This window comes from Scyliorhinus torazame, chromosome 6 (genome assembly GCF_047496885.1).
Source record: "Scyliorhinus torazame isolate Kashiwa2021f chromosome 6, sScyTor2.1, whole genome shotgun sequence".
Classification (NCBI taxonomy): Eukaryota; Metazoa; Chordata; class Chondrichthyes; order Carcharhiniformes; family Scyliorhinidae; genus Scyliorhinus; species Scyliorhinus torazame.
Window position 1 is genome coordinate 290678367 of NC_092712.1, and position 498746 is coordinate 291177112.

At 47.8% G+C, this 498746-nt stretch overlaps 3 protein-coding genes across 4 annotated transcripts; 1 reads left to right on the forward strand and 2 right to left on the reverse strand.

Moving 5' to 3' along the window:
* Positions 1-76630: 76630 nt before the first annotated feature.
* LOC140425495 (E3 ubiquitin-protein ligase znrf2-like) lies at positions 76631-345047 on the forward strand. The gene is made up of 5 exons (XM_072509822.1): positions 76631-77771; positions 226629-226724; positions 313500-313605; positions 319862-319956; positions 343523-345047. The coding sequence occupies exons 1-4, from the start codon at positions 77339-77341 to the stop codon at positions 319917-319919; spliced, it is 693 nt and encodes a 230-aa protein (XP_072365923.1). The 5' UTR covers positions 76631-77338; the 3' UTR covers positions 319920-319956; positions 343523-345047.
* Positions 345048-350658: 5611 nt separating this feature from the next.
* On the reverse strand, positions 350659-393865 carry LOC140425496 (nucleotide-binding oligomerization domain-containing protein 1-like). Of its 2 annotated transcripts, XM_072509823.1 has the most exons (12): positions 393576-393865; positions 389328-389552; positions 384085-384259; positions 374641-376450; positions 371910-371993; positions 370005-370088; positions 369822-369905; positions 365927-366010; positions 364449-364532; positions 363806-363889; positions 357197-357280; positions 350659-352807 (listed from the first exon to the last, which is right to left on the reverse strand). In XM_072509823.1, the coding sequence occupies exons 2-12, from the start codon at positions 389511-389513 to the stop codon at positions 352738-352740; spliced, it is 2829 nt and encodes a 942-aa protein (XP_072365924.1). In that variant the 5' UTR covers positions 389514-389552; positions 393576-393865; the 3' UTR covers positions 350659-352737. The 2 variants fall into 2 exon arrangements, with proteins under 2 accessions (XP_072365924.1, XP_072365925.1); XM_072509824.1 differs by lacking the exons at positions 384085-384259; positions 393576-393865 and having other exon boundaries at positions 389328-389475.
* A 30293-nt stretch (positions 393866-424158) lies between these two features.
* Positions 424159-471240, reverse strand: LOC140425497 (nucleotide-binding oligomerization domain-containing protein 1-like). The gene is made up of 10 exons (XM_072509825.1): positions 471117-471240; positions 468577-470356; positions 463062-463145; positions 457629-457712; positions 455641-455724; positions 436723-436806; positions 435235-435318; positions 433819-433902; positions 432119-432202; positions 424159-425025 (listed from the first exon to the last, which is right to left on the reverse strand). The coding sequence occupies exons 1-10, from the start codon at positions 471223-471225 to the stop codon at positions 424956-424958; spliced, it is 2547 nt and encodes an 848-aa protein (XP_072365926.1). The 5' UTR covers positions 471226-471240; the 3' UTR covers positions 424159-424955.
* Between the last annotated feature and the right edge of the window lie 27506 nt (positions 471241-498746).

The following is a 498746-nucleotide window of genomic DNA, read 5'->3' on the forward strand; positions in this document are numbered from 1 at the left end:
CCAACACAATTGCCCGACAAAAAACCCCCAGCTAAACAAGAAAAGATCAAGCAACAGATCCAACATCTAACAAACACACCTCCATCCCCCAACAGTGCAAATGTAAGCTTTAACTCACTCAGCTCTGCAACTGGCCCCCAAATCAATACAGAAGGCATTACAAATAACGTCCACAGAACAAAAAACGAGAAACTTTTTAAAACATGACATTGCAACAAAGTTCAAAGTCTCAGTCCGCCACCAGCCCTTTCTTTTTCGCGAAGTCCAACGCTTCCTCAGGCGACTTGAAATAGAATGTTGCTCCTCGTACATGACCCAGAGATGGGCCGGATGCAGCAGTCCGAACTTCACCTTTTTCTTAAAAGGGTCGACCTTATATCTGGTAGAACCCCACTCTTCACCTGGCCACCTCCGCACTCAGATCCGCAGGATACTGTTCTCCCATTTACAGCTCCGTGTCTGCTTGGCCCACTGTAAATACGCTCCTTGTCCAAATACCTGTGAATCTCACCACCTGGGGTCTCCCATTGCGGCTTCCTCGCGAGCGCTCTGTGAGCCCTGTCCACCTCCAAGGGTCGGGAGAATGTCCCCTCCCCAGCAGCTTCTCAAACATACCCGCTATGTATGCCCCAGCATCCGCTTCTTTGGACCCCTCCGGGAGCCCAACAATTCTCAAGTTCTGCCAGCGGGACATATTCTCTACATCCTCCACCTTCTTCAGGAGCCTTGTCTGCTGGTCTCTCAGTAGTCCCACTTCCATCTCCACCGCAGTTTCATGTTCCTCCTGGTCAGCCAGCGCCTTCTCTACTTTCCTGGGTTGCCCGATCTTGGGCATCCAATTTAAGCTCCAGCCGCGCAATTGACTCTTTAATCAGGTCCAAGCAGTCCTGCTTCTGTTTGGCGAAGCTCTCCTGGATAGCTTGCATCAGCTGCTCCGTTGACCGCTGGGTCGACAAGCCAGAGCTCCGGTCATCCGCCATGCTGTCTCCCGCTGCAGCTTCAGCCCAAGCCTTCTCCTGTCTGTCTGTTTCTGCCTTTGCGAGCACTTCTAGTCCGTCTCTCCATGCACCGATGTGGGATTCAGTACACAATTGCTTCTATCATCAATTTCCCAAATCAAGTCCGGTAAAAAATCGGGGGGAAAAGGTCCAAAAGTCCGACCCGGGAGCCACCAAATGTATGACTTATTCTTCATAGACACCACCGGAAGTCAACTTTTGAAAACATATTTGGCAAATTCTTCTTCTAGTTGAGCTTTGCCAATTTGATTTGTCCTTTCCAATGAAGATTGTAGCCCCATAATTATTACATCGTCTTTGTTACATACTCCAATTATTTCTTTTATTTATAAATTTAGAGTACCCAATTCATTTTTTCCAATTAAGGGGCAATTTTAGCGTGGCCAATCCACTTACCCTGCACATTTTTAGGTCTACTCCTCCTTTTCCCTTCTGTGTGTACCTCAGAACTTTTATTTCCCAAGCCTGGTCACCTTGTAATTCTGTAATATTTCTGTATTGGCGTTTAGATCCAAATAATTTATCTCGATTTGCGGCACTTGTTCATCTACTTGTTGCTGTTGCTTTGCCATTTAGGTGAAGAGTCTCTAATTTTTTTAAAATCACTATTCTTTGGATTCACTTTACTCACAGATGTGCTAATACTGTTAAACTCTCTGACCCTTTTTGTTCTGCTTCTCATCCCTCACTACATTGCTCTGTTGCCTTGACTTCTTTCATTAGATTTCTAAATTTCCCTTCACCTGACTACCCCACACCTCTTTTAGTTTAAAATCATATCCACAGTCCTAGTTATATTATAAGAGTGAAGATAGACTTCCGGTTGCGGCTATGCCTAGGTAGGTCGCACGTTCGTCAGCTCCCTTCGGGAACGGACCTTTGGGCTCTTCAGAGGGGCCCCAACGGCAATTGTTCGACGGCTTCTCGTGTGGGAAGGTGACAGCAAGGTCCCCCCCGACATTATATCGATTGGACCAGGGGTGGAGCGGCTAAAAAAGTGATCCTGGTGCAGCAAAAAATGCGAGGGAGGAAAAGCAAGATGGCGGCGGGTGGAGACCAAGCAGCGTGGGCGCAGTGGTCGCAGGAGCAGCAGGAGTTTCTTAAACGCTGCTTTGAGGAGCTGAAGACAGAAATGCTGGCGCCAATGAAGGCGGCGATTGAGAAGCTTGTGGAGACCCAGAAGGCCCAAGGGGCGGCGATCCGGGAGGTGCAGCAAAAAGCTTTGGAGAACGAGGACGAGATCTTGGGCCTGGCGGTGAAGGTGGAGGCGCACGAGGCGCTGCACAAGAGGTGGGCGGAAAAATTCGAGAACCTGGAGAATAGGTCGCGGAGGAAGAATCTTCGGATTCTGGGTCTCCCTGAAGGAGTGGAGGGGCCCGATGACGGGGCACATATGAGCATGATGCTCAATTCGCTGATGGGCGCGGGAGCTATCCCGAGGCCCCTGGAGCTGGATGGGACTCATCGGGTCCTGGCAAGGAGACCCAAAGCCAACGAGCCGCCAAGAGCTGTAGTGGTGAGGTTCCACCGCTTTATGGATAAAGAGTGTGTCCTGAGATGGGCCAAAAAAGAGTGGAGCAGCAGGTGGGAGAACACAGAGATCTGAATTTATCAGGACTGTAGTGCAGAGGTGGCTAAGAAGAGGGCTAGTTTTAACCGGGCTAAGGCGGTGCTCCATCGGAAGGGGGTGACAGCGCAATTGTGGGTCATGTTCCAAAATCGGCACCACTATTTTGAAACGCCTGATGAGGCATGGAACTTTATATAGACTGAAAAGTGGGACTCAAATTGAGGGTTTGTCGTGGGGGGATGTTTACTGTGTTTACCGCGTTTGGGGAATGCTCTTTTTGTTTGAGTGCTGGGTGGGGATGGGTGAATGGATTTGATGTGGGGGCTGTGGGAGAGTGTGGGCATCAGTGGTGGAGGGGCAGGGTCCCACGGAGGAAGAGGGGGGTGGAGGCCCGGGGATGGGGAGTTGGGGTAAGGCCGCAAAAAGGAGCTGCGCCAAAGGGGGCGGGGCCGGCCCAGGAAAGCGTGGTCTTTTTCCCGCGTTAGGCAAGGATGGGGGTGGGGCCGGGGGGGGGGGGGGCTGCTGGAGAGGAGTGCACACTGACTGCCAAGGGGTGGGGGGATTCTCACACTTTGGGGTTGATGGAATGGCGGGAGAGGCCGGGGTCAGCTGGAGTCAGCTGACTTACGGGAGTGTCATGGGGGGAGCAAAATGGCTAGATGAGGATCTAGCGGTGGGTGGGGGGGGGGATGACTGGGTTGCTGCTGCATTGGCCAAAAGGGAGCTGGAAGTAGGAGAGGTAGCCGGGGCGGGGGTCCGCCGTTTGGGGGACTGGAGGGTGCGGGAGGCGGGGGTACGTGGCTGGCCTAGAATAGGAGATGGCTAGTCGGCAGTGGGGGCTGGCGGGGTGGGGGGGGGGGGGGGGGGGGGGGGGGGGGGGAGGGTGGAGGGTGAGCAGCCCCCCGATCCGGCTGATAACTTGGAATGTGAGGGGCCTGAATGGGCCAGTCAAGAGGGCCCGGGTGTTCGCGGACTTAAAGGGTCTGAAGGCAGACGTGATTATGCTCCAGGAGACACATCTGAAGGTGGCAGATCAGGTTAGGCTGAGAAAGGGATGGGTAGGGCAGGTCTTTCATTCAGGGCTGGATGTGAAGAACAGAGGGGTTGCAATACTGGTGGGGAAGTGGGTGTCGTTCGAGGCACTGAATATTGTAGTGGATAATGGAGGTCGATATGTGATGGTGAGTGGTAGGTTGCAGGGGGTGCGGATGGTACTGGTGAACATATACGCCCCAAATTGGGATGTTGCCAGATTTATGAAGCGCATGCTGGGTCGGATTCCGGATCTGGAGGTAGGAAGCTTGATAATGGGGGGGGGGGGGGACTTCAACACGGTGCTGGACCCAGCACTGGACCGTTCTAGGTCCAGGACGGGTAAGCGGCCGGCTGCTGCCAAGGCGCTCAGGGGGTTTATGGACCAGATGGGGGGAGTGGATCCATGGAGGTTTGCCAGGCCGCTGGCCAGAGAATTTGCCTTCTTTTCCCACGTCCATAGAGCCTACTCCCAGATAGATTTTTTCATTTTGAGTAGGGCGCTAATCCCGAAAGTGGAGGGAACGGAGTATTCGGCCATAGCCATCTCGGACCACGCCCCGCATTGGGTGGAGCTGGAGTTGGGGGAGGAGAGGGACCAGCGCCCGCTGTGGCGCCTCAATGTGGGACTGTTGGCGGATGAGGGGGTGTGCGGGCAGGCGTGGGGGTGTATTGAAAGATATTTGGAGGCCAACGACAACGGGGAGGTGCAGGTGGGGGTAGTCTGGGAGGCGTTGAAGGCGGTGGTCAGGGGAGAGCTAATCTCTATTAGGGCCCACAGGGAGAAGAGAGAGGGGAGGGAGAGGGAGAGGTTGGTGGGGGAGATTCTAAGGGTAGACAGGAGGTATGCAGAGGCCCCCGAGGAGGAGCTACTTAGGGAGCGACGGAACCTCCAGATGGAATTCGACCTATTGACCACGGGGAAAGCAGAGGCACAGTGGAGGAAAGCGCAGGGGGCGACGTACGAGTATGGGGAGAAGGCGAGTCGGATGTTGGCACATCAGCTTCGTAAGAGGGAGGCAGCCAGGGAGATCGGTGGAGTTGAGGATAGAGGGGGGAATATGGTGAGGAGTGCGGTGAGAATAAATGAGGTATTTAGGGAATTCTATGAGGATCTGTACAGATCTGAGCCCCCAGTGGGGAAGGAGGGGATGCGACGATTCCTAGATCAGCTGAGGTTCCCGAGGGTGGAGGAGGAGGAGGTGGCTGGTTTGGGGGCGCCGATTGGGCTGGAGGAGCTGGTTAAAGGATTGGGGAGCATGCAGGCGGGGAAGGCCCCGGGGCCGGATGGGTTCCCGGTTGAATTCTACAGGTAATATGTGGACCTGCTGGGCCCGTTGCTAGTGAGGACTTTTAATAAGGCGAGGGAGGGGGGACCTTGCCCCCGACAATGTCCAGGGCGCTGATTTCCTTGATGTTGAAGCGGGACAAGGATCCATTGCAATGTGGGTCGTATAGACCGATCTCGCTCCTCAATGTTGACGCTTAGTTGCTGGCGAAGGTGCTGGCTACGAGAATTGAGGACTGTGTCCCGGGGGTGATTCATGAGGACCAGACGGGATTTGTGAAGGGTAGGCAGCTAAACACAAATGTGCGGAGGCTCCTCAATGTGATTATGATGCCCTGGGTGGAGGGGGAAGCGGAGGTAGTGGCAGCTATGGACGCGGAGAAGGCCTTTGATCGGGTGAAGTGGGAGTATCTTTGGGAAGTGTTGCGGGGGTTTGGGTTCGGGGAGGGGTTCATCAGTTGGGTCAGGCTGCTATATAGAGCCCCAGTGGCGAGTGTGGCTATGAACCGGCGGAGGTCGGAGTACTTTCGGCTGTACCGGGGGACGAGGCAGGCGTGCCCTTTATCCCCTTGTTGTTTGCACTGGCAATTGAGCCGTTGGCCATGGCACTGAGAGAGTCCAGGAAATGGAGGAGACTGGTCCGGACGGGGAGAAGAACACCGGGTGTTGTTGCATGCTGACGACCTGTTGTTATATGTGGCGGATCCAGTGCAGGGGATGGCAGAGGTCATGCGGATCCTTAGGGAGTTTGGGGACTTTTTGGGGTATAAACTCAACGTAGGGAAGAGTGAACTCTTTGTGGTGCATTCAGGGGACCAGGGATGGGGGATAGACGAGCTACCGCTGAAGAGGGCTGAAAGGAGCTTTCGGTATCTGGGGATCCAAGTAGCTAGGAGTTGGGGGGCCCTGCACAAGCTCAATTTGACGCAGTTGGTGGAGCAGATGGAGGAGGATTTTAAAAGATGGGATATGCTGCCACTTTCGCTAGCGGGCAGGGTGCAGTCGGTTAAAATGACGGTCCTCCCGAGGTTTCTCTTTGTGTTCCAGTGCCTTCCCATTATGATCCCCAAGGCCTTTTTCAAATGGGTAAGTAGGAGCATCATGGGATTTGTGTGGGCGAATAAGATCCCGAGGGTGAAGAGAGTGTTTCTGGAGCATAGCAGGGACAGCAGGGGGGCTGGCGCTGCCGAATTTGTGTGGCTACTATTGGGAAGCCAATGTGGCAATGATCCGTAAGTGGGTGATGGAGGGAGAGGGGGCGGCATGGAAGAGGCTAGAGGTGGCGTCCTGTGTGAGCACGAGCCTGAGGGCGCTGGTGACGGCACCGCTGCCGCTCTTGCCGACAAGGTACACCACGAGTCCGGTGGTGGCGGCGACGCTGAAGATCTGGGGGCAGTGGAGGCGACACAGGGGCGAGGTGGGGGCCTCGGTTTGGTTCCCGATTCGGGAGAATCATCGGTTCGTCCCGGGAAGGATGGATGGGATGTTTCGGAGCTGGCATCGGGCAGGGATTTGAAGAATGGGGGACCTGTTCAGCGATGGGACGTTTGCGAGCCTAGGGATGCTGGAGGAGAAGTTTAGGCTACCCCCGGGAAACGCTTTCAGGTACATGCAAGTGAGGGCGTTTGTGAGGCGGCAGGTGAGGGAATTCCCGCTGCTTACGGCACGTGGGATTCAGGACAGGGTGATTTTGGGTGTATTGGTCGGAGAAGGCAAGGTTTCGGTGATTTACCAGGAGTTGAAGGAAGAGGAGGAGGCCTCGGTGGAGGAGTTAAAGGGCAAGTGGGAGGAGGAGCTTGGGGAGGAGATAGATGAGGGTCTGTGGGCTGATGCCCTGAGTAAGGGTTAATTCTTCCTCCTCTTGCGCCAGGCTCAGCCTAATACAGTTCAAAGTTACTCACAGAGCGCACATGACAGGGGCGAGGTTGAGTAGGTTCTTTGGGGTGGAGGACAGATGTGGGAGGTGCTTGGGGAGCCCGGCAAATCCCGTCCATATGTTCTGGTTGTACCCGGCGCTTGATGGGTTTTGCAGGGGTTTTGCGAGGACTATGTCCAAGGTGGTGAACACCCGGGTCAAGCCAAGCTGGGGATTGGCATTATTTTGGGTATCGGACGAGCCGGGAGTGCAGGAGGCAGAAGAGGCCGGTATTCGGGCCTTTGCGTCCCTGGTAGCCCAGTGGAGGATTTTGCTACTATGGAAGGATGCAAAGCCCCCTGGTGTGGAAGCTTGGATCAATGACATGGCAGGGTTCATTAAGCTGGAGAGGATAAAGTTTGCCTTGCGAGGGTCTGTGCAAGGGTTCCTCAGGCAGTGGCAACCGCTCCTAGACTATCTCACGGAGCGTTAGGAGGAGGTCAGCAGCAACAGCCCAAGGGTGATGGGGGGGGTGAGGGAGGGAGGGGGGGGAGGGGGAGGGGGGGTTCTCTTGGGGTGGCGTCTGGGTGAAGGTGGGGGAGGGGTTCCCTATTTGTGTTTTTAAATGTTATATGGGGGGTTATTCTAAATGGGGGAAATCCAATGTATAATTTCTGATTGTTGTGTTCTTGTTTCTTTCTTTTTGTTGGGGGGGGGGTTTGTTGAAAACTTGTTGAAAAATTTGAATAAATATATTTTTTTAAAAATAAGAGTGAAGATATGTTACTATAATTGTATTGGGCTTTGGCGAGACCACACCTGAAGTATTGTGTACAGTTTTGGATATTTATGTTGTGGAGGGCATGCATCAAAGGTTGACTGGCCTGATACCTTGGATGCGGGGATTGTTCCAGCAAGAAAGAAATTTAGAAATCTAATGAAAGATTGAGTCCATTGTGGTGCTAATTTCTGGAATTCAGAAGAGGGAGAGGTGATCTGATTGAAACATAAAATTCCTATAAAACCCTGATAAGTGAAGTGCTAGAGGGATGTTTCCCCTGGTGGCACAGTGGTCAGCACTGCTGCCTCACAGCTCCAGAGACCGGGGTTCAATCCTGGCCTCAGGTGACTGTCTGTGTAGAGTTTGCGCTTTCTCCCCGTGTTGGCGTTGGTTTCCTCCGGGTGCTCCGGTTTCCTCCCACAGTCCAAAGATGTGCAAGTTAGGTGGATTGGTCATGCTAAATTGCCCATAGTGTCCAAAAGGTTAGGTGGCGTTAGTGGGTTACGGGGATAGGATAGAGGCGTAGGCTTAAGTAGGGTCCTCTTTCCAGGGACCGCTGCAGACCCGATGGGCCGAATGGCCTCCTTCTGCACTGTAAATTCTATGATTCTCAGTCTATGATTCTGATTGGGTTGTGGAGAACTAGCCTTTACCATCTCAGAATAAGGGGTCAGCCATTTGGGACTGAAGTGAGGAGAAATGCCTGCACTCAGTAAATTCTGGATCTTTGGAATGCTCTACCCCAGATAGCTGCAGATAATCAGTTGCTGAACACATTCAAGAAAGAGGTAGATTTTCCAGATACCAAAGGAATTGAGGGAAGGAGAAATTTAAGTAGAAGATCAAAATGAATGGCAGAGCCGAGTTGAACGGCCAAATGGCCCTGCTCCAATTTCTTATGTTCTTATGTTAAAGGTGCAGCTTAGATACATTGGATTGGATTGGATTTGTTTATTGTCACGTGTACCGAGGTACAGTGAAAAGTATGGTTCTGCGAGCAGCTCAGACAGATCATTCTGTACATGAAAATAAAATGCATAATAGGGCAAACATAAAATACACAATGTAAATACATAGACACAGGCATCGGGTGAAGCATACAGGAGTGTCGTACTACTCGGTAAAGAAGATGTGTGAAGAGATCAGATCAGTCCATAAGAGGGTCGTTTAGGAGTCTGGTAACAGCGGGGAAGGAGCTGTTTTTGAATCTGTTTGTGCATGTTCTCAGACTTTTGTATCTCCTGCCCGATGGAAGAAGTTGGTAGGGTGAGTTCGCCGGGTGGGAGGGGTCTTTGATTATGCTGCCCGCTTTCCCAAGGCAGCGGGAGTTGAAGATAGAGTCAATGGATGGGAGGGAGGCTCATGTGATGGACTGGGCGGTGTTCACGACTCTCTGAAGTTTCTTGCGGTCTTGGGCCGAGCAGTTGCCATACCAGGCTGTGATGCAGCCAGATAAGATGCTTTCTATGGTCCACCTGTAAAAGTTGGTCAGAGTCAATGTGGACATGCCGAATTGCCTTAGTTTCCTGAGGAAGTATAGGCGCTGTTGCGCTTTCTTGATTGTGGTGTCAACGTGGGTGGACCAGGGCAGATTTTTGGTGATGTGCGCCCCTAGGAATTTGAAGCTGTCAACCATCTCCACCTCGACCCTGTTGATGCTGACAGTGGTGTGTACAGTACTTTGCTTCCTGAAGTCAATGACCAGCTCTTTAGTTTTGCTGACATTGAGGGAGAGATTGGTGTCGTTACACCACTCCACTAGGTTCTCTATCTCCCTCCTGTATTCTGATTCATTGTTGTTCGAATTTGATTGAGTTTTTTGAAGGGGTAATCAAAAATATAGATGAGGGCAGTGTGGTCGACGTTGTCTACATGGACTTAAGCAAGACCTTTGACAAGGTACCGCATGGTAGGTTGTTGCAAAAGGTTAAATCTCACAGAATCCAGGGCGAGGTAGCCAATTGGATACAAAATTGGCTTGGTGACCGAAGTCAAAGGGTGGTTGTGGAGGGTTGTTTTTAAACTGGGTCCTGTGACCAGCGGTGTGCCTCAGGAATCGGAGCTGGGTCCACTGTTATTTGTGATATATATATATACATAAATGATTTGGATGAGAATGCAGGAGGCATGGTTGGTAAGTTTGCAGATGACACCAAGATTGGTGGCATAGTGGATAGTGAAGAAGATTTTATAAGATTGCAACAGGATCTTGACCAATTGGGCCAGTGGGCCGATGAATGGCAGATGGAGTTTAATTTGGATAAATATGAGTTGATGCATTTCGGTAGATCAAATCAGGGCAGGACCTATTCAGTTATTGGTAGGGAGTTGGGGAGGGTTACAGAACAAAGAGATCTAGGAATACAGGTTCATATCTCCTTGAAGGTGGAGTCGCAGGTGGTCAGGGTGGTGAAGAAGGCATTCAGCATGTTAGGTTTTATTGGTCAGAATATTGAATACAGAAGTTGGGAAGTCTTTTTGAAGTTGTACAAGACATTGGTAAGACCACACATGGAATACTGTGTTCAGTTCTGGTCACCCTATTATAGGAAGGATATTGTTAAACTAGAAAGAATGCAGAAGAGATTTAAGAGGATACTACCAGTACTTGATGGTCTGAGTTATAAGGAGAGGCTGGATAGGCTGGGCTATTTTCCCTGGAGCGTAGGAGGCTTAGAGGTGATCTTAAAGAGGTCTATAAAATAGAGGCGCATCGATAAAGTAAATAGTCGATATCTTTTTCCAAAGGTAGTTGAGTCTAGAACTAGAGGGCATAGGTTTAAGGTGAGAGGAGAGAGATACAAAAGAGACCAGGGGGGAAATTTCTTCACACACAGGGCGGTGATCATCTGGAACGGGCTGCCAGATGCAGTGGTAGAGGCGGGTACAATTTTGTCTTTTAAAAAGCAGTTAGACAGTTACATGGGTGGGGTGGGTATAGAGGGATATGGGCCAAATGCGGGCAAGTGGGACTATCTTAGTGATAGAAACTGGGCGGCATGGACCAGCTGGGCCGATGGGCCTGTTTCCATGCTGTAAACATCTATGTCTCTAAGAGATCCGACCCACTACGGTCGTGTTGTCAGCAAACTTGTAAATGGAGTTGGAGCCAAATTTTGCCATGCAGTAGTGTGTGTATAGGGAGTATAGTAGGGGGCTAAGTACGCAGCCTTGCGGGGCCCCGGTATTGAGGACGAGGAGGTGTTGTTGTTTATCGTTACATGTTACTGTTGATGGTATTGCAGCAGCTGATCTTTGAAGATAGGTTGCACCATTTATCTGCACATTGACATTTCCAAATGAGAATCAGCCGCTGCTTTGAGGGGCTTCTATTCCACTGCTGTTATTATTTTACTTTATCACAGTGGACTGTGGGCAGCATGATAGCACAGTGGTTAGCACTGTGGCTTCACAGCGGCAGGTCCCAGGTTCGATTCCCCGCTGGGTCACTGTCTGTGCGGAATCTGCATGTTCTCCCCGTGTCTGCGTGGGTTTCCTCCGGGTGCTCCGGTTTCCTCCCACAGTCCAAAAACGTGCAGGTTAGGTGGATTGGCCAATGATAAATTGCCCTTAGTGTCCAAAAAGGTTAGGAGGGGTTATTGGGTTACGGGGATAGGGTGGAAGTGAGCGCTTAATGTGGGTCGGTGCAGACTCGATGGACCGAATGGCCGCCTTCTGCACTGTATGTTCTATGTTCACAGCGAAAGGCTTCACCTTCACCACCAATTCCACATTCCTCCACTGGAGGGCTCCATGGGGGTCTTTTTGAATATATCGAGAGGTATTTTGATTAAAGGGTTCAAACAGACACTAATAGGTGTTGTGCCGTTTCAAATGCCTGTCTGTCTGTATTTATAACACAACTTTGGTTTAACTGCTGATAATCATTCAAAGATGCCTGAAGGTACTAAACAAGACACATACAAGCACTCCCTGCTGATTTGACACCGTTTTTGTGGAGCAGTGTCTAAGGAGCTGTGCATATGAAGATAAAGGGCAGGAATGGAGATGCATTTCAAAAAATGCAAAACGTTTAGACATGAAAACAAAGCGGAGAATTCTGGAATGTTACATCTACACCAGTTTTGAAGTGCGGAAGTGAATGTTGGACGATGAATGAAGCAATGCAGGGAGGATTTGAGGTTGCAGATTTGTGGTTTCCGAGGCAAATAATGAAGATATCTTAGTCAAATCACACTAGTAATGAAGAGACACTCGTGAAATCTGAGACCAAAAGAGCTCTGGTGAACAAGATCAAGAAGAGGTATTTGGAATTGGCTTGGCCAGGTAATAGAAATTCATGGCCGGAATTCCTCGGCTGTTGGAATTCTCTTTTCCCGCTGGCAGCACGACCCCACCCACGGGTTTCCTGCTGGAGTCGGGTGGCTTCAATGGGAAATCCCATTGGCAGAGAATCCTGCCGCCAGTGAACGGCGTGCCGCTGAGAAACATGTGGCTGGAGGACCGGACAATCCAGCCCCACGACATAGAATGTCTGATCCTGATGGAAAAGATCGACAATAAGAGAGATCATGGTAGACAAAGAGTAACCATTTTAAAGAGCCTCGTAAACGGGTCAGTGTACCACCAAGGAAGATGATGGAGGAGATCTGGAGGAACAGGAATAACCTCGACCCACAGTGGACTGGGAGGTCACCATGCACTCCTGCCCGTTTGTCCTGCAGCAACCGGTTCTGCTTGGCCTTGTCCCATTCTCATGATTGCGTTGAGTCTAGTCCCTTTTAAAAAGAGATTTGAAGTCCCAGTGACCGACTTAAAGGAATTGCAAGACATCATTTCAAATTCGAAGAGTTTTACAATAGCAAAGAAGATAATTGACTAAACATTACTAAGTAAGTATTTCTCTAAATCACATAACAGGTATTTCGTACTCGTTTTTCAACATGACCAATAGCCTCAATTCAGGTTTATACAGCATTGCGCACTTTCAGCAGAACTGTAGTCTTGTTTTTCGAGACCCAAATCCCTCCTGGCATTTCAAGAAGTTCTCTTCTCTCTGTTGCACCGACCAGGGCAAGTCTTCCAGAATCTTTTAAGTCTTTCGCTCAATCCTCCTGAGCATACCCAAATGGTCTCCAGAAGCAAGGAACTGTTTGGCAATTTCTCAGCCTTCAAAATCTCTACAAGGTACATTTCTTCCAACAGGGGATCTATTCACACCAGCATTCTGCTCTCACAGCAATAGCACCTGTCTGCTTCACCCAGCAGAATCTCTCGCTCTACCCCCAGGGTCTCTGAGTCTGAATGATAGGGAATCTGTACACCTACACAAAACCAGGACAACTGCTTCTCACTTTGTGTTCAGGTATTAAATTTGGCACTAGGGTTTCAATATAATTTCCCCTGGATCCTGCGGTCCCCATGACAACCAGGTCACATTGACTTATCACCAGGTTCCATTTGAATTTAAAGAGACAGTTTAAAACATAACCATCTGAGAAAACTTGCACCCGTTATACCATCCTCGCCAAGATCAAGGGATCAAGGAACCCCTAGCAAGATTTCCTTGACCGGCTATTCCCTTTCTCAAGGTGACTTCTATAAGGCATTTACAAGATGGAGTAGCACAAGATGGAAGCATCCACAAGATGGAGTAGCACAGTGCTTAACCCTTTGAGGAGACACCCTCAGAGAATTTGTGGAATAGAATTTGTGGTGAGAGTGTTGGTGAATTCTTGACAAAACGTACCAGAAAGTCTTCTGATGTGCTTCAGAGATCCTGCAAATCTACAGCAGCAAATGAACATGAAAATGTGAGGATCGTTTTAAATAGCATTTAAAATCCCCAGCAATGATCTGTTCGCTGGTAGAAGAGGGCATAAGGACAAGCACTAATCGCCAAAATACTTTGCAACCTTTTTAATTAGAACTAACAAGCATTTTAATTGGCAACCATTTCTATCCAGCCATCCATTCATCATGCACACTTCAACTTCTTTACCAAGATGGCATTTTGTGTTAAATATGGGCGAAGCCATGTCTGAGTTCCCATCCTCCTCACCTCAGAGGCTCTACAGTACCTTGATATGGTGCTGAAAATTGCCCACAAAGCAAACCTTTTGCTATTTTATAGCAAGCTGAAGAGGGGAATGACATTTTCAGTACAACAGCATTTGTGCTACTCTATATTCAAATATTGTGTTTCACCAGGCTTCATGATTGCCCTGGAATCTCCCAGAATTAAAGATTAATTTCTGGGACACTTTCTGTGAGCCTGCTGGGAGAAATATCATGAAGCCATTAAATAAACTAAATAATCTTTTCCCATCAAAATCCTGGAACTCCCTCCCTAACAGCACAATTACATAGATTACATAGAACATACAGTGCAGAAGGAGGCCATTCGGCCCATCGAGTCTGCACCGACCCACATTAAGCCCTCACTTCCACCCTATCCCCGTAACCCAATAACCCCTCCTAACCTTTTTGGACACTACGGGCAATTTAGCATGGCCAATCCACCTAACCTGCACGTCTTTGGACTGTAGGAGGAAACCGGAGCACCCGGAGGAAACACATGCAGACACTGGGAGATCGTGCAAACTCCGCACAGACAGTGACCCAGCGGGGAATCGAACCTGGGACCCTGGTGCTGTGAAGCCACAGTGCTAGCCACTTGTGCTACCGTGCTGTCCAATGGGTACAATGGGTGTACCTACACCTCAGGGACTGCAGTGGTTCAAGAAGGCAACTCACCACCATCTTCTGTCGGGCAACTAGGGATGGGTAATAAATGCTGGCCTAACCAGCGACAACCACATCCCATAAATGAATTTTTTAAAAACACCCACTCCCCCCCCCCAACCAACCTCCCAGTCTTTTCCTGATTCCTGTGTCCATCCTTGGCGCAGTGCTTGCTTAACAGCACTTGAGTGAAGTTATCCAAAATCCCCAAGAAGGAGAAAGTAACACCAATGGACGTCAAAGATGTGGGAGAGGTGAAGTTCGCCAGCTGCATAAGACCATAAGACATAGAAGCAGAATTAGTCCATTCGGCCCATCGAGTCTGCTCCACGATTCAATCATGGCTGATATGTTTCTCAACTCCATTCTCCTGCCTTCTCCCCATAACCAGTGATCCCCTTATGCATGGCGCTTACATACGGTCGTAAAATTGAATGTTGCAAATTGTCACCGACGGGAAGCTTAATGAGCATGTATGAGATGCTGGAGCGTGCAAATGCGGTGCCTCACATTGTTCTTCAAGATAATCGGCTTGCCTTTAACCCATCGTCAAGAAGCTGAATTTTTTTACCTCCCACCAACTTTTAGTCCCCGCCGCCATGATTCCTGCCACTGGAAGGAACTGGAAAATTCCTTCCATGGTCTCTTGCTTCCTTCACATTTCCTTAAGCATAACATCTCTAATAAACACAATTACAGCATTGATGCAACTCATCAGAACACCAATCAAATTATGGCACATGAAAACCACAAGCAATGAATGCTGTTTACTCAATTAATAAGCCAGAGACCGTGGATGGCAATCTACTCCCATTAAAAAATGTCACAAACACTAATTAAAAGCTTTTTGTTTAGGAGTTTGAAAAATTACAATAATGAAGAGCATGAAATGGCAGCTGGGAGTCCTCCTCTGCAGGATGTCAATACTCTTCAGTGCAGCTGTCTTCACAGGCTGCGGCTGACAGGAAAGAGCTTTCTTTGACTGGAAAACGATAGGGAAAAATCACTGCTATCCTTCTCATGTCAATGTCCTGCTGCTCCTGCCAGTCACCTTGGTCTCCATTATTTATCTTTTGCAGGTTTAACGGTTGATCTTCCACAGGGCTGGCTGCACAAAGGGAGTCAAGGTATGAGTGCAGTCTTCAACTGAAGCATTGGATAATTGGTACACTGATGTAATTCAATCCTTATTTTAAAGTCATGCATTTTGTCCTTATTTTGTTTCTTTTCCAGTAAATTCCTATGGCAACATTTATAACAGCAACTGTCTGTCACATTGCAATCACACCCTCCTACCAGTGGTGGTGCTGATATCATAGCTATCATAGAATTTACAGTGCAGAATTCTCAGTGGTGAAGCTCCAGAGCCTCCACTGACCGTTGTGTGTAATTACAGCCATGTATAGTCTTGCATTTCCTTTTTAATTGGGGAAAACGAACTTACAATGGAAAAATGTCCACAGACGTATGATTTTGAACCTATTGGCCTAGGTCTTCTCGGAGACCACGTATGATGCAAGATGTGAGATGGGACACACTGACTTCCATGGGACTGGCCCGGAAGTGTCAACTTCTGACAGGCAATTTCCTGCTCCATGGGAACCTCCATAAAAGTCTCTAGCTTAGTTAGAATCAGAGACTTAGGACAGCTCCGATGTTCTCACCTGCGTAGTTACCAAGGACACTTTAGACAGAAAATGCTAGTCTAATTCATGGGTAACTACGGAACTGAATCTCCCAATCACTCACACTGACAATCTCCAACTCCCAACTACCCTCATGATCTTATCCAACTACCCCAGGTCCACCTACCCACTCGCCCTCCTATACACTCACCTTCCTCCCCACTCACCCTCCTACCCACTCACCTTCCTACCCACTCACCCTCCTATCCACTCACCTTCCTACCCACTCACCTTCCTACCCACTCACCCTCCTATCCACTCACCCTCCTACCCACTCACCTTCCTACCCACTCACCCTCCTATCCACTCACCTTCCTACCCACTCACCTTCCTACCCACTCACCCTCCTATCCACTCACCCTCCTATACACTCACCTTCCTCCCCACTCACCCTCCTATCCACTCACCTTCCTACCCACTCACCCTCCTATCCACTCACCTTCCTACCCACTCACCTTCCTACCCACTCACCCTCCTATCCACTCACCCTCCTACCCACTCACCTTCCTACCCACTCACCCTCCTACCCACTCACCCTCCTACCCACTCACCTTCCTACCCACTCACCCTCCTACCCACTCACCTTCCTACCCACTCACCTTCCTACCCATTCACCGTCCTACCCACTCACCTTCCTACCCACTCACCTTCCTACCCACTCACCCTCCTACCCACTCACCCTCCTACCCACTCACCTTCCTACCCATTCACCCTCCTACCCACTCACCCTCCTACCCACTCACCTTCCTACCCACTCACCCTCCTACCCACTCACCCTCCTACCCACTCACCTTCCTACCCACTCACCTTCCTACCCACTCACCCTCCTATCCTCTCATCTTCCTACCCACTCACCTTCCTACCCATTCACCTTCCTACCCATTCACCGTCCTACCCACTCACCTTCCTACCCATTCACCCTCCTATTAACTCACCTTCCTACCCACTCACCCTCCTACCCACTCACCCTCCTACCCACTCACCTCCTACCCACTCACCTTCCTATCCACTCACCCTCCTACCCACTCACCTTCCTACCCACTCACCTCCTACCCACTCACCTTCCTATCCACTCACCCTCCTACCCATTCACCTTCCTACCCACTCACCTCCTACCCACTCACCTTCCTACCCACTCACCTCCTACCCACTCACCTCCTACCCACTCACCTTCCTATCCACTCACCCTCCTATCCACTCACCTTCCTACCCATTCACCCTCCTACCCACTCACCCTCCTACCCACTCACCTTCCTACCCACTCACCTTCCTACCCACTCACCCTCCTATCCACTCACCTTCCTGCCCATTCACCCTCCTACCCACTCACCTTTCTACCCACTCACCCTCCTACCCACTCACCTTTCTACCCACTCACCCTCCTACCCACTCACCTTCCTACCCACTCACCTTTCTACCCACTCACCCTCCTACCCACTCACCTTCCTACCCACTCACCCTCCTACCCACTCACCTTCCTACCCATTCACCCTCCTACCCACTCACCTTTCTACCCACTCACCTTCCTACCCACTCACCTTCCTACCCACTCACCTTCCTACCCACTCACCCTCCTATCCACTCACCTTCCTACCCACTCACCTTCCTACCCACTCACCTTCCTACCCACTCACCCTCCTATCCACTCACCCTCCTATCCACTCACATTCCTACCCACTCACCCTCCTATCCACTCACCTTCCTACCCACTCACCCACCTATCCACCTCACCCACTTGCCCCCTGCCCAACTGTCACCTGCCAACCTACCACCTGCCACCCTATCCACCCACCAACCTACCCACCTGTCACCCTATCCACCTTCCAACCTTCCCACCTATCACCCTATCCACCTGCCAGCCTGCCCACCTGTCACCCTATCCATCTACCAGCCTGCCCACCTATCACCCTATCCACCTGCCAACCTGCCCACCTGTCGCTCGATCCACCTGCCAGCCTGCCTACCTGTCACTCGATCCACCTGCCAGCCTGCCCACCTGTCACTCGATCCACCTGCCAGCCGGCCCACCTATCACCCTATCCACCTGTCAGCCTGCCCACCTGTCACCTGATCCACCTGTCAGCCTGCCCACCTATCACCCTATCCATCTGCCAACCTACCCACCTATCACCCTACCACCTGCGAGCCTGCCCACCTGTCACCCTATCCACCGCCACTCTACCCACCTGCCACTCTACCCAACTACCACATCAGTCAACTACCACCTCACCCTACCCACTTATCTTACCCTCTATACATGCTGCCACCCTACCCATTCAATCACTCATTCACACATTCACTAACATTCACACTGGACGTTGTAACTTACCTAACAGTAGCCAGTGCCACATAAAGAGGATGTGTCCAGTCTACCCACTGACTCTCCAGGGCTGCGATGGAATTCTTCGGGGGAATGTATACTCCACATTTCTGGAGAAGCCAGGCTTGGATGAACTGGCCAAAAATGCGGAACAGCGTCAGGCCGCTAAAAGATTTGAGCCGAGAGAAAATCTGACAATGATTGCCGCTTCAAGGAAGATTCCGGCAATATTAATTTTAATCCATCCGATTTCATGCTTATAGTTGTTTGCACAATCACAGCTTTTGAACTTGAATTTTGTTAATTAAAAATGAAGCAGCTCACGCCCAAATGCAGCAAGACTAGAACAATATCCAGGCTTGGGCTGACAACTGGCAAGTGACATTTGTGCCAAACAAGTGCCAAGCAATGAAAATCTCCAACAAAAGATAATCTAACCATCACCCCTTGACATTCAAATACATTATCACCACTGAATCCCCCATTATCAAATTCCTGAGGGTTACCATTGCCCAGAAATTTAACTGGGCTAGCCATATAAATACTGTGGCTACTAGAGCAAGTCAGAGACTAGGAACCTTATGGTGACTATCTCACCTTCTAACTCCCCAAAACCTGTCCACCATTTAAAAGGCACAAGTCAGGAGTGTGATGGAAACTCTCCCCTTGCCTGGATGAGTGCAGCTCCAACAACACTGAAGAAGCTCGACACCATCCAGGACCAATCAGCCCACTTGATCGGTACTCCTTCCACAAATTAAATCCCTCCACAGCCAAGAAGAATGGCAACAGTGTGTACCATCTACAAGATACACTGCAGAAGCTCACCACTGCTCCATTGGCTTCACCTATCAAACCATGACAACTACCAGCTAGAAGGCCATGGGCAGCAGATACATGAGAACACCACCACCTGCAGATTCCCCTTCAAGGGGCGGCACAGTAGCACAATGGGTAGCACTTTTGCTTCACAGCTCCAGGGTCACAGGTTCGATTCCCGGAATGGGTCACTGTCTGTGCGGAGTCTGCATGTTCTCCCCGTGTCTGCGTGGGTTTCCTCCGGGTGCTCCGGTTTTCTCCCACAAATCCCAAAAGACGTGCTCGTTAGGTGAATTGGATATTCTGAATTCTCCCTCTGCGTACTCGAACAGGAGCCGGAATGTGGCGACTATGGGCTTTTCACAGTAACTTCATTGCAGTGTTAATGTAAGCCTACTTGTGACAATAAGGATTATTATTATTAATCACTATCCTGACTTGGGAATGTATCGCCGTTCCTTCACTGTTGCTGGGTCAAAATCCTGGTACTCCCTCTCTACACCACATGGACTGCAGCGGTTCAAGAAGTCAGCTCACCACCACCTTCTCAAGGGCAACTAGGGATGGGCAATAAATGCTGGTCTAGCCAGCGACGCCCACATCCCGCAAAATTAATGTTTAAAAAGGTGTAACAAAGGCATGGATGCAGGTTTGAGCAGCCCATGAGCTGAGGCAGGGACAGAGTTGGGAAATGTTATGGCTGCAAGAGCAGGTCAGAAAATAGGAATCCTGTGGTGAATATCCCACCATAAGTCCCCAAAGCCTGTCCATCATCTAAAACATGAACAATCGGGCAGACAATCGGGCGCTCGGCCAAAATCAAGGTCCCTGCCGGGCGCTGATTCGCGTGTCATGCTCTGGATCGCCCTGGCAACGATAACAATGTTTGTGCCCCACGCTGGCGGGAGAATGCAAAACCGACATTTGCATGTATTTAAATCTATTTTAAAAATAAATTTACAGTACCCAATTATTTTTTTTCTAATGAAGGGGTAGTTTAGTGTGGCCAATACATCTAACCTAAACATCTTGGGGTTGTGGGGGTGAGACCCACGCAGACACGGGGAGAATGTGCAAACTCCACACGGACAGTGACCCGCATTTAAATCTGATTAGCGGGTAGGACAGATTATGCTCCGCCCTTCCATGATGCTCCACTCCTTGCAGGCAGAAGTGTTGTAGGTGTGAATTACTACAAGTATTTACAAATGTGAACTGGGTGACATGGCTGCAGAGGGAGAGCAGGAGGCTAAAGAAACACTGAAAATCCATTGAAAACTGTCGGGCTTGCTGGTGGGCTGGATACCTGGACCGGGGGTAGTAGCGAGCAGTGACTTGGTGCCCAGTCCGTGGTCTGGGGGTGTCCCCCTCGGGATCGGGGAGGCCTGGCTCAGACCGTCATTGCTGCCATCTCTCTTTTAAACACATCCCTTTGGTGCTACTTACAGGCTCCTGGCTGCTCACACTGCTGAGTGCAGCCTGAGTCCATTAAATGCTCAAAAGGCCTCTGGTCATCTGGGAACCCACCCAGGCTGCCCTCATACCCCAGTTGTGTCATCAAGGGCCAAGCTCTATCAGGAGCCCACCACTCTTCAGAAGCGCTGCCCCATTGCAGAGGAAGCAAGGTGTCAGCAGAGCTCATGCAAACCAGAGTTCACCTGCACCGCGGCCTTTGGAACCCTCCCAGGTTCTCTGCCCGTCTTAGGGCAGAGGCCTCACCAGTGACCTCCATCCTTCTGGACCACCAACTGTCCTCTCCTGGTGAGGCTCGCAGTGCTGACTGCCTGTACCACCACCTCCAAGGCAGTGTTCAGGAGGGCAGGCATGAGTCTGCGGCCCTCGCTGGGGAAGAGGGTGTCCGCTCCTCACTGACACAGAGCTGTGGGTCCATCTCGGAACCCCGACCTCGGGGGTCAGGTCTTCTCTGAGCCAATTTGGTAGTTGCAGTGTGTGTGATAAGTAGAGCGCTGAAAAACAGCTCCAGCTGCAAGGTTCTTTGGTACTAACTCCAGCCCCTGGTAGGCCGGGAATTGCTTAGAATTTGCACCGGCAGAGTGCTGGCTCATTTGCATGTCCTGACTTGCACACCGAATTCGCCCCCAATGAGAAAGCGAATCGCACACAATTCAGTCCCGGTGGCAACACTTTAGGCTGGATTCTTCCGCCCCGCCTGTCGCAAGAACGCCACGGGCGGTACGTGGACAATGGAGAAGTCCATTGACTTGGGGCAGGCCGGAGAATCCTGCCCTTTGTCTCCCAACCGGAGAATTTCGCCCAGTGGCTTCAGTCATTTGGATTTGTATTTCTCATCAACAGCAGAATTCAATTTAATCTCATGACACAGCATATCCCTCACTCTGCCATCACCATAAAGCCAAGCAACCAATTGTGGTGCAATGAGCAGTATGAAAAAGCAGACCTGGAGCAGAACCTGGCATGCCTCAACCTGGTGAAGTAGCAAAAGCATCACAGGATTGCATGTATGCTGAACAGCAGAGACAGAATGCAAAGGATAGAGCCAAGTGATCGTGTATCCAACAGATATGATTAAAGCTCTGCCACATACAGTCATGAATGGTGGCGGACAATTAAACAACTAACAGAGGAGGAGGCTCCATGAACATCCCCATACTTAACAATGACAGAAGCCACTGGGTTTTTGTGAATGCAAAAGACATTTCCACCATCACAGGTGCCCATTTTCAGCCAATTCTATTCACTCAATGTGATATCAAGAAATAGCTGGAGACATTGGATGTAACAAATGGTCACAACATCCTGGCTGTCATGATGAATGTTTATGCTCTTGAACTATCTGTGTCTCTAGCCGAACTCTTTCAGTACATCTACAACACTGACATCCACCTGACAAAATGAAAATAGACCGGGTATGTCCTGCCAACAAAAAAGAAGGAAAAGTCCATTCCGACCAATTATTGCCCCATCACTCTTCTCAATCATCGGCAAAGTGATGGAAGGTGTCATTATCAGTGCTATCAGACAGAATTTACTCATCAATATCTGCTCATTGATACTCAGTTTGGTTCCAAGCAGCTCCAGACCTCATTACAGCCTTGGTCCAAACATGGACAAAAGAGCTGAATTCCAGACAGGAATTGAAAGTGACTGTCCTTGATATCAAGGCAGCCTTTGATCCGAGTGTGACATCAAGAAACCCCAATACAATTGAAGTCAGTGGGAATCAAGACAGAAACTCTCTACTGGCTGGAGTCAGGAAGATGGTTGTGGTTGTTGGAGGCCAATCATCTCAGTCCGAGGACATTGCACCAGGAGCTCCTCATAACCATTCCTGATTTTCCCGCTGTCATGAGTGGAGACGTTTGCGGGTGATTGCACAGTGTTCAATTCCATCTGCAACTCCTTAGATATTGCACTGTAGGATTTCACCAAGACATCTTTGACAACACCTCTCAAACTTGTGAGCTCCATCCCTGGATTAATAACAAGGCAAGAGACACGTGGAAACTCACACACCTTCTTGTCTTGTAAATGTTTCACTATTCTTTCATTGCCCTGGAAATACTCCGAATAACCACCTACCAGCACTGTGGCATTACCCTCAATAACCACTCTGCTATGCTTCCCAGATTTCATGAATGGATAAAATATCATCCATTGTATCCTGCCATAATATTTTCTATATATCATGGCTTCATCTTCGGACATGGTCTCCAATTATTCAAATTGATTGCCAAGTTGTTAAATGGTTTAAAAATGGGAACTGAATTAGATTAGGTCGCTTGACTCCCAACATACTAGCTGAAATTCAGCCCAGGCTCATGGGATGTGAATCTCCAGTTGTCTCTAGGGATTGCACATGAAAAGAATTCAGACTGTTCCACCCAACTTTCCAATGGGAATGGATTTACAGCACTTGGAGCCAATTGGTAATGTAATTTAGGATGGTTGGTGTGGGGAATGGGAAGAGGCTGTCTCCTGAGGTTTGGACCAGGCCACATTGTTGAAGCACCGTATGCTTCATGTAGCCTTGCTGTGCTATATCTGACATGGATTTGCTGTGCGCCGAGTCTGTGATAACTGAGCTGGATGATGTTCCATTCCTCAGCACTGGTATCCTTTTACCAAGCTTACTAAGTACAAAAAGTGGCATGCATTTATTTAAAATGGCATCAATGATGTGCAAGAATTGTTTTGCTCCTTTCTGACTGATGCACGATCAATTACACAAAGACGAGAGTAGGATGTAATCGAGGCTTTATTACACTGAGATGTTTGGCCTCCTACAGCAGCTGACGAAATGGCTGCTGTACTGGGAGCACACATATTTATACTCCACCTACTGGGTGGAACCAGCAGGCAGGGATCTACCCCCATACCTGTAGTACAGGGGCCTTACCGTAAAGCACCTATATCAACATCCTATATATACAATATATACATCAGTGGTGACTACCACACTGACACAATTCACTTAAGTTGTGTCAGAATGGGTGAGCAAAGCCAGCATTAAATACAAAATCATTAGTTAAATTAGCAGGAGGGTGGAAAGTACTGAGCATCACCAATGTGAAAAAGGTATTTTGTGGTGTTTATATAATTGGTTCAATTGGCACTTAGGGACTGGAATAAAGGACAAAACTTGGCAAGTATCTCACTAATCGCTATAATGTCACAAATAGTAAATGTGAGCTCAAAAGGACCATTCTTATATCTGTGGAAATGACCCAATCACTTCAAGGCTGTGTAATGTAGCACACAGCATTCATAATCGACCTCATGTTATTCATTGATTGCTAATGTGGTGTGGACGGATGAGTTTGATACTCTCTGACAAATCAATTCAGGAACAAAATGAGGGGACTCTTCCCCTTCCCCTTTTGTGAGTAAGAGAGTAATTGGTGTTTCGTTAGACGAGAAGATGCCTGCGCTGTCAAGCAATCTTTACATAGGGTTCAAAAAGCAATTTAGCAAATTCAGATTGTCGTCCCTCTACAGGCTTTGTCAAGGACATCAAGCTGCGAAGGCTGCAAAGGTGTCCAGGTCAGACTCCTGCAAATAATAAGGCTGTAAAAAAAGAATCATGAATTCTGCACTGCAGAGCTGCCAGCTGATTAAATCTCTGCAGTAAGTTAGCCAACCTGCTGTTTACATAGTTGGTATGCTAAAAAATCATATGACTTGTTTCAGAGATTGCAGCACCACTGTTTATTGAACTTTAAAATGCCCTCTACCTTCCCATGGAACCAATCAGGTGATCGGATGAAGTAATGAAGTGTCACAGAACGAGGAGACAAAAATTACTGCTACTCTGGGTCAGACCCGAGGTTTCACTCCTCTACCGTTCTAGTAAATGTCCTCGGCTATTTGAAAATTGTTTTCCCTGTAGGCGAAACCAAAAGCAATTTGTTTTGCTTCTCTCAGTAATCGGGAGAACACATCGCTATCACTGCGTTGAAATATCTTTGATCTCTGTCTGTTATTGTTGATTCCAGAGATAATAATAATCTTTATTTGAGGGTTTTGTCGTATGAAGATCGGAAAGTTTGGGCCTATTCTCTCCAGAGATTAAAAGGATGAGCAGAGATCAAATTGAGGTATACAAGATGATAGAAAGTATGGATAAAATAGATGTGGAGCAGACACTTCCTCTTCTCGAACGAGAGGTCATAACCTCAGGATAAGAGGTAGCAAATTTAAAACAGAGTTGAGGAGAAACTACTTCTCCCGAAGGGTTGTGAATCTGTGGAGAGTGCGGTGGATGCTGGGACAGTGAGTAAATTTAAGGACGAGTTTGACAGATTTTTAATGGGTTGAAGGATCATGGAGAACGGGCAGGACAGTTGAGGCCAGGATGAGATCAGCCAAGATCTCATGGGCCAAATGGCCTAATTCTGCTCCTATATCTTATGAACTTATGTGAGGAGCCAGGTAAATACAGAAGAAGGCAATAGTTTTTTTGAGGTGAATAACACGTTGAAACACCCGACATCAAAAGCCAGGCTCGGGAAAAAGCAGGAGGCTGCAGCAGATGAGGTTCTGTCCATCGCTGAGGCCAGAATGCAGAGGAGTCTTTCTGTTTAAAATAAGATGATCCACTGAAGTTGGGTAGTGTAATGACTTCATTACCTTACATCAATGGTGGGCAACCTCTGGCCCGGGGGCCTCATGCAGCCCATCTGGGCTCTGAGTGCGGCCCGCGAGACATTTTGACCTTTGACCATGCTCAAGATTGTCACAATCCGCTGATTTCTGTCCATGTAGTTTTTCTCCTACCGGTATGGCTGACGTGATGTGCACATAAACAAGGGCAAGTGAAGTGAGTTGCATGTTGATTGCTCACCACATTGACTGAGAGAACCGTGCACTCCCTCTGTGTCCAAAGTGTAAATATTTCCTTTGCTTTTACCATTTGAAGTTTAAGACAAAGATAGATAGGTTCTTGATTAATAAGGAGATCGGGGTTATGGGGAGAAGGCAGGAGAATGGGGATGTGAAACATATCAGCCATGATTAAATGGCGGAGTAGACTCGATGGGCCGAATGGCCTAATTCTGCTCATATGTCTATGATCTTATGATGACGGTTCTATTAATATATGATGATCAAGCATGTTCTATAAGTTGTTATGAAATATTCAGTATGTATCAAATGTATTCAATCCTATTCCAGGGTCATGGTTAGTCAACAAGCTCAATTTCAATCTTACGACCCACTGAGATGAATGAGGGTATTACAATCCCAGACCAGACCCTAACAGTGGCTAGGATACTGGATAGAAACCTCAATATTTTAGTTTATTTGAATGACCACAATATTAAACTTTGTTCATCCGAAAAGAACAGCTTACAATTTACACCACTACTCAATTTCCCACTAAACAACAAGAGATAAAACCTACAGCTCTCAATCTTTCTTACTGTGGAACAATTGTTGACTCAGTGTCAGGCAGATCAGAATTCAACCTCCTCTCTCCAAAGCTTCCTCCAAAAACTGCCTCCCTCAACAGCTTTCTCCAAAAACCACTTCTCCAAAGCCTTTCAAAATGTCTCGCTGCATTCCCAGGCTCCACCCAGCAATGGCCTCATCTCCCCAAGCTGAAAAACAAATGATCTCTACAAGCTGCAAAGCACATTAACTCTCCAGGGACTTCCGCAGTCAAACCACTGACCATTAGTCTTGACTGAAAAATACATTCCTTTGTTAATTTCACTTTCTGGGTGCTGATAACATCCACGCCCTGCACAACAGAATTATTTTTTAAAAATGACCATTGCAGTCAAATACTGCCCAATACTTAGAACCCCACTTCTGAATGTGGACGCAAAGGTATTGGCGAAGGTACTGGCGGGTAGGCTGGAGGAGTGCCTCCCGAAGGTGATAGGGGAGGATCAGACGGGGCTCGTGAAAGGGAGGCAGCTCTTTTCAAACATTAGGAGGGTATTGAACATCGTTATGGCACCGGCGGAGGGGAAGGAAACAGAGGTGGTTGTGGCATTGGACGCTGAGAAGGCGTTTGACCGGGTAGAATGGGGGTACTTGATAGCAGTTCTGGAGCGGTTTGGGATTGGACCAAGATTTGTGAACTGGGTAAAGCTATTATATAAGGAGCTGAGGGCGAGTGTCCGTACAAACAACATCAGCTCGAGATACTTTTCTCTCCACCGTGGGACTAGGCAGGGATGTCCTATGTCCCCCCTGCTGTTTGCACTCGCGATTGAGCCGTTGGCCATCGCCTTAAGAAGTTCGGGGGTATGGAAAGGAATAGTGCGGGAAGGGGCGTAGAGCATAGGGTGTCCTTATATGCCGATGACGTGCTGTTATACGTGTCGGAACCGAGTGTGTCGATAGGGGGAGTATTGGAGCTGCTTCGAGTGTTTGGGTCTTTCTCGGGGTACAAACTAAATCTAGACAAGAGTGAGTATTTTGTGGTGTCTCGGCCGGGGGTGGGGGCAGGGGCCATTCCATAGGGCAGGGATTCACTTTAGGTACCTGGGGGTGCAGGTTGCCCGGGAGTGGGGGGGGGGGGCTCCGCAGGTACTACATTTCTAGTTTGGTGGGGAGAGTGAAAGCTGATCTGGCAAGGTGGGATAGCCTTCCTCTGTCACTGGCGGGTCGGGTACAGGTGGTTAAAATGAACGTGTTGCCGCGATTTCTGTTTATTTTTCAATGAACAAAGAACAAAGAACAAAGAAAGAACAAAGAAAAGTACAGCACAGGAACAGGCCCTTCGGCCCTCCAAGCCCGTGCCGACCATGCTGCCCGACTAAACTACAATCTTCAATCTTCAATGCCTGTCGATTTTCCTGCCAAAGGCTGTTTTCAGAGAGATTGAGGGAAGAATTACTTTGTTCATATGGGGAGGGATGGTGGCCAGGGTTAGAAAGGTGCTGCTACAGAGGGGAAGGCAGGCAGGGGGTTTGGGTCTTCCAAACCTGATGTATTACTACTGGGCGGCGAATGTGGAGAAGGTGCGGAGCTGGGTCAGAGGGGTTGATTTCCAGTGGGTCAGAATGGAGGAGAGTAGGGCAGCACGGTGGCGCAGTGGTTAGCATTGTTGCCTACGGTGCTGAGGACTCGGGTTCGAATCCCGGCCCTGGGTCACTGTCCGTGTGGAGTTTGCACATTCTCCCCGTGTTTGCGTGGGTTTTGCCCCCACAACCCAAAGATGTGCAGGCTAGGTGGACTGGCCACACTAAATTGTCCCTTAATTGGAAAAAATAATTGGGTACTCTAAATTTATAAAAAGAAGAAAAAAAGAATGGAGGAGAGGTTGTGCAGGGGGTCGGGATTGAAAGCACTAGCAACAGCGCCGCTCCCGATGGCCCCAGGGAAATACTCAGGGAGTCTGGTAATAATAGCTTCATTGAGAATTTGGAGGCAGTTTCACCAACACTTCGGATTGGGGGCAGGGTCAAGGGAAATGCCGATTCGGGGGAACCACAGATTTGAGCGAGGGAAGTGGGATGGAAATTTTCGGAAATGGGAGGAGAAGTGGATTAAGACACTAAAAGATTTGTTTCTTACAGGTCGGTTTGCAGGATTGAAGGAGCTGGAAGCGAAGTATGGGCTGGAGCAGGGGGAAATGTTTAGATACATGCAGGTTTGAGATTTTGCCAGAAAGGAGATACAGAGCTTCCCGGTGGAGCCGGCCTCCACATTGCTGGAGTAGGTGCTGACGACAGGGGGGCTAGAGAAGAGGGTAGTGTCAGCGGTTTACGGAGTTATTTTGGTAGAAGAGAAGGCACCACTGGAAGGGATCAAAGCAAAGTGGGAGTAAGAGTTGGGAGAGGATATGGAGGAGGGGTTCTGGCATGAGGTGCTCCGGAGAGTGAATGCCTCCACCTTGTGCGCGAGGTTGGGGCAGAAGGTGGTGTACAGAGCACAGCTCACGAGGGCGAGAATGAGCTGATTCTTTGAAGGAGTAGAAGATGTGTGTGAACGTTGCGGGGGGGAAGAGGGGGGGGGGGGGCGCTAATCATGGTTCATATGTTTTGGTCCTGTCCAAAGCTAGAGGATTACTGGAAGGAGGTTTTTAGGGTAATTTCTAAAGTGGTGCACGTGAAACTGGACCCGGGCCCCCGGGAGGTATATTCGGGGTGTCGGACCAGCCAGGGTTGGAAACAGGTGCGGAGGCAGATGTTGTAGCCTTTGCCTCGTTGATCGCCCAAAGGCAGATCCTGTTGGGATGGAGAGCAACCTCTCCACCCTGTGCCCGGGCGTGGCGGGCGGACCTGTTGGAAGTCTTGACTCTTGAGAAGGTTAAGTTTGAACTGAGGGGAAGGATGGAGGGGTTCTACAATTCATGGGCATTATTCATTATGCACTTTCAAGAACTAGATAACATCGAACATTAGTTGGGGGGGTTGGGTGGGAGGGTTGGGGGAGGGGGACGGTGTGTGTTAATGGTGACTATGGGTGATTCCTGATTCCTTTTTGTCATTTGTTTATGTAAACATGCGGGCTAATGTTTGGGGTTTGCTGGGAGGATGGGACCATTGTTATTGATATGGGGATTGACGTATTTGTTACTGCTTAATGTTTGTTGTTGTTGGGTGTAGATTTGGGAGAAAATGTGAAAAAGGAGAATAAAAAATATTTAAAAAAAAAAAATACTTAGAACCCAATAGTCTTAAAGTCTTCCTGTCATCACAAGGGTAACTCGTGCAGCCCAATCACCAGCCCAGGTTGTTTATTGCTGCTTTATATCATTCCACCTTCAGGGAACTGGAACCATCAGCATTCAGGCAATAATCCCCGTTAATCGAATATGTCTTCTTCTTGTTTAAAGAGATTTCTAAGGGAAATTGTAGGCCTTTGAGAATGTATCAAATGTACAATTTTCATTAATTTGATCAATTCAGTGCTGGCAACTAAAATTTTGGTGTGTTCATTCCATGGCCTTGTGTTATAAACTGAGCAACCCTGGCCACGTGGTTTGAAGCAGAATGAACCTCACACTACTTTGAGCTGTTTGGTAGTCCTGAAAAGTGCCAGTTGAATGCAAGTCTTTTTTTCTTGATTTCTTTCTCCGTACTATCCCAACAATGCACAATCATCAACGCCTTAAAGGGTCGCTGTCTGCTTGAGCACAAGTATCTATACTGAAACTAGAGTTTGTCACAAGATGTTGTGTGCTGTTCGGTAGATCTCATGAAGATTTTCTGAGTCTTGTATAGTTTAACAGTAGGTGTTTATTAGTGGCTTGCCTCTACACACACCCCTGTCGCCCAGTATAAGACTGCCCTCTAGACTTGCATCATGTGTTCCTTTAGATCACAGTGTGGATGGTACTGTGCTCAGTCCCACATTTACCTTTTCTGTGTCAGAATCTTATACTAGATAGAAACATAGAAAATAGGACTAGGAGTAGGCCATTTGGCCCATTGAGTTCTGCTATTTAATGTGATCATGGCTGATCCTCTATCTCAACACCATATTCCCACACTCTTCCTGTACCTCTTGATACCTTTAGTGTCTAGAACTCTATATATTTCTTCCTTAAGTACATCCAATGACTTGGCCTCCACAGCCTTCTGTGGTAGAGAATTCCATAGGTTCACCACCTTCTGAGTGAAGAAATTTCTCCTGATCTCAGTTCTAAATGGCCTATCCCATAACCAGAAAACATGAAACCTTATTTTAAACCCCCAAACAGGTGAAACATCATCTCTGTCCAGCCCTGTCAGAATTTTAATATGTTTCAGTGAGCTAAAATTCTCCCAAGTCCTTATCCAATGTATTTACAATGCCTTCCTGTTTACCCAACATATTTATAGTACTTCTAATACCCCTTCTACCTTTCCAATTCTCTGTGTTTACAGGTTTAGGCAGTCTGAAGATTTTAGAATTCTTCCCAGTCTTTTCTTTCTAACAGTTGGAGGAGTGGTAGGGGCCTATTGTACTAAGTGAACCTGGATGATTAGGAGGTTGTTTTGAATGTGGCCATTCTCGTGTTCGGTTAATTGATCTTGTAGCGCACAAAGACTCCATGAGACGAATATAGTGAAGTCGATGAGGCTTTATTAAGCGTGTCTGTTCCCCAGCAGCTCGATAGTAAACTGGCCTGCGGGGGAAGACACCGGCTTCTTATACTCCGCCTTCAGGGCGGAGCCTGAGGTCAACGGACAACCAGGACCCGGGATCTGTCAGCCAATGACATTAGGGCTTCCAGTCCCACATGACCCCCAATACATACTACCACAGATCTTAATTCTCTTTTTTTGTTCTTTGAAGGTAAACCTCTGCTTCTCAGCTCCCCACCTGGTCTTATTGATGGACATTGGCCTATCCAGCACCTTATGGGAAGAATTAATTTGAGCTGATGTGTTGTGTTCGTTCTGTTTTTCTTCACCCTTGTAGTTTGCTGTGATGCGTTTGGGAGTTTACGTTTCATGGATGAAACGTTAATTTCACAACATTCACCAAGAATTTTGATTGCTCTTATTTTCCAATTGTTTTTTGTCTCATGGATCTTTGCATTCAGCTCAGCAACTACTCTGGTAAGGGGAAAAGCTATGAAGGGGGTTATCGTAGAGGGAAGGGACAAAGCAGGGATAGGAGCATAGTTAGGTTGGGGATAAAATTGGGAGAGACGGGGCGAAATTGGGAGGGGGGAAAAGCTGGAGAATGGGGCAAAGATGGAGCGGGGGGCAACGCTGGAGGGGGCAAAGCTGGAGGGGGGCAGAACTTCAGAACTGGAAGGCATGTTTTCACAAGTTAAAAAGCATTAAAGCGGTTATCAATTTGTGTATTCTTGTGGATTGCACCTTTCTGTTCTGTGGGACGAAGGTGGGCGGAGTCAGGAGGGGCATGATGTCATGGGGGTAGAGGTGTGGCCCACAGAAATGAAGGTGAGCGCGGGGTGTTACTAAGTGTAAGTCAGCCATTGCTGCCAGTTGCTGTTGCAGTTTGGGTACTATTTTGGTATTTTGAAACAGATTTATTTTTACGATATCCGGAATGTTTCAAGGGCTGGTTTAGCACACTGGGCTAAATTGCTGGCTTTTAAAGCAGACCAAGGCAGGCCAGCAGCACGGTTCAATTCCCGTACCAGCCTCCCCGAACAGCCGCCGGAATGTGGCGACTAGGGGCTTTTCACAGTAACTTCATTGAAGCCAACTCGTGACAATAAGCGATTTTCATTTCATTTCATGTTCTTTATCTCTCTGGCATCATTGTGTGGTTTGCTTGTGAATTGACTTTTTCTCTTTTAATGCTTTACTGGAAGTTTTCTGTCCCTCCTTTTAAACGTGGTATGCATCTTAAGTTACACAGAATGACTTATCTGCGTTCTGCCCTCAGCAGTGGACAGAATCAGATCTGCTGCAGTCTCCTGCTTTTTCCTGAGGCTGTCTTTTGTTGTCAGATTTTTCGATGTGCTATTCACCTCCAAAAGCACTATCGCCCTCTCCTGCATTTACCTCGCTCCTCACAGACAGAGATCCCAATATATTTCAATGCAATGGTAGTGATGTGTTTTTCTGATTACTGAGAGAAGCAAATCAAATTGCCTTTTGGGGAAAACAGTTTTCAAATAGACGGGGACATTTATTAGAATGGTGCCAGGTGGGCAGGTGTTCTTAGGGTTCTCCTCAGGGTAAAGAACGCTAAGGGGAGATTCAATTGAGTTCATCAAAATTAGGAGGGTTTTGATAGACCACATAAGATGAAATTTGCCAAGTGCCAGAGGTGAGATGAGGAGAAATGTTCTTTAAACAGGGAGTTGTTATGATCAGGAGTGCCCTATCGGGAAGGGTGGTGGAAGCAGATTCAATAATACCATTCACAAGGGAAATGGATAACTACTTTAAGGAGTGTGGTGAAAGTGCAGATGAGTGGGAACAATTTGATAGCTCATTCAATGAGACTGTGCAGGTATTATGGGCTGGATGGCTTCCTTCTGCATTGTGCCATGCCATGATTCCGTGATTCGTATCAACATTTGACTCTCAGCTCCATCCTTCGAAGAAAATTAATAGGGATTAAGTTTTGATTTATATTGTCAATGCAATTCATATTTTCAAATCCTTTCTGCGTAGGATTTCCCAGGGAATCCTAAAATGTGATTGCCCCTTTAAGGAGCAATTGTTCAAGGGCCACTTGACAGATCCAGAGCCTATGGGGATAGAACACATGAATATTAGCCTATCAGGTGTTTGGGGGCGGACCGGGCTGTTGGTGTTTTGGAAAGTTTAGCTTGGGGGTCGAGGGAACAAGATCTGTTTAGTAGTAGTAATGTGTTGTATATAAAGTTCTTCTTAGTTTAATAAATCATCACTGTGATTTAACACCACCTTGTCACTTGCCTCACAATACAACATTGGCGCTGAGAATTTAATCAATCCACTCAGAGGAAATTGGAAGAGGGAGAGTGGCCTCTCAGAGTACTGAAAATGTAAAAGATCATCAGCAGTCGATTAGCTGGGCCACTATTCGGGGAAATTGATCTGTTTGATGTGGAGGTTTAAAGGATATGTTGAAAGGATTTGATACTTTTTCACTGCCAATGAAATGGCAGAAGACAAACAGAAAGTAATATAATTTACAGTTTGTGGCCCACAAACATATAACCTCATGCAAAACTTAACATTTCCAGAGGCTCCGGACTCTAAGTCCTTTGATTAATTAGTGAGGGACCATGACAATCCCCGACCTTCCTTTAATATACTGCATTCTAAATGTCATACAGCCATTAGAGGTCCTGGAGAAATGGTATACACTGTTGTACATTGTGAATTTGGCACTTCTCTCAGTGACATGCTGCGTGACTGGTTAGTCTGTGAGATCAACAACTTAACTATTCAGAAGAAGTTTCTGGAAGAAACCAAGATATCCTTGGATAAAGTGGTTGAGTTGGCTCAAGTGACTGAAAGTGCTGAGCAAAGCGCTTTTGAATGACAAAATGTGCAAAGCAAGGCGAACCAGTTATGGCGGGAAGCGGCAGCTGCTAGAGGTTCCAGAAGCGAGGGGGCAACAGAGCCAGAGAAGAAGAAAAGTGACTGGTATTCACAAGGAATTCATCTGTTTCAAATGTAATATGAGTGGACATGTACAAGCCAGAGTCAGACAGTCTGCTCCAAGTCCCCCCCCCCCCCACCCCAAAAGAAATCCAGTGAACAAGCTTGAGGAAGACCCTGAAGAAAAATCCCAAGTATGTAAGCTGAACATGGTGAGATTCAGTAAAAGACTCCCAATTGAGATTGTCCATGTTGTCACTAGCCGCCCGCTTAAAATGGAGGTTGTTGTGTTCTTTGTTTTTGTTCTCTCACAATGGTGGAGGTTGTAGTGTTAACAAAGAACAGCAAGCAGTCTTTAACAAACAAAGCTAATTTATTACACTACACTGAATTAGATTTGAACATATTACTAAGGAATTAGTTAAATAAAGATTACACTACACATCTACAATATTAAACTATGCTATTAGTTAAACTATCTCACACCTACTCTGTCTCTACTTCTCTTATTCTCTCCTGCTCTCTCCCAGAAGTCAAAGAGGCATGTGACATTTATATGGTTGCTCTATAGCACCATCTAGTGACTAGAGTAGTAACATTACATTAACCCTACTCGACAATATCCACATATTGTGACAGAGGTCAATACAGGGGCAGCTGCCAGAGTAGTGGGTGAGCAAAGCTTAGGTCCTTGTAGGGAGAGCTGCAGTATCTGAATCTCAGCAATACATTGACCTCCTTAGCCAAGTGTGCTGGGGAGGCACTGAAAATATTAGGGGCTGCATCCATACCAGTATTGTTCTAACATCTGTCAGCCCAGCTGCCTTTAATTGTAGTGCAGAGGCAAAGGCCAAGCTTCAAGGGGCAGGATTGGTTGAAGAAAATCAAAGTGAATTGGTTAGAAATATTCAGCATCATCGATGGGCTTTTCCAGGAACTTCTTTGGAAATACCACAAGGTCTTCAGAGAGAGTTAGGATGCATCAAAGGGGTTAAAGCAAAGATCTATGTAGAGCCAGAAGCAACCAAATTATTTTCATGCCAGACCAGTGCCTGCTGCTCGACACCATGAAGTGGAGGTGGAGTTGAAGTGTTTGGAGGATATGGGGGCAATTACTCCCGTATTCCAGTGTGGGCAAGGGCACGGTGGAACAATGGTTAGCACTGTTGCCTCACAGCACCAGTGACCCTGGTTCAATTCCGGCCTCAGGTGACTGTCTGTGTGGAGTTTACGCATTCTCCCTGTGTCTGCGTGGGTTTCCTCCAGGTGTTCTGGTTTCCTCCCACAGTCCAAAGACAAGCCGGTTATGTGGATTGGCCATTCAAAATTGCCCCTTAGTGCCCAAACGTTTAGGTGGGGTTACTGGGTTATAGGGATAGGGTGGGACGTGGGTCTAGATAGAGTGCTCTTTCAGAGGGTCGGTATGGACCCGATAGGCCAAATGGCCTCCTTCTGCACTGTAGGGATTCTATGATTCTACAGTTTTCAGAATGAGCCGCACCAATCGTCCCACTGTTGAAGACGGACCACACAGTTTGAATCTGAAGATAATGGTGAACAGGGCTGCTAAAGTAGATTTAAGCCATTCGTACTAGCAGCTTGAACTTGAAGATGAGTCAAGAAAGCTTGTTGCTTTAAATACCCACTGTCATGATATACATCAGCATATCATGGTGCAATCACACACACTGACACACTGATGGACATACAGTAGGACCAACCAGCATACACAACATCGCAGCCAATCACCAGTGAGAGCACATGCACTATAAAGACAGGGGACACCAGAGTTCCCGCTCATTCTAGCAGCAGCCAGCTCAGAGCACAGAGCTCACAGCCTGCCTCTCCTACATTCACCATGTGCTGAGTGCCTCACCTAGATAGTGATAGGACAGGGTCCACAGATAAGCTGGTAATGCACGTACCCAAGCTTACAGTATGTTATTACAGTTGAGTTGTTAATCAAATAGAGTTACACCATCTCCAGCCGTGTTGACCTGTTTGTAGACCAGAACACCCAACACGACATGGTTCCAGGAGTGGACGCATACTAGCCCCTGTGAGACCTACCTGCAACTTATCAGCAATCCGCCATCCTGCAGCATGGAGAACATCAACCCGTCGCCACCGCTACGCATCGCTGGCAATCTCGGGGTGAATTGGAAGCTTTTTAAACAGCGCTTCCAGCTCTTCCTAGAGGCCACAGACAGGGAGAATGCATCGGACACCAGGAAGATTGCCCTTCTTCTCTCCATGGCAGGGCAACATGCCATCCACATCTTTAACACCCTTACATTCGCGGACGGCGAGGACAGAACCAAATACAAGACGGTGCTACTAAAATTTGATGAACACTTCAGCGTCGAAGTTAACGAAAGCTTTGAAAGGTACCTGTTCCAGCAGCGCCTGCAGGGTAAGGACGAGCCTTTCCAGTCTTATTTAACGCACTTCCGCATCCTCGCGCAGTCCTGCGGCTATGGGCCCACCTCTGACTCCATGATACGCGACCAGATAGTTTTCGGGGTCATGTCGGATACCCTGCGCCAGCAGCTCCTTAAAATCAAGCCACACACCCTAGCGACGGCCATCGAGACCTGCGTCCTGCATGAGAACGCCACCAGCCAGTACTCACACATCCAGGCGGCTGAAACGACACGGCAGGGGACCCACGAGGCGGAGCAGGTCCAGACGATCGAGTACCTCTCGGCCAGCGGCCCGGAGAAGGGCAGCCGTTTTGCGCGCTTTCCGATGCCTCTCGCACTTGTACGCGCCAGAAGAGGGGACGTTGACGCGGTGGAACGCGATGCGCAGGCGCGCACTATGCAAGACCGCACCGCACATGCACGGTGGCGCAACGAACGCACTGACATCATGACGTGCAGCAACTGTGGCTTCCTCCGCCCATTTAAAGCGGCAATGTCCAGCCACAGTGCGACAATGCCTACGCTGTGGCAGGCTTGGCCACTATGCTGCCTGCTGTCGAGCACCTCAGCCTGCCAACTCGCAACAGTTTAACCAGCCTCGCAGAAATGTTCGGCCAATTCTACCCATGTTCACCGAGTCCGATCCTGACGTCATACAGACCAGTGACACTGAGGACAGGGAGCCTTTCCGCATTGCTGTCATCAACAAGAACAAGCTGTCCCCGAGTCGAACGCACCAGCCGCTGTCGGTGCACAGCATTGATCCGGACGACGAGTGGTGTGCCACCCTGACGGTCAACCGATCCCAGATCACATTCCGCCTGGACACGGGTGCTTCCGCAAATCTCCTCGCATGGTCAGCACTTCAAACCCTGAGGGTCAAGCCAGCAATTCTTCCATCCATCTGTCAACTGGTCGACTATAATGGCAACGTCAACCCCGCCACGGGGTCGTGCCAACTCGAAGTGATGCACAACTCGCGTAAAGCCATCCTACCCTTCGAGATCATGGGCTCTTCAAAGGACTCTCTGCTAGGCGCACAGGTGTGCAAACTCCTCCACCTCGTTCAGCGAGTACACTCTCTCTCTCCAGAAGGCACGTCTGACTTCCAAGATGCGGAATTCAGGGCGCAACTAAACTCAATCCTCTCTCACAACCAGGATGCTTTCGAGGGCATGGGTACACTGCCCTACACATACAAAATCCTGCTCAAATAGGATGCCACCCCGGTAGTTCATGCACCTCGCAGAGTCCCAGAACACCTCAAGGACCGCCTCCAGCTTCAGGACCTTCAGGACCAAGGAGTGCTTTCCCGGGTGACGGAGCCAACTGCATGGGTCAGCTCCATGGTGTGCGTCAAGAAGCCTTCCGGCGAGCTTCGGATCTGTATTGACCCGAAAGACTTAAATCGCAATATAATGAGGGAACATTACCCTATACCCAAACGTGAGGAGATCACGTGCGAGGTGGCTCGGGCAAAAATATTCACCAAGCTTGATGCCTCAAAGGGCTTCTGGCAGATTCAATTGGATCAGTCCAGCAGGAAGCTGTGAACCTTCAACACTCCATTTGGCAGATACTGCTACAATAGGATGCCATTTGGAATCATATCGGCCCCTGAAGTTTTCTATCGCATCATGGAACAGATGATGGAGGGCATCAAAGGCGTGCGCGTCTATGTGGACGATATCATTATTTGGTCTACCACACCGCAGGAGCATATCAGTCGCCTCCAACGCGACTTTCAACGGATACGGGACCAGGGCCTGCGCCTTAACAGAGCCAAATGTTCTTTTGGCCAAACCGAGCTCAAGTTCTTGGGGGACCACATCTCCCGGTTGGGTGTGCGGCCGGATGCCGACAAGGTGGCAGCCATCACTGCTATGCAAAAGCCGACAGACAAGAAGGCGGTGCTACGCTTCCTAGGAATGGTCAACTTCCTGGGAAAATTCATCCCTAACCTTGCTTCATACACCACAGCTCTCCGGCACCTTGTCAGGAAGACAACTGAATTCCAGTGGCTTCCCACCCACCAGCGTGAATGGGAGGAGCTCAAGGTCAAGTTTACCACCACCCCGGTACTGGCATTCTTCGATCCTGCAAGGGAGACGAAGATCTCGACTGACGCCAGCCAGTCCGGCATTGGGGCGGTCCTCCTGCAACAAGATGACACCTCATCATGGGCCCCTGTCGCCTATGCGTCACGTGCCATGACCCCCACAGAGCAGCGCTGTGCGCAAATTGAGAAGGAGTGCTAGGTAGGCCTGTTGACTGGCGTTGACAAGTTCTACGACTATGTGTATGGCCTTCCCCAGTTCACTGTGGAGACCGACCATCGCCCGCTGGTTGGCATCATCCAAAAGGACCTTGATGACATGACCCCTTGCCTCCAGCGCATTCTGCTCAAACTCCGGAGGTACGACTTCCAACTTGCATACACCCTGCGTAAGGACCTGATCATAGCAGACGCTCTGTCCAGGGCAGTCGACACTCCGTCCGACCCAGAGAGGTTCGTTGGCCAAGTCGACGCACATGTAGCCTTCTCCTCTGCCAATCTGCCGGCCACTGACGAACGCCTTGCCCACATTCGCCGTGAGACTGCGGCTGACCGCCTTCTGCAATGTGTAATGCGCCACATGACGGATGGGTGGCTCAAGGGAAAATGCCCACAGTTTTACAACATTTGGGACAACTTGGCAGTCGTGGATGGTGTCCTCCTGAAGCTGGACCGCATTGTGATCCCACACAGCATGCACCGGCTTGTCTTAGAACAGCTGCACGAAGGCCATCTCGGCGTTGAGAAGTGCCGACAGAGGGCCCGAGAGGCTGTATACTGGCCGGGAATAAATGAGGACATTGCCAACACTGTGCTCAATTGCCCCACCTGTCAGTGGTTCCAGCCGGCACAACCACGTGAGACCCTTCAGCCCCATGAGTTGGTCACGTCCCCCTGGTCGAAAGTGGGCGTGGACCTGTTCCATGCGCTCGGCAGGGACTACATCATCATCATCGACTACTTTTCCAGCAATCCTGAGGTCATGCGCCTGCACAACACCACGTCATCGGCTGTTTTCCGGGCCTGTAAGGAGACCTTTGCTCGCCACGGCATTCCGCTCACCGTGATGTCAGACAATGGCCCTGCTTCGCGAGTCGGGAATGGTCTTCATTCGCTAGTGCATACAACTTTGCACACGTGACGTCCAGACCCCTGCACCCTCAGTCAAATGGCAAAGCAGAGAAAGGCGTCCACATTGTAAAAAGGCTCCTCTGCAAGGCTGCTGATGCAGGATCTGACTTCTGCCTGTGCGGAATCTGCACGTTCTCCCCGTGTGTGCGTGGGTTCTTCTTAGTTAAATAAAGTTCTTTGTTAAATAAATCACTGTTGCGATTTAACACCGCCTCGTCGCTTGCCTCACAATACGACAGTGAGTCAATACCAGATCATGCGGCACGTGTGAATCTGTTGTCTCAAAGGGGTAAATTCTGACTTAAGAAAAGCAAGCAAGTTACATGGGTAGGGTTGGAGCTAGCACTGAACCCTGTGGGAATCCGTTAATCTGCCTTTCCCATGTATTTCTCCCTTGCTCAAGATGGACTCTAAATCATCTAATGGGAAGGAATGTTTCAACAGCAGTTCCGACCCAGGTTGAAATCGTTCTGGATAGTATTATGAGCAGTCCAGTGTGCCACGTGTAAAGTATACAGATGTGAGGTTCAGTCTTCAGCTATTTTTGAAAGCCATTTTTGCTGCAGGTGATGAATGCCAGAAATTGACCACATGTGCTGCCCGTCTTACAGAAATCAACTTGCTCAACATTGAGGGTAATCTCCACTTTGGGAAAAATGTGTTGCAGGGTACGATTCTCCAATATCATAAAGCACACAAAATGTGGTGAAATCGGTCAAAATCTGGACACCAATGTGAGCAAGTTTCCAGGTTTTGGGATGGGATGTCAATTACCACAACTTTGCGAGTGAGTTTGAGCTGATGATTGTTGTGTAGGACCGAATCAGTCATGCATGTGCAACGTGGTGGGCCAAGTTGCAATGTTGTCATATCCTGCTGTTTTGCTACATTTCAGGCCACTTAAATGCCTTGTTCAGTTCTGTGATCTGGAACGGATCAGGATTGCCATGTTCTGCATGTTGCTGGCATTGTTTATTGAGAGGTGATGTGTTTTATGGTGCACTCGCTACATGGAGCAGATGGCTGGTGTTATAACCTGCCTACTTACCATTGGCTGGGGACTAATGACTATCCCACAATCCTGTGGGAGTATGAGCTTCCCCAATGAGGGGGGGGGGGGGGGGCGGAGAAACCACTAGTAAACCCCTAGTATAAATAAAGCTGGCCAGTTCAGGAACCAGCAGGAAGGAGTATGTAGCAAGGGAAGTTACTGCTACTGTTATGTATATATGTTATAGTAAATAAATGTTATTACTTGTATCCTTAAAACTCGTGCTGGATTCTTCGTGGCCCTTACAAAACTGGCGACGAAGGTTAAAGTGAATAGCCGTCTACACTGCTGAAGCCACCTCCCTGGATTTTTGTTGGATACAGGTTGGAAGTTGTTTTCTATTATACCATGCCTCTGTACGGACGTTTGGATGTTTATGATGCTGCGCTGGAAAGCTGGAACCAGTACACACAACGGATGCGTTACTATTTCCGGGCAAACAATATCACCGAAAACGAGCGGCAGGTGGTCATATTGCTCACCGTCTGCGGCCCGCATACGTTTGGGGTGATTAGGAGCCTTACGTACCCAGCTGCGCCGGACACCAAAACGTTTGATGAACTTGTGAATATAGTGGGGCAAAATTTTAACCCAACCCCGTCCACGATAGTCCAGCGTTACCGGTTTAATACCGCTGAGAGGACCCCTGGAGAATCCCTTGCCGATTTTCTATCCAGGCTACGCAGAATTGCGGAGTACTGTGACTATGGTGAGACCTTGTCAGAAATGTTACGCGACCATTTGGTTTGCGGTATTAACAATGCGGCCACCCAGAGAAAGTTGTTAGCGGAGCCAACATTGACTTTTCAACAGGCCATTCAAATAGTACTGTCCCGAGAGAGCGCAGAGCGAGGAGTACAGGAGCTACAGGGAATGGAAGTGCATGCCTTGGGGCGCAACCCCTTCCGTCCGAAAATGTCCCCCTGCACTCCTGCGGTACCTTGGGCGAGGCAACGTCCGGACCGACGCCAGTGGCCGTCGGACATTCCTCCCCGAAGGGAGCCTTCTCCAGAGCCAATGGATGAGGAGCCATGTCCGTGTCAGACTTGTAGGCACCGACCCCGTCGCGGACGGCGGTCCTGGGGGCGCCAGAGGCGCCGTCGTTCCGACCGAAACTGGGACCAGCCCAGGGGCCGTAACTGGGACCAGCCCAGAGGCCGTACCTTCCATGTGGATGAACCTGCGGCGACTACTCCTGAGGACGTGGAAACGGAGGACGACTGCCTGCAGCTGCATTGTGTGGCAGCTCCCCGTGTGGCCCCCATTAAGGTGACAGTACGGGTCAATGGCCACCCGCTTGAGATGGAGTTGGATACTGGCGCAGCGGTCTCCGTGATCGCCCAGAGGACATTCGACCGCATCAAGCAGGGTATACAGACCCTTACATTAACCGACTCACAGGCCAGGTTGGCCACCTACACGGGGGAACCACTGGACATTGCAGGAACTACAATGACCCCTGTTGTCTATGGACGCCAGGAGGGGCGTTTCCCACTTATCGTGGTGCGTGGCCATGGGCCCAGCCTGTTGGGTCGGGACTGGTTGCGCCATTTGCGGTTGCAATGGCAGCACATCCTCCAAACAGTTTCTGAAGGGTTGACTGAGGTGCTAGGGCGATACCCAGATGTATTCCAGCCTGGTTTGGGGAAAATAAAAGGGGCCGTAGCCCGTATCCAAGTTGAACCAGAAGGCACGCCGCGCTATTTCCGGGCGCGCCCAGTGCCTTACGCCTTGCTCGAGAAGGTAGAAGAGGAGCTCACTCGTTTGGAGAGTTTGGGTATTATCAGGCCCGTCCGTTTTGCTGACTGGGCATCACCAATTGTACCTGTAATGAAGCCAGATGCCACAGTTCGCTAGTGTGGCGACTATAAACTTACAGTGAATACGGTTTCCCGACTCGACCGATATCCAATGCCTCGCATAGAGGATCTCTACCCGAAACTTGCAGGTGGACTCTCGTTCACAAAATTAGATATGAGTCACGCCTACCTGCAGTTGGAGCTGGACCCTGCCTCCCGACCATATGTAACGATTAATACACACCGGGGCCTGTATGAATATACACGGTTGCCCTTTGGAGTATCCTCTGCCTGCGCAATTTTTCAACGTGTTATGGAGGGTATTTTGAGAGGTTTACTACGTGTGGCTATCTACCTGGATGACGTTTTGATTACAGGGACGTCGGAGCAGGAACATTTGGAAAATCTGGAGGCTGTCCTTAGACGCCTTTCGGAGGCTGGAGTCCGTTTACGTCGCACAAAGTGCGTATTTCAGGCAAAGGACGTAGTCTACCTAGGTTATCTAGTGGACCGCGAAGGTCTGCACCCCGTCGCAGAGAATGTGCGTGCAATTCAACATGCCCCCGCCCTGACTGACACTTCACATCTTCGTTCTTTTTTCGGTCTCGTAAACTATTACGGGAAGTTCCTCCCCAATCTGGCAACTACGCTGGCCCCTTTGCACCTTCTGCTAAAGAAAAATCACACCTGGGTTTGGGGTCAGCCGCAAGAAACCGCTTTCCAGCGGGTAAAGCAACAATTGTCGTCGTCTGGGTTACTAACCCACTATGATCCTGGAAAGCCTTTGCTCATCACATGTGATGCATCCCTGTATGGTATTGGGGCCATCCTGTCCCACAAGATGGAGAACGGGGCCGAGAGACTGATAGATTTCGCCGCCCGCACATTGACTGCAGCGGAGAAAAAGTACGTGCAGATCGAGAAGGAGGGCCTGGCAGTGGTGTTTGCGGTGAAACGCTTCCACCAGTACGTGTACGGCCGCCATTTCACTATCGTGACTGTTCATAAGCCTCTGCTGGGACTTTTCAGAGAGGATAAGCCAATACCGCCCATTGCTTCTGCACGGATCCAGCGCTGGGCTTTGTTGCTTGCTGCATACGAGTATTCTCTGGAGCACAAACCAGGTACGCAGATAGCAAATGCCGAAGCACTGAGCCGATTGCCTTTATCGACCGGCCCCATGTCGACCCCCACGACCGGTGAGGTGGTTGCAACCCTAAATTTTATGGACACCTTGCCTGTCACGGCATCACAGATCCGTGAGTGGACCCAGACGGAGCCAGTCCTGTCAAAGGTTCGGCACATAGTCCTGTATGGTGGGCAGAATAGACAGCTCCCAGGCGAGTTGCGGGCATTTTCCTCCAAGCTGTCAGAATTCAGTGTAGAAGACGGCATCCTCTTGTGGGGGACGCGTGTGATTGTCCCGGAAAAAAGGCCAGGAGCTGATACTATCAGACTTGCACAATGGGCATCCAGGCGTGACCAAAATGAAAATGGTGGCCCGGAGTTATGTCTGGTGGCCAGGCCTCGACACCGACATTGAGAAGGTGGCCCAAAACTGCTCCATTTGCCAGGAGCATCAGAAGCTTCTGCCGGCCGCGCCCCTACATCACTGGGAATGGCCAGGGCCTTTTCAAGGATCCATGTTCCTTCTACTAATTGACGCCCAGTCCAAATGGCTAGAGGTGCATAAGATGCAGGGGACAACGTCCTGCGCAACAATTGAAAAGATGCGTTTATCGTTTAGTACGCATGGCCTCCCCGAGGTGCTGGTCACGGATAACGGCACTCCATTCACGAGTGAGGAGTTTGCGAGGTTCACGAAGATGAATGGCATCCGCCATATCCGCAATGCCCCTTACCACCCGGCTTCAAATGGGTTGGCAGAGCGCGCAGTGCAGACATTCAAAAGAGGCCTAAAGAAGCAGTCTTCCGGATCAATGGACACGAGACTGGCTCGCTTTTTGTTTACGTACAGGACCACCCCCCATGCAGTGACTGGGGTAGCTCCCGCAGAACTCCTAATGGGCCGGAGACTTCGCACCCGCCTTAGTATGGTTTTCCCGGACATTGGCGCAAAAGTATGCCACACACAAGAACGGCAGGGACAGGGATTTTCTCGGCATCGGCCGATTCGGCAGTTTGCGCCCGGTGATCCAGTGTTCGTTCGGAATTTTGCTGGTGGTACCCAATGGGTTCCTGGTGTAATCTTTCGCCAAACAGGCCCTATATCTTACCAAGTGCAAGCCCAGGGTCGTCTCCAGCGAAAACATGTAGACCACGTTCGGTCCAGAAGACCATCCCCTCAAAAGATTCCCCGCCCCCGGAGCTCATTTCAACAGCTGCAGAGACCAGAGACAAGGGAAGGTAGTCCTCACAATCTTCCACTGGTGCCTCACTCGAAGCCTGCGCAGGTCGTTACGGGACCGAATGGAGATAGAGATGCTGACATGATGGAGGCAGCAGACTCTGACTCCTCCGAGATGGAGACACAGGATGCATCAGAGGGGGAATCCTCGGGTCCACGGACCGTGGATGTACAACCGCGCTGTTCATCACGGAAGCGCCGGTCTCCGTTTCGTTACACGCCGCCTGATCCAGCGCCGCGTGCAAATGGTGTCCGGCCTGCGGCTAAACGAGTCCGACGCCCTCCTTCGCCAGGGTCTTCGGTGGATTCCTTGGACTTTGGGGGGGAGGGATGTTATAACCTGCCTACTTACCATTGGCTGGGGACTAATGACTATCCCACAATCCTGTGGGAGTATGAGCTTCCCCAATGAGGGGGGCGGTGAAACCACTAGTAAACTCCTAGTATAAATAAAGCTGGCCAGTTCAGGAACCAGCAGGAAGGAGTATGTAGCAAGGGATGTTACTGCTATGTATATATGTTATAGTAAATAAATGTTATTACTTTGTATCCTTAAAACTCGTGCTGGATTCTTCGTGGCCCTTACAAAAGCTGGCAACAAATATTAAAGCCAGAAACAATTGACTAACCAAGCTTCTACAAGAGGTATAGCTGCCACAGTACTCCAGACCTCAGCACTTACCCTTTAACATTCAGCAGCAGAGTACTGTACACCTGTCTGGCTAAGATCATCTCGCACACACATATCTTATTGACACTCAATTCAATGCAGCGATGCGTGTCATACCTGGAATTCTCCACTCAATGCCCCTCCCCAGGCTTCCTGTTGTTGCAAACATGGCTCCCCGACACATCCAGCAGCTGATTAAAACCTACAAGTTGGTTGAAACCATCTGTGCTGCATCTCACTTGCCCATTCCATGATGACCTGTCCAACCCCCTACTGCCCACCTTCTGTCATGATATCCATATTAACATATCATGGTGCAATCACACACACACACTGATGGACAGGTAGATGGACCAACCAACACACACACAACATCACAGCCAATCACCAGTGAGAGCACACGCACTATAAAACAGGGAACACCACAGTTCCTGCTCATTCTATCAGGGGATAGCTCAGAGCACAGAGCTCACAGCGTGCCACGCAGACATACACCATGTGCTGAGTGCCTCACCAAGATAGTGAAAGGGCTGGGTCCACAGGTTAGCTGGTGAAGTACGAACCACAGCCAGAAGTTAATAGTTATTATTGTACAGAAGGACTTCTGGGTGCGGCGATGACCAGCTGAGTCGCACGTTTCGGCAACTCCTGGTGAAACGGACTTTTGGGCTCTTGATAGGAGCCCCAACGGCAATTTTGACGGCTAAAAACACTGTGCGGTAAACCAGAAGGGAATCCCCCCCTGGATACGGATGAAAAAAGGAGGAGAAAGTGGCCAGATTGCAGTGGATCCTTTAGAACAGCGGCAAGGAAGGCAAGCAAAAACCAAGATGGCGTCGGAAGGTGGCAGTTTAACATGGGGCCCAACAACAAGAGTTCTTGAAATGCTGTGTGGAAGAGCTCAAAAAGGAAATGAAGAAAGAGCTGTTGGTCCCGATACTACAGGCGATCGAAGGGCTAAAGGAGGAACAAAAGACCCAGGAGCGGGAGCTTCGGGTCGTGAAGGCAAAGGCAGCCGAGAATGAGGACGACATACAGGGCCTGGTGGTGAAGACGGAGACGCATGAGGCACATCAGAAACGATGTGTGGAAAGGTTGGAGGCACTGGAGAACAACGCAAGGAGGAACAACCTGAGGATTCTTGGTCTTCCTGAAGGTGCGGAGGGAGCGGACGTCGGGGCATATGTGAGCACGATGCTGCACTCGTTAATGGGAGCGGAGGCCCCGGCGGGTCCGTTGGAGGTGGAGGGAGCATACCGAGTGATGGCGCGAGGACCGAGAGCAGGAGAAATTCCCAGAGCCAAAGTGGTGAGATTCCTCCGTTTTAAGGATAGAGAAATGGTCCTTAGATGGGCAAAGAAAACTCGGAGCAGTAAATGGGAGAACGCGGTGATCCGCGTTTATCAAGACTGGAGAGCGGAGGTGGCGAGAAGGAGGGCGAGCTTTAATCGGGCCAAGGCGGTGCTTCATAAAAAGAAGATAAAATTTGGAATGCTGCAACCGGCAAGACTGTGGGTCACATATCGAGGGAGGCACCACTACTTTGAGACGGCGGATGAAGCGTGGACTTTTATTGTGGAAGAAAAACTGGAATGAGCGGGTTATTAAAAAGAACGTTTGAACAAAGTGGTGGGGCGAATGTGGGGGGCGAAGAAGGGGGTTAAAAAAGGGGGAAAGAGGAGTTTTATGTACTAATCCTGCGATGTGGTAACTTTTCTCTCTTCCACAGGTCGTGATGGGGGGAGGAGGGGAGGTGGAGGAGATGGGGCGTTGGCCATTGGGGGCAGGGCCAAGGGAGAAGCGCGGGCTTGGTTCCCGCGCTATGATAATCATGGCGGGAATAGAGAAGCAGGAAGAAGGGGGCGTCGCACGGTGCGAGCCGAGGTCACGGGGGGAAGCCGAGGTCGGCCAGAGTTTGCTGACTTCTGGGAGCAACATGGGGGGAGTAATTACGCTAGCGGGGGATCTAGCGGGGGGGGGTGGGAGGGGGGAATTACTGGGTTGCTGCTGCTGGGGAGAGGGGGGAGCTGGTATGGGAGGGGATGGGCGGGGGGGCACCGCCTGGGGGAGATACAGCTGCGTGGGAACCGGGTGAGGAGCTGGAAAAAGGGGATGGCTAATCGACAAGGGGGGGGGTTAGGAAGCCCCCCAACCCGGCTGATCACGTGGAACGTGAGAGGGCTGAACGGGCCGATAAAGAGGGCACGGGTACTCGCACACCTTAAGAAACTTAAGGCAGATGTGGTTATGTTACAGGAAACGCACCTGAAACTGATAGACCAGGTTAGGCTACGCAAAGGATGGGTGGGGCAGGTGTTCCATTCGGGGCTAGATGCGAAAAACAGGGGGGTGGCTATATTAGTGGGGAAGCGGGTAATGTTCGAGGCAAAGACTATAGTGGCGGATAACGGGGGCAGATACGTGATGGTGAGTGGCAAACTACAGGGGGAGACGGTGGTTTTGGTAAACGTAGTGGGCAGCACGGTAGCACAAGTGATTAGCACTGTGGCTTCACAGCGCCAGGGTCCCAGGTTCGATTCCCCGCTGGGTCACTGTCTGTGCGGAGTTTGCACGTTCTCCCCGTGTCCGCGTGGGTTTCCTCCGGGTGCTCCGGTTTCCTCCCACAGTCCAAAGACGTGCAGGTTAGGTGGATTGGCCATGCTAAATTACCCGTAGTGTCCATAAGGGTTGGGAGGGGTTATTGGGTGGAAGTGAGGGATTAATGTGGGTCGGTGCAGACTCGATGGGCCGAATGGCCTCCTTCTGCACTGTATGTTCTATGTAATCTATGTAATCTATGTATATGCCCCGAACTGGGATGATGCCAATTTTATGAGGCGGATGCTAGGACGCATTCCGGACCTAGAGATGGGAAAGCTGATAATGGGGGGAGATTTTAATACGGTGTTGGAACCAGGGCTGGATAGGTCGAAGTCCAGGACTGGAAGGAGGCTGGCAGCAGCCAACGTACTTAAAGATTTTATGGAGCAGATGGGAGGTGTAGACCCATGGAGATTTAGCAGACCTAGGAGTAAGGAGTTCTCGTTTTTCTCCTATGTCCATAAAGTCTACTCGCAAATAGACTTTTTTGTGCTGGGAAGGGCGTTGATCCCGAAGGTGAGGGGAACGGAGTATACGGCTATAGCCATTTCGGATCACGCTCCACACTGGGTAGACTTGGAGATAGGGGAGGAAACAGGAGGGCGCCCACCCTGGAGAATGGACATGGGACTAATGGCAGATGAGGGGTGTGTCTAAGGGTGAGGGGGTGCATTGAAAAGTACTTGGAACTCAATGATAATGGGGAGGTCCAGGTGGGAGTGGTCTGGGAGGCGTTGAAGGCGGTGGTTAGAGGGGAGCTGATATCAATAAGGGCACATAAAGGGAAGCAGGAGAGTAAGGAACGGGAGCGGTTGCTGCAAGAACTTTTGAGGGTGGACAGACAATATGCGGAAGCACCGGAGGAGGGACTGTACAGGGAAAGGCAAAGGCTACATGTAGAATTTGACTTGCTGACTACGGGCACTGCAGAGGCACAATGGAGGAAGGCACAGGGTGTACAGTACGAATATGGGGAGAAGGCGAGCAGGTTGCTGGCACACCAATTGAGGAAAAGGGGAGCAGCGAGGGAAATAGGGGGAGTGAGGGATGAGGAAGGAGAGATGGAGCGGGGAGCGGAGAGAGTGAATGGAGTGTTCAAGACATTTTATAAAAAATTATATGAAGCTCAACCCCCGGATGGGAGGGAGAGAATGATGGGCTTCTTGGATCGGCTGGAATTTCCCAAGGTGGAAGAGCAGGAAAGGGTGGGACTGGGAGCACAGATCGAGGTAGAAGAAGTGGTGAAAGGAATTAGGAGCATGCAGGCGGGAAAGGCCCCGGGACCGGATGGATTCCCAGTCGAATTCTATAGAAAATATGTGGACTTGCTCGCCCCGGTATTGACGAGGACCTTTAATGAGGCAAAGGAAAGGGGACAACTGCCCCCGACTATGTCTGAAGCAACGATATCGCTTCTCTTAAAGAAGGAAAAGGACCCGCTACAATGCGGGTCCTATAGACCTATTTCCCTCCTAAATGTAGATGCCAAGATCCTGGCCAAGGTAATGGCAATGAGAATAGAGGAATGTGTCCCGGGGGTGGTCCACGAGGACCAAACTGGGGTTGTGAAGGGGAGACAGCTGAACACGAATATACGGAGGCTGTTAGGGGTAATGATGATGGCCCCACCAGAGGGGGAAACGGAGATAGTAGTGGCGATGGATGCCGAGAAAGCATTTGATAGAGTGGAGTGGGATTATTTGTGGGAGGTGTTGAGGAGATTCGGTTTTGGAGAGGGGTATGTTAGATGGGTGCAGCTGTTGTATAGGGCCCCGATGGCGAGCGTGGTCACGAATGGACGGGGATCTGCATATTTTCGGCTCCATAGAGGGACAAGGCAGGGATGCCCTCTGTCCCCATTATTGTTTGCACTGGCGATTGAGCCCCTGGCGATAGCGTTGAGGGGTTCCAAGAAGTGGAGGGGAGTACTTAGAGGAGGAGAAGAACACCGGGTATCTTTGTATGCGGACGATTTGCTACTATACGTGGCAGACCCGGCGGAGGGGATGCCAGAAATAATGCGGATACTTGGGGAGTTTGGGGATTTTTCAGGGTATAAATTGAACATGGGGAAAAGTGAGTTGTTTGTGGCGCATCCAGGGGAGCAGAGTAGAGAAATAGAGGACCTACCGTTGAGGAAGGTAACAAGGGACTTTCGTTACCTGGGGATCCAGATAGCCAAGAATTGGGGCACATTGCATAGGTTAAATTTAACGCGGTTGGTGGAACAAATGGAGGAGGATTTCAAGAGATGGGATATGGTATCCCTGTCACTGGCAGGGAGGGTGCGGGCGGTTAAGATGGTGGTCCTCCCGAGATTCCTCTTTGTGTTTCAGTGCCTCCCGGTGGTGATCACGAAGGCTTTTTTAAAAAGGATTGAAAAGAGCATCATGGGTTTTGTGTGGGCCGGGAAGACCCCGAGAGTGAGGAAGGGATTCTTACAGCGTAGCAGGGATAGGGGGGGGGGGCTGGCACTACCGAGCCTAAGTGAGTATTATTGGGCCGCTAATATTTCAATGGTGAGTAAGTGGATGGGAGAGGAGGAGGGAGCGGCGTGGAAGAGATTAGAGAGGGCGTCCTGTAGGGGGACTAGCCTACAGGCTATGGTGACAGCCCCATTGCCGTTCTCACCGAGGAACTACACCACAAGCCCGGTGGTGGTGGCTACACTGAAGATTTGGGGACAGTGGAGACGGCATAGGGGAAAGACTGGAGCCTTGGGGGGGTCCCCGATAAGAAACAACCATAGGTTTGCCCCGGGGGGAATGGATGGGGGATATGGAATGTGGCAAAGAGCAGGAATAACGCAACTGAAAGATCTGTTTGTGGATGGGAAGTTCGTGAGTCTGGGAGCGCTGACCGAGAAATATGGGTTGCCCCAAGGGAATGCATTCAGGTATATGCAACTGAGGGCTTTTGCGAGGCAACAGGTGAGGGAATTCCCGCAGCTCCCGACACAAGAGGTGCAGGACAGAGTGATCTCAAAGACATGGGTGGGGGATGGTAAGGTGTCAGATATATATAGGGAAATGAGGGACGAAGGGGAGACTATGGTAGATGAACTAAAATGGAAATGGGAAGAAGAGCTGGGGGAGGAGATTGAGGAGGGGCTGTGGGCAGATGCCCTAAGCAGGGTAAACTCGTCGTCCTCGTGTGCCAGGCTAAGCCTGATTCAGTTTAAGGTATTACACAGGGTGCATATGACTGGAGCACGGCTCAGTAAATTTTTTGGGGTGGAGGATAGGTGTGCGAGGTGCTCGAGAAGCCCAGCGAATCATACCCATATGCTTTGGTCATGCCCGGCACTACAGGGGTTTTGGATGGGGGTGACAAAGGTGCTTTCAAAAGTAGTGCGGGTCCGGGTCGAACCAAGCTGGGGGTTGGCTATATTAGGGGTTGCACAAGAGCCGGGAGTGCAGGAGGCGAGAGAGGCTGATGTTTTGGCCTTTGCGTCCCTAGTAGCCCGGCGCAGGATATTGTTAATGTGGAAAGAAGCCAAGCCCCCGGGGATGGAGACCTGGATAAATGACATGGCAGGGTTTATAAAGCTAGAGCGGATTAAGTTCGTTCTAAGGGGGTCGGCTCAAGGGTTCACCAGGCGGTGGCAACCGTTCGTCGAATACCTCGCAGAAAGATAGACGGAATGGAAAAAAGAAGGCAGCAGCAGCAGCCCAGGATCGGGGGGTGGGGGGGGGGTGGGGGGGGGGGGAGTGGGGGGGGGGGGGGGGAGGAGGAACCAGAAGGACTCTCAGGGTTGTTAATATATACTGTATAATATGTATAGGTCGTTGCGACAGATAATTATATATTGGACTGTTAAATTATATTTTTGGAGAGTGTTACTTGTGATAAGGCAGTTGCCAATTAGGGTTAGTTTTCATTTTTGTTATTTATTATTTATTCATTTTTGGTTTATAAAATAGGTCATTGTTATTTGTGTTGTTATAATATTGTGTAAAGGATGCACAATGTACTGTGTTGGTTGACCAAAAATTTTCAATAAAATATTTATTAAAAAAAAAATTATTGTACAGAATAATAAAACAGAGTTGTACCATCCACAACCGTGTTGGTTCGTTTGTGTATCGGAACACCCAACACGACACCTTCTAGCAGACATCTGGAACAAGGAATGGGAAACTCGGTAATTCGCTAACCCCATTTGTGACTAACCGCCATCTGTTGAATGGCAGGCTTTGAACTAGCCCTTGCTAAACAGATTCAGGACAGGCCAGGGTCCCCGTATAGACAATCTCCACCATTGGGACTTCAGTACAAAGAGTTGAGGCACTTGTGGGATGAAGCAAACAATGCTGCACATTACCTAGGTCTGTCCCCTCTCCAGACTATGTAGTAATCACCTTAAACTCAGCAAATGAGGAGGCTATCACTTCCCTCGGAATTTGCATTGCTAAAAAAATTGGGAGAAAAGAGGGGTTAGAGGAGAAGACTGAAGCCATTTTAATAATGGTTGCTAACCACCAACCATGATGTGTGTCTCACAGAGCTGGTGATCACGCAATGAGGTAAACCTGCCAGATTTCCAAGATCAATAGCTAGATGATTTGTTTTTTTTTGTAAAGCCCTTCTGCTCCAAAAATGCACCAGTAAATGCATTGATCTGGCAGCGAATAGGGTTTTTGAACCTATGTCATGCCTTTTGCTGACCAACTTATTGCGGGCGATGTGGATGTTTGGGATAATGTGCTTACATGGTAAGGAGGAGTGATCTTTCACTTTGCAAGAGGAATTGAGGGAGAATTGAGTGGTTAGTTTGCTCTCCCAATGCCCAAGTTATGATATCAACTCTGGTTGAGCCAAAAAACTACATCCAAAGATGTGCAGATTAGGTGGAATTACAGGAGTTCGGGGATAGGGCAGGGGGCCAGGGTAGGGTGCTCTTTCAGAGGGCTGGTGCAGACCGATGGGCCGAATGACCTCCTTCTGCACTGTAGGGATTCTTTGATTCTTTTCTATTAAATGCAGTTACCTTCCGAATGAAAAAAAAACTTTGTTGATGCCGAATCTGACATAAGAACAGAAAATGTTGGAAATACTCAACATGGCATAATCTGTGGAAAGAAACAGAGCTAACGTTTCACAACCTGAAACTTTGGGCGGAATCTCACTATACTTTTTCAAAACGTCAGTTCCGATGAGAAAACTGGTGCGAATCGCGCCCACACCGTAGGCGGGAAATCTTACAGAATATTGATCCTCTTAACAAATTTTTTTACCCACATGACTCGCTGCGCTAGTGGCAGCCTTCCGATGATTCACTCACCCAGGACAGCTTAATTGTAATGACTTAGGCCAGGCCTTTGAGATTGGCCAATTAGAATATGAGTTCCCTGTTTAGTGGCCCAATCAGGGAACCCCTTTCTCTGTATATAACAGGGAGTGTCAGATCCTCTGCACTCCCACTGTAGACAGCAAGCCGAATGCACCTGATTGTTCGACTGTTGGTTTTGTAAATCAAAGTAATTCTGGTGAAGGGACTTCTGCCTCCGTGAACTTATTACAGTGGCGACGAGGAAAATGGAACGACCCGAAGGAATCTACTCATTAGCAGCCGCCGTATATTGAGCGTAAGCCACTAACAGGTAAAATGCCTTTATTCGGGAAGTTGGACTCTTTTGACCTTGCAGTGGAAGACTGGGCCCAATATGTCGAGCGGATGAAGTACTTTTTTAGGTCAAATGATATAATTCCGGATGACAAGCAACAGGTCATTCTGCTGACCGCGGGTGGGCCAGCAGCTTTTGCCATTATGCGCAGTCTCACTTTTCCGGAGGCACCGGACACAAAAACTTTCCAGGAATTGACGGACTTAGTAAAAGAGTACTATGACCCTAAGCCACCTCTGATCCTGCGAAGGTACCGGTTTTACTCAGCATTCTGAGTCACTGGGGAGTCAGTTACAAACTTTTTAACAAGATTAAGGTGATTAGCAGAGGCTTGCGAATTTGGCCTGACGCTAAATGAGATGCTCCAAGACCGGTTGGTGTCCGGAATAAACAATTTAGCAATATAGAAACGTCTGTTAGCAGAGGCCAAGCTGGATTGCAAACAAGCATTGCAGCTGGGTTTGTCCTTAGAAAAAGCGACAAGCAGAGCGCATGAGTTACAGGGTACTCCGATGGAGTTAGACGCCCACACCAATGAAACTGAGTTAAGGGACTACTGCTGGGGGATAGACAACTGCAAAGCACCCTCAGGAACGACTCGGATACGAAGTTACCCATGCCCACTCACAGAACCGTTCCCAAGCAAGGGAAAATTAGGTCCAGACAGACCGCAGCCCCTGCAGCTTTTCTCCCAGCAAAATATTGTAGTTGTTGCCAGAGATCGGAGCCAGAAAGGAGAAATAAAAGCCCAAAACCAACATCTTGGAGAAGGACACCTAGGCCGAGGTACAGGAGAATGCACACCCTAGAACCCCACCTACCTCCGACGAGGAACAACTAAATTGTGTAACGATGGTGTAATCAAAACCCATTAAATTATCCATAAGGTTGAAAGGACGTCCCACAGTGATGGAAGTCGACACTGGAGCAGCCGTACCAGTGATGGGGGAAACAGTATTCCATAAAATTCGCACTGGACTCCAACCATTATTCCTAACCAGGGCCCCGGTAAGACTGAGGACATACACAGGGGAACCACTGAGAGTGTTGGGCATAACACATGTACCTGTGGCTGATGGAGAGCAACTGGTTAGGCTGCCTTTAATGGTAGTGAAAGGTGTGGGGCCAAGCTTATTGGGACAAAACTGGCTAAAAGAGATCCAACTGGGTTGGCTAAACATTTTCCAGCTGGAAAATGGTCGCCTGAGCGAACACCTGTGCAATTACCCAGAGGTTTTACGAGAAAATCTCGGAACAATAAAGGGAGCAAAGGCAACATTACATGTAGATCCAGAGGCAGTCCCAAAATTCTACAAGGCCCGACAAGTACCCTTCTGTGGTAAGGCAGAAAGTCCATATGTAAATAAAATGATTGAAGCGTGAGGGAATAATAAAACCGGTCCAGTTTTGAAAGTGGGCGGCACCCATGGTGCCTATCCTTAAGCCGGACGGCTCGGTCCGCCTTTGTGGTGATTTCAAACAAACAATTAATCGCTACTCACAACTGGACAAATACCCAATTCCCCGGATTGAGGATTTGTATGCAAAGCTGGCTGGAGGACTCCTATTCTCAAAGCTGGATATGAGCCACGCATATCTACAGCTGAAGCTGGATGAAGGGTCGCAAAGATTCTCAACGATAAACACCCTGAAGGGCCTGTTTCAGTATATAAGATTACCCTCAGCTTGTGCGATATTCCAGAGGACAATGGAGAATATATTACAAGGGTTACCATAGGTTGCTATTTAACTGGATGACGTCCTCATTACGGGAAAAACAAAGACAGAACACCTGCAAAACCTGGAGGAAGTCCTTAGGAGATTTTCAGAAGCAGGCGTGCGCCTAAAGAGGGAGAAATGTGCCATTTCGGTAGCAGCTGCAGGAGGCAACACATTTCTGCTTAATAAAGCCTTGATTACTCTCTACTCTCGTCTCATTGTAATTGATAGTGCATCAAGGCCCGCACCTGGTCGAGGTGTTTGTTTATTACATGTTTTCCCACACGTATCTCATACGACACAGCCGGGTATGGCAACTGCTCGGTCCAAAATCGCAAGAAATTGCAATGTGGTGAACTCAGCCCAACACATCACACAAGCGTGCCACCCCCACATTGATTCTGTATACATCTCTCGTTGCCTCAGGAAGGCAGACAGCATTATCAGAGATCCCTCCCACCCAGGCATTGCCTTCTTCCAGACCCTTCCATCATGCAGAAGGTACAGAAGTCTGAAGACCCGCACATCCAGACATAGGAACAGCTTCTTCCCCACAGCTGCAAGACTCCTCAACGACTCCCCCTCGGACTGATCTGTTCCCTGTAAGAACACTATTCACGCCGCCCTATGCTGCTCTTGCTTATGTGTTTGCTTTGTTTGGTCCCTTGTTCCGCACTGTAACCAATGAAAGTTTGTCGATGTACCTTTTGTTACTATTCTCTGTTGTTGAATATTCTTTTTGTCTACTCTGTACACAGTGTTTGTTCCCTCGAATGCAAAAAAATACTTTTCACTGTACTTCGGTACAGGTGACAATAAATCAAATCAATCAATCAATCAATCAGTCAATCACTCTCATTGTTACTGTGTGACCACTGAGTATTGTTCCATGGCTTTCTTTTTTATTGTTACTGTGTGACCTCTGTGCATTGTACGTCACTTTCATTGTTACTGTCTGATCTCTGTGTATTGTTCCATGTCTCTATCATTATTATTCTGTGATCTCTGTGTATTGTTCCATGTCTCTCTCATTGTTCTGTGTGATCTCTGTGTATTGTTCCATCTCTCTCCTTCTCATTGTTACGGTGTGATCTCTGTGTATTGTTCCATCTCTCTCTTTCTCGTTGTTACTGTGTGATCTCCGTGTATTGTTCCACATCTCTCTCTCTCTCATTGTTACTGTGTGATCTCTGTGTATTGCTCCATGTCTGCTCTCTCTCTCTCTCCTATTGTTACACTGTGATCTCTGTGTATTTTTTCCATGTCTCACTCTCTCGTTGTTACTCTGCGATCTCTGAATATTGTTCCATCTCTCTCTTTCTCATTGTTACTGAGAGATCCCTGTGTTTTGTTCCATGTCTCTCCCTCGCTCCCATTGTTACACTGTGATCTCTGTGTATTTTTCCATGTCGCACTTTCTCATTGTTACTCTGTGATCTCGGAGTATTGTTCCATCTCTCTCTTTCTCATTGTTACTGAGCGATCTCTGTGTTTTGTTCCATCTCTCTCTCTCTCATTGTTACTCTGTGATCTCTGTGCATTGTTCCAACTCTCTCTTTCTCATTGTTACTCTGCGGTCTCTGTGTATTGTTCCATCTCTCTCTTTCTCATTGTTACTGAGTGATCTCTGTGTTTTGTTCCTTCTCTCTCTCTCATTGTTACTCTGTGATCTCTGTGTATTGTTCCAACAGTCTCTTTCTCATTGTTACTCTGTGATCTCTTTGGATTGTTCCATCTCTCTCTTTCTCATTGTTACTCTGTGATCTCTTTGGATTGTTCCATCTCTCTCTTTCTCATTGTTACTCTGCGATCTTTGTGTATTGTTCCAACTCTCTCTTTCTCATTGTTACTCTGTGATCTCTTTGGATTGTTCCATCTCTCTCGTTCTCATTGTTACTCTGCGATCTCTGTGTATTGTTCCATCTCTCTCTTTCTCGTTGTTACTGTGTGATCTCTGTGTATTGTCCCATCTCTCTCTTTCTCGTTGTTACTCTGCGATCTCTGTGTATTGTTCCATCTCTCTCTCTTTCTCATTGTTACTCTGTGATCTCTTTGGATTGTTCCATCTCTCTCTTTCTCATTGTTACTCTGCGATCTCTGTGTATTGTTCCATCTCTCTCTTTCTCATTGTTACTCTGTGATCTCTATGGATTGTTCCATCTCACTCTTTCTCATTGTTACTCTGCGATCTCTGTGTATTGTTCCATCTCTCTCTTTCTCATTGTTAGGGTGTGATCTCTGTGTATTGTTCCATCTCTCTCTTTCTCGTTGTTACTGTGTGATCTCTGTGCATTATTCCATCTCCCGCTTTCTCATTGTTACTGTCTGATCTCTGTGCTTTGTTCCATGTCTCTCTCATTGCTACTGAGTGATCTCTGTGTACTGTTCCATGTCTCTCTCTCTCTCTCTCTCTCCCATTGTTACTGTGTGATCTCTGTGTATTGTTCCATGTCTCTCTCTCTCTCTCATTGTTATTCTGTGATCTCTGTGTATTGTTCCATCTCTCTCTTTCTCATTGTTACTGTGTCACCTCTGTGCATTGTTCCATCTCTATCATTCTCATTGTTACTGTGTGATCTCTGTGTATTGTTCCATGTCTCTCTATCTCTCATTGTTACTGTGTGATCTCTGTGTATTGTTCCTTGTGTGTCTCTCTCTCTCCCATTGTTACTGTGTGATCTCTGCGTATTGTTCCATGTCTCTCTCTCTCATTGTTATTCTGTGATCTCTGTGTATTGTTCCAACTCTATCTTTCTCATTGTTACTGTGTCACCTCTGTGCATTGTTCCATCTCTATCATTCTCATTGTTACTGTGTGATCTCTAGGTATTGTTCCATGTCTCTTTCTCATTGTTACTCTGTGATTTCTGTGTATTGTTCCATCTCTCTCTTTCTCATAGTTACTCTGCGATCTCTGTGTATTGTTCCATCTCTATCTTTCTCATTGTTACTGTGTGATCTCTGTGTATTGTTCCATCTCTATCTTTCTCATTGTTACTGTGTGATATCTGTGCATTGTTCCATCTCTATCTTTCCCATTGTTACTGTGTGATCCCTCTGCATTGTTCCCTGTCTCTCTCATTGTTACGGTGTGATCTCTGTGTATTGTCCGATCTCTCTCTTTCTCGTTGTTACTGTGTGATCTCTGTGCATTATTCCATCTCCCGCTTTCTCATTGTTACTGTCTGATCTCTGTGTTTTGTTCCATGTCTCTCTCATTGCTACTGAGTGATCTCTGTGTACTGTTCCATGTCTCTCTCTCTCTCTCTCTCTCCCATTGTTACTGTGTGATCTCTGTGTATTGTTCCATGTCTCTCTATCTCTCATTGTTACTGTGTGATCTCTGTGTATTGTTCCTTGTGTGTCTCTCTCTCTCCCATTGTTACTGTGTGATCTCTGCGTATTGTTCCATGTCTCTCTCTCTCTCTCATTGTTATTCTGTGATCTCTGTGTATTGTTCCAACTCTATCTTTCTCATTGTTACTGTGTCACCTCTGTGCATTGTTCCATTTCTATCATTCTCATTGTTACTGTGTGATCTCTAGGTATTGTTCCATGTCTCTCTCTCATTGTTACTCTGTGATTTCTGTGTATTGTTCCATCTCTCTCTTTCTCATAGTTACTCTGCGATCTCTGTGTATTGTTCCATCTCTATCTTTCTCATTGTACCTGTGTGATCTCTGTATATTGTTCCATCTCTCTCTTTCTCGTTGTTACAGTGTGATCTCTGTGTATTGTTCCATCTCTCTCTTTCTCGTTGTTACTGTGTGATCTCTGTGCATTGTTCCATGTCTCTCTCATTGACACTGTGTGATCTCTGTGTACTGTTCCATGTCTCTCTATCTCTCATTGTTACTGTGTGATCTCTGTGTATTGTTTCATGTCTCTCTCTCTCTCTCTCTCCCATTGTTACTGTGTGATCTCTGTGTATTGTTCCATGTCTCTCTCTCTCTCTCTCATTGTTATTCTGTGATCTCTGTTTATTGTTCCATCTCTCTCTTTCTCATTGTTATTGTGTGATCTCTGTGTATTGTTCCATGTCTCTCTCATTGACACTGTGTGATCTCTGTGCACTGTTCCATGTCTCTCTATCTCTCATTGATACTGTGTGATCTCTGTGTATTGTTTCATGTCTCTCTCTCTCTCTCTCTCCCATGGTTACTGTGTGATCTCTGTGTATTGTTCCATCTCTATTTTTCTCATTGTTACTGTGTGATATCTGTGCATTGTTCCATCTGTATCTTTCTCATTGTTACTGTGTGATCCCTCTGCATTGTTCCCTGTCTCTCTCATTGTTACAGTGTGATCTCTGTGTATTGTTCCATCTCTCTCTTTCTCATTGTCACTCTGCGATCCTGGGTATTGTTCCATCTCTCTCTTTCTCAGTGTTACTGCCTGTTCTCTGTGCATTACTCCATCTCTCTCTTGCTCATTGACACTGTGTGATCTCTGTGTATTGTTCCGTGTCTCTCTATCTCTCATTGTTACTGTGTGATCTCTGTGTATTGTTCCATGTGTGTCTCTCTCTCTCCCATTGTTAGTGTGACCTCTGTGTATTGTTCCACGTCTCTCTCTCTCTCTCTCATTGTTATTCTGTGATCTCCGTGTATTGTTCCATCTCTCTCTTTCTCATTGTTACTGAGCGATCACTGTGTTTTGTTCCATCTCTCTCTCTTTCATTGTTACTCTGTGATCTATGTGTATTGTTCCAACTCTCTCTTTCTCATTGTTACTCTGTGATCTCTTTGTATTGTTCCGTCTCTCTCTTTCTCATTGTTACTCTGCGATCTTTGTGTATTGTTCCATCTCTCTCTTTCTCATTGTTACTGTGTGATCTCTGTGCATTATTCCACCGCTGTCCCTCTCGCATTGTTACTGTGTGATCTCTGTGTACTGTTCCATCTCTCTCTTTCACATTGTAACGTGTGATCTCTGTGTATTGTTCCATCTCTCTGTTTCTCATTGTTACTGTGTGATCTCTGTGTATTGTTCGAACTCTCTCTTTCTCATTGTATCTGTGTGATCTCTGTGTATTGTTCCATCTCTCTCTTTCTCGTTGTTACGGTGTGATCTCTGTGTATTGTTCCATGTCTCTCTCATTGACACTGTGTGATCTCTGTGTACTGTTCCATGTCTCTCTGTCTCTCATTGTTACTGTGTGATCTCTGTATATTGTTTCATGTCTCTCTCTCCAATGGTTACTGTGTGATCTCTGTGTATTGTTCCATGTCTCTCTCTCTCTCTCTCATTGTTATTCTGTGATCTCTGTGTATTGTTCCATCTCTCTCTTTCTCATTGTTACTGTGTGACCTCTGCGCATTGTTCCATCTCTATCTTTCTCATTGTTACTGTGTGATCTCTAGGTATTGTTCCATGTCTCTCTCTCTCTCATTCTTACTCTGTGATCTCTGTGTATTGTTCCATCTCTCTCTTTCTCATAGTTACACTGCGATCTCTGTGTATTGTTCCATCTCTATCTTTCCCATTGTTACTGTGTGATCTCTGTGTATTGTTCCATCTCCCTCTTTCTCATTGTTCCTCTGTGATCTCTTTGTATTGTTCCATCTCTCTCTTTCTCATTGTTACTCTGCGATCTCTGTGTATTGTTCCATCTCTCTCTTTCTCATTGTTACTCTGTGATCTCTTTGTATTGTTCCATCTCTCTCTTTCTGATTGTTACTCTGCGATCTCTGTGTATTGTTCCATCTCTCTCTTTCTCATTGTTACTGTGTGATCTCTGTGCATTATTCCATCTCTCTCCCTCTTGCATTGTTACTGTGTGATCTCTGTGTACTGTTCCATCTCTCTCTTTCGCATTGTAACCGTGTGATCTCTGTGTATTGTTCCATCTTTCTCTTTCTCATTGTTACTGTGTGATCTCTGTGTACTGCTCCATGTCTCTCTATCTCTCATTGTTATTCTGTGATCTCCGTGTATTGTTCCATCTCTCTCTTTCTCATTGTTACTGAGCGATCACTGTGTTTTGTTCCATCTGTCTCTCTTTCATTGTTACTCTGTGATCTATGTGTATTGTTCCAACTCTCTCTTTCTCATTGTTACTCTGTGATCTCTTTGTATTGTTCCGTCTCTCTCTTTCTCATTGTTGCTCTGCGATCTTTGTGTATTGTTCCATCTCTCTCTTTCTCATTGTTACTGTGTGATCTCTGTACATTATTCCACCGCTCTCCCTCACGCATTGTTACTGTGTGATCTCTGTGTACTGTTCCATCTCTCTCTTTCACATTGTAACGTGTGATCTCTGTGTATTGTTCCATCTCTCTGTTTCTCATTGTTACTGTGTGATCTCTGTGTATTGTTCGAACTCTCTCTTTCTCATTGTATCTGTGTGATCTCTGTGTATTGTTCCATCTCTCTCTTTCTCGTTGTTACGGTGTGATCTCTGTGTATTGTTCCATGTCTCTCTCATTGACACTGTGTGATCTCTGTGTACTGTTCCATGTCTCTCTATCTCTCATTGTTACTGTGTGATCTCTGTGTATTGTTCCATGTCTCTCTCTCTCTCTCTCATTGTTATTCTGTGATCTCTGTGTATTGTTCCATCTCTCTCTTTCTCATTGTTACTGTGTGATCTCTGTGTATTGTTCCATGTCTCTCTCTTTCTCATTGTTACTGTGTGACCTCTGCGCATTGTTCCATCTCTATCTTTCTCATTGTTACTGTGTGATCTCTAGGTATTGTTCCATGTCTCTCTCTCTCTCATTCTTACTCTGTGATGTCTGGGTATTGTTCCATCTCTCTCTTTCTCATAGTTACACTGCGATCTCTGTGTATTGTTCCATCTCTATCTTTCCCATTGTTACTGTGTGATCTCTGTGTATTGTTCCATCTCCATCTTTCTCATTGTTCCTCTGTGATCTCTTTGTATTGTTCCATCTCTCTCTTTCTCATTGTTACTCTGCGATCTCTGTGTATTGTTCCATCTCTCTCTTTCTCAGTGTTACTGCGTGTTCTCTGTGCATTAGTCCATCTCTCTCTTGCTCATTGTCACTGTGTGATCTCTGTGTATTGTTCCGTGTCTCTCTACCTCTCATTGTTACTCTGTGATCTCTGTGTATTGTTGCATGTGTGTCTCTCTCTCTCCCATTGTTACTGTGTGATCTCTGTGTATTGTCCCATGTCTCTTTCTCCCTCTCTCATTGTTATTCTGTGATCTCTGTGTATTGTTCCAACTCTCTCTTTCTCATTGTTACTCTGTGATCTCTTTGTATTGTTCCATCTCTCTCTATCTCATTGTTACTCTGCGATCTCTGTGTATTGTTCCATCTCTATCTTTCTCCTTGTTACTGTGTGATATCTGTGTATTGTTCCATCTCTCTCTTTCTCATTGTTACTGTGTGATATCTGTGCATTGTTCCATCTCTATCTTTCTCATTGTTACTGTGTGATATCTGTGCATTCTTCCATCTCTATCTTTCTCATTTTTACTGTGTGATCTCTGTGTATTGTTCCATCTCTATCTTTCTCGTTGTTACTGTGCGATCCCTCTGCATTGTTCCCTGTCTCTCTCATTGTTACAGTGTGATCTCTGTGTATTGTTCGATCTCTCACTTTCTCATTGTTACTGTGTGATCTCTGTGTATTGTTCCATCTGTCTCTTTCTCATTGTTACTCTGCGATCTCTGTGTACTGTTCCCTCTCTATCTTTCTCATTGTTACTGTGTGATATCTGTGTATTGTTCCATCTCTCTCTTTCTCATTGTTACTGTGTGATCTCTGTGTATTGTTCCATCTCTATCTTTCTCATTGTTACTGTGTGATCTCTGTGTACTGTTCCCTCTCTATCTTTTTCATTGTTACTGTGTGATCTCTGTGTATTGTTCCATCTGTCTCTTTCTCATTGTTACTCTGCGATCTCTGTGTACTGTTCCCTCTCTATCTTTCTCATTGTTACTGTGTGATATCTGTGTATTGTTCCATCTCTCTCTTTCTCATTGTTACTGTGTGATCTCTGTGTATTGTTCCATCTCTATCTTTCTCATTGTTACTGTGTGATCTCTGTGTACTGTTCCCTCTCTATCTTTCTCATTGTTACTGTGTGATCTCTGTGTATTGTTCCATCTCTATATTTCTCATTGTTACTGTGTGATCCCTCTTTATTGTTCCCTGTCTCTCTCATTGTTACAGTGTGATCTCTGTGTATTGTTCGATCTCTCACTTTCTCATTGTTACTGTGTGATCTCTGTGTATTGTTCCATCTCTCTCATTCTCATTGTTACTCTCCGATCCTGGGTATTGTTCCATCTCTCTCTTTCTCAGTGTTACTGCGTGTTCTCTGTGCATTAGTCCATCTCTCTCTTGCTCATTGTCACTGTGTGATCTCTGTGTATTGTTCCGTGTCTCTCTACCTCTCATTGTTACTCTGTGATCTCTGTGTATTGTTGCATGTGTGTCTCTCTCTCTCCCATTGTTACTGTGTGATCTCTTTGTATTGTCCCATGTTTCTTTCTCTCTCTCTCATTGTTATTCTGTGATCTCTGTGTATTGTTCCAACTCTCTCTTTCTCATTGTTACTCTGTGATCTCTTTGTATTGTTCCATCTCTCTCTATCTCACTGTTACTCTGCGATCTCTGTGTATTGTTCCATCTCTCACTTTCTCATTGTTACTGTGTGATCTCTGTGTATTGTTCCATCTCTCTCTTTCTCATTGTTACTCTGCGATCCTGGGTATTGTTCCATCTCTCTCTTTCTCAGTGTTACTGCGTGTTCTCTGTGCATTAGTCCATCTCTCACTTGCTCATTGTCACTGTGTGATCTCTGTGTATTGTTCCATGTCTCTCTACCTCTCATTGTTACTCTGTGATCTCTGTGTATTGTTGCATGTGTGTCTCTCTCTCTCCCATTGTTACTGTGTGATCTCTGTGTATTGTCCCATGTCTCTTTCTCTCTCTCTCATTGTTATTCTGTGATCTCTGTGTATTGTTACATCTCTCTCTTTCTCATTGTTAGTGAGCGATCTCTGTGTTTTGTTCCCTCTCTCTCTCTTTCATTGTTACTCTGTGATCTCTGTGTATTGTTCCAACTCTCTCTTTCTCATTGTTACTCTGTGATCTCTTTGTATTGTTCCATCTCTCTCTATCTCATTGTTACTGTGTGATCTCTGTGTATTGTTCCATCTCTCTCTTTCTCATTGTTACTGTGTGATCTCTGTGCATTATTCCATCTCTCTCCCTTTCGCATTGTTACTGTGTAATCTCTGTGTATTGTTCCATCTCGCTCTTTCGCATTGTAACCGTGTGATCTCTGTGTATTGTTCCATCTATCTCTTTCTCATTGTTACTGTGTGATCTCTGTGTATTATTCCAACTCTCTCTTTCTCATTGTATCTGTGTGATCTCTGTGTATTGTTCCATCTCTCTCTTTCTCATTGTTACGGTGTGATCTCTGTGTATTGTTCCATCTCTCTCTCTCTCATTGTTACTCTGCGATCTCTGTGTATTGTTCCATCTCTCTCTTTCTTGTTGTTACTGTGTGATCTTTGTGTATTGTTCCATCTCTCTCTTTCTCATTGTTACTGTGTGATCTCTGTGCATTATTCCACCTCTCTCCCTCTCGCATTGTTACCGTGTGATCTCTGTGTACTGTTACATCTCTCTCTTTCGCATTGTAACGTGTGATCTCTGTGTATTGTTCCATCTCTCTGTTTCTCATTGTTACTGTGTGATCTCTGTGTATTGTTCGAACTCTCTCTTTCTCACTGTATCTGTGTGATCTCTGTGTATTGTTCCATCTCTCTCTTTCTCGTTGTTACGGTGTGATCTCTGTGTATTGTTTCATCTCTCTGTTTCTCATTGTTACTGTGTGATCTCTGTGTATTGTTCGACCTCTCTCTTTCTCGTTGTATCTGTGTGATCTCTGTGTATTGATCCATCTCTCTCTTTCTCATTGTTACTGTGTGATCTCTGTGCAATATTCCATCTCCCGCTTTCTCATTATCACTGTCTGATCTCTGTGTTTTGTTCCATGTCTCTCTCATTGACACTCTGTGATCTCTGTGTACTGTTCCATGTCTCTCTATCTCTCATTGTTACTGTGTGATCTCTGTGTATTGTTTCATGTCTCTCTCTCTCTCTCTCCCATTGCTACTGAGTGATCTCTGTGTACTGTTCCATGTCTCTCTATCTCAAATTGTTACTGTGTGATCACTATGTATTGTTCCTTGTGTGTCTCTCTCTCTCCCATTGTTACTGTGTGATCTCTGCGCATTGTTCCATGTCTCGCTCTCTCTCTCATTGTTATTCTGTGATCTCTGTGTATTGTTCCATCTCTATCTTTCTCATTGTTACTGTGTGACCTCTGTGCATTGTTCCATCTCTATCATTCTCATTGTTACTGTGTGATCTCTAGGCATTGTTCCATGTCTCTCTCTCATTGTTACTCTGTGATCTCCGTGTATTGTTCCATCTCTCTCTTTCTGATAGTTACTCTGCGATCTCTGTGTATTGTTCCATCTCTATCTTTCTCATTGTTACTGTGTGATCTCTGTGTATTGTTCCATCTCTCTCTTTCTCATTGTTACTGTGTGATCACTATGTATTGTTCCTTGTGTATCTCTCTCTCTCCCATTGTTACTCTGTGATCTCTGTGTATTGTTCCATCTCTATCTTTCTCATTGTTACTCTGTGATCTCTGTGTATTGTTCCATCTCTATCTTTCTCATTGTTACTGTGTGACCTCTGTGCAATGTTCCCTCTCTATCATTCTCATTGTTACTGTGTGATCTCTAGGTATTGTTCCATGTCTCTCTCTCATTGTTACTCTGTGATCTCTGTGTATTGTTCCATCTCTCTCTTTCTCATAGTTACTCTGCGATCTCTGTGTATTGTTCCATCTCTATCTTTCTCATTGTTACTGTGTGATCTCTGTGTATTGTTCCATCTCTCTCTTTCTCATTGTTACTGTGTGATCTCTTTGTATTGTTCCATCTCTATCTGTCTCATTGTTACTGTGTGATATCTGTGCATTGTTCCATCTCTATCTTTCCCATTGTTACTGTGTGATCCCTCTGCATTGTTCCCTGTCTCTCTCATTGTTACAGTGTGATCTCCGTGTATTGTTCCATCTCTCTCTCTTTCATTGTTTCTCTGTGATCTATGTGTATTGTTCCATCTCTCTCTTTCTCATTGTTACTCTGCGATCTTTGTGTATTGTTCCATCTCTCTCTTTCTCATTGTTACTGTGTGATCTCTGTGCATTATTCCACCTCTCTCCCTCTCGCATTGTTACCGTGTGATCTCTGTGTACTGTTACATCTCTCTCTTTCGCATTGTAACGTGTGATCTCTGTGTATTGTTCCATCTCTCTGTTTCTCATTGTTACTGTGTGATCTCTGTGTATTGTTCGAACTCTCTCTTTCTCACTGTATCTGTGTGATCTCTGTGTATTGTTCCATCTCTCTCTTTCTCGTTGTTACGGTGTGATCTCTGTGTATTGTTTCATCTCTCTGTTTCTCATTGTTACTGTGTGATCTCTGTGTATTGTTCGACCTCTCTCTTTCTCGTTGTATCTGTGTGATCTCTGTGTATTGATCCATCTCTCTCTTTCTCATTGTTACTGTGTGATCTCTGTGCAATATTCCATCTCCCGCTTTCTCATTATCACTGTCTGATCTCTGTGTTTTGTTCCATGTCTCTCTCATTGACACTCTGTGATCTCTGTGTACTGTTCCATGTCTCTCTATCTCTCATTGTTACTGTGTGATCTCTGTGTATTGTTTCATGTCTCTCTCTCTCTCTCTCCCATTGCTACTGAGTGATCTCTGTGTACTGTTCCATGTCTCTCTATCTCAAATTGTTACTGTGTGATCACTATGTATTGTTCCTTGTGTGTCTCTCTCTCTCCCATTGTTACTGTGTGATCTCTGCGCATTGTTCCATGTCTCGCTCTCTCTCTCATTGTTATTCTGTGATCTCTGTGTATTGTTCCATCTCTATCTTTCTCATTGTTACTGTGTGACCTCTGTGCATTGTTCCATCTCTATCATTCTCATTGTTACTGTGTGATCTCTAGGCATTGTTCCATGTCTCTCTCTCATTGTTACTCTGTGATCTCCGTGTATTGTTCCATCTCTCTCTTTCTCATAGTTACTCTGCGATCTCTGTGTATTGTTCCATCTCTATCTTTCTCATTGTTACTGTGTGATCTCTGTGTATTGTTCCATCTCTCTCTTTCTCATTGTTACTGTGTGTTCTCTTTGTATTGTTCCATCTCTATCTTTCTCATTGTTACTGTGTGATATCTGTGCATTGTTCCATCTCTATCTTTCCCATTGTTACTGTGTGATCCCTCTGCATTGTTCCCTGTCTCTCTCATTGTTACAGTGTGATCTCTGTGTATTGTTCCATCTCTCTCTTTCTCATTGTTACTGTGTGATCTCTGTGTATTGTTCCATCTGTCTCTTTCTGATTGTTACTCTGCGATCCTGGGTATTGTTCCATCTCTCTATTTCTCAGTGTTACTGCCTGTTCTGTGTGCATTACTCCATCTCTCTCTTGCTCATTGACACTGTGTGATCTCTGTGTATTTTTCCGTGTCTCATTATCTCTCATTGTTACTGTGTGATCTCTGTGTATTGTTCCATGTGTGTCTCTCTCTCTCCCATTGTTACTGTGTGATCTCTGTGTATTGTTCCATGTCTCTCTCTCTCTCTCTCATTGTTATTCTGTGATCTCCGTGTATTGTTCCATCTCTCTCTCTTTCATTGTTACTCTGTGATCTATGTGTATTGTTCCATCACTCTCTTTCTCATTGTTACTCTGCGATCTTTGTGTATTGTTCCATTTCTCTCTTTCTCATTGTTACTGTGTGATGTCTGTGAATTATTCCACCTCTCTCCCTCTCGCATTGTTACTGTGTGACCTCTGTGTACTGTTCCATCTCACTCTTTCGCATTGTAACATGTGATCTCTGTGTATTGTTCCATCTCTCTGTTTCTCATTGTTACTGTGTGATCTCTGTGTATTGTTTGAACTCTCTCTTTCTCATTGTATCTGTGTGATCTCTGTGTATTGTTCCATCTCTCTCTTTCTCATTGTTACTGTGTGATCTCTGTGCATTATTCCATCTCCCGCTTTCTCATTATCACTGTCTGATCTCTGTGTTTTGTTCCATGTCTCTCTCATTGACACTCTGTGATCTCTGTGTACTGTTCCATGTCTCTCTATCTCTCATTGTTACTGTGTGATCTCTGTGTATTGTTTCATGTCTCTCTCTCTCTCTCTCTCTCCCATTGTTACTGTGTGATCTCTGTGTATTGTTCCATGTCTCTCTCTCTCTCTCTCATTGTTATTCTGTAATCTTTGTGTATTGTTCCATCTCTCTCTTTCTCATTGTTACTGTGTGATGTCTGTGTATTGACCATCTCTATCTTTCTCATTGTTACTGTGTGATCTCTGTGTATTGTTCCATGTCTCTCTCTTTCTCATTGTTACTGTGTGACCTCTGCGCATTGTTCCATCTCTATCTTTCTCATTGTTACTGTGTGATCTCTGTGCAATATTCCATCTCCCGCTTTCTCATTATCACTGTCTGATCTCTGTGTTTTGTTCCATGTCTCTCTCATTGACACTCTGTGATCTCTGTGTACTGTTCCATGTCTCTCTATCTCTCATTGTTACTGTGTGATCTCTGTGTATTGTTTCATGTCTCTCTCTCTCTCTCTCCCATTGCTACTGAGTGATCTCTGTGTACTGTTCCATGTCTCTCTATCTCAAATTGTTACTGTGTGATCACTATGTATTGTTCCTTGTGTGTCTCTCTCTCTCCCATTGTTACTGTGTGATCTCTGCGCATTGTTCCATGTCTCGCTCTCTCTCTCATTGTTATTCTGTGATCTCTGTGTATTGTTCCATCTCTATCTTTCTCATTGTTACTGTGTGACCTCTGTGCATTGTTCCATCTCTATCATTCTCATTGTTACTGTGTGATCTCTAGGCATTGTTCCATGTCTCTCTCTCATTGTTACTCTGTGATCTCCGTGTATTGTTCCATCTCTCTCTTTCTCATAGTTACTCTGCGATCTCTGTGTATTGTTCCATCTCTATCTTTCTCATTGTTACTGTGTGATCTCTGTGTATTGTTCCATCTCTCTCTTTCTCATTGTTACTGTGTGTTCTCTTTGTATTGTTCCATCTCTATCTTTCTCATTGTTACTGTGTGATATCTGTGCATTGTTCCATCTCTATCTTTCCCATTGTTACTGTGTGATCCCTCTGCATTGTTCCCTGTCTCTCTCATTGTTACAGTGTGATCTCTGTGTATTGTTCCATCTCTCTCTTTCTCATTGTTACTGTGTGATCTCTGTGTATTGTTCCATCTGTCTCTTTCTGATTGTTACTCTGCGATCCTGGGTATTGTTCCATCTCTCTATTTCTCAGTGTTACTGCCTGTTCTGTGTGCATTACTCCATCTCTCTCTTGCTCATTGACACTGTGTGATCTCTGTGTATTTTTCCGTGTCTCATTATCTCTCATTGTTACTGTGTGATCTCTGTGTATTGTTCCATGTGTGTCTCTCTCTCTCCCATTGTTACTGTGTGATCTCTGTGTATTGTTCCATGTCTCTCTCTCTCTCTCTCATTGTTATTCTGTGATCTCCGTGTATTGTTCCATCTCTCTCTCTTTCATTGTTACTCTGTGATCTATGTGTATTGTTCCATCACTCTCTTTCTCATTGTTACTCTGCGATCTTTGTGTATTGTTCCATTTCTCTCTTTCTCATTGTTACTGTGTGATGTCTGTGAATTATTCCACCTCTCTCCCTCTCGCATTGTTACTGTGTGACCTCTGTGTACTGTTCCATCTCACTCTTTCGCATTGTAACATGTGATCTCTGTGTATTGTTCCATCTCTCTGTTTCTCATTGTTACTGTGTGATCTCTGTGTATTGTTTGAACTCTCTCTTTCTCATTGTATCTGTGTGATCTCTGTGTATTGTTCCATCTCTCTCTTTCTCATTGTTACTGTGTGATCTCTGTGCATTATTCCATCTCCCGCTTTCTCATTATCACTGTCTGATCTCTGTGTTTTGTTCCATGTCTCTCTCATTGACACTCTGTGATCTCTGTGTACTGTTCCATGTCTCTCTATCTCTCATTGTTACTGTGTGATCTCTGTGTATTGTTTCATGTCTCTCTCTCTCTCTCTCTCTCCCATTGTTACTGTGTGATCTCTGTGTATTGTTCCATGTCTCTCTCTCTCTCTCTCATTGTTATTCTGTAATCTTTGTGTATTGTTCCATCTCTCTCTTTCTCATTGTTACTGTGTGATGTCTGTGTATTGACCATCTCTATCTTTCTCATTGTTACTGTGTGATCTCTGTGTATTGTTCCATGTCTCTCTCTTTCTCATTGTTACTGTGTGACCTCTGCGCATTGTTCCATCTCTATCTTTCTCATTGTTACTGTGTGATCTCTAGGTATTGTTCCATGTCTCTCTCTCTCTCATTCTTACTGTGTGATCTCTGTGTATTGTTCCATCTCTCTCTTTCTCATAGTTACACTGCGATCTCTGTGTATTGTTCCATTTCTATCTTTCCCATTGTTACTGTGTGATCTCTGTGTATTGTTCCATCTCTCTGTTTCTCATTGTTACTGTGTGATCTCTGTGTATTGTTCGACCTCTCTCTTTCTCATTGTATCTGTGTGATCTCTGTGTATTGTTCCATCTCTATCTTTCTCATTGTTACTGTGTGATCTCTGTGTACTGTTCCCTCTCTATCTTTCTCATTGTTACTGTGTGATATCTGTTTATTGTTCCATCTCTCTCTTTCTCACAGTTACCGTGTGATCTCTTTGTATTGTTCCATCTCTCTCGTTCTCACTGTTACTGTGTGATATCTGTGCATTGTTCCATCTCTATCTTTCTCATTGTTACTGTGTGATCTCTGTGTATTGTTCCATCTCTCGCTTTCTCATTGTTACTGTGTGATCTCTGTGTATTGTTCCATCTCTATCTTTCTCATTGTTACTGTGTGATCTCTGTGTACTGTTCCCTCTCTATCTTTCTCCTTGTTACTGTGTGATATCTGTGTATTGTTCCATCTCTCTCTTTCTCATTGTTACTGTGTGATATCTGTGCATTGTTCCATCTCTATCTTTCTCATTGTTACTGTGTGATCTCTTTGTATTGTTCCATCTCTCTCTTTCTCATTGTTACTGTGTGATATCTGTGCATTCTTCCATCTCTATCTTTCTCATTTTTACTGTGTGATCTCTTTGTATTGTTCCATCTCTCTCTTTCTCATTGTTACTGTGTGATATCTGTGCATTCTTCCATCTCTATCTTTCTCATTTTTACTGTGTGATCTCTGTGTATTGTTCCATCTCTCTCTTTCTCATTGTTACTGTGTGATCTCTGTGTATTGTTCCATCTCTATCTTTCTCATTGTTACTGTGTGATCTCTGTGTACTGTTCCCTCTCTATCTTTCTCATTGTTACTGTGTGATCTCTGTGTATTGTTCCATCTCTATATTTCTCATTGTTACTCTGCGATCTCTGTGTACTGTTCCCTCTCTATCTTTCTCATTGTTACTGTGTGATATCTGTGTATTGTTCCATCTCTCTCTTTCTCATTGTTACTGTGTGATCTCTGTGTATTGTTCCATCTCTATCTTTCTCATTGTTACTGTGTGATCTCTGTGTACTGTTCCCTCTCTATCTTTCTCATTGTTACTGTGTGATCTCTGTGTATTGTTCCATCTCTATATTTCTCATTGTTACTGTGTGATCCCTCTTTATTGTTCCCTGTCTCTCTCATTGTTACAGTGTGATCTCTGTGTATTGTTCGATCTCTCACTTTCTCATTGTTACTGTGTGATCTCTGTGTATTGTTCCATCTCTCTCATTCTCATTGTTACTCTGCGATCCTGGGTATTGTTCCATCTCTCTCTTTCTCAGTGTTACTGCGTGTTCTCTGTGCATTAGTCCATCTCTCTCTTGCTCATTGTCACTGTGTGATCTCTGTGTATTGTTCCGTGTCTCTCTACCTCTCATTGTTACTCTGTGATCTCTGTGTATTGTTGCATGTGTGTCTCTCTCTCTCCCATTGTTACTGTGTGATCTCTGTGTATTGTCCCATGTCTCTTTCTCTCTCTCTCATTGTTATTCTGTGATCTCTGTGTATTGTTCCAACTCTCTCTTTCTCATTGTTACTCTGTGATCTCTTTGTATTGTTCCATCTCTCTCTATCTCATTGTTACTCTGCGATCTCTGTGTATTGTTCCATCTCTATCTTTCTCCTTGTTACTGTGTGATATCTGTGTATTGTTCCATCTCTCTCTTTCTCATTGTTACTGTGTGATATCTGTGCATTGTTCCATCTCTATCTTTCTCATTGTTACTGTGTGATCTCTGTGTATTGTTCCATCTCTCGCTTTCTCATTGTTACTGTGTGATCTCTGTGTATTGTTCCATCTCTATCTTTCTCATTGTTACTGTGTGATCTCTGTGTACTGTTCCCTCTCTATCTTTCTCCTTGTTACTGTGTGATATCTGTGTATTGTTCCATCTCTCTCTTTCTCATTGTTACTGTGTGATCTCATTGTATTGTTCCATCTCTCTCTTTCTCATTGTTACTGTGTGATATCTGTGCATTCTTCCATCTCTATCTTTCTCATTTTTACTGTGTGATCTCTGTGTATTGTTCCATCTCTATCTTTCTCGTTGTTACTGTGCGATCCCTCTGCATTGTTCCCTGTCTCTCTCATTGTTACAGTGTGATCTCTGTGTATTGTTCGATCTCTCACTTTCTCATTGTTACTGTGTGATCTCTGTGTATTGTTCCATCTGTCTCTTTCTCATTGTTACTCTGCGATCTCTGTGTACTGTTCCCTCTCTATCTTTCTCATTGTTACTGTGTGATATCTGTGTATTGTTCCATCTCTCTCTTTCTCATTGTTACTGTGTGATCTCTGTGTATTGTTCCATCTCTATCTTTCTCATTGTTACTGTGTGATCTCTGTGTACTGTTCCCTCTCTATCTTTCTCATTGTTACTGTGTGATCTCTGTGTATTGTTCCATCTCTATATTTCTCATTGTTACTGTGTGATCCCTCTTTATTGTTCCCTGTCTCTCTCATTGTTACAGTGTGATCTCTGTGTATTGTTCGATCTCTCACTTTCTCATTGTTACTGTGTGATCTCTGTGTATTGTTCCATCTCTCTCATTCTCATTGTTACTCTGCGATCCTGGGTATTGTTCCATCTCTCTCTTTCTCAGTGTTACTGCGTGTTCTCTGTGCATTAGTCCATCTCTCTCTTGCTCATTGTCACTGTGTGATCTCTGTGTATTGTTCCGTGTCTCTCTACCTCTCATTGTTACTCTGTGATCTCTGTGTATTGTTGCATGTGTGTCTCTCTCTCTCCCATTGTTACTGTGTGATCTCTGTGTATTGTCCCATGTCTCTTTCTCTCTCTCTCATTGTTATTCTGTGATCTCTGTGTATTGTTCCAACTCTCTCTTTCTCATTGTTACTCTGTGATCTCTTTGTATTGTTCCATCTCTCTCTATCTCATTGTTACTCTGCGATCTCTGTGTATTGTTCCATCTCTCACTTTCTCATTGTTACTGTGTGATCTCTGTGTATTGTTCCATCTCTCTCTTTCTCATTGTTACTCTGCGATCCTGGGTATTGTTCCATCTCTCTCTTTCTCAGTGTTACTGCGTGTTCTCTGTGCATTAGTCCATCTCTCACTTGCTCATTGTCACTGTGTGATCTCTGTGTATTGTTCCATGTCTCTCTACCTCTCATTGTTACTCTGTGATCTCTGTGTATTGTTGCATGTGTGTCTCTCTCTCTCCCATTGTTACTGTGTGATCTCTGTGTATTGTCCCATGTCTCTTTCTCTCTCTCTCATTGTTATTCTGTGATCTCTGTGTATTGTTACATCTCTCTCTTTCTCATTGTTAGTGAGCGATCTCTGTGTTTTGTTCCCTCTCTCTCTCTTTCATTGTTACTCTGTGATCTCTGTGTATTGTTCCAACTCTCTCTTTCTCATTGTTACTCTGTGATCTCTTTGTATTGTTCCATCTCTCTCTATCTCATTGTTACTGTGTGATCTCTGTGTATTGTTCCATCTCTCTCTTTCTCATTGTTACTGTGTGATCTCTGTGCATTATTCCATCTCTCTCCCTTTCGCATTGTTACTGTGTAATCTCTGTGTATTGTTCCATCTCTCTCTTTCGCATTGTAACCGTGTGATCTCTGTGTATTGTTCCATCTCTCTCTTTCTCATTGTTACTGTGTGATCTCTGTGTATTATTCCAACTCTCTCTTTCTCATTGTATCTGTGTGATCTCTGTGTATTGTTCCATCTCTCTCTTTCTCATTGTTACGGTGTGATCTCTGTGTATTATTCCAACTCTCTCTTTCTCATTGTATCTGTGTGATCTCTGTGTATTGTTCCATCTCTCTCTTTCTCATTGTTACTGTGTGATCTCTGTGTATTATTCCAACTCTCTCTTTCTCATTGTATCTGTGTGATCTCTGTGTATTGTTCCATCTCTCTCTTTCTCATTGTTACTGTGTGATCTCTGTGTATTATTCCAACTCTCTCTTTCTCATTGTATCTGTGTGATCTCTGTGTATTGTTCCATCTCTCTCTCTCTCATTGTTACTCTGCGATCTCTGTGTATTGTTCCATCTCTCTCTTTCTTGTTGTTACTGTGTGATCTCTGTGTATTGTTCCATCTCTCTCTTTCTCGTTGTTACTGTGTGATCTCTGTGCATTATTCCATCTCCCGCTTTCTCATTGTTACTGTCTGATCTCTCTGTTTTGTTCCATGTCTCTCTCATTGCTACTGAGTGATCTCTGTGTACTGTTCCACGTCTCTCTATCTTTCATTGTTACTGTGTGATCTTTGTGTATTGTTTCATGTCTCTCTCTCTCTCTCTCTCCCATTGTTACTGTGTGATCTCTGTGTATTGTTCCATGTCTCTCTCTCTCTCTCATTGTTATTCTGTGATCTCTGTGTATTGTTCCATCTCTCTCTTTCTCATTGTTACTGTGTGATCTCTGTGTATTGTTCCATTTCTCTCTCTTTCTCATTGTTACTGTGTGACCTCTGTGTATTGTTCCATCTCTATCTTTCTCATTGTTACTGTGTGATCTCTAGGTATTGTTCCATGTCTCTCTCTCTCATTGTTACTCTGTGATCTCTGTGTATTGTTCCATCTCTCTCTTTCTCATTGTTACTGTGTGATCTCGGTGCATTGTTCCCTGTCTCTCTCATTGTTACTGTGTGATCTCTGTGTATTGTTCCATCTCTATCTTTCTCATAGTTACTCTGCGATCTCTGTGTATTGTTCTATCTCTATCTTTCTCATTGTTACTGTGTGATCTCTGTGTATTGTTCCATCTCTATCTTTCTCATTGTTACTGTGTGATCTCTGTGCATTGTTCCCTGTCTCTCTCATTGTTACTGTGTGATCTCTGTGTATTGTTCCATCTGTATCGTTCTCATAGTTACTCTGCGATCTATGTGTATTGTTCCATCTCTATCTTTCTCATCGTTACTGTGTGATCTCTGTGCATTGTTCCCTGTCTCTCTCATTGTTACTGTGTGATCTCTGTGCATTGTTCCGTCTCTTTTATTGTTACTCTGCGATCTCTGTTTGTTGTTCCATCTCTCTCTTTCTCATTGTTACAGTGTGATCTCTGTGTATTGTTCCATCTCTATCTTTCTCATTGTTACTGTGTGATCTCTGTGTATTGTTACATCTCTATCTTTCTCATTGTTCCTCTCCGATCTCTGTGCATTGTTCCCTGTCTCTTTTATTGTTACTCTGCGATCTCTGTTTGTTGTTCCATCTCTATCTTTCTCATTGTTACTGTATGATCTCTGTGCATTGTTCCCTGTCTCTCTCTTTCTCATTGTTACTGTGTGACCTCTGTGTATTGTTCCATCTCTATCTTTCTCATTGTTACTGTGTGATCTCCAGGTATTGTTCCATGTCTCACTCTCTCTCATTGTTACTCTGTGATCTCTGTGTATTGTTCCATCTCTCTCTTTCTCATTGTTACTGTGTGATCTCTGTGCATTGTTCCCTATCTCTCTCATTGTTACTGTGTGGTCTCTGTGCATTGTTCCCTGTCTCTTTTATTGTTACTCTGCGATCTCTGTTTGTTGTTCCATCTCTCTCTTTCTCATTGTTACTGTGTGATCTCTGTGTATTGTCCCATCTCTATCTTTCTCATTGTTACTGTGTGATCTCTGTGTATTGTTCCATCTCTATCTTTCTCATTGTTACTGTGTGATCTCTGTGCATTGTTCCCTGTCTCTCTCATTGTTACTGTGTGATCTCTGTGTATTGTTCCATCTCTATCTTTCTCATAGTTACTCTGCGATCTCTGTGTATTGTTCTATCTCTATCTTTCTCATTGTTACTGTGTGATCTCTGTGCATTGTTCCCTGTCTCTCTCATTGTTACTGTGTGATCTCTGTGCATTGTTCCCTGTCTCTTTTATTGTTACTCTGCGATCTCTGTTTGTTGTTCCATCTCTCTTTCTCATTGTTACTCTGCGATTTCTGTGTATTGTTCCATCTCTCTCGCTCTCTCTCTCATTGTTACTCTGCGATCTCTGTGTATTGTTCTATGTCTTTCTTTCTCATTGTTACTGTGTGATCTCTTCCTGTTGTTTGTGACGTGTCCTGACGCTAGGAAGGGGGGCAAGTCAGCCACTCATTCAGTCAGCCTGGCCGTGTGTTTGTTGTCAGTGTGTCTGCCTCCCTCTTCATGTGGCCGTGCTCTTGACTTTCGGGATGTGTGCGTGTGAGCGGCGGCGTGCGCCCCCGTCGCGGAGGCACCGGGGGGCTTCCCGCGCCTGAGGAAGGGTGGAGGGCAGCGCGAACGCCGAGGGAGAGCAACAGCTGACTTTTTGTCCTGGCTGTCATGTTGCCGCTGGTCTAGCTGGCGATGGCGGAGCAAGCTGGGCGGCAGCAGCAGCAGCCCACAGGAACGGCGGCTGGAGGTGAATCAGGAGCCGGGCCAGCAGGACACTTCCCCTGGCGACAGGACTGCCGTGCCCGGGGCACTTTTTGAAGCTTCTCCCAGGACAGGGCTGGGCAAACTGCGGCTGGACCTGGTCTTCTGGTTATTGGGATCTTTCTACTCTTTACCTCACATCTGATGCGTTCTGTGCCCCCTTTTTTTATTAACATCTCCCAGTCATGGGCAGCTCTTGAGACCTCGCCTGCTTACTGACACGGTGGATTTTTGAAGAGAAAGTAGGAATATTTTTTCCCCTGAGAGAATAAGGAGGCGGAAAGTGGATCAGAAGTTTGCTGGAGAACCGGGACCGACTGCCAAGGGCCACCCGTGCCCCTGCCCTGACCTGCCTGTGCCCCTCACCCCTCACGCTCCCCATGGGGGCGAAGCAGAGCAGCCCGGCTCCGAACGGGCGGACCCGCGCTTACTCGGGCTCGGATTTACCCTCGGCCACGGCCAGCAGCAGCAGCAACGGGAGCAGCCGCTCGGTGGCCGCCTCCAGCAGCTCGGCTGCGGGCTCGGGGGCCGGGCTGGGGAGCGGCCGCCTGTACCTGGCCCCCCCGCCCGTTCCTGGCCCCCGCCCGGCGGCCGGCGGCAGCAGCAGCGGCGGCGGAGCGGGAGGAGGAGGAGGAGGTGGCCGCAACCCGTCCCTCAACATCCCCAACAGCGCGGGCACGTACGGCAGCTCGCTGGACGAGTCGGAAGACAGCACCCCGGAGGAGAGCACGGCAGAGCGACCAGGGGGCCAGGCAGCCCCCCGCTTACTCATCGGATCCCTCCCCGCTCACCTGTCCCCTCACTTATTCGGAGGTAAGAGCTTTACACTCTCCCTTGTGGGCTTTTGTGAAGGGGCTGACTTACTTCTAAGATACAACATGGAGCAAATGTGCTTTTCCCTGGGACAGGGAGGGAGGGGGGGGGGGGGGGGTCAAGAACTGGAAACTACAAATCTTTGACTAGCTGGAGTTCCCATTGATAAAAGAAAGGGAAACAGATTCTGCCCAGTCTCACTCTGAACGCCCATCTCCACAACCCAACCGTACATCAACATCTCTCATTTTTGTTGTTGTTGCTGAAATGTAGGCCCCCAGGTGAGAGGGAAGTTCTACCCCCAACCCATCCTTCATCAATATGTGTGTGTGTGTCCCATTCCCTGTTACTGGGGGTAGCAGAGTGCGGTCTTGACACTGGGATGTGTATATTGTGTTCAGTGTGTTTACCCCATTCCCTGTTACTGGGGGCAGCAGAGTGGGGTCTTGACACTGGGATGTGTATATTGTGTTCAGTGTGTGTATCCCATTCCCTGTTACTGGGGGTAGCAGAGTGGGGTCTTGACACTGGGATGTGTATATTGTGTTCAGTGTGTGTGTGTGTGTGTGTATCCCATTCCCTGTTAGTGGGGGCAGCAGAGTGGGGTCTTGACACTGGGATGTGTATATTGTGTTCAGTGTGTGTGTGTGTGTGTATCCCATTCCCTGTTACTGGGGGCAGCAGAGTGGGGTCTTGACACTGGGATGTGTATATTGTGTTCAGTGTGTGTGTGTGTGTGTATCCCATTCCCTGTTACTGGGGGCAGCAGAGTGGGGTCTTGACACTGGGATGTGTATATTGTGTTCAGTGTGTGTGTTTACCCCATTCCCTGTTACTGGGGGCAGCAGAGTGGGGTCTTGACACTGGGATGTGTATATTGTGTTCAGTGTGTGTGTGTATCCCATTCCCTGTTACTGGGGGCAGCAGAGTGGGGTCTTGACACTGGGTTGTGTATGTTGTGTTCAGTGTGTGTGTCCCATTCCCAGTTACTGGGGGCAGCAGAGTGGGGTCTTGACACTGGGATGTGTATATTGTGTTCAGTGTGTGTGTGTGTGTGTATCCCATTCCCTGTTACTGTGGGCAACAGAGTGGGGTCTTGACACTGGGATGTGTATATTGTGTTCAGTGTGTGTGTGTGTCCCATTCTCTGTTACTGGGGGTAGCAGAGTGGGGTCTTGACACTGGGATGTGTATATTGTGTTCAGTGTGTGTGTGTGTGTGTATCCCATTCCCTGTTACTGGGGGTAGCAGAGTGGGGTCTTGACACTGGGATGTGTATATTGTGTTCAGTGTGTGTGTGTGTGTCCCATTCCCTGTTACTGGGGGTAGCAGAGTGGGGTCTTGAAACTGGGATGTGTATATTGTGTTCAGGGTCTGTGTGTGCGTGGGAGGGGGGGGGGGCTCCTTGCTCCAGAAGGTCATCATTCTTTGAGAATTACCCAGTCGCCAGGTATTGTGTTCCGCTGGCACTCGGCATCGGTTTCACAGTCAGAAGTCTCACCCAGCAGAGCCCACTCACATGTGTGTGTTGTTTTTTGTTGTTCTGTTTATTTACACCCATGTTTTCAAAACATATCCCTGTCTCGCTATGTTAACAGGTTATAGTGGGGGGGAACTCAGACTCTTGTGTGTCCAGGAACAGAAATAACAGTTGGAGACTTGCATTGCTCCCACCTCCACTCATTGTTTATGGCTGGATAATGTGTTTGCTCAGGCTTTGGGGCCTGATTAGATTATAAAACAACTTGCACCGGCCGAACCTACTTCAGCGAGCCCGCAATATAAAGGCAGTGGCGATGTGATGGTTGGGTTTGACACCACAGAGTAAGTAGTTCAGAGAGACAAACCCTCTCTTGCGATTTGTTCAGGGCGCTGACTCTAATCCACCGATCACAGTTGACCAATCTTCCACCGTGCTGACTTGCCTCCATTTCCTCCTGTTGCTCCTGTGTTGTGTATATTCAGTGACTCTTGGTGTTTTTAATCGATCCCTTGTGTGGGTGGGGTGGGACAAAACGAGAAATATAATCCGGCCTTTTGGGTTTTGCCTGGTTTGAGTTGACTTGTTTTTTTTATCACGGATAAGAGTTCATTTGAATGAAGCCACGTGGTTGGCCCGCAGCCTTTGACTGACCTATTCCGCGGTTTGTAGTTATCCCTCGCTCGGAGGAAGGTTCTCGAAGTATGTAACATTCCTCCCGTCATGGCTGTGTGAAGTTGAGAAGCTGGCTCCTGGGAGATGCGATTCTCCATCTATTGTTGGGATGCTTTCTGTGGGGAGTTGCACGACCTCCGACCAACATCTCCTCACAGTGGTTTATCCAAGATCAATTAAATACCAGTTTGGACTATTTCCAGTGATCGTTCTTGAATGTAGTAAGAAGTCTTACAACACCAGGTTAAAGTCCAACAAGTGATTTGAAACAAACTTGTTGGACTTTAACCTGGTGCTGTGAGACTTCTTACTCTGCTCACCCCAGTCCAACGCCGGCATCTCCACATTATGGTTCTTGAATGTGTTCTGCTCATTACATTGCATCCGCTCTCTGGTGTTTAAAGCGTTTTTGTAGTTTTGTCTCCCCATGTAATATAGCCAGTGATTAGGATGAGTTCAGTGTTTACACACTGACATAATTTATAATTGGGTAAGGAGAGAAAATGAGAAATAAGACTTTTAAAGAGTTGATGCTACTGAAAAGAAATATCAATTCTTGTGATTTTTCACAAAATATTGTATATTTGTTTCCCTCTGAATTCCCTATCCCTCCCACCCAATATTCTCTCTCATGTTGAATTACACACACACACACAGTAACCAGGAAAGCTGATGGGCAATGTGTGGCCAGGCTAGCATCACATCCTCTGAGGTTAGAAGGGATGCTGGGCTGGACTCTCTCCTGCCCGCCTCCCTCCCTCTCTGCAGGAAGGCATCTGCTCTAAGCCCCTTCCTATGGTGGGTGGTTATGTTGTGAACTTCCAGCATTGAGAAGATTTTGAAAGTGTACTTTGTTACTCTGTGCCACCAAACTTTGATGCCCTAACACACATGCCACCGTGGACCAAACATTCAGTTTTTGTCACACCTTGAGTTTTGTGACTAATTTTTCCATTTAAATTGGAAGTAAATGAAATAATTTAAAAATGGAATCCTTTAAGTACAGTAGTGTAGTGGATATGTTGGTCTAGTATGCAGCCTGGACCCAGAGCATATGAGCCAAGTACCATCATGGCAGCCTGAATATTTGACTTCAGTGCCAAAATAATTGTGGAAGTAAAAAACTAGAATTAGCGAAAGCGACCATTACATTCCTTATCCTTCCTACTTCGAGTCAAGTCTCTGTTCTTGCTTAAATGTTGGAAAAATCCAACTGATTCACTGATACGCTTCAGGAAAGAGAACTTGTCAACCTTCCTTCTCTCTGGTCCAGCTGTGATTGACTCCAGTGCCACACCAAAATGGATGACTCGTAACTGCCCTCTGAAATGGCCTAACACGCCACTTATTCTGGGAAACGAGGGATGTAATTAAATGTCAACTTTGCCCGTGACAGCTGCTGAGGATAAATTTGAAGAAAAATCTGTTTTTTTTGGTTTTATCTCATGGTTAAACAAAGGTGCAAGGAAACCAAGTTGGCTACTATCTTGCAAGTTCCATGTATTTGCTTGGATTGTAATATACATGTGATGCAACTGGTTCCTCATTTTTCTAACTGCTCATAATTTATTTGCAACAGTACGTTTTACTTATTTTGAACTCTTGGTTTTCCTAATGTAAAAGAGTTGCCTGCTCAGAAGGTAAGTATGACTCTATTCAGCAGTCCAACATGTCCAGCAGTCCCCTTCTGGGAGAGCCTATCAGAATGATCCAATGTTCAGCTTCGACCTGCAGAGGTCAGCGAGGAGTGATGACCACATTAGTATCTTCCTTGGACTGACTTTTGAGAATCAAACTCTATTTTAGGAACTGGTCTGATGGCAGGGGAATTCCACTGCTCTGCCATAAACTGAAGGGGACTGTTTGATGAGGAAATTAGAGCTCTATTGATAAGTGAACCTAGTAAAAAAAAAAGCTGTGCCTAAAAGGGACAAAGCCTTTAAAAAGAAAGACTTATGTGAATGCCTTCCACTTGGAAAAATTATACGGTTGTTTTCATCATCTCACTTTTAAGTATTCAAGTGATGTGCTTTTATTTGCTTTGTTTTCATTGCATCACAGACTCTTAAACTCACAAAAACCAACTCTGTCAAGCACTTTTTAAATTAAGGTGACCTTTAATTAAGTTCCAAATGAGTTACTGTAATAAATGGAAATCTGACCTGAAGTTGTGTTGGTAAAGCACAGTGCAATGTATTGTCTTCAGTTTTTAACCCTCACTGTCCAAAACCAGAATTCTTCATGGCTATCAGAATAGTATATTTCTAGGACAATATGTTGACGATACATAAGCTACTGCTTGTTTTTTTTAAAGTGCTAATGACTTCAATATAATTGTCATAACAATTAAGAGGATTTTGATTTGAGTTGGTTGACTGCTATATTCAAACTCTCAATACAAGGATCTATTGTGGTTCAGAGAATATTTTCAAATAGTTGTTTGACAGCTGTTGAAAGTGATAAGCAACCCCTTGTGTGCTAACACAGGCCCCATGGCAATGGAATATGTGGTCAGTCACGAGTTGTTGCCAGCGTTCAGCTGGCCTGTCTGCTGGTAAACATTGAATGGAGGCTGGGCATTTCTAAAGGGAAGTGCTTTAAGTTTCTGCCATACTTCTGCGTTTCCAGGCAGCTTGCTGTTTTTTTTTACAGTACTCATTGTTGGGTTGTGAGCAAGGTTGGCACTTGTTGCCCTTTCCAGTTGCCTTTGGGAAGAGGTTGGAGATCTATAAGCATTATTAGTCTCATGGGTTATCGAGTAATGAATGGTGCAAGGGAACTGAATCGTATTGGGGTTGTGATTATAATGGCAATAAAAGACAGCTGGCTCAAAGAAGGAACAATAGGGAAATTAATTGCCCAGATTTTCCTGTCAGCAGCAAAGCTGTGGCTCACACTCACTCCTGACTGCATTTGAAATTGCATTCTTGCCTTTGTTAATGGCCAGAGGGGGAACTTCCTTTCCAGCCTGCAGCATGGGTCAAATGTCGAGGAGAAAAAACTAGCCTAGTGCAGACGCATAGTCCAAGCAAACCGCTTTGTCAATCTGAGTTGAACTGAGTTGAAAGCACGTCCCTTAGGGCCTGCCTTCAGTTTAGTGATTCCAGGTGTTTTAAACCTAATTTTTAATCAGATTTTCATACTAGCTCTCCCATCTGCATCCAAATGTGCTGGGCATAGAGCTAAATACATCTGGGTGGGGGAACAATGTCTAGGTATAAGACCATAAGACATGGGAGCAGAATTAGGCCACTCGGCCCATCAAGTCTGCTCTGCCATTCAATCATGGCTGATATTTTTCTCATCCCCATTCTCCTGCCTTCTCCCCATAACCCCTGATTCCCATATTAATCAAGAACCTATCTATCTCAGTCTTAAAGACACTCAATGATATGGCCTCAACAGGCAAAGAGTTCCACAGATTCACCACCTTCTGGCTGAAGAAACTCCTCCTCATCTCTGTTTTAAAGGATCGTCCCTTTGATCTCAGATTGTGTCCTCTGCTTCTAGTTTTTCCTACAAGTGGAAACATCCTCTCCATGTCCACTCTATCCAAGCCTCGCAGTATCCTGAAAGTTTCAATAACATCGCCCCTCATCCTTCTAAACTCCAAACAGTACAGACCCAGATTACTCAAACGTTCCTCATACGACAAGCTCTTCATTCCAGCAATCATTCTTGTGAACCTCCTCTGGACCCTTTCCAAGGCCAGCACATCCTTCCTTAGATACGGGGCCCAAAATTGCTCACAACACTCCAAATGGGGTCTGGCCAGAGCCTTATACAGCCTCGGAGGTACATCCCTGGTCTGGTACTCTAGCCCTCCCGACATGAATGCTAACATTGCATTTGCCTTCCTAACAGCTGACTGAACCTGCACATTAACCTTAAGAGGATTGTGAACAATGAGTCCCAAGTCCCTTTGTGCTTCTGATTTCCTAAGCATTTCTCCATTCAGAAAATAGTCTATGCCTCATTTCTCCTTTCAAAGTGCATAACCTCACACTTTTCCACATTGTATTTCATTTGCCACTTCATTGCCCACTCTCCTAGCCTGTCCAAATCCTTCTGCAGCCCCCTTGCTTCCTCAATACTACCTGTCCCTTTGTATCTTTGTATCATCTGCAAACTTAGCAACAGTGCCTTCAGTTCCTTCTTCCAGATCATTAATGTATAATTATGTCCCAGGCAAACAGACATAGTTTAAACGTTAACTGATACTGCTGGGACCATCAGTGGGGATTCCTACTAAGCCATTTCTGGCAAACAGTTCCAGCATAAATTGACTCCCCAGAATCTCCGATTTGACTGCAACCCTCAATAGCAGTGAATGTCTCAGCATTTGCTGTTGTTGGGACTGGAAGATCTGCATCATTATTCGGTTTCAAAGTATCCAGAAACGATAGCAAAGGGAAAAGAAGGAGGGGAGGGGTGACAGTATTAAATGAATAAACCTTTATAGCACTGGAGAAGAATGATATATTTGAGGAGCCATAAATAGTATCTATTTGGTGAGTATTCAGGAATACAAGAGGAGCCATTGTGTCACTGGATGTGTACGATTGCCATTTCATTTTCATTGGCCACCAAATCATGGGAAGTTGCAAGCAAATTACAGAAAGGTGCAATAACAGCAGGGTAGCAATAATGGGGAATTTCAATAAAATGAACTTGGAAACGAGCTGCCCATTGGCAGTACAGTTCCCTTGAGTCGGAAGATCGTGAGTCCAAATCCCACTCTAGAACTTGAGCACAAAAATGAAGACTGGCACTCCAGAGCTGTATTGAGGGTGTGCTGTACTGTCTGAGGTGGCATCTTTTGGATCAGATGTTAAACTGAGGCCCCGTTTGTGCTCTCAAGTGGACATAAAAGAAGCCACGGACATATTTTGAAGAAGAGCAAGGGGGGGTGGGGTTCCTCATTGTCCTGGCTTTGGGACACCATGAAAGGCACTATGAAAATGCAAGTCTTATTTCATTTTGGCTAGGATAATGGTGTGTAAAGGGCAAAGAGCGTGTGGAATTCCTAAAACGTGTACAAGTTAACCTTCTGTGTTTACAGTTCAATGAGGAAGGAAACCATGCGGGATCTTGTTCTGCCCTTGAAATGAGGCAAATGGAGCATGCTTCATTCGGAGAACATTCGGGGAACAGGGATCATGGTATCATCAGGTTTCGAACAGTTAAGGAAAAGCACAGTGTAATCCAGCTTAAAAGCACTGAACTGGAATAAGGGCTGTTTTCAGCGAGTGGAAAAGTGATTTGAATCAATATTTGGTAGGCAAAACAATAATTGACAAAGGGAAGTCTTCAAAGAGGAAATGGTTCAGGTACAGAGTAGGCACATTTTTATGATGGGAACAGGAAGAGCATTCAAGACCAGGACATTGCGGATGATTAAAAATATGAAAGCAAAAATGGCTAAAGAATTGTAAGGCTCACAATACAGTATAGAACCTAGCTGAATTTGGGAAGTACAGGAATGATCTAAAAAAGAATGCGGGGAAAAGAAAGAGTATGAAAATAGATCCAAATTTAACATAAAAGGGAACCCAAAAGTTCCTTCTAAAGTAAAGCTGGCATGCATAGTAAAACGCAGTCAAAGGGAAGGGTGGGTCTGATTTATAGCAAATAAGATTGTCTCGTGGAGGCAGGTGGCATGGTGGAAGTACTAAATTAATACTTTTGAGAAAGGGATTCTGCTAAAGAAGTAATAAAGGAGGAGGCAATAGCGATTTTGGATCGGATAACAATAAAAAGAAGTACTTAAAAGGTTAGCACTCCTCAAGGTAGAAAGGTCACCTGACCTAGCTGATCAGCATCTCGGGTTAGAGGGATGTAAGGGTGGGAATTGTGGAAAGTCTGGGCACAATCTTCCAATCCTTCTTGGATCTGGAAATCGTGTCCGAGTACTGCAAATTTTACACCCGTATAACAAAAAACAGGGAGAAGGATAAACTCAACAACTACGGAACAGTCTGTCTACTTTGGTGATGGGGAAACCTTTTCAATAATTTGGGACAAATTAATAGACATATGGAAACATTTGGGCAAATACATTAAAGTCAGGATACTTTTGTTAAAGAAAAATTGTATTTGACTCACTTGAGTTCTTTGATGATGTAATGGAGAGGTTAATTAGGGTAGTGAGGTCAATGAGATTTATATATTTTCAAAAGGTATTTGGCACAGTAGTCCAGGATAGACTTGATAGCAAAGTTAAAACCTATGGGATAAAAGGGACACTGCAAGCATGGATACACAATTGGTTAATGGTGTCAGCAGAGTGGTTGTTTTTCAGATTGAAATGAAGTGGTGATTCCCGAAGGTCAGTAATGGAACCAATGCTGTATTTGGTCCTCCTCCTTCAGGTACAATGCCCCAAGAGTGCATTGGTGACCATGGATTTCCTATGGATTGCTGCATGATTATACTTGGTGAAGTACCGCAGTGGTTTGCCATTACGTTCTGCAGAAATGGCTGACCAGGAAACTCTCCCATTCTTACTGGTTTATTGGAAGCATTTACAGACTCGTCAACAACCTGTTTGGGGCCAGGTATTGAATGCACCTTCCATGGCAATCAAGTCCTGAAGTGGAACTTGAACCTAGAGCTTCTAGTCCAGGGATAGGGATGCTACCACTGTGCCACAAGGCCTACTTTGTTTGATATATGTAGCAAAGACCTATATTTGAATGTACAGTGCATAATTTCAAAGTGTAGTAGCAAATGTAACCAGATATGTAGTAAACAATGAGGAACATGGCAAAAACATGATAATATAGACTAGTGAAATGAGCAGGTGACATTTAATGCAGATAAGTGTTAAGTGATGCATTTTGATTGGATGAATAAAGTGAATTAATATGAGCTAAATGGTACAATCTTAAAAGGTACACAAAAACACAGATCTGGGATATATGTGCAAATGTTTTTGAAGGTGGTAGGACAAGTTGCATGGGCAGCACGGTAGCATAGTGGTTACCACTATGGCTTCACAGCACCAGGGTCCCAGGTTCGATTTGAGGCTTGGGTCACTGTCTGGGTGGAGTTTGCACGTTCTCCCTGTGTCTGTGTGGGTTTCCTCCGGGTGCTCCAGTTTCCTCCCACAAGTCCCGAAAGATGTGCTGTTAGGTCATTTGGACGTTCTGAATTCTCCCTCTGCGTACCTGAACAGGTGGCGGAATGTGGCTACTAGGGGCTTTTCACAGTAACTTCATTGCACTGTTAATGTAAGCCTACTTGTGACAATAAAGATTATTATAAATTGAGACATTAAAGGCACGTGGGATTCCTGGTTTTATTAAGAGGAATAGAGTACAGACGATAGTTGTTCGCTCTTGGCTAGATGGAATATTGTATTTGTTTCTGGGTACCACACTTAAGGAAGGATGTCAAGGCTTTGACAAGAGAGTAGGTGAGATTTACTAGAATGGTACAGCTGATTAGATGTACTATGGCTGGAGTAGCTGGGAGTTGTCCATTTGCAGCAGGGGAGGTTCCAAGTAGAGTTGCTAAAGGTGTTCAAAATAATGAATGGCTTTGATAGTAAATATGGAGAAACTTTTTCTAATGGCAAAAAGGGTTGCTAACCAGAGACAGATTTAAAGTGATTGGCAAAAGAACCAGTGGGAACATGAGAAAACATTTGCACGGTGAGCTGTTATCAAAAATGCATTGTCTGAAAAACCAGTGAAAGCAGACCAAAATATCATTAAATACAAACTTGATGGGGAAACCATTTATGGGGCTATGGGGAGAGACCAAGGGAGTGAGTTAATTGAGTAGCTTTGACAAAGAGCTGGCATAGGCAAGATGGTGCAGCGTCATCCTCCTGTGCTGTAGGATTCTCTGATTCTCTGATTCCATGATTGGTTTGAAAAATGCCAGGAAGTTGACATTGATGAAGTGAGCACGCCTTGCTTGGGCTAAGAGATCCAAAATCATTTTCATGATCTAAATAATTAGAATGATCAGGATCAATTCTGTAGTACCGTTCAACATTTTAGTTATGATTAATTTTCTTTTGCCCATTCATATAAGTGGATGTGAAAACAGAGGCATTCCTGTTGCACTCACTTCTGTTCTCTTCTGTCCAAATATATTCATAGAATCCTTACAGTGCAGAAGGAAGCCATTCAGCCCACCGAGTCTCACTGGCCCTCTAAAGGAGCACCCTGCCCAGGCCCATGCCTCGCCCTATCCCCATAACACCACCTTAGGGACACTTTAGTATGGACAATCCACCTAACCTGCACATCTTTGTACTGTGGGAGGAAACGGGAGCACCCGGAGAAACCCACGCAGACACGGGGATAATGTGTAAACTCCACACAGTCACAAGGCCAGAATTGGACCCGGGTCCCTGGCACCGTGAGGCAACAGTGATTGGGGGCCTAATTAATTCGCCCCCCCCGAATTGACTCTCTTTATCCTTCCTCAAACATATTAACTGGCGAAACACCTATTGCTGCCCCACCCAAGATCAGCCGACTCCCCTTTTGGCTCATTGGAGAACAAGAGCAGTCCATTCATCCCCTCAAATTTCTGCCATTCACCTGAGGAAGGAGCAGTGCTCCGAAAGCCAGTGGTTTGAAACAAACCTGTTGGACTTTAACCTGGTGTTGTAAGACTTCTTACTGTGCTCACCCCAGTCCAACACCGGCATCTCCACATCATGGCCATTGAATTAGATCATGACAAATTAGTATCTTAACTCCATTCGCCCATCGTGGTCACACATCCCTCAATGTCTTTGCCTAACAAAACTCCATCAATCTCAGTTTTGACATTTTCAATTGAGCCAGCATGAACATCGTTTTGAGGGAGGATTTTCCAGATTTACACTACTACCCTTTGTGTGTGGAGAATCCTTTCCTGGCTAAACCCCTGAAAAATTAGAACCTTAGTTAGGCCACACTTGGAGTATAGTGCTCAATTCTGGTCGCCACACTACCAGAAGGATGTGAAGGCTTTAGAGAGGGTGAAGAAACGATTTGCCAGAATGTTGCCTGGTATGGAGGGCATTAGCTATGAGGAGCGGTTGAATAAACTCGGTTTGTACTCACTGGAACGACGGAGGTTGAGGGGCGACCTGATAGAGGTCTACAAAATTATGAGGGGCATAGACAGAGTGGATAGTCAGAGGCTTTTCCCCAGGGTAGAGGGGTCAATTACTAGGGGGCATAGGTTTAAGGTGCGAGGGGCAAGGTTTAGAGTAGATGTACGAGGCAAGTTTTTTACACAGAGGGTAGTGGGTGCCTGGAACTCGCAACCGGAGGAGGTGGTGGAAGCAGGGACGATAGTGACATTTAAGGGGCATCTTGACAAATACATGAATAGGATGGGAATAGAGGGATACGGACCCCGGAAGTGTAGAAGATTGTAGTTTAGTCGGGCAGCATGGTCGGCACGGGCTTGGAGGGCCGAAGGGCCTGTTCCTGTGCTGTACTTTTCTTTGTTCTTTGTTTGTTCTTTGTTCCTCCCCCACCCTCCTTTAATCATCTTAAAGACTTCAATCTGGATCACCCCTTTATCTTTATATTTAAGGGAAAACGCGAGGTCAGCCCATACAAATGTTCCTCAGGATGTACCATGCTGATGAATCTGCATTTCACCCCACTGCAAGTACAATCTATCCTTCCTGGACTGTGACTGCATCCCTCCACATGGTGTCTGACCGTGAGCTTTTTTTTAAAAAAGCGAAGATTTTAAATACGTAAACTTAAATGGCAAAACTTTTCTCAGGCTTGATTGAGCCGTCCGGAAAGTAAATTTTTGGAGGCACTTTATATTTGTACTGTGCGGCTGGGCAGACAGCCCAGCCATGGGAAAGAAACTGCTGAGAGTATCCTCTTCCAGCTCTTGTGAATAATATGGAAGTGTTGTGCTACGCTCGTGTGTAGTCGGATTTCTTAGAAGCCGATTGCGTTGTTGAGAGTGACTTGCTTGCCCAGCGACATTGGAGTGACTCGGTTGGCTGCAGAGAGAGAGAGGCTGATTCCAGAGCAGACAGGAAACAAAGCGCCTTGTCTCCCTTGTAGCAGTGGAACACGCTCAGGAGATATAAGCTCGTAAATGTTTTCTGTCGTGACTTGTCTGGATTTTTTTTGTGTGTGCCTGGGTCGTTTATTTTCTGCGCATGCCTGATTCAGTTGTTTCAGCTTGCAGGTGTTTTCTTTGCATGTTCGTGTGTTTGGATGTACTCCCCTCCTTTGTTCTCTGGTCATGTACCACAAAGCATGTTCAACAGCCCGGCTGCCTTGTGCAGCGGCGTGCTCTGCGTGTTTAGTATATTCAATGCTGCCCCCGACACTGAATTAATCTGTGGTCTGGTTCAATATATAACCAATGTCTCCATAAACGTGCATTAAAACCATTCCGTCCTTCAGTGTCTTGGCATATGAAACTCAGAATGCTGTTCGAAATTTGCTTCAACATCTGTATTTTTAAGAAAGATATTTTTATCTTGTCATGGTTGGTAACGATAAATGACAAATGACGGGTGTAAAGCAGTGGACTGGGCAATACAGCATATGCAGTCAACTATTGAGTTGGAAGTGTTATATTTTTTTCCAAGGTCTCTTTAACCTTGTTCAAGTCTGGAATAAGGCCAGAGAGAAACTGTGAACTTCACAAACTGTAGCTCGAGAGGTACAATTGATTTGTAAAGAGCAGACTAGGTCCTCACATGTGTTTTTTTCTAAATTGAAATTTAAGTCCCTCCAATTTTCTAATCCCCCCCCCCCCCCCCCTCAAAACCATTGATTTAAGATTCAGGCACACACCGTTAACACATTTGCGGTCTTCATTAGGTATTCTCAACAATGAACATCATTGATATTTTTCTTTTTAAGTGAATGAGGTTTCCCCTCAGAGGCCAATACACTAATATGACTGAGGGAGGGGAGCAATTCAACCCCTTGTGCATACTTGTAATCCTGCATGCACCTTCCTTAACCTTGCAGAATACAGAATGATACACACATCAGATGAGATCAATCAAGCTGGCTTATTTTACATGTAATATGTGAAAAATTCAATTTGGTATCTATTGCCCTTATAAGACAACAAATTGCACAAACCTGGGGTTCTGAACTGACGTGAGCAAACTAGGGAAGGGAGATCGCTTTCTTTTGTGAGGTACTTGTAGCAAAGAGCAGAACAGGTCCTCAAATGTTTGCCTCACAGCTCCAGAGTCCCGGGTTCAATTCCGGCCTCGGGCGACTGTCTGTGTGGAGTTTGCACTTTCTCCCCGTGTGTGCGTGGGCTTCCTCCGGGTGCTCCGGTTTCCTCCCACAGTCCAAAGATGTGCAGGCTAGGTGGATTGGCCATCCTAAATTGCCCCTTAGTGTCCAAAAGGTTAGGTTGGGTTACTGGGTTACAGGGATAGGGTGGAGGTGTGTGCTTAAGTAGGGTGGGCTTTCCAATGGAGGGCAAATTGCCTCCTTCTACACTGTAAATTCTATGATTCTATGATTTACTTTTCATTCCCATGGTATTATTCTGAGTAGACGAGAAGAGTTCACCCGATGTCCTGCCAAATATTTATCTGTCTTGCCAAATATTTATCTCAACCAGCAATAGATCATTTATCTCACTGTGGTGTATGAGACTTCACTGTGGATGAACTGGCTGTCATATTTCCTACAACAATGACTGTACATGAGAAAGATACTTAATTGCTTATAAAACATTTTTGAATGTCCAAAGGTATGATATAAATTCAAGCGTTTTTTCTTTCGATTCAACTATGTCCTCTCAAATTTGTAAATAGTGCACGCTTTATGGAGACTTATGGATAGCATTCATAATACCACAAAAAGGCTTATCTGAAAATATAGTAGAACAAACACATTAGGTTATGGTCATTGCTTTGATTAACATATACATCCCACGGGTCTTAATAATGTGCTCTGTTTACATGATGCATCTAATAATTTGATAATTAATAAGGATGCAGTGGTTGTATTTTTGTGAAGCACCAAAGATTGGCTTTCATGGTGCAACCATGTATTCCTCTCATTATTCTTGGTACACAACTAGAGACCCTGCTTTTGAGGTTATCTTTGGGGATTCAGAATGTTTATACACCTTTGACATTCTGTCACGTCATTCATTGAGTAATGTCAGTTTAGAATGTTTGCGCTTTGAGTGTTCCTTTTTTAAAATAAGTTCCAATTAAGGGGCAATTTAGCATGGCCAATCCACCTACCCTGCACATCTTTGGGTTGTGTTTGCGCTTTGAGTGTTCTTTTTTTAAAAGAAATTCCAATTAAGGGGCAATTTAGCATGGTCAATCCACCTACCCTGCACATCTTTGGGTTGTGAAGGTGAGACCCAAGCAGACATGGGGAGAATGTGCAAACTCCACACGGACAGTGACCCGGGGATGGGATCGAACCCGGGTCCTTGGCGCCATCAGGCACAGCTAACCATTGTGCCGTCTGCTTTGAATGTTCTTAATGTAGCATGTGTTTGGCATGATTGAACTCTGAATGTTCTTTGCGTTTGTTGCTACGCCTATCTCCTCGATCTTGTTGGCAGAATCCTCTGCTGCCGTTGGTGTAAGGGATCTGGAATCAGGAGCGTGAGCGCTTGCAGCTGGCCCAGGAGCACTCTCCCTGAGAATTCAAACTAACTAACAGTGCACATAGTTCCTCAGTCTGCGGTTAATGCTGTTATGTAATGCGGTTTGGAACTTTTTTCACTCAAAATGTAATCTCTGTGATGAATTGATGTGTCTCCTGTGAACTATGAAACTGTAATTGAAATGATACCAGGTCGAAAACAATATGAATCTGGGTGTGCCGAACATAAAAATATCAGTTGATACACGGTGTATATATCAATTTTAACATGTACAGACCAATTTGTACCTCATCTGCTTGTCCATGTCTGCCCTCCAGCCCTTGATGCACACATATCTAACAAATGTCTATCAATTTCCGGCATGATATTTTCAACTGTCTCAGCATTCACAGCCTTTGAGAGAAAGAGAGAGAGCGAGGCGAATTTCAGCTTTCCACTGCACTTTGTAAAAGAAAGTGCTTCCTGATTACACTCCAGAATAGCTTGGTTTCAATTTTATGATTCTGCCCTTCAGTTCTTGATTTTCCAGCTCGTGGAAACAAAATTCTTCGTATCTATCCTTTTTTTTTTTGAATCCATGAATCATTTAAAAATTCTCGATTCTATCACCCCTCAACCATTTAAACTCAAGAATTCATGCAATACTAATGTAATATATTTCCATAATGTTTAGCCTGGTATTTGTCTGGTCAGTCTGTGCAGTATTCTCCAGGTTGACATATATTTCCTGAGGTTTAATGCCCTGAACTGTATGGAGTACTCCAGGTGGGGTCCAACCGAAGACTTTAAGTAATTGAAGCAGCACTTCTCCTGTTTTGTATTCAAACTCCTTTTCTGAAGGCAACGTCCAACATTTCATTCGCCTTATTGGCTTCCTTTCGTACCTGTGAGCTAGCTTTTAGTAATGTGTGTACATGGACACCCAAATTTCATTTATCTTCCACATTAAGAAAATACAGGTAGCACAGTGGCTAGCACTGTTGCTTCACAGTGGCAGGGTCCCAGATTTGATTCCCGCTTGGGTCACTGTCTGTGCGGAGTCTGCATGTTCTCCCCGTGTCTGCGTGGGTTTCCTCCGGGTGCTCCGGTTTCCTCCCACAAGTCCCGAAAGACGTGCTGTTAGGTAATTTGGACATTCTGAATTCTCCCTCCGTGTACCCGAACAGGTGCTGGAATGTGGCGACGAGGGGATTTTCACAGTAACTTCATTGCAGTGTTAATGTAGATTATTGTTATTCATTTGTCTGTACATGACCTAAATTGGATGTTTTCCCACATTGGACTTCACCTGTCACAGGATTTCCCACCCAATTAGTTTACTCATGTCCGTTTCCAACCTCCCATCAACATAACCTGGTGTGCCTCCTGAGTGTGATCTGCAAACTTTGATTTACAACTCTTTATACCTTCATCCAAGACAATACATCTGGCACAGATTCTTGGGAACACCCCATGTCACATAGCTCCAATCAGAGCACGTTCTATTTATCCTTCCTCTCTGCCCATTACTTCCCATCCCATTATCAGGTTAAACGATCACCTTGAATTTGGTGTACTTTTTTGTCTGGGACTTAAATCTTGGTGATTTATCAAATGTCTTCATTCTACAGCAAATCCATGGCAACATGGAGCAAGGAACTACACAGGCGACGCAGCAAAGTGTCCAAATGCAGTTGTCACAGGGGATTTCATAGTTAAAGGGACAGACAACCATTTCTGCATTGAGTGGGCAAAGGGAGCAGTCAGAATGTGTCAAAGAACAAAGAAAAGTACAGCACAGAAATAGGCCCTTCGGCCCTCCAAACCAGTGCCAAGCATGCTGCCCATCTAACCTAGAACCTTCTATACCCATCCTGTTCATATATTTGTCAAGATGCCCCTTAAAGGTCACTATCGTGCCTGCTTCCACCACCTCCTCCGGCAGCAAGTACCAGGCACCCACTTACCCTCTGTGTAAAAAACTTCCCTCGCACATCTCCTCATCATAATCTTGTAGACGTTTTAATCAGTTCGTCCCTCACCCTCCATTGTTCCAGTGAGAACAAACCGAGTTTATCCAACCTATCCTCATAGCTAATGCCCTCCATGTCAGGCAACATCCTTGTAAACCTCGTCTGTACCCTCTCCAAAGCCTCCATATAATACTATACTTACTTTATTCTGTAAGCCATAATTGGACTGCTTTTCTTGCGTTTTGGTATTATAGTCATGCATACATTCTTTCCTTAAATATTAGCCACTGTCTATTCACCATCATGTCTATTAGTAACGTTCTGTAATCTATTTTACCCAACTCACGCCACATACCTCTTAGTTTCCTGTGTTTAGATTTACGATCCTAGATTTGGATCGAACCTCTTAACTTTCCATCCTAATGAAGAATTCTGTTGTTCATCTTGGAAACAATGATATAAGAAAGAATATGGTTGAGGTAGTCAAAGTTTGAGGGAGGAAGTTTGATAATGGGACATAGAAAGTGCTTGTGTCTAGATTACCTCCAGTCCAGTGCCAAGCAACAGCAAGATAAATTGGGTTAATGCCTGGCTGAAGAAATAGGGCAGAGGGGAGGATTTCCGATTCCTGGGAAAGCAGGGGCTGGTAAAAGATAGATGGTTGCACCTCAACAGTGCTGGAAATGATCTCCTGTTGGAGAGCTTAACGAATGACATGGGGAGATTTTAGACTAATTAACAAGAAAGAGTACCAGAATGAAGCAGTAGCAAGAAGTTACAAGGTGCACCGAGAATTGGGAGATATAAAGGTTCATTCAGAAATAGGAGGAATAAGGCAGGGGACAAAAGACAGACTAAATGGAGTGTGTGTGTGTGCAACTGTTACTGACTATTGTGTTTCCTTCATTAAAATAGTGACTACATTCTAAAAGTACTTCATTTGTTGTAAAGTGCTTTGCGATGTCATGAAAGATGCTATTTTGTTCTCTTTTTACATCTGCACTTTAACACCAGGATCTGCTTCCCCTGAATTGTAATCAGCAAATGATACAGCCAAATTCCTTTACGATCTCCATACATTGACTGCATCATATAATATTTACTGATTGTTTGATCATTTCAAGTTAACTTTGAACTTGCTGTCTCAAAGACTCTGACTTCGAGGATGGTCAAGGTTTCATCAACAACTTGACGGAAATTTTGCAAGCAAAACAAAACCTTTAGGGCAGAATTTAACGGAATAATTTCTAAGTTCAATTGTGGCGGGTTTTTCAGGAAATTTCCTGCCTGCTCTGCCGGCGAGTTCAAACAACACAGTCACTCTTTTGGGCCATGGGGAGTTTCTCACCGGTTTAGCCCACACTTGGAATTTTTTTCAGCACTGGGGAACTGAACTCCGAGATCTGGCCACCATTTTGAAAGGGTCTCCCGATCTCTAAGTGAGCCTATGTGTGCCGCACATCCCCAACCCATGGCAATGTCAACCCCCACACACATGGATAATACCAAACACTCCCCCTAAGTGAGGGCACCCCTCTATGGGGTCCCTGGCAGTCCACCCTCTTCAGGCTCCCATGCCCCTCCCCCCCTTCTAGGACCCTCACTGTCACCCCCAACTTGCCAGAGGCCCCTACTTACCTGCCATGCACCCCTCCCCCCCATGCTCTTTTTGTGAGCATGGCCCCCCTCGGCCCCTGACCCTTGGCAGTGCTACCCTGGTACGTGGGCAGTGCTCCTGCCAGCTTGGCAGTGCTACTGGGAACCGTTTCCCAGGGAGGCAGCCTGACTGTCCGGGAGTCTCCGATGGCCGGGGAGACCCCCGGGTAGCGTTCTGCCTGGTTCACGTTTATGTGGACCAGTATTGAAAGGTGCCCGGCTGCAGCCTCACTGGGAGCCGGTAGTTCCTGGGATGGTAGGTTTTGAGTAAGTTCACCTAAGTAGGTTTAAATCTTATTTAGGCACGCCCCTTTGATGAAATTGAGTTCTTTCTGCCCAGTCTGGTCTCAATCAAAAGGCTGAGTTCGGATTTGTAGATATTGTTTTAGTTTATTTCAAATAGCTTGCAAGCCAGACTCACTCTGATAACAGCAGGACCAACACTGTTCCTGAGATCCCCAGAGCAAGTGAACAAAGGGAGCACGGAATCTGCTTTCACACATATGTATTCAGCCTCAAGTTTTACATACCCACGATCAAATAAGGTATCGGTGACAAATACATGATTTTTATAGGTCCTACTCCAACATTCCTTGACCTGGCCATGTAACCTGACCTCCACAACCACTGATCCTGATAGGCCCATTACACATTCCTTCCCTTGGGCCTCTTTCTCCCAGCATCCTTTGCAGTATCCTTTGTGCAAATAACCGGTCCTAATAGCTACCCATCCCCCTCTCGCCTTGCTTTACCCAATCTCCCTGTTCACTCCCTGCAACCCGAATTAATGTCTATAATGCACTATTCTAACTGGTCATCCCAGTTTAATGCTCTTTTCTTTAGTTCAATTCTCACCTTTTGGGCATGCTTCAGATTCCAATGCCTCATGTGACTTGGGTAGATCCAGCGAGGCATGAAACCCATGAGAGGCCCCTCCCGGGATCTACCGGGGTCTACCGGCCATGTTGTGTTCTCACTTGGGCACAACTCATCCACAAAATCCATGTTTCTACTATCACCAGGCTCCATTATTCCATTGCTCTCCTGGTCAGCTTCAGTTGATCAAAAAATCTGATTGTCCGTACCCTAGCTTGCAACAGATCTTGTGGAAGTTATTCCATGATGACACATGGTTGCAGAATGTGCACACCTGTCCTGCAAACAAGGCATCAGCAGAGATCATCCTGCACCACCAGGCAAGGGCCAACTTTGCGTGTGTGACACTTGACATACTTTGCCTTTCCAGAATTGGCTTGTGCAGTCTTCAAAAGGAGTGATCTCATCTGACCTGTCCAAAGTTCTCCGACTGCATTCCCATCATCTCTTACAGATGGAAAGATGCCAGCCAACCAAACCAAGTTGCATTCGATCATTGCTGGCCTGCATTCAATCTCCGTCTGGCAATATCTTGAGTTTAAAATTCACATTCTTGTGTTTAAATTGTTTCATGGCCTCACCCATCCCTATCTCTCTAAACCCCTCCTCCAGCCCTTCTTCCTCCTGAGGATTCTATGTTCTTCCAATTCTGATCTCTTGTGCAACTTTTACTTCCTCAGCCCTACCATTAACAGATGTGGCTTCTGTTGTTTAGGGCCTAATCTCTGAAATTCTCTCTCTCTAAATCTCCGCAACTTTCTAATTTTCTATCCTCTAGTTTGCTTGAAACTACATCATTGACCAAACTTTTGGTGCACCCATCCTAATATCGTTTCCCTTGGCACTATGCTATTTTTTGTTTGGTTACACTCCAATTAAGTGCCTTGCAAGTTTTTAGTATGGTGTTTTAAAAAATTTAGAGTACCCAATTATTTTTTTCCAATTAAGGGGCAATTTAGCGTGGCCAATCCAACCTAACCTGCACATATTTGGGTTGTGGGGGTGAAACCCACACAGACACTGGGAGAATGTGCAAACTCCACACAGACAGTGACCCGGGGCAGGGATGGTACCCGGGTTCTCAATGCCATAGGCAGCAGTGCTAACCACTGCTCCATCGTGCTACCCAAGGTTTTACGATGTTAAGGGTGTCTTATAAATGCATGCTGTTAATTATAACACCTTTTTCAATGACAATGATCTGTCCAGTTTCTAGTGAACACAAACACAAGAGCATCATCTGCACACAAACTGGTATGAGTGATATGACCAAACATGATCTGGTCTTTGCTTCCGTTTGTATTTCCGATCAAACTCCTGACCATACTGTTGTCACATAATCTTGATAAAGTTAATGTATAAATATTAAGCTAATTCTCCATGAAAATCACGGAACTTGTGAAAGACTGAGCAGTTTTATTGACTGCCCTCTTACTTCAAGTTTCAGCCATTACTCCATGCAGTTGTTTTCGACAATAAAGCTTGTTATTCTGTCTTAACGAGTGTGTTGAATTTTTCTACCACAGAAGCGAAAATATTGACTTTGACAGATTGGCAGAAGGCAGAGAGGGTGGATAAAGGGACTTTTTCTGGATGGCAGTTGGTGACCAGTGGTGTTCCGTAGGGATCAGTGTTGGGACTATAACTATTCACAATATACATGAACAATCTGGAAGAAGGAAATGAGGGCATTATTACTAAGTTTGCAGATGATACAAAGATGTGTAGAGGGACAGGTAGTGTTGAGGAAGCGGGGAGGCTGCAGAAGGACTTGGACAGGCTAGAAGAGTGGGTAAAGAAGTGGCAGATGAAAGACAATCTGGATAAGTGTGAGGTTATGCACTTTGGTGGGAAGAATAGAGGCATAGACTATTTTCTAAATGCAAAAGACTGCGGGAATCTGAAGCACAAAGGGACTTGGGAGTCCTAGTTCAGGATTCTCGTAAGATTAATATGCAGGTTCAGTTAGCAGTTAGGAAGGCAAATGCACTGTTAGCATTCATGTCGAGAGGGCTAGAATACAAAAGCAGGGATGTACTGCTGAGGCTGTATAAGCCTCTATTTGGACCCTATTTGGAATATTGCATGCAATTTTGGACCCCATTTCTAAGGAAAGATGTGCTGGCCTTGGGAAGGTGTTATAACTTGCCTGCTTACCTTTGGCTGGGGACTAACAACAATCCCACAATCCTGTGGGAGTATGAGCTTCCCCAATGAGGGGGGCGGAAAAATCATTTGCAGACTCCCTGTATAAATAAAGCTGGCCAGTTTGGAACCAGCAGGAAGGAGTGAGCAGCAAGCGAAGTTGCTGCTGCTGTTGTATATATATATATGTTATTGCAAATAAATGTCATTTCTTTGTATCCTTAAAACTCATGCTGAATTCTTCATGGCCCACACAAAGCTGGCGACGAGGGTTAAAATGAATAGCTGTCTACACTGCTGAAGCCACCTCACTGGATTTTTGTCTCCAGCGCGAACATGTAGACCACGTTCGGTCCAGAAGACTATCCCTTCCAACGATTCCCCGCCCCGGAGCTAATTTCTACAGCCACAGAGACCAGAGACAATGGAAAGTAGTCCACACAATCTTCCTCTGGTGCCTCACTCAAAGCCTGCGCAGGTCGTTAGAGAACCGCGTGGAGACAGAGACGCCGAGATGACAGAGGCAGCAGACTCTGACTTCGAGATGGAGACACAGGACGCATCAAATGGGGAATCCTCGGGCCCACGGGCCGTGGATGTACAACCGTTACGCCGTTCATCACGGAAGCGCTGGTCTCCGTCTCGTTACACGCCACCCGATCCAGCATCTCGTGCAAATGGTGTCCGGCCTGCGGCAAATCGAGTCCGACACCCTCCTTCGCCAGGGTCTTCGGTGGATTCCTTGGTCTTTGGGGGGGGAGGGATCTTATAACCTGCCTGCTTACCATTGGCTGGGGACTAATGACAATCCCACAATCCTGTGGGAGTATGAGCTTCCCCAGTGAGGGGGGCGGATAAATCATTAGCAGACTCCCTGTATAAATAAAGCTGGCCAGTTTGGAACCAGCAGGAAGGAGTGAGCAGCAAGCGAAGTTGCTGCTGCTGTTGTATATATATATATATATATATATGTTATTGTAAAATATATCCTTAAAACTCGTGCTGGATTCTTCGTGGCCCACACAAAACTGGCGACGAAGGTTAAAATGAATAACTGTCTACACTGCTGAAGCCACCTCCCTGGAGTTTTGTTGGATACAGGTTGGAAGTTGTTTTCTATTACACCATGCCTCTGTACGGACGTTTGGGTGTTTTTGATGCTGCGCTGGAAAGCTGGAAACAGTACGCCCAACGGATGCATTACTATTTCCGGGCAAACAATATCACTGAAAACGAGCGCCAGGTGGTCATATTGCTCACCGCCTGCGGCCCGCATACGTTTGGGGTGATGAGGAGCCTTACGTACCCAGCTGCGCCGGACACCAACACGTTTGATGAACTTGTGAATTTAGGGGGGCAACATTTTAACACAACGCCGTCCACGATAGTCCAACGTTACCGGTTTAATACCGCTGAGAGGACCCCCGGAGAATCTCTTGACGACTTTCTATCCAGGCTACGCAGGATTGCGGAGTACTGTGGCTGTGGTGAGACCTTGTCAGAAATGTTACGCGACCGTTTGGTTTGCGGTATTAACAATGCGGCCACCCAGAGAAAGTTGTTAGCTGAGCCAACATTTGACTTTTCAACAGGCCATTCAAATAGTATTGTCCCGAGAGAGCGCAGAACGAGGAGTGCAGGAGCTACAGGGAATAGAGGTGCATGCCTTGGGGCGCAACCCCTTCCGTCCGAAAACGTCCCCCCGCACTCCTGCGAAACCTTGGGTGAGGCGACGTCCGGATCGATGCCAGTGGCCGTCGGACATTCCTCCCCGAAGGGAGCCTTCTCCAGAACCAATGAATGAGGAGCCATGTCCGTGTCAGACTTGTAGGCGCCGACCCCGTCGTGGACGCCGGTCCTGGGGGCATCGTTCCGACCGAAACTTGGACCAGCCTAGGGGCCGTACCTTCCATGTGGATGAACCTGCGGCGACTACTCCTGAGGACGTGGAGATGGAGGATGACTGCCTGCAGCTGCATTGTGTAGCAGATCCCCGTGTTGCCCCCATTAAGGTGACAGTACGGGTCAATGGTCACCCGCTTGAGATGGAGTTGGACACTGGCTCAGCGGTCTCCATGATCGCCCAGAGGACATTCGACCGCATCAAGCAGGGTATACAGACCCTTACATTAACCGACACACAGGCCAGGTTGGCCATCTACATGGGGGAACCATTGGACATTGCAGGAACTACGATGACCCCGGTTGTTTATGGAACATTTGGAAAATCTGGAGGCTGTCCTTAGACGCTTTTCGGAGGCTGGAGTCCATTTACGTCGCACAAAGTATGTCTTTCAGGCGAAGAAAGTAGTCCACCTGTGTTATCGGGTTGACCACGAAGGTTTGCACCCCGCGCGATTCAACAGGCTCCCGCTCCGACTGACACTTCGCATCTTTGTTCTTTTCTCGGCCTCGTAAACTATTACGGGAAGTTCCTCCCCAATCTGGCAACTACGCTGGCCCAGTTGCACCTTCTGCTAAAGAAAAATCGCACCTGGGTTTGGGGTCAGCCGCAAGAAACCGCTTTCTGGCGGGTAAAACAACAATTGTCGTTATCTGGGTTACTAACCCACTATGATCCTGGAAAGCCTTTGCTCGTCACATGTGATGCATCCCCGTATGGTATTGGGGCCATCCTGTCCCACAAGATGGAGAATGGGGCCGGGCGGCCGATAGCTTTCGCCTCCCGCACATTGACTGCAGCGGAAAAATTTATGTGCAGATCAAGAAGGAGGGCCTGGCAGTGGTCTTTGCGGTGAAACATTTCCACCAGTACGTGTATGTCCGCCACTTCACTATCGTGACTGATCATAAGCCTCTGCTGGGACTTTTCAGAGAGGATAAGCCAATACCGCCCATTGCTTCCGCATGGATCCAACGCTGGGCTTTGTTGCTTGCTGCATACGAGTATTCTCTGGAGCACAAACCAGGAACGCAGATAGCGAATGCCGACGCACTGAGCCGATTCCCTTTATCGACCGGCCCCATGTCGAATCCCACGACCGGTGAGGTGGTTGCAACCCTAAATTTTATGGACACCTTGCCTGTCACAGCATCACAGATCCGTGAGTGGACCCAGATGGAGCCAGTCCTGCCAAAAGTTTGGCACATAGTCCTGTATCGTGGGCAGCATAGACAGCTCCTAAACGAGTTGCGGGCATTTTCCTCCAAGCTGTCAGAATTCAGCGTGGTAGATGGCATCTTCTTGTGGGGGACGCATGTGATTGTCCCGGAAAAAGGACAGGAGCTGATATTATCAGACTTGCACAATGGGCATCCAGGTGTGACCAAAATGAAAATGTTGGCTCGGAGCTATGTCTGGTGGCCAGGCCTCGACACCGACATTGAGAAGGTGGCTCAAAACTGCTCCATTTGCCAGGAGCATCAGAAGCTTCCGCCGGCTGCGCCCCTACATCACTGGGAATGGCCAGGGCGGCCTTGGGCGCGCTTGCATGCAGATTTCGCCGGTCCTTTTCAAGGATCCATGTTCCTTCTATTAATCGACGCCCAGTCTAAATGGCTAGAGGTGCATAAGATGCTAGGCACAACGTCCTGCGCAACAATTGAGAAGATTAGTTTGTCTTTTAGGATGCATGGCCTCCCCGAGGTGCTGGTCACGGGTAACGGCACTCCATTCACAAATGAGGAGTTTGCGAGGTTCATGAAGATGAACGGCATACGCCATATCCGCACTGCTCCTTACCACCCGGCTTCAAATGGGTTGGCGGAGCGCGCAGTGCAGACATTCAAACGAGGCCTAAAGAAGCAGTCTTCTGGGTCAATGGACATGAGACTGGCTCGTTTTTTATTTTCGTATAGGATCACCCCCCATGCGGTGACTGGGGTAGCTCCCACAGAACTCCTAATGGGCCGGAGACTTCGCACCCGCCTTAGCATGGTTTTCCCGGACATTGGCGCAAAAGTACGCCGCACACAAGAACGGGAGGGACATGGTTTTTCTCGGCATCGGCCGATTCGGCAGTTTGCGCCCGGTGACCCAGTGTTCGTTCGGAATTTTGCTGGTGGTGCCCAGTGGGTCCCTGGCATAATCTTTCTCCAAACGGGTCCTATATCTTACCAGGTGCAAGCCCAGGGCCGTCTCCAGCGCAATCATGTAGACCACGTTCGGTCCAGAAGACTATCCCTTCCAAAGATTCCCCGCCCCCGGAGCTCATTTCTACAGCCACAGAGACCAGAGACAATGGAAAGTAGTCCTCACAATCTTCCTCTGGTGCCTCACTCAAAGCCTGCACAGGTCTTTACTGAACCGCTTGGGGACAGAGACGCCGAGGTGACAGAGGCAGCAGACTCTGACTCCAAGATGGAGACACAGGACGCATCAGAGGTGGAATCCTCGGGCCCACGGGCCGTGGATGTACAACCGTTACGCCGTTCATCACGGAAGCACCGGTCTCCGTCTTGTTACACGCTGCCCGATCCGGCATCTCGTGCAAATGGTGTCCGGCCTGCGGCAAAACGAGTCCGACGCCCTCCTTCGCCAGGGTCTTCGGTGGATTCCTTGGACTTTTGGGGGGAGGGATGTTATAACCTGCCTGCTTACCATTGGCTGGGGACTAATGACAATCCACAGTCCTGTGGGAGTAAGAGCTTCCCCAATGAGTGGGGCAGAGAAATCATTAGCAGTCTCCCTGTATAAATAAAGCTGGCCAGTTTGGAACCAGCAGGAAGGAGTGAGCAGCCAGCGAAGTTGCTGCTGCTGTTGTATATATGTTATTGTAAATAAATGTTATTTCTTTGTATCCTTAAAACTCTTCTTCGTGGCCCTCACAAAGGAGGGGGTCCAGAGGAGGTTCACAAGTATGATCCTGAGAATGAGGGACTTGTCATGTGAGGAACGGTTGAGGACTCTAGGTCTGTACTCAATGGAGAAGGAAGAGGAGGGATCACATTGAAACTTACAGAATACTGAGAGATCTTGATAGAGTGGACGTGGGGTTGATATTTCCACTAGTAGGAAAAACTAGAACCCAAGGGCACAGCCCCAGACTGAAGGGGTGATCCTTTAATACTGAAATGAGGAGGAATCTGTGAAACTCATTGCTGCAAAAGGCTTTGGAGGCCAAGTCACTGAGTGCCGTTAAGACAGATAAGTTCTTGATTAATAAGGGGATCAGGGTTGTGGGGAGAAACATATCAGCCATGATCGAATGGTGGAGCAGACTCAATGAGCCGAGTGGCCTAATTCTACTCCTATGTCTTATGGTCTTATGTTGGAAGCATCAGCGCAGAACCCATAGTGGAAGCAAATCACCCCTCGATCATGAGGACCTGCCTGAGAAGAAGAGATATCTCGCAAATGGCCTTTCTTCATATACCAACAGTGAGTGATTGTTAGTAGACCATTTTGTCCATGTTGGAAATTACAGGCATGCCTGAATCTGTAGTTTCCAACAGATAGCTTGCTGGATAGTAATTGAAAGCAGTAATCCCATCAAATCTATTCCTACCCTGCGTTCCACAGCCCTACCCTTTGCCTTTTCTTATCTCTTCCCTCTCCTCTCTTCTACCCATTTTTTCCTTCCTTTTCATTCCTTCCCTAACAATAGTCAATTCAACAGAAACGGGTATGCATTTGAAAACACTGGTGTGTACGCAACACTGCTTTGTATTGTGTTACCATGTGGGGCCCTTCTGGGGAAACCTTTTACCTTTAGAGTGGACCGAGGGAATGGGACTTCTTCAAAGAAATCTGCATTCCTGTAGAATTTGATTCCACACCCCTCCACCCAGTCAACCCCAGTTTGTGTTGATTAGTAAATGTTGTATTCTAGCCCAAACAATGGTGACTCCTGTCATTTGGCTGGTTTACACTCTCTTCATTAAATTATTGAAACATTGATGACATTATTGATGCCAAGAGTTGTTGTAGATAAGATGTATATCAGCGATTTATTGGTTGACAATGATTACGGTCTACAGAAGCTCACGTATGTCTATGCACACACTTGTAAGGCATGTTGTAATAGCCCGCTGGGCTGGGGACGATTATCTTCCCTGTGGTCTTTGCGGAGAACAAGCTCTCCCGCTAGGGGCGGGGGCATCTCGATTAATCTCTGTATAAAAGGTCGACCAACATGGCACCGACCAGAACAGGAACCCGGTAAGGACCTACCGGGCAGTGTAAATACGTTTCTTTATTTTTACTCCGTGTGGACTCTGCATGTGCTTATTAAACATGTTATTGTACCTTTAATAATCTCCGATATGAGCAGGAATTCTTGAGCTGCGCTCTTTTTTGCCGTGTGTGTATGTACGGATAAAAGGGAGAACTGAATGCGGTGTGTAAAAACAACTGCCTTGGTGAATGTGATTTGTTGGTTTGAGGCTTTCTTAAACGTGCTGAACTCCGAACAGGTGAGGACATTTTCAGAAATCTGTGGGTGTAATTTGCTTCTTGCCATCATTGGAACTGTTTCACCTGCAGATCATTGGCACTTTAGATTTACTGGGCTGGAATTTTAATGGAACAAAGTATTGAAAGCCATGTTACAATTTAACAAGAACTTGCTTTTCATAACCAATGTTTGAATTTATTAACCCCTTTTTTGCCGACTGCAGGACTTCATTTGAGAGAAGAAATTTATAGAATGAATTTTCTTGAATTCTTGATGATGTGTTTTCCACAGAGAGTTCAGAAAAGTAATACGTTTTTCTTTCTGCGTTTCTATTTCTCCAGCTGCCCTTTTTTTGGTTGCTTGGCTCAATGGTACTGTATGGAAAAACACCACCTGTCCCCAGGGTCCACACAGCAGGAGCAGCCGTTGGTTCAAAGGTAGCATTCCTTCAAATGAGTCAGGAGTGCAAGATGCGATCCCTGCTCCCAGACAATCCCAACCTCTGTGGATACAGGGGTTCTGACTCCATTCTTAGTTGACATCCAGTTGGATATGCCCATCCAGTGGGTGCGTGAACACACCCTCCCCATATTATGTTCTTGCTTGCCGTAAATGTACCAATCAAACGGAAGGATTGATGAAACAGCGATCTTTATTTGAAGATAAGACTGCCGTAACTTCTGAGCTCCCGAGCGTCGGATTGTGGGGGTACCCCAAAGATGCGCTGGGGAATCCCTCTCAGAACTTTTACATGATGTGGAGATGCCGGCGTTGGACTGGGGTGAGCACAGTACGAAGTCTTACAACACCAGGTTAAAGTCCAACAGGTTTGTTTCGATGTCACTAGCTTTCGGAGCGCTGCTCCTTCCTCAGGTGAATTCCGTCCTCCCCAGCATGGGACTATTTAATAGTCATATGACAAAACGCCACCAGGTTAAAACCATCAGAACCAAGTGCTCAAAATGCAGCAAAACAGGCGAATACCACGCGATCGCCTGCCACTTTGCTAAGTGCAAAGGGACAAGGCAAACGGCACCGGCCGGGGCCTTCGGATGCAGCATTTGCGAGAAACGGTTCTCGACCAAAATTGGACTCTGGCAGCATGAACGGCACGAGCACCCGGCTCTGCGGAACGAGAAAAGGCTCGAGTCCACCAAAGTCATAACCAAGCCGGGGAGGCGAGGCCAAATATGGTCCACAGAGGAGGTTGCCCTCTTGAGACAACTTGAGGTTCGGTTCGAGAAAGAGCGGTGTATCAATAAAATGATTGCCACTATTTTGACAACCAAGTCTGCGAAACAAATCTCAGACAAACGCAGATTCCTGCCGAGAATGCATAAGGTGGCCCCAGAAGCTGAGGACCATCTTGCGGAAGATGTCCCAGCACCTGAGCCTGAAGGGGAGACGAGCAGCCCCGAAACGTCAAACCCACGCCCACCGAGAGTATTAAGACCTCCGAATGCCACCCCTAGACATAGGGAAGTGGATGAACAGCTAACGAAAGCTGAACAGTTACTGGGCGTGAGGAACAACCCCATCAGCCGGCCCGAGGGCATTGGGATGGTGGAGAGTATAACGGATTTACTGTTAACAAGGGGAAAGAAACCCCAGAAAGCTCAAGGGCCTCCAAGAGGTCAGAATGGAAGGAAACGGAAAGAGAAGTGCAACGTTAATAGCAGCGCACGAAAAAGATTGGCCACCCGGAAAACAGTCTTTAGAGCGACACAGCTGCTCTACAAGAACAATAGGCGCCAACTGGCCCATCAAATCATGGGCGCCCCATCCACACACACATGTCCTCTATCCATAGAGGAGCTCGAAAAGTGCTTTCGAGAAAAACTGTCAAAACCCAATAATAAGGCGAACGTGAGCAAGTTCGCCAAATACAAAGGCAATATTGATAGGGGGAAGCTGATGAGACCAATTGAGGAAAAGGAGGTAACGAAAGCGATCAAGGGCGTGAACGACAAAAGCGCGCCCGGCCCGGATGGCATGACACTGTTAGACATCCAGGAAATACATGACGAGGATGATACACGGATTCCTTGGCTCTTCTCCCTTTGGTTAAAATCTGCGACGATCCCCGAATCACTCAAAAAGAGTCGAACGGTCTTGATTCCTAAGTGCGAGGATCAAGAACGCCTGAAAGACATTGACAACTGGCGTCCGATCACCATCGGTCCTATGCTGCTGCGCCTGTTCACGAAGATCATGGCGAAACGTCTCAGCGAGACAGTGTGGATCAACCCGCGTCAGAAGGGTTTCCTAGCAGCTACTCCCGGGTGCAATGAGAACATTGCAATCCTCGATAACATCAACAAGGGAGCGAAAAAGAACAGGAAGGGCCTCGCAGTTGTCTTTGTCGATCTGGCCAAGGCGTTCGACTCGGTTGGGCACAAACTCATTGTCAAAGCACTACAAAGAGTGCAGCTACCAACAGATTTCATAACAATGGTCGCAGACCTATATACCGGCAATACTACCAGGGTCGAAGGTAACCAAACCTAGACCAATGAAATAAATATAGAGAGGGGTGTCAAGCAAGGAGACCCACTCTCGCCAATCCTATTCAACATTGCTCTGGATCCATTGATATGCTCCCTGGAGGAGGCCAACTCAGGGGTAGCCATGCCCCTGGGAGAGGGCCGAGTCAACTGCTCGGCGTTGGCCTTCGCGGATGACATAGCCCTTCTGAGTGACTCTCACGCAGGGATGGACAAGAACCTGAAGCTCCTCCGGTCCTTTTGCACAAATACGGGCTTAGCGATTAATAGCAATAAGACCAAAGGTTATCACTTTACCCACAAAGCGAGAACCTTCAGGTACAATCATTGCGAAAACTGGAAGCTCGGGAACGAGGTCATCGCGTACATCCCCCCAGGTGAAACAGAGAAATACCTGGGAGCCAGAATAGACCCATGGGCTGGCGTGATCGGGAGTGGTCGGGAAAGCTCAAAGCCTGGACTAGTGCTTTACAGGCGGCGGCTCTCCGGCCGGCACAAAAAATCGAGGTCCTAAAGACCCATGTCATCCCCAGGTTGTATTTTCATTTGATCCTGTCTGAGGTATCGCAGAATACGCTCCGTAAACTGGATCAGATCATCCGGAATGCCACGAAAGAACTCCTACACCTTCCTCCGCACGTGACCGACGGAATCCTGTACTCGAGAAACGGGAGTGGTGGTCTGGGAATGCCCAAACTCGAAGTGCAGATACCATCCGCGATCGTTCGCAAACGAGAAGCACTCGAGAAGTCCACAGACAGGATCATAAGGGCGTCCTTCCAGTACCGGGAAGAATGCAATACTGACACCATCGGGGGACTGCGCATGCTCAAGGTCCTAAAGGAAGTCGAGGACTTCCTTGCCAGCAAGTCAGATTGCAACCCGGACGAAGAGGACCCCGGAAATCCTGTTGAGGCAGCATTGCCCATGGTGGAAGACCAAGACCGGCCCCAAGACAAGCCGGAGAACCGGTACGCTGCGTGGAGAGAGTGGGAGTTCGAAAAGTGGAAAAACCTGATCAGCCAGGGCGCTGGCATCGCATACTATCAAAATGATAACATCTCCAGTACGTGGATCAGATCCTTCCACCAAATGAAGTCGTACTGACTTTTATCAATAACCTGTTGCTCCGCACCAACCTATACCCTACACGGACCACCCTACCAAGGGGACGTCCAAACTCTGTTAAAGCGTGCAGAAGGTGCGAGGCACCACAAGAGACGCTATCACACATCTCGGGTGGCTGCCCGTTTGTGAAGACGGCTAGGATCAAGCGTCACAACAAGATCCTAGACCGGCTGCGCATGTATGTATCCAAGTACGGCTGGACAACCTACATAGAACCAAGGCTAGTGGCTAAAGACGGAACCCTCTGGAAACCTGACTTAATATTCAGGAAGGACCAGAAAATAGCATTGGTGGATGTCACAGTTCGCTACGAGGACAACAACATGTCGCTCGAGAAGGCATGGAATGAGAAAAGGTTGAAATATAACCATCTGGGACCAGAGATCATGGAACTAACAGGAGGCTCCCAGCTTGAACACTTTGGCTTTGTACTGGGCGCAAGAGGCAAATGTTTGGACCTCAATAACACCCTGTTTACGTTCCTCGGCATCAAAAGATATAAGTCTTTTGCCCAGCAAGTATCCCGGCTTACAATCTCCCTGACGCTGGAGTTACTGCAAATATTCAGCGACAGGTAAAGGATACTTGAATAAGCTCCCAGAACACTAGCTGGGAAGACGTGCCAACCCCGAGGGGTCGGGTAAAGGCAGACGGAGGGCCTTCTCCCAGGATGCGCGAGCTGGCCTGTCACCCCCCAAGGTAATTGGGAGCCTACGGTTATTGTCACAATGCTGTTCGCTGCCAATTAACTTTGTAATCAAATGATGAACGTCAATCTATACCTACGGGTAAGATGACATACAGGGTACAGTCTCTGGACACACCATTAACAACTAACCTGTTCCCAGCCCACATGGGTGTGACACCAAGCTTGTGATCCCGCGGAATGAAAGGTCGGTCGTACTGAGCAAAGATCCCCCCGGTCCACCACACAGTCCACTGGGGCTGTGGTAAGACGCTATGGTGGTAGGACAAACACGTCGACGAGCGACATAAGGACTCGGAAAAGGCGCTCTCCGGAGTGTAATTAATAGCCAAATGCCTCGTCATCTAATTAGTGACGCGCATGAATAGAAACCTGAGGAAGGAGCAGCGCTCCGAAAGCTAGTGACATCGAAACAAACCTGTAGAACTTTTACAGGTATGGGGCTGGATTCACCGTTTCAGGTACTATGTCCCCACGCCATCATAAAAACTGTGGTCTTTTACGCCAGAAAAACTGGCGTCAAAGGCCACAGATTCACAGCCTTGCAGGGGGCTAGCAGGCAGCTGTCATGGAGCTCGCAGCTCCAGCTACCGATATGGCCCCCACCCGCACTTCTGGGTCAGAGGCCGCTATGCGCAAGGCGGCGTCCTCCAGCGGCCGTGTTGTGCTCCATGGCGGACTCAGACCACGGACCTGGACTGTGCAAATAGTGCCCCCGATTGGCCGCTCGCCCGACCCAGTCCCGAATGAGGCCCCCCGCCTTCCGATCGGCCCTCCCCCGGAGTGAGTCTGCAGCTGCCACACAGCTATCACGGATGGTGGGACCATGAGTGGTCCACGCCGTCGGGGATTCGGCCGTTCGGGGGTGGAGCATAGTGCGGCGGGCCTGGGGCAATGGCCTCAGGTGGTGTATAATCGGCGCGGCGTACTCCGCGAGTACGCTGCTTTTCGGGGGCAGAGAATCGCTGAACCGGCGCTGGTCCCGATTTCATTCGCGAAACTGGATTCTCTGCCCCATCGCCAAACTCAATTTCGGCGTCAGGGTGTGGAGAATCCAGCCCATGGTTTTTCACAGAAATTGCCCAGAAGTGCAAACTTCCTCTGGGCAATTACCTTGCGCTGGGAACCATCCGAAGATGTGATGTGAACCACAAACTCCAGAAGGTGCTGTCAGGGTTACACCCATAGATCCTCAGAAGTTAGAAAAATTAAAACCTCTTCTAACTTCTGGTTAATGATTTGGAACTCTGCTGACCTTGCCTGGTCTGGCCTACTGTGACTCCAGACCCACCACTATGTGGTTGACTCCTAATTGCCTCACAAGCCATTCAGTTCAAAGGCACTTCCAGATGGGCAACAAATGCTGGCCTTTGCCAGCAAAGTCTACATCCCATGAAGGAATTTTTAAAAATCACAACACCCACGAACTCCCACTTTATGGGCTCCCAGAACCCAGACAAACCCTCTTGTCATATAGAACTAATCACCTTTATCATCGTTGAAAAAAAAAAACAGTTACAGCTATGAAAGGAGCATTTACATTGCAAGGTGTCAGACATGTTAGCTACCCTGCGAATCTTTCCATTACTTTACACTATTCCGAGGAAAGAGCGTGAAGATGTGAATACGTCAATAATGCCACCCTATCAGACAGTTAATCAGTCAATGCTTCACATTAATCTTTTATAGATAGAAAAGCAGCATCTGACTAAGGGAAGGTTATGACCCCAGTTTGTTCTCTGTTCCTCTCTGGAAAACCCTTCAAACATTGCTGCTACTCTCTATTCATACTGCTTAGCCTGTGAACTCCCACGCACTTGCCCCATGTATCTTTATTGCCTGCCTTCCGAGTGTACAGCAAATTATTTATATTACTCTTCTTAAGATCTTTTTAAAACACAATACTTTATTTCCTGTGAGTACTCTATATTATCCCCAAACGAATTTAAATTCCTGTGCAATCTGTTTCGAGATTTAACTTGATGCGTGGCGAGTAGACAGCACAGCGTCAAACCTGGCTTCCAGCTTTGCGGACAAATGGGACTTCCTGGGGGCTCCCATGCGCTCTGACCACCAGCTGAGCTGAGAATTTGGAAATCTGCTACCCTTGCTTGGCCTGGCCCCTGTCATAATATCCACTCATGTATATGATGAGATGCAGACAGGCAGTGATTGACACACATAGAACATTACAGCGCAGTACAGGCCCTTCGGCCCTCGACGTTGCGCCAACCTGTGAAACCACTCTAAAGCCCATCTACACTATTCCCTTATCGTCCCTATGTCTATCCAATGACCATTTGAATGCCCTTGGTGTTGGCGAGTCCACTACTGTTGCAGGCAGGGCATTCCACGCCCTTACTTCTCTCTGAGTAAAGAACCTACCTCTGACATCTGTCTTATATCTATCTCCCCTCAATTTAAAGCTATGTCCCCTCGTGCTAGACATCACCATCCGGGGAAAAAGGCTCTCACTGTCCACCCTATCTAATCCTCTGATCATCTTGTATGCCTCAATTAAGTCACCTCTTAACCTTCTCTCTAACGAAAACAGCCTAAAGTCCCTCAGCCTTCTCTCATAAGATCTTCCCTCCATACTAGGCAACATTCTGGTAAATCTCCTCTGCACCCTTTCCAATGCTCCCACATCCTTCCTATAATGCGGCGACCAGAATTGCACGCAATACTCCAAATGCGGCCCCACCAGAGTTTTGTACAGCTGCAACATGACCTCATGGCTCCGAAACTCAATCCGTCTACCAATAAAAGCTAACACACCGTACGCCTTCTTAACAACCCTCTCAACCTGGGTGGCAACTTTCAGGGATCTATGTACATGGACACCGAGATCTCTCTGCTCATCCACACTGCCAAGAATCTTACCATTAGCCTAGTACTCTGTCTTCCTGTTATTCCTTCCAAAATGAATCACCTCACACTTTTCTGCATTAAACTCCATTTGCCACCTTTCAGCCCAGCGCTGCAGCTTATCTATGTCCCTCTGTAACTTGTAACATCCTTCCGCACTGTCCACAAATCCACTGACGTTAGTGTCATCTGCAATTTACTCACCCATCCTTCTCCACCCTCCTCCAGGTTATTTATAAAAATGACAAACAGCAGTGGCCCCAAAACAGATCCTTGTGGTACACCACTAGTAACTGGACTCCAGTCTGAACATTTCCCATCAACCACCACCCTTTGTCTTCTTCCAGCTAGCCAATTTCTGATCCAAACTGCTAAATCACCCTGAATCCCATGCCTCCGTATTTCCAGCAGTAGCCTACCGTGGGGAACCTTATCAAACGCTTTACTGAAATCCATATACACCACATCAACTGCTTTACCCTCATCCACCTGTTTGGTCACCTTCTCAAAGAACTCAATAAGGTTTGTGAGGCACGACCTACCCTTCACAAAACCGTGTTGACTATCTCTAATCAAATTATTCCTTTCCAGATGATTATACATCCTATCTCTTATAAACCTTTCCAAGATTTTGCCCCCAACAGAAGTAAGGCTCACTGGTCTATAGTTACCGGGGTTGTCTCTACTCCCCTTCTTGAACAAGGGGACAACATTTGCTATCCTCCAGTCTTCTGGCACTATTCCTGTAGACAAAGATGACTTAAAGATCAAAGCCAAAGGCTCACCAATCTCCTCCCTAACTTCCCAGAGAATCCTAGGATAAATCCCATCTGGCCCAGGGGACTTATCCATTTTCACACTTTCCAGAATTGCTAACACGTCCTCCTTATGAACCTCAAGCCCTTCTAGTCTAGTAGCCTGAATCTCAGTATTCTCCTCGGCAACATTGTCTTTTTCCTGTGTGAATACTGAAGAAAAATATTCATTTAGCACCACTCCTATCTCCTCGGACTCCACGCACAACTTCCCACTCCTGTCCTTGACTGGCCCTACTCTTGCCCTAGTCATTCTTTTATTCTTGACCTATCTATAGAAAGCTTTAGGGTTACCCTTGATCCTCCCTGCCAAAGACTTCTCATGACCCCTCCTGGCTCTTCTTAGCTCTCTCTTTAGCTAACTTGTAACTCTCGAGCGCCCTAACTGAACCTTCATGTTCAGACCTTTACATAAGCCTCCTTCTTCCTCTTGACAGGTGTTTTGACTGCTTTAGTAAACCACGGTTCCCTTGCTCGACCACTTCCTCCCTGCCTGACAGATACATACTTATCAAGGACACACAGTAGCTGTCCCTTGAACAAGCTCCACATTTCCATTGTGCCCATTCCCTGCAGTTTTCCTCTCCATCCGATGCATCCTAAGTCTTGCCTCAGCGCATCATAATTGCCTTTCCCCCAGATATAACTCTTGCCCTGCGGTATATATCTATCCCTTTCCATCCCTAAAGTAAACTTAATTGAATTGTGGTCACTATCACCAAAGTGCTCACCTACCTCCAAATCTAACACCCGTCCTGGTTCCGTACCCAGTACCAAATCCAATATGGCCTTGCCTCTCATTGGCCTAGCTACATACTGTGTCAGGAAACTCTCCTGCACACATTGGACAAAAACGGACCCATCTAACGTACTCGAACAGGATAACCAATGAACTCACACAACACATAACAACCAATCACCAGACACAGGACACCACCACTATAAAGCACACAGGGCATTAAGACTATCCCTCTCTCTACAGGACACAGCTACTGAGATAGTAAGAGTGCACAAGCCAGTGAGCACCATCACCATGAGGTAGAGAGTTAGTCTGGTTAAGCCAGTAGGAGGTTATCAGTTAGATTGATAGAGTGTCAACTCACAGCAGACTATGTACAGCAATCAGGAAGTTCGATAAAACAGTGTTGGACCATCTCCTGTGTCAGAAGCCTGTTTCTAGTTTCACTGCATCCAGTTGCAGTCAACGTTGAACCAACTTACTTAACTCATCAGCCCCCATTTGACTCCAGACCCACAACACTGTGGTTCACTCTTAACTGCCCTCTGCAATGGCCTAGCAAGTCACTCGGTTCAAGGGCAATTTGGGATGCTTGCCGGCGATTGCTGGTCTGAGTGACTTGAGTTCCAATCTGTCCCCTTTCTAGTGCTGATGAGGCAGGCTGGACAGCATGAGCCGCTCTGTGAACCGGCCCAAGGAATTTGATTCCTGTCAATCATGCTTGGAAAACAAGCTGAGGGTTTCTTCTCACCAGATGATGCAAGCAGAAGAAGCCAAGACTTTTTTTTCATTCATCTTCTGCTCAATACTAGCAGTGCTGGCTATAGATTGGCTTCTCCTCCCCCGTCGCTCCCTCACTTCCTCTCTGCCCAAATGCCGGCTCCAAGATACTTTTTACGAATGAAAGTTTCAGCTGAAAGATTCATTGTTTTAAACAGTTATTTCCAAGCCAGGTTCAGTTGCTAATCCTCTACTCTCCCTTTCGGGTCATTGGGGTCGACAACTGACTGTCTATCCTGTGTCGCTTTTAGAATGGTCGCATTGATCACGGTTTATAAACAAATGCAGTTTGCAGTGGTCTACTTTGTACCTGTCTCTTTGGTTCTAACGCTGTCAGATGGTATACGAAAAAAGTAATTAAAACTAGTTTTGTTTCCTCTTTGTGCAGCAGCCTTTTAATTACAGTCTGGGTGTTATTATTAGCCAAATAACTAGAATTACAGTTGTAAATCTGATAAAAGTTGTCATGCTTTAGTTGATTTACACTCTGGCCAGTGGTGAATGAATTGAAGAACCGGATGATTTACTTATTGTGAAGACTGATTTCCAACAGAAAACAGAAAATGCTGGAAATATTCAGATGTGCGGCAACATCTCGGGCTCACAGAATTGTTACGGGGCAGAAGGAGGTTGTTTGGCCCATCGTGTCTGCACCGGCTGCCCAAACGAGCATCGTGACTTAGTGCCATTCTTCAAATTACAGTGGTTAGCACTGTTGCTTTACAGCGTCAGGGTCCCAGGTTCGATTCCAGGCTAGGGTCACTTTCTGTGGGGAGTCTGCACGTTCCCGGTTTCCTCCCACAAGTCCTGAAAGACGTGCTGTTAGGTGAATTGGACATTCTGAATTCTCCCTCAGTGTACCCGAACAGTCGGAGTGTAGCGACTAGGGGATTTTCACAATAACTTCATTGCAGTGTTAATGTAAGCCTACTTCTGACAATAAAGATTATTATATTATAAAAATATCCTGCATATTGTTTCTATTCAAGTACTCATCTAAATGCCCTCTTGAATGCCTCAAATGAACCTGCCTTCACCACACTTCCAGGCAGCGCATTTCAGACCCCCAACCACTCTTTGTGTGGAAAACGTCTTTTTTTCTCGCAACACATTTGAACAAAAGGGAAGATCTGTGATCGGGTGGGAGGTCAACAGAGATTAAATGACAATAGGGTGCAAGGTGAAAGGGAATGGGAAGGAAAGAAACAGAAAATGTCTAGAGGATGCATGAATGGAAACGGGAATAATTGCCATCCAAAAGCAAAATATAAGGAAAAAGGAGGTAAGAGAGTCTAAAACAAAACCTGCAAAAGAAAAGGGAATAAAATTGGGGCAGAGGTTACAAATAAAAATTGCTAAACTCAGTGAGTCCAGAAGGCTGTAAAGTGCCCAGTCGAAAGATGAGGCGCTGTTCCTTGAGCTTGTGTTGAGTTTCATTGGATCACTGGAGCAGGCCGAGGACAGGAAGGTCAGAGTAGGAGCAAGATGAAGAATTAAAATGACATTCAACTGGAAGGCTGGGGTCAGGCTTGAAGAATGAACAGAGGTGTTCTACTAAGAAATTTCAGTCTGGAATTGATCGCCCCATGTAGTGAAGACCAAATCATGTGTAGTGAATATAGTATATCGAATTGAAGGACGTACAAATAAATCACTATTTTGCCTGGAACGAATGGTTGGGACTTTGGACGGAGATGGGATGAGATAAAAGAAAATATATTGCATCTCCTGTGCTTGCCTGGAAAGGTGCTGAGGGAAGGGGAGGGGGTTTTGAGGAAGAATGAGGAGTGAACCAGCTTATTGTGGAGGCTGGAAGGCCAACTCTCTGACAATTCCTCCTACCTATCCCTGGACTACGACCCCACCACTAAAGAGCAAGCCACTGATTCCTGGATTGTTGCTGGCCTAATATCCTCTAATCATGAACAGTCTGCCTCTATCTCCATTCCAAGATCCACAAACAGGACTGCCCTGATGGACACATTTTTTTCATCCTGGTCTTGAACCACTGAACTGATTTCTTCCTACCAGTCTCTTCCCACTTACATCTGCAACCTCTTCCAAAGGTGCTCTAGTCACTTTCAACAGTTTCCACGTTTATGGTCCGAACCAATCCCTCGCCACCTCCATCTCCCACTAGGAAGATTGGAGAACTCTCCATTCTTCCATGAACGGAGGCCTAACCAGACCCCATCCATCATCACCCTTCATCCAGCTGGGCATTCTCACATTGTATAATTTCTCCAACTCCACTCACCTCCTGTAGATAAAGGTGTTGCAATGGGTATCCTCATGGGCCTGCCTGCTTTTTTGTGGGATATGTGGAACATTCTTTGTTCCAATCCTAATTGGACCCCATGTGTTGCCTCTTTTTTCACTGATAACAGTAATGATGCCATTTCTTGATCTACCCCTGAGCTGGAAAATTAAATTGACTTGCAATTTTCATCTCTTTGCTTTCTTTCAAATGATCTGTCTTTGACTCTTCCATCCCGAACTAGACTTCTCAGTCCTGGAAGCTGAGACAATCGATCAATATTCACCATAAGCCCACCTACTCCCACAGTTACCTCAGCTACACCTCCTCACACCCACTTCCTCTTTTCCATTCACCCAATTTCCCTGTCTCTATTGCATTTTTTCGGACGATGCAATCTTCCATACTAATGCTTGGATTATTCCTCCTTTTTTCGCAACCGAGGATTCCCCCTCAATGAGATTGACACGTTCCCCCTCCACTGTGTCCATTCCACTTTATGCACACCTTCTCTCATACCTCCCACTCTGTCCCAGAACCAAGAAAGAGTCCTATCTTTCCACTCCACCTAGCTCCATAATCAAGATATCACACTCCACCATTCTTTCACCTCCAGCATGATGCCACCACCAAACAAGTCTATCCCCCTTTTCAGTAGCCTGAAGGGACCAATTGCTCTGCGATACTCTAATCCACTCCTCGGTCATCCTCCACACCCCTCACCTTTCCGTGCAAGTACAGGCGATGCAACACCTATCATTTTACTTCCACCTAACTCACCATCCAAGGCCCCTGATTCTGCTTCCAGATGAAAGAGTGATTTACTTGCAAATGACTAAATTGAGTCGCTGCTCACAATGCAGTCTCCTCTGTGTTGGGAGATCTAACGCAGACTGGGTGACCACTTTGCAGATTATCTCTGTTCAGTCGGTTCGTGTGACCCCATTGTTATCACCTTCCGGACTCAACATTGAGTTCAACAATTTTGAATGTAGCCTTGTGCCCCGTTTTGTTCCACTTTCTCTTTGCCCATTTTAGTCACTTCTGTTTTTTGCTTTCAGTCAGCAGTTATTCATCTTTCCACTCACAAATCTTTTCTTTCTTGTTCCACTACCAACTCCCATCAGACCTTGCAGCATGCAGCATTTTTGTTATTTAGTGCTGTCCACCCGAAGACAGATCTTCCCTTTTTTTTTTGTTGGTTTTCTTCCCCCCGATTTCCCCCCCCCCCTTCCGCTTTCACTTGCTCAAAACCTATTCCATTTCGGATTTTTCCGAGTTCTGATGGAAAGTCACAGAACCCCAACATTCTGTCTCCTCTCTCTCCACAGATGCTGCCTCATCAAGCAATTCTAACAGTTTCTGCCTATATTCCAAATTTCCAGCATCTGCAGCATTTTGCATTTGTGCCAGCACTTGGCCTCCCGGGATTTAATTTGTTGCCTTTTAAGTAAACAAATCTCTTTTTCTTTCAAAGTTTAATTTATGTGATTTAGGTAGAGTCCACATCATGCATAACCACATTAAAAAATCAAGATGGCTAATGTAAATTGCTTTGTAAATATAAGGTTGTTGCTTATAAATCCACTATTTAAGTCAGGAGCAACTGCTTTGTCTAGAGTGGTTTAACGTGCAGAACTCCATACCGAATGGGATGGCTGAGGTGACTAGCACAGAGCTGCCTTCCCCTTAAATAGATCAAAGTGCATGTGGCAGAAAGGCATTGAAGGATATTTTGATACTGTGCGAAGGAAAGGTATTGAAGGATATTTTGACAGTGTGTGATGAAAAAGGTATTGAAGGATATTTTGATAGTGTGCGATGAAGTATAGTGGCAGGAGGCTTGTGGGCAACAGATGCACATGCACAGACCTGTTGCTGAGCTGTAAGTTTAATTAAATTTTTGAAAAATGGCTAACACCAGTGTGAGCTGACTGCTTGAAAAAGCACTCAATGCAGGGAGTCTCAGGGAAGAGCTTGGCAAGCCATCATCCAATAATGCAGTGCATTCATGGAATAGTGAGCTGCATCGCAGTTGGAACACTTCTGCTCAAGCACCCTCCTTCCTGTCTCCGTATCTCACTCCCTTAAATAATGAAGACTTGCATTCTTCTGTTGCCTCGTTGTGTCAAGATGTCTCAAAGTCCTGCGCACAATTAATCAGTCTATGAAATGCAGCAGACTATGGCTGAGGTAAACTTTCTCCCTCTTGCCAAGATGTCTTCTTATGCCCCTTGTTATTTTTTGTTGACGCTAAGCCACTGTCACAACATATGGTAATGACGGTAGAACAATTCCTTCTGCTAGAGCTCGGTTTAATTAGTCACTGCAACTGAATATTGTACATAATAATCAGATGAGTAAAGTGAATAAGTGGCTATTTGACATTTTGTAAAATTGGGACTGCTAATAGAAAGGAAATATGATGTCCCAGATATAATTTTCTGGAAAATTTTCTTCCAACTGCTAATGCATAATGCATGTCCAACTTGCATAGAATATATAGGACAGAAACAGACCATTCAGCCCAACCAATCCATGAAGCGTTTGTGCTGTACACAAGCCTCCTCGCATCTGTTCTCAGATAATTCAATCAGCATAACCCTCTAATCCTTCTCTCATGTATGCTAATCTTGCTTCCCTTTAAATGCACCTGTACTGTTCACATTGACTGCCCTCTGTAATGGTGAGTTACGCATTTTCAATGCTCTTGTGTTAAATTTTTCTTTTAAATCCCCAGTTTGATTCCTTGGTGACTATTTTGTGTTGATGGTCTCTAGTTTTGCCTCGCCCACAACTAGAAACACTCCCTCTATGTCTATTCTTTAAAAAAAAAAAATTTCCAGTTAAGGGGCAATTTAGCACGGCCAATCCATCTACTTTGCACATCTTTGGGTGGTGGTGATGAGACCCATGAGGCACCGAAATGCAGCAATGCTAACCACTGCACCACCATGCCTCTATGTTGACTCTTAAGCATTCTCCATTCACAAGAGAAGAGATCCAGCCTGTTCATCAATTCCTGATAGATCTAACCTCCCCTAAAAGAGTGCGAGGGCAGTATCCAGAACAAGGAAACATCAATGGATTTATATACAGCACCAGAGAAAAATGTGCCAAGCACAGCACAGCATCATAAGCAAAAACAGAACCAAGGAGAGGATTAGCAGGGGTGACTAAAAGCTTGATCAAGGACATAAACTTCAGAAATTATCTGAAAGAGCCAGGTGAAGAAATCCCAGAGTCTAAGGCCTAGTTGGCTGAAAGTACACCATTTAATGGGAGGGAGAAGATGGCAGAATCAGAGGAATAAAGAGTTTGGGGCACGGGGAGGAGAGTTTGTCGGCTGGGCGAGGCTGTGGGGATAGGAAGGGGTTGAGAGACCACTGAGGGATTTAAAGATGAAGATGCCCATTTTCAATTTGAGTTACCACGGCCAGAGAGGTGGATAAGCAAGACTTGGTGGATGTTAGCCGTTTTAGTTGCTGTGATATGAAGAGTCTAAAGTTCTTGTTCCTTTTCACCAAACACCATTTATTTCCCTTCCACAGCCTCTGCACAAAACTCTTAACAACACACCACCCTGCCAGTGGCCACCTGAAGCCCCTTTACATATCAGTGTCAATTAATGGATACTTAACATAAATGAGACAACTAATTGCAATGTCTCTCAACCAATTACTTAACAGTCTCCCCTTCCTTGGAGAAAAAAAATAATTAGGTGAAAACAAAATTTCAAGAAACTCAAAAACACACACATGATACCCCCCCCCCCCGCTTTTTTTTTGTTTGGACGAGAAAGAAAAAAAACACAGTCACAGAAACAAGCGCCCTTCATTAACAATATCCAAAAGTTTCTGTGAACTCGCCCCTCTTTTCGTAAAACAGTCTGACAGTTGATAGCTCCTGTTGACCCATTTAATTTTTGTTATTTCCCCTCTGTCCAACATCTGCTTCAAACTTGCGATGTCTATCCGTAACATCTTTTCATTGACACTTTTTGTAGAGTGCACATTTTCCCACAGGGATTTATTGGCAATGTGACAGTCAATAGGTATATTACCCAAATCCCCTAATCCCAAAATTTCTGTCAATATCATACTTATATAAAAAGCCATATCCACCGCCTCTACAAGGCTTAACGTCTCAGCAGCCAAAAGTGCTTTTTACCACTCTCCTTATTTTCCTTGTTTCCCACACAAGCGGGCAACATTTACCATTGTTCCCCAAAAGGAAAATTATAAAACCTCCTGCACTTGAAACCCCATCACATAAATTTGTGTAGGGCGCATCACTATAAACTATGAGTTTCAAGTGCCGAAGGTCACCTAAAACCGGGAACTTCAAAACACACTCCTGCATTTTTAGTTTGGCCAACGCTTTATTTGCTCTTATTATGTCTTCCACTTTGGGATCATTCATTTTTGTACTCTACTCTAAGATATCAAAACTCATGTCTAGTCTGTCTACCTAACCAGTTTAGTTGCCCAATTAAACTTCGTAGTTGCTCTTTTTCTATCTTTGAAACCATTGCGTCTTTTTGTGAAACTTGGCCACGACTAATTGCTATTGCGGTGATGCTTTCCAAATAGGATTGCTGGCGTAAAGTTGCCCCTAACTTACTCTGTCCAATTTCCAGTCCAATATATTTAAATGCACCGGAAGCCTGACTTCCAACCCTGAATTCTTTCCTCAAACCGGAGATTACAATAGCTTCAAAATCACTAGTCCCACCCCACAAAAATCATCGACATGCATCATAAAAATGGCAGAAAGATTTCCTTTTACAGTGCCAGTAAAACATTGCAGGATCTGCTTTCAACTGGCAACAGCCTAACTTTAACAAAATGACCTTACCGAAATATACCAGACTCTAGGTGCATCATTTAATCCATATACACATTTGTTCAACTTCCAGAGTACCCCTTCTGTGTTAGCTGCTTCTTTAGGAGGACGGAGAAAAATGTCTCTCTGGAGCTGATGCCCCTGCAAAAAGGCAGCATTTATATCTATAGATTTGCATTCCCATGCCTTTGTGGCTAATAGAGCCAAGAAGATCTTTAAAATAACCTTGCCTGCTGTAGGTGAATCTACCCTTAAATCCTGATCTTCTAAGTTTTCTTCAAATCCCCTTGCCACAAGCCTGGCCTTTGCCTTATAAGTTCCATCTGGAAGAACCTTTTCCGTGCAAATCCATCTGTGGGATAGAGCTCTTTTTGTCCCCTATCCGGTACTTCCGTGTACACCCCAAATTCACTCCAACTATGCAATTCTTGCTGTTTAGCTTCTCTAATAACCTTTTCATCTAATTTATTTGAAGCCACCAAAATCTCACGTGCATGTGGCCTTCTACTCCTATTAGTATTCGTAGTCTTACTCATGTTCCGAGATCTTGACAAACTACGTCCCCTCTCCCGCCTGGTATCTCGTTCTGTACTGCTACTGCTAGATCTTTCCCTTCTGCTGTGGGATGTCCTTTCAATAGTTCTTGACCTTTCCCGCGGACCTGTTCACTATCCGATATACTATCTGAACTGGCACTGCGTTTCTGTGCCCTCTATTTTTTAACTTTGTTTTCCCAATCCATTGTCTTGACTCCTTCCCCTGAATGCTGTACATTCAACCAATGTTTATACTTTCCAGTGGCCTTGCCTGCTCTACTAATAACAGTTGCATCCTTCCATTGACTAGACACTTCAGGCAAGTATGTCACTTTTGTACCAACTTTTGGCAGTTGCCCCTTCGGAAAAATGGCCTGTTCTAATTCACCAGAAGTGTTGTGTTCCTCCACAGAAACCCTGTCTATATCAGTTAATTGATCCTCATAGTTCTGTAACACATGCGTACCAGATGACTCTGGTTCCTCGTCATGTCTGTCTGCTCTGTCTAAATTTGAAAATTTGTAATCTGTACCCATTATCCTTGATGAATATACCCTAACAGTTTGATTACCATGTTGCAAAATAATTGTTTTGCCATCTATGCCTATGATCTTCCCTGGGCCTTTCCATTCATTAGAATTGTCTCTCTTATAGTATACCATGCCTCCTTGCTGAAAAACGGCATCTGATGGCCGTACGTTATGTCTTAAAGCTCTGTGAATTCTTTCAGAGACTTCTGCTTCCAAAAAAGTTTTTCTACTGCTATGTAATGGATTTAAATGTTCAGCAAAACCAGAGCTAATTGTAGTCCCCTCCCAAGCTGGAGGCTGGTCATCCAAAATGGAGGGAATTTTAGGATTTCTGCCAAACACTAATTGATAAGGGCTATAGCCCCCAACCATCTGCAATGAATTCTTTGCATGTACTGCCCATGCTAAAGCTGAATTTAGCCTGCAATTTGGTTGATCTGCCAAAATTTTCCGAAGCATGTCATCGATGACAGCATGATTTATTTCACAGACCCCATTACTAAATGGGCTTTCTGCAGCCGTATTCATAACTCTGATATTCATGTTTTCACACATATCCCTAAACTCATCATTAGCAAATTCTCCCCCATTGTCCGTAAGGAATTTTGCCGGTGGACCCATTCCTGTCCCTATCCATTTTTCCACGATTTGATCCAGAATTACTCTTTTTTTTCTTTACTTCGTACAATCGTTGATTGACTAAATCTGGTTGCTAAATCTACAAAATGCTAAATAAATATATTATTTGCTTTATCCCAGATCTTAAGGTCCATGGCCACAATGTTGTTAAAATCCCTGGCCAAAGGTAGGGTTACTATCGGTCGTGCTGGTGTCCTTCCTACAAACTTCACAGCGGTCACTAACCTGTTCTATCAGTTTATTATAGTCGTCATCCCTTACCCCTGCATCCTTTAATAAATCTTTCAGTCTCCGAGGAGACGGATGTGCAAATCGCCTGTGCAGTTTTAATACCACAAGCTTTTTATCAGCTAAAGTCCCATTTTCAACTGCCATTAACGCATCCTTAACCACGCTACTTGAAAAATTATTTGTCAGTAATGGAATACAATAGTGTCCCGACTGTATAAATTGTAAGTCCACCGTCTTTCCAAAAACTGTTGCCTTATCCTGTTCCATATGTGCTTTCTTCATCGACGGTCTGCTCAGAAGCAAAGGTATCTCACTTGATACAACATCCGTGCTAATGAAATGATTCACTCCGGCAATATTGCAAGGGATCACCACGCTTTTCAGAGTATTATGATCCCCAAACCTGAAACTTGTGGAACTTTCAAATTCCTTAACCTTGTTACAATTTTCAGCATTCAAAGAGTCCAGGTAACAGTTTAACCAGTCAATTCCACACACAGTAGATGTGCAGCCACTGTCCAATACAGCACAGTTGAAGGATTCTGCAACCAACACCCTCATTACCGGCGTAAAACTGCTTGTCAATAGGACAATGCCTTCTTTCTGGTCACTATCTTTTTCCTCTTCTGACTCTTCCGTGTCATATGTCGCTTCAAACACTCTATCATAACGCTTTGGACAGTTGAAAGCATAATGGTATTGAGAGTCACATCGAAAACATCGATTTATCATGCCCCGTGCATTTCTGGGGTTCATCTTCCTATTGTGCGTTCTAACTGGGTTTCTGTCTTCATAATTTCCTTTTCTCAGTCTCCGTCTATAATCTTGAGCCCTGTTCGTAGCCATACGATTTTGCCATCCTGTTACTAGTGTATCTTCCATATTCTGCCTTATTGCAGGCTGACCTATTTGGGTCATCAGAGCCATCGGAATCGAATGTTTCCCCAGAAACTTTTGTAAAGCTTTTGTCATCTGTTCGAATAAGGTATCCTTATCAGTAAACTGAACTCCTGTCAAAACCAGGAGTCTATCCATGTTGCTCACTCTAGCACAGTCAAGTAATTTAAAGGCCAACACAGACTGTGGAAATTCCAGATTGTGTTTCTGCAGCCTTTTATATAGTCTGCCAAATTCCATTATATAGTCTTCCATGGAGATATCCTCCATTTTCCGGAACTTATCAAAATCCGTGCTTCATACGCACTTAACAAGTCATCTTTCTTATAAGTCTTATCCATAAAATGTAATAAAGTCTCCAGACCTTCTTCTGAGTCCAACTCTTCCAATTCTAGCTCAGAAAGCACTTTGTTTCGGATTTTACTGCCATATGGTAGAGAAAGAGCCAATGCCATACCTTTTTTTCTCTTTCCCAAAGCAGTTACCTTAGTCCACATAACTATTGCACTTCTCCATTGGTCGTACGATTCCCTTTCAGAAAATAAGGGAGGATAGTCATATCCAGCCATCTTTATCCACGGTTCAGCCATATATCCCTTTTTTTTTTTTTCTCACTCACTCCTTGGTTTGATCTGGAAAAGTTGTATCTTTCAATCCTTCACATTTACACAGCAACCATCCTCTGCTGCCAATTGTTAGCCGTTTTAGTTGCTGTGATAAGAAGAGTCTAAAGTTCTTGTTCCTTTTCACCAAACACCATTTATTTCCCTTCCACAGCCTCTGCACAAAACTCTTAACAACACACCACCCTGCCAGAGGCCACCTGAAGCCCCTTTACATATCAGTGTCAATTAATGGATACGAAACATAAATGAGACAACTAATTGCAATGTCTCTCAACCAATTACTTAACAGTGGACATGATCCTACCAGCAGATATTTGAATGAGGTGAAGTCTGCAGGGGGTTGAGTCCAGAATTACAGGTCACAAGGCAGAGAATCCTTAATCTTGGACCCAGCTCTTTTAGCTTTTGTACAGTACTGCATGGAGGATTTATTTTTTGGAATCACCTTCTCCCTAAGAATGGGATGTGATATAGAAGACTCCTCAGCCACTTCAACTTTTGTATGGTAAAGAGATCGGGACTGATTCACGGCAGGTTGTGCAGGTTGGCAGCCATGTTTCCCTCTCCAGCCTCTCCCCCAGCTTCTTTGGTCTGTCTCTCCTGGAGGCAGTGACTCATGCTGGGGGGGACGTAAGCGAAAGGATGTCACAGACGTTCTGATCCTGCCCTGTCCGGGCTCTGCAAATGTGAGTCACTGGATGGAACGCAGTCAGCAACACAAAAACTGTCCAGTTTTTAATCTCCTTTCCACCATGGGGATACTGAATCAGAAGGTCACGGTTTCAAGTTTCACTCCAGAGATGTAAGCACATAATCCAAGCTGACAATTCAGCACAATGCTCTGCTGATTGCGCTGACGGAGGTGTTGTCTTTCAGTTGAGGCGTTGAACTGTGGTCCCACCTCCCTCAGGCGGACGTAAAATATCGCTGGTACAACTGGAAGAGAAGGGGAGTGTTCCTCCCCGCCCCCCCAAAAAAAAACAACCCCGCTCCCTGAATTAAATTTATCTGTCAATTACTGTCACTAAACATGAGACAAAAACAGAAAATGCTGGACAATCTCGGCAGGTCTGACCGCATCTGTGGAGAGAGAAGGGAGCTAACACTTTGAGTCTGGATGACTCATTGCGATTGGGACAATTGAGATTGTCCAAACCAGCTATGACAAAGAGACAGGGGGCAGTGCTGGCGGGAAAAGTGAATCTTTACTGTACATTCTTTCTTATGCCAATTACAGACTGGTTTAACACAGATCGGTGATCACAGTATATTATGTGCGCCCCCCCCCCCCCCCCCCCCCCCCCCCACCACCTTGCTTTATAACCCTCTGAGACCTCTGCACCCATCCATTCCTGGACCACCTGGTTTTCTTTGCCCCATCAGCCGTCCCTTCCGCTGCCTACATCCTGGGCTTTAAAATTCCCATCAATTCTCTTTCCTCCTTTTTAAGATTAACATTAAAGCCTAGCTCCGTGACCCAACTTTCAAGCCCATGTCCTAATACCTCTTCATGTGGCTCAGTGTTGAATTTTGTTTCATAATTGCTCCTGTAAATTACCTTGGGAAGTTGTATCTTGCCAGAGGAGCCATAGAAGCCAAGTGATGTTGTTCTGGTCTGTAAATCTCAATGTCACCGTGTATGCTTTTCCACATGACTATTGGGGTGAAAAGTAAATATTTTAAAGAATTAGATTAATGAAGCTCTCAGGTCAAGAATATTCATATTAATATTAGCTCTTGGAGTCCTGTTTGGGTTGGGTCGAATGGCTGGAGAATGAGACTGAAGCTTTCTTTAATCCATCAGTCAATCCATCCAACCAGCCTTACCATTGAAGCTCCTCTTCACTCTCTCAGACATCCTATCATGTCAGAATGGATTGGTCAATGTGCATAATTCTCTTTGACCCTGCATTTCTAGTTAATTAGTTAATCTAGCTGAGCACTGGTCTTGGGGATTTTGCCATGTCGTCCCACCAACCAAGGGTTATGAGTCTTGCTTTCCTGAATGCAAAGAATATTCAACAAACGAATGAAGAGTACGAGTAGGAAATAGCTGCCCTCCATGCACCATGAGCCAGCCAGAAGAGGGTTTGTTGTATGACTGCCCTTTGACGTGCAGGGTAGAGAATGGCATGGGCTGAGATAACAACCATTCAGAACATTACGGATACCAAGTCCTCAGGACTGACAGAAAGGAAGAAAAACTTGCTTTATATCACACCTTTCATTACTTCAGGAGTCCCAATGAACTACTTTAGTGTAGTCACTGTTGCAGCGTAGGAAACAGGGCAGTGGGGGCAGCACGGTGGTGTAGTGGGTTAGCACTGCGGCCTCACGGTGCTGAGGTCCCAGGTTCGATCCCGGCTCTGGGTCACTGTCTGTGTGGAGTTTGCACATTCTCCCCGTGTTTGCGTGGGTTTCGCCCCCACAACCCAAAAATGTGCAAGCTAGGTGGATTGGCCACGCTAAATTGCCCCTTAATTGGAAAAAACGAATTGGGTACACTAAATTTATCTTTTTAAAAAGGAAACAGGGCAGCTAATTTGTGCACTCAAGGTCCCACAAAAGCAATGTGATAATGATCAGCTAATCCTCAGTGCAGAAGGACGTTTGGCCCATCAAGTCTGCACCGACCCTCTGAAAGAGCACCCTACTTAGCCCCACTCAAATGCTGTAATCTCATGTAATTTGCACATCTTTGGTCTGTGGGAGGAAACCGGAGCACCCGGAGGAAACACATGCGGAGACGGGGAGAACGTACAAATTCCACAGTCAGTCACCCAAGGCCGCAATTGAACCGAGTCCCTGGCACTGTGAGGCAGCAGTGCAAACCACTGTGCCAGCATGTGCCAACACTGTTGTGTTGATGGTGATTAAGTGAGAGGTATTAGCCAGGACATTGGGGCCCGCTCTCCTGCTCCTCAATAATGCCACAGAATATTTTCCATCCATTTGAGAAGAGTGACTGGACCTCAGTTTAAAACCTCATCTGAAAGACTGAACGTCTGATTGTGTAGCACTCCCCCAGCGCGACACTTGTGTGGGGCCCGTAACCACGACTGTCTGACATTCTAGTTTACAAAGCTGAAAAGTTTATTTCGTCAATGCTGTAGAACCTGAGCCATTCTGCATTCTTTAACTACTCACCAAGTGTTGTGTTTTGTTTTACCAATGTGCTGAGGGGGGTAAGTTCCACTTGTGGTGCCACTTTCGATAGCACTTGATTCCATGAGCAATATGTTGAGCTTAGCTGTTATGTGCGCAGGGACCGTATTGCTTTGCCCCCACCAGTGCCCTCACACTATGCCCTTTAATATCCATTGACTCCCATAATGGCGCAGCAGGGATTGAGAGCTTCCAGCTTTCTGGGGATTTATGGACTTCCTGCTGTAGAGCTGAGAGTTTAATTCTGTTCCCTCCCAAGTAGCTGCTCTCGTTCCACTGCAATATTGGCACGCAGCTTGTGCCCATAGCAGTGTAAATGTAGCGTGAAAATTGCAGTATAGAGCTGCTAACGCAGTCAGTTCTGGCTGTGCAGCTTCTACTCCGGTTGGTGTTGGCGAGCTACTGGCTCTAGTGAATGGCTGGACTGCCCCAGAATCCATTGTATGTCATGATGTTTGTTAGAGGTTACATTAAACTACCTATTGGTGCCAAATATTTAGGAATGGGAGTGGCTCCTACTTGCATAGGAATATATTTATAGAAAGATTTTGTCTACTTTTTTGGCAAACATGAGTCAAACTTTCACCCATGGCGTTCCTACCTCTTGACTCAGCTATTACAATGCTCCTCTCCCATCATCCTCCACTCCCCACCAATGTCAGCCCGTCCAGAACACTCCTGCCAGTTTACCAACTCACCCCCATCACTCTTTTTACTTGTCGGCCAACAGTGGCTCCCAGTCCTTCAATGTCTCCAGTTGAAAAGTCTCCATCTTGCATTCAAATCCTTTCATGAACTCATCCCTCCCTATCTCTGAAACCTCCTCCAGCTTTGCAAGCATCCCCCAGATTCTTTGTTCCTCCAACTCCAGCCTCTTTGTACATCCCCCTCTCCCTTCCTCACCCCCTCAAAGGTGGGTGTGCCCCCAATTGCTGATGTCCCACATTGTATAATCAATTTCCTAAAACCCCTTTCTACCGTTTCTCTTTTAATTTCCCCCTCCCATTGCCGCCGCCTGCCTTTGGCTTGTCATTAATCTTTTTGGTAACGCATCCATGAAACACTGACATTATTGAGGGTGCTAAATAACAGCATCTTATTGGTTATGCTTATTTTCATTTACGACATTGATTAAAATTTATAATTCCACTTAGGCTTGGGTGTGAAGCAGTATTGTTCCAGTCTAAATGATAGTCACAACAGCACCCATGAGATTTGTATTCCTGCATCCCTGTCTATAATTGTAGTCCCGTAACTTTGAATGTTACCTGGCAAGATTGGCAAGGAAGACAACCTATTGAAACATGTTGTTTTGTGAATTCTGCCCATGATTTTCTTTTTCTCTTTGGTTTGGCATGGGGCTCTCTTTGTTCAGGCGTGCAGTTTGCAATGATAAATACTGTTGACAATCTGCATAATAGTTGTTTGGGTTACTTATGGGACATTTTCACAGCTGGAGAACTTCTGACTGTGGTATTGATGCATTGTGGGGAGTAAATGATGAAGGAAGTGACATTGTGATAGAAGCATCCATAGGCCATTCAGACGCAGAAACCTACTCCACTATGCAGTCTGTGTTACCAATTTACTTTACCCATATGTGCTCCTTGATATGCCTTGATACCTTGCCTGATAAAAAATTATCAATGTCTGAATTGAAAATTTATGTTGGCCCAGTATCCACAGTCATTCAGAAGAGAAAGTTCCAGGTACCTGCTGTCCTTTGCATGGGGGGAAGTCACTCTGTGAGATCTCCTCTGTTATAACCAATTGCATCTAAAATAGCTGCCTTCATGTCCTGGAGGCTTCCTCCTCCTACATTCTGTGGATCGGGTAATGCTGAGCTAACGGATGGGTCAAGGCTCATTACTATAAGCTTCATTTCCTCCGGCTCGTCCAGACCGTACATAACTGTCGTCTTACTCGCTCAAAGAAATGATGCGGGTCTGCTGTGGGTTGGAATGGTTCAATTTTGGCGCAAGCATCTCTCAATTGTGTGATGGTTAGTGGGGTGGTGTACACGAAATCGGGTTGTTTTTCTATCGGTGATTTGCGCTGCGTGGTGACTGGATTCGTGGGGTTATGTGCAGTCGGTGGTGCCAATTCCATCCTTTTCGGGGCCTGGGGGGCTCTATTCTGATTCTCAGTGTTTTCTACATATCTATGGGCAGTTTCATTGAGTTCCTGCCAATCGGGGCTGAGTTTGCCTGAATCTTGTATTGGCCATATTTCCCTTGAGTCTTTGCAAGTGTCCATGTTTCCTTTGTAAGTGGCCATCCCAGATGGCTACACTCCCCGTGTCCGGTTTCCTCCCACAGGCCAAAGATGTGCAGGTTAGGTGGATTGGCCATGCTAAATTGCTCCTTAGTGTCCAAAAAGGTTAGGTGGAATTACCAGGATAGGGTGGGAACTTGGAATTACGTAGGGTACTCTTTCATTGGGTTGGTGCACACTGTGGGCCAACTGGCCTCCTTCTGCACCGTAAGGATTCTATGATATGGTGCTGCTAGGCAAGGCCAGTATTTGTTGCCCATCCTTAATTACTGAGAGGCTTGCTTGGCCATTTCAGGGGACAGTTTAAAGGCATGATTCTTAGCCCCCCCTCCACCCACCATGTAGGGGCTTCCTCCCGCCAGAGAGTTTCTGGGTCATTCCCCCTACCCCAAATAGGGGCTTTCCCCCCCACCCCCCATCAGGAAATTGCAGTACCATATCTAGCTTTGATTGACAGCTCATGACCACATCAAAAAAAGTTAAATGCTTTTTGATGAGAAAAAGAGGAAGTGAAAGCACTGAACTCCTCATGTTTCTAACCATTGGAGTTAGTTTCACAGCAGGCTACTTGATATCCATTCAAGCCTGATGGGAAATTAAAATAATCCAGACATCTGACTGTCTGGAAGCTGTCAATTGCAGCCTCCTATTTCTCTTTTTGTTTATTTTTAAATTTAGAGTACCAATTCATTTTTTCCCATTAAGGGGCAATTTAGCTTGGCCAATCCACCTACTTGCACATCTTTGGTTTCTGGGGGTGAAACCCACACAAACACGGGGAGAATGTGCAAACTCCACACGGACATTGACCCAGAGCTGGGATCGAACCTGGGACTCGGCACCGTGAGGCAGCAATACCAGCCACTGTGCTGCCCCTCCTACCTCTCATTTAAGTGAATAGAAGCCTTGCAGCTCAAAGGATCAGAGGGGGTTTAAAGCCTTGCGATGTGGTTTTCGCTTTCTATGAGGTTACAGCTGCTGCTTTCTAGGCATTTACCTGAGGCAGCAGATGTAAGGGACTGGTGGGTGAAAAAACAGTGATATTTTTTCACTGTTTCTGCCTGGACTGCTTTTTAGCTTCCAGGAGGGGTACAGCTTTGGTCTCCTTACTTAAGGAAGAATATCCTAGCCAGTTGGAAGGGCTGGAAAATCCCACCCACAGGGGAAGTGCAACAAAGGTTCACCAGGCTAATCCCTGGGCTGGCAGGATTGTCCTATAAGGAGAGATTGAGGAAAATGGGTCTGTATTCTCTGGAGTTTTAAAGAACGAGAATTGATCTAATTGAAATTTACAAAATTCATACAAGGCGTGACGGGGCAGATGTAGATAGAATGTTTCCCCTGGCTGGTAGGACTAGAACCAAAGGGCACAGTCTCAGAATAAGGGGCAGGCAAGTTAGGATAGAGATGAGGGTGACCGGTTGCCACAGCCAGCGTGCCTGGCTGCCAGGGGGGAGCAGCAAGGTACTAAGGTACTGCATCTTCAGTACTGCATTCAGATCTGCGCATTGCACTTCAGGAAAGATTTAGTGGTCATGGAAGGTCATGTGCAGAATCATACCCGGCTCCATGCCGGGCGCAACGCGGGGCTGAATCATGCCCGTAGGCTTAAATCCCACCACAACAGCTGGACAATTTAAACTCAATGAAATGTGGAATTAAATGCTAGTACCAGTAGTACCTGATTGTAAAAGCCCATTTGGTTCACTAAAGTCTTTCAGGGAAGGAAATCTGTCATCATTCAATCTGGCCGATTTATAAGACCCTGGCCCAAAGCAATGCAGCTGACTCTCTACATCCACCTGAAATGGCCTGACTGATCACTCAGTTGTATCAAATCACTGTGAAAATATTGAAAAAAGAATAACAGTTGATGGACCTCCTGGCCATGACACTAGCTATGAAGAAAGGTTGAGTAGATTAGGATTGTTTTCGTTGGAAAGACGGAGGTTGAGGGGCGATCTGATTGAGGTCTACAAAATAATGAGAGGTATGGACAGGGTGGATAGCAACAAGCTTTTTCCAAGAGTGGGGGTGTCAATTACAAGGGGTCACGATTTCAAGGTGAGAGGGGGAAAGTTTAAGGGAGATGTGCGTGGAAAGTTTTTTACGCAGAGGGTGGTGGGTGCCTGGAACGTTTTGCCAGCGGAGGTGGTAGAGGCGGGCACAATAGCATCATTTAAGATGCATCTAGACAGATATATGAACGGGTGGGAAACAGAGGGAAGTAGATCCTTGGAAGGTAGGTGACCGGTTTAGATAAAGGATCTGGATCGGCGCTGGCTGGGAGAGCCGAAGGGCCTGTTCCTGTGCTGTAATTTTCTTTGTTCTTTGTAAGCACAGTTGGCTCAGTCAACCCAACAGAGTTTTCCTCAATAACATCTTGGGCCTTCTGCCAAAGTTAGGAGAGCAACAACCTGACAATCACACACACTGAATCCTGCCTTTCAGCTCAATGCCCCAGACTCCTCCCTCTCCATCTCTGCATATGTCGTGACTCAGTGTAAGGGGAAAAAATTACTAGAGTTGGTGGCACGGTGTGTAGTCAGGAGGGAGTGGTCCTGGGAGTGCTCCAGGTTGACTCCAGGTCCCATTTTGTCTTGTGGCATCAATTATTTTTTATTTTTTTAAATTCTCCTCATTTTCCACATTTTCATCAAGTACACAACAAAAGATGACTAAGAATAACAAATACAGTATCAATTCCCCAACCAGCATCCTCTTCAACATACAAACCCGAACATCACCCATACATTCCAAAAACAACAGAACAAAAAGACCAAACTGAATCAATGGTCATATCATAAACAATGTGCTCAACTCTTCCACCCCCACCGCCCCCTAATGTTCGATGGCATCCAATTCTTGAAAGTGCAGGATAAACCATGCCCATGAATTGTAGAACCCTTCCATCCTCCCCCTCAGCTCAAACTTCACCTTCTTGAGCGTCAAAATTCCAGAAGGTCCTCCCGCCAAGCCGAGGGCACAGGGCGGAGAAGCTGACCTCTACCCCAGCAGGACCCCCCTCATGGCAATCAGCGAGGCGAAGGCTAAAACATTTGCCCCCATACCCGCCTGCAGCCCGGGCTGGTAGAATGTCTTCTAGGGGCCCTGGCTCCAAACTTACATGTACCACCCTCGAGATGACTTTAAACACCTCCCTCCAATTCACCTCCAGCTTCAGGCAGGACCAAAACATGTGAACATGGTTTGCGTGGCTCCTCCCACAGCGCTCACACACTCCACTACCTCAAAGGGTCGGCTCATCCTCGCCCTCGTGAGGTGCGCCCTATACAGGACCTTCAGCTGTATCAGCTCCAACCTCACGCATGAGGTTGAGGTGTTTATTGCATCATCAATCATATATAGACAATTGAGGTGCACTGAAAAAATGTTTGAAAACCCATCTGAAATGTGTTGGATCATCCAGTAATTTTCTTTTAAAAGGGCATTTATCGTGATTCGTTACTGACAAATCAGAAAATGAACCAGTTCAGCAGCAACCTTAATTAGCTATCCCATTGTGTTGAATGTCTACTTACCTCTATTTCCTTAATAGTTTTACTTCATTCTGTTACTTTTTAGTCTTTTTCCTGTTGACTCATATCTGTATTTTAATTCTGCAATCTCTCTCTCACACACTCCGTCTCTCCCTTCTTTATCACTTGCCCCCCTTTCGTCCTTTGATCTCCCTCTCATCGTCCCCTTTTTCACTTATCTCCTTGCGCAATTCTTTCTTTCCCTAGTTTCACCTGTTGCTGGTTGCATTGATGTGATTAGCTGCGGTTGCTTTGCACCTCTCACTTGCTTCAACACCAGAAACTCAATTATTGCCTTCATAAAACAAGTACTCTGCACCCCCTACCCTGCCAAACAATACGTTGAAAGGAACTTGGGGATTTCAGTGCTTTCACTTCATCCCTGAAATTATTTGGCACAACTAGATGACATAGCTTAAGTTTATTTAAACTCATTCATGGGATAAGAACGTCGATGAAAAGCCAGCATTTATTGTCCGTCCCTAATTGGTCTTTTTAAAAAATAAATGTCTAATTATGAACTATCAGGTAAGGATTATAATGTTGCCTCTTGCTTTGAGGATGGATTTTGCTTTCCCCACCTTTATCTTTGCCTATTCAAGTAATTAGCAAACTAAATCAACAACAGCGATTTTCATTTGTATAGCACCGCACAGGAGCATTATTGAACAAGATTTGACCCACCAGGCTTGCAAGATATGAGGACAAGTGAGCAAAGCAAAAGAGAGGTTTTATGGAGCAGCTTACTGCCTGAGAATGCATAATTGTCAATGGTGGGATGAGGAGCATTGGGGATACACCAGAGGATGCAATTGAAGGAACGGAGATATCTCAAAGGGTTTAAGGATTGGAGAAGGCTCCAGAGATGACGAGGGGTGAGCCAAGGCGGTCGCAGGGGGATTTTAAAATGGGGATGGGAATTTTTAAATTGAATGCAGTTGTGACAATATTATGAAGTTCATCTACATAATTTCTATATGACATAACTTAAGTTTATTTAAACTCATTCATGGGATGTGAACGTCGATGAAAAGCCAGCATTTATTGTCCATCCCTAATTTTAAAAAAATAAATTCGTACCCAATTCTATTTTTTTCCAATTACGGGGCAATTTAGTGTGGCCAGTCCAGCTACCTTGCACATCTTTTTGGGTTGTGGGGTGAGACCCACCAGACAGGGGAGAATGTGCAAACTCCACACAGACAGTGACCTGGGGCTGGGATCGAACTTGGGTCTTCGGCGGCGTGAGGCAGCAGTGCTAGCCACTGTGCCATCATAATGCCGTACATCCCTAATTGGTCTTGTAAAGGCATTGCTGAATGGACTCCTTGAACAGCTGCTGTCTGCTTGATGTAGGTGCACCCACTCTACAGTTAGGGGGGAAATTCCAGGATTTTTGTAAAGCAGAAGTGAAGGAACAACCAAATATTCCAAGTCAGGGTGGTTTGTCATTTGAAGAGGAAATTGCAAGTGGTGGTATTCTCATTTGCCTGCTACCATTGGTCTTCTAGATGATAGATGGTGTGGGTTTGGAAGCTGCTGTCAAAGGGAGCCTTGGTGAGTTGCTGCGGTGCACAGATGGTACACACTGCTGTCACTGTGCGTTCGTGGTGGAGGGAGTGAATGTTTAAAGTGGTGACTGTTAATTATTGAGAAAACAAATGCATTCATAATTTTTAAAATATGCCGTGAAAATAAATCCAATGGGAGATTTAATTTGCTGATAGTTTAGAAACTGTCATTAGAAACTCATGTATATAATGAGATGCAGACAGGCAGTGATTGACGCATAGGATGACCAGTAAGCATACAACACAGCACAGCCAATCACCAGACAGGACACTACTACTATAAAGCCAGAGGGCACTAGGTTTCCCGTTCTCTCGGGACCCAGCTACTGAGACAGTCAGAGTCCACGAGCTAGCAACCACCAACACCATGCGGTAGCTAGTAAGTCTGGTCAGGCTACTACAAGGTCACTAGTCAGACCAGTATAGTGTTGACCCACAGCTGAATATGTACAGCAGTTCATCTAGTTGAATAAAACTGTGTTGGATCTTATCGTGTGTTAGACGTATGTTTCTAACTTCCCTGCATCGAGTGCAGTCCACATCGAACCAACCTGCCTAACACATCAGAAACTATTTGAAACTATCAACTATTGTGTCCTTGTGTACTTGCCTGCATGAGGGAACATGTAAAGTGCTTCATATAGTGACAGCAACAGAGACCAAAGAACAATCTCCTTGGATTTTTTTTCCTCATGACTGTAATGAGCTGACTATTTGCATCAGTATCGAGATCTGTTGCATCTGGTTTGCTTCACGAACAGAGACAGAATGCGAATGGGAAAATGGTGTCAGTAAATGAGACTAGAAAGCTTGTTGTAAAAACCCAACCGGTTCACTAATGTCCTTTTAAGGAAAAGAAACCTCTAGTCTGGGCTTTGAGTGATTCCAGTTCCGCAACAAAGTGCTTGGCGCCTAACCGCCCCCTGCAGTGGGCCTAGCAAAATCTCTCAGTTAAATTAAACCACTACACATAATATAACCACATGGACTGCAGCAGTCCAGGCACAGGCAAAAGGTCCACTCATAACATCAGCTTCTCGAGGGCAACTGGGAATGGGCAATAAATGTTGGCCTTGTCACTCATTCCACAATATAAGTGAATAAATAAACAAACGCCAAACATTCAAATGCTCACAACTTGGACAGTATAAACTAATGGGTTTAATTTTGATATAACACCAGTTGTAAGGGCAGAGTTAGTCTATGCGAAAATTGGGCTGGCTTTCTGTATGAAGCAGGTGGTGAACACGCAAGCCTCTCTCAATCTTAAAAATGCTCTCGGGCTGTCGATGGTTACCAAAGGAAGCTTGAAAATGGCCATGGGCTGGGTTATTTTCAAAAGCTAATCGATCGGGCAAGGTGAAAGAGTCAAAGATTGTGGAGTTGATCCTCTTCTAGCCAGCGTTTGGGGAAAAAACAGACAAACTGTTAAATAACAGCTAATGTTGCTGAAACAGGTGCAATTGATGTCCAATTAATGAAATCCTTTTCAAGTCAGGAAGTAACTAGCTGACCCCCAAATCTTTAAACCGTTGCCTCAATAACTCAAAGTACCACAAATATACTCAACAATAAGCCCAACATTGGAATGAAATGAGTATCAAAATGACCCTTTTAGATCATATTCCCCACTGTCTCTCTCAATTTCTGGTCCAATTCATGTTTCGTGATGATTCAATTTTAAGTTTGACGTAACAGGTTTGGCAGGCTGGTTAGTTAGCACGGTTCAATTGAACTTCAGGAGCCTTTATCATATTTGTAAATCCTGTGAGCAAGTGGATGAACTGCGAAACGTTATTTTTTGATCTACTGGTTTCACCCCTATATCCTCCGCCCAAAATTTTAAAGTAATACGTCTCACAATACCAGGCCCTTTTGTAAAGTTGGACACCGTGGTGTGGTTTGAAGTTTGAAGAAAATGGATTGCTATTTTGTAACTGGAAAAATGTCTTTGGACGTTATCTGGATCTATAAGATGCCCATCGCCTTTGGACGATCGCATTGCTATCCTTCCCTCTTTTCCCACAAGCTGCAGCAGATATTTTTTTTATAAACCTTTACAATTGGGGTTTGTTGTATTTGAGGAAATGACTGTGGGGGTGGATGGGAGGTTGTGCACTTTGTATGGGATCTGTAATAATAATACAAATTAGTGGCTTTGTTAAAGCCCTGGGTGGGATTCTCCACTCCCGCGCCGACGTGGCCGCGCCGTCGTGAACGCCGTTGAGGTTCATGACGGCGCGAAACGGCCCCGATCCCGACCGATTCAGGCCCTGACAATGGGCTAGGATCGGGGCCGCGTCATCTACACACGGCAGGCCTTGTCGCCCGCGTAAAGGTGGCGCCGCATAGATGACGCAGCCGGCGCCGCATAACTGGCGTCATCCACGCATGCACGGGATGGCTTGAGCCATCCCGCGCATGCGTGGTTGCCGTCTTCTCTAAGTCCGCCCCGCAAGAAGATGGCGGACGGGTCTTGCCGGGCCGCGGAAGGAAGGAGGTCCTCCTTCAGAGAGGACAGCCCGACAATCGGTGGGCACCGATCGCGGACCACCCCACATTTGAGGTACCCCCCGGTGCAGGATCCCCCCTCGTCCCCCCCGCAGGCCGCCCCCCCAGCGTTCGCGCGCTGTTCCCGACGGCAGCGACCAGGTGTGGACGGCGCCAGGGGGGGAACCCGCCGTTTTGGCCTGGCCGCTCGGCCCATCCGGGCCTGAGAATAGCGGGGGTGCCGGAGAATCGCCATTTTGCCTGTCTCTGGCGATTCTCCGGCCTGAGGCCCGCAGAACTCGACCGGGCCGTTCCCGCCGCTTGGGAGAATCGCGGGAGGGCGTCGGACCGACGTCCCGGGAAATGTTGGCGTCCCAGGCGATTCTCCCAACCGGCGCGGGAGTGGAGAATCTCGCCCCCTATTCGGGAAGGAAACATTTCACAAAATTGAACATTCCCCCCCCCCCCCCCCCCTATCTTGGAGGTGAACTGAGAGCTTAAAAGGGTTGAGAGCAAAATAATTAGGGACTGATTATTGCAGCTAACAAGGTGCACAATTACAGTTGATGCATTTCACCTAAAAAAACATTGTGACGGTAACTTGACAACAAATGTCTAATTTGTCACCTCCAAACCCGACTATTCCTATGCACCCCTGGCCAACCTCGCATATTCCAGCCCTCTCCTCACTTCAACTTCAGCTCTTCCAAAACTCTGCTCTTGAACCTTCAATTGAATTAAAAGCCCCAATTAATCAACCTTCCTGTGCTTGCTGCACAACAGTTTGGACTCGGATTTGGTTTATTGTAACCTGTACCGAGGTACAGTGAAATGTATTGTTCTGCATAACCTCCAGACAGATCATTCCATACATGAAAAATCATAGGACATGCATAAATACATAATGTAAATACATAGGCACAGGCATCGGGTCAGCATACGGAGTGTGGTACTACTCAGTAGAGAAGATGTAATAAGAGATCAGTTCAGTCCATAAGAGGGTCATTCAGCAGTCTGGTAACAACGGGGAAGAAGATGTTTTTGAATCTATTAGTGCGTGTTCTCAGACTTTTGTATCTACTGCCCAATGGAAGAAGTTGGAAGAGGGAATAACCCGGGTGGGAGGGGTCTTTGATGATGCTACCCGCTTTCCCAAGGCAGGGTGAGGTAAAGACAGAGTTAATGGATGGGAGGCAGGCTTGCATGATAGACTGAGCTGTGTTCACTGCTCCCTGTAGTTTCTTACAGTCTTGGGCCAGGTTGTGATGCAGCCAGATAGGATGCGTTCTATGGTACACCTGTAAAAATTGGTAAGAGTCAATGTGGACATGCCGAATTTCCTGTTTCCTGAGGAAGTCTCGGTGCTGTTGTGCTTTCTTGGTCATAGCATTGACGTGGGTGGCTGCTTGTTTTGTGTTTTCTTTGGGTGTAAAAGGTTTTGTATTTGGTTTTGTTTATAATGTGTCGAACCTGTTCAGGATTAAACTGTGTCCCTCATGGGAGGGGTGGAATGGTTTTCTCGTTCTCCTCTGCAATGCTTGGATCGGCCTTTTTTGGTGGGTTGGGCTAGTGAGTCTTCCTGCTGATGGGGTGGGGGGGGGGGGGGGGGGGGGGGGAGGAAGAGGGGGTGGGTAAGTGTGTTTTGGGTTCCAAGTTATTGGTGTCTTCTTTGTTTTGTCTTTTGTATTTTGATACTGTCAGTAAATATAAAATATTTGTAGGTTGTGTTTGCTGCTGCTCCTGCTGATGCCTGGAGGCTACTGTTGCTGTTTCCCTCCTTTTCTGTAGCCGGAAAGAAGGACAATATTTTCTAAGATACCTGTGTCCTAGAACACTGGGCTCAGGGGGACGTCTGAGTCCAGAAGGCAATCCGGTTTGAAGGGACCTGATGCACGACACTGTTCCAAATGGGTCACCTCCTAATGCCATTGAAGAAATGTTTTTGCAGATTGCTGATGCTTTTGTTGCTGGTGTGGTGAGTGCTGCATGTAACTGGCACGTCACCGTAGGTACACGCTGGAAGTCAAAATGTTCAACTGCACCTTTAGTGCCAGTGGAATATGTGGATGCCAGGATTTGGTTCCACTGAGATTGGGCAGTCTGGGACGGCCTGCACAGCTACTTCTCCTGGGCGGAGAATGGCACTGATACATGGAACAAGTCACACATTGATGGACAGATCATTTCTACAACAAAGGTCTGGACATGATAACACATTCTCAGGCTTATCCACCTTCTCTGTTAAGGAACCTGCAAGGGTTGATACCGTGACTTTGTTTTTTTTGTGTGAAAATTAGCTGATATAGCTTTGTATTGATACCAATATGGAACGGTGATGTTTCCTTGTTGTTTAATGGTTAGTGTGATATGTGGAATGTTACGTAGTTGACTTTCAAATCTTTATTGCTGTTGACCGTTTAATAAACAAAATATCTCAAGTGGCTTCTTATGGGTTCATGTGCCATGTCCCAGAGGATGATTATTACATCGCATTTCAATCAAACTGAGCATTTGGCCTGAACTTTAAAAGCGTCAGCGCCATAGAGGCAGCAGCCAACAATCAGACACTCAAGTGCTGAGCTTCAGCACTGGAGATATTCTTGCGACCATAGGGTAAGTGTGTGGATTAGGGTAGGGCACCTGAGCACGGTCTCCCTAATGTTCCTGGCAAGATCTGCGATCCCGGGTCTAAGTGCTCCTGCTGTGGCCGGGGGTGAGTGTGCAGAGCGAGATTCTCCAGCACATCTGGCTCTCTGGACATGAGAAGGCGGCCAGCGGGTCGGAGAATGACGCCCATGATGTCGAGGCTCTCCGCTGTTGTTGTCACAGACATGGCCATGGCTTGGACACCAGCACCCAAGACGCTGACCTCGTGTTGCAGGCTTTCCACTGCAGTTGCCACCCTAGCAATGTTGGCTTCGGTGCCACGCTTTGTCGCCATCATCTCCTGAGCCCGTATCCTTTAGGATTCATCCAATCCGCTATGCACTCGCTGGAATGTTACTGACTTCCCCCATCTGAATCTCAAAGCCGTGTTCTAGCATCTGCATCAGCTCTGGGATACCCTTGTCCAGAGGCTTGACATCTGACTGGGACTCAGCTGAGTCCTGGGATCCAGCAGACCTCCGACTGCTGTCTACCTTGGATATTCCTGCCTCCAACTGATGTGCATCAGCAACTGTGTGACGCTCACCAGATTGTGCCCCAGAAGCCTGTCCACTAATGGCGCCCATCGAGAGGCGTGTCTCTGCGATGGTGAAGGGTGGGGGTGATAGCTGTGATGCCTCACCGGTGGTCTAGGAGCTCTCCTCTGAAGTGGTGTCTTGGGTGGTGGGGGAGGGCCGACTCCGGATGGTCCGGCCCCATCAGATGGAGATCCTGTGAGACAATGGACATTGGTCAATGAGAAGGAAGGGTCATTTTGGCTGACACGAACAACTCACTTGAGATCGGTCAGCTGGGTGAAGGGGCAGTGGATCCTCACCTCTGCGGTGCAGGCCAACCTCACTGTTGGTGACTGCTCTCTCCTAGGTCAGCCCCACAATCTCCAGGGCCCGTTCCTCATGGGTGGTGAGGACCTAGATCTCTGCCCCCTCCACCGTCTTGGCCTTTTCCCACTTATTATAGGCTATCTCCTCCTGCGGGGAGAAAGCGAGGGTTTTGTGAGTTGTGTGCTTGATGGATCAGGGAGGTCTGTAGCAGATGGCATGTGTGGGCACCTCAACTGGATATGAAGGGGTTGTGCTGGTGGGTGTCAGTGGGTTCAGAGGGACAAGCACGAAGATCGGATGTGGGGAAGTTGCGAGGTGTCAAGCAGTGATTTAAGGGAGGCTGTGGTTGTTGGGAATTTGAGGGGTGGCAGGTGGAACTGATACCAGGAGAGAGGTGTTAACTTACTCTTGCAGCTCGGTGGAGGTCCTTGATCATCTTCCGACTTTGGATGCTGGTCCTCCTGGTCATACTGCCCGCACTGATATCTGCTGCCATTGTCTCCCAGGCGGTATTGGTGACCCTGTTGCTCTCCCCTCCCCTCTCGGGGGAACAGGATGTCCCATCTCGCATCCACAGTGTCGAGAAGCCGGGCCAGCTCGGCATCTCCAATGGGGAGCAGGCCTGCCCGCTGCCATGTGTGTTGACTGGGAGCAGTGAAGGTGCGTTTAAAAGCAGCTTCCTCTTGTTAGTGGCGAGACACTGAGGCACGTGCCTGCCGAATGAGACGGTGAGACAGCCAGTAATGGTGAGAAGCTAATTTCCGGCACTGAGTGCCGTTGAATCTGGGCTGCGATCTCGCCAATGCGGCTGTCGAGAAACACCCCACCAGTCGCACCCAAAATGACACCTTCGAATTGTTCCTTTAAATCGCGTCCCAAGTGTTTGGTCAGCTGTTGAAACGTCTCCTTTGGCTCCCTATCCAATTTTGTCTGATTCCATTCCTGGGAGTGCCAGGCAGTGTCTTATTTAGTTAAGCGCACAATAGGGCAGCATGGTGGCGCAGTGGTTAGCACTGTAGCCTATGCCGCTGAGGACTCTGGTTCGATCCCGGCCCCGACTCACAGTCCGTGTGGATTTTGCACATTCTCCCCGTGTCTGCGTGGGTTTCACCCTCAATCCAAAGATGTGCCGGGTAAGTGTATTGGCCATGCTAAATTGTCCCTTAATTGGAAAAAAATAATTGGTTACTCTAAATTTATGAAACAAAATGTTAAGCGCACAATATCGGTGTAAATTGTTGTTAATGACCACAACTTTCTCACAAAAGGCAACACAAATTCCACTTTTCTCTTATCTCTTCTACGTTCCGCGAATGAGTGCTGATTTTCCTTTCTGGAGCAGGGGATTACTGAACTCAATTATTTAAGGAAGAGTCAGAATTCCAGATTAAGGTGTACGTTATGACAACACCGCAGCTTAGCTTTCACTGTTAGACGATCTGTCAGTGTGCTCTGATTATCGGTGAAGCAATGGGTCCTCTGCTCTGGTATTATTTCCAACAGCTGTTCATGTTACCTTTCTATAGTGCTGTAGTTTGGAAGGTGCAGCTGCCATTTTATATCATTCCCAAGTTCTCTTTAATCATTGTATCTGTGCAGTGAATATTATGTTATTTGACCACAGAGACCGTTATTGTTATGATCATCCAGGTCTCCACATACTCATCTAGCAGGGATCATTGGTTAGTGATATCGGATGGAATACCTTGCTATTTCTTTCTTCTCTCCATCTTCGTCTCTTCCTACCTCTTTCCTTCTGCCCCCTCTCTATCCTTCCACCCCCTCTCTCTCCTTTCTTTCACACCCTCTCCTTCCTCCTGCCCTCTCGCTCTCTCCTTCCTTCCACCCTCTCTCTCTCCTTCCTTTCACCTGTCCCCTCTGCTTGCTTCCACCTGCCCCCTGTATCTCTTTCTCCTTCCAGTCTGCCTTATCTCCTTCTTTCCAACTGCCCCCTCTCTCTCTCTCTCCTTCCTTCCGCCTGCTCCCCCTCTCTCTCTCTTCCCTTCCACTTGCCCTCTCTCTCCTTCCTTCCCATTTTTCCCATCTTTTCACCTAACAGAAGTCCCTAAACCCTGGTATGAGTTTGTCATGATTCAACTTTGCCCAAGAGCAAATGTGCTAACAAATTAACCCCTGGGTTCATCTATTTGCACAAATCCCAGCATTACTTGAGTCTCCTTCCTGTCCTCAGAAATCCACTGAAACCTATTGTGGTCCAGTCAGTGCCATGTTTCTAAGAAACTAAAGTAGCTTTAACACTGGGTCAGAGCAATAAGGCTTTCATGGTGTATTTTTTTCAAGGTTGGTTACATTCCAAAACTGGAGGCTTGACATAAAGTGTTGTCGTTCATGTTTTTACCATTAGCCCCTGGAGTGCTTGATACCTTTGGATTGTGGGAAGTACCAGTTGTAATGCTCGACTTCAATGCTCGACTACACCCTCCTCCTCTCAGATCAATGTCCCGTCAACATTTTAAATTTTTGATGGGGGAGTAAACACCACAGTCAAACTTCAAGCTGTGCTCTATTTGTGAATATTCTGAAAAGAGAGAACCCATAATTTACTAAACATTACAAACTTACAGGTAGATTATTCATTGCTCTGTCTTAAAAGCAAACCTTATACTGATTGTAATTTTCAAGTCCAAACTCCGTGTGTGTGTTTTATGGCATGTCTCAAAATACCTCTATTGAAAAGTGCCCTGCACACACGTGCAAGAGATATATTTTCTTCTAAAGCATTGTCATTGTGCAAGCAAGCAAATTGACTTCAAACAGAGAAACTTGACATTTACAGGGTGATAAAACATTGGTGTTGCAAACAGTGAACGACTGATTATTTCATCTCATTTTTCACTTAAATGAAAGGTTCATGAACTAGATCTGGCTGACAGCTAATTATTGCTCCTTTATTTTGCTTTCTGTCTTTTCTAAGTTATAAAATATAACAAACTTGCCAAGTGTATACGTTCTTCTGTTTCTATCTCCGTCTGTACATGTGGACTTTTTTTTAACTCGTTCGTGGAATGTGGTTGTCAGCATTTATTGCCCGTTCTACATTACCCTTGAGAAGATTCTGATGAGCTGGCTTCTTCAACTGCCGCATCCGTTTAATGTAGGCAAACCCCCAAGCTGCTGTTAGGGAGGGAATTCCAGTGACAGTAAAGGTGATGTGGTTTAAGTCCGGATGCTGTATGACTTGACAGGGTGGGGGAGGTACTTGCAGGTGGCGGTGTTACCATGTATCTACTGCCCTTGTTCAGGTCGTGGTTTTGGAAGGTGCTGTCATAGGAAGCTTGGCAAGATGCTGCAATGCACCTTGTTGATGGTACATGCTGCTACCACTGTACACTCTAATATAATAGCGGGGAAAGTGAATGTTTAAGGTGCTGGGTAGGATGTTGATCAAGTGGGTTGCATTGTCCTGCATGGTGTTGAACTACAAACATTCTTGGCGCTGCGATCATCTAGGCGAGTGTTTCTTGGCCGCATGGAGTTTGGTGGTGGCCGGATTCTACCTTCCTGCCACTTGTCAATTGGATTTCCCATTGTAACCACCCAACGCCGGCAAAAAACGCGCAGGCAGGGATGTACTGCCGGCGGGAAAAGTGAATCGCAGTGGCCGGAGAATTTCGGCCAGTATTCTATCACACTGCTTACATGTGCCTTGTAGAATAGGACAGGCTTTGAGGAGTCAGGAGATGAGTTTGAATTTTCCAGCCTCTGTCTGATCTTTCCTTGATTTGCAGTATTTATATAGCGGGTCCAGTTAAATTCCCGGTCGATGGTAACCACTGCGATGTTGATTGGTATTCAGTATTGTTAATGCCTTTGAATGTCACGAGGAAATGGTTAGATTCTCTCCTGTCGGATATGGTCATGGCCTGGCACTTGTATGGTGTGAATATCACTTGCGACTTGTCGGCCCAGGTTTTGCTGTATGTTGGCAACAGACTGCTTTAGTATCTGAGGAGTTGTGAGTGGTACTGAACACTTGTGTACAATTATGAGTTAACCCCTACTTCTGACATTGAGCAAAATTGATTGAAGCAACTGAAGATGGTTGGGCCGAGGACTATTATGCTGAGGAACTTGTGCAGCACTGAATGCGGTCTTGGGACTTGTGTCATACATGCACGCAATCTCACATACCCACTCACAACTACGCACACATATAAACATGGGCACAAAAAAGACCTCATTGGGTCCTCAGCCTCACGGATGCCAGTCTTCAAGCCAACGTCACATACTCGTGATCCCATATGCATAGGAACTGAGTGTTTGTGAAACCCTCAGACCCTAACTCACAGTCCACCCCCATTGATCCCACTGGAAAACTATCCTGCTGGGTCCCTAAACCCCACACCGCAGTGCTGCCAAATCTGGGCCTCATTCCCCGTGTACTTGGGCAGCACGGTAGCACAAGTGGATAGCACTGTGGCTTCACAGTGCCAGGGTCCCAGGTTCGATTCCCCGTTGGGTCACTGTCTGTGCGGAGTCTGCACGTTCTCCCCGTGTCTGCGTGGGTTTCCTCCGGGTGCTCCGGTTTCCTCCCACAGTCCAAAGACGTGCGGGTTAGGTGGATTGGCCATGATAAATTGCCCTTAGTGACCAAAAAGTTAGGAGGGGATATTGGGTTATGGGGATAGCACTGGAAGTGAGGGCTTAAGTGGGTCGGTGCAGACTCGATGGGCCGAATGGCCTCCTTCTGCAGTGTATGTTCTATGTACTTAAATCTGAGTTCCTCATGCAGTAAGTCTCACAGCTAATACTATAGGTCAAAGCACCCCTAATAACTCAAATCTGCAACTCATTGCGAGCTATGCTGTGGAAGATTTGTAAATTTATATTGATTCAGCTATGATATTGATTTATCTTGAGGGAATCAGCATGGACTTTCTAGGAACCATTCACACAACCCCCCCCCCCCCCCCCCCCCCCGCCACACACACACACACACAAACAATCCAGGAATGTACTAATCCATTAAGATGTATGTTCTCCTGCTACCAGTGTTGCTGAAACCCCTTAATCCTCTGCTTGTTACGCGCAAGACGCCAATCTCCAACCTGTATATCTTGCTATGCATACTGGACATTGAACTGTTAGATTTTGTTTTAAATCGCTTTTCGTCCTTTTGGCTAAGATGAATGTGAAGTCAGGTGTAATGCCTGGATCTGGTATGTTTCTCTTGCGGGGACCATGAATTGGATTCAATTTGAATTGGTTTTTGGAGCAGGCAAGGAGCTGGATTAGGGGTTTGCCCCTGTCCACACTCTTGAGTTCTGGCTTTGTAACTCTGACAAAGTAATTTAAAAAAAAACATTTAAAAAAAAAAAAAGATTTTGTTTTAAAATGCATCGATAATAGCCACAGCATTATGGTTTTATCGAGCAATAGACAGAGCCACAGAACCTAATCCCCAAAACACCAGTAAAAATCTCAGCAAAGCCACATCATAAAACTTGAATTTGACTCCTTCGGTTACTGACAGAAAGCGACCTGAATAATGATTATTATTGGGCATTACATGACAAAAAATCCAATGTTGTAATGCAGAATAGCGTGGCAGCCAATTTACTTGCAACAAATTCCCACAAACATCAATGAGGAGGTCCCTGCCGGTGCCGATGTTAGGACAACTGCTCTTTTTGCTCCCAGGTTATTGACCTGGAGCTGGGTATCCAGGCATAATTCCCAACCTTTTAAATGGCACCCCCCAAACTTTGAAATGCAGTAATCAATGACAGGAAGGGTCACAGATTTCAGGAGAACATGGGCTAGTGAAATGGGCAGGCACAAACAAATTAAATTTAACACGAGGAATGTGAACTGATACGTTTTGGTCAGTAGACTGTGAGGCATTAATAATAATAACAATAATAATCGTTATTCGTGTCACAAGTAGGCTTACATCAATGCTACAATGAAGTTACTGTGAAAATCCTCTTGTCGGCACACTCCGGCGCCTGTTCGGGTACACTGAGCGAGAATTCAGAATGTCAAATTCACCTGACAGCACATATTTTGGGACTTGTGAGAGGAGACCGGAGCACCCGGAGGAAACCTATGCAGACATGGGGAGAACGTGCAGACTCTGCACAGACAGTGACATAAGCCAGGAATTGAACCTGGGACCCTGACGCTGTGAAGCAACAGTGCTAACCACTGTGCTATTGTGTTGCCCTATGAACTGAAGGGAAGAATGTGAATGGAAATCAGGAACAAAGAGATCTCGGGGCGTGCCTACATAAATCTTTAAAGGTGGTAAGACGGTTAAGAAGTCTGTTTTCAAAATACGGATAGAAGATCCTTCATCTTCTTAATAGAGTATGAAAACAAGGAAGCTATCCAAAACCTAAATTAAGAAAATAAGGTTTGGGCCTCAGTTGGACTATTTTATTCAGATCTGGGCAGAAGGGCCTCAAATCCATAGACAGGTTGCAGAAGAACTTTGCTCACAATGTAATCTATTGTACATTGGAGAACCCAAGCCCACAGGTTGGATAATTGCTTTGTTCAGTCCGCAAGCATGAGCCCGTGCTTCCGGTCACCTGCCATTTTTAATTCTCCATCTTTCCCGCAAACTCAGACCCCGGCCTCCTGTGGTGTTCCCGCGAAGCTCGAGAAACAGCATCTCACCTTTGCAGCCTTCCAAACTCAGTGTCTGAGTTCAACAATTTCAGACCCTAATCCCTGCAGCCATCTCACTCGACCCCCATTTTGTCCCATTTTTCTTTTGCAGGTTTTCATTTTGTTCTCCGTTTTCATTTTGCTTTCGTAGAATCATAGAATTTACAATGCAGAAGGAGGACATTCGGCCCATCGAGTCTGCACCTGCCATTGGAAAGAGCACCTCACACAAGCCCACACCTCCAACCTATCCCCGTTACCTAGTAATCCCACCGAACCTTTTTTGGACACTTAAGGGCAATTTAGCGTAGCCAATCCACCTAACCTGCACATCTTTCAACTGTGGGAGGAAACCGGAGCACCCGCAGGAAACCTACGCAGACGCGGGAAGAACGTGCAGACTCCGCACAGACTGTGACCCAAGCCAGAAATCGAACCAGGGACCCTGGAGCTGTGAAGCAACTGTGCTAACCACTGTGCTGCCATGCTGCTCATTGCAGCTATTCATAATTCTTCCATTCACACCTCCTCTAGCCACATCTATTGTTTCTTTATCCCATTACCTCTCCCTTTGACCCTGCACCTCTAACTCTTTTGTCATTTAATCTCTTCCACCCTCTCTCATACCTTGTTTTGTTCTTTTACTACCTTCCACCTTGCACTTGCGTAAAATCATCTTACAATTCTAACATCTCCCATCTCTGGTGAAAGGTCATTGACCCGCTTCTCCCTGCACAGATACTGCCTGACCTGCTGAATATTTGCAGCATTTTCTGTTGTTATTTAGTCCTCTGCTGTTATCGACTTCAGTTATATGGAGAGACTGGAGAAGCTGAGATTGGGCAGAGAAGATGTAAATGTGTTTCGATAGAGCTGCTCAGAGTCACGAATAGGATTTGGCAGAGTAAATGAGGAGAGTCTGATTTCAGTGACGGAAGGGTTGGTAACCTAAGGAACAGATTTAACGGGCAGGATTCTCTGGGCTCCCAGCTGCGTGGTTCTTGGCGCAGGAGGCACGCCATTCGCTGGCAGCGGGATTCTCTGCTCCTGTCGCTGTCGATGTGCACCAAACCTCTGAAAGAGCACCCCTCCCAGGCCCACTTCCCCAAACCCCACCTAACCTGGGGGAGAAAGAGCAAACTCCACACAGGAGTCAACCAAGGCTGGAATTGAACCTGGGTCACTGGTGCTGTGAGGCAGCAGTGCTAACCACTGTGCCACATCCGTGCTGTAGCCATCCTAATTCTCTTCTATTCTAACGGGAGTGTGGGGTTAATTGGATGGCTCTATAGTAAATCACAACAGGCCCAAAAGGCTTCGTGCTGTGCTGCATCATTCGATTGTGGAATGGAGCCAGGTTCTCTGAAGTCCTCCATACAACAATGGCAGTCTTTCCATCACCTCACCTCTCACACCAATGAGTGACCTATAATTACAGCTGCTGGCAGTGTTCATACAAGGCGCCTGGAATATTATCATCGTGAGCTGACCTGGGGACCACGTGGGTTGCTGGAGGTGTACACGGGCGTGAAACTGAGAGCGAAGATAGGAGGATGTGACAAGAGTTTTTTTTTAAAGTGTGCAGAAAATAAAGGAATAAAATAATGATGTGGTAAAATTGAAGCAGATATAGTAACACATTTTTTATTAAATTCTGTTCCAAGTGATCTGGACAGGATTACGGGCACTTTGGAAAAAACATGCTGTGTAAAATGCAGCTCATGTGCATTATTGCTCCCAGCTAGAAGAATTTTACCATATGGTATTTTAAAAATGTAGTTAATCAGGTTGCTCAATAACGCAAACATTTGCCAATGAACTGTAATAAGTCATCCAAGAATGGATATTATGTTCCAAAAAGCTGTCTCTCTGTTTCTGCCATAGGCTCGAAAGCAGAAAACAGTATATTTACAATCTCTACAACTGGTGCAAAAAGAAAGACGTAACTTGCATTTATAAAGTGCCTTTCATGGCCTTAGGATCTCCCAAAGCACTTCATAGCCAGTTAAATACTTTTTGTAATGTAGTCACATATTGTATTGTGGGCAAGGTGCAGCTAAATTGTGCACAGAAATCTCTCATAAACAGCAATGTGATATTGACCAGAATATCAGCTTTAGTGATGTTGTTTGAGGGATAGACAATGACAGGATACCGGGAGAATTCCCCTGTGATACTTTGAATAGTACCGTGTAACACTACCAGAGGAGGTAGTGGCGTTGTGGCATTATCTTTTTTAAAAATGTTTCCAATTAAGGGGCAATTTAGCATGGCCAATCCATCTACCCTGCATATCTTTGGGTTGTGAGGGTGAGACCATATGCAGACATGGGGAGAATGTGCAAATTCCACACGGACAGTGACCCTGGTTCGGGATCGAACCCAGGTCGTAGGCCCCGTGAGGCAGCAGTGCTAACCATTGCGCCACTATGCTGACCTGTTGTGGCATTATCACTGGACCCAGAAACCCACCGTAATGCTCTGGAGACCTGGGTTCAAGGTAGCACAGTGGTTAGCACTGTTGCTTCTCAGCGCCAGGGTCCCAGGTTCGATTCCTGGTTGGGTCACTGTCTGCACGTTCTCTCTGTGTCTGCGTGGGTTTCCTCCAGGTGCTCCGGTTTCCTCCCAGAAGTCCCGAAATGCGTGCTTGTTAGGTGAATTGGACATTCTGAATTCTCCCTCTGTGTACCCGAACAGGTGCCGGAGTGTGGTGACTAGGGGCTTTTCACAGTAACTTCATTGCAGTGTTAATGTAAGCCTACTTGTGACAATAAAGATTATTATTATCTGGAAATAAAAGTCTAGTGATGACCGTGAAACCATTGTTGATTGTCGTCAAAACCTGTCTGGTTCACTAATGTCCTTTGAGGGAAGGAAATCTGCCGTCCTTATCTGGTCTGACCTTGGTGTGACTTCAGACCCACAGCAATGTGGTTGACTCTTAAGTGACCTAGTAAGCCACTCAGTTCAAGGACAATTAGGGATGGGCAATGAATGCTGACCTAGTTAGCGCCTGAATTAAAAAATATATTTTACACCCTGAGAGAGGAGATGGGGTCTCGGTTTAATGTCTCATCTGAGAGATAGCACTGCCTCAGTACTGCTGTCAGCTTAGATTGCGCCCCTGGAGTTGGACGTGAGGGTGACAATATATTTTTAAAACTTAAATTTAGAATACCTAATTCATTTTTTCCAATTAAGGGGCAATTTAGCGTGGCCAATCCACCTAGCCTGCACATCTTTGGGTTGTGGGGGCGAAACCCACGCAAACACGGGGAGAATATGCAAACTCCACACGGACAGTGACCCAGAGCCGGGATCGAACCTGAGACCTCGGTGCCGTGAGGCAGCAATGCTAACCACTGTGCCACCGTGCTGCCCCGAGGGTGACAATATTGAGCCATGATTGACACCTTAATTGCGAGTACAGTATAGCAGAAACACACCTTCTCCACATTCTCCTTCTGTGGCACCATCTTTAGCCAGAATCAGAGACAGATGCCCAAGCCATTTATCAGTTCTTATCTCTAATTAGCAGCTTGGTGATAGCGCAACAATAGAATGTGCTGCCCTCTGATTTCAGTGGGGAACATACATTTATTTGCTCTCCCTAAATGTACTGGATTCTAATCACCTGGAATGGAATTCCGCATTAATTAGTTTAAACAAGACTGATTCAGCATCTGTATTAAGAATCAGATGGGGCTTGGAGGCAAGGGGAGCAACAATGGAAGTGACGCCAAATGAGTGTAATTGGGTGGGATGGGTAGTGGGCGGGAGAATGTTGGCTCTGGTACCAAATGTACATTTGATTTAGAGCAATTTAATTTAATCTGGGTTGATTGCATACATAGTTAAAGTAGTAGCAGCTGTTGCTGGTGCCAATTACAGATCCACAGGCACACCTCTCACTTCAAGCAGACAGATGGTTTGACTTAGCACAGACTTCAGTTTTTCAAATGACTTTTCTTCCAGTTTGATCCCCCCCTCCAGCCCCACCATTAAAGCATGAGGGGCGGGATTCTCTGATCCTGAGGCTAAGTGTTGACGCCGTCGTAAACGCCGTTGCGTTTCCCGACGGCGTCAACGTGGCCTCAGGATCAGCAATTCTGGCCCCTACAGGAGCACTGGAGTGACCCTCGCCGCTCCAGCTGCCGATCCCGGGACCGGCGCGATTTCCGCGCATGCGCGGTGTCTCCCTTCTCCGCGCCTGCCCCGACGCAACATGGTGTAGGGGCGGCGTGGCGCGATTTGCGCCGGTCGCGGTGATTCTCCAGCCCGGCCCCGGGCTGAGAGAATCCTGCCCAAGGTGTCCCAGCAGTTATTTTAAATCCAGCCATAAAAAGGGAATCCGCAACAGCAGAATTTATATAGCATCCTTAACACAGTGAAATGCTCCTCGGCCTGGTACAGGAATATTAACAAATATAATTGCGTAAGGAGATATTGTGGCAAAGGCTGTGTTAAAGAGTTGGCTTTGAAGGCGCATCTTAAAGGAGCAAAGCTAGGTCGAGATGTGGAGGGGTTTCGGGAGGCAATGCCAGAGTTTGCAGTTTACGAATCTGTCCTTCATTTCGGATGGTTCTTGTTAAGCAAGTAACTTCTGGAGTCAAGTTGACTCCAAGATGAGATCCAAGTGATGGGAGATTGGAAAGCATTGTGCCATCTGTAGTCGAGCTGAGAATCCTGCCATCAATGGTTGATAGGTCTGGTATTTATGATTGATTATTCAGTTTATCTTACTGGTCGCATGTGTCAAGATAAACCTGTAAACGGGGGTTGGCAGTGGTGAGGACAGAGGACAGGCAACTCCCCAGTCAGCTCTAGGTCACCCTGCAAAGCAGTGTCACTGCCTAATTGGGTCACCTTTCTTCCTCAAGCAACAGGAAGCTTATCAGTGCTGTGCTATGCAACAGTATGTTTTTTAGAAGGAAAATTTTAACTCCTGAAGATCATCTACACATAATTGGCCACCAGGGGTTTGGGTGATCCCAAAGCTTGGCTTTCCTAATCTATACTTGAGCTTACTATGCTTTGCACTGGCGTGTCCTCCACATCATACAGAAGGAATTCTGCATCTGGGTGCTTCTTAGTAGTTTGGTTCGGAGACTATTAGAGACGCTGATGGGTGTCCACACATGTTAGACGTACAGATCACCAAAAAGGCAGAGGGCTGAGATAATACACTGTCATTAGAATGGGCCCTGAATCGTTATACTTCAGTTATGGACAGGAATATCAAGCCTAAATGTATAGACCACAGATTTCCATGTAGAAGTGGAAGAAATTGGCGTGTCTGACATCTGTAACGTCATCCATCTCTGTCGCTTCCTCAGCTCATTGCTGTTGACAATCTTGTCAATACCTTTATCATTTCCAGACTCAACTAGACAAATCCTCTCCAGATTCACTCTCCGCTTATCCAAGATGATGTTGAAAGGATGCTATAAAATGTAAGTTATTGTTGTAAATTGTGTGGCTGTATGCTTTTGAGCATTTTTAAAGATTAAAATAACCTTCCTCCCTGTTGCACTGTGAGGCAAGTGATGAGGCGGAGTTAAATCACAACAGTGATTTATTTAACTAAGAAACACTTTATATACAGAACACAGGGATCCCCTCAACTCCCAAGCTTACCTTGACCAAACCCCAAAAGCCAGATCCGCGCCTAAACAACACCTGCTAAGCTAACGTTCCATCCCCATAGGCTCCGGGCCGGTCATGTGGTTCGCGAAGGATTGTCACTTAAAGGGGCCACACTACCACACTCTCTGCCTTCTCTCTGTCCCTTCCATAAACTGGGAAGTCACCGGATCGGAAGGGGTGACCAGAGGTCACTGCATCTCTTTTATTTATTGATCTGAGACGAGTTGACTAGTCATGAAGAGAAAAAGAAAGATTTGCATTTATATAGCGCTTCTCACACCTCCGGATATTCCGAAGTGTTTTACAGCCAATGGAAAGCTTCTGAAATGCCGTCTCTGTTGTAAAGGAAAACACGGTAGCCAAGCTGTACACAGCAAAATCCCATTAAGAGTGGGAACGGTATAATCTGTTTTAATGATGTTGATTGAGGGATTCAAAAGATTATGGCTGTGATTTACCCAAGAATTTTATTTTTTTTTATTCAAAAAAATATACTTTGTTCATAAAATTTATCATAAGCATTACAGAACATTTCGAATTGTCTTGACTGTACATTTCCATCAGAGTTACACATTGCCTTGACTTTCTTCCATTCAATTTTGATAATATTATACACATATCACTCTTTACATTACAATTCCTTCTTAAATATTTACATTGTCATGTTTGTTTTATACATTGGCGTGTTGGTGGCCCAGACAGAGGGGGGTTTACACTGTTACCCGCCCCTCGGTGTACATTTGCTGGAAAGACCTTACACAGTGGTCTTTCCCCATTGCGCCTTGGCGGCAGCTGCCCCAAGCTTGAGTGCGTCCCTCAGCACGTAGTCCTGGACCTTGGAATGTGCCAGTCTGCAACGCTCGGTCGAGGACAATTCTTTGCACTGGAAGATCAGCAAGTTTCGGGCAGACCAAAGAGCGTCTTTCACCGAGTTGATGACCTTCCAGCAGCAGTTGATATTTGTCTCGGTGTGTGTCCCTGGAAACAGTCCGTAGAGCACAGTGTCACAGATCTGTTCGGGATAAACCTTGACAAATACCACTGCATCTCTCTCCAGACCTTCTTTGCAAAGGCACATTCCACAAGGAGGTGTGTGACCGTCTCATTTACCCAAGAAATGACTAAGTTTCATTTTCGGTGAGTTTGCTCGGGCTTTTTCCCACTGGCTTTTCGGGTGAGATCCAGACTGGTATTCACTCACATTTAGGGCATGATCTATCGGCCTCGTCGTGCTCATCTTGGGATGCAGAGAGGCCGGTAAATCTCGCGTGAGGCCTTTCGTGAGATTTACCGGCCGCGCCATGATCTGGATCCCACCAATTGAGGAAGGGATCCAGATTTGCATATTCAAATGAGTACTTAGTCCCACTTGAATATGTCTACGTTGGATCTACCCAGCCCCGGAATCAAACAGCCTTGCCTCAGAGACCCCAAGTGGGTGCCTTTTGGCACTGGTTTCCACAAACGTGCACCAGGCAATTCGGGCCCCTGGGTGGTCAGGCTCTGGGCACGGTGGTATGCTGGCACCAGGGTACCATAGCAATTCTAGCCTGGCACCCTGACAGCGCCACCCTGGAAATGCCAGCGTGTCTAGGTGGCACTTCCAGGCTGGCAACTGGCAGTGTCAAGATGCCCAGGTGACATCTTACCCATGCCGGGATCCGGGCCTGGGGTGCCCTGCCCTTATGAGGTGGGGTGTGGGTGGTTTGATGATCCCGTAATTGGTGAGTTGGAGTTGGGGCTTTAGTGGGACCGGAGACCGCGATGGGGGGGTCTAGACATGGGGTGCCATTTAAAAATGGCTCACCGATCTCTTGCTTCACTGGCGCATTGCCCCACATCCCTCAAGCCTGTCAATACATTCCTGAAATAAATACTGGCAAGGACACCTGGGAGAACTCCCTACACAGACAGTGACCCAAGCTGGGAATCGAACCTGTGTCCCTGGTGCTGTGAAGCCACAGTGCTATCCACTTGTGCTACCGTGCTGCCCGTTATTATCTGTGTCCTTCACAATGATGTACACCTCAATCACGTCTCCCCTCAGCCTTCTCTGCTCTAGCCTATCCAACCTCTCTTCATAGCGGCAATGCTCCACCCCAGGCAGCATCGTGGCGAATCACCTCTGCACCTTGTCTAGTGCAATCAAATTCTTCCAATAGTATGGTGACCAGAACTGCACACACTACTCTAGCTCTGGCCAAATTGCTGTTTTATACAGCTCCATCGTAACCTCCCTGCCCTTGTATTCTATGCCTCGACTCAAAAAGGCAAGTATCCCATGTACCTTTTTAACCACCTTATCTACTTGTCCAGATGCCATCAGGGACATGTGGACATGCACTCCAATGTACGTCTGCTCCCCTCCTTCGAAATCCTGCCAGAGGATATTTTATATCCACTGGAGAGGACAGATGGGGCCTCAGTTCAATGTCTTATCTGAAATACAGCCCTTCCCACACTGGCCATAATCTCAGTGTTGTGTTTGGGATCTTGCTGTGTACATAGAACATAGTGCAGAAGGAGGCCATTCGGCACATCGAGTCTGCACCGACCCATCCAAGCCCCCACTTCCACCCTATCCCCGTAACCCAATAACCCCTCCTAACCTTTTTGGTCACTAAGGGCAATTTATCATGGCCAATCCACCTAACCTGCACGTCTTTGGACTGTGGGAGGAAACCACAGCACCCGGAGGAAACCCACGGAAATATGGGGAGAACGTGCAAACTCCCCACAGACAGCGACCCAACGGGGAATTGAACCTGGGACCCTGGTGCTGTGAAGCCACACTGCTATCCACTTGTGCTACCGTGCTGCCCCGTACAAATTGGTTGCTGCGTTTCCCGACATTTCAACTGTGACGCTTCAAAAGTACTTTGCCAGGAACATTAGAATGTCCTGACGTTGTGAAGATAAATGCAAGTTTTTTTTTTTTAAATTTCAATGAATGTTGGCCTTGCCAGTGACTTCTCCCCCCATCCCAAGAACGAAAAACAAACTGATCTTCTAACTGACTTTGATCTGTTATTTTGTGCTTTGGAGTTAACTGTCTTGTCGCTGTGAATGTGGGCCTGCCTGTGTCTGCAAACCTACATACGCCTCACGAAGGTGGCACATCGGTCATTCAATAGTAACTGTGCTTGCGAGTAGCGGCACCAAGTTAAAGGCATGGGTATCCCGATGACCTTTTGTGAACTGTGTTTTTATGGATTCGGCAATGACATGGGTTTGTGAGGTTGAGTGGCTGACTAGGGCTGCAAGAAGCCACCTCAAACCTGCTGGCCTCTCGTTTCCTTTTCTGTTTGAGCTATAGTGCATGTCTCTTTTTTTTAAAAAGTGAAATGTGTCAACCACAACAGTATTGTACTCAACATCCCCTCAACGGCTTTGTTGTGTGTACAATGCAGCAAAACCTGGGCTTGACTGCAAATGGTTTGCAATCCTTATCATCTCCTTCTCTTTCTGTCTTCCTTGCGGTTAATGAGCATCAGAGAGGCAAGTTGTTTAAATGTGCAGGATGTAAGGAACAATTAAAGTCAGACAATAGCTACGCCCACTCTTCATATCTGCTTCTTTTGGTTTTCAACTGTTGTTTTGGGGGCTTATAAGTGATCGGCTGGTGGTAATCGCCCTTAAAATGTTTTTGTAATGCTGAAGATGATATATAAATGGCAGATGATGTTGTAGAGTGAGTTTTATTTGGTTGATTAAGTTGGTTGACCATATTGCAGATAAAGATTAATACGATATTTGACCCACAGATAGAGCTCTGCTCCTGTAATGTTGCCAAAGTCCCAGGTGACCATTGCAGGGGGGGGGGGGGGGGGGGGGTGGTGGGAAGCTGACTGGTGGTGATTTAACTTGAGGATCACCACACGGTAATGTTCAAGGTTGCAAAGGCGGGGCCTTCATGAATAACCTCAGCCAGTATGGGAATTGAACCTGCGCTACTGGCTTTGCTCTGCATCACAAACCAGCTGTCCAGCCAACTGAGCTAAACTGGCCCCCTAATCTCATACCTGCGCCTGTGCACTTCAATACTCTTGGCATTATAAATTCCTACAGTTCCTCCTATAATGGAAATTGCCTATGCAAATGTGTCAGGCTGTAAACACATAGTCAACCCCATTGTTTAGATCAGCTATTTCCATTATAAATCTGGATGTAAATATTCATCATGGAAATTTAAATGGATTGATTTAAAATGAGGACTGGATTCGATCATTGCTCCCCAGTCCAGTTAACTATTAAAGAATTCACTTTTTCTTTTGATTTCCCCCTGGCACTTTTCCTTTAGATGCAGGTTGCTCCAACTTTACCTCCCCACATTGAAAATCCTTTTCAATTCACTGTAAAAACCTTTGTTGGTCTGGCGTTCGTTTTGCTTCTTTATATAAATTTAGGGTACAATCCTCCCAAAAGAGGACAAAGTTCCCGAGCAAGTGCGTTTAACCGTGTGTTTCCCGGCACTCACAGTACCGAGAAACACATGGCTATTCAATGTGACTCGCTTTGAATTAGGGGCCTAAATGGGTAGCCCCGTTTTTTACAGTGGGTCCTCTGCTCGCCGGAACTCCCCATTGTAGAAGAGATCAGACACCATTTTTAAATGGCATCTCAATCTCCCAAGACCTACAGAAAAATCCCCAACCCAATCTCTTTTCCCCCCCCCAAAAAAAGCCCAAGTGCAACATGGGAGGGTCCCCTGGCCTAATTGTGCAAGCACAGAAAATGCCAGCTTGGCACCTTGGCAGTGCCATCCTGACTGACACCCATGCAGTGCCACCTGGGCACTGCCATGCTAGCACTGCCAATGTGTCCAGGTGGCACCAGCAGTGCCAGGGCACCACCAGGGCATCATCCTGCCCAAAGGGGGGCCTCCAATCCCCTTGGAGACCTCGATAACTGCTGTTCCGTCCGGTCCCTGTTTGTGGGGATCAGTACCAGACGGTGTTTGCCCGAGGTCCCCAAAGCAAAAGGATTGAATCCCAAAGCCTCAGGTACCTTGGGAATCTGCACATCAGAGTAAGGCTTACTGCCTCTAATATGCAGATTTGGCAAAAGGTGATCCCGTCCATTGTGGGCGGGATTCTCCTTGCAATGTCTCGCATGATTGCATTGAATCTCGCGAGGCATTGCAAGCCAGGTAGATCCCGGGAGTTGGGTCTCCCGGCTTTCACCGACCATGTTGTACCATGGCGAGCTGCTTTTCTGGCGCAGTTTGGCCCCTTAGGGTACCTAATTCTTTTTTTCCCAATTAGAGGCAATTTAGCATGACCAATCTACCTACCCTGCACATCTTTGGGTTTGTGGGGGTGAGACCCATGCAGACGTGGGGAGAATGCGCAAACTCAGACAGTGACCCAGGGACAGGATTGAACTTGGGTCCTTGGTACCATGAACCAGCAATGCTAACCACTGCGCCACTATACCGCCCTCATTTTACTTGTCTTCCAGGGACAGCACAGTGGTAAGCACTGCTGCCTCACAGCACCAGGGACCTGGGTTTGATACTGACCTTGGGTGATTGTGTGGAGTTTGCACAATCTTCCTTGTTGCCGTGGGTTTCCTCCGGGTGCTCCAGTTTCCTCCCACAGTCCAAAGATGTGCAGGTTATGTGATTGTCCTTGCTAAATGGTCGCTTAGTCTCCAAATGTTAGGTGGGGTTATGGGGATTGAGCCTAGGTAGGGTACCTTTTTGGAGGGTTGGTGCAGACTCGATGGGCAGAATGGCCTCCTTCTGCACTGTAGGGATTCTATGAATCTGTTGAAGGAACATGAGTAAATTACTCTAGTAACATATTTAAAAATGATGGCAAACGTAAGATTTTCAGCAACTTTTTCCATTGTGAATTGTTACATTCCCACCAATAGTGGGAAATATCTGCGTAAACTTGTCACACTGCAAAAACTGTAAAATCGTGTCCCTGCCCCCTTTACTGGATGCACATCAGCACCGCCGCTGGCATCACATTGTAATTACAGTGTCCTTGAGGTTTACATAGGCAATTTCTATTACAAATGCGGGCATCAGTTTTTGTCTGATGCAAATATAAAATTAAAAATAGAAAGACCTTAAATTGGGAACTAAACTATATTTATACATACTGTGCCCCTGGTTTTGAACCCCATTTCACTCAAAAATCATACCTGGGTTTTACTTTCCATATGCAACATCATGACCAACCACCTTGTAATCTAAATTTCCTTTGACTATAAAATACGGACATGTAGGTGTTTTTATTTCAGGTTAATTATTTTAATTGCTCCTGAAATAAACAAGAAGTATGCTTTCCCTTCAACTCTTAATTACTTTCTCTGAAGGTTCTGATCAAACACTGGCTTCATAGTTTCATCTGATATTCGCACAAATCTACCTCATGAAGGGGCGGGTGCCTCGGGGTCAGAAAGCTGATCCACATTTCTTCTGTCCAGGGAAATTGCTGACCCCTTGCATGTGGTAGACAGTTTCAAAACTCTTGTAGGATTTGCTTTCTAAGAATTAACATCGCAAAGCAAGACGGCCATTTAGCCCACTTGAAGCAACTATATTCTGGCAACCTGCAGCAGGCCAACCTGGGCACCTAGGGAGTTGACCAATTTCATATTTTGCAGTGTGCCCATCGCAGCTGCAGCCCCAAATAAAGGTCCACACCTGAAACGTGAGGCCTGTCCCGTTCAGTATTTGAAAGAATGAGTCAAAATTGCTGTGCACTCTGGGCCACAACCAAGCTAGAATTGAAATGACTAACCCTCGCTAAGGAATGTATTCAGCAATTGTGTAGTTACGCCCAAACAGATTTTGCATGCACTAAGCAACCTGGAATGCAACCTGCAATTCTGAGACATACAATGAGCGGTGAAATGCAAACCTTGTGAACTTTGAAAAGGAGGCCTTACAATCTATTCTCACATTTGTTTTTGGAAATTAATAGACCTGTAAAATTGTCGAGGATCATTATTTAGGACTTCTAAATCCCGTGTTGTAGAGTTGAGGTATGAATCTATCCATGCCGATGGTGGTCTCCCTGGCTAATGACAGGGTTGAAGAGAAGAAAACTGAGCATATTATCCCTAAGGGAGGCCTTAGTATCTGCTTGTGGTCCAGGAACATTCAATTGTGGATCATCCAGAATTCCTCATCTTTTCTCATCTTGTAGAAACATATAAAATTATGAAGGGAATAGATAGGATAGATGCGGGGAGATTGTTTCTACTGGTGGGTAAAAGCAGAACTAGGGGGCATAACCTCAAAATAAGGAGAAGTAGATTTAGGGCTGAACTTAGGAGGAACTTCTTCACCCAAAGGGTTGTAAATCCATGGAATTCCCTGCCCAGTGAAGCAGATGCGACTCCTTCATTAAATGTTTTCAAGATAAAGATAGATAGTTTTTTTTGAAGAATAAAGGAATAAGGGTTATGGTGTTCGAGCGGGAAAGTGGAGCTGAGTTCACAAAAGATCAGCCATAATCTCATTGAATGGCGGAGCAGGCTCGAAAGGCCAGATGACCTACTCCTGCTCCTAGTTCTTATGTTCTACCACTCAACTAAATTATGGCTGATCTGTGACTTAACTCCATTTAACTGCCTTTACTCCATGTCCTTTGGTGCCTTACCAATAAAGATAAATTGATCTTGGCCGTGGAAATATCAATTGAACCACCATCCTCAACCTTTTGGAGGACTGTGCTCAAATTTCTACTAGCCTTTGTGTGAAGAAATGTTTTCACCTCTTCAGTGGCCAAGTTCTAAGTTTAAGATTGTTCTTGAAACCCCCATTAGAAGAAATAGATTCCTAATATTTGTCCTGCCAAATTCCTTTACCATTTTAAACTACACCATTAGATTATCCTTCAATCTTGTGTAGTCCAGGTAATACATGCCAGATTTTGGCAACTTGTCTTCACAGTTTAGCCCTTTAGGGTGCAATTTAATGGGAAAAACAGAGTCCCATTTTGGGTGCATTTACATACATACAATTTACAGCACAGGAGGAGGACACCCGACCCATCGAATCTGCACCGGCCCCTGGAAAGAGCAGCTATTTAAAGCCCACACCTCCAACCTATCCCCGTAACCCAACCCAATCTTTTTGGACACTAACAGCAATTTTAGCATGTCCAATTCACCTAACCTGCACTTCTTTGGACTGTGGGAGGAAACCGGAGCACTCGGAGGAAACCCACGCAGACACGGGGAGGACGTGCAGACTCCGCACAGACAGTGACCCAAGCTGGGAATCGAACCTGGGACCCTGAGCTGTGAAGCAACTGTGCTAACCACTGTGCTACCATGCTGCGCGGGGTGTTTCTCAGCGGTGCAGCATGAGGAAAGCTATCAAACGGGACTCTGTTTTTCTTCTGACCTCGGCAAGGAATGCCTCACCGAGGCCGCACTTAACTTTATTTTCTGCAATGACAAACTCAGCTCATCAGTACAGGAAGAGATTGGGGAGCCATTTGTAAATGCTGGCCCTATCTCTGGATTCCTCACTGTGACAGCCCGATCGCTCCAACGCTCCAACTTACTTGTTAGGCGGTCCTCGAACCCTCCTTACTCCAGCTTATAAGAGCAATTCCCGGCACGGGCAGCCTGGCACCTTGACATGCCAAACTGGCAGTGCCACCCAGGCACTACCAAGGTGCCCACATGGCAGCAGGAGTGCCAGAGTACCACCCTGCCCAGAACCTGATCACCCAGGGGCCTCTGATGGTTTGGGAGACCCCTCCAGGTGCCATTGCGCAGAGGCCTTTTTTTTTTTTGTACTAAATGGTGCCAGGGCAAGGTCTCCCAGACACAGGCATTTGATACCGGGCCTTGGCAGACTCTGGAGCAAACACATTTAAGTGAGGCTAACTGCTCACTCAAATATGCAAATCTGGATCTGGCTCAGTGATGCCCTTTACCTCTGGTATAATTCTGATGAAACTATGCTGCACCTCTTCCAAGGTCAACTGGGCATGTGTTCGAAAGGTTGGGGGTTGGGGGGGGGGGAGAGTCTGATCTGACAGAATATAATGTAGTTAATATGAATCGAAGACACAGGCTGATGGAGTAGGCGGATAAAATAGGAAGGATTTTGTTTCTCTGGGAGGGGTAGAAAATTTCTGACGGGTGCAGAAAAAGATGCGCTGGAGGAAACCAGCACAACAGTGGAACCACCAGCTTGTTTTTCAATTGACCTTTCCCATCTCCAAGCTTGCTGGCTCCCGACATTACATTGGAGTCTGGATTTCCCGGTGACAAGTCCTCCTGCTGTTGTTTCAGTTGGAGGCCTAATCCAGCCAGTTTAAACTTGCTCTGAGGTTGGCCCTGAGGGTGTTGTTGCTTTTCCTTTTGGCAAGCTGCCAGTCACACCTTGAATTACTATAAGTACGTTTCAGAAATTTGAATACAGTTCTAGCCCAATCACCCTCAGCTTAAAAGTACACAGGAATTTGAAATATTTTCTGCCTTCCCTCTTGTGGTGGCTCTTGGAAGAATGCAGCCACAGAGCTGGATTTTACTTTGGCGCGGGGGGCTGCGGGTTCACGTTCGAGCTGGGTAGGGGAATTAGCCAGGAATCCCACTCTTGATTGCTATTCAATGAGTTTCAATGGGAAATGCATCAGTGAGATGATCAGTAGCAATGAGGATTTTGTCAGGAACCATACACAGCAAAGGAAAAGAGCAAGGCCCATTTGTACTCTTTCCATTTTGGACTGTCTTGGCTATGAACCATCCCCTCCCCCATGACTCAATAGCTCACTGGATGTCAAGAACAGGTAGTAGGGACGAGGTGGTGACAGGGAAGCCTGAAATATACCCTGCCACTTCATGTATCATTTGAAAAACAATCTGGACCAATGGAAACTTCAGCTAACCATGAATAGATTGCTGGATTGGTTGGATCTACACCGATTCAGTAGGCCAAAGAGTTCCACGTGATCAGGCGAAAGGAAAGCTGCCGTTAATCCTCCGACAGATAACAGGTGTAAATATAAACTATGTACGCCATGCAATGGTTATATAAATACCAAATTTTAGTTTTCAATAAATTTGAGATATTTCATGGATTTTAGCCCCAATGCTGCAGTGTGCTTTAAATTTGGTGCTTCTGCAAGCTTCCAGTCAGCATAATTGTCAGTCGTGACTCTGTGAGGGCCATCCCTGCCTCTGAGTCAAAAGGTCAAGTTAATAGAAATATAGGAACAGCAGCCATTGGCATCCTCAAACCTGCTCTGCCTTTTAATAAGATTATGGTTGATCTGTGAACGATCTCCAAATATCCCTCTTTACCCCCATATCCCTTGCCTTCATTTACCATCGACTTAGTAACACTTAATATTTGCAGAAGAGAGTTCCAAAATTCTTTCATTCTTTGGATGTTGAAGTTTATCCTTGCTTTACTCCTGAAAGACATGGCTCTGAGATTTTACGCTCTATCCTCAAATCCCAGTTTCAGAGACTTGAGCACCCTCTCAGTCACTGAAGAAGTACTGTACTGTTGGAGCTGCTGTACTTCAGATAAGTTAAATCAAGGCCCCATATGTCCTTTTAGATGGACAGGAAAGATCCCATGGTAATATTCAAAGGAGAGTTGTGTTCGCCATGGTGTCCAGGCCAGTATTTATCCTTCAATTGACATTTTCAATATAGATTATTGTTATGGCATGTCTGATGGTAAATGTCGAACTGCCTAAATCCCAAAGGGAAACTTGAAACGGCTGCCAAAACCGTTTTGTGCAATTTGTGTAGTGCGAGGAGAGGTTCTGAACTCAGGAAATAACATCCCAGACTACATGTGATGATTTTATCTTAATGAAAACGTTTATTAAGAAATAAAGAAAAAATAGAATAGAACCAAACTTAAGCACAAAAATGGCCTCACACAGTAAACGGTACTTTAAACAGTTCCAAAAGATCTTGACTACTGGCAGAGCTAACCTTCCTCATTTCTATTCAGCAACCATCCTTATAGATTTTAGCATCTATAGAATTCCAGTAACTGTTACCACAGTGCCGCTCTTTTTCTCTTGGGTTGTCCTCTGAGGCAAACAACAGCTGATCCTTCAGGTCTGGTTTTGCTTCCATTGTTTTCTGGGCGTTCTTACCAGCTATCCTGGGCGGCATGGACAAGCTGGGCCGAAAGGCCTGTTTCCATGCTGTAAACATCTCGGACTCTATCCTGCTGTTTTCTGGGGCAGCTAAGCAACTACCCCCGCACTTAGTCTTCAGTACATTCTTAAATGTGTTACCACGTGGCGAGAAGAGACCTGGGGACTCAAAACAATAATGGTCTTCAGTATGTTGTTAATAGTGACATCCACAGAGAAACTAGTTTGGTTGCCTGGATGATATACATGCGTTGTTTTTGGCCTTGCTGCTTGTTTCTGGCCATAACATGTAACTGGCGGCGACTGGTGGCGAGAGGCAGTGTGGGAATCTGCCCCTGGGCTGTTTATTTGGTTGATGGTGAATGCACCCTGGTGTAGGGTCTCACACTAAACCCAGCTCCAAAATGGGTTAGCCTTTGCTTTCTTTGTCTTTCAAGTGATTATCCCACAATTATGTGATTTTGGGACAAATAGGGAAAGATGATTAGTGAGGCAGCTCGCTGCTAACACCACTGCATCTAATGATTTAAAACTGAATTCCAACTGTCAAGTGCTCCTAATATAAGTCAAGGTGATGAGCTCTGAATTTTTAAAAATAAAAAAAATAAAATTATTTTTTCAAAAATCAAACTTCAAAACCTCTCCTCCCGGGACCGGACTTCAAACATCCCAAACATTCATTTTCAGCGGGGGGCCACCCGGTGTGCGCTGCTCCCCTCTACATCTGTGCTGGATTCAGGCCTCGTCTCAGGCCATGCTCCCCCCCCCCGCCACTTACTTCAGGCTCGATGCCCCTTCTCCTCCGGTCACGGGGGTCCCCACCGGCCCGACCCGGCACCCGTCTCTCAGGCCCCAACGGGCGAAGAAATTCTGACTGGCAAAACCACGGGGAAACCCCCGGAAAATTGGAAGGGGGGGAGAGGAGGAGATTGGGGGGGGGGGGGGGGGTGGCAGAAGGGTGTACAAATCCGTAAAGATTTTCACTGCCAGTCATTATCCTGCTACCAAAATGCATTTGAACAGATGTTGAGGGGGAACCTGGCTTTCTTGTGAAGCCACATGTGGTCAAGTGGCCTCTTGATGCTAAAGAGTGTCCAATTTGGGCTGCTGGTAGCCAGGATGCACAATGCAATATGCTTCAATGAGAGAAGACAGGACAGGTTGGTGAAGGGAAAATATCTTAGCATAAACTCTGAGTGCCTAAAAACTTGCATCGACAATCAAGACCAGACAGAATCCATCAGGGTACTTAAGGGAATGAGGGAAACTGTGCTGAGACTTTATGCAACTGATTGGTCCTCTAGAAGTAGAAACACTCAGAGAAGATGTGGGGAGCTATGGACCAATTAACCTGAATTTCTTATCGATTCAAGAGCTTCCAAGAAAGTAAATCAAATAATTCCAGTTGCGTCATATCTATGTCTTTGCATTATTTAGGGTATTTGCAGTGTAATGGATGCTAATTTTCTATATGTTTTGAAGGCATTTTGTTGAAATTCCATTTCCTGCTGATGAGAGAGGAAGTTGTACACAACATTTAAAAAAAAAAATATATATATATATAATGGAGCAGGGCTGGGGTCAATGTGGGTAGTTACATTGGAGAGCCGTGAATAGTGGGGCATAGGCAGATTGTCTAGCACCTATGGTGTTCGCAGTATAACTATACAATGTTTCAGCACAAGATAGGCCATTTGGCCTGTTCAGTTTGTGTCAGTGTCTTTTCCTCTACTCCTGCTTCCTCTCTGGACCCTGCAACATGTTGTTTTTCAAGCAACAAATTCCCCTTTAAAAGAATCCGCAGATTGTGGGGGAGGAATTCCAATCTGTGTAAAGAAAACTGTTTCGAATCTCCTCAAACCGTAAGTGATTGGTTAATAAACGAGGACCACCACATAAGGTACATGTCTGTTTAAAAGAAGTGCCTTTGAGTAGTTGGGAATATTGGGAATGCCCAAGCACTGATCTTCCTGCTGTTGTTTGGAAGAGTGCAGTTAACGGAAGCAACGTTGCAGTAAATATCATTTGTGTTTTCCATTTTTCTAACTGGAAACTGATACGAACATTGAAAATGTTATTTTCTTTTTCTTTCACAGCTGGTATATCGAAGTCAACTCATCCACCCTCTCATCACCCTTCCAGTCTTATAAATACTTGCATTTCTATAGATCTGGTCACATTAAATAGTCCAAAAGTATTCCCCTGTGGTGAATTACTCTTCAGTTGTAGTGACTGTTATGTCGACAAATCACAAAATCTATTCTGGGCTATTATTATTCATCCTCCGGATGTGGGTGTTCCTGACATGGCTATATGTATTACCCCATCCCTGATTGCCCTGAGTAGGCGGAGTGGGCCGCCTTCTTCAACCACCCAGTGGAGGCGAGTCTCCAGTCGCGTTGTGCCCAGCGCAAGTTACGCTCTGTTGGGAGAATTGCAGGCAACCCCGAAATTGGAGTTGGGCCGGGCGCAAACCAGTTTCCAATTCCCTCCGGCCTGCTCCAGCTGGCGTGATCAGGATCCCTCTGGTCACAGCAAATTTGTATTTGTTTTAATCTCATTAGTGAGATTAAAATTGAAAGCAGTGGCCTCCCGGTATTCTGTCTCTGCCCCCCCTAACAGGAAGTCACCCGAGCGCAAATCACTACTGGTCCTTAAAAGCGGGGTCTAGGCACCATGGACTCCAAGGGGGAGAAAGGAGTTACCTTCAGAGAGCACAAGGGCACAGCAGCTGCTGGCCAGATGGGTCCTTTAAGGAAGCTAGGGGTTGGGGGGCTCGGGCTGGGCTGGACAGGGCTGGAGGGGGCCAGGTCAGGGGTCTCCCCCAGGATGGGGTCGCTTTGGGTCTGTGAAGCCTGGAAACCTGTTCTCTATCATGTTTGACACAGGGCAAAGCACAGCTGCAGTCCACCTATCCGAAAATCCTCTCTCAGGGCAGGGCCATTCTGCAGTTCATTTCTTGGAGCAGCACTTCATTGCCTTGAAGTTTCAATAGGCTCTGTGGTTTCAATGCTGCAGAACTCCTGCTTTTCTTCCCTTTGTACTTGGCACTGCCAAGGGATGGGGCCTGAAAACTTGCGGGGGACATGTGGGGGGGGGGGGATGAAGGAAAGAAGAAAGGGGGGGGGGCATGAAATGCGGGGGGCATGAAGGAGGGGGACACGAAGGGGGCCCATGAAGGAGGCAGGGGCCATAAAGAATGGGGGAGGCATAAAGGAGGGGGCCATGAAGGAAGGTGGAGGCGTGAAGAAGGGGGGGGTGCATGAAAGAGGGAGCATTTTACATCCCGCTGGCGAGGTGTCGCTCTCCTTGTCGGGTGGGGGGGGGGGGGGGGATTCTTTGCTGGCAAAAGTGATGGGGGGTCGGTGGGGGGGGGGGGGGGGGGGGGGGGGGGGGAGGAGGGCTGTAGAGTGAGTATTCTGAGATCAGGGCGTCCATAAAATTCTGTGTCCCGATCTCTGAGGCGCGAATCACCTGCGCTCTGAAAAAATGACGGTGGCGGAGGATCGCAATGGGAATCATGTCGGAACAGCCGGCGAGATTTGCGCTGCTTGCCCATCTGAAAGGACACACCGGGGGCGATTCTCCAAAAGGGAGATGAATTGTTTGCACCGACGTGAACGCACACTCCTGACATTGTCCTTTGGGCAGCACGGTAGCATGGTGGTTAGCACAATTGCTTCACAGCTCCAGGGTCCCAGGTTCGATTCCGGCTTGGGTCATTGTCTGTGCGGAGTCTGCACATCCTCCCTGTGTGTGCGTGGGTTTCCTCCGGGTGCTCTGGTTTCCTCCCACAGTCCAAAGATGTGCAGGTTAGGAGGCTTGGCCATGATAAATTGCCCTAAGTGTCCCAAAATTGCCCTTAGTGTTGGGTGGGGTTGCTGGGTTGTGGGGATAGGGTGGAGGTGTTGACCTTGTGTATTTCCAAGAGCCGGTGCAGACTCAATGGGCCAAATGGCCTCCTTCTGCAACTGTAAATTCTGTGAAACGGGCATGGGGACGACCGACAGGGGACCAAGAACGGCGCTGCGAGCGGTTCATGGCGCTCCAGCCTCCCTTCCCAGCGCCAAATGGGCGCTGCTCCAACCCCGCACATGCGCAGTTGGGCCGCGCCAACCTGCGCAATGCACGGGGGACCTCTTCAGCGCGCCGGGCCCCGACTCAACATGGCGTCGGTGTTCAGGGGGCCGGCCGCGCAAACAAAGTAGGCCCCCGGGGAGAGGCCGGCCCTCCAATCGGTGGGCCCCGATCGTGGGCCAGACCCCATCAGAGGCGCCCCCCCCCCCCCGGAATGGAGACCCCCCGACCCTTCGCGCAGAGTTCCCGCCGGCAGCGACCAGGGGTGAACGGCGCTGGCGGGTCTCTGTCGTATCAGCGCGGCCACTCAGCCCATCCGAGCCGGAGAATCAGCGGCCCCATCGATTCCAGCGGCCCGTGCCGCGTCAAACACGCCGGCGTAAATGGCGCCGATTCTCCGCACTTCAGAGAATTGCGCGCCAGCGTCGGGAAGTCGTGGCGCGGTTGCGCCGAATCGGAGAATCGCCCCCTTAGTAATTTCTTTGGAAGAATTCCGCCCAGTGGCTTGCCAGAGGGCAGTCTCCTGGACAGGCACAGGCATCAGCTGAGCTTGAAGGAAGCTGAATGTGTTTAAAGTTTACACATTTATTTCCGTTGTTACTGGAGTCACATATTGGAGTCACCTATTAACCGAAAGGATAGCTGGTTTCCTCCCCTGAAAACCGTTACAGCATCCCTGAACAGTGAGCTGAACTTGAGTCAGTTTCCTTTGGTATTTGACATGTTGACCAGAACACCAGTAATTCTTTAAGAGTGTTGGGATCTTTTATATCCTCTTGCACCATCGGAGTAGGCAAACCCTGGGCTGAAGGGCAATTCTTTGCTGTCTGCTGTGATTGTACTATTCCAAAAAGGAACCTCCATTCCTGTACACTTTCTGTGGTAGTTTAGTCTGCTGATTCATTGAAATTTCTGACACACAAACTCCTGGAATGGTCTTGATTGCTTCGGGTGGGGGAAGAGATGTGTGTTGGGGGTGGGGGTTTGGTTGGGTGGGGTGCATGGTGAATTGGTGGGGTATGTGGGTAGCTAATGTCTGGTCGTGATGCTGCTGCCATCATGGAGCTGGAGTGGCTTGATGGGCCATCTGGACATTCATCTAGCAGGAATTCGATGGGAGAAATTGTGTGGGAAATATTGTACAAACCTACAGTGAACCTTCAGTTCCCCTTCTTGTCTTGCTTCATAATTACTGTTCTAGTACAGGATTAGCTTTCACACAACATGCGCGCCTGTAAAAACAAGTGATACGGTTGCGTAATTTATTGAATCTAGAGTATAGCTGTGATACGTGCTCAGCGATCTGTTGGATTAGGATGAAATCTATATGCAGAGAGCTCAGGAGTGTTCTTATTTTGATCAAATCAGCGGTGATCGATGTTGTTGCACTCCAGTTTTACACATTTGAGCACCAGATGGTCCCTCATCCGTGTTTTTTAATATAAATTTAGATTACCCAATTATTTTTTCCAATTAAGGAGCAATTTAGTGTGGCCAATCCACCTACTCTGCACATTTTTGGGTTGTGGGGGCGAAACCCACGCAGACACGGGAGAATGTGCAAACTCCACACGGACAGTGACCCAGAGCCAGGATCGAACCTGGGACCTCAGCGCGTGAGGCAGCTATGCTAACCACTAAGCCACCATGCTGACCCCCTCATCCGTGTTAATGCCCCTTCTCCTGTGTCCAGCTGTTTTCATGCATAACACATGACTCCATTTAATGGGTCAACTAAGAATGGCATTGGGCCTCCCTGAGCTCTGAGGCATGGCATTCCATTCTCTTTGCTCCCAAAAGGTAGTGTGACCATTACTCCAGGAATTAATGGCTAATTCCCGGTGCACTGTTGAAAGTTACTCAGGATAACAATCATAGGGCATTAAAAAAAATGTGGGGGGGGGGGAAAGAACATCAAAAATCGTATTGGGTAATGAAGAACCTTTTTGGTTTCTGACTGGTGTGAGAAGGCAGTTGGTCATGAGGTCAGCTATATTGGGCAGCTACATAGGGGCCTCGGGGGCAGGTCGGTGGGGAGCAGGCACATTTAGGAATATATACACCCAGAGTTAACAATCTTATGTGAGAACCTATGCTCATACAGTACTTGATTGTGACTTACTGTAAAGGTCCCCCCCTGGTGTAAGACACTGAGTATGTGTTCATTATTGCATGAGTTACTTATTATGCCACCACTGAAATAGCTATAAACTGCCCTTAATGATCTGCATGCATAGAAACAGAAGACACTGCCTTTCCCTTGCCAGACAGTAAAACTGAACATTTGTTTAGTACTGCGTGAACTTTAGCATGGATGACAAGTGCCAATAGAATAAGTAAGCTATTTAACATTAAACAAACACACAAATGAAAGACTGGCTGCTTTCTCCAATGGCAGGGCCCAAGTTCATGTTGATGCCACCCTGTGTAGGTGTAAACTGGACTTGGTGGGTAGTACTTTCACCTCCGAGCGAGAAGGTTGAGGGTTCAAGTCCTACTCCAGAGAATTGAGCACATAGTCTAGGCTGACACTCCTAGTGCATCACTGAGGAAATGGCACAATGTCGGAAGTGACATCTTTCAAATAAACTAAGGCCACATTGGCCGGTTGGGTCGGTGATTCCAGAGTGCACTCTGAAGAAGAGTAGGACTTCTTGGCACCTCCAAGAGCACCTTGTCTGGTGGCATGGTCAATACTTATTCTTCAATCAACTAAGTTAAAAAGAAAATGTGCTGCACGTGTGATCTTGCGTGAAAATTGGTGCCATATTTCCTACTTTACAACAGTGACTACACTTCAAAAGTTCTGAGCTCACTGTAAAATGCTTTGCAAAGTGACAAAATGTTTCCTATAAATGCAAGCTGAGACACTTTAAGCATTTGGGCCATGCAATAGTTTAATTCAATCTATTCCTGCACTAGAGTAAATGCACTCTTCACTTGCAGCACCAAAGTCTTTTGGAATGAAGTCTGGTTGCAGAGCCTTGACTTGTATTCCCTTGAGTGTAGAGAGTTAAGTCATAATTAAAGGTGGAGATGGGGCAGATGCAGAGAAACTAATTCCTCTGGTGACGAAATCCAGAAGGGGGCATAATCTTCAAATTGGAGCTCAGTCATTTAAAAAAAAAAAAAAAAAATTTTATTAAAGGTTTTCATAAAATATCAATAACAAAATGAGAAAGAAAAAAGAACCCGACAGGGTTAAGTACAAAACACAATCTAAAAAAGCAACCCCCCCAAACCCCTCACCCCTGTACATAAATAATAAATTAACATTAACACCCCGACTTAACACAACAGGTGTACACACCCCCTCAGACCCTCCAGTGTAAATAACATAAACAAAAATAAAGTAACCCCCCCTCCTCCCCTCGAGCTGCTGCTGCCATTGACCAATGTCTATCGTTCCCAGAAAGTCTAAGAACGGTTGCCACCGCCTAAAGAACCCTTGTACCGACCCTCTCAAGGCGAATTTCACCCTCTCCAATTTAATGAACCCTGCCATATCGCTGATCCAGGATTCCACGCTTGGGGGCCTCGCATCTTTCTGTCATGATATTCAGGTAAACATCATAGCACATACATACATACATACTGATGGACAGATCAACGGACCAATCAACACACACAACACGACAGCCAATCACAGGCAAGAGCATACACAGTACAAAACAGGGAACACGACACTTCCTGGGCACTCGAACAGGAGACGGCCCAGGGCACAGAGCTCATTACAAGCCACTCAGACATCCACCATGTGCTGAGTGCCACTACAAGATAGAATAAGGAATAGGTCCACAGAATCAAGGGTCATGATCGAACCTCAGTAAACAGTTTACCAGTGTAAATAGATGTTTGAAATAAAACTGCGTTGTACCATTCGCAACCGTGTTGGTTCGTCTGTATAGAGGAGTACCCAACACTTCACTTTCCACTGAAGGAGAATCCTTCGCCGGGCTACCAGGGACGCAAAAGCCAGAATTCCGGCCTCTTTTGCCTCCTGCACTCCCGGCTCCTCTGCCACCCCAAATATTGCGAGCCCCTAGCCAGGTCTCACCCTGGATCCTACCACCCTCGACACCGCCCTCGCTACGCCCTTCCAAAATTCCTCCAGCACTGGGCATGCCCAGAACATATGGGTGTGATTTGCTGGGCTCCCTGAGCACCTAACACACCTGTCCTCACCCCCAAAGAACCGGCTCATCCTTGTCCCGGTCATGTGTGCCCTGTGCAGCACCTTCAACTGTATGAGGCTGAGCCTCGCGCACGAAGAGGAAGAATTCACCCTCCCTAGGGCAGCTGCCCACGTCTCCTCTTCAATCTCCTCTCCCAACTCCCCCTCCCACTTACCTTTCAACTCCACCACCGAGGCCTCCTCCTCCTCCTGCATCACCTGGTAAGTTTCCGAGATCTTCCCCTCTTCCCCACTCTCTCCCCCCCCCCCCCCCCCCCCCCCCTGCCGAGAGCACCCTGTCCTGTACTGTGTGTGGCAGTAGCCGCGGGAATTCCACCACCTGCCGTCTGGAAAATGCCCTTACGTGTAAGTACCTGAATGTGTTCCCCGGGGGGAGCCCGTACTTCACCTCCAGCTCACCCAAGCTCGCGAACTTCCCGTCCACAAACAGGTCCCCCAACTTTTGTATCCTTGCCCTGTGCCACCCCGAAAACCCTCCACCTGTTCTTCCTGGGGCGAACCGGTGGTTCCCCCATAATGGGGTCCACGCCGAGGCCCCAACTTCCCCCCCTATGCCGCCTCCACTGCCCCCATATTTTGAGGGCCGCCACCACCACCGGGCTCGTGGTATACCTCCTTGGAGGGAGCGGCAGCGGCGCCGTTGCCAGCGCCCCCAGACTCGTACCCACACAGGACGCCGTCTTCAGCCTCTTCCATGCAGCCCCCTCCCCCTCCATCACCCACTTGTGCACCATCGTCGCATTGGCGGCCCAGTAGTACCCACAGAGGTTGGGCAGTGCCAGCCTCCCCCTATCTCTACTCCGCTCCACCCTCGGAGTCCCTCGCGCCCACACAAACCCCATTATACTCCTGTTAACCCGCCTGAAAAAAGCCTTCGGGATAAACCCAGGGAGGCACTGGAACAGGAACAAAAACCTTGGGAGCGCCGTCATTTTGATTGACTGCACCCTACCCGCCAAGGACAGCGGCAACGCGTCCCACCTCTTGAACTCCTCCTCCATTTGCTCCACCAGCCTTGTAAAGTTAAGCCTATGTAGGGTCCCCAAGCTCCTGGCCACCTGGACCCCCAAATATCTGAAGCTCCTCTCCGCCCTTTTTAGTGGGAGCTCGCCAATCCCCCTCTCCTGGTCCCCTAGCAGAACGACGAATAGCTCGTTCTTCCCCATATTGAGCTTGTACCCCGAAAAGTCTCCGAATTCCCTAAGGATCCTCTTACCTCTGGCATTCCTCCCACCGGGTCCGCCACATACAGCAGCAGGTCGTCCGCATAAAGCGACACCCTATGCTCCTCCCCACCCCGCACCAACCCCCTCCAGTTCCTCGACTCTCTCAGTGCCATAGCCAGGGGTTCAATCGCCTGTGCGGAGAGCAGGGGGGACAGGGGACACCCCTGTCTCGTCCCTCGGTGCAATCAAAAGTACTCGGACCTCCTCCTATTTGTGGCCACACTCGCCATCGGGACCTCATACAACAGCCTAACCCACCTGGCAAACCCCTCCCAAACCCAAACCTCTTCAGCACCTCCCACAGGTACCCCCACTCTACCATATCGAAGGCTTTCTCAGCGTCCATCGCCACCACTATCTCCGCCTCCCCCTCCCTCGCCGGCATCATGATAACGTTCAAAAGCCTCCGCACATTCGCGTTCAACTGTCTCCCCTTCACAAACCCCGTCTGGTCTTCATGGATGATTTGCGGCACACAATCCTCAATCCTCGTGGCTAAGACCTTCGCCAGCACCTTGGCATCTACATTTAGCAAGGAAATCGGTCTGTAAGACCCACATTGCAGGGGATCTTTGTCCCGCTTCAGGATCAAGGAGATCAGTGCCCGGGACATCGTTGGGGGTAAAGCCCCCCCCTCCCTTGCTTCATTAAAGGTCCTAACTAACAGCGGGCCCAACAGGTCCATATATTTTTAATAGAACTCGACCGGGAAACCGTCCGGCCCCGGTGCCTTCCCCGCCTGCATGCTTCCTATCCCTTTGATCAGCTCCTCCAGCCCAATCGGGGCCCCCAGTCCCACCACCAGTCCCTCTTCCACCTTTGGAAACCTCAATTGGTCCAGGAAACGGCCCATCCCTCCCTCCTCCCGTGGGGGGAGCTCAGTCATATAGGAGCGCAATCAGAAAGTAATTATTCCCCAAAGGGGTGGACATCTGGAACATTCTGCCTGAACAGGCAAAGATGCTGGGATAGTTGAAATTTTCCATTCTGAGATCAGTGGGCTTTTGTTGGGGAAAGGCATTAATGAGATAGAGCAAAATGGGTAAATGGAGTTAAGGTATACTTCAGCTCTATGTAACTAGCATAGCAGACTTTTAAAAAAAAAAAAATGTTTTTATTCAAAATGTTTCAATAATTTTTACAAACCACTACAAAAGAAAATATAATGCAAAGAGAACAAAACAATATGCCAACAAAAACAACTTAACCCTCTAGCAAATTAACAATTTAACAAACAAATCAAGGTGGGGCATTTGCCCCTTACAAATAAAATAAAATCCACCCCCCCCCCCCTATGGATTGCTGCTCCTGACCTCCATCTAACGATCCGCGGGAAACTCAAGGAACGGTTTCCACCACCTGGAGAACCCCTGCAAGGACCCTCGCAAGGCAAACTTCACCTTCTCCAACCTGAGAAACACCGTTTCAGCAGAAGCGGCAACGGTGCCGTCACCAGTGCCCCCAGGCTAGTATCTGTACAGGATGCCGCTTCCAACCGTTTCCACGCCGCCCCCTCTCCCTCCATTACAAACCCCCCCCCCCCGCCCCCCGCCCGACTGCGCTCCAAAAGCAGTCTCTTAACCCTCGGGGTCTTATTTGCCCACACAAATCCCTTAATACTATTTACCCGCTTGAAAAAGGACTTGGGGATGAGAATGGGCATGCACTGGAAGACGAACAAGAACCTAGGGAGGACTGTCATCTTTACGGACTGCACCCTGTCCGCCAGGGAGAGTGGTAGTATGTCCCATCTCCAAAAGTCCTCCTCCATCTGATCCACCAGCTGCGCTAAATTGAGCTTGTGCAAGACCCCCCAGCTCTTGGCCACCTGGATGCCCAAGTACCGAAAGCTCCTCTCCACCATCTTGAGCGGTAGCTCTCCCAACCTCTTTTTCTGGCCTCTCGCATGCACCACAAAAAGCTAGCTTTTTGCCACATTTAGCTTGTATCCCGGGAAGTCTCCAAAATCCCTAAGCATCCGCATGACCTTTCCATCCCCTCCACTGGATCCGCAATGTACAGAAGCAGGTTATCCGCATACAGTGAAACGCGGTGCTCCCCCCCCCCCCCCCCTCCCCCGAACCAACCCCTTCCAGTTTCTGGACTCCCTCAACACCATGGCCAGTGGCTCAATCACCAGGGCAAACAGCAGGGGGGACAAGGGGCACCGGTTCGTCGAAACACTCGCTACCGGGGCCTGATACAACAATTTGACCCACCCTATGAATTCCTCCCCAAACCCAAATCTGCCTAACACCTCCCACAGGTACTCCCACTCCACCCGGTCAAAGGCTTTCTCCGCGTCCATTGCCGCTACCCCACCCTCCGAGGGCATCATGATCACATTCAGAAGCCTCCGCACATTCGTATTCAGCTGCTGTCCTTCATAAACCCGGTCTGATCCTTATGAATCACTCCCGGGACACAGTCCTCAATCCTAGTGGCCAAGATCTTGGCCAACAGCTTGGCATCCACATTAAGGAGCGAAATCAGCCTATAGGGGCCGCATTGCAGCAGGTCCTTATCACGCTTGAGGATAAGCGAGATCAGAGCCTGAAACATCGCCGGGGGAAGGATTCCCTTTTCCTTAGCCTCGCTAAAAGTTCTCAACAGCAACGGGCCCAACAGCTCCGAGAATTTCCTATAGAACTCTACGGGAAACCCACCCGGCCCCGGGGCCTTGCCCGCCTGCATACTCCCCAACCCCTTAATTAGTTCCTCCATCTTAATTGGGGCCCCCAATCCCTCTACCCGCACTTCCTCCACCTTCGGAAACCTTAGTTGGTCCAGGAACTGCCTCATCCCCTCCCCTCCCTCCGGGGGTTCTGATTCGTATAATTTACCATAAAACTCCTTAACGACCTCATTTATCTTAGCTGAGCTCAGCACCATGTTCCCTCCCCCATCTCTAATTCCCCCAATCTCCCTAGCCGCCTCCCTCTTCCGCAGCTGATGCGCCAGCATTTGACTTGCCTTCTCCCCATACTCATACACTGTTCCCTGTACCTTCCTCAACTGGGCCTCAGCATTCCCCGTGGTTAGCAAATCAAACTCCGTTTGAAGGCTCCGGCGTTCCTTCAACAACCCCTCCTCGGGGGATTCCGCATACCTCCTATCCACCCTCAGTATCTCCCCCACCAACCTCTCCCTCTCCATCCTCTCCCTCTTCTCCTTGTGGGCCCTGATTGAGATTAGCTCCCCCCTGACCACTGTCTTCAGTCCCTCCCAGTCCACACTCACCGAAACCTCCCCATTATCATTGGCCTCCACATATCTTTGGATGCGCCTCCGGACCCGCCCACAGACCTCCTCGTCCCCAGTAGTCCCACGTCTATTGCCACAGCGGGCATTGGCCTCTCTCCTCCCCCATCCAAAGCTCTACCCAGTGCGGGGCATGGTCCGAGATCGCAATGGCTCCGCACCCTCCACTCTCGGAATTAGCGCCCCGCTTACCACGAGAAAATCTATCCACAAGTAAGCCTTGTGTACATGGGAGAAGAAGGAAAACTCCTTCGCCCATGGCCTGGCAAATCTCCACAGATCCACTCCCCCCATCTGGTCCATGAACCCCCTCAGGACCTTGGCCGCTGCCGGCCTCTTACCCGACCTCGACCTAACTGATCCAATATTGGGTCCAGGACCGTATTAAAGTCCCCCCCCCCATTACCAAACTACAAGACTCCAGATCCGGAATCCGGCTCAGCATCCGCTTCATGAACCCTGCATTATCCCAGTTCGGAGCATACACATTCACTAGCACCACTCACCATAACATAACGACCCCCCTTATCTGCCACAATACCCACCGCTTACTCACCAAGATTGCGACCCCCCTGTTCTTCGCATCTAGCCCTGAGTGGAAAAACCTGCCCCACCCATCCCTTCCTCAGCCTGGTTTGATCCGCAATATTCAGGTGTGTTTCCTGTAGCATGGCTATGTCTGCCTTTAGCCCCTTTAAGTGCGAAAACACCCGGGCCCTCTTGACCGGCCCATTCAGGTCTCTCACGTTCCACACGATCAACCGGATCGGGAGGCTACACCCCCCCCCCCCTGCCAACGAGCCATCTCCTTTTTTATGCCAGCCATGTGCCCGCGCCTTCCGCACCTTCCAACCCCCCAGGCGGAGGCTCTCCGCCCCGACTCTCCCTCTTACCATCAATTCCCCCTCAGTCAGCACAGCAGCACCCCAGTCCCCCCCAAACCCCATCTCCCCCGGCTAAGCAACTGCTTAACCCCCCTGCCCCCGCCCCCCATTGCACTCCCGTAAGTCAGCTGACTCATGCTGACCCCGGCCGCTCCCGCCTCCTCTACCTCCAATCCCCCTGTGGATTCCCCATCCAAATCTCCAGCCACCCCCCCCAAGTGGGGTAGAGAAAGTCCCCCCCCCTACACCCTGTATGAACCAATGTGGACATCGAACACAGTACCGTCTCCCGCTTCAGGTACCGCCCCCCACCATTTCGCGGGAAAAACCGTGCTCCCTGCCTGGGCTGACCCCACCCCCTATGACACAGCTCCTCTCAACTGCGACCTCACCCAAATCCCCGAGGGCCACGGGGCCACAAAGACACAAGAAAACGCGGGGAAAACCCCACCCAAACACCGCCCCACCCCTCTCACCAACAACCCCCATAACAAACTGCAGTCCATTAACTCGAGTCCAACTTCTCATTCTTGATGAAAGTCCACGCCTCATCCGGGTTATCAAAATAATGGTGTCGGTCCTGGTTGGTGACCCACAGCCTCGCAGGCTGTAGCAGCCCGAACTTCACCCCCTTCCCGTGGAGGACCGCCTTGGCCCGATTAAATCCTGCACGCTTCTGGGCCAGCTCTGCACTCCAGTCCTGATAAATCCGGATCTCAGTGTTCTCCCACCTGCTGCTCCGCTCCTTCTGTGCCCATTGCAGGACACACTCCCTGTCGGTGAAGCGATGGAACCTTACCACCATAGCCCTCGGCGTCATGTTCGCCCTCTGCCTCCTTGCCAGGGCTCTGTGCGCCCCATCCAGCTCCAAGGGCCTCGGGAAGGCCCCCGCGCCCATCAGCGTACTCAGCATCGTGGTCACATACGCCCCAGCATCTGACCCCTCCACGCCTTCAGGGAGACCCAGAATCCGCAGGTTCTGCCTCCTCGACGTATTCTCCAGGTCCTCCAGCTTCTCCTGCCATTTTTTGTGCAGCGCCTCCTGCGCTTCCACTCTGACTGCCAGGCCCAGAATCTCGTCCTCATTATCAGAGGCCTTCTGCTGCACCTCCTTGATCGCCGTCCCCTGCATCTTCTGGGTCTCCACCAGCCTTTCAATCAACGCCTTCATAGGGGCCAACATCTCCACCTTCAAGTCAGTAAAGCAGCTTCTTAAAAACTCCTGCTGCTCCCGGGACCACTGGGCCCACGCTGCCTGATCCCCGCCCGCTGCCATCTTGTTTTTGCGCACCCGTTCTCTCTTCTCTAAAGCCACGTTTTTGACCGCTCCACTCCTGGTCCACTCTATACAGTGCTGGGGGACCCTCATTGTTTCCTCCCCACACTGGGAATCGTCGTCCAAATGCCACTGGAGCTCTTTAAAAGGACCCAAAGTCCGTTAGCGGCGGGCGCTGCCGACCGTGCGATCTACCTAGGCATAGCCGCAACCAGAAGTCTTCTAGCATAGCAGACTTGAGGGGCTGAATGATGTGTACTCCTGTTCTCATGTTCATATGCTCAGCTTATCATAACCTGAATTGCTTCAATTTCTGCTTAAGCTCAACACCAGCCACCTTTCTGATCTGTGTCGAGTCCATTCTCCAGACCAATCGTCAGTTGTTACAAAGAACTTGCATTTAACACGTGAAATATCTTGAGGAGCTTGATAGGAGTGTTAGCGAATGAAATTTCACACCGATCCACACATTAGGAGAGTTGAGCAAATGCTTGGTCAAAGAGGTAGGTTTTGAAGAGCGTCTAAAAGGGGAGAGAAGTAGGCAGGTTTGGGGAGGAAATCCTAAACCTTTGGGCTTAGCAACTGATGCTAGCGGTGGAACGATGTAAATTGGAGTTCAGAGGCCAGAATTGGAAGAACATTGACATCTTGGAGGATTGTAGGGCTGAGGGAGCTAGAGAGGGCTGAAGGCATAAAGGGATTTGAACATGAGAATGTTATAATTGAGGTGTGCAGGTTGGGCAATGCTGTGGCTATATATTACAAAATTGCACATTTCAAGTTGCTCCAGGCTAATTCATTCCTTTAATTAAAAAATAATTGACTTTGTGGGATTTGTGAGGAGAGTTTTATTGTGGTCCATTTTGGTTGGCTTTGCTGACTAATGTTCTGATGGACTCCAGTGGGGGTCATCGGTACATAATTCTCGTACCCGAGGATTAATTAATGTAATGTGATCACTGGCGCTTTGAATCAGTCTTTTTGCAAACCTGGATAGATAGGAATTACAATGCAGTGACCAGAATTAGTGTACAGAGGCTACATAATAGAGCCAAATTCATTCTTCGAATCGAATTGGTTTTGTTGGGGAATGTGCATGTGATGGACAAAAGATTGCGATGCAGCACAGCCAATGGTTTCTTGGTCAGCTGCCACTTCTCCACAACACTAACTACAAAACGCGATCAGGGTTTTTCTCTGCTCTCCCATGAGAGAATTGAAGATGACGAACAAACACATCTACAGCACATTGTTTTATCGACTTTCTGCAAAATTGAACCCAGACTTTTATGTTTTGTACTCCTGATATCACCGTTTCGCTCTCGGCGAAATAAATATTTGAACAGAGTTTAACATCGGAAACCTGTTACTTCTATCAATTTAATTGCATGCTGTTTTGAAGAGAGGCAGGGTATTTGTTTGTGATCTGAAATCAGTGGCTCCTATTAGGTAACCGTATTTGAGGGAAGTGAAGTGAAAGTGGGGGAATGAAGGTGAGATGCTTAGCAACCATGATCAAATTGAAGGGCAGATAAAGGCTCGAGGAGCTGAATGGCTTGCTCCTGTTCTTAGGTTTCTAATTTTATTGACTGAGTAATGTGCAGTCTAATGTCTACACATCGGTCCCAAAAAACTATTCTTTGTGACTTCAGCCCTGGACTAGGGTTCATTCTTTCCACTCACTTTTTAAAAATCTTTTCTTTTGGTCCCGGTATCAATATGTGCAGGAAAGCTGAAAAATTATCACTTCCATTCTATGAAATGCGATACCCCATAGATACAAAGGCGTTGTCAGTTGATATCGACCTATACTGGAGTCAATCAATGCATTATGTATCTATCTTAAAACAACCTGATGATTGGCTAATAGTTATCACATGACTGGTGTTCTTTCGGTCATTTCATTAGCCAATAGTTATTGTGTGATCATCAAGTGAGTGTTTCAGTCGAGGAATCTGATTATTAGTGCAGCTCAAGGTCCACATAGCACCTACTAAAGCTAAACTTTATTTTGAGTGCAGTGACCTTTATCTGATTATGTAGTAATCGCATGACCACTCGACAAAGGTCTAGTTTAATGACGGGAAAAGTAGGATAGGATGGTTGTGGGGACTGCTTATTTAATAATTCGAAAGCTGCTGCCTGTTGCAAGTGAAAGTTCATAATGCAGTAAGGGGAAAGAGTGGGGAATGGGACTCATTGGGCAACTGTAAAGAGCTGGCACAAACATTCTGCGCAGAATGGGATCTTCATGGGTGGCAACGCTGCCACACGGCGCTGAGGACCCGGGTTCGATCCCGGCCCTGGGTCACTGTCCGTGTGGAGTTTGCACATTCTCTCCATTTCTGCGTGGGCCTCATCCCCACAACCCAAAGATGTGCAGGGTAGTTGGATTGGCCACTCTATATTGCCCCTCAATAAAAATAAAGAAATGAAAATTTTAAAAATGGGATTTTCTGCTCTCAGACTTTGATAATAAACATCAGTGTTTGATGTTTCGTGTTTTCCCCTTTGCTTGTAGTGTGGTGTCTGAATATGCTCTGCAGAGTGGAGCAAGTCAGGCGAAGGCTAATTGGCGGCAGGAGTGGCAAAGAATGTTGAGAGGCCCCTTAAAATTAAAACGGCCTATTTAAACCTGTGAAGCTATAATTACACCTCCCACCAGTCCACATAGTGGAAAATGTGTCAAATAAAGCATCAACACATCTCCCATAAAAAGATTCCATGCATGGTGTACATTGTACTGCTACAATTGTTTACTACACCACCAGGTCATCTGCAACTCCAGGCAGACAAAGCCCAGATGGAGCAAGTTATCTTTAGTCCTGAGCTTTGGGCTGTTGCTGAAGCTGGAAGACTGACACTGATAGCAGATGCTAGGACTGTGATTCCCTTAACGCAAGTGAGTAACCATTGACGTAGTGTTTGGCCCTGGTTGTATGTAGAACTGCATACACTGGCAGTTAATACTGTAAAGTGGGAGATAATTGAGAGCAGTCACTGGCTGTGTTTGTGATGGAGGGGCCGATACTAACTTGAACTGTCTGGCACTTCTGATGGTTGTATCAGCTGCGCAAGTTGTGTTTTCCCGTCATACGGATGTAGGTCTCCTGGAATTCACTTCCCACTTGATTATATTTAAAAGCTGTGCGGCAAGGGGAGCTGTTTCGTGGTGAAAGTCTTTCTCACAACCTCGCACTTTCTTTGTTGTGGAAAGCCTTCCTTAAGCTATTCACATCCTTGTCTTTTAAATTCTAATCCTGACCCCGGCTGTTTGCCAGTTGGCTCTGTCACATTCATATTAATATCACACACATCCAGCTTGTTTTTCATCCAGTGACGGTCGTTGCTTTTTGTACCTCAATAAAAGCTGCGTCACTGTGGGCTGATGTTGTGGTGCAGACGGTCTGCCAGATCACAAAGGTCTTTAAGGATCGTTGTTCACTTAATCACTTTTGCCAAACCACCGCGAGCATTAGCTGCCGGAGAATGTTTGTCATGACAGCTGCTTCATTGCAAACACATCCAAAAGGCTTCTCCGAAATTATTTCCCCCGCTATTTGCTTTCATTATGCATCCCGATCTCTGTAGGTGTGGATATCCATCTCTGATACTGACCTCGTTATTCCTCTGCCTGCCTTCTCTGAAGGATCGAGCTAGGCCATGTGCACAAGATCTAGAGAGGGGTTGGAATTGACCACCTATTAACTGCAAGATAAAAGTGCTACCAACTGATACTTAAAAGGTCATGTTCAATTCAGTCCTCAAAAGATTGAAGCAGTACAAGGCTGCCTTTAACTGAGTGTTAATTAGTATTAAACGGTGAGCGACCATAAAGAGCTGTTCTAAAACTAGAGCAGAGCGAGACCCATTGTGGGGTAGTGCGGGCGGAGCTTCACTCTGTATCTAAACTATGTCATGAGGTGCTGCCTGCAATGGCAAAGTATGCTGTTCTTCAGTAAACATAAAATTGACCTTAGACATTTGAGAAGAGCTGGTAGGAGGTACACTTTGTAGGCAACTCCGTGACACTGATGCTCTCCTTTGTTTACCAAATTAGAAATTTGACTTGCAAAGCAATTCAGTGGAGGCCAGGTGGCGTCTTTGTGCTCCTGGTGCTGTCCAGTACAGATACATCAATTCACGTCTAGCCGATCCTCATGGCTGCCACCACGACCAGCTATGGCCCAGAACGTGGACAACGTGACTTCATGTTTTGCCTCACTGAAGCTTGTTGCTAAGAGATGCACCGATGTGGATCCAATTCTACTTGCTGGCTCATATTCGGTACCATCCTTATGGCGGGATGCAGTAGGAAGACCATGTGGCTCACGTGGAGTTGCCAGCTCTGATTGGTCTATTCCTGGAGGTTTCGTCACTTGACCCGTATCTCCACCCTATTCTCCCACTCCCGTTATTTAGGACCTGACCCATCTCACCTCATAGTGTCTCACCTTCGGATTTTTGCTTTACAAACGTGTTGCTTAGAGGTAAAGCAATCTTTATTTTAATTCCCCAGTGATTTTTCTCATGGCTTATTTGCAAGTCGCAGCCCCTCCCCCAACTCCACTCATTCACTAACCTACCCCTTAGTGCAAGCAAGGCAGGATGTCCCCCACTCTCCCATCCCACCCCAAATCCAAACACAAAAAAACAACATCCCACCCTACGTGCTCCCTTATCCAAATCCCAACATTCTTACCATGCTTTTCCTTCCCTCCAATTACCATACCAATCCACCCATTCTACCATCCCTCATACCACTGGCCTCGTAAACAAAAAACAAACCCCCACCCCCCACCAACCTCCAGAAAAGAGAAGGACAAAGACATAACATAATATATTGCAACATTTACAGCCAACCTGACCCAACTTTCACAAACACAATTCCACCGACCCTCCTCAATCCAGTCCCCTATCCCTTGATGAAGGCCTACGCCTGTTCCGACGTGTCAAAGTAACAATCCTTCAAATCTAATTAACACTCAGTCTCGCTGGATGCACCACCCAGAATCGCACGCCCTTATTGTAGAGCACCGCCTTCGCCTTATTAAAGGCCACTCGTTGCTTCGCCAGCTTGGTGCCAATGTCCTGAGATGCGCATCATGCGCCCGTCCCGGTCAATGTGCCGATTGTTCTTGGCCCACTCCAGGATCGCTCCTTCTGAAAACTGTGAAAGCGGATGATCACCGCTGTGATCAATGGCTGATATTTTTCTCATCCCCATTCTTCTGCCTTCTCCCCATAACCCCGATCTCCTAATTGATCAAGAACCTATCTATCTCTGTCTTAAAGACACTCAGTGATTTGGCCCGCACAGTCTTCTGCGGCAAAATGTCCCACAGATTCACCACCCCCTGGCTGAAAGAATCCCTCCTCATCTCTGTTTTAAAGGATCGTCCGTTTAGTCTGAGATGGTGTCCTCTGGTTCTAGTTTTTCCTACAAGTGGAAACAACCTCTCCACGTCCACTCTATCCAGACCTCGCAGTATCCTGTAAATTTCAATAAGATCCCTCTTCATCCTTCAAAACACCAACAAGTACAGACCCAGAGTCCTCAACTGTTCCTCATACGAAAAGCTGTTCATTCCAGGAATCATTTTTGTGAACCTCCCCTGGACACTTTCCACACCCAGTTCAAACCATCGCGAGGTAAAATGTGACCCTCTTGAGGTGAGACAGGCGAGACCTGTCAGGGTGCATGCCTGTGTGTCTGTGCACAAAGCTTCTAAAGGGGCAACTTACATCTCTCTCTCAAACTAGTAATATCCATGAATGGTAAAGCATGACTTTAGGATGCATTTCAGTGCCCTTTATAACACAGGCAAGAGCAGCTGTTTGCAAATTAAAAATGCCAGTCTTGGTAGAAATATGAACTCACTACATTAATTCAGTACATTGTCACACATGCACTTATCCATCATAGGAGACTGCACATTACCCGTAGGAAGTAGTGTTATTTGTTCTGTGTCGATCCAAGGTCTCTCCCAAAATTCAAGTTATTTGATAAGAAAAGCAATTAAATTGAAGCAGCACGGGGCAATAATTCAGGAATGATTCTACATCTTCAAATAATGATGCTAATACAACGTAAAGGAATCAATTCAAATGCTGGAAGTTTGAAAAGAATGCCAGAATATCACCATAGCTTACCACTAGGGAGTATGCCAGTATTTACAGGAGGCCCCAGAGAGCGTGTCAGTATTTACAGGAAATTTCAGAGAGTGTCAGTATTTACAGGAAGCCCCTGGGAATGTGTCAGTATTTACACAAGGTCCCTGGAGGTGTGTCAGTATTTACAGGAGGTCCCTAGGAGTGTGTCAGTATTTACAGAAGGTCCCTGGGAGTGTGCCAGTATTCACAGAAGGTCCCTGGGAGTGTGTCAATATTTACAGGAGGTCCCTGGGAGTGTGTCAGTATTTACAGGAGGTCCCTGGGAGTGTGTCAGTATTTACAGGAGGTCCCTGGGAGTGTGTCAGTATTTACAGGAGGTCCAAGGGAGTGTGCCAGTGTTTACAGGTGATCCCTGGGAGTGTGTCCGTATTTACAGAAGGTCCCTGGGAGTGTGTCAGTATTTACAGAAGGTCCCTGGGAATGTGTCAGTATGTACAGGAGGTCCAAGGGAATGTGTCAGTGTTTACAGGTGATCCCTGGGAGTGTGTCAGTATTTACAGAAGGTCCCTGGGAGTGTGTCAGTATTTACAGAAGGTCCCTGGGAGTGTGTCAGTATTTACAGGAGGTCCAAGGGAGTGTGTCAGTGTTTACAGGTGATCCCTGGGAGTGTGTCAGTATTTACAGAAGGTCCCTGGGAGTGTGTCAGTATTTACAGGAGGTCCCTGCGAGTGTGCCAGTGTTTACAGGAGGTCCCTGGGAGTGTGTCAGTATTTACAGGAGGTCTCTGGGAGTGTGTCAGTATTTACAGGAGGTCCCTGGGAGTGTCAATATTTACAGGAGGTCCCTGGGAGTGTTTCTGTATTTACAGAAGGTCCATGGGAGTGCGTCAGTATTTACAGGAGGTCCCTGGGAGTGTGTCAATATTTGCAGGTGGTCCCTGGAAGTGTCGGTATTTACAAGAGTTCCCTGGGCTTGTGTCTGTCTTTACAGGAGGTCCCTGGGAGTGTGTCTGTATTTACAGGAGGTTCCTGGGAGTGTGTCAGTATTTACAGGTGGTCCCTGGGAGTGTCGGTATTTACAAGAGGTCCCTGGGCTTGTGTCAGTATTTACAGGAGGTCCCTGGGTATGTTGGTATTTACAGGAGGTTCCTGGACTTGTGTCAGTATTTACAGGAGGTCCCTGGGAGCGTGTCTGTATTTATAGGAGGTCCCTGGGAGCGTGTCTGTATTTACAGGAGGTTCCTGGGAGTGTCGGTATTTACAAGAGGTCCCTGGGCTTGTGTCAGTATTTACAGGAGGTCCCTGGGTATGTTGGTATTTACAGGAGGTTCCTGGGAGTGTGTCAGTATTTACAGGTGGTCCCTGGGAGTGTCGGTATTTACAAGAGGTCCCTGGGCTTGTGTCAGTATTTACAGGAGGTCCCTGGGTATGTCAGTATTTACAGGAGGTCCTCGGGTGTAATGCTGCATTTGCAAAATTTCTCTCAATAGTCTCAGATTTTATCTGGAGCCCCCAGTGTTTATATGGTAACCAGCTCGCGTACTCCATATTCATGACCAGAAGTACTTAAACCTGGCTGTAATATGGTTGTGAGTAATGAGTTTTTATCTTATGTTGATAGTCATTTTCAAATGATTCTAGAATTCTTTCACCAGCCTTAAAATGGAACCAATTGAGCGATTAAATATGGGAGGCATGGTGGCACAGTGGTTAGCATTGTTGCCTCATGGTGCTGGGCAACTGGGTTCTGTCAGTAATAGTAATCTTTATTTGTAATCTTTATTAGTAATCTTTATTAGTGTCACAAGTAGGCTTACATTAATGCTGCAATAAAGTTACTGTGAAAATCCCCTAGTCGCCACACTCCAACACCTGTTCGGGTGCACTGAGGGAGAATTCAGAATGTCCAATTCACCTAACAGCACGTCTTTCGGGACTTATTGGAGGAAACCGGAGCACCCGGAGGAAACCCACGCAGACAGGGGGAGAACGTGCAAACTCCGCACTGACAGTGACCCAAGTGAGAAGCAAACCGGGTCCCTGGAGCTGTGAAGCAACAGTGCTAACCACTGTGCTACTGTGCCGCCCATACTGGCAGAGGCCGTGCTAGGGTGTCAGGGTAGCACTGCCAGGGTGCCTGGTTGGTACTTCCAAGGGGCAGGGCCATGCCCATGAAAGGGGAGATGAGGGGGGTATGAAGGGTGAGTTGGTGAAGGGTGGCGGTTCTGAAAAGGAGGGGGTGCCACATAAAGGTTAGGGGGGGGGGTGAAGGGTCGATGTCTTGAAATGGGGTGGGGTCCAAAAGGGGGGGTGGAGAAGCCTGAAAAGGGTGTGCCCTCAGCCACCCCATAGCGGGTGTCCTCATTTGGGGGGAGTTGCGGGGTAATGCCCATGTGTGTGGGGGGTGACAATGCCCATTGGTGGTTGTGTGGAGGACCCTCATGTTCACTTAGAGATCAGGGCACCCTTTCAAAATGCATGGCAATCCAATCTCTGAGGAGCCGGTCTTCCCAGAGAGTTCAGCTCCCCATTGCTGCAAAAGGTTTCTAACTGTGGGCTAGACCATGGAGAAACTCCCCACGAAAGTGCAGGATTCTCCATTTCCCCAGCCGTGCGTTTCTCGGTGGCGCTCCGATCGCTGGCGGTGGGATTCCATTTACCCGCCACTTGTCAATGGGGTTTCCCATTGAAACCACCCCACGCTACCGGGATACCTGTATGCTGGGGTGCGCTGCTGGCGGGAGAAGTAAACTCCAGCCTTAGTGTGGGTGAATACCGGTGTGTGGATCTCATTCAAAAAGTCGGCAGGAAACACACCGCCAAACGGGTCCAAAATGACACTGGGGGGGCCCGATTCTCCGGCCTCATTACGTTTTCGTTCGAGCGAAACGAGGCCGGTGAAAAGCAGGAGAGGCAGAAAACGTGAACTGGGCCAGGTGCCAAAAAGTTTGAGGTGCAACCAGCCCGCTCCCCTAGGCGAAATCGGAATCTCGCCGCGGCGTGGCGAGAAACCAATTATCACCACTTAAATCCTATTTCCTTACAATTAATGGGAGCCATCCATCCAATGCCCGCCCATGATTCATCGGCCTCCCCAACAAGTGGTCACGCTGGCGCTGCCAGGTACTCCTTTTAAAAACGTGAACCTGGTGGAAGGGCTTCTGTGGGGACCTGAGGAGGAGTGGCCATCTTTGTTCACCGGCAAAGAGCCCAGGGTACTGGGCTTGTCGCACCAGTGGTCGGCGGTGGGTGGGGGACCCTAGGCAGGGAGGAGACAACCCCAGCTGGGGTGGGCTGCCATGTGTGTGTGGGGGGGGGGGGGGGGGGGGGAAGAGGCGCTGGGCAAGCAACCGGGGGCAACTGCTTGCAGCACCATCTTGCCAATCCCTGGATCATGTTTACCTGTTCCGGGGGCAACCTTTGTCCCTGCCCAAATACCACACCGACCACCCACCGACTGATGGGTGGGTGGTCATCACCCACTGCCAAGGCCTGTGGCCACGCGGCTGAAGGCTATTGCTAATAGGGGTTTGACAATCATGGTTAAGTGAGCACGTCACGCAACCCAAGTGGATTCCCATGGATCGGCGGCCAAATAGCACATGGGATTCATTGCCTATCATCTCCATCAGACCGTGATGCCTGGATACTGTGCTTGAACACTGCGGGAGGCAACACCTCACACACAGTAGCCAACATCCGAACACCCAGGGGATGGGACACATCTCCAGGGACATGTCTACGGCCGGAGGGTGGGTGAGTGCCATGGGGTGGGGACTAGCGTCTGGTCCAGGTGATGTTCAGAGCGGATGTCCGGGGTGCAGGGTCTGGGGTCCCGCGAGGGGAGCCCGCCGCGGCCGGGTGTCCGTGGGCAGGGCATTCTGGGTAGGGGGAGGGGGGAATCAATGGGGAATGGAAGGTCCTGGTGTGGGAGCCACCGCTGTTTGTCAGTCTAACACCCTCTCCCTGTTACGGATATTGGATGCTATGGCAGTGATTTTGGACATAGAACATGCCGCAGAGATGCTGTTGTTAGGCCGGCCAGTGGCAGCAGCAGGGCCTGCAGAAACCAGAGGCGGCGGCCTATGTGCCGGACCCAACCGCCCATCAGGCCAGGGAGGGACCCAGGGTGTACAGGCATCGCTGTATGCGGATGATGAGGTGGCGCCGGACCAGCAGGGGCTGGAGGATGAGGCCGGGGAGGAACCTGAGGCCCAGCCGGAGGCTGCAGGACAGGTGGCAGTGGCGAGGGTCCGTCAAGCCTCCCGGAGGGCCATGGAGGACCTCCTACTCACCCGCTTCACATAGGATGCGCCTGGTCTGTCTCTCCCCCCCCCCCCCCATTTCACACCCTCGCAGGTATGTGTCATATCATAGAATTTTAGAATCGAATCATAGAATTTACAGTGCAGAAGGAGGCCATTCGGCCCATCGAGTCTGCACCGGCCCTTAGAGCACCCTACTCAAGCCCACCTCTCTACCCTATCCCTGTAACCCAGTAACCCCCATTTAACCTTTTTGGACACTAAGGGCAATTTAGCATGGACAATCCACCTAACCTGCACATCTTTGGACTGTGGGAGGAAATCGGAGCACCCGAAGGAAACCCACGCAGGCACGGGGAGAGCGTGCAGACTCCGCACAGACAGTGACCCAAGCCGGGAATCGAACCTGGGACCCTGGAGCTGTGAAGCAACTGTGCTAACTGCTAAGCTACCATGCTGCCCAGGGTGTTGGGACTGTTTCGGCACCATCAGTGGTTACTGTCGAGGGCAAGGGGGTGATGTAACAATAGAGAGCTGAGTGCCAGTGCTCCTCAATCTATGCCATATCATCACCTGCGCGTGGTGTGCCCGGGGAGGGGGGAATGTCTGGAGTGATGGGCCAAGCGTTCGGAGGTCAGCCCGCATTATGGAAGAAAGTGACAGAGGCGTCATAATGGTTGTGCACAAGGGTGTTGATTGTGTTTTACAATTCCCCATTCTCCTGAAGGTGCTGCAGCGCCTCGGCCATTCCCATCTGAGAGCGGGACATGTCGCACAGAGCCTGGTACAGGGTGGTATCCCCTAGTGAGGTGGGCATTCTGTTGAGACCCTCAGCCATGGTTGTCACTGAATGCGTGACACCTTGGGCACCTTCACTAATGGTGCCGATGTCATGCCCCAGGCTCTAACGCCGTCGTTACAGCAGCAGTGTTGGCCTAGGTACCTCGCATTGCTGGCGACAGCTCTTGCAACGTAGCCTCTGGGACTCCTCCAAGCAGCTATGGATCTACTGGAGTGACACTGACATATCCCTCTTAATGTCCTGGCCGTACCCTAACGTCTGCAACAGCTCCGGGATTACCTCTCCCACAGGCTCAACTGGCTGGAATCCAGCAGACTGCTGTCTCGCCTGGGGGTTCCTGCCTCCACCTGATGTGCATCATCAGCTGTTTGATGCTCATCAGATTGTGCCCCAGAAGCCTATCCACTTCTTTCACCCACTGAGGTGTGTGTCTCTGCACTGGTGGAGGGTGTGATGGCAGCTGTGACGCGACTATTATGGCGGCATCCTTGGAGCTCCCCTCCGATGTGTTCGTCTGGGACGCTGGAGAGGGTGACACCCGGGATGTGCTGGCTAGTCGGCTGGAAGACCTCTGGGAGAAGGGACATTTGGTCATTGGGAGAGATGGGTCAGTCAGTAACAACTCACGTTTGCAGGGCCTCAGGGTGGGGCCCGATGGTTCTTCATCTCTACGGCGTCCGCCAACCTCCGCGTTGGTGATCGCCCTGTCCTCGGCCACACCGGTCACCTCCAGGGCGTGCTCCGAGAAAGAGGTGAGGATTCTTATGTCCAGCACCCCACCACCAGTCTGGGTCCTCTCCTTGCGATTGTGGGAGAACTTTTCCCGAGGAGACACAAAGAAGAGAGCATTGTTAGCCACACAAGGTTCTCAATGGTGTGAGGGGGGCGGAGGTGATGGAAGGATTTGGATGGGGTGTTGGGGGCAGAGGTGGGGGTCGCATGGAGAGTTGGAGGTTGGATGCTCTCGTGAGGGCGGAAAGGTCTCAGGTGTCGTGTGTGTGTGTGTGGGGGAGGGGGATGGGCGTTGGTATCTACACACTTGTGCTGCCCAGTGTACGTCATTAACCTTTTTCCTGCACTGAAGGCCCGTCCTCCTGGTCATGCCCCCAGCACTCACAGCTGCAGCCACCTCATCCCAGGCTGCACTGGCTGCTCTTTGGCTAACCCTTCAGGACCCTTGGGGGAACAGGACATCCCTCCTGGCCTCCACTCCGTCTCGCAGCCTCCCCAGTTCTTGGGGCCAGTTTCTTGGGTGCCATTGTTGTGAGCTAACTGGGTTTGGCTGAGCAAGTGCTGCTCAAGTGCTGTTCGACCTTGTTAGTGGGGTGGCTGATGAGCGCGGTGTCGACGAATCGGCTGATGAGCCTTCATTTCTGGTGAGAAATCCATGGGGCCTCGTTAAGTGGACCAGTTAATGTTGAATAGCAGTTGCGCTCGCTACCACATTTGGAAAATTTTCCCAGAGAATCGTGCCCAGAAAGTTTTTGGTTGAATTCCGCCCTTGATTTCTGCACGTGCATGCTCTCTCTTGTGCTCTCTCTTTCTTGCATTCATGTACATGCACGCCCTAATCAGAAATCAGATTAAGAGCCAAGTAATCCAAATCTCAATATTTTGTTAATTGAATACCATGGTGCAAATATTGGATATAGCAAGCAATCTGTGGTATAAATAGAATTTCCCTCAGATCCATTGAAAACAACAACTCATCCCTCCTGGGTGTTATGTCAGGTTACAGGTTATTTTTCATCCTCACTCTGTCCTTTGGGAAGTGCTTTATAGTTCCCTGGTCTCTGTTGTGGTCCTTATTGTTTTCCAGCTCGCTTGTTTGATTAGTTGTGTTTATGGGTGTTTACCTTTTTAAAAACGATCTCTGCTCCTTACTGATTTCTGTAATTTTTTGAGATGGAACCAAGATCTTTGGCATCCTGTGGGAAGTCTTTCAGAATCTGATCATGCGACAGAGGATGATCACACATCTCGATCATTGCAGTTCATTTTTACAAACACATTTTTAGGTTCAGTGGATGCATGTTGCTGGACAGGATCAGACGGCAGCTAGCCAGTAGTTTGTTTAACATTTATGGTAGTGAATGTTCTGGAAACTATGAACTGATGGTGATAGGAGTAAATGTCAAGATGAAGGGAAAATAATTAAAAGCACCCAGGAGGAATTCAGAAAGGAAGATCGTACTTGACAAAACCTGGTTGAGTTCTTTGAGAAGTGGATGGGTATGGTAAATAGGGGAAATGCAGTGGATGTGGTGTATTTGGGCATTCAGAGAGTGTTTGACAAGATACCACAAAGGAGACCAATGGCGAACTTCAGTGACTCCACTTCAAAAGTACTTTATTGCTAATGGCCGGAATTCTGGCGGTGGGATCCTCTGTTCCTGCTGGCAGCGCACCCCCATCCGTAGGGTAGCATCAATGGGAATTCCCATTGACAGCGGCAGAAGCACGGAATCCCGCTGCCAGCGAACGGCACACCGCCTCCCACCGCCTCGGAACTCACAGCTGGGAGGCCGGAGAATTCCGCCCAATGATACACCTTGGGGCATCCTGAGGTTATGAAAAACCCTTGCTCTTGAGTGCAAGTTCCTTGTTTATGCTAAAATGGCTCAGGTGTCAGCCCACAAGATATCTGCTTCATCTTGTTGGTAATTGGGTAATTACACATTGGAAAAAAAAGCAAACCAATTATCCAAGGTTACGCTAATTAAGAACCAGGATCCAAAATAGTTATTTGACAGGGAAGATTACAGGCTGTTGCCTGAGCTGCTTTTATTTGACTGGTTATCACAGTTCTCAGCAACAACAAAAAATGGAGCAAGTGGTGACTACTCATGCCGCAAACAATACCAAGCAAGGGCACTTTGCAGGACAGGATCTTCAGCGGGCAATGTCGACAGTCATCAGCAGCCCCTGTAGGTTCAATTCCACTGACAGCCAAGTTGGCATTTGTTTCCTTCAATGCATTCTTGGGATTCGGGTGTGACTGGCTTTATTGCCCTGAGATGGTGGGTGGAATTTTGAGCCCATGTCAGCCATCATTGAGACCAGCGACGCAGGCGGAAAATCCTGCAAGGGTGGGGAAACACCATCTTTGCCAGTGAGATTGTGTTTCCTGATTTTCCATGCCCCTTGCCGGTAACGTAAGGGGTTCCTGCCAAGGAAGATGGGGAACTGTATTTAAACACATCAACATATAATTAGTGAGCCACCCTGCCGCCCCCCCACCCCCCTTACTGAATATTCATTGCATGCCAGTGTGATGTCACGTTAGCACGATTTACAACAGTTGTATAAAAGCAAGAACCTGGTCACCTGCCTTTGAAGGGGATATTGGAGGTGAGCACTCGGGTCACCATTACTATCCAAGCTGTCATTTATAGAGGGGCAACGGCAGGGATGTAGGGACCCAGATAAGTGCAACTTGGGGGTGGGGAGGGGGGGTTAGGTCTTGGTATAGCTAGGGGAGAGGTGGCCGGTTCACTCGCAGGCCTTAGTTGCCCTTCATTGCTGTGGGCCTCTTGGTCTCGGGGGATCTGGCAGCTGAAGTGCAGGTTTTGGGACTGCCTTGCTGGGCTCCTGGCGCCATATCCACTGACGGATTGCCCTTTTGGAATGGCAGCTGGAAGTAGGTGGGAGTGGATGAAATCACAGGACCAGCACTGTGAGGCCTCTGGGTGGGGTCCCGTGAAATACCAGGCTGCATGGGCAGAGTGGAGAACTTTGACAAGTGGCAATGACTATCTACATGAGGGAGGAGACCGTCACACAAGGCGGAGGACAGATACAGTCAGAATTAAGCCCCGCCCTCAGGCTGTATAGTGCAGTCTGAGGACATGAGTTGCCTGGACGTGCAAAGCCTCAGGTTATGGACGCCAATCTATCTGATGAAATAATGGGTTGCTGGCTGTTCAGGTTGGGAGGGTCATTTAATCCGCAGCCCATGAGAGTTGGGGGAATGAGGGTGCAATCTAAGGATGAGGCTGACTGCAAATTGCAGTCTTTTAAAAAAAATATTTTTATTTTCTTTTTTCACATTTTCTCCCAAATTTACACCCAACAATAAACAATAATCAGTAACAAATGTAATGTCAATCCCCATATCAATATCAACAATCCCATCCTCCCACCAAACCCCAAACATTAGCCTGCATGTTAACATAAAGAAATGACAGAAAGGAATCAGGAATCACCCATATTCACCAATAACACATACAGTCCCTCTTCGCCCCCCCCCCCCCCCCCCCCCTCCAATATTCGATGAAATCCAATTCTCGAAAGTGCATAATGAATAACGCCCAGAACCCTTCCATCCTTCCCCTCAGTTCAAATTTGACCTTTCCAAGCATCAAGAATTCCAGCAGGTCCCCCCGCCACGCCTGTTGCTCTCCATCCCAACAGGATCTGCCTTTGTGCGATCAATGAAGCAAAGGCTACAGCATCTTCCTCCGCGCCCGTTTCCAACCCCGGCCGGTCCGACACCCCGAATATGGCCTCCTGAGGGCCCGGGTCCAGTTTCACACGCACCACTTTAGAGATTACCCTAAAAATCTCCTTCCAGTAATCCTCCAGCTTTGGACAGGACCAAAACATATGAATGTGGTCTGCGCCCCCCCCCCCCCCAAACGTTCACACACATCTTCTACCCCCTCAAAGAGCCGGCTCAATCTTGCCCTTGTGAGGTGTGCTCTATATACCACCTTCAGTTGCATCAGCCCCAACCTCGTGCACGAGGTGGAGGCGTTCACTCTCCGGAGCACCTCACACCAGAGGGTATGCACCTCCATACCCTCTCCCAACTCTTCCTCTCACTTTGCTTTGATCCCTTCCAGTGGTGCCTTTAACTCTTCCAAAATAGCCCCATAAACCACCGACACTACCCCCTTCTCCAGTCCCCCTGTCGTCAGCACCTCCTCCAGCAATGTGGAGGCAGGCTCCACTGGGAAGCTCTGGATCTCCTTCCTGGCAAAATCTCGAACCTGCATGAATCTAAACATTTTCCCCCTGCTCCAGCCCATACTTCACTCCCAGCTCCTTCAATCCTGCAAACCGATCCCCAAGAAACAAATCTTTTAGTGTCTTAATCCCCTTCTCCTCCCATTTCCATCCCACGTCCCTGGCTCAAATCTGTGGTTGCCCCCGAATTGGCATTTCCCTTGACCCTGCCCCCAACCCGAAGTTTTGCCGAAACTGTCTCCAAATTCTCAACGAAGCTATTATTACCGGACTCCTTGAGTATTTCGCCGGGGCCATCGGAAGCAGCGCTGTTGCTAGCGCCTTCAATCCCGACCCCTACACAAACTGTCCAACATTCTGACCCATTGGGAGAACAAATGCATAGTAAATGTAGTTTTTTTTTAATAAAGGACTATCTTGGTGATGTTGAGGCCTGAGGCAGTTATATCAGCCTGATTCATTCATCTAGAAATCCCATTGAGTTATTATGTACTCTTTAACAGTGCCATTGCCAAGCATCAACTTGCTAGAAGGTCCCCATGGGGAAAATAAAAAAATAATTCAGCATTTTGTTAACTTGCATATTTTTTAACAAATGATTACACATTTGCCCTGAATTTCCTCACACCCTGAATATGGTGAACATGGTCCTGAGGCTGTGGGAATACCCATTGTTGGCCATTGTGTTCCAGGACAAGGAGTATCATCAGACTTACTCTGTCCTTGTCACATCTGGCTGGGAATGGGAAATGTGACTTGATGTTATTTTAACCCTTCCTGGGATGCTGAGACAAGTTGTCATAGTTTCCATTGCATTGCTGGCTAAAGACAGCCACGACCAGTATGTGTAGGCAAGCAAAGGGACTATTTCCGTTTCCACATCGTTCATCACCTCGGGATATCCTGAGCATTTTACAGCCAATGAAACTCTTTTTCAAGTGTAGCCACTATTATAATGTGGAAAATCAATTTGCCCACAGCAAGGTGCCACAAACTGTAATATGATACTGACCAGATTATCTGTTTCATTAATGTTGGATAAAGGACAAATATTGCCCAGGAGACTGGAGAGAACTTCCTCCTTCTTCAGATAGGGGGCGTCATTCTCCGACCCCCCGCCGGGTCGGAGAATGGCTGTTGGCCGCCGTGAATCCCGCCCCCGCCCCCGCCGAAGTCTCCGCTCCCGGAGATTGGGCGGGGGCGGGAATCGGGCCGCGCCGGTTGGCGGGACCCCCCGCTGGATTCTCCGGCCCGGATGGGCCGAAGTCCCGCCCAGGAATTGCCTGTCCCGCCGACGTAAATCAAACCTGGTATTTACCGGCGGGACCAGGCGGCGTGGGCGGGCTCCGGGGTCCTGGGGGGGGGCGCTGGGCGATCTGACCCCGGGGGGTGCCCCCACGGTGGCCTGGCCCGCGATCGGGGCCCACCGATCCGCGGGCGGGCCTGTGCCGTGGGGGCACTCTTTCCCTTCCGCCTCCGCTACGGCCTCCACCATGGCGGAGGCGGAAGAGACTCTCCCCACTGCGCATGCGCGGGAAACTGTCAGCGGCCGCTGATGCTCCCGCGCATGCGCTGGGAAACTGACAGCGGCCGCTGACGCTCTCGCGCATGCGCCGCAGTTCCGCGCCAGCTGGCGGGGAAACAAACGCCATTTCCGCCAGCTGGCGGGGCGGAAATCCCTCCGGCGTCGGCCTAGCCCCTCAATGTTGGGGCTAGGCCGCCAAAGATGCGGAGCTTTCCGCACCTTTGGGCCGGCGTGATGCCCGTCTGATTGGCGCCGGCTTTGGCGCTAGTCGGCGGACATCCCGCCGTTGGGGGAGAATTTCGCCCAGGGTCTTTTGCATCCAATTTAGAGGGAGCTTCAGTTTAACGTCATGTGGCACTCCTTCCACACTGTACTGGGAATGTCAGCCTGGATTATGGGCTCACGTCTCTGAAGTGGGACTTGAACCCACGACTTTCTGACTCAGAGGCAAGTTACCAAGTGTGCCATGGCTGACACCTACATAGATGTTCATGCTGTTTATCGCTCAGTTCCTTATCAAGATGTGCATTCACCTACTGAGTCAGAAGGAAAACATGTCTGACCTGTTCAATATTTGTTATCTCCATGTTTGAAAAGATGGAATACCAGAATAAGAATCTGGGGCGAGATTCTCCGACCCCCGCCGGGTCGGAGAATCGCCGGGGGCTGGCGTGAATCCCGCCCCCGCCGGTTGCCGAATTCTCCACCCCCGGAGATTTGGCTGGGGCGGGAATCGTGCCGCGCCGGTTGGCGGGGGGCCCCCCCCCCCCCCCCGCGATTCTCCGGCCTGGATGGGCCGAAGTCCCGCCGCTAAAATGCCTGTCCCGACGGCGTGAATAAAACCACCTCTCTTACCGGCGGGACAAGGCGGCGCGGGCGGGCTCCGGGGTCCTGGGGGGGGCGCGGGGTGATCTGGCCCTGGGGGTGCCCCCACGGTGGCCTGGCCCGCGATCGGGGCCCACCGATCCGCGGACGGGCCTGTGCCGTGGGGGCACTCTTTGCCTTCTGCCTTCCCCACGGTCTCCACCATGGCGGAGGCGGAAGAGACTCCCTCCACTGCGCATGCGCGGGAATGCCGTCAGCGGCCGCTGATGCTCCCGCGCATGCGCCGCCTGGAGATATCATTTCCGCGCCAGCTGGCGGGGCACCAAAGGCCTTTTCCGCCAGCTGGCGGGGCGGAAATTCGTCCGGCGTGGGCCTAGCCACTTAAGGTTGGGGCTCGGCCTCCCAAGATGCGGAGCATTCCGCACCTTTGGGGCGGCGCGATGCCCGACTGATTTGCGCTGTTTTGGGCGCCAGTCGGCGGACATCGCGCCGTTTCCGGAGAATTTCACCCAAGGTATTGGGGGTGTCCAATATAGTTCCTTGCTGGCTATTCACTGATAGCAGAAAGTGTAATAGTTAGCATTTCGACTTGACTCCCTCCACCGTCCTTCCCTGACAATCTTACCTATAGAGAGGATCTCTTAATTACAATTGATGACTTCTCATTGGTTGGGGGTGGGATGGGGGGGGGGGGGGCGGTGTTGTAAGTGTTTGAAGGAGGTCTAGTAATCTAAAAGCAACAAATCATGTTGCAGCTGTATAGAACCTTAGTTAGGCCATACTTGGAGAATAGTGTTCAATTCTGGTCGCCACGCTACCAGAAAGCTCTGGAGGCTTCAGAGAGGGTGCAGAAGAGATTTACCAGAATGTTGCCTGGTATGAAGGGCATTAGATATGAGGAGAGGTTGAATAAACTTGGTTTGTTCTCACTGGAACGATGGAGGTTGAGGGGAGACCTGATAGAGGTATACAAAATTATGAGGGGCATAGACAGAGTGGATAGTCAGAGGCTTTTCCCCAGGGTAGAGGGGTCAATTACTAGGGGGCACAGGTTTAAGGTGAGAGGGGCAAGGTTTAGAGTAGATGTATGTGGCAAGCCTTTTTACACAGAGTGTAGCGGGTGCCTGGAACTCGCTGCCGGAGGAGGTGGTGGAAGCAGGGAATATAGTGACGTTTAAGGGGAATCTTGACAAATACATGAAAAGGATGGGAACAGAGGGAAATGGACCCCGGGGGCGAAATTCTCCCCCAACGGCGCGATGTCCGCCGACTGGCGCCAAAAACGGCGCCAATCAGACGGGCATTGCGCCGGCCCAAAGGTGCGGAATGCTCCTCATCTTTGGGGGCCGAGCCCCAACATTGAGGGGCTAGGCCGGCGCCGGAGGGATTTCCGCCCCGCCAGCTGGCGGAAATGGCGTTTGGTGCCCCGCCAGCTGGCGCGGAAATGCGGCGCATGCGCGGGAGCGTCAGCGGCCGCCGACAGTTTCCCGCGCATGCGCAGTGGGGAGAGTCTCTTCCACCTCCGCCATGGTGGAGGCAGAAGGGAAAGAGTGCCCCCACGGCACAGGCACGCCCGCGGATCGGTGGGCCCCGATCGCGGGCCAGGCCACCGTGGGGGCACCCCCCGGGGTCAGGTCGCCACACGCCCCCCCCAGGACCCCGGAGCCCGCCCACGCCGCCTGGTCCCGCCGGTAAATACCAGGTTTGATTTACGCCGGCGGGACAGGCAATTTCTGGGCGGGACTTCGGCCCATCCGGGCCGGAGAATTGAGTGGGGGGTCCCGCCAACCTGCGCGGCCCGATTCCCGCCCCCGCCCAATCTCCGGTACCGGAGACTTCGGCGGGGGAGGGATTCACGGCGGCCAACGGCCATTCTCCGACCCGGCGGGGGGTCGGAGAATGACGCCCCGGAAGTGCAGAAGATTTTAGTTTAGGCGGGCAGCATGGTCGGCACAGGCTTGGAGGGCTGAAGGGCCTGTTCCTGTGCTGTACTTTTCTTTGTTCTTTGCTTGTTGTGCATGGGGAGTCTGTTTTTTTTTCAGCGGCTTTTAGTGTCGGAGGACAATTGTTGAGTTCTCCAATGCCAGACGTGCCAGCATTAAGTTAAGCAGTGGAATGAAAGGCGATTGAGACTGAATTGCTAAATAATGCATGAATAGGAAATGTAATATTTCATGTAGTTAGACAGTTACACAAGAGAAACCTTAAGTAAGGAGCAGCGACTGAGGAGTGAAGTAACAATACCAAGTACCTTGGGCAGGTTATAGCTTCAGCCAACTCTACTTAGAAGAAAGGTGTGTGAGACAATCAGGTGTTCGATTAAACCCCATTAAAGTTCATGTCAACCAGGGAGGATTCGGAAGATAAACACAAGGTTGGACATAGAAACCAGTGAATAATGTGTGTTCTGTAACTGTAGTGTTCAGAATATGGTAGCCAGCAGTTGTGGTGCCGGACTAGCAGCCAAGTTTGAGCTCAAACCCAGCCGTGCAAGTCGTGAAATTAATTTCTGTAAATCTTTGGGCTGGGACTGCATAAAATGACCAGGAAACCTCCTCGATTGTTGTCAAAAATAGGGCAACTGCTTCAAAAATGTCCTTCAGGGAAATGATGCTGTCATTGTTAGTTGTACTGTGCCTCCATGTGGCTCCAGCTCCTCACTTTGTGGTTGACCCCAAATACACTCAGGGCAAGTTGAATTGGCCTTAAATGTGACCTTGTGAGAATGTATATAAAAGCAATCAAAGGTTTGAACCATAGAACCCCTACAGTGCAGCAGGTGGCCATTCGGCCCATCGCGTCTGCACCGACCCTCTGAAAGAGCACTCCACCCAAGCCCATTCCCTCGCCCGATCCCTGTAACCACGTAACCCCTACCTAACCTACATATCATTGGACAAAAGAAGACAATTTAGCATAACCAATAGGAGAATGGGTTCAAGAAATTCTATATCGTAGATTTCTCACTTTTGTAAAGTCCATCTCTTTCTTCCTTTATGTTGAATTAAGGTTTATTTTATTCTGACAGTGTCAAAAACTAGGATTTAGCTGGCGACCTTTCTTTTATTCATTCATGAACAGGATGTGGGTGTTGCTTGTAAGGCCAGCCTCTATCACTCATTCCTATGTGACTTGAGGGGTTTGTTGAGCTATTTCAATGGGAGGTCAACAATTAGACACAGGTAGCTCATTGATCTGAATCTAGATTTTGATTCCAGATTGAATTAATAAACTGTGTGGATCTGGAGTCTAATATAGGCCAGCCTGTGTCAAGACAGTAGATTGCCTTCCCTCAAGGGCAGTATTGAACCAGTTGGGTTTTCACAGCAAGTAAGCACAGGCAGCTTCATGGTCATCATTATTAATCTAGCCTTTCATTCCAGATTGTTTTATTAAGCTGCTTTTAAATCACCCTAAGCTGCTTAATCACCCTACGCTGTGGGTGGATTTGAGTTTGTGCCTCTGGATCATGAATCTAGGCCTCTGGATTACTACTCCAGCAACATAACCACTATGCTACAATGAAGACCAATCTACAGTGTCATACTGTGCTTGCATCACATTTGAAAAGTGTTTTGGGATTTCTTGTTGATCATTAGGAGGATGCCCAGACAGTGTGTGCTGGTATGATCGTCTCCCATTGACCATATATCCCACTCCAAGATGGCAGCCCAAACAATTTTGAGTTTGTTTTGATTTTTCTATGTGTAAGACCTGTTTTCCAGAGCACCTTGATCCTGTCAGATATTTTGTTCTTGGTCCAAACCCAGAGCAACAGAATGCATTACGGTGCATTCAGGGAGGAGGTGAATGGACCAGCCTGTGGGTTTTTCCCTGAGGATCTCCAAAGTACAGAAGGTTATTGAAATTGTCTATCGTCAAGTTATAGATGTTCTCAAAATTATAATTCAATGCAAGAAGCTGCCAGCTTTGTGACCATTCCAATATATTGTGTACCGCAGGGTTACAATAAATTATAGCGGAGTGTGGTATGTGTTGTGCGTGGCCTTTAGCTGACACTTGTGTTACTGGTGGGCAGTTTTGTATCAGTCATTGGTAAACCCAGCCGCCCAGACATCTTTCCCTGGCTGGCCAGTGCTCACCAAGCAAAGCAAACTGGTGAAGAATAATGAGATTAGCTGGTCTTGGAAGTGAGAAATGTAGCTGTGGTGCCTTGGAGTGGCACCAGTCTGAGCTTGGAATGAGACCCCCCTGAGAAAACCAGTCATGTCACAGTAATGCAGCAGTAGATCATTTGCACATATCAAATGTTGTTAGCGCACCATTAAACCTCCAGGATTGTCCTTGTGGTGCTGTATGCTGAGCAATTGTCGTCCCTTATCCTTTCTGAATATCTTCTTGTCTTTTCTCCTTTAAGATGCTGCTTAAAATTATCTTCTGGTCTAGCTTTTAGTCATCAGCCCGAATATCTCCTTATATGGCTTGAACTCAAATTTTAATGTTCCATAAAGTAGCTTAGGTCATTTTACTTGGTTACAGACGCTGTATAAATACACTGGACCATGACTTTGTCAGAGTGGCAATCAGTGTCGGATTGCCACTCCGTGTCCAGTTACTCACTCTGATGAATGTAGGAATTTCTATTGTATTGTATTATAGATATTTGCTGCAGTAAGGGTCAGAAGCCTGGGGTAGTGCGTGTGTGACTGCTGCAATCATGTTTTAAAAGAAATCCTAGTTTAAAGGGCAAGTGTATTTTGAGAGCTAGGGGTGCAATTAAACCATTGTAAAAGACTTGGGCTAATGCAATTTTGTTTGGATTAGGGGATTTCCTGTGGAGTTAATTAGATTTCAACTTGGTAAGATGATTCCATTACTGGGTGGAGCTCAGGCATCAGGCATTTTGCAGGAAAAGCAAGTCAGTGGAGTTTGAGCTGAAGCTGTGACCACAAAACAAGCAGTTTGCTCTCTGCAGTTCATTTTAAAAGATATGTCTGCAGACAGAAGAGCAATGTGGTTGGAAAAGTGAACTAACCAGTTGGAACAGCTTCTGAAGACATACAGCCAGAGTTTCTGCATGGATCTGACAGGAGTCAGATCTTTTCTTTAAAGCGGTGTCAAGTGATCTCTCTTTTTCAAAGAAAATCTCTGTAAAGCATGTATGCCTGAGTGCCAGTCATGTTTAATAGTGGATTGAGAGCTGAGATTTTTATTTTGTTGTTAAAGCTGGAATAAAGATAGATGCTAAGGATATTGTATTCACTGTTGTGTAGCATTGTTTAAGGGGTAATTGCATTTTATTTTCTGGTGCGATGTTAAAGATATTTTAATACTATGTGAGTAATAATGTTTGTTTTAATATATCTTATCACTACTTCTTCATGTAATCACTCAAAGAGGGAGGTATCCTTGCCGCACAATCTTACAAAATTGAAATAAAATATTTTGGTTTCTGGGGAATGGTCTGGGGTCGTAATACTTATGTACAGTTTGTTTGATGCTGTCTCGCCCAATCTTCTGACTTAGGTGGGGTTGGGGATCAGGCCTTGGAGTGGGAAGGCTTGGACCTCTTGGGGGGGCTGGGCCTCAATGTGGGCTAGGGTTTCGGGTCGGGCAATGGGGGTAGGGGGAAGACTCGGATCCGGTCAGGCCTGGGGGAGTCCCATGCGGGTATGGGGAGTGTCCTCTGGGTGATTGTGTGGGTGAAGGGAGAATCCTGTGGGGGTTCAGTCTGGGTCTATACAGTGGTGACCCAGGAGTTAGAGGACGTTTTAATCCTTCTAACGTTTTCTGAGTAACTATTGGTGTAACCAAGTCGGAACCATTGCATCTTCCGATGGTTCCCATTGCAGGGCAATTGGCCAGAGGAAATTTGCACTTTTGTGGTACCCTCCCCAATCAACCTGGGGAGCTTAGAAGTTACGATGCACGTTAATGCATCGCTGAAATCATGGCAAGTGGCACTTTTGCAAGGCTGTGTTTATGCTTTAGTTCTGTTTTTCTGGTTGAGGAACTGAGTTGAACTTTGCTTTGAGTACACACATGGGATGGGTATTGTACAATCCTGGTGATGTGTGTGTAATGCAGTCCTTTGTGGCAGAATGAATAGACATATCACTGACTGTCACTCAGACGTTGTTACCATGTATGTGAGATGCTCTGAATGATTGGAAGATTAATTGCCACCATGCATCTCCAGCCTTGCTTGCTATCCTGGGGGCAATGTAATTAATTGCAATTGGAGTTCTCTGCCTGTTCACATGATGCCAGTGATGTGAGCGAATTTCCACTGGATCTTGTGTAGATTTAAATAATGAATCCTTGTTTGATATAATTCTTGACCCAATCATTCCTTTGCACCACTGGCAGTAAGCTATTTTATTGCCAGGTTTTAATTGAGTCTCATTCTATAAACATGTTTTTGTAAGTGGCATGCAGCTTTGTAAGACACCAAAATGGCAGGCAGGAAGCACAAGCTCACTTCTGACCTAAAGCTGCTAGCCTCTGAATTGGGACAGGACCAAGAAGAGGAATTAGGGCATTAGCATACATGGGACTGAATGCTTGCCTCAGGTCCCTGTATCCCCATGACTCTGGGCATCACTAGGTAAAAGATGAGAGCAGTGATGCCCAGTCCTTGGCCTTGACTTCTGATCACCTTCTTTCACCCCACAAAAGTACACCTCAGACCCACACATCTCTCCCTCTGTCCCATGCACAATTTCTGACCCATGATCTAATCCGACAGTGCAGTGGGGTGTTACCCTGTGCAGCCTACTACTCCAGCTTATTGTTTATTGATGAGGGCCAAGGCTTAATATCTATGGTTCCTCAGGTCTCAGCTTTGAGTGTGGAGAAATAGCACGGTGAAGCGGGGGGGATAATAAGGTCAATTCTAATCCGCTTTCATTATTGCATTCATATTTGAAGTTGATTCACAATGTACGAATTCTAACCGCTGGAGTTTATTATCATTGCACTTCATTAGAATGTTTTTCCCCCCCTCTTTTGCATTTAGTAGTTTGGAGTCTTTTTTTATTCTTACATTTAACAGCTGAGCTGTGTGTGCAAAGGAGGATTTTCCAATTACTGACTTCCTCTTGTCTCCACAGCAAGGTTTAATCTCTGTAAATATTCAGAGGAAGGAGTATTTGCAGTCCTGTCTTAAAGTTTGTAGGGGCACCAAAATAATGAGAGTGATTAATGTGGTGGAGGAGAGGTTCTTGACTGTTTGAAGAGATGGGCAAATGATTGGCTGCTGCAGTTTAGTATGGATAAGTGTATAGTAATGGGTTTGAAGAAGTAGAGGGGCTATAGGATTAATGAGCAAATATTAACAAATAAAGAAGGGATCTCAAATGCAAAAGATAAGGAGTCCCTCAAGACAATATTTGTTTGGGTGGGTGGGGGGAGAGAGGCGCTTTTCGGTCCCACCTGCAGCCGACATTTTCTGGTGCTGCCGAAAGCCAATGGCCAAATATTCCGTTCCCGCCCGTGACTGGTAAAATCCCGGCCAATGTGTCTGCATAATGTTAAGAAAGTAAATAGGAGCAGAGAAATAGAGGACTTTCCGCTGAGGAAGGTAACAAGGGACTTTTGTTGCTTGGGGATCCAGATAGCCAAGAATTGGGGTACATTGCATAGGTTAAATTTAACGCGATTGGTGGAACAAATGGAGGAGGACTTCAAGAGATGGGACGTGGTATCCCTGTCACTGGCAGGGAGGGTGCAGGCGGTTAAGATGGTGGTCCTCCCGAGATTCCTCTTTGTATTTCAGTGCCTCCCGGTGGTGATCACGAAGGCTTTTTTCAAAAGGATCGAATAGAGTATCATGAGTTTTGTGTGGGCCGGGAAGACCCCGAGAGTGAGGAAGGGATTCTTTCAGCGTAGTAGGGATAGGGGGGGGGGGGGGGGGGGGCTGGCACTACCGAGCCTAAGTGAGTACTACTGGGCCGCCAATATCTCAATGGTGAGTAAGTGGATGGGAGAAGAGGAGGGAGCGGCGTGGAAGAGATTGGAGAGGGCGTCCTGTAGGGGGACTAGCCTACAAGCTATGGTGACGGCCCCATTGCCGTTCTCACCGAAGAAATACACCACAAGCCCGGTTGTGGTGGCGACTTTGAAAATTTGGGGACAGTGGAGACGGCATAGGGGAAAGACGGGAGCCTTGGTGGGGTCCCCGATAAGAAATAACCATAGGTTTGCCCCGGGGAGAATGGATGGGGGATTTGGAATATGGCAAAGAGCAGGAGTAACGCAACTGAAAGATCTGTTTGTGGATGGGAAATTCGCAAGTCTGGGAGCGCTGACCGAGAAATATGGGTTGCCCCAAGGGAATGCATTCCGGTATATGCAACTGAGGGCTTTTGCAAGGCAACAGGTGAGGGAATTCCCGCAGCTCCCAACGAATGAGGTGCAGGACAGAGTGATCTCAAAGACATGGGTGGGGGACGGTAAGGTGTCAGATATATATATATATAGGGAAATGAGGGACGAGGGGGAGATTATGGTAGATGAGCTGAAGGGGAAATGGGAAGAAGAGCTGGGGGAGGAGATTGAGGAGGGGCTGTGGGCGGATGCCCTAAGTAGGGTAAACTCATCGTCCTCGTGTGCCAGGCTAAGCCTGATTCAATTTAAGGTGTTACACAGGGCGCATATGACTGGAGCACGGCTCAGTAAATTTTTTGGGGTAGAGGATAGGTGTGCGAGATGCTCGAGAAGCCCAGCGAATCACACCCACATGTTCTGGTCATGTCCGGCACTACAGGGGTTCTGGGTGGGGGTGACAAAGGTGCTTTTGAAAGTAGTGGGGGTCCAGGTCGAACCAAGCTGGGGGTTGGCTATATTTGGGGTTGCACAAGAGGCGGGAGTACAGGAGGCGAGAGAGGCCGATGTTTTGGCCTTTGCGTCCCTAGTAGCCCGGCGCAGGATACTGTTGATGTGGAAGGAAGCCAAGCCCCCGGGTGTGGAGACCTGGATAAATGACATGGCAGGGTTTATAAAGCTGGAACGGATTAAGTTCGTCCTAAGGGGATCGGCTCAAGGGTTCACCAGGCAGTGGCAACCGTTCGTCGAATACCTCACAGAAAGATAGAGGGAATGGAAAAGAAGAAGGTAGCAGCAGCAGCCGGGGGGGGGGGGGGGGGGGGGGGGAGGAGGAACCAGAAGGACTCTCAGGGTTGTTAATATGTATGTATAATATGTATAGGTCGTTGCTATAAATAATTGTATATTGGACTGTTAAATCATATTTTTGGAGAGTGTTTATCTGAGACAAGGCAGTTGCCATTTAGTTTTAGTTTTCGTTTTTGTTATATATTATTTATTCTTTGTTTATAAAACAGGTAATTGTTATTTATACTGTTATATTATTGTGTAAAGGATACACAATGTACTGTGATGGTTGACCAAAAATTTTCAATAAAATATTTTTTTAAAAAAAGAAAGAAAGTAAATAGGATTCTAGGTGATATAAAAAGATGTGTAGGGCTTAAATTGTGAAGGATGCTTCTATGCCTGTTATTTAGAGCACTTAAGTATTTCTGTACCCCTCTACAAGGAAGAATGTAGCTGAGTTGAAGAAAGGAGAGATACTGGAATATTTAAAGGACCAGAGAGTACACCAAATGAGGAAATTCCCCCTTTGGAGAGGGCAGTTGACATTTAAAACAAATAAAGTTTGGGCATGGTAGAGGATCAGTTGAGAGATGGGGGGGGGATATTTGATTTGATGCAGAACATGAGTATACACTGAAGAGTAGAAAAGCATCACTTCACCGAAAAGCCAGGTTCTTAGAGCACCTTACCAAGCAATATTGTAGAGGCGTCTAGTGCAGAACATGAAGGGCTCTACTTTGTCACATCCCTGCTGAGTTGGGCAAACATGCTGGAGAAACGCATCATGAGTTATAGCTGTGAAGAAGGCAGGCTACATGGACAGTTGCCTCTTTTAATCTTCAGGACCCAGAATGTTCACAAGCTCCCTCACTGCTGCCTCAGTAATTTGCTTTTTTGCTAGCCTGAGGAAAGCACCTCGATTGTAATGAGCGAGGCTGTGAATGAAATCAGTTATAACTCCTTTGGACGAATGATGTCAGTGGGATAACATTTCAAGCTCTTGTAACGCAAGCCCTTGGGGGTTACTTTATCAGGAGACTGGAAAAAGATCATATGATTTATTTTTTGAACAACTGAAGTGTGTTTAACTTAATTGATACTTGTTTTATTTTCTCCTTCCCCATCTTTTCTTGATATTTTTGCTGTAACTAAAATAAAACTGATGTCAAGCAAATTAAGTCCTTTACCCGGCGCCCCAGCAAATGTACTCAATGAGGATCTAGGTCAACCAGATCAGCAACATCCCTTATTCAATCAATTGGCATTTACGCAGCACGTTTAACAATTGTGAGATTGTTATGGGCGAGGCATTTTCAGAACCCCGAAATGTATCATGGAGTTCAACCACCCTTTAATGGTTTGTTGCTTTTTGAAGCACACGGCTTGTTCCCCAGGTGCAATATTACAATTATGGACACGTGGTTTTTAACACAAAACAATGTTTATTCCATGAACTCAAATTAACCTTTTAAATAAACATTGGATCTCTTAACACCCCTTACTTCAAAGATAACCCTGAAAATAATACAACACTACCCAATCCTGCACACTGTTCCTATACACATCCAAACGACTTCACCTTCACAAAAACAGTAACCCCAGGTTTCAGTTAATATATACTTTCTGTTGGGTGGGGAAAATATATCAGCCTGCAGTCCCAGCACGTTTTCATGCAGCACACAGCCAACACAGGCACTTCTCAAAATGCTTTCTCAGGACTGGCTTTCTCCTTCCAAGCAGCTCTCAGCAAAACAGCCAGGCACTTTTCAGCTGCTCTCAGCAAACCAGCCAGGCACTTTTCAGCTGCTCTCTCCCAAAAACTGAAACTTCAAAATGGCCGATCTAACGCCCAGCTCCACCCACAATCTGGCATCACTGCATTTCTTAAAGGTACATTGCTTAAACATCCATTTCTTAAAGGCACTCTCACATGACAAGATATACCAAGATGCTTTGCAGGAGTGTTGTCAAACAAAATTTGACAACAAGCCACATAGGAGACATTAAGGCAGGTGACAAAAAGCTTGGTCAAAGAGATAGTTCTTAAGAAATGTCTTAAAGAAGGCAGAGAGGTTTAGGGAGGGGATTTGAGAGTTCAGGACCTGGGCAGCCAAAGGCATGGCCATCAGTGGTGGATTGATGAAAACCCGGGATGCACAAGAGCCAGAATCGAAGGACTGCAGATATCTCAAAGGGTTGCAAGACTGGACGAGGCCAAGAGATGAGGAGTATCATAGAGGGATTTGAAAACGAGGACAAATTATTTCAAATTGAGGTGTTGCTGGACAGGGTGGGGTCGGGGTGGGGGTCAATGAAGAGGACTTGTTGGAAGTTTGGATCCCCAGTTTGTGTTCAGATCATTGGACCTGACCAGGAAATGAATCATGGTGGGATTGTACCCCAGCTAGGTTAATATCTGACTGCTGTGAGAATGCAGTAAAATGCTTGAAAAGGAGGTGAACAAGATGCACTCTGGATTGCAACATCCAGCTGTCCTTTGACAAGACGGCACAGTGAGGCATGATGGGTGGAAACATCCAGTAAATATAAAACTATCCTGTGGAAACACCAGACCAGTGGAGTTTCTATGGGGAGCAGAACAAAAATATAAATAATTTGTCATAAATATGGCTGGAAAAAATTGGTTTGGAGAGAGAAATGGACAACCTCTCATCCTTCTCATTGTCTAAAACTGCTCACCTCCATTGCGTTTTCCAACTCTGCTTCAGCCCCTCTCCCAACCTGTGCCCAAGCACCTGTCAATCGTTGTTCTTCATCTTGCAATCTGCATAAACTCCAACTAGTTTGAAATACAGTTGCCTGGATCCTCTCCTGTGCCAATTCCCACCCATATCTTTCCCCCTTCCTCCACCCACTGGTCGACATTGGGCCTGCTCCCACCACAATGTAAAATGCTTATTTTACCTTCCAGCCCCTCCATAGCCTGGCCCCTCCCAGCATTGTAACTTTCTCCGGCCTTGTATTCATTCCCACAACCTTCCAGCTTCTAGCTCTGTCCTTTTGTGCCTCCTTCCTCACTTTGCCCCATTGTTGATGGACCCTGGGCCATACTCTTTCTTACAAACCTCTTCCTCTCTGCCTTTCACCAATTTTGGGGGGAGAAAAATAAATCGTGCTTCTACTAAGCTGATGGTCATCCATCCCAATTTTCCGCCTGATGTCCGTTCCTTTATTTATTCCTTTTCATGGATTTTCTTCGTACCTGTACATGCTGTTGCATCTTGAGAGGAAATTTCTATATAAATACAAGCTGGTTTTGGTGTTATTGTCGATTGGGAATCTTGATCGGGCAGAGAATCCTGTGTCGGCCCAAAAACAGGGTCGGCGTCAGAAGGCAGACCCATCTCCGGGCCCGTCCCACTTCCCATAGTGGGCTTCCCACCCTCCGCTGGCGGGAACATGCAAAATGCTGATATGCACTCATTTGAATTCAATTAACAGACTGGAAGCTGGAACCTCCATTCCCCCATTATGCTCCGACATCTCCCAGTGGGATCTCCACCAGGCGAGCTTTGGTGCAAGTATTGACAGTCGCACTCCTGGTGTGCTGCACCATGAGGGAGGGTTAAAGATGGGCCAAATCTTGGAGAGCTATCACTCAGACCAGTCAAGCATCAGCCTGACATAGTCATACTGAACAGAGGCAGCGGTGTATACCACCTGTATGATGCACTGCAGGAACTCACCAATGCTCCTTAGACAGCACCTTCCAAACCCACAACTGCTACCATCTAAAAGGACAAGGGCAGCAGACACATGGGAACAGCATCACCTGGAAATTCCCCTCCAAGGCAATCACCGTCCTGTCTTGGAAATATCTCCCTACTCCTTCACTGTCGCTGGGTTAAAATCCTATAATTTCCTCCCTCTCAGCTCTGTGGGTGAACCTACACCACGTGGAATGGAACGGTTCAAGGAGGCGGTTCACCGAGGGCAACTAGGGATAAGCAATAAATGCTGGCCCAGTTGTAAATGAATTGAATAAAACACACACAAACTATCTGGGAATGTATATTTAGCCCAGCCAGGATGGGTTGACATGCCTTGCAGAATTGTATTTTTCTTTTTCCATATTAGTTTGAGTTTTTTTAAAACCACACTCCAGAGAGGAAATGGAACGTAATGTAAGAATGGCTCCTCTCCACTGAGCTTAGTGTAGGCCATATGGATGCCATGGTAGAGGGGGTCTTTGGATCCATGTTAGTAGCAACTTTAATTGACAATTCAACTACGGAACACAGAGAGCTGGGTCAGAGGTCGAGAATGTTACTTCCTGTCTGGCTGGAGAAGAAGCAACTTGGCAGAAGTTGGAAGAGGAAAGCAATTCTAACCATTATAATTGAAGGATAGTTTCAGGAATTACAACTCTTTAAAGTGAGATTAGGTCATTGGCAGGAGTAGAGTGTTGTACTTTCTTCATTTCTATGTTACACTGAGTAATGTGAAATAGATTAAAATTGACTGAAAACGATTCAGCTATCCGCTATCTACTGCACGTAAAATGTTTGGGTTGCAATTTCTCTTGTCTTGCTGGAATGCATATCGGTCTACCCTTCAGAAGAAAGGAGAGTAACACTTTAGGGGGCATATGTGAAATTAAAGTATGTTGTTCACATGAGTGTACACTGTTATGGCCCTGAGTCACGCAATCAATCATATTAATCATTGCACAGAGAGGGTACACTCCCGAACATAGGGTTAGGGGTCCTCTTATAGGATTGTCTGTAGTTGATAAACCCAAAAGGATGAATAATGCAGACCTGAAATTTGTGACATTCCACCCCTCCCCTTGTTAACCCTGAACCCATTTCTCTATAGTTTTTACCTATTATCCTCCCTGTCCTTTGCAAAAATTTAGGGCATGATTCAGTGGACACGAAACAAAGTCCGCTTTCGGGCACATTTGGCGAGGTATTTCTCGACAGCTGCAGCACCGAGTTCACCCCGCTATTCACTGTCACTTTGCCGATTTTTGAGCCTTGGGGAGTTTCTCCGTGCCAAAGTCACACTTTAATGGAGCAGGACCAGCTCCTCGCAGATCGGGGTGTCAATTTGACTGGCTACCCCGAACTCTACCCACTCTCCACCTTTCAGGCCCTCCCCCACATTCTATACTCCCTTTACCCTCCCTCAATCTTCTCATGGCCCCTGGAAGCACCCTCATCCACTCGCCAATGAGTAAGTTCCCCCTGGGTCTGACCCTTGGTAGTGCCAACCTGGCACCTAGGTACCTTGCCACTGCCAGCCTGGCAGTGCCTCTGGAACCAAGGTACTTCCAGGGTGGCACTTCCGGGGTGCCTGGGTGACACTTCTAGGGTGCCAGGTGAGTAGTGCCTAGGTGCCAGAGGAGTGCCGGGCTACTACCCTGCCCTGTCCCTGACCACCCGGGGTCTCTTATGGTCTGCGAGGTTCCATCATGTCTGGTCCACGTTTGTAGAAACCTGTGCTAAATGGCGCTCAGTCATGGTCTTGCAGGCGCGGCCGTTGACTCTTGGGCGCCAGGTGAAAGCGCTGTCCGGATATTTAAATTAGTCCAATGGTCAATTAAAAATACTGATCTGGATCATGCCCCCGCTGGGCGGACTGAGTCAGGTGATTTGCGATCGGCCTGGTGCAGAGCCCAATTTGGGGCTCTCATGGGATTCCCCATTGCGCCCATCTCCACGCTGGGCACAACGTGATGGGTGAATTGAACCCTCACTTGCTTCCCCACTCCCCATTGTCTTCATTTATTGTTGGCTCACAGAACAAGTCCATTGTCCTGTTTCAATTGGATGTCTACAGTGCCCCCTCTACAAACGTAAGTGGCAGAATAATCACTGTAATCTCAGGAAATGAGCAGGCTAATACTTGGGGATTTGCATTCGCTAAATAAATAAAAGGTTGGACTTCTGTCCTTCTCATCGTATTGAAACATTCTCCTTGACCTCCCTACTGCCTTGGACACAGTCGGTCACGCAGTGCTCATCCAACTATTTTGATCAACATAAATAACCAAGTAAACGGAATCCAGTAAACTGAGGGACAAATTAAAGGGACATTCCCTTAAAGTGAAATTGCCTTAAAAAAAATGTGAATCACAAATGAGATTTAAAACATTGAACCAAAATGTGATCAAACAGGTCAATAAGGCACCCCAACCCCTGCGGTGCCCAACGGGCATGAAAAGTCTCAAGGATGCCAGTGGATACCACGTACTCCCCTCTAGGGACACCTGGCTGCGAATGTAACCATGGTAGCGGGACAGATAACACATGCTAATAGGGAAAGAGCAGGGGACTGTGTCTAAGTGAATAACTTTCAAAGACCTGTCGCAGTTGTAATAAGATAAATCTCTCTCCCCGCTGTTTGATTCTATTGACACCGCTTATACATTGTCTCACCTGTAGGACTATTCTCACATGGTTCCACGCTTCTGAAACCTATCATAATCGGAGTATCTCTACCAATATCTCCTTCTTCCAACTTCACACCTTCACTTCCAGAAAGCCCCAAAGATTCAGTGAATGTGTAACTGTGAAACTAACTGCAGTGTTTATAAACATCTAGCAATGATTGTCAGCTCTTGAACCACATCTGATAAAGCAGTTGAATGTTTTCTGGAGTGTAAAAGAGGAAGTGAGAGCACTTAACCACCTTTGATGTGGTCCAAGAGCTGTCAATCACAGCTAGATGTTTATAAACATTGTGCTTAGTTTCACTTGAGATCAATTCAAGCATGAAGGGAACTTAAATTAAACAATTCAGACAGTTGGCTGTGTGCAAGCTGCCAATCAGAGCCTAGTGAAAAAACAATTCCCATTGATGTGAATGAAAGCCTTGCAGATCATAGATCCAAGGGGGGTTAAATCCAGCTGATGCGGTTTATGCTCTTTAGGAATTTACAGGTTTTGCGTCCTCTGCCTGAGCCAGCAGGTATATTGCACAGGTGATTGTTAAAGCAGTGACTTTTTTCACTGTTTATGTCTGAGGTTCACTCTAGCTTCCAGGCAGGGATCTCTGTAATAAGGGTCAATCGGTTGGGGTCTCTGTAATGGGGAGTCTCTGGTGGGGTTCTCCGTAAAGGGAGGGTTTCTGATGGGGGTTTCTCTTATGGGGGGTCTCTGGTGGAAGTCTCTGTAATGAGGGTCTCTGGTAGGGGTCTCTGTAATGGGGGGTCTCTGGTGGGGGGCTCTTTTGTGAGGGGGTCTCTGGTGTGGGGCTCAGTTATGGGGTCTCTGGTAGGACGTTGCTGTGGGGTTTACGCCATCCTCGAAATGTGGGGGTTTGGTAGGGGGCAGAGTTGTGTTGTGGGCAGCCCGCTCAAAATGGTGGCCTAATAGTGGGATTCACAAAGGAATCTCTCGCAATCCCTGAGATGCATCATCCCTGAGATGCATCATTTTTTCACGGCAAGGGATAGTGAATTGTCTCTGGATTCTCACTCCCAATGCAAGAGCAAGTCAGAGGCAATTCACCTCTGTCAGGAGAACATAGTCTGCCAAACAGAGAATTCAGCCCACCATCTTTTGGAGAAGATGTTAAACTGAGGCCTGTCCTCCCCCTTCAGGTATATGTAGAAGATCCCATGGCAGGGATTCTGCCTAGTTCCCTGGACAATATTTATTCCTCAATCAAGACCTAAAATCAGGTTATGCGGTCATTGTCACATTGCTGCTTGTGGGGCCTTACTGTGCCCAAATTGGTTCTGCGCTTCCTGTAGGGCAGCACGGTAGCACAAGTGGATAGCACTGTGGCTTCACAGCGCCAGGGTCCCAGGTTCGATTCCCCGCTGGGTCACTGTCTGTGTGAAGTCTGCACATTCTCCCCGTGTCTGCGTGGGTTTCCACCGGGGGCTCCGGTTTCCTCTCACAGTCCAAAGACGTGCAGGTTAGGTGGATTGGCCATAATAAATTGCCCTTAGTGACCAAAAAAGGTTAGGAGGGTTATTGGGTTACGGGGATAGGGTGGAAGTGAGGGCTTAAGTGGGTCGGTGCAGGCTTGATGGGCCAAATGGCCTCCTTCTGCGCTGTATGTTCTATGTATTGGACAGTTACTCTCTTAAATGGCTATAAAACACTTTGGGATATTCAGTGGTTATGAGAGGCATTATGTAGGCAAGTCCTTTTGTTTTCCTCTTCAACCTCTTTTGCTCCTTCCACATATATGCTGATCGCACTCAATTCTATTTCTTTCACATCCTTTTTGACCCCGAATAATTCCATATCCCTCCCCAATACAAAACCAGCTGCTTCCACTTTCATAACATCTGCTTCATTTACCTATATATCAGCCCATCCCTTCCTGAACCCTTCACATATGTCATTCTTACCTCCAGACTCAATTAGTCCAACTGATTAGCCTCCAGTTTTACATTCTGTACGGACCAACTCATCCGACACTGTTGCGCTTACCTGCTCCTGCACTAGGTTCTGTTTGCCTATCATCCTTGTCCTCAATGGATTATTAATAATAATAATAATCATCATTTATTGTCACAAGTAGGCTTCAATGAGGTTTCTGTGAAAAGCCCCTAGTCGCCACAATCTGGCGCCTGTTCGGGGAGGCAGGTACGGGAATTGAACCCGCGCTGTTGGCCTTGTTCTGCATTACAAGCCAGCTGTTTAGCCCACTGTGCTAAACCAGCCCCTAAATTGGATGTGGGCCACCCAATGACTTTTGCTTTCTATTTTTCCCGATGTTTCTGTGAAATGACTTGGTCATTGCAAACAAATTGACCCTGGTTAATTCCTTTACAACCTGCAAGTCAAGATGTAATACAAAAAGCTCACTCTTCCCTACATTGAGCTTATAGCCCAAGAACTCCCCAAACTCCCTCAAAGTCTGCATGACCTCCACCATCCCCTCCATTGGGTCCGCCACGTACAGCAACAGGTCATCCGCGTATAGCGATACCCGATGCTCTTCTCCCCCTCAGACCACCCCCCCCTTAATTTATTGGACTCCCTCAGTGATATGGCCAAGGGTTCGATCGCCAGTGCAAACAACAGGGGGGACAGGGGGCACCCCTGCCTCGTTCCTCGGTACAGCCGAAAGTACTCCGACCTCCGCCGGTTCGTCACTACACTTGCCACCGGGGCTCTGTAAAGGAGCTTAACCCAGCTGATAAACCCTCCCCCGAACCCAAACCTACGCAACACCTCCCAGAGGTACTCCCACTCTACTCGGTCAAAGGCCTTTTCCGTGTCCATAGCTGGCACTATCTCCGCCTCTCCCTCCTCCGATGGCATCATTATCACGTTTAAGAGCCGCCGCACATTAGTGTTTAATTGCCTGCCCTTTACGAATCCCGTCTGCTTCTCATGAATCACCCCCGGGATTCAATGAGATCATGATTGATCCCATGTGATAAACACTCACCTCCACTTTCCCTCCTTATCCCCATAACCCTCGATTCCCTTTCTGACTAAAAACCTGTCAATATCAGCCTTGAACATGGTTAACAATTCAAACTCTACAGCCCTCTGCGGTAAAGAATTAACTGATGGATTTATCATTCACAGTCCAGAGGAGAGGGGATAATCTGTGTGAAACTCAGCACATTGGTTTGCTCGAGATGATATTGTTCTTATCGGTGTCAATTCCTGGAAGGAGTACGGGATAATGAATAGTTAAAGTGGTGAACTTTTGCCTGCAGTCAACAGCTGCTGTTAGCTGTCCATGAGAAGCACTGGAGCAATTACTAAAAGACTATCGGAGCCACTGAATGTCTTAGTTCTGTTTTAGATAATGTACTATCTGCTAGGCAAGTGGGGGAACTGGGGGTGGGCTGTAAAATAAAGATGTTATTTTAATTATGGGAATTCAGCCAGGTTTATGAATATCATCATAAATTATAAACATTTACTGTGCAGCTTGCTTCTGTGAAAACTGAATTCCATATATGCAAAGACACTCCGAAGGAGACTGAAAAGTGGGCTAGAATTGTTTCAGGAAAAATTATACATTTGTGCTTGATTTTTAATTTTCACCTCACTCAACCTTATCCTGCCAAACCTTGAGTGGGGAGTGTTATTGCTCATGTTTGGTTTAAGTGCTGACTTCCCACCTCAGGCTCTTAAGTACATTTGTTAGATATTCGGTGTCCTTTGCCAAGACCAGAGTAGCAGAGAAACAGCCAAACAGCCCAGGTTTGTTTTGAAAGCGGGCATGCTTGAAGCAGTCACTCCACTGTTTTGCCTTCAGCCCGGGAGTGTGGTAGTTGTAGGACTAGAGGGTTTAGAATAGGCAGCAAGAGGTCAGGTCACCAGTGGTTTTGAACACACTGGTGAGAAAACAAAATTGATTTGTTGCCAGGCCCAGAGTCAATTTAGGTGAACAAGCACAGGGTGATAGGTGAACTGGACTTGTGTGATGTAGGATATAAACAGCAGACTTTTGGAAGACCTAATCAACAAAGGCATTCATGGACTGAACTTGGCTAATGATGAGCCTCCAGATGTTTTAGCAAGTGCCAGGTGATGGGACATCCACTTAGACATTGGTTGGCATTAGCCCCACTCTATAGTTGTCTTCAATATAACCCAAAACAAAAGCCTTGGCACAATCAGGCATCGGGAATACACAAGTTTTTAATAAAAATATATATCATATTTACCAGAGCTGTGCCCACTGCCCTGCTCTAATTGGCCTCCTGTGTACTCCTGATTTCCGTTGCCCATCATTGGCAGACATGCCTTCAGCTGTCTCGGAAACGTCTCCATAAATTTCCCCCTCTGTCTATTTCTCTCTCCTTAAATCGATCCTCAAATCCTACCTCTTTGAACAAACTTTTGGGGCTACCTGTTCTAATTTATCTTTGCGTCTGGTAATGCTGCCGTGAAGCATCTCTGGATATTTGGCTATGTTGAAAGTGCAATATGGTTATAAGTTGATTTTAATTGTACTATGTCAAAGGCTTGTCTGGTTGTCATGAGAAGATTGCAAGCACATCTGTCCCATTTGTGTGAGTCACATATTTGACATTGCAGTGTCATTGGTGAATTATAAAGAAAGCATAAACTTGTGTTTATGCAGCGCCTTTCACCGTCAGGATGTTGCAAAAGTGATTTATTGGGTAAAATTTAACGGCCTCATCGCACCTGACTCTATGACACGACGAGGCCATTAAATCTCGCGAGAGATCTCTCGTGAGATTTGCGATGCTTGGAACGTCTTGACCGATCTAACAAGATCTCGCGAGATGTCGCAATATGGATCTTGCCCTCGCTGGGCGAGATCCAGATATACATTGGCTCATTTAAATATGTCTACGCTGGATTCTCCCGAGGCCCGTGAATAAACAGCCTCTCCTGGGAGACCTCGCCATGGTGCCGTTTAGCACTGGTCCACACAAACGTGGACAAGACGTGTTGCTAACCTTCTGGTGTCTCTGAATTTGGCTCTGTTTAATTACGTTTGCTCAAGTGTCGCCAGGTATCTTTCGATACCGCCATAAGTTTCAAAACAGAATACTGATCAAAGACTCAATACACCAGTTAGTAAGTTCAAAAGCGATGCTCATTAATTTACACACCGTCAAATCTACTCATGCATAAAACTCTACAACCTAAACTATCACTATTACTAAAGCCTACACTTAGCTTCGGGTGCCCACTCAGTCAGAGGAACAATGGCTGTTCCTCGGTTCTGAGGCAGCTGGGTTGAGCTGTTTACAGGGTAGCAACTAGGAGCGTCTATCTCGTAGCGTGCATTGACTTGGAACTTACTTGGTCTGGTGTAGCTGCTAGGCAGGTCTCTCCTCGCTGAGCTCCAGCATCAGCACCGTTAGATAGTGAGGCCATTAGCGCCGGGAAACACCCTACTATACGTGCCCAAAACAGGACTCTGTTTTTTGCACATTAAATTCATCAGCTATAACTGATGAAGTACTTTTTGAAGTGTAGTCACTGTTTTTATGTAGGGAATTTCACAGCCAATTTGGGAATTAGCAGCAATAAGTTAAAAGAGCAGCATGGTGTGTTTTGTGGTATTGGTCGAGAGGATAAATATTGGTCAGGACACCAGAGAGAATTCCCCTGGGCCCCTGCAAAAGATACAATGGGATCTCTTACATTCGCCAGAGATGGCAGAAGTGACATTTGTTTTGTGACTCTCCCAAATGTCAAACCCCCGAGAGTGCAGTATTCCCTCAGTACTTCACTGTGGTGTAAGCCTAGGTTATATACTCAGGATCTGTCAAGTAGAATTGAACCTACAATCTTCTGGCTCAAAGGCGGAGTGCTACCACTGAGCCAAGAACCAGCTTGTCCCGCTGGGTTGTAATTGGAAATGCAAAGCTTGGCTGATTTCCTCCTTTTCTTGTCACTATAAGTGTGAGTGGTGGAGATGAGTTAAATCTGCCTTCCCAACTCCAAAGACAATTTTGGTTAGTACTATGTGTGAAATATATTAGAGGAGTGGAAAACCTGTTGTTATTCAAATACATGTGTTGCTGAATACAGTAAAAAACATCACCACTGTAAAGGCAAAGTAGGTGCTTCTCTTAAACATTTTGCTGTTCTTTAAACATACCCATTGCTTAGTACTTTGATTTACAAGAATGCTCAGTTTATCATTAACTGAGCTGTGCTTTCATCGTACTTTTAAAAATGTGCTCTTTGTTATATGAATACATTTGTTCTGCTCTGCTGTTTCTCTTCTGTCGTGGCCTTGGCAAAACATACTTGTATGGAAAAATGCATAATATAAATCACAACTCATTAGTTGATGTCTATTGGCATCACACACACAGAATTAAGACCATTGTAGTGGTGGAGTTAAAGGGCAGCGAGAAATCATTTTATTAAGATTTAAAAATATAATTCAACCATCATTTGATGTCTTGGGTTCCCCTTTATTTCAATTCTAAATTCCTGTGCCCGCATTTATAATGCCAATTGTCTATGTAAACCTGGTACCCTCCCTCTAGTGGGAGGCATTGCATTCTCTGTATTCAGCATTACAAGTTTACGTAGGCAGTTTCCATTATAAACATCATCATAGGTATTTATAATGGGCAAGGCTGGAAGATTTTTAATTTATTCCATTAACGTCAAAAATACTGGATTCGTTGAAGTAAAATTGGAATTTTGAAGTCTTTCAATTTTAAGAATTGATTCTCGTCTTTTGTATGGGCACTTAGTGTAGCCAAATCACATCACATTTCCACCTCTCTTTTAGCTTTGAAGAAGAGTTATCCGGACACAAAACATTAATTCTCTCACCACAGGGGCGGCGCGGTGGCGCAGTGGTTAGCGCTGCTGCCTCATGGCACCGAGGACCTGGGTTCAATCCCGGTCCCGCGTCACTGTCTGTGTGGAGTTTAAACATTCTCCCCATGTCTGCTTGGGTCTCACCCCACAACGCAAAGATGTGCAGGTTAGGTGGATTGGCCACGCCGAGTTACCCCCTAATTGGAAAAAAAAGAATTGGGCACTTTAAAAATACAAAAGAAAAAATCTCTCACCACTAATGCTGCAGACCTGCCGAGTTTTTGCAGCAATTTTTGTTTTTGTTTCAGATTCCAGCATGAACAGTATTTTGTATTTTAGAGTAGCTTAGTGTTAAACTGGTTTGGATTATAAACAGATAGATCAGGAGACATGGAAATTTCCTTCAGTTAGCCATTACAAAATTGGTTGAAAATAAGGAAAGTCCAAGGAGCATTGCCTTTTGGAAAGTTTTGATTAGGTAAGTTTTGTTTGCTGAGGGAATAATCTTCAAAGACATTGCCATTTGCGTCATGTTTCCCTGTACTCGTGACTCATTGGCCATTCACAAGGATGGGGGGCGGGATTGTCTCAGCCCGGGGCCGGGCCGGAGAATCGGCGCGACCGGCGCTAATCCCGCCACGTCGCCCCGATGCCGGGACGCGATTCTCCGCAGAGCGGAGAATCAGCACCATTGGCGCTGGCCGGGGCCGCTTTACGGCCCCCCCCGGCGATTCTCCGATGGGCCGAGCGGCCGTCACAGAAAACCCGAGTCCCGCTGGCGCTGTTCTCACCTGCTCTTTGCCGGCGGGACCTCGGCGTGGAACCACCCGGGGGCGGCCTGTGGGGGGGGGGGGGGGGGGAGGTTCGACCCTGGGGCGGGGCCTCCATTGTGGCCTGCCCGTGATCGGGGCCCATGATCGGCGGACCGGCCTCTCGGGCTGGGGGCCTCCTTTCTTCCGCGTCGGCCCCTTTAGCACTACGCAGTTGCGTCGGGGCCGGAGCGGAGAAGGGAGCCACTACGCATGTGCGTGTTGCCGCCGGTCCCACTGCGCATGCGCGCGATGGCGCCGGTGGCACTGCGCATGCGCGGACCCCGCGGCGCCCAGTTGATGCTGGGATCAGCAGCTGGAGCGGCGTGAACCGCTCCAGTGCCATGCTGGCCCCCTGTAAGGGCCAGAATTGCTGATCCTGAGGCCATGTTGACGGCGTCGAGAAACGTGACGGCGTTTACGACGTTGTCAACTCTTAGCCTCAGGATTAGAGAATCCCGCCCGGGATGTTCCAGTCCTGCCGATGGTGTACCTCAGACGTGGGTTTCACAGTGGGCAGCTGGTGTATTCAACAGGTTGACAACAGCGGACCAGATGATCTGGCCGCCACCAATAGCGGGCTGTCTCTGCCGGCATGAAACACATGGAAGGAGGTGCGGAAAATCCCAACTGTTTCAGTGCAGTTTATTGATAAATGAGGGCTGCTTTGCCAAATGGAGTTGTCATGAAGGCAGCGAGCACGGTGGCACAGTGGTTAGCATTACTGCCTCACGGCGCCGAGGTCCCAGTTTCCCAAAGATGTGCAGGGTAGGTGGATTGACCACGCTAAATTGCCCCTTAATTGGAAAAAACAAATTGGTACTCTGAATAACAAATTTTTTTTTAAATGAAGGCAGCGAGCAATCTATTTTACCCACCTACCAAATTGTGGGATAGCTATTGGTAGAAGTGTCCGAGATGTTTCACTTCATAGCTTCATGGTTTCATGGCCTCTTACGCATCTCTGACTTTCTTCACCCCCAACACCAACGCCCCCCCCTCCCTCCTGTCGAAGCACTGGAATTCCCCCCCCCCCCTCCCCTCTCCCGTCGAAGCACTGGAATTACCTCCCACACCCCTTTGCCTCTCTGCCTCTCTCTCCTTGACCTCTACTGAATTGACCAAGTATTTGGGGAGATGGTGGTGCGGCAGTAATGTCACTGGGCTAGTAATCTGGAGCCCCAGGAAACTGCTTTGGGGAGACGGGCTCAACTCCCACCATGGTAGCTGGTGGAAATTCAATTCAATTAAATCTGGAATGGAAAGCTAGCCTCATAGAGAACTCATGGAGACTGATATCTTTTAGGGAAGGAAATTTGCCATCCATATCTGGTCTGGCCTACATGTGACTCTAGACGCAGCGCAACATGGTTGACATTGTGGCCTAGCAGCCATTCAGTTCAAGGGCAATTAGGGATGGGCATCCAATACTGGCCTTGCCAGTGACACTCGCTTCCTATGAAAGAATAAAGGGGGAAAAAATTGGTTACCTGTCCTAATTCTTCCATTATTGGCTCAATACATATTATGATGTCTGATTACATTCCTGTAGAGCACTTTGGAAGGTTTTACTACATTAAACATGCTGTATAAACACACGTTTTGTAACTTATTGCAGTAAACTATTCAACTGAATGTGAATTTCTTTCTGAATCTTGGAAAAGTGTTTACTGATGAGGGTAGGACCTCTGGCCCACATTTCGCTGAATAAATCTGGGGCGCAATCTACCGGCCCCATCCACACGAACGGCTGGTAGATGCCGGGAAAAGCTTGCTGCCGGGATTTACCCGGCTCATCACGCCTCATGAGATGTAACAGGATTTCAGCAGAGGCTGCGGTCCCCAATAATGGACGGGATCAATATTTGGCAAATCTGCATATTAGAATGAGTAGCTAGTCCCACTGTAATCTGCAGCTAACCTGATCAATCCGAGGCATTGGGATCTATCCCTTTTCCGTTGATACCTTAGACGAGCGCCATTCAGTACTGGTTCCCACAAACTGGGACCAGGCGGAACGGCACTTGGAGGCCTTCCCAGAGGATCGGATGCCCCTGGGTGATTGGCTCCAGGCAGGGTGGCACGCTGCAACTGCTGCCAGTCTGGCACTGCAAAAGTGCCCAGGTGATACTGCCAAGCTGATTGGGGCACTGCCAGGCTGGCAGTGCCAAGGGGTCAGACTGTGCCAAGGATTGGACCAGGGTGTGGTCTGCCCATGTGCGGTGGGATACATGGGGGCTGAGGACCTTGTTATGGGTGAGTTGGGGGTCAGGGGTTGTGTCGGAGGAGTCGAGAGATTGGGACGTCATTTAAAAATGGTGTTCTGATCTCCTCCTGCATTGCGGGGTTCTGGCTAGCAGAGCTCCTCAGTGCAGGAAATGGGACAAAGTACAGCCTCGGGAGGGGTGGGGGGTTCCCCCGCTGAGCGCCAGATTGCAACAGAGACCTGTTCGAGAGCGATGGGAAACACCCGGCTAAACTCTGTTGCATATTTGGTGAGTTGCGTCCATAATATTTCAATTAATGACTGTTAATCAACCTCTCATGCCCACAAAGTGAACAATTAGAACTATGGGGCAGAATTCTCCCAGAGTGTCCACGGCATCGTAAACGGGCCGCTGCCAGGAGTAATTCTGGCCCCTACAAGGGGCCAGCACCGCACTGGAGCGATTGACGCCGCTCCAGCTGGTGATCCCGGCGTGAACTGGGTGCCGCAGGATCCGCGCCAGCGCAGTGGCGTCGGCGCCAACACGCGCATGCGCAGTGGCCTCCTTCAATGCGCCGGCCCTGTCATAATATACACACAAGTATATGATGGTGCACAGACAGACAGTGAGTGACACAAAGGATGACCAATGAACATACAGAACACAGCAGCCAATCATCAGACAGGTCACGGCCACTATATAACCAGGGGGCACTAGTTTTCCCGTTCTCTTGGGATGCAGCCTCTGAGACAGTCAGAGCCTGTGAGCAACAACTAGAACATCCACCATGTGGTAGTCAGATAGTCTGGTCAGGTTAGCCTCAGGTCTCCAGTCAACTCAGCATCGTGTCAACCCACAGTTCAAGCATGTTTAATAGTTAAGAGTTTAATAAAATAGAGTTGCATTTCTTCAAGTGTTGGAAGCCTGTCTCTCTCTCTGTTACAGTAAACGCAGTCCTCGCAGACCCAGCTTACCCAACCCATCAGGGCCCAACGTAACATGGCGCAGGGCTACAGGGGCCGGCATGGAAGAAAAGAGGCCGGGGGACAGAGCGGCTGGCCCGCCGATCGGTGGGCCCCGATCGCGGGCCAGGCCGCATCGGAGACCCCACCAGAGTCGGAACCCCCCCCCCACAGGCCGCCACATTTCCACGCAGGGTTCCCACTGGCTGAGAGCAGGTGTGGACGGCGCAGGCGGGACTCAGCATTTTCAGTATGGGCCGAGAATCAGCGAACCGGCTGCGTAGAGCGGCCCTCGACCGGCGCCACGCCAACCACGGGTCGCCAATGGCGCCGATTCTCCGCTCTGCGGAGAATCGCGTGCCGGCGTCGGTGGGGCGTGGAGCCCTTCGCGGGGATTCTCCAGCCTGGCCCCGGGAGCTGAGGGGATCCCGCCCATGAACTCTCATTCCTTTAGGTTGCGAAATGTGAAAAATGTTTTTTAAAATTTGAAGTCAAATCTCTTTACATGATTTTCTTACATTACCTTTCCATGCCTCTTTTCCCTCCCACTTAATCCAATCACTCCCTTCCTTTCACTGTTTCCCTTTTTGTACCTGATTTTACGTTGAATTCCTTTTTCTGTTTACTTCTCAATTCTTCTCACAGGTTAAGGCAATACATTGTTTGTTGCCTTTGCTATGATGTTATCATTGCACACTTCCGGAAGATTTGTGGGTAAATAGTTAAAGGTGCAAGATTAAGTCTAATTAACTCCACCACATTCTGGGCCTCTGTTTTGAGAAGAGTTCGATTGCCCAGGTTATTTGCTCAGTGATTTGATGAACGTGCCTGTCCAGATTGTAACAGCAAAGCTCTACGTTCCTGTCGGCACATTACTGACAGCCTCTGAACAGGGTGGGGACGAGACAATGCACCATTCCAATGACCTTTGTGTCCCACTCACAGGCATTAATGCCAGAAGAGGTGCATTTTTCAATGAGGCCTTCAGGAAAGGCAGTTAGCGAAACTTTGTGGTGTCACTCCATCACCATGATGATGTTCTCAGTGTTTGTTTCAAATTCTCCGACTGTGATTAGAAAATAAAATTGGCAAGCAGTCTCATTGCTAATTTCTAAATGTTAACTGCTCTATTAGTGCAGCGGTGGATTATTGCCTCTGTGCCACAGAACTATTAATCTCTGTTCTCTGAAACTGTTAAAGTTGATTTTTTTTTAAATGGAGCAATTATTTGCTCTGCCTTGAGCAAAGGGTTAGTTAGCTTCAGTTGGACAAATGCCTGTCGTGCAGTTGTCCCTCAGGTTTGCCTATACTTCGGTGCGTCACAATCGCCTGTTGATCAATATGAAGTGTTTGTGCATCAAATTAAAGCTTTCCCTGTTGATCGAAATTTGTATAAAGTTTAATTTTGTCCCGCTCTTTCTCTCAACCAGGTTTCAAGTGTCCTGTGTGCTCAAAATTTGTTTCTACGGATGAAATGGATTTACACCTTGTGATGTGTCTGACTAAACCAAGAGTGACCTATAATGGTAAGAAGCCTCTTTTTACTGAATATGCTGAACCTCAATTTGTAAAGGCCATTGTACTCTTAAATGGGTCACCAAAGTACCACATTTTGCGATCACCATCACCTGTGCGTGCTATAGTGAATAGCTCATTTTGACACTGGTGCAGTTTAATCTTTACACTGTGTATGGCTTTGTCAGCAGCAGACTTCTCGGGCACAATTCAACCCAAAAAAAACCTATGTCCGGTTTTGGGCGCGTTTAGCGGGGTGTTTCTTGGTGCCTGCAGTGCCAAGAAAAATCCCGCTATTAAATGGCACTTAGCTGTTTTTTGACTTCCCGCCGTGGCTGCACTTTAAGGGAGACTACTCGCGGATCGGGGCGCCATTTTTAAAGGCAGCCTCGATCTTTCGACAGCCCCCAGCAACCCCACCGTGGACTCCCGTCACGCCCCACTTCCGCCAACATAGCTCTTCTGGTGTCCTCGAGACCCCCCCCCCCCCACCCCGCCTCACCCCACCTCCTCTGGCAAGACACCCCCGGGCCTGACCTCTGGCATGGAAAACCTGGCAGCTGGGCAGCTTGGTATTGCCAGTCTGGCACACTGACAGTACCCCTGCCAGCCTGGCAGGGCCATCTGGACACCTTGACAGTGCCAAGCTGGCATTGCCAATGTGCCTGGGTGCCAGTGGGAGGGCCAGGGTGCCTCCTGGCCCAATGCCCGACCACCTGGGTATCTCCAATGGCTCTCCAAAGGCGTGGGAGGACCCCCCCCCCCCCCCCCCCGTGGGAGGACCTCCCCGCACAGGTGCTATTATGACTGGTCCACATTTTTGTGGACTAGTACCAAACGGTGCCGTGGCACGGTCCCAGACAGAGATGATGAATCCCGGGCACCGGGAGAATCCGACGGGCACATATTTAAATAAGCCTAATAGCGCATTTAACTAAGCATATCTGGATCTCCTCCAGCGAGAGCAAGATTTAGATCATCACGAGAGGTCTCTCGTAAGAATCGACAGCCTCGTCCTGACACTAAGCCGGGCGTCACGAGGCTGTTGAAGTGCGCCTATTGTTGATTTTCTCCCCTAAACCGGATATTTTCTGGACGGATGTACAGTTTATTGAAACTTGCTCTTATTTTGACACACTTAGTCCGGATGTACATCAAGGCTAAGCAAGGGCAACAATCTTAAAAGAGTGTTCAGATAACACCATATACTGTGTGAAAGATCCAGTAAGGCAATCAGGATGAAATTACAACTTTGCCGGTTCTGAACTAATTATTCAGAAAATGCTTCGTATCAATGAGATTGAGGTGATGATTCAGCTAGTAGTGATTTATGTATTTTGGGCTCCCTGAAATAATAAGATGGTATGGACAGAGAACGACTATCATTTTATTTTAATTTTAATTTCCATGTGCATGCATGCCATCTGTCAGCCAGCTGTAGGTCAGAAGATAATAGAGAGCAGTTCAAACCGCTGAAATATAGGGCAATGCCATTGCAGAGTATATTTCATTCAAATCTAAATATAGGTTTGCACTGATGAAAGAATTAATCCTACCCAGAGAGAAGCTGCAATTTATTTAAGCCGTTCGGTTGCTGTTACCATAATTATCAAAGCGTTTCTCCCTTGTCGAATTCCCATTAACTGACTTGCTACATTATCAGTCCTAATTTTGTTAATTAATAAAGGACTGTCAGGCGGGGGAGGTTTTTCATTCTGCTTTCTTTCGAGACGTTTCTTCCCTCAGCATTTAGCCATTGTCTCGGATGTTGACCTCTGCTCAGGGAGGCGCAGCGCACTAACATCTTCCCGGGTGCTGTCAAAACAGGTGTTTGCCCGGGCTAGTACAGATATGCCCGAGTTGTACAACAAGTTAAGATGGTTCCTCCTCTTACAGGATGAAATTGGGTGGTGAGATCCCAGCATATGGCTCCATTGAGTGACTAACAGTTGGGAAGCCATTCCTCTAGTGCAGGAACGACTGCGATCCTGGCATGGCACTTTTCCAAGGGAATTATAGGCACTTGGGACCTGGAAGAAAGTTAACAGCCATGATAATCAAATAAAGCATTGCATTATGGTTCCATTCAATTAGGTTTGGCTGCATTCACTTCATGGAAAAAATATATCAGGGTACGCTTAACATTATGAATGGTTCAGAAGGGTCGTAATGTGTTAGTCGCTTAAAATGTTGGTGTTTTACTTTGGCAAATGCCTCCTCTTCTGGTGCCTTCTATGCCTATTTTTGATGCTTCTTTAAAAGTGCATGTAACGGTGCCAGTATGGTTTCCAGATTTGGAATGAACTTTCCATAATAATTAATGAGCCCTAGGAATGACCTTAGCTCCATTGTATTCTCTGGCATTGGTGCCCGCTTAATAGCTCAAACCTTCTCTTCCACCGAGCGTAAACCATCCTTGTCAACCCAGTACGCCAGATATATGACCTCTCTTGCCTGGAAGACACACTTTCCCCTTTTCGGGCAGATATCTACATTTGAGAAATGACAGAGGACTTCCTCTCAGTTATCTAGGTATTCCTTCTCGGTGGCTCCTGTAATCAATGTGCCGTCCAGGTAGACCGCCACACTTGGGACCCCTTGGAGGATGCTCTCCTCAACCCGCTGGAAGATTGCACAGGCGGATGATACTCCAAATGGGAACCTGGTGTATTCATACCATCCCCTGTGGGTATTAATAGTCACATATTTCCTGGACGCTGCATCTAACTCCAACTGGAGGTATGCGTGTATCGTGTCCAACTTGAAGAAAGGATGGCGCCCAAACAACTTTGCATAGAGATCCTCCTCACACTAGAGAAGACCCAGTAGGGAACTACTGTTGTTATACACAATAGTTAACGGAATAATAATAATTGCTTATTGTCACAAGTAGGCTTCAATGAAGTTACTGTGAAAAGTCCCTAGTCGCCACATTCCGTCGCCTGTTTGGGGAGGCTGGTACAGGAATTGAACCCGCGCTGCTGGCCTTGTTCTGCATTACAAGCCAGCTGTTTAGCCCACTGTGCTAAACCCGCCCATAATAATAATCGCTTATTGTCACACGTAGACTTCAATGACGTTACTGTGGAAAGCCCCTAGTTGTCATGTTCCAGCACCTGTTCGGGGAGGCCGGTACGGAAATTGAACCCGCGCTGCTAGCCTTGTTCTGCATTACAAACCAGCTTTTTAGCCCACTGTGCTAAACCAGCCCCTATGTGTTAAATAAAGTAAGTTTTGTTTTCCTCTACAACTCGGTGTGGACTCCTTTTGTTGCCCCTTACGAAAGTGTCACTCCCAGTGAATCAACCTCTCAATCACCCTCGCAACCCACTGCCCAGCACCTAGGAGTTAAAATGTAGCCTGTTTTTCTTACTGAGGAGACATTTACGAAAATCTTCTTTCGTAAGACTGGTGACATTAATCCTAACATAAGTTAATGCCTTTGACCAATCAGCACCCCCGTAATGCCAAGGGTGATCATTATTATTTAAATATGCATTCGAACAGGAACTTTATTTGTTGTCTATTGAAAAAGGCTTTGAAAAAAGCTTCTCCCCCCCCCCCCATTTGTTGATTCCATTTAAATGATATCAACAAAGAAAGCAGTTGTTAGATTCAGAAAGCAGTTGGTGCAACATCAGCTGCTTTCCAATCTAATTATATTTCTAAAAGACGCTAGTGCTTGTTTAGCCCTTCATGAATTCTCTTATTGGAGTGCAGTGTTTCAGTACAAGCAGTGTTCTCCAGAGATTTGTATCTAGTAGTGAATGTGTTTGTAGTATCTATTATCAATAAGGCCTTTAAGTATCCTAGCGCCTAGGTGCTGTAAAAACAAGCTTACTTTAAGCAATGTGCCAATTTGCTTCTGGTGTGCTACTTTTGGTGCTCAACTTCACATTGCTCTCACCAGGGATGGACAAGTTAGCGGTCTGTTACTCTCCCTGTGTTGTCCAGTTCAAATTGCTCTCTCCAGACCAGATGGATTCATCTAGGGGGACCAGTGCGGAACGGAGCTCAGCCGAGGTCTCTGAGGCAAAGGGGATGTATCCCAAAGCCTCGGGTACCTCGGGAATGTGCACATTAGAGTGAGGCTAGTCATCTTGCTCTAATATACAGATTTGCCAAAAAGTGATCCCGCTCACAATGGGCGGGATTTACATTCCAACATCCCACGAGGCGTTGTGAGTCAGGTAGATCTCTGGAGCGGGGTCTCCAGGCTTTTATTGGCCAGTCTGTGCTCGAGCGAGCTGCAATTCAGGTGCAGCGTGGCCATTGGATCATGCTCAATGTTTCAGGTCTGTGATCTATCATTTGTTTTACAGATAATGGGCGTGATCCCCCGCGTGACTTAGTGTTTGCGCTAGTGCTAGGAGTGACCCAAATGCATCACTCTATGGCCCTTGGAAATTGTTTTTGCAGAATTGCTTTTCCCATGCCGTTCCATGGCATACCCCATGGGGTCCGTGCTGCAACTGAATGGGGCGTGACCTCATCTCTCTGACAGGTCCCACACCTCTGCAGTCAAAGCTGCTGCAGCACCCCCCTCCCATGGATCACTTGCAGGGCACACACACACACACCCTAAGTCTGCCTTTCAAGAGCTTCCTAGAAAGTGCAGGGGCAGCCCCCACAGCTGCAATTTCTAGGAAGCACTTGAGAACAAAGAGGCAGACTCGTTAAAAAGAACTGTGCTCAGGAAAACACCTGCTTCCCTGAGTTAATGGATCAATGCAAAGCTATAAAAATAAACAATCTGGGGTGGGATTCTCCACCCCCACGCCGAAGTGGCCGCGCCGTCGTGAACGCCGTCGAGGTTCACGACGGCGCGGAACGGCCCCGGTCCCGACCGATTCAGGCCCTGACAATGGGCCAGTATCGGGACCGCGTCATCTACCGCGCCAGGCCTTGTCGCCCGCGTAAAAGCGGCACCGAATAGATGACGCAGCCGGCGCCGCATAATGGACGTCATCCGCGCATGCGCGGGTTGTCCGGCGCCAACCAGCGCATGCGTGGTTGCCGTCCTGTCCAAATCCGCCCCGCAAGAAGATGGGGGACGGATCTTGCGGGGCCGCGGAAGGAAGGAGGTCCTCCTTCAGAGAGGACGGCCCGACGATCGGTGGGCACCGATCGCGGGCCACCCCACATTCAAGGTGAAGCCCGGTGCAGGATCCCCCCTCGCCCCCTCACAGGCCGCCCCCCTCCAGCGTTCACGCACCTCCCACGACTGCAGCGACCAGGTGTGGACGGCGCTGGGGGGAACTCGCCGTTTTGGCCTGGCCGCTCGGCCCATCCGGGCCCCAGAATCGCGGGGGTGCCGGAGAATTGCCATTTTGGGTATCTCCGGCGATTCTCCGGCCTGCGGCCCGCGAAACTCGACCGGCCCGTTCCCGCCGCTTGGGAGAATCGCGGGACGGCGTCGGACTGGCGTCCCCGGAACTTTTGGCGGCCCAGGCGATTCTCCCAACCGGCGTGGGAGTGGAGAATCATGCCCAGCTATTTCTCCCCTTTGAAACTGCCTCAATCTGTCAGTTGAGAAACTATCAGCAGGCAATGGAGTGTGAAATTGTATGTAAAGCTTTCAGTCTCCTAGCCACAGACACAGCCTTCTATACTTTAAAGGGCAATGTAATTGAATGTGTTAAAACTATTTCAAAGGCTCCAACAATTTAAACAGATAACCTAGATCTTTAAACTTGGCATACTGACAGACGTTTTAAAGTGTTTAGGGGTACAAGTGTGACATCTTCACTTTATTCCGAGAAAACTTTAATTTTTACAGACTGACTGACTGATTTTTTTGCAAAATCTTTTATTGGCTTTTCTCATATTTATAAACAGTTGTTACTCATATACATTACATTTTTCTTGCCCACGCTAATTTGCTTTATTTTACAGCGAGGTTTGTTTTGTCCTTCATTTGACTAACTCTACGTACATTTTGCTGCCCTGTGGATCGGTCTATGATATCCCCGACGAACTGCCCCCCAGTATCCAGGAAGCCTTCTTCCGACCCTCGAAAGGCGTACTCAATCTTTTCCAGATGGAGAAATTCCGAGAGGTCAGCGAGCCAGCCTGCGGCTTTGGGTGGTGCTGCCGATCGCCAGCCGAGCAGGATTCTCCGGCGTGCGATTAGGGAAGCGAAAGCAAGGGCGTTGGCCCCTTTCCCCATGTGTAGCTCTGGCTGCTCCGATACCCAGAAGATTGCCACTATTGGGCATGGCTTCACCCTCACCCCCACAACCTTGGACATTGCCTCGGAGAAGGCTGTCCAGAACCCAGCAAGCTTGGAGCAAGCCCAATCCATGTGGGTTTGGTTGGCCGGGCCCCTCTGGCACCGCTCACATTTGTCCTCCACCTCCGGGAAGAGCCTGCTCATTCGGGTTCTGGTCAGGTGCACTTTGAGCACTAGGCTTAGCCTTGCGCAGGAGGAGGTGGAGCTCACCCTGCTCAGTGCTTCACTCCAGAGTCCCCATCCTACCTCTGTCCCCAGTTCGTCCTCCCATTTTTGTCTGGTCCCGTCCAGTGGTGTCTGGGCTCTGCCCAGTAGCTGTCCGTATATTTCCCCACACAGCCTCCTCTTCTAGCTGCTTGTGCCTATCAGGTCCTCTAGTAGTGTGCTTTCTGGGGCCCCGGGGTACCCTACTGTCTCTTTGCGGAGGAAGTGCTTTATTTGGAGGTGTCTCAATTCCTGTCCTCTTGCTAGTTTCCACTTCCTCGTCAGTTTGTCCAGTGTCGCCAGTCTGCGCCCTACGTAGAAGTCCCCGACCGTCAGTGTGCCCCCGTCCCGCCTCGATCTTTTGAAGATGGTATCTAGCATAGCTGGGGGGAATCTGTGATTCCTGCAGATGGGGGCCATAAGGGACATTTTGGTTATCCCGAAGTGCTGTCTCAACTGGGTCCACGTTCTCAGCGTGGCCGCTACCACTGGGCTTGTTGTGTATCTTGTTGAGGTGGATGGGAGTGCTGCTGTGGCCAGGTCCCGGAGGGTTGTTCCTTTACAGGATGCCTCCTCCATTTGTACCCAATCAGTGTCGGGTTCTTGTACCCATCCCCTCACTTTTTCTGCCAGTGTTGCCTTTGGTCGTATTGTAGGTTCGGTAGAGCCAGGCCCCCTCTGACTTTCTCTCTTTGCACTGTCGGCTTGGGAATTCTCAGGTTCTTGCCCCCCCCCCCCCCCCCCCCCCCCACACACACACACATACACACACACAAATGCCATGATTAGCCTGTCTATGTTTTGGAAAAAGGCCTTGGGGATGAAGACCGGGATGGATCTAAACAGGAAGAGGATCCTTGGCAGTACGTTCATCTTGATCGTCTGCACTCTTCCCGCCAGGGAGAGTGGGAGTGACTGACTGACTTTTAATGGATTTAAAGATGGGGAAGCAGTCAAACCATCTCCATTTCAGGGAAGACCTCAAATCTGAGCCCCACCAACTCAGTGCAAGCCTCCTAAACCCCACCTCCCATGAAGGATTCCCCTCGGCACCCTTGCGAAATTGTTGCGAGGGTACTTACCACCTTGTCACCCCTTGGACCGCCACGTCTACATTCCTCAATACTTGCACCAAATCGGTGGTGGGGGTTGTGCTGGAGCACCCCAGCTGGCTAGTAAATGGTGCACCCTGCCCGACTTGCAAACTAGCTCTAATGAGTTGGGGCGGGAAGCCAAGCTGGAATATCGGAAAACCCACGATGGACGGCAGACTGGGCATGGAGACCTTCGCCAGGTCTGCTGCCAGGCGTGATTCCCGATTTCGGCCCGACGCGGGATTCTGTGAGCCACCTGTGGACCCGGAGGGTCCCGGCCAGTGTCTCACCTGGGAATACAATGTGCTTTACTCCTCATCCTGATCCACGGTTTGTTTGTGTGTTTGTGTGTGCATGTTTGTGCACGAGTGTGTCATGTGTGCATGTGTGTGCATTTGTGCGTGTGTGTGCGTGCATGCCCCGCAAGCTTTTTAAAATAACTTTCATAATATACCGGTGGCAATTTGTTTCCAACTGTATGTTCATGTCAATACCTGCGGATCCTGAGCTTCACTGTTCTATTCCGTATAGGCTGAATGGTACATGGATCCCGTTTCTCTGATTTTCCACCATTTTCTTAGATTTCCTTTTAGGTAAGGGGAATCAATCTCAGTCTTGAACATCACAATGGGGTCCACCCTGTTTGTGGGAAAGAGTTCCCGATTTTGAATACTCTTTGTCTGAAGCAATAGTTTCCTTATTTCAGTTCTAATTATGACATATTGTCCTGGATTCTCCACCAGAGAAAATTGTTTCCCTGAATCAAACCTATGGAACCGCTTTAATATTTTAAGCACTGGACCTTCTAAAGCTAAAGGAATGCAATAGAGCTTTATGCAACCTGCCGTCGTCAGTTAACCCTTGAAGCCCTGAATTGCCCTAAAAGGTGCCGTACTTTTTCTTTGATGGGTGAGATAGGGTAAGGCCCGGGAGAGAAATCATGGCCCCTGGTGCTTCTCCTGTTTCCGGGGCCCCTTACTCCCCACTCCTCCCCACTTTAATCCTCCTCCTTAATGCATGTTATTTTCCCCCTTCCAGAATTCACCAATCAATTCTCTTTAATGTAAGCTCATCATGCTCAACCATAGCCCCCATATATTTCAAACGTTGGCAATTTTCATTCATCCATTACCATCGTCATGCTGACGTGGTTCAGCTTTTATGACAAGAAGTGAATGTGCTATAAGTGTCTTTTTTTTAAAAAGTGTATCCAATAAACTGATTGGACTGAAACTTCACAGAACAGAAAGAGACTAATCGAAAGTGGAAAAGTTTTGTTTTGAACACAGTTTCGATTTTAGGCGTCAGATCAATGTTATTGATTGACGCTATGATCTGCTTACTCTGCATATTTTGTGGAAACATTAGTATTTGTGTCATTAGCCCCTTTATCAATCTGGTATCTGACACACTTTGCATCAGAAAACTGTGCATGTTCTGTGAACTACACTTTGGAGCTTTAAGGGGCCTCGTAACATCCAAAAAACAAATTTCACCCCCAGCACATGGTCCTGTCTGTTTGTGAATCTTATGAAGTGCAACAAATTGGATCTCAGAATTCCCGACATAACAGCATCGGTTACAAAAGTACCTCAGTTACTCAAAAGCACTTTTACGAAATTGTGAAAGGCACAATATAAATGTTTCTATTTCAAACTATTACACAATACGCTTGGACACAAGTGTAAGATCAGGGACAAGTGGGTGTACAAATGCAGCATCAACTCCAAATCCAGTCGCATCAACAAGCAACTCAACTGAACAACTTCATTACTTCTGGAAAAAATAACCTGAAAACTTGGGGCATGGTTTACAAAATAATTCCTCTGTATCTCTTAATTTGTACTCAAATTATTTGGATTACCTACAACATTTCCTTACAATTAGAATTGATTTTTATCTCTCTCTCTCATGAATGGTCACGCCTGTTACGTTTTGTTGCATTCCTCCAATGTTGGGTTCTGTCGAGCGCCTTTGCGATGCACTTTGGGTTCTGTAGTCCTTTGGTGGGCAAGTTTGCTGATGACACAAAAATGGGCAGAATTGTGAGATGTGAGGCGGGTGCATCGAGGCTACAAGCTGATTTAGAACAAGGTGAGTGATGGGCAAACACATGGCAGATGCAGTACAATATGGCTTAATGTGAATTAGACACTTTGGTGTGAAAAACAGAAAGGAGGAGTTTTATTTATATGGTGATATATTGGGAAGTGTAGATATACAAAGGGTGTTCTTGCACACCAGTCAATGAAAATGGAGAGGCAGGCGCAGCAGACAGTTAAGAAGGCAAATGGTATGTTGGCCTTCATTGAAAGAGGATTTGAGCTCAGAAGTAGAGATGTGTTACTGCAGTTTTACACGGCCATGGTGAGTCCACACCTGGAATATTGTGTGCAATTTTGGTCTTCCTACCTTGCCCGTAGAAGGGTGCAGCAGGGGTTCATTAGGCTGATGCCGGGGTTGGCGGGACTATCCTATGAGACGAGATTGGTTCGACTGGGCCTATATTCACTAGAGTTTAGAAGGATGAGAGGAGATCTGATTGAAACATATAAAATTCTAACAGGGCTGGACACGGGGAGGATGTTTTCGTTAGTTGTGGAATCTAGAACCAGGGGACACAGACTCAGGATACGGGGTAGATCATTTAGGACTGAGATAAGGAAAGATTTCTTCACTCGTAGTGTAGTGAACCTGTGGAGTCTCTACCACAGAAGGCTGTGGAGGCCAAGTCACTGAATGTATTCAAGAAAGAGATGGATAGTTTTTTAGATTCTAATGGCATCAAGGGGAATGGGGAGATTGAGGGAATATGGCTTTGAGATTGAGGATCAGCCATGATCATATTGAATGGCCTCCTCCTCCTAGATTCTATGTTTCTCACTTGCTCTGTCCTGCAACATTTGCTCCCATTCAAGTATTTGTCCAATTTCCCCTTCTTTGAAAGTAACCTGTTTTCAAAGGATGCCTTACCTTTGACTGCCTGGGATATTCCTTGCCAATGGTGCTGGCCAGTGGGATCTGAATGGTGGACAAGCAGTACCCTGGGTATTTGGGGGAAGACCAGGAGGGTGCTGACCTCTGTTCCTTCACTGTGTGGCGGCAGTCTCTCTCTAGGAAGGGCTGTGGGCCTTGACAGGAGAAAGGCAGATGGCTCTGCCTCCATACCCATGACCAACTCGACAGACTGTTTGTGAGGCAGCAGGTCCGCCGCCCTGGCATTCAGCTTTAACACGGCACCGAGCAGTATATCCGATGAGTTAGGCTCAGAGATGGAAGATCTGTCAAGGCTGAGGCTGGCTCCAAGAGATGGGCACAAGGTTCACCAGCAGGGCACAGAGCGGGTGTGAGAAACCCTGTGGGAGAAGGAAACTACTCTGCACTACTCTCATTACCCCACAACAACCTTATTGCGAGTAGGAGGGGAATCAATAACAAAAACAAAAAGCAGAGGAATGAAATGAAAAACCTCAGCCCAACAAAATAAAATGGGAAAAGGCTGCAAATGCAAAAGGCTGCTTTTAGGCTGTAACAAGAAAGTGCGAAAGAGAAGAACTGCTTTGTGGTGGTTGTTTGCACGAGAGACAGCGGGAGGAAAAATGTGTAATGTAACGTAAAGTCGTCATAGTCCCAGATGACCATAGGCTGCTTTCCCCTTTGAGAGGGAGAGCTGACTGATGGTGATCTAACCTGAGGATCACCACACCTCAGTCAAGGCGCAAGAGTGAGAAGGCGAGGCCTTCATGTATAACCTGAGCTGGTACAATGATTGAACCCACACTGTTGGCCTTGCTCTGCATTCAGAACCCAGCTGTTCAGCCAACTGAGCTAATGTGCAGGGGCAGCCCCCACAGCTGCACTTTCCAGGAAGCACTCGAGAACAAAGAGGCAGATTCATTTAAAAAAAACTGCAGTTAGGAAAACGCCTCCTACTCTGAGTTACTGGAAGCCTGCAGAGCTTAAAAAATAAACAAACTGAATCTCCCTTTGAAACTGCCTTGACCTGTCAAACGAAAGCTTTTAACAAGCAATGGGGCATGAAATTGAATGTAAACAAAGCAGATTAAAGCTTTCAGCCTTCTGGGAAAACACACAGACTTCTATATTTTAAAGGGCAATGAAACTGAATGTGCCAGAACCACTTCAAAGGTTTCCACACTTTCAAGGGACTACTTTCACCTTCATCTCACAGACCTTTAAACTTGGCATACCGACAGACTTTTTAAAGAGTTTAGGGGTACAGATGAAAACACTTTCACTTTATTATGAGAAGACTTATTTTTTACATACTGGCTGACTGTTTAAAAGGTTTAAAAGCTGCAGATGAGAAGAGTAGTCAAATGATCCCCATCCCAGGAAGGACCCCTGAGTGAGCCCCTCCAGCCCAAGTGCAACCCTGACCCCCACCTCCCAATGATGTATCTCACACCCCGCACACTGCCGCCAATTGTTGGGCGTGTACTTACCACCTTGTCACTCCTCGGATTGCAAGGTGCGAGGTTGGCACTGCCAAGGGGTGGGATCTAAGGGGGGACTGGGAAGGGAGGATGGAGGGGGCTTACTGAGGGGGGAACTGAAGGAAGCATTACTGAGGGGTGGGGGATGAAGGGGAGAACTGAGGGATGTACAGCGGGGCTTAAGGGAGGTGGTACTGAGTGGAGTGGCTGAAGGGGGGTTCTGAGTCGCAGACTTAGTCGCGGTCCTGCAGAATTGCGCCCGTTGAATGTTAAGTCTCACTCCTAATGCTTTCTCATCTCTGAACTTGGTTAATTCAACATCATTACAAAACACATGTGTAAATGGCAATCATCTCGAAGTTATAGCCCAGTTTAAACCGCTAACTAGCTCAGCAGAGTGGCATAAGACCCCTGTCCTTGGAAAACATTGTGTCCTCAAACTCCTGATGGTGTTGTTCTTTCTATTTCCCAATGCAGGAAATCACACTAAGCAGGTTTGTCGTCCAGCTGATACAGCTTCCTTTCTGGCAAGAATACCTGTGGTATTTTTGGGAACACCTTTTTATGGCTCTTCGGTGTGTGCGTCTGTTTTTAAGACGAGCTCTGCGCTCTTGTAACCTGGTTACCAGTTGTGTGCCGTTGCTGCCGTTGCCAATCAGATGCTGTTATTGTTCAGGTTACCATCAATAAGGGATGGCACCAGAGAACTAGTTCATCCCTTTGAACTGCGAAGGTCTTTGCAGGAAGGGATTGGTCAGTCTAGCAACTGAAGACCAATGCTTTTGTTTGTGAATAATGAGGTATAAGAGGAAAGACTATTGTATGACCATTTGTAATGAAATGTAAGCTCTTTTCTTTCTTTAGAATGTGAACATAATTTCTGATTCTCTCCAATATTATAATCCTTTAGAATAGCATTGAATGCAAGAAATTGCATTTATATAGTGCCTTTCACATCCCAATGAGATACTTTGTGAAGTATAGTCACTGTAGTTACTTAGGAAATGTGGAAGCTAGTTTGGGCAGAGCAAGATCTCTCAACCAATTATGTATGTTGGAATCCCTACAGTGCTCCCGAGATTCCAGTTTGTTTTTCAGTGCCTCCCCATCTTTATCCCAAAGGCCTCTTTCAAGCAGGTAAATAAGGTGATCTCCGGTTTAGTTTGGACGGGTAAAACCCCGCGAGTGAAGAAGGTGATGCTGTAGCCTGGCCGGGGGTAAGGACACAAATTTAGGGGCATTGATCACGGCACATCTGCCGTTCTTGCCAGCCCGGTACTCCACAAGCCAGGTGGTAGTGGCGGCCCTGAGAGTCTGGAGGCAGTGGAGGAAACATGTGAGAGCTGAGGCAACATCGGTTTGGGCTCCAATCTGTAGCAACCATTGGTTTGCCCCGGGGAGACTGAGGGTTTCGGGGATGGCAGAGAGTAGGGATCGGGAGGATGGGAGATTTGTTTATAGATGGGAGCTTCCCTGGTTTGAGGGAGTTAGAGGAGAAATTTGAGTTGACAGGAGGGAATGGGTTTAGGTATCTGCAGATTCAGGACTTCTTGCAAAGGCAGGTTCCAACCTTCCCACTCCTACCGCCATGGGGGATACAAGATAAGATGATTTTTAGAGTATGGGTGGGAGAGGGGAAGGTCTCAGATATCTATAAAGAACTCATGGAGTCAGAGGAAAAGCAGACAGAGGAGCTAAAGCACAAATGGGAGGATGAGTTAGGGGGAGAGATGGAGGATGGTCTCTGGGCGGATGCGTTAAGCAGGGTCAACATGTCCACATCATGCGCCAGGCTCAGCCTGATACAATTTAAGGTCGTTCACTAGGCACACATGACGGTGGCCCGGATGAGCAAGTTTTTTGGGTTAGAAGACAGGTGTGCAAGGTGCGCGGGAGGGCCAGCGAACCATGTCCACGTGTTTTGGGCCTGTTCGAAGGTTAGGGGATTCTGGCAGAGGTTTGCAGATGTCAGGTCCACAGTGTTAAAAACAATGGTGGCACCGAGTCCAGAGGTGGCGATTTTCGGAGTGTCGGAGGACCTGGGCGTCCAGGGGGCGAGAGAGGCCGACGTCTTGACCTTTGCCTCCCCGGTAGCCCAGAGACGGATACTGTTAGCATGGAGGAACTCGAAGCCCCCAAAATCAGAGACCTGGGTCAATGACATGGCTGGCTTTCTCAGTTTTGAGAAAATCAAGTTCGCCCTGAGAGGGTCAATGCTGGGGTTCGTCCGGAGGTGGCAGCCGTTTGTCGACTTCTTTAGAGAAAATTAACTGTCAGCAGAGGGGGGTGTTTGTCTAGATTACTGTTCTAGGAAGGTGGGACATGTTTATAGTTGTTTGTATATGGTTTACTGTGTTGCTCTTTTTAACCTTAGTCTATTTGCTCTGTTTAGGTCACCTTTGCTCACGAGTCGCCAGGTATCTTTATGATACCGCCACGTGGTTCAAGTTCAGGTTATGATTAATAACACAGCACACCGCTTAGTAAGGATTAAAACAACGGTCATTTATTATATACAGCAAGCAATATTAATACCCTAATACTACTTTCTATATAATAAACCTATCACTACTGGCCAATACTTAACTTAGGAAGAGCCCACCAGGTCAGGGAAACGAATGGCTTGTCCAATCAAATCTGGCCCGCGGGATTCAAAAGGCTGCTACAGGTCGGTGGCTAGGTGTCTCTACCGGATAGCGATCGTTGGATTCAAACTTACTGCTGCCGGTGGCTGGTCTTGCGAAGGTCTCGAGCAGGCGAAGATGAGAGAGAGAGAGAGATTTGAACTTGGACCTTTACTTTTATAGGGCCCAGGGGCTTCCCACCTCCCGGGGCAGCCCTTGACCCTGAGTCCCAAGTGATTGGATTCTGTCCCCAGTCTCTGGGGTCGATGTGTCCAATGGTGAGGCGATTCCTCGATCGGGGGGTGGTCGCTCACCTGTCTTTGTTTCGGCCACTGCAGGCGCCGACAGGTCTGGCCCGGTATTCAATTGCTAATATGTTGCAATTGTTCCCGGGGATAGCCGATTTAACTGTGGATGTCTGAGTAGATTAGGTGTAAACAGTCCTGAATGCAACTGCGGATACCTGGGTTGATGGGCTGTTGATAGCCCTGAGTATCAATCTGGGCTACGTTCCCAGAGCTGAATATGCAAACCTGCCTGCAGCTGCCTGCTTGTGTCTTCTTGGCTGCTTTTCCTAGCAGTCTTGCGGGTTAGCCATTTTAAACTGGGTTTTGGCCTGTTTAATCGGAACGCAGCCATTTTACATGGCTACAACTGTTACTGTTATAAAATCACAAATGCCTTAGTAAAATATTTTACGAAAAAAAAAAATCCCTACAGTGCAGGAGACCATTCGGCCCATCAAGTCTGCACCAAACCTCCAAATGAACACCCCACCTCGACCCAATCCCCCACCCCATCCCCGCAATGCCACCTAACCTTTGGTAACTAAGGGGAAATTTAGAATGACCAATCCACCTAACCTGCACATTTTTGGACTCTGGGAGGGAACCGGAGCACCCAGAGGAAATCCATGCAGACATGGGGAGAATGTGCAGACTCCACACAGTCATCCGAGGTTGGAATCGAATCCGAGTCCCTGCGCTGTAAGGTTAACCACTGTGCCACCGTGTCACCTGAGGATTGTCCAGAAGAATGATTGGGGGTGAATCTCATAGAAACCTGTAAGATTCTGACAGGACTAGACAGGAAGGATGTTCCCAATGGTGGGATTGTCCACAACCAGGGGTCGTAGTCTGAGGATATTCTTCATCCAGAGAGTGGTTGACCTGTGGAATGTGCTACCACAGAAGGCAGTTGAGGCCAAGGCATTGTATGCTTTCAAGAATGAGTTAGATATAGCACTTGGAGAGAAGGGAATCAAAGGGGAAGACCGGTCAGCTATTGAGTTGGGTGATCAGCCATGATAATAATGAATGGTGGAGCAGGCTCGACAGGCCGAATGGCCTCCTTCTTCTCCTTTTTCTATGTTTCTATGCCACTAGTCCCAAAAATAGGTAATAGGGTCAAGTGACCAAGGCTTGGTATAAAAAGATAGATTTTAAGAAGTGTTTTGAAGGAGGAAAACAGCACAGAGAGGCAGAGACATGTAGGGAGAGATTTACAGAGCTCGGAGCCTAGATAATTGAAGGCATGGCTACCAACAGTGGAGCGATTAAATCAGGGTGCCCTAGGGATCAGAATTAGATGTGCACAGATATCCTAGAGAATTGTGGGGTTGGAGGAAATTACAGAGGTCAGGAGGGAAGAGGCCATGAAGTGATTTGAAACAAAGATGAGAATTTTGAATGGGGGCCAGTGTAAATCAGTGAGCACAGGAGTGATAGGGGAACAGGACTTGGTGCACGTTGCGACAGGTTCAGCAGAGTTTTGGATGACGTTTACAGAGGGTAGAATGTGGGAGACCAGCCACGAGTGTGTTGGAATAGTCGAAGTCTAGATGTAATAAGTGAAGTCGTATGGGGTTCAGGGTGTACTAGCTAGATGGATAAAGAACTGGCTGGGCAACAGGAGACAGAGAGTAGTGGTGGAAGGGAGTGTCTCAAAATGGAGAAAGGTGACTAGTGGTGTTCCACAGGGATCCGTGCTCGGACCACTGTTGTTTGTGATATACATAAATGATCTGGACGAAGGTATAGGTGGGCTGATTAGCAAGTTTGCAGATGATACTAAGATTGGTGGAGTTGCAGATAGCGAGGAGGACTGTCAGAGAATACAGCAAAATATAGATAGATTGAAGAGTTGGGCAGAGAAATTGCAGATGGAGTTCAATCCAGGCAAATGCGAGGTGATGCATTTTGGAAGATCTAATTCAAGAGCGGACTATACGGTCAATGGAAGAGTCCTGGGGAAAATTGATGTACAGAGAGATCTGGGAGTTCAGGTCCATTGTACCCTGAAGGTGGCAACGCAGGTCGATAGAGTGGTCAAGAAGGCATACAGCATGCTTGCCTTCATCGGACGCGGTATTGAGTACAAGAGTCGGCAGGTCATGTTACAGTTGTATAGGACTTTGGTTTGGCCACATTTGGAATGCTGCGTGCAGTTCTGGTCGCCACATTACCAGAAGGATGTGGATGCTTTGGAGAGGAGGTTCACCAGGATGTTGCCTGGTATGGAGGGTGCTAGCTATGAAGAAAGGTTGAGTAGATTAGGATTGTTTTCGTTGGAAAGACGGAGGTTGAGGGGGGACCTGATTGAGGTCTACAAAATTATGAGAGGTATGGACAGGGTGGATAGCAACAAACTTTTTCCAAGAGTGGGGGTGTCAATTACAAGGGGTCACGATTTCAAGGTGAGAGGGAAAAGTTTAAGGGAGATATGCGTGGAAAGTTTTTTACGCAGAGGGTGGTGGGTGCCTGGAACGCTTTGCCAACGGAGATGGTAGAGGCTGGCACGATAGCATCATTTAAGATGCATTTAGACAGATATATGAACGGACGGGGAACAGAGGAAAGTAGATCCTTGGAATATAGAAGACAGGTTTAGATAAAGGATCTGGATCGGCGCAGGCTGGGAGGGCCGAAGGGCCTGTTCCTGTGCTGTAATTTTATTTGTTCTTTGTAACGAGAGCATAGATGAGAGTTTCAGCAGCACATGAGCAGAGACAGCGGTTAAATCGAGCTATGTTATGGAGGTAGGAAAAATGTGGTCTCAGGTGGCATGAATATGAGGGTAGAAGCTCATCTCAGGAGCGAATATGACACCAAGGTTGTGAACAAACTGGTCTAACCTCAGACTGTTGCCACGGGGAGGGATGGAGTTGGTAGTTGAGGGACAGATTTTGGAACAAGGTGTGAAAGTACTGGCTTCAGTCTTACCAATATTTAATTGGAGGAAATTCCGCTGACCCAGTACTCCATGTTGGATGAGCAATCTTGTCCTGAAGACCGCCCTCTCAATTTCACTAATGCTTCTTTGATAGTTCATGGGATGGTCCAGTCACTCCACTTGTTGGATACTTTAGTGCCAGGAGCATGGTAAGTCAGAGTACGCACACTACTCACATTGGGCATGATTGAGGGTGGAGCAGGTTTCTAATCCAAATCGTTTGTAGTTCCCCCAAGAAATGATGACTATATCCAAGTCCAATTTTAGTATTAAACTGATTGCTGCTCAAAAGAAGTTTGAGACGGCCATGAGATACAGCAGATGACCCAGTGATTAATTTATCACTTCAGCCTGGAAGAGCCAATTAATTGCTTGTTTGTTGTACAGCATGCTTCATTTTCATCTACTGGGCAGGCAGTTCAGTCATCCAGATTGCTACTCAGACAAAAATATAAATTAGCCCATTCATTTTCATCATTGTGTAGGGATGCTGTACTTGTGTGTATTTACAATTATTCTTTACTCTCACACTCTTAGAAATGTCCCTTCCCTTACACACAGAGCAACAATCTATTCCCCTTTCTGTTCTCCTTTGGAATAGAGAATACCAGCTACAACTGCCAATCTGCCAAATGTAAGATTAAACCCTCACTCCCCCCTCCTCCTCCCACTGTTGCCCCTGATTCCTTGCCCTTCAATTTTGGGATTAAATCACCCAGGAACTCCCCAGTTCCCTCCATCAAGCTGGTGAACATTCGGTAACCCTTAATTGCCCAATTGCATGTTACATTGGTCTGGATTTTGCGGTAACAATGGTGAAGAAGCTTCCAGGATTTGTCATCATTTATCCCTGAAACGGATGACTGCTGGAGTCTGCACATGCACAGAATAATGTGGAAATCTAGAAGGTGCTATCAGTAATTGTGTTCTTCTCCAGAGGGTGCGCTTTTCAAGTCCCACCAGATTGCAATCAATAGGAAATCTTTAAACTGATGAGAGCACCCACTTTCTCACTGGTAGTAGGACAGTAAAAACCCTTCAACAAATTACACATTGTTGAATGAGGTGTAACAGGGTTTTTAATGGTGTGTTAAGTTTGCAATTGCTGTTGGATATCGTCACTGACGCTGAAAAGCCAATATTGATATTTATGGAATTTAAGATTTCTCCAACATGGATGAAAAAATGTCTTTATGATTTGGTGGTTAGGTGGGCTTCTGGGGTTATGGGGATAGGGTGGGAAGTGGACCTAGGTAGGATCGCTGCAGATTCGATGGGCCAAATGGTCTCCTTCTGCACTGTAAGTATTCTGTGGTTCTTTTATTTTAGTTTTGATCTTAATCCAGTCATAATCGCTTATTTTCTCTCTGAAATATTAAATTAAAAGTAAAGGGATTCATTGCTTTTAACTTACTGTTTTGTTATCCACGAGAATACTTCAGTGCTTCTCCTGTTGGTTGACATCACCGTGACAACATGCCTGGAAATCTGACACCTGATATAAACTGTGGTTCAGAAAGGGGGAACTCCGCATTTCTCTGCAGTGAAAGTTTAAGTGGGATCTGTGTAATCTCTAGAAACCATGGGAGGGATTCTCTGAGCCTCCGCGCCGAAATCACAATCACCGCCTGGGGGTGGGGGGGGGGGGGGGGGAGAGAGAGAGAGAATGGGTGTTGAGGCAGTCTAGTCGGCGAGGGTAGGGGACCATTGACAGAGGCCCCTGCGGTGATTCCCCGACATAAACTGGCCGAGTTCCTGACGGCGTGGGTCTAACCACTTTTTGCTTGTCGGGAGTGGCCAGTGGCGGCTGCGCAGTCAGTCTGCGGCCGCCCTGGTAGGGGTAGGGGGATCCTTCACTACGGGGGGGCCTCATAGACGGCCAGGCTAGCGATCGGGGGCCATCGATCCGCGGGCACGCGCAATCTCGGGGATAGGGGGGCCTATATTCTGCGGGCTGGTCCACGGTGTGAGTCCGTCATCGTGCACGGCACGGCCGGCACAGGTCACCGCCGTGCACATGCGCGGACTCCCGACCGGAAGTGTAGGGCCCTGTATCAGCAGTTGGAGCTGCGAGGGGTACTCCGGGGCCCTGCTAGCCCCCTTCAGGTGGGAGAATCACTCTGGACTTTCTTCAGGAACGGCCCACGTTTTGACGCTGGAGTGGGGACATAGCCCCATTATTGGAGAATCCCGCCTCTTAACTCTCAACTTTCTGACACAGAAGTGAAAGCGCGACAACTGACCCAAGGCTTTCTTGTGGATATTGATGTAGGAATAGATTGCAAAGAGTGGTAAGTGTATGACCTTGATGTCCCATATGATAACTATCTAATACATAAAAATGTGATGGCGAATGAAGAATAGCAATGTTTTTGCATGGTCCTTAATAGCATCTGTGTAATGGCAGGTGTTCCCAGTCTAACTGATGACTCCTAGTTAATGACATTTCTGTTATGTAAAGCAGATTCCTATCAGGCGAATGATGAAATTCAGACACCTGTTGTTTTATTGTGAAGAACAGGAAGTTTAATAGGCATTACTTATTATGCCGTACAGAGCTTTCGTCCCGAGTGTTTTTTTTAAGTACAGAGGGATGTTTGTTTTGGTTCTGTGATTAACAATATAATGTAGGCTTCCTACTTGAGTGGTATATTTACAGACAATAGCAGACTCATCCCCATTACTAATTCAATCATCTGGTAACTAAGCTTCAAAGAGCCGTGGCTTCACAAAGGCATAATAGCTCCAAGTGATCTCAGAAAACATTGAAGCATTTTTGACAGGAACAATTGAAAGATTTGAATCAAAATTCAGTGGTTACGACAATTCTGTCTCAATATCAAGGAGGCGCATCTACACTTATGCTTAGGCCACTCTCATGGTTAATACAAAGCATATTCATAATCGTTATCAATTACCACAGGACTGAATCCTTCATGATCCTATTAGCTCATCAAGTGTCCTAGCCAATATTTATCCCTTAACCACCATCACTGAAACAGATAATCTTATCACTTATCTCATTGATGTCGAGGAATCTTGCCATGAACAAATTTGTTGTTGTATTAACAGTAGTGACTTCACTTCAAACATAATTAGTGAGGATGGGTTTTAAAACTAGTTTTGGGAAATAATATCGTTATTCTGTAAAGAAGGTTGTCTGTTTGTATGCGTGCATGTTTAAAAGCTTTAATTAATCTGGAGAAAGGTTAATAAAGACAACTTGTCTGGGAGAGTTGAGTGATGAGAAAGAGAAAAGGTGATAAACGCGTATAGTTGTAATACAACATCATGGTGAAGTGGATTTATAAATAAATAGGCTAGGTTTAAAAAATAATTTGTATTAGAAGATGGATGTGGACTTACTTGGCTTTTCAACTGGTAAACTTCAATGGAGAGTAAGGAACTTTTACAACTTACAAAGATTTTATAAGTAAACAAGGAAAAGTTATTCAAATTTATTTGACCTGAAAGTAGATGCAGTAAGAAAACATGGAAGATTTTATATTTTGAAAAAGTTGTGTTCAAAGCGGTGCCGCGGACAATTGAATCGAAATTGGAATGGAAAAAGAATATTTAAGGAGAGATGTTGAGTTTTTGTTCGCTGTGTGGGGAAAGCATCCTGGGAAAAGCTCTGTGCTGGGAGAAGATGCAAAACCTGAAGCCGCCATCAGAAACCAGAAATGTCTTTATTTCAGAAAACAATCTTGTTTATGAAGTTCTTGGATTTCTCCAACGAGTGAAAGAGAGTTAAAAGTTGTGCAATATACCTTTACTACAGTTTGCCTTGGGTAATATTACTGGATTTCTCTAGTTAAACATCTATAAGGGAGTGTTGCCAAGAAGATGTGTTCTGACCAAGTGGGTTTTTGGGGGGATGATTTGTAAGACTGTTTTAACTGTGTAACTGTATTCTTGTGTGCTTAAGTTTTCTTTTCTTATTGTTAGTAAATCTTTCAATTTTCTAAATCCCAGGAGTGTTACTGGAATTTGGTGCTCCTGGGATCAGGAGTGTTTCCCCCCTCGTTTTCAGGATACAAAGAAATGTTCATGATCGGTAAGACAAGTTTCCCTCTGGGATTGGCTTTCTCAGCAAATAACATCGCTGTGGTCCTAACAATTAGCTGCAGTGCTTTGGGGGTGACCTGAGGTTATTAAAGGAGCATTGTAAATGTATGTTTTCTTTGTGAAAGCTGAAAATTCCAGATCGCCCTCTGCTAACATCACAGAAACACTTGTGCTGTTGTTACCTGTTAACCGTTACTGTGAAGATCAAAGCCGATTATATAAGAGATTAAACTAGGGTTGCCCCATGGGCGGGCTGGTGTCAATCTGTAGGCCAATTTTATTTCTGTTTGTTGTTACACCTTACAATGGTATGAAATTAGGATTTTCACCTGTAACAAGATGCATCTCAGAGCTCCAGCCATGATTCCCACCCTTATCTGCCTCAGATTCAGGGAAAGGTAATTCCCTCAGCCTTGAATTGATTAGATTGATTTGATTCAATCCTCCATTTCAATTCATTCTCTTAAATGTGACATTATTGACCATGAAGAGCAGATGCAATAAAGTGCCTTTTCATATTGGCACTGGCTTCTAATAAAATGAAGGCAGGGCATTATTGAAATGAATACTGGGAGTCAATCAGTTGTCACTTAGGTGTTCCTGTCCTCACTACTGAGTTGCGCAGAATACTGACTGAATGATCTTCATTGTGATGCAGTGGTTTTGCACACATCGCCTCACCATTGCTGGGCAGATGGAGTCTAATGCCTGGTTTGATTGTTAATTAAATCTTGATTGCTGTTTAAACTGCTAGTTGATAGTTTGAGCCGGGGGTGGAGCCTTCGAATACACCAATGGCTGATCAATTCAGTTGGAATCTTTCTGCTCTGTTGCTCTTGATTTTGTTTATGAAAGCTATTAATTTGCACAGTACAAAGCTTTTAAATGGCATCATGGAAGGGTTTTCCTCTGGTCCTGATGGCAAAACAGTTTCCAGCATTACTCCATTGAAACTAGCAGAAGCTTCAAAAGTTCGGACATATGCAGATTGGAACGGAAATTCTGAAGGTATCAGCGAGTGTACAGATTCTCCCAAAGTACAATTTGTTTTGCAACCATAACTTAGCAACAGTTTTGGGGTGGCACGGCGGCACAGTGGTTAGCACTGCTACATCATTGCGCCAAGGCCCCTTAATTGGAAAAAAAATAATTGGGTACTCCAAATTTATAAATAAAGATAGAAAAAAAGAACTCTTGAAAAGTTTGCACCTCATTGAGTGATACTTTTAATGGCATACTGCCATAATAATTGCTGCTAAAACACCCTTACGGGCCCTGAAAGCTTATTTTATATTGGTGGAAGATCAGGGGCGTCATTCTCCGACCCCCCGCCGGGTCGGAGAATGGACGTTGGCCGCCGTGAATCCCGCCCCCGCCCCCGCCGAAGTCTCCGCTCCCGGAGATTGGGCGGGGGCGGGAATCCAGCCGCGCCGGTTGGCGGGACCCCCCGCTGGATTCTCCGGCCCGGATGGGCCGAAGTCCCGCCCAGGAATTGCCTGTCCCGCCGACGTAAATCAAACCTGGTATTTACCGGCGGGACCAGGCAGCGTGGGCGGGCTCCGGGGTCCTGGGGGGGGGCGCGGGGCGATCTGACCCCGGGGGGTGCCCCCACGGTGGCCTGGCCCGCGATCGGGGCCCACCGATCCGCGGGCGGGCCTGTGCCGTGGGGGCACTCTTTCCCTTCCGCCTCCGCTACGGCCTCCACCATGGCGGAGGCGGAAGAGACTCTCCCCACTGCGCATGCGCGGGAAACTTTCGGCGGCCGCTGACGCTCCCGCGCATGCGCGGGGAAACTGACAGCGGCCGCTGACGCTCCCGCGCATGCGCCGCATTTCCGCGCCAGCTGGCGGGGCAACAAACGCCATTTCCGCCAGCTGGCGGGGCGGAAATCCCTCCGGCGTCGGCCTAGCCCCTCAATGTTGGGGCTAGGCCGCCAAAGATGCGGAGACTTCCGCACCTTTTTGCCGGCGCGATGCCCGTCTGATTTGCGCCGGCTTTGGCGCCAGTCGGCGGGCATCCCGCCGTTGGGGGAGAATTTCGCCCCAGATTTCTCCACAATAATTAAAACCCCATCAAAACCTCTTATTTTAAAGGTTAAGTTAGTTTCTATCTTAATGCAACGAACATTTACTTTGCTTTCTGAACATTTAAGAGTGAAGGATGTTAAATTATTTTAACTACCTGCTTTGCTGTGGGTGTGAGTACTCCAATTTGATTGGTTGCCAACCTTTTTGTTGACACCACTGTTGCTGCACGGCAAGCAATTCCGTTGACTTGCTGTAAGATTTTAAACTGCCGGCAGGCAAAGGAAACTCTAGCCACAGAGATGGCTAGATCATTGAGGGCAGATTTTTTTTCAAGGGCGATGGCGGGTACCGTTGTTTCACCGCTGACTGCAAAATCAGGGTGTATGCAAGTATAAACAATTAATTTTTAGTACTGCTGGAAAAAGACATTTTGTCAAATCTCTTTTGTCTTCCACTCATCAAGACAATCACAAGAATACCAGTGTCAAGGGAAACAACAATTTTATACTGTATGATAAAACTTACTGGAAGTTACATATATTAATACACCAGTTCTTTGTAGACAGAAAGAATATGTACGCACATTGCACCTGTTTCAGCGAAATAATATAAGTGATAGCTAATCGCTGGTATATTCCTCAGGGCAATGCCTTGATCAATCAGTGTCAAGGTGCCTGGTTTAAATTTTCCAGCAATATTTGGCAGTTTGCTCTCAGACACCATTAACTGGTACATTCACCATGGTAATACCTTTACCAATCAGAGTCCACTTGCCAACCAATCAACACTCTCTTCTCATGCAGTATAAAGTTGTTGTTTCCCCTGACATCGGTATTCTTGCAAATGTCCTGACAACTGCAAGATATAAAGTTCCACAAAATGTCCTTTTTCAACAATACTCAAGTACTGTATGACTAAAATGACTAATTATTTTTATATGGTTATCTTAGTAATACCCAAAGGTTTGCATTGTAAAAAATCTTTCCCTTTTTTCAAGCAAACAACATTTTAAAAAGCACTTTTTAATCAATAAATCCTGTCAGTCTCCAAGTATCCGGTGACCTTTTAAAGGCTGGACAATGTTCTATGCAGGGCCTATCCTAAAAGGTGAGAACTCAGTTATTATACTTTGCAGGAGCCAATGTTTCCTGAGCAGTAGAAGTCAGTATACAACGTCAGACAACTCTGGAGGGTGATGATCATCAATCTGGAAGAAACTGGCCTCCCTGGTTCTTGAGATAACAATGCAGTTATATCTTGTTCTTCATTTGGTTATGCATATTTGTTTTGAACTTTTTACCTTGCCACTTTGGAAGGCACAAGTACAAGTCACAAATCAGGAGTGTGATACAGTACTTCTTCCACTTGCCTCCAACAATGCTCAGGAAGCTCAGCATCATGCAGGACAAAGCTGCCCGCTTGATTGGCACCCCATCCACCACCTTAAACATCTTTCCATCACCGACACACAATGTGTACCAACTAAAAGGTGCATTAAAGCAACTCAGCAAGATATCTTTACTAACCATCTTCCAAGCCAGTGACCTCTACCAACTTGAAGGACAAGGGCAACAGATACATAGGAACAACGGCACCCCCAAGTTCCCCTCCAAGACACTCATCATCCAGACTTAGAACTATATTACCGCTTCTTCATTGTGGTCAAAATAGTGGACTTGCTTCCTAACAGCACTGTGGGTGTTCCTACAGCATGTGGACAGCAGCAATTCAAGACGTCAGCTCATCACCACCTTCTCAAGGGCACCTAGGGGTGGGCAATAAATGCTGATCTAGCCAGAGATTCCCACAGCCTATGAATGAATGTAAAAAATCCTAAACTGAAGACTTCTGTAAGGATTTTGGCAAGATTGAAGTTTCAAAGCATACCTGCCCATAGAAAGCTAAGCAATGTCATCAGTCAATTGTAATCACATGACCAATTGCTTTCCATGTTTGTAATTTGATTGCTGAAAGAACCATACACAAGGCTTTGTGTATTTTTAAAAATTTGTATATTTAAAAAAGATAAAGAGCTACAAAATAAAAGGCAATTGAGATAAAGAACAAACCTGATATCCAAAAACAGAAAATGAGACACCGAGTAACAGTCTGAGTAAATTAGGAAAAATGTCACTGTTACAAAGGAAATAAATGATTCTAATCTTTGTCATGTGCATTAACAGGCGAGGGGGCTGAGATGTAATGTAAGGTTTGGGCATGTTGTGAGGCTGCAATCGCAACTTGTGAAAATGATATGATCAGGAAGAGCAGCAAATATAATATTAATGGTCAAAACAGCCCATTCCATCATGAGGCAGTTTTGCACAGTTCAGGATCTTCAGGAGAATTACCTGACCACAGTACACTGTGCATTATTATCCATCGCCCATAATTTACCGTTGGCCTGACTTCGCAAGCAATTTGCCTAACACAGAGAGGCGTATTTGCCACCATGCTCGCCAAGAATGGCGACGCAGGCGCAAAACACCACGCGAGTCGGAAAATGGGATTCTCAGCGGTGAGACCTCGTTTCCCAATTTTCCCACCCACTTGCCAAAAAGGCAAGAACCTCTTTTAAATACATTTTAATGTATCTGCATATCATTAAAGGGCCAGCCCGTCACATGATCCCCCCCACCCTCACCGAATATTCAAACCTCGCTGATGTGACGTCACGTTGGCAAGGTTCTCAACGGCTTCATAAAGACGGGAAACAGTCGAGGAGATCTGGCTGGAGGCGCCAAGGGAAGTATAGCCCCTGGTGAGCCTGGCACAGGTTGGCACTTGCAACCTGGCAGTGTTAACCTGCTCCTGGGCTGGCCCTCGGGGTAACCCAATTGGGGTGGGAGAGGGTGCATCTGGTTATGTGTGGTGCGGTGGGGGGGGGGAAGAGTGCCAAGGTGTTTGAAGGGGGGTACCTGGCATAGAACGGGAAGTGCCAGCATACTGCTGCAGTGGTTGTTTGGGGGGGGGGGGTTGTTGGTGAGAGCCCCCAGTAATTGTGCCTTGGGGGGTGACCCCACAATACCTTCATGCTGAGGGTGGGGGAGCTGCTGGGGGGGGGCGGGGGGAGTTTCACCTCAGTTCTGATCGCTCCTCCACGATAAAGATGGTGCCCTGATCTCTGTGGAGCCGGCTCTATCGAGCTCCGCCCCACCAGACTGATGGCGTAAACCATGTCCCCCGAGTTTTTTGTCAGAATGGCTCAAGATGTGGCGCAGTGGGTTAGCCCTGCTGCCTCACGGCGCCGAGGTCCCAGGTTCGATCCTGGCTCTGCGTCACTGTCTGTGTAGAGTTTGCACATTCTCCCTGTGTTTGCGTGGGTTTCGCCCCCACAACCCAAAGATGTGCAGTGTAGGTGGATTGGCCACGCTAAATTGCCACTTAATTGGAAAAAAAAAATGAATTGGGTACTCTAAATTGAAAAAAAAAAAGTAGATCTTGTCTGAAAACCCGGCAGTACGTCTGTAGATACATACCGGTTTTCAGTCAGAGCCTGACCTTCTGACAAATTCTGAGAGAATTCCATCCAGATTTTGACACTGAGGGTAAGTATATTTTGAGATCAGTATGCGGTTTACAAATTTCCCCCCATTCTACTCCTCCATTTTCCTCCTGTGAAATTGATGATCCTTGCTGGCATCTGAATTCCCTTGGCCTCAGAACTGGTGTCCCATGTTCAACCCTCCGCAAACTTAGAGGCCCGGTAGCACAGTGGGTAGCACTGCTGCTTAATAGCGCCAGGATCCCAGGTTCGATTTCCGGCTTGGGTCACTGTATATGCGGAGTCTGCACGCTCTCCCTGTGTCTGCGTGGGTTTCCTCCGGGTGCTCCGGTTTCCTCCCACAAGTTCCAAAAGACGTGCTGTTAGGTGAATTGGACATTCTGAATTCTCCCTCTGTGTACCCGAACAGGCCCCGGAATGTGACGACTCGGGGATCTTCACAGTAACTTCATTGCAGTGTTAATGTAAGCCTACTTGTGACAATAAAAGATTATTATTAAATAGGTCATCAAAAATTCTGCTACCCCCGCACCCTAATTCCCATTTAACTCATCACCTCCTGTGCGCTGACCTACTTTGGTTCCCATTTAACCTTCACTCTGATTTTAAAATTCTCACCTTTGTTTTCAAACCCTCCTTGGCCCTCGGCTCCCTTTCTCTGGAATGTCCTCCAGCCCTATGTCTGCCCGAGTTATCCCAGCTCCTCCAAATCTGACCCAGCCTCCCTGATTTCAGTAGCTCCAGATTTGGCGTCCGTGCCTTCAGCTGCCAAGACTCTAAACCATGGAATTCCATCCATCAAACATTCCACCTCTTTCCCCTCCTTGAGGATGCTTCATGAGATGTCCACCCTAATATCACCTCTGTGACGCCGTTTGAAATTTTGTTTGGTAACACTCGTCTGAAGCACTTTGAAAGGTGTTACTATGTTACAGGTGCAATATAAATATATGTTTTAATTGCTGTTGGTGTTGACCACTCTAGAAGCCTCACCTCCAAGGGTATAATTGCCTTTTCAGACTAACAACTCTATTGGAGAGGTCATACGTTCAACTTATTCCAATAAAGCTGATAAGTTGTGTGGGCTCGCAATAGAAAACGATGACTGAAGCTTTCGAGATTGTCGTAAAATCCAAAGGTTCACTAATGCCCTTCAGGGAAAGGAACGTACGATGCTTACACATTCCGAGGCCAACATGTGGCGCTTGTTGACCTGATGCTCTCAGGGTAATTGGAGCTGGGCAAAAAAATACTAGCTTGCCACATCCTACTAACGATATGCAAAGATTGATTAATGAACTGAGAATGAATCAAAAAATCAAACCATCCAGTCGGTGCCCTGAGTCATGCGGAACTATTAGCCATAGAGACCGATTTAATACACATTGTGAACAGGCTTTGACTGCAATATTCCTCATGATGGAATAGTCTACCAAAACTCACTGTCACACACGAAGAGTGACTGCTTGGATGAGGCACCTATTCCCACGGTGACATGCACCAGCAGCTGCTTACATCTTCAAAACACTGTGGCTGTACCTACAGTGAGGGCAGTTTAGAACATAAAAATATAGAACATATAGTGCAGAAGGAGGCCATTTGGCCCATCGCGTCTGCACCGACCCACTTAAGCCCTCACTTCCACCCTATCCCTGTAACCCAATAACCCCTCCTAACCTTTTTTTGGTCACTTAGGGCAATTTATCATGGCCAATCCACCTAACCTGCACAGCTTTGGACTGTGGGAGAAAACCGGAGCACCCGGGGAAAACCCACGAAGACACGGGGAGAATGTGCAGACTCCACACAGACAGTGACCCAGCGGGGAATCAAACCTGGGGCCCTGGCACTGTGAAGCCACAGTGCTATCCACTTGCTACCATGCTGCCCGGTTTAGCTCAGTTGGCTGGATAACTGGCTCATGGTGCACAGCGAGGCCAACAGCAGCGGTTCAATTCCCCTATCGGCTCAGGTTATTCATAAAGGCCCTGTCTTCACAACCTTGCCCCTCACCTGAGGTGTGGTGATCCTCAGGTTAAGTCACAACCAGTCGGCTCTCAAAGGGGACCACGGCGACTTTACCTTTCACCTCCAGCAACATGGATTGCAGAGGTTCGAGAAGGTGGCTTACCTACACTTTCCAAGGGAGAATTAAGAGTGGGCAATAAATGTTGCTTTGCCAGTGAAGCCAACATCCCATGAACAATATGAAAGAAAAAGAGGGAAGACCAATTGAAAGATATATGGCCTTCCATCCAGAGGTGCACTCTACTCTGTGGAGATGATGGCTGAAATTCCCCGGCTGTTCGCTGGCAGCGGGATTCTCTGGTCCTGTCGACAGTTCGCCCTTGCCCACGGGTTTCCTGGTGGCATGGGATGGTTTCAACGAGAATACCCATTGACAGCAGCGAAAACAGAGAATCCTGCCGTCAACGAACGGTGTCCCGCCCCACCACCAAGAAACACATGGCTGGTAGGGCGGAGAATCCTGCCCAGATATACATTGGTTTCTCTCTCTCTCGTCTTGGTAATTTATTCATGTCCGGTTCATTTCTGAATGTATATTTGGATCCATGGGCGAAATTCTCCATTATCGGCGCAAAGTCCGCCGATAGGCGCAAAAAATGGCGCAAATCCGACTTGCGTCACGCCGGAAAAATGGTTGAAAAGTCTCCGGCCCGAAATGGGCTAGCAGCGACGTGATGGGATCCGCGCTTGCGCACGTGGTTCACGCCGTGCAGCGTCACACATGCCGCACGGCGTGACGGCTCATTAGGACGCGCTGCTCCCCCCCCCACCCGACCGGAACACCCGACTGGATGGCTGGCCGCCGCTCAGCCCCGAGGTTCCAGTCACGGGATGTGGAGGCGCTCCAGGACGCAGTGGAGCAGAGGAGGGAGACCCTGTATCCTGGGCACGGCCGCAGAGTTGCCCCATGCCACAGCCGGCGTCTGTGGAGGGAGGTGGCAGAGGCCGTCACCGCTGCGGCCCTGACACCACGGACAGGCACCCAGTGCCACAAGAAGGTGAACGGCCTCGTCAGAGCAGGCAGGGTGAGCCTCCCCCCCCCCCCCCCGCCCGATATCCATATCCCCCCTCCCCATATCCCCCCTCCCCCATATCCCCCATATCCCCCCTCCCTCATATCCCCCATATCCCCCCTCCCCCATATCCCCCATACCATATATCCCCCCTCCCCCATATCCCCCCTCCCCCATATCCCCCCTCCCCCATATCCCCCCTCCCCCATATCCCCCCCTCTCCCATATCCCCCCCTCTCCCATATCCCCCCCTCTCCCATATCCCCCCCTCCCCCATATCCCCCCTCCCCATATCCCCCATATCCCCAAGTGAATCCAGCCCTAACCTGAACCTCTGCAATACACGCGCAACCGATGGCGTGCATTCATATACCTGCCTAACACTGTTGCCTTTTACCCCTGCCACCCCCGCCCCCCCGCCACAGGAGAAGCGCGCACACAACAATAGGGAGCATGTGAGGACTGGAGGAGGCCCCGCTGATTAGAGGCCACTGACCGAACACAAGGAAAGGGCCCTGGAACTGGCTAGCGGACCTGAGGACCGGGAGGTTGCTGATGCAGAGGTCGGGGGCGTACTAGCAAGTGAGCCACCGACAGCCCGTCCCCATATCCCCCCTCCCCCATATCCCCCCTCCCCCATATCACCTGATCACTGCCTGCGTGTCTAACCATGCATGCTTCATTGTGTATCGCAGGAGCAAACGTCGCGGCACCCATCCCCACAGATGCAGACCGCCCGCAGGATGCCCCTCGGAGGCCAAGGGAGACGGGGAGACCCGGACCCTCTGGCATGCGACGCCCGCAGGATGCCCCTTGCACACCACGGGAGACGGAGAGACCCGGACCCTCCGGCATGCGACGCCCGCAGGATGCCCCTCGCACACCACGGGAGACGGAGAGACCCGGACCCTCCGGCATGCGACGCCCGCAGGATGTCCCTTGGTGACCACGGGAGACGGAGAGACCTGGAGCAACAGGGAGACGACGCCCCATTCACGTGCGGGTGCGACGACGCAGGCGTGTGCCACCCAGCATCGAGGGGGGCAGCCACAGGCCCCCATCACAGCCGAGCCAGGACACCACTACCCAGGACACCACTACCCAGGACACCCCTACCCGGGACAGCACTACCCAGGAAGACAAAATACCGGACAGTGACTCAGAGTGGATGGGTGGAGACGAACCCCCACCCCAAAGTGCCATGGAGTCAGAGTGGGACGAAGAGCACGACACAACGCCACTGCTGTCACCAACACCCTCCACCATCGCAGAAACACTCACCTCGGTTGGGCACTTTAGTGATGAGGCGTCTGGTACACTCACTGGTGCGCACAACACAGCCGTCCCGGTACAGCAGGTGGAGGTAGGAGCAGCAGAGGGGCCGGGCGGTCGGAGGGCAGCCCAGCCCAAGCGAACATCTGCCGCCCAGATGGATCCCGGGTTCCTGGAGTTACCACACCCACACATAGATCCGATGCAATAACCGACCCGGAGACGAGCGAAGAGGGTGACGGCCGGCTTGCGGCGGCTGCAGTCGCAGGTGGAGGAGTGCACCCGCGTCCAGGAGCTGGGAGTGGTGCCGGTCATGCGTGCCACCCAGGCCGACACCGCACGGGTGGCGTCCGCGGTGGAGGCAATGGGTGCGACGGTGTCAGACATGGGGAACGGTTTGCGAGGCCTGGGGCTTTCCGTGCAGGTGGCGTCTGTGGCCCAGGTCATGGCTGCCTTCTCACAGGAGGCCATGAGCCAGTGCCAGCGCCAGATGGCAGAGGCGCTCAACGCCATAGCCCAGTCTCTGCAGGCCATAGCCCAGTCTCTGCAGGCCATAGCCCAGTCTCTGCAGGCCATGGCCCAGTCTCAGCAGGCCATGGCCCAGTCTCTGCAGGCCATTGCCCAGTCTCAGCAGGCCATCGCTGAGGGCATCGGCGCCAGTGGCCATGTGCGAGCCGGCGTCGCACTGTCACAGACAGGGTTTGCCAACCCCCTGGGCTCCATGGCTGCAAACCTGCAGACCCCTGTCGATACCAGCACGGGCCTCCAGGACAGCGGCAGATGTCGGGGGGCTGTCGGATGGCCAGTCCGTTCGCATCCCCCACCCATGTAGAGGCCTGGGGGCCATCGGGCACCCCGAGGGAGGAGGAGGTGGTGTGGTCTGTCCCGGGTCCCCCCTGTAGGGGAGGTCCCGGAACACCGCGACACCTCTGACCCCCCCCCCCCCTTCCGTCCCAGGTGCATCGGGTGGGCAACGGGCAGGACAGGCTGGCTGCTCGCCATCCCAGTCGCCCGGGCCGCAGCCTGGCCCCTCTAGGCCAGGTCGCCCCAGGAAACGGCCGCCAAAGGGATCCAGTGTCAGAGGGCAGGAATCACAGGAGTCCACCTCCAGTTCTGCTGTACCGTCTGGGGAACCACGTAGACGTAGTCAAAGGGCCCGTAAGGCCAAACAATTAGACACTGAGTAAGTTGGCACGGGTGCAGGGCACAGATGAGTTTTAGGGGCTAGGGCACGTGCATGAACTCCTTTGGTTATTAAAGTCAATGTTACACCTACAGAAGCTGCCTTTGTGCTCTGTCCAAAGCGTGCGGGGGTGTCATGTACGTTGAGCGCAAGTGTGTGTGTGAGGGCTGGTCTTACCTCAGCCCCAGGTGAGTCTGCCCCCTTCCCCCTGGGCCGCCATCAACATCCCCCGGGCAGAGGACGGGACCGTGCGCTGCAGTGTCACAGCCGGATGCAGGGATGGTCCGAGTGGATGGTGGTACTGTGGCCATGGGTCAGACATAGTCCAACGATGTGGAGCCAGGAGCTCACCGCAGGGCGGGTTGTCATCATCCTCCATGGCCATTAATAGACAAGCGTCCACCCGCAACTGTGTGAGCCCGGCGGTTGTGCCGCAGGTGGATCGGCAATGGGGGTGGTGGTGTGCATGCGGGTGGGGTGGGTGCGGTTGGGGAGGGGGGTGAGGGTGCTGGGTGGGTGGATGGGTGGGGGTTGTGGGTGGTCGGCTGTTGCCATGGTGTACGGTCTGTGGCCATACTACCCGATTCCCACGCCCATCTAGTCAGTGAAGCGGGCGGCTATCAGCCTGTCCCGTGCCTGCTGGGCCAGCTGGTAATGGTGGACAGCCACCCGCCTGTGTCTAGCCCGTCTGCCCTGACCATTGCCCCCATCCCCCTCATCTGGGGAGGACTGCGCCTCTTCCTGCTGCTCCTCCACTCCGCCCTCCTCTGCCTGCGGCACATCGCCCCTCTGTTGGGCTATGTTGTGCAGGACGTAGCACACCACAATGATGCGGCCGACCCTATCTGACCGATACTGGAGGGCGCCCCCAGAGAGTTCCAGGCACCTGAAACGCATCTTCAGCACGCCAAAGCACCTCTCGATCACTCCCCTTGTTGCTACATGGGCATCATTGTAGCGGTTCTCCGCCTCATTGCGTGGCCTCCGTACAGGCGTCATCAGCCACGATCGCAATGGGTAGCCCCTGTCGCCCAGCAACCAGCCCCTCAGCCGTGGATGGCGTCCCTCGTACATGCTGGGGATGGATGACCGCGACAACACGTATGAGTCGTGTACACTGCCTGGGTGACGGGCGCAGACATGCAGGATCATCATGCGGTGGTTGCAGACCACCTGTATGTTCATCGAATAGGTCCCCTTCCTATTGGTGAACACGGCCCTGTTATCTGCAGGTGGCCGCACGGCGGCGTGCATCCCATCAAACGCGCCCTGGACCGTGGGGAACCCGGCCACGGCAGAGAAGCCCACGGCCCGGGCATCTTGGCTGGCCCGGTCCACAGGGAAGCGGATGTAGCGGTGCGCCATGGCATCTTGAGCATCTGTCACTGCCCGGATGCACCGATGCACCGATGTCTGCGATATGCCGGACAGGTCCCCACTCGGTGCCTGGAATGACCCCGTTGCATAAAGGTTCAGGGCCACCGTAACCTTGACGGACACGGGGAGAGGGTGTCCCCCGCCAGTGCCACTCGGTGACAGGTGTGCCAGCAGGTGGCAGATGTGTGCCACGGTTTCCCGCCTCATCCGGAGTCTCCTCCTGCATTCCCGGTCTGTGAGGTCCTGGTATGACTGCCGGGGCCGGTGCACACGGGGCGCCCTCGGGTGCCTCCGTTGCCGTGGGGCCGCGACGTCCTCCTCCCCCTCCTCGTCCTGTCGGTCAGGTGACCCTCCCCGGCACGGACCCCCATCCTCCTCCCCGGCACAGACCCCCCCATCCCCCTCCCCGGCACGGACCCGCCCATCCCCCCCCGGCACGGACCCCCCATCCCCCATCCTCCTCCCCGGCACGGACACCCCGTCCCCCTCCCCGGCACGGACCCCCCATGCCCCTCCCCGGCACGGAACCCCCTCCATCCCCCTCCCCGGCATGGACCTCCCACCCCCCTCCCCGGCACGGACCCCCCCCATCCCCCTCCCCGGCACGGACCCCCATCCCCCTCCCCGGCACGGACCCCCCATCCCCCTCCCCGGCATGGGCCCCCCCCCATCCCCCTCCCTGGCACGGACCTCCCATCCTCCTCCCCGGCACGGACCCCCATCCTCCTCCCCGGCACGGACCCCCCCATCCCCCTCCCCGGCACGGACCTCCGATCCTCCTCCCCGGCACGGACCCCCCATTCCCCTCCCCGGCACGGACCCCCCCATCCCCCTCCCCGGCACGGACCCCCCCATCCCCCTCCCCGGCACGGACACCCCCCCCCCCTTCCCTCTCCCCGGCACGGACCCCCCCATCCCCCTCCCCGGCACGGACGCCCCCATCCTCCTCCCCAGCAAGGACCCCTCCCCGGCACGGACCCCCCATCCTCCTCCCCAGCATGGACCCCCCTCCCGGCACTCCCCCGGAGCCCAGCCCACTCTAACCACCCCCCCCCCCCCCCCCCCCCCCCCGCCGCGCGCACACTCACACAACCCTAGACACACCTCTCCCCACACATTCAGACTGCGGCCACGCCATCGCCTGCCCAGCGGCCAACCCCCCAGGCCGTCACTCACCTCCACGCTGGTCGGTGTGAACCTGGAGCACAGGTTCACGCCAATGAAAAGGAGGTTTGATTTACGTTTTGCCAGCGCCCATGGGTTTCCCGACGGCGTGGGGCTGCCCCACAATGGGAAACCCCATTGACCGGCCGGTGTAACGGAGCATCCCGCCGGCGGGGTGAGGCAGAAATGTGGCGTGGCGGGATGGAGAATTTTGCTCCTAGTTTCCAAATAATAGGCACCATAACACATTATTCTCCCCACTTATCACCAGCTTCACTTCTTCTGCAGTATTTAACGTGCGCGATGCTTCATCTATTGTACGTTAGATATCCAGTCAATAGTCTTATCCACATGGCCTATATTGTATGCTCAGATTCTAGGATGTTCTTATTTCTCCACAATTAAATCTAGCTGTTACTTTATCATTTTGTTTGAACCTATATTCCCTGGCACCTACATTTAGGAGGGCATAAAAGATCCTTTGGTATTTTTTCAAAGACGAGCAGGAGAGTTCTGGCAAATGTTTATTCCCCCATCGAACATCACAAAAACAGATTACCTGATCATTATCGCATTGCTGTTCATGGGAGCCTTTTCTAGCAATGACTGCAGTTTTAACGGCTCTTAAGCTCTTTGGGATGCCAGTGAATGCAAGTGATTTTTCTTTTTGCTCCCCTACTCAAATATCAGACTTGGCACAATACAAAATAACAGCAGGTAATCTTCAAGTTTCAACACGGGCGTCATTTTCATTTCATTTTCTGGCCATTCACTGGCGGCGTACCGCCACCCATGGGTTTCCCGCTTCAATGGGAATTCCCATTGACAAACGGCGTGAGTAGAGAATCCCGCCATCAGCGAACGGCACGGCCAAATTCTCTGTCCTCGCCAGTAGTGTTAGCGGGGCGGACTCGCAACGGGGAATCCAGCCCCCTGTGTGTCCTTTCAGACCTGACCATGACCTTCCTTCCCCCACACACACTCTCTCTACTTGTATTCAAACTTTTCATACACATATTCAAAAATGACCTTCGTCATGTTGTAACATTTTCCAGTTTATCCTCTTTGAAGCAGATTGATTTTAAGCAAGTGCGTTTTTAATTCTCTCGACCGCAAATTGTACTTGCAATGAAATGATTTTCGTGTTCCTGCTCGACACAGTGGAATGCCACTTCAAAAGGAATTGGTGGAGATTGAATAATTGGGTGTTTTTCCAATTGAACTTTCAGTGCAGTGGGTAAAAATCAATTCAAACATATATTGAAGGAATTTGTGTATTGTTTAGGGCAAGAGAAATAAATAACGAACAGAGCAAAGTCGTCATCATCAGGATGTGAGAGGCATTAAATAATCCAATCTGCCTCTTCAAATGTTTGGTTGCTTGTGAAATGATGCAAACCCTGTACCATAATTAATGGATTTGGCTGTGTCGCCTCATGAAAAATATAAGCAACAATCGCTGCTTTACTCTCCAGAAACCGAGGCCGGAATTCTCCATCCGCTGAGGTTCTCTTTTTCCATTGGCAGTGCACCCCCACCCGCAGGTTTCCTGGCAGCATGGTGTGGCTTCAATGGGAAATCTCATTGACAAGCGGCGGGAAGACAGAGCCCCACTTAGGCTACCTCTTGGATCCACCATCATTTGGTCATCAGTCTTAGTGGACAGGATTCTCCGGTCTGTCCGTGTCAGGACCTGGGGCGAGATTCTCCTACCCCCCCCGCCGGGTCGGAGAATCGCCGGGGGCTGGCGTGAATCCCGTCCCCGCCGGTTGCCGAATTCTCCGGCACCGGAGATTCGACGGGGGCGGGAATCGCGCCGCGCCGGTTGGCGCCCCCCACCACCCCGGCGATTGGAATGCCTGCCCTGCCGGCGTGGATTAAACCACCTCTCTTACCGGCGGGACAATGCGGCGCGGGCGGGCTCCGGGGTCCTGGGGGGGCACGCAGGGCGAAATGGCCCTGGGGGGTGCCCCCACGGTGGCCTGGCCTGCGATCGGGGCCCACCGATCCGCGGGCGGGCCTGTGCCATGGGGCACTGTTTTCCTTCTGCCTTCGCCATGGTCTCCACCATGGCGGAGGCGGAAGAGACCCCCTCCACTGCGCATGCGCGGGGATGCCGTGAGCGGCCGCTGACGCTCCCATGCATGCGCCGCCCGGCAAAGTCAGTTTCACGCCAGCTGGCGGGGCACCAAAGGCCTTTCCCGCCAGCTGGCAGGGCGGAAATCAGTCCGGCGCGGGCCTAGCCCCTCAAGGTGAGGGCTCAGCCCCTCAAGATGCGGAGGATTCCGCACCTTTGGGGCGCGCGATGCCGGACTGATTCGCGCCATTTTTGGTGCCGGTCAGCGGACATCGCGCCGATTTGCGGAGAATTCCGCCCCAGTTGTGAGCAAGAAGGGAGAATTTGGCGTTTCAGCCGAAAGTCCATTCACTCTCAGCCGCACCTAAAAATCCTTGCGGCGATCGAGAACGGAAGATTTTGGCCAATGTTCCATGCAGCAATGTCATTTTTCTTTTGATAATGTTTCTGTGGCACACTTTGAGATATTTTACTCCAATAAAGGTGTTGCAGATGTCCGTTGCTTTAGCTTTTCCTGAGAATGTGATAAGATGCTGCTCAAATCTTTTTCATTGTTGAGATGAATATTTTCTTGTGGCTCAGTAAGGGGTCCAGTAATGTCTTTTATTGCAGCACTTTCATTTTATATAATAGAATCATAGAATCATTTCATCCCACCGTGTGTGCATTAGCTCTTTGTAAGAGCTATTCAATTGATCCCACTTATCCGTTCTTTCCTCCACCCTGAACCTTATATTAGTGAAACTTTGTCATTTGAAATTTACCTCGAGTGTGGTCTCTATCCGCTTCATTTATTAATTTTTTTCGATTTAGAAAACACAAAATAGAAAATAAACAAATTTACATACAGCAACCATTGAAAAATAGAATATCCGCCGCTAATACCCCCCCTTACAAAACCTAAATCTCCACCCACCTTAACAACTGACGGTGATCAATTCTTTGAAACAGACAATGAAAGGCTGCATCTCTGATAGAACCTCTCAATTGCTCCCCTCATGATGTACTTAACTTTCTCGAGGTATAAGAACTCCATCAACTCCCCCAGCCACACGAAGGCATTGGGTGGAGATGGAACCTCCACCACAGCCGAACCCGCCTCCGGGCATTCAGCGAGGTTAAGGCCAGGACATCGGCCCCCGCACAAATCTGTAGCTACGGTAAGTCTTGACACCAAATAAGGCCACTAAAGGACAGGGCTCCAGCTCAATCTTCAGAATCGCCAACTTGGTGCAAAAGAAGAAGACCCAAAAACCCACAAGTTGGGACAAGACCAGAACATGCGAGCGTGGTTAGCCGGGCCCCTTGAGCAGTGCCCGCATTTATCTTCCATCCCTAAAAAGAAGCTACTCATTTTAGACTTGGTCAGGTGCACCCTAAACACTACCTTAAGCTTGATCAAACCAAGCCTCATGCACGGCGTGGAGCTCACCCTACGAAGGGCCTCACTCCACACCTCACCATCCACTATAGGCCCCCACTCCTCTTCTCACCTAGCCTTGCCTTCCTCCACTGACACTGACAAAATCTGTCCAGAAGTGCCACCTTCCTCCGACCCCGTGAGCAAAAGGACCCTCTCCATTTGGGATGTTGGTGGCGCCACGGGGAACGTTGGGAAAATCCATCTTGCAACGTTCCGAACTTGGAGATACCTGCAAGAATTTGAACTCGAGAGCCCAAAACATTTCCTTCAATTCCTCTCGACTGGGAAACCACCCCTCCAGGAACAAGTCGCCCAGTCCCTTCCCTCCCCATTCCCTGAACATAGCATATAATCACGCCGCTCGAACAGGTGGGAGCCAGCATCAACACTGATCCCAGTTTATAATGTTGTCGAAATTGTCTCTAATGATCTCGATTCCATCTGCACCCATATAGCCCCCGGATAACTACACCAACTCAGCACCTTCTCTGCAATAGCAGCCCAGTAATAAAATATCAGGTTCGGCAATGCCAGGCCCTCCGACGGTCTATCTCTTTGATGGTCTGTCCTACGAATCCCCGGGGTCTTGCTCGCCCATATAAAGAATGATATCAACTTCTCGATCCTCCCAAAAAAGATTTAGGAAGGGAAACCGGCAGACACTGCAAAAAGAACAGAAATCATGGCAGAATGTTCATATTGATCGACTGAACCCTGCCCACCAAGGACAGGGGAAGGTTATCCCACCTTTGCAGTTCAGCCTTGACTCTACCTACCAGGCTAGTTTATGAAGTCGGGCCCAATCTCGAGCCACCCGGACCCCCAGATACCTAAAGCAAGACATGGCCAAATAAAATGGAAGCACCCCCAGGTTGACTCTCCGCCCCGGGGGATTCATCAAAACGCATTCACTCTTTTCCAGATTTACCTAGGCTAGGTGGAAAAAGAGCCAAAGTTCTTCTGGAGTGCCATAATGTCACCCATAGTGGGGGCTGGGTCTGCCCCGTAAAGTAAAAAGTCATCAGCTTACAGGGGCACCCTATACTCTGCCCCTCCCCTAATAATCCCTTTCCACTTACCCAAAGCCCTCAAAGTGATAGCCAAAGGTTCAATCACCAATGCAAACAAGAGGGGGGACATAGGCACCATTGTCTCGTTCCCCTATTTGATTGAAAGTACCCCAAGAGACTTCCGGGTGCGGCGATGACCAGCTGAGTCGCACGTTTCGGCAGCTCCCTGTGAAACGGACTTTTGGGCTCTTGATAGGAGCCCCAACGGCAATTTTAACGGCTAAAAACACCGTGCGGTAAACCAGGAGGGTGTTCCCCCTGGACACGGATGGAAAAAGGAGAGGAAAGTGGCCGGATTGCAGCGGATCCTTTGGAACAACGGCAAGGAAGGCAAGCAAAAACCAAGATGGCGTCGGAAGGTGGCAGTTTCATATGGGGCCCTGAACAACAAGAGTTCTTGAAATGCTGCGTGGAGGAGATAAAAAAGGAAATGAAGAAAGAGTTGTTGGCCCCGATACTACAGGCGATCGAAGGGCTGAAAGAGGAACAAAAGACCCAGGAGCAGGAGCTTTGGGTCGTGAAGGCGAAAGCAGCCGAGAATGAGAACGATATACAGGGCCTGGTGGTGAAGTCGGAGATACAGGAGGCACACCAGAAACGATGTGTGGAGAGGTTGGAGGCACTGGAAAACAACGCAAGGAGGAACAACCTGAGGATTCTTGGCCTTCCTGAAGGTGTGGAGGGGGCGGACGTCGGGGCATATGTGAGCACGATGCTGCACTCGTTAATGGGAGCGGAGGCCCCGACGGGTCCGTTGGAGGTGGAGGGAGCGTACCGAGTTATGGTGCGAGGATCGAGAGCAGGAGAAACTCCCAGAGCCATAGTGGTGAGATTCCTCCGTTTTAAGGATAGAGAAATGGTCCTTAGATGGGCGAAGAAAACTCGGTGCAGTAAATGGGAGAACGCGGTGATCCGCGTTTATCAAGACTGGAGTGCGGGGGTGGCGAGAAGGAGGGCGAGCTTTAATCGGGCCAAGGCGGTACTTCACAAAAGGAAGATAAAATTTGGAATGCTGCAACCGGCAAGACTGTGGGTCACATATCAAGGGAGGCACCACTACTTTGAGATGGCGGATGAAGCGTGGACTTTTATTGTAGAAGAAAAACTGGAATGAGTGGATTATGAAAAAGAACGTTTGGACAAAGTGGTGGGGCGAATGGGGGGGGCGAAGAGGGGTTTTATGTTCTAATCCTGCGGTATGGTAACTTTTCTTTCTCCCACAGGTGGTGTTGGGGGGAGGTGGGGAGGGAGAGGAGATGGGGCGTTGGCCATGGGAGGCGGGGCCGAGGGAGAGGCGCGGGCTTGGTTCCCGCGCTATGATAATTATGGCGGGAATAGAGAAGCAGGAAGGAGGGGGCGTCGCACGGTGCGAGCCGAGGTCACGGGGGGAAGCCGAGGTCAGCCAGAGTTTGCTGACTTCTGGGAGCAACATGGGGGGAGTAATTACGCTAGCGGGGGGTCTAGCGGGGGGGGTGGGAGGGGGGAATTACTGGGTTGCTGCTGCTGGGGAAAGGGGGGAGTGGGTACGGGAGAGGATGGGCGGGGGGGCACCGCCTGGTGGAGATACAGCTGCGTGGGAACTGGGTGAGAAGCTGGAAAAAGATGATGGCTAACCGGCAAGGGGGGGGGGTGGGAAGCCCCCCAACTCGGCTGATCACGTGGAACGTGAGAGGGCTGAACGGGCCGATAAAGAGGGCACGAGTACTCGCACACCTTAAGAAACTTAAAGCAGATGTGGTTATGTTACAGGAAACGCACCTGAAACTGATAGACCAGGTTAGGCTGCGCAAAGGATGGGTGGGGCAGGTGTTCCATTCGGAGCTGGATGCGAAAAACAGGGGGGTGGCTATATTAGTGGGGAAGCGGGTAATGTTCGAGGCAAAGACTATAGTGGCGGATAACGGGGGCAGATACGTGATGGTGAGTGGCAAATTACAGGGAGAGATGGTGGTTTTGGTAAACGTGTATGCCCCGAACTGGGATGATGCCAACTTCATGAGGCGAATGCTAGGACGCATCCCGGACCTAGAGACGGGAAAGCTGATAATGGGGGGAGACTTTAACACGGTGTTGGAACCAAGGCTGGATAGGTCGAAGTCCAGGACTGGTAGGAGGCCGGCAGCAGCCAAGGTGCTTAAGGATTTTATGGGGCAGATGGGAGGTGTGGACCCATGGAGATTCAGTAGACCTAGGAGTAAGGAGTTCTCGTTTTTCTCCTATGTCCATAAAGTCTATTCGCGCATAGACTTTTTTGTGTTGGGTAGGGCATTGATCCCGAAGGTGAGGGGAACGGAATATACGGCTATAGCCATTTCGGATCATGCCCCACACTGGGTAGACTTGGAGATAGGGGAGGAAACAGGAGGGCGCCCACCCTGGAGAATGGACATGGGACTAATGGCGGATGAGGGGGTGTGCCTAAGGGTGAGGGGATGTATTGAAAAGTACTTGGAACTCAATGACAATGGGGAGGTTCAGGTGGGAGTGGTCTGGGAGGCGTTGAAGGCGGTGGTTAGGGGGGAGCTGATATCAATAAGGGCACATAAAGGGAAGCAGGAGAGTAAGGAACGGGAGCGGTTGCTGCAAGAACTTTTGAGGGTGGACAGACAATATGCGGAAGCACCGGAGGAGGGACTGTACAGGGAAAGGCAAAGGCTGCATGTGGAATTTGACTTGCTGACTACAGGCACTGCAGAGGCACAATGGAGGAAGGCGCAGGGTGTACAGTATGAATATGGGGAGAAGGCGAGCAGATTGCTGGCACACCAATTGAGGAAAAGGGGAGCAGCGAGGGAAATAGGGGGAGTGAGGGATGAGGAAGGAGAGATGGAGCGGGGGGCGGAGAGAGTGAATGAAGTGTTCAAGACATTTTATAAAAAATTGTATGAAGCTCAACCCCCGGATGGGAGGGAGAGAATGATGGATTTTTTGGATCGGCTGGAAATTCCCAAGGTGGAAGAGCAGGAAAGGGTGGGACTGGGAGCACAGATCACGGTAGAAGAAGTGGTGAAAGGAATTAGGAACATGCAGACGGGAAAGGCCCCGGGACCGGACGGATTCCCAGTTGAATTTTACAGAAAATATTTGGACTTGCTCGCCCCGGTACTGACGAGGACCTTTAACGAGGCAAAGGAAAGGGGACAACTGCCCCCGACTATGTCTGAAGCAATGATATCGCTTCTCTTAAAGAAGGAAAAGGATCCGCTACAATGCGGGTCCTACAGACCAATTTCCCTCCTAAATGTGGATGCCAAGGTCCTGGCCAAGGTAATGGCAATGAGAATAGAGGAATGTGTCCCGGGGGTGGTTCACGAGGACCAAACTGGGTTTGTGAAGGGGAGACAGCTGAACACGAATATACGGAGGCTGTTAGGGGTAATGATGATGGCCCCACCAGAGGGTGAAACGGAGATAGTAGTGGCGATGGATGCCGAGAAAGCATTTGATAGAGTGGAATGGGATTACCTGTGGGAGGTGTTGAGGAGATTTGGTTTTGGAGAGGGGTATGTTAGATGGGTGCAGCTGTTGTATAGGGCCCCAGTGGTGAGTGTGGTCACGAATGGACGGGGATCGGCATATTTTCGGCTCCATAGAGGGACAAGGCAGGGATGTCCTCTGTCCCCATTACTGTTTGCACTGGCGATTGAGCCCCTGGCGATAGCGCTGAGAGGTTCCAAGAGATGGAGGGGAATACTTAGGGGAGGAGAAGAACACCGGGTATCTTTATATGCGGATGATCTGCTACTATATGTGGCGGATCCGGCGGAGGGGATGCCAGAAATAATGCGGATACTTGGGGAGTTTGGGGATTTTTCAGGGTATAAATTGAACATGGGGAAGAGTGAGCTGTTTGTGGTGCATCCAGGGGAGCAGAGTAGAGAAATAGAAGACCTACCGTTGAGGAAGGTAACAAGAGACTTTCGTTACCTGGGGATCCAGATAGCTAAGAATTGGGGCACATTGCACAGGCTAAATTTAACGCGGTTGGTGGAACAGATGGAGGAAGATTTCAAGAGATGGGATATGGTAGCACTGTCAATGGCAGGGAGGGTGCAGGCGGTTAAGATGGTGGTCCTCCCGAGATTCCTCTTTGTGTTTCAGTGCCTCCCGGTGGTGATCACGAAGGCTTTTTTTTAAAGGATAGAAAAGAGCATCATGGGTTTTGTTTGGGCCGGGAAGACTCCGAGAGTGAGGAAGGGATTCTTACAGCGTAGTAGGGATAGGGGGTGGCTGGCACTACCGAGCCTAAGTGAGTATTATTGGGCCGCTAATATTTCAATGGTGAGTAAGTGGATGGGAGAGGAGGAGGGAGCGGCGTGGAAGAGATTAGAGAGGGCGTCCTGTAGGGGGACCAGCCTGCAGGCTATGGTGACAGCCCCATTACCGCTCTCACCGAGGAACTACACCACGAGCCCGGTGGTGGTAGCTACACTGAAGATTTGGGGACAGTGGAGACGACATAGGGAAAGACCGGAGCATTGGGGGGGGTCCCCGATAAGAAACAACCATAGGTTTGCCCCGGGGGGAATGGATGGGGGATATGGAATGTGGCAAAGAGCAGGAATAACGCAACTGAAAGATCTATTTGTGGATGGGAAGTTCGCAAGTCTGGGAGCGCTGACCGAGAAATATGGGTTGCCCCAAGGGAATGCATTCAGGTACATGCAATTGAGGGCTTTTGCGAAGCAACAGGTGAGGGAATTCCCGCAGCTCCCGACACAAGAGGTGCAGGACAGAGTCATCTCAAAGAAATGGGTGGGGGACGGTAAGGTGTCGGATATATATAGAGAAATGAGGGACGAAGGGGAGACTATGGTGGACGAACTAAAAGGGAAATGGGAAGAAGAGCTAGGGGAGGAGATCGAGGAGGGGCTGTGGGCAGATGCCCTAAACAGGGTAAACTCGTCGTCCTCGTGCGTCAGGCTAAGCCTGATTCAGTTTAAGGTATTACACAGGGCACATATGACCGGAACACGGCTCAGTAAATTTTTTGGGGTGGAGGATAGGTGTGCGAGATGCTCGAGAAGCCCAGCGAATCATACCCATATGTTTTGGTCATGCCCGGCACTACAGAGGTTTTGGGTGGGGGTGACAAAGGCGCTTTCAAAAGTAGTAGGAGTCCGGGTCGAACCAAGCTGGGGGTTGGCTATATTTGGGGTTGCACAAGAGCCGGGAGTGCAGGAGGCGAGAGAGGCCGATGTTTTGGCCTTTGCGTCCCTAGTAGCCCGGCGCAGGATATTGCTAATGTGGAAAGAAGCCAAGCCCCCGGGGGTGGAGACCTGGATAAATGATATGGCGGGGTTCATAAAGCTAGAGCGGATTAAGTTCGTCCTAAGGGGGTCGGCTCAATGGTTCACCAGGCGGTGGCAACCGTTCGTCGAATATCTTGCGGAAAGATAGATGGGGGAAAAAAGAAGGCAGCAGCAGCAGCCCAGGACATGGGGGGGGGGGGGGGGGGAGGATGGGGGGGTGGGTGGGTGGGGGGGGGTATAGCTTGTGACAAGGCAGTTGCCAATTAGGGCTAGTTTTCATTTTTGTTATTTAATATTTATTTATTTGTTGTTTTTTGTTTATATAAAAAAGGTCATTATTATCTGTATTGTTATAATGTTGTGTAAAGGATGCACAATGTACTGTGTTGGTTGACCAAAAATTTTCAATAAAATATTTATTAAAAAAAAAAGAAAGTACCCCAAGCTCGTGGCGTTGGTGCGAACACTAGGGAACCTTCTACATCAAGTGTATCCATGACACAAATTACCTCTGGATTGGGCCTGACAGACGGGGAAAGAACCACATTTAGCAATTGTCGCACATTTGGACGACAATTGCCGGCCCTTAACAAATCCTGTCTGATCTTCCCCAAACACCTTTCAGAAGACAGGGTTCCAACTTCAGCACTGGCACCTTCGCCAATGTCCTGGTGTCCACATTAAGTAATGAACTAGCATGGTACAACCCGCACTCCACGAGGTCATTGTCCTTTTTCAGTAGGAGGGAAATCGATGCCTGTGCCAGCATTGCAGGAAGGGAGCCCCATGCTAAAGAGTCCTCAAACATCCCAACCAGTAACGGAACCGACTGTCCAGCAAATATCTTGTAAAATTCCGTCGGGAATCCAGTCCGTCTGGCCCAGGGGCCTTGCCTGTTGCATCCACCCTATCGATACCAGGACTTCCTCTGGATCCAACAGCATCTCCAGTCCCTCACGTTCTTCCTCCCCCGCATCGGGAAACTCTATTCGATCTATAAAGGTTTTAATAAAATTTTCAGATGCTCCATTAACTTTATCCGGAGCGGATATCAGCCTGCTGCTCGAGTCTCTGACCTGGATAACCTGCCAGGAGGTCGCCTGCTGCCTCAACTGTCAAGCCAAGAGATGCCCGGCCTTCTCCCCATATTCATAGGTAACCCCCCTCAAGCGTTGCAACTGGTGCACTGCCTTGTCTGTAGACAACAGGTCAAACTGCACTTGCAGCTTCTTCCTGCTTGCCAGGAGCTCTGGGCTTGGGTCATTCTAGTATCAGCGGTCCACTTCCAACATTTCATCCACCAGCTTCGGGCGCTCCTCTAACCTCCCTATCCATATCTACTTTGTGCAATACAATCCCTCCTCTAATCACTGCTTTCAAGGCCTCCCACAAAATGGTGGGCGAGACAGAACCATTCCCATTAAACCCCACGTACTCATCTAAAGATTACAATATCCATCCACAAAACCCCATGTCTGCTAATAACTCCACATCCAGCTTCCATGCCGAGTGCTGAGCTGGGTCTATCTCTAATACCAAGTCCACTGAATGTGAAGGATGGTCTGAGATGACTAAAGCTGAATACTCTGCTTTCCTCACCCATGGGAGAAGAGACCTTCCCATCAAGAAAAAGTACGGGGGAAAAAAATTAAAATTCCTTACCCCCAGAGTGCATAAGCCGCCATGGATCTGCCCCACCCCCCTGTCTCCTCCATAAACGGCAACGTTGTCTTCCCCAATCCCCAAGGGGCCAACGTCCTTGGCCTAGACCCATCCAGTTTCGGGTTCAAAACAAAATTCAAATCACCTCCCAGAATCCACTGATGCACATACAAATCAGGTATTGCGGTCAACAATCTCCTCATAAATGTTACATCATCCCAATTTGGGGCATAAACATTTACCAGCACCACTGACTGACCTTCCAGTGACCCAGTAACTATCACATAGCTGCCTCCATGATCCGTCACAACTTTTCCTACTGGGAAACACACCCTTCTTGTGAAGTAAATTTACCACCCCCGGCCGTGTTATCGAAGCACGAGTGGAACATCTGGCTCACCCAGTCCTTTCGGAGCATAATCTGTTCCCTCACCGTAGGTGGGTCTCCTGCACATCGGCCCTTAAAGTTTTCAGGTGAGAGAAAACTCTCGACCTTTTCACCAAAAACCTAGACCTCTAACATTCCAAGTGACTAGTCTAATTGGGGATCTCTTACCCCCTCTCCCCTTTCAAATCAGCCTGATTCCTAATTCCAAATTCCTAAACCCAAGGCCCACCCAAGATGGCTGCCAATCCAACCATAATGTGAGGCAAAGAAAAAAACCCTGGTCACTGTCAGCACTCTATCCCGCCACCACTCTCTTAAAATCCTACAGACTGCCTACCGAAGAACAATATTCCCTCTTCGCCAATCCCCTCCCTCTATCAAACAAACACACTAGGCTCATCAAATCCCATCTAAACAGGTCCAACAGGCCGCAGTCCCTTCCCCCCACCTCACTCCCGTTCACTAGCTAAGACCTAACTGCTGGTGAGGTAACCCAATGAACAAAGGAAAAAGAGAAGCTCCCCGCCCGCGTCCTCTGCAAAGTAACAAGAGAAACCAAAGCCCTTGCAATTCTCAACTTCCCACCGGAGGTCATGCATTACTATTTGAATGGGTATAAATTGAGAGAGATAGACACTCAGTGAGATCTTGGTGTTCTCGTCGCTGGAAGTAAGCGCGCAGGTAGTAAAGAAGGCAAACGGTATGTTGGCCTGCATAGTGATTTGAGTACATGAGTAGGGATGTTTTACTGCAATTATATAAGACATTGGTGAGGTCACACCTGGAGTATTGTGTGCAGTTTTGGTGTTCTTTTCCGAGAATTGATGTTCTTGTTATGGAGGGAGTGCAGCCAAGGTTTACCAGGATGAGTTTTGGGATGGCGGGACTGTCATATGAGGAGAGACCAAGTTTGTTAGGATTATATTCATTGGAGTTTAGAAGAGTGAGAGGGGATCTCATTGAAACTTATAAAATTTTAACAGTGTTAGACAGGGTAGATTCTGAAAGTATTTTCCCGATGGTGGGGGAGTCTGGAATTAGGGGTCATAGTTTGAGGATAAGGGAGTAAATATTTTAGGACTGAGGTGAGGAGAAATTGCTTCACCCAGAGAGGGGTGAATCTGTGGAACTCACTGCCGCAAAATAGTAATTGAGACCAAAATATTGTGTAATTTCAAGAAGGAGTTAGAGTTAGCTCTTGGGGCTAAAGGGATCAAGGGAAATGGGGGCGGGGGGAGGCTGGATCAGGGTATTGAACTTGATGATCAGCCATGATCATAATGAATGGCAGAGCAGGCTTGAAGGGCCGAATGGCCTCCCTGCTTCTATTTTCTGTCTGGTTCTATGTATTATTCATATTGCTGCCTTACCCATTGCCCCCAAATACATTGCCCCCCCATCTTTCCCCAAACAACATATACATTGGGCCCCCTCCAGCACAAAAGAAGAACCCCTAAATAACCAGAAATACACACAGAATACTGAAACATCCCAAGCAAACCCTTCCCATCCACACCCATTAAAGTCCCCGCCAAACCCTTTTAAAAATATTTTTATTCAGGACATTTCCCATTTTACAATATGCACAATACTCCTTTAACTTTATACAACTCTCATAATAAACAAACAACCCACCATCCTACCCTGTGTGTCCTGTTTTATTTTTTGCAAACGCCCCCTCCCATTTGCTGACAACTACCAATTCTTGAGGAAGGAGATGAATAGCCTCCACCTGGAATAGAACCCCTCCTCCGCCCTCCTAATGGCACACTTAATTTTTTCCAGGTGCAGAAATTGTGACAGATCTCCCACTTCCGCCATTGCTCTTGGTGGCTCCAGAGCCCGCTACCCTCCTCCGCGCTATCAGAAAGGCAAAGGCCAACACATCTGCCTTCTCCCCTCCTGCACTCCCGGCTCATCCGATATCCCAAATATTGCCACCCACGGGCCCGTCACCATCCTTACCCCTAAAATCTCCCACATTGTCTCGAAAAACAACTCCCATCCTTTCAATTATGTCCAAGTTCTTGCTCCTTCACAAAAGCCTCTGTCTCCTCCGGTGTACCGAAAAAAAAGATCATTCGAGTTATATGTAACTCTCAGCCTCGCCGGGTACACCACTCCAAAGGGCATTCCACTGTTATATAGTGCCAATTTCACCTTATTAAAGGCTGCGCGCTTCTTCCTTCCAACCTCTCTTTGGCCAATTTCAAGAGCTCTTCGTTCTTCCGGAAGCTATGAAAGCAAACACGGTGGCTCATTCGCCCAAGGCCTCTGCGGGAGTGTTCAGTGGGCTCTATCCAGCTCAGGAGGGGACATCTGTTCATCCATCCCCTCCCTCCCCCCCCCCCCACAACCCCAAAAACTTTGCGAACATCTGGGAAAAATACTCAATTGGCCTCAGGCCCTCCATCCCCTCTGGCAGCCCCAAGACCCTGAGGTTCTGTCTCCTCAACCTATTCTCCAGATCCTCGACCTTTGCCCTCAGGCTACTGTTTCTCTCCACCAACAACAGCATCAAGGCTTCCAACGAGGCAATTTGGTCGCTCTGCCATGACAAGATCCCTCCACACCCTTCACCAGTTTTCCATGTTTGTTCATGGCCTCTGAGGTTTTTGGTAACTCCTCCCGTATTGGGCAAAGAGCCTCCTCTATAGGCTTTTTGAGGATCGCCATCATCTCTCTTTCTTGCCTTTCAAAATGTTTCACAAATTGTTTTTTGAATTTGTGCGCCATGACACCATTCCACTGTGATAGGAGCGGCCACACCCGCCGAGGTTGTCTCCGCCATCTTTCCTCCCAATGAGCCTCACGCTCTCTCTGGCTCCATCGAAGGACTACCCCTTCCTTCCAGAAATTTTTTGGTAACTTTCAACATACTTTCGTCGGCCAGTGCCTCATACAATTAGATGGGCCAGGTGTGTCAATCAAAATCCATCGGGAAACAGGCAGAAAAGACCAATAAACAAGGACCCTGGCGGGAGCTACCTTATGTGCGACCATCTCCTACATGCCGCCACCGGATGTCCCCACCTTCTTTTATTTTTGCCACTAGCTGCCATCTGTTTTATTGACTCGTTTGTTGGTGCTATCTGTCAGCTCCAGGCTTTACTCGCTCATTGCCAGCTGAAAACGAAAGTGGAATGCTATTTCAGGCATTGTATGCTGTTAGGTTTCAGGACATTACACCATACATGTGACATACGTTAAAATTACTTCTGCTATTGAGGCGTTTGATAAAGTAACACATAATAAAATTGCTTGCATAATTGAAGCCCATAGGACTAAAACCGCAGTGAAAGGTTGAACATAAAAATGACAAAAAGAGAAAATGCAGAGAATACTGGTAAATGGTTGATTTTCAGGTATAGAGTTATGTCCCCCAGGCATTGGTAACATGCCGACTGATCTTTTTGATAGATGCCAATGACCTAGACTTGGGTAGACGGGGCATAATTTCAAGGTTTGCAGGTCACATAAAACTCGCAAAAAGCAGTTAGCACTGAGAAGGATAGTAACAGATGGGCGAACAGAGAGTAGCGAAATGAAGAGATACATGATGGATGCAATTTAAACCAGGAATGGACAATGTGATTTGGTGGAAGAATAAGGACAGGAAAAATGTAGGGGGTGATTCTCCAAAATGGAGACAAAATGTTCGCGCCGTCGTGAACGCCGTCGCATTTCACAACAGCGCGAAACGGGCACTGGGACGACCGATTCTGTCCCCCACAGGGGGCCACCGCGGCGCTGGAGCGGTTCATGCCGCTCCAGCCTCCCTTCCTGGTGCCAAATGGGCGCCGCGCCAACCTGCGCATGCGCAGTTGGGCCGCGCCAACCTGCACGTGCGCTGGGGACTTCTTCAGCGCACCGGCCCCGACTCAACGTGGCGTCGGGGTTCAGGGGCCGGGCGCGCAACAAAGTAGGCCGGGGGGGGGGGGGGGGGAGAGGCCAGCCCGCCAATCGATGGGCCCCGATCGCGGGCCAGACCCCATCGGAGGCCCCCCCCCCACCCCCGGTGAAGGAGCGCTTTTCCCCGCCCCATAGGCCGACCTCCGGCCCTTCGCGCAGAGTTCCCACTGCAGCGACCAGGGGTGAACCCCGCCTGCGGGACTCTGTCATATCCGCGCGGCCACTCGGCCCATCCGGGCTGGAGAATCGCCGGCCCCGCCAATTCCAGCGGCCCGCGGCTGGCGCCACGTCAAACGCGCCGGCGCAAATGGTGCCGGTTCTCCGCACCTCGGAGAATCGTGCGTCGGCGTTGGGGCGTCGTGGCGCGGTTGCGCCGATTCTCCGGCCCGGCGCGGGGCTCGGAGAATCGCGCCCGTAATGTTCCAATTTGAAAGGGGCGACAGGAGTAGGGGGACTGTGGGTGGCAGGAAAAGTTGAGAAACTAAATAAACAGCAAGTGGGATCATTGACTTTATATGTGGAAGTTTAGAGTAAAAGAAAGCGACTAGATTTGCTGAAACTGCAGAGGGTACACTCACTGTACATGTGGTCACAGTGCCTGTCACTGCCAGTGAGGCCGCAGGTAGTTGCTGCATCAAGAAATACTTTTTTTTTAGTTGCCTCCCGATAGCTCCCAACCTCTCGCCCTGCTCGCCGCAACACTTGCCATCATGCTCGCTGCCTCACTCATTTGCCGCTTAGTTAGCCACCTTGCTTGCTGCTACACCGGCTGCTTCACTTGCCATCTAGCCTGCTCACCCTCTTGCCACCCCACTTCACCGCCACGCTTGCAACTCCACTCCTGAGTCCTCGCTTGTCTCACTCACAGCGAGCAAGGTGGTGAGAGGGACAGCATAAGGGATCAGGAGCAGGGCGTCGAGGGGGAGGCAAGTGGAGCGGCAAATCATGCAAGGCGAGTGGGAGACAAAAGCGGTCAAGAGTGCAGATGTGAGTGGGAGGTAACAAGGTGTCGGGTGTGGGAAGGCGAGTGGGAAGCAACGGGGATCAGGAATGGGGATGTGAATGGGAGGTAACGGAGTCAGGAGTGGGAAGGCAAATGAGAGGTAATGGGGTTGGGAGTGGGGATGTGAGTGGGAGGTAACGGGTCTGGAGTAGGGATGTGAGTGGGAGGTAACGGGAGTGGGAATGTGAACAGGGCTGGAGTCGGGATGTGAGTGGGAAGTAACAGGGGGTCAGGAGTGGGGATGCGAGTGGGAGGTAACGGGAAGTTGGGAGTTGGGATGTGAGTGGAGGTAATGGGATTGGGAGTGGGGATGTGAACGGGGCTGGAGTGGGGATGTGAGAGGGAGGTAACGGGATTGGGAGTGGGGATGTGAGTGGAGGTAACGGGATTGGGAGTGGGGATGTGAACGGGGCTGGACTGGGGATGTGAGTGGAGGTAACAGGATTGGGAGTGGGGATGTGAACGGGGCTGGAGTGGGGATGTGAGCGGGAGGCAGCAAGAGAATGGCGAGCTTTCAATGGACAATTGGCATGCAAAAATCATAGAATTTCCAGTGCCGAAGGAGGCCATTCAGCCCATCAAGTCTGCACTGGGAAGAGCACCCCACCTAAGCCCCACGCCTCCACTCCATCCCTTTATCCCCGTAACCCAGTAACCCTACCTAATCTTAGGGCAATTTAGAATGGCCAATCCACCTAACCTGCACATCTTTGAACTGTGGGAGGAAACCGGAGCATCCGGAGAAAACCCACGCAGACACGGGGAGAACGTAGACTCCGCACAGACAGTGATCCAAGCCGGGAATCGAACATGGGACCCTGGAGCTGCGAAGCAACTGTGCTAACCACTCTGCTACCGTGCTGCCCCAATGATGTCAACAGTGGGAGGAACTGCACCAGTGGGTGGGGTGAGTGCTGAATTCTTGGGCGGGATTCTCCCATCCCGCGACAGAGTGTCTACGCTGTCGTAAACGGTGTCGCGTATTACAACGGCGTGAACGGGCAGCTACAGGGGGTCACACGACGCTGGAGCGGTTCGTGCCACTCCAGCTGCCGATCCCAGCGTGAACTGGGTGCCGCGCATGCGCAGTAGCAAAACTGCGATGCAAACAGAATCAATTGTAACATTTAAAAGGAAATTGGACAAATATTGAAGTGAAAATTTCCCAGGGCTTGGAAGAAAGTACAGGGGGACTGGGTGTCATTATAAACTCGGTAGAGATCAGTAACTTTTTTATATTCTCTTGTTTCATATTTTCATCAAATTTAGACCCACCAACAAATAATCAACAGTCACAAATACAATGGCAATCCCCTGGCCAACAATCCCTTTATCCCACCCACCCCCAAACAACCCTCAATATTTTAAATACAAACACCAAAGAAAAAGAATCAGGAATCCACCATCACCCCAGAGATCGGTAACTTTTGAAAAGAAATTCTAATTCTCAGTTGCTCACCGAAAAGGCCATGCACCAAGATTCCACATTTTAAACAGAAACTCTAACTGTAACAAAGGTCAAAACAAAATGAGTACCACTAACTCAACACCGTATCTCATAAGCATTTATACTTTAAACCAAGGTTCCAAACAGAACACTTTACATTATGGTTTTGTGAGTGGCCAGTCAGAATTCTACTGCTTATCGCTTCCACTAGTTTCACTAGACCTATACTGCAGGACTTGTCATTCCAAGCATGGGCCCCACTCGCAATTCTTGTACAGTGATTCCAAATCCGAAACACCCCTGGTTCCTGAGAGTCTCTCTCCCTCTGCTCATTGTCCCCAGCTTTGGACACATATAGACATTCTTCTCGCAGATGGCTCCCAGGCTTACTGTCTCGCATACTGTGAAGACAACAGAGATATATTAAACAAAGGAACCTTACCCTCTCATTGCCTTTAGCTTTAAATTCATTCTTTGTTCTGAAACATATATGGATGCTTCAAGACCTTCCTTTGTTTGCCAGTGGCCTTCAAACTTCTTTGATCTGAGCAAGTTGCAGGAATAATTTGAATCCTCTTCTGAGCCTGCACAGACAGATGGTCTCCTCAAGAGATGTTTAAAGAGACTCTTGTTGATTAGCTTTAATCACCTCACATCATGGCTTCACTAAAGTAATCTTGCAGTGTACACATTTGTCACAGTGACACTATGAGCTGAATTTCTGCCACCAATATCCTATGATTCTACTAAGTTAATTTAGCACCGCAGAGGCACAAAGACTTTGGAGCTGGAATAGCTGGTTTAATTTAGTCATGTATTCTCAGAAATAAGTTCATGTCTTGACCTGCCACCAACCTGGACTTGCCAAGATATTCATAATTTTCACCTACCTATCAGTTTTTAAACCCTCTCTTGCCCAGGAATGTGGAAGCCAGTTGCAATTGCCTGTGCTATTGTCTGGGAGTGATCAGCATCGGCTGGGCATTGAACCAGCAACATACTGGTCTGTACAGCTCATTACTACACCAAGCAAATTAATATCAGCATTGCACAGTCAAATTGCAATTTAATAAGAAATTATAAAAATAACCAAAGGACAACTTAGTTGTTTCCTGTAGTGAGTATTGCGAGGGCGATTAGAATTAATTGTGGTTCAAGTTCTTCATCACACGGACATCATCTGCCTGATTGGGTGAGCTCTGTGTAAAGGTAACCACACATCAGACATCTTAATATAGATGACTATTGCTGTCAGGGAGCCTGAGGTGTAAGGCGATAAACAGTTAAACAATCTACTGCATAATCAAACTGATCTACTCTCTGCTGTGACTGTTGGGAATTTTCAATCCATAATGAATCCTTTGTTCCCTGGCCCGCCCTACTGGATGCTCCACTGGTTCGCCCCCCCCCCCCCCATCCTTCAATATATGTAAACAACTTCAGCTCATCCACAGCTCTGCTACCTTATTCCAGTCTTTCACTGGGCCCTATTCGCCCATCTCCACCACAACCATGCCCCGGCAGAAAGCCACTCTCCCGCGCCACCCCCCCTCCCCCCGCCCCATCCCCCACCACGCTGTCCTCACTGACCTCCAAACATAAGAAATAGGAGTAGAAGTAGGCCATCCGGCCCCTCAAGTCTGATCCACCGTGCAATAAGATCGTGGCTGATCTGTTTGTATTTCAGGTTCCATATTTCCATCTATCCCCGATAACCTTTGATTCCCTTGCCTAACAAGAATCCATCTTCCTCTGCCTTAAAAATATTCAAAGACCCCCACCTCCCCTGCCGTCTGAGGCAGAGATTCCAAAGTCATGCAAACCTTCAAAAAAATAATTCTCCTCATCTCTGTCCTAAAAGGGTGACCCCTAATTTTAAAGCAGTGCCCCCTAGTTCTGGACTCACCCGCAAGAGGAAACACCTTTTCCAAGTCCCACTTGTCAAGACTATTCTGAATCTTATATGATTCAATCAAGTTACCTTCCAGTCCCTCATACTAACCATCATCGTATCATCACCCTAGCGCTCAAACCCGTAAGCCTCCCTCACAGCAATGCCGCTCATTAACTCTGTGAACTATTTCAGCTCTACCGCCTCCACCTCCTCAGGATTTTCATCTCACTACGCCTACCTCCGGTTCCCACAGCCCCACTTCCTTCGCCCCACCGTGATGGTCCCTTCAACAATTTGGGCCTCATGCTGTGGAACTTCCTCTCCAACCTCCTCCGCCTATGTTAAACAAAGTCTCTCCTTAAAATCTTGCTGCTTTCTACCTCCTTATATCTCCTCCTTTGGCTCAGTGTCGGTTTTTCCTGTGAAGCTTCTGAGATATTTTCTTTATGTTTGAGACACTTTATGTGCATTGGTGCTGCCAATGAAGATGGCTATTGTCAGCAGGCAAGCTTCGACCATGGATATTACAACATCAAAGCTGGAAGCAACGTCACAGGATCAGGAGTAGGTCCCTTAATGCCTCCAGCCCGCTCCATCACATGGTTAGATCATGACTGAATAGCACCTCAACTCCATCTTCTTGTCCTGGTTCCTTACGTCTGAAAAATTCTCACGGCCTACCAAGAAGCTAGCAATCTCAAAGTCTTGACATTTTCAATAAACTTCACTTTTGGAGGGAGAGAGTTTCAGATTTCCAGTTGTGTGAAGGAAATGTTTCCTCACGCACCCCGCCCTCCACCACCCTTTGAACAGCCTTCCTCTCCTTTAAGGTTCTGCCCCCTTATTCTGAACAGCTCCACCAGAGGAACGCGCTTTCTCTATCAATTCCTTTGTTTATCTCGGAGATGGGCAAGTTGGATTCCTTAAACAGTGCACAGTACAAACCCAACTCGGGAACCACTAATAGAGTTAATATTTTAATGAAGACAGCTATTTCAATTAAACATTGTATATCAGTCTTGTATTTACTCTTCTGCTTGAGGTTTACTGGACAATATTTCGCTGTTCTATCTGACCTTTCAAATATTTCCAGAAGTATAAAATCTGCATCCATCTGGAAAAATCTGGTTTGTAAGTGGCACTTCAGCAGTTTCTGGTAACCTTGGTTTTGTGGTTTGTGCACATTGGTCCATAAATCACAAGTACTTTCTGGCTGCTTAGAGTTACACACACAGCTTTTGTCCCAATGTGACGAATGCAATGGGATTGTATAAGAGATTTTGCTTTGTCGGTGTGGTTTTTTTTTAAACAATACATACACAGGAACCAATCAGTTGTAGCAAACTCACCTCTGAGTCAGAAGGTTGCTGGTTACAAGTCCCACTCTAAAGACTTGAACACTGGGGTTGTCAACTGCTTTTCCTGATGGTTTCATCACATGACTTGCCCCAACGTTCCAGCCATTCATCGGCCAACACATCCATCCAAGGGATACACTGCCTTCCTATGCCAATTGGAGAGCTAAAAGAGGCATTACTTCATTGGACGATGCTTGATTGTCGACCAAACAGCCTTTCCCCCTCTCGTTTTCACTATTTTAATATCTGGTAAAGAGAAATGTTTAAATACATTGCTTCAAAGGAAAGTTAACTTTTTGAATGTCCTGATGATTTTTCTCCAGGGCTGCGCACAGCAGTGTCCTGGAGACTCCAGGCCAGCCCTGGAGGGTTGGCAACGCTACTGCCAACTCCGGTGCAGTACTGAGGGAACACTGCCACCTTTTGAGTAAATTGTTAAATCAGCGCCTCAGCTGACCACAAAGATCTCATGGCACCAATCAAAGGAGAATTGTGGAGTTCTCCCTGGTGTGCTGGCTGATATTCGCAGCTGAACCTATCTCTAAAACAGATTATCTGCTCATTATGGGCGGGATCACTTTTTAGCAAATCTGCATATTAGAGCGAGATAGTCAGTCTCACTCTAATGTGCAGATTCCCGAGGTACCTGAGGCTTTGGGATTCCTCCCCTTTACCTCGGAGACCTTGGCCAAGCACCGTTTAGCATTGGTCCCCACGATTGTTTGGCTAAGAGGATTTCGATGTCGATCGTGGATTGGAGAACACGGAGGGATTAAAGTCGTCGAAGAGGAAACGTTTAGAGCTCTGCTGCTATTGGTGGATCTACATGCTGGTCTAAGCCTCTGGTTTAGGCCTAACACCGATACAGTTTAGACTCAACATGTGAGCTATGGCTGCAGCTGCATCCCGACCACCAGGCTGGGGAGTGCGAAACACTATCCGAGTCACAGCGAAGAAGTCGGAAGGGGAGTCACTTGTGGACCGCAATTTCTTTGTGAAGTGGGTGCTGCTCGAGTGCTGCAGGTTTCAAGCAACAGATATCTTCTGCTTGCAAAACTTCCCCAGCAATGGATATTTTGACGTCACCTTCAAGAGTGTCGCAGCTTGCATCAAATTCTTGAACGTGTTCAGGGAAAAAGGTAACCAGAGCCCCTGTCTATCCTGATTGTGGAGCCTCTGTTTACGCTACCGTCGCAGCAAAACCGGGTTGTTACACTGCACAGGTACAACCCCCACGTCCCCGTGTCTGATGTGCTCACGTTCCTCGCCAGGTACGTCGAGCTGAAAAGTAACCGCGTGCAACTGAAGGACACCTTTGGCATCTGGACAAGTGAGCACCAGATCAAGGTGACTCTGAGAACAGACGGCGACGGAACCATCCTGCATCCCCTCTCCAGTTTCGCCATTGGAGGAAATCGAGGCTATCTCGTGGGACAGTCACGAGTATGCCGCACCTGTGGCAAGATGGGGCATGTTGCCGCCAACTGCAATGTCACCTTCTGCAAAAACTACAGGCAGGAGGGACACATGACAAAGGACTGCAAGGAAGCCAAGTGCTGCACCCTGTGTGGGGAGGCCGGCCATCTTTACAGGGCCTGCCCAAAACACGGAGCAACGTACGCACAAATCATCAGCGGCGGAGTCAAAAAGATGACCACAGAGGAGGTTCATGCACCCTCCATCGACAAAGACACCACAGCACAGAATGCTGACAATCAACAGAAGGGCCCTCAACAAAAAGTGGAGGCCCCAGCTCAAGCTGACAACTCAACCCCAACCTCATCTGACGAGGAAGACTCAATGGAAGAGGACGGAACGAAGAATCAAGGGCCCTGGGAAACGGTGACAAGGGACAAACGAAAGAGGAAACAAAAAAATGAACTGAAGAAACCCCCGATGGGGAATGGCAAAAAGCGGCACCTTTCAGCCAGCGGGCTTAGCGCCGACACCTCCTCCGATGAGGGAAAACAAGACAAGAATCGACCTCAAATAAAGAGGCAAAGTACCAACGTGGAACGGGAGGCACAGACCCCCCAGACCACAGACAGGGAAGGAAATAAAGCACGCCGAGATCATCAACCTCTGGTGGATGGGAACAGCAATATGACCAACGGACACCAAACACCGGACATTAAAAATAAGGTCACAGACCAACTCCAGAAATTAACAAGCAGCAACAACCCAGGCGAAAACCGGCCTACAACCCCAACACCCACTGAATGCCACGACGGACGCCAGGGCTACACTACCCCCCAATGCATCCCCGTCGAGTTCACAGGCCCAGTGCGGACCAGGACAGCTTTCGTAGCCCTGCAACTGTGCAACAGTTTGCGAGCACCACTGGCCTGCTGGGGAACATTCAACAGCTGGAACACCCAACTGCATAGACTCTGGACTCTGAGACTGGAAAATCTACCTTTTCAAAATGGGGTTTAAAATTGCATCTATTAATGTGCAAAGCATTAAAGATACTACGGTGTGTAGCTACACTCGGCTACTTAGCAAACGTGAAAGCCGACATGCTGTTCCTGCAGGAGTGTGGAATTCCTCACCTCAGCAACTACAGGCGCTGGTCGAGCTGGTGGTCCCACGGGCCATCCATCTGGTCAGGAGGAAACGACTGTCGTTCCTCCGGCCTGGGTATTCTGCTGTGGGGAGGCAACTTCACCATCTCCAACGTTGAGGAGGTAGTGGGTGGACGCCTCCTTGTAGCAGACGTTAAATACAAAAACATCCCTCTCAGACTCATTAACGTGTATGCCCCGGCCGTAAAGTGTGAGAGGCTGCCAGTCCTTCAGCAACTCCCGCTGCTGTTGGCCACCTCCAAGCCGGTCATCCTGGGCGGTGACTTCAACTGCATCATCGATGCGGCTGGACGATCCAGCAGAGCCAACAGCAAACTAGACGCTACGTCCAGGCTCCTGATGGGAACGGTAAAAGACGTCAAGCTGCTCGACGTCTTCAGCAACCCTGCAGACGGAGCGCAGCGTAGATACACATGGTCACGGCCAGACAGGTCCGTCCGCTCCAGGATAGACTTCTTCTTTGTGTCCCATGCTTTCACGGTCAGGTCCACCGTCGTTAAGCCGGTGTTCTTCTCTGACCACTGCCTCCTACTGGCCGACTGCCACCTGAAGGAAGACCAGGGGGCGGGCTGGGGGACATGGAAGCTGAATGTTAAACTGTTGACTCCAGAGAACCTCGAGGAACTTAAAAGGGATTACAAAGGTTGGAGAACCGTAAAACCCCTCTTTGAGTCTCCACATCTCTGGTGGGAAGCAATCAAGGGGAACATCAAAAGGTTTTTCATCCTCAAAGGCATTCAAAAGGTGAGAGAGAGATGAGGGGCCATGTCCAGGCTCCAGAAATGTATGCAGAATTTGCTCCAGCTGCAGTCGATGGGGGTTGATGTCAAGGAGGATCTCCAAGAGGTGAAGAGCCAGCAAGCCTCGCTCTCGGAGGCCTCCAAGGTTATCTTCTGTTCCAGAGTCCGCTCCGTGGAGCAGGATGAAAAGTGCTCACGCTATTTCTTCCAAAAGGTGCACAGAGAGACCTCTGTGATCAGCAGCCAGAAGGAAGAAGATGGCTCTGTAAAGTCATCGCAGTCTGACATCCTGAGGATCAGCAAATCCTTTTATGCCGGACTGTATGATCTGAAGCCAACAGATAACACTGTTTTTCAGACCTTCCTGTCGTCTATCACAGAGGTCTTGGGCGACAGCGAGCAGGAAAACCTGGACAAACCGCTAACTCTGGAAGAGCTGACAAAGGCCGTCAGGTCCTTTGAGACGAGTAAAACTCCCGGAAGCGACGGCTTACCGGTTGAGTTGTATTCGGCTCTGTGGGACTGGATGGGCCCAGACCTGCTGGAAGTGTACAAGAGTATGCTTCTGGACAGCAGCAAGCCAGAATCCATGGGGAAAGGCATCATCACCTTCATCTATAAGCAGAAGGGGGAAAGGGAAGAAATTCGAAATTGGTGACCCATTTCACTGTTGAATGTGGATTATAAAATTCTCGCCAAGCTTATCGCTAATCGGGTCAGGTCTGCTCTGGAGTCGGTGATCCACCCTGACCAGACCTGTGCTGTACCCGGCAGGAAGATCTCTGATAGCCTCGCGCTACTCAGGGATACGATTGCCTACGTGCAGGACAGGAAGGTGGACACCTGCCTCATCAGCCTTGACCAGGAGAAGGCTTTTGACAGAATATTGCACACCTACATGATGGATGTGCTCTCCAAAATGGGGTTTGGGGAGGGAATTTGCAATTGGATCAAACTGCTCTACACAAACATCTATAGCGCAGTCTCAATCAATGGGTGGGAATCAGAAAAGTTCCAGATCAAATCTGGAGTCAGGCAGGGTTGCCCTCTCTTCTCGGCCCTGTTTGTGTGCTGCATAGAACCTTTTGCCGAGTCCATCAGGAAGGATCCGGGTATAAGAGGAGTGACGATCCCAGGCAGCAGAGGCGTGCAAGTTAAGGCCTCCCTCTATATGGACGATGTCGCCGCCTTCTGCTCGGATCCCGCGTCTGTACGCAGGCTCTTGAATGCCTGTGACCAGTTTGAACTGGCCTCGGGAGCCAAGGTAAACCGCGGCAAGAGTGAGGCCATGTTCTTTGGGAACTGGGCCGACCGGTCCTTTGTCCCCTTCACTGTCAGGTCAGATTACCTGAAGATGCTGGGGATATGGTTCGGAGCGGCCGAGGCGTGCACCAAAAAGTGGGAGGAGCGCATCGCCAAGGTAAGACAGATACTGGGCGGGTGGGAGCTACGCTTCCTCTCCATTGCGGGCAAAACCCTGGTCATCAGGTGTGAGGCACTCTTGGTGTTACTGCACGTAGCGCAGGTCTGGCCCATTACCCGACCCTACGCCGCAGCAGTCACCCAGGCCATTTTCAAATTCATCTGGAGATCCAAGATGGACCGTGTCCGAAGGGACACCATGTGCAAAGCTCTGAATAAGTGACGGAAAAACATACCCAACGTCTCCCTCATCCTGATGGCACCCTTTGTGTGCAGCTGCATCAAGCTGTGTGTGGACCCCCGGTATGCAAACACCAAGTGTCACTACATACTGAGGTTCTACCTGTCCCCGGTGTTACGAAGGATGGGCCTGGCCTCATTGCTGCGGAACGCTCCAAATAGTTGGACCGTGCCGTACCACCTGTCTCTCGTGGAAAAGTTTTTGAAAAAAAAACACCTTTGACCACAAGGCAACGAAGCAGTGGTCAGCACGTAATGTCCTCGAGGCACTCAGGGAAAAGCAGACTGTGGAGGATGTTGGACGGTTCCCTGAGCAGACTGTCAAGAGTCTTCATGTACACCCGAAGGCTCAGCGCCGTTGCACGCTGCCCTCGGAGTGGCTGTGGGGGAAATGAGACGGTGACCCACCTCCTTGTGGTATGTGCCTTTGCAAAGAAGGTCTGGAGAGAGATGCAGGGGTATTTGTCAAGGTTTATCCCGAACAGATCTGTGACACAGGACTCTGTGCTCTACGGACTGTTTCCAGGGACACACGCCGAAACAAACATCAACTGCTGCTGGAAGGTCATCAACTCGGTGAAAGACACTCTTTGGTGTGTCCGAAACTTGCTGATCTTCCAGTGCAAAGAGCTGTCCTCGACCGAGTGTTGCAGACTGGCACATTCCAAGGTCCAGGACTACGTGTTGATGGACGCACTCAAGCTTGGGGCAGCTGCCGCCAAGGCGCAATGGGGAAAGACCACTGTGTAAGGTCTTACCAGCAAATGTACACCGAGGGGCGGGTAACAGTGTAAACCCCCCTCGGTCTGGGTCATTAACACACCAATGTATAAAAGAAACATGATGTGGAGATGCCGGCGTTGGACTGGGGTGAGCACAGTAAGAAGTCTTACAACACCAGGTTAAAGTCCAACAGGTAAAGAGCGATTATGTGTGTAATGTTATCAAAATTGAATGGAAGAAAGTCAAGGGAATGTGTAACTCTGATGGAAATGTACAGTCAAGCCAATTCGAAATGTTCTGTAATGTTTATGATAGATTTTATGAATAAAGTATATTTTGGGGGGAAAAAAACTTGGTCCCCACAAACGTGGATTGGAGGCCACCAGCTGCATGCCCCTTGGACAGGGTGGTGCCCTGGCACTGTTGGTGCCATTTGAGCACACTGGCAGTGCCACCTGGGTGCCAGTTGGGCACTGCCCAGGTGGCATTGCCTGCTGGCATGGGCAGTGCCAGGTTGGCACTGCCAAGGTGCCAAACTGGCATTTTTCTCGTGCGATTGGGCTGGGTTGCCCTGTGCGGTGTTCTGGAGGTGGGGACCCTCCGTTTGGGCTGGGGAGGGGGGGGGGGAGGAGGATAGAGGATCGATTCGGGGGCCTCTCACGACACTGGGGAGTTCCAGCGAGCGGAGGACCCCAGTGTACAAAACGGGGCTCTGCGGCCTTGGCTGCGTGTTACCCGTTGAGGCCCCTTATACAATGTGAGTCGCGTTGAATATCCATTGTGTTTCATGGCACTGCGAGCGCCAGGAAACATGCATCTGAATGCGCTCGTTATGGGACATTGTCCCCATTTGAGTACATTGCACCCTACACTTCAAAAGAGCATCATTGGTTACAAAGCGATTTTGGATACTATAGAAATACAAGGGGCGGATTCTCCGTCTCGCCAGCTGGCCAATGAGGTTTCCCATTGTGGTCAGCCCCACGCCGTCGGGAAATCCCCAGGCTGCCGGCGCAACGGAGAATCCCGACAGCGGTGGATCCAGCCCAGGTCTTTCTCCTAATCTATTTCATATGCTGTCACAAACAAAATTGATTATGTAAAGAGCTTGAGGTTCAAAGGCTGCTGCAATGAATTGCCACAATTTGTTAGCAAGACTGCTTTCTGCTAAAGTGAGTTACAATGGCTTAAGCATCTTGAACTACGAGTTGACCAACACGTTAGATTTGATATAATACAGAACGAGGAATCCAGGCTGAGCACAGAAATTTAAAGAGTGTGCATCTGCACTTCAGCATTCATGAGCTGTACTTGTGCTTCTAAACAGTGCTTCTATGCTGGGTTGTCCTTCATTGCACTTGCAAAACCATTGTTAAAGTATAACCTGATCCCCTGGCACATTTAAATGTCAATTACTTGGAGAGTATTGCAGTCAGGCCCTTTCAGGCTTTTCAGTGGCAATTTTATTTGAAAGCAAACTGTTGGCGAGGAAAATAACCGAGTGATTTTAGAGGAACCTTGTGTTGACTGGGAAGAAAATGGTCCTTTACTGAGAGCTTTGGTCATTAAACAGGTTTTATGATGAAAGAGGGAGGGGCGAGTAGGTGAGGTATTTTGTCAAAGGCCATCACACAGGGAATGTCTTGGAATGCAAACATATTTGGTAGTTATGTGGTGAGTGAGCAGACTGTCTCACAGGACAGCTCTGGAAAGGGGGGTGGGGGGGGGAGCGGGGGAGTTTACAGATAATCTTGATTAATACATAAACACTGACTCACTTAACATTTACCATGCCTCTGTAGCTGGTCCAGCTGCAGGCAATGCTTTCAATTGTACCACACAAAATGTTCTGATGTGGTAACCAATCGTATCATTTTTGGTAGAACTTGAAACTTGTATGCAAAGATTGAGGTGATGTTGTGTGCACTATGTATCCAAAGAAACTTTTTTGAAGTGCAGTCAGTCACTGCTATAATGTCCGGAACCTGGGGCCAATCTGTGCGGAGCAAGATCCCACATACGGCAATCAGATTAATGAACAGATAATCAGTTTTAGATGTTAGTTGACGGGTTAATATCAACCAGGACACCAATGAGAACTCCCTTGATGTGCTATCTTTTATGCCCACCTGAGATGGCAGATGAAGTAGACTCCTGGTACCATATCGCGTTATTCACCCTGAGGTAACACGGACTGCAATAGGATGCAGATGAACGGTAAAGCATACACCAAACTTAGGCGTTGGTTCAATACGATTTATTGAACTTCTGTAACAATGCACACAGCTGGCTGTGGGTTGACACTCTACTACTCTAAGTGTACTAACTCTAACTAACTAGACCAGACTAGCTCTGATCCACGTGTAGAAGGTACTGACTGACATATACACCCTGACTGTCACTACAGTTGTCACCAGTGGAAAGAGGCGGAGTGCTGATGCCTCATGTGTTTTATAGTAGGAAGCCCCCCTCTAGTGTTCTGTCTGGTGATTGGTTGTGTTCTGTCCTGTGTGTTGATTGGGTAACCTGGGGGTCTATCACTGCCTGTCTTTACCTCATGATGTGCATGGATGCATATTATGACAGGTTTGACATCTCCTCTGAAGGATGGCATTCCCGGCAATTCAGCACTCCCTTAGTGCTTGCGCCCGGATCATGAAGGGTTCAAATCGTCCGAGTGGGGCTTGAAAACTGGGAAGGAATCAGTTATACTAAGGTAGGAGCGTGTACAATAAGCTGCTTAGAGCTGAAATGATCAAAGTGTTACACAAACCATCCGGACCAAACCTGTGATGAACCTGCTTTTTTTCTGTCTTCCATCGAGGTGACTCAGCAGGATCTGACCTTCATAAAATGCAATCTCGTTCTCTCAGACACAGCAGGGCTGATGTCATTGTTCTGCCGAAGTGAACGACTGTGAGCAGTAACTTGGCAGAGTGAATGGGGAAAGGACTTGGCTGGAAGCCTATAAAATGCATTGTCTGAGCTCTTAGATGCCAGCTGTAACACTGAGTCACAAGTGGGCACTTGGGTCACTTTAGAGACATGAGTTGTAAAGTGCTCTGAGATGTCTGGAGGTTGCGCAAAATGTTATATAAAAACAAGCCTTTTATAAGTGTTATGCTTTGTCAAGAACCGTCACCTTGTCCTGTGGGTCATTAGATGTTATTGCTCTCGTGTGACTGTGGGAGTCTATTCCCATGTGGGCACAGCCATTTTGTATCGCACGGTGGCACAGGGGTTAGCACTGATGCCTCACATCGCCAGAGACCCGGGTTCGATTCCTACCTCGGGTGTCTGTCTGTGTGGGGTTTGCACATTCTCCCCGTGTCTGCGTGGGTTTCCTCCGCGTGCTCGGGTTTCCTCCCACAACCCAAAGATGTGCAGGTTAGGTGGATTGGCGATGGTAAATTGCCCCTTAGTGTCCAAGGATGTACACTGGGTTGTGGGGGATAGGACTGGGTGGGCGGGGGAGTGGGCATTGGCGGGGTGCTCTTTCGAGGGTTGGTGCAGACTCAATGGGCCGAATGGCCTCCTTCTGCACTGGAGGGATTCCATGATTCTACACTTTGATTTTGTGTTTGCTTCAAAGCCTGTTGTTTCCACCTGAACATGGTTGATACTGCGGTCCTGTTTATGTGCTAACCTGAAGGTAAGCATACCGTACTGGCAGTGGGCAAACATTGCAGCTGCTGTGGTAACAGGACTGCTGCCACAAGCCTGATAGCATGTAATCAGCTCTCAGCCTCATCTGTTACCCCAAGCTCAGCTTCGAGTGCAAACCAATGTCATTTGTTTGCAGAGTCATCAATTACCTGGTGATAAGGGGCAGCACGGGAGCATTGTGGATAGCACAATTGCTTCACAGCTCCAGGGTCCAAGGTTCGATTCCGGCTTGGGTCACTGTCTGTGCGGAGTCTGCACAACTTCCCTGTGTGTGCGTGGGTTTCCTCCGGGTGCTCCGGTTTCCTCCCACAGTCCAAAGATGTGCAGGTTAGGTGGATTGGCCATGATAAATTGCCCTTAGTGTCCAAAATTGCCCTTAGTGTTGGGTGGAGTTACTGGGTTATGGGGATAGGGTGTGGAGGTGTTGACCTTGGGTAGGATGCTCTTTCCAAGAGCCGGTGCAGACTCGATGGGCCGAATGGCCTCCTTCTGCACTGTAAATTCTATGATAATCTATGATAAATTGGGAGGACACAGCTAAAATTTCAACCAGAAACAGCTTGGTGGCAAACAAAAAGTCAGCTGCCCAATAGGAAAAAACAGTTCAGGCCAGTATTATTTCCCAGTTTGTACCGGCATTTCATTTTAAAGTATACAGGACCAGTTCAGGCCAGTATTCCTTCTCCATTTTTACAGGTTTTTTTCCTCCTGGGTGGGTGCACACTACATAAGCACCATGTGTACATTGGAATGATCCTTGTTCTATGATCCCTACTTAAGTACCTATGCCCCACTACGGTGCTAGTGATCCCATTTTTTGCAGTCGTTATCATTTTCTCCGGTGATTGGTTTGAACATAGCTAAGAAAATGGTCTTTACAACCTGAGGACATCCATTGCCCATGGTCCTGCCAACTTAGTCCCCTCACCCCACCCTGTGAGATCTCCCTGATGTCTCGCATTCCCAAGTGCTGAATTGCCTCCTCCCAATCATCTGGGAAATCCCCTCCTCTCGACATACTTCCAAATTCTTGCTCCAGTCACTCGTGCTTCGCTGCTGAATAGGATTGGCAACCTTCCAGGGTTCTCCTGGAAGCTTCAGGAATTAAAGATTATTCTTCTGAACACTACTGTGAGCAGCTCCGAGAGAAAAAACATTAATGTTAAAAATAAGTTTTTCCTTTTTTTCTCCATCTTCTTTGACCGCTGCTTATCAGTTCGAGAATATTGGAAACGGGGGATGTGGGGAGGGTGGTGGTGGTGGGGATTGCGGAGGGAAAAAAAGGATTGTTTGACTAGGTGAGGCAGTTGGAGATGGGAGATCATAGGGTGAAACCTTCGAGGGAAGGCATCCAACCAGGATGTCCCTGAGACTAAAGGCAACCCCAAAGTAACTCCGATTTTGTCCAGTGGTTTGGCCCTGTCAAGAAGAACATCTGGACCCTGCTGAAGATGGAACAACATGACCAGCTTGTGCAGCTGCATTCCTGGCCAGGAGCGAACTGTCTGCATTCACACAGCTGTGGATTTGGAAATAGGTTTTGTCGAAACCACAAACAGGATTCAGCTAGAGGCACGCCAGGGCCTTGTGTAACTTCACCGCAACTGTGCCGGGCCCCCTCAGTAAGCCTTTAGCACCGCCCTGACTTGTTTACATCTAGCTGGTGCTTTGCCAACAAGCTCTTAACTAAACCACGGGTTTCTTGGCCAACCTCGAAGTGAGTAATTCTGGAAATGTCAGGCATCGGATGCGAGAGCAATTACCACTGGGCCAGCCCTAACCTGTTCAATGCAAAAGATGCTAAATAAATGCAAGTATTTGAATATATCTTTCTCTGCATTTTCCATGAAGCTGTTAAGTCTCTTCGTTTTTGTGATTAAGTCTTGAAAGATGAACCCTTTTGAGGTTTGCATTAAGAACATCTTAATTTTCAGTATTCCGTAGTGATGCATTCTGATTGAAAAGGGGGAGGTGTTGCTGGCTGCAGTGATAGTCCCCCTCTGGGAAATCCAGATTTGAATTTTGTTGGTGCTGTGCTTTGTTTTTAAGGTGAAGGGTCACCGCACCTGGGAGACCTCGCCAGGGCGCCGTTTGGTACTGGGTTCCAAAAATGTGGACCAGATATAATAGCACCTGGGGAGGTCTCCCAAGCTATTAGAGACTGCTGAGTGGTCAGGGACAGGGTAGGGTGGCACCCTGGCACTCCCCCTTGGCACACAGGCACCTTGGCACTGACAGTCTGTCAGCCTGGGAATGCCACCTGGGCATCCTGGCAGGGGCACTGCAAGGCTGGCGAGATGACAGTGCCAGGGTGCTTGGGTGGAAGGTTGGCACTGTCATGGATCGGGCCCAGAGAGCCTTACAAGGAGGAGGGTGGTGGGGGTGATGAGGGGGTGTTCTCGTGGCCTCCCTTAGGTTGGGGGGACCAAAACGTGGAGGGGTGGGAGAAGATAGGGACAGCCACCCAAAATGGCGTACGATCTGCAAGGAGCCTTTGCTGCTAAGCTCTCCAGCAGAAAATGACTTGCGTGCGGCTTCAACAGAGAGAAGTCCCCGAGGCCGTAACAAACAGCAGAGTGCCGTTGAATAGCGACGTGTTACTCGGTGCTGCAGTCGCAACAAACACTCCGCTAAACATGGCCAAAACCCGGACATAAATTTTTTTCCCCCATTGAATCGCACCCCATCATCAGATTGCCAATCCACTCAGACTTTCTTTCCACCCTTGCGCTACTCCTCATTTCTTGCCAGGTGTTCCAAGCCCGGCCTTCTCAGAGATATGGAGCACAGCATCCTTGAAAGAGTTCCATCTCAGCGCTGCAGAGGAGACGTAAGACAGGACATGACAGCGTTTTATGTCACAAATTGCCTTATGGTAAGTTTAAATATTTGTTATGGGCCAGGGTTTAGAGAACCCACATTCTCATGACAATGTCCAGTGTGAATGTTAGTGAATGGGGGTGAATGGGTAGGGTGGCAGGTGGGTGAGGTGAGGAGGTGGGGCAGGAGAGGTGGTTGGGTTGGGGGGGAGCTAGTAAGGTCATGGAGGTAGTCGGATCGGGCCGGTAGCTGGGGAAAGAGTCAGGAGGGCTAGTCGGGATGTGGGGGATACTTGTCAGTGTGATTGGGAGCCATGTTCTGCAAGCCCCAGGAGTTAGAATCAGAACTGTCCGAAGTCCCCTCCTCTAACTAAGACGGATGCATTTACAGAAGGTCCTGGGGAGCAGGGAAATTGGCCAATGGAAGTTCTAACTTTCCGAGATCAGTAGATCTGGGCCAGTATACTCAACCAGTTTATCTTTTTACAACAGCTGTGCAGGATTTTCACAGTAATTTCATTGCAGTGTTCATGTAAGCCTACCCGTGATAGTAATAAAGATCATTATTATTCAATGGTGCCTCCTGATGTGTTGATGGTAGAACGACCCTTGAGTAGAAACAACATCTCGGCCTGTTGCAGTGCAGGGGAGATGTTGATGCCGACTCGGTCGGTGGGGGGAGCGGTGGGTGCATGCGGTGGGAATACAGCTGGTTATAATTTACAGCCGAAAATTTCAATCAACATTTTGGGATATTTCAGGAACTCTTGTTGTTTGTGTGCTGCCAGTACTATATTTGATTACATTTGTTTATGCGGACAGTAAGCACACAGCATCATGTAATACCGTGCCGTTGTAATCCTAGCAATCAGACTTGGCTCTTACACCAAGTGAGGCTGTAGAGCAGGCTCTGTGTGGTGATGTAAATCTCTTCATTTGAGGATGGAAAACCCAGGTCATAAGTGCGGTGGATAAATAGCACTAAGGGGTCTGTGGTGTTCTTTGTGTTGCTAATTTTAGGATGGTTGGAGTAGCGTTTACAAAGACCACAAATAGCTTTAAATTGAACAAAGCTATACATTTATTAACACTACTTATTTGGATTCGACACCTACTCAAATTTACTAATAATTCACAGTTGATAATAAAGCATATAATCTTCACTCATCTACTAATCTCTACACTATTACATTAACTATAATCTGCTCTCACTTACACTATCTTTCCTTCAGTCAGTTCTCTAGCTTTCTCCTCCACCTCTCTCCCCACAAGGCCCCACATTAATGTCTTGTATACTTGTAAACCTAGCTCCCTCTAGTGGTTGTTTAGACGTTTCATTAACCCTTGCAGATCTTACATTTATGATAAAGTCACAGGATCTACTGGGGGATTTTGCATTCATGTTGGGGTTTGATAGGGTAGGCCGAGAGAGGATGTTTTCTTTTTGAGACAATATTAGACAATAAATCCCGCAAGGTAATTCTTCACTGAGAATGATTACAACGTAGAACTGGCTACCACAAAAAATGTACGCGAGGGAGAAAGAAAATGGATGGCTGGACTGATGGAATCAGATGAAGAAGGTACAGGACGAGGCTGTATAGATCAGTGGGCTGAATGGCCTTTTTCTGTGCTGTGCATTTCACGTAATTCTCTTACCTCATATTGCTGCGATTAAGCACCATTGGAGTGAACTGAGTGCTCTTCAGGTGAGAGCTAGACTAACCGGGTTGGACTCTGACCACAGTGGGAGAGATTAGAGTTGTGCAGAATGTGATTTGCTTTTTACTACCAGGGTCAGACAGTGCGTAATGTGATTTGACTCCTTCTAGGTTCATTTTTAATTTGCCTGTCCTAAAAAGAGGGATGCCTTTTTTTTTTTTTAATAAACATTTTATTGAGGTATTTTTGGTATTGTAACAACAACAAAATAAACAAACAATGTACATGAAACTATAAACATAGTGCAAAGACTGTCTCCCTCTCTTATAGGTCCCACCTTTATTAACCCCCTACTCTAAGGTAAACTAACCTCCCCCCCCCCTCCCCCCCCCTTCTGCTGACGATTAATTTTCCGCGAAGAAGTCGACGAACGGTTGCCATCTCCGGGCGAACCCTAACAGTGACCCTCTCAAAGCGAACTTGATTTTCTCCAGACAGAGAAAGCTAGCCATGCCTGATAGCCAGGTCTCCGACTTCGGGGGCTTTGAGTCTCTCCAAGCTAATAGTATCCGTCTCCGGGCTACCAGGGAAGCAAAGGCCAGAACGTCTGCCTCTTTCTCCTCCTGGATTCCTGGGTCTTCCGACACCCTGAAAATCGCCACCTCTGGACTCAGCACCACCCTTGTTTTTAACACCGTGGACATGACATCAGCAAATCCCTGCCAAAATCCCCTAAGCTACGGACATGCCCAGAACATGTGGACGTGGCTCGCTGGTCCTCCTGCACATTTTGTGCACCTGTCTTCCACCCCAAAGAATCTGCTCATCCGGGCCACTGTCATGTGAGCCCGATGAACGAACTTGAATTGTATCAGGTTGAGCCTGGCACATGTTGCGGACGCATTAACACTACTCAACACGTCCGCCCATAGACCATCCTCGATCTCTCCTCCCAGCCCCTCCTCCCATTTGTGCTTCAGGTCCTCGGTCTGCGTCTCCTTTGACCCCATAAGTTCCTTGTAAATGTCCGAGACGCTCCCGTCTCCTACCCACCCTCTGGAAGTTACCCTGTCCTGAATCCCCCTTAGCGATAGGAGCGGAAAGGTTGACACCTGTTTATGTAGGAAATCCCGCACCTGCAGATACCTGAATTTGTTTCCCCTCGCCAACCCAAACTTTTCCTCCATGCCCTCATACTCGGAAAGCTCCCCTCTATAAACATATCCCCCATCCTCTCAATCCCTGCTCTCCGCCATATCTGGAACCCCCCATCCATACTTCCCGGGGCAAACCGGTGATTATTACAGATTGGGGACCAGACCGATGCTCCCTCTGCTCCCACATGTCTCTTCCATTGCCCCAAGACTCTCAGGGCCGCCACCACCACGGGGCTGGTAGAGTACCGTGCCGGTGGGAACGGCAGAGGCGCAGTTACCAACGCCCCCAGACTGGTGCCCTTGCATGAAGCCGCCTCCATACGCTCCCATGCCGACCCCTCCCCCACCACCCACTTCCTGATCATGGCTATATTCGCCCCCAGTAATAGTTACTAAAATTTGGCAGCGCCAGCCTGCCCTCTCCCGGCTCCGCTCAAGCATTACCTTCCTTACTCGCGGGGTCTTGCCCGCCCAAAAGAAGCCAGTGATCAATTTGTGACCCGTTTAAAAAAGGACCGCGGAATAAAGATGGGGAAATACAAACAGGAATCTCGGGAGGACCGTCATCTTCATCGTCTGCACCCTCCCAGCCAGTGACAACGGGAGCGCGTCCCATCTCCGAAAACCGTCCTTCATTTGGTCTACAAGTCGGGCCAGATTTAATTTATGCAGCCGGTCCGATTCCAGCGTCACTTGAATGCCTAGGTACCTAAAGCTTCCCCCTACTAATCTAAACGGCAGCTCCCCCAATCGCTTCTCCTGTCCCCTCGCCTGGATCGCAAACATCTCACTTTTCCCCATATTTAACTTCGACCCCGAAAACCGGCCAAATTTCCCTAGAATCCTCATGATTTCTTCCATCCCCTCTATTGGGTCTGTGCTCCCCCCCCCCCCCCCCCCCCCCCACCCACCCCCAGTCCAGCCCCTTGAGGCTCTCAGAGCAATTGCCAACGGCTCTATAGCTAGCGCGAACAACAGTGAGGAGAGGGGGCATCCCTGTCTCGTCCCCTGGTGCAGTCTAAAATAGTCCAATGTTGTCCTAGACGTCCGTACGCTTGCCACAGGAGCCTGATACAGCAACCTGACCCAGTCAATAAAGCCCCGCCCAAATCCGAACCATCCCAGTACCTCCCACAGATGATCGCATTCTACCCGATCAAAAGCCTTTGCTGCATCCATTGCGATCACTACCTCCACCTCCGTACCTTCCGGGGGCATCATGATCACGTTTAACAACCTTCTTACATTGGCCACAAACTGCCTACCCTTAACAAACAACATCTGGTCCTCCCCAATAACGTCCAGAACACAATCCTCAATCCTGGAGGACAAAACTTTGGCCAGCAATTTGGCATCCACATTCAACAGTGATATCAGCCTGTAGGACCCACACAGCTCCGGGTTCTTGTCCCGCTTCAGAACTTGTGAAATCATGGCCTGTGACATCATCGGGGCAGCTCTGCTCTTTCCCTTGCCTCATTGAACATCCTCATCAACACCGGCCCCAATATCCCAGAGAACTTTTTATAAAACTCCACTGGGTACCCGTCCGGCCCCGGGGCTTTACCCGCCTGCATGGCCTTCAGACCCTCCGCTGTCTCTTCCAACCCGATCGGGGTCTCCAGCCCTTCTATCAGCTCCCCGTCCACCTTTGGGAATTTCAGCCCCTCCAAGAAGTGCCTCATCCCCTCCGGCCCCGTAGGGGTTCAGACCTGTACAGCCTACTGTAGAAATCCCTAAACGCCTTATTCATCTCTGCTGAATCTCCAACCAGGTTCCCATCTCCGTCATTTACTTTCCCTATCTCCCTGGCTTCCTCCCTCTTTCTAAGCTGCTGTGCAAGCATTCTGCTGGCCTTCTCTCCATGCTCATAGATCGCCCCCCTCGCCTTTCTCAGCTGCTCCACCGCCCTCCCTGTGGTTAACAAGCCGAACTCTGCCTGTAGCCTCTGCCATTCCCTTAAAAGCCCTGCCTCTGGGGTCTTCGCATGCCTGCTATCGATCTGTAGTATCTCCTTTACCAGTCGGTCCGTCTCTGCCCTGTCCACCTTCTCTCTATGGGCCCGTATCGAGATTAGCTCCCCTCTGACCACCGCCTTCAGTGCTTCCCAGACCACGCTGCTGAAATTTCCCCCATGTCGTGACCTGCAGGTAGTTCTGAATACATTTCCTCAGCCACTCACACACCCCTTCGTCAGCCAAAAGTCCCACATCTAACCTCCAATGCGGGCGCTGGTTACTGTCTTTACTAACCTGTAGGTCAACCCAGTGCGGGGCATGGTCTGAGATTGTGATCGCCGAGTACCCTGTGTCCATCACCCCTGCCAGTAAGGCCCTGCTCAAAATAAAGAAATCAATCCGGGAGTACACGTTATGCACGTGTGAGTAAAAGGAGAACTCTTTCACCCTCGGCTCCCCAATCTCCATAGATCAACCCCCAACCCCCCCCCCATCTGCTCCATGAACCCTTTTAGTTCCTTTGCCATTGCTGGCACCCTGCCCGTTTTCGAGCTTGACCGATCCAAGCCAGGGTCAATAACTGTGTTGAAGTCCCCTCCCATGACCAACCTGTGCGAGTCCAGGTCTGGTATCTTCCCCAGCATCCTCTTTATAAACTCCACATCATCCCAATTTGGCACATACACATTTACTAATACCACCTGCACCTCCTCCAGTTTCCCACTGACCATAATGTACCGATCTCCCACATCCGAAACTATTCTACCCGCCTCAAACACCACCCACTTATTGATCAGGATCGCGACCCCTCTAGACTTTGAGACTAGTCCTGAGTGAAAGACCTCAATCTAATCTGGTCAGTTACTCTAAGGTGCATCACCTGCAACATTACCACGTCCGCCTTCAATCCCCTAAGATGCGCAAACACACGTGCCCTCTTGACCGGCCCATTTAACCTCGAACATTCCAGGTGATCAGCCTAGTTGGGGGGCTCATTGCCTCCCCCACTCCGCCGATCAGCCATCCCCTTTTTAGGGCCCGCCTCCAGCCCATGCTCCGCGCCTCCACCGGTCCGCCCCCAGGCAGCCTCTGCCCCCAACCTCCTCTCAGTCCGTTAGCCCAAGTCCCTCCCTCGTCAGCAGAACATTCCCCCCCCCCCCCCCCTCCCCCCCCCCCCCTAGTGACGGATGCCTTTGTAATGAAAAGAGATGATGCAGTGTTGGATTTAAATGGCAGCAGTGAAGTCCAAGTGATCAGATTCCATCTGCTGGCCTGTGGGTGGATCAGATAGGTGTTTATCAAGGCAGGACATTTTTTTGATGTTGATTGAATTGAAATGAGAGCACGGAGGAATGGAATATATATTTTTTTCTGTCAGCGAAACCAGATTGGCCAGAGAAAAATGTGGTGGAGCCTCAAGGTGTCGTTGAATCTCCAGTCTTCTCTTGCACATTACTCAAGACGAACACAGCTTCCATGTGAATTTGCATTAAAAAATCAGTAAAGTATTGTTTAGTTTGAAACCAGTTGGGCAACACAGCCCCACGCTATTAATGTAATAGAGTTCCCCAGATCAATATGTAACATGACCACAGTTCAGGCACTTCTCCCCTTTTGTAAGTTGGAGCAGTTCTCTGTAGTATTGTTTCTGACAATGCCACTTGTCGGGGACTTTGCCTTTAATTCACCTCAATGTGATAATGTGCTTTCTGGAAAGGAAGGAAAGGTGGTTTGGTGGCAATGCACCAACATGTGTGCCCAGCACTGATTGAGGGTTAGCCATTGATTAGGACACCTGCTCTCCTTAGAAATAGTATGTTGGAACCTTTTATTCGCACCCGCATGGCAAAGATGGCCTTTTTTTAAAAATTCATTCATGGGATGTGGGTGTCACCGACCGGGCCAGCATTTATTGCCCATCCCTCAGTCACTTGTCGGACAGACCAAATAAGGATGGCAGATTTCCTTCCATAAAGACATTAGTGAACCAGATGGGGGTATTTTTATGACCATCATTTCATGGTCATCATTAGGCTTTTAATTCCAGATTTTTACTGAATTCGAATTTCACCATCTGCCGTGGTGGGATTTGAAACCGGGTCTCCAGAGCATTACTCTGGGTCTCTGGTTTACTATTTCAGTGACAGTACCACTATCCCACTGCCTCCTCCTGTACCCTCCTCATCTAACTCCAAGAAACAGTACGCCCTCACTTTACTGCAGTGTAGAATCAGCCTGGACTATATGCCCCAGGGTGGGGACTTGAACCCACAACCTTCTGACTCAGAGACAAGAGAACTACCAACTGGAACAAAATGATACAAATGGCCAATGGAGGTTGACTTTATCTTTTGGAGGATGAGATAAGGTGGAGGGTGGGGGAGAACATGAACGGAGTAAAGGGCAAAAATTGCTTCTTTTTAAAAAAAAAAAAATCTTCAAGAGAATTGAAAATCACAAGAAACATTCATTTTTGAGAAATCCTAAAAATTCTGCATTCAACAGGATAAACTTGATAATCCAGTTTGAAATTTGTATCACAAGATTAATTCTTGTTCTCATCTTGGTGTTTTTGAGGTTCCTTGTGTAGCTCCTATATCACAACATGTAATTGTGGCATCAATAATGCAGTGGTTAGTTCAAAGCCAGCCAGGGAACAGACCCGTGCTATTAATGTAAGCAATTCCAAAATCGATTTGCACTGTGACCACTACTTCAGCCAGCTCCGTCATAGCTTTGAGCAGCACACTTTGGCGTTGTTTTCAGCTGCCTGGGCCCTGTTCTCGGCAAGCTAGTCACGTGCAGCTGTTATAAACAAACCAGGCACAAGCTGGTTGAGAGGGAAGCGTCCGCGAGTGGGGAGTCCGCTCTCGACTGTGGAAGGAATGGGGTACAGGGCTGAATGGCCTTTTCTCACATTTTTATTTTCTGATCTCATTTCATTTTGGTAGTCTTTTCAATGAGAAGATAAACCCGACTCCTCCGCTCTTGACTTCCCCTTTCAAGCTACGGTTGGCTATATTTAAGCCGAATGCATTTTCCTTTCACCAGGCGGCTTCCTCTTTTATTAATTTTTTTGCAAAGCTTACAGGAAATGAGCTGAAAGGGAGAAGAGAGAGTGTTTGACATTTGCTACTTTTCTTAATCGTCCCACTCCATTCTACTTAAGGCAAAGCAGAAATGGGGAGCTTTCAAAGTGAATTTTCTTGGCCCAGTTCCTCTTTTCAATACCAGTGTGCGTTGCAAATGCCAGTGAAGCATGTCAGTGGATTAGGATGACTTTGTGTAAGATGCCCCTGCACTCTCACGGTGCCAAGGCTTTAACCTGAGTGAGCAATGCCTTGACAGCACTTCAGTCCCACTTATGTTGGGTGTATACCTGGAAGTTTTATCGCATGATCTCCCACTGCCCCACCCACACAGGATTGCCATTGGTCGCTTGAGGTATCCATTCTCATGATGCTCCACCAATTGAGATTATCCAGTGATATCACCAGCCGCCTTCCAAATGCAAGGAAATGCAAGCTACATTTGTATAACATGTCCTTGCAATTTATCCTTCTGCACTACCTCCAAGGCCAATTCGTGTTTAATTGTCCCATACAGGGGGACGTCTCCCAGTCAGTGCCTTGGCAACATGTCTCCTAATGTCTGACCTGGGCCATTACTCTCAATGAAACAGTTGGGAGATGCTTGAAGCTAAGAAATCTTGTATACCCCAGACAGCAGTCAGTATGTGCAGTAACCTGAAAGTGAAGACCCAGAAGGCCTTCATAGATGAATAAGTGCGAGTTTATTGTAGTCATAGAAAATGGCCACTATGGCGACGTACACACAATAAGCCCCCGCCGGGACTACCAAAATACCGGTCCCTGACCAGGCCGGCTTTTACATAGCCCGGTAACAAGTCCCAGCTGGGCTGCCCTCCGCCCACTTGCTTGTATTCCACCAGTCCCACGTGAAGATCGATTAGGGTATCCCCATGGGCCCTGTGAGTGTTATTACATGAGAACGGTCCAAGGTTTCACCCCGCAGCCCCCACCCTCACGCCATTCATTGCTGTTAGTCGATCACATTGGGCTCTGTAGTGCAAGTATTACAATCCATGCCAGTGCCATGAAATTATGGAAGTAAAGGAATAATATCAGCCTGTGTAACTGGTCCCAAAATCCTATTCCGTGGTGTCATCTGAATCATTGATTTAGTGACGGATTATGGAAAATTTCCTGAACTGACCACAAACACAAATTTTAAATACCTATACACACATATAAATGTATATATGAAATACATGCACATACATGTATAGGTAATATAGACATATACACTTAGGTAATAAATATACACACACTTATCTGATTATATTCAGCACATACAGACACGTGGGTTGGGGTTTTCTGCTCCCTCCCTCACAGCATTTTTGGCGGCCGGGGGGAGCCCCTTACTGACCGGCAGCGAGACCTTCCAGTCCTGCCACTATCAACGGGGTTTCCCATTGTTTGCACTCTCCACTGCTGGGGAACCCAGGGTGGGGGCTTGTTGTCAGTGGGGCTGGAAGGTCCTGCCGGTGGACCGGCGGGAAATTCCTACCCATATGGACACATACACACACAATACAGTGCGACTAGGGGCTTTTCACAGTAACTTCATTGCAGTGTTAACGTCAGCCTACTTGTGACAATAAAGATTATTATTATAAATGGTGAATTTTTGTTAGTTAATGGCTATGAATCAGAGATCCGATCAACCATGATCTAACTGACTGATGGAGTACACGATCAAGGGGCAGAATGGCCTCCTTATTGCTGGAATATGTCTTGTCATGTTGCAAAGATACACTGTAATCGATAGACCTTCTCTGAGACTGAGTCGTCCTGCGATTGGGTTGTAGGTACCAGTGATGGTGGTGTACGAGGGATATACGATTGTTGTACAGACTGCGTCCTTGAACCTCCCTTTTAATTCGAAAGGCTTTTCAAAGTCACTTAGATTAAAGTGAGAGCTTTTAAAGATAAAAGACCTGGAAGAGCTAGAAGGACACACAAACACCACAGGACATTTCATCAATGAGCTGGCGGTGGTTTGAAGAGTCGATGTAATGGGAAGAAATGTATGTAACCACGCTTAGTGGTCGCTGGTCATACTGATATCCTCAGCAGCAGAATTTACGACTGGATCTCCTGATTCATCTTAGTTTGGATCCATGACTAAGATGGGCCGATTTGTGTGCAGAGAGATGTAGAGTAAGGAGTTGGGCAGTTACTATAACCTAAACATCTGCCTGTGATGCACATGAAATAAGTGAACAGTGCAAAGATTGTTTCATTCTGTTGATCTGCCCTGCCGGGGATTGGGATGATCTCACCACCTCACTAAACCGCTTCTGATCCAATCCGGCAGCTCAGCTGGTGAAGCAGGTCAAACCCGGTCAACACCTACTCCCACTCCAGCTGGTGGGGCCTGGCCGCACCATTCTACATGAGCTACTTGGCAGAGATCCAAGGCCAAAGCACGATGTCTCGAGTTGAGCAAAGAAACCTGGCCTTAATAATAAAAGCCTGAAATTGGGCCTCCCAAACAGTGATCATTCATTCCCAATAGAAAATCACCAAAACAAAATCCTTCCGTAAAGTTTACTCCTGTAACGGATTATGAGATTCAGCTGACCATATTCTCACTCGCTCAAAGCATCATTCTCTCATTGTCCGTAATCTTCAACAGCTCCTGGCCCAGCAACGCCTCAAATTTAAAATGTCCACCCTCACTATCAAATCACTCCATAGCTTCACCCCCTCCCATGACCTAATCGCCTACAATCCTCAAGGAACTCTCCACTTCCTCCCATCCTGGCTTCTTGTGCATCCCCCACATCCTTCACACCACCAATCATGGCCAAGCCTTTAGTCATTTCGGCCTTTAACTCTAGTGGCGCGATTTAACCACCGCGTTGCGCCTGGTGTGGATCGGGGCGCTCCAGGTAAATAGCGGGAAAGGCCAAAATTGCGATTTGTGCCGGACACGAATCAGTTTGGGCTTTACCCGGCCCACTCTCGATGACAAGTTCCGGAAGTAGCTCAAAAATGACGAGCATATCATTAACCTTCATTTGCATTCATGTCAATCTCATTCGCGACTTTGAAGCCAAATGCAGCAGTCTCCTGAGAATTAGCCGACTCCCCAGCGGGAAGTCACACGAGCCATTTAGTACTCCTTTTCAAAGACCTGAAGCTGGCGCAATGGCTGCTGAGGGGAACGGAGGAGGCGAGTAGCCATTTCCATTTAACGACATGCAACTCAAGGGCCCTGGAGCTGCTGCCGTAGTGTTCGGTGGGGGGGGGGGGGTTGGTTTGGTCGGGGGAGGGCTGAAGCGCTCCAGGGCGGGTGTCCTGGTGAGCCAGGGAGGTGAGGGGCTTTGCGTCTGTTGGGCCTTCAAGCCACCTTTAAATATTGTGGAGATCGATAACAGGGAAACTCCAGCTGCTGCCTGTCTGTCCAACCAAACACTTCCATCACAGAGCCTTGCTGTGACTTCAATGCTGAAAGTCAATTTCACTCCCTTTGACTGTGAGTGGCCTCTAGCTTCACAGCTGAAGGCTATTGCAAATGACAAATTAGTCTTGTCACAGCTACAGGTTGTGTTTGGTGGCTGCTGATGCCTGGAGGCTGCAGTTGCTGTTTCCTTCCTTTTCAGTAGCCAGAAAGAAGGGCAATTTTTCCTAAGATACCTGGCTCTTTGTTACTGTTGACCATTTAATAAATAAAGTATTCTCAACTCTCAAGTGCACCTCGAAGGTAAACGTGACATGTCTCAGAGGATAATTAGTACATAGCATTTCAAGCAAACTTTGAAGCCTGAAAACTGCACGGATCCAAGGAACTCCCCCACTGCCCCCACCACAGTCAGCCCTTTCCCCCTTATTATGGGCTATCTTCTCCTGTGGGGACCAAGAGAGGGCATTGTGAGCAGCATGCTTGATGGGTCAAGGGTGATCTATAGTGGGTGGCATGTGTAGGCACCGCAGCTGGACATGAAGGGGTTGTACTGGTGGATGCCAGGGGGTTCTGAGGAACAAGCACGAAGATCGAAGGTGGGGAGAGTGCCAGGTGTCAGCTTGTGATTTGTGGGGGGAGAGGTTGGGAATTGAGGGGTGACTGGCAGGAGAGAGGTGGTAACTTAACCCTTGCAGCTCAATGGAGGTAGTTGGTCTTCTTCCGACATTGGACGGTAGTCCTCCATATCATCCTGCCTGCACTGACAACCGTGACACTGCCTCCCAGATGCTATTAGTGACCCTGCTGCTGACCATCTGACCCCTTCAGGGGAACAGGATGCCCCGCCTCTCATTCACAGCATCGAGAAGCCTGTCCAGGTCAGCATCGCCAAATCGAGGAGCAGGCCTGCGCGCTGCCATGCTTGTGAGTTGACCGGGAGTGAACATTGCTGTAGAGCTCTTGGATAGGTAACAGACGCACAATAGCATTGTGACTTGTATGGGTCAACAGAAGAGTGACATAGGCGGGCATGCTCACAGAGAGTTTAAAAGCAGCCCTGTCTTATTAGCAGTGAGCAGCTGGGTGCAAGTACTGCGAATCAGATGGCGAGACAGCCAGTAATGGCGACAAGCTCGTGCAGGCTCATTGTCGGCACTAAGTGCTGTTAAATATGGGCCGTGATCTCACCAACGTGGCTGTCGAGGAACACCCCGCCAATCGGGCCCAAAATGACGCTAAGAAATGTTTCTGTTAAATGGCGCCCAATAATTCCCTCACTTGCCCTAATTTTTTCGCATTGTTCCATCAATGGATGTGGGTGTTATTGACAGCATTTGTTGCCCTAAACATAATTGCCCTTGAATTTAGCGACTTTCTGGACCATTGCAGAGGGCAGCTCAGAATCAACCACACTGAAGTCACATGTCAGTCAGATCAGGGTAAAATATAATTTTAAACAACAATGGATGATAGTTTCGCAATCACCAATGCTGAGACTTCATTCCAGATTTATGAGCTGATTGTAAATTGCACCAGTTACCATGGTGGGATTTGAGCCCATGTGCCCAGAGCATTAACCTGGGTCTCTTTATTACTAGTCTAGTGACATTGCCAGTACACCACCCTCTCCTCATTATATAATTGTACAATTGACACACATCTCTTCCCCCCCCCCCCCTGCCTCTCTCCCCCCCCACCCTGCCTCTCTTTCTTCTTTTCAAGCGCTCTTTAATACATTCCTCTTTATCTTTGGTCACAGGTCGGATATCCCCTTAGATGGCTCAATGTCAAATTTTGTCTGATGGTGCTAACTGTGCAGGTCTTTAGGATATTGTGCTATTTAATAGGTACTATGCAAATACAAATTGTGGTTGGAACAGCTCATTCTCAATGGAAAAATAACAGTAAAAATCCTTCTTTAAACCTTCCCCTTTGTTGTGTTGTGTTCCTTATGTATCGTGATTCTGAGTCCAACATTTCGGTTTTCTTGTGGCTGACTCGTCAGTCACGTCCTATTGCAGATACCTGGCAGGTTTAATGCTGAGTATCAGTGACTCCCTGAATACATTGGTCTCGTTTGGGTTGCTTGCACCGTGGCTTTGAAAGACGAGCTGCTGAATATGACCTGAGCTCCCACCGCACAAAACTGAGAGAGGCAGCCCCCTCTACTGGCGCCATTTTATCGAGTCGTTCAGCAAGTGTTTTCAGTAAACGCTCCCCAGCCTGTTCATTGCTGTAGTGGCTGCTTCCTGAGAGCTCTTGGATAGGTAACAGACGCACAATAGCATTGTGACTTGTATGGGTCAACAGTAGAGTAACAGTAGAGGGTCTGCTCACAGAGAGTTAACTCTTGCTATACCAGCAAATACACGGAGCAAAATGTTATCCCTACACTGATCTCTCCTCATGTGTGTCTGCAGGTATAAATCCAGAAGTAAAAACCGAAAGATTTATATATATATCATGTTTATCATTGATATCTCAAAGGACGTCACAGCCAAAGGAGTATCCTTTTTTTTTAAATGTAGGGTGGAATTCTCCCATTTAGAGATTAAGTGCGGGTAGCTCTGACGGTGCCATTGCCATTGGCCAGAATGGTGGGACCCCGTGCCAGATGCTGCTCTAGGAACCTCGCAAATTATGTACAGGCGCATTCGCCTCCGCGATACCTGGCGGTTCGGCAGCGGATTTGTCTGCCTGCGGAGAGAATCGCGGGATCGAAGGTTCCGGCACCGCGTTGAAATACCAATCCAGCATACCAAAAATACCAAAAAGCTAGCAGCCTAAAGACAAAGTATATTCCGTGATTCAATCATTCAATCATCCACCCCCCCCCCCCCCCCCGCCCCCCGCCCCGAGCCCATCATCTGTGGGGCGTCCATGCCCTACTTGGACCTCGTCCCACCACATCTGTAACCCCTTCCAATGAACAATGTGGTATCTCTTTGACCACTTTGTCTGTGAGCTTTTCATGTAACCTTGTCGGGATCCAGCTTCCCTCCTTTTGGGCTTCATCCACCTCCTTGCCCCTCTCCCTGCCAGTGTGAGCCCTCAACCCAACCCGAGTCCTCACCTTGCACTCCATCCATGCCCACCCCCTCCCCAGTACTCACCTTGCACTTCATCCACTGTCGAACTTCGGACCTTTGTCTGCACCGGTAAAAAAAAACACTTCACTATTCTAATCCCATTTTCCAGCACTTGACCCATAACCTTGTATATCTTGACATCATAGGTGCATATGGATGTGGCAGGACTGCAGAGCTTAGATCTGATCTGTTGGTTGTGGGATCGCTTAGCTCTGCCTATCACTTGCTGCTTATGTTGTTTGGCATGCAAGTAGTCTTGTGTTGCTTCGCCAGGTTGACACATCTTCATTGAATCAGGGTTGATCCCCTGGCTTGGTGGTAATGATAGAGTGGGCGATATGCCGAGCCATGAGGTTGCAGATTGTGGTTGAATACAATTCTGCTGCTGCTGAGGGCCCACAGCCCCTCATGGATGCCCAGTCTTCAGTTGCTAGATCTGTTCTTAATCTAATCCATTTAGCACAGTGGTAGTGTCACACAACACAATGGATAGTATCCTCAATGAGAAGATGGGACTTTGTCTCACAAGGACTGTGCTGTGGTCACTCCTACCATTACTCTCATGGACAGATGCATTTGCAGCAGGCAGGTTGGTGAGGATGTGGTCTGGTACATTTTTTTCTCTTGTTGGTTTCCTCATCACCTGTCAAAGACACAGTCTAGAAGCTATATCCTTTAGGACCTGGCCAGCTGGGTAATGGACATTGAAGCCCCCCACCCAGAGTACATTCTGTACCCTTACCACATCTCAGTGCTTCCTCCAAGTGGTGTTCAGCATGGAGGAGTACTGATTCATCAGCTGAGGGTGAATGGTGCGTGGTAATCAGCAGGAGGTTTCCTTGTCCATGTTGGACCTGAAGCCATGAGACTTCATGGGGTCCAGGAGTTGGTGTTGAGGATTCCCAAGGCAACTCCCTCCTGACTGTGTACCTCTGCTGCCATTTCTGTTGGGTCTGTCCTGCCGTTGGGAAGGTGATATTGGTGTCTGGGACATTATCTATAAAGTATGTTTCTCTCAGTATGACTATGTCAGAGTGTTGTTTGGCTAGTCTGTGAGACAGCTCTCCCAATTTTGCCATGAGTCCCCAGATGTTAGTAAGGAGGACTTTGCAGGATCGACAGGGCTGGGCTTGCCCCTGTCCTTTCCAGTGCTGGCTGGTCCGACCGGTTACTGTCCTTTTTATTGACTTCATAGCGGTTTTGATTCAACTGAGTGGCTCGCTAGGCCATTTCAGAGGGTTTAGGAGTCAACCATATTGCTGTGGATTTGGAGTCACATGTAGGCCAGACCAGGTAAGAATGACAGATTTCCTTCCCTAAAGGACATTAGTGAACCTGTTTTTTTTAAGGCAATCGATGGTCATTATTAGACTTTTAATTCCAGATATTTATTGGATTCAATTTCCACCATCTGTGGTTGCGGGATTCTAACCTCGTCCCCAGTGTATTATCCTGGGTCACTGGATCACCAGTCCAGTGACAATACCACTACGCCACCATCCACCCCCTTGCAAAACCGTACTGACTGTTCTTGATTAATCCCACCCTCTGTCTCTCAGAATTGCTTCCAACAGCTTCCCCAGCACTGGGGTTAGAGTGAATGGCCTGTAGTTTCCTGGTTTATCCCTTCCTCCCTTCTTGAATAATGGTACCTCCAGTCATCTGGCACCTCTCCTGTGGTCAGAGAGGAATTGAAAATTATTGCCAGTGCCCCTACTATTTCCTCCCCTGCCTCACTCAACAGCCCTGGGATACATTTCAACTGGCCCTGGAGATCTATCAACTTTTAAACCTGTCAGACCACTTGGAATCTCCTCTCTGTCTATGTTAATTGCTTTCATTTTATCACAGTCATTCTCCCTGATTTCTATACCCACATCATCTCTCTCACTAATGAACCAACACAACTCCAGTTGCAGTACTGATCCCAGACGGTATGCAGGAGGGTCCTTGGGTCCAGCAGCATGGTGCTGTCCATGAAGACCAGCTGGGCAGGAAGATGGAGGGCACAAACCCAAGAACCTCATAGTCACCCTCAGTGCTGACCCTATGTAATCACCTCCTCCCAACCAGAACCCAGCTCCCACTTTGGAAGGGCACTCTCCCAGCGGTGATATTGACACGAGCCCAGCAAGTATACAGGAAGTGCTGCATGCATGCCAGCCGCTAGATCCCTTTAAACCAAGGGCCACTCTGACATGCAAGGAAGAGAATGAATTCTGCAGACCCAAGTATGCCTTTTGGAATTATTGGGGCAGCGCAGAACGATAGCAGAACGTTGTTGCACTCACCCCAAATTCTGGAGAACTGAGGATCACTTGTGCACACCACTCTTTAGCAATCGAGTTTTAGACTGAAGTAATTTCTTGCTGGTCTGATGCATGATCGGGAGGCCTGACAGGATGTCTGTCAGTGGGCAGCTATTTTAATGAACATTCCTGAGATGCAAATGACTGCCACCAGTCCGGGAAAACTGACCCGCCACTGGGAGAAATGCAACCTGATTTTACGCTGGCAGCTTTCCAACATTTTGGCTCCTTTCTGATTCTCCATTTCCCCCCCTCCCCCACTACCAAAAGAGCCGTGGATGGGATGGGAGAATCCTGCCCTGTTGTAATGTAGGAAATGCAATAACCAGTTTGTGCATAACAAACTCCCACAAGCCGCAATGCGGTAATGTTCAAATAATCTGTCTTTATGATGTTGGTTGAGGAATAAATATTGATCAGGGCACCAGGGAAGGTCCCCTGCTCTTCCTGGAAATAGTGCAATTGCGTCTTTTCCAACCACCTGATCAGGCAACTGGGTCCTCGGTTTAGTGTCTCATCCAAACGGTCTCCAACCATGCATCACTCGCTCAAAACTACACTGTGTCAGCCTTGATTTTTATGCTCAAGTTCTGGAGTGGGACTTGCACATCTGCACATACACACACAAATATATGCATTCTGATAGTGCACCTAAGGCAGAAAGATGGTACCCGTGAATGCAGGGGTCTTTCAACAAGCTAATTCAATGCAATCTTGTAATACGAAGGAGTATTAGATTGTATTAATGAGATTGATGGCATTGGTTCCTGCAGAACCTGTTCCTTATCTACTTAAGGGGCAGTTAATCCTGATTGTGCAATTCTGTATTAACAGGGCCTTCTCCTTACACACATGCGCTTGGGGCTCTGCTGCTAGAAACCTGGATCAGTATTAACCCATTAATGACCAATGGCTTAATTCCTTGCAGTAATGCCATTTATGTTTTGTTTTTGCTGCAGAGGATGTGCTGAGTAAAGATACTGGAGAATGTGCAATATGCCTTGAAGAACTGCAGCAGGGAGATACCATCGCACGCTTGCCTTGTCTATGCATCTATCACAAAGGGTAAGTGGGCTGAGGAGCTGAAATTAGGGCTGCAGCGTGTGCCTTGGGGTGTCAAGTGTTCTTGTATCCCAGGAGGGGACTTCTGATAAAGATCCTGCCAATGCTTTCTCAATACTATAATTCCACAATCAACCACGGTGCAGTAATGATAACCTCTGAATATAACCAGTGCATTTTGAGATGGAACATTTTGAGCATGTCATTTCAAGACACCACTGTGTAAATGGTTAAATTTGCAATTACCAAATCCGCAAATACCAATTGCTCCCAAAACACTGTGCCCAAGGTTGTTCAAACTGGCAGTTCTCTTAAAGAGTTGTTTCCCATTGTCTTTGTTCTCCCATTCCCAGAACGGTCGATGACAAATTTCACAGGCATATCACATTGGGCTGGGGCAGCCAACATGACCTCCTGCCTCCAAGCTCTCAGTCAAACAGCCCCTTTACCCATTTCCAATAGTCTTTTTAAAGTAATAAATGAAAGTGTTCGGATGAAAGAAATAATTACTTTTAAAAGCAATTTTGTTTTAAATTCACTGGGATTTTCTTTTTTATCCATTTTTTACGGGATGTGGGTTCCGCTGGCTAGGCCAACGTATGCTGCCCAACCCTAATTACCTTGAGAAGATAGTGGTGAGCTGCTCACAAGTATGTCTAGGAGATTGATATTCAAATCCTGGAGGCTCCACTGAAATCTGGGAGGGTTGGAAACCTTATCTTAGGCCACCTTTTACTCAGTTGCTAGTGGTTTAGGAACAAGTCCCTTTTGCCCACTTTTGGCCCACGATTAATCCATGGCATCAGCAGAGACTTTACAATAAAAGTCCGGGTAGGCCAGGAATTTAGTACTTTTGGCTCGTTCCATTAGGTTCTTTCATTGATTTCCAAAATTGAGTATCTCAACCAGGAGTTGAAACATTGTGGAAAATTGGAAAAAGAATTGTATGGTTTTGTCTTCTATTAAAGCATTAAGGAAAGTATCCTCCTCCTCGAGACCCCTGAGATCTATCCCCCCACCAAATTGTGTCCTTCCCCCACCCACCCCCATACCGCTCAACCAGTGTTAGCCAGAATATCCTTTAGGTCTCAATGTCTCGTGTCCCTTGTAGGTTGCATTGGCACAGATGCAACAGGCACGTCAAATGCCGTTGAAAACCTTACAGAGGGAAAAACAATATGGATCTGGGATGGTGTTTTTGCGTGCAGTGAATGGAACGATGGAATAACGTGGAGCAGCAACTTGAGTTCACACAGCACCTTAACACAGAAAAACATCTCAAAACGCTTCACAGCCACCAAACTAAGAAGTGGGAGGTGTAGGATCTTTAGGCTGGACCTCTGGACGGTGGCAATTAATTGGAGTTTAGTGCTCCTAGTGATGCTTGCCTCCTTTCACACGATGGACAAGATTGTGATCCTTTCTCCATTTGGTCCTTTAGGTTTCATTGTACAATCTAAGGAATGAGGGACTACTCTCAAAAATATTCTAGACTCCTCTCTCCATCAGAGGGAACAATATGAGTTAATGCACCACAGTGTAACATAGTGTCATAGATGTTTACAGCATGGAAACAGGTCCATCGGCCCAGCTGGTCCATGCCGCCCAGTTTCTATCACTAAGCTAGTCCCACTTGCCTGCATTTGGCCCATATCCCTCTGTACCCACCCTGCCCATGTAACTGTCTAACTGCTTTTTAAAGGACAAAATTGTACCCGCCTCTACCACTGCGTCTGGCAGCCCGTTCCAGATGCTCACCACCCTCTGTGTGAAGAAATTTCCCCTCTGGTCTCTTTTGTATCTCTCCCCTCTCACCTTAAACCTATGCCCTCTAGTTCTAGACTCCTCTACCTTTGGGAAAAGATGTTGAATATCTACCTTATCGATGCTCCTCATTATTTTATAGACCTCTATATGATCACCCCTAAGCTTCTTATGCTCCAGGGAAAAAAGTCCTAGCCTATCCAGCCTCTACTTATAACTCAGACCATCAAATCCTGGTAGTATCCTCTTAAATCTCTTCTGCACTCTTTCTAGTTTGACAATATCCTTCCTATAATAGGGTGACCAGAACCGAACACAGTATTCCATGTGTGGTCTTATCAATGTCTTGTACAACTTCAACAAGACCTCCCAACTTCTGTATTCAATATTCTGACCAATAAAACCTAGAATGCTGAATGCCTTCTTCACCACCCTGTCCACCTGCGACTCCACCTTCAAGGAGCTATGAACCTGTATTCCTAGATCTCTTTGTTCTGTAGCTGTCCCCAACTCCCTACCATTAATTGAATAGGTCCTGCCCTGATTTGATCTACCAAAGTGCATCACCTCACATTTATCTAAATTAAACTCCATCTGGTCCAATTGGTGAAGATCCTGTTGCAATCTTATATAACCTTCTTCACTATCCACTGTGCCACCAATCTTGGTGTCATCTGCAAACTTACTAACCATGCCTCCTACATTCTCAAATCGTTTATATATACATATATCACAAATAACAGTGGACCCAGCTCCGATTCCTGAGGCACACCACTGGTCACAGGTCTCCAGTTTGAAAAACAACCCTTCACAACCACCCTTTGTATTCGGTCGCCAAGCCAATTTTGTATCCAAATGGCTATCTCACCCTGTATTCCGTGAGATTTAACCTTTTGCAACAACCTACCATATGGTACCTTGTCAAAGGCCTTGCTAACGTCCATGTAGACAACGTCGACCGCACTGCCCTCATCTACCTTCTTGGTTACCCCTTCAAAAAACTCAATCAAATTTGTGAGACGTGACTTTCCCCTTACAAAACCATGCTGACTTTCCCTAATAAGCCCTTGCCTGCCTAATGCGTTAGCTTTAGAGTGTAAAAATATAAGAAATGTGAGAAGGAATGGATTGCATGCTTCTTTGAGTCTCCTCCAGAATTCAATATAGGTGTATTTTTTTAACCTAGTGTTATGACCACAGCAGGTGTTAATTTCTGAGCAAACCAAATCCAGAGAGAATCATGGTTTATGAGTCATACCCTTTTTCAAATTCTGAAAACAAGGAAACTTACTAATCTCAGCAATAATAAGTCCAGTAACACTTACAGGATGTTAAAAATGAATATTAACTGGTTTATTAACAAGAAGAAAAGAAACCTTAAACACATAAGATTACAATTACACAGTTAAAGATAGTCTTGCAAAGCATTTCCCCCAAAGTACTCCTGACTTGGTCAGACCCACAAGTAAACACTATATAGACAATACTCCCTTATAGATGTTTAACTATAAAAATCCATTAATATTACCCCAAGACATAGTTACTGTCGCTTTAATAAGGTATATGACATGACCCCTCAAATTCACTTCCACTCTGCTGTGGAAATCTAAGAAACCTCCAGACATATTGCTTTGTCCAACTTTAATGACCATGGAAGCCAGTGGTGGAAAGGAAATTATTTATTTTACTTCTTACAATAAACTGGCATTAACTATCTGCAGTCATATGTGACAGCCAACATACCGGTCACTGCTTGGGCTGGCTTTTATGCTAGGATTAACGAGCCTCAACTGGGTGGGTCTCTGTCCCCTACCTGGGAAGCCCGTACTCCATGAGCCCCATGGGGAGATTAATAATAATTTCCCCGTGGGGGTTATGACAGCAGCCAAAGACTTTTCTGGTTCGGCTGGATGGCTGATTCAAAATTACATCGTCTCCCAACCCAGAGTTGTTCCCAGGTAGCCTTCCTCACAAAGCCAACGCCAATCCTCCCAAAGCCTTTCCTGACATATCCTCTTTCCCTTTCAGTTGCAATTCCATTGTCCTCCGCACTCCTTTGAACTCAACTTTTCCAAGACTTTAAACTCTTTTATGTTTCCCTATGGCCCTCACTTTTGGCTCAACTAAAATGTAATAATCTTCCATTGTTTACTCATGAAAACTTTGCAAGCTCTAAAAGCCTTTAACTCCCTTTTGAAATTTAACAGCTGAAAACAACAGGTCCTTATGTATCTCCTTATACACATTTCCAAGTTGCGCCTATTTACTTATAAACCACTTGATCAGGAAAATCTCATTACAAATGCATACAGCTAGAAACTTTACTACTTTTCCCTCAATTCCTCCAGACAAAGAGTCTCCATTAATCTTTTCCCAACTTAACCAAAGCAACTGTTCCATCCCCCGACCGCACTTTGGGGAAATCAGACCATAAGACGGTGCTCCTTCTCCCGGCATACAAGCAGAAACTCGAGCAGGAGAATTCAGCTAAGAAGGTTGTGAAGTGCTGGTCCAAGAAAACCGAAGAGCTCTTACGTGACTGCTTAGAGACAGTGGACTGGTCCATATTTAAGAACTCAGCAACCAACTTAAATGAGTATGCCACCACCGTCACAGACTTCATCAGCAAATGTGTGGACGACTGCATGCTAAAGAAAGCAGTACGTACGTTCCCCAAACGGAAACCATGGCTCAATCGCGAGATTGACTCCCTACTGAAGGACAGATCTGAGGTGTTCAAGTAAGACGACCCTGACCTATACAAGAAATCCAGGTACGACCTCCGCAAAGCCATCCGAGATGCCAAGAGAGAATATCAAACCAAGCTAGAGTCACTGACAGACTCTCGCCGATTGTGGCAAGGACTAAACAACATAACGGGCTACAAAGCGAAGCCGAGCAGCATCTCCGGCAGCACCCCACCCCTCCCCGATGAACTCATATGCATTCTATGCTCAGTTTGAGCAGGTAACCAACAATCCGCTGTCGAGTGACCCAGCAGCCCATAACTCACCCATACCCACCATCACATCTTCCAAAGTCAGATCGGCCTACCTGAAAGTGAAGCCTCGGAAGACGACAGGCCCGGACGGGATCCCTGGTCGTGCACTCAGAGCCTGCACGGACCAGCTGGCAGAGGGATCTTGATCAATTAGGCCAGTGGGCCGACGAATGGCAGATGGAGTTTAATTTAGATAAATGTGAGGTGATGCATTTTGGCAGATCGAATCAGGCCAGGACCTACTCAGTTAATGGTATGGCGTTGGGGAGAGTTATAGAACAAAGAGATCTAGGAGTACAGGTTCATAGCTCCTTGAAGGTGGAGTCGCAGGTGGACAGGGTGGTGAAGAAGGCATTCGGCATGCTTGGTTTCATTGGTCAGAACATTGAATACAGGAGTTGGGACGTCTTGTTGAAGTTGTACATGACATTGATATACTGTGTGCCGTTCTGGTCACCCTATTATAGAAAGGATATTATTAAACTGGAAAGAGTGCAGAAAAGATTTACTAGGATGTTGCCGGGACTTGATGGTTTGAGTTATAAGGAGAGGCTGGATAGACTGGGGCTTTTTTCCCTGGAGCGTAGGAGGCTTAGGGGTGATCTTATAGAGGTCTATAAAATAATGAGGGGCATAGATAAGGTAGATAGTCAACATCTTTTCCCAAAGGTAGGGGAGTCTAAAACTAGAGGGCATAGGTTTAAGGTGAGAGGGGAGAGATTCAGAAGGGCCCAGAGGGACAATTTCTTCACTCAGAGGGTAGTGAGTGTCTGGAATGGGCTGCCAGAGGTAGTAGTAGAGGCAGGTACAATTGTGTCTTTTAAAAAACGTTTAGATAGTTACATGGGTAAGATGGGTATAGAGGGTTATGGGCCAAGTGCGGGCAACTGGGACTAGCTTAATGGTAAAAACTGGGCGGCATGGACTGGTTGGGCCGAAGGGCCTGTTTCCATGCTGTAAACTTCTATGATTCTATGAATTGAACACACACACTAATCCCCACTCCAATTCTCACACCTAGGAAAGCTCACATGGTGAGTTAATGTTCTCAGCTTGCATTTTGGTAGTCCTGGAGAATATTTTCAACACTGGCAGGAGCCTTAAGAGCAGGTTATCACACCTTGCTATCAACAAATATCAGGTTATCATGGGAGACTCGGAGGGAAATCTGGGCCTGCAAACAATAGTGAATGAGGAAAGTAAATGAGGAAGATAGCAGGCATGCTAGGGGGGGAAAAGCACGAATACAGACGGTGATAAGAAAACGACTGGCTCTCTGGAAATTTGAACGGCACCACGCTTCTGTCTCCTGCCTCACAAATATGACTGAATGATGATTCGATTGTGCAATGCTCCAATTGTATATAGAATCTGGATGGCTGCATTTCATGCAGTTGGCTTTACTGACCTTTAAGAAGGTGCTTTTTTGCAAGTATTCAATCTTGTATGGATAGACGTGGCATAACAGTAATTTGTGTCTGCTTTTCCCTCCAGATGTATAGACTCTTGGTTTGAAGTGAATAGGTCATGCCCTGAGCACCCATCAGATTAACAGATGAATGGAACCAACTGTTTGCTGTTGCTATAAGGTAATTCCTTTGTAAGCCTCATCTCGACAAAACCCTCAAGCTCCTCACTATTGGATTGTTATCAACATTGGCTTTTGTCTGCTTGGCCGACGCTACACTGGGACACAAGTCACTTCCACTTACTGAAGTTTCTGGAAGGCTTTTTAATGACAGTCCCAGAATGATGTTTTGATCTGTAACATATACAGGATCACAGACCTACTATATCCAACATGCGAATAGGCTCCTTGTGATGTCTCCAACATTTAGTTCTCATTTGCATTCATTGGACTCAGCGAATTTACTCTACCTATCAAAATGCTTCAGAATGGAAATGAGCTTGCATATATTGAAACTGGCAGATGAGTCATGTAACTCCATTCAGAGAGGGTACGCAGACAAGGACTGTTTTGATTATAAAATGATTTTCTGAGTCTTAATTGTTTTAACTGTTACCAATTATCAGGGAAGAGATGATTTGCCTGCATTATTTGTTAGAGTAATCTGCTCCCGTTTAAAGCTCCTGCCCTTCCATTAACATTTACTGACGGCATTTGACTTCATTTCAGCCAATGAATCTTGCTTATTTATGCACAACAGTTGGTGGACAAATAACCTATTCCCTGCACTTTGTTCACTTATTAGGGATGCTCGTTGAAATGATTCACTTTCCATTCTATATCTTGAATATTTTCAAATGTAATTGTAAATATCCTGAAATATTTCCATTGCTGTGAAACCTGCTTGTGTTCGAGTTGTGGCTGTGAAGGAATCCACACCCGTTCACAAGTCTATCCTCTGCATTTTTTCAGACAGAATGAAGTGTTCCCCTTAAATGCACTGTACAGTTGCAGGCTATGGCACTGAAGTGTGACTGCCACAATAGGTGTTAGTGTGACATGAAATATGATGTGATTAACTTTATAAAAGCTTAGAACACCAAAGGAGGCAATTCATCCCATCATAGTTGTGCCAACTCTTTGAAAGAGCTGTTCAAATTAGTTCCACTCCTCAGCACCATTCCCAAAGCCTTGCACTGTGCCACCGTGCCACCACAACCCCCAATCCAAGATTGTATTTAGTTGCCCATCCTTACTCTCTGTACTTAAAAAAAAAAAATTAGGGTACCCAATTCATTTTTTCCAATTAAAGGACAATTTAGCTTGGCAAATCCATGTGAGGCAGCAATGCTAACCACTGTGCCATCGTGCTCCCTCTTTTCTACTACTTTTGAGCAGAAATATTTCACCTGTTCTTCCTTTTCTACTCCAAGCTTCTTCATTGTTTTACTTGGTGCTCTTGGGACTTGAACCATCATCGTGGGCCAGGCCCCTAGAATTCTCACGGTCAATTGCTGTGGTGAACTCAACCCAGGTTTTGTGGCAATAAAATGTATTTTGTGCAGAAATTCTGGCAAGGGTCAATCTCAGTGTAACATTTTGCCCTCTTCTCTCGGCCGACACCAGCCCCACCCTGGCCAGGTACAAGTATTCTATCTGTGATCCCTGGTGGTTGAGGAAAGAGCAGAGTTGTTAGTGGAACGAGAGGAGGTGAGACAATTCATACAGCAAAGTTGTCCGGTCCATTCTTTTGTGCTGACTGCTACGAGGCAGCTTGTCCACTCCTGTGTATTCGATCCTCCAGGGAATAGTATTGGGTGTTGAGGGGAGCCAGTGGATGATATGTGGTCTAATTAGCAGTGGGGCGAAGGGGTGCGGTGATGCCAGAGATTGAAAAGGATCATTTGTTTTGATTATAAATAGTCAACTATGAATGTGGGAGTAAGAAAGGCCTTTGATCTAGTCTTATGGAGGCGCATTTATCATGTCACCTTCTAACAGGTCAAGCTGATGTTAAATCTGATGAGCTGACAGCTGCACATCAGGAATTTAAACTGGCAGCAGCAATAAAGGACTGTACTTTTACACCCATAGAATGCGTGGGTTGAAATTGCTTCGGAGTTTAAATTTAAAAAAATTTCAAACCTGCCTCCAACCGGCCCACTTTTAGGTTAAACACAGGCAAAGGGCGATCAACCAATCCACGACCAGGGGGCAGGTTGACAATTTAAATATCATAATGAGGCTGGCAGCCTGTGGCGTAACCTGTTTAACTGTGGACTCCTGGCTTCCCAGGATTTTGGGCAAAGGACAACTTCAGTTAGAAGCTAAGTGCCTTTACAGTAATCCCAATGTTTCCCCTCAATCTCCCCAAGTTTCTTCAATACAAAGACCCCTGGGCATCTTGCCTCATTTTGCTCTAGAGTCCTGCTCACTTGACTGGGGGCCAGGACCTGACAAGGCCTAAAAGTGCACACTATTGTTGTGTTATGCTTCTTCATGTAGCATAAGCTGCTTCCTTGATGTATACTCTGACAAAGGAAGGTTCAAATTTGGAGATACGTTTAACACATTTATTGAACAGTTAAAAATTCTCCTACTTGAGTTCGACTCTCCTGCTGATCTTGCTATAGTAACTCAATCTAACTAACCAGTCTGCTCTAATCCACGTGTGGGTGTGATGCTTCCGATCTGCCCCTGTCTCTCTGAGTGTCGCCTGTGGAAAAGAGAAAGAGCATGTGTGCCCTGTCCTTTTATATGGGTTGCCCCCTTGTGGTAGTGTCACCTCTGGGTATCTTGATGACCGTTGGTCGTGTCCTATCTTACTGACCTATTGGTTGAATGTCTGTCATGATGTCTCTGGTGCTCCCTCTAGTGTTTATTTAGTCTTAGTGTATTTGCATTAACCCCTTGTGTATTTACAGTGATACATATCACCACAACTATGAGTTAAAACTCCACAGCATGGTCTGAAACAACACTTCCTGGGTAAACCTGCTCCTGTTAATATCCAGGCTACCCTTGAATTGAAGTCCTATCAATCCTCAGATGGCTCTGGGCAAGTTTTGTTGCTGGGGCTGGACTTGACGCATCTAAATGAGGAAATCTCTTGCGGCAGTAAATCCCCCATTGAATTGCCAATTACATGTTTTTCAAGCATTTTGGAAACAAACGCAACATTTACTTTTGAACACTGGCAACTCCTGAATAAGAATGGTACTTTATCAAACAATAGTGCACATTCAAATAAGTTGTGCTGCCTCTTATCTCACTCCAAAGGTGACTGGATACGTGAAAGAATATTTTAGTTCCACAGTGGCATTTCCCCTCCTGCTGCAATCTGGTTCACTGGGCAGTGCTGGAACTGCTTTCCACTTTTAGTTTAGCAACTTCATGAGCATACAAGCCAATTGGCCTTGCTATTCCACTAAAATAAGAGCTGAGTGAACCGCGTACAGAGTGGACCAACATATTTTTTGCTTTTGTCTTGAGAATAAATTTGACTCCCGTTGTCAGAAGCGGGAACTGGAAATCCCATGGGAATCCCAAAACAAGATTTACGCTGGTGGAATTTCTCATTCCCATTGTTCCCATCAATGGCATCACCGTCCTCTATTAGATTGTCCTGTCCTCTGTCAGATTGTCCTGTCGTCTGTTAGATTGTCCAGTCCCTCTGTTAGATTGTCCAGTCCCTCTGTTAGATTGTCCTGTCCTCTGTCAGATTGTCCAGTCCCTCTGTTAGATTGTCCAGTCCCTCTGTTAGATTGTCCAGTCCCTCTGTTAGATTGTCCTGTCCTCTGTCAGATTGTCCTGTCCTCTGTTAGATTGTCCTGTCCTCTGTTAGATTGTCCAGTCCCTCTGTTAGATTGTCCTGTCCTCTGTTAGATTGTCCTGTCCTCTGTTAGATTGTCCAGTCCCTCTGTTAGATTGTCCAGTCCCTCTGTTAGATTGTCCTGTCCTCTGTCAGATTGTCCTGTCCTCTGTTAGATTGTCCTGTCCTCTGTTAGATTGTCCAGTCCCTCTGTTAGATTGTCCTGTCCTCTGTTAGATTGTCCTGTCGTCTGTTAGATTGTCCAGTCCCTCTGTTAGATTGTCCAGTCCCTCTGTTAGATTGTCCTGTCCTCTGTCAGATTGTCCTGTCCTCTGTTAGATTGTCCTGTCCTCTGTTAGATTGTCCAGTCCCTCTGTTAGATTGTCCAGTCCCTCTGTTAGATTGTCCAGTCCCTCTGTTAGATTGTCCAGTCCCTCTGTTAGATTGTCCTGTCCTCTGTCAGATTGTCCTGTCCTCTGTTAGATTGTCCTGTCCTCTGTCAGATTGTCCAGTCCCTCTGTTAGATTGTCCTGTCCTCTGTTAGATTGTCCTGTCGTCTGTTAGATTGTCCAGTCCCTCTGTTAGATTGTCCTGTCCTCTGTCAGATTGTCCTGTCGTCTGTTAGATTGTCCAGTCCCTCTGTTAGATTGTCCAGTCCCTCTGTTAGATTGTCCTGTCCTCTGTCAGATTGTCCAGTCCCTCTGTTAGATTGTCCAGTCCCTCTGTTAGATTGTCCAGTCCCTCTGTTAGATTGTCCTGTCCTCTGTCAGATTGTCCTGTCCTCTGTTAGATTGTCCTGTCCTCTGTTAGATTGTCCAGTCCCTCTGTTAGATTGTCCTGTCCTCTGTTAGATTGTCCTGTCCTCTGTTAGATTGTCCAGTCCCTCTGTTAGATTGTCCAGTCCCTCTGTTAGATTGTCCAGTCCCTCTGTTAGATTGTCCAGTCCCTCTGTTAGATTGTCCAGTCCCTCTGTTAGATTGTCCAGTCCCTCTGTTAGATTGTCCAGTCCCTCTGTTAGATTGTCCAGTCCCTCTGTTAGATTGTCCTGTCCTCTGTTAGATTGTCCAGTCCCTCTGTTAGATTGTCCAGTCCCTCTGTTAGATTGTCCTGTCCTCTGTTAGATTGTCCAGTCCCTCTGTTAGATTGTCCAGTCCCTCTGTCAGATTGTCCTGTCCTCTGTTAGATTGTCCAGTCCCTCTGTTAGATTGTCCAGTCCCTCTGTTAGATTGTCCTGTCCTCTGTTAGATTGTCCAGTCCCTCTGTTAGATTGTCCAGTCCCTCTGTTAGATTGTCCAGTCCCTCTGTCAGATTGTCCAGTCCCTCTGTCAGATTGTCCAGTCCCTCTGTTAGATTGTCCAGTCCCTCTGTTAGATTGTCCAGTCCCTCTGTCAGATTGTCCTGTCCTCTGTTAGATTGTCCAGTCCCTCTGTTAGATTGTCCAGTCCCTCTGTCAGATTGTCCTGTCCTCTGTTAGATTGTCCAGTCCCTCTGTTAGATTGTCCAGTCCCTCTGTTAGATTGTCCAGTCCCTCTGTTAGATTGTCCAGTCCCTCTGTTAGATTGTCCAGTCCCTCTGTTAGATTGTCCTGTCCTCTGTTAGATTGTCCAGTCCCTCTGTTAGATTGTCCAGTCCCTCTGTTAGATTGTCCTGTCCTCTGTTAGATTGTCCAGTCCCTCTGTTAGATTGTCCAGTCCCTCTGTCAGATTGTCCTGTCCTCTGTTAGATTGTCCAGTCCCTCTGTTAGATTGTCCAGTCCCTCTGTTAGATTGTCCAGTCCCTCTATTAGATTGTCCTGTCCTCTATTAGATTGTCCAGTCCCTCTGTCAGATTGTCCAGTCCCTCTGTCAGATTGTCCAGTCCCTCTGTTAGATTGTCCAGTCCCTCTGTCAGATTGTCCAGTCCCTCTGTCAGATTGTCCAGTCCCTCTGTTAGATTGTCCAGTCCCTCTGTTAGATTGTCCAGTCCCTCTGTTAGATTGTCCAGTCCCTCTATTAGATTGTCCTGTCCTCTATTAGATTGTCCAGTCCCTCTGTTAGATTGTCCAGTCCCTCTGTTAGATTGTCCAGTCCCTCTGTTAGATTGTCCAGTCCCTCTGTTAGATTGTCCTCTCCTCTGTTAGATTGTCCAGTCCCTCTGTTAGATTGTCCAGTCCCTCTGTTAGATTGTCCAGTCCCTCTGTTAGATTGTCCTGTCCTCTGTTAGATTGTCCAGTCCCTCTGTTAGATTGTCCAGTCCCTCTGTCAGATTGTCCTGTCCTCTGTTAGATTGTCCAGTCCCTCTGTTAGATTGTCCAGTCCCTCTGTTAGATTGTCCAGTCCCTCTGTCAGATTGTCCTGTCCTCTGTTAGATTGTCCAGTCCCTCTGTTAGATTGTCCAGTCCCTCTGTTAGATTGTCCAGTCCCTCTGTTAGATTGTCCAGTCCCTCTGTTAGATTGTCCAGTCCCTCTGTTAGATTGTCCTGTCCTCTGTTAGATTGTCCAGTCCCTCTGTCAGATTGTCCAGTCCCTCTGTCAGATTGTCCAGTCCCTCTATTAGATTGTCCTGTCCTCTGTTAGATTGTCCAGTCCCTCTGTCAGATTGTCCTGTCCTCTGTTAGATTGTCCAGTCCCTCTGTCAGATTGTCCAGTCCCTCTGTTAGATTGTCCTGTCCTCTGTTAGATTGTCCAGTCCCTCTGTCAGATTGTCCTGTCCTCTGTTAGATTGTCCAGTCCCTCTGTTAGATTGTCCTGTCCTCTGTTAGATTGTCCAGTCCCTCTGTTAGATTGTCCTGTCCTCTGTTAGATTGTCCAGTCCCTCTGTCAGATTGTCCTGTCCTCTGTTAGATTGTCCAGTCCCTCTGTTAGATTGTCCTGTCCTCTGTTAGATTGTCCAGTCCCTCTGTTAGATTGTCCTGTCCTCTGTTAGATTGTCCAGTCCCTCTGTCAGATTGTCCTGTCCTCTGTTAGATTGTCCAGTCCCTCTGTTAGATTGTCCTGTCCTCTGTTAGATTGTCCAGTCCCTCTGTTAGATTGTCCTGTCCTCTGTCAGATTGTCCAGTCCCTCTGTTAGATTGTCCAGTCCCTCTGTTAGATTGTCCAGTCCCTCTGTTAGATTGTCCAGTCCCTCTGTTAGATTGTCCAGTCCCTCTGTTAGATTGTCCTGTCCTCTGTTAGATTGTCCTGTCCTCTGTTAGATTGTCCAGTCCCTCTGTCAGATTGTCCAGTCCCTCTGTTAGATTGTCCAGTCCCTCTGTTAGATTGTCCAGTCCCTCTGTTAGATTGTCCAGTCCCTCTGTTAGATTGTCCAGTCCCTCTGTTAGATTGTCCAGTCCCTCTGTTAGATTGTCCTGTCCTCTGTTAGATTGTCCAGTCCCTCTGTTAGATTGTCCAGTCCCTCTGTCAGATTGTCCTGTCCTCTGTTAGATTGTCCAGTCCCTCTGTTAGATTGTCCTGTCCTCTGTTAGATTGTCCAGTCCCTCTGTTAGATTGTCCAGTCCCTCTGTCAGATTGTCCTGTCCTCTGTTAGATTGTCCAGTCCCTCTGTTAGATTGTCCAGTCCCTCTGTTAGATTGTCCTGTCCTCTGTTAGATTGTCCAGTCCCTCTGTCAGATTGTCCTGTCCTCTGTTAGATTGTCCAGTCCCTCTGTTAGATTGTCCTGTCCTCTGTTAGATTGTCCAGTCCCTCTGTTAGATTGTCCTGTCCTCTGTCAGATTGTCCAGTCCCTCTGTTAGATTGTCCAGTCCCTCTGTTAGATTGTCCAGTCCCTCTGTTAGATTGTCCAGTCCCTCTGTTAGATTGTCCAGTCCCTCTGTTAGATTGTCCAGTCCCTCTGTTAGATTGTCCAGTCCCTCTGTTAGATTGTCCAGTCCCTCTGTTAGATTGTCCTGTCCTCTGTTAGATTGTCCTGTCCTCTGTTAGATTGTCCAGTCCCTCTGTCAGATTGTCCAGTCCCTCTGTTAGATTGTCCAGTCCCTCTGTTAGATTGTCCAGTCCCTCTGTTAGATTGTCCAGTCCCTCTGTTAGATTGTCCAGTCCCTCTGTTAGATTGTCCTGTCCTCTGTTAGATTGTCCAGTCCCTCTGTTAGATTGTCCCGTCCTCTGTTAGATTGTCCAGTCCCTCTGTTAGATTGTCCTGTCCTCTGTTAGATTGTCCAGTCCCTCTGTTAGATTGTCCAGTCCCTCTGTTAGATTGTCCTGTCCTCTGTTAGATTGTCCAGTCCCTCTGTTAGATTGTCCTGTCCTCTGTTAGATTGTCCAGTCCCTCTGTTAGATTGTCCAGTCCCTCTGTTAGATTGTCCTGTCCTCTGTCAGATTGTCCAGTCCCTCTGTTAGATTGTCCAGTCCCTCTGTTAGATTGTCCAGTCCCTCTGTCAGATTGTCCTGTCCTCTGTCAGATTGTCCTGTCCTCTGTTAGATTGTCCAGTCCCTCTGTCAGATTGTCCAGTCCCTCTGTTAGATTGTCCTGTCCTCTGTTAGATTGTCCAGTCCCTCTGTTAGATTGTCCAGTCCCTCTGTTAGATTGTCCAGTCCCTCTGTTAGATTGTCCAGTCCCTCTGTTAGATTGTCCAGTCCCTCTGTTAGATTGTCCAGTCCCTCTGTTAGATTGTCCTGTCCTCTGTTAGATTGTCCTGTCCTCTGTTAGATTGTCCAGTCCCTCTGTCAGATTGTCCAGTCCCTCTGTTAGATTGTCCAGTCCCTCTGTTAGATTGTCCTGTCCTCTGTTAGACTGTCCAGTCCCTCTGTTAGATTGTCCTGTCCTCTGTTAGATTGTCCAGTCCCTCTGTCAGATTGTCCTGTCCTCTGTTAGATTGTCCAGTCCCTCTGTTAGATTGTCCAGTCCCTCTGTTAGATTGTCCTGTCCTCTGTTAGATTGTCCAGTCCCTCTGTTAGATTGTCCAGTCCCTCTGTTAGATTGTCCTGTCCTCTGTTAGATTGTCCAGTCCCTCTGTTAGATTGTCCTGTCCTCTGTCAGATTGTCCAGTCCCTCTGTTAGATTGTCCAGTCCCTCTGTCAGATTGTCCAGTCCTCTGTCAGATTGTCCAGTCCCTCTGTCAGATTGTCCAGTCCCTCTGTCAGATTGTCCAGTCCCTCTGTCAGATTGTCCAGTCCCTCTGTTAGATTGTCCAGTCCCTCTGTCAGATTGTCCAGTCCTCTGTCAGATTGTCCAGTCCCTCTGTCAGATTGTCCAGTCCCTCTGTCAGATTGTCCAGTCCCTCTGTTAGATTGTCCTGTCCCTCTGTCAGATTGTCCAGTCCCTCTGTTAGATTGTCCTGTCCTCTGTCAGATTGTCCAGTCCCTCTGTTAGATTGTCCAGTCCCTCTGTCAGATTGTCCAGTCCTCTGTCAGATTGTCCAGTCCCTCTGTCAGATTGTCCAGTCCCTCTGTCAGATTGTCCAGTCCCTCTGTTAGATTGTCCTGTCCTCTGTTAGATTGTCCAGTCCCTCTGTTAGATTGTCCAGTCCCTCTGTCAGATTGTCCAGTCCTCTGTCAGATTGTCCAGTCCCTCTGTCAGATTGTCCAGTCCTCTGTTAGATTGTCCAGTCCCTCTGTTAGATTGTCCTGTCCTCTGTTAGATTGTCCAGTCCCTCTGTCAGATTGTCCAGTCCCTCTGTTAGATTGTCCAGTCCCTCTGTTAGATTGTCCTGTCCTCTGTCAGATTGTCCAGTCCCTCTGTCAGATTGTCCAGTCCCTCTGTCAGATTGTCCTGTCCTCTGTTAGATTGTCCAGTCCCTCTGTTAGATTGTCCAGTCCCTCTGTTAGATTGTCCTGTCCTCTGTTAGATTGTCCAGTCCCTCTGTTAGATTGTCCTGTCCTCTGTTAGATTGTCCAGTCCCTCTGTTAGATTGTCCTGTCCTCTGTTAGATTGTCCAGTCCCTCTGTCAGATTGTCCAGTCCCTCTGTCAGATTGTCCAGTCCCTCTGTCAGATTGTCCAGTCCCTCTGTCAGATTGTCCAGTCCCTCTGTCAGATTGTCCAGTCCCTCTGTCAGATTGTCCAGTCCCTCTGTCAGATTGTCCAGTCCCTCTGTTAGATTGTCCAGTCCCTCTGTCAGATTGTCCAGTCCCTCTGTTAGATTGTCCAGTCCCTCTGTTAGATTGTCCTGTCCTCTGTTAGATTGTCCAGTCCCTCTGTTAGATTGTCCAGTCCCTCTGTTAGATTGTCCAGTCCCTCTGTTAGATTGTCCAGTCCCTCTGTTAGATTGTCCTGTCCTCTGTTAGATTGTCCAGTCCCTCTGTTAGATTGTCCAGTCCCTCTGTCAGATTGTCCTGTCCTCTGTTAGATTGTCCAGTCCCTCTGTTAGATTGTCCAGTCCCTCTGTTAGATTGTCCAGTCCCTCTGTTAGATTGTCCTGTCCTCTGTTAGATTGTCCAGTCCCTCTGTCAGATTGTCCAGTCCCTCTGTTAGATTGTCCTGTCCTCTGTTAGATTGTCCAGTCCCTCTGTTAGATTGTCCAGTCCCTCTGTCAGATTGTCCAGTCCCTCTGTCAGATTGTCCTGTCCTCTGTTAGATTGTCCTGTCCTCTGTTAGATTGTCCAGTCCCTCTGTTAGATTGTCCAGTCCCTCTGTCAGATTGTCCTGTCCTCTGTTAGATTGTCCTGTCCTCTGTTAGATTGTCCTGTCCTCTGTTAGATTGTCCTGTCCTCTGTTAGATTGTCCTGTCCTCTGTTAGATTGTCCTGTCCTCTGTTAGATTGTCCTGTCCTCTGTTAGATTGTCCTGTCCTCTGTTAGATTGTCCAGTCCCTCTGTCAGATTGTCCTGTCCTCTGTTAGATTGTCCAGTCCCTCTGTTAGATTGTCCAGTCCCTCTGTCAGATTGTCCAGTCCCTCTGTCAGATTGTCCTGTCCTCTGTTAGATTGTCCTGTCCTCTGTTAGATTGTCCAGTCCCTCTGTTAGATTGTCCTGTCCTCTGTTAGATTGTCCAGTCCCTCTGTTAGATTGTCCTGTCCTCTGTTAGATTGTCCAGTCCCTCTGTTAGATTGTCCAGTCCCTCTGTTAGATTGTCCAGTCCCTCTGTCAGATTGTCCAGTCCCTCTGTCAGATTGTCCTGTCCTCTGTTAGATTGTCCAGTCCCTCTGTTAGATTGTCCAGTCCCTCTGTTAGATTGTCCAGTCCCTCTGTCAGATTGTCCAGTCCCTCTGTCAGATTGTCCTGTCCTCTGTTAGATTGTCCAGTCCCTCTGTTAGATTGTCCTGTCCTCTGTTAGATTGTCCAGTCCCTCTGTTAGATTGTCCAGTCCCTCTGTTAGATTGTCCAGTCCCTCTGTCAGATTGTCCAGTCCCTCTGTTAGATTGTCCAGTCCCTCTGTTAGATTGTCCAGTCCCTCTGTCAGATTGTCCAGTCCCTCTGTCAGATTGTCCTGTCCTCTGTTAGATTGTCCAGTCCCTCTGTTAGATTGTCCAGTCCCTCTGTTAGATTGTCCAGTCCCTCTGTTAGATTGTCCAGTCCCTCTGTCAGATTGTCCAGTCCCTCTGTCAGATTGTCCAGTCCCTCTGTCAGATTGTCCAGTCCCTCTGTTAGATTGTCCTGTCCTCTGTTAGATTGTCCAGTCCCTCTGTCAGATTGTCCAGTCCCTCTGTTAGATTGTCCAGTCCCTCTGTCAGATTGTCCAGTCCCTCTGTCAGATTGTCCAGTCCCTCTGTCAGATTGTCCAGTCCCTCTGTTAGATTGTCCTGTCGTCTGTTAGATTGTCCTGTCCTCTGTCAGATTGTCCAGTCCCTCTGTCAGATTGTCCTGTCCTCTGTTAGATTGTCCAGTCCCTCTGTCAGATTGTCCAGTCCCTCTGTTAGATTGTCCAGTCCCTCTGTCAGATTGTCCAGTCCCTCTGTCAGATTGACCAGTCCCTCAGTTAGATTGTCCAGTCCCTCTGTTAGATTGTCCTGTCCTCTGTTAGATTGTCCTGTCCTCTGTTAGATTGTCCAGTCCCTCTGTTAGATTGTCCAGTCCCTCTGTCAGATTGTCCAGTCCCTCTGTTAGATTGTCCAGTCCCTCTGTTAGATTGTCCAGTCCCTCTGTCAGATTGTCCAGTCCCTCTGTTAGATTGTCCAGTCCCTCTGTCAGATTGTCCTGTCCTCTGTTAGATTGTCCAGTCCCTCTGTCAGATTGTCCTGTCCTCTGTTAGATTGTCCAGTCCCTCTGTTAGATTGTCCAGTCCCTCTGTCAGATTGTCCAGTCCCTCTGTCAGATTGACCAGTCCCTCAGTTAGATTGTCCAGTCCCTCTGTCAGATTGTCCAGTCCCTCTGTTAGATTGTCCAGTCCCTCTGTCAGATTGTCCAGTCCCTCTGTTAGATTGTCCAGTCCCTCTGTTAGATTGTCCAGTCCCTCTGTTAGATTGTCCTGTCCTCTGTCAGATTGTCCAGTCCCTCTGTTAGATTGTCCAGTCCCTCTGTTAGATTGTCCTGTCCTCTGTTAGATTGTCCTGTCCTCTGTTAGATTGTCCAGTCCCTCTGTTAGATTGTCCAGTCCCTCTGTCAGATTGTCCAGTCCCTCTGTCAGATTGTCCAGTCCCTCTGTCAGATTGTCCTGTCCTCTGTTAGATTGTCCAGTCCCTCTGTTAGATTGTCCAGTCCCTCTGTTAGATTGTCCAGTCCCTCTGTTAGATTGTCCAGTCCCTCTGTTAGATTGTCCAGTCCCTCTGTTAGATTGTCCAGTCCCTCTGTTAGATTGTCCAGTCCCTCTGTTAGATTGTCCAGTCCCTCTGTCAGATTGTCCAGTCCCTCTGTTAGATTGTCCAGTCCCTCTGTCAGATTGTCCAGTCCCTCTGTCAGATTGTCCAGTCCCTCTGTCAGATTGTCCAGTCCCTCTGTCAGATTGTCCAGTCCCTCTGTCAGATTGTCCAGTCCCTCTGTTAGATTGTCCAGTCCCTCTGTCAGATTGTCCTGTCCTCTGTTAGATTGTCCAGTCCCTCTGTTAGATTGTCCTGTCCTCTGTTAGATTGTCCAGTCCCTCTGTTAGATTGTCCAGTCCCTCTGTTAGATTGTCCAGTCCCTCTGTTAGATTGTCCAGTCCCTCTGTTAGATTGTCCAGTCCCTCAGTTAGATTGTCCAGTCCCTCTGTTAGATTGTCCTGTCCCTCTGTCAGATTGTCCAGTCCCTCTGTTAGATTGTCCTGTCCCTCTGTTAGATTGTCCAGTCCCTCTGTTAGATTGTCCTGTCCTCTGTTAGATTGTCCAGTCCCTCTGTTAGATTGTCCTGTCCTCTGTTAGATTGTCCAGTCCCTCTGTTAGATTGTCCTGTCCTCTGTTAGATTGTCCAGTCCCTCTGTTAGATTGTCCTGTCCTCTGTTAGATTGTCCAGTCCCTCTGTTAGATTGTCCTGTCCTCTGTTAGATTGTCCAGTCCCTCTGTTAGATTGTCCAGTCCCTCAGTTAGATTGTCCAGTCCCTCTGTTAGATTGTCCTGTCCTCTGTTAGATTGTCCAGTCCCTCTGTTAGATTGTCCTGTCCTCTGTTAGATTGTCCAGTCCCTCTGTCAGATTGTCCAGTCCCTCTGTCAGATTGTCCAGTCCCTCTGTCAGATTGTCCAGTCCCTCTGTCAGATTGTCCAGTCCCTCTGTCAGATTGTCCAGTCCCTCTGTCAGATTGTCCAGTCCCTCTGTTAGATTGTCCAGTCCCTCTGTCAGATTGTCCTGTCCTCTGTTAGATTGTCCTGTCCCTCTGTTAGATTGTCCAGTCCCTCTGTCAGATTGTCCAGTCCCTCTGTTAGATTGTCCTGTCCTCTGTTAGATTGTCCAGTCCCTCTGTCAGATTGTCCAGTCCCTCTGTCAGATTGTCCAGTCCCTCTGTCAGATTGTCCAGTCCCTCTGTCAGATTGTCCAGTCCCTCTGTCAGATTGTCCAGTCCCTCTGTTAGATTGTCCAGTCCCTCTGTCAGATTGTCCAGTCCCTCTGTTAGATTGTCCTGTCCCTCTGTTAGATTGTCCAGTCCCTCTGTCAGATTGTCCTGTCCTCTGTTAGATTGTCCAGTCCCTCTGTCAGATTGTCCTGTCCTCTGTTAGATTGTCCAGTCCCTCTGTCAGATTGTCCAGTCCCTCTGTCAGATTGTCCAGTCCCTCTGTCAGATTGTCCAGTCCCTCTGTCAGATTGTCCAGTCCCTCTGTCAGATTGTCCAGTCCCTCTGTTAGATTGTCCAGTCCCTCTGTCAGATTGTCCTGTCCTCTGTTAGATTGTCCAGTCCCTCTGTCAGATTGTCCAGTCCCTCTGTTAGATTGTCCTGTCCCTCTGTTAGATTGTCCAGTCCCTCTGTCAGATTGTCCTGTCCTCTGTTAGATTGTCCAGTCCCTCTGTCAGATTGTCCTGTCCTCTGTTAGATTGTCCAGTCCCTCTGTCAGATTGTCCTGTCCCTCTGTTAGATTGTCCAGTCCCTCTGTTAGATTGTCCAGTCCCTCTGTTAGATTGTCCAGTCCCTCTGTTAGATTGTCCTGTCCTCTGTTAGATTGTCCTGTCCTCTGTTAGATTGTCCAGTCCCTCTGTTAGATTGTCCAGTCCCTCTGTTAGATTGTCCAGTCCCTCTGTTAGATTGTCCTGTCCTCTGTTAGATTGTCCAGTCCCTCTGTTAGATTGTCCTGTCCTCTGTCAGATTGTCCAGTCCCTCTGTTAGATTGTCCAGTCCCTCTGTCAGATTGTCCTGTCCTCTGTTAGATTGTCCAGTCCCTCTGTTAGATTGTCCAGTCCCTCTGTTAGATTGTCCTGTCCTCTGTTAGATTGTCCAGTCCCTCTGTCAGATTGTCCAGTCCCTCTGTTAGATTGTCCTGTCCTCTGTCAGATTGTCCTGTCCCTCTGTCAGATTGTCCTGTCCTCTGTCAGATTGTCCAGTCCCTCTGTTAGATTGTCCAGTCCCTCAGTTAGATTGTCCAGTCCCTCTGTCAGATTGTCCTGTCCTCTGTTAGATTGTCCAGTCCCTCTGTTAGATTGTCCAGTCCCTCTGTCAGATTGTCCTGTCCTCTGTTAGATTGTCCAGTCCCTCTGTTAGATTGTCCAGTCCCTCTGTCAGATTGTCCAGTCCCTCTGTTAGATTGTCCAGTCCCTCTGTTAGATTGTCCTGTCCTCTGTTAGATTGTCCAGTCCCTCTGTTAGATTGTCCAGTCCCTCTGTTAGATTGTCCTGTCCTCTGTTAGATTGTCCTGTCCTCTGTCAGATTGTCCAGTCCCTCTGTTAGATTGTCCTGTCCTCTGTTAGATTGTCCTGTCCTCTGTTAGATTGTCCAGTCCCTCTGTTAGATTGTCCTGTCCTCTGTCAGATTGTCCAGTCCCTCTGTTAGATTGTCCAGTCCCTCTGTCAGATTGTCCTGTCCTCTGTTAGATTGTCCAGTCCCTCTGTCAGATTGTCCAGTCCCTCTGTTAGATTGTCCTGTCCTCTGTCAGATTGTCCAGTCCCTCTGTTAGATTGTCCAGTCCCTCTGTTAGATTGTCCTGTCCTCTGTTAGATTGTCCAGTCCCTCTGTTAGATTGTCCAGTCCCTCTGTTAGATTGTCCAGTCCCTCTGTTAGATTGTCCAGTCCCTCTGTTAGATTGTCCTGTCCTCTGTCAGATTGTCCAGTCCCTCTGTTAGATTGTCCAGTCCCTCTGTTAGATTGTCCTGTCCTCTGTTAGATTGTCCAGTCCCTCTGTTAGATTGTCCAGTCCCTCTGTTAGATTGTCCAGTCCCTCTGTTAGATTGTCCAGTCCCTCTGTTAGATTGTCCAGTCCCTCTGTTAGATTGTCCAGTCCCTCTGTTAGATTGTCCAGTCCCTCTGTCAGATTGTCCAGTCCCTCTGTCAGATTGTCCTGTCCTCTGTTAGATTGTCCAGTCCCTCTGTTAGATTGTCCAGTCCCTCTGTCAGATTGTCCAGTCCCTCTGTCAGATTGTCCAGTCCCTCTGTCAGATTGTCCAGTCCCTCTGTTAGATTGTCCTGTCCTCTGTTAGATTGTCCAGTCCCTCTGTTAGATTGTCCTGTCCTCTGTTAGATTGTCCAGTCCCTCTGTCAGATTGTCCAGTCCCTCTGTCAGATTGTCCAGTCCCTCTGTCAGATTGTCCAGTCCCTCTGTCAGATTGTCCTGTCCTCTGTTAGATTGTCCAGTCCCTCTGTTAGATTGTCCAGTCCCTCTGTTAGATTGTCCAGTCCCTCTGTCAGATTGTCCTGTCCTCTGTTAGATTGTCCAGTCCCTCTGTCAGATTGTCCTGTCCTCTGTTAGATTGTCCAGTCCCTCTGTTAGATTGTCCTGTCCTCTGTTAGATTGTCCAGTCCCTCTGTTAGATTGTCCAGTCCCTCTGTTAGATTGTCCAGTCCCTCTGTTAGATTGTCCAGTCCCTCTGTCAGATTGTCCTGTCCTCTGTTAGATTGTCCAGTCCCTCTGTCAGATTGTCCAGTCCCTCTGTCAGATTGTCCAGTCCCTCTGTTAGATTGTCCAGTCCCTCTGTTAGATTGTCCAGTCCCTCTGTTAGATTGTCCAGTCCCTCTGTTAGATTGTCCTGTCCCTCTGTCAGATTGTCCAGTCCCTCTGTTAGATTGTCCAGTCCCTCTGTTAGATTGTCCAGTCCCTCTGTTAGATTGTCCTGTCCTCTGTTAGATTGTCCAGTCCCTCTGTTAGATTGTCCTGTCCTCTGTTAGATTGTCCAGTCCCTCTGTTAGATTGTCCAGTCCCTCTGTCAGATTGTCCAGTCCCTCTGTCAGATTGTCCAGTCCCTCTGTCAGATTGTCCAGTCCCTCTGTTAGATTGTCCAGTCCCTCTGTCAGATTGTCCAGTCCCTCTGTTAGATTGTCCAGTCCCTCTGTTAGATTGTCCAGTCCCTCTGTTAGATTGTCCTGTCCTCTGTTAGATTGTCCAGTCCCTCTGTCAGATTGTCCTGTCCTCTGTTAGATTGTCCAGTCCCTCTGTCAGATTGTCCAGTCCCTCTGTCAGATTGTCCAGTCCCTCTGTTAGATTGTCCAGTCCCTCTGTTAGATTGTCCAGTCCCTCTGTTAGATTGTCCTGTCCTCTGTTAGATTGTCCAGTCCCTCTGTTAGATTGTCCTGTCCTCTGTTAGATTGTCCAGTCCCTCTGTTAGATTGTCCAGTCCCTCTGTCAGATTGTCCAGTCCCTCTGTCAGATTGTCCAGTCCCTCTGTCAGATTGTCCAGTCCCTCTGTCAGATTGTCCAGTCCCTCTGTCAGATTGTCCAGTCCCTCTGTTAGATTGTCCAGTCCCTCTGTTAGATTGTCCAGTCCCTCTGTTAGATTGTCCTGTCCTCTGTTAGATTGTCCAGTCCCTCTGTCAGATTGTCCAGTCCCTCTGTCAGATTGTCCAGTCCCTCTGTTAGATTGTCCAGTCCCTCTGTTAGATTGTCCAGTCCCTCTGTTAGATTGTCCAGTCCCTCTGTTAGATTGTCCAGTCCCTCTGTTAGATTGTCCAGTCCCTCTGTTAGATTGTCCAGTCCCTCTGTCAGATTGTCCAGTCCCTCTGTTAGATTGTCCAGTCCCTCTGTTAGATTGTCCAGTCCCTCTGTCAGATTGTCCTGTCCTCTGTCAGATTGTCCATTCAGGTTGGTGTGAGGGCACGCTGAGGTGAATCATGGCCCTGGAACATGCACCCGGTAAGCAGAAGCTGCCAGAGGCGCGCATGTGAGTTCATCCCCCAGGGGGAGAGCATCATGCCAATGTAGCACCCTGGCATTGCCTCTGGGCACTGTCCCCTGCTCTCAATCAAAGTCCATCTGCCAGGGTGACATCATGGGGCCCGTCCATTCACTTGTCCCTGACAATACGACGGAGGAAGCTGTCCTTGTGGCCAGTAGCTTCCACGTCGTTTCTCCCACCGTTGTGACACACAAAAATGAGAAAATTCCACTCATTAAGTCTCTTAGTTTTGTAACAATTTAAAAGAAAATACATCTTTAAGCTGAAAGAAATAATTTGCCCTTCAAGACTTCAGAATGTCTGAAATGTTTTACAGATGCTAAAAATACTTGTGAAATATTGTCACTGTTGTAATGTACAAAACCTCCCGTTAGATATGGTATGATGAGCACTTTAGGATGGTGAGGGGATTGGAGTGCGTGTGAAGTGTTTGTAAAGGCTTCAATGTGTGAATTGAAGGATTCTTAAGCATTAAAGCTCTGAAGGAAGCCATTTGGCCTTTTATCCCTGAGTTGATGTTAGTTCTTTAAATCAGGGATTTGCAAAGTGTGGGTCATGACCCGCGAGTGGGTCGCAGGCAAGTGTCAGAACGGTCACGGAATTAAGGGTCACGGTGTTTGTGTGTCTGCTCTCAGTGCCATGTTTCTGGGTCCTTCTTGTTTCCTGTCATAGGATCACGCTGCTCGTCTGCTCCGGTCACGAGATAATTTATCTTAAAGTTTCAGTTGAAGGAGTTTGTTTTGTAAATACCTCCCCAGCCTTCCTCGTGGTTAAGCAGGAATTTTAACTGCTGTGTTTTCATACAGCCGACAGCTTTATTTGAAAAGTCATTGTGGCAGGATTTTGGGTTTGAATCCAGTCACAAGTCTACCCCTCTCATTCTGCTGTAAGTGATCCCATGGCTCTGTGCTGAAGGCACACGAGCAGTGGGGTTATCACTCTGAGCACTGATATTTATCTGGGAATTGCAGCTTGGATAGTATATTTTAATTATTCTCAACATTTACTGGGAGCTGAGTGGTGTGTTGCCTTCTAGTTCAGGACCAGGGATTTTCAATCATGAGAGAACAATGGTCTCAACAAAGGGACGACACCTCATTTCTGTTCCCTCCAGCTTTGGTTTTTATTTTTCAAGAAGGGGTGGAAGAATTAACTTCAACAGGCAAAATGTGAGAATTTGAAAATCTGTTCAGTCCAGGACTAGGAAGATTGAAATGTAGGAACAGAACTAAACTATTCTTCCTCATGTCTGCTCTGCCATTTCATGAGATCCTGACTGGTCAGTATTTTAACTCCATCTACTCACCTTTGTTTTATAATCTGTAAAACACTTACTAAACAAAAGCTATCAGTTTCAGTTTGGAAATTCCCTGTTAACCCCCATCTTGAACAGTTGGTTGTGGGAGAGACAGTTCAATATTTCCACCATCCTACTCTAATGACTGGCGGATTGGAACCTAAGCAGAGTGACCAGGGAAATAGAAACAAGGACAGGAATAAAAGAAAGAACAGTAAAATGCAGAAACAGTACACAGGGTGATCAAGGGCGAGAGTCAAAGAGGGCCACAGGTCAAAAATAGGTTCGGATGATTAAAAATGGAAAAAAGGCAGCCTAAAGTCTTTGTATCTTACGGAAATAAGGTGAGTCCTGAATATTGGTGGCGTGTGTCCCATAGGGTCTGCCAGTTATCAAAAAGTGGGTCCCAGGAAAAGAAAGTTTGAAAACGATTTTGCCCCACCTCCGCACCTCAGCCCCCACACCCTGCCCCTCGCCTCACCTCCTAAAAAATTTTTTTTTTGAGAAACACTGCTTTAAATGGAGCTGTCCACATCTTCTAAAGCTCCAAGACGTATAATGGTTAATTGTTGATAAATAATCTTGTCGTTAAGGATTCTCTTGGAAGGAGTTGATCACAGCATGCTAGAATTTCAAATTCAGATTGAGCAAGAAAAGACAGAGTGCCATACTAGAGTATTAGCGTTGAGCAGAGTTAATTATACATGCATGAGGAAAGAGTTGGCCCAAGTAGACTGGACACAAATAATTTAGGATAGGACAGTTGAGGAACAATGGCGGATATTCAGGGAGATATTAAATATCACTCACTTGAAGTACGTTCCTGAGAGGATGAGGAATTGTAAAACGGTGAAAAAGGTTCCATAGCTAAAAAAGGAAGTCAAAGAGGACATAAAGGCAAAAGCTAGGGCACATCATACTGCATAGGTTAGTGATAAGCTGGAGGTTGGGAAAACGTTAAGGTTCACCAAAAGGGTACTAAAAATAAAATAAAAAGAGCTAAGATGAACTATGAAAGGAAACTATAGAAAACATAAAACTGATACCAAAAGCTTATATAAAGAGGAAGAAAATAGCTAAAATAAATGTTGGCCCTTTAGAGGACGATACTGGTGAGGTAATAATGGGAACACAGAGATGGCAGAGGCACTGAACCAATATTTTGCCTCTGTCTTCACGGTCGAGGATAATAAAAGAATTCCAGAAGCTGTGGCTAATGCAGAGGAATCTGGTGCAATAACAATCGCTAAGGAGAAGATCTTGAATAAACTAATGGGATTAAAGGCAGGTAAGTCTCCAGGACCTGATGGCCTGCACCCTAGGGTATTAAAGGAGGTTACAGCAGGAATAGTGATGGATTGGTTATATTTCAAAACTCTCTGGATTCTGGAAAGGTCCTGGTGGATTGGAAATGCCTTATGTGACACCCATATTCAAAAAGGCAAAAAGTAGGAAACTATAGATCTGTTAGCTTGAACCCTGTGGTGGGAAAGTTGCTGGAATCAATCATTAAGGAGGAGATGACTGAACATTTGGAAAGACAAAGCTCAATCCATCATTGTCAGCATGGTTTTATGAAGGGTAAGTCATGCTTGACAAACTTGCTTGATTGGATTACATTTGTTTATTGTCACGTGTACCGAGGTACAGTGAAAAGTATTTTTCTGCGAGCAGCTCAACAGATCATTAAGTACATGAAAAGAAAAGGAAATAAAATACATTATCGGGCAACACAAGGTACACAATGTAACCACATAACACCGGCATCAGGTGAAGCATACAGGGGCGCAGTGTTAATGAGGTCAGTCCAGAACAGGGTCGTTTAGGAGCCTGGTAGCAGCGGGGAGGAAGCTGTTTTTGAGTCTGTCCGTGCGTGTTCTCAGACTTTTGTATCTCCTGCCCGATGGAAGAAGTCAGAAGAGTGAGTAAGCCAGGTGGGAGGGGTCTTTGATTATGCTGCCCTCTTTCCCCAGGCAGTGGGAGGTGTAGACAGAGTTAATGGATGGGAGGCAGGTTTGTGTGATGGACTGGGCTGTGTTCACGACTGTCTGAAGTTTCTTGCGGTCTTGGGCTGAGCAGTTGCCATACCAGGCTGTGGTGCAGCCAGATAGGATGCTTTCAATGGCTTGAGTTCTTTGAGGATGTAACCAGCAATGTGGATAATGGGGAACCTGTGGATGTGGTATATCTAGAATTCCAGAAGACGCTTGACAAGGTGCCGCATAAAAGACTGATCCAGAAGGTGAGATCACAGAGGATTGTGGGTCGTGTACTAGATTGGATTGAGGATTGGCTGACAGAAAGCAGAGGGTCTGGATAAATGGGTTCTTCTCTGGTTGGTGAACTGTAACTAGTGGTGTGCCGCAGCGGTCAGTCCTTGGACTTCAACTGTTTACAATCTATATAAAATGATCTGCAAGCAGGGACAGAGCGTAACATAGCAAAATATGCGGGTGATACTAAAATAGGTGGGAAAGCAGGCGGTGAAGAGGAGATAAAGATTTTACAGACAGATATAGATAGGCTAGCAGAACGAACCAAAATTTGGCAGGTGGCATTTAACGTGGATAAGTTTGAGATTAGCCATTTTGGCCAAAAAAGAAGTCAGGCAAATTATCTAAATGCAAAGCAGATTCAAAATGCATCTGGGCAGAGGGATCTGGGTGTCTTTGTTCATGAATCGCAGAAAGTCGGTATGCAGGTACAGCATGTAATAAAAAAAGCAAATGGAATTTTAGCATTTATTGCAAAAGGACTGGAATGTAAAAATAGAGAAGTGTTGTTGCAATTGTATAGGGTGAGACCACATCTGGAGCATTGTATCCAGTTTTGGACTAATTATTTGAGGGAGGATGGGGTGGAACTGGAGGTAGCTCAGACGAGTTCCAGCCAGATTGATTCCGGGGATGAAAGGGTTGACATATGAGGAGAAATTGAACAGCATGGGCTCATTCTCGCTGGAGTTTAGAAGAATGAGACGAGAGCTGATCAAAGTACATAAAATGCTAAGAGGGATTGATAAAGTAAATGTAGACCAATTGTGCCCCCTTAAGGGGCAACATAGAACGAGAGGTCACATATATAGATTGAGAGGCGGTAGATTTAAAACTGAGTTGAGGAGGAACTACTTCTCGCAGAGGATGGTGAATTTGTGGAACTTGCTGCTCCATAGTGCGGTGGAGTCTAAATCATTAAATGGTTTTAAGAAGGAGATAGATATATTTCTGATTAAAAATGGGTAAAGGGATATGGGGAACAGGGAGGGAGGTGGCGTTGAGACCAGGAAGAGATCAGCCATGATCTGATTAAATAGCGGAGCAGGCTCGAGAGACTGAATTACCTACTTCTACTGCTAATTCCTATGTTCTCTGGTGTGCTTTTATATTCTACCTGTTTCGCATAATTATACAAATTCCTTCCATGTGTCACAGTCTTTGCTTTAATCCCCATTTTTGATGAAGCTTCCATGTTCTAATTATTTAAAAAAAAAAAGTTATGTCTGCCTCCTTCAATCGTCTAGTAGTTCTCTTGAATCACTGTCTTCTTGTTACTGAATCATCAATCAGTGAAAACAATCTTTCACCTTTCACCCACTCGCGTCCTTGCATAACCTTAAAACTTCTATTAGATGCCCAGTAGATTTTTCTGTGCAGGTGATAAAGTCCCAATTTGCTGAGCCATTTTAAAAATAAATTCCTTCTATCATTCCTGTCACATTCCGAACTGATGTCTAATTTTGTTTCCATTCGCCAATCCACACCTGCCTCCCCAATTTGAACCATGTGTAACATTTTCCATTCTCTAGCCTTTTGGCAGAAATGCTGGGCGGGATTTACCAACCACCCCGACACCTGTTTTTTGGTGGCAGAGGTGGCCCGCCAGCGGGATCTACTCACTCCAGCGTTGTCAACAGCATTTCCTGATGACAGCACCCCACTTCACCGGGAAACCCGTGCGCCGGTGTAGGACCAGAATTTCCCGCTGGCGGGAACAGTCGGTAAATCCCACCCACTGTTTTTACTGTCCCTCCACTGAGTGTTTGATGGGCTAATGAGGTAATGTAGAGGGAGCTTTCCTCTGCATCTGAACTGTGCGGTACTTAATGCAGGCGTGTTCCATTGGGGCAGTGTAATAAAAACTTTAGTCTGTATCTAAAGACTAGTTAACAGTAACAAATGTTGAAATTAGATGCTAAAATGTGAGATTGTTAGATATTTACGGTATTTGCCCAAAGAAGCAATGGAGACATGAAAATTGTTTTTCACACAATGAGTGGTTAAGGTCTGGAATCCATTGCCTGAGAGGGTGGTGGCTGCAAGTTTAAAAGGGAATAGGGTCATTATCTGAAAAGGAAGAATGTACAGGGTTACGGGGAGAAGGCGGGGGACTGGTATTAGGTGAATTGCTCATTTGCAGAGCCATTGGCCACCTTCTGTGCTGTAGCAATTCTGTAATGATGTGGCCCAATATTGATATCACTTTAACAGGCCAACACCGGCTACATAATCTGCTGGGCTGAGGTAATTTCATCCCGACGTGCCTAAGACAATGAGATAAAGTGCAGGTGTTCTTTATTTTAATGTCACCCTACTTGTCTAATTTGAAACCAGGTGATCCAAAATGGCCTTGATTTTTCTGTACATTCTTCCTAACGTTTGAGATATAAGAACATAAGAACTAGGAGCAGGAGTAGGCCATCTGGCCCCTCGAGCCTGCTCCACCATTCAATGAGATCATGGCTGATCTTTTGTGGACTCAGCTCCACTTTCCGGCCCGAACACCATAACCCTTAATCCCTTTATTCTTCAAAAAACTATCTATCTTTATCTTAAAAACATTTAATGAAGGAGCCTCTACTGCTTCACTGGGCAAGGAATTCCATAGATTCACAACCCTTTGGGTGAAAAAGTTCCTCCTAAACTCAGTCCTAAATCTACTTCCCCTTATTTTGAGGCTATGCCCCCTAGTTCTGCATATAAATGGTGAAGGAGCACATTTGAATATTCTGCATTAGATGTCAGAGCTCTCTGAATTGTGTTTAATTAATTTTTTTCTACTTTGTTCCTTCATCAGGTTTTCCTGTCACTTCTGTAAATGGAACAACTTGTTCAACTAAGCAGGGCTGTGACTGAAATCCCAAAAGGCGAGGAGATGCTTAAAGAGTACGACGATCATTGCTGCTTTCTTAAGACTGTTGAATAGGAAAACTTATCTTCCGTTCTTTATAAATGATGGCTACAGATTCAGTGACGCCACATCCCTCATCTCCTTCTGGGTTTTGTTTTGAAATCCCCGCAGATTGACTCTGTTGCCATTTGGACACACTGTGCCAAATATATATATATATTAATATATAATATATAAAATATATATAATATATATATATATATATAAAGGACACATGCAGGATAAAAAGGTTTTTCTTTATGTATACAGCCAATGTTTAATTGTATGGTAATTAGTTTGTGCCTTTCTACCTTTTTCGATTTGAAAGCACACGCTGATTATTTTGTTCATATTATTAATTGTTTTCTATACATTTCTTTTTGCACTATAACTGTGCAGCTGTAGCCATATTTGAAAGATGTGTGAATGGCTCAGTGTTTGATGTAAAAAAAATACTGGGATAGGGTTGTTGAAACCCGAGGATATAACTGGAACTTTCTGCCCAAAACACCATACGCACGCACAAAGACATCGTACATACACACACACATGCACCAACCTCAATGCAGGTAGCAGCGAGTGATGGCGGTCCAGTCCAGTTTTCAGATGACACATGGAAAAGCCGAATTCAACCTGGGTGGTGTGGACTGAACTTTGGAACTGTGCTTTATCAACACTTTGCACGCACGTATACAGAGGAAGAGTTGTCACAGTGGACCAGGATCATGGCTGTGATTTAGGGCAACTAAGCAGGCAAGCAAGCCTGTGTTTCCCTGAAGATCTGAATCTGTTTAATAGGTGAGCTTGCAAGGACTGAATGATGTGATGGGTTAACATTCATCCCTTGGGACCAGGCTTCTGATTCAGCCTATAATGATTTTTAAAAAAATGAAATCTCCTCTTACTACTGGCATGATGAATCTGGCACATAGACCAAACAGCCAGGGGGAGTATCAACACGGCTCCTAATGAATGTGGGTTTGCAAGGTAATATTGACTGCATTCCAGCGCTCCTGCTCAGAGAAGGATCCTATAAGAAATGCTAATGTCACATTAGTGCAGCAAGGGATTACTCTTCAGAGGCTGGAGCTCAGGCACATTATTGGAGAATCTACTTCTTGACATGGGAATGCTTGATGCTAACCGTGAGTGCCAAAAGTAGAAAGATGTTCCATCGTTCTCCATCCATTCGCCAAAAAGGAAAAAGGTGCACTTGTGTATATAGTAGCACCTTTCCTTAACCTGTGGGCAGCACAGTGAAAGAAAAAGTGAACTGAGTAATAATTGCTAGCAGCTAATAAGGTTGCAAGAAATCCTGTACCCCTTGCTCCTTTAGGGGTGACCATGTCTCCACCTCTGGGAGGAAGAAGAGATATTATCATAAACAAATCAACAGAAGAAAATCAATAAATTGACTATATTTAAAAAAAAAGATTTCCCTGTGCCTCCTTTGAGAAAGTGGAAAATATGAAGCTGACGATGAGATGGTAATACAGGATATGGGTGATGTTTCGGTGGACATTTAGCCTCGACTGTGCTTACAGAAAAATTACCATGCTCAAAACTAAAAGCCAACTGGTCAGCAAAATGCACTTTAATTCCAAGTTCAGGGCATCTGGTCGTATTGGACAGATAAATAAAGAATTTGCTTTCATCTAACTTTTTTCATAACTTCAGTAAATCCTAAAGTACTTTATAACCACTAATGCACTTTGAAGTACAGTCGCTGTAGGAAACACAACAGTCAATTCGGACACAGCAAAGTTCCACAAACTGCAGAAAAATAATGACCAAGTAATTTTTTTTAAAAAGAGATTTTGGTTCAGGAATACGTATTAACCAAGACACTGGGGGAAACACCCCTTCTCTTCCAAATAGTACACTGACACATTTTATATCGACCGGAATGAGAAGCCAGGACCTCAGTTTTAATGTCTAATCCAAAAGACAGCACTTCTGACATTGCAACATTCACGCAGTACCGCATTGGATTTTGTGCTCAGGTCCTTGGAGTGGGACCTGCACCCACAACCTTTTGACTCAAAAAGTGCAATAAATGAGAAGGTAACAATTGCCGGGTTGTAAGGCAAGGGCAGATGAGCCGGAAAGTTTGGATGGCTCATTCCAAGAGCTCTCGCATGCATGATAGACTAAATACCGGCTTCCTTTGTTAATTCCTAACCAGGAGCTGGATTCTCCACAGCCCTGCCCCAAAATTGCGTTTGGCACGGGGTGGAGAATCAAAGTTTATGACGGAGTCGGGCCCAGCGCTGCTCCGGCAATTCTCCGGGCCCCGAATATCTGCACGTCTGCGAATTACGCCCTTGCTAGAGGCCCGCCCAGTGATACTGCGCTCCCAGCAGGCTGAGTTCTTTATGGCATGGTTCTAACGTATGGCCGATCGGGAACCTCGCGTGGAGGCTGCAGACTCAGTCCGCAGCTGCCCTGATTGGGGGGCGGGGGGGGGGCGGAGGGCCTTATGGGCGGCCGGGGCAGCGATTGGGCTGGAAGGATCCTCTGGCGTGCGGCTGATCGGGGGGGGGGGGGGGGGGGGGGGGGTAGTTTGTTGGTGTTGGTCTGCGTCTGCCATGGCGCTCGGCACGGCCGCTGGAGGCCACCGCCGTGAGCATGTGCGGACTCGGAACCGGCCTTGCGGGAGCCCGAATCCACAGCAAAAACTGCATGAAACACTCCAGGTCCCTGCTAGCCCCCTGAAGGTAAGTAAATCATGGTTTTTTTCCAGGAAACTCGGGTTGTTTGTTTTCTAGGAAACCCGGGAATGCAACGCCTGCGTTTTTACGCCGGTGTGGGGACATAGCCCCATTTTTGGAGAATCCAGACCTAGGTGTCGAAGCGTCTCATTTAAAAAAAAAAAAATGTATTCTCCTTTTTCACATTTTCTCCCAAATTTACACCCACCAACAATAAACAATAATCAGTAACAAATATGTCAATCCCCATATCAATAACAACAATCCCATCCTCCCACCAAACCCCTAACATTAGTCCGCATGTTCACACAAACAAATGGCAAAAAGGAATTAGGTATCACCCATAGTCGCCATTAACACAAACCGCCCCCCCTCCCCCCAACCTGCCCCAACTAATGTTCGCTGTTATTCAGTTCTTGAAAGTGCATAATGAATAATGCCCATGAATTGTAGAACCCCTCCATCCTTCCCCTCAGTTCAAACTTAACCTTCTCAAGAGTCAAGAATTCCAACAAGTCCCCCCCCGCCACGCCAGGGCACAGGGTGGAGAGGTTGCTCTGCAACCTATCAGAATCCGCCTTCGGGCGATCAACGAGGCGAAGGCTACAACATCTGCCTCCGCACCCATTTCAACCCTGGCTGGTCCGACACCTTGAATATGGCCTCCTGGGGGGCCTGGGTCCAGTTTCATATGCACCACTTTAGAAATTACACTAAAAACCTCCTTCCAGTAATCCTGTAGCTTTGGACAGGACCAAAACATGAACATGATTAGCGGGGCCTCCCCCACAACATTCACACACATCTTCTACTCCTCAATCGGCTCATCCTCACCCTCGTGAGGTGTGCTCTGTATACCACCTTCAGCTGTATCAGCTCCAATCTCGCGCACGAGGTGGAGGCATTCACTCTCCGGAGCACCTCACACCAGAACCCCTCCATAGCCTCTCCCAACTCCTCCTCCCACTTTACTTTGATCCCTTCCAGTGGTGCCTTCTCTTCCAAAATAGCTCCGTAAACCGCCGACACTATCCCCTTCAGCAATGTAGAGGCCGGCTCCACCGGGAAGCTCTGTATCTCCTTTCTGGCAAAATCTCAAACCTGCATGTATCTAAACATTTCCCCCTGCTCCAGCCCATACTTCGCTTCCAGCTCCTTCAATCCTGCAAAGCGACCCCTAAGAAACAAATCTTTTAGTGTCTTAATCCCCTTCTCCTCCCATGTCCGAAAATTTCCATCCCACTTCCTTGGCTCACATCTGTGGTCCCCCCGAATCACCATTTCCCTTGATCCTGCCCTCAACCCAAAGTGTTGGCAAAACTGCCTCCAAATTCTCAATGAAGCTATTATTACCGGACTCCCTGAGTATTTCCCCGGGGCCATCGGGAGCAGCGCTGTTGTTAGTGCTTTCAATCCCAAACCCCTGCACAAACTCTCCTCCATTCTGACCCACTGGGAATCAACCCCTCTAACCCAGCTCTGCACCTTCTCCACATCTAAGCGTCTCATGACATCCATGACTAACTCCCAGGTTGGTCATAGTTGATTATTTCTAACTATCTTTGATCTAACAAATAATGTGCATTCGTGATGTTTGTATAGACCTAAAGTACAAGATGTCCTTGCAATCAGACCAACAGGAAGTTTCATATCAACCCACAGAAGTTCTCACCAGTAACCTTTTGAAGAAAAATTCAAAGCAACCAGAGTCAGCATGGTTTTGTTTAAGGGAAAACTTGTTAACCAATGTGTTGGTATTCTTTGAAGGAGGCACATGTGCTGTGGATAAAGGGTAACCGGTGGATGTACTGTCCTTAGATTTCCAGAAGGCATTTAATAAAGTGCCACATAAAAGGTTATTGCAGAAAATGAAAGCTCATGGTGTAGTGGGTAACATATTGGCAAGCATGGAAGATTAGTAAGATGACAGGAAACAAAGAATTTGCACAAATGAGTGTTTTCTGGTTGGCAGGAAGCGGAATAGTTTGCCAAAGGGATCAATGCTGGGTCCTCAACTTTTTACAATTTTTATAAATGACTTGGACGAAGGGACTGAAGGTATTTTTTTCTTTTTTCTTTGTAAATTTAAAAGTACCCAATTTTTTTTTTTCCAATTAAGGGGCAATTTAGAGTGGCCAATCTTTGGGTTGTGGGGTGAAACCCACGCAGACATGGGGAGAATGTGCAAATTCCACACGGACAGTGACCCAGCGTCGGGATTTGAACCCGGGTCCTCAGCGCTGCAGTCCCAGTGCTAACCACATGCCGCCCTGGGACTGCAGGTATGGTTACTAAATTTGCTGATGCCAAAAAGATAGGTAGGGACATTTTGAAGAGGATGTAAAAGGTTACAAAGGGACATAAGTGGGGAAAACTCTGGCAAATGGAGTATAATGTGGGCAAATGTGAAATTGGCCATTTTGGCAGGAATAATCAAATGAAGCATTTTATCCAAATGGTGACAGATTGCAGAGCTCTGAGGTACAGAGGGATCTAGGTGTCCTGGTGCATGAATCACAAAAAGCTAGTTTACAGGTACAGCAAGTAATTAGGAAAGCTAATAGAATGTTATCATTTATTGTGGGGGGGAATTGATTACAAAACTAGGGAGATTATGCTTCAGTTGTACAGGGCATGGGTGAGATCACATCTGCAGTATTCTGTACAGTATTGGTCATCTTATTTAAGAAAAGATATAAATGCAGTTCAGAGGTTTACGAGACTAATACCAGAAATAGGCAGGTTGTCTTATGAGGAAAGGTTGGAGAGGTTAGGTTTGTATCCATTAGAATTTAGAAGAGTAAGAGGTGACTTGATTGAAACTTTTAAGATCCTGAGGGGTGTTGACAGGGTAGATGTGGAGAAGATGTTTCCTCTTGCCTGAGAATCTGGGACTAGTTGTCACTTTAACATTAAGGGATCCCTCATTTAAGACTGAGATGAGGAAACTATTTTTCTCTCAGTGGGCCGTAGGTCTCTGGAACGCTCTTCCTCCAAAGGCAGTGGAAGCACATTGAACATTTTTAAGGCCGAGCTAGAAAAGATTCTTGATTAATGAGGGGGTGAATGGTTATCGGGGGGGTAGGCAGGAATGTGGGGTTGAAGTTACAATCAGATCAGGTGAATGGCCAAGCAGGTTCGAGGGGCCAAGTGGCCTACTCCTGCTCCTGAATTGTGGGATGAAAAAATATATTGGTTTAATGTGAGCAGTCATCCCTTATTTTCTATTATGTTAAGTCTTTTTACACTCATCTATTAATTAAGAAACAACCATGGCCTGGTTCCATTAGTTCTGTTGGGCAAGAATGTTGAGATAATAATCCTGAATCCTTTTTATATAATCTTTATCGTCACAAGTAGGCTTTCATTAACACTGCACTGAAGTTACTGTGAAAATCCCCTAGCTGCCACCTTCCGGCGCCTGTTCGGGTACATAGAGGGAGAATTCAGAATGTCCAAATTACCTAATAGCATGTCCTTCGGGACATGTGAAAGGAAACCGGAGCACCCGGAGGAAACCCACGCAGACACGGAGAACGTGCAGACTCCGCACAGACAGTGACCCAAGCCGGGAATCGAACCTGGGACCCTGCCGCTGTTAAGTCATAGTGATAACCACTATGCTACCGTGCTGCCCGTTAATGACAGGTTTGTAAAAGCTAGAGACAATAATGTGTCTGCTAATTGACTACATGTATTGATCCAAAACATTCATCTTCAGACTACATATAAAGCAGCCTTATATCTATACTTGCATGTGCAAGAACTTTCTAGGATTAGTAAGAGACTACTGATGATACCTTTCCTTGGTATCTTAAGCCGCTGAGTGAAGCATTGCTTCAGTTTTTTAAATAGACAACTGTTGTCCAATTTTGCTGAGTTTAATTTGTTTCGAGCTTTTGACTCAGGACGGCATGGAGACACAGTGGTTAGCACTGCTGCCTCACTGCACCAGGGACTCGGATTTAATTCCAGGTGCTCTTTTGGAGGGTGGATGCAGACTCGATGGGTTGAATGGCCTCCTTGTGCACTGTAGAATATGGTTTGTAGGAGCAAAAAGGTGCTCAGGGATTTTACACTTTAATTTGGGAAAATGGCTTTTATCTCCACAAAGTTTGATTTTATACTTCACTTAACAGGTTCATTTTTTAAAAAAAAGGCTTGAGGCATAAACCTTGACTTTATAAAAGAAAACAATAATTTATTGTACACTCAGAAATGACAAGAATTTTTCTTTTGAAAAATATTTTATTCAAGTTTTCAATATTTTAACATTTTTACAACACCCAACCCCAATACCACTCCCCCTCCCCCCCCCCCCCCAAACTGCCCTACCCTACCCCTTGGTGACAACCAGATCCCCAAAATTTAAGACAGACAAACCCTATTTCTGGTGGAACCTCTCATCTGCCCCTCTCAGAGCAAATTTCACCTCTAAATACAGGAACTCCATTAGATCCCCGAGCCATGCTGAGGCACAGGGGGGAGAAGCTGGCCTCCACCAGCCTGCAAGCAATCAACAAGGTGAAGGTTAAAACGTCGGCCCCCGCCCCCCTCTGCGACTCCAGCCAGTCTGACACCTCCGGAGGCCCTGGCTCTAAATCCCCGTGCAGAACCTCAGACATGATGCTGAAAAATGACCCCCAAAATCTCTCCAACTTCGGGCAGGACCAGAACATATGGACATTAGTGGCTGGGCCCCTCCCACACTACTCACAGCTATCCCCCACCCCCTCAAACAGCTGGCTCGTCCTCACCTTCGCTAAGTGTGCCCTGTGCACCACTTTTAATTGAATCAACCCCAGCCTCACGCACAAGGTCGAGGAGTTAACCCTTCGCAGCACTTTGCACCATAGTCCTTCCTCCAACACCCCCCAATTCTTCCTCCCACTTGGCCTTAATCCATGTACTGTTTGTCCTCCTCCATAATCCAGAAATGACACGAGAATTAAAGATCATTTTGGGTTTAAACATGATTGAAAATTGTTTAAACAATGATAAAAACACCTTGCATGACCTTTTGGAAATCAAACCTTCGATTAACTGCATAACAAAAGTTCTTACATACTCATGGTTGGTGCAAGCTTATTGGGAAAATTCCAAATGTAATGAGGGATATTGTTGTAGTGTAACATGGCGTCCTTTGTCGCCAGATCATCTCCTCCACAGACAATCTGCAGCCTGAACTCTGAAGTTGAGGGGCAGAGGACAGTTCTGAAGATTCCAGGCGAGGGAGTTCCACCAGGAGGCTAAAGATGAGGTTGGATTACTCATGGCAGAGATATGTTTCTCCTCAACTCTTGAACCACTCCTCTGGGGATGTGGCCCATCAATAGTAGGCGTTTGTTTTCCTTTTCATAAAACCATATTGTCCGTCTGGATTGCTATGGCTTCCTTAATAGATTCCAACATTTTCTTGATGGCTAGCTGGTCTGTACTTCCCTGATTTTTCTCTTCCCCTTACTTGAATAGTGATGTTGCATTTGCTACCTTCGATCCATTCAGAATCAGAATTTTGGAAAATCCTAACCAGTTACCCCACTATCTCTACAGTTGCCTCTTTGAGGTTAAGCACTCTTTTACCTTTGGGACCTGGAATCCAAACCAACCCAGGCTGTTCTGTTCGGGTGAAAATGAAATATTTGGACAGTTTGAATGGCACTCAAGTTGGGATGGGCTTATCTAGGCGACCTGGAAGTAGTGCAACGGTAGTTTTACTCTGCATCTAGCCCATCGCCTGACCCTGAGAACTTGGGTACCGGAAATAAAAAATAATTCGGTTTGCCAGATGCTGGCATTTATCTTGATGAAAACAAAATTTGATCCTTCTGGTGACGTGCAAACGCACGTGACTGCTTAGTTAAAGAGCTCCACTGGGTTGATCAGAGCAATGCAGAGCAGGCAGCGTCGATGAGAGCAGCCTTGGTTTAATGCTGGTGGACTGTGGGTAAATACAGATGGATCTAAAGCAAATCATGGTCTCCAGCTAAGACCAGAAAATAATTTCCTTCAGTAAATGAGCGAAGAAGAAAGACTTGCATTAATACAGCTCATTCATGATCTCAGGACATCCCAAAGTGCTTTACAGCCATTAAGTAGCACATTGGGGTTGGTTTAGCACAGTGGATTAAACAGCTGGGCTGTAATGCAGAACAAGGCCAGCAGCGCCTGAGAGTGCCTGAGAGGTATGACCTGACCTTGAATTAACACCCCATTCAAAGACAGTAACATTGTAAATTATACTTCCTGTCATTACTGCACTGGGAACGTTAGACTAGATCATCTCTGGAGATGGGCTTGAACCAAGGTAAGCTCGAACCAATTACTTCCTGATTTATTAGAGGTGAGAATGTTGTCAAGTGAACCAAGATATTCCTTAACAATGTAAACAGTAACGGTTCTATGAATGGCCTAGATGATAATGCGTTTGTCTTTCACGAGATGACAGGCATCTTCTGGCGGAATGCAATTATCCTTCAGACTGAAATGGAAACAACAGATCATTACACGATTGCCATTTGCTATTTTTCACATAGACCAAAAAGTGATGGAATTTGATGTGCTTCCCTCACAAAGTATTTTCAGACTCAATAAATGGCCCAAACATTTGTACGCCAAGACAATTTAGTGACTGATCTTCTATTGGATGCTGGGATAGCTGGATCCTTGAGATTTCGGTTTCTTTTCCAGATCCTACGACAGCTGATTTTGCAAGTCACCAGAGAGGTCACAGGTCAAGCCAAATCCAATCCGCATCGGGTATGCTCACCATTGTAGGAAGGCTTGCAATTGCTTTCCCCCTTGTATTGAGGTGCAGCAGTTTGAATCACTTAGAACATAAAACTAAAGAACATACAGTGCAGAAGGAGGCCATACAGTCCATCGAGTCTGCACTGACCCACTTAAAGCCCTCACTTCCACCTGCAGAACAGAAATTCAGGACCTTAGAACACAAGTTCCTGAGTCCCATTCATTGGTGCCCCCAATACTCATCCCTCCACCTCAGGATTTTTTACATATGGCTTTCAAAGTGCATTGCACTGTCTCAATAGAATGCCGCACAGCAGGTTTCAAAGTAAAAACATTTGCTGTCTCGTTGGTTCAGTAAAAAAGAGAAATAGGTGACAGCACAGGTTCTCACAATACAGTATCCCAGAGCTCATCCAATGGATCAGTTAGTAAAGGCATTAGGTAATCCATAAAGACCAGAAGGTTCCAGGTACAATTCCCAGCCTGTACACATTTTTTCCTAGGAATATAGGAATTGAAAAAAGGCCAAGATTCAGCGAGTTCAATTTTTATACCATGCAGTCTCAATGTCCAGCGATATTGGAGTTATCGATTAATCACAACAATTGACATTTTATCAAGGAGTCTACAACAGACCCAGAAATGACATGAAAAAGAATCTTTAGTAGCAAAGGACAGTGGGAAAATATGTCCAAAGTCACCTGCTCCCTCCAAGCTTTTGCCATGTCTTCAACACAAGTATACAGCATTGAACGTATTATTTGCTGAACGAGCTATCTAATCTCATACCTCCTTGCTTTCCCCTTTGGATACGAGTGGTGAAGCAGTGAATTATTAATGCTGCACCATCTGACTCAGAGTTAGCAGTGCTTCGACAGAGCTCAGGACTTGGTCAGTCGGCTTTGAATTGGCTGATCACAGCCAAGTGGTAAGGCGAATGCTACAATGGTCTGAATGCCACTGAGCTAGAGAGAAGGTTCACATCCTAATTATGATTCAATAATCTTAATGTTCATCATATAGATATAGATGAGAATGTTACTTGGGGTGATAAGTAAGCTTGTAGATAACATGAAGATTGGCAGGGTGGTTCATAGTGAGGAAGAGGGTCTTAAGTTGCAGGAAGCTGTAGATGAATTGGTCAGATGAGCAGATCTGTGGCAGATGGAATTTCACTCTGAAAAGTGCACGGCGATGCACTTTGGAAGGAGGAACGAGAACAATGAATGGCAGGACACTAAGAAACTCAGAGAAACAGAGGGAACTTGATGGGCTTATCCACAGATCCCTGATGGCAGCAGGACGGGTCAATGGGATAGTTAAGGGGCAGCACGGTGGCGCATTGGTTCAGCACCGCTGAAGACCCAGGTTCGATCCTGGCCCCGGGTCACTGCCTGTGTGAAATTGTCACTGCCTGTGTGAAATTTGCATATTCTCCCTGTGTCTGCGTGGGTCTCACCCCCACAACCCAAAGATGTGCTAGGTACATGGATTGGCCACGCTAAATTGCCCCTTAATTGATACTCTAAATTTATTTTTTAAAATAGGGTAGTTAAGAAGGCGGGGCACTTGCCTTTTATCTGTCGTGGCATAGATTAGAAGAGCAGGGAGATTATGTTGGAGCTGTACCAAACTTTGTTTAGGTCACAGCTGGAATAGTGTGAGAAGTTTTGGTCGCCTCACTGTAGGATGGATGTTTTTGCACTGGAGAGGGTACAGAGGGGATTCACCAGGATTTTACCTGGAATGGAACATTTGAGCTATGAAGAGAGGCTGGATAGGCTCAGGTTGTTTTCCTAAGAGCAGAGAAGACTGAGGGGGGTGCCGATTGAGGTGTATTAAATTAGGAGGGCATGGGTAGGATGAGTAGGAAGCAGCTGTTCCCCATAGTTGAAGGATTAATAATGAGGGAGCAGCTTTAAGGTATGGGGCAGGAGGTTCAGAGGGTTTTGTGGAAAGATTTTTTCACCCATTGGGTGTTGGGAGTGCACTGCCTGGAAGGGTAGTAGAGGCGGGAAACCTCACAACCTTTGAAACGTACGTGGATGAGCATTTGAAATGTTATAACATTCAAGGCTGTGGGCTAAGTGCTGGAAAGTGGGATTTGTGTAGATTTAGGGGTGGATTCACCATGGCCCAACTCCGGAATCGGCAACATTCCAGGCAGTGGGTGTAAGGGACTGGTAAATGAAAAAGCAGTGATGTTTCATTGTTTCTACCTGGAGTGCTCTTTAGCTTCCAGGCAGGGGGTGACTGATATGAAGGTCTCTGATATGGGGGCTCTCATGAATTGGATCGGTGGGGATTGTCATGGGGACAATCAATGGGGAAGTAGGATCAGCTTTGTGGGGTGGAGGGGGGCCTGCCAATGGCCGCTAGGATCTATCTGCCCGCTCAAAATGGTGTCCCAATAGTGGTGCTCCATCGGAATGAAGCAGGCTCCCCATCATGCATATATTTGCAGGGCCAAGGAACTAGAATAGCGCGAGGCCGACGCTCCCAATATCAGCAGGGACCAGTAGTGATTCAATTGTGGCGGGATAGCTTAAGATGTGATTCAGCGACCCTGTTGCACCCGGCGTGGATCTGGGCGTAGCGGGTTAATCACGCACAAGCCGCAAATCGGAATCCGTGCCGGGTGCTGGGCCGATTGTGAGTCATCCGAATCGCTGCACTCTGTGTCTTACAGCTCGTTTAAATGCCTGGACACCAGATTCACCCAGCAGACAGACTCACCAGCCCTGCCAGGGAGACATTGTCAGACTGTCATTTAGTACTGGTTCACACTGGTCTCCCAGGCTATTAGAGCCTCCCCCCCCCCCCCTCCCCGGGTGGTTGGGGACAGAGCAGGGTGGCATCCCGGCACTCCTCCTGGGCACTATGGTACTGCCACCCTGGCACTTCCAGGGTGCCTGGATGGCACTGCCAGGGCTCTGACCCAGGAAGCCTTGCCAGGTTGAAGGTTGGGGGGGGGAGGGGGGGGGGGGGGGGGGTTCTGAAGGGGAGAGGGGGAAGATTGTGGCAGCCTTCCAAAATGGCACCCGATCTGCGAGGAACCTTGCAGGAAATTCCTCCAAGTACAACCTCAGTGGGGGAATCTTCCCAAGGCCAAAAATAATGGCAAAGTGGCATTGAATAGCAGGGTATTTCACCATGCTGCAGACTCTGAGAAATGCCCCGCTAATCGTATCGTCGCGCCCTTAATCTCCAAAATGAAGAATCCAGGGGTCTTGTGTAGTTTTGTCAGTGCAGGCTCGATGGGCCGAATCACCTCTTCCGCACTCGATGACTTGGGCTAAATAGTGTGTAAACATTTGAAAGTCAAGGTACAAGCCTGTGGCGTAATTATCTTGGAAGGGAATGGTGGCATTGTGGCAATGTCACTACACGAGTAACCCAGAGGCCCAGGCTAATGCCCAGGAAACACAGGTTCAAATCTGGAATTGAAGACTAACCCCTGTAATGATGACCACAAACCGATCATTAAGTGACCTAAAAAACGGCTTGAAGTTTCACTAATGTACTGTCGGGAAGGAAATCTACCAGGCTTAGCCTACACGTGACTCCAGGGCCACAGCAATGTGGTTGACACTGAATTGGCCTTGAATTTAGTGGCTTGCTGGTCCATTACAGAGGGCAATTGGGGATGGGCAACAAATGGTGGCCGTGTCAGCAACTCACATATCTCATGAAAGAACACGGAAAAAAAACATAGCCTGTCGACATTCCCAAAATAGGTTGATGTGTAAAGATAGCTGGTTGGGTAATGACCAGGGCTAGTGCCTGAAGAAGACAAAGGAGAACAAACTGGCTAAATAATGCAGAACAGTCAGAAGCCTGATCTTATGGGCTGGATTTTCCAGTCCCCCCCCAGTCCCGTGTTTCTCAGTGACGCGCCATTCACTGGTGACGAGATTCTATACTCCTGCCACTTGTCAATGGGATTTCCCATTGTCGCCACCCCACACAGCCAGGAAACCAGTGGGTGGGGGTTCGCTGCTGGCTGGGAAAGTGAGTCTCAACGGCCGGAGAATTCTGGCCTATGACTTAACACTCATTAAAATTCGGTATATTGTGGATGCTGACAGGTGCAACAGATTGTGATTTGTTTTTGCCTTACCAGATCTCATCCATGGTGGTGTTTTCTCGGAGAGCGTGAAGGAGGTACGTAGCTCCTCGGGTCGTTATCTTGTTTTCAATCAGCCTGCAGAATATTCATCACATATTCATCACATTCTTTGGTGATTTGCCTGGCACCATACTCAAAGCTAGATATAATGTCAACTCCTGCAATTCTGTGACCATTGCAAATGTAGTCCCCGTGCTACATTAATCGAAAAACAAAAAGATTAATTATGGGCTCTTTACAATGTTTTCTCTTCCTAGAAAGAAAGTAAAGTGACTGTGTGGGCTGGGACACATTGAAACTGAAGTAATGAGTGTTGATATATCTAATGATAATAATCTTTATTATTGTCACAAGTGGCTTACATTAACACTGCAATGAAGTTACCGTGAAAAGCTCTTAGGCGACACATTCTGGTGCCTGTTCGGGTACACCGAGGGGGAATTCAGAATGTCCAAATTATCTAACAAGCACGTCTTTCGGGACTTGTGGGAGGAAACCAGAGCACCCGGAGGAAACCCACGCAGACACGGGGAGAACATGCAGACTCTGCACAGACAGTGACCCAAGCCGGGAGTCGAACCTGTGACCCTGGTACTGTGCTAACCACTGTATGGTTGCCAACCCTCCAGGATTGGTTTGGAATCTCCAGGAATTGAAGATTAATTTCCAGGTCACTGCTGTGTGCAATCCTGGAGATAAATGAGCAAGACCTTGAAAAAGATTGTTTTAAAAAAAATTTCTTTGAATGTTTCTCTTTACCAGATGTAAAAGTATGGAAAATGGGAATAAAAAAAGCTGTTTGGCCAACAATCAAGCATCATCCGATTGGGAAACTAATCTTTTTGCCTTCCAGTTAGTGCAATTAGTGCAACAGGTCAGGAGGATGGATGTGTTCATAGAATCATAGAATCTCTACAGTGCAGAAACAAAGAAGATAGGAGCAGGAGGAGGCCATTCGGCCCTTCGAGCCTGCTCCGCCATTCATCACGATCATGGCTGATCGTCCAACGCAATATCCTAATCCTGCTTTCCCTCTATAGCCCTTGATCGCATTCGCCACAAGTGCCATATCTAGCCACCTCTTGCATGTATTCAATGGCTTAGCCTCAACTACTTCCTGTGGTAATAAATTCCACAGGCTCACCACTCTTTGGGTGAAGAAATGTCTCCTCATTTCTGTCCTAAATGGTCTCGCCGAATCCTCAGACTGTGACCCCTGGTGCTGGACACATCCACCATCAGGAACATTCTCCCTGCATCCACCCTATCTAGTCCTGTTAGAATTTTATAAGTCTCCATGAGATCCCCCCTCATTTGTTTGAACTCCAGCGAGAACAATCCCAACCTAGTCAATCTCTCCTCTAACGTCAGTCCCGCCATTCCTGGAATCAGTCTGGTAAACCTTCACTGCACACCTTTGAGAGCAAGAACATCCTTCATCAGAAAAGGAGACCAAAACGGCACACAATATTCTCGGTGTGGCCTCACCAAGGCCTGTATAATTGCAACAATACATCGCAATGAAAGCCAACAAACCATTTGCCTTCTTTACCACCTGCTGCACCTGCATGCTTGCCTTCAGCAACTGGTGCATAAGGACACCCAGGTCTCGCTGCATACTCCCCTCTCCTAATTTACAGCCATTCAGGTAGTAATCTGCCTTCTTGTTTTTGCATCTAAAATGAATAACCTCACATTTATCCAAATTATACTGCATCAGCCATTGATTTGCCCACTCAACCAACCTGTCCAGATCATGCTGAAGGATCTCTGCATCCTCATCACAGTTCACTCTCCCACCCAACTCGATATCATCTGCAAACTTTGAGATGTTATATTTTGTTCCCTCATCCAAATCATTAATATATATTGTGAATAGCTGGGATCCCTGCAGCGATCCCTTTGGCACCCCACTAGTTACTGCCTGTCAATTTGAAAATGACCCGTTAATTCCTACCTTTTGTTTCCTTTCTGCCAACCAGTTTTTTCTCCATCTCAATACACTTCCCCCAATCCCATGCGCTTTAATCTTGCATGATAATCTCGTATGCGGGACTTTGTCAAAACGCTTTCTGAAAGTTCACGTTCAAGTATACCACATCGATTGGCTCCCCCTTGTCATCTCTACTGGTTACATCTTCAAAGAATTCCAATAGATTTTGTCATGCATGGTTTCCCCTTCATAAATCCATGCTGACTCTGACTGATCCTGCCACTGCTTTCTAAATGTTCCGCTATAAAGTCCTTGATAATGGATTCGAGAATTTTCCCCACTACTGATGTTAGGCTTACTGGTCTATAATTCCCTGTTTCTCTCTACCTCCCTTTTTGAATATTGGAGTGACATTAGCTATCTTCCAATCTGCAGGGACTGTTCTAGCGTCTATAGAATCCTGGAACATGACCACCAATGCATCCACTATTTCTAGAGCCACTTCCTTAAGTACTCTGGGATGAAGAAGGCCCTTTGGCCCATCGGGTCTGCACCGACCCTTCGAAAGAGCACCCTACGTAGGCTCACGCCCCCACCCTATCTCCGTAACCCAGTAACCCCACCTAACCTTTTGGATACTAAGGGGCAATTTAGCTTGGCCATTCCACCTAACCTGCACATCTTTGGATTGTTGGAGGAAACCAATGCAGACACGGGGAGAAAGTGCAAACTTCACACGGTCATCCGAGGCCAGGATTGAACCTGGGTCTCTGGCACTGTGAGGCAGCAGTGCTAACCACTGTGCCATCATGCTGCCCGATGGCTGACTATTGGGGGCAAGTCATGTAGTCAAACCACCATGGTTGTTCGTCATGCACTGGTGGCAACCCTAAAACTATATGGACTATAGCAAGAAGGCGGGGGTACCATCATCTTCTCAAGGGCAATTGGGGTGGGCAGAAAATGCTGGCCTAGCCAGCGGTGCCCACATCCTGTAAATGAATAAAAAAAGGGCAAGGGAGTGAGCCTAGGATTGGGTGCTCTTCCAGAGGGTTGGTGCAGACTCATGGGCTGAATGGCCCTCTTCTGCACTGTAGGGATTCTATGAACTATCTGGTGTATGTCCACCCACAGTGCTGTTAGGGAGGGAGTTCCAGGATTTTGAACCAGTGACAGTGAAGGAACGGCGATATATTTTCAAGTCAGGATATTGTGTAACTTGGGAGGAAAACTTGAAAGTGATGGTGTTCCCATATATCTACTGCCCATGTCTTTCTGGATGGTAGCGGTCAAGGGTTTGGAAGGTGCAATAAAAGAGTGCTGCAGTGCATGTTGTCGAGAGTACACACTGCCTCTACTGTGCATCGGTGGTGAGGGAGTGAATGTTGAAGGTGGTGGATGGGATGTCATTCAAGTGGGCTACTTTATCCTGGGTAGTGTTGTTCTTGAGTGTTGTCGGAGCCATAATCATCCAGGCAATGAAGAGTATTCCATCAGACTCCTGACATGTGCTTTGTAGATGGTGGATAGGCCTTGGAAAGTCAAGAGGTTACATACAAGATAGTTGATAGGATACTGAACAGTACTGGTGCCTGAAGAAGGGTCTGTACACATTCAGGAGAAAGAGGAGCAAACCAGCTTACTCACTACAGAATTTCCAACCTCTGACCTACTCTTGTAGCCACAATATTTATATGGTGGGTCCAGTTAAGATTCTGGTCAATGATAATCCCCAGTTATTAGTGGGGGATTCAGCAATGTAATACCATTAATTATCAAGGAGAGATGGTTGGGTTCTCTCTTGTTGGATATGGTCATTACCTGGCACTTACTGTGGCATGAATTACTTACAAATTATTATCCCAAGTTTGAATGTTGCCCTGGCACAGACTGCTTCAGTATCTGAGGACTCACAAATGGTATTCAACACTGTAATCATCAGCAAATATCCCCATATCGTCTGATGGATGGAAGGTCATTGATGGAGCAATTAAAAATGGTTGGGCCTACGACACCACCCTGGGGAACTCCTGCAGTGATGTCCTGAGTCTGAGATGATGAGCCTCCAACTATTCCAACCATCTAACTTTATGCTCGGTATGACTCCTCCCAATGGAAAACACCCATGCCACCCTCGACTGATTGCCATCGACTTCAGATTTTGCTGTCATTCCGTGATGCCACACTCTGTCAAATGCTGTCTCCAGGTCAAGGACAGTCACTCTGACCTAACTCTCTTGTCCATGTTTGGATCAAGGCTGTAATGAGGCCAGGAGCTGAGCGACCCTGGTGGAAGCCAAACTAAGCATGAGTGAGTAGGTTATTGCTGATAAGTATCACTTGCTAGCCCTATCGACAGCACCTTTCATCACTTTGCTGGTGATCGAGAGTAGAATGATGTGGTGTTAGTTAGGGGTTGGATTTGGCTTTTCCTAGACGGAACATACCTGGGAAAATTTCCACATTGCCAGGTAAATATTTTAGATGTAGTGGGACAGCTTGACATGGGGAAGGTTTAGTTCTGGAGCACAAGTCTTCATACTACTGCTTGGATGCTGCCATATCCCATGGCCATTGCTTTGTGTAGTGCCGTCAGCTGTTTGTTGATATCCTATATACTGAATTGGTTTATCCAGCTGGCTGCCTCAGGGCAAACCAAGGTGACAGAGTGTGGGACGAGACCTGAAACAGGCAGATGTAAAGGATCAACTCTATGCATGCTTCAGGCATGGATATAGGTAATCGCATTTTTCATAGAATTTACAGTGCAGAAAGAGTTTGCACAATGTGGCGAGTTGCATACTTTTGGCCAGAAGTCTAAGCATCCTTCTGACCCTACATTTTGGGGGCCCCCACTACCCAACAAATAGCTGGTACATGGACCAATTTCTAAGTCATAGTTTGACATAAGCATCAAGCAAGTAAAGGGTTTGGATGAGGTAAATCATTTTCACCCGTTACTGAGAATGAGGGGGTCCAAGTTTATGGTAGCAAAAAGGGTTGAAAAAATATCTTCAGAGGTAATCAGAGACTTTTGTTGAAACCTGAAAGAGTCCATAAGTTCTTACGAAAGGGAGTTGGCTGTTTGAAAAATAATTAAGTATTAAAGGGTATCATTGCCATCTCTACCAGTGCTTACAGGCACATGAGGCAGATGGAGCACAGGCTCATGTCTGTTCCCATAGCTTGGAATTTCCTGGGACAGGTTGCTAGCTTGCTGCCACTCAACTTCTTTGGCTGCATTATGAACACATGCCCTGGGGTGGGACTCAAACCTGGAACCATGGGCTCAGAAGCAAGGACGTTACCTGCTGCGTCACTTGACCACCACTAAAGGGTACAGGGAATGATAAATGAGCACGAGAGTGAGATTAGAAACAGTAAAGGTCGGAAACACTCAGCAGGGTAGGCAGCAAGCGAGGAAATCCAGCAGCCAATGTTCTGAGCTGTGGGCCCTTCCCCCAGATTAGGAAATTATACAGATGCTTAGTGCTCAAAATGTAGCACAATGAGGAGAAGGGGAGAAAAGACCTGTGTGCCCACAGGACAATAAATCAAAAGGCTTGCGAAGAGTTTGAGCAGAGGTTACAGAGATAACTGAGTGGCAAACGTGCTGTTAATGGGGGAGGGCAAAGAAAACACATATACAAGACACAGCGAGTATGAGAATAGAGAGGGGGGTCGGAGAAACCAGCAGGGCAGGATAGACCCTGGTAGTCCTGAAGTCCAGTGAAAGTAGGATGTCAAGTTGAAAGGTTACTTATCACGAGGGTTCGCAATCCAAGTGCAATCTTAACAGTGGAATTAGTTTACAGGACTCGCACACACTAAGACACACTGGACTGGCCATCTTCTGTGTTGTAACATTCAATGATTTACAAAGCCAAAGTAGAAGCTGTTTGGAAAACTGCTATTTGAATATCACAGCTAGCCCTGCAGTTGGACCAAGAGACTGAACTCAGCAGTCAAGAGAGAGCGTTACCATGCATCGGGCACTAGGGGAGAGCACTGGAGCAGAGCTGAATGGAGGATTAATGGGTTGGGAATATGCTCTGCATCTCTAGTGCTGTGATATTTAAATAGCAGCTCTCCCTCCTGTTTCCCAGCTTCAGGCTCGGTTCATGACACTGATGAAGTTTTAAGCTTGGAGAGTAAATTACATCCCTGCCAGTCTACAAGAAGGCTGAAACCTACCTTGTCAATCACCTCCCCATACCCTTTCACTTATCTGGCTCCCCTCGATTCACTCTGAGAAATCCCTTGTGGTATTGCGTCATATTTAAAGGCAAAATATCTAAGAGCAGGTGGTTCAATAGTCACAAATACCAGCATAGGCAATCTTCCATAGGTGTGGCCATCGAAAATTGCATTTGCACCTTTGGTCTCACAGTGTGGACTTTCCCCAACATGAGAAGGGGTCTGCGGTAAGGGAACCACCAATTCTGTTCAGTATAGACAGATTGAGAGCGCCACTTACTCTGGAAGTCAGCTAAAACCAAATGAGAGGCTGATAGCTCATTGCACACAGTCTCGACAACCAAGCAACCAAAAACATAAATCGTGTGACGGTGCTTTACAGTGATTTAAACTTCGACAACAACCTCTGGCATCGGTGCTGTGAAAAGAATCTCAGATGCCATTGCACAAGGATGAATGTTAAATATTACCACAGCTTTTCCAGGGATGTGTTAACTCTTAGCATTTTGCCAAAGCTTTCGGCTGCTGCGTCGTCTAAATCATTTTGTGTCAACCTGCAAGAGGAGAAACCAGTCACAATTCTGTTCATCTAAAGCTGGCATTCCTAATGGGAATCTCTCTGAATGACAGCTCCTAGATTCATAAGTATCTCATGTCTAATTTAGAATTAAAAGATAAAATAAATCATTATAAATCCAGAGGATTCTTGATATTAAATAGAATAATATAATTATTAATAAATTCCCTTTAGTTTGATAGTGACATTTCAGCTTTTGTTTCAAGTCCATAAGTGCCGTTATATTGAACATGGTTAGGTTAATTTATGGATTTAAACCTGTCTTTAATAACTTTGGAGAGATGTAACAATAGGGTTAGTGGTAAAAGGAAAGCTTTCAAAAAATGTTACATTGTACACTTCTTATAAAACATCTCTTTAATTTAGCTCTAAATCCTGAATATTCTTAAATATCAAAGAAACATTTCCTGTAAGCTTAAATGAGCAGAAAACTACGTTTTTCTCTTATTGATTTTAGTGTTAGTTTTTATTCTACAATTACTTTCAGTCTTCAATCATCAGTCAACATTGAGCATTATGTAAATTGCTGTTTGTACCAGAATATTTTGAGAGAGCTGTTTTTGCAGAGTGCCGTGGCCAGATGTTTGCTGCCCTCTGATGAGATGCGGTTGGCTGCAAGGCTGCGAAAATGTGGAAACAAGTAATTAATTTTCTTTTTTAGTGAATTTAGTGAGTTCTTAGAATCCAATGGGAGTAACCAAAAACAACACTAGGCCATAAGACTTAGGAGCAGAAAGAAGGCCATTCGGCCCATCGCGTCTGCTCTGCCATTCAATTAATTACGACTGATCTGATATGATAATCCTCAACTCCACTTTCCTGCCTTATCCCCATAACCCTCGATTCCATTACTGATTAAAAATCTGCCTATCTCAGCCTTCAAAATGTTAAAATGTTCAATTAGTGTTCAAAACACAAATTTGCATTTATACTTTCCCCTCCCCTTTCAGCATTCCAAAGGGACCGATCCTTCTGCGACTTCCTGGTCCAGTCCTCGATCATCCCCACCATCCCCTCCCATTCCCTTGCAAACACAAGAATTTTAACACGTTCCCTTTTACTCTCTCTCTTCCCACCATCCAGGACCACAAACACTTCCACCTGGCATAACAGCAATCTGCAAATATTTCTTTCAATGTAATAGAAGTTGCTGACTGCTCACTATGCAGTCTCCTCTCCACAAAGGAGACCGAGAGCAAATTGGGTGGCCATTTTGTGGAACACCTCTGTTCACTCACTCCACAACCATGACCCTGTGCTTCCAGTCTCAAATCATTTTAAATCTCCACTTTGATCCCACTCTAACCACTCTGTTCCTAGCCTCCTAATCTCTTCCAATGAAGCACAACTAACCTCCTAATCTTTTCCAATGAAGCACAACTTAAACTTGAGGAACAGTACTTTACCTTTCAATTGGGCAGTTCACAACCTTCCGGACTCAATACTGAGTTCAACAATTTCAGATCGTGATCGCTGGCTCCGTTTTTTCAAGTAACAGCTGTTGACTGTTTCCCATTTGCCCTTCCTCGCAGCCCACCTTTTGTTCCTTCATTTGTCCCATTAACATCTCCTTTTGCCTTGTGCCATCATCCTTCTGCAATTCAATCTCACCTGCTTCCCACCCTATCACAGATCTTCCCTTTAGTTTGATTGCTCGCCCTCTTGTTTCCCCTGCTCTTGTACTTGCTTAATTCTGTTTTATCTCCAACTTTAGCCATTGCTGCCAAAAGGCCATTGCCCTGGTTCAATTCCAGCCTTGGTTGACTGTGGTTTCCTCCGGGTGCTCCGGTTTCCTCCCACAGTCCAAAGGTGTGCCGGTTAGGTGGACTGGCCATGTTAAATTGCCCTCCATGTCCAAAGGTGTGACGGTTAGGTAGGGTTATGGGGATAGGGCAGGGCAGTGGGCCTAGGTAGAGTGCTCTTTCAGAGGGTCAGTGCAAACTTGATGGGCCAAATGGCCTCCTTCTGCACTGTAGGGATTCTATGAATACCACATGATAATGAAATTAGTTACCTCAGATTCTTCAGACTTTGGTGATCGTTCAATGCCTCTGCAAAAGCTTCAGCTCCTCTGTCTCCTATCTGATTTCCCCAGAATCTGCCAATCATTAAGATTTAAATTATTAGGTGAATTATTGGAGTTTTGCAAAAAAGTTTTAAAAATCATTTACTGCAATAAAGATGTTCAATACAGTTCGGATGATCGCTGGTGTTCATAATGGAAAAAAAAGGAATCTGCCATGTCCTCAGGATGAACCAAAGTATTTTGCCGGTGATGAATTACTTTCTGAAGTGTAGTCACTGTTAAAATGGACACAAATATGGCAATGTGGTGCTTGAAGAACAAATGTTACTCAGGACAATTCCCTTGCTGGTCCAATTGGATTATGTGCTCCAATCTCCAGAGTAGAACTTGAACCCATGACCGTTGGACTCCGAGGCAAGAGGGCAACCGTGAAACCAAGCTGATACAGATGGTTACAGGGGCTGGATCCTCGTTTACAAGGCTTGATTTCTAACCCCCAAGTCTCGATTGATAAAATTGCCCACTACTCTCGAACAATCTGCTCCTCAGCTGGGCGGCAACGAATGCAGAGTGCTGCTTATTGTGGGCTGGGAAGGAAGGAAATGATTAATCAACTATCATTAAAACCTATTCTGAACTGTGAAATGAACTGACAGATAGGAAGTAAAAGCCGAGGTTAATTTTGGTCGATGTTTTTATTATCTGAGACACAGTGGGTGGTGTAGAGTGTGAAAGGTGTGTAGGGAGATAATGAGAGAAGAGGACTGGGAAAGTAAACATTTTTCCACTCCGACTTTAAAAGAGCTCAAATCTGAATGATGGGCTTGATTCTCCGCCTCATGATGCCGGAAACGCGAACGAGCAGAGAATCGGACGTCCTGCAAAAATCGAGGTTCGCGTGGATTCGGGCGCCATGCCTCCCACACAGCGAAAATGAGGTTTGCGCCCCATACCGGTGGGGGCATGTAAAACCGGCATTTGCATGAATTTAAATCGACTCAGCCGGTTGGACACGGTATGCTCCGCCTCTCCACAATGCTACGCCCCTTTCAGGTGGAAGTCACGCGTGTGCGATTTACCACAAGTATTTACAAATGGGGGCTGTGCGCCATGGCTGTGGAGGGGGGAGGGAGAAGGTAAGGAAACATTTTAAAACTCTCCAAAATTGTTGTGCTTTGTGGGAGGTGGCTGCCTGAGCCAGGGGTAGTAGTGGGGAGCAACTTGGTGACAGGTCCATGGATTCGGGGTGTCCCCCTCGGGGTGGCCTAGCTCAGGCAGCCATTTCTGCAGTCTATTTTTTAAATGCACCCATTTGGTGCAAGTTACAGGCCCCTGGCTGCTCGCTCTGCTGACTCCTCACTGTGTCCTGTAAATGTTTAGAGAGCCTCTGGTCATTTGAGAGCCCATCCAGGCCACCCCCCTCCCCAGGAAACCCTCATATCCCAGCTGACCCATCAACGGGATGGGCGTAGCCAAGTTCAATCAGGTGCAGCCACCCCTTAGTGCACTCATCAGAAGTGCAGCCCCCTGCAGGGAAAACAGAGGAATAGCAGATAAAAGCAAATTACTGCGGATGCTGGAATCTGAAACGAAAGAGAAAATGCTGGAAAATCTCAGCAGGTCTGGCAGTATCTGTAGGGAGAGAAAAGAGCTAACGTTCCGAGTCCAATGATTCTTTGTCAAAGGGGAATTGACGGACAGGAGTGATGCCAGAGGAACAGAAGTGGTGACTCACCTGAGCAGCCCTAAAGAGGTCGTTCATCTTCTTTTGAAACTGGGCACCGGTCTGCCTGGTCAGGTTGGCAGCACTGACCACCTCTGCCACCACCTCCCAGGCCAGCTTCAGGATGGCAGGCTGGAGCCTCCTGCCCACGCTAGGGAAAAGAGTGTCCCGCCTCTCCTCCACTGCATCCAGCATCCTATTCAGATCAGTGTCGAGAATGTGTGGTTCAGATCTCCTTTGTGCCATCCTCTTGGCTGGAATGAGAGTGTGTGGGGAGTCTGAACAGCTCCAGCTACTCAGGCTCTCCAGCCAGCACTAATTCCGGCCTCAGCGAATCAGACTCCAGCGTCAATGGGAATTGCTCTCAATTCACGTGGGCAGAGTGCTGGCCTATTAACATGTCTTGAATTACTCCCTGAATAGCGCCCCCAACGGGAATGCAAACCGCATGCTATTCAGTTCTGGCATCAGAGCGCGATTTTCCCCAAGTCCCCTAGCGAGTGCTTTTAGCCACATGTTTCCCGACATTCAGTGTGCCGAGAAACACATGGCTATTCGACGCAACTCACGTTAAATAAGTGGCCTTAACAGAGAACGCGTGGCCTAGGCCACACATAGCCCCGTTTTGTACAGTGGGAAGCTCCGCTCACCAGAACTCCCCATTGTAGCGAGATATTGTAATTGGCAATGGAATTTCCCCATTAAAGCCATTTAACTGGCATCCCAATCTCCGAGGCCCCAGAAACAATTCCCGACCTCCCCCTGCACGCCCAACACCCACGTTGGGCTACCCCAACCTGAAAGCCCATGCAGAAAAAGCCAACTGGCAGCCAGGCAGTGCCCATGTCAGCTGGCAGTGCCACCTGGGCACCTTGGTAGTGCCAGGTTGGCACCCAGGTGGCACTGCCCAGGTGCCAGGATGGTACTACCAGGGTACTCAGGTGGCACCAGCAGTGCCAGGGCACCACACTGACCAAAGGGCATGCAGCTGGGGGCCTGCAATCCCCTGGAAGACCCCCACGAGTGCCTTCCATCTGGTCCCAGTTTGCAGGGATCAGTGCTGAACAGCGCACACCTGAAGTCTCTGAGGCGAAAAGGGTTGAATCCCAAAGCCTCAGGTACCTCGGGAATCTGCACTAAACCTCGCTCTAATAGGCAATTTGCTAAAAAGTGATCCTGCCCATTGTGGGCGGGATTCACATTGCAACATCTCGCGGGATTACGTTGAATCTCACGAGGCATTGCGAGCCGGGAAGAACCGGGAGTGGGGGTCTTCCGGCTTTCAATGGCCACGGCGAGCTGTGTTTCCGGCGCAGCGTGGCCATTGGATCGCACCCTCAGTCTATCAAACGGAGAATCGTGCCCAATGCAACAAAAGCACTGATTTCTACTGATATCTGGTCGGGAACCATCTATACCTCACTCCCAATTGCATGAATTGAAATTCAAATAATTTTCAAACACCCAAGTTAAATTCAGGATTGCCAATATTAGATTTGAGATACAAAAATGAAGAATCAAATTGGGCATAATTCTGTGGCTTTTGGGACTCTCTGTTCCTGCTGACAGCGCACCCCCACCCATGGGGTTCCCGGCCCCGCGGGATGGCTTGAATGGGAACTTCTATTGACAAGCAGCGGGAGGAGAAAATCCTGCCGCTAGCGACCAGCATTCTGCCGAGAAACACGTGGCTAGGGACCGGAGAATCCGGCCCATTATGTTAGAGTGACATTTAGCATACATCTTCCTTTTATTGAGTCTCGACAGATAGAAAGAAAAATAATCCATCAAAGCCTATCAACAAGGGAATACATTCAATTCCTGTTTAAACTGTGTCCACTCAAAATCTCTATCTGCCAAGTTTGGTAAGCCTCCACAATGCCCAGCTAAAGCCATTAATTAATTTCAGTTTTAATCACCTGTCTCTTTTAGACCTCTTCTAAACGGAATTTCAAAGAGTAAAACATATCACAGGCGTCAACACATGAAGATTGCGTTTGTCATTCACTACTATAACAGGGATCTCCTCAGGGGCAATGTTTTTTCAATATGTCAGATCTAGTAACATGCAGGCATTTGGTGCTAATATTTTGGTAGCCTTCGGCCAGTATATATTTTAGCTCCTCCACACATACCTCCCAACGTGCCAGTCCAACTTACCCGACATCTTCAACAGTTTTACTTTTTTGGATTGCTTTGGCTAGACAAGTTCCTCCTTCGTGGGTGATCATGTTAGCTCCCAACCTATTTGGAGGTAACAGCATAATACAAATCATTTTACAGTTTACTGGAAGTGTATTTTCAGGGGGAGTAACCATTTGTGACCACAATAAAGTGACTCACCTCAAATGAACGAGACTGGGGCAACCTTCAATCAGCTCAGCAACATCCCTCGCCCCAAGATCACTTATGAAATTCCTGTAAAGTCTGAAATAGGGTAGGCAGCATTGGATTTTAGTCATTCAAAAACAAGTGTCAAACTAACCAAAGCATGAGGTAATTATGGGCTTTTTCTTTTTGAGTATCTTCACACAGAAACTTCTTTTCCTTTTGGGGAATAGAGGGGAAGTAGTGGAAGGATTCCGGAGCTGATTATCAGCCGTTGAACCATGTTATGAACACTCCTTCCCTGGTTGATGAGTTCTGGCGTTGGACTTGAACCTGGAGTTTCTGGTCCAGAGGTAGGGATGCTACCACTGTCACAAGACCTCCAATCCAAATCCATCATCGAGAGACTCTACCGTTCCAATTGCAGCCTCCCAATTGTTTCTTTAATGATTTAAGTGGTTTCACAAAACCATAAAATCTTTCTGCGCAGAAGGAAGCCACTTGCTCCATCAGGCCAGCTTCCTGCAAAGCTATTTTATTAATCCACTCCCCTGCTATTTCACCATGGCATGCCAAAGGTTTCCCTTTCAATATGTTTATCCAATTCTTTTTTAATTCTATTATTCAATCTGCTTCTGCTACCCTTTCAAGTAGAGAATTCCAAATCACAGCATTAAAACATTTCTCCTCATCTCCCCTCTGGGATTTTAGCCAAATTTTCATTTTGTGTCCAATTCTCCTGTCAGTGGAAAACATGTCTCCTCATTGACTTCATTAGGGACAGGCCCGCCTACCCCACCATTTCAAAAATGTTTATTAAATATACCCGTTACTCTTAAGAAGAACAATCCCAACTGTCTTTCCACATAGCGGAGGTCCCTCAGATCTGGCCTGCCCCACATGATCTGGCAGACTGTTCCATATGCTGATGTGCAAGAGGACGAGGTTTTGTGACAGATGTTCAGTTCCTTCAAATATTACCATCATCAATCAGTACAAATTAATCCGTTTCTCCCAAACATTCCGGGTTTATTGTACCTTGTGTCTTAGATTAGTCACAAACTGTGTCCCAAAGGCTGCACCTACTGACGCTGTAACACTAGGGGGAGTACTTGCCACAGGGGCAGTCAATGGCATCATAGTCCTGGAAAGGAAAGGACCCGGTTCGATCCTGGCCCCGGGTCACTGTCTGTGTGGAGTTTGCACATTCTTCCCTTGTCTGTGTGGGTTTCACCCCCCCCCCCCCCCAACCCCCAAAAGATGTGCAGGTGTGGTGGATTGGCCACATTAAATTGCCCCTTAATTGGATACTCAAATTTTTAAATTCTTTTTAAACTTCATTTTTTTCCCCTTAACTTGGTAGATGAGGCATAAGCTGGCAAGTGGGCCATTTCCATTTTAACAGTCTACCATCCTGGACCCTAAATGAAAGGGAAAACTTACATCCATATAAACGGCTTTCGTACCCTTCAGGACATCCCAAAGAGATTTGCGGCACTTTCTTTGAAGTGGGGGCTACCGTTGTACTGTAGAAAATGTGTCAGCCAGATTGCACACAACTAGCTCCACACACACAGTTTAATGATTGGCTAAGCAGCTGGCTGAGGAATAACTATTCGTTGGGACATTGGGAAGAGCTCCCCTGCTCTTCTTCATGGGATCTCCTTCCATCTAACTGAGAAGCTAGAGGGGACCTCGGTTTAACCTCTCTCTCACCTGAGCCAAGTACTTTTATCATGCAGCCCAGCCAAGGAGCAGCAGTACAAGGAGCAGCAGTACTGCCAAAGAGAATGAAAGACTTTATTGCCGCAAGAACACATGTGGGATTGCAGATCGAGGAAGAGTGTAAAACAGGGCAGAAAAATCTAATCAAAACATTGGAATAAATCATGCAGACATATTAGGATCACATGCTCTCACCCGAGTGATTTGATCTTCTGATGCTTTTTGAGTTCTTTTACCAAGATATGGACACCATGGTCTGTGATCTGATTTACGTTCAACCTGTTTCAATCGAAAAGATACATTAGAAGCAGACCAACTTGTGCACGATTGTTCCAAGGAAAGATGATATTCCATGTGCAATTTCAAATACACGGCTACATTTTACCAGCCCAGTGCTAATGGGCCAGGAGACAGGAGGGTTGTTAAAATGGCAGGGGAAGTTACCAGCTGCAGAAACATCAGCAGCATGTCCAATTAAGCCATTGAAGTGTCCAATTACGGGTCACTTCCCACCCCTGCCAACATTTTGCCCACATCAAAAAGGTCCTACCACCACATGGGGAGGCTGCAGGTTAAATCCTGGGGCCCATGAAGGCCCTTCTATCTGGCCACTCCAAGGCTCACGGAAGGAACCCCTTCAGCAGCAATGGCCTCTCATTCCCATCCTGCCCCTCTCCATCGCTCAATTGCTGGAAACTACTTGTATCAGGACCCATCTTGCCCAACAGAATTTACCTAATCTTTGAGGGTACCTTTCATTGAGGCACCTTCTCCCTCATACTGCAGTTTCAGCAGTGGCCATCGCCAGCTGTGGCATTCTGATTGGGCCAGCAGCCCTGCGAGGCGAGCCACCTTCCTCAGTTGGGCAGCGACTGCAAAATGCCACCCAGGATCCCACTGGCATTGTATCAGCTCTTGCCTTTGATCATGGTGCCTAGGACTCCTTTGGTGCAATTCAAGAAATTAAGGTGGAGCAAGATGAATTTCTAGATAAACTGTTTTGTTTACCTGGGATTGGGATATAAAAAGCATCATTTCAGAGTTTGTCACTGAAATGAAACTCGAGAAATAATAAAGATTGTTGAAATGGGCAGATACAGGGTGGATGAAATTTAACATAGAAAAATGGTGTGTGATGCATATTGCGAGGAAGAATGTGGGAAGGCAAAAAATAAACTAAATGGTACAATTTAAAAAGGGTTGCAAGAACAGGAAGACCTGGGGGGGGGGGGGGGGGGCTTGCATTCAAATCTGTACAGAATAGAGGGCAAGAAGGTTTTGTTTATTTTAATCACATAGAATCGTTGGTGTATTAATAAGTATAAGGAATTTATTTTAAACCTTTATAAACCTCTGATTAGACGTCAACTGGAGTAGTGTGTCCAATTCTGAGCAGTGCACTTCAGCAAGAATGTTAATGCCTTGCAGAGGATGCAGAAGAGATTTGCAAGAATGCTATCAGGGATGAAGGACTACAGTTACCTGGAGAGATTGGATTAGCTAGGGGTGTTTGCCTTTGAACAAAGAATATTAAGAGGAAATTTGATCATGACTGGTTTTGATGGCGTAAATAAAGAGAAACTATTAGCAGTGGTAGAAGGGCAATGCCAGGGACATTGAATGAAGGTGATTGGAAAAGAATGATTTACAAATACAAATTGAAAGACAGAAGGAAGGGCCCAAAATGGAGCCCGAACAACAAACAAAAATGCGGGGAGGGGGTAGAAGGCTGATGAAAGGGGAACATGCAAATTGTACATACAACCGTCTTGCTCATCCCCTGTACAGATGTAAAATTTCAATAAAAACTTTTTCAAAAAAGGAAAAGAAAGTTTTTTTTCACAATAGTTGCGGGGATCTGGAATGCATTGCATGAAAGAGTGGTGAAAATCGATTCAAGAGTAACATTCAAAACAGAATTGGATAAGTGCATGGTAATGGGGGTATGGCAAGGGAGTGAGCAGGATTAATATAATAATCAGTGTCACAAGGAAGCTTATATTAACACTACAATGAAGTTACTGTGAAAATCTCCTCGTCGCCACATTCAGGCGCCTGTTCGGGTACACAGAGGGAGAATTCAGAATGTCCAATTTACCTAACAGCACATATTTCGGGACCTGTGGGAGGAAACCCACGCAGACACAGTGAGAACGTGCAGACTCCCCACAGACAGTGACTCAAGCCGGGAATCGAAGCCGGGTCCCTGGCGCTGTGAAGCAACAGTGCTAACCACTGTGCTACCGTGCCACCTATAATCCGATTGCTCTACCAGTCAACATAGGTACTATGGTTAAATGGCTTTTTCCTATGAGCATTATATGAAAAATAAATGTTGGTCAGGACACTGGGGAGAACTCCCCTGCTTTTATTCAAGGTAGTATCTTCTTTGAGTGGAATATTTTACATCCTGTTGAGGGGGCAGATAGGCTTGGTTTAATGCCTCATCTGAAAGATGGGTCTGCGTGAGTTTCCCCTGGGTGCTCCGGTTTCCTTCCACAGTCCAAAGATTTGCAGGTTAGGTGGATTGGCGATGCTAAATTGTCCTTTAAAAGGTTAGGTGGGGTTATGGGGTTGCAGGGATAGAGCGGGGCAGTGGGCTTGGGTGAGGTGGTCTTTCAGAGGGGCGGTGCCGACTCAATGGGCTGAATAGCCTCCTTCTGCACTGTAAGGATTCTATGGCACCTCCGACTGCGGCATTCTCATGATACAGCAGTTGGTCTGGATCAACTGCACCAGCGTCTGGAGTGCAGATTTACCCATGACTGTTTGACTCAGGGATGAGACTGATGCCTTTAAAATGAAGCCTAATCCTGTATAAACAAGGGTGAATGCTAACATCTCAAGTAATGATAATTCTATTGAAAGCACCTCAGTTCCATGTGATGGGGACAGAAAGCACGAAAAATCTGGGCATAGTGCTCACCTGAGGACTGTGAGCTGACCGAAACAGGAGAACATTTGCTCCACACCATAATCATTGATATTGTTGTTGTCCATCTCCAGTGCAAGGGGTGTTTGGATGTGGCGCAAAATAAATGCAAGGGCACCACAGTCAGTAGAAGAAACATTGCAGTAATTCAGCTTTATATAATCGGCATTGATCCCTTTGGCTGCCAATCTGGCTGCTGCCCCATTCTGCATTTCAAAAATGCACCTCATCAGCCAAATGAAACGTGGTAGCATGTGAACTTTGCAACCATCTGCAAGGTGGGAGCGAGGAAGACTTTGCACATGTGTCCTCATACAGTTGGACAGGTAGGATGTCAGTACCGACTGCTTTTCCTTCACGGTTCCTGGAGTGGCCAGGTTTAGCAACAGATCAATATTGCGGTCAGACAGCAAGCCACAAAGAAACAGCAAGGTAAATTGCAGATTTTCGCTGAATGACTGGAGGACATTTGTGGAAGAATACCTTGAAGGGCTCAAGAAAGCTAAAACCCATTCATTTAGCCTGTGGGTTGATGTTGTTGGCCTACTACCATTATTGAACAGTGCAAGGAGGTCCCGTGGATGGATCTCATCATCTAGAACTAATGAAAAAGCCGTGAAAAATGACTGGAGCGTCAAGTGAATATATTCATACGTCGACTGGTTCCCACATCCATTATAATGACTAACAGTTTTGATGAAGCCCAACTGTAAATCCTCCTCGGAAATCTTAGCTGCTGCAATTTTCTCCTGGCTGAAAACAAAATTGTGGGTTTCAATGCCTTTCAGAGCGAGTTTACTAATCCGCATCAAAGTTTCCTTTTTGGATGTGAACAAATGTATCTGGCTTTTGGCATTTTTTCTATTTAGAATGGCCTGAGAAGAATGGTTGAGGAAGACCTCAATCATGACCAGGTAAATATCAGTCAGTGTAACAGAATGTGATAACCGCTGGGAGTTATGCTCAGATTGAAAGTGTTCATAACATTTAAATATAATCCAGCAAAACAACGGCACTGAGCATAAACCGCAAAGGTGAGGGTTCGCCTCCAGCTGGGTCAAAACCAAAGTTCGATGGGCCTCGTTTTGGAAGAACTTCTTGGAGTACTGCAGTAAATGGTCCTTGGAAAAGCCTTTCAGTGCCACTCTCTTTCTCGCCATGCTCAACGGTAGCTCTGTGCCTGTTCTTGCTGTCAATAATTTTTTGGAGCCTTTTAATAATTTCCCCTGAAGAAGGTTCATCAAAAGGGCCACAGGATGCGTGGGTTCAAAGGGCGAGGAGATATCAGGGATGTCACTGAGGTCACAGTCAACGTTGATTTCATCAAACCCGTCCAGTGTGAAGAGGACAGAAGCTGGGTGATGTCGGATGTAGCTGAATATCTCATCAGCATCTTTGTCAGGGTAACAGTTATATTTGAACAGTAGATCTCTGAGAGACACCTTATCTTCCCTCTTAAAGCTATTGAAAATTCTACATCTGAATTTGAAGAAGAATTTCACATCAGCACAGAGCTCCCCTTTGGACCACAAGTTCTGAAGTCTCTGGAGCAGTATGGTCTTACCAAGCCCAGCATCACCAGTTACAAAGACTGTTTCTGCATCTTCATTGATGACTCCAGTGTCACTGAACAAATCCTCCAAGTGGGAAATGTTTCCTTTCGTTTCATTCACAGCATTGATTAATTCCATAAGCGTCTCAGTGTAAGTATCATCAAACAGAGTACCTTCCTTTTGGACATATGATGAAGTCAACCTTGTATCTCGTCGCAATTCACCTCGGAGCTTTTCAGTATACTGGCAGACTGAAAGACATGTACAAAACAACTGTGAGAGATCTTGTGACTAGTTATGTCAATGAGCTGATTGTGGAAAGATTTATTTTTGTCATTACTTCCTATGGTGTTTTCTTGAGCTTAAAATAAAACCATCACAATCGTTGGAGGAAAATATATATTTACTGTAATCCAAAGCAGTGTGTAATCATATCTTTTTTCTTGATGTACCCGAGTAGCAAAGCTTCTATTAATAATCCTCATTTGATAAACTTTTGCGCAGTGATAAACTCACTGCTGTTTGGCGTTTTTATAAATGACCTGGAGGAGGACGTAGAAGGATGGGTGAGTAAATTTGCAGATGACACTAAAGTCGGTGGAGTTGTGGCCAGTGCGGAAGGATGTTACAGAGGGACATAGATAAGCTGCAGGGCTGGGCTGAGAGGTGGCAAATGGAGTTTAATGCAGAAAAGTGTGAGGTGGTTCATTTTGGAAGGAAAAACAGGAAGACAGAGTACTAATGGTAAGATTCTTGGCAGCGTGGATGAGCAGAGAGATCTTGGTGTCCATGTACATGGATCCCTGAAAGTTGCCACTCAGGTTGAGAGGGTTGTTAAGAAGGCGTACGGTGTGTTAGCTTTTATTGGTAGAGGGATTGAGTTTCGGAGCCATGAGGTCATGTTGCAGCTGTACAAAACACTGGTGCGGCCGCATTTGGAGTATTGCGTGCAATTCTGGTCGCCGCAGTATAGGAAGGACGTGGAAGCATTGGAAAGGGTGCAGAGGAGATTTACCAGAATGTTGCCTGGCATGGAGGGAAGATCTTATAAGGAAAGGCTGAGGGACTTGAGGCTGTTTTCGTTAGAGAGAAGAAGGTTAAGAGGTGACTTAATTGAGGCATACAAGATGATCAGAGGATTGGATAGGGTGGACAGTGAGAGCCTTTTTCCTCGGATGGTGATATCTAGCACTAGGGGACATAGCTTTAAATTGAGGGGAGATAAATATAAGACAGATGTCAGAGGTAGGTTCTTTACTCAGAGAGTAGTAAGGGCGTGGAATGCCCTGCCTGCAACAGTAGTGGACTCGCCAACACTAAGGGCATTCAAATGGTCATTGGATAGACATATGGATGATAAGGGAATAGTGTAGATGGGCTTTAGAGTGGTTTCACAGGTCGGCGCAACATCGAGGGCCGAAGGGTCTGTACTGCGCTGTAATGTTCTCTGTTCTATGATTGTTTTTGAATGTAACTGATAGTGCAACGAATAATCACACAGCCTAAACCCAATCACATTAATATAACCTCGTGTATGTTGTTACACTTTGATATAAAGCTTTCTTTGAATGCTCTGGGGATTTCATTAGGAAATGCAAAAGAAAAGTGCATCTACTTGTGGCATGACTGTGACAATAATTGGTTTCATGTGAAGTAAAGAAGAGTCGTAAAGTAGCCACTGATGTGTTTAAATCAATTGACAAGGAGAATGCTATCTTACTCTAATTGCTTCAGTCACTGCACCCTGTATTGGCTGTGGATGGAGTTCGTGCAGCACACGTTCACCAGAATTGTACTGAGCTTAAATGAGTTAACATACAAGAGGACAGGTTGCATAGACTAGGCCTGTATTCCCTTAAATGGGGAAGATTATCCGAGGTGATTTAAATCAGGCGTTAAGATGACTTTAAAAATTGATAGGAGCAATAAGGCAGAAACAACCTCCTCTGCTGCAGGAGTCCAGAATAGTGGTTACAAAATTAGAACTAAGACATTTAAGGGTAATGCCAGAATCAGCTCTTCACACAAACGGTAGTCCAAATCTGAAATGCACTCTTCCAAAAGTTGTTTTCATTGAACACGTGAAAACTGGAATGAATGTTGGAAAAGTTATTCAGGGTTACAGAGCCAAGGAGTCACACTACCTATCAATTCTAATCTGATTGAATGGTGGAAAAATGTGGAAAGGCTGAATGGCCTACATCTCTCTCATGTTCTTACAATGCTCAGCCATGTAGGCTGCAGCCGTGTCAAGATCCAGATGTGCTTTCCCAAAAAGTTGCTTGCCAGATGATTCGGCATTCCTTTGAGAGGATAGTAAACATCGGATGGAATGTCCTGATTGGAAGAGGAGACATGAACTGGCTACAGGGCAGACTGTGGGGGCCTGGAAACAGACTGCTTGAGTGCCTTCTCAACAGCAGAGGAATACATCTAGTTTACCATTAAGGATCAGGGGAAAAAGACATATCAATATTGATACACTTTTGTGAATTCAATGTTGCCACTGCTTGTTTTTATCTCATGTGCATTTATTTTCAGTCTACGGTCATCACTGGCAAGGCCATATTCATTGATTCTCATTGGTTCTGCCTTGAAGAGGTGTCAGTAGGCCATCTCCTCGAACCCCTGCAGTCCTTGTGGTGAAGTTGCTCACACATTAGTGTCAGGTAGGAAATTCCAGGATAGTGACCCAGCAATGGATGAAGAAATGGCATCTCTCTAAGTCAGCAGTGTTACTGTTTAATGTGATGTTGCCCCATCATTTTGCTGCTTTTGGTGGGAAAGGAGATGCTGTCAATGTAACCTTGGTGTGTTTCTTGCATTGCACCCTGTCGCGTTTCGCAAACTGGGTTCAATGGAACACTGCATTTCGCTAAGAGTCATCCAGGGTTCCGCAGTAGGTACGGCTGTTTTAAATTTTAAGAAGCTGTCCTTCCAGCTTGTCCAGTCAAAGGTATTTTTCACACTGTGTTGACTATTGATAGGTGCACTAGTCAGCCTATCAGCAGCCAATCACGCAGAAGCCAGCCTTTTATTTTGATGAGCTTTAAATAGCAGCAAAGTCAGTATTGAAAGTCCCAGGCAGGGCTGAGAGCAAAGGTGATCGGGCAGCAGAGTGAGGCAGGTACGGCCCCTCAACATCAGGGGAAGTGACCACGGAAGCCAGATAAGGAAGCAGGCATGGAATGCGGGAGGGTAAGTTTCCTCAGAGAAATGGAGGGAAATGGCCACGTGCGAGAGAGAGAGCGAGAGCGAGAGAGATATTAAAGAGAGCGAGAGAGCAAGAGATATTAAAGAGAGCGAGAGAGAGGGAGAGAGAGAGTGTTATGTGTTTGTTTGTGAGAGAGAGGCGTGAGACGTTGGCGGAATTTGTCAGCTGTCCACAACGGCACGATATTCTGGTCCCATCGATGGCGCGGATTTCCCGGCGACTAGGGGTGCAGCCAACGGTAAATCCCATTGACTACTGCAGGACCAGAAAATCCTGTTGGTGGGCCACCTTCAGCATTGAAAAAAACAGTGGGTTGGTCGGTAAATTCCGCTCAGTGTGTGTGTGTGTGTGTGTGTGTGTGTGCGTGTGAGAGAGAGAGAGAGAGAGAGAGAGAGAGAGGTGGGACTGTGCATGTGTGTAAGAGAGAGAGAGAGAGAGAGAGAGATGAGAGTGTGGTGTGTATGTGTGTGTTTGACAGCAGAATCCAACTCCCCAGCAGCACTTTTTAAAAAAAATGTAATTTTGGGCAGCACGGTAGCACAGTGGTTAGCACAGATGCTTCACAGATCCAGGGACCCAGGTTCAATTCCTGGCTTGGGTGACTGTCTGTGTGGAGACTGCACGTTCTCCCCATGTTTCCTCCGGGTGCTCCGGTTTCCTCCCACAGTCCAAAGATGTGCAGGTTAGGTGGATTGGCCTTGATAAATTGTTCTTAGTGTCCAAAGAGGTTAGGTGGAGTTACTGGGTTACGGGGATAGGGTGAAGTTGTGGGCTTAAGTAGGGTGCTCTTTCTAAGAGCCGGTGCAGACTCAATGGGCCGAATGGCCTCCTGCTCTGTAAATTCTATGATTCTAATTTAAGTTATTTAACATATATACACAGAATATCCGAAGAATGACAAATCAGCCCAATAAACAACCACAACCCTCAAACCCCCCTGACATGTCGCACCTTCCCCATTTTAACCCCCTTAACCCCCCGAAAAAAAGTTTTCCCCTTGCTGACCCCTGAATTCTCCTTATTTTTTAAAATTTAGATTACTCAAATTATTTTTTTCAATTAAGGGGAAATTTAGTGTGGCCAATCCACCTAACCTGCACATTTTTGTGTTCTGGGGGTGAAACCCACAGAGACACAGGGAGAATGGTTTATTCTCCAGAGAGGCTGGACCAGAGGGGCTGGTTTAGCACACTGGGCTAAATCGCTGGCTTTTAAAGCAGACCAAGGCAGGCCAGCAGCACGGTTCAATTCCCGTACCAGCCGGAATGTGGCGACTAGGGGCTTTTCACAGTAACTTCATTGAAGCCTACTTGTGACAATAAGCGATTTTCATTCATTCATTTCATTTCATTCATTCATGTGCAAACTCCACACAGACAGTGACCCAGGGCCGGGATCGAACCCAGGTCCTCAGCGCCGTAGGCATCAATGCTAACCACTGTGCCACCGACCCCTCAATTCTCCTTTAAGAAATGGATGAATGACACCCACAGGGCCCGGTCTGGCAGGTCCACGAATGATAGGCGGTGCCAGTACACACATAGCCTCATGCGGCACCTTCTTGGCATGTTGGGTAGCCGACTCTCCATCCTGGGCGGCTGCCACCTGTCCCTCTGCAGCTCCGCTATGGCGCGCTCCACTGCTGCAGCTCCTCCTCCTCGAGCAGCTCCAGCTTGTACAAGCGCAGGGTACCCCCAGGGCTGTGGCGACTAGGAGGAAGGCCACCATTGCTGGTTGAATTCCAAAATCCATTGTCTGCAGGTGCTGAAGGGCTGAAATGTTAGCATGGTGCATACCCCCATGCCTAACCAGGTCCACCGGGCTACATGGTGGCCCCGGTTGGCACTGCGATTTCTGCCCCCGTGCTCCCCCCACCCATCCCTGCACCCCTGGCCCCATCGGTGCCCAGCACCATAGGGGCCTCTGGCCCTGGCGCCTGTCCATGATGCCAGGGGTATCATTGGCTGGCACTGCTCTCACAGCGGCATGCACCGTGGCCCCCGTAGGGGCAGCTGTGGGCTTAGCCCTGGGTGGGCCGCTGGCAGGTGGCAGAGGTGTGACCACCCATATGGCTGGTGTCACTCTGCAGAAACAGGGCCGAAGGTAGATGGTCAGTGGGGTGCACAGCAAGATGGCTGCCTTGCAGGCTGCGGAAATGGCAGTCCATGACTGAAAACCACCTCAGTGTCCTGGGGGGTCACCTCAGTGTCCTGGGGGATCACTCTGGTCACTCAGCCTGTACCCCCCCACCCCCCCCACCCTCCGGCCCTGGCAGGGACCTCCCCCAGCCCGACCAGTGTCCGGCCCGGCAGCCCCCAGTCACTCCTCTCTGTGTCCTATCTCCTCTCTCTCCTTCATCAGCCATGACATTGGTTTCACCATTTTTAAAAGACAAGTGAACCACATCATTGGAAATTCGGCCCAACGGAGGAAGAACATCGTGAGGCCCGCTAATGATATGCAAACAGTGTTTACTGTACATGCGTTCCGGTACGCATTGACGCTGTTGAGGTGGCAGAGAATTGCGATTTGGCGTCAAATCGCGCCCGCCGTGATTTTGGCGTCAGAACCTATTCCCCGCCCAATTGTTTTTCCCAATTTTGGTGTCAGCAAATGGAGAATCCCGCCCATTATCTGCCTTCAGCCTCCTCAAATGTGTGAACACACGTGACCATTTAACCAGCCATTCAACCCTCGTGACCACCCTGGTCAGGGGTTCCCTGCCCTCCCCCTCCCATGCTGATCAGCAATATCCCTTTTTGAGCCAGCCCTGGCCTCTATCACACACACCCCCAGCCCACCCTCAAAATGTCCGCCGTCATCTCTCCCCTCCCAACTGTGCCACACCAATCACTCCCATGTTAGCAACCCTCCACCCTTTCCTTCCCTCCCCTCCCTCCCGCCCTCAAACAAAGAACCAACCCAATTCTCCACCCCCCCCGCAACTATGCTTTCTGAATGAATGAAAATCGCTTATTGTCACAAGTAGGCTTCAAATAAAGTTACTGTGAAAAGCCCCTAGACGCCACATTCCGGCGCCTGTTCGGGGAGGCTGGTACGGGTACTCCTGCTTCTGATGTGTCACCACAAGAGGGCTGGGTACAAAACCCTAAACTTCACCTCCTTCTTAAAGAGGGCAGCCTTTATCCAGTTGAACCCGGCCTTCATCCCAGGTCCTGGTGGACCCGCAGCTCACTCCCTTCCCAGGTGCATTTCCTGGTCTGCCTTGCCCATTTCAGGATCTTTTCTTTGTCCAAACATCGATGCAGCCTCACTACCATCGCCCTCGGTGGCTTCCCCACATGTGGCCTCCTCAGCACCCTGTTCACCCAATCCACCTCAAGGGGCCGGCCAAAGGCCCCCTTCACCATCACCTTCTCCAGCATGCTTGTGTTCTCCAGGGTAGCCATGCCCCCTTGCCCGGAGACATCTTCACCTGTGTCGCACCACAAAAAACGTTCCTGCTCCAGCTGCTCTTGAGGTCCTTCTTGTCTGCTGAGCCATACGCCAGCCTCACCAGAGGCGTATACCTTCCCTGGGCACTCACACACCCTTTGGCCTCAAAATCCCCTCATACTGGTGGGGAAGGACCAACAAAATCTATCTCGAGTGGGAGCCACCAAATGTGCGACTATTCACTCCATGGCCACCACCGCAATTCCCCCAGCAACACTCAAGTATGTGAGCAAGAGAAGCAGTAGCCTTTCTCTCACTAAAAATGACAAAAAGGTACAGCTTAAGTATTTGTTGAATAAGAAAACGCTTTAATTTAATAAATACACACAAGAAATAGCAAACACTTTTCTCAAAGTGTTTTTGTAAGTTTCTACCTATTGCACAATAACAACATTTTTTGTGGGTTAACTCTTCAATACAAAAAAATGTTTTTCGGGGTTCTGTCAATAATCTGGGGAGTTCAAAAGTGTTCCATGGCTGGAACACATTTGTAGTGATATCATGGTTGTTATGTAATTCACCGACTGGCCACTAGGAGTCTCACTAGTATATAAGTGAATGCAAAGTCAGGTGACCCCCTCACACTGGCTGGAGGAAGTAAAAGAGAGAGCCCACATGTGCATGATTTTGCTATTGTTCATCTGTTGTCTAGTTTATAGTTTACCCCCCGTTAATGTTAGTAAATGATTTACAACTTTAACTACAAGTGTTCTTGTAATAAACCAGGCCATCCAACAGGAACATCACAAGTTTGGGAAACCCTGCTGTGGATTGTACAGACTGCCACCATGGTGCGTCAGTAATGGACGGAATGGCTATTGATATTCAGCAGCATTCGAGGCGCCAATCGCATAAACTGCTCTGCTCTAAAACTACTACGGTTAATTTGATTACAATTAGCTTTAATTCACAACCATGAATGAAATACGTGAGGTGGCAGCCACATTGGCTTGGAGGGAAATGTTTTCTCGAGGAGATAATTACAAGCCAAATTGGTTTCTGAGAGTATTTAGGGTTTTTACAATGGAGCACAATCACTGGTTACAGTATTAATTGTGAGATAATGGTATAGCTCTCAGCCACACTCACTTCCCGAAGGATCACAGTAATAAATCGCCTTCTTTCAAGAAAGGTATTTGATAACCCGTGGAATTAATTCTCGGCCCTGAATTGTTTCATTAATCCAAAAGCCAAATGTATTTGTGAAATACTCACCAGTATCTGTAATCAGCACTGGCTTGTTCAGTAGCTGTTCTGACGGGCAGTAATGAATTTCTCTTAACCAGGGATGCAAATCCGAGTAAACCTCTTTGGCACAATTCAGGATATAGAGGAAGACTTCAGCACTTTCTTCTCCTTTAGCATAGATTATATCCAGCATTTTACGAACCTGAAAGTTTTTTTTTTAAAAAAGGTTGCATTGGGTAGGTTTTGAACTGGTTCATATTTCTCTGCTTTACCTATTGCGTCAATTTAATAAAGGTTTCAGCCCTGGCAAAAATGATTTGTTCGTCTCCGTAATGAAAAGGAGAATTCCACATGAGACGCAGTCGTGAAGGCCCTTGCCAGTCATGCAGGATGGATGTGAGCAAATTCTTCACACAAAAGGTTGCGAAGCTTTGGAATTCTCAGTCACTGGGTTTATTCAGGGCAGAGATTGATAGATTGTTGGATCATAAGGGAATACGGGGATACAGAGATAGTGTAGGAAGGTGGAGCTGAAGTAGATCATGCATGACCTTATTGGATTAGGGAGCAGGCTCCCAAGGGCTGATTGGCCTATACCTGTTCCTTCTGTTCAAATGGCAGATCACCTCAAAAGTAATAATAATCTTTATTGTCACAAGTAGGCTTACATTAACATTGCAATGAAGTTAATGTGAAAAGCCCCTCGCAACCCCACCGCGGCGCCTATTCGGGTACACAGAGGGAGAATTTAGAATGTCCAAATTACCTAACAGCACGTCTTTCGGGACTTGTGGGAGGAAACCGGAGCACCCGGAGGAAACCCAGGCAGACACAGGGAGAACGTGCAGGCTTCGCACAGTGACCCAAGCCAGGAATCGAACCTGGGACCTTGGCGCTGTGAAGCCACAATGCTAACCACTGTGCTGCCCCTTCCTGAACTTTCAAAATAATTGGCCATTACACTTACCATAGAATATTAGGCCTGTATGTAACAATATTAAGTACCATTTTAATCTGCAACAGTGGCGATATTTGGGGTGTCAGAAGACTCGGGAGCGAGGGAGGCTGATGTTTTGGTCTTTGCCTCCCTGATAGCCCGGAGACGGGTTTTGCTCGGGTGGCGGAACTTGGGAGCCGCCGAAAGCGGGGTTGCGGCTGAGCGACCTGCCGGAATTCCCGAGGCTGGAGAAAGTCAAGTCCGTCTCGAGGGGGTCGGTGGATGTGTTCACCTGGAGGTGGAAGCTGTTTATTGATTTCTTTAGGGTGGTTTGAGGGGTCGGGGTACAAATGGGGAAGGAGAAAGATGAGGAGGGAGTGGATTGTGTATAATGTTGTTTGGTTGTTCTTCTACTTTTGTTTGTATGAAAAAGCCTTGGAATAAAATATTTATATTTTTTAAAGTACCATTTTAATCACGATAATTTAAAATCCAATACTAATCAACCTCTGACCTGGAAAGAGAACAATTTAAACTGTTCAATCTTACCCGTGTGCAGCCAATCTTGTTAGAGAACAAGAGAGATCTTAGCCTTGACGCTCAATTTCATTACAATCACTCAATCGCCCACTCTCAACATCCTGGTGGTTAGCATTGACCAGAAACTGAACTAGCCATATAAATATTGGGCGGGATTCTCTGTTCTCCGCCGCTGCAATAGGGAATCCCGTTTGGGCAGAGAATGGAGCGTCGGCCGAAAAACGGGAGCGGTGCAGGGCAGCAGACCCATCCCCAGTCTCCGCTCCCGCACCACTGCTCATGGCAGGCTACCCGTCCCACACTAGCGGGAACATACAAAGTGTCAATCTGCATGCACCAGCATGCATTTACCAGCTGGAAGCCCAATTGATCCCAACCACAATGTTTAGAAGCACCCTTGTTATAATTGACTGCTCCTGACCAGTTCAAAGCGGCTAAGTGGTTTCACTTCTTCTTTTGCAACCGCGGAAAGCACTTAGCAACGTTTAAGTAGTCAGTGGAGAGTACTTGAGATGCATTCAAGCACAAAGAGAAAAATAAATAAACAACCCCTCCTAACTAAATGGGCACGTGACGGGATGCCCAACCCCAACAAGATCTGCTCCTTTGTGTAAATCAGTTTGAAATGCATGAAACACAGTTGATTGATGATGGCCTGTGAATTATGCAAAGCAGAGTTGGGAACCTTGCAAATTATAATTCCACAAGGGTGGTTTACTTAAAAAAAATGGCAGGGCACATATTAATCTTAATCACACATGTGCTGCAAATTGTTTCCCATGCACTTGGCTGAGTTCATTGTTTCACATTTCTCAATGACTTGGGTGTCCTCATCTATCCCCTTCCTCTTGGTTCTTTCCAGGTTGGGAAGGCCCCCTATCTCTTGTACAATGAAGCTAGTGCCCTCCCTACTCTCTGCACCAACATAGCTCAAACAATCCAAAGAATTGTAGCAGTAAGTTGGAGCCGGATGGGATGGATCACAAATCTGAGGGAGAACGTTAGGAATTCTTTAAATTATATTGTCATACTGCGTACAGCTGAACTGTGAACGCAGCCAGTGACATATGTTATATCAATGGTTTACAAACTGGAGTCCATGGTGACGGGCACCTCGGCTGTCATGAATTTCTGTGTGAGTCTTGTATTTACTTTTGGCAGTGGGGAGAGTGGCAGGCCAGCTTGTTGCTCTGATACTAAGATGCATTCAATTTGGCCACTTGCAGTGAGCAGAGCCATTATAATGCTGCCTGGCTGCTGTGTATTTCCAGCATTTTCTTGTCCATATTACTTTCTGACTGGTTTCCTCCTTGTAATTGTGTAATAGCTGTCAGCTCAACTTAGTCAAATGATCCACCATGTTGCAATAATGTAAATAAGCAGAGTTATTGAGCTGATTTACACAGAGAGTGCTTTGCAACAGAATTGGTGGGAAGGAATTTCGGATGTTTATGGGAAATTGTTTCGGAATCTTAAAATAATCTGCTTTGATCCTGTTAAGGGTGCAAATTAGGTTTGGATGTTGTTAATACTGTTTTGTGCCAAGAGCTGTGCGCACTGAATGTGACATGTGAACAGATTGTGCATGTATGCCTTTAACAGGTCATTGTTAACCACATTAGGTAGTTTTGCTGGGTCACACTGGAAATTTAGGGCAATTATACTTATCGCTTCTCCTCTGATTTGTCTAGCCTGCGTCATCACTATGTATAGCAGTAAAGGGGTCCTCAAATTTCTCCACATTGTTACTTGTTTCCTTAAAAACATTATTTAAACGCTCTTTAAATGCAGCAGTTCTGTGTTATGAGTACAGTATAGTCTTATAATTTACATGCGAGGGTTCTGGTTTATTGATCCATTTGAAAAGGAGCTCTACAACCAAAAAAGGCTGGAGAGCCACTGATTTTGGCCTTGTAAATTTGTGCTTTGATGTAGAGTAAGGCACTGTTGATATTATGAATGTAAGGTTTGATGAGATGGTCATTTGGTGGTATAGAACTTGAGTATTGCTGGAAAAAGAGACATGCTGACAAAGCTTTTTGTCTAGCACTCATCAGGACAGATTCACGAGAACACCAATAGTAAAGGAAAGAATACTTTAGATTGCAAGAGAAGAGAGTGCCGATTGGTTGGCAAGTGGACTGGCTGAGGCATTGCCAGACAGAACACACCAGGGAACAGGTGCATCCCATGCATTTCAAAAAACAAATGGATCGTATCAAAAAGCAGACCCTTTGCCTTTTGCAACCAGCAAAGTATTTATCGTACCCGACCAGCCTGTGCTTGCAAAACTCAAAACATGGTGTCCAATATTAGATATAATTCCACAGTTAAGACAGCCCTTGATAGACAATCCTGATTGTGTTAAGAATTACATCTACAAACAAATTGAGATTAATAGTTGGGCTCGCAGTGTAGTTCACAATGTGTGCTGGAGCTACATATATTAATATACAGGGTCCTGCCATTTGTACACTGAAGGAGCAGGTCAAACTGTATCTTTTTCAACAAAATAAAAGCTTGGGGAACAGCCATTCCCTGGTTCATTCCTTGGGGCAATGCCTTGATCTTTCAAGGTCTACCTGCCTGGTTTGAATTTAAACCAATGTTTGGCAGTTAACTGTTTCCTGGTGCATTCTCAAACTCCTTTACCAATCAGAATCCACTAGCCGACAAATCAGCACTCTTCTCATGCAGCATAAATTGCTGTATTTGAAATTTGGTATTCTAATGAATGATGGGAGCCAGACAAAAAGCTTCAACAGCATATCTTTTTCCAGCAATACTCAAGCGTTATAAGATGGTTATGATTTAAACAATCTCCTTTAATTCAGGGCAAAATAGAAAAGCTGAGAGGATCAACCTACTAGTTCTTCCCAGTGCTAAGCTCATGTGACCTAGTTGACATGGGGACAGGGGCTCAGGTCCTATTGAAAGCAAGATGGAGACAAAGGAAAGGACAGCTGGCTTTACTGCTGCCAGACCTACTGGCTCAGAAATCCTGGACAGAGATAGAGAATCCCAGAGAGAGATAGCTGTTGCGAACCACAGAGGAAAAAGGCTGTTTTCTATTAGGCACCAGGCAGGATGCTGTTGGGAACTTGTTCTCTGGTCGAAGAGATGGGACCTGTGAAGGTTTAAGAAGATTTGCATAGGGGTGGCTGGAAGAAGGTATCACGGGAGTGGGTCTTGCTGCTGAAAGTCAGTTCAGAGATTATCAGAAGATTGAGGACAACTATTTCCGATGGATACTGAACATTATAACTCAATAAAATGAGAAGTAAGCCTATTAGAAGTGGTGAGTAACTTGGGACTGGTTCGTACAAAGACTGCATCCTGTGGAGAGTACAATGTATCTTATAAACTCTGTGTTGGGATTTTCAATTATGTTAGGAAGTTGACAGGAAATAGCTTTTCTGAAGTTTACTTAGGCAACTAATACACTAATGTTTGGTTGATGTTGATTTTAGTTTGTTGGTTAGAGTAAAGGTATTAAAATGTGAAATCCGTCAAGTCGGTCACTGGGAATTCAAATGTCTTATTAGTTGCTATGTAATTGTAGCACTGTATAACACTAAGATAAAGTACAGGTTGTCAAGGATCTACTATTGGTGTTGGATATGATGGGAGTAATTAGGGAGATGCAATCGGTATCACAGAAATATTATACCACACAAGTTGGCATACACATTTTTAGATCTACAAACTAACTTCAACCTAGTGACTGCACAAATTTCCAAATTTTGTCCACTTATTGTATATAAAATAACTGTAATCTCTTGGTTAGCTGTACCTTGTCATGTTGAGTTATACTCTGCTGTATGAACTCAGTATCTTCTAATGTGAAGTATCCCAAGTGTAGCAGGTTATCCAGGATGCACTCAGTGTTTTTAATTCCATTCACTAACTCCACCCGATGCACCATGAGGAGATCAAGGTAAGAGGGAACCCGTTGTTTACGAACTGCTGTCTGCTCCATAGTACTGTCACGTCTTTATGAAAATCAAAATCCACTTTCCTAAAGGAAACAAACACTAGCATTGTCAGTTATTTTACTTCAAACTAATAATTTGACCACAGTCGGCTGACTAATACTATCAGAATCACAAAATCACAGAATTGGTATGACGCAGAAGAAGGCCATTTGGCGCATCGTGTCTGCACCAGCTTTCCAAACGAGCATTATGTATTATTGTCATTTCCTTGCAATTGTTTCTATTCAAGTAATCATCTAATGCCCTCTTGATCTACCCCAACCGCAGTTTCAGGCGGTGCATTCCAGACCCGAGCCACTGGTGTGTAAAAGCTTTTTCTCACATCCTGGGCGTCATTCTCCGCCGGCGGGAGTCTCCGTTCTGCCGGCGCTTGGGGGTTTCCCGACGGCGTGGGGGTGCCCCACAATGGGAAACCCCATTGACCGGCCGGTGTTACGGAGACTCCCGCCGGCCGGTCGGCGCAGAAATGTGGCGGGGCGGGTAGGAGAATTTCGCCCCACATTTGCTTCTTTTGCAAATCACCTTAAATCTGTGCCCTTCTTATTCTCAATCCTTTTACGAGTGGGAACAGTTTCTCCCCGTCTACCCTCCAGCCCCCTCATGATTTTGAACGTCTCTATCAAATCTCCTCTTAGCCTTCTTCTTTCCGAGGAGGAAGTCCTAACCTCTCCAATCTATCCTCATTACGGAGGTTCCTCATCCCTGGAACCAGTCTTGTTCTGGCTTGCTCATTGACAAAATGGTGCTGGAACTGGGAGACTTCAGAACCTGACTCCAAAGAGCCCCTGGTGGTAAATGTCTGCAACTGCATAGTGATGGTTGACATACCCAAGCTGTCTGTGCTTGCAGTGCACTGCCCTCCTTCAACACCTGAAAAATGAATTGACGCTCCAGATTTCATAAATTATTTATGACCAATAAGCAAAAATCAAGTTTACAAAAGTACAATATTTTTAACGTCCCTGTGATTTTCTCCTGCCTTGCCTGCAAGTGTTGTGGAGATTAGTCTCTCGTTCCTGAAGACTCCAGGGCAATTCTAGAATTTTGAAATGGGGATGAATTAGGAAAGTGGTTTTAAATTGGAGAGTAAACCTCTCTCAGCGTCGCACATGTTTGCCGATTGCGTCATTTCCCCTCAGTACCTTAATACAGATCAAAACTTCCCCTCACAAGTGACTTTCACAAGAACACATCTGGGAAGGGGAAGAGAGATTTTGCTCAGTTCTGCCTTTTTGAACAGTTGTTAACACAGCAAACCGCGCCTGAAAGGCGCTTATTGTTGGATGATACTGGGGTTGTGGCCACTTCTAAAACCAGTTAAGCCACGTAACTTAAATCAGCTTTCCCAAGCACCACATGGGTCTTCTTCCTCTCCTTTGTGTTGTGTACCCCCCAGCGCTCCATAAGCTCATGGTAAGAGAAGTTTGATTTAACCTCTGAAGATTAGACAGGTCCTCTCCATCCTCTCTCCACCTTTTTCCTACTCCTCATGACACATGCTGGGGCATGGCTCCCATCGGTGCCAAACTCCCTGCAATACCAGTCAATTCTCATTTTTTCATCTGGAATATCAACAGCCTGTTCGGCCATGCAGGCTATCAAAGCAGATCCAAATCACTGTCCTCATCCGAATTTCAAATGTACCTACGTGACACCCGCTTAATGTTTTCATTCTTAAGCATTACAGCTGAATTTGCTATCACAACTGGTAAGTGAACAGGGAACCTCTTGTCTGAATTGTTCAGTTGCATGCCAAGTGACGTATTCCTTCATGTACCAGGTTAACAGAATTTTATAATGGTCCGGGGTTTGCACTAAAAATAATTGTGATGCACCTCGCGCTCACCATTGCTAAAGGGGAAATTGGAGAGCGACTTCTGGTGGCTGCACATTCACAGTTCAACAAGGAAATCAGAAAGGTTTGTCATTTTGAGTTGCTCTGCTCCTCCAGCAGATGCACCATAGAAAGCATCCTATCTGGCTGCATCAGTCTGGTATGGCAACTGCTCGGCCCAGGACCGCAAGAAACTTCAGAGAGTCGTGAACACCGCCCAGTCCATCACACAAACCTGCCTCCCATCCATTGACTCCATCTACACCTCCCGCTGCCTGGGGAAAGCGGGCAGCTTAATCAAAGACCCCTCCCACCCGGCTTACTCACTCTTCCAACTTCTTCCATCGGGCAGGAGATACAGAAGTCTGAGAACACGCACGAACAGACTCAAAAACAGCTTCTTCCCGCTGTAACCAGACTCCTAAATGACCCTCTTATGGACTGACCTCATTAACACTACACCCTTTATGCTTCATCCGATGCCGGTGCTTATGTAGTTACATTGTATACCTTGTGTTGCCCTATTATGTATTTTCTTTTATTCCCTTCTCTTCCCATGTACTTAATGATCTGTTGAGCTGCTCGCAGAAAAATACTTTTTACTGTACCTCGGTACAGGTGACAATAAACAAATCCAATCCAATCACAGAACTGGTACCTCACCAAAAGACTCACCATTGAAATAAATGGAATGGCCTGAATGAGCTAACTTACCCATTATTTACTCACAGCAAAGGTTTGAGCTTTCCATTCAAGTATAAGTGGATTTTTAAATGTGATTAATCTTCATTACCGGAAACCAACCTCACAAGGTCTGAAAATTAACCTTTATAAATGTGGAGTCTCATTCCTTCAGATCTTTATTATATTTTTGAGATTTTGAAAAAGCTAAACATATTTTTGTTGTGTTTTTTACTCCCCCCCCCTCCCCCTCCTCCTCCTCCTCCTCCCCTCCCTTAATCCCATCTTTCTCCCTCTCTCGGTGGTGTTTCTGTATGTTTGACACTGAATTATGTATTCCAGTTGACGGTTTCTAGTTTAGACTTTTCGTGCCTCTGTAAGGATCCTTCAGTCAAATTGGTTAAGGAGACACACCATTGAATGTCCTGTTCACACAGATCCCAAATCCCCAGATGAGTGTGCTTCATGGTTTTGGCTTTCTGCTGACAGCAAGTTCCTGCCTAGAAACCCATGAAAGTCTGGGGGCAAGTGTCAGTTTAATGAAGGATTGGCCCTATTCATTCACCACTGACCACAAAATTTGGACCAATCTCACAAACGCAAATGACAGTTTCATGACACAGTAATGACATCAATATTTATTCAGTGCATTATCATGTCATCACATACATTCATAGAAAAAAGTTAAAGCATTGCGAATGTGCAGCCTCATTCCCATTTCCCTACTCTCTCCTGCTTAGCTCAGTATCTTCCTCTGCTTCAAACACCTATCCCCTTTTCTCTGTCACGTTTTGACAACCCTTTACATATGAACATGTAACATTAATGCATTGGGAAAGTCGAGTTTGGTCTATCAAGCCTGCAGGCCGCCGTGATGACCAGTAACATGACTAAACACTTCCTCCTCTCCAAGTCATGCGGTGTTCGGAGAGAGGCAAACTGAAAAAAAGTGCTGAGGAAAAAAAAAATTCCTTTCAACTCTCTCTCCCCGTTCCTTTTGTGCCACTTTTAAATTGTGTCCGATTTCCCCGAAAGCTTCAAGTAATAAAAGAGTTGCTTTTGCGCAATGGAGACTTGGGTGGCGGGATGGAGCAGCAATCTTCCTCACATACACATGGCAAACAAGACGAATGAGCAGGTTACCTTTTATTCTTGGTTGTACTAATTGAAGGAGGAATAGCAGTCAGTGATGGGGAGTTAATGCTTAAGATCCTTAATATCCACCTGCACCAATGAAGTGAGGAAACAGAGCCTGAAAGACAGCAACACTGAATAATTCAGGACCCACTCCACACTCATCCATGGTATCAGCACTGATTCTAAATCAAACCTCTACTGAAAATTACCTCAGACCCCTTAGTGAGAAACAAATTCTGCACACTTCTTGTGAAGTAAAAAAGATTAACTTTCTTGACCTGGGAGCATTACTGCTGCTGATTGTTTCAACCAAATAAAACAAAACGTGTTAGTTTAGCGCCCGTACTGAAGCCATTAGTACTTCGTGCCATGAATGTCTTAATCTCACACTTGCCTGATTCCCCCCAGCAGTAACTGTACACACTTAACACTTGTGTGGGGTTGTATCTGTGCTCCAAATCTTCGAGGTTTTTCCTTCCTTTAAAATAGTTGTTTCTTATCCACGATAAAACTCTGGGAATTCGGGTTCTATCGTTATGTGGCATTCACGATTATTGACTTCCTTCAATGTTTGGAACAGAAAATTCCAGCATTCTTTTTCCATCAGAATTTATTCAAGGCGTTGTTCCTTTCATTCCGATTTGTTTTCTGTGACTGCGGAGGGGAAATTGTTCCCTAAATGGACGTCACCGCCAGCAGTCAGGCAGGATGTGAGAATCTGCTTTCAGGTCATGTGGCGCACTCTGAACGATTCCATGATTGTAGGAGATAGCTGCAGCTTGCTACGATCACATCAGAACTACAACTTCACAGTAACGTGTGCTAGAGATAGATTATTTCTTTGCAAAAGAGTGGGGTACTCCTCTCAGTTGCCAAAAAATGGTTGATTTTATTTGAGCTTTTCCAAAGGATTTTTAAAATTATATTATGTCACGGGATGTGGGCATCGCTGGACAATTTTGCATTTGTTTCCCTGCCCTTGAGAAGGTGGTGATGAGCGGTCACCTTGAACTCCATGTGGTGTAGGTAGACCCACAGTGCTGTTTGGGATGGAATTCCAGGATTTTCATCCAGCCCCAGTGAAGGAGCAGCCAAATATTTTCACATCAGGATGGAGGGTGACTTGGAGGGGAACTTGCAACTGGTGGTGTACCCCTTGACCTTCTCGGCAGGCTTGGAAGGAGCTGCCAAAGAAGCCTTGGTGAGGTGTTGCAGTGCATCTTGTAGTTGGCACACACTTGCTACTGTTGCCATCTGTGGTAAAGGGAGTGGATTTTGAAGGTGGTGAATAGGATTCCAATCAAGTGGGCAGCTTTTTCACGTCATGTTTCTTGTGTGTTGTTGGAACTGCACTCATCCAGGCAAGTGGAGAGTATGCCATCACACCCCTGACTTGTGCCTTGTAGATGGTGGACAGGATTTGGGGAGTCAGGGGGTGCATTACTCAGCCTCTGACCTGCTCTTATAGCCACAGTATTTATATGGCTAGTCCAGTTCGCTAGTCCAGTTTAGTTCTTGGCCAATGGTAAATCCCTAGGATGTGGGGGACTCAGCGATGATAGTGCCATTAAATGCCAAGGGGCAATAGTTAGATTCTTTCTTGGTGGAGATGGTCATTGCCTGGCACTTGTATGTCATGAATGTTACATGCCACTTATCAAAGCCAAACCTGAATGTTGACTGGATCTTGCTACATATCGCACAGATTGCTTGAATGTCTGAAGCGTCAAATAGTGCTGAACATGGGGCGGCACGGTAGCACAGTGGCTAGCACAGTTGCTCAACAGTGCCAGGGTCCCTGGTTCTATTCCTGGCTTGCATCACTGTCTGTACGGTGTCTGCACGTCCTCCCTGTGCCTGCGTGGGTTTCCTTCGGGTGCTCCAGTTTCCTCCCACAAGTCCTGAAAGACGTACTGTTAGGTAATTTGGACATTCTGAATTCTCCCTCTGTGTACCCGAACAGGCGCCGGAATGTGGCGACTAGGGCTTTTCACGGTAACTTCATTGCAGTGTTAATGTAAGCCTACTTGTGACAATAAAGATTATTATTATTATTCCATGGTGCAGTCATCAGTCAACATCCCCACTTCTGACCTTATGATGGAAGGAAGGTCATTGATGAAGCAGCTGAAGATGGTTGGGCCAAGGACACTACCCTGAGGAACTCCTGCATTGATGTCCTGGGACTGAGATTATTGACCTTCAACAAACACAACCATCTTCCTTTGTGCTGGGTATGACTCCAGCCAGCAGAGAGTTTTCCCCATGATTCCCATTTATGCCATTTTTTCAGGGGCTTCTTGATGCCATACCTGCTCAAATGTTGCCTTGATGTCAAGGCCAGTCACTCTCACTTCACCTCTGGAGTTTAGCTGTTTTGTCCCTGTTTAGACCAAGGCTATTGTTATGGGCGAGGCGTTTTCAGAATCCCAAAATATATCATGGAGTTCAACCAACCTCTCCCTCTAATGGATTTGTTGCTTTTCCGAGCACACGGCTTTTCCCCTAGGTGTGGGATTACAATTATGGACACGTGGGTTTTTAAACACAAAACACTGTTTATTCCATGAACTCAACTTAACATCTTAAATAAACATTGGTACTCTTAACACTCCTTACTTCAAAGATAACTCAGAAAATATTGCAACAGTAAACAATTGCTTAAAATGTTCCTTCAAACATCCAAAAGGCTTCAAACCTTCAAAACAGTAACACACCAGTCACAGTTAATATATATTTTCTGGTTTATGGCAGAGATATATATGCTTGGTTGACTTCAGCTCCAGCACCTTGCTTTCTTCCTGCAAATTCTCTGGAAACACACAGACACAACCAAGCTGCTTTCTCAAACCTGGCTTTCTCCCTTCAAGCAGATCACTGCAAACCAGAATTTCTCAAGCTGCTGTCTCAAACTGGCTTTCTACTTTTAAACTGCTGTCAGCAAAACCAGCCAGGCACTTTTTAGCTGCTCTCAGCAAAACCAGTCAGGCACTTTATAACTGAAACTTATTGAAATGGCTGCACTGAGCTGAGCTCCACCCATTCTATGACATCACTGTTTTCTTAAAGGCACATTGCTTAAACATCCAGTTCTTAAAGGTACTCTCACATGACACCTCCCCCCAAGAAAAAAAAATCATCAACTTCAAGATGGTTTCATTTTTCACTTTTTCACCATCCACAAAGACATGTACACAGTAAATATACATTTTCATTTAAAGAAAACAACACTCAAACAGGTATAATAATATAGTCCATTTTTCTTTGTTCTTCTTCCTCCAACCGAAAACCTTTTTAAAAAAATATATTTTATTAAAGTTTTTCGATCAAACAAAAATTTCCCATTTTACAACTTTGTAATAATATATACATTGATCGTTTAAAAAAAAAAATAATATGCTAACTAACGGCAACTGCCAATAACAAAATAAGAAACAACAGAAATAGTAACTAAAATAGTAACTTCATAACATCTAATATAAATAACTAAGAGATAAACACACACATAAAACCCCTGAGGACCCAAATGAGCCCTCCCCCCCCCCTTCCCCCTGGGTTGCTGCTGCTACCTTTCCTATTTTCCCTTATCGCTCTGCGAGATAGTCGTGGAACGGTTGCCACCCCTGGTGAACCCTCGAGCCGAACCTCTTAGTGCGTACTTTATCCGCTCCAATTTTATGAACCCTGCCATGTCATTGATCCAGGCCTCCACACCCGGGGGCTTAGCTTCTTTCCACCTAAGTAGAATCCTTCGCCGGGCTACTAGGGAATCAAAGGCCAAAACATCGGCCTCTCTCGCCTCCTGCACTCCCGGCTCATCTGCAACCCCAAATATAGCCAACCCCCAGCCTAGTTCGACCCGGACCCCCACCACATTTGAAATCACTTTTGCCACACCCACCCAGAACCCATGCAATACCGGACAGGACCAAAACATGTGGGTGTGGTTCGCCGGGCTTCCCGCGCATCTCCCGCACCTATCCTCCACTCCAAAAAATCTACTCAGCCTTGCTCCAGTCACATGCGCCCTGTGTAGAACCTTGAATTGTATCAGGCTGAGCCTGGCACACGAGGACGAAGAGTTTACCCTACTTAGGGCATCTGCCCACAGCCCCTCCTCAATCTCTTCCCCAGCTCCTCCTCCCATTTTCCCTTCAGCTCCTCTACCATCGTCTCCCCCTCGTCTCTCATTTCCCTATATATATCTGACACCCTACCATCACCCACCCATGCCCCCAAAATCACTCTGTCCTGGATCTCTTGCCACCGAAATCCTTCTTGATTGACAGTCTCTTTGAACAAAGTCTCTGCACAATCCATCCATTCCTCTACTCGGCATTTCTCTTCAGATTCAGATAATTTAGTTCAATCTGACCACAGAGTCCCTTGCAATTCTCCATTACAGGAACATTGGTTACCACAGCTTTCAGGCAGTCAAATTCCTGTTGAAAGTCCGCTGTCCATTGAAATTTTTTACGTTTCTTTAGCAAGTCCATCAGTGGAGCGATCACGCCACAAAACTTTTGCACAAAAGTTCGATCAAATCCACTCATGCTAAGAAATCGCATTATTTCCCTTTTAACTTGAGGGTAACGGAAACTCCGCAAGGAAAGTGATTCGGGCTTCTCCAAATTCACTTTCGGCTAGGTTCATCACCAAACCCGCCTCCTGAAGTCGATCGAGTTTAAAATGTTCTTTCCATGTCTGGAAGTTGGAAATAAAAGCAGATTGTCCCACTTTCTCAATGCAATCCTTCAATGGTGGGACAGGATAAGAGTCCGTTCTTGTAACTGCATTTACCTTTCTATAGTTCACACACAACCGTTGGGTATCGTCTGGTACTCCTGCAGAATGTTTGAGGTGAGGGACGCCGTCAGTGTCCCTGCTGGTTTCATCCGTGGGAAGTGCACCCATCTCCAGCTCCTCAGAAACCGCGTTAGGGAACTGGAGCTGGAGCTGGATGAACTTCGGACCATTCGGGAGGCAGAGGTGGTCATAGATAGAAGCTTCAGGGATGTAGTTACTCCGAAGAATAAAGATAGATGGGTGACAGTGAGAGGGGCTGGGAGGAAGCAGTCAGTACAGGGATCCCCTGTGGTCATTCCCCTTAGTAACAAGTATACCGCTTTGGATACTGTTGGGGGGGGGACTTACCAGGGGTAAGCCATGGGGTACAGGTCTCTGGCACAGAGTCTGTCCCTGGTGCTCAGAACGGAATGGGGGAGAGGAGTAGAGCATTAGTCATTGGAGACTCCATAGTTAGGGGGATAGATAGGAGATTCTGTGGGAACGAGAGAGACTCGCGGTTGATGTGTTGCCTCCCAGGTGCCAGGGTGCGTGATGTCTCGGATCGTGTTTTCGGGATCCTTAAGGGGGAGGGGGAGCAGCCCCAAGTTGTGGTCCACATAGGTACCAACGACATAGGTAGGAAAAGGGTTAGGGATGTAAGGCAGGAATTCAGGGAGCTAGGGTGGAAACTTAGATCTAGGACAAACAGAATTATTATCCCTGTGCCACATGATAGCGAGACGAGGAATAGGGAGAGAGAGGAGTTGAATATGTGGCTACAGGGATGGTGCAGGAGGGAGGGTTTCAGATTTCTGGATAATTGGGGCTCATTCTGGGGTCGGTGGGACCTCTACAAACGGGATGGTCTACACCTGGACCAGAGGGGTACCAATATCCTGGGGGGGAAATTTGCTAATGCTCTTCGGGAGGGTTTAAACTAGTTCAGCGGGGGCTTGGGAACCTGAATTGTAGCTCCAGTTTACAGGAGGTTGAGAGTAGTGAGGTCATGAGTAAGGTTTCAAAGTTGCAGGAGTGTACCGGCAGGCAGGAAGGTGGTTTAAAGTGTGTCTTCTTCAATGCCAGGAGCATCCAGAATAAGGTGGGTGAACTTGCGGCATGTGTTGGTACCTGGGACTTCGATGTTGTGGCCATTTCAGAGACATGGATAGAGCAGGGACAGGAATGGTTGTTACAGATGCCGGGGTTTAGATATTTCAGTAAGCTCAGGGAAGGTGGTAAAAGAAGGGGAGGGGTGGCATTGTTAGTCAAGGGCAGTATTACGGTGGCAGAAAGGATGTTTGATGAGGACTCGTCTACTGAGGTAGTATGGGCTGAGGTTAGAAACAGGAAAGGAGAGGTCACCCTGGTAGGGGTTTTCTATAGGCCTCCGAAAAGTTCCAGAGATGTAGAGGAAAGGATTGCAAAGATGATTCTGGATAGGAGTGAAAGCAACAGGTAGTTGTTATGGGGGACTTTAACTTTCCAAATATTGACAGGAAACGCTATAGTTCGAGTACTTTAGATGGATCCATTTTTGTCCAATGTGTGCAGGAGGGTTTCCTGACACAGTATGTAGATAGGCCAATGAGAGGCGAGGCCATATTGGATTTGATACTGGGTAATGAACCAGGACAGATGTTAGATTTGGAGGTAGGTGAGCACTTTGGTGATAGTGACCACAATTCGATTACGTTTACTTTAGTGATGGAAAGGGATAGGTATATACCGCAGGACAAGAGTTATATCTGGGGGAAAGGCAATTATGATGCGATGAGGCAAGACTTGGGATGCATCGGATGGAGAGGAAAACTGCAGGGGATGGGCACAATGGAAATGTGGAGCTTGTTCAAGGAACAGCTACTGTGTGTCCTTGATAAGTATGTACCTGTCAGACAGGGAGGAAGAGGCCGAGCAAGGGAACCGTGGTTTACTAAAGCAGACAAAACACTTGTCAAGAGGAAGAAGGAAGCTTATGTAAAGATGAGACATGACGGTTCAGTTAGGGCCCTCGAGAGTTACAAGTTAGCTAGGAAGGACCTAAAGAGAGAGCTAAGAAGAGCCAGGAGGAGAAGTCTTTGGCAGGTAGGATCAAGGATAATCCTAAAGCTTTCTATAGATATGTCAGGAATAAACAAATGACTAGGGTAAGAGTAGGGCCAGTCAAGGACAGTAGTGGGAAGTTGTGCTTGGAGTCCGAGGAGATAGGAGAGGTGCTAAATGAATATTTTTCGTCAGTATTCACACAGGAAAAAGACAATGTTGTCGAAGAGAATACTGAGATTCAGGCTACTAGACTAGATGGGCTTGAGGTTCATAAGGAGGAGATGTTAGCAATTCTGGAAAGTGTGAAAATAGATAAGTCCCCTGGGCCAGGTGGGATTTATCCTAGGATTCTCTGGGAAGCTCGGGAGGAGATTGCTGAGCGTTTGGCTTTGATCTTTAAGTCATCTTTGTCTACAGGAAGCCAGAAGACTGGAGGATCGCAAATGTTGTCCCCTTGTTCAAGAAGGGGAGTAGAGACAACCCCGGTAACTATAGACCAGTGAGCCTTACTTCTGTTGTGGTCAAAATCTTGGAAAGGTTTATAAGAGATAGGATGTATAATCATCTGGAAAGGAATAATTTGATTAGAGATAGTCAACACGGTTTTGTGAAGGGTAGGTCGTGCCTCACAAACATTATTGAGTTCTTTGAGAAGGTGATCAAACAGGTGGATGAGGGTAAAGCAGTTGATGTGGTGTATATGGATTTCAGTAAAGCGTTTGATAAGGTTCCCCACGGTAGGCTACTGCAGAAAATATGGAGGCATGGGATTCAGGTGATTTAACAGTTTGGATCAGAAATTGGCTAGCTGGAAGAAGACAAAGGGTGGTGGTCGATGGGAAATGTTCAGACTGGAGTCCAGTTACTAGTGGTGTACCACAAGGATCTGTTTTGGGGCCACTGCTGTTTGTCATTTTTATAAATGACCTGGAGGAGGGCGTAGAAGGATGGGTGAGTAAATTTGCAGATGACACTAAAGTCGGTGGAGTTGTGGACAGTGCGGAAGGATGTTACAAGTTACAGAGGGACATAGATAAGCTGCAGTGTTGGGCTGAGAGGTGGCAAATGGAGTTTAATTCAGAAAAGTGTGAGGTGATTCATTTGGAAGGAATAACAGGAAGACAGAGTACTGGGCTAATGGTAAGATTCTTGGCAGTGTGGATGAGCAGAGAGATCTCGGTGTCCATGTACATAGATCCCTGAAAGTTGCCACCCAGGTTGAGAGGGTTGTTAAGAAGGCGTACGTGTGTTAGCTTTTATTGGTAGAGGGATTGAATTTCGGAGCCATGAGGTCATGTTGCAGCTGTACAAAACTCTGGTGCAGCCGTATTTGGAGTATTGTGTGCAATTCTGGTCGCTGCATTATAGGAAGGATGTGGAAGCATTGGAAAGGGTGCAGAGGAGATTTACCAGAATGTTGCCTGGTATGGAGGGAAGATCTTATGAGGAAAGGCTGAGGGACCTGAGGCTGTTTTCATTTGAGAGAAGGTTAAGAGGTGACTTAATTGAGGCATACAAGATGATCAGAAGATTGGATAGGGTGGACATTGAGAGCCTTTTTCCATGGATGGTGATGTCTAGCACTGTGGGGACATAGCTTTAAATTGAGGGAAGATAGATATAAGACAGATGTCAAAGGTAGGTTCTTTACTCAGAGAGTAGTAAGGGCGTGGAATGCCCTGCCTGCAACAGTAGTGGACTCGCCAACACTAAGGGCATTCAAATGGTCATTGGATATACATATGGACGATAAGGGAATAGTGTAGATGGGCTTTAGAGTGGTTTCACAGGTTGGCGCATCATCGAGGGCTGAAGGGCCTGTACTGCACTGTAATGATCTATGTTCTATGGTTTAGGTACCATCACTATGGGTAAGCTCCATTGGCTGCAACCCACTTCAATTCTGCCATTCTTCGGCATTCTCTCAATCTCTCTGTTAACCTGTGCCAATTTTAAAGGATTAAGTCTTTATGGATGTTGTTTGATAGTGAAGTGGGAAATGGTTCAAAAGGGCACTTGGCACAGAAGATGGCTGCCTGACACACAAGATGGAGACACAGAGAATAAAGCAGACATAACTGAGGCCTGGAGTCCAGTGGGGTGCCAGTAGGACAGATAGGAACAGATCCAGGACAAAGGGAGCCAGACAGGAAGATTAAGAAATACATAAATGCGGGACACCACTTGAATAAAGCTGACTTCAGCCAAGGTGTACACAATGATATGCTAATACGAATGTCTTGGGCCATTTCCGAAAACAAAGGGACAATCGATACTACTTTCCTGCTGCTGCCTGTAACCTGTAAAACCTCTTTGACTGTGGCCATGTGTAAATGGCAAAACGCTTACAAATAGCGATGTACAATCTATAAAATGTTTAAAGATAACAAGGTGATAATTGTTTTGTATCTGGGCTCATTGTGAACCCAAAGTATAAAATGACTGCCAGCCATTCAAACCGGGAGAAAGGCTGGCTACTGTACCGCGGGGTACGTACGCTCTCTCCCGAAGCTTCGCGTAACAATAAAACTGCACTTATTTGAATCTAGAGTAAGGGAACTGGAGAAACACAACCACGTGTTGAGAGAACAACAAGGGAGGGGGGAAACTGATCCCCTAGTCCCTTAGTAGCCCACACAGCATGGCCAACCGCCCCTCCGGCAGGGTGGGGTGCGTTAGAATACAATTTAGCGCCAGTAACCCGAGGGGGAACAGATGCGCAGCCAAAAGCGAATTATAAACTCTTTAACCCAGGTGAGAGGCAGCAGATAATGGCTTCCCTGGGCAAATTACAACCTAGAAGCGCAAACACCAAATTCTGGGAAGAATTAGACACAATCTGGGTAGGACACCAGTTACACCTAAGAGACGTACACCAGCTGGTCAGGGCAGCCTGTCCAGCAGATAAGTGGAGGCAGGTAGCTGGCGGACCCGCCACTTCAGCAGCCCAGGATTATAACAGGGGATGGTGGACACATGCCATCGCTTTAACAGCAGAGATAGATGCACAGCAGGACCCCTTCGCCCAATTTAAAACGGAAATCCAGTTAGGGAACGCTCCCACTAACTGGAGCAAGATCACTACCACAAGACAGCAGAAAGGGGAAGGAGCTTTTGAATACGGGGAACGATTGTTCCACGTGTACCAAAAGTGCTCAGGGCAAGGGAACCCATGTCGTGGGGATCGGGTGTTCGGCCAAGCTTTTAAAGATGGACTCTAGTGCCCACCAGGCCATCCTAAAAATGGGAGTGATTATGTCCCAGGATTACGACGAGTTGGTAGAGTGGGCTAGTGGTGTACAGGTAGAGGAGACATCCCAGGTCAGAGCAAGACCAGAAAGAATAGCGACCCCCAGTAACGGGAACTGGGCCAAGCCGAAACTGACCTGCCACAATTGTGGCCGGCAAGGGCACTATGCGAGGGATTGCGGGGCCCACAGAAAGGAGACAGACCAGGAGACAGTGGGAAGCATTGCAGCCACTGTAATAAATATGGACACTCAGAGGCAGTGTGTTGGGAGAAGCATGGGAGACTCCCGACCCGATCCAGAACCACCACAGAACCGGAGGGATCACGGAACCTCCGAGGTCAACAGGGCTGACTGTCTGCAGCCCCCACTCACAAGGGTAAAAAGGAGGGAAGAATTTATGTGTCTGCACTTGTAGGGGGCAGACAATGTGAGATGCTAATGGACACAGGAGCGTCCATATCTGTTACCAATCTACCCTTACCCCATACAAACAAAATGATTCACCTAACCGGGATAGGAGGGAACAAAACACCTGCCTACCTGAGCGAAACCACGTTAGTGGAAAGAAATAATTTGTATATACCCATGAGATTCTATGCATGCCAAAATAACAAGGGTACAATAATGGGAAATGATTTAATGAAGGAATATAAAGTTTTAATAGATTGTGGAAAGGGAGAATTGATTTTGCCAAGACAGGACGGTCGTAAAACTAAAATAGGGAAACTTACAAATCACTTGGAAACCATTAAGGTGGCCACAGTCACCGCCAGAAATTGGGAATTAGAGACAGGGGGGTTCGGAGCCATCTGTACTTCCATCCCAGAGTGTGGGCGGAGACAACATTAGATACTGGACTGACTAAAACGGACCCGATAAGGGTACCAGGACCAGAGCATAAGCCCCACCGACAGTATCCAATTAAGCCAGCGGCAGTAGGGGACAGACAATACACGTGGACACGCGTACCACAGGGATTCCACAACAGCCCCACTATCTTCCATCGGGTAATGAGTGACATCCTGGGTAGGGTAGAACTACCAGAGGGCAGCACGGCCCTACAATATGTAGACGATATCCTAATAGTTTCAGGGTCCAAGTCGGGACACCAGGAAGCACTGTACCTAATCCTACACGAGTTAGAAACTGCAGGGTTAAAGGTAAGGCCCAAATCTGGACGGCACAGGTCCTATATCTAGGACACCTTATATCCCAAAGACTTAAAGAAATACCAGCAGATCGGAAGCAGGCAATTCAACAAATGCCACGACCCGTCACCATAAGAGGGGTCAGGAAGGTGTTAGGGTTATTCAACTATAGCCGAAGTTTTATCCCGGGGTTCGCAAAGTTGGCCGAACCAATACAGGGACTAGTCAAAGGGGGAAAACCAGTGTTAGAGCCCGTAATATGGGGACTGGAGCAGGAAGAGGCTTACAGTAAACTAAAAACAGAACTAATATCAGCCCCTGGACTAGGGTTACCAGATTTGAATAAAGACTTTCATATCCACTGTGGCAATGAGGGAGGATTCTATTCCGCAGTAGTGACACAGGACCATGGCGACAAGAGGAGATCCATAGGGTACTATTCGACTGCAGAGGGACCGACAGTCACCGGGTTGCCAAGATGCATAGCCGCTTTAGATTGTGCCTCCTGGGCCGTAAGAATTAGCGAACCAGTAGTGATGGCAGGGAACATAATCCTCCACACCAAGCACACCTTGGTGGAAATGTTAAATACGGGGAAGTTGAGGTCAGTCTTGAACATAAGGAGGGCCAAGTGGGAAGCTGTCCTCCTACCCCCAAGCAAGTCCGTAGTAATAGTGATAGAGGGGAGAATCCAGCAGAAGGGATTTTAGATACAGGAGAGCCACACACCTGTGGAAATGTAGACAGAGATGAAGGAGAAGGTAGAATAAAAGACACATCATTAACAACAGCTGAGGAGACCCTCTTTGTAGATGGGTCACGAAAATATGTTGAAGTATCACCCCGGACAGGGTGGGCAGTAGTGAATGATAAGTTAGAAACCATAAGGTCAGGAAGGATTGACGGAGGTCAATCCTCGCATGTAGCTGAACTAGTGGCGCTCACACAGGCACTAGAGTTATCTGAGGGAAAAACCGTGAACATATACACGGATAGCCGATATGCATTTGGAATTATACATGATTACATGACAACATGGGGAAGGAGATGGTCCATAACCACTGGCGAAACCCCTATCAAACATCAGCAAAGAATTAAGGCGCTATAGGCCAGTGAGAAACCCCGAGAAGCCGCAGTAATCAAAATTAAAGCGCACCAGAAGGAGCCAATTAGAGACAACCTGGATTGGTTGAATTTCAATGGAAACCAAGCAGCTGATGCAGCAGCACAACTGGTTCGAGAACAAAAAACGATTAGCGAGCTACCAATAGCAGCTACAGAACCAGTAGAAGATATAGATATTAGGGAGTTACAGGAGAACACCCCAAATGAGGAGAGAGAGAGATGGGAAGCACAGGGTGCAGCCAAAGGGGCTGATAATGTTTGGAGACGAGAGGATAAGGTGATAGCACCGGAATGCATACAGAACACCCTATTGGAATTACACCATGGGCTCTCGCATGTGGGTAGAGAGACCATGATAACCAGCTGAGGAAGAGAATGGTGGTGGAAAGGGATGGGAAGAGACGTAGCCCGACACTGCCTCCGATGCGTGATATGTGCACAACACAACCCTGGTAAACCCATAAAAATTAAAATGGGACACCAACCCAGACCCAAGGGACCCTGGGAACACCTGCAAATGGATTTCACAGGGCCACTACCACAATCCCATGGAAAAACTTATTGTCTGGTCATCATAGACCAATTCACCCGGTGGGTAGAAGCATTCCCTACCAGAAATTGCACTGCTACCACGGTAGCCAGAATATTGGCAGAGGAAGTAATCCCTAGATGGGGAGTGCCCCTACAAATTGATTCGGACCAGGGGACACACTTCACTGGGAAAGTGATGAAAACAGTATGTAAACTGATGGGGATAAAACAAAAATTCCATATCTCCCATCATCCACAGAGTTCTAGGATGGTGGAACGTTAAGCCATGCAAACATCGGGAAAAATGTGGATAGAGGTGTTGCCCACGATACTAATGAGGCTAAGAGCTACCACAAACCGGACAACCGGATTAACCCCTTATGAGCTAATGACAGGACGGGCGATGCAATTACCAGAAAGCATCATAACAGGTGGGACCGATGTGGGTCCGCTAAAAGACTGAATCAGGAGATATGTTTCGGAACTGAGCACCCAGCTAAAAGGGATGCGCAAATTCGTAAAAGACAATCAGGACCAAAAAGACACACAAAGGGAGCTTGAAATATTCCCTGATGTCCCAGCAGCGGGGAGTCGCGTCCTAATAAAAATACTACCTGTTAAGCCAGGATTTGCCCCAAAATGGAATGGGCCATATGAAGTCATAATTAGTGGAGACACCTGTGCCTGTATTGACATAAGAGGGGAGGGAACATGGAAACACTGGAGCCAGCTAAAATTGTATAAACCTGAACATGAATGAACTAATCCGATTGCTTTCCCCCAAACACAGGAGGAGACCGCGAGCAAACGACCAGTGTACTCGGAAAGTGTAGAGCAGTTCTGCAACCAAGCACACAGACAGATTATAAACTATAGTGTTAGAATTGATACTTGCTCATTGTAAAAATGTGTGTAACCACGGGTATGATTATGATACTTTGAGTTGTCGCGACTGTAAATTTGACTGGGCTAGAGGATAATCTATTTTACAAAGCTCACATAAACCTACACGGGAATCGAACTGTATGCTACCCATTAGCGCAGTCGGTAGAAGCCCTATTTGCAGCCACCCCTGGGTGGATCCCGAGCAATTTGTATACAGTTGATACATCAGGTGCACCCTGTAAGGGAGAAATCGGAAAGTATAAAAAGGGGATATAGGGGAGATGTGTGAAACTTGTAAATCCCACCGACTCTGGGGGTGGGGAGCTCCAAAAGGAGGGAGGGAAAGCTGGTCAAGATACAGCAAGCTATCCGCTTTGTTTCACAGGGCAGGGATGGGGATGTGCCTATGCCCTGGTCCCCACAAATAATTCCTGCATACAGACGCAGTGCATCCGCCAGCATTGTCGGGTTAATAAAGGACAGTTTACTTGCACCTGCAATGAACTAAAATGCCTGAACATAACCGCAGGAAGACAGCTCATGTGTGGGCAGTGCAATGGGACTCACATAAGCTCAGCCACATGGACATACCCGTTTGATACTAACCAGGTGGTAGAATCCAACAGGGAGTCAGGGGAACCGAAAAATTGGGAATACAGACAGACTCATAATCAGGACACTACATGCTACCGGGCAAAGGAGGGATACGTCTTCCTCTTCAATGGAACGTACGCGACAGAAACACTACATCTCCCAGGCCTTTTTGCAGTGGGAACCATAGGACCACTCACCGTACCATGCCCTCAGAAGGGACATATTCGGAGAAGAATAGTGACCCGGGCTATCAGCAAGGACTTCTGCGCTGATTGGGAAACCCCGGGCACATTAGGATCATCCCTGGGGTACGGGTTCCTCGGGACTCTATCTCTGGGGGGAGCAGCAGGAGTGATTAGTGCTAAGAACAGAAATGTAATTGTTTGTGGATTAACAATCTTGGGGAACAGTACCTCAAAAGCGTTAGAGGCTGTCAACCAAGAAATGGCTGAACTCAGATTATATGCACAACAGACACGGTATGCAGTAGACTACCAGTTAGCCCAACAAGGGGGAGTGTGTACAATCATAGGAGATAAATGTATAACCCATGTCATAGACAAATCCTATAATATTACAGAGGCCATTCACAATATCAGGGAACAACTGGATAACTTCAGACAGGGACCCACAAAAGGAAGTAGCTGGCTAGAGTGGCTAGTGGGAAATATCTAGGGACCCTATTTAGCACACGGACTGGTCATGTTCATATCGGTCACACTGGTGTGCTGCCTTAGCTTTGGGTGTCTAAAAATCTGCTGTAGTACCGTAACAAAGGTTGTGTCAGGAGCCAGTGTCACCCTTAACGAAACCACGATATTCCCCGAAGACTCCAGGAGATGCGGAGAAAGACGGGACGTTGTGGACCTATACCTATGAGAGGTACCGTGGTGTTGGTCTACGGGGCTGTTGGGGCGACAACAGGCCAAGACCAAAAGGAGGGGTTGAAGTGGGAAATGGTTCAAAAGGGCACTTGGCACAGAAGATGGCTGCCTGACACACAAGATGGAGACACAGAGAATAAAGCAGACATAACTGATGCCTGGAGTCCAGCGGGGTGCCAGTAGGACAGATAGGAACAGATCCAGGACAAAGGGAGCCAGACTGGAAGATTAAGAAATACATAAATGCGGGACACCACTTGAATAAAGCTGACTTCAGCCAAGGTGTACACAATGATATGCTAATACAAATGTCTTGGGCCATTTCCTAAAACAAAGGGACAATCGATGCTACTTTCCTGCTGCTGCCTGTAACCTGTAAAACCTCTTTGACTGTGGCCATGTGTAAATGGCAAAACGCTTACAAATAGCGATGTACAATCTATAAAATGTTTAAAGATAACAAGGTGATAATTGTTTTGTATCTGGGCTCATTGTGAACCCAAAGTGGCTGTTTAAAGATAACAAGGTGATAATTGTTTTGTATCTGGGCTCATTGTGAACCCAAAGTATAAAATGAATGACTGCCATTCAAACCGGGAGAAAGGCTGGCTACTGTACCGCGGGGTACGTACGCTTTCTCCCGAAGCTTTGTGTAACAATAAAACTGCACTTATTTGAACACAGCAAGTTTGACTCTTGAAGTGGTTGATTTTTCCCACAACAATAGGAACAGAATTTCCCACATCTACATCATGGATAGCCATTTTAGTACTTCCCAATTTATCTCTACCAACTTGCCCATGTGATATCAATAACTCTTTCAGGTCAGTTCGTTTTTCCTCTGGAAGGTAACTTAACAATTCATCCCACTTTTTAAGAACATCCTCATTTTACAATTTAATTTGAGGTATGTCAAATTCACAGTCATCTGGATTTGGTTCGTCACTTTGAGTTAGAATAATTAAAACCTTTTTCTCTCCTTCCCTTTCAAAGTACCTTTTAAGCATATTCACATGACACTCTCGGTGAGGCTTCCTTCTATCTGGTGTTTTTACCACATAATTCACCTCACTTAATTTCCTTTCAATCTGATACGGTCCACAAAACCTAGCTTTTAAACGCTCCCCTACCACTGGTAACAACACTAAAACTTTTTCCCCACTGGCAAAACTACGAACTTTGGATTTCTTGTCCGCTACCCGTTTCATCACATTTTGTGCAACTTTCAAATGTTGTCTAGCCAATTCACCTGCTCTATTTAATTGTTCCCTAAAATTTGATACGTAATCCAATAATGTAATTTCCGATTTCTCACCTACCAATTTTTCCTTAATCAATTTAAGTGGTCCTCTTACCTCATGACCAAAAATTAGTTCAAAAGGACTAAATTTGGTAGACTCATTAGGTGCATCCCTAATTGCAAACAATACGAATGGAATTCCGTTATCCCAATCCTCTGGATGATCTTGACAATACGCCCTCAACATTGTCTTTTATGTCTGATGCCACCTTTCTAACGCTCCCTGCGATTCTGGATGGTATGCAGTTGATTTAAATTGTTTTATTCCTAAGCTATCCATAACTTCTTTGAATAACTTTGAAGTAAAATTTGTTCCTTGATCCGATTGAATTTCTGTTTGTAGTCCATATCTAGTAAAGAATTTAAGTAACTCCTCCACAATCCTTTTAGCTGTAATATTACGTACTGGAATGGCCTCTAGAAACCTAGTAGACACATCCATTACAGTCAAAAGATATTGATTGCCACTTTTTGTTTTAGGAAGCGGTCCTACACAATCGATTAGGACCCTTGTAAAAGGTTCCTCAAATGCTGGAATGGGTATTAAGGGCGCTGGTTTTATCACTGCTTGAGGTTTCCCTATCACTTGACATGTGTGATATGATTGACAAAATTTAACTATATCTTTATGTAGTCCAGGCCAATATAAATGTTTCTGGATTTTAGCTTGAGTTTTCCGTATTCCCAAATGACCTCCCACTGGTACCTCATGTGCAACTCGCAACACCTCATTTCTATACCCTACCGGCAATACTACTTGATGAACTTCTGCCCACTTTTCATCCACCTGCATATGTACAGGTCTCCATTTTCTCATCAAGACATCATTTTTACGGTAATAACACTCTGGTATACTCTCAGATTCCTGCTCCATATATGCTTTCTGATATATCCGTTTTATTTCTACATCTTTCTGTTGTAACTCCGCCAATTTTCCTGAACTAAAAATATCCGCCTCACCCTCCACCTGTTGTTGTTCTTTTTCAACCATCTGATCAAAAATCGTTTCTGATAATTGCACTTCAACTCCATCTTCACTCTTTGATTTCTCCTCTTGTCTTAACCTGTGACTTTGCAATCTTGTTCCTACACAATCCGGAAAAAGCTCAGGATATTCGTCCTTCAACACTTCAGTTGTCTGATTTTCCACTGGCTTATCAACCACAGTAGGCATCACTCCCACCTGCGATCCAACTATATCATTACCCAAGATAAACTGTATTCCTGGACAAGATAGTTTATCTATTACTCCTACTACCACTTCACCACTCTTCACTGGACTTTCCAACCTTACCTTATATAATGGAACACTACTCCTTTCACCCTGAATTCCACATATCACCACCTTTTCTGGCAACATTCTTCCCAAACTACATAATTCCTCATCTCTTACCATTAAAGATTGTCTAGCCCCTGTATCTCTTAAAATTGTGACTTCTTTACCTGCTCCTCCTGATACACATGATTAAACTTTACCCATACAAGTAAATTCTTTAAAGACATCTGGCACCTTCTTAACAACTACTTCTTGAACAGGCTGTACAATCGTTTGCACCTCCTTCGCTTCCCTTGGGCCTTCCTTTACCACTCGAACAAACCCCACTGTCTTATCCTGTTTTACCACATCAGCCTTCCCAGTGCTTTTCTTCAACCACCAACACTGTGACTTTACATGGCCTAGTTTAGTACAGTGAAACCATTTGAAACTTTACATTTCTTTTCCATCCTCCTTGATTTATTTTTTAAGCTGAGGTACACTCTCTGTATTGTCTCCCATTAGATCACCTTTACCTTTACCTCTTGAGTATTTCTCATGTCCCCAGTTTCTATCCCTCACCGGCTGAAACTGATGTCGGAAACCAATCTTTGATTTATGAACTAATTCATAATCATCTGCCATTTCCGCTACTAATCTCGCAGTTTTAACCCTCTGTTCTTCCACATGAGTTCTCACTACGTCAGGAATTGAATTTTTAAACTCCTCCCAAAGTATAATTTCTCTGAGAGCTTCACACGTTTGGTCTATTTTCAAAGCCCTTATCCACCTATCAAAATTATTCTGTTTGAGCCTTTCAAACTCCATATATGTTTGACCAAATTTCTAAACCTTTGTCTGTAAGCTTCGGGCACGAGCTCATATGCACTTAAGATGGATTTCTTCACCTCCTCATACATTCCAGATACCTCCTCCGGTAGTTATGAAACACTTCACTAGCTCGACCTATCAGCTTTGTTTGAATCAGTAACACCCACATATCCTGTGGCCATTTCATTTGTTTAGCTACCTTCTCAAATGAAATGAAAAAGGCTTCCACTTACTTCTCGTCAAACCTTGGCAATGCTTGGACATATTTAAATAGATTCCCACCAAGCCTTTGACTATGACGCTTTTTCTCACTATCCTCATCACTATTATCCAACTGTACGTTTCCCTTTACGTCTGCCAATTTTAACTGATTGTCATGTTTCATGGCCATTTTCTGAAGTTCAAACTCCCTCTCTTTATCTTTTTCCCTGATCTGTATCTCCCTTTCTCTTTCTTTTTGTTCTGCTAGGGCTCGTCTTTCTTTTCTCCTTTCTTCTCTCTCCTTTTCTTTTTCCTCTCTCTCTCTTTCTCTTTTTTTTCCTCTCCCTCTCTTTCTCTTCCTTTTTCCTCTCTCTCACTCTCATATGCCAGCCGCTTTAATTCTTTCTCATGTTCCATTTGTTTAATTTACAACTGAATTTTTGCCATTTCCAATGAGGCAAACTCTATCTCAGGCAACTTTAAATGCTTAACCACCACCATAATTACCTCATCTTTTCGCATTTTATCAGGTAATGTTAACTGCAATGTTCTTGTCAAATCTAACAGTCTGCTTTTTGTTTCTGTCCGTAAAGTACTACGTGTGACATTCTCCACCCCCAAAAACTTCTGAGCCTCTGAAAGAGCCATTGTTCACAGAACTCTCCCCGCTTAAACTTTCACTGTCTTTAAGTTCACAAAAGCCAATCTAATAGATAGACTTTTATCCAGGACGAGCCCCCAATTGTTATGGGTGAGGCATTTTCAGAACCCCAAATTGTATCATGGAGTTCAACCAACCTCTCCCTTTAATGGATTGTTGCTTTTCCTAGCACACGGCTTTTTCCCTAGGTGTGGAATTACAATTATGGTCACGTGGGTTCTTAAACACAAAACACTGTTTATTCCATGAACTCAACTTAACATCTTAAATAAACATTGGATCTCATAACACCCCTTACTTCAAAGATAACTCAGAAAATATTGCAACAGTAAATAATTCCTTAAAATGTTCCTTCAAACATCTAAGGCAGGACTGAGTGGCCCTGGCAGAACTCAAAGTGAGCATCAGTGAGCCGGTTATTGCTGTCTAAGTGCTGCTTAATAGAACTGTTGATGACATCTTTGCTGATGATAAAGCATGATCAAGCTGTAATTGGTCGGGTTGGATTTGTCCTGCTTCTTTTGGGCAGGGCACACCTGAGCAATTTTCCACATTTCCGGGTATATGCCAGTGTCTTAACAGGACTTACAACACCAAGTTAAAGTCCAACAGGTTTGTTTCAAATCACTAGCTTTTGGAGAACAGCTCCTTCCTCAGGTGAATCCTAAAGGAGCAGTGATTCGGAGCACTAGCTTTCGGAGCACTGAAGGAGCAATGCTCCAAAAGCTAGTGATTTGAAACAAGCATAGAACATAGAACATAGAACGATACAGCGCAGTACAGGCCCTTTGGCCCACGATGTTGCACCAAAACAAAAGCCATCTAACCTACACTATGCCACTTTCATCCATATGTTTATCCAATAAACTTTTAAATGCCCTCAATGTTGGTGAATTCACTACTGTTGCAGGTAGGGCATTCCACGGCCTCACTACTCTTTGCGTAAAGAACCTACCTCTGACCTCTGTCCTATATCTATTACCCCTCAGTTTAAAGCTATGTCCCCTCGTGCCAGCCATTTCCATCCGCGGGAGAAGGCTCTCATTGTCCACCCTATCTAACCCCCTGATCATTTTGTATGCCTCTATTAAGTCTCCTCTTAACCTTCTTCTCTCCAACGAAAACAACCTCAAGTCCATCAGCCTTTCCTCATAAGATTTTCCCTCCATACCAGGCAACATCCTGGTAAATCTCCTCTGCACCCGCTCCAAAGCCTCCACGTCCTTCCTATAATGCGGTGACCAGAACTGTACGCAATACTCCAAATGCGGCCGAACCAGAGTTTTGTACAGCTGCAACATGACCTCCTGACTCCGGAACTCAATCCCTCTACCAATAAAGGCCAACACTCCATAGGCCTTCTTCACAACCCTATCAACCTGGGTGGCAACTTTCAGGGATCTATGTACATGGACACCTAGATCCCTCTGTTCATCCACACTTCCAAGAACTTTACCATTAGCCAAATATTCCGCATTCCTGTTATTCCTTCCAAAGTGAATCACCTCACACTTCTCTACATTAAACTCCATTTGCCACCTCTCAGCCCAGCTCTGCAGCTTATCTATATCCCTCTGTAACCTGCTACATCATTCCACACTGTCGACAACACCACCGACTTTAGTGTCGTCTGCAAATTTACTCACCCACCCTTCTGCGCCTTCCTCTAGGTCATTGATAAAAATGACAAACAGCAACGGCCCCAGAACAGATCCTTGTGGTACACCACTTGTAACTGAACTCCATTCTGAACATTTCCCATCAACCACCACCCTCTGTCTTCTTTCAGCTAGCCAATTTCTGATCCACATCTCTAAATCACCCTCAATCCCCAGACTCCGTATTTTCTGCAATAGCCTACCATGGGGAACCTTATCAAACGCTTTACTGAAATCCATATACACCACATCAACTGCTCTACCCTCGTCTACCTGTTCAATCACCTTCTCGAAGAACTCGATAAGGTTTGTGAGGCACGACCTACCCTTCACAAAGCCATGCTGACTATCCCTGATCATATTATTCCTAGCTAGATGATTATAAATCTTGTCTCTTATAATCCCCTCCAAGACTTTACCCACTACAGACGTGAGGCTCACTGGTCTATAGTTGCCGGGGTTGTCTCTGCTCCCCTTTTTGAACAAAGGGACCACATTTGCTATCTTCCAGTCCTCTGGCACTATTCCTGTAGCCAATGATGACATAAAAATCAAAGCCAAAGGTCCAGCAATCTCTTCCCTGGCCTCCCAGAGAATCCTAGGATAAATCCCTATCAGGCCCTGGGGACTTATCTATTTTCAGCCTGTCCAGAATTGCCAACACCTCTTCCCTACGTACCTCAATGCCATCTATTCTAATAGCCTGGGTCTCAGCATTCTCCTCCACAACATTATCTTTTTCCTGAGTGAATACTGACGAATAATATTCATTTAGTATCTCGCCTACAGTGTAGAAGGAGGCCATTCGGCCCATCGAGTCTGTACCGACCCACTTAAGCCCTCACTTCAACCCTATCCCCGTAACCCTATAACCCCTCCTAACCATTTTGGACACAAAGGGCAATTTATCATGGCCAATCCACCTAACCTGCACATCTTTGGACTGTGGGAGGAAACCGGAGCACCCAGAGGAAACCCACGCAGACACGGGGAGAATGTGCAGACTCCGCACAGATAGTGACCCAGCGGGAAATCGAACCTGGGACCCTGGCGCTGTGAAGCTACAGTGCTATCCACTTGTGCTACCGTGCTACCTGTTGGATTTTAACCTGGTGTTGTAAGACTTCTTACTGTGCTCACCCCAGTCCAACGCCGGCATGTCCACATCTTAACAGGACTTGACCAACCTGGCTAAGAACACAGTTTGTTTTGGAGCACAAGGCTTCTGTACTTCAGTACTTAACTCCTCAGATTGATTCAGCCACATTGTGGTGAAGTCTCATTTGTATTATAGATAGTCTTCAACAAAGGCATGCTTGTCTTCTTTCTGCTTTCTCGATGACATCATTGAATATTACAACAGTGGCTAAACAGTTGGAATATTGTCAGGACCCCATAGCCTTTGCAGTGTTTAGTTCCTTTAGCTATTTCTTGATTTCACGTGGAGAGAATCAAATTAGCTGAAGACTGGCATCTGTGATTCTGGGGACCTCAGGAGGAGATGAGATGGATCGTCCATTCAGCACTTCTGGCTGAAGATGGCTGCAAGTGGTTCAGTCTTGACTTTTGCACTGATGTGTTGGTTGCCCCATCACTGAGGATGGAGATATTTGTAGAGCATCCTCCTGCAGTTATTTGTTTAATTGTCCACTAACATTCACAACTGGATGCGGCAGAACTGCAGAGCTTAGATCTGATCCGCTGATCCTGGGGTCGCTTAGTCCTATCTATTGCATGCTGCTTCCATTGCTTGGCGTGCAAGTCATCCTATGGTATAGCTTCACCAGGTTGACCTATCATTTTTAGGTTTGCCTGGTGTTGCTCTCCCACAATTTTCATTGATCCAGGGTTGAAGGACAAAAACAAAAGACAGAAAGAGGAATAAGAAAAATGATAGGCAGAAAAACTAAGGGCCCGATTCAAAAGGGCCACAATGAAAAATATTGGGAGCGGGACAAGTAATGTTAAAAAGGCAAGCTTTGTGCCTTAACGCGCGGAGCATTTGCAATAACGCGGATGAACTAATCGCGCAAATAAATGTAAATGGGTATGGTGTAATCGAGATTACAGAGACATAGCTGCAGAGTGACCAGGGAAGGAACTGAACGTCCAGAGGTATTCAATATTTAGGAAGTACAGACAAAAGGAAAAGGTGAAGGAGTTGTATTGCTGGTTAAAGAGGAAATTAACGCAATAGTGAGAAAGGATATTAACTCTGACAATGTGGAATCTGTATGGGTCGAGCTGAGAAACACCAAATAACGTTAGTGGCATTTTATATGGACTCTCAAACTGTGGTGGTGAGGTTGGGAATGGCATCAAACAAGAAATTAAAGACGCATGCGATAAAGGAACATCTCTAATTATGGATGATTTTAATCTGCATGTAGATTGGACAAATCAAATTAGTCACAATACCGTAGAGTGTAACCGGGATGGTTTTTTGAACCAATACATTGAGGAGCCAAATAGAGAACAGGCCATCCTAAACTGGGCACTGTGTAATGAGAACGGAATCATTGGCAATCTAGTTGTGCAAGACCCCTTGGGGATGAGTGACCATAATATGATAGAATTTTTCATCATGGTGGAGAGTGACATGGTTGATTCTGAGACTAGGGTCCTGAATCTGAATAAATCAAACTACAATGATATGGGGTGCCAGTTGGCTATGATGGTCTGGAGAACATTACATAAAAGGATGACTGGTGGGCAATGGCAAACATTCAAGGAGTGTCTGGGGGAACAGCAACAATCGTTTATTCCTGTCTGGCCCAAAAGTAAAATGGGAAAGGTGGTCAATCCATGGCTTAAAAGGGAAATTAGAGATAGTATTCCATCCAAGGACGAAGCATACAAATTGGCCAAGAAAAACAAGTCGGAGGTTTGGGAACAGTTTAAAATTTTGTCCAGTTTCATTTCTTTTGGACTTCAAAGCACTTTGATACAACTGAGTAGCTTACTAGGCCATCTCGGTAAGCATTCAAGAGTCAAGCACATTGCTGTGGGCCTGAAGGCAGATGTAGGCCAGACCAAGGGGAAGACAGCAGATTTCCTTTCCAAAAAGGATATTAGTGAACCAGATGGGTTTTTATGACAATCGACGATAGTTCATGGCCCCATTACTTTTTTAAAAATAAATTTAGAGTACCCAATTCATTTTTCCAATTAAGAGACAATTTAGCGTGGCCAATCCACCTACCCTGCACATCTTTGGATTGTGGGGGCGACACCCATGCGAACACGGGGAGAATGTGCAAACTCCACACGGACAGTGTCCAGGTCCGGGATCGAACCTGGGACCTCGGCGCCGTGAGGCAGCAGTGCTAACCAATGCGCCACAGTGCTGCCCCTCTGGTCACCATTACAGACACTAGCTTTTAATTCCAGCTAGCCTGAGTCATGTGTACCCTGTGCACCACTTTGAACTGAATCAAGCTAATGTTTGCACAGGAGGAGGTTGAGTTCACTCGCCTCATCGCCTCACACCAGCATCCGCATCCTCTCTCCCTCACCAACTCCTCCTCCCACTTATGCTTTATCCTTACCACCAGTGCCTTGCCCTACTCTCCCAGCCACTCGTATATGTCCCCAATCATGCCCTCTCCCAAGTCATCAGGAAGCAGCAGTTGCTCCAGTAACGTATACTTCGGTAGTTGGGGCATCGTCAACAACTCCTTTTGCACAACGTCCCACACCTGCCTCTACCTAAACTCGCTTCCTCTTAGTAACTCAAACCTCTCCCACAGCTCACTCGGTCCAGGGAACTTCTCCTCCGAGAACATATCATTAACCTGTTCCAGCCCCTCCTTCCTCCACTTCCAATACAGCCCAGCCATACCGCACCCTCCCCAGGCTTAAACATAGGGTTCCCGTGGTGTCAACACCAACATTTTGTCCAACTTAAAATGCCGCCTCAACTGGTTCCATATCTTAATAGTCGACTCCACCACTGGACTCCCTGTATACGTCCCTGGGGCTAACGGCAATGGGGCCATCACCAGGGCCCTCAAACTAGAACTCCTGCAGGACAACCATCAGGATATTTAAATGAACTTTTAAAACAAGCTGTGAGTTAAATGGAAATTATTCATAGGGAGGGGGAGAGGGGGGTTTAGTTGCCCAGTCTCCACTCTTGCATAACCACAGCAAAGGCCCACCTATGGCTACAGCGATGGAGTATAGGTGCATCTTGGATTACTCCAAGGGCTCTTTATGATTCGGACACAATGTAATAAAGAGAGCAACGGCAGAAGTTCATCTACTATACTTTATTAGCAAAGAATAATACAAATAAGAATATAATATAAAAATAATGTAAAACAAGAAGATAACACAAGACTCTCTCGCCCATCTGCTCGTCAGGGACCCTGGGGTCGACGGGGGCTGCGAGATTCGGCCCCTGGCACCTGTCGCGACTCAGGTCCGAGGTGAAGTCCAACGAACGAGCAAAAAGACCTGGGCCGGGATTCTCCGAGGAGAATTGGCGGGGGGGGGGGGGGCGCGAGAATCCCGCCATGCCGCACCGACGCCGAACCGCCGATTCTCCGGTCGCCGCAGCACCGGTCAGGGGCCGTTCAAAGCGGACCCCGTGGCAATTCTCCGCGCTTGATGGGCCGAATGCCCGTCGAGTTCCGCCGAGTCTCACCGGCGTGGTTTACACATGGTCCCACCCAACGGGACCTCAGCATTCTGGCTGCGGGGGCCGTCCCGGTGGGGGGGGGGGGGGGGCGTGGGGGATCTGACTCCGGCGGGGACCTCCATGGTGGCCAGGCCCGCAATCAGGGGCTACCGCTCGGTGGGCGCGCTCATTCCAGGGGGGAAGCTATGTTCCTCCGCGCCAGGACCCTGTAGGGCCGTCGCGGAGATGGCCTCGCGCGCATGCGTGGACCCGCGCTGGCCGTGCAGGGCTGGCTTTCGGCGCTGGAGCAGCACTCTTGCGCCATTCTAGCCCCCGATAAAGAGGAGAATTCCTGGGCCTGGTGGCCCGTTGGCGCCGGTGTCAACACTTGGCCGCGATATCGCAGAATTCCATTCCTGATATTTATAGAATGAAGTAAATAAGTCTAATAGATTAGATAAGCAGTTGGGAAAGTCAGCAAGATACATGAGAATACCTGAGGCTGAATACCTGGGGCGGGATTCTCCGACCCCCTGGCGATTCTCCGACCCGCTATGGGCCGAGTGGCCGCCCGTTTTTTGCCGGTCATGCCGGCATAAATTAGAGTCGGTCCTTACCGGCGGGACTTGGCAGCGCGGGCGGCCTGCGGGGTTCTCGGGTGGGATCTGGCCCCGGGAGATGCCCCCACGGTAGCTGGCCCGCGATCGGGGCCGCATTGGTGGCTGTAGCGGTCCGCCATTACCGGTGCGGAGACGAAGCCCTCTGTGCATGCGCTGGGATGGCGCCAGCACACGCTGGCGCTCTCGCACATGCGCCAACTCGCGCCGGCCGACGGAGGCCTTTCGGCATCAGTTGGCGTGGTGCCAAGCCCCTTCCCCACCGGCCAGTGTGGCGCAAACCACTCCGGGGCCGGCCTAGCCCCTGAAGGTGCAGAGGATTTCGCATCTTTGGGATGGCCCGCGCCAGAGTGGTTCACGCCACTCCTTCCCGCCGGAGTTGCCCGTCCCGCCAATTCCGGCAGAATCCCGCCCCTGGTGCCTCATGTTCCAGTAAACAGCCTGGCCCTGGAAGGCTGCCAAGTATCCTCACAGCAAGCAGAATGAACTTACCCCTTACACGGTGTGCATGCATCTCCGGCAGCAACTGGACGTTCTGCTGGTCCAGGTTCTCCATTGCAACGGCCACCCTCCCCTTGGAGACCTTGATGCATGAACATGTTGGTACTTCAGCCAGCAGGTAGACTCCTCAGCCTGACTTGCCACTCTGTTGAGAGCCTATTATGCCTGATGTTTCCCTGCCTCTTGCTGCCTCTCCAGCATCTTGTCTAGGACGTCTCACAGAGGCTCGTCACCTGACTCTGACTTAGCTAAAGCCTCTTGCCCAGCAACCCTCTGGTGCTGGTGATCTTGGAGCTGGAGCTGGACTCGGGTTCGGGGGCAGGACTCTTCTAGATGGCACCTGTACTCGAAAGAGTGAGTGACTGCATAGGCTGGCTCCATAGGTTTGTCTGTAAAGACAGTAAGTGTGGTTCCTTACTGGATGGAGGCTAGACTCTGACCTCGCTGTCTGGGCATGAATGGTCCCTAAATCTCCCCTGCCAGCTGGCAGCCCACTCTTCCATTGGTGTGAGTACCAGAGAGGAGCCATGTCCCTTTCCTCCTGTCTGTCTTTCGTGCTTGTCAGGCGTTAACTTGTCCTGTGCAAGGAGAGAAAATGTTTTGAGAGCAATTGAGAGGCGGGTGGCGTTTGCATGATGCCAGCCTTTGCCAATAGCTCACTGGCTACTGTGTGCCATGTGAAAGACACACTGCAGCTAGTCTACGAGGGTTTGCCATCTGCAACTTTCAGAATGCTGAGTTCACACAGAAGGAAGGATAAGGCTGGCAGAGACCTGGCATCAGCAGCAAATGTTGCTTACCCTCTATGCCAATTCCTCCCAACCCCCCCCGCCGACACACTATGAGTTTTCTTAATGCACAGTCTGAAGCACCGCTCGATCACAGACCTGGTTGCTGCATGTGTAGCCACCTAAAATGGCTGATTCCCGATTAATTTGGCCAAAACCCGATATAAAATGGCTAACCCAAAAGGCTGATGGGAAAAGCCGCCAACAGGGCACAAACGGACAGCTGCAGACAGAATAGCGTATTCGGCTCTGGGGAAGTCGGCCCAGATCGATACCTGCGACCATTAGTAGCACATCAACCCAGACATCTGCAGTTTAATCGGCTATCCCCGGGAGCAATTGCAACATATTAGCAATTGAATGCCGGGCCAGACCTCTGGGCGCCAGCAGTGGCCGAGACAAAGACAGGTGAACGACCATCCCCCGATCAAGGAATCGCCCCATTATTGGAGTGTATCGAACCCAGTGATTGGGAACAAGTCCAATCACTTGGGACTCAGGGTCAAGGCCCGCCCCGAGAGGCGGGAAGCCCCTGGGCCCTATAAAAATAAGGGCCAAGTTCAGATCGACCCTTCTCTCCCTTCTTCTCCTGCTCGCAACCTTCGCAAAAATCATCGACCAGCAACCGTAAATTTGACTACAGTGATCGCTACCCAATAGAGACTCCTAGCCATCGACCTGTATCAGCGTTTTGAATCCCGCAGGCCAGACCCAATTCGATAAACCATTCGTTTCCCTGACCTGGTGGGCCATCCCCAAAAGTTAAGTATTGGCCAGTAGTGGTAGGTAGAGATATAGAAAGTAGGATTATTTTGTAAGTATGTATTGCTGTACATAATAAATGACCGTTGATTTCAATCTTACTAAGCGGTGTGCTGTCTTATTAATCATAACTCGAGCTGGAACCACGTGGTGGTATCCGAAAGATACCTGGCGGCTCGTGAGCAAAGGTGACATAATCAGAGCTGATAAAACTAAGGCTAATAAGAGCAACACATGGCCGTTGTTGAAACAAGTCTCAGCATCGGTCTGTGGCCTCCGGATAGGTGTCATCAGCCACGACCGTAGTGGATAGCTCCTGCCACCCAGGACCCAACCCCCCCCCCCCCGCCACCCCCCCCCCCCCCCTTGCTCAGCTTGGAGGGCGTCTCGAACATGTCAGGAATCGTCGAGTGTGCCAGGATGAAGGCGTCGTGCGCACTGCCTGGCTATCGGGCGCAGACGTGCATGATGCGCAGTTGATGGTCACATATCAGCCGCACGTTCATCGAATGGAACCCTTTCAGTTTGTGTAGAGCAGCCTGTCATCTGCAGGTGCTTGGAGGGCGACATGCACACTGTTGATCACCCCCTGGACCCGGGACATCCTGCCCGAGTATCCTGGTGGGTTGAAGTGAATTTATTGAGCTGCCTGGGCATAGTGGGCCTCCATAATGGCACGGGTGACCTGTGCACTGAGGACTGTGTGAGTTCCCGGACAGGCCCCCACTCGACGCCTGGAAGGACCCCATGGCATAGAGGTTCAGAGCAACCGTCACCTTGGTGGCCATCGGGAGTGGGTGTCCTGCCTCATACCGCCGTGGTGCCAGGTGTGCTATGATCTGGCAGATATGTCGCACTGTCTCCCTGCTCAGCCGGAGTCTTCGACATCATGCCCGGTCCGGCAGTCCCTCAAATGACGATACACACAATGCCTCATGCGACGCCTCCTTAGCACCTCCTCCTCGGCCTGTTGGGCAGCCGGCTCTCCATCCTGGCTGGCAGCCTCCTGTCCCTCTGTGACACACTCCGCTGCTGCAGCTTCCTCCTCCTCAAGCAGCACCAACTTGTACAGCCACCGAGCATCCCCCAGGGCTGCGGTGACTAGCAGGAAGGCCACCATTACTGGTTGAATTCCAATATCCATTGTCTGCAGAGGGTGAAAGGCCAAAATGTTAGCATAGTGCGTAGTCACGTGCCCAACTAGGTCCAATGGGCTACATGGTGGCCCCGGTTGGCACTGCGGGCTCCGGCCCCACATATCCTTCACCCCCCCCCCCATCCCCGCACCCCTGGCCCCATCAATGTATTCCACAACTTTAATGTCTATAGGCTTTACTTTTTGAAACACCTGTAACGTCTATGGAGTGACAATCAGGGTCACTTGCCTGGGAATGAAGTTGCTCCTTTCTCACCTGATCATCTGACTCAGACTGGATTAGATCAGGTGTGGGGGGGTGGGGGGGGGGGGGCGCAGCAGGTTCCCGAGGCCTTGTGTCAAGGGCAGGGCAATCGGAGGTAAGGAAGCCACTTCCCTTTTTAATGGCATTAGCTGCCATGAAACAGATGGGTTTAAGGGGCTGATCACTCTGAGAGGGCAAGGATAAAGGGGGGCGATGGTATGGATTGTAGTCAGCGAGGAGGGGAATGGCAGTGGGGTGGTCCTGTGGGAGGTCGACACGCAGGGCGGTGAGGAGGGTGCAGTTTATGGGGTTTGCAGTCAGAGGATGGTGAATTTATTTTGGGGGGGGGTGGATAATGCGGCTAGTCAGGGGGTCCTGTGGGGGGTTGGGTTGTGTAGAGGGTGAGGAGGTAGTTGGTGGCAGGTTTAGTCAAGGGTGGGGTGATAATTGCACACTGGGCTGGTAGCTGGGGAGTGGGGGGGGGGGTCCAAGGGGGCACTGGAGGTCGTCGGGGGATCCTGTGGTAAGTAAGGGGTTTTGGGAGAGTACTATGCGGTCCCGTGCAGATTTGGAGGAGTTTGGGGGCGTTCCATGGGAGGGTTAGTCAGTGGGTCACCGGGAGTGAGGGGTTGGAGATGTTGGGGGAGTCCCATGGGGTGGGTGAGTACAAATGGTTACCCAGATGTTAGAAGTGGTTTTAATTCTTCTAATGTCTTCCAGGTAGCTTTTACTTTAAGACAGTCAGGACCATCTGAAGTTTACAATTTATATCATAGTTTCGATGGTGTCCAGTACAGGGCAATCGTCCATGGGATGTTGGAACTTCCTCGGCAATTACAATGAGGCTTACTTGGAAACCTCGCGGGGTGGCAGGGATTGACAGTGCATCTTTATGGTAGCCTCAGATCTGATATGCTGGAGCTACATGGCATTGTTTGACCAGATGAGAAGGAATGAACCGGCTCCCCTCTACTCAACTTCCTCGGTTGATCACAACAAAGGGTTTAAGCTTCTTTGTGCCCTTCCAAATCAAAATGTATTTGACTATTTATGCTGTGAGCAATAAGGACCCAATCAAACATGGTTTTCCAGACATGAAGAAAGAGCAAATTTATTAACCTTTAAACCTGTGAAATAAAATAATAAAATGTGTGGTCACAACACACAGATATCAGAAATAAGGGAACTTAGAGAGCAATAAAAAAAAAGTTTCAAATAATATAGTTAAGTGTCCTTTAATTTCCAGGAGCTGCAACATTTTAAATGTCGGGCTGCTTTGGATTAGGGGGTTTCATGGATGCAGTCGAATGTAGAAGATGCAATTATTATGAGATCTTAGTTTGCTGGTAGATTTCTCTTGAAGTTGGCTTTTGAACCCAGTAATTCACTTGTTCCAAGAGAGGGAGAGAGCCCAGCTTTCTGCCTGTTTCCTCTGCTGAGGAAGTTCTTGCGATCTCTCGGCAGTGCCTCCAATCTGGACTCAAAATACTTCACCCATTGTGTATTTAAAAGGGGTTTTGGGTGTGTCTGTCTGTGGCAGCCATTATTTCAATATCCAGCACTTTGAATGTTTAATGTCACCTCCTTAGACAGTTAAGAGCTTTCAATGGGTGTCTGAATTATAGGAAATGTCGCTCTCTTCACACTTCCCTCCAAGGGGTTTCTTTCTTTCTCACCTTCATCTTGGAGATGCCTTTACATTTTTAAAGAAGTTTGAGTGTACTATCTCATTTCAAATGACAAAACTTTGAGTCAGTTGAAAGTTGAAAAAAACATATTTTCAAAAATAAAGGGACAGAAATAACTCAGGACAGTGTAGATTTTACCAATACTTGCACAGTATTTGTTAAATTCTCTTCAGGTAGCATAGCGGATGTCATAGCTCCTTGGCACAGGTTATTAGTCCTACATCCCGCCCAGAAGATGCTGTTCACAACACAATCCGATGCTCTGCATGAAGAGCTGTGGCTTCTTCAATGGATATTTTATTGTTCTTCAGGCTAATTTGGGACACACAAGAAATAAAACACCATGAAATGGCTGCTTGCGAAATTTAGGCCAACCAATATTATTTGTATTTTCTTTCACATTCAACAATGTTCGACAGCCAATGGAAAAAATGCCCTGTTTTCTCAACCCCCTGACCTGCTGTAACTGCACCGGATGGCAGCCCTTTGGAGGCACAGGGTGATGTGACCATCAATTCACTCAAGACAAGAGTAGAAATAAACTGTGGCTTTAATCAACTAGAACAGTGCCTGCCTGCAACAGATCTAACACTGAGAGCCGCCTAGAGGTCGACTGCTCTTTATACCTCCCTTCAAGGGGAGGAGCCATGGGCGGAGCCCATACAGGCCCCAACATGTTACCTTATGGATAATACCATACAATGGCCCGTAGGTGGAGCCCACAAGGGCAACAGCATAGCACAGATACAGATGGTGAATTATTAATGTAATACATCCACACAGGGCCTGCCCAGTGAGGGCCCTGCACAAGAGGCGTCTGCCCAAGAAGAGCAGGGGTCAGTCGTGAGACTCGACAGGTAGAGGAGGAGGTGCTAAAGGGTGTGTATACTGTCACTGCCTGTCCTTTCTGGAGCTGCTGGACCATCTGTGCTGCTGAAGACTTCGGCTAACCTGTGCCAAATGGTGGTGCACCTGACACTGCGGCTGTTTAGAGGAGGACACCCATTCCCTGTGGCCATCAAGGTGACACATTCCCTGCCCCTTCTCCCATCACCCACCTTCCCTCTCCCTTCTCCCTTCACTCCACCTTCCCTCTCCCTTCTCCCTTCACTCCACCTTCCCTCTCCCTCCTCCCTACACTCCACCTTCCCTGTCCCTCCTCCCCTCACTCCACCTTCCCTCTCCCTCCTCCCCTCACTCCACCTTCCCTGTCCCTCCTCCCTTCACTCCACCCTCCCTCTCCCTCCTCCCTTCACTCCACCTTCCCTGTCCCTCCTCCCTTCACTCCACCTTCCCTCTCCCTCCTCCCTTCACTCCTCCTTCCCTGTCCCTTCACCCTTCCCTGTCCCTCCTCCCTTCACTCCAACTTCCCTGTCCCTCCTCCCTTCACTCCACCTTCTTTGTCCCTCCTCCCTTCACTCCACCTTCCCTCCCTCCTCCCTTCACTCCACCTTCCCTGTCCCTCCTCCCTTCACTCCACCTTCCCTGTCCCTCCTCCCTTCACTCCACCTTCCCTCTCCCTCCTCCCTTCACTCCTCCTTCCCTGTCCCTTCACCCTTCCCTGTCCCTCCTCCCTTCACTCCAACTTCCCTGTCCCTCCTCCCTTCACTCCACCTTCTTTGTCCCTCCTCCCTTCACTCCACCTTCCCTCCCTCCTCCCTTCACTCCACCTTCCCTCTCCCTCCTCCCATCACCCACCTTCCCTCTCCCTTCTCCCTTCACTCCACCTTCCCTCTCCCTTCTCCCTTCACTCCACCTTCCCTCTCCCTCCTCCCCTCACTCCACCTTCCCTGTCCCTCCTCCCTTCACTCCACCTTCCCTGTCCCTCCTCCCTTCACTCCACCTTCCCTGTCCCTCCTCCCTTCACTCCACCCTCCCTCTCCCTCCTCCCTTCACTCCACCTTCCCTGTCCCTCCTCCCTTCACTCCACCCTCCCTCTCCCTCCTCCCTTCACTCCACCTTCCCTGTCCCTCCTCCCTTCACTCCACCTTCCCTCTCCCTCCTCCCTTCACTCCACCTTCCCTGTCCTTCCTCCCTTCATTCCACCCTCCCTCTCCCTCCTCCCTTCACTCCACCTTCCCTGTCCTTCCTCCCTTCATTCCACCCTCCCTCTCCCTCCTCCCTTCACTCCACCTTCCCTGTCCTTCCTCCCTTCATTCCACCCTCCCTCTCCCTCCTCCCTTCACTCCACCTTCCCTGTCCCTCCTCCCTTCACTCCACCCTCCCTCTCCCTCCTCCCTTCACTCCACCTTCTCTGCCCCTCCTCCCCTCACTCCACCTTCTTTGTCCCCCCTCCCTTCACTCCACCTTCCCTGTCTCTCCTCCCTTCACTCCTCCTTCCCGGTCACTTCTCCCATCACCCACCTTCCCTCTCCCTCCTCCCTTCACTCCACCTTCCCTCTCCCTCCTCCCTTCACTCCACCTTCCCTGTCCCTCCTCCCTTCACTCCACCTTCCCTCTAACTCCTCCCTTCACTCCTCCTTCCCTCTCCCTCCTCCCTTCACTCCACCTTCCCTGTCCCTCCTCCCTTCACTCCACCCTCCCTGCCCCTTCTCCCTTCACTCCACCTTCCCTCTCCCTCCTCCCTTCACTCCTCCTTCCCTGTCCCTTCTCCCATCACCCTTCCCTCTCCCTCCTCCCTTCACTCCACCTTCCCTCTCCCTCCTCCCTTCACTCCACCTTCCCTGTCCCTCCTCCCTTCACTCCACCTTCCCTCTAACTCCTCCCTTCACTCCACCTTCCCTCTCCCTCCTCCCATCACTCCACCTTCCCTGTCCCTCCTCCCTTCATTCCACCTTCCCTCTCCCTCCTCCCCTCACTCCGCTTTCCCTGTCCCTCCTCCCTTCACTCCACCCTCCCTCTCCCTCCTCCCTTCACTCCACCTTCCCTCTCCCTCCTCCCTTCACTCCACCTTCTTTGTCCCCCTTCCCTTCACTCCACCTTCCATCTCCCTCCTCCCCTCACTCCACCTTCCTTGTCCCTCCTCCCTTCACTCCACCTTCCCTCTCCCTCCTCCCCTCACTCCACCTTCCATCTCCCTCCTCCCTTCACTCCACCTTCCTTGTCCTTCCTCCCTTCACTCCCCCCTTCCTCTCCCTCCTCCCTTCACTGCACCTTCCCTGTCCCTCTTCCCTTCATTGCACCTTCCCTCTCCCTCCTCCCCTCACTCTGCCTTCCCTGTCCCTCCTTCCTTCACTCCACCTTCCCTGTCCCTCCTCCCTTCACTCCACCTTCTTTGTCCCCCCTCCCTTCTCTCCACCTTCCCTCTCCCCAATCCCTTCACTCCACCTTCCTTGTCCCTCCTCCCTTCACTCCACCTTCCCTCTCCCTCCTCCCCTCACTCCACCTTCCCTCTCCCTCCTCCCTTCACTCCACCTTCCCTGTCCCTCCTCCCTTCATTGCACCGTCTCTGTTCCTCCTCCCTTCACTCCACCTTCCCTGTCCCTCTTCCCTTCACTCCACGTTCCCTGTCATTTTCATTTCATTTCATTTCTCCTCCCTTCACTGCACCTTCACTGTCCCGTCTCCCTTCACTGCTCCTTCCCTATCCCTCCTCCCTTTGCTCCTCAATCCCTGTCCCGCTGCCCTTCACTCCATCCCACCACCCCAGCTCATCCCCCTTCCAAGGGTCCCACCAGCATCACCACAGGGTGTTGGCCCTGGGTTTGCAATATCAGTGGGTCTTGTCCGCAGAATAGAGGATGATGATGATGACAACTCGCTGTGAGATGAGCTCTGGTGCTCCTCATGGTTTGACACATTCTGACTCCTGCTTTTAGGATCACCTTCCACTGCCCTCCTGGGTGATCCCTGCATGTGAGCCAATCCATCTCGCAGGCCCGTATAACCTTTGGGAGCCGGGGCGGTGGGGGTGGGGGGTCCTCACACTTCTGGCCATGTTCCCTGCCACCTCTCGCTGAGGGTGACCCCAGGTGGGAATTTCAAGAGTCCTGGGCCCTGCCCTGCGCCATCCTCCAACCACCTCCTCACCCTACCTCCCCCATCAAAAAACCCTCACACCCTCTCACACCCCCACCCGGTGTACCCTTTTCACCCAAACCTCTGGAGGGCCTGGACCTGGATAGGCATGGCCAAATTCGGGTGTCACAGGTGACGAAGTGCCACCCTGTTCTGCGTTCTGCCCATCAGATGTACCAGTGTCAGGTGACTGGCCAAGGACAGTCAATGCCCGGTCAATGCTTTCAATGCCCTCCACCATGGCCCTTTGTGACTGGGCCAAGCTCTGGAGTGCAACGTCCATATGGCCCGGGACATGTCTGCCTCTGACTAAGCTCCCCCATCCTGCATCTCAGCCATCGACCACACAGATTGCCCCAAGCCTTAGTTGTCTTGACTCATGGCTCTGACATCTTGTCCCAGGCCTTCCACTGCGGAAGCCTCCCGTTCAGTGTTGGTCTGGGAAGCACGCATTGTCGACACCATCTCCTGCGCCTGAAGGCAGTTGAACACCTCCAGCTGCACCTGTAGGTGCTGGAATGCTGCTGACACCCCCTCCTGTAAATCCTGGCTCTGTGTCTGCATTTTACCAATGATGGGATCATACTTTCCAGAAGTTCTACACCTGCCCGAACTACAGCTGTTTCCTGGGATCGGGCAGCCCTCCAAATGTCCGCTCCCTCAAGAGACACTGCCTCCACCTGATGTGCTGCAGCATGTGTGACATGCGCACCAGAAGGTGACCCAGGAGCCTCTTCACAAAAATGCCCCACTGAGGCACAGTGGCACAGTGGTTAGCACTGCTGCCTCAGCATCAGGGACCCGGATTCAATTACGGCCTTGGTAGACTGTGAGGAATTTGTCATTTCTCCCCGTGTCTGCGTGGGTTTCCTCCGGATGCTCCCGTTTCCTCTCACAGTCCAAAAGATGTGCAGGGTTAGATGGATTGCCGCTTAGTGCTCAAAGGTTAGATGGGGTTACGGGTTTGCAGGGGAGTGGGCCTAAGTAGGGTGCTCTTTCAGAGGGTAGGTGCAGACTTGCCAGGCCAGATGGCCTCCTTCTGCAATGTAGGGATTCTATGATTCTATGAGGTGATAGTCTCTGTGATGGTGGAGGGTGCAGGTGACAGCAGTGATGAAAAGTTGGTGTCTTCCCCGGACTGGTGCTCCGGGGAATGCTGGGGATCTGGCTGGACTGCCCGGCCTCGTCTGATGGTGATCCTGCAAGAGAAGAGACACAGTGAGATCATGAGAAGGAGTGGTATGTGAGAGAGGGGTGACTCACTTGCTAAAGGGACATTATTTTGCACTGGGAGCTCATTGGTTGCTGCATGCCAGCCACTGCCCCTGAGACAGCTCTCCCATCTCCTTCTCCCTCTTCTCCGGTGAGGCTTGGAGTCTCAGGTCTGGGATGCCCTCGCCGGCTTTCTGCCTCTCCCGGAGATTATGGGCCACCTTGTCCTAAGAGGCAGATAAAGGACGTGGTGAGATGCATGGAGGTGAGTTCTACGGAGGGGCGGCAGGGATCTGTAACTGGTGGCATATATCTGTGTAAGGCACCTGGCCAAAGAGGACAATAATAGTGTTGGGGTTTGGTGGAGGATGGGATGGAAGAGAGATGCAGGCTGATGGGTTTTGGTTGGCCTCTGGAGGAGTGGGGGGGGGTGATGTGAGGGATGGGAGTGATGCCAGGGGCACAGGGGTGGTGACTCACCTGAGCTGCCCTAAAGAGGTTGTTCATCTTTTTGTGGCACTGGATCGCAGTCCCCTGGTGAGGCTGGCAGCACTGACTGCCTCTGCCACCTCATCCTAGGTCCTGTTGACAGTGGCAGGCTTTAGTCTCTGCCCAACCTGGGGAAGAGGGTGTCCCTCATCTCCTCCCTCGCACCCAGCATTCTGTCCAGCTCAGTCTCCAGGAATCTCAGGGCAGGTCTCCTTTGTGCCATCCTCTTGGCTGGAGTGAGAGGGCGCGATTCTCCACTCCCACGCCGAAGTGGCCGCGCCGTCATGAACGCCGTCGAGGTTCACGACGGCGCAAAACGGCCCCGGTCCCGACCGATTCAGGCCCTGACAATGGGCCAGTATCAGGGCCGCGTCATCTACCCGCCGGGTGCCGGAGAATCGCCATTTTGGGTGTCTCCAGCGATTCCCCGTCCTGCGGCCCGCGGAACTCGACTGGGCCGTTCCCGCCGCTCGGGAGAATCGCGGGAGGGCGTCGGACCGGCGTCCCTGGAAATTTTGGCGGTCCAGGCGATTCTCCCAACCGGCGTGGGAGTGGAGAATCGCGCCCAGAGTGTGTGGAGAGTGGAGTGCTAATAAGCAGCTCCAGCTTGTCAGGCTCTCCAGCACCAATTCCAGCCCCAGCAAATCAGCTCATGCTGTCCCACCAGCAATTCCTGACTTGTTTCCTGAATAGCGCCCCCCAGTGGGAACATGAAGCTCATGCAATCCAGCCCCGGGCATTATTCAGCAAACATAAATCTAATTCCACGTTTGGGCATTTTTGACTCGGTGTTTCTCAATGGTTGTAGCACCGAGATTCACCTTGCTTTCACCTGCACTTTGCTGGATTCTTTGGGCCTTGGGGAGTTTCTTCCTGTCGAGGCCACACTTTGCTCTTTTCCTGCACTGGCGAGCAGGACCGGCTCCTCACAAATTGGGGCGTCATATTGACCAGTTGCCCTGTTCTCTGCACCCCACACTCTTTCAGGACACCCCCTCGCTGCTTTCTGGACCTCACCTACCCCTCCCCCCAACCTTTTCGCAGCCCCTGAAAGACCTCTCACTCCACCTCTCATGGGCAAGGCCTCCCTGGGTCCGGATCCTGGCAGTGCCAATGTGGCACGTGGGAACTGTGGCACTGCCAGGGTGCCCGTGTGGCGTTGCCATGGTGGCAATGCCCAGGTGTCAGGGGGAGAGCCAGGGTACTACCCTGCCCTGTACCTGACCACCCAGGGGTCTCTAATGGCCTGCGAGACCCCCCCCCCCGCCCACCGAGGTGCCATCCGCCTGGTCCATGTTGACTCCCAGTTGCCAGGTGAAAGTGGTGTCTGGGAATGGCTCATTTAAATATGCTGATCTGGATAATGCCCAGCGATAGCATGATCCAGGTCACATCAGGTGATTCACAATCGACCCGGTGCGGAGCCTGATTTGGGGCTCTCACCGTATTCACCCGTTATGCCTGGCAATGGCTGAATCGGGAATTTAGTCTCCCAAACAGAGAATCCCGACCATCCTTCCTCTCCCCTGTTGCAGGTTTTAAAACTTTGACAAGAAAATGCTTTTTGCTACAAGTTGAAGACCAAAACACGTTTTAGATAGCTGTCAGCTCCTTTGAATAATTTCAGTCATGTGATTAATCTAAGCTCAGAGAACAGGGTAATTCAGTAGGGAAACCATTAGATGCCTTCATGATGTATCGCACAGTTTTAAAGAGCTGCTCTTACCAGATCTCTTGCATGGAGCTGTTTTCTCTCAGTGCTTCAATGAGATGATTTGCTCCAAGCAAAGTAATGTTATTCTCAACCAACCTGGAAAAAATAAGTATTTTAATTTCATTCTATTGTGCCCCATTTGATGGCCTGCCTCCCTTGTGGTGAGCTTTATCCACTTGGGCAATAAACTATAGACCATGCAGATATTGGTACTGTGATGGACATGTAGTAAATATACTCGATAATGTTGATTATCTCTTTAGCTGAGGCCTTTTGCTTAATTTTACCTCAATGTCGTCTTTTATCCCACGTCTTCATTATGCATCGATTGTGGCCCACAATAACTCCCACTGTGTGTCCTCCGCACCTAATTGTCCTCATTGTGTCTCCTCATTATCTCATTGTCCCCCAATTTCATCCTCTTTTCTCATTTCCCCCACTGTTGCCCCACTATATCTTTTGCCCCCAACACTTGTCCTCTATATCTCATTGTGTGCCCTCTGCATCCCTCTGTTCCTCACTCTATGTCCTCGCTCCCCTTCTGTTCCCCATTGTGCGTCCTCTACACCCTGTGGCCTTCCATTGAGTCATCTAAACTTGCACAAAAACCATTCTGTATCTGCTGTATCCCACTGTTTCTGACTCTTGTAGTCTGCTTCGCAATGTTAATGCTAATTCAGATGCTGCAAATATTAGATTTCATTTTGACCAATTTGCTAACCTCCTGTGATGTCACTCAAGGACGAAATGTGAAACTGAATTTGCGATTGAATGGTGACCAAATACTGAACCTTTTTTTATTATTTCATGTATTGTATGCAATGATGACAAGACCAGTGGCTGCCAATCGCTGCTCTTCAGAAAATGCCGATGAGCTGCCTTCTTGAGTACAACTAAGTGACTTTCTAGGGCTTTTCAGAGAACAATTGAGTCCATCATATTGCTGTGGGTCTGGAGTCACATAGAGGCCAGACTGGGTGAAGATGGCATATTTCCTTCCATGGAGGACAGTGGTGAATGAGATTAGGGCGCAGTGTGGTCATTGGATCAACCCTAGAACCCAAAAATATAGATAAAAAGCCCATATTCTAATTGAACAATTGCTTAAATCACTCCCAAATAGTGCTAACCAATATCAGTTTGTATTAAAGTCAATTTAAAGGTGCTAGTTATAACATATCAATTGATCTGTGTATTCCAGGCCAAAGCAGGTATGCTAACTCACTAGTTACCTTGAGAATGTGCAATGAGGCCAAGAACAAGCCGAAGTGAATAGTATCAAGTTTTTTTCCAATTCAGGGGCAATTTAGCATGGCCAATCTACCTACCCCGCATATCTTTGGGTTGTAGGGGTGAAACTCATGCAGACATGGGGAGAATGTGCAAACTCCACACAGACTGTGGCCCAGGGCCGGGATCGAACCCAGGTCCTCAGTGCCGTAGGCACCAGTGCTAACCATTGCACCACTAAACCTCTCTAATGCATCAAATGATTTGGGGTTACAGTAGGCACTAAGCACGCCATTTCTAACAATTCAATAGTGAGACATATTGACTGTGAAATACATTGGGATGTCCTGAGGTTATAAAAGGTGCCACACAAATGCAAGTCCTTTCTTGCTTTCTCAACAGAATCTTTTTCCCTCCCCTGCTACGGTTTTCAAAGATTCATATAAAGACACAAATAAACTAAACATATCTGAAACACATACCACAACGTTTGTAGGCTCCTGTTTACCAAGAGGACATCTGCAAAGCACCTCGCTGCTTCATCATCCAATTCATTCGCTGTAAGCCTAATTTAGAAAAATCACATTTCCAGAATATTACTGAACTCTACCATGGCTCGCTAAGATTTAGCACGGAGAGGACATAAGGGGATTTAAGCATAAGTGTTGGGTAAAGTTTGGAAACATTTGAAAAATACCATCTCTGAAAGGCCAATTTTCATTGTTCTAATGTGATTTCTTTCAGTAATAGTTTCTCTTTTTTATTGCATAGCAAAGACATTTGGAGAAGAGAGCATTAGGAACAAGAATAGTTCATTCAGACCATTGAGTCTGTTCTGCTTTTCTATTGGATTATGCTGATCTGTATCTTAAATCCATTTATTTGCCCTGTACCTCTTGGGCTATCTTATACCTAAAATCTATTGATCTTTGCCTTGAAATTTTCAATTAGTCTCCAGTATCTACAGCCTTGAGAGGGATAAGAGCAAATTCCTATGAACCTTTGTGCGAAGAAGCGATTCCTGATTTCAGTAATGAACTGTTACATGGACAAGTACAGAACATAACATTGCAATTTTGGAGGCTAGGATGTGGGATTTGATAGTGCAAATATTTGATTTTCCAACTTACCCTAATGTTAGATGCTGAGCTTTCTCTATCTTCCTAGGAAAGAGATGTACGCATTGCATCTGCGATGTTAGCATGTATGCTGTACAAATCGTGATAACATCATGCATGTGATAATACAGCATGGACAGACTTCATTTCCAGGCGATGAACAGGGAGAAGCTTTCTTTTTAAATGAAAATTATGAGGGAATTGTTCATAACACACTACAGCACCAAAACGAATACTCCAGGAATTTTTGGTGAACAATCTTTTGCAAATGATTTCAATGCTCCTCAAATACTACAAGCTAGGTAAAGGTCAACTAGAGATACAATTGGGACATAGGGATAGGATTAGGCCATCCAGGCCCTCAGGCCTAGTCTGCCATTCACGACTGATCGACATCTTACTTACCCCACTTGGCTCCATATTCTTAATACCTTGGCCAAAGTAAAATCTGAGTTTTGAAATTTTCAATTGACCCTGTCTTGAGTGTTTTGGTTTGGTGGGGGGGAAGAGAGTTTCAGATTTCCACCCCCCCTTTGTGTGAAGAAAACCTCTTCTGCTCTGCTCTAGTAATAAGTATCTGATGCGACTTCAAACCATTAGCTGCTATTGCACCAGCCAGACAATTCTCCATTGCCCATTGACTGAGGCTGCCAACCTTGTGATCAGTTAATCCACCCATGTCCGTTTAAGGCCTAAACTGACGCTTACATCCCAGAAGGGAATTACATTCCAGCTGAGCTGGAGGCTTAATCCCACAAAGTACACCACTAAAACTAATACCAGAGTATCTTCAGGGAACGGTTGTCTTCCAGTGCTGCAGCTAAACGTTTACCTCCCTCTGTGGAAATGTGGTTTCCTGCAAGACTGTGAAAAAAAATGTATTTAATTAAATGGTGCAATTTAGATCATTCGCAAAATTACACTCAATAGAATTGTTTTTCAATTCCCTCAGACAAACAGTGCCCATGGGTACAGAAAATGGCAAGAGTTCTGTCCAGGTGGCAGAATGATGTGCTGTTGACTGTTCTGACACTTTAACCTAAATGCCAGGTAGTTAAAACTAAAGGAGCTTTGCGAGACAATAGGAAACAGTAGGTAATATCTGAGTGGTTTAGGATACTACCAGGAAGAGCTGAGAGCAATGAGGTCAGGGGGCATGAAGATCAAAGAATAGGAGAACTCAGAGACAGAAGGTCATCTTTATTTTATGTACTGGTTTGCACCAATATATTTTCCCAATTATGGTTGCCAAATCAACTTGGATTTCAAAGACCTTCAGGCTACCTACATATTGTGGAATTTTCTCATTTTTTTACTAGATGAACTGAGATTTATACTGCTTATATACAATGCCATACTGTGAATGTGTATGTAGAAGATTGCTGCTCGCAAAGTCCTATCGAACTGTACAAGAATTATGCCTTGTAGATACATTTAATGTAATTGCTTTTAAGCATTGTATTTCTTGCTTAGTCCCAAAGCCTCTCTATGTATTCATCAACCTGTAAATAAATCTAAGTATTAATTTAAGCCTGTATGTATTAGTCTGAAATTTCCAGGTTTTGGATGGAGCCAGGCAAATGAACAAGCATCTCTTGCAGTGGACATCACATTTAAGGGTAATTGTTAGTGCTAGATGCACATCTCACTCGGAGAAGGGAAAATGGTAACAGTGCAGGTTCGAGATTTCTAGGAGGCTTTTCTCTTCAGAGAAAACGCTTTCTCACCGTTAAAAAGTAACAGGAGTGTTGGGAAGACGCCCACGCTTTGAATGTGAGCAACAACTATAAGTCTTTTAACATAGTAAAACATCCCAAGGTGCTTCACAGGAGTTTGAGCATGTAAAATTTGACACCAAGCCGTTTCAGGAGACATCTGGACAGATGACCAAATGTTTGGTCAAAAAAGTAGGTTTTAAGGGGCACCACAAAAGTACAGGTAGGAGATAGGGAGCTTTAGTGGACGACTTCTAGAACTTGAGGCCTAGACAGCTGAGGGCATGGCTGCTCCTGTCGGTGTGAAGGAAATCGGGGAAGTGCAAGTGCGCAGAATTGGAGGAAGGCAGAGTTTTGAATGAGCCAGGATTTGTTGGAATTTATCAAGAGAGATAAGCCAGGATGATAGTGAATAGAAAAAATATATTAATTAAGTGTAAATCAAGATGGTCTCCTAGTCTTGTGAGAGTTAATCTCAGTGGGTGCGTGCATTGACTCATTTTCAGACTTTGCCTGATTTATGCCATCCAAATGCTGCGAGCAATATAATTACCTGAGCTCTCTTATTGAAGGATGGTTTCTTATCGCTTCAGCAAAGGCAACAGCGCCTGCGTCTCCGATCCGATTCCCCCACATCCTGCAATTCAATTCAAGGCTGACGGTCACTGAAAGCTCACTTGGAAAACTAGCTGAGGTAATATAACATGGTAGGCAATTCATTCCTACGAGATACAGCAAGTATTTTCTTTTTTTGTTTCTCTCACCATTGCACCAGGAATGCTCAAGCCCCTGAAATTTGGCTTAAAATTTATGGGGCGAGATTCTCCGTTCGCGGGACTAAGTCCCTAAGCCGGCGGGAAAACTGGCGCGAACCACTCCGGCGTTAACAGCCCCTGAAAGTGTGGAATTCTCTGCACATCCGGGGGCTAGGTGGACGGCGGAGGGGTTGGCGCTGCGCCAGCCGGCGCTGAAGGACTTTGCGAGTTAGCGCATGCACCAAAGGGCCGCCGTGATGGCGCTCATGCGCGGAACCGTCGGTATGGTTCCGCGCATGCGCAGACCGGCTGGCATATTGTCACAGGTGCAGGAGGTTGTCCGCTCCTTGCCGGCCATGGCGGAGCCCTACAGGGGCTGGCGCGGAAGGAAGGAGAGCCCCAATGGCACAGGCCCACCTGCAGATCCGTGGGCCCCGATCGCGGGCCAGGCCACCGTGGGGGCCCCTCTCCCGGGGTCGGATCCCCCCAAGCCCCCTGGAGGACCGCACCAGCCGACTTACCTGCCAGGTCCCGCCTTGTGGGACCATGTCTAATCAATGCCGGCGGGACTGGCCAGAAACGGGCGACTGCTTGGCCAATTGGGGCCCGGAAAATTGCCAGGGAGGGCCGCTGCCAATGGACCCCGACCGGCGTGGTGTGAACCCTGCCCTTGCCCGAAAACCGGCACCCGAGAATACAGCAGCCGGCGGCGGGGCGGGATTCGCCCCACCCCCCAGGGATTCTCCGACCCGGCGGGGGGGGTCGGAGAATCCCGCTTATGGGGCGGGATTCTCCCCTATCCGGCAGGGCAGGGGTCCTGGCGCCGAGGAGTGGCATAAACCACTCCGGCGCCAGGCCGCTCCAAAGGTGCGGAATCCTCCGTACCTTCAGGGGCTAGGCCGGCCCCGTAGTGGTTTGAGCCGCGCCGGCCGGTGGGGAAGGGGCTTGGCGCCACAACAACCAGTGCCGAAGGGCCTCCGCCAGCCAGCGCGTGTTGGCACATGCGTGGGAGCGGCACCGTGTGCTGGTGTCATCACAGCGCATGCGCAGGAGTTGATCTTCTCTGCGTCGGCCATGGTGGAGGACCACAGCGGCCGATGCGGAGGAATAGAGTACCCCCACAGCACAGACCCGCCCGCGGGTCAGGACACCATGGGGGGCACCGCCCGGGGCCAGATCACTCCGAGGACCCTGGAGGCCGCCCGCGCCACCAGGTCCCGCCGGTAAGTACCTACTCTAATTTACGGCGGCAGGACCGGCTGAAAACGGGCGGCCACTCGGCCCATCGCGGGCCGGACAATCACCGGGGGGGGGGGGGGGCGCTGCCAGCAGCCGCCGACCGTCGTAGTGTGATTCCCACCCCCGCCAAATCCCCGGCGCCAGAGAAATTGGCAGCCGGAGGGGCGGGATTCACGCTGCCCCCCCCGGCGATTCTCCGACCCGGCGGGGGGCGGGGGGGGCGGAGAATCCCGCCCATGATCTTCTGGGGCAAAATTCTCCGTTATCGGTGCAAAGTCCGCCGATCGGCGCAAAAAACGGCGCAATTCCGACTTGCATCACGTCGGAAAAATGGGTCGAAAGTCTCCGGCCCAAAATGGGCTAGCAGCGACATAACGGGATCAGCGCTTGCGCACATGGTTCACGCCGTGCAGCGTCATACGCGCCGCACGGCGTGATGGCTCATAAGGCCGCACTGCTCCCCCCCACCCGACCGGAACACCCAACCGGAACACCCGACTGGATGGCTGGCCGCCGCTCAGCCCCGAGGTTCGAGTCACGGGATGTAGAGGCTCTCCTTGACGCAGTGCAGCAGAGGAGGGACGCCCTGTATCCCGGGCAAGGCCGCAGAGTTGCCCCACGCCACAGCCGGCGTCTGTGGAGGGAAGTGGCAGAGGCCGTCACCGCTGCGGTCCTGACACCACGGACAGGCACCCAGTGCCACAAGAAGGTGAACGACCTCGTCAGAGCAGGCAGGGTGTGCCTCCCCATATTCCCCCTCCCCCATATCCCCCCCTCCCCCACATCCCCCCTCCCCCATATCCCCCATATCCCCCTCCCCCATATCCCCCATAACCCCCCCTCCCCATATCCGCCCTCCCCCATATCCCCCATATCCCCCCTCCCCCATATCCCCCCTCCCCCATAACCCCCCTCCCCCATATCCCCCCTCCCCATATCCCCCATATCCCCCCTCCCCCATATCCCCCTCCCCCATATCCCCCCTCCCCCATATCCCCCTCCCCATATCCCCCCTCCCCCATATCCCCCATATCCCCCTCCCCCATATCCCCCCTCCCCCATATCCCCCATATCCCCCCTCCCCCATATCCCCCCTCCCCCATACCCCCCTCCCCCATATCCCCATATCCCCCCTCACCCATATCCCCCCTCCCCCATATCCCCACCTCACCCATATCCCCCCTCCCCCATATCCCCCTCCCCCATATCCCCCCTCCCCCATATCCCCCCTCCCCCATATCCCCCCCATATCCTCCTCCCCATATCCCCCATATACCCCCTCCCCCATATCCCCCCTCCCCCATATCCCCCCTCTCCCATATCCCCCCTCCCCCGTATCCCCCATATCCCCAAGTGAATCCAGCCCTAACCTTAACCTCTGCAATGCACGCGAAACCGATGGCGTGCATTCATATACCTGCCTAACAGTGTTGCCTTTTACCCCTGCCACCACCCCCATCCCCCCCCCACCCACAGGAGAAGCGCGCACACAACAATAGGGAGCATGTGATGGCTGGAGGAGGCCCCGCTGATGAGAGGCCACTGACCGAACACGAGGAAAGGGCCCTGGAACTGGCTGGCGGACCTGACGACCGGGAGGTTGCTGATGCAGAGGTCGGGGGCGTACTAGCAAGTGAGCCACCGACAGCCCGTCCCCATATCCCCCCTCCCCTATATCCCCCTCCCCCATATCACCTGATCACTGCCTGATGTCTAACCATGCATGCTTCATTGTGTATCGCAGGACCAAACGTCCAGGCACCCATCCCCGCAGATGCAGACCGCCCGCAGAATGCCCCTCCGAGGCCACGGGAGACGGAGAGACCCGGACCCTCCAGCATGCGACGCCCGCAGGATGCCCCTCGGAGGCCACAGGAGACAGAGAGACCCGGACCCTCCAGCATGCGACGCCCGCAGGATGCCCCTCGGAGGCCACGGGAGACAGAGAGACCCGGACCCTCCAGCATGCGACGCCCGCAGGATGCCCCTCGGAGGCCACGGGGGACAGAGAGACCCGGACCCTCCAGCATGCGACGCCCGCAGGATGCCCCTCGCACACCACGGGAGACGGAGAGACCTGGAGCAACAGGGAGACGACACCCCCGTCACGTGCGGGAGCGACCACCCAGCAACGAGGGGGGCAGCCACAGGCCCCCGTCACATCCGAGCCAGGACACCACTACCCAGGACACCACTACCCAGGACACCACTACCCAGGACACCACTACCTGGGACAGCACTGCCCAGGACACCCCTACCCGGGACAGCACTACCCAGGAAGACGAAATACCGGACAGTGACTCAGAATGGATGGGTGGAAACGAACCCCCACCCCAAAGTGCCATGGACTCAGAGTGGGACGAAGAGCATGACACAACGCCACTGCTGTCACAAACACCCTCCACCATCGCAGAAACACTCACCTCGGTTGGGCACGTTAGTGATGAGGCGTCTGGTACACTCACTGGTGCGCACAACACAGCCGTCCCGGTACAGCAGGTGGAGGTAGGAGCAGCAGAGGGGCCGGGCGGTCGGAGGGCAGCCCAGCGCAAGCGAACATCTGCCGCCCAGATGGATCCCGGGTTCCTGGAGTTACCACACCCACACATAGATCCGATGCAACCACTGACCCGGAGACGAGCGAAGAGGGTGACGGCCATCTTGCGGCGGCTGCAGTCGCAGGTGGAGGAGTCCACCCGTGTCCAGGAGCTGGAAGTGGTGCCGGTCATACGTGCCACCCAGGCCGACACCGCACGGGTGGCGTCCGCGGTGGAGGCAATGGGTGCGACGGTGTCAGACATGGGGAACGGTTTGCGAGGCCTGGGACTTTCCGTGCAGGCGGCGTCTGTGGCCCAGGACATGGCTGTCCTCTCACAGGAGGCCATGAGCCAGTGCCAGCGCCAGATGGCAGGGGCGCTCAACACCATAGCCCAGTCTCAGCAGGCCATGGCCCAGTCTCTGCAGGCCATGGCCCAGTCTCTGCAGGCCATCGCTGAGGGCATCGGCGCCAGTGGCCATGTGCGAGCTGGCGTCGCACTGTCACAGACAGGGTTTGCCAACCCCCTGGGCTCCATGGCTGCAAACCTGCAGACCCCTGTCGATACCAGCACGGGCCTCCAGGACTGGCAGCGCCAGATGCCGGGGGGGCGTTGGATGGCCAGTCCATTCGCATCCCCCACCCATGTAGAGGCCTGGGGGCTATCGGGCACCCCGAGGGAGGAGGAGGTGGTGTGGTCCGTCCCGGGTCCCCCTGTAGGGGAGGTCCGGGAACACCGCAACACCTCGGACTCCCCCCTTCCGTCCCAGGTGCATTGGGTGGGCAACGGGCAGGACAGGCTGGCAGCTCGCCATCCCAGTCGCCCGGGCCGCAGCCTGGCCCATCTAGGCCAGGACGCCCCAGGAAACGGCCGCCAAAGGGATCCAGTGTCAGAGGGCAGGAATCACAGGAGTCCACCTCCAGTTCTGCTGTACCGTCTGGGGAACCACGTAGACGTAGTCAAAGGGCCCGTAAGGCCAAACAATTAGACACTGAGTAAGTTGGCACGGGTGCAGGGCACAGATGAGTTTTAGGGGCTAGGGCACGTGCATGAACTCCTTTGGTTATTAAAGTCAATGTTACACCTACAGAAGCTGCCTTTGTGCTCTGTCCAAAGCGTGCGGGGGTGTCATGTACGTTGAGCGCAAGTGTGTGTGTGAGGGGTGATCTTACCTCAGCCCCAGGTGAGTCTGCCCCGTTCCCCCTGGGCCGCCATCAACATCCCCCCGGGCCACGACTTCCGGGTGCGGCGATGACCAGCTGAGTCGCACGTTTCGGCAGCTCCCGGTGAAACGGACTTTTGGGCTCTTGATAGGAGCCCCAACGGCAATTTTGACGGCTAAAAACACTGTGCAGTAAACCAGAAGGGAATCCCCCCGGATACGGATGAAAAAAGGAGGAGAAAGTGGCCGGATTGCAGTGGATCCTTTAGAACAGCGGCAAGGAAGGCAAGCAAAAACCAAGATGGCGTCGGAAGGTGGCAGTTTAACATGGGGCCCTGAACAACAAGAGTTCTTGAAATGCTGTGTGGAAGAGCTCAAAAAGGAAATGAAGAAAGAGCTGTTGGCCCCGATACTACAGGCGATCGAAGGGCTAAAGGAGGAACAAAAGACCCAGGAGCGGGAGCTTCGGGTCGTGAAGGCAAAGGCAGCCGAGAATGAGGACGACATACAGGGCCTGGTGGTGAAGACGGAGATGCATGAGGCACATCAGAAACGATGTGTGGAAAGGTTGGAGGCACTGGAGAACAACGCAAGGAGGAACAACCTGAGGATTCTTGGTCTTCCTGAAGGTGTGGAGGGAGCGGACGTCGGGGCATATGTGAGCATGATGCTGCACACGTTAATGGCAGCGGATGGTGGGTAATAGTGGTGGGTCCGTTGGAGTGGAGGGAGCATACCGAGTGATGGCGCGAGGGCCAAGAGGAGGAGAAATTCCCAGAGCCATAGTGGTGAGATTCCTCCGTTTTAAGGATAGAGAAATGGTCCTTAGATGGGCAAAGAAAACTCGGAGCAGTAAATGGGAGAACGCGGTGATCCGCGTTTATCAAGACTGGAGTGCGGAGGTGGCGAGAAGGAGGGCGAGCTTTAATCGGGCCAAGGCGGTGCTTCATAAAAAGAAGATAAAATTTGGAATGCAGCAACCGGCAAGACTGTGGGTCACATATCGAGGGAGGCACCACTACTTTGAGACGGCGGATGAAGCGTGGACTTTTATTGTGGAAGAAAAACTGGAATGAGCGGGTTATTAAAAAGAACGTTTGAACAAAGTGGTGGGGCGAATGTGGGGGGCAAAGAGGGGGGTTAAAAAGGGGGGAAAGAGGAGTTTTATGTACTAATCCTGCGATGTGGTAACTTTTCTCTCTTCCACAGGTGGTGATGGGGGGAGGAGGGGAGGTGGAGGAGATGGGGCGTTGGCCATTGAGGGCGGGGCCAAGGGAGAAGCGCGGGCTTGGTTCCCGCGCTATGATAATCATGGCGGGAATAGAGAATCAGGAAGGAGGGGGCGTCGCACGGTGCGAGCCGAGGTCACGGGGGGAAGCCGAGGTCGGCCAGAGTTTGCTGACTTCTGGGAGCAACATGGGGGGAGTAATTACGCTAGCGGGGGATCTAGCGGGGGGGGGGGGTGGGAGGGGGGAATTACTGGGTTGCTGCTGCTGGGGAGAGGGGGGAGCTGGTATGGGAGGGGATGGGCGGGGGGGCACCGCCTGGGGGAGATACAGCTGCGTGGGAACCGGGTGAGGAGCTGGAAAAAGGGGATGGCTAATCGACAAGGGGGGGGGTAGGAAGCCCCCCAACCCGGCTGATCACGTGGAACGTGAGAGGGCTGAACGGGCCGATAAAGAGGGCACGGGTACTCGCACACCTTAAGAAACTTAAGGCAGATGTGGTTATGTTACAGGAAACGCACCTGAAACTGATAGACCAGGTTAGGCTACGCAAAGGATGGGTGGGGCAGGTGTTCCATTCGGGGCTAGATGCGAAAAACAGGGGGGTGGCTATATTAGTGGGGAAGCGGGTAATGTTCGAGGCAAAGACTATAGTGGCGGATAACGGGGGCAGATACGTGATGGTGAGTGGCAAACTACAGGGGGAGACGGTGGTTTTGGTAAACGTATATGCCCCGAACTGGGATGATGCCAATTTTATGAGGCGGATGCTAGGACGCATTCCGGACCTAGAGATGGGAAAGCTGATAATGGGGGGAGATTTTAATACGGTGTTGGAACCAGGGCTGGATAGGTCGAAGTCCAGGACTGGAAGGAGGCCGGCAGCAGCCAAGGTACTTAAAGATTTTATGGAGCAGATGGGAGGTGTAGACCCGTGGAGATTTGGCAGACCTAGGAGTAAGGAGTTCTCGTTTTTCTCCTATGTCCATAAAGTCTACTCGCGAATAGACTTTTTTGTGCTGGGAAGGGCGTTGATCCCGAAGGTGAGGGGAACGGAGTATACGGCTATAGCCATTTCGGATCACGCTCCACACTGGGTAGACTTGGAGATAGGGGAGGAAACAGGAGGGCGCCCACCCTGGAGAATGGACATGGGACTAATGGCAGATGAGGGGGTGTGTCTAAGGGTGAGGATGTGCATTGAAAAGTACTTGGAACTCAATGATAATGGGGAGGTCCAGGTGGGAGTGGTCTGGGAGGCGTTGAAGGCGGTGGTTAGAGGGGAGCTGATATCAATAAGGGCACATAAAGGGAAGCAGGAGAGTAAGGAACGGGAGCGGTTGCTGCAAGAACTTTTGAGGGTGGACAGACAATATGCGGAAGCACCGGAGGAGGGACTGTACAGGGAAAGGCAAAGGCTACATGTAGAATTTGACTTGCTGACTACGGGCACTGCAGAGGCACAATGGAGGAAGGCACAGGGTGTACAGTACGAATATGGGGAGAAGGCGAGCAGGTTGCTGGCACACCAATTGAGGAAAAGGGGAGCAGCGAGGGAAATAGGGGGAGTGAGGGATGAGGAAGGAGAGATGGAGCGGGGAGCGGAGAGAGTGAATGGAGTGTTCAAGACATTTTATAAAAAATTATATGAAGCTCAACCCCCGGATGGGAGGGAGAGAATGATGGGCTTCTTGGATCGGCTGGAATTTCCCAAGGTGGAAGAGCAGGAAAGGGTGGGACTGGGAGCACAGATCGAGGTAGAAGAAGTGGTGTAAGGAATTAGGAGCATGCAGGCGGGAAAGGCCCTGGGACCGGATGGATTCCCAGTCGAATTCTATAGAAAATATGTGGACTTGCTCGCCCCGGTATTGACGGGGACCTTTAATGAGGCAAAGGAAAGGGGACAACTGCCCCCGGCTATGTCTGAAGCAACGATATCGCTTCTCTTGAAGGAGGAAAAGGACCTGCTACAATGCGGGTCCTATAGACCTATTTCCCTCCTAAATGTAGATGCCAAGATCCTGGCCAAGGTAATGGCAATGAGAATAGAGGAATGTGTCCCGGGGGTGGTCCACGAGGACCAAACTGGGTTTGTGAAGGGGAGACAGCTGAACACGAATATACGGAGGCTGTTAGGGGTAATGATGATGGCCCCACCAGAGGGGGAAACGGAGATAGTAGTGGCGATGGATGCCGAGAAAGCATTTGATAGAGTGGAGTGGGATTATTTGTGGGAGGTGTTGAGGAGATTTGGTTTTGGAGAGGGGTATGTTAGATGGGTGCAGCTGTTGTATAGGGCCCCGATGGCGAGCGTGGTCACGAATGGACGGGGATCTGCATATTTTCGGCTCCATAGAGGGACAAGGCAGGGATGCCCTCTGTCCCCATTATTGTTTGCACTGGCGATTGAGCCCCTGGCGATAGCGTTGAGGGGTTCCAAGAAGTGGAGGGGAGTACTTAGAGGAGGAGAAGAACACCGGGGATCTTTGTATGCGGACGATTTGCTACTATACGTGGCAGACCCGGCGGAGGGGATGCCAGAAATAATGCGGATACTTGGGGAGTTTGGGGATTTTTCAGGGTATAAATTGAACATGGGGAAAAGTGAGTTGTTTGTGGTGCATCCAGGGGAGCAGAGTAGAGAAATAGAGGACCTACCGTTGAGGAAGGTAACAGGGGACTTTCGTTACCTGGGGATCCAGATAGCCAAGAATTGGGGCACATTGCATAGGTTAAATTTAACGCGGTTGGTGGAACAAATGGAGGAGGATTTTAAGAGATGGGATATGGTATCCCTGTCACTGGCAGGGAGGGTGCAGGCGGTTAAGATGGTGGTCCTCCCGAGATTCCTCTTTGTGTTTCAGTGCCTCCCGGTGGTGATCACGAAGGCTTTTTTAAAAAGGATTGAAAAGAGCATCATGGGTTTTGTGTGGGCCGGGAAGACCCCGAGAGTGAGGAAGGGATTCTTACAGCGTAGCAGGGATGGGGGGGGGGGGCTGGCACTACCGAGCCTAAGTGAGTATTATTGGGCCGCTAATATTTCAATGGTGAGTAAGTGGATGGGAGAGGAGGAGGGAGCGGCGTGGAAGAGATTAGAGAGGGCGTCCTGTAAGGGGACTAGCCTACAGGCTATGGTGACAGCCCCATTGCCGTTCTCACCGAGGAACTACACCACAAGCCCGGTGGTGGTGGCTACACTGAAGATTTGGGGACAGTGGAGACGGCATAGGGGAAAGACTGGAGCCTTGGGGGGGTCCGCGATAAGAAACAACCATAGGTTTGCCCCGGGGGGAATGGATGGGGGATATGGAATGTGGCAAAGAGCAGGAATAACGCAACTGAAAGATTTGTTTGTGGATGGGAAGTTCGCGAGTCTGGGAGCGCTGACCGAGAAATATGGGTTGCCCCAAGGGAATGCATTCAGGTATATGCAACTGAGGGCTTTTGCGAGGCAACAGGTGAGGGAATTCCCGCAGCTCCCGACACAAGAGGTGCAGGACAGAGTGATCTCAAAGACATGGGTGGGGAATGGTAAGGTGTCAGATATATATAGGGAAATGAGGGACGAAGGGGAGACTATGGTAGATGAACTAAAAGGGAAATGGGAAGAAGAGCTGGGGGAGGAGATCGAGGAGGGGCTGTAGGCAGATGCCCTAAGCAGGGTAAACTCGTCATCCTCGTGTGCCAGGCTAAGCCTGATTCAGTTTAAGGTATTACACAGGGCGCATATGACTGGAGCACGGCTCAGTAAATTTTTTGGGGTGGAGGATAGGTGTGCGAGGTGCTCGAGAAGCCCAGCGAATCATACCCATATGTTTTGGTCATGCCCGGCACTACAGGGGTTTTGGATGGGGGTGACAAAGGTGCTTTCAAAAGTAGTGGGGGTCCGGGTCGAACCAAGCTGGGGTTGGCTATATTTGGGGTTGCACAAGAGCCGGGAGTGCAGGAGGCGAGAGAGGCCGATGTTTTGGCCTTTGCGTCCCTAGTAGCCCGGCGCAGGATATTGTTAATGTGGAAAGAAGCCAAGCCCCCGGGGGTGGAGACCTGGATAAATGACATGGCAGGGTTATAAAGCTAGAGCGGATTAAGTTCGTTCTAAGGGGGTCGGCTCAAGGGTTCACCAGGCGGTGGCAACCGTTCGTCGAATACCTCGCAGAAAGATAGATGGAATGGAAAAAAGAAGGCAGCAGCAGCAGCCCAGGATCGGGGGGTGGGGGGGGGGGGGGTGGAGGAGGAACCAGAAGGACTCTCAGGGTTGTTAATATATACTGTATAATATGTATAGGTCGTTGCGACAGATAATTATATATTGGACTGTTAAATTATATTTTTGGACAGTGTTACTTGTGATAAGGCAGTTGCCAATTAGGGTTAGTTTTCATTTTTGTTATTTATTATTTATTCATTTTTTGTTTATAAAATAGGTCATTGTTATTTGTGTTGTTATAATATTGTGTAAAGGATGCACAATGTACTGTGTTGGTTGACCAAAAATTTTCAATAAAATATTTATTTTAAAAAAAAACATCCCCCCGGGCAGAGGACGGGACCATGCGCTGCAGTGTCACAGCCGCATGCAGGGATGGTCCAGGTGGATGGTGGTACTGTGGCCATGGGTCAGACATAGTCCAACGATGTGGAGCCAGGAGCTCACCGCAGGGCGGGTTGTCATCATCCTCCATGGCCTGCAATAGACACGCGTCCACCCACAACTGTGTGAGCCCGGCTCATTGTGCCGCAGGTGGATCGGCAATGGCGGGGGGGGGTGGTGTGCATGCGGGTGGGGTGGGTGGGGTTGGGGAGGGGGGCGAGGGTGCTGGGTGGGTGGATGGGAGGGGGGGTGTGGGTGGTCGGCTGTTGCCATGGTGTGCGGTCTGTGGCCATACTACCCGATTCCCACGCCCATCTAGTCAGTGAAGCGGGCGGCTATCAGTCTGTCCCGTGCCCGCTGGGCCAGCCGGTAACGGTGGACAGCCACCCGCCTGTGTTTACCCCATCTGCCCTGACCATTACCCCCATCCCCCTCATCTGGGGAGGACTGCGCCTCTTCCTGCTGCTCCTCCACTCCGCCCTCCTCTGCCTGCGGCACATCGCCCCTCTGCTGGGCTATGTTGTGCAGGACGCAGCGCACCACAAGATGCGGCCGACCCTATCTGACCGATACTGGAGGGCGCCCCCAGAGAGGTCCAGGCACCTGAAAAGCATCTTCAGCACGCCAAAGCACCTCTCTATCACTCCCCTTGTCGCTACATGGGCATCATTGTAGCGGTTCTCCGCCTCATTGCGTGGTCTCCGTATAGGCGTCATCAGCCACGATCGCAATGGGTAGCCCCTGTCGCCCAGCAACCAGCCCCTCAGCCGGGGATGGCGTCCCTCGTACATGCCGGGGATGGATGACCGCGACAACACCTATGAGTCGTGTACACTGCCTGGGTAACGGGCGCAGACGTGCAGGATCATCTCATGCGGTGGTCGCAGGCCACCTGTATGTTCATCGAATAGGTCCCCTTCCTATTGGTGAACACGGCCCTGTTATCTGCAGGTGGCCGCACGGCGACGTGCATCCCATCAATCGCGCCCTGGACCATGGGGAACCCAGCCACGGCAGAGAAGCCCACGGCCCGGGCATCTTGGCTGGCCCGGTCCACAGGGAAGCGGATGTAGCGGTGCGCCATGGCATATAGGGCGTCTGTCACTGCCCGGATGCACCGACGCACCGATGTCTGCGATATGCCGGACAGGTCCCCACTCGGTGCCTGGAATGATCCCGTTGCATAAGAGTTCAGGACCACCGTAACCTTGACGGACACGGGGAGAGGGTGTCCCCCGCCAGTGCCACGCGGTGACAGGTGTGCCAGCAGGTGGCAGATGTGTGCCATGGTTTCCCGCCTCATCCAGAGTCTCCTCCTGCATTCCTGGTCCATGAGGTCCTGGTATGACTGCCGGGGCCGGTACACACTCGGGTGCCTCCGTTGCCGTGGGGCCGCGACGTCCTCCTCCCCCTCCTCGTCCTGTCGGTCAGGTGTCCCTCCAGCCTGGGCGGCTGCCGCCTGCCCCTCTGCGGCAGCCTGCGCCACCTCTCTGGCACGCTCCTCCTCCTCATCCAGGGCAACATAGACATGAGCGGCTGCCGCCACGGCGGCCAACATCGCTGGATGATCGGAAAACATGACGGCCTGGTGGGGGGGAGGGGAACGACGACATGTCATCATTGCCCATAATCCCCTCCTCCCCCCAGCCAGGTGGCATAGACCGCATGGGTCCAACTGTTGGAGGCTGGCACCCGGCCAGGTGGACCAACTCACTTGCCCTCGCATCCTCCTCCCCGGCACGGACCCCCCATCCCCCTCCCCGGCATGGACCCCCCCAACCTCCTCCCCGGCACGGACCCCCCATCCTCCTCCCCGGCACGGACCCCCCATCCCCCTCCCCGGCACGGACCCCCCCAACCTCTTCCCCGGCACGGACCCCAACCTCCTCCCCGGCACGGACCCCCCCAACCTCCTCCCCGGCACGGACCCCAACCTCCTCCCCGGCACGGGCCCCCCATCCCCCTCCCCGGCACGGACCCCCCATCCCCCTCCCCGGCATGGACCCCCCCCAACCTCCTCCCCGGCACGGACCCCAACCTCCTCCCCGGCACGGACCTGCCATCCCCCTCCCCAGCACGGACCCCCCCCAACCTCCTCCCCGGCACGGACCCCAACCTCCTCCCCGGCACGGACCCCCCCCAACCTCCTCCCCGGCACGGACCCCCCATCCCCCTCCCCGGCACGCACCCCAACCTCCTCCCCGGCACGGACCCCCCATCCCCCTCCCCAGCACGGACCCCCCCATCCCCCTCCCCGGCACGGACCCCCCATCCCCCTCCCCGGCACGGACCCCAACCTCCTCCCCGGCACGGACCCCCCATCCCCCTCCCTGGCACGGACCCCCCCAACCTCCTCCCCGGCACGGTCCCCCCATCCCCCTCCCCGGCACGGACCCCACCAACCTCCTCCCCGGCACGGACCCCAACCTCCTCCACGGCACGGACCCCCCATCCCCCTCCCCGGCACGGACCCCCCCAACCTCCTCCCCGGCACGGTCCCCCCCATCCCCCTCCCCGGCACGGACCCCACCAACCTCCTCCCCGGCACGGACCCCCCCATCCCCCTCCCCGGCACGGACCCCCCATCCCCCTCCCCGGCACGGACCCCCCCCAACCTCCTCCCCGGCACGGACCCCAACCTCCTCCCCGGCACGGACCCCCCATCCCCCTCCCCGGCACGGACCCCCCCCAACCTCCTCCCCGGCACGGACCCCCCTCCCGGCACTCCCCCGGAGCCCAGCCCGCTCTAACCACCCCCCCCCCCCCCCGCCGCACACACACACACACAACCCGAGACACACCTCTCCCCACACACTCAGACTGCGGCCACGCCATCGCCTGCCCAGAGCCAACCCCCCAATCCCAGAGCCAACCCCCCAGGCCTTCACTCACCTCCACTCTGGTCGGCGTGAACCTGGAGCACAGGGTCATGCCGATGAAAAGGAGGTTTGATTTACGTTGACGTGAATGGTCATCACGTCGACGGGACTTCGGCCCATCCGGAAGGGAGAATATCGGCAGGCCGAAAATCGGCTGCCTTGCGCAGACCCGTGCCATTCTCCGACGGCAGCGGCGCCATTAACGCCCCGCCAACTTTTCTCCCTTCAGAGACTTCGGCAACTGGCAGGGGCGGGATTCACGCCGGCCAACGACCATTCTCCGACCCTCTGGAGGGTCGGAGAATGACGCCCCTGATTCAGAAGAAAAATTACCACTGAGTCAAAGCTGGAGAATGCCAAAAGCAGCGCTACAATTATGGTAATGTATATCAGCGCAATTTTTAAAAGGAGATTACAACATATGATTCATATGGTAGTAGTAGATCCTCTGGTGAATTACGCACAAAAAACTGGATGAGAAGAACCTCTTTTGATAATTTCACTTGCTGAAGGAAGGGTTCTATCTGCTACCAAATGACGAATAACATTTTAACGTTCCCTCGGTGATAGCCCCCTCAATGGTGTTCACAGTCATAATGGCAGCAGCCTCAGCTTGCCTGACTACAAGCTGAAATTCCACTGCAGCACCCAGACCTTTGGTGCCTCCTGTTTGTGCTGTAATAGAAGCCGAGACGTCAGCCATCAGGTGCTGCATCATGGGTTGGGTCTACAAGTGAGCCCAACTTGGCATTGGGAAGGCAGGACTTATTGTGGGGGGGGGGGGGGGGGGGGCTGAAAGTCACCTGCCTCTCCTTGCTGCCGACCTCCCTCCTCCCCATTCCCACAACTTTCAGCAACCCCCTCACGGATCCTGGGATTCTGGTGGATGCATTGCCAGCAGCTGCCACCACTCCCGCTGGCATTGCCTACAATAGACGGGCAGCAGCTCCCAGGGAGTTTGACCCCAGGGAAGACCTGCCACAAACCACTTTTGTTTTATATTAATTTACAGGATTTGGGCATCATGACCAACATTTATTGCCCATCCCTAATTATGAATATGCCTAACTAAAAGGCTGATTGACAGGCCTTCCACAATGAAGGAATGTAATGCTCTCGCTGGCTCCCCAGCCAATGGGTACTCCATGTTGCTTGGATTAAGCACCACCCAGTGAGTGTGACACGATCTTTTTGGATGTTATGACCGTCATGGGAGTGTGTGCAGCCTTTGAGCTGTGGCTGTGAGGCCTGCAGTAGTGCTAAATGTGTGAGGGTTAGGCAAAGGTGTTAAATACGAGTCCTGAAGACTGACATTGTTGATAAGTGAATGATGTGGATGCGGGGCACTGAGCTAATGGTGTAGTTGGTTGAATGTGGCATTTAGGCTGGTTTAGCTCACTGGGCTAAATCGCTGGCTTTTAAAGCAGACCAAGGCAGGCCAGCAGCACGGTTCGATTCCTGTACCAGCCTCCCTGAACAGGTGACGGAATGTGGCGACTAGGGGCTTTTCACGTTAACTTCATTGAAGCCTACTCGTGACAATAAGCGATTTTCATTTCATTTCATTTTAAGGTGTATTCACTGACCTTAACCAATTGTATGAGGTAATTGAACTTTTTGTGGCACTGCAACCAGCTCCTCAGGGATTGACTCCTCGCATTGCTCACCAAAGGTATCTGCTCTCATTGTCTTCTGAGAGTTTACAAGAATGGTTTCAGAGATGGGAAACTTCAGCTATGGGGGACAGGTTGGAGAGATTGGAACTGTTCTCCTTGGAGAGGAGAAGGCGAACAGGAGATTTGATAGAGGTGTTCAAAATCTAAAAGCTAAAGAGAGTAGTTAGGGAGAAACTGTTCCCACTCGTAAAAGGATCAAGAATGAGAGGGCACAGATTTTAAAAAATAAATTTAGAGTACCCAATTCTTTTTTCCGATTAAGGGACAATTTAACGTGGCCAATTGACCTATCCTGCGCATCTTTTTTGGGTTGTGGGAGTGAGACCCAAGCGGACACGGAGAAAATGGGCAAACTCCACACGGTGGTCCGGGGTTGGCATCGAACCTGGGTCCTTGGTGCCGTGAGACAGCAGCGCTAACCACCATGCTGCCCTCGAGGACACAGATTTAAAGTAATTCACGAAAGAAGCAAATGTGATATGAGAAAAAACATTTTCACACAGCGAGTGGCTCAGGTCTGGAATGCACTGCCTGGAAGTGTGATGGAGGAAGGTTCAATCGAGGCATTCAGGAGGAGATAGTTTCCATCAAATATTCATACAATGGGCAAGGGTACGGGGAAAAGACAGGAGAATGGCACTAAGTCATAATGCTCATTTGGAGAGTTGATGCAGACACGTTAAGTCGAATGGCCTCCTTCGGCACCATAACAATTGGGTGACTCTGAGTTTGGCTGGAGGATGTCCCGTGGCTAATGCTGATCCCGCTTTCTCTACATCTCCTCCACAAAGGCCTCCATTGCATTTTTGGAAAACCTGGAACCCGCAGCATGCCATTCTTGTCTTTGTCAGGTCAGGATCAGGTGACTTTCAGCACTTCCTCCAGCCACAATGCATCTCTCTGTTAAGTGGTTTAGGTTAGCTTTAAGCAGTGTAGACTAGCTTTAACTGGTGCTAACCTCTCCCAATTCTGTGCCTCCTGCTGAAGCGTGTAGCCATTTAACAGCAAAATTGGTATGTGATGAGTAGGAAGCACCAAGTTAGTTGGAAGTAACAGGTTAATAATAATAATCTTTGTTATTGTCACAAGTAGACTTACATTAACACTGCAATGAAGTTACTGTGAAAAGCCCTAGTTACCACATTCCGGCGCCTGTTCGGGTTCACTGAGGGAGAATTCAGAACGTCCAATTCACTTAACAGCACGTCTTTCGGGACTTGTGGGAGAAAACTGGAGCACCCGGAGGAAACCCACGCAGACAACATGCAGACTCCGCATAGACAGGGACACAAGCCGGGAATCAAACCTGGGACCCAGCCGCTGTGAAGCAACTGTGCTAACCACTGTGCTACCATGCCACCCAATATCATATCAAAATTTATGGCCATTGTCATTTATGTGTCTTAATAATGTGTGCAAGGCTACACAGACCTTGTAGGGGCAGATGGAAGCAAATTAATTTTACATTGATGGAATAGAGTTTCAACGCTGCATAACTCATGATCTGGACGTTAGTAGTTTGGAAAGAGCAGATGGATTTGTGGGTATTAATTGTGGGTTTATGCGTTTTTATTGGCTTGGGTGTGTACTAACATCATCTTTCTTTCAGCATCTCCTTGAAAAAAGAGCCGGGTGTTATTTTAGTGAAAATGTGATGCTGAGTGGTTGCTGTGCCAATGAGAGATGTCTCATTTAAAAATCCATTTTTTTGGCCTATGATTTAGGGCCTAATTGATGATGTTTGAACTGCGTCTGGTGTAATCACTATTCTCGTCGTCCCACCTCTTGTTAGAATCAGGGTGGATGAGTGAACGACAACTGCGCCGGTTGTTACGGTCCACAGTGTCTTTTACCAGACAATCATAGGATTTACCAGTTCATGGAATCCCATTTTCCTGCTCTTTTTACGGCCTTCTGGAGTCCGTGGGTGTTTATATAGGTTGTTATAGACTACACTCCCTGTTCAGTTATTTAAAAAATCTTTTGTTGCAGTTCAGCCCCATGCTCTTGATCTGCAGGCATCCGGTGTGGAGAGGGGTGGTTCAGGCAGCGGACAATCAAGGGGGTTGTCCGACCCGACTGTTTGCCTGTCTACCTTCGCAGTCGAGTGTCCCTGGAGAGGTTTTTATACGCACCCTTGAGATTTCCGTGCCTTATACCATTAATCACATTTTGGTTTGATGTTTTAAATCTCATTTCTGATTCATTTTTTGTTTCAGGCAGTTTTCCTTTAAGGGATTGTCTCTTTAATTTGATCTATCAGTTCATTTGAGTTAGTTTACTCGTTTATTTATGTTGAACAAAATTGTTGGAGGCATTAAATGGGAGACCTGCATGTTTATCATTCAAGCACTCATAAGGAGAATTTTTGTGGTGTGGTATACATTGCCAGGACTGAAGATGTGAAATGCATTGGCTGACAGGAAGTGCCATGTATCAGGATGGTTCTCGGATGTAGCACTGTAGATCCTGGTGGAAAGGAGGTTGAATGTCCTCTACCCACAGTGGGAAAGGAGGCCACAGAGGCAAGTATTGCAGTGAATGTGGTGGGGGATTGATGAGAAGGTGACAGTGTGGAGCCCCACTCTAAATGCGGCAAAACATGTCACAAGCACACTTCTCAATCACTGCACCACCACCAACAATACAACCTCGACACGCTTCATCCGCTATGTAAATACATGTTAACATTCTCACACTCCATACGACCCGCATTTTTCACAAGCACCATTTACACACATCACAGCTCTTAATGTGAAACATTATATTGACACAAACATACCTGACGATACCCTCCCTCACACTTCCACTCTTTCTGTGCGATCGAACAGAAAGGGTGCCCCGATCTCTAAGTAAGCTTGAGGGTCCCCCCCCCCCACCCCCCCCCACACACACACATGGGTATTACCCCACATCCCCACAAGTGAGGACATCCCGCTATGTGGTCACTGAGGGGCCCCCTTTCCAGCCCTTTGCATGCCCCCTTTTACCCCCCCCCCCCCCTTTCAGGGACATCTACCCTTCATCCCCCCCCAACCTTTCGGAGGCCCCTACATGCCCGCCCTGCATCCCCCGCCGTTCATATGCCACCCCCTCTGTCCTCCTTTCATGGGCCTCCTTCAGGCTCTGACTTGTGGCCTTGATACTCTCGCTATACTCTGACCTACTCTGCTACTCTGGCCTACACATAAACAAGAAGTTCTCAAATAAGTCTCAGCAACAAGCAGTGCATTTTGGGTAATTATGACTCTGTGAACATGACTTCAACATGTGAATATATTGGACATTAATTTCTTTAAAGCAAAATTATAAAAAGAGTATGTAATATTTGTTCATGTTTAACAACTTAATATAACAGACTAGGGCAACATGAGACACATCATTCTCCATCTTCTCCCTTACTCACCAGAGGTGTTTGATTGTCTTACTTTTCTGAACTGCTTGTGCCAGCATTTTCCCTCCTTGAGTTGTTATCATGTTGTATCCAATGCTTTAAATAAACAAGAAGGCAATTAGTTTAACGTTTTCTCCTCTTCATCAACATGCCTTTCACTATCAAAGGGTCTCGCTGAATCTGAGATTGAAATATTATGGAATTCCTTAGGGATGCTCAGCTTCTATACATGTCATTGCATTGTAACAGGTTCCTTCAGTGCATTGGGAATCGTGCATCTTTACCACTCAAGATCTTTGGCTTGACTATCCCACGCATTCTCAGGCAGACATATCCCTACAGTTATGGCTCAAAATTGTCATCATAAGAAATTAAATACTTCAGGTTCACTGTTGGGTAAGTGTTTGAATTAACCCTTTCAAAGATTTTCTGCGAAGATACACACTTCTGAGATTGATTAATTCATTTTCAATAGAAGCGTTAATAGCTAAATCCTCATTATTTTCCCCAATGGGGATCAGCTAACAATGGTTAAGGGAGGCAGCGACTAAACAGAAATAGATGTCATGGTGGCTCTCAGGAATTCTTTCCATTGCTATGGTAGCTGCAGTGATGGAATATTTGAGCTAACAATTTGGATTAAAAGATTAGACCAGGGTAGGCGTTTTCCTCTGTCTTTATAGAAGGCCTTCTTGAAGAAAACAAGAAACCCTGTGTATTTCCAAATCATTCTACCCTCTGATTAACAGGCTTGGGTGTCAGGTTTGGGTGCCAGGTTAATGCAACGATGCACGATAAGGATGTTCCTAAGTTGTCTCTGCAGGAAGGTGGCGGTATAGTGGTCTTGTCAGTGGACTAGTAGTCTTGCGACCCAGGGTAATGCTCTGGGGACCCGGGTTCAAATCCGGGGAAATTTGGAATAATTAAATCCGGTGATGACCACACGGGGCTGGTTTAGCACAGTGGGCTAAACAGCTGGCTTGTAATGCAGAACAATGTCAGCAGCGCGGGTTCAATTCCCGTACCAGCCTTCCCGAATGTGGTGCCGGAATGTGGCGACTAGGGGTTTTTCACAGTAACTTCATTGAAGCCTACTTGTGACAATAAGCGATTATTAGTATTATTATAAAAACTTTGCCGCTTGTCGTAAAAACCCATCTGGTTCACTAATGTCCTTTTGGGGAAGGAAAGCTGCTGTCCTCACCTGGCCTATCCTACCCGTGACTCCAGACCCACAGCAATGTGGTCGACTCATAAACGATCTCTGAATTAGAGATGGGCAATAAATGCTGGCCTAGCCAACAACACACATATCCCATGAACAAATTTTTTTTAAACCTTGTCAGCCTGAAATGGAGCTCAACAGTTGATGAAGGACAAATCAGCCACTACAAAAAGAGTTGAGGGGATTGTCACAAACACTGTTTGATTAAACAACGGTAATGCCCACAACAGGCCCATGAAAACCCCACTGTAAAATTATTTGTCAGCAATGATGATAAGCAATCATTTAAAAGTGGCTCCTTTCATTCAGGGATTCAGCTACATGCAAATCTCCTTGGAAGCAATGGCATTCTTTCCACACTTAACTTTGTTTCTGTTTTCATTCGTGTGAGATTCCAATCTTACCAGGTCATCACTAGGTGGAGCTGCAGAGCAGAAAGCAGATACTTCCTGGTGGTGCATAAACTGGAAGGGCAAGTTTATCTTGGACAAGTTGAAGCGTCTGTTTGAAAAGTTATTTTGCGTATGCCTTTCACTAGTCTATGAGAAACCTGATGCTCAGCAATTTGTGAGTATAAGGAGGGAGTACAAGCCTGATGTATTTTGGTGACCCACCCACACCTGCCTCAATTCTTTCTGTTTGCTCAACAGTATCTACTTGTAAGACACTTTACCAATGAAAACAGGCTGCCCATACAACCCCACCTTCAACTAGGTGAATGATGTAAGTCCAGAGTGATATCTGAAACTATGCATGAATTCTTAAGTTTGCTTACGTCAATTTGATGAGACTTGGACATTCATCAATCAGTGTTGAAACATACTGGGCACCAACGTCAGTAATCTGATTTTTGTATAAGCTGGAAACCAAATACGAATAAAGAAAGATCACATTGTGGTAACACTTGAAAACGGGCTAAGAAAATAATGCAATAATGTAACAAGACCACCTGAAGAAGTGATCATTCCAAGCCCTCTAACTATAGAAAGAGCAATCTATCCCGTTAACCTCCACTAATCCTCCAATTGTGGCTTAGCATCCGTAGAATCCCTACAGTGCAGAAGGAGGCCATTCAACCCATCGAGTCTGCACCGACCCTCCAAAAGAGCACCCTACCTCAGCCCACTCCCCCGCCCCATCCCCGCAACCTCACCCAGCCTGCAGACCTTTGGACACTAAGGGGAAATTTAACATGGCCAATCCACCTACCCGGCACATTTTTGGACTATGGGAGGAAACCGGAGCACACGGAGAAAGCCCACGCCGATTTTGGGAGAACGTGCAAACTCCGCACAGGCAATTCTCATTTTCTTCATCCTACCTTCATCTTCCTTCAGCCATTCAGATGCTAAACTCAGAAATTACTTCCCTAAAGCTTCCCCCTCACTTTCTTCCTTTAAGCCATTCCATAAAAAGCTTACTTTTTTGAATAAGCTTTTGGTCATCTATCCTGATGTCTCCTTATGAGCGTCAGTGTCAAATTTTGGTCTGATGATTGTCATTACAGCACCAAATGAGGTTGCTCAAGCTATTGAGTGAATGCAAACTCTCTATAAAGCAATCCAGTCAGTTCCATTGCCCTCCTTATTCCAATGGCCCTGCGGGTGGATTCCCCTCAAGTGCCCATCCAATTTCCCTTTTGACATCATCCATCATCTCAACCTCTGCTATTCTAGTAGTTGGCGAGTACCCTCATTACCACTTGCTGTTCAAGTCACTATATATAATTTATTGTTTTTAATTACATGGGGACTGTTTTGTTTGGGCTACATTCCATTGTGTTTCATGTTACATCGAGTTCGCAGCTGAAAGCAGATCTTCTAGTGTACGCAGAATTGCAGGCTTTGTGTAGCCTTTCACATCCCAATAGGACTATTGTGGGGGGCACGATGGCACAGTGGCTAGCACTGCTGCCTCACGGCGCCGATGACCCGGGTTCAATCCCGGCCCCGAGTCACTGTCTGTGTGGAGATTGTGCATTCTCCCCATGTCTGCTTGGGTCTCACCCCCACAATACAAAGATGTGTAGGGTAGGCCATGCTAAATTGCCCCTTAATTGGGACAAAAAATAATTGGGTACTTTGAATTTATTTTTTTAAAATAGGGCTATTGTGTTCGAATAATGGTCAACTCTAATCTAACAAAGGTTCAGCTGAAAACGTCAGAATTATCTCATGCCTGAGTATTAACAGCAAAACGGAGGCAAACAGCCCTCAAAAGCAAAGCCCGGGTTAATTCAAATAGCTCTTAGAGATGAAGACATTAATTAATTTTAGTTAAGTAAATTATTCTTTCCTGTGAAGTCTGTTAAAGAAAAATGTCTTTGTGTCCAGAGAAGAGGGGCGGGATTCTGTGATCCTGAGGCTAGGTGTTGACGCCGTCGGGGGGCCAGAACGGCACTGGAGCGGTTCACACTGCTCCAGCTGCTGATCCCTGTGTGAACTGGGCGAGGCGGGATCCGCGCATGCGCAGTGGCACTGGCGCCAATGCGCACATGCACAGTGGCACCAGCGCCAACGCGCGCATGCGCAGTGGCTTCCTTCAACGCGCTGGCCCCGACGCAACATGGTGCAGGACTACAGGGACCGGCGCAGATGAAAGGAGGCCCCCAGCCAGAGAGGCCAGCCTGCTGATCAGTGGACCCTGATCGCCGGCCAGGTCACATCGGAGGCCCCCCCTCAGGGTCGGATCCCCCTCCCCCCCACAGGCCGCCCCCGACCCTTCCACACCGAGTTCCCGCTTGCTGAGAGGAGGTGTGGACGGCGCCGGCAGGACTCTGCATTTTTACGGCGGGCCGCCAACCATGCCGGCGGCAATGGCGCCGATTCTCCACTCTGCGGAGAATCGCGTGCCGGCGTGGCGCAATTTGTGCCAGTCGCGGGGATTCTCCGGCCCGGTCCCAGGCTGAGAGAATCCCACCCGAGGTGTCAGGAACTGGAATGCAAAACAATGATCCACCATTTTGAAGCATGAAAGACACTTCTGTTAGAAATGCAAACCATTGTAAAAATACATTTATTGCAAATATATTGTAAAGAACATAAGTTGTGTCTAAGTGCTATCACCACAACCAGAATTGTTCACAGCTACAATTCTTCCCAAATTTGAAATAGGTTTTTAGAAATGTTTTTATTATGGCAGTACTTGTTTCATGGTGATTAAACAGGCAGAACTTGTCATTTCTGCATTATTCTAATAGAAATATCCATCGATTTAAAAGTTTGTCTTCATGTTTAAATTTCCTCGTACCAGGCAGCCTCACACTGAATCTGAATGCTACCTGCTCCAAAATCGCTGTATCAATCTATAGTGTGGAGTCCAATATTGAACAGACAACTCTAACCGTGCTCTTTGTAAGGTTTCACGTGGAGTAATCATTGTCTATTGGCTTTTATATTTTATCCCTCTTATGATAAAATCTAAAATTCAATAATTCCAGCTTCATCAACGTATAGCTGGTCCCCCAATCCTTCTGGTCTTCCACAATGCCTAACCTACTTTCATTTAAAGCATAATTACCACTTTAACAAAAAAAGCACTACCACATTTTTTTTGTTTATTCATTCATGGGACACAGACATCGCTGGCAAGCATTTATTACCCATCCCTGATTGCCTCTTCAACTGATTGGCATGCCGCACCATTCCAGAGGGTGGTTAAGAGCCAGCCTCATTGCTCCGGGTCTGGAGTCACACTGGGCCAGGCCAGGCAAGGGCAGCAGGTTTCCTTCTCTCCAGGTATTTAAGTGACCAATGAACCAGATGAGTTTTTATGACAATCAATTCATGCCCACCATCCCGGCAATTCCAGATTATTAGTTGAATTGGAATTTCACCAGTTGCCATGGTGGGATTTGAATCCTTGCCCCCAGAACTTTACCTTGGAGCCCCTGGGTTACAAGTCTGGTGATCTTACCACTATGCCGTGGTCACCCATTACTGAAATGGAATTCCACCCAGCATCTTTAGACAAATCCCTCATTTAGTCAATGTCCCCTTACACTTCAGAAGAATTGTTTTTCCTCCTACTTTGGCATCATCTGTTAATTTCAAAACCATTCCCTACTGGTTTCCATCTAAATCATTGATGACATGTGAATAGAAATCTAGATATGACGCAGCTAACTATCTACATCAGGCATTTTCAAAGCGGGGATTGCAACCTGTGGGTGGTCGCAGGCAGATGTAAAAAGGGTCACGGGTAGCTTTTGTGACGAGCGATAGCAGAGAATGCATGGCCCTGGAGCAAGAAGCAGAGTGGGCTGGCAGGCTGGCAGACATCCCAACAGTAGGCCGGACGGTTAGTTGTAGTTTGGAGCCATCGCACGGACAAGATTGAAACCGATTAAAGAGACATCTGATCGTCTCCAACCAATCCGATTCTTAACTGAACTGAAGTCCTTCAATCAACTAACCTTAAATTGAGTAGCTTTGCAGGATCACCCACAAAGAGACTCACTCCCCATTTCTGTAGAGAAGCTAGCACGGACCCACCACCCTGCAAGCTCTCCACATACATACATTCCCTCTCGGTCCTCTCTTTGGAAGGAGCCTTTGGTAAGCCAAACGGCAGGTTGGAGAGCTTACTCATCCATTTCAAATGTGTTGCGGGACAATAACGTTTGAAGAAAACCATATTCGTTCTTCCTCTCTGGGTGCCGAACCTCATCCCCAGTCAAATTCACTGCATTTACCATATTAAATCTGGCACAGAACAATTACACTCGGACTCTTTCACAACAGCTACCAAAGGAAAATCCTTCAAACTTTACGGAAACTCACTGCCTTTGTCTATTCACAAAAAAAAACTTACATTGTTATGTGAAAAAATGATTGATAACAGATCTAAAAGCAGCCTTCTCGAGTTTAAACCTGTATCCCTTCATCCTACTCCCACTGTTTAATTTACAGTAACATTTTGGATTCAATTTTTCCAAATGATTTATTAGCATAATTTGTCTTCTTCTGCAAGATTATCTTTAAGAATAAGAACTATTAAGCCTGAAATTCTGTCGTCTTTCTACTGTGTTAATAGTTACTCAGTGTGTAATGCACTTGTCTCTCTATTAGACAGACGGTTGTGGGTTCACCTCCACATCTAGGCTAACAGCACAGGGCTAAATCGCTGGCTTTGAAAGCAGACCAAGGCAGGCCAGCAGCATGGTTCAATTCCCGTAACAGCCACCCCGAACAGGCGCCAGAATGTGGCGACTAGGGACTTTTCACAGTAACTTCATCGAAGCCTACTTGTGACAATAAGCGATTTTCATTTCACTGCAGGGGTGCTGCCCTGTTAGAAATGCTGTTTTCCAGATATCATGTTAAAGGAAGGCTCTGTCTCTTATGTGGATGTAAAAGATTCCACGGGACTATATTGAATAAGAGCAGGGAGTCTGATGTCCTAACTAACATTTATCCCTCAATCAACCTCACACAAAAGAACAGCTTATCTGGTCTTTATCACATTGCTGTTTGTGGGAGCTTGCTGTGCATAAATTGGCACTACAGAAGTGACTGTACTTCATTGGCAAACTACTTTGTACTCATTGTTGTGAAGGTGCTAGCAAATTGCAAATTTAGTTTTTTTTTCCCATAATTCAAACATTGACATCAACCTCAGTCCTCTCCTCTGCTCTTTGACTATCTCTTTACCTTCATTGAGTCATAGAGCTTTACAGCACAGAAAGAGGCCCTTTGGCCATCCTGTCTTGCTGACCATCTGTCACATTAAAGGATTTTAAAATATAAATTTACAGAACCCAATTTTTTTTTTTCCAATTAAGGGCAATTAACATGGCCAATCCACCTACCCTGCGCATCTTGGGGTTGTAGAGGTGAGACCCACGCAGACATGGGGAGAATGTGCAAACTCCACACAGACAGTGACCCGGGGCCGGGATCGAACTCGGGGCCTCAGCGCCGTAGGCAGCAGTGCTAACCATTGCGCCACCGTGCTGCCCTCACAATGAAGGTTAAGTGAACGTGCCGTGGGTACTGAAGGTGGGCAGTTGACAAAAATGGGTCCCGGGAAAAAAAGTTTGAAAATCATTGATCATATGCATCAATATGTGCACTATACAATGATATAACTTTTACTGAAACATTTACTGTACATAAACACCTTTCACAAGTTATCCATCTGTCACTTCATTTCCTAAGACTCCAGGGAAGAATAGAGCTTGAAATATATTTTAATCTTGCTAACTTACCCGAGAGATTGAATAATTTTGTACTTTCTAAGTTCTTCAGCTAGCACTTGAACTCCATCGTCTGTGATTTGGTTTGCATTCAACCTGAATAAAGTCGCAATAGGAGATATTAGGATGACCGAGGTAAACTGGACATAAAAGATCTCATGGCACAATTTTGAAGAAGGTAAGGGAAGCTGCCCTTGTATCTTTATTCCTCAGCTAACATCAAAACAGGTTACCTGCTCATTAATCTCACTGCTGTTTCCAACCTTGCTGTGTGCAAATTGATTGCTGTGTTTCCGACATTACATCAGCGATTACACTTCTAAAGAACCTCTTTGGCTGAAAAATAATCTGGCACATCCTGAGGTTCTGAAGGTGCTATATAAATGCAGTTTTACTGGAGCTAGAACATAGAACATAGAACATAGAACATTACAGTGCAGTACAGGCCCTTCGGCCCTCGATGTACAGCATCGAGGGCAGTACAGGCCCTTCGGCGCCAACCTGTGGAACCAATCTAAAGCCCATCTACACTATTCCCTTATCGTCCATATGTCTATCCAATGACCATTTAAATGCCCTTAATGTTGGCGAGTCCACTACTGTTGCAGGCAGGGCATTCCACGCCCTTACTACTCTCTGTGTAAAGAACCTACCTCTGACATCTGTCCTATATCTATCTTCCCTCAATTTAAAGCTATGTCCCCTCGTGCTAGCCATCACCATCCGAGGAAAAAGGCCCTCACTGTCCACCCTATCTAATCCTCTGATCATCTTGTATGCCTCAATTAAGTCACCTCTTAACCTTCTTCTCTCTAACAAAAACAGCCTTAAGTCCCTCAGCCTTTCCTCATAAGATTTTCCCTCCATATCAGGCAACATCCTGGTAAATCTCCACTGCACCCTTTCCAATGCTTCCACATCCTTCCTATAATGCGGCGACCAGAACTGCACGCAATACTCCAAATGCGACCGCACCAGAGTTTTGTACAGCTGCAACATGACCTCATGGCTCCGAAACTCAATCCCTCTACCAATAAAAGCTAACGCACTGTACGCTTTCTTAACAACCCTTTCAACCTGGGTGGCAACTTTCAGGGATCTATGTACATGGACACTGAGATCTCTCTGCTCATCCACACTACCAAGAATCTTACCATTAGCCCAGTACTCTGTATTCCTGTTGCTCCTTCCAAAATGAATCACCTCACACTTTTCTGCATTAAACTCCATTTGCCACCTCTCGGCCCAGCTCTGCAGCTTATCTATGTCCCTCTGTAACCTGCAGCATCCTTCCGCACTGTCCGCAACTCCACCGACTTTAGTGTCATCTGCAAATTTACTCACCCATCCTTCTACGCCCTCCTCCAGGTCATTTATAAAAATGACAAACAGCAGTGGCCCCAAAACAGATCCTTGTGGTACACCACTAGTAACTGAACTCCAGGCTGAACATTTCCCATCAACCACCACCCTATGTCTTCTTACAGCTAGCCAATTTCTGATCCAAACTGCTAAATCACCCTGAATCCCATGCCTCCGTATTTTCTGCAATAGCCTACCATGGGGAACCTTATCAAACGCTTTACTGAAATCCATATACACCGCATCAACTGCTTTAACCTCGTCCACCTGTTTGGTCACCTTCTCAAAGAACTCAATAAGGTTTGTGAGGCATGTTGACCATGTTGACTTTCCCTAATCAAATTATTCCTTTCTAGATGATTATAAATCCTATCTTTTATAAACCTTTCCAAGCACGCAACAGAAGTAAGGCTCACTGGTGTATAGTTACCGGGGCTGTCTCTACTCCCCTTCTTGAACAAAGGGATATTTGCTATCCTCCAGTCTTCTGGCACTATTCCTGTAGACAATGACGACATAAAGATCAAAGGCTCAGCAATCTCCTCCCTAGCTTCCCAGAGAATCCTAGGATAAATCCCATCCGGCCCAGGGGACTTATCTATTTTCACACTTTCCAGAATTGCTAACACCTCCTCCTTATGAACCTCAAGCTAAAATGACTAATCTGATCATTTGAGGATATGGCCGCCAGATTGTGAAGAAATTTCTGTTCACCAAATAAAGCTGGGTCTGCCAAAGACAGGTTTACATTAAACACAGAATTCAACCAGAGCCAATCATTAATCCCTCCAGTGAAGAAGGAGGCCATTTGGACCATCGAGTCTGCACCGTCCCTTTAAAAGAGCACTCTACTAGGTCCACTCCCCCACCCACCAGCCCTATCCCCGTAACCCCATAACCTAACCTGCCGTTAAGCAGAAATGTAACATGGCCCCCACCTAACCTGCGCATTTTTGGACAGTGGGAGGAAACCAGAGCTTCCACAGGAAACCCACACAGACACGGGGAGAACGTACAAACCGCACACAGACAAGGCTGGAATCGAACCTGGGTCCCTCACACTGTGAAGCAGAAGTGCTAACCACTGTGCCACCATTCCAGAAAGCTTTATGAATATGTTTGACTGTTCAGCCTCTTTCTGCTGAAAACTCACCCACTTGGGGCCTGCTTGATGCAATTTTCAAGTGATTTTCAAATAGGTAGCTACCCTCATCTAAAGCAGTGTAAGGTTTTCGGGCAATTCGGCTTTTTGGACTGCCCAAGAATAAAACCCAGAGACTGTAAACTGACTTTTCAGCCAAGAGAACGTAACCAGATTTCCCAGCAGGCTTGGTCCGCTGAGCTGAGTAGGGGCATAGGTATTTACAAACCCCCCCCTAGGAGCTACAAGGAAGAAGGAGCCAGACAACGAGATAAGATTAACACACAGACAAAGGGGCACGGGAATACACAGGGGGCCTGCCTGCAAGCAGGACAATGGGATGGTCATAGCCCCATGCAGATGTAAATGACCTGGCCTCCACCAGAGCAGAATCCAATTAACACCCCATCAACATAGCAAGGTGAGAATAGCAGCCATCTCCGGAGCAGCTGGAAGACCTTTTGAAAATCTTCACAAGAGAGCCTAACCTTGTTATCCTAAAAGGCAGACTGTCTGGGTTCAGTATATTGCGCTGGAAAAGCCCCTTGAAGATAAGCGGTAGAAAAAACCAAGTTGGAGGCGGACCTGGGGGAGGTACTCCAATCTTGACAGAAGCCACCGGCAGAAACTCACTGGGAGGAGGGGGCGGAGTCGGCGCCAAATTCAAATCGCGAGCGGTAGAAAAAAACCAAGTTGGAGGCGGACCTGGGGGAGGTACTCCAATCTTGACAGAATCGCGGCAGGTCTGCCTGGCTGGAAGGAGCGGACCTGCGAGGAATACCCGGAAGCAAACAGCTCTGACCGGCTCAAAGGGGGCGGGACCAGCGGGAACTTTAAACTTGGACTGATACAACGCAAAGGAGGAGGAAAACCCGGAAGTCGACAGCTCTGACCGGCTCAAAGGGGGCGGGACCAGCGGGAACTTTAAACCTTACCAATTCAATGCAAAAGGGGCTGGCCGAACACAGGAAAGGGCCAGGTAAAACAATATAAAAGGGGGCTGTGTTTCGATTGAGGGTCTCTTGGCTCGACCTCTCCACCTTTGACTTGACCTCTGCAGCCTGTGACTGTAAGTACCCTGCAGCAGCTTGCGAAACTCCCTTGACTTTGATAGTGGTTGAGGCTTTGGGGAAGGGGACTTGATTTGTGTTCTATGTCATTGCTAAAACTGTGTAACAATAAGATTTTTCGTTGTGTCCGTTATAGTACTTTCTGAATAGACTTAGTTTGTGTTAGAGTTTAAGATTTTATTATAATTTCTTCTGTTTGATGATTTTGACCTGGGTTTTGCAATAAACCTTGATTTGCTGATAATTGGAGTCGTTTAAATTCTTCAATCTCTCACCAGCGATCTCTGACCAAGTCACTGTTAAGATATTCCTCACCTTAATTCCGGGGTCGAGAATCTAGGGTCATCTTGAGCGATTCACTCAGGACAGGCTGCTGGTTAGGTAATAAACAGCAGTGTCCTATTCTCTCTCTTGGGAAAGCTACTCCAGCGAAGTAGGAACCGGGTGGGTGTTGCACCACCGGCAAGAGAGAGAATCACCTGGGCATTGGTGGGGGTCTGGATATCTGTGTGATATAAGCCTCAGGCTTCCGGTTAGGGATAAACGGCAGGCTTGATTCAGTGCTCTCTCCCGTGGAGGTGTCCCAGTGCGGCATCCCCTGGCCTCTGAAGTTTCAGTGCCAACTGGAGAGAGACACACACAGATACTCAAACCCCAGATATCGGCCCAGTAGTGGAGTAGCAGAGATGGCACCCTCTACAGCAGACAAAGACCTATTTGACTTTGCATATCAGTGTCAGATAGGACGTGCTTGCAATACCAGTTGGTGGAACATGTGATGCCCATATTTCCCCCATTGGTACTCGGGCTTTTGGTGGCGGGTCCCTGAAGGATTCGATGGAGGCCATTCACAAAATGGCCAATAAATATTTTTCCGTGTAATTTTGTTGGGCCCAGGGGTTACATTGGTAGCTGGAGTTAATATCTACAGAATATCTGACCTGCATATCTGAAGTGGTACAAAATCAAAACTGGCCTACTTTGATGGGACAGATCCTTACATCAGAAAGAGCTTAAATCTTTAAAAGAATAATTTTTAGGATGTAGTTATCGCAGGTCTGGCTGCATTTATGGCCTATCACAAGTTATCTACAACTGACTAGTTTGCTGCTCCACTCTAGAAAGCAGTTAGGAGTCAATCATGTTGGTGTGGGATTGGAGTCAGACACAGACTTCACTGGGAAAGAATGACGTTAATCAATCAGTTTTTTTTAACAATAATCCAATTGTGTCATAACTTTTACTGAGAAACAAGTTTTCATTTTTGTTTCCATTTATTTTTACGCTAAATCGAATTCTCTAACTGCCACAATGAGTTTTTAATTCACATTCTCTAGAGTGTTAATCTAGGTCTATGGATTAATAGTAGTGTAAAATGGCCAGTCCGCGACTGGACCCCATTCTGAACTCCAGGCACAATTAACTATTGATTAAATCAATTCAGTGATTGATCCCCTGTATGTCCGGTTAAATAAATCCACCTGCAGTGAAGAAGGAGGCTATTCAGCTCATTGGGTCTGCACCGACCCTCTGAAAGACCACCCTACCCAGGCTCACTCCACTGCCATATCTCTATAACCTGTAACCCCATCTACCCGTTGGACATTAAGGGGCAATGTATCATGGCCAGTCCATCTAATCTGCACATGTTGGACTGTGGGAGGGAATCAGATCACCAAGTGGAAACAGACACGAAGAGAATGGACTAACTCCACACAGTCATCGAAGGTTGGAATTGAACCCGGGTTCCTGGCGCTGTGAGGCAACAGTGCTCACCACTGTGACACCATGCCATCCCTGGTTAGCGTTCTAACGTCTAGGGAGAACTGAAAACGAGCAATGACGTTCCCCTTCTTCCAAATGTACATGAATGCACCCACACATAGGTAAGCACACACAGGTGGACGCACAGAAAGGATAGGAGATAAGAGTTTAGTGTGTTTATAAATCTTACCGAATAATGCGAAGCTTACTGAAACAAGGAATTAGTTCTTTCACTCCATAGTCATTGATGTTGTTATTGTCTAGTTCAAGTGCAATTGTTCCATGAAGATCACGTAAAATAAATGTGATTGCACTGCAGTCAGCTGAGTAGACATTGCAATAGGTGAAATTTATACAATCTTTACAAATTCCCTTGGCAGCAAGTCTGGCTATTTCTTTGCTCTGCGCTTCAAATATACACTTCAAGAGCCACTTGAAGCGTGGAACAGCACACATCTGGTAGAAATCACTGATCATGTATGTTTTCACACAGCCAACAAGGTAGGACTTCAATGCCAATCTCTTCTTTTGGACATTTGTTTGGCAAGTCAAGTGATTCAGCAAGTCCAACTTAGTTTTGGAAAGCAAACCAGCAAGGAAGAAGACAGTGAGCTGAAAATTTTCTCTGTGCTGGAGCAAGTATTCTTTAGAGGTCCTCTTCGAGCATTGGTATGGGATTAAAGGGGTAAGCATGTGTCGCAGCTTTCCACAGGGAACACGTTCAGTGAAAAACTTAATGAGTTCCTTCGCACTAATTTGCTCATCCACAACCAAGGAAAAGGCAGCAAAAAATGACTGCAGGGTCAAGTGAAGGAACTCATAAGTTGATTGGTTCCCACATCCGTCGTAATGGCCTGTATTCTTGACAAAGCCAAATTGTAAATCCTCCTCTGAGATGTCAGCCGCTGTGATTTGCTCCTGACCAAAGGTGAAGTTGCTGTTTTCAATCCCCTCTTTTGCCAATTTGCCCAATCTCAGTAATGTATCCCTCTTGGCTTTGAATGTTTCATTTTGACTTTTGTTTCCTTTGTTCAATCCTGCTTTGGACGAACGGTTTAGGAAAACCTCTACCATCAACAGGTAGATGTCAGTCAATGTAACGTAGCCCAACAACTGCTGAGAGCTACATGTGGCCTGAAAGTGTTCATAACATTTAAATATAATCCAACAAAACAACGGCACTGAGCACAGACTGCAAAGGTGAGGGTTCGCCTCCAGCTGGGTCAAAACTGAGGTTTGATGTGGTTTGTTTTTGAAGAACTTATTTAAATACTGCAATAATTGGTCCTTGGAAAAGCCTTTCAGTGCCACTCTCTTTCTTACCATTCTCAATGGTAGCTCGGTGCCAGTTCTTCCTGTCAATAATTTTCTTGAGTATTTCAATAAATTTCCATGAAGAAGGTTCATCAACAGAGCCACAGGATGTGTGAGTTCAAAGGGCGAGGAGATGTCAGGGATGTCACTGAGGTCACAGTCAACGTTGATTTCATCAAACCCGTCCAGTGTGAAGAGGACAGAAGCTGGGTGTTGTCGGATGTAGCTGAATATCTCATCAGCATCTTTGTCAGGGTAACAGTTATATTTGAACAGTAGATCTCTGAGAGAGATCTTATCTTCCTCCTTAAAGCTATTGAAAATTCGACATCTGAATTTGAAAAAGAATTTCACATCAGCACAGAGCTCCCCTTTGGACCACAAGTTCTGAAGTCTCTGGAGCAGTATGGTCTTACCAACCCCAGCATCACCAGTTACAAAGACTGTTTCTGCATCTTCATTGATGACTCCAGTGTCACTGAACAAATCCTCCAAGTGGGAAATGCTTCCTTTAGTTTCATTCACAGCATTGATTAATTCCATAAGAGACTCAGTGTAAGTATCATCCAGCAAGGTGTCTTCTTTCTGGACGTACAAAGTGACAAATTTTGTTTCTCTCCTTAGTTGACATCTAAGTTTTTCGGAATACTGACAAACTTAATGCAGAAATCAGAAGTTTGAAATAAATTTTCATAATCATAACAGAATATATGTTCTTTATTTATACAGTTAGCCCATACTTGGAATATTGCCACAATTCTTGTCGCCACATTATCAGAAGGATGTGGAGGCTTTGGAGAGGGTGCAGAAGAGATTTACCAGGATGTTACCTGGTCAAGAGGGTATTAGCTATGAGGGGAGGTTGAATAAATTCGGTTCGTTCTCACTGGAACGATGGAGGTTGAGGGGCGATCTGATAGAAGTCTACAAAATGATGAGGGGCATGGACAGAATGGGCAGTCAGAAGCTTTTTCCCAGAGTGGAAGAGTCAATTACCAGTGAATGTAGTTTGAAGATGCGAGGGGAAAAGTTTAGAGGAGATGTGCAAGGGAAGTTTTTTACACAGAGGCTGGTGAGTACCTGGAACCCGCTGCTGGCGGAGTTGGTGGAAGCAGGGACGATCCTGATGTTTAGGAGGCATCTTGAAAATATATGAATAAGATGTGAATAGAGGGATACGGACCCTGGAAGTACAGAAGGTTTTAGTTTAGTCAGGCATCATGATCGGCGCAGGCTTGGAGGGCCGAAGGGCCTGTTCCTGTGCTGTACTGTTCTATGTTCTATACTTTATTGTGTAATTTAAGTCCCTTACTTCTGTCATAATTCCTCCCTCAAATAATGAGAATGTTAGGCCAGTGATGTGCTGTTTTCTTTGCTGGCATATATTTAGGTTTCATTAACAACATAGTGACTTACCAGCATCTGTGAGTAATACTGATTTTCTCACTAAATGCTCGGGCGGCTGGTACTGAATGGCTTTTATCCAATCTTGCATTTCTGGATAAGCTTCCTTAGCCTTGTACATCACATGTACAAAGTACTCAGCAGCTTCATGTCCTTTGCTGTGTATTATGTCAAGGATTTCACGCACCTAAGAAAAGTGTATCGACAAACTTAGTGTTACAGACATGAAAGTTTCAAGATGGTATATAATGTGTTGGTTAAGGGTTCCCAAAATTGCCCTGAATCTCAGCTATTCACATGCTGCCCCCACACAAGGCTCCGTTTGCATTCCTGCTGATCTACACTGCGTCACCAACACATATAAGCACCCATGGCATTGCCCCACCTCAGATCTTCTCCAATTTCTTATTCCTCCAGTGTCACCCTGTGATCTTAGTCTTGCCTTCTGTACAGCCCCTCTCTCATTCTGTTCAACTCTTGGTGACAAATTCCAGCCATCTCGACCAGATTAGAAACCGTCCCGCTCTAAACTCTTCAGTATTCTCTACTGCTCATTTTGTCTTTAAAAACTTTATGGACTCACCTGCAGTTGACCAAGCCAGAAGCCATCTATCTCAGCTCTCCAACAAAGGCTCAGTGTACATTGCCTTTCTCCACCTGCCTTGGGATTTTGTGTTCTTTTTAATATGCTGAAGCTTCTCTATAAGTATGTCATAAGACCAGCTGATTTCTGCGACATTGCTGGCAAGCTGGTTTTGGGTGCACAGTTGTGATGTTTCACAGGCGGAGGTGTGCTTGAAACGGTCTGTCTCTGACAGACCACTGCACAAATACCATCCCCTTTGCTTGTAGTGAGTGCATCAATATTAATGCAATTCACTCGTTATAAGCAAGTGTACATACAGTTAAATCAGAATAGTGTTATTCTCCACATTTCGATCTCTGTTAACTCTTCTCATTTCAACCTCAGAGACTGAAATTAGCATATTTCAGAAGGGTAAAACCAAACACAAAATATTCCGCTGCTGAGGATTAAGTAGCCATGAATGAACAAGCCATGGTATACAAAGCTATGGGCCATGTGATGGAAAATGGGATTAGAATGGTTAGGTGGTTGTGTTTGACCAGCGCAGACGCGATGGGCCAACGGGCTGTATGATTCTATGACTCTGTGACTGTGATTTCTCTCTCACCTTCTTTGCTGAATAAATTTACCAAGGGGCAGTTTTCACAAATACATGATCCTTGAAGAACCTACTAACTGCCCAAAACACTTGGCACATTTGATATGTCATAGGTGTCACCATTGTAATTTACTCCCAAGGTGATAACAAATGGTTAGTGTCCTTTCCCCAAGTTTTTAATTAATTCATGGGATGTGGGCATCCCTGGCAAGACCAGCATTTATTGCCCATTCCCAGTATCCCTTGATTTCTTTTTTGAAATATATTTTATTGACATTTTTCAAACAGAGATTTTCCGTTTTTACAACTTAATAAAGGAATATGCATTAAATGTTATTTAAATAATATATTAAACTAACAACAAATGAAAAAAGAGATAAACAAAAAGCAAATATCAACAACTGGCAAAAAACAAAAACACAGGATAATACCCCCCCCCCCCCCCCCCCCCCCTCCCGGGTTGCTGCTGCTGTCCGTTCTGTTTTTCCATTATCGTTCCGCGAGATAGTCAAGGAACGGTTGCCACCTGAACCGATCCTCTTAACGCATATTTTATTCGCTCCAGTCTTATGACCCCTGCCATGTTGTTTATCCAGGCCTCCAAGCTCGGGGGCTTCGCTTCTTTCCACATAAGTAGAATCCTACGCCGGGCTACTAAGGACGCAAAGGCCAGAACGTCGGCCTCTTTCGCCTCCTGCACTCCCGGTTCTTCTGCAACCCCAAATATAGCTAACCCCCAGCTTGGTTTGACCCGGACCCCCACCACCTTTGAGACCACTCTTGCCACACCCTCCCAGAACTCATACAGTACCGGACACGACCAGAACATGTGAGTGTGGTTCGCCGAGCTTCCCAAGCACCTCCCACACCTATCCTCCACCCCAAAAAACCTGCTCAGTCTTGCTCCTGTCATATGCGCCCTGTGTAGAACCTTAAATTGAATCAGGCTAAGCCTGGCACATGAGGACGAGGAATTTACCCTGCTTAGGGCATCTGCCCACAGCCCCTCCTCAATCTCTTCCCCCAGCTCCTCTTCCCATTTTCCCTTCAGCTCCTCTACCATCGTCTCCCCCTCGTCTCTCATCTCCCTGTATATTTCCGACACTTTACCTTCTCCAACCCATGCTCCCGAAATCACTCTATCCTGGATCCCTTGCGTCAGGAGTTGCGGAAATTCCCTCACCTGTTGCCTCGTAAATGCCCTCACTTGCATGTATCGGAAAGCATTCCCTGGTGGCAACTTATATTTTTCTTCCAATGCTCCCAAACTCGCAAACGTCCCGTCCACAAACAGGTCCTTCAGCTTCCTAATTCCTGCTCGCTGCCAACATTGAAATCCCCCATCTATCCTCCCCGGGACGATCCTGTGGTTATTCCTTATCGGGGACCACACCGAGGCACCCGTCACTCCCCTGTGTCGTCTCCACTGCCCCCAGATCTTCAAGGTCGCCACCACCACTGGGTTTGTGGTGTACCTTTTCGGGGAGAACGGTAGCGGCGCTGTCGCCAGCGCTTTCAGGCTTGTTCCCTTACAGGACGCCATCTCCAGCCTTTTCCACGCCGCACCTTCCTCTTCCCTCATCCACTTACGGACCATCGACACATTGGCGGCCCAATAGTAGTCACTCAGACTCGGCAGTGCCAATCCCCCTCTGTCCCTACTGCGCTGCAGGAACCCCCTCTTTACCCTCGGGGTCTTTCCCGCCCATACAAAGCTCGTAATGCTCCTATCTATTTTTTTAAAAAAGGCCTCAGTAATCAGGATGGGGAGGCACTGAAACACGAAAAGAAATCTCGGGAGGACCACCATCTTGACCGCCTGTACTCTGCCCGCCAATGACAGGGGCACCATATCCCACCTCTTAAAGTCCTCCTCCATCTGCTCTACCAGTCGCGTCAGGTTAAGTTTGTGTAGGGTTCCCCAGTTCCTGGCCACCTGAATCCCCAGGTATCAAAAATTCCCTGTCACTCCTCAGCGGCAAAGCATCTATCCCCCTGCCCTGTTCCCCGGGGTGCATCACAAAAAGTTCGCTCTTTCCCATATTTAATTTATACCGAGAACTCTCCAAACTCCCTGAGTATCTGCATTACCTCTGGCATCCCCTCTACTGGGTCTGCCACATATAGCAGTAAATCGTCTGCATATAGTGACACTCGATGTTCCTCTCCCCATCTAAGCACCCCCCTCCACTTCTTAGAGTCCCTCAGCGCTATGGCCAATGGCTCAATTGCCAACACGAACAGTAACGGGGACAGGGGGCACCCCTGTCTTGTACCCCTATGTAATCGGAAGTACCCCGATCTTTGCCTATTTGTAACAACGCTTGCCACCGGGGCCCCGTACAGGAGTCCAACCCATCTAATGAACCCCTCCCCGAACCCAAATCTCTTCAGCACCTCCCACAAATAGTCCCACTCCACTCTATCGAATGCCTTCTCTGCATCCATCGCCACCACTATCTCTGCCTCCCCCTCCGGTGGGGGCATCATCATCACCCCCAGCAACCTTCGTATATTGGCGTTCAATTGCCTCCCTTTAACAAACCCTGTTTGGTTGTCATGTACCACCCCTGGGACGCACTCCTCTATCCTTGTCGCCATCACTTTGGCCAGCAGTTTGGCGTCTACGTTTAGGAGGGAGATGGGCCTGTATGACCCGCACTGCAGCGGATCTTTGTCTCGTTTCAGAATTAACGATATCGTCGCCTCCGACATTGTCGGGGGTAGTGTCCCCCTTTCCTTAGCCTCATTGAAGGTTCTCGCCAGAAGCGGGGCCAGCAGGTCCATATACTTCCTGTAAAATTCCACTGGGAACCCATCTGGTCCCGGGGCCTTCCCTGCTTGCATATTCCCAATTCCTTTGATCACCTCCTCCACCTCAATCTGCGCCCCAAGACCTGCCACCTCCTGCTCCTCCACCCTCGGGAACTCCAGCTGGTCCAAAAAGTGCATCATTCCCTCTTTCCCCTCCGGGGGTTGGGACTTATACAGCCTCTCATAAAATGTCTTGAACACCTCGTTCACTTTCCCTGCTCTCTGCTCCATCTTTCGCGTTTCGTCCCTAACTCCTCCGATCTCTCTCGCCGCCCCCTCTTTCGGAGTTGTTGGGCCAGCAGCCGGCTCGCCTTTTCCCCATATTCATATTGTATTCCCTGTGCCTTCCTCCACTGCGTCTCCGCCTTTCCCGTGGTCAGCAGGTCAAACTCCGTCTGTAGTCTTCGTCTTTCCCTGTATAGCCCTTCATCCGGGGCCTCCGCATACTGCCTATCCACCCTCAGAATTTCCCCAACCAATCTCTCTCTTTCTTTACCCTCTTGTTTCCCCTTGTGGGCTCTACTGGAAATCAGCTATCCTCTAACCACCGCCTTCAGCGCTTCCCATACTACCCCCACCTGGACCTCCCCACAATCATTGACCTCCAGGTATCTTTCGATGCATCCCCTCACCCTTCCGCATACCCCCTCGTCCGCCAGTAGTCCCATGTCTAATCTCCAAAGTGGGCGCTGCTCCTTTTCCTCTCCTAGATCCAGATCCACCCAATGTGGGGCGTGATCCGAAACGGCTATAGCCGAGTACTCCGTTCCTGCCACTTTCGGGATCAGCGCCCTTCCCAAGACAAAAAAGTCTATCCGGGAGTGTACTTTATGGACGTGGGAGAAGAAGGAAAACTCTTTCCCCATCGGACTAGCAAATCTCCACGGATCTACCCCTCCCATCTGCTCCATAAATCCCTTAAGCACCTTGGCCGCTGCCGGCCTTCTCCCGGTCCTGGATCTGGACCGGTCCAGCCCTGGATCCAGCACTGTGTTAAAATCCCCCCCCATTACCAAGCTTCCCGCCTCCAGGCCCGGGATACGTCCCAGCATTCGCTTCATGAATCCCGCGTCATCCCAGTTCGGGGCATATACGTTCACCAGCACCACCGCCTCACCTTGCAATCTGCCACTCACCATCACGTACCTGCCCCCACTATCCACCACAATGGTCTTAGCCTCGAACGATACCCGTTTCCCCACCAGTATTGCCACCCCTCTGTTTTTCGCATCTAACCCTGAGTGGAATACCAGTCCCACCCATCCTTTCCTCAGTCTAACCTGATCCGCCAATTTCAGGTGCGTCTCCTGGAGCATAACCACGTCCGCCTTCAGTCTCTTTAAGTGCGCAAACACCCTTGCCCTCTTAATCGGCCCATTTAAACCTCTCACATTCCACGTAATCAGCCGTGTTGGGGGGCCATTTACGCCCCCCCCCCCTCGTCAACTAGCCATCCCTTTTTTTAAGCCAGCTCCTCACCCAGGTCCCACGCACCCGTCTGTCCCCCAGACGGCGCCCTCCCGTCCCGACCACCTCGTCTCGTATCAGCTCCCCCTTACCCTCAGCAGCAGCAACCCAGTTAATCCACCCCCCCACCCCCCCGCTAGATTCCCCTCTAGCTTGATTGCTCCCCCCATATTGCTTCCGGGAGTCAGCTAACTCTGGCTGACCTCGGCTTTCCCCGTTTATCCTTTGACCTCCCTGCGTGTGAGGCCCCCTTCCTTCCTGCGCCGTTTTTCCCGCCTCAATTTCCATAGCATGGGGAAAAAAAACAAAAAACCCGCGCTTCCCTCTCGGCCCCGCCCCTAATGGCGCAGTTCCCTCATTCCCCTTCCCTGTCCCCTTTTCCACCGGCGCCCACATTTCTTTGTGTGTCCCCCCTCAGAGGGGGGGGAGAAAAAATTCCCCGTCCAACATTCTTACGTATTAGCCCTCCCCTCTCCCCACTTTACATTTCTGTGGCACCACCTCGCTACCTCTCTCCAGACATCAATTTCTCAAGTCTAGTCCAATTTCTCTTCCTGAATGAATGTCCATGCCTCCTCCGCCGTCTCGAAGTAGTGGTGTTTGCCCTGGTGTGTGACCCACAATCTTTCCGGCTGCAGCATCCCAAATTTGACTTTCTTCCTATGGAGCACCGCCTTGGCCCGATTGAAGCTCGCCCTCCTTCTCGCCACCTCCGCACTCCAATCTTGATATACGCGTATCACCGCGTTCTCCCACTTGCCGCTCCGTGTCCTCTTAGCCCAACTCAGGACCATCTCCCTGTCCCTGTAGCGATGGAACCTCACCACTATTGCTCGTGATGTTTCCCCTGTCTTTGGGCTTCTCACGAGGACCCGGTACACTCTCTCCACTTCCAGGGGGCCCATTGGGGCCTCAGCTCCCATTAGAGTATGGAGCATCGTACTCACATACGCCCCATCATCAGCCCCCTCTGTCCCTTCAGGGAGACCTAAAATCCTTAGATTCTTCCTCCTCGAGCTGTTCTCCAGGGCTTCCAGCCTTTCTATGCACCTCTTATGTAGTGCCTCGTGCGTCTCCGTTTTTACCACCAGGCCCTGTATCTCGTCTTCGTTCTCGGCTGCCTTTGCCTTCACTCCACGGAGTTCCATCGCCTGGACCTTTTGTGTTTCCTTCAATCCCTCGATTGCCAGTAACATCGGCACCAGCACCTCTTTCTTGAGCTCCTCCACACATCGTCGGAGGAACTCCTGCTGTTCCGGGCCCCATACCATCTGGGCTCCCTCGGCCGCCAGCTTGCTTCTCCCTTCTCTTCCCTGCCGCTGCTCCAGAGGATCCTCCGCAATCTGGACACTGCTGTCACTCCTTTCCATCCACACCCGGGGGGACTTCTTCCTTTGTCACCTCACACTGGGTTTAGCCGTAAAAAATTTCCGTTGGGGCTCCCGATAAGAGCCCAAAAGTCCGTTAGAACGGGAGGTGCCGAAACGTGCGGCTTAGCTGGTCATCGCCGCAACCGGAAGCCCCAGTATCCCTTGATGACCTACCTATTTAAATGCAGCTAAGTGGCTTGCCAGACTATTTCACATTGCTGTGGAGTCTGGAGGCACAAATAGGTCACACCAGGTGAGGGTGGGAGATTCCCTTCCCTAAATGATACGAGTGAACCAACTGTGTTTTCTAATGCATGCAGGCAGTTTCATGGCCACCTTTGCTGAGGCAAGGGGTTGAAAAATCTTATGTGATCTTTGACATTTCTCAACCATTAGGAGCAAATGAAAATCCCAACCACTATGCTGGCAGCGAGCCTCACAGCGCCCTGATCTTATAGCAGGCTGCCAATTACCCATTTACCATCAAATTAAGGATGGTAGGTGCGAGTGAGGGGACAGGCCGCCTCTGTCTCCTAATGTTTATGAAGAGTAGGATGTGGGAGGCCGGCCAGGAGTGCATCAGGTGCAGAGGTAACAAAAGCATTGATGAGCGCTTCAGCAGCCGATGAGCTGAGACACTGGTGTGGGGAAGTCAGGCATTATTATGGAGGTGGAAATAGGTGATGTTAGTAATGGCACGGACATGTAATCCGAAGCTCATTTCAGTCAAATAAGACACAAAGGTTTCAGAAAGTCTGCTTCAATCTCTGACATTTGCAAGGGAGCGGGGTGGCTTCAGTAACTATGGAGCAGAATTTCTGGACAAACTGAAGATGGTGGCTTCAGTCTTCTGAATATTTAGCTGGACGAAATGCCTGCTGAGTCGGTCAGCCAAGCAGTTGGATAACTTGGAGTAACTATGGAGCAGAATTTCTGGACAAACTGAAGATGGTGGCTTCAGTCTTCTGAATATTTAGCTGGACGAAATGCCTGCTGAGTCGGTCAGCCAAGCAGTTGGATAACTTGGAGACAGTGGAGATGGTGATGGCCAGAGGGTGGTGAACCTGTGGAACTCTTTGCCGCAGAAGGCTGTGGAGGCCAAATCACTGAATGTCTTTAAAACAGAGATAGATAGGTTCTTGATTGATAAGGGGTTCAGGGGGTATGGGGAGAAGGCAGGAGAATGGGGATGAGAAACATATCAGCCATGATTGAATGGCAGAGCAGACAGGATGGGCCGAATGGCATAATTCTGCTCCTATGTCTTATGGTCTTATTGTCATGCTGGGCGTTATCAGTGGACATGTGGAAACTTTAAAACATTTGTTTATTTATTGATTATTATTTTTATTTATATATTTAAAGTACAAAATTCTTTGTTTCCAATTAAGGGGCAATTTAGCGTGGCCAATCCACCTACCCTGCACATCTTTGGGTTGTGGGGATGAGACCCATACAGATACGGGGGGAGTGTGCAAACTCCACACGGACAGAGACCAGGGGCCGGGATCAAAAACTAGGTCCTCGACGGCGTGAGGCAGCAGTGCTAACCACTGTGCCGCCATGCTGCCCCCTGGACATGTGGAAAGTGATGTGCTTCTTTTGAGTGATGGCACCATGTAGATGAGAAAGAGGAGTGGACCAAAGATAGATCCTCTGGAGATATCAGAAGTAACATTATGAGAGCGACTGCAGCTGATTCTCTGGCTCTGATTGCATAGATAACAATAGAGCCAGGCCAGTGTATATACCCCCCAAACTGGACAGCGGAGAGAGGCAATGAAAGAGGATGGTGCAGTCAAATGTATCAGTGCTCTAGACAGGTTAAGAAGGATGAAATGGGACTGTTTATCTTTGCCACAGTCACTTAAGATGCCATTTAAGGCTTTGCTGAGAAATATTTCCCTACCTTTTAATGAGCTGATCTTGTTGAAAGTGTTTTTTTTGGTGCCTGTGTGTTTATTTGCACAAGATTGGTATGTGTGGAGTGAATGGGTTTATGTTATTGATGTTGTGAATAGCTGTGTGTGATTGACAGCACTATGAGAATGGAGAGAGAGAGAGAGAATCATGAGTTAGTCCTGAATGACCAATTAAGTGCCACATAAAGATCTCCTACCACCTTATCACTCATCAGGGTCCAGCCTTCAATGGCTGCTTCTCATCTGGGGCTTACTGAACAAGTGTGATGCTGAACTGTTGATCCCTGAATCCCTTGAGGTGAATGTTCTATTAGATCTGGTGGCCTTGCTGCCATTACGCAACATCTATCCTGATTCCATGCTCTTGTGTCTCTTATGTCGTTTCATAGATTATCATAGAATTTACAGTGCAGAAGGAGGCCATTCGGCCCATCGTGTCTGCACCGGCTCTTGGAAAGAGCACCCTACCCAAGGTCAACACCGCCACCCTATCCCCATAACCTAGTAACCCCATCCAACACTAAGGGCAATTTTGGACACTAACGGCAATTTATCATGGCCAATCCACCTAACCTGCACATCTTTGGACTGTGGGAGGAAACCGGAGCACCCGGAGGAAACCCACGCACACACGGGGAGGATGTGCAGACTCCGCACAGACAGTGACCCAAGCTGGAATCGAACCTGGGACCCTGGAGCTGTGAAGCAATTGTGCTATCCACAAGGCTACCGTGCTGCCCCATTCGTTCTCTGAGGGAAATGTGTTGCCTAGAGAGGATGGTTCCTCAACCCACCAGGTCAATTCCATGTGCATCCCTTTGTGACATACCCAGCTCTTAACACTCCCCTGCAGAGGACTAAGAATTTGTGCTGGTGGTTGTTAGGTTATCACACGGCTAGAGGCATATAACAAATGAGCAAGAACTGGTGTTGGAGATGGGGACAGCAGTGGAGAGTCCCTGTCAGGGGGCACAAAACACTCCAAACTCTGCTCAGCTGGATGTGGATGTTGAGCTTTGGGGCTCATCCACAGAATGGACAACTCTGGAGCAGCAACAGAAAATGTGAGAGGTTTTTGATTTTTGGTTGACAAGGATGTCAAGAGTTAAGGGGGCTGCAGGCTGAAAAGTGGAGTTGAGGCTGCAGTCGGATTAGCCATGATCATATTGAATGGCGGAGGGGCAAGGGACCAAATGGCCTGCTATTTCTTATGTGGTTTCAGGAAAGATGGGTGAGAATTTGGGAGGTGACAACATGATAAAGGACCATGACGAGGAGAGTAGGTTAGAAATGGGAGGTGGTAACTGCCAAGATGGAGCGGGGGGGGGGGGGGGGGGGGGGGGGGGTAAAGGGTTAGTTTTCTGAGGAGAGGGATAATTATAATAGGAGGACAGTACCTGAGGAAAGGTAAACATGAACAAAAGCGGCTACATTGGGAGCAGGAAGAGAAGTTGCGAGGTCAGCAGTTTAGTGGTAATTGCCAGGAGCAGGTCCTACTGGGGTGGAGGTCAGCTTCTCCACCCTGTGCCTCAACTTGAATTTCTGGCTCTCGGGAAGGTGAAGTTTGAGCTTAGGGGGATGCAGGAAGGGTTCTGTAATTCATGGGGACTGTTTATTATGTACTATTGGGAATTAGTTGCCAATGAACATGAGGGGGAGGAGGCAAGGGAATGGGTCCCATGAGTAGGGTGAGCTCAGAGACAGCGTGAGGGGAAATCTGACAAAAAACAGAGCAAGGTCAGGGTGAGGGCAGCAGGGAACCATTGAGGAAGTCTTGCCCAATGAGTTGGGGGAAGTGGAAGAGGCAGCTGATCAGATGATCTGAGTGTGGCAAAGAAGTCTATGAGCCCTTTGTCCTCATTGTAATTTAAAACTATACTTCAAAAGTACTTCATTGACTATAAAATGCTTTGGGATCTCCTGAGGTGTGAAAGGCACCGTATAAATATGAATTTTTAAAAATAGTGCCAACATAGTAGTTTCTATCTAAAACACAAATCTCTGTATAGAGTAGAATAGCTAAAATAAAGATCTTCTTCCAGACGCAAAATCTCTATGGATTAAAAATAATTACACAATCTTCACTTCTTCGATAAACATGGGGGTAGGGGGGTGGGGAAGGTAGCTAGGGTCAGGAAGGTGGTCCTGCAGAGAGAACGGCAGGTGGAGGGGGTTGGGCCTCGCAAATTTATTATATTACTATTGGGCGGTGAATGCTGAGAAGTTGAGGAGTTGGGTTGTGTGTGTGTGTGTGGGGGGGGGTGAGCTAGGATGGAGGAAGGTCTGTGAGGGGGTCAGGGTTCATGGGGGTTGGCAACAGCGCCACTCCCAATGGCCCCAGGCAAGTACTCTGGGAGTCCAGTGGTGGCAGCAACACTGAAGATTTGGAGGCAGTTGAGGCAACACTTTAAACGGGGGGCTGGGTCAGGGGAGATGCCGATCGGGGGAATCACAGGTTTGAGGCGGGGAGACTAGATGGGAGGTTTTGGAGATGGGAGGAGAGGGGGATCAGAGTATTAAAAGACCTGTTCATGGGGGGGGATGATTTGCGAAGTTGGAAGTGTTGGGGCGAAGCATGGACTGGGGCAAGGGGAAGGGTTTAGGTCCCTGAAGCTCTGAGACTTTACGAGGAAGGATGTTCAGAGCTTCCGATAGCGCCGACCCCCTCATTGTTGGAAGTGATATTGACGTCGGGGGAATGGAGGAAAGGGTGATGTCGGTGATCTACTGGAGTATTTTGGGGGAGGACGGGTGTTCATGGAGAGGATTAAAGCCAAATGGGAGGAAGAGTTGGGGGAGGTTATGGAAGACGGTTGGTGGTGTGAGGTGCTCCGGAGGGTGAATGCCTCATACTCAGGCGTGAGGTTGGGACTGATGCAGCTGAAGACCCTGCAAAGCATGTACATATGTTTTGATCCTGTCCAGAGCTGGAGAGGTATTGGAGGGAGGTTTTCAGTATCATCTCGGGGGTAGTGCACATGAACTTGGAACGAGCACCCCTAGAAGCCATTTTTGGGGTATTGGACCGGCCCGAGCTGCAGGTGGATGCGGGGGGCAGATGTTTTCGACTTTGCCTCTCTGATTGCAAGGAGGAGGGTCCTGTTGGGGTAGAGGTCAGCTTCTTCGCCCTGTGCCTCAGCTTGGTGGGGGGACCTACTTGAATTTCTGACTCTCGAAAAAGTGAAATTTAAGCTGAGGGGGATGAAGGAGGCATTCTACAATTCATTGGGACTGTTTATTATGCACTTCGAGAATTGGTTGCCATTGAACATTGGGGGGGGGGTGCGGGGGGGAGGGAAGGGGGGACTGGGGTTATTGTTGTTTTTGATTACACTGTTCGCTGATTGACTTTTAATTTTTTTACCTGAATCACACAATGGATGTTTTGGTCTGTATATTGAGGGGGTTGCTGTTTTTGTTTGGGGGATTGTTATTGTATTTGTTTTTTGTTCATTTTTTCTTTTGTTGTTTATTTGATGAAAATGTTGAAAATTAGGAGAATAAAAATATTTTTTTAAAGTCTTCTTCGGTAAACGGATTGAACCTCAGTGCACAGGTGTGATGAATGGAGGAATTTAGGAATATTGGCTTCTGAATACTTGGACAATTTAAGGGTTAAAAGCATGGGGTTATAGTGCGTTTTACCGCAATGGTCATGTTGTAAAAAATGTTGTTTCGTAAAGGCCTGGGAGCTTTCAGGAGCCAGAAAGTGAAACTGAACAAAGGGATGTGGTTTTTCGGTCTGGGCTAATGCACTTCGGTTTGACTGGGGGAAGTCCCTGGGGAGTTAATGTGCTTTCAGCCTGCAGAGTTCATTTGTTTTTCAGCATGGGGAGATAATGGCATTGCTGGGTGCCGCAAAGGGATGCAGAGACATTTTGAGAAAGCTTTGGAGAGAAGGCTTGAAGTCTGATCTGTCTGACACCGAGTCGACAATTCTCTCAACAGTAGGATAGTTAGCACAAGAGTAATACTATTTCAAGCACAGCAGTCTTGTCTGGGGACAAGGAAGAAACTGAAACAGGCTAGGTGAACCAGTTTTTTGAAGATATTCAGCCAGAGTCTGAAGGGGTTTTAACAGGAACCAAATCTGTTTTGTAAAGCAAGTATTACTCTCTGCAATGCTGATTTTAAAATAGGTTGAGAGCTGCATGTTTCTTTTCTGATGTTTAATGAGAAATTGAGTAGTATTTAAGCTGTTCTTTTGAGTGCAAAGTTAAAGAGTTTAATATTGTATTCACAGTAAAGATTTGTATTAAAATTACCAACTCCCTTTTTCTTCATCCAATCATTCTTCAAGCGAATCATTCCTTCTGCACAGTGTTACAAATAAACTAAAATATTAGATTTATGGTCCAGTATCCCAGCCATTGTTGGGTTCTGGTCTGGGAGCATAATACAGGTAATGTGAAACAAACTGTTTACGCCAATGCCAAACTTTGTCCATGAAAGGTACTTCCTCAGTTTCTCCATGTGTTGGGGGAATTTTAACTTGGGTAGATGCTGGCAGCTGGGGGGGGGGGCTCAAATGCCAGGATGTATAGGTTCACCAGTTGAAGTCAGCCTGGTTGACAGGCTTAACTTACAGTCAAGTGGGCGAATGCTAGGATCATGTGGGTCCGTACCTCAAACCAGGGGAGTATATCCAATCCTGAGGGCTGACGTGATGGGGGAATGTTGGGAGGATATATCTTGTGGAGGGCCATTCCAATGCTGGGCAGGGGTTTGAGATTGGAGGGGGAAGCCCAGAGGCCTCGGAAAGGACTTGGAGACTGTGGGGAGAATTGCAGGCTTGGAGTAAGATTGAAAGCTTCATGGGGGCAAGGTCAGAGGTGCCAGACGAGAATGTTCAGAGGCCACGGGAGGGGATCGACTTCTCCGGGGGGTGGGGGTTATCAGAGGCCTCAGAGGAAGATTGCTGGGGGTTGGGGGGGGTTAGTTGGCACCTTGAAATGTGACTGGAGGCCTCAGCAAGCAGATTCATTGCCTCAGAAGATGTTTGCTTGGATTGAGGGTAGTTGGAAGCCCCAGAGGCAATTGCTGGCCTCGGGCTAATTGGAGGTGGTGCTAGTGATTGGTGGCTTCAAGGGTTTGAATGGAATAGGTAATAGGAAGATGGGAAGCCTTGGGGGCAATTTGAGGGTATGGTGAGATTAGAGAGCACGGCGGGATAATAGCAGAGAAATCTGAAAGAGAACTGAAGGCTTTGTGGGCAGGATTGAGAGAGGGAAAGGGGGTGATGGTGGGATCAGAAACCTCGGGGAAGAGATCAGATGCTTAGTCTTAAAGGGGACTAATCACAAGGGCCAGAGGTCGGAGTTGGTTGTTCAATCACAAAGTGGAAGTATTCAATGGGTAAGAAGAATCCACACCCTCTTGCCAACAGGTTTCCTGAGGCCTGGGAACCCAGCCAGACAGAGTTAAATTTAGTGCATTGGATAAATTTGGTGTGCACAGCCTTATTATAATATTTAAATAGCTAACCTACCTCTTGGGAGTGGGTTCATTGCCGACTATTAAAACCTAAATGACAGGTTGGGGTCACATTCAGATTTTAAACATTTTAACTCCCCACCCCACCCAAACACCCCCCCCCCCCCTTTGAGGGCTAGAATGCCACTCATTGTATCCTTGATATCAAGCATTACCCAGTCACCCATTATCTGTTCAGGTGACTGGGTGATCTGCCATGGGACTAATTTCAGTTTTCTTTTATTCCTTCATGGGATGTGGGCAACGTTGGCTGAGCCAGCATTTATTTCCCAACCCTAGCTGTTCTTCAGATGGCATTTATGAATGAACCACATTGCTGTGAGTCTAGAGTCACATAGGCCAGACCTGGTGAGGTTGGCAGATGTCCTTCCCTAAAGGACATTAGTGAACCAGAGGGATTATTATGGCAATCTACAATGGTTTCATGTGCATCATTAGACTTTTAATTCCAGATTTGTACTGAATCCAAAGTTCATCATCTGCCACGATGGGTTTCGAACCTGGGTCCTGTTAGGAATTTGAGAAATTAACAAGGTTAACAGTAAACTTGAGATGAAAACAAAATAACAGGCAAATAATAAGACCAGCCAGCTTCTAGAGGAATAATGAGATGCGATATGTCCAGTAACAAGATTAGCAGCCATCTAGAGACATTGGATGGCCATATCAGAAACATTGTTTACCAGAGATCAGTGGGGCTATGATAACTTCTAAAGGCAAGGAACTTGGGAGATCTGGGGCGGGATTCTCCGATATCGGCGCGATGTCCGCCGACCGGCGCCAAAAACGGCGCGAATCAGTCCGGCATCGCGCCGCCCCAAAGGAGCGGAAGTCTCCACATCTTGAGCGGCCGAGCCCTCATCTTGAGGGGCTAGGCCCCCGCCGGACTGATTTCCGCCCCCGCCAGCTGGCGGGAAAGGCCTTTGGTGCCCCGCCAGCTGGCGCGAAACTGACTTTGCCGGGCGGCGCATGCGCGGGAGCATCAGCGGCCGCTCACGGCATCCCTGCGCATGCGCAGTGGAGGGGGTCTCTTCCACGTCCGCCATGGTGGAGACTATGGCGAAGGCGGAAGGAAAAGAGTGCCCCCATGGCACAGGCCCGCCCGCGGATCGGTGGGCCCCGATCGCGGGCCAGGCCACCGTGGGGGCACCCCTCGGGGCCAGATCGCCCCGCGCCCCCCCCCCAGGACCCCGGAGCCCGCTCGCGCCGCCATGTCCCACCGTCCCAAAGGTGGTTCAATCCACGCCGGTTGGCATGGGTTGACAGCGGCGGGACTTCGGCCCATTGCGGGCCGGAAAATCGCTGGGGGGGGGGGGGGGGGGGGGGGGGCGCCAACCGACGCGGCGCGATTCCCGCCCCCGCCGAATATCCTGTGCCAGAGAATTCGGAAAACGGTGGGGGCGGGATTCACGCCAGCCCCCGGCGATTCTCCGACCCAGCGGGGGGTCGGAGAATCCCGCCCGTAGACAGTCGAATCCACAGGGTTGAATATCAAAGAGACTGAACAGCATAACTGCTAGCACCCTCATTGGGGAAGGAAGCTAGTTCTCCATCCAACTGTCAGACAGGCCCATTCCATTTATGATCTGAGCCATGGAGGCCAGTTCTATCTAACATGTGCAGCCAAGACAGATTACAGATATTCTCCTCTAAAATACACAGTTTTGTGCCTTTGCTGAACCAGATTTGCTCACCTAAGCAATCTTGCTGGGTGACTGTTAGCTGCATTTGACCTATAGAGTTACTAAAATTGGATGTTGCTTGGGAATAGAGGTGTCTCAGTGAGTTTAGGGATCATTGGTATATTTTTTGAACAAGGGATAACTTCACATAAAACTGTGTGTTAGTGATAAATATACTTAATTGCCATAGTGTATATTAGTCTTTTGTATGTGTTTCTTTCTTTTCTTTTACATTAATCAATATTTTGTATTAATTGTTTACACAATGACTGGTCTGGTTCCTCAGTGGTTCCTACATTGTTCCTCACATTATTCCAAACACAAATACCCCACTAAAAAACAATGTTTCAAGTTATTTTGGGGGTTTTGAGACACTCGCAGGTAACATCACTGGCGTTCTTAACAGTCCCCACAATACTACCCTGGGACTCTGGTTTACTAGCCCAATGACAATACCACCACGCCATAGCGTCCCCTGACCATGCCATTTCCTTCCCTGACTTGCTGATGACCATGAAAAAAAAGAGAAATGAAATGCAATAACCTCTTGTGGGCTGTGGGGGACAATGCAAAATCTTGCCTGAGGAGGTAAGCGTCAAGTGTAGCACAGTGCATGAATTCAGGTTGATTAGGCTAGGCCCCCAGGTCTCAGTGACACTGATGCCGGGAGAGACAGGGGTACATAAGAATTGGTCATTCATCACCTTGCGGTTGATGACCATTCAATTAAGGCAGTAATGATATGTACCTCAACTCCATCTTCCCACCTTTCCACCGCATCTCTTCAAACCCTCACCAAACAAAGAAGTATCATTCTCAGCCTTAAACTTTCTAATTGACGGCTTGCACTCCACATCCTTTTGTGGGAGTGAATGACAGTTTCCACTTCTATTTGTGTGGGGGGAAAAAATCTTCCTGATTTCATTTCTGAATGGTCAAGCTCTCATTGTAAAATTATTCCTCCTCATTCGTTATTTTCACATCAGGTCAAATAGTTTTGCTGTATTTGATCGATCGCATCCATTTTACATTTTAAATACCTCAATCTTCTAAACTCAATGGAACACAAGTGCATGCATAATTTAACCATTTCAATTTGAGTACCATTGTGGTATTTACCCGTTCGCGCGCATTCATCAGCTAATATATCCTTCCTGAGGTGCAATGCTCAGTACTCCTGATGAGGGCTGGCCAAGTCTATATATAACAGAGTTGTATGTAAGAGAGGTGGTTGCTGTGAAATGGGGCACTGGGAAGGGTTTGGCTGACTCCACACTGGTGCATGATAGGAAACTGCTCTGTTCTAATGGAGACTTGCTGATTTACTAGCTCATTTGTACCTTGTCATGTCGAATTCTGTTCCTCTGTACAAGTTCCTTATCCTCCGAGGTGAAGTATCCAGACTGTAGCAGGTTATCCAGGATGCACTCAGTGTTTTTAATTCCATTCACCAACTCCACTCGATGCGCTGTGAGGAGATCAAGGTAAGAGGCAACCTGTTTATCGGCTGCTGCCCCTTCCATAATGACTGCTGGAACTTTCTTTTTCTTCTTTTACATGTTCAGAGCTGGGTTTTGCAGGGGCCCCATAACGTGCACTGAAACCTCAAATCAAACTTCCACTAACCATCCAGGCTTCAATCTAACTAAAAAGAACTTCACATCTCATTATATTTACTCACACACTTCCTCAATGGCTCAACTCACTTCCGGCACAATAATACCAGGCTGCTTGGCAACTTACGGAACTTTAAAAAAAATATCTTTAATGAGTTTTTAACATTTTTTTTTAACAAAGTTTGCCTAAAACCATCGGGATTCTCTGTCTGCGGGATCCTCCGCCTCGCCGGCAGCGCACCCATGGCCGCGGGTTTCCCGACAGTGTGGGATGCCCACAATGGGAAACCCCGGGCTGGATTCTCCGAGTTTCCGCGCCAAAATCGCGTTCGGAGGGGGGCGGAGAATGGGCGTTCTCACGGAAATCGTGCCCGACGTCGCTGAAGCGGGAGAACTAGGGACAGAAATAGGGTGGGGACTCTGGAGCGAGGGCCAACTCCACCTCCACATCCACTCCAGAGTCCCCACCCTATTTCTGTCCCTAGTTCTTGTCCAGCGGGGAGCGTGCCGCCTCTAACAGTCGCCCATACAGGTCCCCGCCATTCCCCCCCATCTAAGTCGCCAACAGTTCCTCCAACAATGAATGTCTCAGTTTCTGTTGGTATGTTGTTGGCTCCTTGCGGAGGAAGATTTTTACTTGTAAGCGCTGTTCCCTGGAGAATCGCTCGGGAACACGAGCATGCGATTTACGCGGTGCGGGTAGGGGGCCATTCACAAGCCACTCCCCGGCGATTCTCAGCGCGCAACTGGCCAAGTTCCCGACAGCGTGGTTCTAACCGCGTATCGTCGTGGCCACCCTGGGGGGCGGGGGGATCAAGTACCGGGGGGGGCCTTATGGGTGGCCGAGAGGCGATCGGGCAGGTAATATGGAGCGGCACGGGGCCAATCATTGGGACCTTCTTTCCTGGTCCAGCTCCACCGGCTGAGTCCGCCATGTCGCACGGGGTGGCCGCCGCCGTGTGCGTGCGCGGACGCCTGACCGGATGTGCGGGGCCCCGTATCCGTAGGCAGAGTTGCGACAAGCACTACGGGGCCCTGCTAGCCCCCTGCAGATGGGAGAATCACTCAGGACTTTCTTCAGGAACGTCCAGTGTGAAACGGCAGTGTTCTGGTGCTGGCATGGGGGCATAGCCCCATTTATGGAGAATCCAGCCCCCCATTGGCCGGCTGCAGGAACAGATGATCCCGCTGCCGGCGGGATCGCAGCCGCGCCGAAAAACGGGATGGCGGGATAGAGAATCCCGTTACAGTAACAGATGTAACCTCCTCCCCCTTCCCCCTCCCCAATATCAACTATTACCCGACATTTCACCCCTCACTAACTGTTTAAGTATTTCATTGGCATCGCATTCTATATTACATATTTTCAGGGTTTTAGTTACTTACATGTCTCAGCCCCATCAAAAAGACGGGAGAGGGATGCATTGCATGTGGGGTACCTCCTCTACCCCTGCCCCCCCCCCCCCCCCCTTTAGATGTACAATAGGTCGGCTCGTTGGCCAATTTTATTTTTCATCTGGGATGGGGTGCAGTGGAGGAGGTGGCACCCCTCCCCGTACAGGGTTAGTACGGCATGTGCTTGCCCCCATTCTGACCTGGGACCTTTTGACCCTGTTGCCGGGTCCTTTCTTTGTGGCCTTGCTCCAGGCCCCCCATCATCTGACCTGGCTGTTTCTGTCCCCTCATCCCCCTCCATTTACCTTCCACCCTCTCTCCTTCTTCTTTGGTGCTTCTGTGACTCCTCTGCATTTTCGTGCACGGCTCCAACCTAACCCCACAACCTTGGACATTGCTTCAAAGAAGGCTGCCCAGAACCTGACAAGTCTAGAGCATGTCCAGAACATGTGTGCGTGGTTGGCCAGGCCTCCCTGGCACTGTTCACATTTGTCCCCCACCTCCGACGAGAACCTGCTCATTTGGGTCAGTTAGGTGTGCTCTGTGCACCACATTCAGTTGCATTAGGCTTAGCCTTGCGCATGTGGAGGTGGAGTTGGCCCTTTTCAGTGCTTTGCTCCAGAGTCCCCGCCCTATTTCTGTCCCTAGTTCTTCCTCCCATTTTTTCTGTCTCGTCCCTCTAACAGTCGCCCATACAGGTCCCCGCCATTCCCCCCATCTAAGTCGCCAACAGTTCCTCTAACAATGAATGTCTCAGTGTCCATTGGTATGTTGTTGGCTCCTTGTGGAGGAAGTTTTTTACTTGTAAGTGTCGCAGTTTGTTCCTGTTGGGCAGTTGTAACCTTTCCATCAGTTCCTATGGTGTCGCTATCTGTGCTCCGTGTAGAAGTGACCAACTGACAACATCCGTCCGTCCTGTCTCTCCTCCTAAAAGAGGCATCCATCCTGGCTGGAGCGAAACTGTGGCTGCTGCAGATGGGGGTCACGGTGGACATTTCGGTCAGAACAAAGTGTTGTCTTAGTCGGTTTAGGTCCGGAGTGTGGCTATTCCACTGGACATGTTTGGCTGGCGGGGATGGGGGTGCTGTTGTGGCGAAGGCTCAGAGGGTCGTCCCTATGCAGGAACTCTCCTTCATCCTCACCCATTCTGCATCTGGTTCCTTCACCCATCTCTTCACCTTCTCTGCTGTGGCCGCCCAGTGGTATATTGTAGGTTTTGGAGGACCAAACCCCCCAGGACATTTTTGGGGATCCTTGGATTCTTTCCCCTCCCAGACGAATGGCATGATCAATTTGTCAACTGTGTTAAAGAAGACCTTGGGGATGTAGATCTGGAGGGATCTGAACAGGAAGTGGAACCTGGGCATCACGTTCATCTTGATCGTCTGCACCCTCCCTACCAGGGAGAGTGGGAGTGTGTGCCACCTCTGTCTGCAGGTTCTTTTTTACTGCCTCCGCCAGGCTGGCCAGGTTCCATTTGTGGATCCGTGTCCAGTCGTGGGCAATTTGGATCCCCATGTAGCGGAATTTGCATCGGGCTTGTTTGAACACCAGCCCCTCCAGCTCTGCCCCTCTCCCTTTCAGATTCACCGGGAAGATCTCACTCTTGCTCAGGTTGGTTTGTAGCCTGAGAAGGCCCCAAACTCTTTCAGGAGCTTCATGATTCCTTCCATGCTGCCCTGTGGGTCCGAGACATAAAGGAGCAGGACATCCACATAGAGTAAAACTCTATGCTCTCTGTCCCCTCTCTGGATCCCGTTCCAATCTTTCACTGTTCTGAGGGCAATCGCCAGTGGCTCAATTGCCAGGGTGACTAGGAGCGGGGACAACAGGTGCCCCTTTTCAGCAGGAGGTATTCAGAGCTGGTGCCGTTGGTCCATATGCTCGCCATGGGGGCGTTGTACAGGAGTCCCACCCAGGAGGTTGACCCTGTTCCCAGCCCAAACTGCTCCAGTACCTCAAAGAGGTACTTCCACTCGAACCTGTCGAAGGCCTTTTCTGCGTCCAGGGAGATGATAACCTCTGGTGTTCTCTCCCCGGATAGGGTCATTATCACGTTCAGCAGGCGCCTGATGTTCGCTGTTAGCTGTTCCTCCTTGACAAAGCTCCACTGGTCTTCTGCGACCACACCCGTTACTCAGTTCTCCAGTCGCCTGGCCGGGATTTTTGTCAGTATCTTCATGTCTACATTGAGCAGCGAGATGGGTCTGTAGGGTCCACATTCCGTTGGGTCTTTTCCTTTTCTGGGTATCAGCGATATGGTGGCTTGTGCTAGCATTGGAGGCAGTGTGCCCGTTGCTAGCGAGTCTGCAAACATCTCCTGCAAGTGCGGGGCCAATGCTGCCACAAAATATTTGAAGAAGTCCGCCGGAAATCCGGTCGGTCTTGGCTCTTTCCCTGCCAGCATGGAGCTAATACTCTCCATGATCTCTCCCAGTTCTAGTGGTGCTTCCAGCCCCCTCCTCCTATCTTCCCCCACAACTGGCATCTCCAGTCCATCGAGGAACTGTTTCATCCCCGAGGCCCCTTCGGAGGGTTCAGAGGTGTATAGTCCCCGGTAGAAGGCCTCGAATTCTTCATTGACCTTTTCCTGCTTGGTTACTAATCTGCCATTGTTGTCCCTAATCTGAGCTATTTCCCTCATGGCTGCCTGTTTCCTCAGCTGGTGAGCCAGCAGGCAGCTGGCTTTGCCTCTGTGTTCGTGAAAGGTCCCTTGTGTCTGGTGGAGTTGGTGTACTGCCTTCCTAGTGGTAAGCAGGTCCAAGTCCATTTGTAGCTTTTTCCTCTCAGCCAGAAGCACTACTGGTGGGGTCTTGGAGTATCGCCCGTCCACCTCCATTATGGAGTTAACCAATTATTGCCTAGCCGCCCACTTTTCCCTGTCTCTGCATGCATTGTATGTGATGATCTCTCCTTTGATCACTGCCTTCAGCACCTCCTAGAGCGTGGAGGGTGAGACCTCCCCATTCTGGTTGTTGGTAATATACTCGCCTATGGCCTATGATATTTTCCCATAGAAAGCCTTGTCGGCCAGGAGGGCCGTATCCAACCTCCAAGGGGGTCATAGGATACGACCCGTCTCCAACCTCACATCCCTGTAGTGTGGTGCGTGGAGCGTGGTCGCAAGTTATGTATGCGGATTATTCCGCTCTTACAATTCCTGGAAACAGCGATTTCCCCACCACAAAGAAGTTGATATGGGTGTAGACCCTGTGTACCTGCGAGAAGCATGAGAACCAGGAGAGAAGAAGTTCATAGAATTAAAAAAAAAAGATTCTATGAAATTCTATGAACTTCTTCTCTCCTGGATGCGTGAACCGTCACGGATCTACAATCCCATCTGCTCCATAAATACCCCTAGTTCATTTGACATAGAATCATACAATTTACAGTGCAGAAGGAGGCCGTTTCGCCCATCGAGTCTGCACTGGCCCTTGGAAAGAGCATCCCACTTAAGCCCACACTTCCAACCTAGCCCCATAAACCCAGTAACCTCACCTAACCTATTTGGACAATAAAGGGCAATTTAGCATGGCCAATCTACCTAACCTGCACATCTTTGGACTGTGGGAGGAAACCAGAGCACCCGGACGAAACCAACGCACACACGGGGAGAACGTGCAGACTCCACACAGACAGTGACCAAAGCCATGTTCAACATGCCCCCCTTTTCGGATTTGACCTGTCCATCAGCGGGTTCTGTACACAGTTAAAGTCCCCCCCCCCGTGTCCCCCCCATGATTAGTCTGTGGGTGTCCATGTCGGGGATTTCCGCCATGATCTTCTTCCTAGTTGTCCCAGTTGGGCGAGTACACATTCACCAGGACCATCGGTGTCCCATCCAGGACCCGCTGACCATGACGTACCGTCTCCCTGGGTCCATAACCGTCCTCGTCACGCTAAATGCTGTCGGCTTACAAAGCCGTATGGCTCGCCCCCTAGCTCTCGTCCCATAAAATGAATGATAGGTCCCGCAGTCAGTCCTTCTCCCTCATAGTTTCTTGGAGGAAGACTATGTCAGCTTTCGTACGTTTCAGGTGGGCAAAGACTTTGGATCTTTTCACTGCACCGTTAAGCCCCCTGACGTTCCAGGTGATTATTCTGATGAGTGTTTTTTGTCCCCACCTCCTGCGGGATCAACCATTCTTACCTGGTGGATGCGCCCGGGGGTTTCCCTTTGTTAGGGGGCCTTCCAAAATGGCCACGGTCGCCGTTCTCACCATGAGGCCCGGTCCTTGCACTCCGGGGTTTCCCTTTGTCCAGGGGCCCCCAACATGGCCACCAACTATGTGTACAGCATTGAGGAACTTAATCTAGATTGAGATGTTGGTGCTATACCGAGGGAGAGTTTGGCAGAGATGCCATCTTTCAGATGAGACCTTAAATCGAGGTCCTCTTTGCTCTCTCAGGTAAGAGATTATCTGTATTATTCCAAAGGCAAATGTGGTCACAGTTGTAATATAGGAAACATTTCAAACAGATAATAACCAGTGATGCTGGTTGAAGGATGAACATTGACCCTAAACCAGGAGAACTCTACTCTTTGAGTTAGCGATTTGTGGGGTCTCATTGTTCTCAGATTGACTGCTTTATTGTACATCATTACAACAGTGTGTCGTGTTTTCAAAATTGTGTCCTGAGATCTTTTATATCCACCTGAGAAGACATACTTGGCTTCATGTCTCTTTGAAAAGCTGGCTCCTCTGGCAGTGCAGCATTATCTGAGTATTGCATTGGATTTACAGCTTGGATTATGTGCTTACGTCAGGATGGTAGAATGAGCTGACACATGTACATGGTTGCTAAATTAGCTGATGACACAAAGATAGTGAAGGACACAGAGAGTCTGCAAAAGGATGTAGCTAGGTTAAGTGAGTGCGCAAAAGATTGGCAGATGGCGTATGTGAGAAAATGTGAACTTATCCACTTTGGCAGGGGGAACAGGAAAGCAGCTTATTATCTGAATGGAGAAAGATTGCAGAACTCTCGAGGTAGAGGATGCAAGGGTTCTATCTGCATGGTACATGAATCACAAAAGGTTAGTTTGCGGGTACAGCAAGTCTTAAGGAAGGTAAATGAATGTTGTTGCTTATTGCAAGGAGAATGGAATATAAAAGTAGTGACGTTTAGCTACAGTTGTACAGGGCCTTGGTGAGACCACATCTGGGGCGAAATTCTCCGGAAACGGCGCGATGTCCGCCGACTGGCACCCAAAACGGCGCAAATCAGTCGGAATGCTCCGCATCTTGGGGGGCCGAGCCCCAACCTTAAGGGGCTAGGTCGGCGCCGGATGAATTTCCACCCCGCCAGCTGGCGGGAAAGACCTTTGGTGCCCCGCCAGCTGGCGCGGAAATGACATCTCCGGGCGGCGCATGCGCGGGAGCGTTAGCGGCCGCTGACGGCATTCCCGCGCATGCGCATTGGAGGGCGTCTCTTCCGCCTCCGCCATGGTGGAGACAGTGGCGAAGGCGGAAGGAAAAGAGTGCCCCCACGGCACAGGCCCGGCCGCGGATCAGTGAGCCCTGATCGCGGGCCAGGCCACCGTGGGAGCACCCCCCGGGGCCAGATTTCCCTGCGCACCCCCCCCCCCAGGACCCCAGAGCCCGCTCGCGCCGCCTTGTCCCGCCGGTAAGGTGGGTGGTTTAATCTACGCCGGCGGGACAGGCATTTTAGCGGCGGGACTTCGGCCCATCAGGGCCGGAGAATCGCGCGGGGGGGGGGGGGGTGGCCCGCCAACCGCCGCGATTCCCGCCCCCGCCGAATATCCGGTGCCGGAGACTTCGGCAACCGGCAGGGGCGGGATTCACGCCAGCCCCCGGCGATTCTCCGACCCGGCGGGGGGTCGGAGAATCTCGCCCCAGGTTTCCAACTGTTGACTTAAGGAAGTCTGTAATTGCATTAGAAGTAGTTCAGTGTGGTAACATGGTGTCTCACTGCTGCGGAGATGTCTGAGTGAGGAGATTTTGAGACTTGTATGTCTCATAAATTCTTTACTGTTAGTCTTTAACTATTTGCAGTTCCCAAGTTACTGTCAGGTGTAGAGCTGTTCCACACAGGTAGGTTGCTTGCTTCCAGATTTCTGTTTCTAGACTGTTCCCCCAGAATCTGTTATTATGTCACTCCCTGCATCATACTGCGGGCAGTGCGGTTCACCAGTCCCACGTTAACCCTTGCTTTGACGAGCAACTTTACATTACAATGCATGCAGCCGCATATCACAACATTCAGTGAAGGTTTCCTCGACTGAAGGGGTCATCTTAGAGGAAACGTTGGACAGATTCTAGCCTGTGCTCTTTCAAGCTTAGAGGAGCAAGAGGTGATCTTATTGAAAAGAATAAGATCCTGAGGGAACTTGACAGGAAGGAAGCGGAGAGGGACTGGAAGTAGGGAACAGCTAGACAGATGAGGAGAAATATTTTCTCTCAAGAGGGTCATTAGTCTGGAATTCTCAGACAGCAGTAAAGGCAGGATCATTGAATGTTTTTACGGCTGAGTTAAATAGATTCTTGATTGACAAAGGAGTCAAACGGTATAGGAGGCAGATAGAAAAGTGGAGTTGAGACCACAATCTGATCAGCCATGATATTATCAAATAGCATAGTCAGATCAAGGGGCGGAAAGGCCTACTTCTGCTTCTAATCCATATGTTTATATGTATATTTTTATGTAATGCAGAGAAGTGGGAAATGATACATTTCTCTGATTCTAACTTGAACCCCCAATCTTCTTACTGAGTAGCAGGAGTTCGACCACTGAGTTAAGGCTATGTTTTGTTGGGAAGGTAAATACAAAGTTTACTCAACACAGGCCATGAACCCATTGGGCCAAATGGCCTCCTTCTGCACTGTAATCACCCCATGAAATTATCAAGTATTCCTCTTTAGCCGGAAGGGGCAGCTAATTCAAACTGACATCATGCTGAGAGAGTGAGAGAAAAAAACACTTAAAGAAAATGAGGCTGAAAGGCAACGTCCCTTACGGCATGCTCTCATTACAACACCAAAACAAGGACAGAAGACTAGCTTGAACTTGTCCTAGGTGATTATTGGGCCTTTTATTTAAGGGAGGAGCCTTTGTCTATCCTAGATGAGCCTATTGACAGGGAGAGGGTGGGAATTCCTTAAACCTGTGGTCCCTTTCCCCTGATCTTTCAGAGGCTGAGTGCATCCTTTGGAGGTCAGTTCATTAATGGACTGGAGGACCGGCCTTTTCCATGCAGCCTTGGGATGATGACAAGAGTTGAAGTCAAGGGTCATGCAGGTTGAGGCCAAGGATGGTGGTGGATCAGGCCAAGATCATAGCCTGGACAAAAACATGGCATGGTGGCGCAGTAGTGAGCACTGCTACCTCACAGCACCAGGGACCCAGGTTCAATCCCGACCTTGTGTGACTGTGTGGGGTTTGCACGCTCTCCCCGCGTCTGTGTGGGTTTCCTCCGGGTGCTCCGGTTTCCTCCCACAGTCCAAAGATGTGCAGTTTAGGTGGATTGAACATGCTAAGTTGCCCCTTAGTGTCCAAAGGTTAGGCAGGGGAGTGCTAACCTAGGTAGAGTGCTCTTTTGGGGGGCCAGTGTAGACTTGATGGGCTCACTTCTATTTTAAAGTGTTTACGCAGCGTTTAATTTCCTTTCACTGGTTTCTTCTCCACCCTCATATCAGTCAGGGGACAAGGGCTATGTTTTCTGGTCTCCTTCAGAAGTCAGGTGCCGGATGTTCTCCCCTAGTGAGGTTTCAAACAAGCACAATCTTGGAGCGTTTGCTGGGATTGTAGCCCAGAGAATTTCTGGAGCGTTCACAGAGGCAAAGATGATCCAGACGGGAAAGGGAGTTAATTTGGGTATCACTGAAAGTATCTGATATGTTGTTAGCAACAAGTTCCAACTTCTCCAGCTCAGGCTGATAAGTCTACATAGGCGACTTTAATTTCACCCCTCGGTAAAATACATTGATTTATTTTCTGCAATATTGCTGTAATAACATTAAAGTTCTAAGTCTCCATCTGTGTCCTAAAAGAAGATATGGATTCATATGTAATGTTATATATTGTCATTCAAGTACAGGCATGAAGATATTACATTTTTAAATCGACCCTGATGAACTGTAAAATGGCTTCTGAACCACTTGGCAGGCTTGCTGGAACGTCCCAAATTGGATTATAATGGACAGGGGTCTTCCTTGAATGGATGTGCCTAAATAGCACGAGCCTGTGGAATTTCACATCTGCTGCTGTCAAGGCTTACACGAAAACAATCAATTCCCCGGTCTGTCGTGTTACAAATGAGGGCTACCGAGATTACATATTCACAATGAAGGGCCAAAGACAACCTTTTAACATTTATCAATCGCTTTTAGCCATATGTCTGAAACTCCTTCACTATGAAGGATCATCATTTGCTTTCCAACATGTATCGATGGCCAATCATCATGTGATCGAAACTGATGATTTTGAAACTTTAATCAAAAAGCTGAGAGACGGGGCAGACACAGCATAACACCAACAGCATCACAGCTGCAAAGAAAATGTTGTGTCACCTTGCCTTTTCAAGACTTGTAAGGCTTAAAGTCTTTTAAAAGTCCCCCCTTAGCAGCTTTGAGTCTGCTGTAAGAAATTGGGCATCAGTATTAGGGCCTGCCTCCAGGGCCAGCTGAACAGTCTTTCGTTTGAAGGAATTCTGTGGTTTATCCAAGTTTGACTCCAGC

What these genes read in the sequence shown, in the direction of transcription:
- LOC140425495 (XM_072509822.1), top strand. Translation starts at nt 77,339, where the DNA reads ATGGGGGCGAAGCAGAGCAGCCCGGCTCCGAACGGGCGGACCCGCGCT. An exon ending in GTCCCCTCACTTATTCGGAG is followed by an intron (nt 77,772 to 226,628) that starts GTAAGAGCTTTA and finishes TCTCTCAACCAG; the next exon opens with GTTTCAAGTGTCCTGTGTGC. An exon ending in ACCAAGAGTGACCTATAATG is followed by an intron (nt 226,725 to 313,499) that starts GTAAGAAGCCTC and finishes TTTTTGCTGCAG; the next exon opens with AGGATGTGCTGAGTAAAGAT.
- LOC140425496 (XM_072509823.1), bottom strand. Translation starts at nt 389,513, where the DNA reads ATGGAGCAGACAGCAGTTCGTAAACAACGGGTTCCCTCTTACCTTGAT. An exon ending in AGCTCTCTCAAAATATTCTG is followed by an intron (nt 363,890 to 364,448) that starts GTACAAACAGCA and finishes CTCCTCTTGCAG; the next exon opens with GTTGACACAAAATGATTTAG. An exon ending in ACCACCATGGATGAGATCTG is followed by an intron (nt 352,808 to 357,196) that starts GTAAGGCAAAAA and finishes TTTCCATTTCAG; the next exon opens with TCTGAAGGATAATTGCATTC.
- LOC140425497 (XM_072509825.1), bottom strand. Translation starts at nt 471,225, where the DNA reads ATGTACAAGGCTAAGGAAGCTTATCCAGAAATGCAAGATTGGATAAAA. An exon ending in AAGACAATCAAACACCTCTG is followed by an intron (nt 436,807 to 455,640) that starts GTGAGTAAGGGA and finishes ATTGAATTGCAG; the next exon opens with GATGTGGGGGAATCGGATCG. An exon ending in AGGAGCCTACAAACGTTGTG is followed by an intron (nt 432,203 to 433,818) that starts GTATGTGTTTCA and finishes TATTTTTTCCAG; the next exon opens with GTTGGTTGAGAATAACATTA.